The following is a 576,716-nucleotide window of genomic DNA, read 5'->3' on the forward strand; positions in this document are numbered from 1 at the left end:
GAGCTGCTGGAGAACCATTTCCATGGCAGCAGTTCTGTAGAGTTAGTAGTATTTTTACATGACAGTTTTTTAGACTAGAATTGCAATTCCAAAAAAATGTTAACAATAATCCCTGGGGGTAAAGTAAGATATATTTCATTATGGTTGTCCCTTTTTCTTTTTTTTTCTTTTGGGAAAATATCTAATGAAAATCCTATGTGTCAGTTCTACACAACAGTAGTACATAACGTGACAAAACTTTTGAGAAATTTTTTTATTCTTGTTTTAGAAGTTGATTCAGGCCTGTAAACAGAAGCATTCTTCACTGCATTAACAGTTTATTCCATTTTTAATCAGCCACATGATGCTATCCAAATGTCATTTAACCTATAATCGTCTTTTGTGCAGAAGCCCAAATATTTGTATTGCTAGTAAGAACTCATTAAGGTGGCATTCTCAGCCACTCTCATTTTTGTTCTTTTTTTCCTGAATGCTGCCAAATAACCAAGCTATAATATATTCAGAGATTTGAAAAGCTGCAGTCTGAGTACTCTCCATAACTATAAAATAGCTATTCTGGGAACTGACTAACTATCCAGTTAGTGCAATTGCTTTTTTCCAGTAATAGCTGGTCCAGCCTGGTTCAAAGGCAATACACCTGGTGATGTGTAATATCATAGCCTATATGGAGGTTCCTGTCTGAGGACAACTGTGATCAGATTGCACCTTGAAGCAGTTAAAGTACACTAAGTACATTAAAATCCTTGAAGGTCCAGACTGTTGCTATAAATGCTGCTTTTCTTAAATTCTATCTTCTGTTTAAGCAAAAAAGTTAGTAAGCTTTTTACCTCACTAATGGAGGTATTGTGGCAATACATAAGGTAAAGGCAGGTTACACTGAATTCTAAAAAGGTCTGGCTTAGAAAAGCTGAAGGGAAGATCATGAAGAACATGTGCCCTGTATGGTAATCTGGAATTGTGTGCATAAGCAAATATTCTGATACCATGGACATTTCGGGTCTGAAATATATACACAGCCCTTAGATCAAAGGATCCCTAAGTGTTTTATTAGCCTGATCTATCTAATAATATTGTGCAAATTCCAAAGTACCAATATTTGGTGAAACATTCACTCACCCACCTGTGATACTGGGCAATTTCAGGAATCATAGTTGCTCTCTAACAGCATATAACAACACTAAGCTCAGATTTGTGGCAAGAGAAAAGGAAGCTTTTATTTATATGAAATGGCAGGACAAAGTCTCATAGCTGATGCCCTTGCCTTAGTTTTCTGTGTATGTACCTTGATCTTGGAGAAGGAGCATAAGATACTGAGTGCCAGGCGAGGGGCAAGGCTTTGGTCCTGCGTGGCTGTCAGGATCACATGGAGCTCGCAAGGAGGGTTGAGAAAAGGCACAGGCTCAGCCAGAGGAGCCCTCATGTCTGAGCAGCCACTACTGCGGCTAGGAGCACCGGAGACACCCTCAGAGGTGTCCCAGGCAGATGGCAGTGTGACCTTCAGCTGTGCATGGATGGGCCTGGGAAAGGAGTGACAGCAGGGGGGAGTCCAGGCTCTTGGAGGACGACTTGGCCCCCATCACTCCACCTCTGCCTGGCATGGCACAGCCGGCTTTGCGGGCAGCAGTGGGTATTTCAGCACTCCTGGCAGGTTTCTGCGAGCAGAGGGTACACTCCCACGGCTGCTGCAGAGTGGGTGCATGCAGCGCCGAAGTACTGCTCGGGCTGGCAAGTGGTACCACATGGAGCTGGTCCAGAAGTGTCACTGCTGGGTTAACTACTTTGACTGTATCAACACACAGGGTGGTGCAGCAAGCGAATATACGCTTATCACAGCAGGTGATTGTGGAAGACGAGGAAGGGCAGCAGGTTTGTTAGAGGACAGGCCAACTGGATCTTAAGAAGGCAGAGAAATGGTATAAAACTAACAGAGGAGGAGAAGGAAAGACCCATTCCATACGCCATGAAATTTCCCTGGCTCTTCATTCTTAAGGCTTAAGGGCATTGTTGTGCTTTTTGGCATCCAAATTGTGAGAGGTTCGAATGATGTTCTCCTTTGGTCAGCAGCAATACTGAAAATCAGCCAGAATCACTTTTTTTCTGCAGGAGTGGCTGAGCAGAATCATGTTTTTTTGTACAAAAAAAGGAGGTAAGCTGTTAGAGCTAGGGTGGGCTTTTTTCTAGGTGTGGTTGGTTTTTGTTGGGTTGGTTGTTTTTTTCCTCCATACCAAACTTTTTCAGGTCTGTATCACTTTTTGTTAGAACATGTTACTATTTTTCTTTCTCACCAACCCAAACCATTGACCTAATACATCTTGTCAGATTTAATCATGCATTATTGGACACAAGAAAATTTGTGTCTGTTTAAGAAAATAAAATGTGTGCTCACCAGCAAAACAGAGGCTTCAAGGATCAGGTGTCAGGTTCTGAATTTGCAGATGAGTGCTGATTCAAGTTATTCAGTGCTTGACAAGCTAGTCAGCACCCCACAATGTCACATTGAGACCCCAAATATATTTAAAGCAACCCTGTCAAGTAAGAGCATACATGTGTTCACCCATTTGTTTACAGGGCTATCCTAAACACAAGATGAAAACTTTCCTGCAATTTAGCTAAGATTCCATAAAGAAAACCCAGTATGCTTTCCTCCCAATTTCAGTATGTTATGTGTTAATTTAAAACTTTTCCACTGCTGCAGAGAACAAAATAGCATCAAAAAGTGAATGTGGCTAGAGGTAAGTGTTGAAGATAAAGACTCTTAATTGTTTTGACCCTACAAAGAGAAAACACCAGCACACAAATCAACACTACTAACAAAAAATAAATCAGGTCTGTAACATTCTCACAGCTATAATTGAGCCATGGCATTTTAATAACACCACTAAGAATGCTATTGCAAATTATCTAATTACTGAAGGAAGAAAATCCCTGGACTAAGCTTTCTACCAAATCTCTTCTTACCATTGCTGAAGGATTGCTCTGAAAAAAAAGATGGTCTTACACTGACAGAGCCTTTGTGGAAGTCTGTGGGAGTTTGCTTTAACTATGGTCTGCAGGAAACAGTTAGTGAAGGACTACATCTGGTGATAAGTGCTCTTGGGCAAAGGACCAGGTCCAAGAAGGAGTGTAGGCACCTAAGCTCTTACTCATCTCAGTAGCAGGCTAGGGCTTAGATATCTTTAGGGGCCTGGTTCTATGTCTTCCTTTTTCTTTTAGGATAAACATACCAACATTCAAAGGCTTTCTTATTTTCACAAAGAATAAAGAAAATGGGATGTCTCCAGAGCTATGGGCAAGTTGGACAGCAGTACAGAAAGGAGAGTCCTGGTGAGGATGGTCAAAAAGACAGAGAGAATCTTAGATTACCTGATATGTGGATGGTCTCTGCTGAATGCACAGCCCTTTGGCTGTGCTGAGTCACTGGGCAGAGGGCGACCGCGAGTGCTGGCGCACATGCAATGATGCCTTGCAACTCTTCAGTGTGCCAGTGACACAAAAGAGACACTTGAGAGATGCAGTATTCCCAGGGCAAGCAGTTTCTGTTGATGGCAAATGAATCATTGGTGGCTCTGATTGTCTCCCACAAAGAGAGGTTTAGGTTTGCTAAAGAAGCCCAGGGAATGGAAGGAATGAAATACCAGGCAGAGAGTTGAACCCTCCAGCTACACTGTGTCCTTCCAGAAGTCCTCAGAGGCCACTAATCCAAGCGCACAACCCTTGAGTCAAGAAAATGCAAACTTCCTGAAGAAGTTTTCCCTTAGAGAGACTGAGGAATATGTCAGGTCTGAGCTTGGGTGAGGTGGTCTACTGAACTGGAGCATACAGCTTTGAATTAGGAGCTCACAGGTTGAGCTTCCATCAGCACCCACCACACCGGCAGAGTTTCCCACGAGTTGTGTGGCCCTGATAGGCCATGCCACTTTGTGCTGGCAGCACTGGCCTCCTAGAGTTGCTGCAGCTTGTTGGTGGGGACATGCACAAATACAAGCAGTATTCTGGTATGGCACCTTCTCTCCTGTGCTGCTGCTCCTGTACTCTGTATGGAAGGACTTTCAGACCAACTGTGTTACACTGAAGTGCAGAAAAGCATTGCCCAGGAAATGAATCCTCCCCTAGGCCGGCATGGGGGGAAGAGGCTTTTCTCCATTCCTCTTCAGGTTCCTAGAAAGTTAGTCTGGATGGTGATGCAGCCTGAGCTGCTCTGTGCTGAATCCCTGCTTTAGTTAGCTGTTGAGGACTTCATTTTGTTTTGATACACAGTCTCAAGGATTGTATCACCAACCAGCCCTTCCAGCCTGTGGTCACAGGAGCACAGCTCCCTCTAACCGCAGCAGTTTTGCTTCCTTACTTGACATGGACCTTCACTTCACTGGTGGGTCCTATGCAACAGCCTGTCTATAAACCTAACTAAGCAGCTTGAACAGAAGTTTTGCCCAAGTAAGATTAGCAAGTTCAAGCCATGGTTAGCTTCTAACTTCCAGAAGTGGATGCACTCTAGGGAAACACATAAATATTTGTTTTCTTTGTGAGAAGGTAAAATACTATTTATTTCATTATAACATGTCAGAATTTATATTAATACCAGAAGCTTGAAGAGGAATCCCTCCTTTTTTGAGAGAGGGAGAAAAAACAGAAATACAAAGAGCTATCATATAAGTATAGCTATGGAAAATCTTTAAAAAAATCCAAAGTATAATGCATGCACACAACAGATTTTATAGAATTTACAATGTTTTAAGTGCAGCACTTATGTTTGGGGTGACGAATTATCCTTCACATTTTTATGTCTTAGGAAAAAGAAAAGTATTGTAGTAATTGCAGGGATTGATCAATAGTAGATGGGTCATTTAATGACAAAACAGCATAGCAAAGAGTCCAAACTTTTTAGTTCAAATAAACTTTACACTCCAGTCCTGTTTCATTATTCAGTTATGGCAACTTGGATCGAAAGTGATAAAGAATGTATGTATCGAGTGACCTAATCTCCAGATTTTATTTGTAAACTATGAGTGAAGAGGATGGTAAGTAGGACTAGATCCTACCTCTCCTAAGTGGTGTTGCACTTAACTTAAACCAGTCGAAGATCTTGCCTGCAGAGTTAAAAGAAGTTGAGTAAAATTTCTTCTAATCTGGAGAGTCATCACGCTTTCAAAGGCAGAAAGACGAATATGTGACAGCTTGCATTATGACCCAGAAACTAAATCACTCCACTTTTTATCTATGTCTGCTCTGCACCAAAACCAGAAACCTAGTCCTGCTCTGCTCCAGGAGTTATATTCAGTTGAAGTGCAGTCATACAACCTATAAAGAGGTATAGGAAATACAAATGTTCTCTGGCCTTGGTTTTGGTTTGTTTTTTATCTGCCTTGTTTTTTCCAGTCTTTGGTCTTCTGTGTTTGCTAAAGCTATTCAGGAATGCAGTGTCAAACAACGCCCTGTTACCGCTCTGTAGCTTTATATGAGAAGGTAGCCTCTCAATTGTACTCATCCTAGGCAGTGATAACTGCTTTCACCCACAATTAAGGTTGCACAATTTTTCCATTACAAGAGTCTTTTTTTTTTTTGAAGTTGCTTACAATTTTGCTAAACTCCACCATTCAGGCTGAAATTTTCCATGCTGGGTGTCTGCCTCAGGCCCATTTGCTTAACTTAAAACAATTTAAGTATCACCCATTTCTGAGAACAAGATGATGCAAAATGTGTACATTTACCCGTGTTAGAAATCTTACAGTCATTTGAAAAGCCTTGCTGTCTTCACTGCTTGCCTTGTTTGGAGGGCAGCACAAAATTGCCCTGCTTTTGGGAAGTGTTTTTGTCATTTCTGTGGTATTTCATGAAATCTGAAAAAACTGTAGGACTGAAGCATTCAGGCTGTACCTGGTTAGAAGGGACATGGAGTTTGAAAACTAAATTCTCTAAAAATGTGCCAACCTTGGAAGGCTGCATCCTTTTGTGTAGAAACCTGCCCAGGCCTGGAGGGTCACGGCACAGTGGCTGCGCCTGCCTCACCTCAGCCCTACAAAGCAACAGGCGCAGGCGCAAAAGAGCCCCAGACCATCTTCCTCTCCATATCCAGAACTTAAGGCTGGACCTGTTATCCGTGTTCAGCACATAGTTATAAAATGCACTGGCAAACTAGGTACTCTAATGTTCTTCTTACGGTAAATCTACAAAGGAGATAAGAGTTTTCTACCATGAATAGTTTCTCTGTTAGCTCAAGTGGTGGGAGGCTGACGGGAAGCTGATGTTCCAACTATATATGATAAACCTTGTGAGGACTATGGCAAAATTTTGGTGTTGCTTTTGTTCATTTTTCTTCCCTCTTTTAAGACTTCAGAAACCTTATGGAACTTAGTTCACAGAATACTATTAACATTGCAAAGTCATCCAGAACCTAGGAGATTAAGATTGTCCTTGCAACCTTATTCAGCCTCCTGTTACAATATGATCTTTAATGTCAAAGCTTTATATTATTTTCTTTTGTAATGCTTGTATATTTTATTCAGTGCACAGTGTATGGAGAATATAGAGAAATAGAGAAATAGTAGAGAAATGATGATGTCAAGGTGACAAACTGTAGAGCTACATCCACCTCTGAACTCTGCTCATTAAACTGTCTCCTCTGGGACTTCTGACTTTCCTCTAAGAAGCTTCAAAGTATTGCCATTTTCTTCATGCCAGGCATCTTTGTCTCATCCCCTGTCCCTCTGAGTAGTGGGGCTTCTGCTAATGGAAGTATTAATACATTGTGAATAAAGAGCGTATATGTGGCTAAAAGCCAGGGTTATGGCAAGATATCAGACCTTTAATGATAATAATTAAGTATCAGAAAAAAAGGCAAAGACTTTTTTTTTGAGGTGCATATAGTGTTTTATTTACACTTTCCCTCTTCTGACAAACTCTATAGGAGCAGACCCGAGAGACTGACACAAGCCTAGAGTAGCTAAAGAGACAGATCTGCTGCAAGCACAGACAAAGCAGGTGTGGCTGCAGTTAGAGCAGTTGCTGCTGCAGATGGGGTTGGGTCCTGCTTTGGCAGTCGCAGGAAGCCCCCTGCCCTGGGACAGGGTCACGACAGAAGCAGAGCCCAGCTCCCCTACTTCTGCCTCCCCCTCTTCTGTCCCAGCACCTGCCCCTTCTTCCTGAGCAGCAAATGTAATTTTGCCTAAGCTACTGAGTTAGCTTAGTTAACGTCTTCTGCAAGGGAGGATGGGGTTACTGCCGAAGAAATACAAGAATGAGATTCTTGTAAAAGACTTCATTTAGTTAAAGATATTTAAGAGTTTTTCCTCTAAGATGCAGAACCTGGAGTTCTAGGAATGGTCTACGCATCTGACTGAGGCTTTACCACTCCTGGGTGATGCAGAACATATCAGCCTCAAGCCATCACACCAGTCTCGCACCGCTTTACGTGCTCCTTAACTCTCTAACTCTCTCCCTCAGACGCTTACATAAAACTTTATGATATATACAGAGACAAATGATGGCAGGAGATAATATGTATCTGACCACTTTTAAAGTATATGAACACAAACAACAAAACAGTTTTCCATAATTTCTGGTCTAATTTGCTCTTGGAATAAATATTAAAAGATGGGTAACTCCAGCAACTTCAAACTTGACTTGGGTTGTGGACTACATCAGGACTTTATCATCAAGTCAGAGTCACCTGATCTTCAGCTGTGCTCAACTTACAAAAGTTTGCAACAGGCTTGTGAAGCTGGAAGTGTTCATGTTAGAGATAGTTTCAGTACTGGAATGGCTTTAATACAGGATCCCTGATGCACTGTAGCTTTGAGCTGATGTTGCTTAACTCTTACTGCTAATGAGTTTTAAGTGGCTTGGTTATCTTAAACTGCTCTAAAGGCTTAGACTGATTTAATCAGTTTACTTAGCTTATAGTTGTGCCAGTCATGGTTCGCAGGGTTGAGGGGGTCTGATTAAAGCAGTGTAGGGTCAAGAAGTATCAAGACATACAGTTCAGCTCTGATGAATGTGCAATATTTTGAAAACCTGGTAAAAAAACCTGTTCCCTCCCCAGGGAGGGAACACACTGTTCCCATGCAATGAGACTGGCCCAGGGACTAAAGCTGGAAGATGCAGCAGACTTGCAATCCGCCTGCAAGCATTGGTGTAAGAGGCAAAAGTAGTTGACCATCATTAGAAGCAAAAAGCAGTTCCAGGCACATAAAAGAGAAAGGATAGCAAAGACCCAGGCTGGGCAGGGAGCGCAGAGAGCCAGAAATTGGTAACACTGAGCACAAGCCCTTTGGCCATGTGAGGGAAGATGTTATCTTTGCTAACGATCATCTGCAGATCCTAGCTTTTTCCAGAGCCAGTTAATTATAATTACATTCTGCAGTAGCAGTGTTTTGCTGAAAGGCTGTTTGGAGATCAATTTATGAAGGAGGACTGCAGCCTTGCTTTTCTTTCCCAGTGTCCCTAGGATTTTTTAAGGATTTCGCGGCTGAGCGATTGGCCTTGTTTTACTATTACAACACCTCAGTCCCACTGAGAGTTTGTTTGCTCATTGCCTGTGAGCTCCTCCAAGGAGGGATCGCTCTGCCATTGATTCAGTTGGAAATGTAAGAATGGACCTTGCTGAGTGAATATTTATGTCTCAGAGACGCTTAGCATACTTGGCACACTGCTAGAAATACTTCACTAACAGTAACAGTAGTAATAACTCTCTAGTAAAGATCTTTACAAACACGGAAGAGAAAAAAAGCAAGAGGAGTAAAATGTTCCAGTTGTCTATTCACCTTGGGGCAATTTCAGGAAAATCCTTCATCAGGGACAGCTTCGAGTTAAAAAATTACTTTTGCTGTTGCCACAAGCTCTGCTTGGTGAAAAGAAAGGATCTATTCACTCTTGCGTTTTGGCTGAAGAGTTAATGTTTATTTGTGTTTCTAATTTTTAGATAATGTCACAGACACACATAAGAGGATAAGAGATAGGACTGAAAGCAAAGATTAAGAAAATGCCAGTTGTGTGTCTTTGGCTTTTAAATTAGTTTCTAGAGCGTATTGGTCACCGAAACATTAGTTCTAGGCAAATGTGTGGTGTCCTTTGGGCTCTGTCTTGCTTCTGTCATTTAAGGATGAGATTTGGAGCATTACTCTGCACCCCTTTCACCAGTCATTCCAAGTCCTTCAGCACCATCATGTAAATCACAACTTTGCATTATAAATATCTTCACCAACTGTCTTGTGAGGAAAGAAATTTTACTATACCCGTGTGAGTCATGGGAAACTGAATGACAAGGATATTAAGTGGTTTATCCAAGGATCCGTAGAAAATCTGGGCGAATCAGGGAGTTGAACCTGCATCTCCCAAATTCCAGCCTTTCTCTAAGGCCACTGGCCTTTAGCAGAGGATGCCTGCACTCTCCTAAAAAGCTTTTCAACAATCTTTCCTAAAATTTCTAGAATAGAAATGCACACAGAAAAACGATCTTTGTGTAAGATCAAAATTTGGAGAATTTTTTATTCACTCTTTAAATCTTAAATGATAATTGTTACCTGTAGAGAACAACATTTTTCATCATCGAAAGCTCTGGGTTGTATATTCAAGTTTACCTGATATAAAGGTGTAATCAGTTCTGAAAGAGAAGACGGTAGCAATCTTATAGCACCAGCAATTTTGTAAGAAATCATAGAAGAGGTTATAGAAAGGACAGGGAGGAGATTATTTGTGTATTTGTAGCCTAGATCAATCTTTTCTCAAGAGCTAGTGGGTGAGCGGTACCAGAAATTAAAAATAGCTATCCAGTTCTGCTGTTTCCTTATTGTCCCAGCAAGATCCCTAATTATGGGAAGTCATGGAGAAACCAAAACAAAACCACACAAAAGACAGAATTTGGAATTGCAGAACAAAAATGGAAAGCGCACTGGGAATCCAGAAAAAAAAAAATCTTTGCAACTAATGTGAAAGAAGAAAGCCTAAAGCTCAGAAAGGTTTTTCTGTGCTATTGTTTGAGACAATAGGAATTTAGAAATTAATTAGTCTCCATGAGAAGGTAAAGGAGTTAGACATGAAAAACATGTCAGAGCCAGAATCTTTACTTGCTCTGTGATGTCACCCTATCTGTGAAGTCAGTAATGAGGTCAGCACAGCACCTGGGTGACAGGTGAGACCTGGCCATCTTTCCCAGAAGAGCCTGGAGCAAGTGGGAGAAGAAATGTTGGTTGTACAGTCTCCTGCCAGTCAGGCCACTGAGAGGTAAGGCAGAGAAAGGGAGGGGTCTGAGCAGCAGCGCAGGAAGTGAAAAAGAAAGGGAAGTCAACACTGCCTCTGAGAACAGGGAAATCTTGAAGATGCGAGGATTTATCCTGGTGCTGGAATAAGGTCTTGCGAACACTGAAAATGCAGTAATCATCCTTAGGCTGGAACTGTGGGTCCTGGAATGATTCTCCAAGGCAAAGAAAGTGATCTCATTTCCAGCTGGGCTCTAAAGAGACAAAAGTCAGAGAATAAGCAGATTTGTTCTTAGTTTGTCCAGTGGGGCTGGGGAACAGATTTGAAAGATGACTGAGGATATTTTCTTAAGGGTTGAAATGATTACATATCTGCTTTGCCTGTTCCAATTTAACAAATGAATGAACCTTTAAATCACTTGTTAAGTTTCAGATGGATAAATATGGAAGATTCGTTGGTCAGGAAGGTTTGTGATCTCCATGTCTGCCTCTGAGCCTAGATGCTCTCTCTTGTTAAACCTCTGCTTCTCATTTGCAAAGGCAAGATGATACCTCTCTCCTCTTGAAACTGAAATAAGGGAGGGCATCTTCTGCAGTGGAGTGAGCTGTAGTCTGCTCTCACAGTTATTGGCCTTGCAGTCATTTTGAGTTTGATATGAGAGACAAAACTCAGATGAGAAAGACCAGCTGTGATTTCCATGAAGTAAATTCCCTTCTAACAAGGATACGTATTAATTCTCAATGTGTCCATTGGATTCCTTTACTTTTCTCCCTGCAGACAGACATCAGACAGGTTTTCTCTCTGAACCTCATGGCTAAATTTTGACAGCAGATGTATCCTCTATTATTTGTAGATAGATATCATCAGGTTAATGGGGAGGTATGCAGGAGAGAGGTCATACTATCTTACAGAGGGATAAATGCCAGGGACTAGTCCCACAGTGAACTGTGAAGGATCCACACCACAAATCATGTCAGAAGTAACAAAAGCTAATGTGTACCTCCTCCTCAGTTTAATGCTCTCAGCTGCAGAGAAATGAAGCAGAAGAGATTTCAGGAATAAAATCCAATCAGCCATGTGCTGTTAAATGGTTTCACCTGCTCCTGGGACCACAGCTTGAAACAGCTGTGAGACACAGCCACCACCAGTATCCTAGTTTGCAGTGGGCTAACGGAAGGAAGAAGTGCATCAGAAGGATAGGCACTGCTGATAGAAGTTGTGTCAGCTAAGTATATAAATGAAGCTATAGTGGGTTATGGTTTTTTTCTTAAGGAATTCTATGGTGTGGAAAATTTTAAATTGCATTGATTGGCCAGTTATATTGAGTGACTCTGAAAAAAAACATCCTTTAGTTCTTAGACTGGCCAGCCAGAAAGAGTTGGGGCCTTTGATTTCTATGACTCAATCCTCTATGTTTAAAACAGGGTTAATATCCCTTCCCTGACTTCTCTCAGAGTGATTCTGAGAATACATCTGTCAAAGTAATACAGTAATTTGTAATACAGTAAAACTGTGTTTTCATGGCACAACATAAGGCTACTTGGCTAGGCATTAACATGACCATAGTACTTATGCATTGCTCAGAGCTGGCGCTGGTAAGTTGGCATAGCACCTCATTGTGCCATGGAGATCTGCAGTATGATGCTGTGCTGAGAGTGCCACGGGAGAAATATGTACAAAGAAAATACCGGTTGTGCATGCACTTCAAGATTTGGCTTATGTGCAGGATGCAAGGTGTGGAGATATGTGTGGAATGAGGACATAAGAATAAGTATGTTTGTTTATTCCATCCATAGCTCTATGAGATGGTAAGTCCAATTCTAGCAAACACATCGTGGCCACATGATGCACAGCACTGAATCAGTACATCCTTACTCCGCTGTGTCAAATGTATTTTTAAAAAGGTGAAGGGACACTCTGTTCTGGCAGATTGTATATCATGCTCAGACTGTCTGTGCTTCACTGACTTCATGATGAGTCAAGTATGCTCTGTCCTTCCACAGCTGGTGTATGTCCCCTATATGAATATAAAGCTTCCTAAATGCTGTCTGGTGAACTTTGGCTAAGGAAGTGATAAAAATATGACTGTATGCGTGCATCTGGTCTAAATAAAATTTGTTAGCACCCAGTGACCCAGTAGTGCACAGGTCACATATACATAATTGTAGAGACACCATTAAGGTTCATCAGTTCCTTATGCAGAATGTGCTAAGGGTTCCTCAGGCAGGAGCTTGGGATCCTGCAGCTGAAAATTATATTCTATGTCCTATCTCCAACAGGGGAAACAAAGGTTTCATAGGCAGTTGTAACCCTGGCATTTCCTACCTGTGGGCGTGCATGATTTTGTGCCCTTGATGTTATTCTTTTTGTATGTCATATGATCATAAGCTTATGTTTCTGAACATTTTCCACCCAGCACTTGGATATTTTGTCTGTTACTTTTTAACAGTGTGCTTTTGTATCTTCCTTTGCATAATTTTTGCTACTACTCTGTTTGTAATCTTTAGTGATCAATTCTGCTATGAAACAAAGCAGTCTAAGAGATGATTGCTTAAGCATCTACAATAATGAAACTAAATGTTTGGCACTGAAGAGCTGGTGTAAACAGAGCTGCTTTTGTGATAAATTCCTACTGGAAGTTATTGTAATCTCATATCAGTATTTTCTGTTAAGTTTTAAAACATACTGCTTCCTTTATTACCTGCATCCCTAGCAATTCTTTTTGTCATTCGACAAATTAATAACACAACTGCATTAGAAGCCAATTTTGCATCTGAACTTGAGGGTGACTTTCACCAGAATGCAATTCAGTTATGTGCTGTGGTAGATGCCAGGTGCTGGGGCCAACCTGGAATGAACACTGAGCTGGTTTGTTACAAGGCTGATTTCATGCATCTGCCAGGATGGGCTGAGGAGCCTTCAGGGATAAGCCCCTGAGCTGCTGCTGGGGTAGCTGTGATTCTGGTGGCTGTTGTCCCTTGAGGAGCTACAGAAGGTAACATGATTTTTAAATGAGTGCTTGCCCTTGGTAAGATCAAAAACTTTCACACTGAAAAGTGAGTGCACTTCTAAACAAATGCAGCGCTTCACCAGAGCAGTGTCAGGCTTTTCGGCAACAGAGCAAAAGTGAATTTAGCTGCTCTGAGCATGAGGAACTGATACGGAGGCCTACTCCTGCAACAGAAAAGGGAAGGAAGGGGTGGGGTATGGATGGGAGGAGCAGCGATAGTGAACCCCACATAGAGATCAGGGGGGTGAGGACAGGTGATGCTGCTGGCCCTGACACTCGAAACCACAGCTGTCCACACACCACAAACCCGTTCACCCAGCGGTGACAGCAACAGCCGATCCAGCTCTCCAGTGCTCTGCAATAGGTAAAATAGGCAGCAGGGTCATAGCTGGTTTGCTCGGTTTGGTTTCCTGCTCTAGGAAGTCAACTGCTTTATCCATTCCTAGACCCAGCCCCACGTTTGTCTACACATGGCCTCAAGTCTTATTGCTCTTTATATTTGCATTATACTACTTTTTCCCTCTCCCCACTAAAGTTTTGCGCATTACTATGTGATGTTCATTGAGAGGAGACCTTACTAGTGCTCTTCTGTAATACGGATGCCCTTTTTGTTTGACTGGTAGCAGTCTGCGTGGTTGTAGTGAACGCCTTCGGTTCCAGATCCTGCTGCCTTCCTATGCAGGGTGAATTACCGCATGTGCTGCAGATGCACAAGGTGTCCGTAACATGATGGACTGTCCTGATGGGCATGGCTAAAGTGTACAAAAGGGCACTAAGTACTCCTCCTAATTGCCAGCAGGGGTAAATACTATCTTCATCAGTGCAGACTTCTCTCTTTTTCATGTCAGCACATAATTTCAGTGTTGCAACAGCATCTTTAGTTCTCAGCTGCTAATTGCTGAATCTGTGCTGACTGCCCACGTGACTGAATCCAGGAAAGGGCAGAGCAGGAGGTTAAAATTGCCTCCCCAAATCCACTTTCTTCCAGCACAGTGCAAGACTGCTATGCAAGCTTCCCGCTAGAAATGTTGTGAGGTGGGATTGACGGTGTAGGAAAAGAGGAAAGTTTGGCCAGAACAGACCAGTGGTTCAGATACTGCTTGCATAGGAGCTGCAGCTCTCAACATCAACAGTAGAGCAGCAGAAAAGTGAGCAGCATCTGCTTTGTCTGTAGCTGCAGACCAGCACTGACTCTGATCCACACTACATTATGAGGGGCAGGCCTGGTTTTGCCTGGATGCTGGGACCCTGCCAGCTGTTCACAACTGGGAGCTGAGGCAGCACTTCTGTGGGAGAGAGGGAACAAGGGCATTGTTCAGGGTGAGATGAGAAACAGAGGGGAAATTGCAACTAGAAACAGGGAGGGTGTCAGCAGACTGGGGAAGTGGCTGATGGTGAGGAATATTTGTCCCAGGACCAATACTAGTTTAGCACTAGCTAGTTTAGCTAGTTTTTAAACTAGCTAGTTTATTTTGGCTTGGCAAGTGCAGAAATAAATCGGGGAAGCCAAGCAAATTCCCAGAGGATAACCCAAGAGATGGTTTAACTATATCATAGATTTAGGTAGAATTTTTACTAAATTGCTAGGCCTTGCTGTTGAAGATGACTTTGCAAAGCTTAAAAAAAATGCAGCCTTGTATCCTCTTCCCATTTTCTGATACACAAGGTATACATGGCAGGCTTATTTGGATCTCACAAAAGCCTGGAGGAGTATTGTCGTTCCTCTGGAAGAATGACAGGGAGAAGCTTCCTGCAGTGATTTGTGGGCACGCTGCAATCTGAGCAGTGCCCCTGCTGCTACCCAGGGCCCTGCTTTCCAAGCAGCCCCCGCACAGAGGGTGCCGAGTGCTTGCGCGCAGTGAGCATGGGCAGAATAGCTTCAGTAGTGCAAATGTACTCAATGCGTATTTGCCTATCACAGAAAGATGAGTATCCATGCAGGCATTTGCACCAGTTCCACTGCACCAGTTTACACCCACACCTGAGATTACACACTGCTAAGTTTCCCTTGTAGACAAGGCTTTGCTTTGGTTTAGGAATTAGGGAACGATTCAAGCTAAAACAAAAGAGCCCACTGAAATCTAAGAAGTGGTTAAGCAGCCCTCTCACTGGTTTAAAAAGCATTTTTAAAACTTATTTTAAAATTTAAACTTCATTTTGAACTGAATTAGTGCAAACTTTTTGTGAAAGCAGGAGCAAATAGAAGAAAAGGAGGAAGGGGGCAGAAATGGAACAATTTTGTGTGCATGTGCATGCTGCTTTAAGAACAAGGCCTGATCCAGGAATTTGAAGGTAGCTGTTTCTTTTCTCTTCAGGAACTAATCTAGAAACTTTTGCCAGCTGCCAACTAATGATGGGATGCCTGGCTGGCAGGGCAAGGTGGGGCAGCCGCAGTTTGGATATGTACTGGTTATCATCTCATTGCTATTTCAAGCAAGACCAGCAGGGCAGGAGCATGCCTGGAGTCAAGAAGGGGGGATAAGCAGGTATTAGACTCTCTTAAAATCATGCTTTCCCTGCTAATAACTTGCTCTTTTCCCATGGACAAGTCACGTAGCTTCTCTGTGCTTGTGGTCTGATGACAAGGAGTCCTCTTGGTAATAGAGGCTTAAGGTATTACTATTTCACTTCCCAGCATCGTCCTTTCCTCCCCTTTCTTTTCCCTTCACAGCCCATTCCTGCTCCCGTGCCGTGTGTTGCTGTGCTCGTTAGTCAGCGGTCGCCCAGCAGTATTGGCTGTCTGATAACTGTTGTAAACGTAAAAAAGCTTTGTTAGTTTTTTTTCAGTTGGATCAGTTACACCATCTGGTTTATGGAGCAGTACACAACTGAGGGTCAGCACACAGATGTGGAGATGGGACACCTGATGAGGGAGGAAGAGATGGTAGCGTCAGCCGCTGAAGCCCTTACTGCCACCCTGTTCTTCATATCAGCAAACTATGGCCTCCGTTTCACTGTTAAGCAGTGATGAGAGGAGGTGCTGTGAGTCATCACTAAAGGATGTTTGTAAAGTGTTTTGAGATCCTTACAGATACTTTGCAAACTAATGTCCTTGAAGAACAGGGATCTCTGTTCTTACCCTACAAGATTTGCTAGGCAGACTAATAAACAAGAAGTGCTTCCTGTGGGAATCATTGCTGTTCATGGCCAGCCTCACAGCATGAACTACTGTTTGGGAAGAAGAGACCTGGATCCTTAAGAAGCACATGTTTTGAGAAAAAAGAGAGGAGGAGGTGGTTAGATTGGAGACCCTTTGCTGTTATCTAGTTGTGTGAAGATGGAAAGAAGACTGACAGTTATGGGTCATGCTTTTGAACTTGCTCAGTATGCTGAGCATCTTCAGTCTAACAGGCCTCAAATGTTGAAAGCTGCAAGGCTATAATTTCCAGTTACCAGCTAAAATGTTACAATTCCCCCTATTCCACCCTAGTTGTTTGTTGTCACTCCTCTCCCCCAACTCAGCTGTCCCGTCTGTGGTGCTGGCATGGGCATTTATGTCGTAACGCTATGAACCAGATAACCATTTTGAGGGGAAAGTTAGTTTTCAGCCTGACCCAATTCAGCAGGCAGCTGCACAAACACTAGTGCAGGAAGGAAGAGTGGGGTGCAGGAGCATGAATGAATGGTCCAAGGTGAGGAGCGCCAAGAAAAGCAGCACTGGTGCCTCAGCCTAACCAGAGTGAAAGAGGGAAATGAGCTCTTAGCTATCTTCTGAAAGCCTGGGCTTTTGCATTTTTAAAAGGCAAATGAGCAGAAAATATGCATCAAGATTTGACAGCTAATTACAGCCAGGATAGAAAAGAAGGAAGGGAAAAATAAAACAGGTTGGGCAGAAAGATCTTATAAAAACATTGTGTTGCAGAAATCTGTTTATAAAGGAACAAACACGTGCAGACCTCTTTCAGCTGATCCCTTAGTTTGGCTGCAGGTTCTCCGCTCTCATAGGGGTCTTTATCTTGCCTGTGGGTGAGACTCGCCATCGCACCCACACACCAGCTGCTGCGCAGGCCTGCTGCCAGTTTGTGTCACCCAGAGAGCTGCATCACCTTGCTGATCTGGCTTGACCAGCAAAAAATCACTAGATCTAGCACAGAGGAAGGGCTTTAAACATGCAGCAGTCTAGGGTTAGAGGAGTTTAAACCAACTGTAAAACAGCCAGTTGGCAGATCAGAAACCTGCACTTCCCCATCCCACAGTATACCTGATGTAGGTGCAAGAAGCTAATGTTTAATGAATACAGTTGGCCATGTTGTCTGCTGTATGTTTTACTCTACAGATAGTTACAACCAAGCAAAAACTGTGTTACAAACACACTGAGCTCAGGGAACTGTTTTGTTAAATGTTTTACAAGTGAGCTCAAAGTAGACAGTCTCTGCTCTGTAGAGCCTCCAAGGCGAATAGAGCACAGAGGTGGTGGGAAAGGTTGGCACCTGCAAGGATACCAGTCAGCATCCGGGAGGTAACTGACTCCTCCAGTGTGGCATTGCTGCTGGGTTTTTCAGGACTCGAGATGGAGTTCAGTGAGGAGAAAGCAGCTTGTATGACTAGAAACAAGGGCGAGGGAATAAGGGGAAAAGAGGGAGGATTGGTTGTGAGAATCAGTTGTGGAGAGAGGCTGGTGTGAGAGGACCAGAAAGGGGGGAGCAGGAGCAAACTGCTAATCAAGAGGAAGGAAGACCTAATTTAGAATTGTAGAGAATATGGATGACATTGTTAGTATAGGTTTGAGCTTGCTAAAGTGCTTCTGTGTCTATTCCTGCCAGCCTTCAATCCATGCATCTGGCTCTTTGCAATATGTATTTTATCTTTTCTTTTTCACAAGCCTGTATGGCACTGGGGTAGAGGCCCCCCCCTCCCCATGGGTCTGTCTCTCTCAAAGGAGTCTCTGTCTTAGGTAGTTGCAGGTGTGAGGAGTGTTTTTGTTTAGTGGAGCTTTTGGAAGTGAGAGGACAAACAGGGGAGGACCGCTGCAACAGCATAAATCTCAATTTTTCTGCTTCACTTATGCACTGCGGCTGTACACTGCTAAGCTATTACCCGAAATAATGCTGTTTCAGGAGTGGCAAAAGTCCTTGCAAAACCCGGTGGGATCCCATGGGATGGGATCCGCTAAGCCAATGTGAAAATTGTGCAGCACTTGTCCTTTAATTGCCAGCTCTGTCATTGCTCACAGAGTCGGCATGCTCCTCCGACTGGACTCCCCATAGGCTTGTTGCCAGCCCAGTTCTGTAGAAATCATGCATCATTTTATGTGGTGGTGTTTCTGCATGGCACAGCTTTAAACATTGCAAGCTGTTTTTTTTTTCTTTCTTTCTTATTTAATTGCTTGCTTGCTTTTATTTTGCCCTTTTGTTTCTTCCACCGTATTGTTCATTTATTTGCACTCCCTTTGTGCCTTGTCTCAAGACTGGGACCAATGGCTCAGTACAGGGAGTTCATTGCGCTAACGCGTCATGGTGGAAAGAGCTCCCATTCAGAGACACAAGAATATTTTTTTAAAGGGAATACTGTGTTATCTGCAGCTTGATGTTTGTATAGTGCAATGTACAAAGACTGTCCCCTTTGGCACAGCTCTGTCTCCTGCTGTTTATGACAGAGTATGAATAGAGGAAGAGAGAAATTAAGATGAAGGAGAAAATCAGAGCCTGTTGAAGGGGAGAGGGAGCAAGCAGAACAAATGTCCAAAGCCACAGGCCGCAGAGGGACCCTATGGAGCATAACTATGACGTGGGACAAATCATCTAACGGGTGGATGGGAGCAGAGAGCAGGGTCCACACCCGTGTGTGAGTGGTGGGTTCAGGATGTGGTGCATTTCTGCACCTGAACCGCAGCACTTCACAGACAAATGTGTTACCTTGACCTACTCCCGGTTCAAACTTGCACTCAGCTTTCAGCTGTGAATTGCAGCAGCTGGAAAGCAGGAACATACTCCTGCACCTGAACGGTGGCAGTACAGCAGTGGACAGTGAAGGGGAGTAATTTTGCTAGACAGACCTGCAAAATCTGTCACTGAATGCAGGTGGGTGCCTGGCATTTCTGGAACGGATAGGGAGGCTGTGCTGGACAGCAGGGCCTTCAGAGGAATGAGCTGCCATGTCAGCAGTGAAAAGGTGAACCCCAGGGGAGATGGTGAATGAAACAGGAAGCTCACAGCTGTCAAAGTTAAAGATATGAACAGGGATGCTTGGGAAGGAAAAGATAAGGATGCCTTTCTAACTCTACAGCAATACATTGCATAGCTGGGAACGCTCTTAAGCCTGGACTGCAAGTGGGTAATACAAGTCCCACTGGTGCTTACTGTAGTAGTTTAGGCCTATGCTGAGTTTGGCTTAGTAGTGCTACCTGAAGAAATAGCATGGAGATGGAGGTGGACAAGGCAATGGAGACAGCTGGTGCCTGTAGGCCAGAGGAGCAGGGCAGCAAATCAAAGGAAAGGTTCTGAAACCTTGCAAAGCAATGGCATAAAAAGCTTTATTAGCAAGGATCTGGATTTACTGTTGCTTTCTGTAGCTACTTCTGTAGATACCGGTGGGTAGTCTTCTTCTGGCTTGGGTAGTGTTGTGCACCCTGTAAGTGGCACACGCTGCAAGGCAGGAAAGGAGAGTAGTTTGAACTCATCCTGTAGCAAAAGGGGAACTTGCAGAGTTGCTTAATATAAGCAGAGAGTTCAATGAGAACACAGCTTCCTATCTGTGCTCCCCATATGAAAGTGCTTCGCAGTGACTGGCTTGCACTGGGACTTGGTATTTGTCCTTGGCACGACCAGGGCTATAGACTTGCTCTTGTATAAATTCACTCACTGACATTTGTGCCTGAACACTTCCATTTGGCTTCCAAGAATTTGTGCTGAAATGTGTAACACACTGAAAGAAGTAGCATGCAAATACCTGTCTGTTGTACCTGAATGAGTTTTTCATGTTTATTGTTCATATGGTGGATATTTCTTTGCATATTATGAGATTCAATGCCTTCATTTCAGAGATCAATGTGACTTCTGATAAGCAATTAAGTCCATGGCAAGTCAATCACTCTATAATTAGCTCCAATCTGTGTTCCCATTAGCTGCAACATCTTTTACCTGCCATTGAGCAGCCATCAGTAAAAGGTGTGAAAATCCTTCTAACCTTGGAAATACATCCAGAAAAGAACTGAAGCAAACCCCTGTAGTCAGGTACTTGCAGACTGAGAATACATGGCAGGAGCTGTCTTTTGGAGAAAACACTGCTGAGAAAATCCTCAACTGCGGTATTTAGTAAAGCTTAGTTCTTTGTATTAGTCCTGAGAATCTACAACAGGTAATTTAACTGATCGTAAAGTAAGGATAGAGTGGAAAGCAGGCATTACTTTGAGGATGTGCTACACCAGCAACATTTTTCACAGTAACCACAGTCTGGTCTCCTGAACAGCTCATCTAAAACATGCTACGGGTCCACATACACATCAACTCATAGAGACTACACAGATGATCATATCACTGCCTTAAAGATGACTTTTAAGCCAGGCTAGCAGAGGCTGTGTGAGAGCCAGTTTGGTTTGATTCAACAGATCCAGCTGCTAACCCAGCTTGTGGACCCCCGGCAGGAGCCAAACTGCCAGCAGGCAGCTCCCGTCCCTGCCCTCTCCACATCAATCTGGGAAACCCATGAACCCGCAGGAGAGAGCATGGGTTCTGCCAGCTCTCCGCTGCTCTCCCCTGTGTTGCTTAGCCCCACGCTCAGCCTTGAGGGGTGTCTGTTTGGGACAGTGCTCCTGACTGGTGAATTATCATCTCAACAGTCCTCATCAAGACACTTTTTGTTTAGAAGACTATCACTGCAGAAATAGCTCCAACTATACACTCAGAACCAGATTTTTTTAAAGCAATATAGTGACATAAAGACACAGGCATTTAATAGGATTTTAAGATGCTACTAAGCATTGCAGGAAAGATAGATACCTTACTCCCACTAATTCCCTAGTTGGGATATTGCATAAACCAGATTGCAGCTTAAGTTTGGTTCTCTCACTAGTATGTCTTCATGTACCAGTCGCTATGAATGGATCCTATCTAGTGTTTCTTTAATATGCCACCATGCAGGGATAAATTTGAAGGCTAGTTACTCATCCCAGTGCTATTCTCTTGCTTTCTTATAATCTGATGGTATTTTGGTGTGTGCATTTTTCATCAGAAGCAAATGATTACTCATTTGCACTGCCACAGGGAAAACAGCTCTCCTGTGTTGCAGTAAACAGGTATCTCTTAGAGTGTGAACAAAGGTAAAGACAGGCAGGATTTACAAGGAGAAGTGTTCCTCACCAGTGCTTTTCTCCCCTCACCCCTTTTAATGGAGAAATTGTCACACACAGAAACATACTAATGGTGAAGAGTCTGGACAGCCCATCAAACCCTTTCAGTAGGTCATTGCAGGGTGCTGGTAACTATAATCAGCTCATTTTTTTAAGTCTGTGACGGGAACAACTGTGTGCTGATGCCAGCATTAGCCTAATAAGAGGAAAGCCGTTCCTCTGCAGAGTGCTCTGGCTGCCTGAATACTCCTTTGCCTCCAGATAGCTGCCCTGCTGGAGGCCATGTACGTTCCTGTGCTGTGCGTGTTCCTGTCTCTGCATATGGGCCGAGGCAACGCAGACTAGCTGTACTGAAGTAAAGGGCTGTGGTGAAAAGGGGCGGAAGTTATATATGGCAGGGGGAACCTTTCAAGCGCGCTAGGATGATTCATATGTAAAGACGCTGAATGGGCATCCAGCAGTATTTCAAAGAGCAGCATGCTGGTGAGAGGAAGAAAAAAAGCCAGGTTAGGGGTCTGATCCTGCAGAGACTCTTGGGGTAGTGACCTGCTACTAAAGCTGGGGGGAGGAGAGTAAAAAGGGAGCAGAAAATCCATTCTGCATCATTTTTATTTTTTGTGTATGTGATTTTAAACAGAAACGTAACGTTCCCCACATAATTATTTTTCAAATGTGTCATTTAAGATCAGCTAGAGCATTCTGAGTGACCCAAGGTGCTTTTACTTTTCGTTTTTGACCTTTTGTTTGATAGAAAGTTAAAAAATGGAAAATTCTCTTTTTCCATTCTACTAGACGCAATGTCATAGCTGTCAATGTGTGTTTCTTGCAGAGAAAGTTTAATTTTACCTTGTATTTTCCCAAGGAAAACCTGCTTGCTTACATTGTGGGGAGCTGGAAGGGTTAGAGGAGCTTGCAATAATTCCCCATGTAAAGAGCATTTTTTTGCACTGTGCAGGTTTTGTGTGATTTAATTTACTCTGTTCTGGCAGTGCTTTAATGTAAACCACCCAAAGGAATGCTAGCTGTTCGGATGGGGTGGCTCATCCAGGAATGGCACAAGAACTAGTCACTGCATACTCAGTCCGTTCATTGCTATTTCACAACTACTGCTCTTCGCAGACAGGTTTTAAGCAGACATCACAACTATTACTACCTGGCAGAGTTCCTCAGCAGTTCTCCAATATTTTATGCCTGATGGTACATATCCCGTCTCTTGTTTCACTAGACAAACGGTTTTCAACCTTCTTCCAATTTGCCGGCCACTAAAAATTTCAGCAGAGGTGTGGAGTCCTGTGGGGAGAATATAACCCTATGGGCAATAGGTTTGCTTTACGCAGCCTATTTTCATGAGGCTCTTAAAAATAATTCATAGACCCATGGAAGTTCACATACTATGGGCTGAAAACCACAGCACTAGATCAACAAACAGATCTGCTGCTGAAATGAACTGATCTATTCCTGGCTGCAAGTAGTACAGCAACAGAGTGCAAAGTTAGGCAGGAGACTGGGTAGCAAATAGGACCTGTGGAGGTGTAACACGCTCTGCAAAGCAGAAAGTATGGTTGACGCTTGTGCAGAGATGAGAAAGGTGCTTAGCTGAGTATTTTAGAGTCATAGAATCAATATTGGCTAGAAAACTGGCTTCCCAAAAAGAGCAAATAACCGGCATGGGTGCTGGATGAGAGAGGTTCTGAAAAAGATGTTTCTGGTGGTACCGTATTACTACGCAGAGACATTTTGCAGGGACATTATCAGAAATGGGTGTCCAAGGGTGATGGCAATAGTAATAGTGCTTAAGATTTCTGTGGCAGAGAGAGTCTGCCCATGTCCAGGAGCAGCCAGAAGGAATTTTCTCTTCATTGTGTAGAAGACCTGTTTCTTCCGTATTAGAAGAGACAATGGGAGCATAACACTTCATTCAAAAGTTCAGCACATCTCCAGTAAGACTGCATGAGCTGGCTGCCATTCAGCATACTCTTTCAGAATACCACCAACCTCTTAACTTTGCCAACAGACTTCAGAAGAGCATCACATTCAGCTAATCAAATACAAGGGCTAAATTTTCCATTCCCCATCCAGCTTGCTGTCTGAACACAACCTGCTGGTAGGACATCAATACCACATTTTAGACCTCCTAGAATGCTACTGGACTGATGAAGGCGTCTGTGAGAGGTCATGAAAGTTTTTGCAAGAGTTTTGTGGAGAAGCGAATATCTGGGAGTAGGAGAATGTCTTATCTTCTTATTGAACATGACTTCAGCCTAATGGGTAAAAATATAGGAAAAGTCTGGATATTGCTTTTCTGAGTTGGGATCAGTAAATGGGGTCTGCACTCTTGCTATTTGGTTATGCCTCAAAATGCTGAAAAGGTTCCTGCAAAGCTATGTCTTATCTGTCATATTTTACAATACCAGAAGGTTTTAAGTGATTCTTGCTGCTGTTCTGAATGGCTGGTTCTTGCACCTGGGTGTTTGGAAACCAGGGAATCTATGTTTTTAGTGATCGGTTGCAACCACAGGCTAACCGAGGGTTTCTTCTTAAAGGGGAAGACAGTATACAAAGATGTTAAACAATTTCCACAGCTAGAAATGAGAGCTTCCAAACCACTTTAGAAAGGACTTCCTGAAAGAAAGGAGATACATGGAGGGGAGGATCATGTTCTGTTGTCTCCCAAGCAATCAGTCCCAGGTGGGTGGATGAAGGGAACAGCATGCTTGAGGCTTAGTCTATGCAGGTCCAGAAGTTAGGGGTGCATGAGCATCATTTCTTCTGTAGGTACACTAAATATTTGGAGCATAGTGTCTGCATTCTGGCTGTCCTGCACTAGAATAAATCTGGATTCATTCCACTGCACACGGATGGTGACTTCACAGAGAAACAGGACATCCTGTGGTTTAGAGCTGAATTGAGGTTCTGGAATCAATCAGGGATGATCCCAGACCATCAGCCATGACCTGCAACACTTGTACACGGTTTTTACTCTACATTTGACCTCACATCCTCTCCATGTATCTCTGAAGCACTGCAGAAGTCACACTGAGTCCTAGAACTTGCAAATGGAGAGTAGTTGTCTAATAATCTTGTTGCTCCTGGAAGGCTTCTCGGGAGCAGGCTGTGCTGTTCAGGGCTGATACTGCCTTTAGTGTGTCTGGCTCTCACCTCCCTTTAATCGCACGCGGTTACAGAGCTGCCTCACTGCCGCTCTTCTGTGTTCATTTTGGGGTATGTCACTGCTCCTTGGTACAGAGATCAAATGCAGGATACAGTGACGCTTAGCATTTACAGAACCACGTAACCCATGCAGAGCGTTGTCCAGATACTAGCCTGTAAACCCACATGAGATCTGTATGAATTAGGCCTCACTGGCTGTGTTTTGTCTTCTTAGTATAGGTAGGGAAATGACTTGTCTTTCTGGAAAGCAGGCTGACAGTCAGTGCAAGCATTTTAGTCCCAGTAGGACTTGTGGTGCTTGAATCACTAGCCCTAAGCGGAGGTTAAAAAAAAAAAAAAAAAAAAGGTCATAAAGAGCAAGGTGCATCTTGTGCCCCAGCAAGACAATGTCATGTCTCTGAGCCTGGGCATTGCTCAAAAGAGAAGATGTCACTGCATTGCCTCTAAATACAAGTCTGTAGTATTGTAATGTTACTGGGAGGTCCCAGCAAGAGGCAAGCCCTGTTTTAATGAGCTGCAAGCAAATGCATAGGACTAGACTGTCCCTGCCCCACAGGCCGTGCAGCACATCTGCTGAGAGGGGGATGGAGGGAAGCGGGAGAAGGACCCAGCTCACACAGAACTGACAGAAGATACAGCTTTTCCCAAGTCACACTGAAACTTGTGGCAGAGCCAAGACATAAACCCCTTTGCCCTTTCAGTGCTTAACCATCCTGTCTGCAAATGCCCCTCAGCGGCTGTGCCTGTGAAGCCGTCGTTCTGAAGAGCGCCAGGATCTGCCTCCGAAGTGACTTCAGTGCGGCTTCTCTCCTCCGCACCCCCGCTCATTAGCTTGAGGACTCCTATTTATAAACCTGCTGGAGCCTGCTTGTTCGGAGAGGAGGAGCCGAAACACTCAGTGCGCAGACTAGGAGACTCAGCAGAGATGCAGGCAGAGCTGCTTCTCGCTCAGGGGGTACTAACCAGATGGAACAAGTCAGCAGGAAGAGCGCCTGAAATGTCACTGCTATGAGCTCAAGCGGCAGCTCGTGCTTCATCGCTGCAGACAGAAGGGGGGAATGGCAGGAGCTCAGGAAAGAGTAAGAAAGAAGGGCTGAGTGGCAGCAAAATGTTTAAGTGGATAAGTGCATAGGACTAAATGGCCTAATCCTCTCCCCAAACCTTCACACTTCTGTTATACATCTCTGATGTGCTCTCCCAGCCACTCTGACGGTGATGAACAGGAGGCCCGAAAAGCCAGCTCTCTGCGAAAAAGTGCACCATGCCACTAACTGCGGAGTGACTTGTCACTTCTGTCGTTAAAGAGATGACCGTGCTCCCGGAGTCTCACCGAGGCGCTGTTCGTGAGCACGCTGCTTGTTGAATGGGGGCCTACATGCAATTTCCGTGGCACCTGGTGCTTTTGCGCTGGCAAGCTAGAGAACAAGCTGACAAATATGAACCCCTGTGAGGGCAGAAATGAGTACCTGAATAGCGTCCCTATATTGTATGGCACTATATGCAACAACCTGACTTCTCTTAGCCTTCCTCCCAACTAGATTTTATGGTAATGATCCAGACACAACTCAACTATCTCTGCTGTTCTGGAGAACTGCAGGACAATTATGAAAGACCAGATAATCTCGTCTGCTGTGAAAAAAGAAAAAGAGCCATTTCCTGAGGTTTACATAAAGAGTAAACAAAACTGCGGTTACCCATAAGGAGTTACATTCATGGAGAGAAACAGAACCACATTGTTCAAAAAATCAGAGAAGAACAAAGAGATTCAATGAGAATCCAAGTCCAAAGCCATTTCTGCCAAGGGTTTGGCATCAGTGTGCCGAACATAACCTCACCTCTTCCTTTTCCGGCTTATCAAGTAATTTTATTGAGCTCTTCAGGCTGGCATATGACCTAATCGAACTGCCCTCCTTCCCTGTGTTTTTGTGCTGGCCAGGGGGCAAAGGGCCTGCAGTCCCCACCACTCCACTCCACTCTTCTCCAGCCCAAATTCCTTCAGTTAGTCTTGCTGATACCTGACTCACTCTCCTTGAGAGCTTTGCCATCTATGCTGTTAGGTGCTTTACCATCCAATATATTGTTATGTTACTGCAAGAAAACATTTTCATGCCCACCATCTTACCAGGCTGAAGTCCCAATGTATTGGGATATCTAGTAAAGGACAATTGTTCCTGCAAGAGGCTCACAAGGCGTCAAAGGCAAGACCCAGCCAATGGATGAAACGGTTAGACTGAGGTGAGAAAACTGAGATTTAGGGTAACAAAAGTAATACAATGTGCATAATTACATAGTTGTGGCATTTTCATTCTGATGATTTTAGTGATGGTGTGTTGGGTATACTGGAGTGCTGGAAAAATCTCATAATCATATAAAAAATTTTCTGAAAGTCATGTTATTGAATTTGCCTATGTGTAATTGCTACCTTTGCTAGAAAAAAACTGATGCAGTTTGCGGTAACAATTCAGATATCTCAGGTATTTAAGCAGCTCTCTGCTAACCTCAGAAGAAAAAATCAGCCTATCTATAGCATGTGTCTGTATGAGACACAGACTGAAGTGGATCACAAGTGAGCAATGAGAATGATCACAGGTCTAGAAAGCCTGGCCAAAGCAGAGTGATTGAAGGAATTGGGTTGGCTGCATCTAAGAGAAACAAGTTTGAAGGGGAACATGGAAAACTGTCTTCTGATGGAGTTGTAAAAACAATAGGGGTTAATTGTTCTCTGCTTCCATGGCATAATGACCAGTTTTGTTTGCATAAACAAAGATTTGGGTAAGTATCAGGAGTAAATTTATTCTGAAAATAGGAAGAGAGAAGCTGTGAAGCAGCCTTGGAAGCTGTGAAATCCCTGTTTATGGAGACTTTTAAGAATAGAGCTTATTAATAAATGATGGTCTAGTCATATTTATCTTGTTGTAAAGCAGGGACCTTTGAGGTCATTCCAGCCCAGTATTTCTATGGTTTCTATTACATCTGAAGCTGTAACAGGCTGAAGGCCATAATCTCGTCATATCTTGTACGTAGAGATAAATGGAAATGAGATGGAATGGAATGGGAAAACTTAGCTCTTGGGGGAAAAAAGGCAATAGTCGTGACTGAACAGGGGCACAGTTTCCCTGGGACAGTAATGTTCTAGGTACTAGCATGTTAATGGTGTTGTACTGCTGGCATCTTTCATGAGAGGAAAAGTGAACGCTGTGGTTCTTAGAGATCTGAAGTTGTTTTCCTCAGCTCTGATTTCTTGGCTGAATTCCAGTTTGAGCAACTCATTCTGTGGACACAGGAGTCCTTTGCCGTTGACCTATTTACAGCATCCTTCCCTAATATGTCATTTCTTGTTGGCACATGGTTGAAATAGCTAAATTCCGATGGCAGGTGTAGAGATGGGGATCTTTTGCTGTGGGACTTTGTCCAAATTTTGTATGTTGTGTTTCTGAAACTACAGATATTTAATGCTGCATGCCTCAAAATGACAGGAGATAGCCTGGCATATTTGGCTTTTCTGGTTTGGAAGTAAAACTTAGTAGCAAATATCTTTTCTTGCTCCCTGCGAGGAAGGACCTTAATGATCTCCATTACTGGGATGGTGCTGGGTTTGATGTTGATCATTTTCTTAGTCGAAAGGATGGGTCTGACACATTTGGCAGACTGGAGCTCTGGATGAGCAAAATACTTTGAAACTCAACCAGAAATGACCTGGTTTTCTTCCTTTTTAGCTACGGATCTTCCCTCCTTGCAGAAGCCAACATATTCTGTGTGTTGCCTTCTCTCTGCAGAATTGCTGGTTAATTGATGCTCCTTTTAGTGTTTGTTGAATGTCTTACACAGTGGAGTGCCCTGGCCCTGAGATGTTACTGTAGTAGGAATAAATATACGAGTTCACTGTGTCTACCTGACATTCTTGTGAAGAAAAATCATGGCCTGGCAAGACAAACCTAGCACAAAGTGTGAATGAGCTTGTTTCCTTAAGGGCACCATTGTAAAACGTATGTCTCAAATTAGGGCCCTGGGCTGGAACATGAGCCCTTCCCGCAGGAGCCCTCCCACAGCAGGAGTACCTGTGGGACAGGGACACCTGCGTACCCTGGGCTCCACAGGGCCACCCTTGGAAAGCGAAACAGGTGGTTTGGGAAAACAAATGCCACAGGAACCTTCATACCTTTAGAGGTGTAATATGTCCCTCTAGTTTCAGGGAGCATCTGCCAAGAGGGGCCTGGGTTGAGTGGGCTATGGAGAAAAAAATACTCCTTGTGCTTAGTTTTGTGAAGAGAAGAACTGGAGGGGGACGGGTTTGTTCTACAATTAAACACAAGACTTCAGGGCTGCCAGTGAGACCCAGCCTGCATCTCAATGACTGCACTCGTAAATGTGCAACAAAATGTTATTGATGGAAATACCCTGACATAGGTGAAGCAGTGCACTCTTTCAGAGCCAAAATTGGAGAGAAATGTAGTGAAATTAAGTTGCCTATATTCCTTTTCCAAAGTCGGGGCAAAAGGGCAAATGCTCAACAGCATACTGGTAAAATAGATGGATTTTAAATTGTATTCTTAGTAACCTGTGGTATAAACACTACATTTAAGGTTGTTGGGCCTTTTTAAATGGCAGCCACTGGGCTTGAGTTAAAACATTAGATTTGTTCCGGCATAAGTTCTCTTACTTAATAGCGTTACACATGAGTTGCCACTGCATACATGAAAATCTAGTATGTTTGCCTTGAGATATCTTCATCAGGTTTCTTTCTCCTTCCCTCGTCATTTGTTAATTGTTCATATTTCTGTGGTCTCGGTGTTTTGGGTTTGCTTTTTTCTTTTTTTGAAAGGTATTTCTATATCAAATATGCAGGTTCCTAAACAGCGATAGACCATGACCCATGCTTCTGTCTTAATCTCTTAAGCATGTGCATAAAACTTAAAACACTGTGGGCTCAGTCTGGGAAGATGATAAGAACTGTGGCCCCAGCCCAATAAACCGTATTAGTCCTGGGTGTAGTCTGATTCAGCTGTACTACTTGCATGCTACAAGTTAAGCACTAGGAGGGAGACCAATTAAATCAGGACCTGTTGGGATAAAGAAAAGCAACCCAATTCTGGTCATAGCAATTGTGACTCTCTTGACTCCAGTGCAGTTGCTCCGACGTTTGCAAGAAGTGAAACTGGATCTGGGTCTGTAAGATCCTTTCTCACTTTAGACTCCAGCCTACAAAATGATCTCTTCCACCTGGGATAACATCAGTTAATTGAGATGATAGATACTCATCACCAGTTTATGATAGTAAGAAGTTGCTGAAGTTCTGTAAAAATTCTTTATGTTGGAATTGACAGAACCTAATTAACATATCTCCTCTAAGAAGATTAAGCCTGGAGTATCTGTCTGTGTAAAGTCCTGTCTAAAGTCCACAGCGGTGAAAAGAGCAGCCTCCGTACCGTATCCATCATTCCTGGTGTGGAAAGGCTGGCTGCTCAGCCAGGTTGTGGTGCATCAATATGTCTCCGTCCAGCTCACCAGAGACTGTGGCGCAGCTCACAGCTGATCCATGTGAACACCCTTGCTGAGTGAGCCAGAGGAGCTCAAGGACCGAATCTGGAAGCCTTCTCAAGCTGGGAGACATTAAATTGAAGCAGTGTGCTCATGCTGCCAGATTGCTAAGGACTATGCAGCTTCCCTGTGTCCTGTGTTGGTATGTGATTAGATGGATGATCCTATTCTCTAGGAATCTCCTGAGGTACAGGAGATTGATGTGACTTCTTATCTGTAACAGCATCATGTGGAAAGCACTTCATAAGGGCCACCATTAGCAGATGTTATTAGCACAGACATAACTGTTGTGAGGATAAACTGTGTTGCTATTTATCTTTAGAGGGTATTTACTGTAATTGTTGCTCCCTGCTCTCTGGTGTCCTGTTTTGTCCATCCCCTCCTTCCCCAGCTAACGCAGGGCTGAACACAGCATGTTGTGGCCCAGCACTGCATAAAAGTAGCGATACTGCCTCCACGCGCACGTCGGCATAGCAGCATGCCGTGGTGAGCTGTAGGGAAGTCCCAGTGGCACTGTCATGGGGATCTCCACACCATGCTCCGCTGCAGAGATGCACAAAACCTGGTGGAGAGTCCGTAAATCAAACAGTTTCAGAGCTCACGTCCAGCCTAGGGTCTGGATGTTGATCACCACTCTGCTGCTTATGAGAGCTTCATCCAGTGTGACCCAGAACTGAATAATGCAAAAGAGTGTTTGGGTCATGTGGCCTCTTCTTCCGCTGAAGTATCTCGGATGAACGGAAGTTTATTATAAAACACTGCAGTGCTAGAAATGCATCCAGGACTCCACTTCAACCTTTTCTTGCCTCACAGTGATAGTTTTTGGACCACTGAAAAAGATTAATGAAAATGTAGAACAAAATTATGTCCAGAGCTCCTGGCTTAGGGAAATGGACATTTGTGTTTCCAGCCTCTCCCATGCAAGCAGCATATCCTGGGTCTGAAAGTTCGTTCTCAGGCCTCACAAACTGTCAGCTCTTTGCAGTTATCAGTCCAAAAAGACTTAACTTTGTGCAGAGCTATAGGGCCACATTCAGAAGTTTCCTCAGTGGTGATTATTGTATATTGACAGAAGAATGCAAGAAAAGAAAACAACTAATACAAGGATGTTATAAACCGCAAAATAAAGAAAGAAGAATACTGTTTGTTCATATACTCCTCCAACTCCCTGCTAGTTGCACTCCTTGCTGTTCCCCACCCTCTCCCATAGCCTCTGAGTATATAAAATACTTGTGTTTACATTGCATAACTTACAGTGTTGGTGTCACTGTGGAATTTGGTGTTTAGTGGTTGAAATTTTTATTAGATCTAGTGACTAGAATATAAGCAGTGATTATAGCTTTCCTCATGTAAAACTTCTATAAATATGTGCTTGTTTCCAGTGGGATTTTCTTTGTATTTGTTAAATACCTTTCTGGGAGCACTTATGAGGACTTTGGAGAATGAGTGTGTATGGAGGAACACTGAGGGGAAGGGGTGGATTTGAAAAGCGTAATCAGATGACTTAAGGGCAGCACACCTGTGCTGTAGAGTACAGTCCTCTATTTTTGAACATATAGACAACTAGAAAATAGCTTGGAGAAGAAACATTCAGGAGTATTCAGAGGCTCAAAACATAGTAGGTGAGATATGATGCGTCTTCCATTACACCAGGGAATCAAAGATAACCCAAGGCTAGTGAAAACTTCTATTAAATTTCCTGGGAGCTGTAGAAGAGGGGCTCAAATTCTAGTGCCAGGGTCGCCAACCTCCAGGTCACCAACAAAGGGTCAGGGATCAATATCCACCTTTTCTCTTTACCTATGTGAGATGAGGAGGGGTCCCAGGAAGCAGCTGTGCTGTCACCTAAAGTCAGGATATGAAAAGCGAAAAAACTGCTCTGCAAGCAAATCCATTTCTGTGCATCTGCTTCTTCTGTTTATGTGTTGATGAACTGGAGTATCCCACTGAAGACAGTAGGCTGTGCTCTGATAAGGAGGGGAGCATGTATGTATTGTTCAATTTGGGGGACTGTATTAAAACAGTGTGTCACAGGAAGGACAGTTTTGAAAGAGCTGATTTTCCCACTAGCCTAAAAATAGTGGTTTTGTACCTACGTTTCGGTGGATCCCTTCCTTGGCATTTCTGGCTCTACCTGTAGATGTAGTTATTCCTGATTAAGAGTGCCTTTTTCTGGTTTAAGGTAAGCAACTAGGCTTATAACTTATAAACTATAACCTGTACTAGGCTATGGGCACAGTGTCACCTTAACTGGTCACTTCAGTCCTGTTCCCTCTCCTTTTCTAGGTCCATCTTATCCCTTCAGGCCGGAAGTTTTTCTGTCTCCTGCTCTGTGCTTGTATAGTCCTTGGAAGAGTGAGGCCTCTTGTCATAATGAAAAGAAAAGATTTCTTGGACATCTCCCAATGTGTGTTCATGAGCACATGCAACAGGTATGTCCTTGGGAGCTATCAACTCAGAGCCCGCATTTCAAAACGTGTTCTAGGACACATTGTTCATTCTTGACAAATCATCCATAGGTATTTGTAAGGCCCCTATATCGCGTTTATCAGTTCAATGTCATTTGGCATTTTCCCTCGTCCTTTCACCAGAAGAAAAAAACAACCACAGAGTGCACACAAAAGGGTCAACGTTTTTGAAAGATCAGTAATTCCAGATGAAATGCAAACCTAAGGCTTAAAAAAAAAAAAAGAAATCTCCATTGAGCAATAAAGCACTTAGAGTTTGACTTTGTTACGCAAGAGAGAAACTTTCCAGTTGGCTGGCAGCAGTTCCGAAGGGTGTCTGCATGGTTATTGATTAATTAAATCTATTGTTACTCACTTCTTTCATTAATCCAAATGTTTTCTCTTCCCTTTTGTCCGTGCACAACCTTGCTTTAAAGACGTGGAATCTGTCAGACGACCGCTTTGAACGTCAGGTTGCTTCTTTGAAATGTTAACTCTTCTTTTCCTGTCTCAGAAATTTCCAGGTGCGGCATTTTATACCTCAGAAAAATGAGAAAGCTGCTTAAAATTCAAGGTGTCCCCAGACTCATGTTCAGATTTGGAGCTTTTTGTTCATGCATAGTAAAGAGCAGAGTACAAACAGCTGGATTTTCAGGTGGCTCCTTTGCTGTCTGTAGCAGTGTGCTCATTTCAGTGCCGAAACTCAGAGCTTGTAAGAGATTGTCTGTTGAGGTGAGTGAGAGGCAGATGCCTCAAGTGGGTTGGCACTTGCTGTTCTGGACTATAAATCTCTGCTGTGTGAAGAGGAAAGGACAGTAATATCAGCAAGCCAGTGGTATGGATTTGCTTCCCTGTACGCCCACCTTTGCCATAATAAAAATTTCCGGATAGCCTTAAACCTTGTGGTCCTCTGCTTGTGCTCTCAGTGGTTAAAAACCATGAACAGCAACGCTGCCCCTGCAATAGGAGGCTACATCTAAAAAAACAAAAAAGAGCCCCACTTTTGCTAAGCCACCCAGTCGCTGGTGCTTCTGCCCGTGGTTGCTGCACTGAGGGCACTTTGTTCCCTGATCCCTGGCCCCAAGCCACTGACTCATGTCACACAGGAAGCTGAACAGCTGCCAGCTGGTAACTGTTTCTGGTTGTTATCTCTAATGATCGGTGCTTGATTGGAGCCTGTTAACGAGACTCCTGACTTGCCAACCTTGTTGGTTGGAGACATTTGCTTTCCCTTTTGAGCCTCTGAGATAGCAGCAACCTGTTCTGCAGGGACCAAGGTGCTTTGGAAAAGCCAAGTCTGCATTAACCACCACTGGGCACTGGGAATTTTTAGCTTCAAGACTTCAGAGCTGGCTGGAAGCATTTGGCAGAGGCTAACAGGGACTGAGTTCAAGCCCAAGAGTAAGGCGCACCTTCTTGATAAAGCTTCTCCCCAGCAGCGATACTCATTAGTAGAGTCTTTATCACGCCAGCCACAAGTCACTCTTGCTTCCTTCCTGATTTATACCACTGTCGTTTCCAGTGAAATAAGGGAATCATTTCAAGGGTAAATCAGCAGTGAATCAGATCAAGGGAATACCGCCACCACCTTTCTGAAGCAGGGGAAGGGAGGAAACACTTCTAGTTCTTGGCTACTTGGCTGCTTTATAGTTTTGTTTGGTAGGACATAAGAGGCCAGGAAATTTCAGAGGGCTATTTTAGGAAATCTTTTGCAAGTTCCTTTAGGAGATGGGTTACTCTAACAATTTAACTAATTACAATTAGTCTCTTGATCCTGAAAGCAGGGGGAAACCGTATCATGCATATTTCATACAGGATTGAAGTATTCTGGGTTTTTAGCTCCTCGGCACCTGCTGTTAGTCTTTGTGCCTGTAATTTCAGCTGACAACAGCGATGCCTTTGTACCAAAGGCGTGGGCTTCCTCTTCTGAAGTGCCTGACAACAATAGTGTCCCTTGGCCTCAGTGGCAGTTCTGCAGACGCAGTTCTTGTAAAAATCTGACAAACACACACAATATGCATAGGCTGGTCTTCTAGTACAGTAAAATATATGGAAAATGTTCATGCCTGAGGATGTCCATTTTCCCCAACTGTATCAGTAGGTATCCAAATATTCGGGGTGTGTTTGCTGATAACAGTAGATCATCACGACTATCGCAATACTGCTAATAAACAGTACAATAACTCTTCATGCAACGTAGTACCAAGAAGGCCTCCTACTTTCCCTAAAGGATATAAAGATTTGTCTCCTTGATGAGTTCCTAGCCCCAGCAGCATGCTGGCCCTTGTGAGAGTTCCTCCGTGAGAGCTGAAACTTCGAAAGGCGGCTGGCAGAACAGGTGGAGAGGAGCAGTTGGTGATGTTGGCTTTCCTAACAGTATGTGTTGAACACTGAGGAAAGTTGCAGTCAAATTAATGTAAACAGGATAATGTATTTCCATATAATTGCACTAATTATATGGGGATGCTGGCTTTAACTAAACAGCTGCTACCTTTCTCTGATTGAATTAGTTATAAACCTCAGAGACTTACTAATACTCTCCTCCCCCTTCCTCTCTTGCCTAAATCTCTTTTCCTGTTGTCCATTTTATCAATCAGCAAGTATGCCTGAGGATTTTGCAGTGTCTTTCTTTGGAAGGATTAGAAATGTTTGTGGTGTCTTGCTCTCTAAAGCCTTGCACACACAGGGCAATTTTCCCAGAGCAGTGCCCTGGCCCCCTCCGAAGTCCCCTCACATGAGCAGCTGCCTGCACACCTCCGCTGCCACCCCAACCGCTGCTCCTCCTGGCTGGTAGCCTTGCAAGGAATGCATCCTGGAAATAAGAAGTTGATCCTGATCTGAATAAATCTGTCAGTTGAATCAGCTGGTGCTTTGCTACTTGTAAGGCAGCCCCTAACACTTGAGCATTACAGCCCAGCATTTCCCTGAGTTAGGGCTATGTTTTCTGACTAGTCATTAAGACAGTCTGCAGTTCAAACACGGTCTTGCTTAGCTCTCAGAGGTGCTCCCTGCTGCTTCCTCACTTGTGTTAGAGCAGCTTAAGGTGTTACCACTGAAGCAGATGTAGGCAAACCCATTTTACTCTGTGCTATGGCAGACCCAGAATGGGACAGTTACGATCTTCCACCTGAAAAGCCACAACAAACAGCGGGGTGGGTAGTAACTTTTTAAATTGCGTTAAACATTGTAGCAAGAAATTAACAGGAGTGACTCTTCCAGCTTTGTGTCACTTGACTATTTTAGGTTGCTTTCTCGACATCTTATCCTCATCCTCTTTGTGCTTTCTTCATTGCAGTCTTTAAATATTTCTTTGTCAGTATTTCAGATCACCTCCTTGAAGCTGGAAGAAAAACTGCTTTTGAAAGAGCAAAAGCAATGGTCTTTATTCAAGCCAGTGGCAAAACCCCAGTCTACTCCAATAGGTTCCTCAGAGTGCAAGTGCCTGCCCCCGTATGAACTACGGCCCCAAGCAATCCTATCTTTGTATGATTTTAAATTTGCTCGAAATAGGCCATGGTAGCTAAGAAAGACCCTAAGAAAAGAATCCTAAACATTTTAATTAGCAGGCATTTCTGAACTGACAATACTCTGACAGTGCACAGCAGAGCTTATAAATAGAGCTTCGAGTGCCCGTGATGTCATGGACCACAAGAGCATTTGACTTGTGATTTATTACATCAGATCAGGACTTGTTCATAGCTTTGTAACCTACAGCTTATTTACAGTCAGTACACCCACTATTATTCTTAAGCCACTGCCATTTTGAGCAGATATGTAAATGCTGCCTGGAATTGAACCAGTAAACAACCAATAAAAAGCTTAACTTCTTCCTTTTCAGTTTCTTTCTATATTAACTGAGGAATCTATTGTCTAAATTAAGATTGTATGAAACACTGAGGAATACAAGTGCTTTCCTTTTCCTTTGTGTGTTATTTTTGTGCAAAGAATACTTATAGATTTTTTGAGTATTTGTGCTCAAATATAATTTCCAAAGTCTGTTTTCTCATGAAGATTTGGTTTATTCGAAGACATGTTATTTCCTTTTCAAGACATGTTATTTCCTTTTCTTCAGTGCAAGATTGTTGTTTTAGAAGATTTCATAGAATAAAATAGTGAAAGCTTATTTATAGAATTTAATGAAAGAAGAACTGTAATTCTTTTTATAGTTCTTGACTCTGTACACATATGCATATAAATTGCTGTGCCTAAAGAGCAGTTTGCAAAACCGGAATTGGACAATGCAAAAGAAAGGGAAAAGTTTAGTATTCAGATTAATTAACTTAAGTAACATCCAAAGTTTAAGTCATATTTTTGGGGAGCAGGATCTCATTCACTTTGGCCATGTTTAGGAAAAAGTCACAGTTACGGCTGTCAGATTTAAATATAGGCCAGTATAAACCTCAGTTATTAATGAATCCTGAAAGTAACTATTTTAAAATTGGATAATTCTTTGGCCCTATCATGTCCCTTAATATTTCTGAGTTCCAGGGAACACTTGATTTCTAATAACCCAGCCACAGAGAAAGGCACCCAGATAGAAACTTACTGAAAGAACTAGAGCTGTCCATCCACACTGGTCCAATTAGATGCATATAAGAATAGTGTAAAAAAAAAAAAAAAAACTGCTTAAAAATGTTGTGTGATTTTATCCAGGTATCTAAAAATTGGTTTAAAAGAAGGGTGGCAGGCAAGGGGGCAACTGCATTATTCAGAAATGACAAAATGGGAAAAAAAATATGCTGCTACTCTCAACTGAATGTTAATGTATCTTACGGCTAGATTAGCAGGTGTTCTGCACCTAAGTTTGCTTTAGAGCATGGCTGATTGTATTGTTGTGATTAATTCCCTCTCTTTTTTAAAACCTCAGGTAAGTCTAACTCTACAGGCCCTGTATGGAGAAGAAAAGTAATTAGTCCAGTAAAATACTTCTGTCTACACTTGCAATTTCACAGTTTGTCATCTTGAAAGCATAGCCTATTCCACTGGAAAGCCTTGCTTCTCTCCTGAGATCAAAAGCTCCTTTCATACTCTCATGGCACAAAGTACCCTAAACCCACTACTAAAAAAAGATCAAAAATTAGTTGTCAGTGTAATTTGCATGGAGGGACACACACACACAGAAGAAACATCTCTGCATTCAGCTAAATGTTCATTTATATTAATTAAAAGACTTGGAACGCTGTAGCCACTACTGGAGTAGGGACAGTGTGCAGGTGAGATGTTTAAAGGTGCATGAGAAGCCCAGTTTGTCACAGTCTTTTCTGTGCAGATTTTGCATTTTATATCTAACCTTATTTAGTAAATAGTAAGTTGGGTATTTAAGATATACTGTTGGTTGTAAGAGACATCTACTACAAAGCTTTTAAGCATTATTAGTCTAGATAGGCTTAAATATATCCATGGGTGGCCTTAAAGCTGATTTTCTTTTTTTTAATTGTGGACCTGCTTTTGGATATCTGAATGTTTTGAGATCTCTTTGGTGGAGATTGTGGGAGTGCCAGGTGCTCACTGTCTCTGAAAAGAAGAGCCAAGGTGTCCTGAATGTCAAGAAAGATGCGTGTCTTTGTGCCAAGCAAAAATACTTGTGTGCAGTGCTGCTGATCCCAGGTGTTCAGCCATCAAGGGACAGGCCCCCAAAATTTAGAAGTCAAAGAAGTATTAAGTAACTAGGAAAAAACCTCTTTTTATACGCTCTGGATTTGGGTGGCTTTGGTGTACAGAGAAGTTACGTTTTCAGGCTTTTCTACGTGGTCAAGACAGCCAGAAATATACTCATTTCCCTTCAAAGCCCCTTTGTAACCACTTGACACCAGGAACTGCAGTTTTAAGGAAAATATCAAATATTGCAGAACTCTCCTTTAAAAAAATCCAGATTATTTGTAACATTTATCATCCAGTGACTGGCACACTAGCAGAGGGTAGTGCTGGCAGCTGCCAGGGTGCTTTGAAGAAGTATCACTATGTATTTTCCCATGCCTCATCACCTGCCTGGGCACGTGGTGGCGGCCACCGGCAGAGCCTGGGTAATGGGCTAGCTACACCTTTGCCCTGCGCCACTGTAGCCTACCTTGTGTCCCGATATATTTTGGGTTCTGAAGAGTTAATAAACACACGTATTCATTTTTCCTCCTCCCTGATTAGATCCCGAGGGGAAAATTCGACACGCCTCAACTATGTCCTTAATCTCCCTAACAATAGAAATAGTATTAAAAAAATTAACTACCTCCATGGGAGGAGTAGATCCTAGTCAGTGGCCTGGAGTCGGGTTTCGGGTGGGAGCCCGGCGCGGTGGCGGGGCCGGCGCCAGGGCGTGTGGCACCTCATGTCCGGCTGGGCTGGGCTAGGCATGCTGTGGCACGGGGACACGAGGACGCCCCGCTGTCACCCAGCCTGGCTGTTGGGAAGGGGCTTCCCTCGTTGGGGCTGTTGGCTCCCCAGCACTAAAAATATTCCTCTAAAAAGCCCATTCCTTTGCCCGTAGCCTCAGCTGGGCTCGCAGGAGCAGTCTCCTGGCATTTTCTGTACACGTCACCACGGACCATTATCGAGAGAACCAGGACGGCGACCTGCACACGTTGACCCAGCTCCTCCCCTCCTCCTCCTCCCTCTGACTCAACACGCGCTGTGCGCTGCAAACAGCATCCTTGTCCAGCACTCGTGTGGTTCCTGTCCATAACAAATTGAGATGGTGGCAATTTTAAACCCCAGATGTTTCTCAGAGTTACACAAACCCAGAGGCACACGTACTCCGAGTTTCAAATAACAGCAGGGGGAAATCTCAGCAGAGCACATCCCTGGCCCGTGGCTGTGCTCGGGTGCTGAGCGCTGTTATACAGGCTGAAAGGTGCAGCAGGCTGAGGTCACAAAAGCCCAAGAAGAACGGGGAGAAAGTACAAAATGACAGGCTGTTCCTTTTCACTTTCTTTTTCCCCAGGTGGGCCTTGGCAAAGCTGGAATATGTTCCAGTTCTGCCTCCCAAATCAATAGACAAGTTCCCTTCTGTCAGAAAACTAACTGGCAGAAAGAAGAGGCCTAAATGGCAAAGAATATTGAGAGAAAAAAAAGATGTAGCAAGACAGGTAAATATTACATCCAGTGTTTGCCAATTTATTGTATTTCATTTTGTCTCCCTGCTTCCCTTTTTGAGACAGAATTGTCATCTGGAAACAAGGAGAAATTTCCTCTTGTTTTGTGGCATTATAGTATATAGGGAAAGTTTAAAAACGTATAAGTCTTCTGGAGGTATAAAATTACTTCAGAACAGCCCAGGACACAGTGTGTGTTTCCCTGGCGGTTGTTCTGGGTGGACTCACGATGCTGAGGAGCTCTTTGAATTTTTAATGCAAGCAGCCGGGTCTTTGTTTCCTTGCAACAGTTTATTCTGACGCTTCAATCAAAGAGACATTAACAAACATACAGTGTTAAAAGCAGCTGTTCTTGCCTCATACTGGAACCCATCTCCACCACAGTGGCTCTGCTGCTGAAAAGAGGACAGCAATCTCCTCGTGTGGATTCAGTCCTGCATAGGCTTCGGCTGCGCTTTTCTTCTGTGGGCCTCCGTTTCTTGCACAGGATGGGCATCAACCTCTTTCCACCTCCCATTTACCCCGGAACACCTTTACTATAGAGAGCAGTGACGTGACCTAGGCTTATCTCATCTTAGGAAGCCTAAGAGCTAGCAGGAATGTGGAAAAAATGTTTTCTCTCTATCTCCTCCCTCCTGTCAACTGCATCAGCAAAAACTTTAATATAAGTTCAGGCATATGGGCAAAAGCAGCAACAGAGGTGTTTTTACTGGTATGGCTGATTATTACTGTCTGAGAATATAAGCTACATATGTGCTACTGAGGTTTGCTAGTATAACATTGCCCCTGTAGTAGTACCTTGTTTGGTGGAGGTAAAAAAAAGAGATTTGAAACTGTGCAACCAGTGGGACAGAAAAGTAGTTAATTAAAAGCTGCAGCACCCTGAGGAGTGAAGAAACTGAGTTACAGGCACCTAAGAAAAGCATTTGACCGCATGTTGATGACTTCCATGTGCACATGGAGCCTTTCTAAAGGGAGCTTCACAATACTCTATGTATGTGGGTTCTCACCCCGTTTTGCCTAAATTGGGACACCAAGGCCTCATCAGGCCTTTCTGGCTGACAGGTGCCGACTGTGACAGCAAGCAGCTGACTCAGTTTCAGCCCGGTGGCCTCCTGAAACTCTCAATATGTGCCAGATACAAGGAGCTCTCTGTCATGCAGGTATCTCTGAAAACCTAGATTGAGGCCAACACTTCCTGGCATGCAGGGCACTAATCAGTCCACTGAGGCTGAGTCACCGTCAGTCCTTACCAGACCAGCTTTGAATCAGGTGAGAGGATCTGGTGTTTATTATCAAAATCCTTAAGCTCTCTATCCCGCCATTTAGCTTTCTGCCACTGTTTGAAAGAGCTGCTCATTCAAAATGTTCTGTGCTTGGCTTCTTAATGCCACAGTCCAGAGAGAAGCAAAGCCAGCATCGCTCATGGTGAGGCTGGGCACTCTGCTCATGACCTTTACCATGCTAACCTCCCTCATCTTGCCTGGCAGCATTCATCGCCTCTTAGGGCAGCTTTGTTGCCAGCTCTGGGAGGTTAAGACAGACACCTCATGTTTCCTGTAGTTAGGAACTAATAATAGCCAGTTTGGATCCCAGTATGAGAAAAGGAGAGGCTGTTAATACCCTTGCCTCAGTGCCCCATTACAGAAGAGGAATCCTCAAAATGCAGGTTAGTTTCAGCTGAGCACCCTCCCTCCACCAGCCCAGGCTCTTCTGCAACTTCTCTTTTAGCTCTGCACCACAGCTCGGCAAGAAGTACATGGTTCTGTATATTCTTGCTTCCTCCTTCTATGGGTTCCTATTGGAAACACCGCTCTGAGTCAGAGGTAGAGACAGTGATTGAAATGAGAGAGAAAACTCAGAAATGCACAGAGGTTTGCCCTTTGTGGCTACCACAGCTCTGGGGAGGAAAACTGTGCCTCACAAAATGCATCAGATATGCAGCAAAATAGTGGCTACAGAAGAACTGTGTGAATTAGAAACTGGCTGGCAAGCAGCAAAAAAGGATAAGAGGAGGTGGCCAGCTTGTCTTGGGTAACAAACAGGACTCAGAAGAGCATTGTAGCATGGGTGTTACGTGACCTTCTACCCTCTTGCTATATCTGCTATTTTTGGACATTTGCTGAGAAGAATACCTCCAAGATCACTCTTCTGGATTGTTGGGTGGTGATAGCTGGTTCTTCCAGCACAAACATAGCTGTGCTTCAGTGAGAAGTTTCCAGAGGGATATTCTTTTACATGCATGTGGATGAGAATTCATTTAAATGTTCTGCATTTGGCAGGTAGGGGCAGGGCACCACAAACTGTAAAACACATGTCCAAATATTCTAGCCCCAGACATGTAAGTCTAGCTGCTGGCAATATGTTCTCATTGTGCATTAAGCAGCACAGATCTGGAAATACTTCCCACAGCCAGATCTCCCCAGCAAGAACCATGTCTTGGGCAGATTACATTTTTATTGCCTTTGCTGCCTTGCTCAGATGATATCCCAATGGCTAAAGTTAGCTGCCTGAGTAATGGGGCTTTGGATTAATGGAGCCATTTGCTTCTGCCCAAGTGAACTGGTGTTTAATGGTCTGTACAATTATATGACTTCTGGTTGCAGTCTGATCAGATATCATGAAATATGTGGAGTGGAGTCTTGCTGATAATGGGGTGGAATGGAGAGTCTTAGGAGGAAGGGTCAGGACCTAGGGTATCACCCAAAGCAGGGAGAATTGGTCAGTAGGTGGCAATCTTATATGTCAAGGAGGAAAGGCCCATCGGAGTGCTAGCAAAGTCTGTGCTACCGGCCGTGTCGTCAGTGAGCTGTGTAGTGTTGAGGTCTGGATTCCTTGTGTCTTAGTTCTGATCTCATGGATTTGTTTTTTCTTTGCGCTGTGTTAACCTTGCACCCTTGCCAAGCCCCAGATGTTATGACTTAGTTCCCCTTCCCTCAATTCCTCTGTGCCCTCTGGTTGCAGTTCGGGTAGATTACGCAGCCTTCTCCTCAGCCGGACAGCAGTACAGGGCTAGAAGCATAGCCTTTCTGTTCACAGCTAGACGACTGCTATGGAGTGGAAGGCACCAGGCAAATGTAAGTCATTAATTATCATTAACTGAATCCACCATTCAGATCTGTGAGAGGAGGGTATCGCAGGCCTTACAGAAATGAAAGGTGGCCTCACAGACCTATGCTGGCCTGATTCACCAATGGCAGCATTTTATTCAACACTTCCTTTAAGTTAACACTGCAGCTTAGGCATCTTTGGTCATATAGTGCTGACTTGAGAAATGCTTTCATTTGGGGCTTTTTATCTTATCAGAAAAAGTGCTGCAAACCATTTCTAGAGCATTTGACCTCATTTGCAGCCTGCCAAGTGAGAGGGAGACCATGAAGCAGAAGGAGAGTGGTTGGGACTAGGCAGGCAGTATATAGCTATGTAAGTATTTAGGATACATGTTGTCCTAACAACAGCAGCCTTCTCTAAACCAGGATATCCTGTGTTAACATTTTCAGGAATCCTTGGGTATGGCCTGTTACTTGAAAGGCATTTCATGCACTTGTGGGGAGGGAGGCAGTGAGAAAAGACCTGATGATGTGCTTTTAATGTGATTTTTAGCATCGATCTGAGTAACTTTTTCATGATGCTAGAGCCCAAAGCCTTGTCTTATCCACAGGGGGACAGAGAACAGGCAGGAGTGGACCTTGTGTGCCTGTCCTGCATGTGCTCTAGGTAGCCCAGGGTCTTGTGTCCATGTGAGCACAGACGAAGTCCTGTAGGAAAGGCCCAGGTGTCAGTACTGACCAACTCTTTCTGGTGGACCCTTCTGGGTGCCCGTTACCTGTAATTGCCAAATTACACACAGGCCCCACGTCCTGGCCCCCACTGCTGAACCCGCTCTGACCCTGATTTTAGTGAAGCAAAGTGGGGGCTGAAATGCTAGGTGACTTGGGCATGGTTACACGACAGGTTTGTGGCAAGGCAAGCGTTTAAGCCAAAGCCTCCCAGATCCATGTTCTTTCTCTTGGGTTAGAGCAGTTTTGATTACTTGTTCAGATCTTAGCCCCATGACAGCATGGCTAATTTGGGCCCATTACAGCTGAAAGGTGAACCACTGAGGCCTAAAATTCATTTCCCTCAGACTGCCGACAGTCACTGGTGGGAATTTGCCAGCTAAGCACTGGTAGTCTGTGTTTGATTTAAACTGGCAGCCTTCTCGCTAAAGTCAAGGTCAATGGGAATAGCAAAGGGAGGTGAAGAGGCTATTACAGCACACTGGAGCCACCCAGACAGTCCGCAATGCAGTTTGATTTCCCAGCCCTTTCATCACCCCATTGTCACAATGCATATCCATGGATTTAGGTTATAACCCCAGAAGTGTTGCAACAGGTGGCGGCTTGGGACACACGTCGTTTGCAATATTTGTGCAGTTCATCTTGCGAGCCCTCAGGATTGTCCCAGGCACTCCAGCAATGTGGGCTGGACTGCTTGGCTGAAGCTCCCAGGTAGCAGGTCATTATCTCCTACCCAGCCGTAACCTGAACTGCCTAAATTGTGAGCTCAAAGCCAAAACCTTCCTACCTAGGTGCACCCCTAGCCTGAGCGTCTGGGGCCTTAATCTTGAGACCTTGGGATGCTGCCGCAGTGCAGATGGTTGGTGCGTGGGAAGGAAATGGCAGGCATCGCTGTTGCACAGGCTCAGTCAGTTGCTCACACCTTTTCTTCTGGGGCGATGAACAGCACTCAGAACCTGACCCAGTTTCTGTCCCCTACCGGCTGCACAAGAAAAAAGCTTTGGGATTTCCAAAAGGCACTTGCTCAATAGCTGATACTAGGTGAGCTGCAGGCCAAGGCAGACGCGTTGACAAAAGTAGTGCCGCCACGTGTGTTGCAAGCGTGAGCAAAGTATCTTGGCATTTTGTGTCATTCATGCTCAGAGAATGTTTTTCTCTTTCTGAATACAGTCACCTTTTCCAAAAGTGGGGGAAGGGGGGATAGGCATGACTGTAACAATGATATGACAGTTATGAGTGGGAATTGTGTGCTTGCATAAATTCAGTTTATTCAAAAATGTTTATGTTACTTTTATGCTTGTAGAAGATCTGTAAGTGGATCACTACCCAGAAAAGGCTAGGAGCCTGTGTTTCAAGAGAAGGGCTTTGACCTGGTGTTGTGAAGCAAAATACTGTCCTTCTTCCCCAATTAAAGAAATTTTCCCTTCATATCAGACATCTGCTCTACATCTACCCAGAAGTTCTGAGTAAAGTAACTGTCTTTCACTAAAGACAAACCCTAATCAGCTGCAAGCACAAATGAAGGATAATGTATTTTCCTCCCTGAAGATGAAGAAGAAAGCCAGTGACAAACACAGCAACTGATAGGCAAAGCCCACTCCTTACTATAAGGCAGATGTCTTCCAGCCTGAAGACCTGGTATCTGGCTCACATTGACAGAATCAGAAATGAGAGTGGAGGAAGTGCTGGAAAATCTAAGAGGGCTTAGAGCCGCAGATCTGGCTTGGTCCTGGTGTGCATGCTCCTTGGCACCTTAAGTAAAACACTGGCCATCTCTCTGAAAGCCACCTGCTTTCCACCCACCTACCATGTCAGTTCTCAGAAAAGCTTGCCCCCAAAAGCTTCCCCCCCAAATCAGCCTATTAAGTCAGGCTTCATTTCTTCTCTTCTCTCTCTGCAGACCTTGTCCCCACTAGAAGGACATTTGTACCCCTACAGGGTCTGCAGCTTTGTCTTCCCTAGAACTGGGGAAAAGGAACAAGAAGTACAGCAGTAGAACAGGGAAATGAGGAGAAAACGGAGCAGGAGAAAGCGAGAGAAATGGACAGGAAAGATGAGATGACTGCATGATCCCGGCCTATGGGATGGGAACATGAAGAAAGAAGGGGACAGAGCTTTCATCTATGCTAGAGAGAGAAGCTCTAACAAAACTAAGTGGAAGACATGGTAATTTTTTCTGGATTTTTGGAAAGGTCTCCAAGGCTGAAAGATCACTAAACGCTGTTATGAGCAGGGTGTCAAAACAGTGAGAACTTGGAAAAAGAAAGGCATAGGGATAGGTATGGCTCTACAGAGAGAGATACTCTTCACATTTTGTTCCTTCGGTGGCCCTTTCTTAATTATACTGTGGAATACGTACATTTGCAGCCCACTACAGATTCATGTCAGTGACCTGCCAGAGTGGCTGGCCCCAAACCATGTGAGTAAAGGTGCTATGTGGCTAACACTCAAGAAGGAGCCATAGCAGCTCCGTGGGTCCCATCCCCACTCCTCATCTGCCTGGCGGCATCCCTGTGTTGCGGCCAGCTCAGCGCAGGAACTGGGAGGACAGCGGTGCTGGTGTAACTGGTTTGGTTGGCATGCCTTGCTGCTGGTGCAGAAGCGCATGCCAGAAAGCACCGCTTCAGTCCCTGGGGTTGCTCCTGTGGCGTGTCCTCAGGACACTGTCAACAGGAGCGTCATGATGCCTTGCTCCTTGGAGGACTGTTTGCCTAGGCAGGGCTGGGCTGTGCGGGCAAGTGAGCAAGATGCCTGGAGAGAAGGGCCCCTTGCTGTTGCGTGGTGGCAAAAAGACTCTGGAGTATTGGAGCAAGTGGAAAAGAGAAGGTGCTGGAGGTGGGACAAGCTGTGGTCCCCCTGGGTGACTCGCTGAACAGCAGCACAGATCCCATGCGTGTCAGGTGCCTCCGAGTGGCCACGTGGAAGGACAGAGAGGCTTTACAATGGCCTCCAGCCATGTGTGCACAGGGTCAGTGTGTGGCACTGCCCTAAGCAAAATGGGGTGCTATGGATAGATTTGTAGGGGGGTGGTGCCCTTTTTATAGAAAAATGACTGTCACAGCAGGCATTACTTTTCTCTTTTGCTGCCCCAAGCTGCCCTTAAGGGTCATGGAGAAAACCAAGGGAGGAGTCACTTTCTGCAGCATTTTCTCCTTCAGCTCCAAAAGGAAAGCTGACGTTGCTGTAAACTGCTCCTGCCTCCAGCAGCAGCCCTGCTTCCCCACTGAGGCATTTTGCAGTGGCTGACAGGGATTTTGCCTCAGTGCAGAGCAGTTAGGGCAGTGCAGTGGCTACACACGTCATGTAGCGACAGTGCATGGATAGGGCTGAGACAGGGTCTGGCCATGCAGGAAGCCAGTGGTGTATGGATCTGAGCCCGAACAGGTTTTTCTGTTCCTCTTGCTCTGATCACTGGCATGAAAGCATGAAAAAGGCATTGGGCAAGGACAACTAGCTCTTTTCTTCTTCCAGTCAAGGTTTCAGCAGGAGATTGATGCTGTGCAGGTCATAACTAAACCAAGGAAGCCTCCTTGGAATAGGCAGAACAGCCAAATCCTAAGACTTCAGCTGAGATTTGATCTTATTCTTTGAAATTCCCTAGAAAGATTTAACTGAAGACAAACTTAAAATGGTCTAAACTGTATCATGTCTATAGGTCTTATCCAGGTGGAAGGACAGGGCTGAGCTGGGTTATTTTCTTTCCCTTTTGGAAGTCCTTTTGTCTTGAGGTCCTGATGATGTGGGCAAGAGTAAAAATGTTCTCCATGAGCCCCACTCCTTTGGCTTGTTGTCCTGCTGCATGTATCCCTGGAAGAGGCTGCCTTCCCACCTTCCCACCTCTCTTACCAAAGCTATTTATTTTTTTAACCCCTGTTTTCTGCAGTGCATTCCAGTGGGAGATACGGCCCATAAATGTGTTGTCTTGAATCATCCTGCCCGCAGTGAGCCAGGACCTGTGGAGAGGAAATCTCTTTGGGCCGGGAATGTGTTAACTGTTTGGCATTGGCTCTCCCATGAAGGACTGGGTGCATTTTCCCACAGAAGTATTGTCTCAGAAGTGCCATGTTCACTATGCAAACACTCAGGTAAAGAAAATAGTTACAGTAGGGTAAGAGTATAGTTCAGTTATTCTCTCTTTCCTGCCATGCACATTGCTTTATCTTGCATTACAACTGAGACTAAATCTTTTGGAAACTCTGTGTCAAGGCTGAATTATTTATAGTCATGTCAGACATTCCTGAGTTTATGGGTGAAATCCAGGATAGAGTATCCTGGAATGCTGCTGATGACAAGGATGTGTTTTGCCAGTCGGAGAGTGGACGAAGATGTGATGTAGGCAAAGATGGTTTTTGCCAATCAGAGACGCTTTTTGTTGTTTTCGTAACAAAATCAAACAATATGCCATATTTTATGATTCCTTTAATAATCATATATATAATAATATGTGATATTACTATTTTGTCAGCAGACTGCAACACCAGATAAAAGCTGTAGGAATATGTTTGTAAGTTTGGCTGGAGGAGGTCACAGTCTGTTCTCAGACTGTGTTTGTTCTCTTCACCAAAATAAAATATTATTTAATGGAATGCTAGAGACACTACACTGCAGCTGAAATATGACCCATTAGAAATGCCTGAGATGCCATAATGAAAAAACTCAAGAAATTTTAAATTATTTCTCCCAAATAAAATAGGTTTTTTTTAATCATATTGGTGAGTCAGTTATGAATACAGATCTTGCTTTGTAGCTGCTTATTTTCTTCATACATTACTTGCCCTTTTTTAAAAAGATAGCACAGACCTTATACAATAAATTATACATGTGCATATAAAATATATAATATTACCTTGTTACCCTGCTTGTCCTTTGTGTCATTTTCTATGTAAGAATCCTCCAGCACTTGGAGTGCTCATCCTCGTATTCAAAAGCTGCTTGGCTTTAGTGGCTGCTCTCTCCTTTTCTCAAAATACTTAAGAACTCCACATCTCTAAATTTTTTAATCTCATTTTTCTCTGTACTCTGAAGACTAAGTTCTCAGATGGATATTGACCAGCACACTCCCCCTGCCCACCACTAGAGAAAATTGTGATAGATCGTGTCTTTGGTTTAGAAAAAGTCTCAGTTAGGGCATTTGTGAATTCTTCCTCCCTGCTTTGGTGAAGAATTCTCAGCACATTGCCCACATGAATGGGCTGGAAAGTTGGCAGAAGAGTAGTTAAATCATAGATCAGCCAGACCCAAAAGGGTGGTTCAGGTGGAGTCTCCAACAGCAAGAAGTGATAGCCTTTCGTCCGTTCTAGTCATGTCATAGCAGAATATGCTTACTCTGTCATTCCCTTTCAAAAGACTGAAAAACTAGATCCTTTGATTGGCTCTACATTTAGGCAAAAACAGTTTTGATTCTTGTACTATAGAAGTGCACACCTTCCACCCTTGAACTAAGGAGGAAGGGAGAACAAACATTTAAGCAAATCTGCCTTATAATAGTGTAATATTTTACATGTCTGTTTAACAGACAACTAAAGCAGTGAGGGAAAGCTCTTTGATCTGGGTCTTGGTTTGGATTCATATAACGTTTTTCACTATGGGAAGAAGTGCAAGCATCCCTGACAAGGCACCGCTGGGGAACCCAAGCACTTTGAGTTAGTTTGCACTCTGAAGGCTGCTCCACTTCTCCATTGTCTTGCTGAGTTTGCAGATTTGATTGTAATGTTATCGTGATTTTAGTTCATGGTTATAAATGTGTTTTCTGGTAATGTTCACACAGATGTAGGCAATTTTCAAACAGAAATATCACCATTGACACCATTGACATCCTCGAGACCCTGAGGTCTGAGGACAGCCCACTGAATGGAGAGGTTAAATGAAGGATTGGAGAATTGGAGTTACCACCCAATAGATGAGACCAAAATAAAGACCCTCATCTCTTACCATGGAGGCATCTGGAATTCAGGTTAGACGTGAAAGAGGTGTGTCTTGGACCTGAGTATATTAGCAAATCTATAAAGAAACCATTAGAGCTGTACTGACCTGCACCACTTAAGGAGTTGGTTCATCTTTTTACAAAGATAAAGACAAAAGGAGGCTAGACCAACTTGTTATTCATGTAACGATCTTCTCCCTTCAGGAATGTCCCTGAATATGAAAATTCCCTCAATGATGTTCTGCTTTCAACTGCATCAGTGCAAGGCTCTCTGAAACTGATTTGATTTCTTTCAAAATAATCCACAAAAGATGTTGGCTCTTTGCTGCTAAATGCAGATGACATTCAATCTTTATTTCTTTTGAAGTGTCATTGATAGCTTTAGCAACTTATTAAGAAAAATCAGAGAGAACCAAATTTGGCCTTCTTGTAACCCATAGCAATAGAGCCATATGAGTTCTTATATGGAAGTGAATACTTTTCTCTGAGTTTGTTTTTCCCTTAGTGACCTGCTAAAGTGTAGTGGTGATATTGATAATGTGCATATGGATTAATCTGCACTGGAAATTTTTGCTGGCTTGCCTGGCTATATTAGGAGAACAGGGGACAAAAATATACATCTAACTCATATCACTGCTTGCCCTAGCATAATTTCAATTATGCTTGCAAAAAAAAAAAAAAAGAAACCTCTTACTTGTACAGCTCAGCCTATTTAGGAAACTGAGAAAATAGCTCCTTTGCTGGTATGAATGGCATCTCATTACTGGAATATTTTTGTTATGGCTCTAGCAATATATATATGCCGGAAAACCCCTTTCGGTGTCAACACACCCTAAAGGAACTGGGTGTCCAGCTCCCTGAGAAGGTCATCTCAGTAGCTAATCCTCTTAGGCACATTTGAAATCACTGTTGTCTAAAGACTAAGTTTTCTCTTTTGGTGCATTGATTCAACAAGTTTTTCCCCGTTGAGAGATCTCTATGAACAATATGGCATTGTCTTCCCTCCTCTTCCCTACATCCCAAATCCAAGATAATCTACCTGTCTGTCACCCAGCATCCTGCATTGGTGCTCATGCAGATACCCCAAGCAGCAAAGCCTGGGAAGTCATCCTGGGCTGGGCTGGGCTGGGCTGGGCTGGGCTGGGCTGGGCTGGAGAGAAAGTGCCACTAGCTCCCAGAAGGGCAGGACTAGGTTTGTCAACAGCAGACAACAAAGCCTGTGTTTTTAACTGGCAAATAGAGGGATATTTCCCTTTAGTGAATAGACCTGCCCTGTTAATGCAAATGAAGTGGAAGATTTGCAGTGTTGCACCAGTGGGTGTAGATTTCACTTGTTTTAAGATACACAGATCCTAAGCCTATTTTTTTCCCCCTCTTTCTTTTCTGCCTCTGGAGCTAATGCATTTAACTCTCAAAAAGGAGACAGCTGGTTGTTAGCTTTGGCTTGTCTTGATGTTCATTTTCTTTTTAAGTGAGCTTGCATATTATTCTAGCTTAATTAGATCTTTCTGCAGATAAAATCCTTGGAAGGGGTCCACCCCCTACCCCCCATTCTGCTAGCTTCCTTGCTTTATTCCTTTCACATGTCCCTTCCCCAACGGATATATCTGAATGTTACGTGGCTTTAATTAAAGTATCTCAATTGCATATTCGTCTTTGCAAAGCTTGCCAGTGTGTACGGTCAACTAAGGTTGATTGACAGCACACAAAGAGAACAATGGAGGAGCCTTAATAAGGCTTGGCTAAACAATGCAATCAGCGGAGAGCATGCAAAGGGGAAGAGCTTCAGCCGAGGTCTTCAGGAAAATCTGCCGCTGGTGACTTTATTTCCTTAATCAACGATAGGAAACAGTTCGGCCCTGTGCAGCTGGTGATAAAGTAGGTCCCCCGAGACCCACCACAAAATGAAATAACCACATGGCTTGGGGTTGAACAGGCTGTTCTGTAACACACAGTTGTACCATTATTCAGGGAAGTTGTGATAAATTGTCCTTCTTCCCAGCAATGGAGTGGAGCTGGTAGACTTGAGAGCTGGACTCTGCAGCTGTGCCAGGGCAAGGTGGTTGTGATCCTGACACAGAGATGCTTATGTATGGGCAGTGGAGAATCCCCTCCTTCCCACTGAGGTCACAGCTGCCAGAGACCAGAGACGCCACAGGTCAGCCGTTGGTCCTGCTAGCCTCCTAAGGCAGGACTGGAAGAGACCCAGTCTGGATTTCCCTCAACTCATCCCGGAGGTGTTTGGCAGGCAGGGGCAGATCCACATGCTGCTGCCCGCTCTGCATGTCGGGGGAGTAGCTTGTCCCAGCTCTGCCTGTTGGGCCCCTTCTACAGGGCTTGCCTGCCTCTGACTGCTGAGGGCTTGGGTGCTGCTGGCCATGAGTCCCTCACTGCTTTCCTTGCACCTTTGTGGTCTCCTGGCATTCCCCAGGGATTACAAACTGCTCTTATCCCTGCTTCACAAAATGGAGGTGCAGAGATGTTGTTGCCTATTTAATTTCCTAAGCAATGATGAGAAATTCAGAAGCAAAACCAGGAATGAAACTTGGCTCTCTAGCTGGTATTCCTCAGTGAGTGACCTCAGGGATTTTTGATCCACAGGGACAGGACTATGGCCAATAGGACATAACAAGAGGGCACAGTGGTTCAGGAAAAATGCTAAGGAATTGTAGTGGTCTGTGGTCTGTGAAGTTTGGGAGCAGCAGCATTATGCATTAGCATTAGAGCTTCCTTTCACCTCCATCTATCATGTTTGAAATGGCATTTGCACAGGCAGGTCTCTATGCCAAGGAGTCATGTTACAGCCCAGTTCTCTCCTAACCATGTTACTGCATGTTTTTACCTCACCTGTGTACACAAATCCAATCCATGTTACAGCTCAGGACAAATTCCTTGCTAAAACTGAGTTTGGTCTTATGTATACAAGCTGTAACAAACAATATTGCAGCAGGATTCCTGGGCATGTTCATTTTTTCTGTGCAGAGAGGACTGCCAATACCCACGACGATTATTGACGTGATGTGTGCGCTCTAAACTTTAGCGGGGAGATGATGTGCTGACTTGAGAAGCAGAACAGACCAGGCATTTGGGTGCTGGCATGAAGATCATTGTCTGCCACAATCTTTTGTTCAGTGCTGTGCAAACTGCTTAGGCTGTGTAGGCTTCCTGTAGGTCAGAGCTGGATAAACTAGCCCAGGAAGAATGTGGCATTGATATAGACATAAATCTTCCAGTATCCCTTCTAGCAGAGGTATCTATACACAGCACTATATGGATCATGACAGATTTGACTCTAGGAGAAAAACGGCCACCTGACGTGGCTCTCTCTCCGTCTGCTCACATCCCTTCTCTTGAAGATGTTACCTGGGCTGCAGGGGTGCTCAGCTGCTTATGAAGTAGTTGCTGAGCTGCTGCAGTTAACAACCCCCTGCATTAAGGTAAATTAACACCAAGGTAGTAGGTTTTAAATGAAGAATGGTCATATTGGATCACTCTGAAAGTCTATCTAGTCTAGTATCCTCTCTCCATTCGTGGTTGGTAGCAGATGCTTAGAGAAAACTGTAGGAAAAAAGGAAGCATATAATGGTATTTCTCTGGTATGCTCTCTAGTCTATGGGTACAGAGGTTTCCTGAAAGCTTCCTAAAATCTTGCTTTTCAATAGCCCTTGATAGATCCATTGTGACTTCATCAAATCATTTTTTAAGATCTATTTTTGGCATCCACAGCACTGTTGGCAACAAGCTCCAGAACTTAGCTATGCTTTTTGTGAAGTGTTTCCTTTTGTTAGCTTTGAATCTGCCACCTCATAATTTTATATTATGCCTTCTCTTCTGTATAATCATGTCACGTGACAAAATTGTCTGACAGCCTTTCTTCAGTCACCAAGAAACTTTAAGCTAGGGTCTGATCTACACAGTTTCATGCCTGTATAACTATCTTGCTTATGTGTATGTGTTGGTTGGGGGGGGGTTTACTTAACTAAGTCAGTACCAATATACTTCCAATTTTGGATTCCATTATAATAGTCTAAATAGGTCTTCTGTTGTTTTCACTTTTCTCTCTTCTTGGAAGTGAAAGCCTTGCCAATGCAAAGCACCTGTGTATTACTGTTACTATGCTCACTCAGTGAGCAGATTTAGTCAAAAGAGTACATCTTTCAGCCACAGCTTTATTATAATCACTTTTCCAGTTTTAGTAAATTCTACCAGCGACGTGCTTCTCCTGTGGAGGCGGCCGTGTCATCAGGGCTGTGCTCCATACCAGCCTGCAATCCCACAGCAAGAAAACAGGGCTTTGCTGGAAGAGTCGAGCCAGCAAGGCAACCCACCTCTTTGCTACGCTGACTGGTAGATAGGCCAGCAGAAGTCTTCAGTGGTAGGTATAGCCTTTAGGACTAAACTAGGCCAACAGGATGCAAAGCTGTCTCAAAATTCATTTGAAAGAAAAAGCACAAATACCCTCATGAGGCCCCCTTCTATATTAAGGAATTCCATCCCCCCATAACTGTACTAATGACACAAGGTTCACTGAAGGCCTGTGCCCATGATTTGCATGAAAAAGCCACAATCTGAAGTCCATATTTGACACTTCGATGAAAGACTTGATTTTTCAGGAATCCTTGAGTTTCTGTTAAAAGCAGTGAGTGATATTGTGAGTTCTGCTCATTTGAAATTCAAGCCATCTACTCAGGAGTCTAAATATGGAGTTAGGAGCTTAACTCTTGGCTCTTATTTTATGATATATTGGCCTTTGTCTCAGACTGTCTTAAAGCAAACATGATTAGCTAGCAACTGGCATAAAATTTTAAGTTATTTTCTAAATGTTATAGCAGCAGAGAACAAAGTAGAATTGTCAAAGGGTCAAAGACATAGATTAGAGATGTCATTAAGAAATAGTAAGAATTACTGATCAGTTTTAATATCTTTGTTTTATTACTTCCCTGTCTCAGTCAGATATGCAAACACATTGAATCACATTTAATTGAACAACAGCTTCATTGTGAAACCTGCCATTCTTAGCTCCAGTATAGAAAATATCTTTAAAAACACCACCCCCGCTTTCCAACATTGTACAGACAAAGAATTACAGCTCATCTGCCATAGGATATACACTACATGTGGCATTATCTTCGGTAAGTCTTGCTTTCCCCTTTGTACTTGACGTGACAAGCAGCAGACTGGGGATTGGCGTGCTGCGCGTGCCTCTACGTGGAACGACTGCCTTGCCGACAGCCTGCAAACAGTCATCGTCTTCCCCCACTGTCCTCCCGCTCTTTGTGCACCTCATACATGTTCCTCAGTCACGAATGGCGTCCTTTGGGCTGATGTCCCATCGCCGCAGACTAGAACAACGCGGAAGGTGCTGCACGGAGGTGTGCAAGGGTGACCTTTGCTTTGGGTCCCACAAGCCCTTCCCACAGTAGTCGCACTCAGGGTTGTGCACAAGCGGACACATCTCCCACTTCCCTGCAGCTAGTGCAAAATGCAATATGTTCTGCTTGCTTCCAACATGGACCGTTGTATGCTTGCAGCATTCACCACACAAAATCAGTCATACACATTTGATTGCTCTTATGTAAATGAAAAGGATTAGCTAGCTCAGAGCATTCAGCCTACATTTCAAAGTTTTGCTGGTGAAGCTGAGCTGGATAGGAGTGTGAAAAACTGAGCTTCTGAAAGCCCTGACGTTGACACAGTTATGTCAGCAAAAAAGCCCTTTTGTCTGGATAACTAATTTCCTTCTGAGGGATGCGTTCTCTTGCCTCTCTCAGCTGTGGCTTATACAGCTGTACTGGCAAACCCCATCTCGAGTAGATCACGCAGTACAGAGATGATAAGGTGCACAGTCCAGCTCCGTGGTGACTCAGAGCTGTACAGTGCTGGCAGCTGCTCAGTCTATGTAGTAGTCTGAAGACCTTGGTGCAACTCCTAGGAAGGGTGTGCATCTATTGCAAAGTCTAGGCTTGATGACAGCACGAGAGCAGCTTCTGATCTGGCTCTGATTTTGGATCTTTAATCTGCAGGATACTGCAACTGTGTGCTCAGAGTTAGCTCACCTCAGCTTATCTAAACTCCACCATACAGCGTACAGTGCAGTGAAGCATGCAATAGTTTGGGGGAGAGTGGATGGTCGTGTGGCAGATGCAAGCATGTACCCAGGGTGCCCTCTGCTATATAATATGTTCCCATGTCTTCCTCAGATATCAATCCTCATAAGACTTGACAGGTCTAGTGTCAACATAAAGTTTACTTACCAGAGTGATCTAAAATGACTTAAACAAGGCTAAAAGTGACAGTTTAGTACAGACTTCATTTTTAAGTTGGTTATTTACATTAGATCAACCCTTGTCCTGTGTCACAGTGTCTGACTTGAACTGCCCATTCCAGTACCTGGGTAAGGTCTTTTCTGGCTCTGCCATTTTTTGCTGTTTTTAAATGCCTCATGTAATCAAGACTAGTAGAAGCAGGCTGGAAACTTCTCCAGAAGGATAGCATATCCATTCCCACTCTCATTTTGATCCTTTAGTCATTTCACTTTCAGTCAAAATGCTGAAAGCCTCATTTCTCCCAACCTGTGTGCTAAAGACTATGAAAAGCTAATAAGATTTTATTCATTTTCTGGAAAGAATAATTCCAGATCTTTTCTGTGGCAAATGAGAAAATTAGGCAAATGGTGTTTGTCATAGACTCAGTTGAATATCCTATGTTTTATTCAGCTTTGTGTAAGAGCACTATAATAGAGAACTGGGCATACATCCTTGATAGTTTAATGACAACTCCAACATTGTTTCTACAGGGCTTGTTAGTGCTCAGTAGTTTTCCAGATATAGGACTGGCAGCCTGAGAAAAGAGATCTGGGCTCAAGGGATCCTGGTAATGGAGGATGTAGGATAGGTCGATATCTATGAATGTTGCTAGAAAGGATCATGTCCACAAAACTCTACCTCTTTCCCTCACAATTTGCAGATGCTCTGTGCTTCAGGATACCTAATGTCTGTGCTGAGCTTTGCTGTTGACCCTGTGAGCTTGGGTCAGATGGGTCCATGAATTAGGGTGCCAAATCTGAGCCTGATTTTTGTCAGTGCTGATCATTACTACTTCCACTGACTCTGACCTCCAGTACCCCTAACCATCAAGGTCCGAATGTCTTGATAGGCACCCCTAAAAGTAGGTGGTGAAAATCAGAGTCCTCTTTCAAAAGTAGTCTTATGAAATGTGATGACTTATTTTCCCAGTGGAGGTAACTTAGACAGCAGGCTATTGGGACTCTTCTTAAGAACAATTATAGCCTGTTCAGTGTTTGAAAGTTGGTCTAAGATTTGGACTTGAGTTTTGCAGGGTGTTTCTTGTTCAAAGCCCGGGCTTCTCATAAGGGCGCCTCCAAAGTTTTGAGAATTAGAAAGAAATTTTTACAACTCTGATAAGAGTAGTAATAGTAAATCTTTCTCCCAGGGATGTTATTACACTGTGTGGGACAGGAAAGGGACCAAGAAAGTATGAGTTCTGTTTCTGGCTGCTCCTCAGACTTTGCAGACTGTTTACATGCAGTAACTGTCCAAGTGGCATCCCCAGTTCTCTAGAAACTGTCTGTCCAGTGTGACCAAGGTCAAGTCACTTTTCCCTATCTCTCAGTTTCTGCCTCAGTAAAAGGTAAGAAACAGTGCTTCTCTTCCTTGCTAACATGTTTAAGATCCAGCACTGGAAACTTTCTTATATGAGTTCTGGGCATTACTGATGATCCCAGAATGCTGAGAAAGTACAGCCTGGTAAATCTAGTCTGATAAGACTAAAATATTTATGAGTGAATCATCTAACATGCAGAGGCTTTTCTGAATTCTTCTGTCTTGCTTATGTTTATGCTTTTTCCATTGTGTTGTTTGAAACTCTCTGCGTTGCCTAGCCTCACATTGCCATTGGGGTAGGGGAAGAGAAGAGGCTAAATTTGTGGCTGATATAACCACTTTGAAGCTGCCCATCAGGTTCTCCTTTGGATTGCTTTGGAGTGCTTGGATCTGGGACCATCCCGTAATGTTGCGGGCTTTGGTGTTCCTGTTCCAGCTGCATTGCTGACCTGGTGAGGTAGACAAACAGAGCCACTGCAAATCCTCAAGAACCTAGATGTAGTCCTGATAAATTGAGAGAGGTGTTTGAGGTTATGAGAAATTTGCATTCACATTGGCTTGATAATTTAAACCCCACGGAAAGGAATGGGCTTTTCATCCTCTTTTTTTAAGGCAGCTACAGGCCAAAGCTGCATCACCAAAAAAGCAGTGGCTATGGCTTTGCCGAAAGAAGCATATCTGTCAGGTAGTTTACAAAAAGAAAATTCAGTTTCAATAGAAAACAGACACCCAACAAAATGCCTGGTACAATTTGACTGCAGCAAATACCTGCCTTTGTGCTTCAGTCAAAGACAAGTTCTCAGGCTGACTGAAGAAATAATGGAATGAAATTGCACTGTTGGTGTTATGCTGGAGGAGCAGAACAAATGATCCCCAGACTTTGCAGTCGTAAAGGACCGTGGCACTTCCATGAATTTTCTACACAGTGCTGCTTGCAGCCAGGCGAGACACCCACTAGCTCGCTCTTCCTATCTAGCCTCTGCTGTTCAGGTCTGTTGCAAAAAAGGGTGTGATAGGAGCAGATAAAGAGTATAGTAGGGCTCAATCCACAAAAACCATCTCCAGCAGTGAGAGAAGGGAAGTGGAGGGGAAAGCTGCTTCCCTGTGTACTGGTGTATATCTGGGCTCCTGACTTCTGCTGCTGGCACTTCTTTTAGATGATCCTAAGCAAGTCCCTTCTCCTCTCTCTGGAAAGGCTTGTTTACAAAAGGAAAGCTCAGAAAAAAGCCGTCTAAGTGAACTAAAAGCATGAATTTCAAATAGGTGAATTAACTGCATTAAACCTCCAAGTGGACGCTTTTACTAAGAATTAGAGTGGGCTAAATTAAATGTTCTTCATTTTGCTTTGGAGGTGAAGTAAACTGCAGCGTTTCAGTAAAAATGTTCGTATGGGACTTTAATCTGATTTAGTTACATTTTTTAGAGTTCATTTAACTTGCAAAAGTTCATTCAAATTAGGTTTCCAGAACATCTCCATGTGGTCGGATCCAGTTTCTCCCACTGATGAAAATGGGGAACTTTCTACCTGAGAAAAGTGGAGCTGTCAGACTCAGTTCATTAATATTCGTCACCTGTGTGAGGCCATACCCAAGGCGGCAAAATGCCTCTTCTACTGTTTCTTCTGCCACCAGTTTCCCTTGTGCCTCAAGTACCCTGCTGGAGAGCAATGGGCCATAGTGATGTGTACACACCTGCCTCTTCAACATGCTCTGAAGCCAAGATGGGAAAGACTTACAGGTCTATTGCGAGCACCTGATTAGGGTGACTTTCCTGCAGCATTTTGTTATCATTATGGAGCAGAAACAGAAACTTCAACTGCAGCAGATTCTTGGAAACTTGATCCCTGAGTAGACGTGGAAGAACTGAAATAACAGTGTCTGTCCAGTGCTTTAGACTTTTAATTCAGAAGTCAGTATAAACATAGCTGTTCTCAGTCATACACACCCAGTGGGTCTAGAGGGAGGCAAAAGTTATATTAAACAGCTATACTGTGTTCAGAGTCACATGAGACCTCCTCACAGGCATTTTCTGAGAGACCGGTGACATTTAAAGCTCTTTGAGAAAACTACTTGCTTTCCACTTATAACAGGAAATTCGTCCCTCTGCTTGTCAGAGGAATGAAGCGCACAAAGCCATCCCAATGCCCAAACATTTTCCATCTCATATATGTCCTCCCAGAGAATGAATATACATCTTTGTCATGAAATACTCCCTCATCAGTAACACTAGGTCAGATACTGTTTCAAAGGCATCAGATTTAACAGGATGCCCATCTTGCCTCACCAGCCTGGTACCAGATGGCGTTTTGAATAAAATGCAGACCAGGGCCTTTGCTAACCAACCCATAATTCAGTGAGCTAGTATTCATAAATTGATGCAAGTGACTGGCAGAGTGTGGCTTTTTGTGTGGCTAGCATCTTCTTACGGTGCAGCAAGGAAGGAGGCTGAGTCACCGAGTCACCACGGGTGCCGTGCAGGCCATCTCGGTCAGTCTTCTCACCTGAAAAGTGAGATGCGAAGTAATTCCTGTGTGCTAAGAGGTGGTGTACAAAGGAGGAGTTCAGTGTCAAAAGGTTCAGAGCTCTGTATACTTTTATGTTACAGGCTGGTATGCTGTTTGGTGTTGCTGACATTTAGATGGCTGCTGGGATACCCCAGCGATGGTAAAACGAACACATAGCTAGGTCCCTCACTCATTAGATGCCCTAGCACAGGTCTACCCAAGCCTACAGCCTGCTTGTTGATGTGCACCCCATGGGAAGGCTCACGTGTGGGCTTGGCCATGGCTTATGTAGCGAGAGCAGGCACAGCTTTAAACTACCTTACTTGAATGGTGATGGCAAGTGACAGCGCAAAGCTCAGTGCAGTCAGCTGGCTGTGGGCGCGAGGCCTGCCCTAGGCTTTGCACAGCTGCTGGCCTGTCGCTGAACGGCCACCTCAATGCAGCGGGGCGAGGTGCACACGCAGGCACGACCTGCTCCTCCAGAGCGGGACCAGATTAGGTCTGCAGCTACGCCCCGTTTACTTAGCTGTCAGTATGCCTCCTCGTTTGGGAAATCCCAAAGCCGCAGGGAGGGAAGCTGGGAGGTCACAGCAGTCACACCGCGCTTGCCCTGGTCTTAGGCTCTTGCCCTAAATATCTGTTCCTGGTCACAGCGGAGGAGACGTACAAGGTTGAATGGATCCTTGGTGCAATCCAAGTAGGGCCGGTCCTACACGCTTATCGTTTACATAAGCAGTTTGTAATAGGGCTGTTTAGCCAAGGCCATTTTGCTGCTCAGTGTTCGTTTGCGACATGCTTTGGACATCAGGCGATAGTAGCTAGTCTTTGATTACCGGTAGCAACTGCTTTTTCAAAAGAAAATAAAGGTGGGGAAAAAAGGGAATTTCTGTTTAGTCCCCAATCCTGATTGCCTGCGGACTGCTTTAACATGCAGTCGAATAGATTTGCATGTGCGTATTTATTCCCAGGCTTTCTTCCGCATACAAAACAGAAACCAGAGAAATGCACAGATGATTCAGTGGCAGGGCTGCCTGTGTCCAGGCATGCCCCTTCCTCTCACATCAACGCTAAGTGGGTTTATGGTGGAAAGGTGAAACACAGGAATACAGTTGTGAGAGATGGTATCTGCTTCATTTGTCTACAGGTTTTCAGGTAACATATTTTATGTATGTTCCTTTAAAAGGCTGGGAGCAGAAAAGGTGGCTCGTGTTTGCCTTGTGTTGGCCGCTGCAGTCTGGTCGGGGGAAGCCTTTTGGAGGATGGCGAGGTGGTGCCTTCCCATCTTTCTGCCTCATTCAGTTCAGATAAAACCTGGCTTTTAAATGTAAAAGCCTTTTTGGTCTCTTGGGGATCTTTCCTATGGGAAAAAAAAAGTGCAACTCAAAACTAACTTGGGGTCCTGTCGTGACAGTTTGCATAGATCAAGGGAGTCTTGGCACGATTTACAGCTTGTGTTCTACAACTGATAGTGTTTAAATGACAGAAAAACAAAGGTATTGCCTTCCGTATATAGCAGCAGCGTCATACCATGAGCTGTCTTCCTCTACCTGTCCATTTGTTAGATCAGGCAGGTGATGGAGTGGTTTGCTTATGGTGTTCCCTTCTCTTTGCCAGAATTGATAGTTTCTGAAAAACATCTGATGGATCTGGAGATACAAGTGACATAAGTGCCCAACTTCTGTTGTGCCTGTGTGAAGTGGGTCAACTTTGACTTGGGTCATGCACAAATGTCCATGTCAAAGGTAGCTTAGTTATCTGAGCAGAAAGGCAGAGCCATGGAAAGCAAAGGCAGATTTTCAAAAGTATGCAAGCATCTAAAAATACAAACTGAGGCCCAATCGGATTTTCAAGTCATCCAAGAGGGTTAGGCACTTAACTCCCATTGATTTTGATGAGAAAGACTTCAGCATTTTTTAAAATCCTGCTAGGTGTGTTTCTGCTCCCTTTGGACTATATGCTCCTTTCGCTCATTTGGGGCCTTTCTCAAGTGGACACAGGGCTGTGTGACATGCTGTGGTCTGTGCGGGGATGGTTAGTGAAAAGAGAATTTCTGACTCCAAGCGTGGTCACCACAGCATCCAATGTATGTCAAAGGAATAAAGACAGACAGTTCCCATCATGGCTGCCTGATGTGTTTTGTGGTGATAACTAGATGTGGGGGGCTGAAGAAAGATTCTCCAGTCAAAATATGTCTGCTTTTTAAATTCATTGTATTATTTTGTTTCAGGTGAGAGTTGAGCTATCCAGCAGCTTTGGTCATCACATGACACTGCACTGGAACCAGACAACTCAAACCAAAGCAAAGACCAACAAGAAACCCTCAGTGGACACCAAGCCCTCCCAGTTTGTAGGGTGATCTACATTCAGGAGCTAAGAACCTCAGCGTGGACAACACTGAATAATCTTTAAAATTATCATAGACATTTGTGGGCTGTTTTAGGGAAAAGACCTCCCATGAGGAGGAGGAGAAAGGCCTCTAGAAGGTGCTGTAAATCACTTAGTCTTGCCATGTCCCTGACCGAACAATTAAAACAAGATGTTTAGGAACAAGTCAAACCTAACTTACCCATTCCCATTGCCAGCTCCTGTGTGGGGCTGCTTAGATAAGTCTTGCTCCTGATGGCTAAAGATAGAAATGTTTTTCCACTCTGATTTTTTTTTTTTTAATCTATTAGAGCAGGCCTCAAAATAGTTTCCGTTTGTTTAGTTCTTGTTCTTCAACTTGGTTTAGTGCTGGGAGTCCCAGATTGGCTGGCCCTGGAGACAGCAGAGCTGTAACTGGGGCAGGCGAGCAAGCTAATCCCCCATACAACCTGCTGTCGGAGAGCCCCTTGCAAGCCGCAGGCAGAGCAAGTGGAGAGCAAAGCCTTACGACCTTGCTGCTGAGAAAGAAAACTAGCCACAGCCTGCTGTAACAGTGCATATTGCTGCTGTATCCAGTGGGAACTGATCCATTTTGTGTGGACCAACAGATAACTCCAGAGATGAAGCTGAGCCAGTCCCCTCCAGCTGAAAAGCTCCTTATTTCACCCCATAGTCCTGCAGCTGGTGGCCATGTTGGGGGTGTGCACTGCTGCCTGCGTTGGTGACTGTGCGCTGGGAAGGTGGCTGCCACCCACTAGGGCTGCGGGGTGCCCACTGGGGCAAACGTGCCACTCTTGACAGCTTCCCACTCAGCCCCCGGTAATGCTTCTTCCCGAGGTGATGGTCGCTTCTAGATGCGCCAAGCAAAACAGGGTGGATTTCCTACAAGAAGTTATTTTCACATTATTTTCAGTGAGGAGATTAGAGTTGTGTTTTTCCTGTGTCAGCCCAAAAGAGAAATTACGGTGAAATGGTTTGATTTCTGCTGCCTTAACAAGTGCCCTTTGCTTCTATCAGAACAGCATTGAAACACTGGCGGGTTTCACTACCTGCAGTGGCGTTCAGCCAGAGGAACTCTATACGCTCCGCCAGCGGTGTTTATCCCGGGTATCAAACACCAGGCACACCGTGCCGTTGTCTGTTACACATTCCCCTCGTTCATCAAACCACCCTCCGGGTCTTGCACCCAGGCTCCAGTTCAACCTGAAATCAGTCTTTTTTTAACGATGGAGCCTATAGGCTTTCTGCCGGGATTGGTGCAAAATTTGAAGTCAGTGATTGTGGCAGGGCAAAACTGCTCAGCTCATGTAGGTTAAACCGAATCAGGATTGAAGTGGTTTATTGATTTATTAATGACATGTAATTAACTGGCAACCAGTGAGATATACATTAGGATCAATAGCAGCAATACAACAGTTAAACCACAATATCAGACGCTTAATAAACTCCTGCAAATTTCTAAACACGTTTTTGTAACTAACCCCCAGAAGGTCTCATCCCACACGGATGCAGGTGCCCCTCTCTCCCTGGCAGTGTGGGTTACGAGCACCCACTCCTGGGAGTTCAGGTGCCCCTGCTCAGGCATGCCTCCTGCTGGAGATGAGGGTGCTCCAGCTGTGGGTGTACCTGTGCCACCCTGCACCGCCGGTGGGGAGACACCCTGGCGCACATCTGGGGTGGGGGTTCCCATGCCCTCTTCAGCATGATTAGTTTTGGGCAAATGCCCTCGCACACTGTTTGGGGGGTTCTGTTCACACGCGCTGTTTACACTCTCGTTTCTGTCTACACTGTTGAAGTTAGCCAGGTCATTTTGCCAAGGGTGTGCTGTGCAGGTCCCCCCACAATTAATATTACACAACTATCAAATTGATATTAGAGGAAGGAATACTGGTCCCATGGCTGGATTTTGGCGTGGGGGGGTATTTCTCATTTTTTATTTCTTATTTTCTTGAGGCAGTTCTCGAGGGTGGCTCCTCTCCTCTTTGAGGCCCCTTGACAGTTGCAGAGGGGTGTGAAATGCCCGTGTACCACCAGGCCTCTTGCTTTCGGCCTGCCAGAGAGGACAGGCTGTGTGCAACTGGGCCGCCTGGGCCACAGTGGCTCTGGTCACCGTTTTTGTCTTCCTCCCTCTCACCCTCTCTCACCTGTTGTGTGCGATGCAGGCCGGGTGCCAAGCTCTAGAGCAGCTGCCCTTTTCCAACTCTGGGGCATACCAACCAGAAGAGGCCCAGCCCCATGCGCTTGCAGCAGCAGCAGCAGCCCATGAATAGTAACTACTTAAGGCCATTTTTCACACTTCTGTCATCTTATAATTAGCAGTCCCTCCGCAGTCTGTGAGACTCCCTCCTCCCAGCTCGCCTCTCCCCTCTCTCCCTCTACTCAAAGTTTCCGCGTGTGACCGTCAGCCGCCCAGCACGACTGTCCTCGTTTCCCTCCCGCAAATTCCATTAACGGGCGGAATAGGCACCAGGTTGGACAAATCCGTGCTTTGCTCTACCCCCACCCGACCTACGCCATGGCCTTATTTCTCCCCGCTAAAACAAAAGTGATTGTCTGCCCTTCTTGTGTGCTGTAGTGAGATGCCTCACTCTGCCCTAGGCACTTACACCAAGCCACATAAGAAAGGAGTCCCCGGATACACCTGGGATGTCATCATTTGATGGCTATCCAAATCCACCAGAAAAAAACAGAGTGCACATGACACACTAATTCCTAAGGGCAGCAAAATAAGCTCTAACAAAATCCCATCCTGCAAATTGTTCTTTCCTAGGTCCTGGTGCACGGCTTTCCCCAACCCCTTCCTCCCACAGCTAATCTCCTAGACACGCATATCTTTGAACATTTTGTTCTTGGCACTTTCAAAAGTTGTCTCAGGCCCTTATCACCTTAAAAAATCAGATGCTATAGTGGTGGCCTGAGAGACAGCCTGACTGATATCTGAGTGGTCAAACAAACAGTAAATTTTAATCAAATTTGGCTCCCATTACCTATTAGTTCTGCTGATAATTCACCAGCATCAAGTTGGAGGATAATTCACCAACATCAAGTAAAGTGCATGCTGTGAGTGTGCCCAGGATTGAGGCCTTGGATTTGTACAAGAGTGTGCAGAAATGGTGTGCAACCCTCATGAAGTGCCTTTTGCCCATTGCATAGCCTGCACATGCTAAACTTTGCAGTTACGGGAGGCTGGGTCTTGCTGGATGCTGCCAACCTAACAGGACTTTTCTGTGTATTTATACAAAAGTACAGATGCAGGAGGAGAGAGTTTCCCAGTGATCCTTAAAGAAATGTTCATGAAGTCAGGAGCTCCTGCAACTCAACTTCCACAAGTGTCACTAGCTCTTGCAATGAGAGTGAGAATGTGCTCAGAGGAAGGACATGGCCCTGGGTGGCCGTTCACTGTGCAATTGGCAAGTGATTGTTCAGATATTCTCCAGCCGCCTTCTCCACACTCCCTCTCGTTGTTCTTAGGAATTAATGATGTGGGTAAGTGTACTCTCAGTCTCTTCTTCTAGTTCAACATCACTATGAAATAACAAAGCCCTGCCTTAATTCACAGTGCCTGTTTTATTTTGGATGACCCTGTTCCTTGGGTAGAAGGCAAGGAGGGAAGTATTAACTGTCGCTGTTACATGTGCCCTAAACTAACTGTGTTTTTTTCTTCAGCAGGCTAGATCTGCTGAGTCCTGGCCTGTCGATAATGCCAGACATGGTATCCACTGGTAGACTGCCTGGTGAGTAGACTTCATGCTTTAGTGACAACACCACATGCCTGCACATAATTCCCACGGTGCTGGCCTTTGTAGGGCAATGTACCTATGCCATAAGTTGCATCCCAGGACATCCCAGAGGGAGATTCAGTTCAATTCCCAAGTGGCCAGTGCAGACCTGACTGCCCAGCAACTAAGAGAAACTGTCTAGTTGGCTACAAAGGAAATTGTGCTGAAGTCTAGAAGTTAAAGATAGGTGGGTTTTCCTCCTGCAGAGCTCTTCTATTTATTGGCCTGGTTGTAATCACAGCCTTCTTGACTTGCAATTGATACTTCTCTCGCTATATGGTAGATGTAGGACTTTGGTATCAGACGCTTCTGCCTGTTTGCTTTTGCTACCACCCTCTAACAACAGGTCTTTTTAAAAAACAGCTTTGACCAGACACTAAGGAGGAAAGGGAGATGCCATTTATTCTCTTCTGCTCTAGTTGGTCAGCCATTTTTCATCACATGAATGTCATTGAGAGTTGAGTCTCCTAACCTAGGATGCAAATCCATGCGGCACACATGGCTGTCTTTGATCATGCACAGCATTTCTTGCAGCCTTCAGCAAACTGGACACTCACACTTAAACATACACAGCCTTCTAGGCATGCAGACTCTCTATACATCCCTCATGATACTTGTCCTCTTTCTAATCCATAAGCCTACACAGCTTTGAGAAATCTGGATGTATGCCTAAAGCTACAGGAGTCAAGCTTAGCCACTGCCATTAATGGTGGAATGGCCTGGAGGGCATCTGGCCTGTGTGGCCCCAGCAGGCTAAGTCTGATGGCCCAACAAAACAGGTCTCTGTGCTGGTTGCTCCAGGGGCTGGTTCTGGATAGGAGCTGTGGATTGCTTGAACAGAGTTGACTGTGCAGAGTATCCAGTCCAGGGACAAGTGCCACATTACGACTTGTTCCCTGACTGCTAGTTTAATGGCTTAGAGAGAGGGTTATGGTGGCCTGACTACCTCTTCTTGAGATCCAGGAAGAGCGTGCATGTTGGTTAGTTGAACTGCAATTTCAGGCAAGGTCATTCACCAGTGACCTCCAGAACATGCATCTGCTATGAGATACCAAGAAAGGACTAGCCTATATGTATTCATCTAGCTTCCCAGACAAAAAAGAAAAAAAGGAGGACTTGAAGTTGAGAGGACATGTCAGTAACTTAAAGGTAAGAAAATATGTGCAATATGGTATTGGAACTAAATAGGAAATTCAGAGTTAAAATAAATCCAAGTATGATATGGAGACACGCAGGTAGGATGCACATGTATCTTTAACTGTCCTGTAATGATACCGTGGGATCAAGGTTCGTTAGATAAGTGTGATCATGGAATAGATTAAACTGATAGTTCTAATGGCACATTAAAATACCTTTTTACTTTTTTTTTCTGTTTTCCTGCGAGGTAGCAGCACCATTCAGGAAGGATAAGACCCGAGGCAGGAGTTTGGTTCCTGGGGCAGGATGCTGTGGCCCTTGGGTGCCGGCTGCAAGGTCGGGACACAGCCTCCTCCAGCTCGCCCCTGGCTGGGACACACGGTAATGCAGTGCATCGCCCACTCTCAGCGTGTCAGTGCCCCCCTAGCAGACAGGGAGAGTGATACTAGCCTTGCTGTAAAGCACTTCCAGGGCTGCATGGGGTTATATGGGCCCCTCGCAGCCCCCAGGTGCCCGGCAGTGGCTCCCCCCCCCCCCCCCAGCACTGGCCCTGCCTCTCCCTCCCCCTCCAGACAGGTGTTTTCAGTGCAAACATGCCAGGAGGTGGCTGGGAAGGGAGCGCTGTTTGCATTAAATATTCAGCAGCCATGTTACACGTGAGGGAGCTGAGCAGAGCAGAGCGGGGACTAGGGGCCAGGCCGGCCCGTGCCGGGGAGGAGGACAAGGGCAGAGGGACAGCGATGCTGAGCACCTGGCCGAAATGGCCCTGCTGCGGCATGGCCAGCTTGGCAGCCTGGCCTCTGCAGGGCCCGCGCCAGCTGCAACAAAGCCCAGAGCAGGGGGGTTAAAATAGCACGCTGGGCCTCCCTGGCCTGGTCCCCGCCAGCTGGATAACGTCCCCGGCAGCTCGATGGCCGCAACCGCCTGCACTGGGAGGGGAGGGGGCTGGCAGCGTGCAGCACCAGGGTGCCTGCAGCAGGTGTAGGGAGCAGGAGGGGTGACCGGGCACGCCAGAGGGACTCGGGCCTGTTGGTGGGGCTGGGGCAGCCCTGGGGGGGAGCCACAGCTGGGGGAAAGTGTGGGGCCCCTGGGGGCGGCTGCCCGCTGGGGGAAACGGCCAGTGTGCAGCAAGGGGGTGGTGAGGAGATGCACCCTCACTGCTGGCCCGCATGCATGCACACACACACACACATACACATGCATAGACGTGCACACACACACACACATAGACATACACATATGCACAGACATGCATGCACACACACACATGCATGCAAGCGTGTGAACCCCCACACACGCACATGCATGCAGAGGCACACCCCCATGCAGGCACATACACAGGCATGCCCGCGTGTGGAAACGCACAGGCACATGCATGCACGCAGGGGCACACCCGCATGCACCCACACGCACACCCACGCGTGCACACCCACGCACTCACAGAGGCGCACACGTGCCCTAGCCACCCGGCGCCGGCCCCCGCCGCGCTGCAGGGCAGAGCTCGGGTGCGTGCCGGGGAGGGGCGGGGCGGCCCTGCCCTGCCTTGCCCGGCCCGGCCCCCGGTACCGGCGGCGGCGCCGCAGCCCCCCGCCCCCCCGGCGCCGCTCCCGCGGCCGCCGAGCCCCAAGCAGGGGCCCGCCCCCCGCTCGGCCCCGCCCCCTCCGCGCGTACGCCCCGCCCCCGGGGCGCTCCCCCGGCAATGATTGGCGGCGGCGGCGGGGGGCGGAGCCGGCGGTGTATATGAAGGGACGGCGGCGGGCGGGGTAGCGCTGTTGCTCTGTGCCCCGTGGGTGCTGGTCTGCTCCCGCCGCCACCCCGCACCCCCGCCCGACTCGACCCGTCCAGGGCCGCCTCGCCTCGCCGCGCGGGCGGGCGCCCCCCCCCCCACGACCTCTCCGGTGCCGCGGGGCGTCGAGCCCCGCCGGGGCCTGCCCGCGCCGCCCGCCGAGGGCCGACCGACGCCCGCCCGCTGCCCGCCCGCCCGCCATGGCCCGCGGGAAGGCCAAGGACGGCGACGGCAACTGGAAGAAGTTCATCTGGAATTCGGAGAAGAAGGAGCTGCTGGGCCGCACCGGGGGCAGCTGGTGTGAGTGCGGGGCGGGACGCAGGCCGGGGGCGGTGAGCGCTGCGGCACAGCCCCACCGCTTAACCCTCCCCACCCCCCCCCGCGAGCTGCGGCCGTTGGGCGGGAGGGGGGGGCGGTAACGGCCCTGCTGCCGCAGCCGGCGCGCGGCGCGAGCCGTTGGCGCCGGCGCAGCCCGCGGGGGGCCGTGAGGCGGCGGCGGGGCGAGCCCAGGTGGGGCGGTGGCGCCGGTGCCCTTGGCGGGGCGCCGCGTCCTTGGGTCTCCTTGGCGGCGGGCGGCTCCGGCCGCGCATCGCGGCGGGGGGGGACGCGAGGCTGCCGACTTCTCTTTTTCCTTTTCTTTTTTTTTTTTGGTCTGGTCCTCGAAAAAGAGGAAGCGGAGCTAATTTTACCTCGGTGCGAGGGAGCAATTGGCTTTTATAGCCCATGAGACAAGGAAATGCATGTGCCGCAATGATTGAATGCTCACGATATATTTGTTAGGCGCTGTGCAAATAGCCCTTAGAGACTAAGAGGCTTTTAATGTTTTCTTTAAGCAAATAGCTGGTTTTCCAGCTGCTGCCAACCCCAGCTGTGTGCTGCCCTTGCGATGTTGAATTTGGGCCCTGTTGTGACAGAGTGGGCAGAGGTGCTGCATCCGGAGCCACCAGCTTTAGCAGTGGTGGGCAGACTAGGACAGACTTTGCTGTATCTTTAAGTGAGCAGAATTGGGTTGTGGGTGCACATGAATAGGTATTTTCTGCTCTTGAGGTGCCAGGCAGCTGCGCAGCGCTTGAGGTGTGGGGGAGACCAGGTCCTCTCCCAGCGCACGGGTGCACCTGACCGTCTGGGACTGCCTGCGACTTGCGGACCTGAGCTGCAGGCTGAGGACCCCATTCCTCTGTTATAAGCCTACCTGTTGCAGGAAGCATTTTCTCATCCAACCCTGTCCTGCCTGGTCTCTAGATCGGTCGGCTGTACATTCTCTGAAACCTGGGAGTGCCTCTGACCTTTGAGGTGTCTGTGACATTAAGAGCATTCTGGTGGGGAGACTGATTAAATAAGCTACCTCCCAGCATTTGCCTTTTGATTTTACAAAACTCAAAGGTGTTATGCTGCAGACAACAGCATTAATGTTTGGTTTGTTAAAACAGCACCTCCTATGACCATGCTCTGGAAAAATTTCCGAATGTCTCTGACGTCACAGCCATTTGCTTTACGCTGCTTGGATACCAAAGAGTGCTTTTAACTCCTGGAGCACCGCATTATGACACTAAGCTGAACTCGTGAACTCTACTTCCCCTACCTCTGGTGCCCAGGAGGAAGAAAAGAGGATGGAGTGCCTTTCTTGCTGCTGTCCCTCTGCCTTTATGTCGCTGGTTGTCCCCTCCTGCTCATGTTTCTTTCATAGATGTGAAATGAAACCAACTAGAACTGACTGCCTTAATCAGACGGCTTCTCTGCTAATGAAGCATTTTTATGATGGCTTGTGGAGGGAGGAATACTTTTGCCTATTGCTTTTTTTTCCCCTCCTCCCTTGTATCTGTTCCAGTCCTTCAAATATATCTCTCATTTTAGGTTTACAGTTAGATTAGGACACTCTGAGATCAAGCAGGATTTTTTCAAGTACTCTTTGGCCTCTACTCTGGCCTGCTTGTTCCTGTTGCCTGATTAGCATACAGTTGCTTGGCATGGACTGGCTTATCCTTCCTGTAGGCTGCCTGGTGATGCCTAGTACGGCATGTTACTATGCAGTTAATCAGTTGAGATAATCCTTGTAAACTGGTAACTGATATTCAGATTCTGAGAAGTGCTGTGTTTCCAGGCCCCCCCCTCCCCCTGCTAAGATTATTCTAGGCATCTCCCTTTAGACCAAAACTAAATCTAATCTTTCATTATTACATAATTCACTATTTTTAATTTGAATGAGTACTGCTGGAGTGCTGTTGTAAACGAGCACTAGTAAATGTGTGGTAATGTGACAAGTCTAGGTACTTTCCTACATTTGAGATAAAGTATTAGAGCTTATTTGGGGCCCAGTTCTCTTACCTCAATTAAAGACAACAGGAGCAGTCTGAATTGCTAGAGCAGATTGGACTTTACAGTCACTTGTGAACCTGAATCTAACAGTTATGGTATATTCCTCTGGAAACAGCTTTGAGGCCCAGTGCTGTGTGGAATAGGTGTCCTTTGGAGCAGACCCATAGTATGCCTGGCCAGTGCTAGGCACTCGCTTCACTGACAGTGTCACCTGTAATGCTGTGTGGTGGTAGTGCTGGGTCAGCTGAGGGGTGGGTTTCTTTGAAAATATGGAAGAACGTGTTTTAATCTTCAGTCCTGATTCATGGGTTTCTGGATGTTCAGAGGCTTTTTTTACCTTGCCTGCCCCATGCCCAGAACAACTGGAGTGTGACTTAAATTTTCTGGCTGTGTGCATCATAGGCATGATCTCACTGTTAAACACATGCCTCTGCAGTAGGGCTTGCCATCTGATTTCATTGTGCTGGGCTCTTCCTTGCAAGTGGTGAAGGTTGAAGTTTTGTCCAGAAACATGTGGCTGCCCTGAGGGCTCAATTTGATTTCATCTTTCCATTTGTGCTCTCTTGCAGTTAAAATCCTCCTCTTCTATGTGATCTTCTACGGTTGCCTGGCAGGTATATTCATTGGGACCATCCAAGTGATGTTGCTCACCGTCAGTGAATTTGAACCCAAATATCAGGATCGAGTGGCGCCTCCAGGTAACTAAATAGGAGGCCCATGTTTGACTTGGTGCAAGCTGTTCTGGGGAGGCGTTTTGGTTACTCACCTCAAGAAGGAGGATGAAATAAGCATTTCATTGCAGCAACACATTTGTAGGGGGTGGGCATGTTCTCAGCCTTCTGTGTTAAAAAGCACCGGGGCTTGAAGGCAATCCTGCTCGAATTAGAAGTTGCATCACATGAAACATTCCTCCTGACTAAGAGGAACTTAAACCTGCATTGCTGCTCTCTGCTTCCCTTCCCTAAACCAAAGCAATGGATTGAGGCTCAGAGGCTTTACTTAGGCATGAACTTTACGAAGTTGTATTTTTCTTTCTTTGTAGCCACTGTGTTCCCAATGGGTAAGTGAGAGGACTATGGTAAATGCTAGCCTCATCTGTAAAACCTGAGGGACAGGAGAAGAAAGGGGACAGTATGAATTCTGGATGTGTTAATTAAGTTATATTGCTTAACACTGAACTATATTGTGTGATCTAGAAGAAATAGCATTTACTAGTGGGTATTTCACTTGAATGTGTAATGGGGGCTTGGGGGGTCGTCTGGTAGCCTCTGATGCACAACTTGTCTCTATTAGATGAAAGTCTCTGCTTAAAATGATCACTTAAGTAATGTCTGTAGCCAGTCTGCCTTGGGTAGGGGCAGATGGAGCAGCTAGCCATTGCCACAGGCTCCCAGCTCTGCCTGCCAGGCTCTGCTGCACTGTCTGATTTGTCTGATTCCCTCTGCAGCCAGCGGCTGCTCACACAGAGCATGTGTGGGGGAGCTGCGCAACTGCGGCTTTCCCACATTACAAATGACCTTGAGGCTGCTTGGCACTGGGGATGGTAAGGATCTGTCTCCAGTTGCTCTGTAAAACAGTTCAGAAGCTTTTAATAACAGTGGTATTTAAGTGACAATTGTGAGGCTGATGGCTTGTAGCCACAGAAATTGGCTGTGGTGTCATACAGTGTCTTACGGCCCTGCTGCTGACAATGCTACACTATGATTATTCCCTGCTGTAGCAACACAGGGAATCTTACCTTTACCAAATGGTGTTATTTCTCAGCATAGAATCATCTTTTTCAGATAAGTGCTTTTCCACCAGCACTACTTAAATGTGAAACAGACTGGCACTGCTGTGCTTGTGTGGCGTTTCTTAAATGTATGAACATGGCTGGGGTAAATGTCATCTTCAGCACTGAAAGTGGCTGTTGCCACCTCTACACTGGGCTCTGACACTTGCAGGAGAAACTAAATTGTCATTGATACTGACCAGAGCAGTTAGCTGCATCTGAACCACCAACATGACTAATGGTGCAGTAGCTTTTTTAAAATGTTTTTCCCCAGCTGAAGCCCAGTGGTCTCACCAGATGTGAAATAATTAGAGAAGGAAGCCCATGGATCTTGGGTCCTGTCCAGACAGACCTTGCTGTTTAGCCTGATGTTGCATAATTAATCATTGTAGGTAAACAGTCAGCTTTGTGTGATAACAGTGTGCAAGTCTAATTTCAAAGCAATTCTGAAGTAAAATTTCTGTAAAAGACTTAAGCCTGCAGAAGATACTTAGTCATCTCTTAATTGCATATTGCACTAGTTTTGTTTTAAAAATATTGGAACTGGATTTCAAGGTGTTTTAGCATGTACTACAGAAATCAAAATGGAGGAAGAACGAAAAGGTTGTCAAGGATCTTTTGAATTCGGAACAGGCTTTTGGGGCGTGCAATGACATTAGCAGAACAAAATCCAGCTCCTTGAATATATTGCAGTGGGCTGCCCAATAAACAAGGGTTTTAAACTGAGCTGTAACAATAGCACTTGCATGTGTGTACACCTTAAATGAAATTGTTACTTGGTAACAGCACAGGGTCTTTGCAGGACCTCATGCAATGACTGTTCCTACAGATGAGGACAAATTAGGGGTAAGATGTGGAGCTTGCCTCTTAACATTGGGTCTGTTCCTCATCCTGTAGCACAGCAGCCGTGTCAGATGATGATGCATTAAAAGTAGCCTTTTAATATAAGCTTTCATCAAGACTGAGATTAACATTGTAGGGAGTTGCTGTACTGACAATTTTGTGAGGTCAGCAATCCCTATATTCCCCTCCTGTGGAGCGGTTTGCCCTGTGCTGCAAGCAAAACTGCACTTCCGGCCAGGAATGCGTGTGCAGGCTTGTTAGCTCTTGCATTGAGCGAGTATCTAATTTTCCATGAACTGGAACCCCTGCAGACCATGAACTACATAAAATAGAGCATCAAGGAAATTCTAATTCCTCTTCTCGTGAGAGTTGCAAGATAACCACTTCACAATCTGAACAAGCTAAATAAGTATATTGGCAGCTTGATAGGATCCCAGGTTTTCTAGAAACACCTGTCTTTTGTTCCAGTTCTAGTGTTCTGTTCCTCTTGGGCAAGTCACTTCTGCATCAACTGAAAATGGTCAGCAAAGTGGGGGAACTAAACTGAGACTTGCGGGAGAATGTTGTGGGGTTCCTATAATATACTTGTTCTGAGACACTTTAACAGCATCAGAAGCTACAGGACACTTGATTGAGTGCTGCTGACATGGGTATAACACTGAAAGCCATAAAGGGCTGTTTTTGTAGCCAAATGTCATTAATATGCTAATTGGTTCCTGCACTGAACACAACAGGAATGTTGTGCACAGCTTGAGGGCAAGCTGAGTTTTGTACCTTTCCATGGTATGCTTTTTTCTTTTTTCCTTTGTCTTGTGGTGGGGGAAGTGCAGTTTACCTCATTTTCCAGCCTTTACCATTGCGACAGCCCCTGCTCCTAGTACAGTTCCATGTGTGCTGCAGGCTCAAACTCTGCTTTAAGCACAGGACTTGCCCTGCCATTAGAGAGGGATGAGGATATTGCCTCTCAGTGTACTAAGTGATTTGAAAAAACCCCACCCCTGACCTAAATTGGGCTGTGTATTTCTGCCATCTTGTGGTGTTCATCCTGTCAAATGCAGTATAACTTCACTATAGCTGGTGTAGGGGTGAGAGAGCTCACTACTTCACAAGGCTTTTCTTAAGTGGTGGCTGCAAAGGAGAATTCCTGCTCAAGCCAGGGGATTTCAAATGCCCATGCTCTCAATGCTGATTTGCATTGCTGTGCCTGTGCTATGTGTAATGGAAAAGGCCACTCTGGTGCATATTCCCCACTTAGCTTATTTAGCTCAGATAAATAAGCCATGCTTTTCTGCTTGTCTCTTGTCTTGGCACCCAAGTGTGCAAAATCTCTGAAGCCAAGCTCCAGAGATACTATCTGCCTTCCAACCATGCAAATTCAGTGCATCAGAAAATTTGCATCCCCCCTTTTATACTTTGGTTGGGAGGTAAAAGGTGACTAGAAGTCTGGAAGGATGCCATTTGGCATGGAGGCTTTTATCTCTTCTTGTTTAGTGGGCTTGGGGGTGTATGTGTAAGGAGGAATTGTACAGTGGTTGCTACCATTGTTGTCTGTCACCCCAGCAGTGTTTAGACTCTAAATGATTAAATAGTACTGGGAAATTAGCACTGCATTATAAAGCAGCAGTAGTTACTATGGACTTTATGCAATGGTTCCTAATAACGAGCCTGATCTCCCACTTTGAGTTTCCATCCCTTCACTCAGGACACTTATTTCTTCCCTCTGAAGTCTTGCTCCTGCAGCTTAGAATGATAAAGTCTATCTGGAAAACTTGGTTTTAAATGAAACTGAATAAACCTGACTGTAATGTGTGACAGTGTTTTGAAAGTGGAACCATAGCTCAAATTCAGTGACTTTCCACAGACTTTTTTAAGCTAGCTTGGTACATCCATAGAGTTAGAAAGCCATCACAAGGTGGTGCATGTGTATAGACTGAAGGCATCATTCATCACTTAGGTGAATAGTGTCAGTCAGTGAAAATGGGGGTGGGGAAGAGGGCTTGTTGCACTCCTGGCTATGTAAGTACTTAAGGCTTCACTTCCCTCATAGAGCTTGCTCATGAGTGGCTTCTGCATGTGCATGAGTCCCCAAGAAGCTTATTCAGCCCTGTTTGTTAACAAAACTTCAGACTCCCTTGTGTGTATACCAGCCCATGCTAGGTAGCAAAGGAATGACTCAGCTTTAAAATAGTTCCCCCCCCCCCCCCAACTACATGTTTTAGTTCTTCTTGGGGGGGGGGGAGGGGGAGAGGAATGAGAGCAGGTTTCAGAAAGGTTACAGAAGTGTTTCAGAAATGTTACTTCCTCCTCTGTTATCTTAAATAATATTCCCTTTTTTTTGGGAGTTCTTTTCCTTGATTGGGCTGTTCTGATAATAGCATTGAAGATTTTGATTTGGATATGGGAAATACAGAAGACACAGAATGGGGGGGGAGAGGAGGAAGGTGGGAAATAGATCTGTGCATAGGGCTCCCTGTCCTGTCAGTCACAGGCATGTGAGAATGGAGGGTGCAGCAAAAACTAGTGATGTAGCTTTTCATCAGGATAAAGCTAGTTTCGTGACAAGCCTTTCATCTTCACAAGATTTTACTGTTTCTGTTTCATAAGTGGAAGGCTGATCAACACTGCTCATGTCCCAAACAAAGCAGCTCATATACCAAAGCACAACTGAGTCTGGTTCATCTAAGCACCTGTTTAAGAGTGCTCCGATTTGGGGTGAAAGCAGCTATTGCCACAGACTGAGCCAGGCACCTGGCCAGGAATGGCTGTTCTCTTTGCTGGCTGTTGACTGCTGGAGTAGTTGTATGGAGGTGCTGCTCAGGCCTTGGTGCTGCTCTTGCAAGCCTTGGCAGATGGGCACTCTTCAGGTTGGGAGTCTGCAGAGGGCTAGCTTTTAACTGTACACATCAGTGGCTGGGCTCTCCTAACCAGAGAGTAGGGATAGCCTATTAGATGGCTTCCATGGTCTATTCCACAATGCTTATTTTGGTGACCTTCCCTTCACCTTTGTTGTGCCAGTCATGGCTGCCTTTACACACTGTCTTGAACAAGATGAAGAATAGGACTGGGGAGTTGCTTGGAAGTTTTAGCAGTCCTGAACAAAACTAATAGTATAACTGTCTGACAGTCTTTATAATATTTAAGAAAGCCTGGCCATGTCTATTTTTATAGACTTGAATGATATACCTGTAACTTTGGGGAAGACAGATCCATGAGAGGCTCTGAGGCCTGCCTTCCCTGCAATACCAGATAGTCACTTTAACCATGAGCCCACAGCTTCCTAGCTGAGTGGTAATATAAGAAGAGCTTAGCAGGATGGGATTGAAGTCCTTTAATAAAACTGAACTCAGCATTTTTATTTTAGATATCTATAGATATAAACATACACACACATATATAAAAAACATTAGTGAAGCAAGAAAGCAAGTAATTGCTTGAAAAGGGGTTTGAAAGCTTCAGTAACTTTAAGGGGAAGACTGGATTCTGCTAGGGGAGAGTACTGAGTTGCTTCTAAACTTGCAGCACTCAAGTGGCCAATTTGTACTAAAGGGAGATTTAAGAGAAGGTTAAAAACTGCTTCCCAGAATAAAACTTGAAACCACAAGCTACTTGCTAGATGTCTTGCTATCTTTGACTACTAGGAGCTGCATTTAGGGGAACAAAGCTAATCTTTGTCCTAGGTTACAAATTCCACCTCAGTGGGAAGGGGGGAGGCAGGGCTGGGGGGAGTGGTGAGCTGGCTCTAGGCAGGACTAAGCAGAAACACTCAAGTGGCTTTGCAAAAATTGCTGGAGTCACAAGCTCCTGTGGGTTTTGGCCAGCCAGCGAAGCTGCCGGAGTTTTGCACTAGAGGAACTTGCTGGCAACAGACCTTTTTCTGAAAGTTGCCAAAGCAAATGCTGCTCCCCTACTCTTTTTTTTTTGTTGCTTTACTAAAGTGAAGGTGACAGACTGAAAAGAGCTTGAGACCCTAGTAGTTACAGTGGCAGCCACAAAAGCAGCATGAACTCCAGTTCCCATTACTTTAAACTTAAGTATTAGCCATGCATCAATGCATTCAATTAAAGTGTGACCTAAACATCATGCAAGAGCAACTATTTTTGGCTCCCATAATGACAATCAAAGGGCTTGGCATTTTTCATTATCTATAAGGAATAAAATGCATCTAGTCCCTTCTGCTCCCTATGCATTCTTTTTCCAGTCCCTCTTCTAAAGTCTAGAGCAGAGCTAGTTACACAGCCCAGAGTCTAGGACTGTTTTAAACATCTCTCCTGTGTGGTTGTATTTCCTATTTACCTACTCAGTGATGTGCTTCTGATTAGAGAGCTTAAAATGATCCTTCTGTAATCAGAAATACCTGTTTAAGGAATGAAAAGACCAGAGAAAATGATCAGGCTGTTGAAGTTAGTGGGTGGGAGAGAGTCTCCTGTCCTGCATCCTGTAAGGGAGACTACACAAAGGAAAGACCTTACAGAGCTGTGAGAACCTCTCTTGTCTTCTACACAGCATGCAGGAGTTCAGGAGCAGGCATCTCTGATGTAGCCTATGTGCACAGGTTGTTGGGGGTCACAGAGGTAAGCTTGCAGGCTTTCAAGTCAAACTGCTAGGGATAGGTAAGATAGCTTCTGTGGGAGTTTGTGGTGTGGCCTTACTAACATGCAGGTGGCTTCTCTTCACTTGGGAGGAGACAAAATTGGGCAAGTGATCTGCAGTTGAATGTTTTTCTTGAGGAAAAGCTTGTTCCATAGCCTCCCTTCTAGGTTCTGTGATTTTTATCTACTTAGGGATGCAAACATCATGACAAAGGTTCTAGACTGCTGTTGGAGACAGGAGATAAGATCTCTTCAGAACTTCACCTGTAGTGAGTTTAAGCTGTTTTGTGTAGATTCTGAAGTCTGAGAGATACAGATGAGCAGACTGCTTTATGTACTTGGTGTGCAAAGCACTGCCTGGAGGCTGTGCAACTTTGAGGTGTAATTAATATCATCTTCCTGATTTTGCTTTTCTTAGGACTGACTCAAGTTCCCCAGGTACAAAAGACAGAAATTTCCTTTATTGTCACTGATTCCAAAAGCTATGAGCCATATGTAAGGAACCTTGAGAAGTTTTTAAAGGACTACAGTGCTGATCAACAAACTGAAAACATAATATTTCAGGACTGTGGGGGTAAGTCTTGATTGTTTCCCAGAGTTGAGGGCTCTGACCAATGCCTCTGTGTCACTTCCATCAAAAACTGAGGGTTAGTTGCGTTGTTCTGTGTCCTTTTATTGTAATGGCATGTCAGTAAACTTTAACTGGCAGGCTCTGGTTTCAGTCCTATGGCTACTCGTTAAATGATTAGTTTGGACAAACCAGACTTGGCCAGGGATGTACCTGGAAGCTTATTATAGAGGATATAAGGCAGGGACCTTTCAAATTTCACTTGGAGAAGCTTGCAAGTGACTCTTAAAAATATGTGGCACTGACCTTATATCCTCTCTGAAAGCCATGGTGGTTTTACTGATGACTTTGCTAAAACCTGTTTGGATCCTCTTGATGCAATGCAGCAGAACTTCTGGATGGTATAAATCAATTATATGTGACAGTGAAATGAATCCTGTCACCTCACGTGTATGCAAAATCTGTGATTGGACCCCTCTTGTAAACGCTGCCAAAAAATCTGAGCCGATGTATTATGAATGCACTTGTTCTTTTGTCTGGAAGAATCCTCGGTTAAAAAACAAAATCTCTACAAACTTGCTTGTCTGTGGTCAGCCACACACTGGAGAGTGGCTGGGTGCAGATCTGTGGTGTCAGCCTCTAGAAGCTGGTAACCCTTATCCTGTGTGGACAGGTGGGAAATCCCAACTACACAGTGAAGCATAAATGTTGCTGTTCCTGACAAACAAAAGCTTTGTAAGGTCACGTTGCATACGGTTGTGTTTTTCTTTCCCCCACCATGGCAGATATACCTGCTGAATACAAAGACAGAGGACCATATAATGAAGACCAAGGCCAGAAGAAGGTCTGCAAATTCAAACGTGAATGGCTGGAAAACTGTTCTGGAATAAATGATCCAACCTTTGGGTACAGGGACGGCAAACCATGCATACTAGTCAAGCTTAACAGAATTCTTGGCTTCAAACCTAAGGCAAGTATCTCTTCCCTTTCTAATAGAAACTACTGATAAGGAGAAGGAGTTGGCTGCAGACTTGCTGGGACTCTGGAAAAGCCATTCAATTAGCACCTGCTTTTCTGTTGCTAGAGAAAGATTAGTATTAAATACATTCTGCAGAAGAGAAACTTTGAGAGGGTTTGAGTGAATGGTTTTGCAAAAACTTTTCATTAAAAAGCTATGGAAACTGCATACTGCAAATTAATAACAATTAGCAATGAACTCTCATAATGCTAACTCCTGGTTAGCTATCTGGTTACCTTGCCGAACTTGGTAACTGAATTGCTTAAAGAAGGTATTTCTCTAAATGATAAAAAACATTTTAACTTTGTATATGCTTCCATGTGATAGTACCAGACCTACTGTATCTGTAGTAAGATAAGTAAATTGTGTCATGCTTCGATCTATTCCATTCTTTCCTCAGGCAGTGTAGAGTTGTCTGCCTTGCTAAAACCACTTAATTAAATGAAGTAGTGCTATATTAAGTGGTATTAGACTGATACATAGTCTATAAAGCATAAAGATATACTAGAGAGCATCTGAGAGTCCAGTGCAGATCTTACGGAAAGAAAGGTGAAGAGATTGTTAGATCATTTAATGCAACTTCCCACACACTGTAGGATGTCTGCTGTAACCCACGTGCTCTGTGCTGCAGTTAATAGCATATTTGCACTAATGTCAAAGGACATTATTCTGGACAGGAACTGCTTTTACTTTGTTTTTTTCCCAACACATTTAAATACTAAAAATTTCTCTCGGAATTGAGTGGCAGAGTACATGTTATTGAATGCTTTGTGCAAAACATCCCACTCGATCTTCTGGATGGAAAACAGTACAAATGGTGTGCTAAGCACCCCTCATCACCATCCATCAGTGTAGCCAAGAGGAAGGGGAAACGTACTGTCTAGTTAGCATGTGTTGAGGAACATTTTTCTTCAAAGGGAGACTTTACTGTGCTAAGAGAAAATATTTGAATTTTGGCTTGTTGGATGGTAGAAACAGTTGATGCATTTTAGCAGAAATTTACTGTGCTTGGTATGTGGTAGCTGTGGGATGACATAAGATCTGCACATTTGATGGTCTGGGAAGAGATGGGTTGGGTGTCTACCTTCCTTCCTTTGCCCTCTACAGAGCTCCAGACCAGTTCAGACAGTGGGGTGTAGTCAAGGTATTTCAGTTGGAAATGATGTGCGTATCCAAGGCAATATTTCTTTCCCCCATTCCACACTACAGGAGAAACCCTACAGCTGTTGTACTGGGCAAGGTGTTTGTAAAGCAGATCCTGAGATCTACTCTTGTTAGGGGACCAACATCTGAGTGACTTCCCCAACTTTCCTTAACCTACTTAGAGCCTTTGAGCATCAAAGTTCAGAAATATCAGGGTATGACTCCCGTTCTTGCTCTTCGTCGTGCAGTTTCAGTCCTAACTGCACTCACATGACACACAGGTGGCAAACAGCATGTCTCTTTCTGCCACTACAGAGATTTACACAAACAAAACCTACTAGCTAGCACCCTAGAGTGAAACTCTTCCCGTGACACCACAAAACGAAAAATATCCTGAACTGCTTGCTTTGGTACCCACAACAGTAAAGCTGTAAGAACAGACAAAAAAAACAAAAGTTCTGCTTGGGTTAACTTACACTGCTTCTAGTTGCATTATGCTGCTTGTCTCCCAAGAACCATCACCAATAGCTGTAGCCCCCTTGAAACTGGGCTAAAAGGGATTCCAGGTAACTGTATGTATTTGGTGTCACTGGGCTTTGCTTCTGCAAAGGTGTGTTAGTCTGCAGAGAAGCATCCAGAGTGTAACATTGCCTTGTTTTCTGGCTTTCTTCTAGGCTCCGATAAATGACAGCCTCCCTCCAGAGGTTATGACAAAGTACAACCCATATCTCATCCCTGTCCACTGCAGTCCCAAGGTAAGTGAAATAAAGTAAAGCAGAGTCAGGAAACTGAGGGAAGGACTGGCTAAGTCTGTACCAAATTTTAGTTACCAGTCTCTGAGAATGAAATGCATTTTAAAGCCTGAAGTGGAAATGCAAAAATGTTTCCATATATCTTTAAAACATACTGTTACAGAAGGAAATCAGCTTAAATCCATACTTATTAATACTAAGTTCCTCACAAGGCAATAGCTGTCAGTGGATGAAAATTTCAATGTATATAATGGTACCGTGTATTAGCCAAGAGCTGCTTTTCTGCTTGATTCTCCTCCTCTAGTGTACAGAGGGAAAGGATGTTAAAATATGAGAGCTTCAATCCTTTGCTTTTCTGCAGACAGCTGTGGTGGTTCTTACTTGAGATATCTTCTCCTTAGGAAGAGGAGTAAGGCCAGCTTCTCAAAGCCCCACCAATGATGACAGTTAGCGCTGCCCTCACAGAGAGGGATAAGAGGGAACAAACAGTAAAAGCCATCCTCAAAGGGAGCCATGTTGCTTTCAAATGATGTGGCTGAGACACGAAAGTGGGTTTCTTGTTGGTTGGTTTTTTTAAGTCAAAGACAGTGCATTGGCTTGACAGGAAGCTGTGGTGGCTTCTGAACGTGTAAAGAAGTGGTTGACTTTTTAAACAACCCCCCCCCCCCCCCAAATGCTCTTCCCGGATGAGGCATGCTGGGAGGTGCTTATTTGTAGCTGCAGGCTAGACAGGTCATAAGAGTCCCTTCCGCCATGAGGATGGTCCTCGTGCTGTCACGATGAGGATTGGTGATGCCCAAAGAGAGGTGGTTGTCCTGATGGAAAAGGATGATGCTAGGGCGATTCCTGCAAAATGCAGTTTGGATGATTTCTCTTTCGTTCTTTTTTTTCCTTGCTCTCTAGAGAGAAGAAGATGCAGACAAAATAGGCACAGTGGAGTACTATGGGATGGGAGGCTTCCCTGGCTTTGCCCTGCAGTACTACCCATACTATGGCAAGCTCCTCCAGCCGCGATACCTGCAGCCACTGGTGGCAGTGCAGTTCACTAACCTGACCTACGACATGGAAGTGCGTGTGGAATGCAAGGCCTATGGGCAGAACATCCAGTACAGTGACAAAGACCGCTTCCAGGGACGTTTTGATATTAAATTCGACATAAAAAGCAGCTGATTGTAAGCACAACTCTTCCCCCCCCAGCCACTTAAAAAGGTTAAAAAAAAAAGGAACAAAAAAGCAAACCTACTAGTCTTGAACTGTCATACGTATGGGACCTACACGTAATCTATATGCTTTACACTAGCTTTCTGCATTTACTAGGTTAGAATGTAAACAAAGTGTAGCAATAGTGACAAATATTTATTCTACTGTAAATGACGAAAACAAAATTGAGCCTTGGGACATGCCCATTTTTACTGTAAATTATGATTCCATAACTGACTTGTAGTAAGCAGTGTTTCTGGCCCCTAAGTATTGCTGCCTTGTGTATTTTATTTAGTGTACAGTACTATAGGTGCATACTCTGGTCATTTTTCAAGCCATGTATTGTATCTGTTTTCTACTTCTTGTGAGCAAAGACTTTTGCTGTCCAAGGTGTAAATACTCAATGGGACTAGAACTGGCATGTTACTTTTAATTAATTATTTTTTTTCCTTTTAAAAGAAAGGCCCACCTGTGAGACTATATTTAACAGCACTCCATAAGGCTTCTGACTTTTCTGTGGTGTTAGGGTATTTTATTTGGAGGGGTGGCAGGGGAAACTAACTTAAGTGAAGTTAAAGAAAATAGATGATTGTGTACTGTGCTTTGTAGTGAATGCTGTCTCTCTCTCCACCTTTTCCCTCATCCTCCAGTATGTTGTGTGAGAGACCTGGGTCAGACTATCACTCCTCAGTGATAGGCATAACTCTTTGCTTTGTATATTTTCTTTTTTTTTTTCCTGCTGGAGGCATCGCACACTGTGGTGCTAATGTCTTTATTGAATGTTTTAACCATTTTCATGGTGGAAGAATTTTATATTTATGCAGTTGTACAATTTTATTTTTTCTGCAAGAAAGTGTAATGTATGAAATAAACCAAAGTCACATGTTTGAAAATAAATCTTTATTTTAAACTTTATAAAAGCAATGCAGACCCCATAGAATGGTGTTAAATGTTGTCTAAAGTGCAAAACTCTATGTTCTATCTAACATGTAATAATAGCCAGGAGTACAGTGCTCTTGTTGATCTTGTATTTCAGTCAGGTTGAAACATTGGACAAATAAATGAATGAACACACTGTTTTGAGTCCACTTCTTTTACTTTGGGTGTGGATGGAGGCTGTTAGTTGTCCAGAATCTTGAAAAAGTACTGTACCTATTTCAAAAATAAGACAGCTTTATCATTTCCAGAGTGCCTGAGCTGGAGACAGGTAAAACATGCGTTGGGTTTCCTGTAAACTACTGCTGCCAATTTTGAGCAGATACGAGTTCTAAGCATCAGTTTAAAGTTCATCAGTTCTAAACAGTGGTTTGCTGTTGATGATTTGCTTTCCTCTCCCCCTGAGCTAAGTAACTGATGCATTAAGCAGACTATTATGGCAAACATGCATATGATCACACCATTCAGGAACCTAGTCTCCAGTGAAAGCTTGAGGTATTCACAATCACTGTAAGCTCTCCATGTCTAGAAGTACAAGCCATACATTCTAGTAGTAGTAAGTTAATATAAAAATTGTTAATTGCCAATGCAGGTTGAAACATCCATTAGTGGTAAGTGCTGCAGGTCCAGAAGGGAGGAGGGAGAATGCAAAAGCCACAAAAGAGAAGAAAGTTTCATGGCAGCACCTTTTTCTTTGTTCCTGCTGGGCAAACAGCCCAGCTTTGAGAGCAGGCTACACCTGACAGGGCTGCTCAAAGACTTGACAAAACTTGGCAGATAGATAGCTTCCTACAGGAGTCAAGATCACTTTATGCTGTCTGAAGCAGATTACTGGAGAGCATTTCTGCATGTAAAGTGACAAAACATTACTCTCCTAGAGCTAGCTGCTTGACAAAGAACCTTCATAATCAAAATGCCACATAGTGGAAAAGAAATCTGCTAACCTTACTGCTGTCTGCTAGATGGAAAAGCATAGCTATTGTATACCATAGCATTTAGCATAAGCATTAGACTGTTTCACTCTAACAAGGAACAGGAGGTAGCTGAAATCTCACCTTCTTCAACTGTTTCCTTTGCTGTTGCATGTTTTTTGTAGCTGGGCAAAGCTTTAACAAAGACTCTGTGATTAAAGTGCTAAAATACTTCCTATAGGGGATCTAACTGCACAAGAGCTACAGGGTCTTACCAGACACTACTTTGGCTCCTACCAACTGGTGTTTTAACTACTGCCATCAGGGAGGGCAGTGCATGGATCCAAGGTTCCTTAGGAGCAAGCTTTCCCTTACAATTCAAGGCTTATGTACATGGTGTTGGACATTTAAAAAAAAAAAAAAAAGGCAGCTCTATTTTTAAAAAGACAACTCAAGGTTAGATAATATAGCACCTTCTCATTTACTATATAAGAGCAAAGGCCAAGCATGAGTTAGTAATAAAGATAATGATTTATTCCAGCAGTTTGGACAAACATTGCAGAAAGCTTATGGTGCCTTTGTTGGCTTCCAGCAAGCGTCAAAAGGCACTAGTACAATGCAACCTTATTAATACACTATAAAATAACGCACCACAAACCAACCCACCTCTCCCCCCCCCCCAAAAAAAAAAATCACTTTCTAGTACCAAATCAGTGAAAGCTGTACAGGCATCTTTGCTGATCACTAATGAAGTAGGCACTCACTGCAGTAGCTGCCCAATCCTTGCATCCTTCTGCCAGGCCACCAAACAAAAAAGCCACCCCACCCCCTCAAGAAACAAACATCCCCCCCCTCCCCCCCCCCCAACTATTCATAGGTTTTATGACAACTGTGCTAACACTGCGCTGGGGTGGGGGTGGGGGGGGGGGATCCACACTCCTCTGGACACAGACGTCCCACTGTAAAACAAAGAAACAGAAGTGCAGGTCCTCTAATTTATCAGATCTAGCAGAGCATTAAAAGGCTGCAGGAATTGGGGGGGGGGGGGGGGGGAAGGAGGAGGAGAGAAACTACAACACACATGTAGGCCTCTGAACAGACAGACACCTTGGGCCACAATCCAATTTATACCAAGCCTACCTTTAACAAAATACTAGTGATACAGCCTTGTTATGGCAAGCGGACAGTCAAAAGCCTGGGGCCGGGGGTGGGGGTGGGGGTGGGGTGGGGTGTAATCATCCTAATTTAAACTTAACCTAACTACCTTTAACATCATTCATTTCAAAGTGGGTTGTGTTGGTTTTTTTTTTTTTTTTTTGGCTATCGGTGCTGTAATACCTATTAAAAAAAAAAAATCCCCAAAACTATTCCCCCCCCCCCAGAAGGAGTCTCTTTCCTTATTGCCTTCATGTAATAGTACATTACATTATAAACTGTCAGTTTGAACACTTTGTTCTTTCTGCCAGATTGGCTCAAAGTAGTTAAGCATAATTGTTGCCATTAAAGCAAAGTTTATCTCTGTTCTTGTTGATATAGGACACCTGGACTCCAGGGTGACAGGCACATAAAAATACTTGTAAATAAAGAGCAGAAAGACACATTTAAGGACAAGGCCCTTTAAGGCTGTGTCAGCATGAACACTTGCACAAATACAGAACAGCAATCATCAGTTTTACATAGCTAAATGTTGGGACTTCTGGGCTTCTGTTCCCAGTTTGGCCTACAGCATCTGACCTACAAAGGCTAAGCATGAAACCCAGCATGTGCAGGGAGCTATGCCAAGAGCAAACAAAAAAGGCCAAGTACTGTCGACTCTATTCCTTTGCTGGAAATAATTCTGGGTCGAGCCTCAGTTTGAGGTGCTGATATAATTGTTTGCAACACAGGCCACATATTTCTGGGAGATGCAGAAAAGTTTGATTGATTGCTTGATAAGCTCCTTCCACAATTTACTGCAATATCTTGGCCAGAGCTATTTGACCTCCCCGTCAGTTATGTGGTGATCCACCCTTATGGTAGCAGCAACACATCGATATATAGGTAAACGCCTGCCCTCACTCAACTCCTGCTCACTTGCAATTAGCAATAAAAGGCATTGTGCTAACTACTGCAGTCCTTAAAAGCCCCTGATTTTGAGCAGCCAGTTTACCCAGGTCAGGCTGCATAAGCCTCAGCTTACTCATGACCTACAGAAAACTTCTTCCTCCTCAATTATCTTTTATTGGCGTGTCCAAGATCCATGCGGACTGTACTGACAAGGCTCAAACATGAGAACAAGCACAGCAAGTATTGTAGAATGTGCAAACCTAGGTGCCAGTCTGTTCTTTCCAGCTATAATTATCATTATGTGGGTCAGCTGCCACCCAGCTCCCAGTAAACCCTGTTAACAGCTGACACATCTGTGGTACATAGAAAGGATCCTTCTCTCTAAGAACCTCCCATTACGGAGCACTGCAGTGCTGGGCCAGAAATTAAAATATTAGCCAACAGGTGACAAGAGCCATTAGTTATTCCACTCAAATGACAATATACTTGGTGTTTTGCAGAAGACAAGAACCAAAACCAAGGATTTTAGCACCACCAGGTGCTTTGAGGTGTTTCCATCTTATGATGTCCCAGCTGGAGACTGCTTGAAGAACCCAAGTCTCTTTCCAAGGGGAACCAGGACTTAGAGGTACTCACACTGAGCATGGAGACAGGGATTAGGTATTCCAAAACATTCTGCATTTTAGGAAATAAAGTTATTCTCTTTTCCAGGGTCCAATTATAGTATAAATCACAGAAAACAGAGCTGTGCCTGTGTAAGACTCTCAAAACACCTCAAATTCGAACTAGGGCAAGATTAGTTTCAACAATGCAAGCACACCTCTGGTTTCTTTAAAGGACCCAAAGGTGGTACTGGACAAGTATCCACCAAGAATCAGTCTGAAACTAACCAAACATGTTCCTCAGAAGCCATCCAATGGCCTTCAAATGATGCTAACGTTCAGGCATGCTCACTCCTGTCCAGGGACGAAACAGGATTAAATTTAAAGACAGTACCCTCCTTACAAATCCCAGCAACCATCTACCTGCTTTATAGTATGCAGCTATGCCTGCTCCAATTCCTGTTCAGGGAATAACAACAACAATGTTCAGGAAGTAATAACAGGGATGAATAACTGTGACCTTCTGGCTTTGACCCCATAAACTGCTACACCTGGGAGGAGTTCAGAGTGGCTTCATTCCATGAAGTTTTGCTTCAGTCACACATGCTTCTCTGCAGAACTCGCATTAAGTTGGCTACTCCCTCTGTAAGCTTCCAAATGTTACTGCAGAAAGTCACATCCAAAATTTCAGGAGTTAATACAGCAGGCAATAACAAAATCTAGTCTCATGTCCTAGCTGGGTGCAAACAATTATCATTTCAACAATATGTGCCTAAGAGCATGGAGAGGTCAGACGAAGCTAAAAAAAGAAAGCAACTCAAGCAAGGCAACCTTCCAGGGGAGAGCAAAAGATCTTAGTAATAACGCAGGACCCAGCACAGGCACAAAGTGTCCTGGAAGTTTTCAAGTGTAAGGATTAGAGGCACCTACAATTCAATTCTCCTTCTACCCAGGAAACAAAGCAGAAAGCAGAGCTGATGAGAGGTGTCAGCTAAACAGCTTTGGAGTCTGAGGCTGTCTATGTAAGGACAGGGTACGGTACACCTTGGACAGTAGCAGCACACCATCCTGGCAGCACTCAGAGAAAGCCCTGGCATTGAAAGGGTACTCCATTCTTCCCAGTCCATTCATCCTGTTCCCTTGGGCTGGCAGTTGTGGATGGGAGACCCTGTGCGTATCATTTGTGGCAGCAGCAAAGGGGCTGATGGGGAGACACTCTGCTGAGAATTATGCTGAGATCACAGATTCACTTCACATCCATCATCAAAAAGCTGACAGCAATTTCAGTCCTTCCTCATCTCTGCTGAATCAAAATTGGCAGCCAGGAGATGGAAAGCTTCTTCATGCCTTGATTCACCTCAAGCCAGTCAGTCACTTCAGTGCTTTTCAAGCAGCCAGATGCTCATGAGTACTATCTCTCTGAAATCAGTTTGGGACTACATCTTCTCGAGTCAGTGTAGGCATCCGGGCGCATAATCCAGAGTGTCTTTGCCGAACTCCAGTTTCAGCACCAGTACGAAATAACGTTCTCCTGAAGCGCTTCGGTTTTATGATTTTAACAGGTTATCTCAATTTGAGGTCACCAGTAGGAATTAAAATATCTCTTTGCCCGTTAATCTTGTTTCATACATCAGCATGAACTTGAAGACTCTAGTGGATCTGCTGATGTTCAAAATGTATTTCAGCTACAGTTGACTCAGCACATGACTAAACCTTTAGATCAATACACCCAAAGATCATGGATTCATACCATCCTTACAGCCCAAAGGAGTCTAAAATAAAAGTGGTTGTCAAGCAAGAGGGTCTATTTATTCACTGCCTTAACTGTTCCCAAAATAAAGAATCATTTGCTGACATGACCCTGAAGAGAGCTTAGTACCAGGAAGTTTGTTCAAGAATCAAAAGTTCGGGTGACTCTTGCCTCTCTCTAAAGCGCAGGCACTCTAAGAAGTAAAGCTGGTTATGCTGCCCAAGAATGAATAATTTCTACTATTCACATACACTGCAAGTTTCCCAGTTAACTTCTTAAGCACAGTTGGGACAAAAACCCCTATGCACTGAAAAATAAAACTTTGCAATGGAAAGTTTTATTAATGAAAGACTAGAGAATGACATTTACTATAGTCTGCTTTTATGCTATGCACTGATAACACAGTCATCTCAAACACTGTGTATGGTTATGCTCAACTCAGAAAATATGGTGAAAGGAAAAAAGGTCAAGAGAAGAGCAACAGAAACTATTTGGGAAAATTACCATACAACAAGAGATTGCAGAAATCTGAATTCCAAACAGGACATAAATGAAAGGACATGACAATCATCAATTATAGCAAAAGCAAAACATTAAGAAAGTGAGTTTTATGCTATTTACAGTGGAACAGTAGAAGAAAAGTAAGTGAAAGTAAATGCTTATTCTTTAAAATGACAAAGAAATGATGTTTTTACATCATACATGACTAATTTGCTGACTCAAAGAACTGATTTCTGAAGTATAGATATTTGAAGATGCAATAAGAGGGTATAGTTTCACTACGTATGATCAGCTTGATCTAATCTTCCTTTTCCATGGCATAAACCAACTGCTGAGTAGCTGGGATTGAGTCTATTATCCCAGGACTTTCCCACCAGGAGCTCTACTCTTCCTTTGGCAACATCTTTGGTCACCATCAGAAAAGATCACTGACCTGGAAAGGCCACTGAAATGAAATAATGTGGAAGGTCCTGGCACCCATCTCACATGAAAAACTACAACATGACAGCGAGTACTGCTTCTACAAGGATCCCAAGTAGCCTACTGAGTCACCACGATCACTGCCTCTGCACTTCAGGAATATCTTGAGGGACACTTCCTTGCCTCAAAGTTGGGAGTGCTGCTCTTGGGGACATGCCTACAATGCCCTTGAACCAGTCAGCTTAGGTACAGACAGGATGCTAGGCGCAGCAACATGGAGCTTGATGCAAGCTGCAAACATGTCCTGAACACTGGATAAAAACCCTGAAAAGGGCCCCTCCAGCTAGCATCTGAACTATCTAGGTAAAACCTGGTTCAGATACGTTCACACATGCCACAGGCACTGCGGGGCTCCTTTTCAGTACTGAGCTAAGACGCTCTGGCTTACTCTGAGGGCACTAAAAGCCATGGTCCTCATGAGCTGATAGATTATGGCAAACGGAGGAGGAAGTATCACAAAGAGACAGCAAGGACATGTCTTCACTCACATCAGGTTTTCAAGTGAGGATGGAAGCAACAGGCAAATAAATGAAATGGAAGGCAGACAGCATTTAAAGATCTTCCTAAGCAACCAAGATGTTCTGCAAGATAGTGTTTGGCAAGTGGACCAAATGGGCTAAACCTGACAGCATGACAGGGAAGACAGTAACTTAAGTAAGACAGTAACATACCATCCTGCAAAAAAAACCAACCAAAATGAAAGCGCCTCCCTCACAAATGACGTCACTGAACCTCAGAAGCTTCACTGCCCTCTGGGACAGGTCAGTATTAATCACTCAAGGCCAAGAGCTCGTTTCAAATCTCAGCAGCTCTGTGCGATTACAACACTCCTATTATGTGCTGAACCACGCACTGTCATGCTAGGCCTTGACTCCTGACACCTGAGTGACCATGTTCCCATTCAGTAGCTGGGTTGAGTGACGCAGCTGCCAAAGAAAATTCACAGTTTCTGGTTTATACCTAGATCCTCTCAGCATACTACCATTCCCCAGTGGTACAGCAAAAACTACCGCTGACATCAGCACAGAGGGAAACTGGCCCAGTTAGCAACTCTTGTCAATAAATGCTCAGGCGCTAGCCTAATTGTAGACATACATACATCACTGTCTCACTGCACCTATCACTCCCTTTCTATATGCCAATGCATCTTAGGGCTAAGGGGGAAGAGGGAGAATCCTACTCTTGGAGCCAGAAGATGCCCAGTGACTTCGAAGAGCACCAGACTGCAGCCAACATCACCCTGTTGAGGACAAACAGTGAGTTCCTTCAGGCAGCCATCTCCATTTTGTTCCATGTTTGTACAGCAGCTAGCACAAGGGCATCATAACCGGTGCCTGAGTCCTCAGTATTATCACAGCACACCACAAAACCAATACTGATATGACATTGCACTTTGAATAATCACTAATTGTTAATTTTGGAAGAAGAAGTGGTTTCTAGAGCTTGAAAAAATTTTAATTCGAGATAAACCATGTTGTTAGCATCTATGCTAGACAGGAAATCAAGTTCACAGCTTTCTAGCCACATTAACACAAGTTTGGCTTTGTTTTTCTCCCCATGCTGCACATACATTTAAATACATGTACACAGGCTGCTGACTTAAATTCTCCTCTTAATTACTACTAGTTTACAGTAGTGAGTCAAGGGGGTTGCACTGAGGAGAAAAGGGGTAAAGCCTATGCAGGAAGTACAGAGCTAGCTAATCATTTGCCTATCTGAACTCTGAGAGACAGGTGCAAGGTGTAACTGGCTGAGGTCAACGCTAGCAATCCATGCAAAAATATATCTGTAGTACACAGCTCTATGTGCTATGGGAAAACAGTGCTTCTCTTACCAAGAGAAATGTTTTAGAGCTCCTTGCTCAAGAAACAAAAGGAGATTCTGGGCTTCTGTGTACCTGGTTAACTACCATGTCTCCTTATTGCTTCAGCTGTACAAGGCAGGGTTTTTCTTTGCCTTTGTCTACCCATAGCACAGCTAAATTGCTGCTATGCTTCAGCTGGAAGAAGAGAGGAAAAGGACCTGGGCTTTTGGGTTCAAAATGAGAACGTGCCAAGGGAAAGAAGACAACAGCAGTCTCACCAAGACCCAACCTGGGCCTCGGATGAGCTATCAAGAAGTGTTGTGCCTTCCTCTGCCTTGACCTCCCCTCCACAAAATTACCTTGCTCAGCGCAACGTGAACATGTGCCAAAAGCCAAGCCTTGTTTATCACACAGGTTACCTTTGGGACCAGGTGAAACTTAAAGAGCTCTGGGAGCCGTTTGGTTCACACTCATTAACTTCTCGTCTCTGGCACTTATAAACCTCAGACTTGGCAGAACAAGGGGCAACTGGACCTCAGATACTTACCCAGAAGTGGAAGCACAAGAGCTGAACTATTTCACAACTCTGTTTAAACAAGATTCTAGTTTAGTTTGCCTGTCTGGCCCAGAACAAGTATAATAATTTTACAACCTACGTGTGAAATTAGGCTGCCAGTGAACTAATAATATGATGATTTAATAAAAAAAGATAGATCACCAACATGTATTCAAAATCCATCTATCATTGCTGTTTTAAATTTTCACTTCTCTTTACATAGGTAGGCCTGTGCAAATGATTACTTAATTCTACAACTATATATACAGCTTTGAGAAGTGTTTTGAGACAGAATTCCAGTGGTGGCTAACATTCTCTTAAATGCAGAAACAGCACCAAATAAGATGAAGTTTTCCTGCACTCCAGATTCTTTCCAATCTGTTCCCATGGCTGTTGGATAAAAAGTATCAAAAGTTAAATGGAGAAGCACTTGAATCATAATTGCCATTATCTGACAAATCTCACTAAAAATCAATTTGTACTAAGAGAGACTGAAATTTCCAACTGACAGTCAAAAATAACTATTGTTTTCATGAAAACATAAAAAAAAAAACTCCAATTTTTTTATTTCTTTTCACTGGAGACGATTAAAAGCATTTTACCCTGCATTATTCAGCTCAGTATGGGCCCCTAATAAAAGACTTCATTTGCAAAATTGCCATATGACTGAGCAAAACAATTGCTTCTTTATTAATATTTTAAAGACTCCTGAAGGAAATGCTGTACAGCTAAAATGCCCTCAGTGAAAGGTTCATTGCCATGTTATGCACTTCTGCTGTGTAATGTTTTACAAGCTGCGCTGCCCTGTGAATGGAGAGAGCTAGTTCTCAGCTGGTAGAGGCAGCTTGCATAATGCCAGACGAGTTAATCGGTAACAAGCAATGCGGGAGACCTTTGTTCACAATGTGACAGGCACGAATTCCACACTAAGCACATTGACGCTTCTGAGAGTTATTCATTGACATGCTTTATTAAATTGTTCGGACTATACCTTGATGCACCAAAAAGATTAGTTTAAGCAGAACTGCATCCCTCTGATGCCTTCCATCCTAAGCTGTTATATTATAACCTAAGCCTACAGATCAGCTCGCTGCTGGTGAAGGATATGGCAAGACAAGGGCAGCGGGCGGGAAAGAAAGCAGCAAATACAAAGTGCAAGCTGGCAGTCAGCAGAGTGCTTTTGTAACAGAACTCTGTGCTTATGGAAATGGTTATGGGGAGCATTTGTTGTTGTCCCCCCCCCCGCAAAGGGAGCGCCTCCACATCCCCTCTGAATAGCTCACTAGAACAACCCTCCCTTCCCAGTAAAAGCAAAGGGAGAGGAGGTACAAGGAGCGCTTATCACGGCACCACTTGGAAAAGCAGAGCCGAGGATCACTGGCTTCCAGCAGTTTGAAGACGCACTGCACCAAAAGCCCAGGAGCAGCACAGCTCTTAACAACCATCACAGCGTTTAGTTAATACCAAGTCTAAGGAGAACAACACTGTGCTTTGCATCGCCCACAGCACTTGTCTGGACAAAACCTATCTGCTGAACTGGCCCATCCGGTCACCACTCAGCACGTCATCACCTCCCTGAGGCTGGATCCAACTAGACAAACTTCCAGTGCCTCTGCTGGGTGAGTTTCTGTCCATCAGGCAACTGCAGGAATCTGCACAGCTAAATAATACTAGTTGTTTGCTTAAATGCCTTAGAAACAGGAAACCAATCTCACTGGTGTGAGGCTGAGCAAGGGAAAGAAGAGCTTGTAACAGTAACTTGCACAGTCTGCCAGTCCACAGCCTCACTCTTGAATACCATAGCACATTTAAAATTTAAAGAAGTGATAAGGAAAAAAACCCATCATGACAGCTCTCTCAAAAGACAAAAAGAAAAAGGCAAAGCATCCCACTTCAATAGGTCATTTTTCTGTCTGTGGATGCTACAAATAGTCCAGAGGCAAGGGAAAAGGCAGCAGATGATACTCAAGAAGGTTCTGACTACAGCCTGGCTGGAAAGACCTGCAATGCTGAAAACTGTCACAGCTCCCTCCAGGATCCCAGTCCCCAGGGGAGAACGTCATAGCACCTGGCAGCTATGCACAGCACCCTGAGGAGTCAATGGTATGGGCACTGATGGAGATGTAACATATAAGTAAGACCAAAAAGGAAGCTGGCATACCTTCCACACCCATGACAACTCCTGGCAAAACAGCCCACCCCATCTGCTGCTTCATACATTGCATACCACACATATAGAGGCCACATATAAGCACACTCCCACAACAGCTGCTGTGTTATTGTCCACTAGAAAAATTAGTCACTTAATAATAGCATCTCCCTTGGCAAGAAGGAAAAGGTTATTTCACCCAGAGCTCAAATGATCTTACTCATCCCATAACAAATCCTTCCTGATGTACATCTTACTGATGGCAAAGTCCTCTCCCTCTCTCTATATATATACACGTATGTATATGTACACACACACATGTATGACTATTAAGCATTTTCTAATAATGTGAAGAAGTCTCATGAGATTGACTCTGCCCAAACATAATGGTATACAAAGACAAAGCTAGCGTGGCCAGCCCAGACACAGCAGGCTGCTTCTCAATGGAGAGCTCTTCCAGGTTACCCCAGACCTGTGTAGTCTATCAGCCTGAGTGTTTTGCAAAGGCCATTTATGGCACTGCTCACAAAAAAATATCTTAAGGTGTACAGTACAAGGAACAACTTACAGGCAAAGCATGGCAAACCCCAGAAATGCTGGTTTTGTTATAACTGCAGGTCCAGGATAGCAGTTTAATGGCTGCAGATTATGTGGATTCCTGCATAATTCAAGAGGTGCTCAGCCACTTGAGATCCAATGAACTGAGGTGTGTGCACAGCACCACCTCCTGTGGAAAGTTTTACTCATTGCACTTTTAGCGATGTGAATAAAATCTTCACTGACTGATTTTTAATTTGCCCTCATTTCTTTATGGGGGCATATAAACCAAAACATCTTTTAGCAGCAACACCTTATACCCAGTACTTCAATTAGAACCAGTCTAGGAATGGCTAATTTCAAATGAAACTTGTTTTGTCTAGAGAATTCTGATTCATCAGATCCAAAGATTTGTAAGCATTTGTTTCAACAAGATACTTATCAGAAATGATCCTCAGGTCCAGGATGGTGAGTTGAGAAACAGATTTGTCTTTCGCTGTATGTACATGAAAGACACAGACTCAAAACTGTCATGAGGCTGTTAAATAAAGCACTCATTTGGCATATAAAACATGCATGTTGCAATCTTTGCTCTACCTGACTCAGAAGGCATGTGAACCCAGGTGAGTGCTGTAACCACTTGGTTGGTCCAAATAGCACCTGCTTTACATAAAATAGAAAAAAATCTGACGAGGTAGAATGACACCTACTTTGGATATGGGAGACAAATGCAAACCTCTGAATGAAGGTCCCAGGCAGTGACACTGGTTGGTCAGAAATAGCTATTTTAGCTTTCATCTGTGAAACTCCAACATCTCATAAATACTGCATCTCCCTCATGATCCTTTCTGTACCTCCTCCTTTCTCTCCTTTCCCCATTCAAATGAGAAACCGATGGCAAAGCTGAGAAAACAGACTATTCTGAGCCATTCATCTCTACGCATTGTCAGTTGTAAAAATACATTTTACATGGATATGAGGACACACAAGTCTATGAAGTGTCTGATCCAGCAAGTCAGACAGCTCATCCAAGAGGTCTCAGGGTAATAGTCTCCCTTCTCCCATATCATTAAACTAGAAATAAAAAAAAGCAGTTACAGTTTTACATCTGATTTTTCTATCTGGCCAGTGGCGTTTCAGGCTCAATTGCATCTCACCTCTTGTCTCGAGTCAAAGTGAGCTATTCATTAACTCTGATATGCTTTAGTCACTACCTAAAACGTGAAGTAGTTTGTAGTATAAAGACAAGAGTTCAGGGTCAAACTGGTGGGAGCAAGTGCCAGTGATATATATTTTTTAATTAAAAGTGAACTTTTCTTTTTTTTCCAGGTCCATGGAAGAGAGAACCAACAGACAACACTGAAAAATTACTGCACTGCATTAATTAAACTTACTATTCTAAAACTAGGTGTGTAAGCTGACCCTTACTGGCTTAGCCCCTGAGCTTCCTGAGACAGTGTTGTTCTCTCTCCTTCCTCCCTTGGTCATGATTTGTGGGAGTAAGGTCACAACCTTCCCCTTCCTAGTGATCTTCAACTAAGTCTGAACCACTGAAGTCACTTGCAGTTTGGCTATTAACTTCAGGGAGCATCTGATCCAGCCCTCAATTACCTATCTCTTGAATCCTTTAAGAAGTCAAGGACATGGCTCCATTACTGGACAATTGGACAGCAGCTGCCCTTATAAGCACTTTTCAAATTCATTTTGGTAAGATCTTAAACAGTGGGTGATGGAAACTGCAGAGAAAAGGGCGTAGAAATCTTAAAGTACACAGCTCCCGGCATTAATGATACCTAACTTATTTGAATCCTCAGAAAAGCACCCTTCTACACACAAACACTCCTCTACTGTGCTTTAATAAATACTGCATATTTAAGAACCATGATAGGACACTAGGTTAACCAGATACCTCCCCTTTCCATCTCCATTGGTTCTGGAAGATCAAAAGTCACAAGAAGAATTAGCCCACAGACCAACCTATTCAGCTTCTCATCCACAAAATGGCAAATGTAATAGTCCCTTTGACCATTTTGCCTGCAAGGTCTTTAGGGCACTGCTGGCCCTGCAGATGTGCACAGAGAACATGTACCACAAGGGAGTCAGGATTGTGACAGAACTTCTGATAAGCTCCTTCAGAATTACTAATATCAACATTCTACATGAGGCTGACAGACACAATTAAGGCTTTCTTTGTACAAACCCACGGGGCTAAACTCAAGCTCAGAGATCCTGAAAGTTGCACTTAGCAGCCCTTAGGCTTATAAGGAAAGGCTGCACTGGAAATGGGAATCCCTGGAAAAGGATGACTTGGCCATAAAACATGGTCAAGGTTGTACAGGAGCTCTGAACCAAAGACAGCAAAGATCCTTATTCACTGTGTATCCAGCTGGCTCTGCCCACTTTGGGGGCAGAAGTAGTTGGCTGAGGCCCACCTCTTCAGCTCACCAAGAGTTTCAGAAAGTTTATACCACAGCATACACTCTCCAAGAAAGCTTACTTGCTTTAGGGGAATGCGGAACGTGGCAGAATTCAGAATAGTAATTAAACTATTTCTCTTGCAGCAAAAATTAAAATATACAAGGTATATGTAGTGGGAAGTGAAAAGAAAAAAAGTGTTAATTTCATGCCATTATTTGTAACAGAGATTCTGCACTGTTTTCTAAAATTAGTTGCATTTAGTATTTCATTTTGAGGAAGGGAAATACAAATCAGAACATGCTCAAACAGAATTTCAGAGCCAAACACTTTCATGTCAAATTTTGAAAATGGTTTGGCCAAACTCACATAAAATCAGCACCAGAGTTAGAAATGAAACTCTGAAATTCCAAGCTCTTGTGCCTGAATTCTGATTGCCAAACTGTACCTTTTACATCGGCAAAAATGTGTGCAAGAATTTGCAGGTAGGCTGGTTTCTGGAGCTATGCTGGGTGATACCTGCAACAGAATATTAACAATGTACAAAAAACAATACCACCTGAGGAAAGGAAAGCAACTGCTAGGCATGAATTCCTTTTCTTTGAGGATTTAAAAGGGATTGCCCATCTTTGCCAGTTAAACCCAGCAGATTAAATTTCTCTCTGAAATTTCAGTCAGTAAGGTATAGCAAGGCTCAGCTGTCCTACAATGATATTATAAAGCTTTTATATGAACAGTTGTATTTCAGCAACAACGACATCTCCTACCAGAACACGGACATAACAAATACAGTGCTAACTCCATACTGAAAGAAGCAAGTTCCACTGCTACCTGTGGACGGGGGGCCACCATAGGTCCGTCAAAGCCTTTCTCCTCAGTGAAAAGTGCCTTACCTAACTCTGAATTCACCTCCTCTGAAGCCGAGAACAATTGCTCTCTTAAACTCAGTGTATTAAAATATTCAGTTATCCATTAAAGAATGAAAACACTCACTACAATTCACTGAAGGGCATATTTCTTAAAAACGTTAGTTTGGCTCAATGCTTTTGGCTAAAGTTTCCTTCTCTGGTTGCCTCACAAGGCACACACTCTACTCTAGCCCAGCATGTACAGTGCGGATACAATTATTGGGGGAAGGAGGAGAGGGTCTGCTTTCTGCTTGCCACCAAATGAGACCTCTGCCACTGGTCTGAGCTGCTCTCACAGAAAAGCTTATGGAGGGAAAAGTCTTTCCCAGGGATGGTCTCTGCACATATTATATCATTTCTATTTAATCAGTGGCAACAAGCTCTTGCACTTGAGCGAATCCAGAGGTTCTTTCTTATTTTGCTTACCTGAGTTTTCAGGTAACTACATTTCTTACAAAACACAGATCTAAAGAAACTCCAAGAAGTGCATATGTTCTAGGAGTAAAAAGGCTTCTGTAGTTGACATAATGATGCTCACTTGCCAAACAATCAGAACAAAACATTCACTGCTTTACTACACTCATTGAACAGCTGATGTCCTTTACCATTGCTGGTTTAGCCTGGACTGTTACAGGAGAAACAACAGACAGATGAAAAGTCACATTCTGTGTAACAATTATGCCTATGGTAGAAGTCATTTAGATTAATAATAATAAAAAAAAAGACTTAAAATGATCAGTCTGCCATGGGAAAAGCGAAGTATGTACTCAATAATAACAGAACACAATCAAGAAGTAAGCTTATGAATCAGCTGTGGAATTCACAGGACATGAACTCATGTAATAGAGATGTTGGAAAAAACTCCAGCCTTAATATTTGTTCTGGAGAAGCAAGTCAACTGCTTTGTCCCACTCACCTCACTCACAGTAACTGCAAACTCAATTTAAACAACCAGTTAAAGGGGGTTATAGCTGCTTTGCTCCACCAGGCAGCATAAAGGACACACACTGTACCAGTGGATACAAGAGATGCACAGTTCTGCTGAAATACTAAAATGCTCTGTGGGACTTTTTCCTTTTTCCTTGGGGTTTATGCCTTTTTTCTGCTGTCATCTAAAAGCTGTGGTGAGCTATTTTAGGCGCATGGTTACAAGTAACTACTTGCTAGTTTAAATCCAGCCCTTATCAGCAGCAACTAAAAATTGTCAACTTTCAATGAGAACTTGGAAATGGTTTGAAAGTTTTAACTCTGCTGATATTGGCTGTAATTCTCAGTGTTAAATTCTAGTATTCTGTTCTTTAAGATAGACGCAATTTCCTGGCAAACGGTACTTTAACCCACAGATCTAATTTTACTTCATGAAGGGAGATGACGATAACAGTTAGTTCTTCCTCTCCCCTTAACAGAAACACAGTTTGGCAGTATAAAATGCATCCAGCCTTGCAAAACTCTTGCTGCTCCACCATTCTGCTATAGTCTGACAGCAAAACACTCACAAAACACATGTAGACAGTACAAGAGAAGCTTTGCATGCATTGGAAAAATCATCTTCATTAATGCAGAGATCTATCCAAAATATGCTGGCATGCCACTTTACCCCCTCATGCAGACTTCAGCTCTTGGGCATGGGATTAAGTAAGTGAGCTTGTTCTGGGTTTCACAGTGAGTACTTCTGTCTTTATAAACTCCCTTAATTTAATATTTTTCCCATTTTATTGGACTTTAATGAAAAAATACAAACCCAAAATCAGATAATAATTAGTAAGTTAATATAAAACACAGGAAATATCTACTGATGGTCGTAATTATGACCATTGACAAGTAAAACTGGTCTTTAACTGCAGGATTTGAATCCCTAGTGCCTGTAATATTCCCAAGCCTAACACAAGCTTTCTGTGGAGACAGCCTAGATCAGGAGCCATGGTGGTCATCCAAGAAAAGGCTCAGCTGGAGTCCCTGCAGGAGTACTGTCAGACACTGGCATCCAGTCCCCAGGATACATCTGGCCAGTGATAAGCTTCTTACCTTTCATTTCATTAAATACTCTGATGTACTATATTGTTTCAAAGAAAGTGCAGGGACGAATTTTTTTACAGTATCAGAATTCTGCCTTTGACTTACCCAGATAACAAGGTCAACTGCTCTTTATGATCTCTCTGCTTTTGTTTTTATTTGATGACTGGTCTCCACTGGCTGCTCCACACACAAAACATTTAAACAACTTAAAATGGTGTCAAGTACAGATTTTCATTTTGAAGCCGCCTGTGATATAAAAGCATAATAAAAAACGGATTTATTTACGAGGTCTTACCTCCAAAAGACCATCTTCAGGTAGGTCTGTGCAGTGGACAGCATTCTGAATCTTGTTCTTTCCAAAGACAGCACGCAGAGTTCCAGGTCGGAGATGACGGGCTATTTCCTGTTGAACACAAGAAGATTGAAAGACCTTGTGAACCACATTGTTCCTTTATATCATGGATGCAACAGAATCTTACAAAGTAAGACGTGATTGTGATATTAATATATGTATGGTACACATGAATGAAATGAATGAATGAAAATCAAAAGAGAAATTTCAGACTGCATTATATGTATGTACGACTGCTGAAAAGCCAGAACCCAAACTGTGAAAACTGTCTGCTTGAAATTGGGGCAATCAAGCCACCTTGGGTGGAACTCAAGGTCAACTATATTATACCTTCCTGGCATGTGTGTTAACATAAGTAGCTTCTGTTAGCAAGTTTGCAGCTCTCAAGCACAGAGCGTACCAGTCCTTAGTAAGCAGACACAAGTGTGCCACCTTGGTAGAGTGCCTCCCCTTAAACCAAAGGGACTGACCATTTGCCTCAAAACTCGACATACGAAATCAAACTACTGAACAATCTCTCAGTCTTCTTCTCTGCTGTGCTCTCTGACACTGACTAGTGCCAGCATCTTCTTCAGCTAAACAAATGTGTCATCCTTGGTTTGATCCCCTCTAAAGATCAGCACATTCAGACTCTATATCTTGTCCTGTTCTTTGAAGATGAAATTTCAACTTTCTTCTTCATCTATGATGCCAAACTTCTCCTTGACCTCTCACAGAATGTTTTTATTATTACAGCACTACCACTCAGATCCTGAGATGACCTTGCACTCCTACCTCTTTTCCATGGCAAATCTCCCATCTTCTATCTCAGAGGGCTGCCTTCATTGGCTCTCCCTTCCACCATGCTCTTTTCTTTGGGACATAATGCAATCCTGCTGTACCTCTCTGCACTCTCACCTTGCAGTGTTGCCGTTTGCCCCCTTTTCCTACGCCAACCATGTTACACCTTGTTGACCTCTCCTTCTAACACCCTGGAGCTTTCTTCCAAGCCTACCTCATGCAAAGTATGCCTACTCTTAAAATCAAGTGGAGATGCCATTAGCCCGTTTTTTCCTCCTTAAAACCCATTGACATTCTCTCTCCTTTCATGAGTGCATACTGAGCACCACTCGCTGCGAGGGGACAGACTGGTGACATGCTCAGACTACAGCTACAGAACAAAAGTATTCTTCCTTGACAACAGAGCCTACACCAGGCTGTCTCTGAAAAGACACACATACATTAGGGTATAATCACTCCCAAAGCAGCCATTGCAGTTTCACTGTGCCACTCCCAGGTGTTTGTTTCGGTGTCACAGCTGGAGGTTACTGCCCCCACAGCCAAGTCACCAGACCGGATTGTTCAAGCACTCCTTAACTTCCAGTGTCAGTCAGGTTCAAAGCAACTTCAGCCAGCAGTGGCTCTTGGCTGACCCAGGCAACTTTGCACAGGTACCAATGAGAACCACTTGCATGATGCATGCTTTTCCCTGGCATGGCAATGAAAGTCTTAATCCAGTACAAAAGAACCTTACAAGAGGTTATATGACCATACCCTTGAGCCACTCTCCAGCTTCATCTGCTTGTCATGTCTCATTTCTAAACTAAGACAATTTGATTTTAAGGGCAAGGTCAGGGCTCTCAGCCCAGCAAGCCCTATTTCCACAGAGTCCTGGATTGTTTCCTGTAATAACAATTAATAAGTATGGTGATCTGTTACCTAATACCCATCTGAAAGGCAATTAAACTGCTTTAATGGTTGGGGTTTGTCTAACTCAAACCATGCTCTGAAAAGTTTCAGTTCCCCATTGTTACTGTGCATATGTCACAAGTTACACAGGCTTCTCGGATATGGATTCCAGGGACATTTGGAAAAGATATTCTTTACATCAACCAACTTTCACTTCAGAGGAAAGTTCAAGAGGTAGAATGGAAGAAAGAAAGCAAGCTCCAGGACAGGAAAAATCTCTACATGGTCCTCATTAAAGGCTTGCAAGAAAAAAGCCTGCTGGGGAAACAAAAGTCACACATCAGTTAACTATGGCTGTTTGACACTTAAGTCTTTGCTTGAAACAACTGTTGATTTCAGTAACAATTAGCTGCCAGGAAGCTGGCAATAGCATTAGGTTTTCAATTCTTTTAAGGACAGTTTAGACATACTAGAAAAATGCTTGTGGCTACAGAACCTTTGCTAGTACTTTTGCAAAAACCAACTCAGATCTCAAAGGGTAAAGCTTGATGTTTCACATTGTGTTTATCTCCCATCCATCAAACACCTTGCTGAAACTGTTCCCTCCTCCCACAGGTTAAAAAATATGGCTTCTTCTGAATCTTTCCCAAATCTTCCCTTGACCCATCTTCCTCATCAAACCCACTTTTTTTTTTTTTTCTGTAACAGCAGCTATGGCTTCCTGTTTTGTCATCTGCCCTAAGCTCTAATTTCAAAACTTTTAGAGGACCTCATTTTTCTTCTTCTTCTAACATCGGAGAAAGCTCCTACTTTGTGATACTACTTTGATCTCCTGTTCTCCTCCACCTTTTTTTTTTTTTTTAATACACACAAGTTGCTACACGTTCTCCTGCACTCCTGAAACTCATCACCTGTCTTGCACAAAAATAAATTGATTCTCTTCTGCCTGGACTTAGATTAGATCAGAAGTACATGAAGGTAGCTTCTGTAACACTTTACATGGTTAGCACCTGCCAAATAAGAATCTAAATAAACCTCTCCTGCCATCAGTGAATAAACAGGACAAGAGATAAGGCAGTCTCTGCTTATATTCATGCAGCCAAAAAAGGACACAGAATCATCAATTCTAAAGTTTTACTATTCCTTCTCTTTCTTATAACACCATTGTGGAATTCTAGGCAGGGAACAAGGCATCTATGTAGAAGGAAGAACATACAGAGAGATGTATGGACCATATATAGGTGTATATGTGTATATATGGCTGGAAATCTTGGGAATATTTCAGAGAGGGGGAAGGGAGATCCTTACAGAACACAGCACATCTTAAAATATGTCCCTCTGCTCCATAACAGGACACTTCCTGAACATTTTATTTATAGGGTCTCTACTACAACAGCAAAGAGATGTAAACATATTAGGGTGCATTTGTTTGTTTGATTGTTTTTTTAAGCTTTCTGCTGAGCCTAGTTTCAGGAGCCTTTTTTTGCATCTATAGTTTTCAATAACTTTTTGAGAGAAGCCAAATGCAAGGTGCGATGAAGGGTGAATTAAGAGCAGCTAGAGCTCTACCAGATGTATGAGAGGAGAGGAGCATGTGTGTGCAGGAACTGCATGCCCGTGTGCAAGTGAGGATGCCACAAACTCCTGTCTCATATGAAGAACACATCTCTGGGGCAAATCAAACCAGGACTGCTGAACCAAAAAGCTCTTTGGTCTCATTCAGCAGACTATTTGATCACACGTTACAGACTGGGCTTTGATCTACAGCTAGCTGTTTGAAGAGTTTTGGCCTACACAAGCTACAGATGCATATATTTCATGTTTCTCTCCACTCTATAACAGTTCACCGTGTAACACTGCCTCTATAAAATACTTTGCACAATCCAAAATCTTTCTACTTCTACAAGAACAAAGGGAAACAAAAATGTCCCCATTACTTTCAGTAGAGTCATATGTCAAAATCAGATTGAAAAATCATAAACCTGCTTCATAAGAAGAGCGGTTAACCACTTTTCCTTCAAACAGCTGATATTTCATGGGCTGGACAGGAAGTTATACAGAACAGTAACACGTATTTCAGCCAAAACTGCAGATTTCAAGTAAATCTGGCCAGATGTTTTTTTAAAGCCTCTGCCTTGAACGTTTGAGTATCTAGAAAGACAGATGTGCCACTGTTCTTAAATATTTCTGTGTGCTTTGTTGTCGCTTAGATGACATCCAAAGAAAAACCAAAGAGGCAACCATTGAATCTGTGCAGCAACCATTCCTTCTTGCTTCAGTGAGAAATGGCATAACTAACTCCAAATTGACCAAAATTACACAAAGGAGCTTTTACAGCCTAAAACTGTGTTCTATCTGAACATTAACTAGAACAAGGGAACCTTTAAAATATGTTACTGGTTCTCTTGAGTAAAACAAAATAAAAATAAACCGGTTTGTGATCAAACTCCTCTACCCATGGTACGCTCCCAAAGCAGGTTGCTTCTCTTAGGTTTGCTCTCAGGCCTGCAGCATTTTGAGGACTTTTTCAGAATCAGAGAACAGTTGAGGTTGGAAGGGACCTCTGGAGACCATCTAGTCCAAACCCCCTGATCAATCAGGGTCACCTAGAGCAAGCTGCCCAGGACCATGTCCAGACAGCTTTTGAATATCTCCAAGGATAGAGACTCCACAACCTCTCTGGGCAACCTCTTCCAGTGCTCAGTCACCCTCAAAGTAAAAAGGTTTCTTCTTATATTCAGACAGAATATAAAGGGCTGCATATAATGGGCTACAACAAACTCTGCACAGTCCCCTCCAAGCCCCAGGAAAAAAATCTTGTCTTCCTTCACCGTCTGAGGCCTGACTGTGTGTTGGCTCCTTGCTCTTCTCAGCACTCATCATTCATTACCCTTGCTGAAAGCTTTATATTGACTTGATCTCTTCTCCTCTGCCTTTCCCACCCTGCACTTATGAAGCTTCTTCCCTCTCCAGCTCTCCAAGCCCAGCTGCTCTCATGAAAGACATGGTCTCTCTTCCCCCTCAAGGGTGCCAACTGATTCAGAAGCAGTAGCCAGAACCAGACAAACAAGCAAGCCTTTCTCCTTTTACAGTCCAGCTACACCCTTTTCAAGGAAACAGAACACGTTAACTGCAAACAAACAAAATAAAGTAAATTCCACCACTCACAGTGGAATTTGGCTGAACTTCAGCTATCTGAAAACTGACCACCTTGTAAGCCAGGTGCCTAAGCTCCCTCTGTAGTGAGCAGAGGGAGATAAGCCCTTTCAGAAAAAGATTCTTTTGTAGTCCAACAGGTACGTAAGGTAGGTGGGGTAAGTACCTCTCTCTCTCCACTTCCCATCACCACAGGCCTTCGACTGGCTTTTAGTCACAGGGATTTCAGCACCAGTTGTGTCACACACTGCTGGTTGCAGCAGGGAGCTGCACAAAATATCCACTCCTGTACAAGCCACCATCAGCAAGAGGTTAAATGATGAAAGTAGCACAGCCTCTGTCACGCAAGGTGTAGTACAAGTGTTGCCTGCAATGCTTATTCAAGCTACGAAACACCTCAAAATTATTGTTACTGTGGGGACAACTTCAGTTGATCGGTCTGCTATATCATTCACAGAAGTTCCCATCCTAAGACAAAGGCTAAACAGCCAAAATTGAATCTGCGGTCACATATGACATTGTCCATGACACCGCAAGGGTTAATTTGCCTCAGCTTGCTTTGCCTTTTTTGCAGCTCATATCCACCCCTGCTCCTTCTAAACTCAAATCAAGCAATTTTTATGTGTGCGCTCCCCCTATAGTTACCTCAATCCTGACTTACGTTCCCCAGTGTCATGCCGTGAACCACCTTACGTTCACATCAGCTGCGGCAGAAGAACCTGGCAATTTTCCACTCCAGCATCAATCTGAGGTCCATTTAACCATCAGCGAATGCAGTGCTAAGCCTTCTGTCTGTACTACTGAGAGAAAAATCTACATACGGCGGTGCTGCTGCCCCTGTAGTCTTTAACCAGGTAAGAACGCATTTTGCCCTAAAACCTGAGGCCTGCTTGTCAACGAATACTTCAGAAAGTCTCTAAATACAAAACAAGGTCACTGTTAAAGCAGAGTCAGAGCACAGAAATAGTTTCCTTCATCTTCCATTTTACAAAGCAATCCAGAACAGAAGTCTCTTGTTGACAGAGTGACACATTTTCTCTTACCTGTGTTCCACATGAGCAGCAGCAAAGTCATGTACATATATAGAAGCAATATTAAAGGTCTTACGCCCACTTCCAAGGGACCCAATGTTATCAGAAAGTCCTTGTACTTTCTGCATATTGAAAAAAAAAACAAAAAACCTCACACACAAAGCAAGCCCCTTCCAAACACACATATACACACGAATACTAAACACCACTCGCCTTTTAATCCTTATCACAAAAGAAACTGATACAAAGATCCTCAAGAATCTGGAAAGGTTACAATGATATTCTTTATAATATTTAGCATAGTCTTCTGTCCCTTGAACACTGCATTTGACCTTCAGCTTGTCTTCTGCTGATTCATAATAAAATGTTTATGCCCCCAATCACTTGCCAGGTGTCTTGACAAGTTTCTCCTATCTTTAACTGAACCAAGTCTGTGTGAACACAGTTATGTATTTGAAACAATGCAAACGTAAAGGTTTGTTCAGCAAACTAAATGATCAGACCCAGGCAATAACAGACAAGTTTTCAATTACAAGGCTGTAAAAAGTGCATCAGAAACTCATCTCCTTCTGAAATCAAACTGTTTTTTGCGGCAGCAGCAGCAAGTCATCAAACCAGTTTATTTTGTTACAAAAGCCTGCTCTGGCCTGATTAAAGAAAAATGCATCTGCCCTTCTGTTTTCATAAAGTCACCCAACCTCTGAAGCACCGGTCTGCAGCCCTGTATCTTTCAGAAGTTTTGTTAATGCACGTACACTTGTGTTCTATACTACAGTGTTGGCAGCTTCTTCTGAAGCTCACAGGTCTCTAGAAGTTGTTATATCATCTACTTCTTCTCATCCTCTATCCCCTGAGGCACTTTCATTCTCTCTGCTTCACTCCCACTTGTTCTCTACCAATCTTCTATCTGGCAGCCCAAGGGTGTTGCAGTTTTGACATCACCAACTCTCCACAGACTCTGTTCTGTGGGCAGGAGATGTGGAACATTTGCCAGCCTGCGATAGCATTTTTATTTGTCTTGGCACTTCTGGTCTATGCTTGAGCAATGCTAATGATAACAGAAAACTGTTTACTGTTGTATATGTTTACACTTTTGCCATAACCGATGGGCCAAATTTAGGCAAGAGTAAGCAGGTGCAATTTTGAGTCAAGCACGAGCTAGATCTGATGGTGAAGTTTTGAGGACAACTGACACACGAAGTATAAGTTGGTCAAAAAACAGAGATAAAGATAAAATAACTAACTATCATGTGGCATTATCTGGGTGAAATAAAGGATATTTAAATTACTTGACTAGTTGGAAAAGGAAGCATTTAGCAACAACAAGCAAATAATCCCACAATGCATCTGAAAAAAAACAGTACAAGTGCGACTTGACTATCAGTTGCTTTACTTAAATCTTTAAAGGTGAAATATTTGTCCTACTGATGCTTTTCAACTGCCTTCAGTGGGTCCAGAATTTCACCCATTTACTTATTCACCTGTAAAACAAGGATTAAAAAAAATACTAGACTGCAAGGGATATTTGGGGATTTCATTAATTCACGTTAACAAAATATTTGGAGAGCCTCCAGTGAAAGTCACTACAGAGTTGAAGACATTATTTTTAGTCTGAAGATATCTTGCCTGAGTTTTCCCCAACAAGAACAAGAATAATTAGAAAATTTCTTTTCCTTAGATATTTTAGAGTCAAAATTTTACATTTGCAAAAGCAGTCCAGATATCTGAGCTTCACACTTTACAAAGCAGAAAAAATTGCTTCAAAATTCAACAAGTTTTCCGTTTTCTCTAGCCAAACCAACTTTGGACCATCCACTTAAATAGAACACACAGACGGACTGAAAGGCAAAACTCACAAGTCTGCTGCAAACCCCAGAGATCCTTCTCATCGTGGCTTATCAGGAGCAAGCGAGCTTTCCCTTCCACGCTGTGCCCTGAAGCCTCTTCTATCCAACAGTGAGCTTTTCCTTGGAGGCAGCAGTGCTGCCATCTCTTCCCATACAGCTGTGAACAGCCCTGTTCTGAGGGAAGAAATCATTCATTATTTGTGCTATACCTGTTTTTTAAACCTCCTGCTGTGTTCAAGACTAGTTGCGCTAGTCAGCATCCCTGTGCATACTAAAGGACAGTTCCTGGCCTGAAGACCTTGCCATCTGAACAGACACCAAGAAGAGCAGAAAACAGGAGCAGAACTGATCCCATATTTCAGGGTAGGAAAGCAGGACAGAGAAACAGTAAGTAATTTCTCAAGGGTGCAAGGAAATACAAAATTCTCAAGGAGCATAAGTTCAGTGTCTAGCGCTGAGCTCAAGTCTTCTGAATCCTACCCCACTTCTTCAACCATTCTTGCTCTCTGATTTCACGCTGCTTTAATTCATGACTAGCACTCTGATTGATGGTAAGCCACAGGCTGCAAAACCCAGTCCGTGCCAGGTCAGCCTCGGGGAACTTGACAACTGTCTTGGGAACACAAAGAAGAACTGGTGCTCACCCCTCTTCTACCCTAACCTCATTTTGTTCCCTTGATCCCTAGAAAGGCTGCAGAGAAAGGGAAAACTTCTAACAAGGGGGGATACATGAGAAGTCCCAGGTGCAGCTCCAATGCAGTCCATCATACTGTAAGTGAAAGCTGCTAAAAATTCTGCTCAGGTGGCCCTGCAGTAAAACACAAAAGGTCAGCCTAAACCAAGCAGACCAGCAAGCAGCACCCTAAATTATTCATCTTCTCAGCATTTGAATCATTCATTTTATATTCCATTTTTAAAATGCCTTTGTTTACTTAATAGTGTCCAGAGACAATAAGACCAGTGCTAAAGACTGAAATCTCTTACTGCAGCTGCTCTCAAGGCTGTCAGCTATTACAAAAGGGAGGATTAAAAAACAACACCACCACCAAAAAGATTAAAATACCCATCATCATCAGAAAAGCAAAAAAAGCAAAACAACATCACCTGCTTCTTTTTGGTATAGAAGGAAAGGCTCAGGTTACAGTATTTGTTTCTGCCCAATTCTAAGCCCTCAGCAATGTAGCTTGAACAAAAAAGACTAGAGTGCTCCGGCCACAGCATGTATTTCTTGTGTTATTACAACAGCATGTAGTGCACCGAGGGACTTTCAGTCTATCCACATCCTGCTGCAATGTTCAGTGCAAGGATACCACCTATACCACTTAGAAAACCAGCTGATCCCTGTAAAAGGAAACCCACTTGAGAAACTGATAGAGCTCCTTCCAGCAGTGGTTAGCTCCCCACAGATGAACCTCTTTGGTATACTCAAAGACTAATTTATCACCAAGAGTACTTAAGGTAACAACACTGTGATCTGCAGCTCCTTTTCTATTTGGTTATGATTAGCTCTACTACTCATTTGTTAACCAAGCAGATCCTGAATAAGCAGTCCTCTCGGATAAGAGTTTCATAGATCTGATCATCCTCTTCACTTGTTTATTACAAGGAATGTTAAAAAAAAAAATGCTGTGCACATCCAAGAATTGACTAGCTAAACTGCTAAATGAAAGACATGAAACCTTTGGGGACAACTCCAGGCAACTTCAGGATACTCAAGACCACACCCTCATCACAGTTATGTGGAAGAGTAAGTGCTCTACCGTCCTTTTTCTGCACAGTTATAACTTGCTCTATTGCACATTTGCAACATTTTCAACCAGCACCTTTTGTGTGCTGACTCTTGCTAACTGCCTTGTAGAGTGCTTTGGAAAAAGCCCTTTCAGCCTGACAAAGTTCCAGCTTATTATTTTCTTACAACATTTTTTACTGGAGTTAGCACTGCTACTACTTCTTAACATGAAGTTTACATGACAGCACTACAAACTATTGTGTTCCAACCAGAAATTACAAAAAATTTAAGTGAAGGACTATTTGTAGCCAAAAAAAGCCAGAATCAGACAGGTAGACACGCTTTGAATCTATTCAAATCAAAGATTCTGCAAATACAAGGCCACTGTGACCAGGAGGTATATCTATTCTTTGCTAAGAAGCTGGAGAAGGAGAAAAGAATTGTTTGATGCAGTAACAGTATCATTTTCTTTCCTTGACCAAGCGACCTCCACATTTCCCAACAGCATCTTCTGAAAATACTGCTCCCTTTCTCCAAGAAAGGACTGCGGTCATATGGAGCCTTATTTTTTGCCTAAATGCTTCTTTTCAGGGATTAGCTTTTAGATGCTCGAAAACATCACTGTCCAGTGTAAAGGAATGATTTGCTCCTTGCTGTAACTAAACAGAACACAAGGGAAGCAAACAAAACAACAGCTTGGACAGACACTAACCCAAAACTAAGCATGTTCTGGGAAAGCCTTGTGCTTTTATGGACCGAACACATTAACGAATCTAGTCTCAAACACTTCAGCAGCTAAAGTAGAAATCATAGTAGAGCAGTCCAAAAAAGGAAGAAAAAAAAGAAAAAAAAAAAATCACCTACAGACTGTGATCCCAGGAGGAGAATACAACCTAGGAATCCTGATGACCAACTCTGTGCCTTACTGACAAAGGCTGTATTTTCACTAGGGGGAAAAAATACGTATAAATATATATATATTAAAAAAAAACAAACAAGTGTTAAAACCCTCCTGCAGGCAAGGTAAATTGCATTTTAACCCAGTGTGGCTGGGAAGAACCAGCCCTGGAGAGAACCCTGCAGATTACCTTTGGCCAGCCTACCAGTGGTAAAACTACATTGTGTATTTGCCTAAACCAGGCCGGAATCACACAATCACCCGATATGTTAAAAGCCCTACCTCTTTTTCTACTGTGGTGATAAACATATCCGTTCTCCTTAATCCATCCAAGGCCTTGTCCAGACTACTTAAAAGATAGGGTATTTTGAAATGCATTAGCAAGCTTTATTTAAAAAAGAAAGCAAGCAAATACTGAAGTAAGCTAGGCAAAACAAGCACTCTTAAAACTTTTTTTTTTGTGGTCACCTTTTAAATAAAATGTGATCCATCCATATTCGATACTAAATCTGTAACACTACTCTCTGAAACATGGTCTATATTCAAAGCCTGCACAGAACCTAAACAAGAAGATGGAATACAAACGGGATATGGAAGCCTTCACTTTTGTAAAATAAGATCTGCAAATGGACAGTTAGAAGCAAAGCCCAAGTAATAAAAAAATAAAAAAACCCTAAGCCTCACAAAGCAAGTTAACCCTTCTGAAGGTTGAGTAGACAAATTTATGTAATTCTCAGCATTTTGTAAGAATCCTGCGTTCATCATAGAAAGCTTAAAGTAACAGGTAATTTTTTATTACACCCCCCTAGTGCTTTGGGACACACTCGGCTTGAGTGCGAAGGGAGCCTCTGTGGTCCCTGAGCCAATCTTTGAGGCTTCTTTCACACCTACCCCTAGACGAAATGAGTCTTTGTCATTTCAGATTAGGCTAAAATGCCTGCACACATCCACCAAGCTGAAAGGTCCAGGGTTCTTAACCAAGAAAAGGAGCTTCTTCAGAAAAGGAGGTAAGATATTTTAAGTATGGCTTTGACCCTCATAAAAACAGCTAGCCCTAAGACGCTTTGCAGGGAAAGGTCTAAAGACTGTGCCTCTGGGTACCCTGGCACGCTCTGCCTTCTGGGCAGCATGAGGAGGGCTCTGCGGCCACGCAGCAAGCCAAGGACGGCCAGCAACCTGGGCTGTTAGTGCCCTGTGGCACACCTGGGATTTTCTTCGGTCTCCAGGTAATATTCGGCTTCCCTACCATTCCCTTACCCTTTCCATCCAGAAACAGGCTCGAGGAGCCCAGGAAGCAGTAGCTGAAAGGCAGAGAGAGCCAGCCATAAGGGAAAGAGGGGAAAGCAGAAGGGAATGGTGAGGTTTCTGCCTGTCGCAACAGCTTCCCGATTTGATGCTACTTTCCAGGAGGGCATACGGGGCCTTTGACAAAATGCTGGTAACTTCCTGAAAATGTCTGGAAACTGCAGTTGAGAAGGGGCTTTGTCGTCAGGGGATACTAAAATATCACAGAGACTGGCGGCAAAGGAAATGACAAAAAACTTGCATAGGCTCGATGGGCTTTCTTAGCAATCAAGAAAGAAAAAGCATTCCAGTAACCACTAACAGGATGCAAATGTACCCTGCTTTCGGTCCCCTACCAGAAGTTTCCAGAACCTTCTCTCCAGAGGCAAAAAGGAGCAGAGCCCTCCAGGCTCATCCCTTGGGGGGGGTAATGGGCCTGATATCACACAGTGGCTGTTATTACCTAATTTACCAAATGACTGCAATTTATAACTGCTGGATCTAGTGCAATTCCCACCTAGGATTTATTTACACAGAAAATGTAGCACTCTGACCTGGAGCTTCAGACAAAAAGTGGAAAATGCAAGTTTTGCTCTATCTGCAAGCTTGCCAACATGCCTCAGTCACGCTGGATTTAGAGCGGAGCCTTGAGGGCTCTGTCAGCATTTAGGCTCCTGACAGAGACTGCCTATCACCACTAATAGAGGTGGTTTTCAATACCTATGCCCCTTGCTGTTAGGAACCACAGCAAACCTACGAACTCCAGTTCCACATGATGCTCAACAGCCATCATCTGACAGCAACCTGCAGGCAAAAACAAGCCACATTTAAAGCAGCACTGGCAAACAAAAGGCTCCGCCGCCACTACTAGCTCCCTGATTTTGGTTCCCATCTCCCCACAAAGGCGTATATCAGTGAGGCTGAAGTCCCTCTTCCTACCAGAGGACTTCATGTCTCCCGCAAAGGGCAACTTAGAGAAGTCAGTGTGCAAGAAACAGAGCTACAGGCAGGTCACCTCCAAACTGTAATCAGTGTGTGCATTCTTGCCAGTGCAAAGCATGTACACATGTGATAAAACCAGCCTGCAGCTGGGGGATGCAGAGGGGTTGGCAGGCCTTTGCAATACCTATTCAGAAACAGGAGGAACTTGTCTGGAGAACGTATTATAAGCACTGAATTCATGCCTGTGAAAATTTGATTGTTGGATTCTTGATTCTCAGCTGCTCCCAGGGCTAGATACAGTTTTGACAGGAAGAACAAAAGTGACATTTTTTTATCAGTCTGGTTCCCGGCACAGCCAGTGCAGACTTCAGCTGCTTTAAACTGGGGAAAGTAAGTCACCAGCACAGGTGTGGGGTTTGGCATCCACGCAGATAAGGGCTTGTCTCTGACCACAAGCCGTAAGACTTTTTGTACTGCTTTGCAAACCACACACCAACATATCTGACATTGTCAAAAGCAGTGGTGGCAACTCCTGGTTATAGTCCCATGACGGCTGGGGATCACTAGAGTACAGCAGTCCTTTAACAACACTTCCTTTCTTTTAGATACAGTCTTAATAAGCCCCCTGCCCACACACACACATGGGTAGCACAGAATAAGGGAGGAGAAGTCCTGAACTAACCAGACTTCAGGTTCTGTGAACCAGCAGGGCCAGCTCAGCAAAAGGGGGCTGCATCAGAGGGAAGAATCTCTCCACAGGCACTAACCCAGCCAAAGAAATTATCGTGTCCCCCAGCTAACAGGCCTAAGCACCGTCTGTGCAACTTTTTCATTAAGCCTGTAGAGACCAATGGGGAAATTAAAAACTGAAAGGGCAGAATCAGATGACTGACCCTAAATAACATCTAAGCAATTCAATCATGTCTTTCCCGTTGCAGGCTTTAGACAGCAGGACATTGTAACTGTTATCGATCTGTTTGCTACTCTAGCTGATGATGGTCTGGTGCTGAATGAAATTTTTTTTATTATTACTACATGATTCAGGCTATCTGCAGGTAATTGATGACATGAAATTCTTCTTCATCAAAGAATCAGATTAATCTCATTGAAGCACATTATGCATTTTGCTGTCAACAGTCTGATCAGGGCTCACTAGGCTACAGGGAGAATCCGCATTGAAACAGCAATGACGCTATTACCAGATAGTGAATACAAGATGCTTGAGAGCTCAAAAATGGTCTTTATATATTCCCCTGAACTACTTTTCATATTATGTAATACAAAAATGTTTGCTGCTAATGCATTTCTAAGACTGAACATGAACTTTTTGGCCTCATATGTAGTTCCTTTCAATTCCAGAGATTCACAGAGGGCTACACAAACAAAAATCTTCACAGCAACAACACTGTTTGGCTCAGACTATTATTCCCATTTAACTGATGTGATAACTGAGGCAGAAACGCATTGAACCTTTCGTTCAAGGTCACACAGTGAGGTCAGAAACGGAACTAGAGCAGACTCCAGCTCTTTCAGTTCACCCATTTGTTTTAAACCACCTAATCTCCCTTTCAGCTGTTTGTCATTGATGCAAAAAATACAAAAACCTGTTAATACACTGTTACACTTAAAATGGCAAATCCCCAGTGTAGAAAGATTGCAGGTTAGAATCTAAGACAAATATATGAAATCTCTTTTCAACCCGCTGGAAGCAGGAATATTGCAGCAGGTTCCGTCACTCTAACAGTATCTCACAGTAGAGGGTACTTGCGTCACTTCTGGTGAACTGTCAATCCTAACCAAAAGCTCTTAAGACTACTAAAAACTATACAATCATCCAGGACCATGTACCTGATGCAGACTCCTGGTATCACATGCTATAAACAACCTTTTTGTTTGTGTATCAGAATAGTTTAAAAGAAAGGTAAGACCAAAAATAAAAGCAATATCGCTAATTTCTATAGCATTTTACAAAGGTTTTATCAATACTAAGTAATCACTTCAACAATTCCCTGACATGTGACCAGCAGCTGTTTCAACTAAGAAGCTGCATCAAGAAGAGGTAAAAGAGTGAAGCTGTGGTTTTAGACTTAAGTATTAACCCAAGGCCTCTTAACTGCTCCAGAGGCCAAAAGAGACACAAACACCAATTAAATGAAACATTGATGCCAGCAAGCTCAAGCAGTCAGGGGATTCCCTGGCAACCACCCCCCTGCTCCAGAGCTGCAGTTTTTGTGCTAGCCCTTTGCTTCCTGATCCACGTGGGACAACAGACATCCAATCCTTTCCAGTCTTGTCAGGAGCCCCTAACATTTCTCTTCCCTGACCATGTCCTTATCCTATACTTACTGTGGAAAAGCTTTCTGTTTTTTTCCTATTGTGCTTTAGCAAAACAGCTTTACTGATAAGCTTTACTGTGCTGTGGTTACCCCTAGCCCTCCAAATAGTGCCATGTCTTTAAAAGAAACATATCCTCTTTTCTATTTAACTCTGGCTGCAGTAAGCAACTCTTTCACTTCTAAGTGATAGTGTGTACCAAAAGCTCCAAAGGTTTGCGTCCTGTATAAATCTGCTTTAATGAACTTTTAATTCCTTGTCCTAGCTTTCTAGAGCAGTTACTTCTTTGCCATAGGGGTAATGGGTCACTGAACTTGTTCAGTTACCATAGCTTCTCTTCCTAAAATACGAATATTATATTCCCCCTTGAAACTTGATCTATGAGCATCTTCCACTGAAAAAAACTCAACTTTTTTCATGTCAGATAAATAAAAATACATTCCTTTACATTTGGAAAGAGCTAAACATTGATATTCTATTGCTTAATGCGTATCTTTCCATGAATATACCCCATTTTCTGAAAATGCTCAGATACATATCTTTCCTCTTGCTCTTGATCGCACTTAGAGTACTTTTCTCTTCAGACAAAGAAGCTGAATAATTCGGCAAATTGCCCTTTGTAAATGTTGCTCCACAGTGATCTCAGCTGTGTTCTTCACACTGCATTTTATTTTATGGGTATCTGCAGCCTGCATCAGCTGCAGCGTAGAGCTACCACTTGAGCAAAAAGTAAACCACTGGCTTAGGCACCTCAGCCTGTCACCTGTCAAATAAGACTCTCATCACAGAAGTCTGATTACATGAGCATTCCTTACAACATTCCTTGAATTCTGCTAAACCAGACTTCCAGTTACTATGGGAAGAGACAGGTACCACAGATGTGCTTTCAGCTGACTGTTGCATCATTTTAAATACATGTCAAGTCTAAGAGCCGAAAGTATGATTACCCCAAGCCATTCTTCCATGCACAGGAAGGTATGAAAGTTCAGCACAGATGTATTCCAAGCTATTGAAGTCCCAAAAATTCCCAGTTTTCCAGCACACTTCAGAATCAAGCAAAGACAGGATGCAGCTTCCAGGTGCATTCCAGGCAGCTCTGAGCAAAGCATATGCAGTACTGCTAGCGGAAGGCAACAAAAGCATTGATGTTGAGAGCTCTGAAAGAGAAAATCATGCCTTTATTGTTAGGACACTGCACTAAAACTGAAGAGATGAGAGTTCATTCTCCATCCTTGACAGAGACCTTTTAGATGAGATGCCTGGATTCTTGACCGACCTTGGATAATTCATTTCATTTCGAAGGCTTGGGAACTGAGGGCAATACTTTCTTTCTGTCACCATTTGTCTACTTACACTCTAATCCATTTGGAACCAAAAACCCCTCATGTTTTGCATATGTACATGCAGCTTCAACTGAGTCCTACTCTTCTGTGAGGTCTCTTGATGTCAGGATAATAGAGTCAAATAAATCTCTGGAGAGAGCACTCAAGATAATGAGGGCAGTGCCACTATGGTAGAAGTAAATTTTGGTCTCTGTTGGGTTTGAACTGCCTCCCACGCTCCTAAAAGCAAAGTTCTCTGCAACATGCTACAGCTTACATACTGCACATCACAGGGTTAGGGAAAACTGGGGGCTGGGATGGGGGGGAAGTTTAGGGATGACAAGAAGCATCTTTTTTCTGTTCTTCAGCGAAGAAGTGATTCATTGCTGACAGTGCCATACACAGCTGCTTTTGGCTTACTAGCTTTTAGAAGAAACATTCATCACCTGGGCAAGTCAGCTCACTCTGGTTTGTCTGTAACAGAAACATTTTTGAAGCAGTGGAAGTTACTATGTGCCAAATAATCATGGAGGAGAGGACCCTCAAGGAGAAATGCAGAGGCTCTAGCTAGCAGAAGGGAAGCAGTGAGCCCCATTCTGGGGCCCACTTTACTGTGGGCCTAGCCCAGTTGGGAAAAGAGAAACCATGGAGCTGCCCATTTGACCACAAACTGATTTCATATGCCCAAAAATGAGTGGGGAGGGTTGAAAGTGTTTATTATTATCCAAAAGGCCTGAATTCTTTCGTGCTTCTCTATTAAGCAAAAGGAAAGGTACAGCAAGGCTATCTCTCATACCTGCCTGTTCACACATACCAACAGCTCCTGCAAAGCCGAAGCTGTCGATCAGAAGGTCCAGACCGTCAAGACCGTGTATGCCAAGCATCAGGCCACTCTGAGAGGCTGCAGACCTAAAACCAGGCAGATGTGCAGCTGAAGTGTGGATGCCAGCTGTTGCAAAAAGACTCCACACAGTCTGCTCTGAAAAGTGCATCTAGATGGGAAAAAGCTAAGCCTTTGGCAGAACTCTGCTAAGGCTCCAGAAGCTGAAAGACACATGAAGGATTGAGCAGCTGGACTGCTCACATTAGCCAGGAGAAAAGGCTTACATAGCTCCTGTTACTGCTCTGTCAAAGCTCTGCCTTCTCTCTCCCAGCTCTTGTGCTACTGCTGATCACAGAAGACTCGAGCATCTCCAGACTTAGGTCTTCCTAATTCTGCCAGCTCCAACTGATTTAGGGGACAACATGGGGTCTTTGAAGTTATTTTGGGTGTTGCCAATTAGACACAGAGTATCAAGGAACAAAAAAGTGAAAGACAAATGGCCCCAACAAAAACATTTGGACAGATAAACAGTTTTGTTATCGTTGCTGTTCAACAGCAACTTGCAAATTGAGGAAGAAAATGTTCTGCAAACACTTTGCTCTTCTTCATGATGAATTCCCAATTTATGAAGCCTGAGACAAGAAAGGTTCATTCATCTTAAGTGATATTTCAGTGACATGGTGCAACACAGCTAATGTAAATAAAATCCAGGAAAGTGTTAAAGCAGCACAATCTTGTGATTATATTGACACTACCAGCAAGGGGACAAAAGTTAAGGGGTATCCTAAGCTGCCTCCAAAATATTCTCTGAACTTCAGAACTGCACCAGTAGAAACAAAGTGAAATAATTGCCTACACCACTAAAGCAGTAATTTAACAACTTGCATAACAAGATTTAATAGTACATTTTGAAAAAGGGTTTAAATGATTCACACACACCATGGAAAATCAGTAGAACTCAGAAGCATTTCAGAAATCCCATTCCTACTGCAAATGTGAATATCTAAATAAAAGTGCTCAACTGTTCAGGGGAGCTCAGGATCTCAGACCTCATAGCTTTGGGGGTTTAGTGGAGGCTTGTAGGTGCTTCCCTTCCTTGAAAAAATCTAGAGTCTTGTTTAGATGACTACATGTAGAATTCGGAGATCTATTTTAACAGCCTATATAATCATTGTAAAGAAACACTGCTTTCAAGATGGGTGTCAGAATGGCCTGCTGGTCTTTTACTGGGTTGCCCACCAGCGCCAACAATATGTAAAGCAAAAATACCTACAGAGGCCTTCCAGGACAGAGAGAGAGAAAGGTGCAAAGAGATGACCATCAGGCTGGGCTCTGTCAAGAGTACATTACATGACTGGTCTGGGGTGTGGCTGCGGGGAAAGGCTAAGCTTAGAAGCCTGCAGTCAGAAGACAAGAAAACAAGCACCGTAGCTGGTATGAAAGAATACAGAAAGGCCTCAGATGAGACCACCAAAGTTAGAAACAAACTGGCTGCACTCCAGGAGCTTAAGCCAAGTATAATTATGGATCATGACAGTTCACCAAGAGTGCAATGACCCTGGCAGCCACTCACTAGAAACATGCTAGCGTACGAAGAGAATGCAAGCAGCAGCAAGGTCTGCAGAGCAGCTCTTCTCCTAGCCTGTATGCTGCCCACAGGGGGCAAGTGCTCCATGAGCAACCCTTTTAATCACGTCAGATACTGATTTTGAAAGTGAGCAGGTCTTGTGCAGGTCCTTATGGACAAGCATCTTTATCTCACTGTCCATTTTCCAGATTTGATATGCAACTAAAAAGAGGCTCAAAACAGGTTTTTGGTCAAAAATCTTTAAAAAGTCAGAAATCTAAATTAAAACATGAGATGTTTTAATGAAGTATTGATAAGCTGTTTTATAAAGAAGAACTTTTTTTTTTTTTTTTTTGGCAGAGAGCTTCACAGTACTAACAAAATGTTATCCAGTTATAGAAAATAGCACTAAATGCCATTTCATTTTTAGTATTGTACAGTTAGATATGTTCCATTTTAAGAATTAAACTTTAATAAGCTAACCATTTATACTCATTCTTTATTCAGCCCTAAACACGAAGGATTGACATAAGCAGACCTATCTCCAAACGACATCTCGCTTTGATTTGGGAAACTTGTATCACCTCTCTTTGGATGCCTTTTATTGAAGTGTGCCCCAACTGACTCTCTACAAAACCAAGAGCAGACTGAAAGGGCTGTTAACACTCAGATCTTTAAGATCTGATTTAGACATCTGACTTGCCACAGAGTAATTATTACATTTGCTCTGTATCTGAGATGTAATAAATAGCACACATGATTGGATGACATTCATTATGGAAGTCAAATTCCAGCACCTTTACTCACTTCAAACAGCACCTTGCTTTGAGAATAATCACAGTGACTTCACTGGCACTACTTGCAGAATAGGGCACTATTAAACAGAAGACAAGGAGACCCCATCGTACTATAGCTACAAAACTTGGTCTTCACCTTCATTTGTGAACAGAGTGTACTCACATCAGGACCTAGTGCATATAAACAAAATAAAAAAATTACAGACAGATCCAGATCTCTCAAAGATAATACACTATTTGGATGATGCATTTACTTTAGTCACTAGAATACCAGTCCATGGATATCTAATGCTCTCTATATAACCTTGCTAGATAATGAAACTGCTGTTATAGTTTCTGCTAGCCCTATTTGAGACAGAAACTGTAACCACAACGTTTAGGCGGGACCTTCCCCAACTATACTGGTTGGAAATGATAAAAGACCGCTGAGATACCTTAGCCACTTCTTCCTCAAGGACAAGCTACAAACACTATCTGAAGAGACAGATAAATTTCAGGCAAAGAGCACTCTTGAAAGCAGTTGTTAGTCAGTGTACATACATTTTATATGCCCAAAGAATCAATTTGTTTGTAATTCTTACGAAGAACAGTAGATAAGAGTATGTAACACAGCTGCCTGTCTACCAAATGTACCATTATTGCAAGTGCTATAAAATCAGTGTCCGAAACTCAAGATATCTGCTTCTGCTGAAAGCAGGAGGGTACTCATTTTTACTCCACAGGTCATACAGTTAACAATAAAAAGGGAAACACAAACAGTATGGATAGGTCACTAGCAAGAAATTTAAGAGGCAGGAATTTAGTTCCCTCCTCTGCTGTGTTCTTGTGCTACCTAGAAAAGCCATCAGTTTACACATGCCTCAATTCCCCAAATAATCAACAATTCCTTCCATCATAAACATGTTGCCTGGAAAAGGGAAAATAGATAACTTCCCCTTGGATAGGTATCCTTGTCTTTAATAACTTAAAGCAGCTGTGATGTTTGTGACTATATTCTGTTATTAACACATCAGCTGTAGGCTTAAACAAACAGAAACATGAAATGGATATTGTAAGCACAAACAAAACAACTGCAACTTTGAAAGTTTTAAAGACCAGAAAACTTAAACATGGAATTTGAAACAAATCTCAGACCACCATACTGTGTACATTACTACTAATAGATATGGTCGGCCTGCAGTTAAACCTAAGTCAGATAAACAAGTTATGCTCTGTTTATAAGATGCTAACCCAGCAGACAGACATTTGAAACACTGAATGTGGCCAAACTGGAGAGGGGAAAAAGTATGGATAACACCTTTGACTTGTGGTGTCTGTACTAGGAAGTGTGGATCTGAAGAACAATATATCCTGAACAACTTGTTCTCCCCTTCAAATATAAATCTGTGTGAAATTTATATTAGGAATTTTATTCATAACATAAAATATACAAACCCTGACCTCATTGCCTGCATCTTGATATTTCACCTCATGGCTCCTGTGTGGTATATTTGCCTTCGTTGTTTAATCAAAACTGCAAATTCTTTGAGACAGCACTTATGCTTGACTCCACACTGCATGCAGTATCATGCACACCTAATTATTCACCCCAAGAAATGAAAAAGAAAAGCTAGAAGCATTAGCATGGCAAGCAATTACACGAACTTTTAAAGGGTTTTTTGTTTGTTTCCTGCAAAAAAACCACAGGAACTGATTCTCCTTTTACAGTTTCATCCTAGGAGAATGCCGCAGACTGCAGTGGACTAACATTTGATTTACACTGGCAAGCTCAAACAGTAACTATTTCTTCCAGGGCTCTGAAGCCATGTGTTAGAGTATTCATGAATCTTCAACAGAGATTTTTGCCTAGATAGCTTTCCTTTCACATAAATATCATCACAATATTTCATCATCTGGTTTAGGTAAGTTCAGTGGAGCTGCTACAAGATTTGCAAATTGGTCCTCTGAGTCTAGCATCTAATCTCCACAATAACGCAATGCTTAGATGTTTCAAAGAAAAGCTACAAACACACTGCAGCCAAGCCATACTGCGATATTTTAATCCACACAGGCAGCCCACCAATTTTTTAAGTGTTCCTTATCCCTAAAGCAAGTACTTACAGGGTCAGAAGGCCCACAGAAGTCTCTGAACGCTTTTGGAGGCTCAGGCTGTATAATCTCCATTGCTATGCAAGGGCCTGAGCACAACTCTGTAACCATCTCCTAGAAGAGAAAAAAAGATGAAAACAAATCTGAGCTTTTTAGGACACTATCAAGAGTTGTACTCCTTCTCAAAACTAGACCCAAATTTACAGAACAAGAAAAATTAAGAAATTTTGGTGCATTTAGGAAAGCAAAGGCATGAAACAAAGATGTTATCATTAGTATTCATAATGAAAGAAGTGTTTTTCATTTTACGACTTGATTTACAAGTTGGATATTCAGCTTCACGGGGATACTGAGTAACATTTAACAGCATCCACAGCACTTCGAATTCTCTTGCGGTTACATCCTTACTGATCTTGACTGGGATTTCACAGTGCTATCCCATAGCTTGTCAAACTCTAGACTGAATCAATGCAACACACTTTTCTGGGGGAAAAAAGGGGTGTGTGTGGGGAAATCACACCATGTTCAGCCAGTTCCACAGGCAGCAGTGTGCTTAATAGTGTTTCCTAAAGGAAGCACAGTACATAGCCTCTATTTCTTTCCAAATATGCACCCAGTTGATGGCTTTAGACTATTAAAATGTCTCTCAGGCTTTTGGTTCTCACTGCCTTTTCCTCATGTATTACTACAGAAGCTGAAACATGCAAGTTAACAGTACTAGGAGTTTAAATTGAAAGGGGACTGCAGCCCAACCTTTTAGGGAAAGGATCCTTGATCTGGTAATATCCTATCCTTTTGGTCTACTGTCACCAGAATCGCAGCCCCCTGGAATCACACTGAAATCATCCATTTCCCCAGAGTGTCCTGGAGAGCAAGTTGCCACAGTGAGTTCTGAGTGTGCGGTGAAGATAAGTCTTAGCTTGCGTAAGCTAAAATTAACTCCGGGCATTAGTGCCAGTTTGGAGTTTGTTAATCAGAGGCATAGATTTCACAAGCGGAAAGAATCTATTTTGATGTTCTAGTCTGACCTCCTTTTTTAAAACTGGCTCTTGTAAGTGGATACTTGATTTGGGCAGACATGTTTTAAACAAATCAAGATAATTAAAGAACTGAAACCAATGGGGAAAGGGGAAAGGAGAAAACATATGCAGGAAATAAGGGAGGACAGGGAAGGACAAGCAAGGTACTGTAGTCAGGCCCATCAGCTATGGGCAGGTTAAGGATAGCTATGGCACAGAACAAGAGCATACAGAAAGGGCAAAGAGCAGTAGGAAAAGAAGGATTAAGTCTCTCTCTACCACTTATCAATTATAACAGAAACTAAATGCACAAAGACTCCAACTCGAGCAACACTGCTCCAGAGAGTTGGTATCCTCATAATGAATTCCATGCTAAGAGCACATGCTTAAATCTCACCGCTCTGAAGTAAATGGGACAGAATTTTAGCCAAGTGCCTCTATTATCAACCTGTTTCTAAGAAATATAGGTAGAAATATTCCTGAGAGAATTCAAAAAAGAGTACAGACCAGCTTCATGCTCTACAATAAAAGAAAAAACATTTTAATTCCATAAACTGTCTCATCACCATCAGACTCTTAATAACAGGTCAAATGGCACAACATCTGTTCCTGTTAACAAGCAATAAATTGCCAAAAGGCCACTAATCTGTATGATTTCATTGAATTCTTTCATCTAAATAACTGCTAACAGGAAAGTTAGGAAAAAAGAGGCTTTTAACTTTACTCGAATCAACTGAACTCCTCCCTGCAAGTAGGGGATTTCCTTGATCCCCCCTCTTCTGTTGTCTCTGAATCAGCATTGACATCCCACCAGCAGCAGCACACAACAGGGGCCGAGTCCTCCAGACTCCCTCATTACATCATGAAGCTGGGAACTGAAGACAAGCTGCCATTGACTACAGTGCAGAGGCAGGTGGTATTATCTGAGACAAGCTGGATTGAGCCTACGCAGCCTCATCGTGTCCAGAGCAGAATTTATAAAGCAGTCACTGTTTGTCTCTTTGGTGAGACTCCCAGTTACGGCTAAATTAAATTTTCTTCAGCAGATTTATTCACCAATAGCACAGCTTGCAGTCAACCAAAACCATTCCTAGAACTGGATCAAGTTCAAACGTTTTTGATTAACAAAATACATTCTAAGCTGACCCCAAATAATCTCCCTCCTTTTCTTCCATTTTCTATTCTGGCTCCAGTAGCAAACACAGAGCAAAAGAGAACAAAAAACAACCAATGGTATTGCAAAGCCCTGTGCAGAACCTATGGATTAGAGGAGATACCAACAAGCTGAAATTTTGAACAACTGTTCAGCTTTCTCTTTTCACACAGAACTGCTTTATATACAACATGGCAAGGCCTTATTTGACTGACAAAGGGTACCTGGAAGAAATGAGAGCACAGTTTTTGAAAAGACACTTGGGATTTCTGAATGATAAGTATCTTCTGCCCTGAGTTATTTTGGAATGATAAATAAAATCCAAATCAGACTGTTCTGAGTCACAGATATGAGAAGCCCTTTTCTTTTATTTTCTTGAATACCTTTTCTCTCAACATACTTTTCCTATTTGGCCTTCACTGACAGTATCTACTGTTGTTCCCAAGTCTGATTCCTTTACCAGCATGACCAGCTTTCCCACATTTTTCTGTCTCACAGATCTCCTGAGTCCAGGTAGATATCCCACTCATTTCAACTGAGTGCTTCTGGCACACATGGCTTGTAGGACAGAGGCCCACATTCTGACTTTTCTTCATATCTCATCTAAAACGTATGTCCTTTATTGACTTGTCATGCATCACTTTCCTTTCTGAGTAACTCCCCAATTAAATTATTTAATTTAACTTATTTGAGGGTCAGAGGTTGTACAAAAGAGCTGCAGAAGATGGTAGAAAAGTTCCACTTTGGTTCAAAGCAAAGACATTTACAGCACTACAAGATTCTTTGGGTCTTGAAATACTGGGCAGATATTCCCCCATTTGAGTTCTGCTATGAAACCAGAAGTCTGTCTGCCTGATCTTCGTTTGGTCATGCACAAAGCATGTTAAGCAGAAGAAACTTTATGAGTACTCCCCAGTTTAATAGAGGACTACCAGTACTCCTGACCTATTTAAAGAGGAACCTACAAAATCTGCTGAAATGAGTCAGACTCAACAATCATAAAGGGCAAAAAAAAAAAAAAAGAAAGAAAAAAAAAGTCATGCTGTCAGAGTGATATTAGTAACTGTGTCCAGAGAAATTTTAATAATTTAACTGCTTATAAATTAAAGATAACTTGCATAGTACATAGCATGGTACTGAAGCTAAACTCATTCCTATTTACAAAATGAACTGAAAAGCTCTAAAAGAAGTTGATATAGAAATACAAGCTCCTTTTCTTGTATTCCTATTGTTCCATCTGCCACCAGGAAGTTTTATGTTAGGTACTCTGTGGCTTAATAATATACAGAGTCTTAGATGCCTGCTGGGATTACAGTATACCTTAAATTCTTCTCAAATTTTCTGAAGATCCACAAAAGTCAGATCAATAAACTTAAGAACTACAGAAAAAAAATCACTAAAGCATTCATAAATAACTGCCTGTTTCATAAACAAAATAATAAATATATATGCTGATCTAAACCACTATCGCAATATCAAATTGAACAAAGATATATATGTGAGATATTGTCATAGCTCTACCAAAATCAAATAACTTAGCTAGGGCTTTTTTCCAGTCTGTTGTATTTTAGAAATTGTGTGGCTCAACAATTCTCACAAAAGAACCTCCTTTCTTACAACAGTTTAGTGCAAATTTCAAAATGAGTTAGTTTGTTTCAGAACAAGCTAGAATTGGTCAAAAACAGGTTCCTAAATGAAATCCTATTACAATCCCCCAAATGCAAAGATGTGACCACTTCCTCATTTAATCATGTTTTATTTTTTAAATGACTTTTTTCTCAACCTTATACCTACCAGATATTCAGTGACAACACCTTTGTAAATCTCATAGAATTCTTCCACGTTTGCACGCTCCAAGTTGAACTAAGAAAACAAAAATGTTAGCCAGTCTGCCTTAAATGAAAAAATAGACACCCCTTCTTAGCCTGCAAGCATTGAGTATACTCCTTTAAGTTTCACTAGGTAAAAGAATGGCTTTACAGCTGCAATATGAAGTTCGTCAACAATTTAGCTAGTGATGCCACAGGCAAAATAGCATACACCTTTAATAGAAGTAAACACTATTTTGTCTGTCATGTTGGCTGATAGCCACTAAGACAAAGAAAAGGATCTGTTTGTTGCATACTAGAGGGATACTAGAGGACATACTAGGGGCTATTTTTCATTTATGGTTACTTTGACTAAAGAGAGGGATTTCTGCCCTCAAGATTTTCACAAAATACAAAGGCCAGGATTTACAGGGATACTCTCAGGAACAATTTTTGTGTCTTCCTTTAATTTCTATGGGACCAGGGTATTAAAATCCTTTAAGTATCTTTGAAAACCATTCCCAAATTCACACTAAATATGTAATAAAAAGTCAAGGGAGAATATTAACAATAAATTCTCTAACCTTAACTAGTACGTTTTATAAAGAGATAACTGCTCCAGAGGAAACCAGTATCATCATCCCCAGTCTAAATATAAGGAAACTGTGGTACAGAGAGGTAACGGGTCATGCTTCAAGTTCACATAGCAAGAAGAAACAGATCAGCCAACCAACCAAATGATAAAATACAAGTATCACAAGGACAGTGCTGATCCTGAAGCACTGCTACACAGTTTGCACAAGGGTTCTGTATTGCAAGAAGAAACCTGTGCATTGCTGTGAAGTACACATAGCACTTCTCCAACTTCTGTTTATCAGAGAAACACACACAAAAGGACACTTACCATCTGTAAAGCTGAGATCTGAAATCCTTCACTGATGATGGCTTTTATAATCTTTCCAGTGAGCCCTGAAGAAACACACAAAAACAGCATTGAATGAAAAAAAAAAAAGAAATTTACAGCTGGAAGGTATTTGTGTCAATATATCATTTGTTTTCACAAAAAAGACAGTGTTTGTGTAATGCCGTTAGAGGACGCAGAAAGCTGAACTGAGTTCACATATTCTACTTTCTGTCTCAAGTGAGGTGGTGATGATTTCAAACAACTAAATTCCTTTCAGCTGTTAAAATGACATGATTCATTAATCTCTAACAAAAAATGTAACTGGTGAAGTCTTTGCTTTTCTAAGAACAACTGCAAAACGCCCATTAGCTTCAAGGTCAAGATTTGTATTTTTAAGTAAAGTTCCACTAGAAGGAACTGGAGGTTTTAGAGTCTCCATCCTTAGAGATATTCAAAAATATTTCTGTTTAAACTGTAATCAGTTCAGGGCACAGGCTACCTATTTTGCTTTCCTCATACAATGCTCATCAGAGTGGGGTCCTACTTTAAATTACAAACAACACAGGCTGATCATAAATAAGGTCAATAAAACAGCAGAAAAGTTCATCTTGTCTATGGGAAAAACACATTAGTACAATATAACCTTCTGCTTCTTGGGTTATACCTCACAAATATGTTACTGCTGATCACATTACTTATATCCTTGTATATCCTGTATATATCCTGGTATATATATATCCCTAGTATATCCTGGATGCATCCACCAAGACTGAATGAAATTGTAAAAACCCCACTAAACTTGGGAGAACAAGAGCCACTGATTTTCCACAGAACCTGTATTTTAGATTTGCCTCTGCTTAGGAGATCAGGCCATTTGAAAGATCATGTAACCAAGCATACAATATTCCATGTGAGAGCACTTTGTAGAATCATTGTTTTTATAGAGTATAAATGCCTGTTCTCTAGAACAACTTGTGAGCAACTACAGATTTCTAGACATTTATTCAGAGCAAACAGTTAACCACAGAAGAATACTGTGTAATGAATAACAATAGCAGGATAGGATTTGACTCATGGTCATTAAATCCTTTTATTAGCCTTATATTGAATGTTTTTTTAGCACTACATAAGTTTAGTGGATGAGAATAAACCAAAGCTGATATCCAGGTTCTAGCATGCTCAAGACCTGAAGTCAAGAGGCTCAAGAGCCTGCTGATATTTGTAGCATAGGATTGGTGAGCTTCATACTGCATTAAAAGGTCAGTGGACGCTCCAAGTAAGTATGAGGGATGAGTTGGAGGGCTTTTTAAAGTTATTTTTACAGATGAAAATGATCAAAGCTGCCCCTAAAGTATCCCCTACAATATTTTCACATTAAGGCTTATATGCAAAAACCTTCCCCACACAAATCAGTGCATGCTTGTTCCAAAAATCTTCCAACTGCTAAAGGGAAAGCCAGAGATTTTGGTATGCACTCAGTTCAGACAGCATTTTGGGCTAACACAATGTAGAAACAAGTGGAGGTAGGTGCAGTCCCTGTCATTTCAGAATACTGTCACAGCATTCCTTACTAGCATTGATAAAAATTTCCTTACAACTCTGCTGTAAAACTGGGTAAATATATTTCCCCTTTTTATCAGAGTGGGGATGGGGGAGGGTGAGAACAGCAGCAAAATGAACGGAGTTGGACAGGTTTGCCTGGATAGGTATGACCAAGTCAAAAGGAAAAACTGGACTTCTTGTTTCTTTTTGTCCATACTGCTGGAAATGCTCTGCAACTCAGACACTTCAATGCATAGGTTCCAGTGAGGCTGTGAAATGCTACTATCTCAACTTCAGATATGAATGGCCAACCTATAAAGGGATTAAGAGACCAGCTGGGCATCATCTGGCAGGGGGGGGAATTCTGTGTCAGACCGCAGGCATTTCATCATTCTCAATTTTTAGACCCATCACTCCAGTCAACAGCCACTGCTTCACAAGAAGCCAACAAAGAGCAAAGAAAGGACAGTAGCAGACAAACGGCAGTCACCACTTGCATGGATAAGGACACCTTGAATAAAAGAGCTGCTTTTTCCTGGCAGCTGCAGATCTCCATTTTACACTTAACCAATAAAGAGTGGCCAGCTCAAGCAGGCATTCACTGCTAGCAAGTGCTGTAATTAAAATATTCATCGGGTATCAGGTTCTAGAGTAAAACAGAGATCTACTTTTTACAGAATTTCTAATCTTCAGCAATTTTAAGAGCTGTAAGCAAAATCCACATTTTACAGAAGCAAAGGGAGACTTGAATATTCATCTTTCTGGGTTGCTTTTCTATTAAAATCATTAAGATTCTTCATCTCTGTAGAGAGGAGACATGCTCCTTTAATGATGGAAATCAAACAGGGTAGGAACATTTTTTGCATAAAGGCCTTTAATACAAGGTTCTTTTAATAATTAACTGTGATAAACCTATCAAGATTTTCCTCTACGTTGTACTTCCTGGCTTCACTTTCATTCATCAGAGCAATACAACACCTTGTTATTCTGGAAAGATTGCCCAGGACTGCAGCACTCAAAAGGCGTAACTAAAGGAGTAATTGTCAACACTGTACACAGACAGACGTCTTGCCAAAAACATTCAAAATGCTTTGAGGAAGAGGCGTGAGGGTTCATTTGTGTTTGCAAAGTGAGATATTAATTCCACTTCCCAGATGTGGGAACTGAGGCACAGGAGGGTTGAGTTGTCAGTGCCAGTTCAAGACTACAGTCCCAGAGACTTGGCTGCCATTTTCCCCAGTTTAGATAATGCACACGTCGCTTTTCCTAGGAATGCTTTCCTTTCAAATTCTACCTGGACCAAAATAGGAACAAACCCATAGAGTCAATCCCCAAGCAAAAGCAGAGCCGAAGCTCAAGGCTCAGCCTGGGATTTGTTTCAGGTTTTCAGCCAATTATATGACTGAACTGGGACGCGTGTTCTCCTTTGGGGGCTGATAATGCTGAGGAAAAGACAAACTAATTAAATAAAGTGTCATTTCAGCAGCTTACAATAATTTGTTGTCAACTTTAAAATCCAGACCTGTAGTCAAAAGAACTTTTTAAGGACCTCCAAACAGGGCCAGTGCATCTTTAAAACATGATTACAGTAAGAAGGCAAATCAAAGCTGCAGATTAGGCACTAGTCAGGACGAATTTTCAGTCACAAAGTACAAAAGAATTACAAGCATTACTAAATGCAACTGGGGGAATTTAATACTAATCCTAACAAATATGCATAGCAAATAACCTTCATGATAAAAAAAAGGAGGGGCAGGGGGAGAGTAGAGCTTTAGGTCTCCTAGACAGCATTAGGTTACCAGGCATCTAATACTGGACAGATAATCTTCCAACACCTTTTAATCAGATAAAAAGATAAGGCACCAAGATCTCATCAGTTACAGGGATCTTGAACAATTTGCTTCCTTACAACACATAATATCTGAAAACTGTATTTAATTAGGGAGCAGCAAACAGCAGGGAGGACATCAGATTTTGAAAAATGTTGCAACTATTTGCAAGATCATGGATTGGAAAAGAAAGCACAGTTTATGAAAGTCACTCTTATTCTAACAGTTTGGTTAACAGTTAGATTAACAGGATGCAACAGTTGTGTTAATGGAATCTGCCAGTCCCAGTGCACTAGTAACCATCAGCCCTACAACTAGTGATACTATATTCTTGGCCTGTTTCCCAACTTAACCATTCCACTGTTAAATATGTATTAGGTGAGACAGGAGACCATCTTCAAAGCAAGTCAAGAACTAATTTCCTCATCTCCAACCTCTGTATGTCATTTATTTAATACCCTTCCAATAATTAAAAAATATTCCTCTGGAACAACAACAGGTTTTTCACAGGAATATACAAACTGCCATAATAGATCTGATCAGTAATCTATCTAATCCCATAACATATTTCCAGAAGTAGCCAGTACCAGGTGCTTAAAGTAGTACTAACTATAAATAATTTCACTTCATGTCTGGTTTTGATATTTTGAAATGCGTCTTTGCTTCATGCTACAATGAAACCAAAACTTTTAAATGCTCCATGATAATGAAATTGCATCAAGAGGTTCTGCATGTATTTGGGAGTGGAAGAAAAACAAAATAAGTTATTTGATTCTTTGATGCCAAGGTTGAAGGCTAGCCCAAAACCCAAGAGAATCCTGATCAGACTTGAGTCAGAACAAAGTTCTGGAAGGAGGAAAAGTGAGGCTCATAGATGGATCTCCCTGCTCTGTATTTCAGTTGAACTTCTGATTAGATCTTTGCTTCAGAAAACAGTGTAAAACACTGTGTAAGAGGAAGCCGATAGATATCTTTCTCAAAAAGTGCATTTCTTCCTACCAGTTGGTCAACCTATCCCTTGAAGAAAGAGGGTTTTTTTATCTCTTCCCTTTTGCTTCTTCTACTTAGAAATTATGCAACTCTAGGCTTTCTTATTATTCAACAAAAATACTAATTTCTAGACTCCCTAAACCTTGGCCCCAATGATAATTTGCTGCTATTAATCTCCCAGCCTCCCTGTGTACTGTATGAAAAAAATTCCCTGTCATTCCTGTATGCATATTCTAGAGCACCAAGGCGCAAGTCACAGAGGGTCTCCTGAGTGACACACACTCTGCAAACACGGAGGAAAAGAGAAGCTCAAAAGCTACGCAGGCAAACAGTAAGGGAGAAAGAAAAGACAAGTGGATGCAGACAAAAGATAAAGAGGAAGGTGTAAGGAAATGATGAGGGCATATTGGCCATAGTGATAGTATCCAAGATTTTCAATCACTCCTGATTTCTTTCTAGGCATTGTATTAAAGAAGAGCCTTAAGATGGGACACAAAAAAGTTTAAAGGGCAGCTTTACAGATATAAATGGAGAATGCGACCAACACACACAGGCAACACAGGCAAAAACCTTTAAAAACAGTATTTATTTGAAAATACTAAAAGGGTGAAGATAAAAGATGTCGCCACTGCTTGACTGGAGAATGGAAGTCAGCATTTTGATAGCACAAAAAAAAACTATACACAGAATCTTAGGGGTCCTTGAAACTGAAATGGGTGAGTGTTTGATGTGAAAAAGAAAGGAAACTAGTAAGAAGATTTAAACAGGAGGTGAAAGGTTCAAAGGCTTAATCCTAGATGCAATGTTTTGAACCAATACAAATAAGGCAAGACCGTATTTGTGAATGCCAGAAAGGACATCAAGACACAAAATGATTAAAACCTGTATGAAAAAAAACTATTCTGAGAGTTCTTGCATGCGAACAGAGGGGGAAGAGTCACACTTAAAATTCAGATGCAAGAACCTATTCAGAAATTCAAACTCAGAAAGTCAAAGATCCCAGACAGGTGACAGCCAAAGCATCCAGCACATTGACTGTGCAGTGCACGACACTTGAGAAAGGAACTTGGGGAAGATGGAAAGTTTAAGAAAGGTCAATACCTCTGAAAAGATCAATAACCCTGCAGTAGCTATGCTGCACTCAACCTGATGTTTATGTTTATCTAAAAAGAGAAAGGCTGAGGTTTCTGGCTTTCATTTCCAATGAATACAACATTGTTTTTGTGTTAAGAGAAAGCTAAAAAGGAAACATCCACTTTGTTTTTCTTTTTACTTCTTTCTTTTCAGCTGTTCATTATTTTGCACCCCTTTATCACATCCACGCAGATTTATTTCACTTCAAAAGAATATGGTTCACTCCGGCTAGGAGGATGTTTCTATGGCTATACTGTTTTTCACTGTTTTTGCTTATTTATTGAGAAGCATGAACAGAACTAAACATCGTATTTTGGTTGAGGCTGTACTGCTAGTTTATAGGATAGCATTCAGTATTATCATCCAAACCATTCACATGCTTCTTAATATTTCCTTGTTATTTTTTATCCCTACTGGACACTGTATGGGACATTGTCAGGGAGTTTTCATGTATGGTTACAGTTACAGAGAGACAGTGGTTAAAATTATTCATTATCATGTACATTAGCCCACAATTATCAACAATAATTTTAATCTACTATTGCACTGTCAATTAACTTAACTCTAGAGATTAAAAACCTCAGGAGATCCCCTACAATCTACTCTAGCCTTTGCTAATTTTAAATTTCACTTCCTGAGGAAGATTTGCCAACTCACTGTCCTAGATCAATAGTAAATGGACTGAAAACTCTATCATTCATTTTTGCCTTGGCAAAAGACTACATATTTCTTTGTCTGTGGCTTGGCTCCCTTTGGATCAAATACCTTGACTTTCCCCTTAGGCTCATATTTGAAAAAAAAAAAATTAGAAGACAGACTTAAAGATATCAGCTGATTTGTGCTTTTCTCCGAGATACAGTGAAGTTAGACTATGGCTGCAGTCTAACTGTGTCTGGTTTTTTGTTTTTCGCTTTTTTTTCTTCCTAAAGTGTTCTCAAGAACTTCTGGTAACAAAGATTCCACTACATCCCCAGATATCAGGCCACTGATGTAAGTTTTCCCTAATACTTAAATTTCTTTCATCTAAATTAGTAAATATGGGCACAGAGAAAGACTGATAATTATTCCTTTACGTATGGAAAGATGTATATCCCTGTCCTCTCCTTCTCAGGCTAAATAAACCAAACCCTTTAACTTTTCACCAAGGTCACATTCTCTAAGTCTTTACTGACAGTTTGACAGGAAGGAAGAGAAGGAGGTGTACTTCAGAGAAAAAAAACAGATCAAATGGCACAGCCAATCCTTGCTACAGCTCATAAATATCCCCCTTACCAGTGATAGCTGTTCCGCAGGCTTAACATTATATAGTAAATCCTTTTGGTGGTCTTGGTGACGAACAACATCTCTATGCAGGGAAGACTGTGTTAAAAATTCTTTTTGCTCTCACTTGACCATTTTTGCTCTTAATTGATTACATTATTTTTAAAACACAGCGCCCACAAACCAGGTGTGTTGCACAAGTTGGGGTCTCACCAGCGCTGAGCAGAACTAGATCCTGCAAAAAAAAAAAATCTAACCAATATGGAGGACTCTGTCCTTATGATCCATCATTATTCGAAACATTTTTCTATGAACCTTTCATTGATAGCCTGCCAGTTCTTCTCTATTTTAGATTTGTCTGTTTATTTTCCCTCCTTCATGGCAGTGCTATGCAGTTGTTTATATTCAGTGTCATCTTCTTCATATTGCTTCATTTCTCCAGTTTATCAGGAATCTTCTGAATTCTGACCATATCCTCTGAAACTCTTGTGGCTTGGTACCATCTATGAATGCTGCCAAGTATGCTCTGTTCTCTCCCATCCCAGTCACAAATGCAAATATTAACAAGAACTGACCATGGACGGGTGCCAAAGACCTCATTTGTAAAGCCCTTTTAGCTGACATGCTCATGTCCAGTCCAGTGTTCAGGAAGGCACTTAAAGCTAAGCAGATGCTTACGCAGCACGGATCTAAGTGTATGAATTACTTCGCTAAAGGAAAGCCTTGGTTTCCTAACACATTCTGCAAGGGATTTTGATGAAGGTGTTATGCCCAAGTGGATTACACTAACTGTTTCTGTTTTACCCACCTTCATGGAAAGTATGCTTACAGAACTCAAAGATCAGTAAGGCAAATTTTCCCTTCACAGAAGCCATGCTGTTAAATGTTCATCATATCATTATCTAAGCAGTTTAAATGAAATTATAGACTCTTGACTCATCAGTTTTCTTGGTATGAAAGAAGTTTCATTAGCCTGAAATTCCCCAGACCACTCTTAGAAACTGTTAAAAATAGCTCCAATATTAACTTTTCTGTAACCCCTTAAGAATGAGAATCCCAAAGTGCAGTATAAACACTCATTCCTAATGCCTTTTTTTAAGAAATATGTTTAAATCGTCTTCCCTGCATAGAGATGCTGTTCATCACCAAGAACACCACAAGGATTTAGTATGTAACGTTAAGCCTGCGGAACAGCTACCACTGGTAAGGGGGATATTTATGAGCTGCAGCAAGGATTGGCTGCACCATTTGATCTGTTTTTTCTCTGAAAAAACTTCCTCTGAAGTACACCTCCTTCTCTTCCTTCCCTTCTGTCAGAAAAGATTTCAAGACACAGTCCACCTTCCACTCTAATTTAATTAATTCAAAAATAAAGCATCTATTTCATACTTGGAAAAAACAAATGTCACCTCCCCACCAGCAACTAAAGCTCAAAGCTGAGAAGACAATGTCAAGCTGCTAAAACTTAATGCAGGAAGTAATCAAGAAACACCACAGGCTCCACTTCAAAGATAATCATCCCAAGCATGGAGTATCCATCATTACAACTGCAGCAAAGATAGTAAAAACAGACTGAAAGTGGATGGACTACTGTTCTCATGGAGGCTAAAATTCTCTTTTTCTTAATTCTGAACTGGCAAAATAGCTTCTTTTCTTAAATAAATTTTTTCTCACTTCTCTAAAAAGCAGAAACCCAGCTTCACCAAACACCACAAAATGACTTCAAAACACTTCAACATTTTATATATAATATATTCAAGGAAAATATAAGAAGCAGAGTGCATTTAATTTTACATAAATAAAACTTGTATAAAACTTGGGTTTGCACAAATTCATCTGCAAAAGACGCCTGCAGCTGCAAGCCTGGGCTTTACTAGATAGTTTTCGCATAACTGCAGCGAGATGTGAGAATATACAAAGGTCACTTCTCAATGATCCACTCTATTTCTTTAAAGAACCTGCAAAGATTTGTGTTCATTCCACTTTTGTTCACTTTCAGATGCTATCTTCAAATAGTTTCTTTCAGATTTCTAATTGTTCAGTATATCAAGGCTATCATCGATGACCCTAATTTGCACTCATAGACTGGAAAGACACAAGTTCTGCCTAGAATGATGTAAATCCACAACACATCTGCACTTCACCTTTCTAGTATGCATATTTATCACAGACAGAAAAAATACTTTCAGATTATTTGTGAGAAAATTGCATGCCCAATTTTTTCCTCTCAAGTGTGAGAAAACAACTTTCTAAAAAGCTTGTTCAACTCCTTTAAGTTTTCTGGGGAAAAAAAAAAGTTACTCAAACTTAGGTCTATTTAAAACTCCAGAGTGGAAAAAAAAAAAAAATCAATTTCCAGAGTTTGTTTACAATTTTCAAAAATAGTATCTAATGAATTCAAATTATTTTTGATAAAGACCTAGTCCTGATAACGATGCCAGATGTGCACCTTTTTTATCACATCCTCATTTTCTTTTCCAGCTTACTTCCTTTTCCAACTACATACATGTAACTATATTTAGCACACTGTAGAGGGGAGTTGGACATTTTCATAATGATGTCTTTTCTCATTCAATGAGCAGTAAGTCTATTGCATGTCAAGAACAGCTCTTCAGTTGCTTGAGGGAGGTGTACACTCTACTACAATGCAGTATTTTAGTCCTTCTCTCCCCATTCTCTCTTTTAAAGTAACTTCATTTGGGAACCTACATAAATAACCCTATTTCTGTAAATCTTCAGATTGAACTGCTGTCCTTTAGATTCTTTCTGTCAAAGTTAGATTTGTCCTTGGAGCAAAGAACTACTCTCTAAATTAAAATTCTTCTGATTAAGTCTTCATACAAATAAGGAAATATGATACTTAGGTTACCTGTCACGTAGCATTGTGCAGATCACAATAAAGCTCTATGACTGTCTAAAGCAGTTTAGTAAGTATCAACTTAATATTAAAACAGGAGAGCTGATGATAGCTCTCTAAGATTTATCACCTGTTCAGAACAGGTCTAAAGTCCTATTTCCACAGAATCTTTCCTACTTGGAAAGAATCAAGTCCTGATTCTTTCATTTTCTCTGAGACTGAAATTTTAGTTGAAGAATAATGTGTAAGACCCCACTGTAATTTTTACATAAAAGGGACAATGGTTCAATTTACCACAAAGTAACGTTACAACAAAATCTCAAACTTAATGCATATTAGGAGAACAACTCTGTCTTGGTAGTCAGTCACACACTCAGTGGTCCTCAAGACCATAGGGCCTTCCAGTTTATATTAGATCTAGTGACTTCTTAACTAGCAGTTTTACTTTTAAAGTTCATGGCACAATCCTAGACCCAAATTTGGTTTTGGCCAAGCTCCCAATGACCTTTGGAGAACTCATGTCTCAGTTTGGGAGTGGGGAAAGGAAGAGCAGAACTTCATCTCTTAAGCTTTGTGTACTAGCCTAAACATATTAAAGTGTGAAATATAAAACCCTTTTGACCTCAGCCTTTATAGCCTGATCATCGCTATTGTCACCATTATTTTTGTTGCTCATTTTTCAAAGGAATTAAGTAAAAGCCACATCAAAGAAATTTTAAACTGTGAAAGTCAAGAAATACCAAATTCTAATTCTTACAGCAAACATGACTAAACTGTTACGCATAAATACATTAAAGCTAATCCCACCCACAGTGATCTGCAAGGCCCTATTTCTGCAGGTGAAACAGTCAAGTCATAGCTGTCCTCCAGCATTAAATTGAAGTTCACCCATTTTGGTGCATTTACAATTTCTGTTTCTGAGCACTACTGCTAATACCTCCAGATCTAATAACATGGGGGGAATAATAAAAAGTGGAAGCCTAAATTATTCTGACTGTGACCCCATATCTAAATGATCAGAAACTCTAAGCACAAGAAGCAAGTGGGATACAGGAAGCAGATCCACACTGAAACTCTCCAGTTATTGAATAATACACCCTGCAATCCTCGCCAACATAACTGAAGAGTTGTGCTTGCTAGTTACTATCCTCCTTGGTTGAAAACTGGCCCCAAGAGAAGGGAAGGGGGAGGCTTAAAGATATTGAAAAGCGTGGCCAATTCTTTAGAGGGCAAACCATGTTGCTTCTCTTTCTGGCACACTCCTATTCGGAATGAGTCTGCATGGAATAGCATCAAGTTGTTTTTCATCCTTCCACATCCCCACAAAAAGGAATTGGACTGCTCTCCCAAACCCTTTTCAGAGTTAAAATACAACCACCTCATGGCTGCCAACTTTGCAGCCACCTCAGCCAGCTGGTGAAGTGCTTCATCTCCACCAGGAGGAGCCGCTAGAGAATGAGCTAAAATTATCTAGCCCTGAGCACCTGGCTACATTGCCTTCAAAGGCCTTCCCAGCTGGTTTCCCATCTCTGATCCTCCAGGAAGAAGTTATGCTGACATCAGGCTGACAAAGCAGCTATTACTTTGCTTCTTTAAGAGGCGCATGAGAGACATGTTCTTTCAGAGCCGACATGCCAACCCTCAAGCCCATGAATTACAAGTGCTCCTGATAGCTAAGTTTAACTTCACATAGCTCCCTTGGCACCCTTTATCCGGCCCCTGGGGTTTCTCTGCACCCCGGCCGATACGTACAGTGTTGTCGCTCGCATTACATATCACGTGCTTTGGATCACTGCGTCATGCTCCCACTGCAGGTACTAGGGTTGCCACGTTGCCGGGCCGGCTGCCTAGCAACAGATGTTTCTTTATGCCAGTTAGGAGTGGGTCAGCAAGCCCAGAGATAAAAGCAACAGTGATTTTCCACTGCTTTGTCGTTGGACAGGAACCCTATAAACGGCCTACTGTAATCAAAGGCAGTTTCCAGGAAAGGACTCTGTGCTAGAATTAACTAGTGTAAACCAGAGATTAGGTCCAGCCTTCTGATAGCAAGTAAGCTTGCTGAAAAGCTTCCTGGCTTAGCTATGGTTAAAATAAACCATCTTCCAGCAAAGAAAAATTAGTAGATTTTTCCTTCTAATAATTAGGTATGAGATGGACTCTACAGGAAAAAGAAACATGGGGGAAAGGGCTGGAAAGCAAAATTCAAATCGCAAATTCAGTCAAATGTTTCTGCAGAAACAAAGACTACAGCTCTGTATAAGCTCAAGCATGTAAGTGAAACTTCACATAATTATACATGTGTAATGAGCAGATTATATTCATGCTAATTAGATAATCAAGTTCAAAACCTCAACAGTGCATAGGAAATGGCACAAAGGGTTATTTTTAGATGGTCGATACTGAAAATCTGTGGAGCAAAAATCAAATCTGTGCCACATAACAGGCTCTGCTGCTTTGACCCACATAAATTCTTCTCCATGCCTTCTCCTCATCAGTTCACCCTCTCACGCTGGCAGCCCGCCAGGCTTGCTTCCTCTCTGGCTGCCATAGTTCAGCTTATCTTCTCCCTGCTAGAAGTGGCAGGGGTGCACAGCCATAACTAGGAGCATTATTTCTGAGGGGAAGCAAGCTGCTTGTTTTTAAGACTACACTCTCTCCAACATGCAATTTTGCCACAAGTGCAGTTGCTATGGCACCTACTTCTGCTGAGATACCATAAATGTTGCTGGCATAACCAGGATTTCTCATGTATCACTGAATGTAGTTTACAAACAGCGGTTAGACGGGAGGCGAGACAGGCAGGGCCTCCTCCTCCTCTTCTGTTATGGATCACTGAACCCGAACGGGTCACCCCTTCGTCTCCTGTACTCTCTGCCTCCCAATGTGCAATCCCATGGGGCCCACCTGCCCCCCTCCCCGCCATGTCTCTCTGCTCTCTGATCCCTAAAGACAGGCTTCACCCTTATTATTTGCCTATTCCAGGCCGGCAGCTGTGAGTCTCCTGAGCAGGTTGTTTGCTCACCCCAAACCCTTCAGTATGCTTCTGCCTGACTTCAACACAGTCTACACAGAGCCAGGAATGGTGGCAAGTTTGTAGGGACAGCCTGCCACTGGATACACAGTATACACTAATCTTTAAAAGCTTTAAAAAATCAATAGGAGCCAAAGACTGTGTTCCTTCAACTTTAAAGCAGGCAGTTTAATTGCAAGAGAGTAAATTTGGCTTCCAAAAGCTGCTGCAATGCTAGCACATGGCTCTTTACCCCACTGCACACAGTTCTTCCAACTGTCAAGATGCAAAGTGCTTTACAAGGGGACTGAGCATGCAAAAAGAGATGCCACTCAGTGCTACTTTTGTCGTTACCCGCAAAAATAGGCTGAAGAGGAGTATGAGAAGGACTAATGGAAACAGCAGAGGACAGGCTTAGAGGCCAAATCCTCTTGCCTGTGACACTCCTGGCCAGCCGGGCTGACACTGGAGAGCACCTGCAGCCGGGGCAAAGGAGGATTCCTCTTGCCTCTAACTGCAGTTGCAATATGAAGCCCAGACCACCGCTCCCTGCCTAAGAGGGAGGCCACTGCTCAGCCACAGTGACTCTTCTCTTCCTTCAGCCCAAATCCCCGTCAGAACTCAAACTTCTGGAAAGTTTTACAAGACTGCCTCAGTCGCATAATCTCTTTAGGAGATGCTGCATATGTCGCTTTTGAAACACAGTAGCACAGAAGAGAACAGAGAGGAACGACAGGGCTTAGGAAGGAAAAAGAATAGCCAGTCCCTGACTTCCATCATTCTTGATATTAATTTAAAGTCAATAAAATGCTTTACTGACTTAGAAAAGAAACTCCAGTGTTGATTACATCCCTCAACAAAATGAAGAAGTCAAAGCTGTATGTATGTATGGCGAACACTCATGCTTTAAGCTTTAGTACACTTTACCTTTTACTTTTAGTTGTTGAATGGCAGTTGTGTTCTGCTTTTCCAGCCTGCCACAGTGCAAGAAAAAGGACTAAAGTAGAGGAGCTGAAGATCAGCTTTATTCCAGTCTTTCTAGCTCTCAAACTGTAAAGATGGGTGTGCACTTGTTCTCTCTCTCTTGCTCACACACACACACACACACACACGCACTCACATGTGTGCAAACAGAGCCAGAATTTGTCCTTCAGTGATTCAGAAAATTCTGGATAAATTCAAGAGAAAAGAAAGAAAGTAGCAGACAGGGCACTATGAAATCTACAGAAATGAAGAGGCTTAAAAGAGGCTTAAGCTCACAAAGAGAGAATCTGGTAAGAGGAATTATATCTGAAGTATGGGAAAGCATGGCTGAAGCTATCCACTTTGTCATTTTAACCATCAAATTAAGGACCCTAACAATCAAAACAATTTACTCTCTGCAAACATTTAGCTAGGTAAAATCATAGTCCCAGCTGCTGCCCATATTTCTGTAAAAGGAACATCATTCTGTCTTTGCTGCCTGGCAGACTTATCAGTAGCAGATAATGTGCAAGGCCTCAAAGAAATAACAGGCATATAATCAGCAGTGAATGCGAGACACTTTCTTGTGAAAGACTTTTTTTTTTTTTTTCCGGCAAGCTCTCCAGACATCCCACTTGATGTGTGAAAAGTCTGGAAACTGCTACATTCACTTCTGCTCTTCCATTTCAGCTATCCACAAAGAAGTGATTAAAATGTTGTGGTGCTCTGCACCTTGCTAAGAAAAATCTCTTTGTTCTCACATGACAATATTTATTCTGTGCTCAAAAATACTGTTAAAACGCTAGAACCAAAATGTTTTACTACACTCACTGCTCCTATACATGCTCTTTACCCAAGTTCAGGACACAAAAGTGAGATTATTTTTCATGGTAACTGCTGGGCATTAGACATTTCTGATACTGTATGATGAACATGCAGGGCATTCTCCAGCACAGAAGGCATCATGGAGTCCAGCAAATGCTTGGATTCTCTAGCTCACTTTCACACAGCAAACATAAGCCTTTGTCACTTTCTGACTCCACAGCAGAGTCAGCAGAACAAGATTCATACTAGCACAGATCTCCCTTCATGAGTGGTTTTACTGTAATGCATTACTGTGTGAATGGAAGGCCCTGGGATATAGCCATGTGTCCTGCTTTCATTCCTGTGTGGACGCTAACCTCCAGCAGCTGAGTGTGGTGGACAGATAGGAGTAGGGACATGGTAAGCTGTCACAGCAGGATTTATCAGATCTCTTGTAGATTTTTATTTGTTCTTTTTTTTCCCTCCTCCTGCTCCTTTTCTGAAATAAAAAAGTATCCACATGGAAAGTACATGACTCTCTCTTTATAGAGGTGAACTGCAGAAATGATGTATGAAAGAAAACATTTGCATACTTCTGCATGTATTATGAAATATGCCCTGTGCTCTTGCAATTTCTTACTCTCCCAAAAATGACATAGGTATGGTCACAAGATACAGTAAAGCACGTATCGCTTTCGCTTCCACTATCTACATTGCTTACCTTCGTTAACTGCATGAGGCTTAATAATGCAACAAGTGCAGTTTGTGAATTTTGCACTGTTGACTGGTCCATGACCTCCACTGGAGGGAAAGAACAACTCCAGCTCCTGAAAACAATTGTAATTTAATATATTTTAGTTTGATCTAGTGGTACACCTCAGTTTTTTATCATAAATAACAACATCTGATGTATCTATACCACGTAAACCTTAATTATAAATTTTGGTGCTACAAATATATTTTTCCCTTTAATATTCTCTCAAACATATCTTTCTCTCTCTGGCACCATTGTTACAATCATAAAATCACAAATTGGATATCTCCCACAATTTCTTTCTTTCTACTTCCCCAATGCAATCTATTTCCATTCCAAGCACTAAAAATGCTGCTGCCATAATCACTTGGCAGAGCGTTCCCACTTTCTGTATTCTCTCTCTTTTTCCTCAGTATTACTCCCAAATCCAGTCCCATATATACATATTTTATCCTTCTTCTTCACATCACTTTTTTCTCTACATGAGCAGAATGCAGCTAACATCCAGTTCTTAGTATGTTCTCTCCACATGCAGAACTGACTTCCATTCCATTTTTTACAGTTTTTTCCATTTTTTACAGCTTTTTTTTTCTCCTTTCGTCTTGAACAACTAAACTGTCTGAAATTTTCGACTCATTCCTCATGACCTATTGACCCTACTTTCTATCTTCCTGAATTGAAGTGAATGAACTCAACTGCTCTGACTTCTGGGATGAATCAAAAGATCCTCTTTGCCTCCAATTGCTTCCTTTCCTCTCCCATCACTATTTGTGAATCACACCGCCTGGGCTCGTAGGCTATGCTGGGGGAAGCATGACATCCAAGCCTCCTTCCTCCCTGATATTTTGCTCATTGTTCACAGACAGCTTCATGCTTTTTTCCATACCTTTTATTCACACAGCCTACACAATCTGCCAATAAACATTAGCCAAATGCTGTAGACACAGATTCCATTTAAGACCTATTGGTCAAATTCAGTAAGAGAATCGATGAACTTCTATTTAAAGGAAACAATAATATCCTGGAGATACTACTACAAAATCCATCTGATTTTTTCCTGTGTAACAGTAGCAGTACTAAAAGCCATTTCCTGGAATTGTCTCATTTAATTTAGTAGTACGCTTCAGATGGAATAGGCTTGACTATTTCCCATTCCTTAGCTCATGGCACTCTGATAGTTCCTGTATTCCTTAGCCAAACAATTATGCAATTCCAACTAATGGATCTCTCAATAGAAGGAAGAATGTATTTTGTCTTTTTCCTAACAAACTATCCTCATTTTAGGTGCACATATGCGAGGCAAAAGGGCTAGTTTCCTACATCCTTCTAAGGATAAAATGCTGTATGCTCCAAAGACCCTATCCCACTCTGTTACTAATGTTTGCTCTAAATGCAGCAGACAGGAAAAGGCAGTAAAATATTTACAAATATTACAAACACTTTGTTTTGTCCATTGAAAGTCATAAAAGAAAAGTAATTAAATAATGCCAAAGGACTAGGATAAGGAAATATCAAACTAGAACCAAGTGGAACTTTTAAAAACAAACACACTTTTCCTTTCCATTTATGTCTAATCTAAAATAATACCCAAATTTGGCCTGCAGAAATAGAGACACCACCTTAGCGTTTACCAGCGACATACTTTCATTGGTCATTTAGCCCCAAAAATGACAACGCAGCCTTCTGCTCTAACTGCTCAATCCACAATCCATTCGCTAGATAAGGTTGGGACTTTGCTTTTCCTTCACATCCCTTTAACTTATATTTCTTTCTTTTCAGGGAAGCTTCTGCAAGGCACATCCAACTAGCTTCCATGACAACTACTATATAGCCATATAATACTAATACCGGACCTATTAAATTAAAATAGGCACAGGCCTATTAAAATCACAATTCCAGTTGGTTTATCAGAGCCTGATATTGATATCAATAACTCCACAAAGATGCACATACCTGCAAAAGTTCATCAAAATAATTCCATAGTCATAAAAGTAGTAGAGATGAATGGAGCTTTCAAACAGCATTTTAAAAATAATAAAATGCAAGAACAATCTTAACCCAAAGCACATACTTATAGTTCTAATTAAAATCTTATGCTAATAGATATTCTTTTCATAGGTTCTTGCTTCAAAAGCTGGCACAGTTGTCATGGCAGCACACAGGAACAAACAGAAACTTTCTCCTTTCTATAAGAAGACATCTAGATATTTAACCAGAACCATAAAGACTTTTCTTCGTCAGAATTTTTCTTCATCACAAAAAAACCAACAATTTCATAAAAACTCTGTGTGAACATGTACCAACTTTATCAAATTTGCCATGAGAAAAGGTATTTCAGGTCCAGCACATGATTTCTTGTCAAAACCAGAGACACACAATGAGCATCCAGGAGCCCAGCAGGCCTTGCACAGTGCTGTGTAGTGCAACACAGATCAAGCAGGTTGAGGACTTGACCAACAGAAAGCCACCCTTGCTTTGAAATTAAGTTGCTATGCCCTGCAGCCTAACGCTGGACTGCAAGAAAAGGCTGACAAACTCTGCCCTCCCTACCAGGACATCTATATGCTCTAATATACAATATGTAGCAGTTTATTACCTATTCTGGGGTAGTTCTCTCTCAAGCTGTGCTACTGCAGCTTTTCCACCTTAATTGGAGGAAAGACTAGGATCAGTGCAGCAACAATTGGTATTTTTTCCTCTATGGTCTAGAGTTAGATACCACAGGGCAATACCAAAAGTAAAGCCAGGAAGCAGGCAATTAAACCATTCAAACAAGCCTTTGCCCTGAGCAACCAGTATGCAAACTTTATTCTAGCCACACATTTATCAACACATCTATCCACACATCAATGCACACAAATGGACAGCTTAGTTCTGTATAAATGCTGGTAATATCTATCACCCAGCCCCTGAGGTTTTTTTTAACACTAAGGAAAGACACAGACTGCAAACAAAGCAAAAGAGAGCAGGCCTACAGTATATGTCACTTCAGCAGACCAAACTTCTGACAGTCAGGCCCTCTGTATTACCTTTCAAAATACAAAGCAATAAAAAATGATCTCTTTTTCAAGGGGGCCTCTTTCTTCTGAACAATGACAGCAGAAGGAAGCGGGCTGTGGGCAGAGGAAGAGGACTAGTGAGAACCATAGAGGAGAACAGGTAAGTGGAACACATGAGGGCACAAAATGATTTAATTGTTTGCACACTTTCATTTTAAGATCAACATTGGAAGGTCATTGGTAGGTTATGCAGACTACGCAGTTAACTCAGCTTTACAATTTTTGGTGTGTGTGATGTACAGCTGTTAAAATGACCAGGCATGCTCTCCTGATCAAAGTGCCTGACGGTTCTCTTTGTTACAGGGATAAACAAGATTTCTGTTTCCAGACACTGTGGAACACATTCTGTACTAAAAAGGATCCATGCAGAATATCTAAATTAGCTCTGAACTCAAATGGAAAAAACATTAAAGAATTCCTGACCTAGCTGTTATCTGATTAAGTTTTAAAAAAAAATTCAGTTGATAAGAAAACTAGTCAAACACACACAAGAACTTACTTGAGCAGCTGAAGCAACTGAATCTGGGCCATGAGCTGCATTTCTTAGGCCATCATGTCCAAAGTTTGCTCTAATGCTGTCTGGCGCATCAGTTCGAGCCACTGCAGAGTTTGCAGGCCCTAGTAATGTTTTCCATTTAGACACTGCATCATCTCCTAAGATTTCCATAGCAACAATGGGACCACTCGTTACAAACTGGAGAAGCTCACTGCAAAATGGAAATAGCACATGGTGATCCAAGCAATGAATTAAAGACAACAAAAACCTACGACCCAGCGGAGACACTCAGAACTCAACTGGATGAAGCCTCGAGCAACCTGATCCAACTTTGAAGTCACCCCTGCTTGGAGGAAGAGGTTGGATTAGGTCATCTTCAGAGATTCCCCTCCCACCTAAACTATGCTATGATTCTTTTTATGGTTGTAGAAAAAGGGTCAGATAACTTAAGCTGATTTGCAAAAAGATCAGTAGCAGCAATGGTGGAAAGAGCCCCCCGCTAACCATTTGCCTGTCAGGAATGCTTCCTAAGCATGTCTCTTCTGCACAGCAGACCTCCAGGATCCTCGCACGCACCCTGTGCATTTTCCCCACTGAAACAACATCAGCACTGCCATTAGAAGGGGCTGCTCTGCTGCCCAGTCTCTAGGCCTGCCTAGCCAAAGCTTGCCTAGCCAAAATCCAAAGTGGGAGGGGAGGGAAACACAAGATTTGGAAGGTTTTGGTGGGGGGGGGGAGGGGAAAGAGGGTTAACTACAAAGTCATCACATCCTGGCATAAGCAGAAATCAGCTCGTGTTAATGGCATAAACCTGAGAAAGGAGAGGAGAGTGTTCGGGGCAGCCTGTCCTGGCCAGCTCACTTCCATGGAAAACAGCTGCCCAAAATTGGAAACCCTGATGTTCCATTTGAAAAAAAATGTAACTATAATTCTATTTCTTTACAGAATGAGCATGCCAAGAACCCTACTTTTTCAGCTTGTAGTCTAGGCGCAGCCAACAAATGGGAAAGTTGAATCAATTCCTTTTATAATATTTTCTTTAAAAAAAGAGCTTTATATCATTATAATTGTGGACATGTGTGCCTGCACCTATCTATGCATTTATAAAATTTTGCATATAAAAATGCATGTATAAAAACTTAAATTCTTTAATATGAAAAATGTTCTTTTTCCAAGAAAGAGAATTGCTATTTTTTCTTACTATTCACCAGACTTTTATTGAGTAGTGAACTTGCAAATCAAATCTGAAAGCCCTCTTTAAAGACCAGTAATAAAATGTCAAATGTAACTGCGCCAGAGATTTTACATTTCATTGGCTTGAAGATTCTTGTTCTATTTGATCATTAATTATTTCTAACTGTTTATTTCTAATTCAGAGAAAAATCCTACACAAAAGACATAGCTAACAGGACTGTAGGATAGGAGAAAGGGCACATCACAGTGGACAAAAGCCTCAGATAATTACCATTAGGGTAGACATCTGTGAAATAACACTACAGGCAGAATTCTTGCTCCCTTATCTGCATATTCAAGCAGGCTTACTCAGCAAAGAAAAGGCAATTTTAAACGTTCCTCTGATCTCCGATATGGTCAGACATGCCCTGGGGTCACACCTCAGTGCAGGGCAGGAGTTTGCACCTACGATATACCAGCTGCTGTTGCAGGAGGAGAGCTGGCAGTTCCTAATCTCAGGCACTGAAACCGGGTCTCTTGACTTCATCAGTGCAACCCACTGTTCAAGCCTGACTGAAAAACACAAAGCAGAGCTGCACCCTCTTCCCAACAGAGGCAGGCTGTGAAATCCAAACCAGGGGGAAGAAAGGTGCTCGCTGGCATTTCCAGGCAAAGTGAAAACTGCACAGTACCTGGGGCACATGCTACCAAACCAGAACTCACAGCTAAGTGCTCCCCCCCAGGTCTCCTTTCCAGCAAGCCCCACCCTGATCAAGAAGATGCCTCTTCCCTGGGCTTTGAAGTTTTGCCTTGCTAGGAGCATTTTCACTTCTGAGAGACCAAAGACATTCCTCTGATATCATCAGGCTCTAAAGACCATGAGTTAAGACCCTGGATAGCTGAAATAGGGATCTGCCTCTGGAGGAAGATGGACAGGGCCCATACTTTGCAAAGGGCTCCACTCAACTAAGATAAGCTCTGATTTTCCCATTGTTCTGCAGTTTCAAACACGCAAAATGAATCCAGTGCATTCAATAAATAAGAATATTACATGTCAAGCTGAAAATTATATACCTACTTATAAAAAGGTTTTGATTGATGGTCTACGTAGAAATCAATTGCTTCTTTTCTGGAAGAGTTAAAAAAAAAAGGAAAGAAAAAAAGATTTAATAAAACCCCTTGAAAACCACAACTGATCATTCATCAACAAGTTTCTACAGGTAATGTCTTCCCTAGACATCTTCATGCCCAGTAACAACATTTAACTTTCTGTCATAGTATCTCTACAGGTGTACTTTACTCCAACTTCTGCTCCTGCTTGGGGAAGGAAGTGGTCACTGAAGGCCATTAACACTGATTTTCAGAGTCACTGAAGATCCCCACATCCACAGGTTAGGAAATACATGCAGCAGAGTCACCTTCTCGCTAGCCATTCACCATTCTGTTGTTTTCATTTTTCATCTCAGTTTGAGTGTGTACGTTAGTTAATGAAGTCTGTTTTTAAAGCATAAACCAACAATTTATCTGCTTCACTGGAACCTATTTCCTTATCAAGGCTACTGCTTGATTACACTGGTGTACAACAGAGTATTGTATAACCTGGTTTCTACTCAACATCTGCAAATATTTTAAGTCCTGTAGGCAGCACAATTCCCTCCAGATTAAAACATGCTTTCACCCAGCACCTTCCCACTTGAAAACTCAATTTAGTCTTGCGTTTCCCCGTGGGGCCACACCAGTTACTACACACTGCTCTCTCCCCAGGCGAAGGGGGTTCTGTAATGAGGAGGGCTCCTTACATTGTCAGGTAAAAACATGGCCACTAGGCACACACAGTATGTCTGTACTGTGGCTGCTACTTTAGCCTTTACTCAGGTAAATGCAAGCAGCATATACAAGACAGCATAGTGCTTGCTGCTGGCTAAACATCAAAATATTCACCTACCTTTTCAGACAGGGTGGTGACTGTTTCGGAGCCTTGCATTGCCACAGCCACACCGCTAGCAGCACTGGGCTCAGCTAGATCTCCGTGAGTGTTGGGGACCGTGGAGCAGACCCACCTGCCATCCACAGCTGGCATGCCATTCATGCTTTTCACCCCACCATGCCCTGCAGCTAACCAAGCTACTCTCCTCCCTGCTTTCTCGCCAGCTGCTTCACATGTTTAACTCTTGCTAACTCCACTGCTTTTTCAGCATGGCAACAGCTAGAAAATACTTGAGGGTTTTTAAGTCTAGCCCTGTTATTTTGCTGCTTCAAAATTCCAGTTCAAAAGCAAAGGCTTGGTCTCGGCTTGCCCCAAAACTTGGAGTGTTTTGAAGCTGGACTATGGAGAACAACAAGCTCTTCAGGAGGACTGAGAGTTGAAAGTAAGCAATATTGCTCACCCCTAGTCTGGGTGCAAAGCTCATCACCAAAGCAGAGTTGCACGGAGTTGCAGGGAGACTGAAAGATTCCAGCTGGAAAGATTGCTTGCACTTATAGGAACAATTCTGCAAGTTTTTCTGGTCTCCATGATTCTGCTCACTTTGCTTTTGCTTTGCTCACTGCTTTTCAAATAACAGATTCCCAGTCTGAACAAAGGCATGGCACTGTCCTCTGCAATGCCACTTTACACATTTCCCTCCCTTTGCAGTCCATCCCTTTATAAGTTAACATACAAGAAAAAAGAAGGAGAACCTGTGAACAGAACTCCAAATTACAGGCCTAAGACCAGTATTGAGGCCCTTGCCAGAGGAAGGGAACAACCTCAAAGTAACCAGCCATTTACCTAAGAAGAATTTAATTTTTCTAACCTTGATAAACATTTGAACAGTCACAACTTTCTCCGATTCATTAACCAAAATGATCACCTGATCATGTGAACTGAACAGTTCCTAGATATAAAACTAGAGTTGCACTTTATTACTTAGTTCCTTTTTAATTCCACCTATCTCGTTAGTTCTCTACTTTAAAGAATGGAAAACAATGCTCACCTGGGAATAATGGATTGAATTGAGGTATGATTAGCTGAAGAGACTAGAGAGCTGACCTATCCAAGTAGATTCCTACCCTCACTTTCATATCTTAGCTACAATTTTTATGGAACGCATGAATCAAGTTAACAGGGATTGCCAGACAAATGGGAGCAACAACTTCTTCAAAGAAAGCGTTAGATCATGGTGCTGGTTTGAACAAGTATGCCTGCAGAGATTTAGGTGTAGAAGACTGGCAAAGCCACGGTTCTAATATTTTAAAATGGAACAGTCCACAGAGAAACCAGAAATACTCAGACATCATTTTAAATATATCCAGTATCACAGCTCAATCTTGTGCTTATTAATCATTATTTTCAATTTTACAAGACAAGCTGAGATTTTTATATAGTAATAGGCAATAAAAATTTAAATCTCAAAGTTTCTTTTTTCTTCAGAGTGAGTCAACTTCAGAGCACGTGACTTGGCTCAACAGTTCTTCAAATTCTCAGACAGATACTGAAATAAAGAACCACCCAACTTTTCAGGATCAAATATCTCAGACTGCAGGAGAGCAAGCCAAAAAACAGTTGGCTTGAAAGACACTGAGGCTGATTGTGAATCAGTATTAGAAACCCGCCTAAGCTCAAGAACTGGAGTTTGAGGGAGGATCTGGGACCAGAGTAGTCAAACATATCAGCAGGTGAACACACAGAGAGGAGGAGGGAGTCACGGTGTTTTATCTGATTTCAGAAAGCCAGAAAGGTTTTGAGCTAAGAGAAAATTGTTCCTGCTCTCATACAGAAACCATAAGAACCCATGAAAATGGTAAGAAAGCTTTTCTTGTCAAAGAGATGTTGTATATGGGCAGGTTTAGCAAAGCAACAACTGAGAAATAGTGCAGTAACCTCAGGCAACTCTTCCACAGTAAATTCACCAACTCTGTTCTTTCCTCTGCAACATGTTTTCTTTTTATCTTGTGGCTGAGAGCAGCAATAGGGTGTGGAGGTGGGGGGATTAGGAAGATGCATGAATAAAATCTGTCCATCCCTGCAATAAGACCAAAAGATCACTTGCTTTGCCGGGGACTTCTATTCATTGTCTGGGAGCACAAATTAAGAGGATGGATTTACTGAGAGGCAAAAAACCAACTGCTTTAAAGACAACTGTTATAATTAGCAATATTGTTTGCATCATGAAGCCACAGGGTGAAGACGTAGCAACATGTCAGTAATAAACATTATGGAATTGCTGAAGCTATCCTAGTCACCTTGGATTCACAGAGAGACATTCACCCATATGCATTTGCACAGAACTTTTTCAGCACTTAGCTTAATTTTCTACACGCTTTCAGAAACCTGCACATGATTATGAAACAGATGAGTCTTCCCTTTATTACTCACTGGAATGGATTTAATGTGTGGAACAACATGGAATACCTTCAGAGAATGCCCTTAAATGCAAAAATAATATTCACATCCTATACAGCTAACCTGAAAATTTTCTTACCTTGAAAGAGCCATCATTTTGGCCTTAGTTACTGTAAATCCTGCATTAATAATGATATCAATTAATTCTCCCATCTTGGGTGCTGCATCAGGTTTAATCAGAGCCAGCGTTCTGGGGAAAAAAAAAGAGAAGAGAAATACAGCTAACACTACTTTCCTTGGAGCACTTAGTCAGACAAAAAGCATCACATCAAAGAGAAAAATTCTGCCACAGTCAAGCATCTTCATCCCAGTGTCTCATCAATTTCCTCGATGTCCTTGAATGCCTGTTCAAGACATTATTCTGATAAGGACAAGTTTTGCACATTACGATTTCCTCAGCTTTCTACCCCAGTTAACCTATAATGTTCCACCAGCAACTGCTATTTACCCACTCCTCCCTTCGCTCTCAGGGCTAACAATCTGATCACTTTCTGCCTTAGCTAATGTACCCCTCTACTCCACAGCAACAGCTACCTTTTTCCTTCACACTGCCTAAACTGAACTCAAAGCAACTGTACTCAACCTGAAGTTCACTGCTTTTCTTTCAGACCTGAGAAAGTCCTTGCACACCTGAAAACTTAATGTTTCCTTCATCTGCTGTTAGCCCAAACTGATGGTCTTCTCCTAGAATCCACACTCTTTAAGACCTAAATTTGCTTTATATGTGCAGTTTGTCTGAGAGATACTGTTCAGGGATTTCAGTCTCAGGAATTCAAGAAAACTTCTAAAATTGATAACTTCACAGTCTTATAAATAGGGGACTTTGACAACAAGATAGCTATTAGATAGATATTAGTTTTATGGTGCATGCAAAATATGAGGAATATTCAGTCAGAAGGAACCTTTATATATTTACTAAATTTCTGAAGCGCATCCTTCTCACGTTGCAACTGTGGACAGTTTCTCCATGCTCCTCACTCACCACTGGCTTAGAACACAACGGATTTGTTTCCTTCTCTCTCCCTATGCTTGCTCAGCCTCCTTTTTTCTAATATGGAAATCTTTATGTACATGAAAAAAAAAATCAAGCTGTTAAACTGCCCTATTTAAAATATTGCTTAAATGTGTGCCTCTTCCATAACACTTAAAAAATAAAATTATTATTTTATTATTACATTTAAAACATTTGGAGGCCCCAGAGAGAAGGGGGTCCCACAGTGCTTGGTACAGTACAAACACTTCTTGACATACAATTTGCATGTAAAATATCTGATACTTTTAATAGATGTAATAAAAGGTTAGAGGGAGGAGCTATTCCATCGCCTTTACTGACTGACAGCTATATTCTAAGGGAGACCAATCCAAAAATCTCTACCCTCTCCCCCACATCCTTGTACCCAAGTACATCCTGTCTTCTCCATAATTATCTTTTTATACAGTACATTTCCCCAGGCCAGGACAGTTTTATTAGTGTGCTTTACATAGGATCAAGTATACTGTCAGCACTAAACGTATTATTAATCCAAAATAATACACACAAAAAGCAGGTCTGTAAAAAGACATTTTCTGTTTGTATGCATCTTGTGGTGAGTCAGCTTCAAATGCGCTCAGCTTACAAATCAACAGATTTATTCAACCACGTATCCCAGAGACTCCAATTCTCTGACAATCCTAAAGAACTCTATCCATCTTTTACACTGTTTCCAATAATGAAGGCTATCCAAGATAAAATGTTTTATTGCAGTACTCTCATAAAAGAAAGGCAAATAACTGTAAATTTCTCATTTTATTTACCAGCATAGCATGGAAAACAGCCTTCAGGTTCACAGAAATATATTATAATCAGTTCAAATATGCTGAGGTTACAGGAGATGAGCAAAATTCCACTACATTTACTTTGAACCCAAAGTGACTCCAGATTGTCAAATGTTTTGGGAACAGACAGAGCGACTATCTTTTTCAGAGCAGATCTAAAAGAAGGAAGATATTAGGAAAAGGAAAAGGAAAGGGGGACATTTTGATGCATCTGATATTTCATCTGAAAGTAAGAGAAAGACATAGATGACCTTCAGAGCTCAGAAGCAAGCCCAGATTTCCTCAAGCAGCAGGAAGCTCATATACATAGACCTGCTTAGGCTCAGATCTGTTGGGAAATAGGACACACAAACAGACTGATGGAATAAGGGTGTAGTCAGGCAGTTGCAAGAAACTTCATTAGAACAATTTTTAAAAAGTACAGCTCCCCTCAGATGAGTAGTCCACTGTGCACATGCTTTTAGTCTACCACAGTGCGAACTAAAATGGGGTTAGCCTTATCTCCAGAAAGGCCGACCTCTGGCCCGCAGTCAATACAGTTTGCCAGCATAATTCATCAAGTCTGTGGCCCATAGCCTGTTCTCTTCTTTCCCAAGGACTTCACAGCTCCACCTCATTCTGCGATACATATCTATCATACGGCACGATGAGCCACGCGCATCAAGGCACGTGAGAGGGAGCAGCTGCGTACTAGCCAGATGAGACACGCGCACCCAGTCTAACAACGTATGACCTGCATTCGGGCATAAGAGGTTCTTGACCCTCTCATTTACCATGAACAATAAGGATCAAATCACTGGAACAAGAGCATCAGTGCATTTTGCATTTCCTTGAGGAATATTTTTTTGAATCTATGTTATTACACATGGTATTCAAGAGACACGTAAATTCAGAAATAATCTGTTCCTTATTTTTCTAATTTAAAACTTTCTAGTAAAACTAAAATTTCTAGCAATAGGTAATGAAACACTATATTATGAAGTAATTTACCTAGAAGACGTTAATACAGACTACAATGAGCAACTGTTACAACTTTTTTCCACCGTCAGTATATAAACTGTGACACTTCAGTGAGTGCTTCTCAGAGGTATGCAGGGTAAGAAGCAGTAGAGTTCAGAATACTGAACACTGTTTCTGAGACTGGATTTGGATTCAAGCGCCCTATTTTTAGTTTTAATTAGCAATATGTTTCTTGTGGTTTGACATGATGCAGCCTACAAAGTACATTTTGAAACAGTTTTATGTCTAGAAACATAGGAGAAAGAATGAAAATTAAGCTCATTTGCTTACATTTTCAGAAGGATTGTACAACAGTACTCCAATGAGTACTAAAAAACAGAAGATGGAAACTGATCAAAGGAATGGTGCACAATGCATGCTGTGGCTAAGCACGTGAGACCTACTTATTCCTAATAATAGGACTGTTGCATGTAGAATATTTTATGTCTCATAGGGGAGGAAACACTGATTATGTCAATGACTGGAAGCATATGAATAACACACCTAGTCAGAAAAGAATTCAAATATTTCTGGTTGCCACAAGCATTCTTATAAGATTTTTCAGGAACTGTGATGGTAACTGACTCTAAGTATAGTCAACTTAGAAGGGACACACTTGTCAGACAAGCAGTTACCTCGGGTCACAAGTCACCCAGGATCACAAGTGAAAAACTAGAGAAACAGAAATCCCTTTCTCACACCTGTGTTTCCTTACGTGATACATTTCTAAGTAAGTGCGTGCTTACTTACCCATTTTACTCGCTGTTTGCAATGGTTCCTTACAATGCACTGGGAAAGGAGTGAGGAAGAACACTCAAATATGGCTGTAATATCTAAAAATTGACCCAGGATGGAAGAAATGTAGGTGTAGAAACTGAAACTGCATTGAATTTTTTTTTTTTTTTTTTTTTGTAGAACAGTCTAAATAATTTTAGCCTAAATCAAGAAAAGGTCTATGCAAAAACTGGCTGTTTTTACCCAACTACTTTGTCCTCTGTGTACCTGGAGTCACGTTTGCTTGCTTTACCAACAAGAACAAGTGCCCCTCATTCAAAACAGTTGAGATTTTTGAAGTACAGTCCTCAAGCTCCCTCATGGGCACTTGCTGAGCCTGTGTGCGTGCATATTCAGTGACCAAAGCACATAAGAGATTTTCCAAATTTGAGCTAAAGTACAGATTGTCCTGCACAGCACAAAGGCAAGAAAAGATGAGAAAATGTTCTGCCTCAGGAAATGGTCACAGAATTATTAGCAGAAGTCCACCTACAAATTATTTTTAGGAATTATCATGCATTGCAGAAATCTTACTTTATCTACTTAACTAATCACTGCTGTAAAACCTTCTAGGAGCAGGCCAAAAGGACAAACACCTCGTAAGCAGCCACTTTCCCCAAGGGCTCTCTTAGTACAGCCCTGTTTACTCAGAGAAAGCTAGCTTCTGTGAAGAAATAGGATTTTGAGGATCTCTTGCCTGGCTGTTTAAGACGCATTAAAACTGTGTTCCTTTGGGCCATTCTGAATATGTAACACCACTTGCATATCTATGCTATCTTTCAGCCAACATTCCTAAAATGTTTTCCAAACAGCTGACATGTCATAAATTTCCTTCCTCCCTTCTGTGGGGCGGGATAAAACCTCATCCCCTCTCCCAGGACCACTTCATTGACATCACTATAGCATTGCTGTATACAGCTATAGCTGCTCCTCTACAATAAGATGAATATGCCATTTCATTACAAGCTTCCTTTCATTGGTATGACTGCATCAACACCACAGCTTATGCTACTTTAGGCAGAGGAGGAAAAACACAACTGTAAAAGGGTAAATTGATATAAAAAAAATATATAAGCCAAACCTAATTTCTCCAAGGCCCCACTGAGGAATAGAGAGAGTAGTCGAGTATTCAGAAGCCCTCCTCTGCTATTCTCTACTTCCTTTGCTACTCTTCCACCCATCCCAACTCCAGCTTGGAGACAGAGTACTAGGAGAACTCCCTCTGGAAAGTTATTATGGCAATCATTTCCAAGGCAATGTTTTTGTGAGGCTAAGACAAAGATGAGTGTTAGGACTTGTAATCTTATTGAACTCTTCCTGCCTGTCTGGTTATATATACCTCTTCAAAAAGAGTTCAAAATAAGCGCAGACAGTGGGAGGGAGAAAAAAACTAGCCAAATGGGGCTCACTGGAACATGATATCTAAGAAAATATTGCGTGCTCTTTTCAAAATATGCTGGGGCTAAACTCATCTATTTTGCAAATTCAGAAATTATCTGCACTGCAGTCAAAACAGATTTAAATCCGTTGTAAATTAATCTTATCGTCATTTTATTAAGTCTCTCCTGATAATTTTGTTCTTGGACTCTTAGTGTTTTTTCTAAAGCAGGCCTCCCAAATGGAAAGAGATGATGACTCTTATCTTCAGACATTATAAATGAATTTTGCCTTAACAAACAAGCCTGTAGGTTTTCTTGACATTCCCATTCTATCTTTCCTGTTCTCATGCATGCCGAGTTTTGGAGATGCTGAAAAATCTCTTAGAAAAAAATCCTTCATGGGAAAAGCAATGGAGAATGGGAACAATCCTCTCTCTCATTCCTCTTCCTACTGTTTTCAATTACTACTGCTAATACAAAGTACATCTGATTGGCAGGGCATAAACCCGTGGATCACTAGGTTTCTGCACAGCTTCCAGAGAGGCAGGTGATACAGTTCTGCAAGATTCAGTGCTTCCAAGCCGAGCACACATGGGGGTACCACACCAATCCTGTCTCAACAGAATCCACACAACTGTAACCAAAAAGATATCACAAGGAAACTATTGCTGCCTGCCCTGGGAGAGTAACAGCTGAACTGGACCCCAAGTTTTCTTCTTTCTCCTCTTGCTCTCCCCAGGGACCTGGAGGAGACAGCAGTTGACATCTGGGTAAGCTGCTGTTTTAAGTTTTATCGGGGGGAGGAACAATCATGGGTTTGCCCACAAGCAAGGACCACTTCGCTTTCTTCCAGCTATCAACATGTTAGATCACTTCAAGCCAGATGCAAACTTGTTGCTAAACCCTCCTCTCCCATTCCCCCACAAACCTTCTCCTAATTCCAGCAAAGAACAACTCCTCTGAAACCCTCACCATAAAGAAATATTTCAAAAATTGTGTTTTCTTACCTCTCTTTGCGGCTGCCCAGCTTGCGGGCTGTATATTGATCCCCATAGTCTACTAAAGAAAGATGACGAGAAAAAATAGTAATTTTGTTGCCCACAAATAAATCCTCAAGGTGTAAGCTGTCATACTTGGTGCGCTTCAGAAAGGTGCGATGGTTCTTCACATCATACTGCAGAGAAAAGAAGATTAAAGCTACTATAGCAAGAGATTTAAACTGTGGGCAAACCCAGCATAACCTTTACTCTGCCTTACGAAATCTCCAAAGGTTGTGGGATTGAGTCTGATCACTGAATTGATTTAATTCCTAGCCCTCTGAACTTGCATGTGTAGCAGAAATGCTCAGAAAATTAAACCACAATTACAAATTTGTTCCATTTAAATAGTCTTGGGCTGACAACTGTCTTTGCATTTTCTATTTTATCATTTGCTTGTGCTATTTCAATCTGTGATAAACGGTTCAGGTGCCTAGTGGGCATCTCTATCCAGTCTCACTGAAAGTTCCCCCTAACAGATCCATGCTGTTTCACAGACCAATAGCTCGCGCCAGAAACGACCATGATACATGCCATGACAGGTTTCTTCTACAGGGCATCGTTCCAGCGATACTATGCTTTATTTGTACTGCATAAGACTCAGAATTAGGGATGGATGGATGCTTGCAGCACTGGGTTGAAAAGTTCTCTCTTACTGCCTAGAGCTGCAAGCCCAAAATGCCTGTCAGGCCAATTCAGTTGGGTGTCATCATTCTGAGCAAGAAGCAAGACGTTAATGTGCAGTTTTCTGGGTGGGCTAGCAAAGCACAAAAGGCAACCTGATGAACAGTTTCTTCTCCACTGAACATAATTAAAGATCCCTTCAGTTTCCTGGGGAAGTGGAATCCTATCAAAAGAAGAGTTTTGCCGTCTTCAGCCCAAACTTCCCCTTCCTTGTCTTGAATTGCATACGCTAATCCCCATTGTGATGGTATATAAACTAGAACGATGTTAAAAGAAACCTTCCCTTAAATTTTGGGGAAAAAATTGTGTTCAGAGCAAAATTACATACTCTTCTATGATCTAAATGTTTGAACACATTTCTCTTCTGTTTCAGGCTTGGGCTAAAAGAATCTTAAGTTTTTCCAGGATAGCCAAAACTCTGGAGATGCAGAACATACAAATTATTGTGATACTTCCTCTGCTGCAGCAGGATTACAAGGAAGAATCCTTCCCTGCTGAAACTTCTTCAGCCTTCTCATGTGCGCTCCTTCTCAATGTCCTCTATTCAAGGGAACGAAATGGCAACATGCTGAAAAAAATCATTTGAATTCAGCTATCTGGTTTTCCCTGGTCTTGGCCAGGAGTCTTATTAACTGGCTTGATCACATTAAAATTGTTCAGTATCTTGACTAAAAAATCTGAATATTTCCTTGGTCATTTTGAGAACAGTTGCTCAAAAGGGGGTCCTCAGATATTTTTCTCTACTCCAACAGAAGATAAAGAGGAAGATGAAGGAAAAAAAAAGACATCCACCTGCATTACATAATTCTTTAGAGTGGAACTTTGGATCTATTTAAAACATCTATTTAAAGGGCAAATGATAAGCCACAGCAGAAGAAATGTAATGCTGTTTAGATTGTTTTTTTTTCCTTCCCTTCTCTCACATTATATGTACAGGTAATTATCTGAATCAAAATAATTCTCTGCTAAGAATCTGTTCTTTTTTAAAGATTTCTTCTCACTTTTTAGGGAATCTCCTGTAGAAAGACAAGTTGTTCAGGACTTAAGAATTCCTCATGGGAGTCATTAACTATGGAAAATTCAGAGCATTGCGCATTTCTCTGTCAAGAGCTCCAGCTTGCTCACCACAGTCACTCTCTGTCCTTGGACAAAAACCTATGCTATCTCCTGAAGGCTGCAGAGCCAGCTGGAAACTTGTTTCACTCTTCCTACTGCCACCTTCCTTCACAGGAGCAACCAAGTCATGAAGGACAGAGAAAAAAGAAAAGCAAAGCTGAGGACTAGAAAGTCTTCACATAACACAAGACTTCAACAGCTCTGTTCCACCCTCAGCTGAGGTGTGATAAAGGAGAGCTATCACTGGGGAGGTGGTAAAGGAGATGAAACATCTTTCCCATAAGCAGCGAGAAGTTAGTTCATGTCCATCATCTCCCCTCTCCTTAGATATGTTAGAGGGAAGAGCAGGAAGCCATCATTTCCCCAGGAAGATACCAAAAGATACAGAAGAACAAGGAAGTAATGAGAGAAGAAATATCACCAAGTTTCGCAAAAATTTAAAAAATCCAGAAGAGAACCCTAAATTTAATCTCTCTCCACAAACTCATCCCCAAAACTGATTTTGAGAGACACTACATAGGTGTGATATACATTTTTTCTTTTTTAATTCCAGTCTTGATCACGCACAGTCTACATACGCTCATGACTGTGCACACAGGATATTATCTTCACCAGAGAGCACGCTAGCAAAACACAACACAGTCTAACAAGCCACAGGTGTCTGGTACAGAATGAGATAAGACAACTTAAGAACACCTTGAAAGCTCTTGGTTTTAAGACATCTAGGTGAAATGAACAACAGTTTTACCAGCCTACACATGGCTGTGTAGGATGATTATTACGGCTCCTGACTGATTAGCTAAACTGTCTCTGGGAAAAAAAAAACCCAAACCCTCAGATTTTGACAACTGTGCACACACAGACATTGAAGAAAGAACTGACTTTAAAGGGACATTATTGTGGCAGAGCTTGTTTAAACAGACTATCAGTAAAAAGTGCAAAGTGCATCTCCTCACACAGGTGTGGGCTATGGTTTCAGTGAGCAGCAGTTTGGGTAAGAAAGTACAGATTCTGCTAGCTTTCTTATTTCTGCATGTGATGCTTACAGCAGGAAAACTAAAATTCTGGATATTCACCCTTATTAATTTTATTATCAATCTAGGCCATTCTCAAATCCCTTAGGTCTTCATTAAAAATCAGAAGAGACTGGGTCCAACCATTCACCATTGGGACCACAAAGCCCTAGTTGGTTTATTATTATTATTATTATTATCTTTACTCTACATATTACTTTTTCATAGAGGTACCTGCTTCTGAAAACTGCTTACTTTCACCTGCACTACCAATAAACAATAGGGAGTGGCTGTACTAATCTAAAGTCAGAAAGATCTTTGCAAGCACTGCTGATGGAAAAATTTGGATGCCATTGTCTGAATCATCCTTCCTTGCATTATAACCAAATTAATAGCAGTTTACAGTTTCCTCTACTTTGATAATGCTTTTTGCATTTTACTCTTCAGAGACTTGTGGCTTTCCATCTGAAGCTTATTCCCATTTGGAAGCTGATTCACTTTGTTTCTCATGCCATAGGTCAGTGCTGCTGAGTTTCAATACTAAAACCCCAGTAGAGGTTAAGTAAAAACGGATTTGTGAAAACAAATCTATCCATGCCAAAATAAGCTTTCAAGAATAAATTCATAAACATGGAAGTTCTTCCACATGCTCCACTGTGAACTGATATCTTTGCTTTTCTTTTAGTTTTAGAAACAGAGCAGGAGATGCCTTAAATTACATTTTAATATCCTGGGAAATTAAAACTGTACCATAGGCAGTGGCTTGCCAATTTACAAACTGTTTAATTGGATATTATGCTTATGATAACAGGATTTTTTCTCTTATCCTTACCATTTCCACTGATCCATCTTTTGGATAATACAGGAGCTCATATCGTCGGAATAACGAAGCATTTGGGTCATACCATTCAGCAATGAAAGCAAATCTGTCAGCTTGACTCTGGAAAAAGAAAAGTAGGGGGGAAAAGGCTATCACAGCAATCATATATGTTTTTGTATATTCAGATACACAATTAAAAAACTTCTTTGCACTTGTTATTTCCACAAGTCAAAAAATTCACTAATGAATGTTCTTCCACACTGTGCATATCATTACTAGATCTGCTTACCCCAGCAAGTGGCATTGTTTCACTTGTTAGCTACCGTCTTTTAAGTATGGTAAAAACAACATGGTAGTTCCTCAGGCAGACTCAGGCAGACTCAAAACTTATTCTCATCCCATCAACTATGAAGTCTGGACTGTTGTAGCAGTTACTCTTGGACTTTCTAATGTTGTGAAATTGAGTCAGGTATTTATTTGTTACAAAAAGTGTGTTTGCTCACAGTTAAGCTAGAGAATCTTTACACATTTCCCACACTGCCTATAAGAAAACACTTTCCTGTTCCTGAGCAGCAATCTCTGAACTTCTGTTAACGCAGAGATAAATGTACTCAAGTTAAAGACAACGTTAGTTTGAATCATTACTTAATTTTCTCCAATTTATAAAAAGCCTAAGTAACCTGATCTCATCTTATCTGCAACTAATTTTCTGCCCTTACAAAGTGTGCCGAGAAAGCTAGACTGCAGTAATGCTCAAAGCATATGCTCACCAGTCCTCCTCCTTCTGCACTCTTCTCTTTCCCATCTAAAAATTTAGGTACAACTGGGAGTTCAAGTTGAAGCCATGTAGGATTTATTGTCCTTCAGATTTTAGAAAACAGAGCAGCATTTCAGTTGTTTGAAAGACTGCCCACAAAGTGATGGGACAGAAAGAGTACCCATGGGCTTCTATGACAATTCTGGAAAAGAATCATATTTTTTCCTGATGAGTACAAGCCCATAAACATACAAAACAGTGATCTCATTTTTTTGTCAGTGCATTTTTCCTTTCACCATCTCCAGCTTAAAACTGACTTGGGACACAAGTGCTTTTGCAGGTTCTAGTCCTAACATAAGCAGCACTGGGAAAGAATGAGATAACGAAGAACAATTTCACAATTTTACTATATGATAAAGCCTTGTATCTGTACAGTTCAAAGCATCCTGGCACATGCCCTTGCCCTACTGTCAGTTGTTATGGTACCCCTCACTGCAAAACAAAGACTTGATTATATCTCAGAAAGACTTATGCAGTGGGAGCATCACAGCGCTCAGTAAAGGCTGCAAACTCTTTTGGTTATAAATGTAAATGTCTGCGCAGTAATGAATGCATTGTTTGAACTAGCTACTTTAGAATTAACTTCTGTATTATCGCTACACTACAGCCTTTGACATTACTTAAACTGCTGCTTTAGGTGCAAGACCCAGCACAAAACCTCTCTAGGGACTTAGCCAGCCGTGCTCGTCTTCACTGCTGCTGCCGTCATTCTAGAAATACGTAAGCTAGAACAAACATTTTCCTAAGACAAAACTCACACTCTAATCTTTTCATATAGGCATTCCCTTGGCAATAAGCAATAATGAGAGATGGTAGGTAATAATAAATGACAGATTTCAACCTTGATCTTCAATATACTCATATTGCTGAAGACAAAACCAAGCATTTGATTGATGATTCAATCACCATCTTGTCAATGATGCATGTTACAAAGGACCATTCTGAAGTAGTTCTCTACCAAAGAGGTTGTCTAAAAAGAAAAACAGTCTCTTGTTTTAAAGAATAATACCTCCAGAAATTGAATAGTGAGGTATGAAATAAAAAAGCATGCACTGTCCTTAATCAATGCTTCCTCATAACACATAGCAGGACATATAAAACAGTAAGACAAAATTGCACTACTTTATGTCATAGTAATTATTTTATACTGTTGCATCACTTTCAAATACGCTTTCTAGGTAGCAGTAGCACAAATTTCAAAATTTCCACATGCTTACTTGTCTCAGGCAAGTAACATATTTATATGAATGAGCAAAGAAAACACCATTAGATTTTTAATTTAGTCGTCAGCATCTTCATGGTTACAGTGAGTAACTACATTGTGCATCGTGTCTGGTGAGGATTTTGTCTGCCTTTTTTCTTTTAACAAAACCTTGGTTTCAAGCTGCCTTTGAAATTAATTTTCTAGGATCTTACTCAATGTCTGAGCTATTCATATTTATTATTCAGCAGGCCACTGCCTTTTATTCATCTGAATGGCAGAAATGACTATTCTGTATTATCTTCTTTTAGCATGGTAAGGAAAGACAAAGTAATAAACGCTACTTTGATTTGAAAAACACTGCTGAGCTAACCCTCAATGCCCAATAATGGAAGCAATGAGCAGTAAAATTTGAATGGATTATTATTTTATATGTGGAAAATATGGAGAGCTAATAGTTTTCTAAGGTGATTCAACAAAGTCTGGAAAGCTTGTCCTGGGTCAGAATTACAATTTCCTCTGCTTTATGGACATAAATTTACCACAGTAGATATTTTTTCAAATGCACGGAACACAGTATTAACAGAAAACAACAGCTTATGGGAAACTCTGTAAAAAATAATTGGAAACTGATTGTGTTTGTGAACAGGCAGATTGTTTCAGAAGAACACACTGCAAAGTGAAGGAATTCAACCTTAAAAGCAACTTGAAGATCCTGGGAAACAAGTGTAATGTAAAAGAGAACAGGTCTGTAATTCCTCTATTGCAGATTTATGCAAATAGTCTTCTAACAGACAGACAAGAATCTTGAATGCAATCATGACATGGAATAAAGCGAACACACTCTGGTGAGCCATTCCCAGGCATCGCTGTAACATTGTCCCTCCAAGCTACCAAAAACATCAACCAATTTAAAATCATAAGCTTAATAAAGCAGGTATATGTTAAGCTCATAATACATGCTTCTTTTTAAATGAGAACTGAGACTTTCATTTAATCATTTAATTCAGGAGTAGGATTTTGAAGGCAAAAGCAAACACAAACAACATTTCACTTCCCATCAAATATCATAAGGATTACAATAAAATACTAAGTCTTTGCAATCCTGAAACTACCTTTCATGAATATTTACTTTCATCTGCCATTAAAGTGCTCCATCAACAGAACTAGCAGAGCAGAAAACTATCTTATGCACTCTTCCACCAGTGTGTCCCAAACTGAAGTTTGGAGGGGAGTCTCAAAGATGAGAATGTACTATCCATGCTACGTTTAATCCTTGGTTTCTGTTCATCCTTCTAACAAAGGAAATTTGCAAAGAAAACATTGTCCAGAAGGGACTGATTACAGACTATCTTGTAGACAGTAGCATGTTCAATATACCACACTGCTCTGGGTCAGCACTGAGTCCTGAAAGTGAAAGATTTCAGTCCTGGACCAGACAGAGTCCTGCCACCCCATTCCTTGCAGTAACGGCTGAAACGCATTGATCACTAGTCAAATCACTGTGAGCAGCTAAAGTAACAATAATTCAAGTAAATCTATGAATACTTTACAACTCAAAATTCTCCCTCTAAAACATAAGTTTCCAGGCATTTCTGTATCTGTATCCTCATCACAACTACACTTAGCCTCTGCTACTATGACTACATAACTAACCAAGCAATTCCTAATCAGACCGAAGTAACTTGATTTTTCATAAGAGTTTTCACATCAGTGGAAAAATTACTAGTATTAAAAAACCCAGTAGCAACTGTGTGCTTTATATTTATATACTGGCAGTTCTAGAGTTGCTGCATTTAGTTCACTTCTTTTACAGCCCCTACTCACAATAAACTCCAGGGCCACTGAGAACAGTGATGTCAGGATTTCACCTACTGCGAAGATGGAAAGAATAATCTTTCTCTTTCTTCATTCTTTCACAAGCTGCAGGGAAAAACAGTTTGATTCACTTCTAGGTTTTGCTAGTTTAGCTTTGTTTGTTTATATTTGTATGTGTGAATATGCAGTGGGAAGGTGTGTTGCATGTCTCTGTGCACATGTGAAACATTTACTGAGAGAAGGCTGAATAAAACAAATTAAATTCTGTACTTAGTTCTGGTAGGGAGGGAGGTAATGGTCATTCTTAGCTAGCACGAGGCTACGTTCTGAAAGCTAAATCCAAGCATGTATGAAAGAACTGTGTTCACAATCCTCTGCTGCAGAGGGAGATGGTTCAGCTGCTATGTAGCTGCTGAGAAAGCTCATAACCAGAAAGCTGAACGCTTCAGAACCTGGACAGGAAACGATCTTGTCCTGGAAAAACTGGAGACTTCCAAAAGGCTTCTGTTCTATGGGAAGACCAAAGGAGATTTTTCAAAGCTTTTCACAAGGAATAGCAGAACAGTAAAATAGCACCTCAGGGAGGAAGGAACTTAGATGGAAAGGCAGAGAAACAAGATCATCCCTCCAGTCTGAACTAGGCAGAAATGTATCTGAACATGGTTGGCCCAGCTTCAAGCTGTCTGCTGACTACCACAGTATTTTACTATTCTGAGGTGCACAAGTCTGGCCTTTTCCTCTAGTTTTGTCTAGAAATCTCATCCTAGAGTTTCTCTTAATATGGAAATAGCAAGGAATCAGGAGCTAGGGAATTAATTTTCTAGTGGTCATATGCACTTTTAGGCTCATCACAGACTAAGGGAGGGGTATTTAGATGATTCCCCTTGTTATTAAATGGACAACAAATTTTTACTAAAATTTTGCTAAAATCAGTACTATTTCTTCCCTCTAGTAAGTATGAAGTTAATATTTTTCTGCTAGTTTGCCACTTTATGCCTTTGAGCTGTAACCTCTGTGATCTGTAATTGACTGGGAACAGCCAGCTGTGCTTAGTTATCAGCCTGCAATGCATTATGACCCTTTTAGCTTACTACTCAAGAAGATTTCACATGAAACAGTATCAAAATATTTCTTAAAATTAGGAAAGCCCTGATGTTTCTAGAGATAGCAAGTGCATCTTTATGCTCTGTTGGCTGTCTCTATTCAGGCCATCACATGCTACCAGGAACTTCACCCTGAATGAAATATTTGATACTGGCTCATGGCCTGTTGCCCAAATATTTACAAGTTTAGGAGTCACAAAGAGTATCACTAGGTTGTAAGTGGGAAGCTTCATGCCTACTGCTTCTTTGATCTACTCAGTGACTGAGTTACTTTGAAACAGGATCAGAGAGAGAAAGAATCAAAGGGCCTGAATCAACTCCCAATGAAGCAATAAAAAGACTGCACAGACATCAGCAGAAGCTGGACTAGAGCCAAAAAGATCCATCTTGATATCTGTATTCTGTATTTCATAAAACTCTAGGCTGTCATTGGGAAATCCTGCACCCGAGACACTGATCCAGAAACCAGCTGTTTCTGTGAAAACTACAGGGAACAGGACAGACAAGCAGGCAAGAACAATTCTCATGATGAATGGGTAGTTCTTCTAATATACAAAGAAAACTTTCTGGAAAGATTGCCCTGAAACTTATTAAAATTCTGGCAATAATTTTAAGAGAAACATTTCTTTCACAACCTGGCCCTCAAAACCAGTCTGATGGGGTTCTCAAATACTTTGGGAGAGAAAGAATATTGGCTTTATAAAAGATGAGATGGTATCAAATGATGAAGATACGATTATTTTAAAACTTCTCAGGTGAAGATATTGCAAGGCTCACTGACTCCAGTGTAAGGTAACCTGCTGATGTGTTAACATGTACTTAACTTACAGTTCAAGGAAAAACACAAGTACATGCAAGTTTGCTGAGCGCTCTCTTTGGCTAAGATTAGAGCTTGTTGAAATGGCCAGTCAAGAGGTATCTTTTTTCTTACATTTCCTCTTTGTAGGTTCTACCAAAAATAACCATTGCAGCGTGTGTTGGTGCATTTTTAGACGGACACTTGCCTCATGCTCTTCAAACACGGGCTGAAGCAGGGGACCTGACTAGCTGCCTTCCTCAAAAATGTTAATCTCACAATTGGATCCAGGAGATATTTTCTAGACATATGATCAACCTCTAACAGCAGGTAACTAAGTCCTGTCATGAATTATTTGAAATAGTTCCTCAAAGCTCATAAATCACAGATCACTCAATTCTAGACCAGTCATCACATCAGATTTAAATCGACCACTTCAGTACAAAGGAAGTCACTGGTAAACTGCTAGCCTGAAGAGCAAGAATCATGAGTTTCAGCCAGATTTATCTCCACCTTCCTTAAAGGCAGCTATTCACAGACTTCTACTCCCCCAGCAGGTTGCAGATATAAACATCATCACAGAATTACCAGTTTTCTGAAGTGCCCCAGAAATACTTCTACTGCTTTCAACTGATCATTGTTATTAGCTTTGCTATTCTCCCACAAGGTCTGTCTCTTCAGTCTTTGAAGCAAGATGGCTTTAAGCCTTCTACAGTTACATAAGGATGAAGAGACTTCGCTTTTCCTGCAATCTAGTGAAATCAGCTCAGGGAAGTCATACAGCAAATCAGTAATCAAGCAAAGATACAGACTCTTGCACTTTCCGTTTTTCCCCCAAAACATGCTGACTCTTTGGGCAATAATTGGGGTTTTTTTCTTTTTTTTTTTTAACATTCAGTTAAAATATTCACCTTCTTAAGGCTCATGTTTGAAGTCAAATCTTGACATCTACCATTCAGGCTGCTTTGCTTTATTTTTAACTGCATACTTTCAGGAGTATCCATCTAGGAAACTGCTGGCCCAACAGTACACCTAGGTTTCCAAGTACTACTGTGTGTTTGTGAATTTAGAACACTGGATTAAAAATATAATTTCAATTAGCTTTAAAGATGGTCTCAACCAGTGGGTTAGGGGTGCTTTTCTTTCATGTAAGGATGTCTTGCATGTGGGATTCCCCTACAGATAAAACTATAAAGCTGAAAGAGCAAAACCAAAAACATTTAGAACAATTGGAATCTCTACAGAAGTGTTACATAAAAAGATGAAACCAAGAAAGCAAACAGGACGCATCCAACTAAATGATATTAGTAAATGCCAAAGTATTTAATTAGTTGCCTTCCTCTATTTGTGCAATCAATTTGCATCGGGGCGTGGGGGATCATGAACAGCCTTCTGGTTTGCTAAATAAAGGTTGATGGAAGACAGAAAACAGGACTGGCATACAAGACTCCCGTGTTCCCAGACCCTGTACAATCCCAGACAAGTCAACTTAACCTTTTGTGCCTCCTTTTCTCTAGCTATAACATCATCTTTATTCTGGGAAAGTACCATGATGTTTGTACGGTATTTTGGAATTCTCTCATGGAAGTCACCACAAGTTGCCAGTTATAGACAAGCATTACAACCTCTCTTTGCTCAAACCTTTTTTCCTTTTCCTTTTTTGAAGCAAATGTATGCTTTATTTAACTTAAAAGAAGTAACGATACTAAGGGCAGTAATATATATACACTTATATGTATTTATATATTTTAGATATATATGCACACACACATATATATACACCTCTATCTATGTATATAATATAGGTATAAAACACATTTTTAAACAGTATTTTTTTTTAAGAAGTCTGAGTCTTCTCATGTAAAATAAAGGGCTTTCCAGGCATCAGTTGTCTTCCTATGTATAGAGGGCTTGCCACATTCTTAAAAGGAGTACTTGCATAATAACAGCCATAAAGCAATTCTAGTTTATACAAAATATACAGCTTAACTTCTTTCTGTAATACCGATGTCTAGCCAGCTACAGAGAGACGCATCTCAGAGAGCAAAAGAATGGTTAGCAAAACGGATGGCATCACTTTACCACAGAGTAAAGCCCTTGCTATTTTATCAACTATGTCTATCACTGTAGTTTCCAGGCACTGTATGCCCTTCAGTCTGACTCAGCAAGAAGGCCTGTAAGTATAACTACAATAGTCAACAATCCTAAGTAAATATATTTCTAAAATCCTATTCTCTACCCTCCTTTAGGACTTACTAAATGACAAGCAGTTCTGCAAGCACCAGAGATGATAATGCCTGGTTCTCTATACTCACGTTTCTCATCCTTGTGTTTTGACTACAGCTTCTCTTTAGCTCAGGCATTTAATAAAGGCTCACGTCCATCTGGATTCTCCAATGTCTAACTAGTGTTGAGTTCACACTGAAGTCTTTCTTTAAGGATGCTTTACAGGGTTTCTTCCACTTCCTCATTGTTGTGAAACTTGGAAGAACATCATTATCCTAGAAATATCTCTCTGCCAAACCCAGCTGAAATCTGCTAGTACTTTTCAAACTTACTGACATGGGATAGAGGTCAGATATATACAGGCACTGACTCTGATCACACATAAACTTTGGCTTTCTGAGGCAAACAGGCTGAAAGCAGCTATATGAAAATTCTACATGCATGCTACAAGTAATTTTCCAACATCAAGAATTCTTTAAAAGGAAAGAAAAATCTCAATTTGTGAAAGAAAAGGGAATGAAAGAAAAGACAAGTGCAGAAAGTAGCTAAGCCACTATATATTAGTGACAATTTTGCAACACAGAAACAAGAGACTTCAGACATACTTGTATTTAATATATAACAGTAAACACATTTTGAGTGGCAGAAAGTGCTCTCATTTTCAGCATTATAATGCACCTTAAATCCCCAAATAAATCCTCAGCAATGCGCATTTTGTGTTATTCAACCCATCTTCTACCTCCCCAATTCCTGTAAGGCAGAATACTTTCCAGGCAAAACTTAAATCCGCAACACTGTGTAGACAGAGCACTCAATTAGCTCTGCCTCTTCAAATTCATTTTCCTCCTCCTCCTCTTCTATTCATCAGGTTTCTGACACATGAGCTGGTATCATTTTTAGAACACTGATTCTGCAGCCCCCTCGCTGCTGTTGGACCTCCCACCACTTTCTCAGCAGGCTTTTCTTCAGACAGTCAAAAAAAAAAAATCAGAAGATCATTTTGCAAATTGAGAAACATTTGGCAATTGCAGTTTCACATGACAGTGTCTTGACTACAGACAATTCTCAATCAAAACCTCATATTCAAGCAAACCTAATGCCAGAAGCTCACTGGTAAATTCTGTAAGCAGATCTCTTTTTCCTCCCCTGGTGTAAAGCAAATCCTGCCTATAGAAAATTTCACACCAATTTTAGACAACTATTTCAAGCTAATTAAGTACTGGCAATTAATATTTAAACTATTACAATTCTTAATCATTACTTGAACCCTGTTAAATGACTCAAACACTCTACTGCATTTACCCTGCTGTAAATAGGTACTACTCCTCTAGATCAGCACAGTTATCTGACTCCCAGTATTACTGATACCTAAGCTTATCAGATGTGTTTTGGACTATACATGCTTATACGGCTTTTGCTGTCTGGACCATCTGTTGCCAAGTAACTTGGAGATCCTTCAGGCTCTGTGCCACTGATGAAATACAGTTACAAGCTGTACTGTATAAAGTTGAAGATCATAAGTCATATTATTGTGCTCTTTAATTACACAATCACATACAATTTCCCTAAGAGTATGGGGGAGACAGTCAGCAGGGCTCAGCATTTGCCTAACTGCCTCCAGTGAATTCAGGAAGAGTTTGACACTGATTTCAGTGAAAGCAGAGCTGTTCTCTGACGCAGTAAATCATTTGTAATACAAGTCATGCCACAGACTTAGGCCACCTGCATAATTACATACGAATGCTTTACAAAATCATCAATAGTGGCACAACTAACACTGCTGAAAGGCAGGTCTCTGACATTGACCTCAAACCTCAAAGTAACCTCAAAAAAGGCAACAGGGTTACATGCCACCTGTGCTCATCCCATTACAAGATTCAACCTGTATTGTATCTGCAGGAAAAACACTTCTGAAAGGCTCAAAACGTGGCCAAAGATAAACTAATGTTGATGGAAATATTCAAAGGCATTCTTCTTTCATAGAGGTCATTCCTCTGTCAAATTTCAGTTTTTGATTTCCAACCTTTTCAGCACTAAAGCTCTTCAGAGGGACACTAAAATACCTTTTTAATTAGGACTGATGTTTCCAATCTTTTTTTTCCACACATTCTTATTCAAGTCTTGCCATTAAATATTCACCCTCTAGTAGAAGCTGTCTGGGAAACTTCCAACAGTAAGGTTAAAATTTCAGAAAGTTAGGAGCAGTTTGAAATAGAGGTTTGAAAGGAAACACCTACAAATCCCGAACCAAAGCTGTCAACAGCACTCCAGATTAACAGAATGCCTCCAGCATCTTCAGACTATCTCAGCTCATCATAATCTTCTGAAAAGCATTTTTAACAAGAGCTGGTTGCCTTGGAACCACAGCTAAGGGAGAGAGTGACCTTCAGGCAGCCGATAGGGGCGAGCATTAGCACTGAGGAGTTTGTGAGATTGTTCCAAAGACCACACATGATGTGCTTACTTTGACCATCCACAGTGTATAACAGCATAATAAAGATTTATGATCCTATCAAGTAGGCAAACAACTCGGCTGACATGTTTCTTATTCACTACTGCAGGCACTTAAAGCAAGCACTTACTATGCACTACTGTTTAACCAAATTCTCCTTCAAAAGCTTGTGCTGAAGTTAAAATACTAATTTTTCCCTGATTGTGTCAAATATTAACTCCAATGCAGTTAGACTAAATCCAGACTTTGGCTAGTATGGACCACATTGTGCAGACTATTGTGTGGTCATATATCCTCTACACTGAAGTCAGACCACTGACAAGCTACATGTGAACAAAAGTTCTCATGATAAAAACTGGTCAGCAATTTTCATTAATAAAGTTGTCAAAAATGTAAATATTTTTGCAGAGGAAACGGGAAGAAAAATGGGTAATTATAATAATGCTCTTAAACCCTGCCAATCCTAATGAGCTCTTACAGGTTAGTTTTAATGAACATTTGTTTTATGACTAAAAAACTTACTTCTCTCCTATAGCACAAGACATTTGCCATCACAGTTTTGAGCAGACTTTATTCTTCCCCAGAGCTAAAAAGGTCTCCACTGGAGGCAGACAGGGACTAAGAGATTCCAACCCCATGCAGTTTCAGTCAAGTTGCTTAGATCGGTCTTCATAGCTACTCCCTGCATTAGCACATTCAATGCCTAGCAGTTCAAGAAAAATGAGGCTCTTTTTCCCAGTTTATCCATTTGTAAAATGGGAATAATCATCATCATTTTTTTCACAGCATGGTAGCAAGACTTAACAGATAAAATATTCATTTGGGCATCATAAGCCCCCCTCCTTCTTCTGAAAATATGGCAGAGGCAGCTCAATTGGTTCATGTTCATTTCCCACTTCTGCCGACTGCTCATTCCAGCACAGAAACCGGACACCTGCGGAAGGAGCCAGAAGAGGGCCGCTAATACTACACAGCCTGCTGGCTCTGCGACTGCCACCTGGAACCACTGCTAGTCTCCAATTTCAGTAGCAGCAAGGGCTGGATCCAGACCACAGTTCCCTTCTCCTCCCCTGTGATTTGGGAATGTACAAACTTAGAGGCAGTGATTCAATTATTAAAAATAGTATGCCATAACAGAGAATATCACACAAGGCAAGGATGGCATTGCTATTATGTAACTAGAAAACACATGGCATAATGTAGTCCTGTTCCACAACCATAATTCCTAGATCCTGCAGCAAGAGAAAGAATACACAGGAAGGATAAAAGCAGAAGGAATCTTAAATTTAGTGAAGGATCATACTTAAATGTGCATGTGATTCACATGGAAGAAAATGTATGTGGTCTTGAGTGTGCGTAACGTGTCTCCACTCCTTACCACATATATACCCCCTCCCTTACACGGCTCTCTTTCTAGGTATGCTAGAACATTCTAGAGAAAAAAAGCAGAGATTTATGTTGTTTTTTTAATAAATAAGGTATTTAAAGAAGAATCCCATGCAAATAGAGAACTGCAACAGGCTCTCTGGAAAACATCTTCCAGAGCCACCTCTTTGGAAATAAAGGAGCACCACCTAGTGTTCAAAGAAAGATTGAACACTCCATTTAATCATCAAGAATTAAATTCTGAAAGGATGAGTAAGAAACTAGTTATATTTGCTACCACTTTCTAGTGTGCTATGCCTCAAAATTAGTAAACTGGTAAGAGGTAAAAAAGACTACATTATAAATCAAACATCGTAATAGCCTGGGCAATAAAGTCTTTTTCAGGGGAAAATGGCTGAAACACCGGCATGTGGCTTTCTTGAATACCCAGCCTACAAAACTGCAAATACCACTTGTTTTAAAAGAATATCAGAACTGTCCACTCTAGGACAACTTGCTATGGCCAGCTCAGAGTGCTCATCTCATACTGGAAATATCTTTATCTATAGGCATTAGCATGAGAAGAAAATTTCTACCTTTCGCTTATCTTATCAGGGGATATTCTCATTATCCATACAAATACTTGCTAAGCTCTCATTCTTACTAATAAGCTGTGGCACTGTGTTGCAAAGGCTAGCTGTACAAAGTCACTCCCTTTATCAGTCTTTACATTTTTTTTCCTTTCCATTTTGCTGGCTGGGAGAGAATTAGTGGCTTCCATCCCACAAAACACTACGGAGTGACCTTGGCATGTTGCTTATGCACCAGTGCCTCAGGTTTCCATCTGTATAATGACACAACTAAACACAACATAGTTTGGAGAATTAGGCCAGGCACAGCACTTACTTTCAGGAAATAGTACATTTAGTGGCAATTCCTTGGAGCAACAACTGTACTTGAGGGTCAGTGTTCATAGAGAAAGCGCTCAGCCAGAATTGAGGCTCGCATCACTAGGCATTCCCTACTACCACTGGTTTTCATCACTCAGACAGGAACTAACAGAGTACCCCAGTTGGATATAGTATATTACACTGTCTTTTTTTTTTTTTTTTTAGAAACTTGCATTTAAATGCTCAACTGAACAGTCAAAAATATTTCTTATAGATTCACTAATCCCTTGGCTTAAAGGAAACGGGTGCAATTGAACAGAAAAATTAAGAACTCTACCTACAACCTGAAGGATCCTGAGAGACAACACTACATGAAAAAATGGGTATTTATTAACACAGAATTTAACATTAGGTGGTGCTAGATAACTTTGCCTTCTGTACTGTCATCTAGTTCTGCCACATCATTCTTACGAGCTATCAATGCATCTAAAATTACTTTTAGGAAGAGCACTACTTCTGTAAGCTGTAGACAAGACTTGGCTATACAAGGGGATAATTTATTATATGGATTCTGTCAACTTTATATGTGTAGGGTGGTATTTTATATAGCACGTAACATCATAAAGATGGACAAAATGAGTTCCTGAACAAGGTTTTCCATCAGGTATATCTCACAGGAAAGTTGCATTCTTTTAGCTGCTTTCATTTGGCTTACACAGGGCCAAAGAGTCTGTTATTTTATCAGCCATACCTTCTGCAACATACATTACCTATCTGCCCAAGAAGTAACCTAGCAATACTAGGAAACATTAGTTCAGCAAGAAACCATGCCGTATTTTCATAGATGTCCATAAGAAGATTCACCATCCAACAAGCAGTTAAAGACCAATAACCTCTTTCTTGTTTTTTCCCCTCATACTGCATACATTGTTTTACTGTTACCTATGATGAAATGCTGTATATCATAGTTAGCCATTAAGTGAGGAAACTTGCCTTTGTGGTTGGTTCAATTACGCAACTTTACAGCTGAAAGTGTCAGGCCACTTACACCACAGCTGAAAAAAACTCTGAGATCACCAACTTGTGTTGTAGTGAAATTGAGCCTTGTCTTCAGGCCAAAGATGCAAATTTTCAAGTGCTAGAAAAGTGTCTTTTGGGGAGGTTATACACCTTTTCCAGGAAGAGTTTGAAAGAAGAAAATGTCCTTTTTTGAAAAAAAAATGCAACTATTTTGCAACAAAAAATACATAGACTTGAAAATGACTAAAAGAAAAGTTATTTTATATGTATGCATTTGTTCAGGAAAATCTACTGGTAGAAGTTCTGACTGTTTATATGATCAGCTCAGAATGACATATCTTCACCAAAGTTATTCCCTTTAACCAGCTAATCAAATGTGGTTGAGATTACTGGTTCCCAAATGAAACTCCAGTAAACCAGGGTATAGTTCACAGCTGCCCCACGAGCTGCATTACCTTTATAATGTCTTCAATGAAAATGTGATCACAAGAAGATATGCTGGACCATGAGGAACCCAGGGTTGAGTTCCAGGAATAGCTGATTTTCTTCCTATTCTCTAAAACCCATTTTCCAAAAGAGAAAATAGTCTTTTCCATGGACAAATCAAAGCTGTTTTGAAATTTTACTCTTCCTTCTTTCCTGTCTGAACCAAGAATCTTCATGTTAATATTCTCTGAATAAGCTGGAAAGTTTATCAATGAACTACTAATAATAACAGCAACAATAAAACCACATACCAGTTATAAACATTTCTGTTGACATGAGATGAACTGCTCATCTCCACATATATTCAAGATAGTGATCAAAATGACAAGACTGAAAGCTCTGGCAACCTACCCAGGGAGAGTCTACATCATACATACTATATATTTTTTTTTCCCTTGATTTTTCAAGGGCTAAGCTATTTGGAAGCTCAAATTCCACTAAACATGTGCTTCCACATTTACAGAATCAAAGCCTCAGATTAGGCATCATATAAGACAAGTCACTTGGCTTTTATGAGCCTCGATTTCTTTATGTGCAAGATGGAGACAGTACTTATCTATCCCAGTGTTCAAAGACTGTTTATAATGTGGTCTGCAGATGTCAGACGTGCAGGGGTATGAATAATTATTTTAAAAAATGGAGGGAAATGCAAGCATGCAGCTGCCCCTACGTACAGTCTCACTGAGTACACTAATGCTCTGCATCTGTATAATGAGGTGCTTGGATACAAGATGCTGTATTTCTTCTTGAAAGTGTTTCAGATGTATCAGAGCGTGAAAAACTCATTCTTAAAAAGAAACTAATACTTTTATGATGCTCCAGTATGTCTCTGCAGGTGATTACATCAATGTTACCATTAAAGAATAACTACTTCCAGGAACCAAGTCAAACACCACATCTCAGAGGGAGACAAGAAAGTTTCCTTTAGAGAATCCACTGCTCACAATCCACATCAGTATACAATCAAGATCCCAGAATGCATTAGATTGATTTGAAATAATGCCATCTGATGACTACAAAAACTGTCTGCCAACATTAGCAGACCTCTAGGCCAAAGTACTGTCTACAGAAAGTCAAATACATTCAAGATGTTTCAGAATATTTCTCCCCTTACCTTAGCTTGCACCAAAATTATGCGCCCAATTCTACAATACACACAGTTATAGTTTCCAGTGTACTGCCTCTATATGACTGAAGTATAAGGGTCCAAAACAAACACACTCCGCATTTGTTTTAAATACATTAATTAAACCAGTGTAAAATTGATTCAATTACAAGTTAATATTTTTTTTCTTACTGGGGCCGTGATGTTGTAATAGTTTTTTTCTGGGTATGTATATATGTGCTCGAACTAATGCAAACATAATTCTTAATTCATACTACTGCCTGGGAGCAACACAGTATGAAGGATCTGACAAACTTTCTACCAAAAAATCCAGTACTATCAGAATATAATTAGGTTCCTGAAGCTAAAATTTGCCTTGTAGAACAAGATTTGAATCCATAGGAAGGAGTCCTTTATTTTTGGATTCACTATTTCTGAGAAAACTTGTTTTGAAAATGTTTGGGATGGATCAGGTGCATAAGTTGTGGTGTCCGACAGTTACATAATTCACCCCTTCCCCCGAATGCAGTTTGCAGATCTAATTGAGCAGCATATACTCCCAAAACATCTATTTTCCCATCATCTTCCAGCTACCAAATTGCTCTCACTGTATTTTAGGAAACTGTCAAGAGGAAGGATGCATAAGTAGGAAAGCTGGCAACTTTATAGGTATAAAAGAAACCAATAGGATTCTGTAATACATAAAAGGTCAGAGAAAACCAAAAGATCACTCCATTACATAACAGGGAAGAAGAACAGATACAACATAATGCAGAGGAAACTGATGTACTCACCTCTTCTTACTTTAGCATGCACAAAACTAAATAAACAGGTTACAACCAGAGAGGTAACAATCAGTTTTAACAAGGGAACATGACTGAAGTACGGGGAAAAAAAAGAACCATCTAAAGAAGTTAGACATGCTCAGGTGAGCACATAAAATGGTCCCTGATGTACTCAGGACAATAGCCAAAGAAATCCCAGAATGCTGTTATCTTTGAGCAGCTCTAGAGGGAGGGTCCCAGGGCTCTGGAGAAGGGCAAACATAATAACTATTTTCGTAAATGAGAAACCAGTCATCCTAACTGCAATCTCGGGGATGAAAATGGAACAAGTTATTAAACAGTCAGTTGTTGAGCACCTAGAAGATGGTACGATAATCAAAAGCAGGTAACGTGAATTTGTCAAGAACAAATCCTATCATGTACAATTTCCTTTTCTGACAAGGGAAACAATCTATCTGAGTAACGGAGAAGCCATAGATGTGATATACTTGCTTTTGATATGGCTTTTAATCTAATTTACCTGACATCCTGACTATAAATGTAGGGAATCATGGCCTAAATTCAAGAGCAGTTATAAATACTACAGGAAGGAGTAGTTAGAAATACTTCTCTTGAAGTATTCTCTTCTCTTCTCCGTTTGAAGTGGGGTCCACAAAGATCAGTCTCAGACCTGGCATTATTTCATATTTTCATTATAGCACTGACAATGGAATAGAGAACATGCACTTCCAGAATCTGGGCTGATACAATACCAAGCTGGGAGAGACTGCAAACAGTTTGGAAAACAGAAGTAGAATTTGAAATGATCTTGATTAACCAAGAAATGACATGAAATTCAACAGAGACAAAGTACTACAATGATGATCAAGAAATCATATTCAAATACAAAATGGGGGAAAACAGGCCAGAAAATGAAAATGCAGAAAAAAAATCTGAATTACAGTGGATTGCAGTTAGGTAGGAGAGCCCAATGAGGTACAACTGGAAGAACAAAGAATGGCAAATTTGGCACTAAGAGGCACTGAGACACAAGAGACAACTATTTCACTCTGTCTAGCAGCAACAAAACCTCAGTTGGTATACAACGTCCACTTTAAATGCTGTATTTCAAGAAAACTGCAGATAAAGTGGAAAAAGTAAAAAACCATAAACTTTGAAAACACACGACCAATAGGAAAATACTGACAGGACAAAATTTGTTTAATGTAGAATTACACAAAAAGAAGGAAGGACAAAGTGATAATCTTCAAGTTCTTCCACATGTAAAAGACAAACAGAATACCTTTATACCCACCAAGGGCAGAACTAGTAATCACTGACTTCATTTGCAGCAAGGAATATAATAGGGAAAAAAAATCAGTGAACTATAAAAATCATTAAGTAATAGAATGATGTCATGAGATCATGTAGTTCCTGTCCCTGGAGGCTCTTCAGAAAAAAATTGCACAAATTTGCTCTTAGAAGTCTTGTCAGAGGTTGCTGTAAGATTCAACGTCACTTTAATGCATCAGTTAGCTTTAGTCATCACAGGCATAGTGACAGTCAACTGCAACACAGCATAGGTTTTACCTAGGTGACATTGGCGTGAACTCACAAAGCTTGACTTTTGCTGACATGAATAAACTCAAACTAGATATATAAAATTCTGCCTGGATTAAACAAAAGATCTTTTAGCCCCTGTATCTGAAAATGAGCCATGGCACTCATACTCCTACTTAAGCAGCAAAGGCTGACTTGGAGTATCTGTTCTTAAAGTAATTGCAAACAAAGCTTCCACCATGCTGAAGGAGCCGAGGGAAATTTGAGCTGCTTGAAGCAAATATTTAAAGCTGAGCACACTTGTACACATCAGCCAGTCTCTTACATGTATCTTGTATATATGTCCAAGGGCAAAATTTGATCTAAAGTTTCTTACCAGCATTGTAAAGCATCTGTACTGTGCTCCACCTTAGGCAAAGGGTCAGTCTGTTGTTTTCCTAGTGCAAGTTGAGTTTTCATTAGTTTCCCTGCAACATCCTGTCATCTTCCTTGCATTATTAAGCCCCAAATCCAGACAAGAATGAAAAGTGTCACACTTGAAATGTATTTCCTTTTCAAAAGCCGTCAGCTGCCCTCCCACTAGAGCTCTCATGGGTTTCTGAACCAGATGGAGCCCCACTTAACTTTAACCGCGAATTTCACCTAAAACCTGTTACCAGTTCAGGGAGGCTCAGACACACGCAGGGGCTTTCCAGCTGGGCAACACCGCGATCCCAAAGCAGCTTAAGATCACCCATTTCCCGCACCCCGCCAGCTCCCGCAGCAGCACGAGCGCGGGCGGGCGGGGACTGAGCCGGCGCTGAGGGAGGCCCGCCGGCCGCACGCCAGGCGCGGCCCGTTAGCCGGGCCCGGCGGGAGGAGCCGTTATTCCGCCGGCTCGGCCCCACCTTCCCCTCACGGGCCCCGCGGCTGAGCTTCACCCCCCACCCCCAACACGTCCGCTCGACAGCGCCCCACCCCCGCGGCCGGGGGCCGCCATCACGGGCGGAACCGGCGCCGCTGCCCGCGGCCTGGCCCCGCTCCCGCTGCCCCGGCGGCGCTCACCATGGCGGCGGCAGCGGCAGCAGCAGCGGGCAGCGGCCCCGCCCCGCCGTTGCGCCGCGAGCGCGACACAAAGCGACGCTGCGCGGCGCCCTGGCAACTGAGGTACCACCCCTGCGCGCGGCGCGGCCGTTGGGCGAGAGGAGGGGCGAGGCCGCGCAGCGGAAGCGCTGCTCGCGCAGCCGAAAGCGGAAGTTCGGGCAGGAGGGGGTGGGGACGGCGGCCGTTGCGGTGCCCCGCCGCGCCACGGTAACGCGCCGGGTCCTGCCCGCCGGCCTGGCGTCTGCGCCCGGCCCTCGGGGCCGCCCGAGCTGCGGCGGGGGTGGGGAGAGGCGCTGGGGCCGTGCCCGTGCCCGTGCTCGTCCTAGCGGTGGCAGGGCCGGGCCCCGAGGTTTGGGGCCTGGGGGGGCCCTGGCGACCGGGCGGGGGAGGGCAGCCCGGTGCCGGTGCTGCCCTGTGCCGGGCCCGCCGCGTTGCCTGCGCTGTTGCAACGCTGGGCGGAACCGCTGTGGGCTGCGGAGCCGGTTTTCTACATCCGCGGGTAACTCCTAGCTCGGATTTAACTCGCAACTCTGGGGCTAAAGCGTCGCCTCCTCTCGCTTCGTACCCGAGGAGCGGCTGTTAGCAGCCACGAAGTCTGGATGCCCGGGGGTTGAGTGGTGGTGGTGGTGGTGGCGGCGGTGGTTTTTCAAGGTTCTCGTGGACTGTGACTTTACTTTGTTAATACAGGAGTCTTTTGTGTCGGTTGTCATGCGGGGGTTTCTGCAGAGCGTGACATTAAAACGGCTTTTTTTTAAGTCGCTAAGAATTTGCAAGTAAAGGCACATCCAGTTATCTACTTAGGATGTCTTCCAGGGAAGTCCAATGGTTACAATTCAACAAACAGTGAAGTAACTTTGCCTGTAAGAGTGTAGTGAAAGGGCAATATGTGCGGAGACTTATATCGAGACTTTCAACTTAAGTACTTAAGGACAGTATTACAATATGAACAACGAAGGAGCAGGATCATTGGCAAGTGGTCTCAAATGAAGCAGCGAAGACTAAATACTCATTTTCAGACTTTTATTGAGTATTCTTGCCTCTTTCTGAGCAGCTGTGTTTTTATTATCCTCTCATTTTTCTCAGATGAATTATAGTCAGTCAAAAATGAATGAGCAGTGGTGATTATTAGCAGATCAGGATACTTTCCTGAGCAAGATGTTCCTGTATATATAGCTTAAGTAAATTCAGGGAGGGAAAGTTGTTTCTGTTTTCCTTCTGGTAGTCACATAAGATAAACCTGCTTGTCACAAAACAAGTCATGGATCTAGAGAGCTGACAGTAGTGTGTTCTCTGTTACCATTCTCTCTTCAGGGCAGAGAGCCATAGCAAAGGAAGCCAAGGAAGTTGTAGTTCAACCTCTTCAGTTAGCAGTATAATAAAAGGAGGTGAGGGCTTTGGGAGATGTATCTGAAGTCCCCTGAATACCTGAGAGAACTGAAGCAAAAAAACAGGGATACACCAAGCTGAGAAACTAACATAGTGGCAGATCCTAGAAATCTGGTAAGTGGCCTGGAGAGTTGGGAGTGGATGGAACTGGGGGCATAAGGAAGGAAAGGGTCAATGAAGCTGGGTGGATAAGAGAGGAAACGGTCAGGATGGAGATTTGGGCCATTCTGAGGGTACAGTTTTGCTACTGGCTTAAATCAAGCGTGTGCTGCCTTGGAAGGCACTGACTCCTGGTTTGGCTGGGGATTGGCTCTACCAGAAAAATTCTAAATGGATCAGCAAGCTGGACTGAAGTAACTGTGCAGCTGCCATTATTTCCTCTTCAACTCTTGGTCTGCCTTAATCAAAGTGGGGGATTTCCCTTTCTTGAGGTTCTGCAATGATCTTAGATTATCTCTACGTGGTCATGAAACTTACCCTGTGAGTAAGGTGAGGGCTAACTCAAAAAGAGGAAGGACTGGGAAGAGAAATTTAAAGAAGGGAGACTGGAACTGGATGGGAAACAGGAGATAAGAGTTGAAGTTCAGCTCTTGTGAAAGAATAAACAAATGTCAAGAGTCCCATAAGGCTTCTCCTTTTACCTCTTAAATTAGAGGGGTTTTGGTTTTGTTTGTTTTTTTTTCCAGATTACTTAGTGCTCTTCATCCCTCAGGTAAAGACGACATCAGTGTGCTACTGAACTGGAGTTTAGAGGCTGTATTAGCAAATATGATAATCCAGGATTAACTGTCACTGTTATAAACACATTTTTTTTCCCCTCTCCCTTCTTCTTCAGATTTACATAGTTAATAGAGCTGACTACTAAACTAAAGAGAAAATGGCGTCTCTAGGAAAAGGTAAGTGGTTCACATACCTTTAATCCTGTCTGTCTAGATGTTATTTTAACTTGAATTCTAAAGAGCAGAGCTATGCTAGACTTCATTCATTTAAAATTGTTTCATATTTAGTTGTTAGAAAATAGTTATGTGACTTTATAATTGCAGTGGAAAAGGGCTGCCTGGGTGGAACAGTTATTTGAATATGGTTTCCCAATCTAGATTTTTATGGAAAACAAAGTTTGTCACTTGTGCTGTCGTTAGTCTGTACACTTGTCTGTCAGCCCTAGTCTTTAGAACTGTTGGTCCTACTTCAGCAGCTTGAAAGTAGGGCAATGTAATCACACAACTACAGCATTTTTGAAAGTTAGTATTTGGATAGAGGACACAGACTTGCATTACTGTCCATATTATGAGGGAAAACAGCATGTCTAGCTATGTTCTAAGAAACTTTCTTGCCCAATTGGCATTATGACAATGAGTGAAGATATTTTACTGTGGTAATGTTTCATTTAGCTTAAAACGTAGCAATTTTAATGTCTACTGAAGTTCATTTTACCATGCATATCTGGGAATTCAGATCAGTGTGTGGTATTTGGGGGAAGACTGGGGGCTATTGATTAGAAATGAAGTGGAAATGTTTGGTTGGCTTTTCTTAAACCTTCATCTGGACAACCAAGAGACATGACAGTAGTACTTAGTCTGCTAAACTCCTTAAGTTGTTAGTAGCTATGTAGCTAGTAGCTGCTTTTCATTTAATTATGTTGTTTTTGAAGTGAAAATGCTCTAGCTCTGTCAGCTCCGAAAACCTGAAGTTTGCTTTTGGTCTGTGAGTAATATTGTTAAACAAATTTTCTCCTTACTAGCTCTTTTTCATATTTGCATCTACCTGATCTGGTATGTCAGCATGAAATGAAGATTAATACAACTCAGATTAATGACTAGGTTTTGTGTTAGCGGTATTAATGAACGATGCAAGATTGAGTAGATGATTTTCTGTCTAGATTTCTGACTTGTGCTTGATAATTGCCGCTGGAAAGGAGCGTCTTACATATGCTGTGTAAAATCAAAATGTTTAACTCTGAAGTACAGAAATTGGGGGATGAGTTACAATGAGCCTGTAACAAAATAAAAGATGGTAAACTTTTCCTCCACTATTCTAAATTTTAGTTGACTATGCCTCCTCGCCCATCCGAGGACCTGGAGATGGCATGGAAACAGAACAGACAACTGAATCGGTGGAAGTAATTACTGGAGCCCACACTACAAACCATCATATCCACCACAGCCCACATAAAAAGACAGCCTCTTCCTTGAGTCCTGGTGTTTTGCAGCTTGGGAAAATACATGCTGATAAATCAGTGGAGATTGAAGCTGTTCGTATATTAGTCCCCAAAGCAGCTATCACCCATGTTGTTCCAACTAAAAATGCTAAGGTAGCTAGATCAGTGGGGCATAAAGGAGACATATTCCATCAGTCAGATGGAGCTGCAGATCCCAAAGAACTGCTAGAGCTTAAAAATGCAGTAGAAAAGCTAAAGAATTCAGAAAAGAGGTTGTTACAGGATAAAGAAGGTCTCTCTAATCAGCTGCGTGTACAGACAGAGGTAAGAAATGAAAGGTTTTGCGGGGGTTGCTTTCACACAAGTGAGTAACTTTGGTTTATTTAGACACTCTGTGAGAGCAAAGAAGAATTGCTATGACAGAACTGCTGTGGCTTGTAATAAATACTTACGCTTTTGAACTTACGAGCTAAAACACGGAGCAGAACTACAATTTAAGTAGTCCAATGTTTCTTCTCTGCCAGCAGATAAAAGTTTCAAATACTTAAAGTGGGGAGAAAACCATTAGTAGGCTGCTGAGAAAAATACCTTTCATGAGAAAAGATTTTTCTCCTCAATCCAACTGCTAAGTGAAAGATGTTATAGCATAAAATGCATGATTTCTACCTAAAACTACCTGTGGATGTCTTGTCTAAACCTTTATCTTACTGATTCAGGGCTTGAATGCTACTGAAACTTTCCTTGTTACTTAGAGCAAGCTTTCATTCATCCTATTTGGCCACTGCTATAATTTAAATAAGGCTGTGTTGAACATGTATTAGTCTTAAGTGTTTATGCTTTCTGGAGCGGATCGTGAGGTTTAACACATTCTGCATAAGACGTGTCCCATTTTGGAAAGAAAAAGTTAACTTATGGTTACATATTTTCAATAAATTGCAGTGCATTCCGAAGGTAGAAGGGTTTTTTTGTTGTTGTTGTTTTTGTACTGTGGTGATAATTAAGCCACTATAAGATAGTCTGGTCTAATTCCAGGTGAATCGGGAGCTGAAGAAATTACTTGTTGCTTCTGTTGGGGATGATCTGCAGTATCACTTTGAACGGATGGCTCGTGAGAAAAATCAGCTAATCTTAGAAAATGAGGTCCTGGGCCGGAATATGTCTCAACTGTCTGAACAATTAGAGCGGATGTCTATACAGTGTGATGTGTGGCGAAGCAAATTCCTAGCAAGCAGGTATTTTCTCTTACAGAACTGTTACAACAGCATTCTCCTTTAGTCTTTTATTACATACACTTATTGCAGTGTCTGTGAATGTGCATATATATACAGAGGACAGCCACAACAGCTATACCAACACCTACTCTGAAGTTTGAATCTATGGAGATGTTATAAAGAGCATAATCTCCTTATAAATCTGAATAATTCAATGTTTAGAAGGTAATACAGTGGGTCCTAACACTCCTAAAATCTTAACTCTAGCTCTTGTCAACATAGGAAGAAAAGTTCCTATTTCTCATAGAACCGTGTCCAGTTGAGGGCTTAAAATATCTTCCAGGACATCTATCTTGACCCATCTTAAAGATAAATAGTTTTTTTTTCCACTTCCCAAGTGTGATGCAAGTCATTTTTTATTAGTCAGTATCAAAATCTTATTTGACATTGGATTAGATTTTTAACTTTCAAAGCGTAATTGACTTGTGCAGATAGCGACTTACGACGCTGCAAATAGCGTTCTAGGTTTTTTTAATCTTCTACTGTGCTCAGATGTAACTGCCTAAATTTTAGTGATGCTTAATGCATACTAAGAAGAAGCCTTACTGCTTCAAGGAAATAGTAATAGAATGGTCTTCTCCCTTTAAGTTGTTGGTCTTAAACAGTTTTAGCATATTGAGTGAATGGTAACTATTTGTGGTAGTCCTAGCTAGGCAAGTGTTATTATCCTAATTTAACTTGTTTCTTCAGCATTAATAGCAGTCCTGAGATGGGGGATGTGAGTCACTTCTAGAAACACTTTGTGACAACGTGGAGAGGCGCTTAGAGTAACACCCTTTCATCTTGTAACTTTCTGGTTCATTTAAGTCTTGGGTTTCTTACTGGTAGCTTTTAAATGGCAGTCTGGTTTTGTTTTTTACAGCATCTCAGGTACTGAAATACCTGCTTGAGGAATAAGTGCCAAATCTCTTGATGGCATAGCAAAATATGACAGCAGTTTTCTCATGTGTAGCTCTTAAATGCTTGTATCTAGAGCATATACTATCTAGAGCATATACCATCTAGTTATTTCCCCTGAGAGCTGAACTGCAATGTCCAGCCCTAGCTTCCATATCTAGAGATGAATATGAGAAGCTGTGATTACAGCATACTTGTGGGAGCCATGTCAGTAAAACAGAATGTATTTAGCTTCATCTGTCAGGATACTTGTTCACCATGTTCACTTACCCAAGGTGTTTTAAAATGTCTGTTATTGCATTTGTATAAAGTGACATAAAATTATTTGAACTCAGCAAATCAAAACATAACATAACATTGCTAGTATGGTCACTTCACATTCGCTGTAGTTAAACAGATATTGCTCCTAATATATGTCTTTTGTAATTAGGCTGATACGCACCCTGCATGGGGATGGGAACAGACAGCAGCTTAACCCTTAGTTTGAGCTGACAAATTACTGTCTGCAGTAGAATAAAGCTGGCTTTTAAAGTGCTTATTTAAACCACTGACTGGAGACTTCTTTTGCAGGGTTATGGCTGATGAGCTAACCAATACCAGAGCAATTCTGCAGCGTCAAACCAGGGATGCTCAGAGTGCAATCCAGGACTTGTTGAATGAACGTGATCAGTTCCGTCAAGAAATGATTGATACACAGAAGTATGAGGTTTTTTTTTTTTTAAACTAGACTGCCTCCATGCAAACTTTTAATTTCTGTCTATTTGGGTTCTTCTTTGGCCTAGAGTAAACTCTTTCCCTCTATTCCTAGCATATTTAACAAATCAATTATGCTGACTGATCGTGCAGTCACTTTTCAGTCTCAGAGCTGAAAGAGCCAAAGTAGATTTATTTTTTTTGTAATCTTCACCTGGAGATGGGAATTCTTAGGAGTCTCAGACTATGGAATTGGCATTCTTCATATCCTTCTTGAACTTTCTATTTTTAATCACTTACTGACTCGATTTCAAGTTTTCTGCATCTTCTTCAAAGATGTATATATTATTCTACCTACATTGACTTTTTAATGCTAATCCTGCCAGATGTCAAATAGGTTTCTATCTTTCACCAGTATTAAAAATTTGTGGTGATGAGGCCTTGCTTTGGAGAACAGCCTCTTTGCCTCCTTGTCTTTAAATACTTACTTTTTTGATCGATATTTATTTGACTAGTGCAGTAAGTTTTGGGAAGAGACAATTGCTTTGAAGCGTGCTCTGTGTGCTGATAGTATGGAGTACAAAAATCACTAATAGCGCTATCTTCCTTTCTGCACAGACTGCTGGAGGAGCTGATGGTTTCTCTTCAGTGGGGGAGACAGCAGACGTACTATCCTAGTGCCCAGCCTCACACTACAACAGAGCTAGCAGCTGTGAATTGTAAGCTAGCCAAAGCTGTAAGCTCGCATCTTCTTGGAAATGTTGGCACTAACAGTCCAAAAAAGACTTCAACAGCTGTGGAGTTTTGCAGTACCCCTGCTGAGAAAATGGCTGAAATGGTAAAAACCCTTCGTATAACTCAATCTCTCAGCACAGCACAGGTGCCTGTTTTCTGAAGGACAAGGTTGCGTTGTGTCAACAACTTAAATGTCTTATCTTTTTTAAAAGCTATATGGCAGCATGCTGAATAGAGCTGTTTGTTTGCTCTTTAACAAACCAACCTGGAAGGACAAGCAGAAGAACATAAAGGATGGGTGCTGTTGCCTTCTCTGTTGCTAGCACTGCAAATGACTGGGTCAAAACTTGTTTAGAGTTAGTGTGTCAGGAGGAAACCAGCTGAAGATACTTAGTTAAGTTTAAAAGCTGAATGGGAGAAGAAACCTAGTTCAGGTGGGAATAAGCCATAACACTTCAGAAGTAGTTTTCATTGTCCCCAAAACAGTTTTATTGACAATGAGTGGAAGGAGATGGAGAAGCTGTATGATTGATTATCTTTCAGGAAGGTGTTCCACTGCATGAAACTTGATGTTTAAATAGCAAACTAAACTAATGGTTTAGTCTGGAAGCAACTGAATAATAGTGAGCAGCAGAAGGCACACAGTGCCTAGTTATCTAATATGTTGGTTTTGCCTGTTTAGTTCAACTCTGCTAAAAATTTGATTTTTTTTATTATTATTCTCAATAAAATCATACCTCAAATTTCTGATGAACATTACTAATCTGTAAATACTACTTAATGTCTTCATATTGAGGGTCTGGATAGATGCATACTTAGTTTTCAACTTGAAATAAAGTTGAAAAACCTTGCTTTTGAGCAGAAATGCTTCATAGCTGTTACAGAAAGGTAAACTTCATTAGACTTAATGGATATATTTTCATTATGATTTTTTCCATCCATAGGTGCTACATGTACTGGATCCAGTTGCATGTACAGAAACCTCAACAGAAGTTTCTTTTTCTGAGGCTTCTCCCTCTTCCTTTCTTTCCACGAAGAAGAGTATTGGAAGGTTTCACCCATATACAAGATATGAAGATGTAACTTTCAATTGCTGCAACCACTGTCAAGGAGAGCTGATAGCCCTTTAAAAACACATTCAATGCAGCTGCCCCTGCACTCTTTCTGAAGACTTACACTAACTGCTATTCAGCAGGCTTCCCTTTCTCCTATTTCTTTCTATAAAGGGTGGGTTTAGCATTGGAAATGATGCAGTGTCTGCTTCTCTACCTCTTGAGGTTAGGGGCCAACAGGACTTCTCTAGTCTGTGGGATACTTCTACTACTTTTAAGGCTGGAAAGCTACTTATTTCCATCTACAAATGCAAGACCAGAAATGTTATGCCAGTCCAATTTGTAGAGCATAGAGATGCCCTTGACTATTTAAGATTTATAGTCATATTAGAAAATCTTAATGAACTTCTGTTCAGAGGGAGACAAAAACATAACTATACCAAAGTAAATGAAATGCTAAAAGGTTATATTTAAAAAAAAAAATCAAAAGACAATGGAATACAGGGTCAGCTCCATGCTTTCTTTTTTTTTTAATCTTTTCTAAGGTGACAGGCTGTCTTCAATTCTATGTTCAGCCTGTTAAATTTAGTAATAAAAAGGAGTGTGTGCAATGAGCTTTCATAACTGTAAGTTCTGAAAGTAAAAGCATATTCAGTGTTGCAATCCTCCTGACAAGAAGCAGAGAGAGCTTGAATGAACTCTAGCTATAATATATAAATAGAAACTAGTTTTAAATGGATTCTTGAAGACTGTGGGGATTTGGGTAAAGCTAGAACAAGGGTTTGTCCATGTATTTTGGCTTCCAGATTCAAGCTGTGGCATAGCTGATCCTCAGCAAAGACTGATGCACATCCTTTAGTGCATAGCGTTGAAACCTAAACTAGCTTTAGAGGTCAGCCCTTGCCCAGAGTCTTCCTGGATGTTATGGAAGGTTGAAGATCAAGCACTAAGTTTGCACAAGTAGTGATAAACATATGTATTTTTTTACTCATCTGGCTTTATTATCTTGATGATGCAGGTTCAAAGTGATATACTAGCAGACAGTCTACTAAATCCAAAGTAGTCTATTTTTAAGTTGTAAAGTGATAAATAAAGAGAGGAAAGTTAGGACACTGCAAATATGTATTTTAATTTTTTCTCAAATTTTCACTCCCAAGTTTATCATATGCAGCTGGTAGCTGTCTAGTATGGGGAAAGGGTTTCTAAAACAGTTACTGTTAAACAGTTTTTCTTTAAATCTCATACCATGATCAGAGTACGTAAGTTACAAGTTCTTGCTATTTGTGACCATGCTTTGGTTTGTATGAAGCAGACTTTACAATAAACTGTCTTTGCATATGTTCAAGTTACCATTTTGGACTTGATACAAGTGGGGTATTTTTGACTGTGTTCTCTGCAGCTTAAAGGAACTGTATGACATAAGAACTGTGACACTGTCCACTATACTGATCTGAGGTAATGAACTGAGAAGCACTTTCTTTTCTTGCTTACTACCATTAGGGAGATGCTTTGAACCTTTGCAACTATTTCCCCTAGCAAGTGCTTGCTACACAAAAGAAGTAATTCAGCCGTTGGTGTCAGGGGAAAGTACAGGGGGAAGGCACTTAACTAGTAGCATGTTATTTGTGTTTCTCATAACTAGCCTAACTTGCTGTTAACTCAGCGCATCCATGCCCTTTTACCTGTGCTGGTAAAAGGTGCAACCTGGCGCCCTCAGTGAAACAGCAGTACCCTCTGGAACACATCTAAAACCATCTTCAAAATAGTAGGAGAAAAATACAAATGGCAAACTTGTCTTGTCCCCACTATAGTTCCTTCTGTCATTTTTTTCATGTTCAGAGCTAAAGACCACTTACATCCTGGATAGGGTTCAAGGCCTTTTTCCTGTAATTATCATAAAGACAATGTCAGATCACAGTGAGCTATAAGGAAATACGTCAGGGACATAGACACAGCTGGACAGAATGTTCCTCATCTTGCAAAAACTTTATTACTTTCTTTGTTAGTGATCTCAGCCTGTTCTCTGGTCGGAGTTCACAATTATTTGAGTAAAGTGATGTAGTTATTAAAATGATTTAGCAAACATAGAAATACATACCAATATCAAGGAAGCTGGATTACTTGTAAGGGTTCTAATTCATGCTGAATATCATCTTTAATTGCACAGAGTAGGAACTACTGAATAGGGATGTGTCAGTCTGGCTCACAGAAGTATGTTTCAAAAACTGTTGCAAGTTTGTGTACCTGATAGCCTTCTGTGACCCCCTATCCTGGAACTAAAATATTCCACTGGTTGAGCAACAAAGTAACAGCTAGTCTACAGATCAATAGAAAATGGTATCTCAAAGATTCAGGAAACAGCATATTCCAACAACAGGAAGTATTGTGCAGTTTTCACAAGCAGCAGCAACCAGCAATATTAATCCAGCAAAAATTCAACACAACATAAGAGCCTGCGTATGGTGGAGTTTGGTATAAAGTGCTTTTTAAAGACAGGAATTAGTATTGGCCACCCTTGCATATAGATCTTGCTCATTTAGATTTGGTCAAACCAAGACTATCCCTGAGTTATACATAAAAGCAGGCTTTTCAACAAAAAATACAAATAAATAGGTAGTATTTATTCATTGTCAGTGAAAAGAATTATTAAACTTGCTTAAAAGCTTTAAAACACCACAAAAGGTCAGTAGCTATAAAGAGCAAAAGCTCAACCTGTAAGAAGCAAGTGAGCTGCCACAGAGAAGTCTTCTTCAAACCTTCAGCTGTAATGGTCTGTGAAGCGAAAGGATTTAGGTTCTGAACTAATGCAGTGGATATTCTGCAACTGTTTTGCTCTTCTGGCTTCTAACCTAAGCTGCCTTACTCGCTCTTTAGCTGCTAGCTCTTCTGCTCGTTTTTCTTCTCTCTTTCTTTTTAGCCATCTGTGGAGGAAAAAAAAACAGGACTAGAAATACTGACAATGAAAAACAAAAGTTTTATCTCACCCATTCAAAGGACACCAGTCCCCATTTAACTAATGACCCAACCAGATGACTTGAGTCACCCTGTCCTGCAGGATACAGTTTATGCGTTAAGGCTGAGCCAGTCTAAGAGCCTGCCACTCCCAAACATGGGAGGCCCTGCTTTTCCATCCCAGTACTCCTGGTTCTGCACCCACCTTTCCCTTCCCCTTATGTTGACCTAATTCGACCCACAGACTCGAGAAAAAAAAAACCCCAAAACAAAAAAAACCAACCCATGTTGTCAGGTTAGTTTTCTGCATGTTTAATGAACTGAACCAGCACAACTCTTCTCCAGAACTGAAAAAGGGATAGAAAAGGAGCTCCCTTTTTTAGCCAAGCAAACCATTAGGTCAGCTCAAGCCTTGAAAAGTAATTTCACAACAGTGGATAGACAACACCAAGGAACTGATATACTTTTGCTAGGGTATAAGCTTACGAGGGTATATTCATGCAGGAAGTTAATAAGGACTTCAGCAGTAACGATGTACTGTGGATTATGATTATTTGTCTAAGCTGATAGACTACACAATATTCAAATAGTCTGGTTCCCTAGGAAATAAGAGTGACCCCTACTCACTCTTTAAAGGCTCTGTTGCATTCCTCTGTTCTTGGAAAAAAGGTCATGCTCTCCGCTTGGCGTCTCAAAAATTCTATCTGTTTTTCTTTTATGCGTTCTTGGTGCTTTTTTTTAAGCCATAACTTGAAGGCTTCTTCTGGATTCCTGCTCCTCTCCTATTTAAATAAAAGACATACATACACAAGACTTACCATTAAGTGACCTTTATATTAATAATTTTTTGAACTTCCCTGACCTCTCCAATCCACAACTGGGAAACATGCTTTATAAGCAAACTAGAGCATATGCTAGTTTATCATGAAATATATATGTGAGCAAGCATTCAAAGCAGTATTTTGAAAAAATACTGAATTTAGTTTTTCGATCCCATTGTGGCAAGATACAGGAACTTCAGAACAGAGCATCTGAACCTTAAGTGTTTGGTCAAGTCATGCACAACATTAACTTGCTTGCCAACCAGCTCTGATGGTAAGGAATACACTTCAAAGGGTTCCTCTGCTCATTGTTCACTCCAGGGCCCAATGAAGTTATTCTCCTACTGAAAGACAGCATCACTATGTCTTCTGCAAGCGATATTATAGCTACTAAGTTCATGTATATAGCTTGTATGACACAAGCCACCCTGCCAGGCAGAACAACCCTCAACATGAAAGTCAATCTAGCTCTTCAGTGGAAACAACATATAACAAAAAATATTTCCCATCAGTGTGAATTTTCATATGCTTTTCTAAGCACATGGGCTAAGAATTTGATTTTTTCTATTTAACCAGAGCACTATAAATCCCACTTCTACATTTGAGAGCTCTTACTTTGCTGTTCAAGTCTTCTAGCTCCTTTGCACGCTGAATTCGCTTTTGTTCTTGCACTTGTTCTTTCTTCTTCTGCAACCAAGCTCTAAAAACCATCTCGTTCTCTCTTTTCTTCTGTTCTTCTTGTTCTCTTTTTCGTTCTTCTTCCTTGCATGAAATAGAGAGTGAATAAAAATCTTATTTTTTTAAATAATCCTCTTAATATGCAAAGGCCTTCATTGTCACAATGGACAATAAGCAAGTTGTTTGAATTTTATATCTGACACATACAAAAATGCTAGTGAAACAGGAATACTCAAAGACTGCATCAAGTTGATACTATCTTTAGGAAAAAGCTGGCCTGAGCACTTCCCTAGTTCAGGCCACAGTCAGATGCTTTCAGTCTGACCCCCTTTTTGTGATTACCTCCATTTCCATGATTCATCTCACCTCACAGACATTTCAGTAGAAACAGGTCAAGACTTTTAAAATAAGATCTGTCCAATAGCTCTGAATGGCTTAAAATCATTTTAAACTGACCCATTTTAAAAACAAGAAGCATCACAGGCTTGCTAGACCGCTAAACCCTAAAGGACTTTTAACTTTCTATGGACTGCAGGCACTAGGTTATAAATAAGAAATTTTTCTGGACATGAAGTCGTAATGTATTTGATTAGGAAGGCACTATAGCTTAACACTTTTCTCAGGTTTACAAAATGAATCTATTTTACAAAATTGAAAAAAACTTTTTGTAAGTATTATTAATTGCATTTTAACTAATGACAAGTGTCTACCTATAGGAGAAAAGATTTCAAAAGATTCTTCAGACAGATATCAGGACATTTTTACCAGGTTTTGATTCTCTCTGGCACAAAAATTATAATCCCCATTAATTTCAACACTCAGAGAAATCTGCTTTTCCCTCAAATAGATGATGTTCCTCTCACCTACCTGCAACTTTCAGACTGCATCCTCCAAATTTACAATTTGTACTTTACTGGGGGGGGGGGGGGGGGGGAGCTAATAGTTTCCAATAATCCCAAGATATGTTCCCTGCCTAGGAAATCCATAATGTGTTATTAGTTCCCCTTCAAGAATGAAGAAATAAAGTAATACATTTTTACCTTTTTCGTAAGTTAGTCAACAGAGAAGGGGATGTAGCACACTATCAGGATAATAACCTTCCCTTCCTCCACCATACTTCTTGTTACCTTAAATACATGGAGTATGGTGCCAAGAGATCTAGTCTTGTGTGTACAAACAACGCAAACTAGTAACTCTTAACATTTCATACTCCTTGTAAATGAGCTAAGTCTCAGCAAATTTTTCAAATAAAGCAGGCTTGACCTGCTTTCCTGGAGAGAAAGTAGCCTTTCAAGCTCTTTAGCTTATGTTTAAAACAACTAACTGGAATCCCAGAGAAGCGCGAATGGTTTGTGTAGAATCCGAACTGCCTATCCTGTCTTGAATGAATATTCAAAAACAGAGTTTCCTGATGCAACCACTATTATGTTCATGTGGAACTTCTGAATTGATCAAAATCTTGCTTTTAAAAAACAAATAGGAAATCTTTAATATTTTAAATATCAAAACAACTCACAACATACATATTAAGCTACCTTTTTGCAATGGTATGACCATAATGCAAAGAGAAGCAAAATGGCCACACTTTTTAAATTTCTTGTAAAGATTTCTGAAGCTCCTGTTATAGCTGTCACAGGCTGACTCTTCTATTAATCATTGTTTTTCTGAAGAAGACACTGGAGAAAAGAACTAAAATGTTTTGTTTTTTTTTTTTCCAGTAGTGCAATAGTATTAGATACTGGTTTGATTTTCCAAAATAGAGTATACATTTTTTCCTTTAAATTACTGACCTGTGTAGACACAAGAAGATTAACTATGGTACCTGGAATATTTTCTTCTTCCTCTCTGTGTAGTGCCCAGGTAAAACCAAGTAAGAAGAAAAAGCAGTATCCACAAAGGTGGAAAAAAAAAAAAAAGAAAAAAAAAAGACTTTGCAACAAACTAATTGGGAGAATTTACTACAACACTCATCCATGTAAAACCTTTCTATGAAAAGAAGTATCCAGTTACATTATCATTCAACATGACTTCACCTGCATGCATCTTGAACAACCAACAAGGCATGCCCCTTTTGAAGTTAGTCATATCTCCCATACATGTTGCACGCCCCCCGCCTTGTCCATAGCTCTCACAGTCACTCCTGTGTAAAATCTTAATCTATGTCTGAACACTCTCCCATACAAGAATTACCTATTGCATACTTTAGCAGCAGCCAAATGCACACCTGCATTACTGTGGTCAATGCTAACTTTCTGCATTGCAGTGTAATCAGTAGAGGTGTGATATCATGTACTTAACTAGGTTTCTGTAAACAGTGGGCCCATAATGGAACTTACATAGTGAGTCAATAAGCAAAAGCAGTAAGCACAATATGGCAGAAGAAGGCATATTTATGAAGGATATATTAAATACTTAATTTCTCCTGTGAGCAAGACACGACCCTGTGCCACTCTATTCCTTTTTAAGGAAAGGAGTTTTGAGAGATTCTGTACAAACTTCAGAGAATTATTATTACTGCCTCTTTTACCATGGAAAGATGGAATAAATACATTGAACACGTGGCTCTGTGAAACAGAGAAGTGTGATGGTCACTGGGATCTGCTCGATGCCTCTGTATCCTTACCTCTTTCCTCAGTTTCTCCTTCCTTTGTTCTAACTGCTTCCGCAGCTCTTTTTGCCTGGGAGAAAGACAGTAAGTGGAACTTCTCACAGGCATATTTGCAGACTGCGCTCTCTGTGGAGTCTTCTGTTTTCCCAGACTTCTTGCAGCATTGATGGCAGAATTTGGACGACACTTAGGGTTAGATGGAGGCTTAGGGAAATACACACACTCTTCTTCAGCAGGAGAGAAAGAATGTACTCCTGCTTTTACTAGAGATGCGTCCTTCATTTGAGACACAGTGCCACAAGAACTGTAGGGTGAAGATTTGGGAGAAATACGTTGAGTTTCAATATCAGTGAAGGAAACACTAATTGGGGGCAAAAAGCCCTGGCTTTCAATATCACATAAACTCAAGAGTTCAAACTTTCCATCTTTTTCCACTAGGATCTTCCCATCCTTCTGTTCCTCATCCTTGTCAGTATCTGGTGAAAGTGATGTGCTTTCCTGTCCCATTTCATTAGAAATATGCAACTGAGATAGCCTATTTGTAACATCATCTCCTTCTGCAAGATCAGCTTTATAAACATCAGCATCTTCTAAAGGAGGAACTTCAAGATCTACCAACATATCCTTAAATTTTAATTTCCGTTCTCTATTCTCATCCACAGGAGCCTGATTCTCCAGCAGTTTGTTGGCTTCTTCAATCTTTTCCAAGATGTAGCGCTTTATTTCTTCCTCCTCTTCCTCATCTAGTTCCTTTTTGCTTTCCAGCTTGGACTCCTGGATAGAGCATTCACTATCGGTGTCAGATACATGGTCCCCTTTTTTAACATCAGACCTGGATACCAAATGTTCTTCATTGGGCTGACTCACTTTCACATCTACATTTGCCTCAGAAAGCTGATCTATATTTTCTTCTCTTTCCTCACTGTCTTCCCCTTCCTCAAAGTCCTCCAAGACTTTATCAATTATTGCATCAATATCCTTTGCATTTTGTTCAGGATTCTAAAAAAAATAAAAATAACTCTCTCAGTCTATTCTCCCAACAAATAACAGCATCAGAGAAATAGACAGGAAAGCGCAAGAGAGAGAGAGAAGAGCAATACTGATTACACTAATCCTAAGACAGGCTATCAAATATAGTTAATATCACAACCAAAAGCTTTTTTGGCACTAACAACTCTTTTGCAGTTTCCCCATATTCCCATCTACACAAAGTTTAACAAACCATGGCCTGAGCAGTAAAGTGATCTGTGACAACAAAAAAACAGAGTACTGTGAGTTGCACAAACACTTAAAGGAACCTGCAGTAGAAGCGGAAGTATTTTTGAACCAAATATATTCTTTCCAATGAACACTGAATTTTCTGATTTAAGACAATCATAACCAAAATAACCTGTTCAATGAACTATTTTTCACTATAATTCCAAATAACCCTCCTTGTCCAAATTCAGTGACTGTACATATGCATTTCAAACCACATTTCAAATCACATCATTGAATTCTGTGCTTACAATTCTAAATATCATTCTTTTATTCTTCTAAATAAAATAATTAGCATTTAATTTAAAAAATACCTCTCTTTCACCAAGGTTTTCTTTTTCTTCTTCATTAATTAGCCATTCAAGGTCTTTTTCAAAGTCATCCTCATACTCTATGCTTTCTGTTATATCATCCATGTCTGCTGGATCGCCTTGGTCTTCCTTTTCACTCATTTTGGTGATGTCTTAAAGTAATACTACAAAAGGAGAAAAAGGCCTATTTTAAGACACTAGCAACACAAAAATAGAACATTGGTATCTCTCACAGCACCCACATAAAACCTGTGGGCAATATCAATACTATTATTTAGATAATGCCACAGCACCTCAGAATTAAGGCTCATAAATGGTTTATAAACATGAATGATTTTTGCCCTTCCAGCTCCAGCTACTAAGTGGAGATTTGAGACAAAGCAAACTCAGGTCACTTAATGTCTTGCAGGAAATCTTTGGCAAAGCTAAGACTAGAACTCATGATCTCATGACTTGTAGTCCCATGCTTCACTAAAGAGATGATTCTTTTCTGTTTATTAGAAGTACTAAGAGCTTCCACTGCTCTCAGCCCTGTTTTACATTGTTGCTTTATGTCTGTCTGGCCCACCTTCCTTTAAACAAATGTTAACTTGTTTAAAGTCATATTACAAAGTTGTGGGATGCATAAACCCTGGAAGATCCCTGCCATTGCTTACGATACATCAAATTAGGAGAAAGTTTCCCATAAGGACATATTAAAATGAGAAGACATTCATTAGACTCGTGACACAAACACTCTGCTAGAGTCACTGAACATTTACAAGCAGCTATCTTTCAAACCATATCACTTCCACTAATATTAGGGGAAAAAAGGTCACATGGAAACCAATTAAGACTGCTGGAAAAAGGATTCAGTTTTAGTTTGAATTTCCAAAGAGGACAACAGTGGGAAATACTCAACAACCGGTTAATCAGGCTGGATATAGTCATATCCATGACAGAACTGAAGAAGAGTCACTATAAAAAACTGAATCTTTTAAGCAATCTTTGGACTGGCTAGCACACAGGTGCCAATAGCTCCTAAAGAACTGCTTAAATGCCAGTGCCTGGAGATCCAGGCTGACTGCCTGACATACCACCCTCTGCCCAGCTCACTCAATTGAAGACATCTACCTGCATCTAAAGGCAAGAAAGGGTTAAAGACATGTGGAGATACACAGACTAGATAGCTGATTCTGCTCTTTTTACAGCTTTACCACACATCATTCCTTCCCTAATTTGTTCATCACTGTTTACAAAAGCAGGAAATGTTGATTATTCAAAAGTTCCTCTTCTCTTTGTACCTTCTGCTGCATGCTGGAATTTGCCACCTCTAAGTGTCTCTCTTACAGGATAAATCTGTCTCATTTACAATATACTAAAAGATCACTCTACGAGCATCAGCATATGGCAACCTAATATGGGATCTAAGAATTAGCTCTGACCCAGGATGTCCCTGCAACAGCAAGATGGCTATTGCTCCTTATGTCCTCACTGTCTGATCCACCCTGCCATTTCAGACAAGTCAGGTGGCACCTGGACTTCCCAGCTGTCAAAGCATTTTGCAGCTGTGGCCCTAAACAATGACTTCCATTCTGTCTTGAAGATGCTGCTTATATTACTTCAAGCTTTTGTTTTACATTCTGATGAGCACCTTTGAGTTCTTCATTATTTATTCACGTGAACATCTGCTCACAGCCCTGTCTCTTAAGACCCTGTATTCCATGCTTGACAAGAATGTTGCCCTTTTTGACTTCAAAATTTAGCCAAATGTTAGTTAAGAGGAAAGAATGGTAATAAACCTGGTAATAAACTTTGATGCAAGCTTGTTTATACAAAAGTTTACACAAACTTTATAAAAATTCCTCTTTTTCCTTCATCCCTATTTTGTTCAAGGAAAGCAGGCAATTTTTCCTCCTAAATTTCAGCTTCCTTTTAGCCACCACTTACCACAGTAATCATTTGTTCACACTAGGTTTCTCTCAGGCTAAATTTCCGGAGTTTATTCAGACTGTTGTCTTGGCTTTCTACCTCATTTCTACTTCCATCACTCTGTCATTCGACATCTAAACCTTTTTGCTTGGAAGTGCTCCTCTCTTCACAAATATCTATGGTTTGGGTGCTGGCACCTACCTAGGTTCTTAATAGAGATTACTCTGCTCCACCATATACTCAACACAAAAGAACTACTCCTCCTTACCTTACTTCTAATTATGAGAAGCGATTACATTCAGTGCCCTGCAAAGCTGAATTGGGCTCTTAACGAAACAGGTTCATACCAGTATGTGTCACTCAGCACAAATACTGAACACAATTCATTTATAATACATATAATAAAGGACAGCAGCATAAACCCAGTCTCTTCTGTTGTAACATTGGTTTCAGGACCTTGATCCAGAAGACTCTGAATCAGCTCCTATTCTATTCAAGTTCTTAAACAGTAAAATTAAAGTGCTTGAACTTTAATGGGAACCAAAGGTATTCAGGAAATCTAAAGTCTTCACTTTTACCTGCTAACATGTAAATTTTGGAGGCGGGGGAGGGAGAGGGGAGATGTATGCTGTAACTATGAATTCTTCTGCAAAGCTAGTAACACTTCCACTTGGTTATACCCATGCACAGGCTAGGCACAGTTACTATAAAAAAACATGGACACTGTCATTGGCATTTACTACTTTGTCTCTTTGTACCAAAAATATATATACATATATGTACGTATATATATATATATATATATATATATACACACACACACACACACACATCCAAACCATACAATTTTACTGCAGGGAGCAGACACCTGCGCCTCAGGGCCTGAGCTTCAACACAGAACGATGATCTACGAGTATTACCCAGCTGCCGGTTTCCAGACCGGTGCTGGCCAACGGGAGCTGCTCCTACTCGTGAGAATCGGCGCGCGTAACCCTCGCAAGCCGTCAGATGTTTCACGGGACTCTCCCACGGCTGCTATCCACGCACGAAAGCACACGCAGCAGCGTTTCGCCGGGCTGCGGGCATAAAACCGCGCCACACGCAACGCAGCAAACCGGCGGCAAACCGGCCCGGCCCGGCGGCGTCGCCACGGCAACAGCGGGGGCCAGCCCCTCCCCCCCCACCGGCTCACCTTCCCGCAGCAACAGTCACCGCCGATGGCGGCCTCCGAGGGCCAAACTCCCCCACCGCCCTCACCTTTTCCCTGACGCCGTCGCCTAGGCAACAGAGGCCCGGGCTCTCTCGCGGGGCGGCGCTGCCCCGTTGCCGTGGAGACGGGCCTCGGCGGCGGGGCGGGGCCTCCCTGCCGGTTCCCTGGGCCCCGCGTTCGCCGGCCGTTGGCGGCGGCCCCGCGTTGCCACCCCCGGCAAAGCGGGCGTTTAGCCTCGGGGCCGTGGCACACTTTCCTCGGAGCAAAAGGGGACTTAATATTTGGAAATTAAAAAAAAAGAAGCAAAAAACCTAAGGGCAGCACCCCTAACTGCGGTCATCTGTACCACCACCACACAAGCATGCATTCAAGATTACTACTAGTGATTTAAAAGAGGGCTTTTTGTGCCTAGATAAACATGTTTCAATATTATTGAATTATGCATTTGTTTGGCACTGGCAGCGTTTCATGTCACAGCTTGCGTGTCGGTAGTTTTTGTGCTGTATTATTCATGCCTCAGTTGATAATGAGCAATTTGAGCAGGTTGGAGCTGATGAACTCAAAGCTACAAGTGTCAAAATGTACGCTTTTATTAATAAGATAGCTCTCTTTTTTTTTTTCCAAAGACATGCCCCTCTGTATTAATCACTTATCACTTTCAGAACTTTGAAATGTAAAAAAAAAAAAAAAACCTAAATAAATAACTGTCCCAGTTCAAGGAGCTGACGCACGGATGACAACTGGAAGTTGAAAGGAAAGGCTGTATACCTACAGCAAGCAAGCGAGGGATACATCAAAGACCTGTCTAGGGGAAAAGAAAAAACAAAAAAAAAAAGCAGAGGTTGTAAACATGGTACCTCTGTGATTAGCAGGCCTGAAAAGGAGTTGCATGACAAGTAAATCAGCCATGAAGCATATAAAAAGCTCATTATGGACTGGAAGCCCTTTACACGAAACACAGGTTATCAGCCACATGAAGCAAGAACTGTGGTTGCTAAGCTCCTGTCACACTCTGTAAAGGGTGGAGAGCTCTGCCACCTGTTTTCAACAAAGTAGAAACGATATTTGAACAGCAGGCTAAACTTTCTGATCACTTGTGAAAGGCTCCTAGCACACAAAAAATGCGATTTTCGGTGGTGAGACACAGAGAGCCACTGGTTAAAGGCTGGTAGGCCAGAAGGCTGCACACCTCTCAGGGCAGAGCGCCCACTTCACCAGAGAGTTAACGTTAATGGAAGAAAACATAGGCAGAAACCAGCCATGAATAAATTTAGCCTGGACATTGAAGGGAAGTTTTCAAACTCTCCAAGTAGCAAGGGTAGAATTAACCTTTCATTCAAAGTAGTAAGGGCAAATAACAAAACCATTTCCAGACACAGCTCGGCAGGTTTACGAAGGGCTCTGTGATGTGGTGGCCTGTAACAGCTGCAGTCTGGTCTCTACGACCTTGGGGTTTCTTCTAACCCTGCGGCAAGAGGGAGAAATGGGCTCTCAGCATTGTTTTTGGAGAGCAGGAAGGGCTCCCTTGGATATGCACCCGAGACAACGCTACACCTGCTGGCAACAGCTCCACCACGGACCTCACCCAAGGTCATGTATTTATTGCATGCTTAAAGACTAAACACCAAAATTCTGATTTTCCACATCTCACAGACAGGTGGCTTTGTCAAGTTCATAGCAGACTAATATAAGCTAAAAGCTTTGATGTAGTCCCCAGCTCTCTTTATGCTGTGCTTTTACCATAAGACCATCTTTCATTTTACAAGCCACTACCACCCCTTTCATTCAAAAGAGGTGCTTTATTCCACTTGTAATACATTCCACTTCCTTGTAACAGGAGAATTAGACCCAGTTGCTGGAGGATCAAGCTATAATGCTTGATAATGATAATTTCCTGATATTTTCAGATCAATCTAAATGCATGACTGTGTTTGTTAACCCATATAATGTTAAACCTAGGATTTCAAATGTTCCTGTCTGTGAGGGAGTTGCACATGATAAGTTGTGGAAAAAAAAAAAGGAAAACAATAGCCGAGCAAGGAGACTCCAAGGATAGGCCCTAATGTGTTGGTTGCTCTTTTCTATGTCATTAATCAGATACTGTGTTTACAGAGCAGTGATTTATGCTGAGCAAATATATTTCACAGATACAGACTGCGTAACACTTTCAGGGCAGCACCTTAACACCTTTTGTATGTTTTGCAGGAAACAGCCTAATTTACTCATACCAAAACAGAGGTAAAAATGGTCTGAGAGATTTGCTGACGGACATACAAAGCAGCAGGGCACAGGGAGACTCCAGTATTCCAACAGGTGAGAACCTGCCTCTCCCCGTATCAGCTAGGCACATGATGCCGGGGACCTGCCTGCCTTCCCACAATGACTGATGCTGTCAAGAGTAGCTACAGTACCCAGAGTTTTCCTTGCCCTGCCACCTTCTGTAACCAAAGTCCCTCCCTCCTTCCCAGTACTTGGCTCCACTCATGCCGACAGAGAAAAAAACACAATCACTTCCGTACTGACTGCTTCCCTTGCCCCAACAGCACAGCTGGCTGTTTCACACTCACACGCAGCTGGAGGGTAGCCCAGCTGTAATCCTGCAATAGCCCTGGAATACAGCAGTGGGTGGTGCTCCCTGCAGCAGCCTCCAGCAGGTCTTACTGTTTATTACCTTTTGCACAGCGTTAAGTCCAGCACCTGGCCTCTCCCCCTAACAAAGATCCTATAATAAAGTTCAGGAACTATGCCAAGTCTTACCAGCAGTACAGTAGCCTGGTGCAGTATACATGAATCCAGCTGTAATACTTACCTTGAACAGTCCTCGACATTTACTGGAGCCCAGAAACAGCCACAGCATCCCAGGGAGACGCCCCTGCTGTGCGTCGCATTTATCTCGTCTCCATCAAAACGTGCTGCGTGCCGTATCTCTAATGCAGGAGTTAAGCTGCTTGACTGTAGCTGCGTCTCCCTTTTCATCTCTTGCTGTACGCTGTTGCCTGCCCGCATGGAGGCATGCGATGGGAGGAGCAAGGAGAAGCACCATGGTTCATGGGACCTGCTTTGCTTGCCAACAAGAGCGGCCTCGGGATTCCGGACAGGGCACCTTTCACCAGCACCAGAGAGATCAAATGCTTGTGTCCGTCTTAAATGGTAATGCTACACCGCTCTCAAGCATCAGTTACCTTCCTGCTTTATATATAGATTTTAATCCCTTGCATAGTCAAGAAGCCCCTGGATGGCAGTAGTGCTCAGCAGATCAGATAAGAGTCCCAAAATTAAGGGTAATCCATCAACTGGCAGAAGGAAGAGCAACTGCCCTATTCTGGTTTTCTGAGGTGAGATAGGGGTGTGGGGGAGAAATAATGGTGGGTTGGGTTTTTTCTGTTTGTTTTTTTTTGGGGGGGGGGGAAGGGGTTGCACACATTGTAACTTACATTTTCCACAGTTCTTGATATTTATTATCAAGACCCCCCCCCAAAAAAAAGAACAAAAGGAAAATCCCCTAACAATCCCACATGCCCCCCCATCTCTCCTGTAGAAGAAGCATTTGTCATCTGCAATTGTTCCATGCACAAACATGGGAGTGGATATTTTATTTCTAAAACAAGATGCAAATAAAGCTGCAAGTTTTGGTAGATGGAGTGTAGTTTTGCTTGCATGTTCATATGGTAGTTCCTTCGGGCAATAGCATATTTAGAAAATGCTTACAGATAACATTCTTTGTTTGTATACTGCTAGCTTGGGAGAACCCACTCTTTATTTCCAGGTGCAAAGACACTCCCAGAACCACCTTATGCATTCCCATGCACCTGGCTACTATCTTCATGTCATTGAAGCTTCATCCCTTCTTACTCAGACAGCCATAGCTCCTGATTTCAATTTTGAATGTTCTTCAGATCTGTAATGTTCTTCCCCATGTTTTCTTGCAAATCGCATGGGGCTCCTATTTTGTTTTTGGGGGGTGGGGAGGGAACCCCTACTCATCCACTGATTGATATAACAGAAGCACAGACCTTACTTAAAGGTATGTTGGTTACGGGCTGGAACAGGGACAGCTTTTCTTAAGCTATGTTTCCAATCATCAAGACTAACATAAACAGGAATTAGTGATCCCTCCCTCTGATCCAACATCTGCTTTCCGTTAGTCTCCCTCTGTGAGACGAACGCATCTATGTCTACTGAGTAGAGTTAACCTGCACTAGTGATTGACTTTCTCCATTGCTGGGCTGGCCTGCATTGGAACTGCCCACTGGTATTTTTGAACTGCTCAGCAATTAAGGATCTTTAATACCAGATGCAAGACACAAGACTAACAGAGTTCTGCAAAACTACACAAAACAGTCAACAGCTGTAGTCTTTTTTTTTCTTCTTTTTTTTTTTTAAAAGACTTAGCTCCTTTTTGCATTGTTTATCCATCCTGTGTTTTTTTCCTTTATGTAACAAAGATGCTCAGAACCACCTGTGCTAGTTACCTGCAGCAGCAGTGCTCTGGATTAGCAAGGTATCAAAATACAAAACAAACACTGGCCACAGAGGAAATCTCATAAAATATTTTTATTTAACAAAAATAACTATTCAATCAGAACCAAACTGAAGGAGTCCTATGAACAATGCCAACGTGTTTATGATACTTCATAGGCATCATATCACTCTGTATATAGGTCTGGTCCAGCTCTACAGTCACCTCATCACCACAGCAACAGTGCAACATAGGAACCTAAACAACTTCCAGGTTTAGCTTCCATACATTAAGTGTAGCATGCCACTTTATTACAGTTGCCACAATTTCATGACTTTGGTAGAAACACTATTTTGTTATTGCTGTAATTCACTAGTTAGTTCTTGACTTGCTTTTACAAGACTGGGTTGTTCCCCCAAAATTTGTTCTGTGTGAAAAAACACGATTAAAACTGAGCTTCTTTTGCTTATTTGACAAGTGCCACACACCCACTCCTCACCCCTTGCTGCAACTGCCATCAGGCCAAGAAACCCAATGGACAGGACATGCACTTGTTATCCTTTTCCCAGGACAGCTTATTAGTTAGTGTTTCAATGCTTCAGAAATTTCTTTTTTTAATGATAAAGAAAGGAATATATACATGGGTGGCTTCAAGTTTCTGTTTCAGGATAAGGCAGTTAAGTTTGTGTATAAATGCCAACACAGCTTAGTGCCAAGACATTTTACAAGCCAGACTGCAAATACAGTGAGGTTTTGGGGAGCGCGTTCCCCTGAGCAGCCAGCCTGAAAGGACTCCATGGACCCCATACCGCACATCCCAAACTGATTAATCATTCACCTTATGCAGTATAGACTGAGGCTCACACAGATGATAAAAACTGTACCTGTCCCAGCCAGGGGAGAAAAGCCTTTCCAGCCCAGGTGCTGTGAAAACACCATAGCATTAAAGAAACCAAGCAATAAACCAAAGCTGCTTCTTCAGGCTCTGACTGGAATAAACTCTAATCACCACACAGAGAGAAGGCATGGAGGGGAAGCACACTGCATAGCATCTCCCTTGCCATTTCTCCTGCACACTTAAACTCACCATGAGCTGCACAGCGGCAGAGACAGTCTATAAGCCAGCCCACAGTATACTATGGATATCTGTTGCTGTGCAGGTTATGGTGCCCAGGTAACCAGGTGCCAAAGCTCAGAACAACTCCTTCCCAGTGCTCAAGTGATTTGGAAAAAAAGTTATTTCTAAAAACAGGTATATGGCAAGTCCCACATTGCTCTGGCTGAAAATAAAGAAAAAACAAAAACAAGAAAGAAAACTCCCCAAACATCCATTTTTCTCCTTAGGTGGAAAGAAGAGGTAGAGCTAGTGGCCAGAGATCCACCAGAAGCATCAAGGCATTTTAAAAGGCAAAGAAGCAACAGATCAAGAAATCAATGTTTTGAAAAGCCTCAGGCATTCATCCTGTTAATTACAATGACGACTAGCATCTATTCAGTCACCACAGTCACCATTCTCTAAGGTTATAAAGAATAGCTTAAAATCCTGCATTTTCGTTCTCAGTGCTCCATTCACATCCACCATCTCACTGAATCAGCCCAGCCTCAAGGTTATGAGTCAGTGACTCCTACGACTGCTGGAATCTGGAGTCCCAAAGGACAAAGGCAAGGACATCCAAGGGTCCTGGGGATTAACATTTTGTCTAGTTAGACTCCCTCTAAGCTTCCCCTCCAGCTTTACAGTCCCTTGGGCATGGGCCTTCACAGGACAAGCATCATTGCTGATAACCCATTCACCAGCATCACAAGTCACCCCAAGTTAATTTTTCCAGGGGAAGTACCATGATCAGCTATGGTAAAACTCTGGCAGTAGGGATAGCAGGCAGGAACAGCAGAAATAGTACAAGCAACTAAAGGATGTATGTGCATATACAGAAACATGAGCGTATGTCTCAAAGTGTATTAATCCTCAAAAAGGTGCATCCAACAGCATGGGGCAGGCACAACAAAAGCCACGCTGCAGAGCATGGACTTAAGGCCATCCCCTATCCCAGGCCTGGGGCTCTCCAGAGAGGCCTACGAGCGCCCTCGCTTCTACTCTGCAGCAGCATCTCAGTAACAGAAAGAACAGTAGCAGTTGACCAGATAAGGGTGAAGTGCCTTTCTGAAGGCAGTCTCCAAACACACAGGCTTAGACCAAAACCTCCCAAGGCTTTGACTTTTTGAAATAAAGTTCTCTGCTGCACTTCCCATATATGCAACAGAAGAACAAAAGGCATTTTAGAAAGACGATATTTGTTCTTACTTACGTAAGAGCTAATACATATACATTCTAAAATGTGATACTAATATAGTATAAATACAGATCAAATACAGTTAAGGTGACTGCCTTGGGAAGTAAAGGCAGAGATTAAAAGACAAACCTATCATTTCATATACAGTTGCTGCGAGTCTTCACTTGGTGTACTAATGGCTTTCAGGAGATCTGCTTTGAACCTGCTCTTGTCTTCTGTAAGTCCTTATGATGCTGTAGATACCACTCCCCAAGAACAGCATAGAGATGGCCGCAAAGTAAGAGGCATAAATCATGAACTGCAGAAAAAAACCCAACCAAACAAGAAAACCTGCACTTAGAAACTAAAAAGATCTACTCTTTTACAGCAATCATCATATGGAGAAAAACAGACAACCCCCAAACAAGTTATGGGATTGCTGACTGAATGCTGCTCCCAGTCTGCTGTCTGCCTTTATTACTAAGTTCACCAGCACTGATGACTGATGTTAAATAACAGTTCAGTTTCCAGACCCATGGATCTTGCACATGGCTGCAGGATAATGGCATTTAGATACGATAATTGAATAAAACTCCCCGCAGATCATGACTACAAATCAAGTCCTGAAGTTGGTAATGCAAGCTGAGTATCCATCTCTGACTTCTCCATGGGGGACAGAAATCAGAATGGCTGAACAACACTGATACCAAATCTGTTAGAGGGTTAACACACGAGTTCCCTTCCTCTTCTAAAATATCATGAGTCAGTAAACACCCCTCTGTTGGCAAACACTTGACCCAGAAACAGATAGGTGAGAAGCTTTATAGCTTGATTCACTTTCCTCCCTCCCTCCCATTGGTAAAGATAAGAGAGGCTACCATACCTGGGTGAAGATGTCTAACCCAAGCCCGCTGGCATCCACGACAATCAAAGTGAGCAGAGTCTGAAGTGCTAAGGCAATGAAATTATTGACCCCAAATACCAGGGCATACCGCTCCACACTAAGATTTGTTGCAATCTGGAACCTGTAAAGGAAGGGAAGACCAGAAACATAAAGATGGGGAAGCAGCAGGGAAATGCAGGAATAGAAGGAACTTCTCTGGACATGGCATCAGATGAGAAGACTATGCAACCCAAAGAGTTGCCAAGGCTAGTCCAGTATTTTCCACAGTTAGATTACTTCGCACTGACAGTGTACTTTGCCAAGTAGGACCATGACAGACTAGCACAGAGACTAGAAGAGACCCAGAGGAACATCTAAAAGACTGCAAAAACTTTGGGAGCTCTGTGAGTTGCAGTCTTACCAAAGCAGCCTCCTTGTCTGGTGCAGCTGCAAAGGGCCTGGTCACCCAGAGAAGGTACAATGCTCTCCAAATCCCAGAGAGTTGCTGGCAATCTTAAAGCCTACCGAGATGTGGTCCGTAACCTCCCGCATCCTTCTGACCAGAACTCCCTTCACAATTACCAGCTTCAGCATCTCTCCTCACATCATGCTTGAACTATCATGTAGCACTTGTGCGTGTGGTTGAACAACAGCTGCATTTTCCTCCCCAAAGTGGGAAGTGACATTAAAGAAGTTTTCCTCCTTAGAGTTTAGGGAAAAATGACCCTCTATTACATTGTTCTCTTCTCATCAGCTAACACTTCATTCAAACCATGTTTACAAAGAAACATTTCCCTGTCAAGCAATGCTATCTAGTATTTAGAGACAGTTACTTCAGTGTCATGAGACTTTTGACCTTGGGCAGGTTGCCAGCAGAAAAAAATCTCTCCATGCCTCAGTTTCCAACCTGAATCACAACACAACAGTTTAGCCCCCCCTTGTAACAGATTTCCAGATTCCTGGCAGGCAAAACCTTACCTACATGGAGAAAATGCCAGCTTTCACAACAGCTATAGTTTTGAAAGTAATTTGCATTACTCACTCAAAAAGTACTCACGTTGCTATTGTGATCAGCAGCATGTAGATAATTCTGAAGACAACATATGATGCATAACACACCCAGATGTTATGAACAGTATCCATGATATATACAGCAGCAGCAATAAGAAAGGAAAACAGGGCAAGTGCCACCTCACCCCACATTGCCCAGGATGTTTTTATATGACCCACAACAAACACTGCAACAGCTCCTGTGAGGAGAAAGGAAAACATAACTGTTAGTTGTTCAAAGTGATTCGGAGACTGTGGATTAGGGTCCGTGCAGACCCTAATAGCTAACCGTGAGTGAAGGACACTAATGTGTATACCTTAGAGGTTCTCCTTCCTGACCTGACCTCTCTCACCTGGAAGCCTACTGTAAACTCCCATTCACTTTTATGGGAAGGAAAGGGAAGGGAGAATAAATAAATAAATAAATAAATAAAAAGTCAATGCCAGTTGCTTCTGAAATCTCCTCCCTGGCTTCATAAGCACTACAACCCCACGACTCAGACTGCTGCTGCTCAACAGTCTTCTGTATTTGACTGTAAATATTGTCAACTGGGCTACAGAGAAATGCAAACTCTGATATATTAAAAAAAAAAAAACAAAAACACACACACTTAGCTAATGATTTTGTGGTGCTTCAGAGTCTACATTCACTGGAATGGGGGGGGAGAAGGGAAGGAAGATGTCCACTTTGATACACAGCTGTTAGAGCTTTCACCCAGGAAGCAGAAAACCTGAGTTTAGTGTCATCTTTGTACTGGGCTACAAGAGCGAGAGCAGGAGTTCAAACCTACATCTCCCAGGAAGCATCTTAACTACAAGCTACTGGGGCTGGAAGAAAAACAAAAAAAACCCAAACCCCAAACTTCTTTCACTGTTGATTGTACATGAACAATCTTTTACATCCTTTACTAAAACAGGTTTCTAACTCCTGCTGGCTTAAAAAACAAAACAAACAAAAAAACAAACACACACACAAAAAAACCCCAACAACACACAAGGGGGGGGGGGAAGGAAGAAGACAGATCACAACACGGAAAAAAAAAAGAAGTTATTTCACACAACCAGAAGATAAGGTGTGATTTCATGCACCATCACAACTGTAACTACTGAGAAGCTCAAATACATATCACATTACAAGAAAATTCCTGCTCAAAATAGGCCTTGTTCTGCAAACAAGCCAAATAACAACCAACAGCATAACGATGCTGCTGTACACAGCAAACCAGACAAACAGCATACTGACAAAGGGAGGTTTACTGGAGATCTCTGAAAAACAGGATTGTATTAAGCATTTGACCACTATACAGAAGCGCTACAGTGCAGCATCCAGGCTCTTTGTAACCCTCAGCTGGCCTATCTTAGAAATCCTTCAGGCACATGAAGGCTCCTTGTGTACCATCAGTGTGTACAAACTTGCAACCCTGACAGCCCTTACATCAATCTTGCAGACTAACAAAGGTGGCTATGCCAAGGAAAAGGACTTTATTTTCCCTCCTGAACAGCTCTTTCCAGTGCCTGCTGTGACATTACCCAACTGACATTTTCCACTTTGAAAGACTGGTTTCCCTAGTAGCAAAACCCTGAGATACAGAAAGAAGCTAAGTCCCTAGTCTCCTTTCCACTGTCCAAGCAATTCAGAAGTTCAGGAAGAAAGGCATTCATCATCTCACTTTCTGGGATTTAATGGCAATTCATGAAGTTGTACTCCTCCTATGCTTGAAGGCCGTACCAGCCCAACACCTATTTGTGAAAACGTATACAATCTGTGCCCTGCAATTAGGCATCCAGAGCTGATTCAGTGGTTTCAGACCTCAACCTTTAAGTGGAGCATTGCCACATTGCAAAGAAGCTGCAGGGATTCTTCTAAATAGTCAATTGGCCTCACTAGAAAGAAGAATATTTATCTTGCCCAGGACCATCTGAACGTAAGAAAACACTTCTTCTCTCTGTGAGGGTGGCTGAATATTGGAACAGGTTGACCAGAGAGGCTGTGTAGTCTCCATCCTTGGAGATATTCAAAACCCAACTGGATGTGGTCCTGGGCAACCTGCTCTAGGTGACCCTGCTTGAGCCAGGGGGGTTGGACCAGACAATCTCCAGAGGTCTCTTCCAACCTCAACTATTCTGTAACAGGAAGCTGATGGTCACATGAATCACCATGATCTACTAAGACCCTTCTGCAAGACAGCACAGGTACAAGCAGGTCTGGCAACAACATCTTGTGTGAACGTTACCAGATGTTGCTCATTGCTGACCACAGAATGATTATGAGGTGTGAAAATGGCAAATGAGACCTGAGATGCACCAGGAAAAGTATTTCCAGTAAAGGGAGAGAAGTGAGGAGAGATGCTGTCCTACAAGTCTGAGGCCTCATCTGAAAATACTGACTGCAGTTCAGTCATCCATCTTCAAAAAGCTTATCTTCAACAACAACAAAAAAAAAATAGTAGAAGAGCTTGCCTTCTTTGGCCCAGAGCAAAGAATGGCTGCCTACAGAGAGGCTAAAAAGAGACAATTCAGCACCAAAAAAATACAACCTTGGCATGAGATCAAAGGTAAATGAACTGGTCATGAATAAGTTTAGGCTGGAAATTGGAAGGAGCTAGAGCATTTGCTCTAGTGCCTAGGAAATCAGGTCACTGGATTCCCATCTTTAACAGGTTCCTTCCAGTCCTGCTACAGATTTCAGGCTTTTAGTTGGAATTATTTTACTAAACTTCACTTGTCTGAATCTGTGTCAAGTTGAAGGATTTTTTGGTTCTGTGTTTTGAGCAGTTCAGGGACAGAGGTTAATCTGCTCTCAGAAAACTTCACCGAGATGATTCAGCCATTTACAAAAATGATGCTGGAGAAAACCATCAAGATTGGAAAGAAAAAAGCCTCAGTTTTGCCTGAATATAGAGACAACCACTTTTCTTCAAATAGGTCCACTGTCCACAAGCTTTGGAGAAGGGCCTTAACATAAAAGGCACATAATAAGGTTTGAAGAATGATCCTTTTGCTGTTTGGTTTTTGTTTTTTAAATCTGTCCACATTTGGTCCAGCTACAACCCTGTAACATAATCAATTTTTAGATGCTTGGTAAAGACTTTTCAGAAACTGAGAGCTTCCTTCTGTGAAGGTATCACTTTACAGAGCATGCTCCAATCATAGTAAGTGGGACTTTCTCAGTAACAGTGAATCACAGTTATGGGCACAGATGCTGACTAGTACTGGTGTCTTCTTTCCCTCAGTACCAATTTTTCTTCCTGGGACCAAGGCAGGATGGCAGAGGAAGCCAAATCAAGCAAGAAATAAGAGCCACAGCATCATGGGAGAGTGGAGGAATAGAATACAACCACATGCTAATTAAGCTTAGTGTGCTGAAGAAGATGGTTTAACAGTCAGAGCCTTAAGGATCAAATCCCTGACAGTTTCAAGCCAAACTAACAACAGGTGCTAGACCAGTTTTCAGACCTGCAAAGCTGCCATGGCTCCCACTGAACTCCAACTGGAAGCTGAACATGTCTAAGCAAGCATCAGGCCTTCATTCTTTGTATACCTTCATTTCTGCTGCCCTCTCCCCCCCGCAAAAAGATGATGCCCCCAGCAGACGGTGGAACGATTAATCCATCAAAGAAAAGGAACATACTGCAGCACCACCTAAGGAACCTCTGAAAGGATACGTTAGCAATATTAGAAAAGTATTGTCCTCATTCTGATAATGGAACAATATTAAACAACTTAATAAGCAAGATGTTCATATTGACTGACCTACCTGGCCCTTTCAAGTCAGTGACTTCTTTCATCTTATTAACTTTCTGCTTAACAACTGAAATGACTACATGGTGGCTCACTGCATGCTGAGTATGCACAGGAAACTCACATGTTCCCTACACTTCCAGAGAAAGGAAACAAACCAACCAATCCCCTGCCCACCTCCACCCCCAAAAAACCAAAACCAAAAAACAATAAGCATTTAGGACCCTCACTCTGGCTATGAGTGGTTAAAACAGGCATAACCCCTACTGTTTTAGGCCAGTAGTCACATTAACAAACAAGAACATAGCCAGCCATGTACCTGGAACCTGCTGCCAAATATTTCAGAAAGAAGATTGACTTGCGAGGCTCCTTTAAACACCTACATACTGGATCACAAGCATTAGTGCTGCATGAAGCAACAAACTCAGTACTGAATACTGTACTTGTGTACATCACAGGAGACTCACCCCAAAGCAACATCACTTAGCACTGTCCTAGACCAGAGATTTCCTCTGCTGTGTATGCTGACAAACGTAAGATGCTTCCAAACTGTGGCTCTGGTGATTTTGAGGGACACGAGGTGTTTCTCAGCGGTCGCACAGCAAAGCAGGAGCTATGTCAGCAGCTTACCTAGCAGCGTTGAGACTGCCTCCACACCACCGTTGTAGATCTCTGAGCTATGGGAAGGCAGCACCATCTCCCACAGGCCCTGAGCGTAGTTGATGACCTGGAAGTAGCCGCAGGTTGATAGTGCCCACCACACGGACCAGCAGAGCATGGTTCGGGAGGAATAGCACTGTAGGAAGTCCTGCCAGAGGTCTCTGAGCACCTTTAAAAAGTCTACTTTCTGCTCCTGCATAGATTGGAGAGGGAGGGGGGAGAAATGTTAGTCTCTGCTTATATGTACTCACATTGCTCTACTAGATTGCTCATTTCAAGTGATCTGATCACTAGTGAGTGATATTACCACTTTTGGTCACAAACCTCCAGACAGTATTGAATAAAAAGCTTCCTCAGGACTGTCCCAGCAGCTGGTCTCTACCCTAACCAGGACAGCTCCCTTCTGTGCTAAGGAAGGGTTCAGTTTGCTCCCCATGACCCATTTGATCCTTGGCTCTCTTAAGCAGACAACGGTAATTGCTAGTTGTTGAAAGCACTGTGTGAGCAACTGAAGGGCACCAAAGAGAAAAAATAGAGAATGGACCACAATATTCATTCTGAGCAAACAGGATCAGAAGCCAGTACTTCATAAAGGCAAAAGCATTACTGATGCTTTTTGCTTGTTAAGTCCTGATCCAAATTCAGCTAAATGTGATAGTGCAGAGAGTATGAAAGAAACTAGATGAGTAATTTTCTCAAGGTCACTTTTCCTTAGTACTGGTGTTCAGGGATTACAGTGAAAATGAAAATTGCCTTTTCCAAAGGCTGTTAGGATTATATACCAAGCCATTTTATGTGAACAGCAGCAGAGAAAACTAGTATATCTTTCCTTTGTAACTAGAGCTGCTAATTATGGTCAGTGTGTGTGTACACAGAGTCTTTGAACACAGGCATACCCTTTTCGTGGAAATCAAAGCAGCAGTTACTTCACATAAGACTTTGCAGAGCTCCTGAGCCCCACTAAGCATCTGCAGCCCTGTAAAGGATTTTTCTCTTTACTTCCCTGAAGGGAAACTTCTAGCATAGTTACAGGACCAAGCTTTTGCATATTGTGCCATTGCACATCTGGCTTCAGAGCAGTTTCCAGTCACCAGCAGCAGTGATTTGGGGCTCTTGGCCATGTGATCTTTTCCCAGGGGAATCATGCACTGCATGCCTTGGAAAGGCCATTCTCCATGAGCAATAAATCTCATTTTAAGGTCTCTCCAGTAAAACCTTCAACAAAGATTTTAGCCTACTGTGTCCTGAACTCCTCTTCTGCACCCTTCAAAGTGTCACTAATTTCTGAGTATCCTTGTTAAATATCACACAGTTCCTTTGGTGCTTTGCCAATGGCAAGATAATTGCTCTGGGATACTTGCCCCTTCTCTAAAGCCTGACAGAATCACATGGAAAGAGGTCAGCTCAAGGCAAAGTAAGAATATTAGCAACATAACTCCCAAACAGAAGGTTTTGTATGAAGCACAGGTAAACCAGGGAAGGGAACTGCCATATATGCTGCAAAAATTGATTCAGCAAGTTCTACACAAGCATGTGCCTGATGAGCCAGAAGGAGCCTATCTGTTCTCCCACCATCTGGAAATACTTCTTCAGTACAATTACTCATACAGCCATTAATTTAGGTTTACACAGTGTGATTACCATTTCCTTAGTAAGAAGAACCGTGATCACATGTCAATGCTTCTCAGCTTTCAGCAGCTGGTACAACTGAACTAAGCAAATTCACACCTATTTAAAAATCTTCACCATTAGTTTGGAACCACCCTTGCTCTCATAGTATGGGAATGAGATAAAAGAAAGAGGGACAGATAACTGATACTAAACCCTTAGTCACTACTGGCACAGAATTTTAGATGCTTTAAGGTGTTATAGTCTTAACTTGTTTAATAAATACCCTTCAACATGTTAAGTATACCATGGTTCAAGATACTTCTGTTTTTAACTGCTTCAGTAAAGCCACTCCTATCCTAAAACTAGAAAATCTCCAGAAGCATTTACAAGCTATCACTAAAATGACTATGCTGTTTCCACTGCTGGCACCAGAAGGACTGGTGAGGAAAGTACCCTTTGAGCATTGATGCCAGTATCTGAGAATAGCTCAACTCTGACAGGGACTGTGTGAGGTGCTCCCTGAGCAAAAGGCCAGGGGGAAAGGCCTTCAGGTCAAATCCACCGATTCAAATATTCCACTATTCCATCCTTGTTTCTTCCCACAGGAAGACAAAGCAAAATAAAGACTGCCCTTTTTTTTATTATTCAGTATTTTTCCCTGCTGTCTCAGCAGCTGGGTCTTGCAGAACTGGGCTGGACGGGGAAGGATTAGTTCCCTGAAATGTTAATTCTTTTAATTCCCAGCTGCAGCCTGAAGAGGCACAAGCTGAAAGCAGCCCCTGATGCTGCCTCCCCGGCACCAGTTAACACAGCCAGCACCAATCCCCTCTCCCCTCCCCATGTGGATATTCAAGCCACAGCTCTGACACATGCAGGAACAGCATTGCCTACACATGCGTCTATTTCTTTGCTTTTGTCTTAAAGAAAATTACACCAACTCCTCATTCCTTTCAGTCAGGTGACTGGCTTACTTGTAAGTGAATTCCCTGTTAGTTTTCTAAACCCACAGAAGGGCTTACTTTCTGCCCTGTTCTCAAAACCAGCACAACCTCCTCCTGACCAAAGAGCAGCAGTGACCTCTCTCCCCACCAAAGTTCCCCCATTTTCTTTGGGCTGACTTGACACTTCATTTCCAGTCCCATCTTGGGACCCCCTTATCAGCCAAGCTAATGCCAGCCAAGCCTACACAACACCTGAGCCTCCACCGCGGCCTTGAAGCCTCCCTGCCATGCTGGGCTCCAATAAGTGTGTATTACCTAGCTGACACATGGCAGAGACCTGTCCAGTCAAGCAACTAAACACAGGCAGCAGGCCTCAAAACCGGAGCCGCTTTGCTTATCTTGTCACGAGACGTAACACATGCCATCACTGATTAAGGGACAGTGCCTGTACGCTTGTTTCCATGCAAGGGATCAGGTATCGGTAACAAACGGGACACATAACTGCCCTCAGTGACTTCGTTATAAGTTACATAGACCACAAAAGCGGGTTGCTACTGACTTAGCCCCTGGTGTTCTGGCAGATTGCATTAAACACTGATTACGCAAAGATGTTTCCTGCAACTTATCCAAGTTCTGTACATCTGTGACATATCAGTGTCAGCTCTCAGGGAGTACTACAGTTTCCTTTCAGGATCATAACATAAAACCCAGTCACTCCGTGCCCTGCGGAACAACTCACACAATAGTTGCAATATATATACATATACATGACAGTTGTGCGTGTGTGTGTGTGTATATACACACACAAGTATACACATATATGCATGTGTGTATGTGTGTGTGTGTGTGTATTTGCACACACACATACATATATGCATATATGACAGCCACATGAGTGTTGCATCTTCTGTTTATTTCAACCCAGGACACAGCTTACCTGCTTCTGTGCTGATTGCCCCTCCACATTTAAGGGAACTTTTGTCTCATCCTCCCAGCCGGGCGTCCTCTGCATGTCAGGATGATCTTGGACAGCTGATCCATTTTTACAGTCTATGACCTTCATTTCCCTACTGATCTGCTGACTTGAGGCATGGTGAAAGAAAAGGCTCTTCTGGGGCATTGGCAGAAACCAGGCCATACCAAAGGCGATGGATACACAGGTTAAGGAAATAACATTTAAGCTGAAGAGGGACCAGCCTGCCACCGACACAAGGACCTGCCCAGAGACCGAGCCCACGGTGTAGCCCACCAGAGTGGCACTCCGGCAATAACTGGTGACTTTCTGGTACAAGTTCAAGTCGACGACGCTGTAGATGTACGCGTAGTAGGCGATGTCCGTGGCGGTGCCCACGCCGTAGAAGAACTCGAGGAACTGGACGGCCAGCAGCCTCTGGGCGTACAGCAGCATGAACCATGTCACGATGAAGCTCAGGCCCTGCAGCAGCACCACGGGCTTGTACCGGAGGTAGTCAGTGGCCAGGAACACCGGGAACAGCAGCACCAGGTAGGAATAGGTCCACACCGGATAAATCTCATTGAACACCTGCAAGGGGAAGAGACAGCAGTAACCCTCCGTCACCAAGGTACATAAGAAAAATTATTAAAAAATATATATACAGGTATATATGTACGTAAAGGCCCGCCCGGCGCCAGTACCTGGCTCTGGGTGAGGTTCTTGTGCGGCTCCAGCAGGTAGCGGGTGAGGAAGGGCTCGGAGGGCCGCACGCTGCAGAAGAAGCCGTAGGCGCAGAGCAGCGCCGTGGGCAGCGCCCAGCAGCACCCGCCGCCCGCCCGGGCCCCCCGCGCCCCCGCCATGACGGGCCGGGCCGGGCCGGGCCGGGGGGGAGGAGGGGGGAGGGGGGAGAAGGCGACCGTCGCCGCCGCCGCCGCCTCGCAAAGGCACCTCCAGCTGCCGGCCCGCGGCGCTGCTCTTCAAGGCCATTGGCAGACGCCCGTGGGGGCGTCTGGCCCGCTGCCCCCTGATTGGGCGCCGCCGCCTCTTCCCGGGAAGGGCGGCCAATGGGAAGCGGGGAGGGTGGTGGGCGGGGAAGCACGTGGGAGGGGGGCGGTGGCGCGAGCAGGCGGGGCGCCCTCTCCCCCCCCCCCCGCCGCCGGTGTCCCCGCGCGGGCGGGCGTTGAGGCCGTAACGGACGTTCGGGCACGAAGCGGTTGGGTGGCGGGCGCCGCAGGTGCTGGGCAGGGGCAAAACCCGCGTTTGTCTTCCTGGTGAAAACCGAGCTGAGAATGATGACGGCAGCTGGGAAAACGGTAGATGTACGCGAACAGCGATAACCGAGGGACGCGGTGCCCTTTGACGCTCCCTCCCTGGCCCGAGCGGGAGGCCCGCTCGACGCACAGCGTGTTTTAAGGGGTTAGGGGACACGGTCGAAGCGCTCACCGAGAGCCGCGCTGAGGCCCCTCCTGCCCCTGCTGAGGTGCCCCCACGCGCCGCTGTCCCCCACGGCCTCCCCATCTCCCCCTTCCTCTGAGGGGAAGCACAAGACTTTCCTCAGAGGTAACGTAAAGGGACCCTTTACCTTCTGGGCTGTTCTTGTTCTTTTCTTTTCTGGTCCCAAATTAATCCAGCTGCTGATCTCTGTCTTTTTTTTTTCTTCTTCTTCTTCTTCCCTGTAGCAAGATCAGAGCTGGAAGCACTTCCTTGGATTAATAAAAACTTCACCTTGTTGACCTGTCAGAAGAAATGTTCAGACAAGAGGAGAAAATAAAACTATCGCATTCAGAATAATTCTCCAGAAGCTTTGCCCAGGACTGTTCTCAACGCTTTGGCAGCCCTTCTCTGAACCATTTGTTGTTCTGCTTCTCAGGCTACCCCACATCATCTTCCTACCTGCCTGCTTTCCCTCTCCCTGTACTTTGCTCCCTCAGTCACAACTCCATTGCTACCAGTGCTGCGGCTTCCTCCTCTACACCGGTGCTTTGCTCTCCAAATTGGCTAACACCACAGAAAATTCACACAAGGGATCAGACCTGCCCCCTGTGCAATCACGTATCCTGCCTCCTAGCTGCAGTCAATACTTGAGGAAGCAAAATGAAAGCCCTCCAAAAGCATCTGGCTATGCACAGCCAGGAGGCAAGAACAGGCGCTTCTCAGTCCCCAGAATAGATTCCTTGAACCACAGGATTTTATTTACCTCCATCATTATAGCTTAACATGCATAGCTACAAAAGGTTTGAGGGCCGTAAGATTATTCAGCTCTGTAAAACTCAGCTAGACATTTTGCTCCTGTACCATCTGGTGTCAGTGATTTGCTGCTTGCTGGCTATCTGCTGGGTCAAACAAAATTTCCTTTTATTTGTTCTCAGGCCATTGCTCCTCAGCAGCTTCATGTCCTCTTTTGTTTGCAGGTTTATTAGCATGTAGAAAAAAAGAAAAATAAAGACAATAATTGCCATTTTGCCATACCTTAGCTTGAAGCAAAACCCTAAACAGAAAGCATCAGCTCCTATTAATACCAGCATCCATCTCAGCCATCTGCAAGGAACTGCTGATCTCTTAAAGCAGCATGGCTAGAGTAAAAAGGGCCAAAGCAATGACTTTAGTGACTGCTAAACAAATTGCAATGGGGAAGTGAACAGAAATGGTACAGCTCCCTCTCACATGGTTCTTACAGCCCCTCTGCACTGTCAGCACGTGGCTCGGGTGCAGGCAACGGGAGGGCATGGGCTGACAGAACGAGGCAATGGCTGGCATCTCCCTGCTGACATGGGTCATTGCTGCGTGCTGAGCAGAGCTGCAAAGAAGGACTAACACTTTGGAGGGCCCATGGCGCACCCGGTCAAGGGGCAGTGGTTCCCATGAACTCCAAGCTGCTCAGAGGGTCTGATGGGTGGCCTCGGTCCTCTCCAAAAGCCTCTTTAGCAATCCCTGGAGTTAAGCCACTGGGGCTCAACTGCTGTTTCTGGAGGGTTGGCTGGGGTAGAAGGAGTTATGTCAACTCATTTACTTGAACTGATACACAGGCAGTCAATAACGGAACCTAGATTTCTCTTCTCCAAAAATTGCATAAGAAAAAGAACATGGAACATTTTGACTGAAGTACTCCAGGTTTTCTCAGGGTTTCTTTTATTCTCCAAAGAACTCACCTTCTTTTGCTTTCACAGAACATTTTCAGCTTCTGGAAGCAAGCCCAAAATTTATTCCCTGGATTTTTACTGCTATCTTTCCTTCCCCCAATCTTCCTTCCCATTTTCTCTTTCTGCCCCTTCACTCTATGAGAAAAAGGTAAGGTTAAAAGAAAAATCTCAAAACTTCTAAACTTCTCCTTTTTTTTCCAAGATGGAAAACATAAGCTGTGAAAAACAGATATCTTACCTGCTCCCTACCCTCTCAATGAAGACACCACTTTTTCAGTGGAAAAAGAATAGGAAGTTTAAAAATAAAGAAGGAAGAACAGGGGAAATTTTTCTAACCTTCAACTGTAAAACTCTTTGTTTTTTTAATTACCAAGCCAAAATAACCTTACAATTTATGTTAACACTAAACAATGATTTATTTCATTTCAAAGTTGTGTGTTTGTTTGTTTCTAGCTTGCCAATCAGATGTGAAGAGTGTTATGAAAAAGACTGTGTTCTCCGCAGGTTGAAACCACTTTTCCAGATAGAATCATTCTCTTACCAGAAAGGTTTGACCAGTTTGAATGATTGCTATGACTGGTCTTTTTATGAGTGCTTCCATATAAATAATGGTACACAGAAATAATTATAAAATCTTTCAATATCATAACAGCCAGTGCAAGTCTGTCAGAGAGGTACCACCTACACATGTATGGCCTGGACTGAATGAATGAAAGTTACAGTGTCGACATGCTGTGTGATGGCTGCCCTCTCTAGTTTCAACTCTGACTTGTACATTTCCTGAACATATCCCAGTGAATAATATTTTAAATGAACACATAAGTCATGCAGTAGCATTGGACAAAACAGGAACCTGACACAATGGTTTAGCCAGTGGGGTCCATATCACAGAGGGAAGAGAGCTGTCAAGCTGATATCTTGAGGTTAAAATTTCAATAGAAAATCAAAGCCATAAGGAATCCATTTAAAATTTGGGTCTGATCTTGCATACAGTAATGCAATTTGCATTAAATTAAATACTAATTGAGTAGATGTAAGCAGGCCCTTAAGATTTATATTTGACTTGACTGCAGAAAAGCCCAAGCAAATACAATGGGGGGAATGTGCATTTCTGAGACTCTTACCTTAACACAGAGGCTGCAGGCTTCAGGTCAGTGCCCACTGCCCCTCAGGGCCTTTTCTACTGAATTCCCATGGATGAAGATCCATGGTCCCTTACTAGTTCACTCCTTTGGTGATAACATCTGTGCTGGGTTACTTGGCCACTCAGAACTGCTTTCAGGGTGTATGGGTTTCCTCATAAAGCCTCTTTAGAAGAAACCTCACTTCCATACAACTTGGGGCTGTAGTATGCCAGAGGGCTCTTCTGCCAGCCATGGGACATCCCAGCTGTGTTTTCCCTGCTCCTCTCTTGCACAAAGGAAGCTTGAAATTTGTACTTGCCAAGAACTCTCCAAATTTTCAAATCCATCTCAGAAATTGCTGCTGGCATGTTGTAAGAAAAAAATCATACCAAGCCCTTCAGCAGGACACTGTTGCTCCTTTCCTTAGTGCTAAGGACTAAACATCCCTTTTGTCTGAATCTAGGGTGGAATCACCCTGAGGGTGTTTGAATCAGTGTGAGACCCAAGCAATTCATCTAAATGCACAGTTCAATCTCAGAGTCAGTAAGATTTTAAGGTCACATCTTACCCAAACCATAAACTCTGATAGGTTTCACATAAAAATGCACCAGAGAGGGGTACTGTTAACCAGTTTTGGCCTCCAGTTCATGTGGAGGAATTTGTAAGACATATGTGCAAGAAAAGTTTCCTTAAAGTCATCCTATGTTGTTTGGAGAAAAGTTTCTGTAAGTTAAAAGCTTCCCACACTCCTGTGAAGCCAGTATTTGACAACATTACAATGGTACAAATAACTCAGACACTAGCCAAAAGCAGGGAGTAAAACAGATTTGTCCTTTGCTGAGTATGGATGGAACAAAGGCACACAAATGTGAGAAAAGGCAGCAAATGATTTCTATGTTTTTATGATTTTGGATGTTGTAATTAACTTGAGGAAGCAGACTCTATTAACCAGGATGCATATTTGATTCAATAGGAGTAGTGAGAACCATAAAGCAAATTATTTCTGAAATGGTATGTGATTAGTTTACAGAAAGGCCTATAGATTACATCTATACATAACAACAGAAGACTGGACGCAACCTTGAATGTCTGTCTCTTCTAGCTCCCCCTGACTGATCCTTTTGATTATTTTGGGGCTCTGAACAGGAGACTTACAAAATTACGTAGCAATGACGGGTTAATTCAAAAACTCTGGCACTGATCATTCCTTATTCCTGTCCTTTTAAACATACCTGGCTCACAGTGGGCTTAACACAGTATTGCTTCCATTAGCAATGGTGTCACAGATGTGCCCAGGAACCCTGTGAATGATTCCATGCCCGATTTTGGAAAGTGCTGTACAAACATTCAGGCAGATGGAGTCCCTGCCCAGAGGAAATTATTGTAATTAAAGCATGATGTAAAGTACTGGGTGTGACAAATAAATGGGGAACAGGGCATAGCCATGATAGGAAAATGTGGGTGGATAAACTAGTTATGATGCACAGCTAGCATGAATAAACAAACAAAATGTAGGATTGAGAGCAATAAGAATATTCAACACTGATTATGTGGAATGAATGACCCACTAATACAAAAAAGCAATTGGTCACTCCAGGATACAGTTGCATCTCATGGTGCTAAGTAGTAACATACTAAAACAGTCTTACCTAGCACCTGTGTGTTCATGTGTACAACCTTTACCTTCCTCCTATAGGTATGTCTTCCACAGGCCTTTTCCCCTGATGAAAGATACCTCCTGAGCAGCACTGCTCATGAAATTGCAACCCTTCTGTTGCCCCTTGGCACAGTCCTAAAATCCTGATGGCCACAAATGTTTGTGGCCATTTCAGGAGATGGGGGAGTGTGCTCAACAGGCATGATATTTGTTTGGAGTCCTGGCCAGATTCCAACTTGTGTAACAAAGTTTTCTTCATAGAGGTCTCCTGGCACTTCACATTGGCAATTCCTTATTTTTGCTATGTGCACTTAGTCACGTTTCTAACATGTAAAGTGCCCCAGGGCTTAGGCTCACCTTTGCTTCTATTTTAATGCGCATCTGAGGAGGTTTCTGGAAGAGTGAACACAAGAGACATGATCTGCATTGACTTTAATCCATAGATAATATGCAGCTTTGTGTCTCCACCACACTTTGCTACACCAGTGGTGTGGAGAGAACCACCCACTTGCAAACTCTTGGGAACCTTGGTGAAGGTGAGAGCTAGCTCAGACTCAGTTCAGCTACCTCTACAGCACAGGTGTTAGGGTCAGAAGAGGCAGCAGAAAAACTGGCAAAAACTGAGGTTTCATCTACTTTAAAAGCAAGGGTTGCGCTTACCAATGCATGTGAACCTGCCTGAATCAGCTTTAAGCTAGACTTTACAGCGCAGTCTGTACAAACCTGTCTGAATATTGAGCTAATGTGTCAAGGTCTGAAGAAAGAACTACTGTGGTGCTGCTGTCGGTAACTACTTTAGAGCGGCTCAGCTGCATTTGCATGTACTTCCACCCATTTCCAACTGCAGCATAGACACAGGCAGTGTCAGAACCTCTGCAGGAAGTCATACACCCACCACCTCTGGAAAGCAAATGGAAACAGTTATGGCCTAGCCCCTAGTGAGAAAAGCATGGGACTTCATGCACAGTCATCCATATACCATTGTCACCTGGGGATGCTCTTTGCTGGGCACTTTGAGGCCTCCTGGAAGCTGAAACAAGTATAAAGTGCAGCAACCCCATTATTATGACTATTGTGAAGGCATCCACCCAGATTTATGTGTAGAGAAAGATGTGAATACTGTGAACTCTGGCACCACATTTTTCCCTCAGTCCAAAACATCTTGTGTTTTTTAAACCTTTATGTTGTGAAATGCATCTTTTTTCTTTAGTTTGGAAGAACTGCATGAATTCTTGCTCCCCTTGAAAGCCATGTGAGTAATACAAATAATTTCAACATACACAGGATTTCATTCCATGGTTTGTGAAAGGGCGTGTAAGTCTGACCATTTTAACTAAAAATTTCTAAAAGCCTAGGCAGATTCAATCTAAACTGACTGCTTTGTACGAATGATGAGTTCTTTGTTTTCCAGTCATCTGATGGCTCACTAAACAAAGCTTACCTTCACTTTGGCAGATCCAGTACAGATATGTTTTCATACCTTCCTTGCTGTAAATGTGCACCAAGAATTTCACGCCCCATTTGCATTTGGAAATACTTTGGTATAAAAGGCATACAATAAGCGAGTAAGTTTGCCACAGCCTGGATTTTCAAGAAAAAATGTAACTGTTACAAACTCTTTTCCATAAAAAATCATGTTCTTCATTTCTCAGATCAGCCCATGGTGCCAATGACTTTTACATTTTTTTTTTTTTTTTACTTATTTGAATATATGTGCATTCAAAGTGGCTGAGTTTGGTTTTTTTAATGTTTCCGATCTTCTTAATTACTAGATATTACACTACTTAAATAATAAAAAGCATAAATGATATGACTTCTCACACTTTCCCATAGAAAAATATTTTGATTTCTTTTTATCTAAAATAAGGCTTTACGTCCTTTGTCATGACAGTAACACAACTTTCTGCAAGTCCTTTCATTTTAACCAATAAATCCTTCAAATAATATTAGATGTCCTTTAAAAATGAACACATTTGAGTGAACGCCACTCATACCAACTAAGGGTTCTTCTACCCTAAACAGAAAATTTCATCTCATCACTTAAAATACCACATTTTCGCATGCATGATAGGCTATCACAATCAACTCTACAAGTAGGGAAAATTTAAATCTGTAATGATTCTGGCTTGCTGTTTGTCATGATGAAAAAAATAAAAAAAGAAAACTAATATATTAAAAACACATAGTATATCTGACAAATTCCATTTTTATGTAAGTATTAATCATGGAAAATTATGAACAAATCTACTCGATTTCTCCTATGCTTTTTTAAGAGATAAAATTATATATAGAATTTTATTTCTTGTATTTAATAAAATACATCCATTAAAAAAAAAAAATCAAGTCCTATCCTTTAGCAAGTAGCATCAGTCTACAACTTGTAAAACTGATGCAGATGTATTGGGTCCTGCTCCTGCAATCAACTTGGCACTTGTCTAACTTTACATGTACATAATGAAGTAATTATTTAAAACTTTTAAGATCATGGCCTTATTAAACTAGAATTGGTTAGCACTGATCACACAAAATCCTGGTTCTGCTGAAGTTAACAAGTATTTACTACTTGTTTTCTAGGGTAAAAGCTGGCTCCAGAGTTTGGATTTTTTTCTTCTTTTAGTGAATACGACATGTGTTGCAATTTCATGGCTATATCAAACATAAAAATAAATTAAGCGCTATTACAAAATATCAAGCAACTGATCTTTTAAAATTAAGCAATTATTCATATAGTTTCACAATCTGAAAGGAATTCTAATTAGCACTGAAATTTACTATCAACCAGAAAATGTTACTTTTATGACTCAAAATTTCACTAATTTTTGCCAAAGAGGTACTACTGTCAATGCAAATATACAGATTAAAATGCTGGCTTTTTTAATGCTGAATGTTATCTTTATTTTCCAGTGAAAAATGACAACAGTTTGTGACACAGTAAAAAAGGAAAAAGAAAAATATTCATTTAGTTTTTATATTTTTTTCATTCCTGTTCTATACCTTCATTTTATAACACAGTTTATAAGACACAAAAATTGAAACTACTGAAATAACACTACGTAAGGTACAAAGACAAGCTATTAAACCAGGTATTCCATTCTGCTGAAGGATGCCTAGTGTGATAAATGGAAGTACTGAAATTGAACAGTTCACAGGACAGAAGCCAAAGGTACTGCTGAACACTTAGCTAGAAGTCTGCTGGAATGATGAGTTCAGGGACTGTATGCATTTCCACTAGATGTAGTCATTCCAGGAATAATCCATATATATTTTCTGCACAATAGCAGCTCCATTAGTGAAAACACTGTCAGGGCTAAACAGTAAATAAGATGCAGGTGTTTTTATTATGCAGTCTCATCTAACCCTCCTCTGCACTGCTAGAATGTATTCTCACTGAACAGCTAAGGTTCTCAATTACTTCCTTTTCAAGGGAGCTCTCCCTCTCCTCCCCATGGTCTATAAATTTGTATGGGACTGAAAGTCAGGAGTTCTGGATTCTTGTTTTGCTTCTACCTTTGCCATTCTACAACCTACCATCATCACAGCTACATTACCTCGCTTCTCATTTCAGCAGAAGAAAGATATTGGTGACATTCCCTCCTCTTGCCAGGGCACTGAAGATCAATTGTTAGTAAATCCATAGCATTTCAGGTGTTCTTGGTATGTAAGAATCAAATCAAATCAATAATGTGAACTGACATTCTCCAAGAAAGGGTTGCATATACCTCAGTCCTGGGACACGTTCTTCCTCCATCCCAATGCAGATGAAAGATGTGCAGGGGCAAGGCCACCCCTACAATCCTTTCTTACTGAGGCGTTGCTGGAATGCAGCACCACAGCTCCATATCTGCACTGTTTTTTCTTCTCAACCCTACGTAAGGAGAAGACTCACCAGTAGCCTTCTATTCCTCATCTGTGCCGCAGAAGCATTACACAACAAGGGTAATCAGGATTCAGGATTAAGGCCAGAGCTCTGTCCCCAGGGATTCAGAACTTAAAATCAAGTAAAGAGCAAGACAGACTACTGTTTACGGCTAGGATGAAGAAATGGTATTCAAACTAGAAGGGACTGCTGCTATTTCTTTCCATAGAAAAGAAGATATTTTCTTGTGTATATTTATAGAAATGAAAAAAACTGACAAAGAAATCTCTCTCAATTCTTGCTTGCAAAACATTTAGGTCCTTTGATGAAGCATACATCCAAACTACTAAGTATGATCTTAAAAAAATGTTGCTCTGCATGATGACTGCAGAAATGTTAAGAGCTCCCGCACTCATCACTCCTTTCCATAGGCAAACCCCCAGCAAAATCACAGCCAAAGAGTTCTACCCGAAGGGCAATACCGTGATACCATGTTCTTGGAACAATGCGGATAAACCTGGACATGATAGGCGGCTTAAAGAAATGCTTGACATGCCCATTGCTGTCTTCATTACCCGTGAAAACCTGAAAAAACACAAACACACCATTAGTTAAAAGGCAACATTTTAAAAAGGTTGCTTTTTCTTTTTAAAATAGTTCCAAACTGTGGCATTAGCCATCCAGGGTAGATGGACTGGCTTATTTCTGATTTTAAATAAAATCCAGTCTCCTCCTAAATTCCTGAGTCAAAGCTAGTTCAGACCAGCACTATCAGAGTCTGAAGAAATTAAACAGCCTCTGCTTCCATTCACATCAAAAAAACCTGTCATTGTAACTTGGATGGAATACAAAAACAAACCTCTCTTATCTTACCTCTACTGACAGCCCTTGTGGGTCAGGTTAGTATAGGGTGACATGGGTAACAGTACTACAAAGTACTGTGTCTGCTCTGTGGGTATCTAGAGCTCTCCAGCTCTGTTACAGCAAAACTGTCCACTAATATGAATTTCATTTACATGTGTATACACACACACACACACACATATATATATATGTATATAAAAGCTGAAAAGAGATCCTGGGAAATCCTTTGTGCATCCAAGTTAAATGTCTTCCTTTACAAAAAGTGTCAGTTCCTTTTATCACAAAGTTGACTGCATTTTCTACAAATTTGGAGCACTTTTACTACTGTAAATTACTATGATCAAAATCAGATGGATATCATGTAGTTATCTGTAGTAAAACCCCCAGCTCCCTAGCATTTTAAAGTCCCGTGAGAATGTTTTTTTGGCTGGGTTCTGCTTTTGGGCCTTGACGGTGCTCACAATCTAAAACCAAGCAATGACAGAATTGTCTGAGTTGAGCACAATACCTTTGCCACTGAGCTTGAACCACCTGTATATGATTTCCACTCGGAGCCTTGGTTGCTGTACAGGATAACATAGGATTTTACAAAGTTTTCAGAAGACATGGACTTGGCCCCCTGGGTAGCAATAGCAGTTATCTTCTTAATTGTGAGGAGATCAATTTGCAGCCATTGTTGGTTGTTGTTTGACTACAATTGATAAAGGGTGGCATATTAGCAAAAATGTCTGTCTTTATTTGCATAAGTGAAAATTCCTGTTGAAAGATAGTTAAGACTGCATCAAAACAAAGTGCAGAAGAATAAAGCTGAGGCATAAACCACCAGCCTTCCTGATGGCCCGCGCAATTAACTTCTTCATTGCAGATGGTGTATTTGGTCTCCTCTTAAGATTTTCACTTTCATTTCCAATAAATAATGAAAAACAACATAAATTTATCTCCAGGATTGTAATACAATATATAATACTAATACCGAATGCTTATATAAAACAATAGCTTCCAGGAAGTCTCAAAGTGCATTGTAAAGAAATGCAGCTCCACTTCACAGGCACAGGAGCTCACATGCCTTGTTGAAGGTCACCCAGTGGAACAGTGGCAGAATCTGTAGCCTCAGATACTATCCATTAAGTTGCATTGCCTATAAACCAACCCAGGAAAGGTTTCTTTAATCCCTTGGAGCCAAATATTCAACTTGTATTCATCTCCTGAAATTAAAAGGGCTATTCTTGCAGGGAAGTACTAGAGGGTCTGGCCCACAGGACACCATCCAGCTCTCCAAATATGATTTCATTGCAGTTGCCAAAAGTCCAGCAAGTCTTCTAGTGGCAAGGAGGTGAATGGGCTTCTCCACAAAGGATGGCTAAAGAACTGTAAAGCAACCCTATCATGCCTGGTACAGGACACGGCATGCAGGAAGCATATAAACACATAGACAGCACAAATTTATTAACAGCTGCCTTGTCCTTATCCCTCTTTATTTCTCAATTGTTACCTTGGCTCGCCAGGCATTCATCTTTCCTTTCAGATTGAGACGAGCAAGGAAAGGCTCCCATACTTTAAACCAGGTTGTCTTAGCGGAAGAGGCTGTTATCTGGGTATCCTTGATCTCTCCGTTTTCCATTCCAAGTGGCACAGAGCAGCCTGTTAAGAGAACCATCATGTATCTCCAGTTCATCTGAGTAGCCATAGCCTAAGCAACAGCCCTGGAATTGAGAACACCCACAATTTTAGCTTCATTTAATGGCTGGCATGCTCAGCAATCAAACTCAAGCCATTCCCCTTGATGTCTTCATTTCCCAAGTCTTATATTAAAATCAGGTCTTCCTTCAGTGGGACATTATGAGAGTTGCTTAGTTTTAGTGAACCATGACAGATAAAAATCTAAGAGGGAAATCTAATAAGAGGGAAAGAATGAGAGAAAATAAATACACATCCAGAAGTGGAACTTTCTCTTTCCAGATAGTACTAAAAATACATTCAGCAACACAGTCAACTGAAATGCTTAGGCATGCAATTGTTCAGGTAAGGCTCTCCAAAGTATCTGGGTTGTTTCAACCCTGTTCCTTTGGAGACGATAAATCTCCATTGTCATCAGTACTTTGGGAGTAGGGGGAGGAAGGGGCACAATGTGAGACACTGGAATGAAGCCCAATTTTCAGAGTGCTGGAGAATTCTGAAAAGAATATCTCCCATGACATTCTCCCAAATCATCACTTGATTTTATTTTTTCATAGCCCAAGAGCATTCAGAGAAAATATTAGTTCAAAAAGTAGCCAGGAAGGAAGCACCAGCCCCCAATCTATTCTTACCATCTACTTCACAGCCCAGGAGCTCCATGCGAAGAGTAGGCCTGTTGTGGGCCTCTACTGGGTAGACTCTGACATACCTAGCAATGATAGGTGGATCAATAATGTTCTCTTTTATCCCATAGGCATCGGAATTACCTTCAAAAACCTATTTAAAAAAATATATCCACATATAGTTAATTTAAAGCAACACCAGCCTGGATGCTGAAAATCCTGCTCTGTTCCAAAAGCAGTCTTTGTTTATGCCATTAGCCCCATCCGCTGTGATGGAGTGGCCCATGCTGCACAGCAGCTTAGCATATTTGGTGGTTACATCCTAGCGTATCTAGAATCACCCAAAGGCCTCAGTTCAAATAAGTGACCCACTGCTATGCACTATATGAATCTGTAGGAAGACATTAATAAAAAGGCAGAAAGGAGAGAGAAGTGACAGCAGGTTTTCTGATTTGTGATTTCTACCACAGAAACCTCAGGGTAAATGGAACTGGGCTATAATTGGTAGAGGTGGTGTGTTTGGGTGTAAAATGAGCCTCTCAGAGTGACCATACTTACTACAAAGGCCTTCAGTAGGCAATTTAGACAGTTTAAAATTCAACTATTGTAACAGGAGGAAGGGAGGGAAAGGAAGAAGGATCTGGTTCCAAATGAGGCAGGGCCTAATTTTTAGTTCAGCTTCTTGCTTGCTCCAAAAAACTGAAATGGGCTTAGGAAATAAAAGTGGGGGGAGATGCTTGTTAGAAATCCAGGCTCTATGGTCAAGGTCACTGGGCCAATCTAAATCCCAGTCTAGGAAGTTCCTCACCCTACAGTTTGTCTTCTGATCTGAATTTGGTTAGATTGTTAAATGTGCTTTGGAGACTCAAGCTGCATTATTAAGTCTCTGAAGGCCATTAATTTGTCCATTATCTCTTAAGGTAAAATAAAACCGTCACATCACTGCATCATTTCATGAGGCTACCTAGCTTGTTGCAATCCCTATGGCATGCACAGACCTTTTGTACTGCAGAGCTGTCTCCTCTGAAGGTGAGCAACTTCCGTCTGTCTTTGGTGTAAGCAATAAAGAACTTCTGGACGTACAAGGACCTTAAAAGCTGCTTGGCTCCCTGCGTCTGTATCCCAGTTATTAGAACTTCTCTTTGAAAGTCCACCTAGGAACAGCAAACAGTGTTTATAAAACCAAAATCATACAGAGAAATCAGTTTCATCCTTTGGCATTTACACAATAGCTTTGAGCTCTGCATTTTGGCACCCACAACACTAACGCTCTCAGAAGGAATATAGGCAGGTGCCAGAGTCCAAAAGAATGCTATCTCTCTCATTTCATTTGTGTATTTATTTGTGTGTGCCTTTACTATCAGAAGCCATTTTGCAGTGTTCATCATGGCACTACAAAAACACCTCAAAAACGTCTGTGTCCCTGTGCTAGGCAGAACTGCTATTCCTATATTACAGAGGGGAAGAAAGGAGTACAGGCATACCTTGGAGATACTGCAGGTTCGCAATAAGGCAAATATTGCAATAGAGCAAGTCGCACAAATTTTTTGGTTTCCCAGTGCATATAAAAGTTATGTTTACCCTATACTGTAGTCTATTAAGTGTGCAATAGCATTATGTCTAAAAAAATGTACATACCTTAATTAAAAAATACTTTATTGCTAAAAAATGCTAGCCATCATCTGAGCCTTCAGCGAGTTGTAATCTTTTTGCTGATGGACGGTCTTGCCTCGATGTTGATGGCTGCTGACTGATCAGGGTGGTGGCTGCTGAAGATTGGGGTGGCTGTGGCAATTTCTGAAAATGAGACAGCAATGAAATTTGCCACATCGATTGACTCTTCCTTTCACAAAGGATTTCTCTGTAGCACGTGATGCTGTTTGATAGCATTTTACCCACAAAGAACTTCTTTCAAAATTGGAGTCAATTCTCTCAAACCCTGCTGCTGCTTTATCAACTAAGTTTATGTAATATTCTAAATCCTTTGTTGTCATTTCAACAATGTTCACGGCATCTTCACCAGGAGTAGATTCCATCTCAAGAAACCACTTTCTTTACTTATCCCTAAGAAGCAACTCCTCATCTGTTAAAGTTTTATCATGAGATTGCAACAATTCACTCGCATCTTCAGGCTCCACTTCTAATTGTAGTTCTCTTGCTGTCAGTTCTAGGTCTCTTGCTGTCAGCCTGTCCTTTGAAGCTTTGAAGCCAGGCATTGACTTCTCCTCTCTAGCTATGAATGTCCTAGATGGCATCTGCTTCCAATAGAAGGCTGTTTTGTCTACATGGAAAATCTGTTGTTTAGTGTAGCCACCTTCATCAGTTCTCTTAGCTAGATCTTCTGGATAACTTGCTGCAGCTTCTACATCAGCACTTGCTGCTTCACCTTGCACTTTTACATTATGGAGACGGCTTCTTTCCTTAAAACTCATGAACCAACCTCTGCTAGCTTCAAACTTTTCTTCTGCAGCTTCCTCACCTCTCTCAGCCTTCAAAGAATTGAAGAGAATTGAAGGGCTTTGCTCTGGATTAGGCTTTGGCTTAAGGGAATGTTGTGGCTGGTTTGATCTTCTATCCAGACCACTAAAACTTTCTCCATATCAGCAATAAGGCTGTTTGCTTTCTTATCATTCGGTGCTCACTGGAGTAGTACTTGAATTTCCTTCAAGAACTTTTCCTTTGCATTCACAACTTGGCTAACTGTTGGGCGCAAGAGGCCTAGCTTTTGGCCTGTCTCGGCTTGTGACATGCCTTCCTCACTAAGCTTAATCATTTCTAGTTTTTGATTTAAAGTGAGAGACGTGCGACTCTTCCTTTCACTTGAACACTTAGAGGCCATTGCAGGGTTATTAACTGGCCTAATTTCAATATTGTTGTGCCTCAGGGAATAGGGAGGCCCGAGGAGAGGGAGAGAGATGGGGGAACGGCCGGTTGGTGGAGCAGTCAGAATACACACAACATTTATTGATTAAGTTCACCGTCTTATAGGGGTGCAGTTCGTGGCGCCCCAAAACAATTACAATAGCAACATCAAAAATCACTGATCACAGATCACCATAACAGATATAATAATAATGAAAAAGTTTGAAATATTGTGAGAATTACCAAAATTGACACAGAGACACGAAGTGAGAACATGCTGTTGGAAAAATGATGCCGATAGACTTGCTCGACGCAGGGTTGCCACAAACCTTCAATTTGTAAAAAAAACAGTATCTGCGAAGCGCAATAAAGCGAAGTGCAATAAAACAAGGTATGCCTGTATAAGGAAATTCAAGATTCACATTTTCATAAGCTGCCTCTAGTTTTGGATATCTAGCCTGAGAAACAGGACATGATATTCTGAGGTGCCGAGAAGTCACAATTCCTGCTGAATCACAGAATCACAGAATCACTGAGGTTGGAAGGGACCTCTGGAGATCATCTAGTCCAACCCCCCTGCTCAGCAGGGTCACCTAGAGCACATTGCACAGGATTGCATCCAGGCGCGTTTTGAATATCTCCAGAGAAGGAGACTCCACCACCTCTCGGGGCAACCTGTTCCAGTGCTCTGTCACCCTCACAGTGAAAAAGTTTTTCCTCATGTTAAGATGGAAGTGTCTGTGTTTCAGTTTGTGCCCATTGCCTCGCGTCCTGTCCTGTCGCTCGGCACCAAATCACATCAAAGCACTTAGCACTTAAAAACAAAACAGCAAGATGTTCCTATCGGCAGCAGAACTCATTCTTAGGTAGATGCCCTGTACATCTCTGCACACTTTCCTGCAGTAGCCTCAGCTCCTCACTACCTTGTCCTCTATGAAATTCTCTCTTCTTCCAGCATCATTTCCAGTTCCACACCAGATTCTCTCAACCTTCTCCCCCTCCTTCCAGTGTCCACCAACTATCTGCTGGGTGAGAGGAAGCACAATATGGTGACCAATTCCAAGCCACACACACCCTGACAGGCCAGCCACTACATGTCAACTGACCGGTTAGCAAATCAGCCAGACGTAACGGCTACCTGTTGAACTTAAGCTGCAACACTGCCTTGATTCTCTCCTCTTCCAGCTGCCAGTTTTCATGAGATTTGTAGGAAATTAACTGTCTCTGAAACATCTTCCTTAAATTTAGTTGCAATTGGTTATCTGCTGCAAAGGTGATTGTGATGGAAGAAAAAGGTGGAGGAAGTGAGGTGACTGAAAGATACACTGCTTGAAGCCAGGTTATGCTGTGTCAAGCTGGACATAGAAGAACCTCCCTCAACTCAATCTGAAGCAATGCTTGAGAGTATTATACTACTTCAGATGATCACATAGCAAACTTACATAAACATGCACTGTTAGAAAGAGAGAGAAAAGTAATAGCAGAAGGAATGACTCCAATTGCCTACAAAATGGTTACAGCTTAGAGTGTGAGGGTGACTGGTCAGCCACTGGGCCTCAGTACCAATAGAGCCTGGGTTACTCCAGAGGAGTTGACAGTTTATGGTATCACAAGTCAAACTTGCTGCATCTCTGGTTTTCCTCAGCAGTCTTCCTGGCACGAGCAAGAAAGACTTGCCATTCTAACACAAGATGCAAGAAAATCACAGGACAGGATTGTATAGCCATTGCCCAGGCTCAACAATGGTCAAGCACGTGTTGCACCAACCATACCTGGATCCAAGGGAGTTCATCCTCTTTCGTTTCAGTGCTCCAAGCGTTATAGGTTCCAGAATTGTTTAATCTGGCTAACTTGGGTTCCCAATAGTCTAAGTAGAAAATATGAATAAAACAAGGTTGTAAATAGGAGTGCTGAAAAAAATGGAGGCTGTAACTAGCTGCTGAGGTTGAATGCTTCAGTTCTTTTCAGATCTGTCTTGAAAAAAACCAAAACCCTAGGGACTTCAAACCTATCACATGGGATAATTTGGACGCAGTCAGCAACTGAAAGTCAACTGCTACCTTGCAAAATTTTATAGTCAGAAGAATGACTTTAAAAATAACAGCCTTTTATGTAATGTACTGTCTACAGTACAACCAGGCTTTGGAGTTTTCTAAACAAGTTTTAGCTGCAAGCAGGATCAGACACAAAATGCGGTCTGCATTAATGGCAGAGAGCTGCCCTCTGCGTAAGGAGGTTTCTGTGTTAACAACTGATGTTGAAAATGTTTGACAACACAGCTTTCAAGCATTCATAACACTGTGGGAGGACATGAAGAAAGAAAGTTGGATCCACAGCGAAATCAGGTTTCCAAAATAAGTCATTTGTTATTTCAAGGGAAAGGATGTGTGTTTCTGCATGCGTATGTAATCTGTACACTTTTATTTGCTATTGTCCATGTAGAATTCTATCAATTTCTCTATCAAATGATCCCACTTTTATACTAGGATAAACTCAGTAAATCAAAGACTCTGACATTGCTCTGGAAGCTAGTTCCACAAAACTCTCGCAACAGATGTACTTTGCACTTTCACAGCTCATACCACATGTTTGGGCATGTCAAATCTCAAAAGCCTTTTGAACACTTGGTGTGGATTTTCAAGAAGGGAACCCAAAGGACAAAATGATAGAGCTAGATTTGTTTCAGGTCATCCAGCAAGCCACTGGCAGAGGACTTTCTGACTCTCAGGCTTGTGCTACTGCCAGAGGACCTGTGACACTGTTAGAATACAATGATGAGGGCTTCCTAGTACAGCTCAGATTCTGTGCCTGCAGAACTGGAGAGCTTTTAAATCTAACAGTTGATTCACTGCTGAACTGATCTTGTAAGATATATCATGAGGTGCCAGAAGAATCTGGAATTGCAATACTTTGCTGAGTATATTCAGGAGCATGCCTGGACCTTCAAAAGTGTTAACTCACCTCTATGATGATTTGCGCTGATTTGCGAATCAAGTACAAGTCCACTTGCTAGCCCCATTGGAATCCTGCATTCTAGAGACAGCACAGTAATCTTATTATTAAAGAAAAGGAAGGCTACTCCAATATGCGTTCTGGTAGAAAGCTCTAAGGCAACGCCACTCAGAACAACTCTTTGTAATACTGTAACATAACCACTCTTTTTCCAGAGAAGGCCAAATTAATCTCTGCAATTCCTCTCAACAGCTTAATCCACTGGTCAGTCTAAGAAAAATTACTAGTTTAAAGGTAGTATGCTAAAGGCTGAATGTTTTTTATTCTAGATTAAATTTATAGTAATCACTCACTCCACTTCCTCCTTGGAAACACATAGAAGTTTCTTGACTTTAATCTGTTTAAGGTTTTTGCTGAGCAACCTCCCAAATTTATTTTTAATGATCCTGAAAGGGTAGAGATGACTTTATAGCTGCAATCCCCCAGCCACAAATACCTTTGTTCAGTACCTTTTTCTACAACCACATAGGAGGCCTGCATTCCTGCTTGCTGATATTCCCCCACTTCGGTGTCTAAAAGCCACCAGCCAGGTTTCTGTGGCTTCATTTCAATTGTTCGAAATGAACCTGGAAAAAATAGAAGAAAGAAACGTATCAGAAGTTTTAGTGTTATCATAAGGTTGATGATAGTGAGGCTGGATGTTAAACCAAAGATCATCCTGTGGCGTGACCCAGAAAAGTTAAATAACCTGCAACATATTTCAAAGAAAGCAATAGCCACCACCGTCTCAGTCTTTTTCTTTTCATAACAAGCAAATTCTAGCTGGAGACAGAGACTGGAATCAAAACCTCACCAGACAAAAACTTAACCTTTGCTGCTGCTGCAAACTATACAACCTTGGATATATGCAACAGTAGATGTCTGCACATTGAGTACAATGCTGAATAGCCATGTAATGAACAGTACTATTAAGTTTATTACATATAGTGGTGATATTAATTCTGAAGAGCTGATTATACCTCTTGCTCCTGGTGCTCCAATGTGTTGCTCAAGTAGCCTAAAGGATGGATGTAAAGTACCCAAAAAAAGATGAAGGAGAGTTAACTCTGTTGATGTAATCAGATGTGTGGGCCCTCCCCTCATTTCCTGCATGCCTCAGGAGTGCCAAGGATTGAGCAGGAAGCAGGTATGGTTTAGACTGCTGTTTGCTGCACTTTTTAGAAAGCACAATATATGCTTTGCTGCTTTTCTTATATTCCCAGTTACTGCAGGTATGATCATTATGGATCTCCTTTAAGTAAAACGTATAGGGATGTTATAGTGAAAAACATTACTCTAAAAGGCTTAAATAGCAAATAAAGCAATCTAACATTCACTAAAATAAAATCCTATTATTCTAAGCCAATCCCAATATTTTCACCTGCTTTCTTCCTTTTTATACTTGTAGCTGCAATACAGACTTCATAAGTACTGTTATTGCAAACTCACCCTGCTGACAGTGATGGGCAAAGAACCACACTCTGTGGCCTAATGAGTGCTTTTAGCCTGTTTTGTTTCTCCCTGGACATAAAAATTCTCCTAGGATTGGCATTTATTCTTTCTGTTCTGTGTCACACTGATCTTGACATTATAAAAATAAGTCCTCACCATACTAAGCCAGATATCAATAGTCTTTTCCAGCAAACATCAGTGAGACTTCAGTGGTAGTCAAGCCTGTGGAGGCATGAAAATGATGGCTGCACTACCTTACTTTCATCGGTTCCTGAGGAATTGGTGGCAGATACTATCCTGCTCATTCTTTTTTCCAATACTGATCTTCACTGTTGAGCACTTTACAAAGCAAAACCCAATGCTACTTTGCAGATAGGAAAACAGAGACACAACAAAGGACAGAAACCTGCCCACGTTCACATATCTGGCGAGTGGCGATGAAAGTGCAACACAGAAGTTAGTGCTATAGACTATACTGCCATTCATCTTCCATTTACATCCCTTCCCATGTGAGAGGAGAACATTTGTCTAAGCACTTATGTTTTGTCCCTAACTTTACCCAGTATCTCCCGTTTTAGAGGACAACAATTCCTCCTCATTTCCCCTCTCCCACAGTATTGAGATGCAAAGACCTGAGTTTCCTTCTGACCATCATACGCAAAATTAATTGTTACTGCTCTCAAACACTTTCCCACTGCGCCCAAAGCCAATTTCTGTTCACCCTTACACTGATATAATGATGACAGACTGTAATGGCCACCCAATGAAATTTGTTCCAATCTGATACTTACCTGGAAGGAGTGTGTATGTACCAAGCTGATGCTTTGGCTCTCCTTGTTCTATGAAAGTCTGCCCATGAAAATTAACAACATGAATGTCTTTTGGCCCTCCCATATTCAGCAAATGCCATCGGACTAGTTCACCTTCATACATCCTCAAGCCTTGCAAATTGTGGGTTATCCCATTAATGGCTGAAAAAAAACATCGTTATCAAGGATAACTGTTCACAAACAGCTCTTTTAAAGTGCTAGAATGCAGTTATTAAAATGAGCCAAATATTTAATAAAGTAAGGTATATGGGAAAAAACTAGCATTTTTCTCAGTTTAATGTGCTATACTACTTTATAGTCTGTTGTAGCATCAGCTCAAATAATCCAGGAACTTCACTAGAGCATTTGAGCAGTTTGCTTGTAATACATAGCAGGTAGGAGAATAAGGAGATATATTGTCATAACCGACACCTCTGATCGATAACTGATTTTATAGACCATATTTTCAAAATGCAGATTCAAACACTTCTCCAAACACCACTTTCATATATGATCACTTACTCGTGTGATTTATAGCACACAAGCATCAGGTTTTCAAAGACAGCTCACATATAGGCTAGATTTCAGAAGGTTTCATTACCGACTATTATCCTGAACGGAACAAAATGTTAACTTTGAACATTTAGCCACGTCCTCAACTTCAACTCTACATGACTAGAATTTCTGTAGCCACAGAGAGGTACATGAAGGGCTGTCCTAGAGCTGCTTCAAAGTCTTTCAGTAGAACTAGTTGTTTTGTCAGATTATTATTGTATTCTAAAATATCTTGCAAAAATTTTCCATTTTCCAGGGAATTAGCTTCTTATGGAAAAGAAGTGTTTTGTTTCCTTAATCTTTTTTTTTCTAAATATACAGAGGTAGATGCATGTGAGTGTGACAGACAAATATTCTGTTGAAAAATTTCCAGACAGCGGAAGTCTTTGCATATAAAATGCAACGATTACAGGCACAATGGATAACACCAAATAATAATTTTTAATAATTTTCATAATTTATTCATGTGCAGAATTTAGGTATGTTCAAAGACACAGTGAGCTGAGATTCCTCCAATTCCCCCAACACTTTTCCCTCTACCCCTCAATAAACTGAATAGTTGGCAAAAGGGAATAAGTACCATAGAATGTGTGGCATTTTTGCATTCCTTGGGTCTTCTCAGTACAAGGCCTTCTATAAGATTTGTCAAAATACCAGCTTTTCTCTTCATCAAAGACCATAAAAAGTAAGAAAAATTCTCGGGTCGGTGTTTTGCTGTTGTTTGACGTATTGAAGGTTCCTTTCTGACATATCAGTATTGGCCCAATCAAACCAGAGTGAATATCTTTCTCCTAGGAAATAGTAAACCCATATTATAAGTAAGAGTGGATTTCCCAAAAGATGTTAAAACCCAAGAATTTGCATTCTTATAAAACTCCTTCTTTGAGCTTTTATTTAGCTTTTCGAATTTGAGGAATTGCTAAGGTTGGATCACCTGCAAGTTGGAGATAAGAAGGGACCCTGTCTCTGATTTTAGCCAACATCAGGTTTCTCCTTCACTCCTTTTTCATCATTCTTTCACTCCTTTTTCCTCATTCTGAAGTCATTTTCATTTGCCCTTTTGTGAATTCCCCAAATTTCTGCAATAACCACTTTGAAATAGTATGTTTAGCATTCCAGGTGAGGCTGCACAACTAATCCATATTACAGTCTCATAGCATTCTGTTTTATTCCATAATCTTTTTCTTATGCACCCTAATCTTCTCTTTTTGACAACAGCTACATGTTGAGGAAAAACCTTCACTGAGCCTGTGATGTTCAAATTTCTCTCCTGAACTAATAGGATTAATAAAGAACTGCATAATCTAGATTTCCACAAACACAACATTTATTTGCTATGATGCTGCTCATTTACTTACCTTGGTTAACTCTTTCTGATGTTCCTCACAATTATCCCTCAACCTGAGTAACCTAAATGCTTTTCTCTTTGGCAGATTTTAACTTTGTTATTCACAATTCCTATCACCTCTCATTAATCACATATTACAGGCCCTGGCTTCATGCGGACCCTTGTGGATGACCCACATTAACACTGTACTGATCTCCTCCCAGTTCTCCCTAGACTTGGTCCATGAGTCCTGCCTCTCTTATTCTATTTCTATTTAGTTTAGTAGTCTCTTATGTGGGGCCTTGTTTTGAAAGCTGCAAATTTAAACACAGAGATTTGTTAAGTTCTTCCTTATCTGCTGTTTTAAAGTTGTCTTCAAGAATTATAATTGATTAGTGACCTGTGATTTTGTGTTACAGAAACTTCAAAATACCTTGATTTTCCACTTCTTTTATTCTTCTGTTTTTGACTTTTAGTTTGAATTAACCAGAGAAAGATGCAAAACAATATGTGTTCATTAACTGTCACCCTCCCAGAAAGGCAGGTTATTGCTCCTATCTTTGAGGAGGAGTAGGGCATATCCAACCTGTGCCTTTACATCAGACTTCAAATTCTAGGTGGCCAGGGGGAAATTTGTCAACTGTGCTATACTGCTAACTGAGGGTCTGATCTAAATCCCATAGTGCTCTGCAGAAATGCATCACGCCTTGAAAATTTAAGAGAAAAGGCCTGACTTCCCATTGCTTTGTATCTTTACTCTCCCCTGCTCAATTTACTAAAGAGTTCCCTAATTTGAATTCTTTGTATTAGAATAACTGTGAGTAGCAGCAGCTTACTCCCTTTTTTAACTCAGTGTAAGAGATCAGATATCAGACAGGGGAACATCAGGCCCAAAAGAAAGGACAGCTATCTAAAAAGTGTTCTGCAGCTTACATTTCCACAGCTGCACAGTCACATCAATCCCAGGAACACTTCCACCTCTATTTTGACTTCCTTACCATATTTAAATCAGAGTAGTAGACCCAGGACCGACAAGCTGCTCCTGACTGCACAGGTCCAGATCGTCTGTTTGCATACCATACATATATATAGCTGTTATTTGGCTGAATAGCATCGTCTTCCTTAAACCAAGCACTAGACTCATCATCATAAACGCTTCCCTCAGAGGACTTTTCATAGAGGAGTCCATGAGCATGGAGGGAATATGGTCTGGATGCCAGATTCTTAAAATGAACCTAGAAAAAAGAAGCAATAGATTCTGATCAGCAAATTTGGGCTAAACCAGAGTCCCCGGATAATACATTCCAATGACCTCAAACCAGAGTCCCAATTTGTGTAATGATTACAGGCCAAGCTGTACAAAGCAAATCTGGCAGGGATAGCCTTTGAGATCTCCAAGAGTGACACTCTTCGATGAAGGCAGTTAATTAGAAAGCAGGAAGCATGAGTCCAAGGCCCCATCTTCTACTGAGCCTAGGGTCCTAGGACTTTTATTGCAGCTCTACTCCTGGATATGCTTCTTTAAAGCAAACAGAGAGATTGGGAGTTTCTACCCCTTCTGCTCTTCTGTGAGGCTGCATTAGAGAAGGGCAAGAGATAACCATACTGTAACATCAGACCCCTGCACATGTCACTCTCACTGAAGTCAATGCTTCTCCCTTGTCCTAGAGAAGAAGCATGAGGACAGGGCGATTACATATTTACCTCCCCTTAGAGAATGACGTTCCCAAATTCAGATAGCCTCTTCTCTTCTCTTACTCATGTTTTTAACATAGCTCAATGTGTTCCTATTGCACACTACTCATATCGAAGTAAACTGCCCCATCTAGTCCATCCCTCTGTTTTGGAAGACTGTATGGAGAATGATAAGGACAGAAGTGAAAAGTCTACATTAATTTGCTTCCTAAAGCAAATATACTATTGTATCACTAGAGACACAGTTCCTCTCCACCCTTTTTGTTTTTATTAGAACTGACCAACACATTTACAGCACGAGTTTTCAGAGGAAAGTATACTCTTTGGACAAAGACATATTTTCATCTTGGATGGAAATTTTCTAATATCTCTTAAAAAAAGTTCACTTTTTCATCTAAAAAGTAGTATTTTCAATGATGTCTGGGTTTAAAAAAACTTAAAAAAAAATTTAATGTTAAGCTTAAGTCTGCTTTTATATTAGACCAGTATTTAATAAACCAGGATTTGATAAAAATTTGATAAATTTGAGTTATTTGATAAACCAGTATTTAACAGTGGGAAATATAAGGAAGAAAAACAGAAGTTTATATACATACACTGTGGAGAGGAAAGGGGCTTCTTACACCCCTTCAGTGAAACATGCCACCATGCTCTTATGTCCTCATTGCAATTTCTGGCCTTGAAAATGTGTTTCCTCTATAGCTTTCTTTTAATTTTTTGGGGTATTTTCTAATCAGTTCTATGTCACCCTGTTAGATCTCCAAAAAAATCCTAACATACTGCACACATATCAAAACAGTGACCTACTAGGATGACATCATCCACTTCAGCCCGGATAACTGGCCCCAGGATGCCAAGGTGTTCTTCATATTCATTTTCTTCCTGAGGAGTTGTAAAGGTACTATCTGTATAGCTTCGAAAAATCACTTTCTTATATTTGATGCTGCCTCCACCTTGACAGGTTTTGTCATTCACTGTCGGGCTGAAAGAAAATCTCCAATAAAAAAAGTCCACAGTGGAAGTAGAAATATCAGCTCTGATGATGAAATCTGAATACTCATACAGCAGAAACACTTTAGATAAGCCCATGTCAGACAATTCACAATGAAAATCCTAATCTACAAGGTTTAAGCAATTCTAGTGCTACAGTTATATACAAGATCTTTGAAAGATTTGGTGAGCTGCCACTGACAAAAACTCCAACTAGTCTCTGAAAACCCATCTCAGCTCTATTTTCCTTTTATACCATTAGCCTTAATAAGCTAAATCAGAGCTTAGCTCAGCATGTAGTGGGCCTACCACCTACACCCAACTCTCTCAAAGATGTACCTTCTCTGGAGAGCTAACAGAAACACATTTTATATCAGATTGTATCTGCATTTGGCAAGATAGAGCTGGTAAGAACAGATAAGCTTTTAGGCACCCAAATCATTCTTCACATCTGAAACAGAAGCACCAAAACTCCATTACTCTAATAAAATATATCGTTGTTCCCCCTAAGCCCTGCCTCATTATCAGATATGCAGAAATAGAAACTTAACCCTTCTTAGTCATCTAATACGAGGAAAGGTTGTTTTCAGCTCTTCTACACACTGAGATTGTGAGTACTATGGGCTCCAAATTTAAGTGGAACTATGCACCTTCACAGCAGCTGAGGATGGACCTCACTGGGGAGGTCTAGATAAAACTCTCAGTATCAGAATTTATTTTTTAAGCACATAGAGAAACTGTCTGAGGTTTCTGTCATTTCTGCAACTATCGCTTATATCGACCGAGATGAGGTAGGAATATACCTGGAAAATGCTGGAAAAGTGGAAAAAACAAAAAAATCAATCAAGCAAATTGGAAATGCCATTTAAAAAATAAAATATTCCTGGAGCTGAATTTTCTGTAGTGAAAGCATTCCTGCTCCTGTTTTTGGTGCTTGTGATAAAAGCTGAAGTTGTGCCAAAATAGGCAGTTTAGGTTTTGTTCATTTCAAAGACCACAAAGTTCAGCTTTTTGATGAAAAATGACTAGAAATTTTACACATTGTAGGGTTAGTGGTGATCTTAATTCATATGAATTTTGATTTTTTACTATGGAGATTCTCTTAAGTCACATATACTCTTTAGTGTGGCATGGGGGGGCAATCTTCCCTGTCAAAATATAAGAAAAATCTTCAACATTAGGGTTTTGTGGTTGGTGATCCAGTGAGCTTCGGATTTCTTGAGACAATACAAACAACAATGCAATAATTCATGCATCTGTATCTTTACTTTAAGTGTAAGGCAGTCTCCATCACCAGTGCATTTAATCACATCTTTCATGTATTTTTTACTACCACAGCCTTGAGAGGTTGGAAAATACTATTATCCAATTTTAGAATACAGAATCGAGACACTAGAACAACTTCTTGCTAATGCCAGAAACTGTCATTTCATCCTGCTTATAAGCATGTCCATACTATATTAGATCAGTCAGTCCATTTAATTCCTGGAAAGACTTTGTACAAACGGGTCTCTATCCTGTGCTCTTCTTTAGCATTCAAGAACTCAAGGTGAAAGTAAAACAGCTCATTCAAGTACAACAAAACTAACTGGAAATTCCCCTCCCTGTCTGTTATGGTGGGTTTTTCAGCCTCTGTTTTAAAGACTGTTTCTAGTGAATCTACGGAAGGGGGCCAAGAAAAAAATGAGTTCTTTTGCTCTTCTTACTCACAGTAATTCCTCTGTATAACATTTCTAAATGGGTCCCTACCTCCCATGGAAAATCTATAGAGTTCTATAACTGAAATGCTGGAAATCACATTGTGTGTAACATATGCTCTTAATTTTATCAGCATCTGAATCCACATTCTCCCAGTATGTATTAGGATGGTGTGTCAAATAAAAGCAAAGGATTTAGCCAAACCTTTTTTTAAATCCTGCATAGTCCCACCAAACCTCTTCAGCTGCAATGTAGTATCTCCTCTCATTCCCTTTGCTACGCAGGTAATGCCCAGCAATGGAATCTGGATTACGTTGTTCTTTGATATTCACTTTTGGGTCTGTCATGTATGGGTCTTCAAAGCTCACATAAAGGTATTCATATTCACCACCTGACGTTTCCTCACTGTAATAATCTCCCTTAACATATTCATACTCCCCATTTTCATGGGGAAGCCCAATCAGAATTGATGGTTTAAATTGTCGCGGGGTCAGTGTGTAGTTTGTCAGCCCTTCATGGTTGGCTCTGCTCAGATGCATTGTATGGTTGGCATCATTGGGTGTCCCCGTTGTATTAATGTAACATGGTGGTGTTGTGTGGTTGGCCTCACTTGGGAACAATGTGCAGTTGAACTTCACAGTAGGCTTGGTGAGTTTGGGTGGCTTTTTACTCCTTGGGCTAAGCAAGTGAGTATTCTTTGGATACTCCTTTTTTTTCCTTCGGGTCTTGATGAAGGTTCCAAATGTACTCAAAGTATCATTCTTGTTCTTCTCCTTTCCTTTCAGAGCTGGGTGCGTGTGGTTCCCTCCCTGTTTTCCTTCCATTAGATGTGAGTACTTCTTCATATGCTTCTCATTTAGGAATACTGTACCATTTCTGCTACCATGATTTAATTTACCACTAACAGATTTATCTATATTTGCCTCTAATCCCAGACTCTCCTTTGCAGAGACCAAATTCCATTCCTCATTTGTCATTTTAGATGAATACTTGACAGTCCTGGACAATGATGCTTCCAATAAGTTCTTCACTATTGCAGGATTGGAATTAGGGCTTATATTACCTAACGGATGATCTAGAGAAGTGTCTGCTTGTTTATCTTTGGATAGGTTGAATCCAGAGAGGCTGTATGCATTAGATTCATTTCTTTCTACAGTGAGTTCCAAAGCAAGTGTCAAGTTAATTACATGCATGGCATTTCCCATTTTAGTTTCCTTCTCTTCCAGCTCATCATCATAATCACTCGGAAGCTGGTCAGTTCCCACCATGGCTATATTGGACGTGTTCTCCAGATGACTCATGGAATGAGGTGCATTTGTCTTGTCAGAGAATGAGACATTTTTATTTCGTACGTGATATAGAAGGGATTTCATCTTTCGGACAGAGTAAAACTTAGTGGCCAGTGAGTTTCGCCTTTTCCTTTGATGATCAATGTTATCATTTCCTCTTCCTGTGCTTTCCTCCTGATGTTTTTCTGAAAAAAATTTACTCTCCTTTCCATTAGTGAGCAGCTCTTCTGCAACTTTCATTTGGGCTTCCCCATTGCTCAACAAGTGTTCACCTGCAGACATGTTACTATGATCTACTCCATAATTGCTTTGGCTCCTATTCTCAAAAACCAAGTCAGGCTTTCCATCACTTGTGCTAGTCAAAAATACATCCTCTTCTGCTGTGGCTGATGTGTAATTTGACTGGAATGTTTCAGCCTCAGTTAGGGGAATAGGAGTGATATGACTTTCTAAAAACACGTAAGGGTTTGCAGATTCATTACTCTTTATAGATGTTAGATCTGAGCCATGAGTCACCTCAGAACTCACACTCTCAGTGTTAGAGTACTGTTCCCAGGCCAGTGCTGTAAGGTTTTGTGTTTCTTCATTGCCTTCTGACTTCCTTGAGCTTCGGATGGAGTAAGCAGCGGCCAGGTAGTCCTGATAAGCCAAGTCCTCTTCCTCTCCTTCTTCTCCCTCATCTTCAACTGAGGTGGAAAGAGCATTTTTAACAGTCTTGGTGGAAGCAAAATCCACAACATCGTACGCATAATCTTCCTCATAGTCACATTTGGCATCTCTGAATCTCAGCCTCATGCCGTAACTCATCTCTGGGGTACCCCAGGATGCTAAAAGCCAAGTACCTGCAATTAAAATAAAAATTGTTTTCCTAATATGCATTATTTATGGTAGTTAACCTTGCCCATCACATAAATGGTCAGGGCAAATTGCTGGGTTTGTTTCCACAGCTCCTGCCACAGCAGAGTGCTGATACTCAGCTGGGATTCGTATGAGCTCCCACTGTAATAAAAAATAATTAATACATATAAATAAATACATATAAGAGCTGGAGCTCTTCTCCAAACATTAAGCTGTACACAGGACCTGAGCCCAAACATATACCATGAAAGAGAGATGGAGATGAAAAAGGAAGAAAGAAATGATATATAAGGTCCTCTGTTTAGATCCTGATCTAAATTTGGGATCTTTTGAGTAAAAAGTTTAAATTTTGTCTGTCCTTAGTGTTGTATGCATTGCCACAGAGAAAACAATTCTGTCCACAACAAACATTTTCTGAGACAACGTTCACAAACATTTTACAAACACAATGTATTTTAAAACCCTTTGAATGATTAAAAAACAGGACAATCTTTAAAAGAATAATGAGGTAACTAGGATTTTGAGTCTGGACACAAACATTAAGCTTCCAATCTGAGCATCTAAATGACTGATTTTTGGAGAACTTATTAAGACCCTCAAGTTAGAATTTAAGTTCTCCATTTGAAACCAGGATCTGCAGAGAACAATGTAAAATCTATTTCCCTAAGTGGCATCAGACTGAGTTCTTTGCTTGTTATAGCTTGCTTTCAGAACTAGCAGAAATGACAAATAGAATATAGAACGACAGAGCCTGAGAAAAACAGCCTTCTAATAAAAAGGTCAGATTGAATTTTTCTGTTTTTATCAGACTTTAGCAATTTGCATAGCTTTCCTCATGTCCAACGACAATAACAAAATTTACAAAAGAAAACATGGCTTAGGTGGAAAGAACAGACTGCATATCAAAACCAGGGAGAAGTACAGCTCCATTACTGGAGAAGTTTCTGTCAAGTCTGATGAAGTTTTAATGATTGCCTAGTCTTAAATAATAAAAAAAACACATAACTTGTAATGCATTTTTAAATTGACAAGGTCCTGAGGCAGTCAGAACACTGAAAAGAAGTTTGGAAGGCCTAAAGAAATATTTAAATAGACAAAAGATAAACAAATATTAATCAGTATTTTAAATAGGATAACGCATCTAAACTCTTTGGGATTTTAAGACCATCACCAATACTCACATACTTCAGTGAGGAGGAATCTCTGCCCTTTGGCAGGTAATGCCGTAAGTGTGCACTACATGACTTCTAGCTTCATATTTTTGGGATCTCAGTTATTAATCCTGCTAGATATTGAGATGGATACTGATGGACAAGTGATCTGATTCAGTCTGGCAGACTTTACTGCTCCTAAATGACCACAGGCCTGAGGTGAGGGGTAGCCACTTTATTCAACAGTGACTAGCATAATTTGACAGTTTTGGTCCACTTTAACTAACTCAGGATGGAAAAGTATGTAGCAAAATTGTGAATCATACAGTAGAACTGATACTGGACTGTTTTCATGGGTAATCTTAGAATTGCCTTAAAAAGACCACTGCTAACCCTAATCTTAACTGTGGGGAGAAAAAGATAAACTATAAAAGCCACAGTATAGTATACAACTATGATATGCACCAAGTTTGTGTAGACAACAAAACTCCATGAACATCAGTTGCTTTGGGGAATGATTCAAAATTTTCTGTCACTGTGTTTATCCAAAAAGCTTTCCTATTTGGATAAATCCTTATGGACTAGAAATTAAAGAAAGTCTTAGAGGAGCTATGAAATAGACACTGCAGTCTTGCCACTTACCAACATTGTCCATTTCCACTGTGACTGATTCTCCACTCATTGGGAAAAGGTTCAGCACATCTTCATATTTCCCTTGATACAGAAAAGAGTGCCCAGAAAGGCGAACAGAGACAATCTCATCATGAGCGCCAACACTGGAGAAGTGCCACTGAACCACATTATCTTGGCAAAATCCAAGGATTTCACTGCTGTCGGACACATAGCCATTTATTGCTAAAAAGAAAGCAAAACAAAAGTGGTCTAAATATTTTCATGCCTCACCAATTTAAAAGTTAAAGAGCCAGAATTTTAAAACTTCCTGTTCTTTGACGTCAGTCCACTGAATTGGACTCACATTTGTACCATAAGAAAGACTGGCACAGGGCTGAAACCACAACAGCCTGGATGAAGATTCCAGCTCTGGAAATAGTATCTCTTATCAGCAGGATGCTGTGTGAAAGTTAAATAACCCTTGCCTTTGCTTCAGGGCCCAAAGCTAGTCCAGTCCCTAAAATACTGTAAATCTCTGTACAGTACTGCCTGTCCTGGTTAGACAATCACTGTTCCTCTAGAGAATTTCCTGTGTGCACTACATATGAGAATGAGCAATCATTGAATGCTTAGGCTCACATGAGTTTTCATAATCTTCAGCTTGATTTCCCACTCACTGTGCATTATGTTTGAGTTATAGAACTTAGGGTCATCCCTTTTAACACTGGCAGGGTTGCTGCAGTAGTCCTTGATGTTATCCTCTATGTACCAGCTCTTATTTTCATCAAACACAGCAAACATTGCCTGCTGCTCCCCATCTGCTTTTTTCTGAAAGACAATCAGCATAGCACAGTTACATTTCATGAGCAGTGATATGTATTAAGGACCTAAACCTACTATCCATATGCAAGCAACAAGCTCTACCTGAGTTGAGGTAAATAAGATCCAGGGATCTAAGTGAGAGGGACTATGGGGTCAGGGCTTCAAGCTGACACTGTTACTGTGCAACCAACCCATGGTGGGACACTGTGCAAGCCATTTGCATATCAGCAGTGCTAGTAGTATGTGATTGGCCTCTGTAAAAGGGCCAGCCTCCTGGTTTGACCTAAACATAAGCTTTCAACATTTTTTCTCTCAAGTAACACTCAAGCCTTTGCCAAACAAGGTTTCCATGGATAAAAGAGAAGAATTGCTCTCCCAGAACTCCTTGATCTTGTTTGTGTTGCTCTGGATTCAGTGGTGTCTGAGATTGTCAGACCTTTTTGGGTTAAATCTGTTAAACAGAGAGGGGCCAGCTCAGATCAAAATGTCTTTAGAGTGCGAGGGTATAATAGAGGCATGGAAGTTTATTATCAAGTCTAGAACCAGACTTTCAAATTAGGCTCACTTCTTGTTGAAATGCTGCTCTGAGAAAATCAGAATGTGATTCCTCTACCCACTGCGGACAACGAGAGAACTGTTTCTTCAAGTCATTTCTCTGGAAACCTATTAGTTTGATAGCTCTTCTACAGCACATTAAGCAGAGGGCAAGCAGAACCAAATTCCATCGTAGTTCAAATTATATTAATGAGCAGAATCTGTCTCTGTGATGTTGCCAAACATGTTACCTGCACACCCTTCTGGGTCAGTGATTCACTTTTACAAATCAGAAGTGGGCCAATCAGTCCAGAGGCTATATCTCTCTCAATATCTACAGCACTATGGTATAGCCTTGTAAGACACTGTGCATCCTGTGCAGTGGGTTGATCTGTTTCAGCAATTTTCCATTCATAAGTGTATGTCTTCCCAGGCTGAATTCCTCTACTCTGGGTGCTGTTGCCTGAAGGAAAAATGAAGAGGAAGAACAATGATGATACACTTAGTGCCAGATCTTTAGATAGTGTCAGGTTTACACCTGACACACCTTTTAATGAAATCAGTGCAGTTTTGCCATTTGAAGCTACTTCAAGATAACTGAAGTTCAGTCTAGTCTCTCTCTATAATCACAAACAAGAAGAGAAAAATGAGATGCCAATGTCTATGTTTTACATGTAATACCTTTGTTTCTCTATAAGGCAAAACAGGTCAGTAAAGGAAGAACAGAGACTTCAGCTCTCCCAGTCCTGCAGTTCTATCCACAACATCCCTTTCAAACCAATGAAACCCTCCACAACAGTCAGTGGTATGCAAAATGCGATCCATTCATTTCTTACTTGTGGTATCCAGAGGATAATTAGCTCCTTCTGCATTCTTTGAAAGTGTCACTCCATGGAAGTAAATGCTGTAGGGTCGACTAGCCTTATTTTTGAATACAATCTATATTGATAGGGAAGTGAAGAAGAATGAATTTAGTGTTCAGAAAATCCTTGTCTGAATACATTACTAAAAGTTTCAGCTACGGTAGGATTTGTCTGGTTGTAGCCCCCTAGAAGTACTGGAAAGGGAAAGAGATGCCTTAAAACACCATCTCATAATATAATCTACAGTCCAAATGCTGCTGGTACCTAGCAGGATCCCCCTGCTGCTAGGCTTTGTAGAACTCATTGAGTGGGGTTCAGCTTCTTCTGTCTGGTAAATCTAAAAAGCACATGTCTTCTTCCAGCTGCTAGGCACATATTGCCTCAAGGAGTATGAAGTTATTGACTAAAGTTCCTAAGAATCTTCAATATAGGAGAAAAATGATAAAAAAAAAATCTTTTCCCAGGTTCCAGGACCCAAAGGGGAGATGGGAAGGAAGGGCAAACTCCCCTGCCTATTCTGGATGAAACAAGAGAAAAAGAAGAAACATTGTGCTAAATTCAAAGTCAGAGTCACAGAGTCATGGTGGCAACTAAGGGTCATGAAGCTTTGTGATGTATCACTAAGTGACAACAGAAGGGCAAGAGGATGTGACTTTGCAAAACAGCAGCACAAGCTTTTAATACAAATGCTTTGTAGTTTCATTTGATAACTCCATGAAAGAACTTCTAACTATGAAAAGTGAGTACCATTGTCTAAAATAGCCAGAAAAAATAACAACATTAGGAATGAGGGGCTCATGAAGCTTAATCTCAGCTCTAAATTTCCTGAGAAGTCCAGCTGTACCTAAGCTTCTTCATTTTGGACCAGCTTCAACATATAAATATTCTTTATAAAGACTGTGAATGAAATGTGTTTATGTTGTAAAACAAAGCACAATCAGAAATTATAGAGAGAGTGATGAAAAATTTAACCTTAAGTCTGTCACTTGTGATCATACCTTTTAATAGGGTCAATTTTCACAACATTAGTTATATTATTTCACAAAAACAAATCAAACTAGGTCTTATGGGTCTTTGCCCAACAGAAAATTTGCTATATTATAAATAATCTTTGAATCGATATTACTTACTTTGACTTTGTCATTGAGCTGAGCTCTGATAATAGGTCCCAAAATTCCAGTTTCCTTGGGCCGAGGATTTTCCAGACGCTTGGTGAAGCTTGCATCTGTATACTGCCTGAAAATAGCCTTTTTATACTTTTTACCTACAAGATTTGAGAAGTTGTCCAAGTGCTGTGCTTTATAGCGTCTTAAAAATAAAGGAAAAGACAAATGATCAACAACCTGAATAGTGACATCTACTAGAATGCAGAACTGCTAGTCAAAAAACTGGTATACTTCAGTACGTGGGAATAAAAAAGCAAATTAGGTTAGAAGAGGCTTGGAACATTATTTGTGTTTTAGGAGCACATAAGACAACCAGTTTCAGAGTTTTCATTGAGTTTAATAGTGTATAGCTGCAAGAAAGAAACAGAAACTCAAGTAGCAGCTGCATTTTCAAGATGAGTTAGCAGCAATTGCTGCTCTCCTCTTACACAGGTAGAGTTGAGCACAGGAAAAATTAACTACTTGCTTACGGTAGCAAAGACTCCAGGAGAATCAGGAAAGTGCTCAGATAACCTTAATCTCACTCAGGCACCATACAGTAAGTTGTGTTATACTTAGGTCTAAAGACATTAGAATTCGCAATGCTGAGCAAAACCAGGGTAAGTACTGGGAAGTAACAGAGTGATGTGTTTGCCCTGGTCACTGGTCCTTTAAAATAAAGTTAGTGAACAGGGATAAATCCGTGATTTGTAATTCTGAACAGAGCAGAAAAAATCAGAGCACAGAGATGGTAACCGATGCCATTACCATCAATTTGATGTAATTAGCAGGGAAAGAGATATAAAGAGACAAGTATGCCAGGTATAGTCTGAGAATAAATGAGAAGGGAAGCAATCATACCAAAGAAAGAGGAGTACTTAAGAGGTATATGAAAATATAGCTTTTGTAAACTAAGGAGGTATAGGGCCACAAAGATGATTAGGGGACTGGAGCATCTCTCTTATGAGGAAAGGCTGAGAGAGCTGGGCCTGTTTAGCCTGGAGAAGAGAAGGCTGAGAGGAGATCTTATCAATGTGTACAAGTATCTGAAGGGAGGGTGTCGAGAGGATGGGGCCAGACTCTTTTCAGTGGTGCCGAGCGACAGGACGCGAGGCAATGGGCAAAAACTGAAACACAGACACTTCCATCTTAACATGAGGAAAAACTTTTTCACTGTGAGGGTGACAGAGCACTGGAACAGGTTGCCCCGAGAGGTGGTGGAGTCTCCTTCTCTGGAGATATTCAAAATGCGCCTGGATGCAATCCTGTGCAATGTGCTCTAGGTGACCCTGCTTGAGCAGGGGGGTTGGACTAGATGATCTCCAGAGGTCCCTTCCAACCTCAGTGATTCTGTGATTCTGTGATTCTGTGATGTAACTATAACTCCATGCAGGCTAAGGAATTTTTCTTGTTCTGCTTGAATCCTTAAAGGTTGTTACAAACATCAGCTTGAAAAGTTGTCAGTTTCAGCTTATCTGACTAACTACTAGGATGAAATAAGAGGTTCTACAGTTGACCCATGAATGGCAAGGGCCAACAGTGCTCCAGCAGTGAGGGACTGTCAGAGCACGGATTTGTCCCTACAATGCACTGGCAGCATTGTGTACCATGACCTCATGTATCTTGGAGAGAAGTTGAACAAAATATCCCAATACGCTTATTTGTTAAGACTTCTACTGCATCTCCTCTTGGTGTCATGCAAAGATCATTTATAGAGACCTCTCTTTCTCCCATTCCCTAAACACTTTATTATACTGACCCTTTTAAAACTCCTATCCTCCAGAAGTATTCCCTCCCTCCTTTTCTCTTTAGGAATTAGGTTTGCATGCTAGATAGGGTATTTCCTAAGCCATTTTAATGTTTTGGGCTCCCCATTAGAGGTAGAAGAGGGTGTCCAGTTCTGGGCTCCCCAGAAGAAAGATGTTGACATGCTGGATTGAGTCCAGTGGAGAGTCACCAAGGTGATTAGAGGGCTAGAGCACATGACACACAAGCAGAGGCTGGGTTTGTTCAGCCTCGAGAAGACAGAGTTAAGGGAGCATCTTAAGGGAGCATCTTATTCATATCTTCAACTACCTAACGTGAGGTTACACAGAAAATGGGACCAGACTCTTCTCAGAGTTGTACAGTGAAAGGATGAGATGCAATGGGCACAAGTTGCAACACAGAAAAGTCTGATTAGATATAAGGAAAAACTTTTTCACAATGAGGTTGAGCAGGTGCCCAGAAAGGCTGTGGAGTACCTATCCTTGGAGATACTGAAAACTCAACTAGACAAGGCCCTATGCAATTGATCTAACTTTGCAGTTGGAGCTAACGGTGAAGTTGGCCCTTCTCAGAGTGGGAGTTTGGATGAGATGACCTCCAGAGGTCTCCTCAAGCCTAAATTATTCTGTGATTCCAAGTTAACACCTCATATTATGTTGACAAAGTATTATTTTACCTATCAAGGTTGTCTGGAATATTTGGGGCATAATCCCAAGTAACTTCTTCTGCAGCAATGAAATACTCCCAACTCTTGACCATAAGACGTTCTCTAAAGGAGAGACTCTTCTTCTTCACCTCTTTGTCCTCACAGCCTCTTATACTGAGGTAACCATGCAGTCCAGCTAATTGAAAGGAAGAAGAGTACCACAGTGATTTTTCATTTTATGCGCCCTTGCCACTTCCACAGCATTTCTCATTTCTTTAGCTTAGGCTGATTGCAAGCATTGGTTCATCCAAACGTCATCTTTTCAGGCTTGAAAAGACTGTAAGCATGTAGGCTGGGACCTTTCGAGAAGCCCATATCAAACAAGTGGAATACAGCAGCTCACTCAACTAGTGCTCTTTGAAAATATCAGCTGAACTCATTACCCACTTTCAAAAGATGAACAGCAAATATTTTCACCAGATTGAGTGGTCCTCAGCTGAAAGTGCTCAGCTTCTCAGGAAACAGGTGATTCCTTATCCTTTTTATAATGCTGCTTATCTGAACACCTCCCAGACACTTAGAAGCTGGAATTCTGACTCATTGCTGCTCTGTGATCTGCACACAGCAGTAAAGCTGCAGATAATAATGCCTTTTAGTTCATCCTGCAGTTCTAATTCCAACAGAATGCCCTACCTCCAGTGGTTTCTTAGTATGTCAACCATCTGAAACGCAGTAACTGTACCACTGCAAAAAGGCAGAAGCCCTCTGGGACATACAGAAGAAAAGTACAACCTCTAAAATGCCGAGTAAATATATGTTTCCTTGCCTTGCAGATGTTTCTGGACAAGAGAAGATATCAGCCACCTTCCCTCTTCACTGACTGTCATGTTTACTGTGGTTGATGCTCCTCCCACTAAGTTAACAGCAGAAACTTGGTGATGTCTTTGCTGCATGGTCTGGCCATTGATATGAATGGAGAAAATTTCTGGCTTGGAACTCATTCCTATGAAATGCCAACTAATGTTGTCATAGGTGCAAGCCTCCAAGTCTGAAAGAGAAAGGAGAACAGGATTCAGAATGCAGGCAAATTATGCAAGTTCACTATGCTCCACACTAGGTTAGAAGTGAATCTTTGCTCAAAATAATAATAAAAAAAATCCTGCTCCTGAAGAATAATTTTCAAAAGCAGGTAAATGAAACAGTTACCAAAATGCTCTAAAGTCAATGGAAGACTAATTGTCTAAATCTTACATGCAAGTAACAACCTGACCTATATGGAGCTGGGGAAGAAGGAAGAAAAGCAACAGGCTATTTCAGACACCAGATCTGTCCTTGCTTGTAAAAGATGGCAAGGAGCCAAGCTAAAGAATAAGGCTGGGTTTAATGAAAGCAACTACTCTATCCAATGATATTTGTCTAAAAGAGAAACAACAATAACAACAAAAACCCAACAGACTTTTTTATTTGCTCAATGGACTGGAGAAGAGAGCAGTTCATTAGGAGAACAAGGAGAAAATGCTAACAACAGAATAGTCCCATTACCACCTTCCTAGTCCTCCCACTTAATTGTCTGAAGGAATGGTAAATGACTTTCCACCTGAATGAAGGTTTCCATCTGATGCATTCCATGTGCTCTAGAACCAGCAGTTCAATTAACCACATCACTGCCTCCTCATCAGCTGAGTAAAGAAAGAGGGATTTCTTATTTTTTAAAGTTAGCAATCCTGTTCTTTGAATGCATCAGCAAAATGGCATGATGTCCTTCCAGCAGCACAGGTTCCCCTCTAGAATTCAGATGCTTACAGCCATGTTATAAAAAAAGCCGTATCCCATTCCTCTGCATTCCTGTTCTCTTGCACAAAACAAAGCAAAGAAATGCAAAATTTAGTCTTCATCAATGCTCATTTCAGGTCGCATATGCTTGCACAGTACCTGGTAATGTCCCACCAGCATAGCCATTAATTGTGTACTTCAGTGATGATGACTTTTGCCAGCTTTTGCTTTCATCAAACACACCAAACATCAGCACATATTCCCTATTGAAAAGTTTCTGTGACCCATCCTCCTCCAGGCTTCCTATGAAGGAGAAACAACAGGTCTTAATTCTAGCAAAAGTGAAGCAGTTCCCACATCAGTGTAATGGCATTCATATGTACTTAATGAGCTTGCTTCCTCTTGGTTCTCTTTTCAACTGTCAGCATGTAGTGACTGAGCCTAACCAGAAATGATTTTAAGAATGGTCATAAAGTGAATTTATTTCTGAAAATGCTCTTGGGTTAGATAACCATGAAACTGAAAGCCTATAATATCCGAGAAGAGATTAAGCAACAGGCAGTGAATTGCCTCAGACAATTCTGGCAATGTGTTGCAGGGATCACCTTAATGAATGGGAGAGCAGAACAGCCTTCTGTCCCCATTCAGACCCTGGCCTCTCCTCTTGGACTACAAGGCAAAAGGAAGAACTATGATAGTCTCATCTGCAACACAAACACTGCCTTTTCAAGCACTGCATTGAGGTCATCCGCTCCTTTAAAATGCATAAAGCAGACCTCTCAACAAACAATCTTTACATAAGAAAGACTTTGACAAATATTGCAAAACTGAATCAAGTATAAGAAACTATCTAGTAGAGTTTGTGATACAGGTGTGATTTCTAACAAGTGGAATTCATTTTAGACATATAAGTAAGTATCTGCCACACAGAACTGGTGTGATTTCACTGATTCTTTCTACAGTTTGCTTGCATCAAAAGCTTCCATTTGCTACTTTAAATAAATTTACATAATCCAACACTAAAATAGATGTCCTTTTGGACTGCAGGAACTACAAAATTTGGGAACTTGCAGATTATTCTAGTTAGGAGGAGACACTGGCAGTGGAAGTAGTTACCTTTAATGCAATTCTATTTATTTATGAGAGGCTACAAAGTCCAGCTTTTTTGCACAGAGGAAGTCTCAAATTAACAGAAGATTTATCATGCAAAGAGTGTTCAGTCAGTGCTTTAACTCAAAAGCTCCCTTTTTATAACCTTCCCAGGTTATACTATCTACGCTGCTCATAATGTGTCAGGCTTTTTGTGCATCTACAATATCTCATCTGCCTCAGCTTCCATCTTCCCCATACTGTGCCCAGTCAAAGAAACCTTGTCCAGAAATCTTAAAAATTTGAGTAGGTAAGCATTTGCTTTTGTTCTAGATAGAAACATATGCTCAAATTGCCTTGAAGGTAGTGATCAAACCAAACCATCTCAATCTCATATCCAACTCGGCCCACAGTATATCCATGAATTTGAGAAACCAGAGAAGGAAGGAAAACAATTCAAAATCATTCATCCAGATTAATGCCACCAATAGAGAATAAAATGTGTGTGTAGTCACACAAAGAAAGAAGAAAATCCAAGAAAATCAGGATGATAACAAATCCTACATAACACTAGAAGCACTAGCTCTCCAAAAACTTTGAGAGGAACATGATTAACCTTGATGCCAATCCTTTGGGGTGATATAAGCAGGCACGCCTTGCAATTAAAAGGATGTCTAACAGTGAGAAGAGTGCTTCTGTGCAACCCACACTGAACCAGTTCTATGTTTTCTTTCAGGAAAGCTTCAAGGTCCAACTCCATGCAGTCTGCAGTCTATACAAAATGTTTGACTCAAACTTCAGGGAAGGAGGACCAAGCTAAATAACTCACAGGACTTCTACTGAAAGAAGACTATATAATCCTGATGAATTTAGGATTCAAGGGACTAAAAAATAGGTTAAGTAGCCTATTCAGCAGGACACTATTGCAGACTTGCCTCAAACCAGCAGCATGTTACAGTTATTTACATGTCCTACAAGACACCAGTATGTATTAGTGGAGATGGAATCCAGAGACTAACTGCTAAACTCTCAAGTCTCTGACCACAAGCACATCAATTTTCAAAGATTTATAATCTGTTCTAATTTAGACATATTCAAAACACTAGCAAAAGACACGCTGCTCTGAGATTCAAATCCTTGTTACAAAAGAGGGAGCTACAATCTCTTGATCAGGAAGGCTTTAAAAGGCATGATTAAAGCAATGATTATTTCCTACCCTTATTCTCTGGAATGGCTGAATCATTTTAAGCGAAGTTTTAAAAAACATTTATTCTGAGATGGGACATTTGAGGTCGTATATTTAACAGCTAAGCAATTGAAAATGCAATTAATACAGGCAACTCTATCTACTAATAGCACTAATCTATAATTATAGGACTAATCTGCATAAAAGCTGGCATTTAAAATTTTAACATCTAAAAGAAAAAACGTTGAAAACCATTTTCTTTGCACTACATGTAAACATGTGGAAAGGAAAATAATATACTTTCCCTCATTATCAGACAACCTTAATTTTATTAAAAATGAGACCACATTACCTTAGAGCTGATACCTATTACACAAAGTGTTTCATTACCTTTCTTACAGATAAGCAATGCTCCAATCAGACCAGAGTTAAAATCCATTGCCATATTCTCATGAGAATAATAGGCATAAGTAAGACACGGCAGGTCAGCTTCTTTTGGCCCAACTTCTTCGGTAATATCCCACACATACTTGTAGACCTGGCCTGGAAGCACAGCATCATCTTGTTTTTCCACACATGATGTTCTGTCATCATATAGGGAACCTGCCAAGAAAAGAGCCATGCAGTAAGGTGGCATGAAGAAGAAGAGTGACGAAAGCATATGAAATGTCCTTCTTATAATCACTATGAAAAAGCTTGATCTGTTTCTTGCCTATATCATACTTCAGCTTCATTGGGATGATTCCAGATTCCACGCACACTGTGAATGAGAACAGCATCAAGAAGAGCATCTATTCCATTGTCCTGCTTCTTACTGAGTCAAAATTTCCTAGGATTGTCATTACTGCCATAAGGTGGGGCTCTTTACTAGCTTGACTGGGGTTAGGATGTCATGAAGCTTCAGCCTCTGCTCACTGATATTCTGTGGAGGCTGAATACTAACTGCCTACTTTGTCAGCCTTCTGATTATCCCTCATAAAGCCAGCCAATGTGCAGGCTAGTGCTACCTTGCAGCCCTATACCTTTGGTGCACTGCAAATCCAAATGGCAGTAATATCACAAATACTAATCTATGCCTATGATATCCAACAAAAATGCAAGATCACAAAGGGGATCCAGAGATGTCACCAAAATTCTAGGTGCAAAAGGCAAATCAACAGAATAGTCAAACTGAATTGCCTATCACTTCCAATGACATATGTTCTGTTCAACCCCATGAAATGAAAGAAAACTCCTTTTGTACCCACACAATGAACAAACCCTCGAATAAACACCCTGAACATCAGACACTAAAAAAACCTAAGAAATAAAAGTAAATTCCAACTAGTTCTCTAGTTATTTGAAAACGGAAAATACTTTTGCCTCCTAATCCTTCAGAATATTAGTATTTCTCACACATTTTTCCAGGATTCAAAACATTTCAACCAGTTTCATCATCAACGCAGTAATTTGTAAACTGCTGATCAGAGCTCTGGCTCAGCACCTAGGGCAGGGCAATCCAACAACCACAGGCAGTGATTCAAGCTCACTCTGTGCTGGTGCAGGCGTTGAACTTTCAGCTCGGATACACATTATGCTCTCTTGTCACTAGTCTAAATGAGGGCTCCAGGGCCCTCACAAAGCTGGGCATGAAATGCTGAGTATTTGAATAATATTATCAACACTGTCAGCTGCCTTTACCAGTAATGCCTTGATGTACACTATTGCAAGGGATTTGGAAATTTTTTTTAAATCCAACTTTAAGGGTTTACATTTACTAAAACAGAATATTTTTCAATTACAGGATTATGTCCTCTGAAAACTTTGTGGATGTTTACTGCAAGCAGTATGAGAGGAAGCAAGATAATGTCCTGAAGTTCACTTGCTTTGCAAACAGCTAATCACCTACTTGTTTCAAAGGTCACAAAGTTGTCAGACCACCATGCAGTCTACAAATCAGCTCATGGAGGACTTTCTCAGTGTTTTCTTCCTCATTTCTACATCAGTGTTGTCCTGCAAAACTTTTAAAGTTTAGAATCCCTGCCTCTTCCTTCCTCCTTCACTAAAACCTGCACTGGGGAAGAAAAGTCCAAAAACCCCAAAGAAACAGATCCTCCTCAACACAAACACTTTTCTGGAGCCACTCTCTTCCTTGCCATAATAGCCAAAGTTAGAGCTCTTTCTATGAGATGTAGGGGCGCTGGGTTCATGTCTTTGCCCTGTTCAGTTTAAGCCAGGGAAACACAGTAACTTCCAGGTAACTGCTTCTCTTATAAGAATACATATTGTCTAGCACAAGAGTCAGTCTCTGTGCCTGACTCAGGTTGTCTTTGTAGCCCTACAGAATTTTAGAAGTTCTCTCCACCATTACACTTACTCTCCTGTGGCAATTGCAGTTTTTTGCAGTCTGACTAAAACTTGTTCCAACATCATAATTGTGTTCCATTCTTAATTTGATTATTAGATGAAGTTAAATGGCTGGACGGCATGAAGTTGAGTGTTTAGAAACCTGCTAATTCTATCCATATGGGACTCAATCACTGTGGTAAACTAGAAAACCATCGAGCTATATTAGTACTATCCAAGCATGTAAGTTCAGCTCCTGCTGGGAAATATGAAACACCCTTGCTTCCTCAGGTTGCTAACAATCAAATGCAGGCAGGGAGCTGGTCAGGAGAATATACATGCCAGACAACGCTCATCTTCCTAGTACTACACTGATGAACAAGAAAGGAGCTAACAATGGGTGTGAAGTTCTAATCCATGCTTGATCAACAGGTATTTGTGCTACACATATCTCCAAACATTGGTCTGGGCCCCTCTCTACATTTCATGCAGTCTACAAGTAAAAGAACAAAACATGGAGTTTTTATAGTGTTTACCTTCAGCCTTTTTGTTGTAAGCTAGGCCTTGCGGATGAATGCTGACTGGTTTGTCAGCCATGTTCTTAAAGTGAACTACTAAAGTATCTCCCACTTCGGCATGCAGAGTTGGTCCCAGAAGCCCTGTAGTTATTCATGATAAGGAGAGAGCAAAATATGAGTAAAACAGTGTGTTTGGTGAAAGGAAGATTCCTCCTTCCCCAGCAGGGAACACAAGCTCTTGTAAATTATAGTTTGCATGCAACATAGGCAGAGAATGTAATACCACTACAATGAAGATTTACCTGTAAAAAGGCACATGGAAATTTAACACCTGCAGCTCTTAGTTAATAATGTTACAAACTGTGTGTTTGGCAACTAAAACTAAAATCACAGGAAAATGGTAGATCTGAAAAAAGGTTATTTTCCAGATACTTATTTTTCAGATATTTATCAAAAGGTTCATTTTGAAGTTGATTAGAAGTTTCCATGAATCCTTCACACACAATTTAATCAGACACTTTTAGGAAGGCAGACATTTTAAAGTCTAAAAGTTTAGAAAGGCATTCAAGCACATTTCTTTGAGTAGCACTCTCAATGCCAGAAGGCACAGAACAAAGAGATCTTTCAATCACAGAATGTCATCTAAAGACATAATCAGTTCCATGTTGCAAATTTCTTTAGGCACAGCCTGCAAAAGATTTTAAGATGGGCTTGTATCCCTACTCCCTGCCATGTGGCAAAAATAAGCAATGGAAGTAACCTGCTAGGACAACCATTGCCCTGTTAGTCTCTTTCTTTGTAAAACCACTTTGTAAATGTATTTCTCTGAAAAGAAAGCAGCAGTTTCAGAAAAGATGTGAGAATGTACAAAACTGAAAGGAATCAGATCATAGACCAGACCTTTCAGGCTGACTTGTAACAATTTGATACTGTCAACCTCACAGACATTTGCTTTGAAATTTAAGTGGCTGTAATATCTAAAGTTATTCTATTTATTAATACGAAGTACATGCCAAGTATAAAAACTCTGCATAAGTATCAGAATATAAGTATCATACTTATGGATGGCATGAGAACCCATCCCCACCTATCTAAAGCATCTTCAAGCAGTAACACATAGTAAAGGCAAGGGGATATCTTTCACACCCATCTTAATAGCTGTCTTTTCCTTTCCACTGATTTGTCAGAAATATATTCAGTCTCAGGCCTTAGGCTTTTTCCATGTGAATTCAGAGTGTCATCACTGTGACTGTTCTGTACAATTCTAAATATGCATGGGGAGTCTCACCAGATGCAGAAAACTAAGGAAAAAACTCTGTACTGTGCAACTGATTTGCAGATAGCACTGAGCATCAGCCTCTCAAAATCCAGCTTCTTTATGGCCTCTCAAAGGGCTAGTGCACTGTAGAGACCTCACACCCTGTATCTATCTGCTTGGTGTGCAAAATAATGGACAAAAAAATACAAGCTTGCTTAGCTTGTTATTGGCTTTAAGACAAGCATCAAACAAAAATACCTCAGAACATTTTCTTCCAGTTTACCTGCAAACTGATTTGCTGGCTTTTCTTTTTTAAAATCCACTTCATATTCTCTGTAAGCAATTTTCTTAAACACAGGATCTGAATGTGTCAATCTGAAACCAGAAGAGTTACGATAAAAATTGAAAGGTCAAAGATTCTCAGAGATGCCAATGCTGTTTAGCAGATATCTCAGAAAATGAATCTGACAGAAAGCATCTGACAGAGCAGTGAGAGAAACCTGGATTTTTCTTTACTCAGTGATTCTATAATGGTGTTATGATTCTATAACAGCATTAGTAGCAATCATCTGCAGCTGCTGTGCTTTCAAGACAAACACAAAACTGTTCCCTGACAACATCTAAGGCACTCAAATCAGCAAGTCAGAAAATTGCTTTCTGGGAAATATGGCAATTATTCTTAGACTTATTATGTTTCCCTGTCTCTCTCTCTCACGTGCGCATACACACACACACACACACACACACACACACACACACACACACTAGACCACTGTATTTTAGAAAATACTCAGGCAAGCAGAAGGAAACCAGCATACAACACCTCTGGAATGGAAGTAATGAAGAAATGAGGGCTGGAGAGAGAATGGTGTGTATTTAGTTTCACATTATTGGTTATTTTCTTAGTATTTGCTATTGCAACAGGTTCCAACAGTAAGTCCACTTACTTTTGTTATATTGCCCTTTCAGTTGAGCAAGGTACATGTTTGGAAGTGGGAAGTTGATGGGCTGCACTCGGACAGAGAGGCTGGGCAGGGATAAAAAGTGAGGCTACTTCACAGTGACATTCAGGGTCCGTAACAAGGAGATCTCTTTTTGTAAAGCTATAAATCCCTTTGTGACACTCTCTCACACTAACAGAGTTTGGCAGAAGCAGTATCTGTTTCAATTCATTACTGCTCTCTTTGAAGTCATTGACAAAATTTGATTTTACTCTTAAGGAGAAGGGTGTGATATGTAATCCTCATTGACAAATGCTGTCCTAATATGTCAATGTTCAATGCACATCAGACTACAGGGTGGAAGAGGGAATTTATCAATACCAATTGCAGAGCTAAAAGGAACAGAATAGTTACGTTACTAGCACTTCAAAAATCTCAGACTACACAATCAGGTCTAGTTACATCACCTTTGGTCCTGGGATCAGCAGCGTTGTATGCACAAATAATACATTTTTACTTTGCTTTGAAGTGCCTTATAAATATCACTTACACATGGTAACCAATAAACCTCTAAGAAGATAAAAAGACTGAGGCTCAGAGAAGTTGTGACCTATCCAAACTTCTATGATTTGCAGTAAATGAAAATGAAACCCAGGAAAATTAATTAAGGAAATGGTTCAGGAAGAATCTATTTTCTTTTCAGCAGCTCTTCAGTTACTTAGAACTAAACCCAGCAAACTGTCATATTCTTAAACTGTATTTAGACATTCACCTTCTACTGAAATCAGAGTGTGTCACATACCCAAATGTCTTTGAAAATCCAGGCAATTAGCCCTTTCTCAGTAAATATCCTTTTTTTTTTAGTTAAATTTCTAGAAATTCTAGAAAGTTCATCAGATGCATTCAGGATATGGACTTGCTCTAAACACTTATGTGAGATATCTCAATAGGCACTGAATGAAAAACTCCTATCTAATCATATAATATTTAAATTGAGGTTTGAGACAGTCAGTTGATTTCTACAGCATGAAATCCATCTATCTGCTACATGATGCTTAGAGAAGTAGCAGTTGATGCTTACATTGATGCATTCAGTGCAGATGAGAATGAAGATCTAAATACTAAATTCACATGCCTAGGTCACTATTTAAATGGCATTTGGCTTCCTACATTTAAATCATATTTTCTCCTATCTTGCCACTTTGACATTATGCTCATAGCAGTTGTATTGAATTTCCAAGGGGAGTTTTAGAAATCACGGGAACTTCGTTTTAATTAGTCTCAGAAAAGAGATATTTAGAAAATCTAAATTTGAACTGGAAATGTACTTTCCAATAACATCCAGAAATACAAGATCCAACACACATCAAAAAAAGTCACAAACCAAACCGAAATAAAGAAAACAAGCCACCCACCAATATAAAACACTCCGCAGTGTCCAAATGTCCCCTTCAACACAGGATGAGAGAACATATATTAGCTCCCATTTCATGCCACTTCGTGAACAAACAAAAGCTGTGTATGGTGACTATAGTGAACATAGCATAAGCACCAAGCCTAATTTAAACAAAATTCTAAATTAGATCAAAGTTTTGCCATGTATAGCATTGCACTTGCAGTGTTTATAATCCTAAGCATAATATTGGTTGTACAAGAAGATACTTTATATGCTTGCTTGTTGTGTGAATGCAGGCTGGCCATTCTGCAGTGCAATCTAAAAAGATTTGAAATTAGTACAGTACAGTAATGCTTGATCCTACAACCTTTGCCCAGGCAAACTCAGGAAGAATATTTCACAAAAACTACTGAACAACTCAGAAACAACAGCAGCTAGTTCCAAAGTTCATCAGGCTCTGATTTAAATGAAAGTGATGGTATCCAAATTAGAAGCTATTTATTCCTTCAGCCAATTTTAGAGTCTGAAGGTTTTCAAAATCCTACCAAACTGAGGCTCAACTTAACATTGCTCAAAATCCATACACCCCACAACAACGACATTGAAAAAAACACACAAAAGATTATAAAAGCAAGCCCAAGAATAGATTCAACAAAACTGCTCTGAAAACATAATCTTGACAACTAATCAAGTAACTAAAAAGGAGCTTTTAATACTTCATTGGCTCCAGTTCAGATCATGCTGTTCAAAGATACACAGTTCCTTTGAAGTCAACAGATCAGACTCTAAAGTCCTCCTGGGCTCTAAAATGCCTCAGGAGACTCAAAACACTTTCCGTCACAGGAGAGGACAAGTTTCATCCTCCTTATCTTGAACTTTGTTACCTGGACTTTTCCTCAGATTCTGGTTTGTAGGTCCAGCTAGTGATCTTTGCAGCGATATAGTGCTCCCTGATCTTCGCAGCTCCCACCACATGTTTCTCTGAATCTGGCCACCATGAACCAAGCAGAAGCAAGAGAAAAAGATGCATGCAGTGGAACGTCATGATACAGATGCCTACTGATGTTGCTCTGGAAGACAAGGCGGAAACTGCTGCTTTTATTGCTGTTGCTGCTCCTAACTTCCCCTCTGAAATGAAATAATTATGATGCAAGACGGCAACAGTGTTCACTATGCTCAGGTCATTGCTTTTCACCTCCTCCTCCTCCCCTTGCTGACAGGGATCCAATAGAGATAAAAAGCTGTTTAAACTACCTTCCCTTCCCTCCCCTCCTCTCCTCCACACCATTTTCACTGAGAGACAAGCATCAAGGAGAAGCAGCTTCGACCCCACTACAGACTGTAGTTAAGTCATCATCTACTGGAGCAGCAAGATAACCAGAGGCAAAAAGCAATTACTTAGATGCTTGACTTACAAGGTTAGGAAGCAAGAGGGCACATTTTCTGTCTTGCCCAGGAAAGAGAATACTAGCACACCGCTGGCAGTGGTGGAAATTCCCCGGTTAGATGCCACATGTCCTAAGATCTAAGGAATCTTTCCCAATTTGAGAGAGCAAAATGCTGATGGATTAGGTCTGGGGGCTATGGGTGGATACAGAGCTAATTTACTACTTCAAATCTAGTTCAGGTTACCTCATATTGCTACCTTATTATAGCAATTCAGTAACCTTTCCAAACACGCGGTCAACTTCACTTTCGTCCCCAAATATCTAGTGTCGGATAATGAATAATGAACTGACTTCTCAGCGGCAGCTAACAGACCAGCCTGAAGACTTGCCCACAGTCAGAATCTTCCAAACTAGTCTTGATCAGGATCTGTTGAAACTCATCAAAAGAGAAAATATTAAGAAAATGCCTTTTGACGAGCTAATTACAAATGTCAACCATATCAACAAAAAGATATTCCCCTCCCTCCTGAGCTGTTTGCCAAAACGACTAGAAAATTGTTGACTTTGTTTTATTTGCACTTGGATTATTGGAAAAAGAAAAACCAGTACCTTTTTTTTTTTGTAAACAGAAAGTTACAATATTTTCAATAAAGTTTTGCTTATGTTTTTAAGAAAAAAATGACCTAAAACCCCAAATCACAGTAATTCCATTTCAGATCCAGACAAAAATGAGGATGAAATTTCCTCAGACTACTTTGAAACAAAACCTCATAAATTCTATGTTTGGTATATATTTCAAGAGCAGAACAGTCTAACTGGCAGCCTGCATGATAATTCCATCCAAACAAGCACCATTTGGCCCTAGTAGAGATAGGGATTAGTTTTCAGAAACATGAATGAAGCCTAAGAACCAAATGCTCCCTGACACTTCTGGATAGTTTGGTGCCTAAACCTGAAAACAACCATGATCACCTGGACAGCATAAGAGTAGAGGCACCACAAAAAGTTTCAAGGCAGCATATTGAAATCAGTGGTAAAATACCTTTGATTGTTTCTGCATGGAACAAATCATTTGTATCCACGAGCTCCTTTGACACATACATTATGTACGAAAGGGATTCAAAATCCATGATCTAGGAAAAAGTAGGTTGGACCACCACGTGTGCACAGACATCGATGCCAAAATGTTATGTAAAGACAGTCCAATAGTATTTCCTTACTAATTAATTATTGTTTTGACTGGGGATTGCACCACAACCCTTAGTAAACTGCTTAAATGATTTTTAAGCAGCAAGATACAATATTTGCCTCATTTCTAGTCTGTCCCCAATCTCTTCTCTGGCTTGGTAGAAGAATAGGTCAGGATCTCTTTCAACACTGGTGGTCAAGAGTTTAACACTAACGGGCATGGCAGTTGGTGTGAGAGTGCCTGTAAGATGCATTTAAAAAAAAACAACAAAAAAAACCCTCTTCTGGGCAGATGAACAATTCCTTTTAGACTAATGTCCAGAATTGATGAGGTGTAGCTGGTGCTGAAATGCCAGACACCCTATATGCTGTCCCATGTCAATGCTAGCATATATTGTCAAACCTAAAGGATTTTTAAGTCAGCTTGTCTCATCCCCCATTCTTACACATCCATACAGAAGCACCTAGAAAATATCATGCATCTCTCTGTCAAGAAATAAACGGATTCATGTCCAGTTCCAGCCTCCACCCATTGGACTTCACAGGGCTGTTCCTAAAGCTCCTTCCCATACAGGGATTTGAAGACCTTCTTGTATTCTTATGTGATTGGCTGATAAGACCAAACTAAAATACACTTTGAACAAGCCATCCTTTGATTGTTTGATGAACTAAGTGTTTGAATTTGAATTTTTCATTATAGGCAGGTGTCTAATACTTAATTCTTCGCTGTAATAAAAAGCTATAATATTCTAGTCCAAGAATTAACACCCAGAATACCTGCTTAAAAACCCTTGCTTTATGACTGGGAACCATCAAAGCTGAGCTCAACTAGTTACTTGTCTTTTAACCATTTAATGAATTTTGTGTTTGTCTTTTTCAAATTTCTTAGCCGACATATCATGTACAACTAATCAAATGGTAAAAGGAATCAAAATGCATTACATCAGTGAAATTACTTTTACAAGCTTGGTTGATAATACTGATAGTACTAAAGAGGAATAGCAAATTAGACCAGATCTATTTTCCATTAAACTACACTGATTAGCGTGCATCATCCTTCTTTAATCCTTTATGAACAAAAAGTCCTATATCAGCCATTCCCTTATTTTCTACTGACTTCCCCCATCTCTCAGGATCAATATAAGGCTAAGAGGCCTGAAATTATCTGGGTCAGCTTTTTTTTTTTTTTTTTTTTTAATAATTATTGCACCACATTGTCTCTTCTAGGCTTTGGGAAGTTCCACAGTGTTCTGAAAATCAGTATTAATAGTCCAAAGAGCTTGAACCCTTCCATCTGACCATTAGTTTCTAATATTTGCAATTATATCCTCTGTCTGGCATAATGAAAGTCTTTTACACACATGTGAAATCTGTTTAGTTAGCCTACAAGATATTACAGTTAGTCACATGACATTCAGAATGCATTCCTCAGGTTGATGTCTTCCAAGACAATGCAACTTTTTTGCCTATACATATATATAGCCATGATCTTAACTTTTTCTGCTCCTCAAGGAAAAATACTGAATGAAACAATACTGCAGGTGCAGCTAACTTATTTTATCATTATTGTTTGCCCATGTTTTAAGCTTGATTTACTTTTGGTCACCAGCACATCAAAAGGACTTGTGGGCAAAAGCCATGTGAGGGGGATCATGAATCATCCATGTTCCTGTATAATGTTGGCAAAACACTCTGTGCAGCACCGTCAACAATATAATTCCCAAAGCTAAGCAGTACCTCTGGGAGGTATTGATATTTAAATGTTAAATGAAAAGTACGTAAAGAGAAACAAAAGTAGTACTTTTCAACATTAAAAGCAGGTCCCCATCTTCTAACTTGGGAAAAAGATTGTTGTCTGTTCTGACACACAGTAATTATGGCCCCGTTTCTTGCTTTGCTACATATGAAGACATACTGAAAGAGCCACACTGTAAAATGCTGCCCTACTAAAGACAGACCTTTAAGACTAACTGGTATTGCCAGTTTTATAGCAGAAAAACTTAGGCCAAGTCTAAGAAGTCAAGAACATATGGATCTTTGAACAGTTGTAAGTGGTGATCTTCAACTTTGTGCAGATTACAGAATAGTACCAATCACAAACTTGATCCTACTTTATCACAAATACTTATATTGGGTCCTAAATGCTATCAGGCAGCCATATTCTGATGGCTGCCATCAGTTTTAACAATTGAAGAAAGAAGAGAAGAAAGGCATAGAGCAGTTATTGAATTGGTTGCTAATAATGCCCACAGATCTCTCCCCCCCGCCCTTGGCACGTGTGGGCACACACACACATACACACACACACGCACAGATCAATGCACAATGTGTCCAGCAAGCATACTTTGTTTAGTGCAGGGCGAAAGGAATTTTAAGGGCAAACAGGGAGTTAATTATTGATCAGCAGTAAACACGTGCTTCCGAATGTAGTTAAAAGATATAGGGGGCACTTACCAAATCTACCAGGCACAACTCAGAACAGAAGCCATCAGATAAATATCTCCACTTCTGCAAGAATGCACTAAAGCCAAGAAAGATTAATTTGTGAAATGGCTCCTTTTAGAAGTTTAAAGCAGATGTATCATGTTAAAAACCACACAAGCAGGGAAAAACAATGGATGGCAGAGAAACTCTTAAGCTTTCTTTCAGCTAACAACCTATTCAAAAGGAGAATCTATGCAGATTTTCTATTTGATGGCAGTACAAGTAAGAACACATTCTGCATAATTCAAAAATGAAGGCAGGCAACACAGCTTGCGCAGTCATACACATTACTTCAAGACAGTAAAAAATGTAGAGTACCAGCATTTTAGACTGGTCTGATGCTAAACGCTTCAGAAGATAGAGCATCATATTGATTGAAGCTGAAATACATTCAGGTTTTCTAAACGTGCTTTCCTTAGGAGAAAAACAAAGAGTCCTTGATTGGAGTTGAGTGTTTCAGAGAAAAATAAAAATAAGAATTTTGTAAATATTGCAAAAATTAACTTAAATGATTTAACAAGTTTATCTAATACCACTGGCTTTTGATCTGAACGTTTTTTTATTTTAAGGAAGAAAAGGAGAGAAGGTTAAATCAACTTCCTTTCCTCAAAAACTACATTAATAACATTTGACTCAATTTTGGGTTGTCTCAAAACAAGACCTTTTTCACTTTCTCAATTTTGCCAAAAAAATTCCAGTGTGACTCCACATTGAATTTTGCTCCTGTTCTACACCATACTCATGTTTTCTGTGTTCCATTTTGACTTCTATACCAAGAAAATCCTTTATTTGCCCAGGCTTATAACCGACATGCTAAATACAGAGGTGTTGCTATGATCAACTACCCTCACGCTAAGTCAGTCTAGCAACAGATTTAACTAGGCAGTCTTTCTACAGAGAATAAAAACAGTAATATCATCAGTGTCCACAATATGATGTAAACCAGATGGCACACAATTGCAGTAGTTTGCAACTCTAAAGATTGATATCTTTTTACCATAAAGCCTTTGTTGGGCCTGAGAGTAGATTATCAAAAAAGTGAGCCTGCTATAAATTAATTATATGCATATACACATCCAATAGCAGGTATAATACTTCATGAGTGAATCAACTTTTTCTTCTTTCATACGGTTTCATGTTCTACACCTAGACGTCCTTAAAAAAAACCAACAGTAGAACAATTCTTATTCAGTTACTAGCAAATAAGATTGTTTTTAGATAGAGGAAGAAATGAAATGAATAAGCTATAAGCCTAAAAAGACACTAAATTACATCTTTCCCTATGGACCTTACAACACCCAAACAAAAATCAAGGCATTTGGTTCTTTAGCAACTGATCAGGCCATTCATTGGTAAGCTAATTAAACAAGCTCTGCTTTTCCACACCTAAAAAGGCAGCAACAGAAGGACAAATTGGAAATTACCCTCATTCTTTAACATTATTTCCATCCTTCATTATTTATGGTTGAGACTTGGAATAGAGTTTCAGAAATCTAAATACAGAAATGATCGTGTGTTGAAGTTACTGCTTTGTAATTTTTGGTTCTTATGTTTACTTTTCACTGGAAATTTGAGGGTTTTTTATATTTCTGAAGCATTTCACGTAAACTGAGAGCTAGCCTGGCAGTACAGCTTGTGATGGTCATTCTAATCTCTGTAAGGCTACCCCCTTTGCGTCATAACACATTTCCTATGGCAAATCTTTGATGCAGACTCAGTAAAATCAAAATTTCACCTTGGTCTTCACTGCAGCACCTATAAACTAAATTGTACTCAGAAAAGTTTAAGATGAAGGGATAGCTATTTAGAAGGCAAGTAAAGAGCCATGAGAATGGTAAGATGTACAGTAGGAAAGGAGCTCCAGCAAAGCAGGACTCCTCAAGAGCCATTCTGAGGTAGAGCCAAAATTCAGACAATTAATGAGAATATAGGATTTGCTAGAAGCTATAACTGAGGTTACTATGTTTGCATATGTTTAAGGCAGTTTCTACAGCAGCAACCTTCACTTCTAACAGTCCCAAACAAGAAAAGGATGTACGTACACACTGCAGGTGCACCCAGGCCAACTTTGTTAGCTCAGGTACAGCCAATAGTACATCCAGCCATGCAGAGCAACACACACATTAGTCACCAAGCATCCACTCATTTTCATGTGTTGGTCAGGTTTTGTGATACCTGTGGCAATCACAACACAAGTGTACTGTAAGACGTTAAATACCGTGGTGCTGATGGAAGCCATGGGCTAGCTCTGCTGCCCCTGTTTTTTATGCTAGGGTCAGAGAAAAAGGCCTTCTCCAGTTAAAAATGTATAATCATGCCACTTACTTCCATCAATAGACTGACATGAAAGATGAATGTCATATTTGCTGTCTCCAGCATACCCTGGAGACCAGTGAAAGACCAACATTCACCTTCCTAAAGGAGAAAGATAGACAGCTTTTAGGGAAGAGGCTTCAAAAAATTCTGACAGAACAGAGAAAAAAAAACCCAAACGTCAATGCTGGTTATTTTAAGATTCAAACTCCCCCTTTCTCCTCACCCTCCCTCCTGTCAAACCCTATTTGCTGGGTGGAGGGCAGCTACTTCCTTCCTGTCCTTCAAAAAAAGGACAGAATGTCTTTGAAATGTGTCTGAAAGGAAAATTTTATTGCATGACTCAGCGGGTGTAGTTAAGTTCTAACAGGTTTCAGCTGGTGTTACTCTTCACTTAAGCAATGCTTGCACAAGATATTATCCAAAAAGAAGGAAGCCAAGATGGGTATCAAAAGAAAGCAAGCTGATTTAAGTATAGTAGCTGGAACTTGACTGTAAACTCATAAGAAAGAGCACAGTACAGAGGACAGCCAACACAGGGACCAGTTGTGTCAACCTTTCTATCCAAAAGTAAATTCAGACAGTACTATACACCTGACTTCACAGATTACCTTTTAGAATGCAAGTTGGATGTTTGGGAGACAAAGATGCTGCCCTGAAAGCTGAGCAGAGTTCCTTAAATGAACTTAATATGGTAGTCTTGATTTCATTAACGAAAAATGGTTGTTTTTACAGAGTGTGTTTGTGCGGGAGGGGAGGGGAAGGTGGCTGCCAGTGTTCTCAGAAAGTAGAGGCTAAAGCCTGGATCCGTCTGCAATATCTGAATTCATAAATGGCTCCATGTATAATTACCTAAATATGGAAGCAGTGCTATAAAATTATCAATTAAGGTAGCTGAGGTAGAGACAAGTGATCATGACTGAACCCAGCTCTAGCATGGCAGTCTTCTCTCCCATTGAACCTGCAATTGTGTCAGAAAACTGTTCTTGCCTTTATTATAAGCTGAACAGACTACATATTAGTATTCCTCCTTTGTTTCCCCAAAAAGTCATCTCAAAACACTGCAGATTTACACTTATGTTTGAGCAAGATCTTTCAAAGACTGGTTAGTTGCAGCTAGTTTAGTTTAACATGCAGTTAAGTTTTCATGACATATAATTATCAATTCTTCTCTTCGAGTTCTCAAAGCTTGTATCCAGTTAGAGGGAAACATACTGTTCATAACTAGGAAAAAAGTTAGCTCACACACAAATTTAAAATTGGGGGGGGAAGGGGGAGAAATCACATATTCAGGAATCATCTTAGTAACGAAGCCAAAGCATTAGGCTTCTACTCAAAAGCATATTTTAACTTCTGATAAAGAGAAACTATAGTCTTCTACTGAAAGGAAGCTGACAGAACTACTGAGAAAAAAATTCCACCTCCTAGTGCAGTATGTGTATAGGAATGAAAGTGATTTATTTATTACACACAAAGGTTTTTATTAAAAGGCTGGTAATGGAACAGTTTATTTTAATGCATCAACTTGATAAAAGGTTAGAATTACAGAAATTGTGTATAATGTTGAATAAGTCACATGTATGGGTTATTTAAAAAAAAAAGTCAGATTTGATCAGTAGAAGAGAACATCTCTTATTTTAGTTACATTGTAAAGTGCCTTGTGTAGTCATATTCTATTGTTGGAATGACCGCTTGTACAAATTTCAAGAAAATAAGAAGATACCTGAGTTTCTAGTTAAGGAAAAGGCACAATAACTAGAAATGGCATAAAATAAAGCAAAAATAACATCCAAATGGTCTGTTCACCAATATTTCCTGCTAATGGTAAATTAACACTTAGGTTAAGAGACTTGAGAATTAAGACAACAGAATCTTGGTAATAATATCTGATGCTTGCCCAAACACTCGAACCTTACTGTTTTAACTTCAGATCAATTTCCCTGCTTTATTTTCAGTAAATCTTATTAAAATCACACTTCAATATTTACACCTCCATTTACACACCTAACATTTGGTACTGATAAATGCCAAGGCAAATTTGCACCTAGCAAGGCTAATCGCTAGCTACCTTCCTGTAGCTACAGGGGAAGTGAGGCTCCTTCTCAGACTTTCAGAAGCTCAGAAAAAGAAATAGGCTGCTATTCTGAACTGTCTTTTGGAAGGGCTCCTTCCTGTTGACGAGGGAAAGTAGAGTGATTAGCTTTGCTAAGCTGAGCAGTCTGCCTTTTTGAGGGAGACCTTCCCAGTCCCCTTTGCGTAAGTCACCCTGGAAAACACATTGGGCCTGAATCTGCAGTATGCTTGATAACTGTAAACTGAAACATCTGCCCACCTGGGACTGTAGCAGACAGCCAACTCAAAAAATAAATCAGTTACATTAGTATTGGATAGAAGTAAAACCTACCATTTTGGCACATCAGTCTTATAGATCATTTCTCAACAAACACAAACTGGATGATAATGAAGTAAAGAATTGCCTCTAAGCAAATTGAGATTTAACAAAAAAAAGTAATCAAGATTTTGAAGATAAGCTATTTCTAACTACTGAGAAGTGGAAGACTCGAACTACTCAGTCAGAAAATTTATTTTTCAGTTCAGTTTCAGTTGCTTACTGCACAATTAGAGCAAGTCTCAACTTATACAGTGAGCATGAATCTTTCTGATTCAGGACCTATAGGTGCTCAAGAGCTTTCTAGCAGCAAAAGCAGTTAGATCACTATTTTGAATGGACATACTTGCTCCTACCATGGAAGTTACTCCAGTCAAAAAGCATTGTAGCAATTACTACAATTTAAGAACAATCACCTCACTAAAAGAAAATTCTAATTGTGAGGCATTAAATATTGATGTTCAGAACTGTTTTAGCCATTTTCAATGCTTTTCTGTTAGTTGAATGTTTTATGAATATAAGGTCTTTCAAACACTGCTCATGTGCAGATTAGAGAATAATGGGACCTCCACACCTTTCAGAACCTGAATATCAGATCTGAATCTACTATAGTAGCAGCATACTTACATTCTTGAATCATTTACCCTGTGATCATATTATACCATGGATTCTCAAACCTTACTTGCTCAGGTACCAACAGCAGGGATGATATTCTGGCCAGAGTCTATGAACCTCCATCTGCATCCTTCTAATACATCCTCCCACAAAGGGACCTCAGCTTCAGGCTCACAGCTACCTTTTCCACCTCTACAAACAAGGGCTCAACCCTGTCCCTTCAATCTTCACTACTTTCTGCTGTGGCTCCTGCTCCCCCCTCTCACTCTCCAGGCAACTGATTAGCTGTGTCTGTTGCACAAAGGTGCTCATCCCACCACTACAGTAAGTACTACCACAAACAGCTGTTGACTACTTCACATACCACTGCATTCCAGTTTAGGAACCCCAAGGCATGGATTAGTGCCTTACACTGCAGCAAATCTCTAAAAATACCATGCAGTAATCAAAAAGGATACATGTGAACTCCAAGTTCTCCCCCACCTTCTGCAACAGTCTCAATTATTTTCTTCATCACTTCTGCATGCCTAAAAAAACAAATCAGAAACAGTAAAGGTATTTAAAAGAAAAGTAACTCCTTCATCTCTATAAAATCAGGTTTTATGCAAATTAAATAGTTTTGGCTAGTTAGCTTCAGCAGCAGCAAGAAGAAACTTTACTTTTTACTAGTTTACTAGGAAAATAGTCCCCAAAATAACTGAAAGTTAATATTAAGTGATGAATGCAACAAGTTATCTGTCAGCCTCTTGCCTCCACAAGGAAACAAAGATGCTCTATGCTACAATCCAGACAGAGTGCCATAATAAGAGGCAGTACATTTTGCTTGTCACTAGCATAATTTTTAATTGCTAAATTCCATCGAAGAAGCCATCAGATAAGTCTCCAGAAGCTAATCCTCCTCCTCATCAGCAAGCCACCAGAAGTTTCCAGCTGATCCCTGAGGATGATGCCTAGGAACTGATGCAACTTTGTTAGCTTCCTTCGCTGCACTCTTAAATTTGCAGAATTTAAGAAATATCAAACACTTCTGCAGTTTGTATTGAGTTTCCTAGGAAAGGTAGGGTTAAATCAATCCTGTGTGAATTCAGAACTGTTGCTCTGGGACTGACTGATGACATGGAAACCTTCTCTGGCCACAGCTGTAACTTGGATTCTATGGCAGATTAATAGTTCTCTAAAGTACCTTCTGCTTTCTCATGATTAAAAACGTCCCCAGGTGCTGAAAAGCACTTTAAATTAGACTGTTATTGTAAAGCATTCTTAGGGGATAAACACTTCATTAGACAAGTGCTTTGACATTAAGTGATCAGTGACACAACAGACCTATTACAAACCACACAAACAACTGGGTACAAAGCTGATTCTGTAAATACATCATGGAATCACAGAATAACTGAGGGTGAAAGAAACTCTGGACATTGTCTAGTTCAACCGTCCCTGCTCAAAGCAGGGTAAACTAGAACAGTTTGCTCGTGACCTCACCTGATCTGGTTTTGAATATCTCCAAGGATGGAGACTTCAGATCTTTCCACGACCAGTTAAAGTCCAGATGTAATAGTCTTGTTTTCAGGATAGCTCTTACACCCCATAAATCAGGGGATGAAGAGCACACCAAGTCAGAGGAGAGAACCACTGTATGACCAACTGAGTTAAAATAAATAATAAAAACCTCCCAGGTGTGTAATTGATCTTAACTTTATCTACCCTGCAACTTTTCTGATTTAAATTCGTGATTCTGTATGCAATCCTTAATCAGTGAGGCCAAGCAGGGTTATGGACACCCACCAACACTGCAAATTATTTAACAATGTTAGTTCAAAATATTAATCCCGAAACAACTAATGTGCTTACTAAGAGCAAGGAAGACTGGTAAGCATGTAACTTACTGAACATGCTTTGATACCACGACGCAAACCTAAATAAATGACTAATAATTGGCATTTAAAAATTTACCCCCAAAGCTAATCATGCTGACAGTGACTAGGAACAGAAGGAAGGAAGCTGTTGCAAAGTTTCTAAAACACACTGTAAACAGGAACATGAAAGTCTGGAGAAATACTGAAGGTCAGCATTTGTCATTTGCTGTACTGTTTTTCCTTACAAACCAGTCAGGCCTCACAGTTGATTCCAATTCTATTGGCTCCTCATGATGCCTGTGCAGAACACACTTGTCATATCAGGTGCCAGAGGCAGCTGCTTTGACACAGAAACCTGGCCACTATCAAAATTTAAGCTTTGACCTCGTCTGTAGCGATGGGATATTTTTTGTACTGGCCCAAAATACAGGTCATCTTATGACCATTAGAACTCTTTTACGGAACATTGGCTCAGCTTAGTAAGTCTTACTGACATGTCTCAATGAGGTTTAGTTTCGTAAGCTTTCAAAGGGCAGGTTAGATATCTGGAAATCTGTATCAGCCACCATGACAGTCATTCTTATAGTCCTCTGGTAACACATTAAAAGCTTCAGAAGTGCTTTATAACCTTTCAAAAGTTTGTTTCCCATTTTCAGTTTCCTTCTCTAAGAAAATTTTGAGGAATTAATATGAAGCATACATTCCCCCCCACCCCTAAATTAAAAGAAATAAGATAACCTCGGGAGAAATGTAATTTAAGGACTCTGCTGTCTAGAAATAGATTTCTTTACTTCTGATTAAGATTTTACTCCTGATTAAAAAAAATAAATAAAAAATCCTATCATAGCCCCAGATAACTGGTCTTCTTTACTCAAGATGACTGCAAATATTACATGCTCACCAATGCTTGTTTCAGGACCTGTTTGTAGATCACCGTCAGCTATCAAATAAATCAGACATTTGAAACATCTACTAAAACCACTGCATTTACTTTCTGGTGTATCAACTGATTATTGAGGTGGTTCAAGTAATATAAGGAGTTACTTGTACTCTAAGTCAGTCAGACACTGCTGTTCCTATTGAAAAGGAGCCTATTTTTAGACAGATTAAATGTCCCTTCATGCTCACATTGAGAGTGTTCACTTTCTAACTGAAGACCCCTCTTCTGCTTTGAAAATGACCAAAGCTTTCCAGTCAAAATATTTGTCACTAACTTCACTTTGGAATTCAGCACAGCTGTCAAACTGACACTATCTGTGTTTCAGCTGGAAGGGAAATACATATCATCAGAAAGTAAAGGTCAAAAATAAGGGCCCTCCTGACATAAGGGAAAAAAACAGTGATTGGTGTCATCTCCCTCCGCCACCCCAGTTCAAAGAAAGAAAAAAAAGCCTTCCACAGGGCTTTCAGTGTAGTGGACAACAACTATTAAGGCTGCATAACAAAGCAGAATTCAACACTCCTTAGGACAATGTACTTTTAAGTGAAATTTAGCTATAAGTTTGATTCGGTGTCTGTAACTGCTCACACGAGACAAGCGCATGGAAAAAAAGAAACAGATTGGTCATCTTTACTCGAAGCTTTCAGAATCTGCAAGAACCCTCAGTTAACCTTAAGATGTACAATTCAGTGGTCCTTGCAGTTGTCTCTACCCACTTCCCTGCAGGTACTTAGAGTACATATACAGAACAAAGAACCAAGACCTTAGAAGCCTGTCACCAACTATTCCAAAATAGATGAAAAATTCTTGGAATTAACATAAGTAACTGGTATCTAATTGTAGATGCATTTAGCGGTTAATCAGCTTTGTAGTCCATTCATAAAACTCACACAAAACCACTGAAAACTTTGCTTAAATCAGTTTGCAGCCAATTAATGCGGAAGTTGAGTAAGTTCCTCCCACCACTATCATAAGGAATAAATGATAAAAACGCTGACAAGAAATACAACTTCCACCAGGGCTGCCCGATGAATAGTTTCAACCGACTACTCAAAATAGAAGCAATCTCAAGCAGTTGACAGTGACATTCCCCCATTTCAATGCCTTCCTTTGACACAGGGTATAAAGACTTACACGTCACAAACAGCCAGGTGAGTTTAGCACCATCTAAATATCTCACATTACACAATTATTGTAACATGCAGGAAAGCAACAGCAGCAGAGCTAGCTAAATATTGCAATTATAGGCCTTCTTAGTTGTAAGCCTTATTAAATTAAGGAAATGGAATAGCTCACCTTAGGGAACAAAAGAACATATTTAATGCTTCAAGATTCAAGCAGCATGAGACAATTCATTTAGCCAAGGACTTTACAATATTGGCACCTAGCTGTTTCACAGAATACCATTTAAAACTCATTTTAGATATACTATCAGTTAGCCACTTCCTTCACATTTCAAGACAACCCTTTCAAACCTTCCAAGGTCAAGTAGTTGCATCAGCAATATCAGAAGCAGCTGCCAGTCAACTAGATGGCCTTCTTTTTGGAAAAGACTAGACAGGTTTCTCTACACCTTCTAAGACTACCAGTGAATGTCTCACTGCAATATTAACTTTCTCTTCCATCCTAAAAAGATTAACTGGAAGTAGTATCATAAGGCAAACAGTTTCTTCAAGAGTAGATGTGGACTACATAACAGGCACTTCGCTCTCTTAAGAGGAAGGAATGAACGCATACACTAACAGCTCCCCTCCATGAAGAATCTCAGTCTGAATCCACAGGCTAGTATTAAATCTGTGTTCTTATTCTGAGCAGGAGTTTGCAAAATTTATAAAATGGATTACACCATAGTCACAGCCCAGCATAAAACCCACAGCTCTACCTAACCAGCCAGGGCTGTCATTCCCACTTATCTTGGAAACCTGTATCAACAGAAGCTTCTTCCCAATCAATTAATTAGCAGGGCTTCCAAGACCTCTAAATCAAGCCACAGCTTCAGACTTTCTTCTCCTTTGCTGATTAATCATCTTCCTTCCTAGCCAGTCTTTTATGCTCCCCACCTACATTCATCTCACCTGACACTCCTTCAAAAACACCAGTTATACAAGGAGCTGCATTTACTTTTAATTCCAAAATCTTGCAGACAGCAAAAAATAAGATCAGGGTCACTAACAGGTTGACATATTAAAACAGATGTGTTCACAAGGTACAAGAAAGACCTTACTGCATTAAACCAAGAGTCTGCCTAGACTTGCTTCTTGTCCAACAAGCTCATAGAAGGTGCTCAAGAAAGAGGCCAGAGCAAGCATCTAGCAGTGCTTCCACAAAATACTCCTGCAGTCTCCAGCAGTATGTCACCTAGGGACTTTCTAACTCAGAAACAATAACTTTACCCTTAAAAACCTTTGACAAATTTTTCCTTTCATTAGTGTCATACTGCTTTCTAAATCCAACCTCAACTGTTCTGTGATTTTGTGAAGGGACCTCTGGAGATCATCTAGTCCAACCCCCCTGCTCAAGCAGGGTCATCTAAGTTTTTCCTTATGTTCAGGCAGAACTTCCTGTGTTTCAGTTCATACCTGTTGCCTCTCGCCCTGTCACTGGGCACCACTGAAAAGAGTCTGGCCCCATCTTCTTTACACCCTCCCTTCAGATATTTAGATGCATTGATAAGATTCCCCCCTCAGTATTCTCTTCTCCAGGCTGAACATCCCGAGCTCTCTCAGCCTCTCCTCATATGAGAGGTGCTCCAGTCCCCCAGTCATCTTAGTAGCCCTTCACTGGACTTGCTCCAATAGCTCCATCTCTCTCTTGTGCTAGGGAGCCCAGAACTGTACACAGCACTCCAGGTGTGGCCTCACCAGGGCTGAGTAGAGGGACAGGATCACCTCCCTGGACCTGCTGGTAACACTCTTCCTAATGCACCCCAGGATACCATTGGCCTTCTTGGCCACAAGGGCACATTGCTGCCTCATGCTTGACTTGGTGTCCACCAGCACTCCCAGGTCCTTCTCGGCAGAGCTGCTCTCCAGCAGGTCAGCCCCCAACCTGTACTGGTGCATGGGGTTATTCCTCCCCAGGTGCAGGACCCTGCACTTGCCTTTGTTGAACTTCAGGAGGTTCCTCTCCGCCCAACTCTCCAGCCTGTCCAGGTCTCTCTGAATGGCAGCCCAGCCCTCTGGTGTATCCGCCACTCCTCCCAGTTTTGTATCATCAGCAAACTTGCTGAGGGGGCACTCTGTCCCTTCATCCAGGTCACTGGTGAAGAAGTTGAACAAGCCTGGACCCAATATTGCCTGCTGGGGGACACTGCTAGCTACAGCCTCCAACTAGACTCTGTGCCACTGATCACAACCCTCTGAGCTTTGCCATTCAGCCAGTTCTCAATCCACCTCACTGCCTGCTTATTTAGTCCATACTTTATCAACTTGCCTATAAGAATGTTACGGGAGACAGTGTCAAAAACCTTACTGATTCTATTTAAATTAATATTTAATTAGGTGTTGTGCATAGAGTTTACTCCTTTTGTTTGCTTTCAAAGTGCCACCTGCAAGTTGCATTCAATGCCACTGGTTTTGCTATTGGAAAAAGACTGAACACCTGTTACTTACTTATTCACCTTCTGTGGCATGATGGAGGTCACTGTCAGCTGTCTTCCAAGCTGAAGGGTACCAGGTTGTTCAATTGTTTCTTATCTGAAAGCAGCTTCATACTCTTCAGTTATTTTGGTCACCCTCTCCTCTCTCTACCTTTTCCAGTTTCAGTCTTCCTTCATCTCAAAAAAGATATAATGGATGACTAGAGCTGTACTGCAGTATTCAGCATGTGGATGGCCCAAACTCGAAATCTGAACTTTTTCCATATATGCAAGACTATTCAAAGAGTGGTTTTTTTTAGATAATGGAAACCAAAGCATAAATTCACATCTCCAAGACCTTCATACTATCAAAGCATTGAGAAGTTGCACTGTTTAAGATGCTGGCTCTGTATCACTAAGGCAGGCCTACACCTAAGAGGAAAGGCACCTTCAAAGACCTAGGAAAAATATCTGTGTAGCTAGTCTAACTACAGTCTCTCTATATCTTCACTGAGAAGTGTGGAAAACGCAGCAGAAGAGATCCTCAAAAATATGACGGTTTTGCCCTCATGTTCAACAAATATTTCAGTATAGCAACTACAGGGCCTCTATTTACCACCATAAAATTCCAAGGACTTCTGGGGGGGAGTAGAAGGTAGTTTTTACAAAACAAGAAACATTATTTACTTCAAAATAGCTCTTCCTGCTCCCAAAGTATACATTATACTTTTCCCCTAAAAAGCAGCAAACTAAGAGAAAGTATGGGAAAACATTCTTCTACAGAGAATTTCGGTAGTCTGCCCTCTTCTGGAGTCCATAGGAAAGCAGCAAACTGAGTTGAGCACAAACAGAGCTCTAACTGTGTAATATGCTTCCAGAAGCAGGCACTGGAATCACTTCAGGGAACTACTGCTGTCTGTATTTCATCCTCCCTCAGGAACCAACAGATCACCACAACAGTCAAATGTGGAAATACATCCAAAAAAATCTGAACCCAGTTTTTAAGAAGATCAGTAAAATGCCTTATGTCTGTATGCTGAATCAGACCAGAAACAAAGACTTACCTGCATGGATGAACTGAGCACATGGGAGGAGGAGGAAGATGAGGATGGTTTTCAATTGTCACTGTTTTCTTGACATGATCTTGACTAATATCTTCATACATGTGCTCTACTGTTAGAGGCTGCCGTTGCTAGAAGGAGAAAAGGAATGTAAGAACAAAAGCATTACTAACAAAATCTTTTGCTCCTTTGCAGCAATTCTAACACCATTAACATATGAAGTTCCATAAGCTACAAATGTCTAACATGCACAGTTTCTAAGGGACACTGAAAGAATGGAGAGCCTTAAAATCCATATAGCATAGGCATAACACCACCAGATTTCAAGAAGCCGGATTTACTTTCTTCTAATTTGTGCTACGTTACCAAGTACAATTTTCAGGCTATTTAATTGTTTCTACTTCTTGCAAGTTCTGCAAGTCCCGGCTGCAACCCTGACCATATACTGGCTTTATCACTATTTCTTTCCTTTAACTTGAACTGTGTATAGGCAAGTAGCAACAGAATAGCTATGCTATTTGACATGGTGAATCTAATCTCTCAGAAGTTAAAAAACAAAACAAAACAAAACCCCCAAACCAAAACAAAACAACACCCCCCCCCCACACACACAACTATACCTCATCATATCCAAATAACCAGAGCCTTGGAGTTTGGTAGTATTTGTCATAAGTTATATAGAGATCATAAGTTCTAGTCTGTAGAATAGCATCTTCCCCTCCAACATCAACTTTAGCTTTGTTAGCTTCTACAATCTGTCTTGTGTCAAGTGTTGCCTGGTTTTCAAGGTAAAAAGGACAACATTAGTAAGCAATACAACATACCTAATGGCACAGTCTTATCTCTTCTCCCATTCTAAGCAGTTTTCTAAGGCTGCGAAAACTGAAGTTAATGATCTTAAGTGAACATTAATAAGTGCATTTTTTTTAAATTAGAAATATCAATTCCCCCACCCCCCTTTTTTAAGTTGTCTGTTTTTTTAAGAAACCCTGCAACTACACTGCCAGATCCCCCTCCCTCCTTTCTCCAATAACTTTTGAGCTCAGACAATTCCAGTTCATAAGGTGGAGGTCTCAGTTTATGCAGGTTATACTTTAGGAGAGTGCTCCAAATTAGCAGTGCCCCCTCCTGTCTCTCATGACAGTCTGGAGCATTAGTGTAATCTATTGAACCCATAAGCCAGTCAATCACCACACATGGGCCTCAAGAACAACCACTGCACGTGATACCTCCTGTTAACTGTATGGAAGCAAAGTGGAAGGGGTCAGTGGAGAATGCAAAAATCAGCAACCAAAATCTTTGATGACCTAAGAGTTAAGATTATTGCAGTAGATCTGCAGAAGACAAATCCACAGGAAACCAGGCTCAGTCCCACTGCACATAAAAAGCTTGTTATGTCAGCCATTTGTCAGCATTATTTTTACTTGCCCTGTGCTCATACTGGTAACATGCATTGTAACAGATGAGATAGAAAACTGTTCACTCACATCATCTGTCTCCAAGAGCCCACTTTCTTCATATTCTGAAAAGAAGACCCATAAAATTCTGTGTTCAGCTTGTAGCTAGCTGTCATTTCTCATTCAGAAACAATTCCTTAAAAAAAAGATCTACATGTATCTAAAGATGTTTTATTTGAGCAGATTTCCCAAACCCCAAACCAGACAATAGTCTTTTCTTAATTCAAGTTTTACCCAGACTAAGTATACGATGAGCAATCCTTAAAGAAAAGCTTTTTAGTAGGCAATTTTCAGAGTTTAAGTCTGGCTATGAAGTAGGAATGAATCTGTGTTAAATCCCTAATTTTAGCTTACTTGGATCTGTTTTGCTACTCAAACTAATTTCCCAGTCATTAGAATTCATGCAGGATTATTCATGAGTTAGAGAAATCATGCATCAATAAGTCCATATGAAAGAAGGCAGAGAGCAAGTGCCTGTTGAGATTTTTAGCAGGAATTCCATGAAAAGGAACAGTAGTATTTTCTTAAAGCACATTGCTTTAGTTACAGGCCTGCAAAAGTACATCCCATCCAAGTTAACAGGAAATACCTTCCATGTCTGCAGCTTCCCCTTCATCTTCCTCATCATCATCTTCATAGGATGCTGAACGTTCTGGTATTTTTATATTATCCTTTTGAAATTAAATTGAAAACACCGTTTTAAAGACAGCTGTGTTTAAGATATAAAACTTAACAGCCTCAGCAAATTTATAAAGTATTTACAAGCCCAGTCAATACATAAAGCTATCCAGAAAAACAGCTTCCTCAATATTAATGAGGACTATTCTGAACACAAATATTTTGAAACCAAGTTTGGGAATTACAAATCCTAGCCTAAAATCCACTAAGTTATCCTTTGAGTTTGTAGATTGGAATGATTTAATTCATAAGCAAGAAAGAATAAATATGGAATGAAGCAGCCCATAACTTCTTAAAAAGAAAAAAAAAAAGCCCACCTATCTCAAATGAAAGGCAAAATCATTAGATAAGAATTTCCACCAAAGAACATAACTTTAGCATCACACAAGCCTGTTTAAATTGATTGGGTTTTGTATGTACATTTATAAATATAACTAAACATGCAGTTTAAGATTTGGTGTGATGTAACCCATAGTCAATTGTGCAACTGTTCCGTAATTGTTTTTAAAACACATAAGAGCGCCAAAAGGTATCATATTTTGATACTGTTGATGGAGGAAGCAGAGTCCAACAAAAATGAATATGGCATAAGTCCTCAGCCAGCTTTTTCTTTTTGGCATGGCACGCCTATGCATAACACTTGTGTTAGAAGCTGTTTTAATTGTAAACATTAAGTGGCCAGTTTCCTTACTGGAAAAAACAACAAGAAACTAAGTTGTGAAGTGCTTGGCATACAGTACATAAACAGAAAAACAAAGATTTGTCATTCTGGATTGGACCTGTGGTCCAGGAAGTGAAGTACTGTACAAAGTAGTTTTTTCTACATACAACACATCAGAGGTCAAACCCACTTCACAACACACATTGGCAGTTATGCATTACTGTACATTCCACAAGTATTGTGCTTTGTAGAAATAGATGATCTTTAGGTATTCCTTGAATTGTTTCTTCCACCCTTATGTTTTTGACTTGTGAAAAAGTAGTATTTTTATTATGTTGAGCGCAGACCCTCTTGAAGTACATGCATGTCAGTTAATTACATCAATACTGTCCTGAGTTGTTTACAATTACACAGTAGTGTGCGACAGCACATTCTCTTTTTCCCCTCATTTTGAGAACCCAAAGCTTTGTATTGGATGGTTTAACAAAACTACTGTAATTCACAGATAGAACTCCATTTTAGCACTCAACTTGTCTTTAAAAGCATTTTGTCTCTCTCAGTACCTATCTCCCCGTTTCTTAAATATGTTAGCTGATGTTTCCATTCCAAGTACTTCCAATTGCTCTCAGTTTCCTGAGCGCTTAAGTTTTTCAGATTTGGCTCCTGCTACTGAGTGACATTTTTGGAAACTGATAATTTAGTAAGACATATACCTTTAGACAGTTTTATTACTTCTGAAACTGAGGGCACAAGTCTGTCAAACAACATATTTAAACTCTGCTTGCAGTAGGTAAAGACTGTGAAGAAATACTTTACACTGCTGCATGGTTTTCCACTACAATGTTTTCTTTATGCTGGATCTCCAAACGTTAGCTTGAGACATGAGGATACGGTATCACTGTAAACAGATTTTTACTTTCAGTTTGTAGAAGCCTGGCACAAAAGCATACTGGCTAAAGACATTACTAGAGGAACACTGCCTTGGTAAACACATGGTAATAAGGGGATGCACATGCTTAAACTAGCATCACGGGCTACTGCGTTCAATGAATATTTACAACATGTCTTCTAGTGGCAAAGCATATATTAATTTTTCACAAACAGTACTAAATTGCTGCAAGTAAGACTTCTATTGCCTTTAGGTCCTGTAATAAAACAAGAAAAAGTTTAGAAACAAATACCTTACTGTCTAGTGTGATCTCCTTAATTGCTTCTGTTGCACCCACTATACCTGTTAATGGAGCAAGACGACTATTACAAGTTTGCACCAAAGCATCTTGTTTCTTTGCTACAGAATACTACAGTAAGAGGTTGCAGAGGTCTCAGAAAGCAACATATGATCTTTCCAGTTATATCTTGCAACAGTTTTAGAAATTGGAAAGGTAATTTATTTGGTACTGGTAGCATGCTTCGTGCTGGACAAGCATGAACAGGCCATACCCGTGACATTGGAGCACAAGATAGTGTAGCGCTTGCATTTCAAACAAGTTTTGTTGATAGAACACTGCAAAGTAATCTGAATTTTTATCTTAAAGAATTTATGTAAATAATAAGTTTAGGATAGTATTTCAGTGTACTGGCACTTAAGTCACAGTAATGGAAGTCAATTTCATAAGGGAGGCACACATTTGTGAATATTTTTGAGCATGTTGAAAACAGAGTTCATGACAAAGCGTTATTTGGCAAAACACTCACAGAATGGTTGAGGTTGGAAGGGACCTCTGGAGATCATCTAATCCAACCTCCCTGCTCAAGCATGGTTACCTAGAGCACATTGCCCAGGATTGTGTCCAGACAGCTTTTGAATATCTCCAAGGATGGAGACTCTACGATCTCTCTGGGCAATTTGTTCCAGCATTCTGTTACCCTTAGAGTAAACAAATTTTTCCTTATGTTCAGACAGAACTTCCTGTGTTTCAGTTGGTGCCCACCACCTCTTGTATAATAATAAGTAATTTGTGAATATTGTCAAAACCTCTAAAGAGCAACCTATTTCAGACCTATACAGGCATACAGCTAAACACCTGAGCAGTCGTACACAAACCAGTTGGGTAGCTGACAATGTAATCTAATTCTTCCAGATTAGATACTGATACACAGCCATCTATACGTGAGAAAGATTTCACATTTGAAGTTTAAAACCAGAAAATCTTTTAGATTAACAAAAGCAAAGTCTGAGACAAGAATCTGAATACCTGTATTGTGAAAAGTGTCCACCCATCCCCCATCACCATCATCTTCTTCTATAATTGCTTCCTGTTCATCTGAATACTCCATCTGTTTACATCTTTTGTAGCATGGCACTGCAAAAAATTGCAAAACAAAAATGACTGCAGCCATTCCCAAACAAAACAGATGGAAGCAAAAATTTATCCTACAAAGCCTTCTGAAATATGGTGGTCTTTCATATATCCTTATTTAAGTAATCGTAGAGCTATCTTTTGGTTACAAAAGCACGAAATTATATCACAGTATATCACTTGCTGTGGCCTTAAAGTTCATTCTTCTGTTACCCATTAGACCACTTCCACCCAGACCCATAAGGATGAGAAAGCAGTTAAGTTATCACATCTCCTTAGACTGCCAACTCATTTGCTAATGACTGGAGACAACCTGTTAGTTTTCTTCACATCACTAAACAACTTTCAGTCTGAGTACAACTTGCCTAGATTAGCATCAGGAGTTTACTAATCTGATTTGTCTTCAGAATTCTGCTAGAAGTTTATATCAGCTATTTATGCAATACATTAGATGTGTTTAATTATAACTTATCATCTAGAAGTTTGGAAGGGGTTAAAATTAATGCATTATTTAGAGTAATTTCAGTCATACATATTACAGAGCCATTCAGGTATAGATTTAAACACAGTTTTCAGAAAACAGTCATAGAAAGAGTGAAGATCTGATTACAGCAAAACAGACATTTTCCATGAGCTTAAACAAGTCAAAAATGCTCCTTTTCTACGGTCTGGGGAAAACAATCACTGCACAAAGTACAGAATTTGTAAACTGCTTGTCAGTCTTTCAGAAAGGAAAAAGGGGGTGAAAGTCAATGTGGAAAGTCATCCCCCAGTTTATCAGACTTCCAAAATAGAGTCTGTAGACAGCTCTTGACCTCCCCCTGGCCCACAGCTTTTACTCAGGTGGTAGGCCTATGTGCCACTAACAACAGAGATGGCACAGACAGGAAACACAAATATTGGATAGTTGTCTTTTGAAATGTGACCTAGAAGGATCAGAGCAGCATGGGACCCTGGAAGGGGGAGAAAAGAGAAATTGCAAATAGATCAATTGGCCATCCAGCCATCAAGACTACCTTAAAGTCTGTCCAACAGTACTATTAGCATCTGCACACGACAGTGCACTGCAAGACTCCAAAAGCCAGCAAGTGAAATCAAAGTATGAAACACAATCCAGTGCAGTTAATCTCTTCAGGCTGTTGTTAGTACTGCAGGTACATCTAATGGCATCTTTAACCTTAGATACATTTTGCTACAAGATCTTTTGAGTAAAAAAGTTTCCCTATAGTTGCGCCAAGATCTTAGCTTTCTTACCATTTTATTAAAAAGACAGTCACCACAAGTACTATACATACCTTTGAATCTGATCAAAATTTGATTTAAAATGGTATTTATATCACTATTATTGAAAGTGATAGTGATATTAACTACATATCTTAAGCAGAACTAGAAGTACCAATGTTACCATGAAAGACATTTTGGAAACTCTTCAACAACCCAAGTTTTCCAAAAGAAGAAGGAAAACAGGTGCCCTTTTTCCTTGTTAGAAGGTGAATACAAGTTGAAGGACTGGACAAAGAAAAGGTAGACAAGGAGGTTTATGATGTTTAAGCTTAACTTCTACTTCAGCCAGGCAAGTTGCATTACTAGTATAAAGCCTCACTAACATCTGGCCTAAGGAAAAGATTTTAGATGTACAGGTGCTTAAACTTTTTTTAATATCACAAAGCTAAAACATCTGAAGTGCAAGATACTTGCTTCCCCTGTCAATACAGACAATCAGTAGATTTGATAGCACAGGCAACCATGCTATCAGTCCTAAGAACACTTGTATTTAAACTTCAGCCTTACCATTTTTAGTTACCAAAAACTGTTTGTCTGTTGGCAGATAAGCCTTGACTTTTAGTTCTTCTCCTGAAGCCCTGTAAAATGAAGTGCACCATAAAAGGTTGAGAATTTGATGATACGTAAACAAAAGAACCCTTCTATTTTCAATTTTTTAACAGGAACATCTTATGTACTCCTCTTGACCTATTCCCAGAATTTGCTCTCCATGACTTTGCTCTTGCCTATACAAAGGCTTTGATATACAGGCATGGGGTCAAAAAGGTTGGTCATCCCTAAACTATGGAGTTTTGAAATTAAAATATTCTCTGCTTCAAAAACTACTTTCACTTTGAGATAGGTGACCAAAGACAGGTTGACAGAACATAGTCCCGTCTGTATGACGTTTACCAGGACAGGCAATAATATGTTCCCAGGCATTTGTAGAAAGTAACTTTAGAAAAAGCAAGAGACAGACCTCTAGAGATATAAAACCTGGCCATCATCACTAGAGCTTAATTTATCTTTGCCAAGCTCACATTACTCAAGCACTGCTTTCACCTTCAGTGGTTTCTGGATTGGAAAAAAGTCTGTAACATTCTAAATAGCTTGACCCAAACTGCTGGCACACAGGCCAGATTCAACATCATGTTTTCTCTGAAAGAGATGGTAAAAAGGCAAGAAATGATGATTTGAGAATGTCAACTCCTCCTTCAACCCTGCATGGCCCAGTATAAAGTCAAGAACCTTAATGAGGCAGAGGGCACAGGCCCTGCCCATCTAGGCACTGACTGATTAGTTTTTATAATGCAAGACTCCAAAAAAACACAAGAAAATACTTTATCTGCACCCTTCTTGTACATGGGAAGGGTAAGGGATTTCTAAGGGCAAGTGTGGCACAAAGTGATCTGATATGGACCAACCTGACTAAATTTAATTATCACATGATTGTTTAAAATATAGCACTTTTAAGCAGCTCTTAGCAATTCCAGTTGGATATGGTCTTTTGTTTTTTGAATTAACAATGCTAAGACAAGCTCAGGGAGACACACTGCTAGTGAGGCTTAGGCATTGAAAGTGTTCACAGGACATAGTAGCTTATGTACAGCCTTAGGAAAACAAAACAAACAAAACCAAAAAAAAAAAAATCACAATTGCTACTAGCAAGAGCAATAAATAAGACCTGCCTGACTTAAAGTTTATATAGCCTCATCGTAAAAAACAGTAGAAGTTCTACTGCAAGAGTCAGCATGGTATTCTGAAATGAGACAACCATTTATTTGCATCCAATGGAAATCATGTCAAAGCATAGGCAGGGATGCAAGCTTTCTATAATTCCTTTGATTTTACTTACCATTGCCAAGTAGGACAGTGGTGAACTAAGTGATCTCCAGCTGCAACAAACTGTTAAGGGCAGGAAAAAAAAAAAAAAAAAAAAAAAAAAAGAGTGCTGTTAAATATAATATAAGGGAACAGAATCTCCAGCTTCAGCAATATTAGTATTTCAGTTGTACATTCCTTTGATAAATTAACTATGTAAAAAAGTAACTGTTTACATCTGTTTAATAATTTATTTTCACTCCATTTCTCAGTTAGCCTTGAAAGCCCACAAAGATTAAATTGACTTTATCTGAAGGAAATACGTACTAAGCTTCACAATAGCAAATTCAGAAAAAATTTCAAAAGCTCTGGTATTATCAGTCTTGCAATTAGCAAGAAAGCTTATTAGACAATTGTTTACTTTGTGATGAAGAAAATGGTTTTATTTACCAATCTTCCAAGTTTTTAAAGACAGCAAAGAGAGGTTAATGTGAAAAGACTAATAATTGAATTTAAGCTTTCCCCAAAACTAAACTAGTAAAAGCATTTCTATATTTTCCTCAAGTTTCAGCTGAAAAAAAAAACCCAACAAGAACAAAAAACCCAAACACGCTCAGTTCTCCTTCAGCGGTCAAAACAGTCTTGCAGCAAGATGAAAAAAGTGAGATTGACACCAATTCATTGAACCCGTTGATAGAACTGCAACAGGGGAATAAATATCATACATTTTAAGTAATGACCATAGCTATGATAGTTCTTCACCGATATTGATTAGATATGGATACACAAGTGCTTAGTGCATTGAAAACTTGTGTAGAACTTATTCTAATAAAATATATTAAAAACCTTCACACTACTTGTTCTTAGTATCCAAGATACTTATTAAAATTGTATCACTACTTGAAAGTGATATTAGAAGAGTCATGCTAGGCTCACGTATACTAACTCATACTCCACCCAGTGAAGTCTAATCCACTGGGCTTTTCTTTCTGCATGAACCCGAGGAAGGCAAACCTGTGTTTAAGAGCGATTTTTTCTGCATTTTGCATCAGTTAGTTTTGAAACTGAGATTCATACTGATTACTACAGTTGCTCTCTTGTTTTGAAATGCCAGTTTATAACATACTTCTCAGTTGACTGAAAGTTGCTGTACAGTGACACCAAAGGCTTGCTGCAAAAAGATGTCAGCTATTTTCTTGATGTGTTCTCCAAAGCAAGGCATGTCAGCATAGTGGATAATACCACAACATGCGTTCTATATGGATTAACAGATTTAATCTCTGCAAAAGTGATTTCTTTCACCCACTTTCCAGGAAAAGTCTCTAGCAAAAGAGAAATCTTCACTTGAAAGAAAAGAGTAATTTCTCACAACACACACATGGAAATTTTAAAAGCCATTAGTCTTTGAAGAATGCTGGAGTTTCATGTGTTACAGAATTTTACATAATAAAAATATATATGCTCAAGTAATTAGAACAATGTTTGTGGCACTGATGTAAAGTGCTCTTTTGGGGTCTAACAGTGTAAGTTTCTAAACAAAACCAAACCAACCCAAAAACTTAAGTTTCATTTGCACTTTCTTCAGTTTGGACAGTATAACTAAGCTAGTTGGTGTTTCACTTTCTACTTCCCAAGAACTAATGCTACAGTCCTGAATTGGTATTACAAAACTGGCAAGAGAGCAATTTCAGGACGACATTTTTTTTCTACTTTTGGAAAGAACGATTTTATAAGATTTGCCTGTAATTATATATGAAATTAAAACAGGTGGTGTTCTGAGGTATTAACTAACAAGGACTCAGGCAAGAATTTGTTAAAATTAAATCAAATGCACAGATACATAAAAAGAGGGAGTGGGTGTTGAGCTTGATTAACAAGTCATCTTTAGCCTTATTGCTACTAGATTTATCTTCAGAGCCAAACCACAAGAATTCCACCCAGTCTGACAATGGTCACTGTCTCAGACTAAAACACTGGAAATATAAGTTAAATTGGATCACTTGGGTAATGAATCTCAAATTCATTCAAAGACAACATCCTAGCATCTTATAGATGCTGACAGGATGAATAAAATGAATTCTTCAAAGCAGTTATCAAAGGAAATGGTTATACACAAAGATTGTTTTGTTAGATTTAGGTAGGACTTGAACATAATGGTCAAAGACATCAGAGAGTAGAAAAGACTGTTCAAGGGATGACCAGCAATTCATGCTGAATGTAGCACAGTGTGGTTTTTGCCGTTCTACAGGAAGGACCTTTTCTTTCATCATTGCTACAAAAGTTTTCTCCCATGGATCAAGTAGGGATTAAGCATTAGTAGAACATTATCTGGACTTTCACCAGCAACGGTTATATTTCTGATTCATATATATATATGTATGCATGCACACGTGTGTGGGGGTGGGAAGGGGAGGGGAGAGGAAGTGTGTGTGTAAACTCTATATACACACACACGCGCGCACACACAGAGATTATCAGAACAGTAAAACACTATATTGTGAAATGTGTTTTTTGTAGCAGTGCTCTTCTGGACCACTGAAAGCACAAGCACTTGCACGCCACATAACGTAGCACAAAAATACTAGGTACCAACATTAGGAAAAATACTACTGTTCACATTATTTCCTTGAACCCACCATCATCTGTTTTTTTTTTCCATCTTATCTTATCTTTTGCTTTTTGTCTCATCTTTCTTTCATTCTACCCGTCAATCTTAATATTACTTTCTTATGCACCTGTAAATACAGTGCATTTTCAGAACAGCAGCGCTTTAATATGAGAAAGCACAGAAAAGTCAAATAGCACTGTATGTCAGTCTGTTTTATTTAATTCTAGAAAAATTTCTGTTGTTTTTCCTTCAGAGCAGACTCCTTTAAAAACTACTATGCTTGGCAGCAATCCAGAATACAACCAACTTAAAGCAGCTTATAGAGAACAAGGACAATTAAAAAAAAAAAAAAAATCATTGGATGCTTGTTGTGGACAAGCATACATAATGATTCTGCCACAGGCTTGGAAAGAACCAAAAGTGAGGTAAGTGAGGACTGTTTCCAAGACACGAGAGGTACAAGTTCCCCTCCAAATTGTTCATGGGAAGAGCTTCTGAAATCAACACATTTCTGCATTTCTATTCTAGTCCTTAACTCCCATGACAAACAGAACTGTTGACCCAGCATGAGCTTCCTTACTTGTATTTCAGGACACAGTAAGGGGGAAAAAAAAAATGCACCTCACATTCAGATGCCAAGTGTCATCTCAAGAGGAATTCTGCTGTTGATCTACTTCTCCTGTAGAGTAAAAGGGTCATTGAGAACTTCCACTTTGTGGAAATTATTGCTTCAAGAAGCAATAATTAGTCGACAAAGGCATGAACTGCTTGAAATGAACATGGCTATTTTGAGTAAAAGTTTCCATTACTTTCATACTTTCTAAATATATTTCTAAGGTTCTAAATACTTACCTCTTCAGGTGTAATTACTCCAGTTTCTTTAAACTTGGACTCCTGCAATAAAGAAAGTTTAGAAATGTTGAGCCCTGCTGACACACCAGAGTCCCCCACTTTACTGGTGAAGAAAAATATCTGTTACTTTGTTGCAAAATCTGGGGAATCATCAACAGAACACATATATAAGGTATTTTTTTTTCTTTATTACTGACATAACAGACTGTAGGAAAGGAAATCCCTTGCACTCAGTATTACATTTGCCAGTAAGAGACAGGAAATCAGTAATTCTCAGTCACAGGGGACTGTTCTAAGCTGTGAGCAACAGTACAATGTATCAATACAATGCTCTGAAGTTAAAAAAAAGTCATGAAATGAATGACTGAACCATGTCCATGGTAGTTAAAATCATGTAGAAAGTTACTGGCTTTTGTGTTCCTGTTTCTATGCCTTCATTACATGGAAACAGTTTTGATTTTCCTCATATCGTCATGTTTTTGTGGAGGACAAAATAGTTGACAAGAAGCAAAATGATTTAGTTTTATATGGCAAAATGAAACATTTTGCATTAAAGATGACATCTAGAAAGTTTAAAGACAATATTTTTTGCATATTCAAATCTAGAGTGATTCTACTAAGACTTGTGTTTTTGTTTTTTCTGCAGAAAAGCCTCAAGCACCAAGGAAGCCTTTTTCCCCTAGCATTAGGGATATGGAAGAATAGCTTTTGAACAAGAACAATATTTCCATAGCATAGCTCACTTCTGAAGTTTTTGCCTCATCGATTACTCAAAAGTCTGTACTGCTAACCATCATTAATACTGTATCACTTTCTGCCCTGAAGAGCTCATGATTTTCTCATCAAGACTAAAAAGCAGTGGCTGAAAAGGACCTCACTTCTGGCTACAACTTCAGCTCATTCAGTCATTAGTAAAAGCATAAAATAAAATCAGCCATTGCTAAGCATAGTTATTCTTAATGCTTGACATGACCCCTTTCTCTTGAGCAGACATTTAAGAACAAGATAAGCCAAACAGCTGTTGTACAAACATTGTAGCATCACTATATGCTAATTAACAAAACCAAAAAACCTAAACAATCCTAATTTAGCAGTTTAGATTGCTATAAAACTGAGAATCCTTGCTAATGCATTATGCCACCACACAGATGGCAACTAACTGATTAACCTCAAAACCAATTATATGCACGAGGCAGCATGCACAAAAATGGGTTTCTGAAATTACACAGGACAAAAGGTAAAGTACCCATCTTCTGTTCCCTTCTGTTCACTTTTTCGTACACATTCTGTGCTGTGTAACCTAGTGCAATGCATAGGTCTAATTTCTTTTCAAAGTTAGAAGTTGGAGTATTTATTTCAAACCCCTTTTAAAGGAAACAGATATACAGAATATTATCATTTTCTATGCATGGAAGGTTCCACTCCACCTCCCCCAATACATTTTGTTTAGGGACTACCAGAGAGGACTGGGCATTAGAATTCCTGCACCCTATGCCCGGCATAAAACACCAACTTTGCAATGGCAACTACACAATGGTAAACAAACCACTTCACCTTTTCCTGTCACAACTTCCCTTTAGCCTTCATACACTACATGAGCGGGCAACATTAGAAAGGTCCATATTCTATCCAGTAAATAGCATGCTATTTACATCAAAGGGACAAGATCAATCTATAATTGCATGCCACTGTCTTCTATCCAAAGCTTTAAGCTGTAGAATATGTGGCATATAAGGTTATACTTTAAACCACAAACATTGGCTGTCATTAACAACTACAGCAGACATTTTTTCCCCCCAAAACCTACAACAAAAACATGAAGAATCAGTAGTGAAAGCACTGATGACAAGTTAAACTCAAACTTTAACATCCAGAGCTGGGTGTTACATGAAGTATTTGTAAAAAGTAGGTAGAACATGGTACATGGTCTAACAACTGCAAAAAAGCACTTATAATTTGTTTCTACCAAAGTAAACAATAATAGGCAACATGAAGGATGTGCAGTTTGCCTTTATAAGCAGGCTGTTACAATTTACTATCAAGGACAATGCAACCTATTTCTACTGTATACAATTATTTACTGTACACAGGCTTATACTAGTACAGTAATACTGATACAGAAATAAACTGTAGTACATAACTTTCTAACTGCTTACATAATGGAGATGATACTAGCTTTTTCTGTTAGCAGAAAAAGTTGCACCCTTATCTAAAATAACTACTGTAATGCATTCCTGAAACCAGACTTAAAGCTATCAGTACCCAAGCACCTTTTCATTTCCAAACCTGGTCATCCAATCAGCTACAGTTTATCTACTTCAACAGAAGACAGCAACAAGCAAGTTATCCCCTGAGCAGTAGAGCCAGCAACACCCAGTTTACCACAGGCCTGTGTCTCCCAGTTGGATGCTCCCACTCCTAATAAGCTGCGAGCTCCAAGTCAGCTCCCCTCTATCCCTAAACACCCCCGCGCCCGGTGCAGGATCGGGGCCGGTACTTTGCTGCCCCAGCACACCCACCCGGAGAGAGGGTGAGGGGAGACCCTCGGCCTCTGACGTGAAGCCGCCCCGGCGGCGCAGACAGCCGAGGCCGCAGGCGCCGGGCCGCCCCCGGGCAGGCGGAGCGACCCCAGGGCAAGCGTGCGCCCCCCGCGCCCCGCCAGGGCGATGGGGAGAGGCCCGAGCCGGCCGGAGCGGCCAGGAGGAGCCGCTAGCGACCGGGCAAGGAGCCGCACTGCGGGCGGCACCGGCGCCCTCGCCGCGCAGTCTTCCCGCCCCCACCCACCCTGCCCCTAACGGCCAGGGAGGGCGCGCCCCGGCCGCCGCGCCCCTCCGCCGCCACGCGCCCGCGCGGGCCGGCACCTTGAGCACGGGGGTGAGGTACTCGGCCACCTCCAGGGCTTTCCCCTTCACCGTGTTGATGACGTTCTGCATCCTGCTGCCGTCGGTCGGTCGGTCGGGCGGGCGGGCTAAGGCCCCGCCGGCACAGCCGCCTCCCACGCCCGCTCGCGCCTCTCAGCCAACGACCCCCGCAGCGGCAACGGCCCCGCGAGCACCGCCCCCCACCGGTCACGTGACGCGCCGCACCGCCCTCCCCTTTGCTTCTCCCGCCCCCGCCCTGTGCCGCGCACGCGACACACGGGCGGTAAACGCCGCGTCATGCCCGGCCCGAGGCTCTGCGCCTGCGCCTGGAGGACCCCTCCCAGCGGCGGCCGAAGCCACGCAGGCGCCGCAGCTGCCACGCCCCTCAGCGTGTGCGCGCGCAAGGGGGGAAGGCGGGGCGAAGTCCGGAGAGGTGGAAGGGGAAGCGGATGACCCTCTGCGCGCATGCGCGGCAGCAGAAGGCAGCAGGCGGGGATGATCACGTGACTGAGGGGGCGGGTGGGGTCTCTGCGCGCTCCTTGTGACGCCACAGACACGTGGGCGGGGTGGCCAGGAGGGGAGGGGCTGGTTGTCAGAGTATGCGGGCGCGCGGCCCCGCCAGGTGAGGCCGGGCGGCCTGCGGGAGCGGCCCTGGAGAGCGGCGCGGCGGGGAGGAGGTGGGGGCTTTGCATAATGCGCTGAGCTCGCAGCCGTGTTTTTGCGGGCCTGCCGGCAAGGCTGGAGCCCCAGGTGATGGGCACTGCGCGGAGCAGCTGGGGCAAAGCGACGCGCGCTATCGCGGCCTCCCGGGGGTGCCCCTGTGGCTGCCGTGCTTGGCCGGGCAGCCCGCGGGGGGCGGACTTAACCCCTGGTGCGGGGGGGAGGCGTAGGCAGAGGAGGGGATTGCTGCTTCCCCTGGGAGCGCATAGCAGGCCCGGGGGCTGAGGGGGTGAGGCGTTGGCTGGGGAGCGCCCAGCCCAGGTGCCCCGGCGCCGCCTCCCAGCCCGGCTCGCCCCGCTCCGCCTCGGCCGCGGCCTCAGAGCCTGAGCACTTGCTGCAGCCCCGCATCCCTCTGAGGCAGGAGCGTGACAGGTCGGGGTAAGCGAGGCGAGGTGGCCGTTTCTGCGGGATGGGGGAGCGCCGGGCGTCTTTATCAGCCCCAGTTTGCCCCTTCGGGCACCCCTCCTGGGTGTGTGTGTGTCCAGCTTCCATCTACCGGAGCGCTCCGGGACACGGAGCCGTCCCTCGGGGCCGGGTGGGAAGCGCCCCCCTCCCCCTCCCCCCGGCCCCCGCAGGGTGGAACTGCGCCACAGCTGTCGCGGCGGCCGTTAACGGACGTCCCGCCCGAGGCGGCCCAGCGCCCCCTCCCCACCGAGCCGGGGCCCCGGTGGTGCGTCTTGCGCACCTCTCTGCCGCCTAACGGTTTCGGGCAGTGATGAATAAGTAGTACGTGTACAACTTGAGGCTTCCGCCTCTGAAAACTTACCTTCTTCCACTACCTGGACAAAATCTGGAGCTAACTAAACTGCAGATAGTCTCGTGTAGTGGTGCTTTTACTCCACAGCTGCAAAAACTTTTTTTCCTGAAATTAGGAACATGCATGCTTTCTAAAGATACAAGTTATTAAAGAAAAATAAAAATGTGGTTATTTAATCCTATTAGCTAGTCAGTATTCCACAGATGTCCTCCTTCAACAAACTTTGGGTTTTTTGTGCCACCTTCTGAGTCACTGTGTATATGCTAGTTATCCTCATTTGCTGGTCCTCATAGCATATTTCTTTTCCCTTAAAATAACTAGAATGAAATCATGGTTTGCAAAGTATATATCTTTATATAAGATAAAATGCAATAAAATAAGTGCATTTGACCTTGTCTTATCAGTTTCTGAAAGTACTGTTTCTAGCGTGTTTTCCTTTTGTCGTTCAAAGGGCATTGACAGCAAGACAGCAGAATGGAGACCAAGTGCCGTAGTCGATCTGTATTTTGCTCCAAGACAACCATCCATACCTTTCTGCTAGGAGGGGTGTTTATAGCACTGGGCTCAAGCCGAATCCTCCTGATGAAGTATTCTGCTAATGAAGGTGTTGTTGAACAATGAACATACAATGTATCTCAGATAAAAAAGAGTTGATATTCAGGATAAAACAGATACCCCAGAACCTAATTCTCTACCTGTGGAGTTCTTAGCATAAACGTTCTGTTATATAATTTGAGAGAGACTTTTCTATAATTGAAAATGTCTGTATAGTCACTGGGTCTACCTTGAAGTTGCAAGGTGCATGCATGGTCCATGTGGAGATCCACACTTAAAACATCAGGCAATGGGTTACCTTATAGCTGGTTTACAAAGACCAAATTATTGTGTAAGCACTATCAGCTGTGCATATCTTGACTGATGTATTTGTTTCACAACAGGTTTAGGAGAAAGTGGTGTAATAGTGTGGATGCAGTAACTGTCTAATGTTACTGCTTCTTCATTCAGAAAGTATTAGCAATATGTGTTTGAAGTGGTTCTTAAATGCTAATAAATAAAAAAAAAAAATCCTAAAAGAAGGCTTGGTCATCTTGAAAGTCTTTTCCTTATGGAGAAAAAATAACATATTGCTATTTTGGGGAAAAGCACTGGCTTTTTTAATCTTTTAAAACTACAGTGCTCTTGGGTTCTTCCAAAGAATTCTACTGTAAACTGAGACCAAGCAATGAAAAACTTCAGCCCAGAAAGGAGATTGTTCAGGAGGTTGTTCATCATCAAAGATGGGGTATTTATAATGAAAGTGCTGACACAGGGCCTTTTGTGTTTATGGAAAGTGGATAAATGTATGGCTGCAGGGGTTAAAATGGTTTCTTGCTTTAACTGTGCATACAAGAGGCAGAATCTGATTGTGTATTCATTACAATTTACTGAATCCCACAGATAACAAATATGATTACCTTCCTACAACAGTGAACATATGTTCTGAAGTAGTAAAATTGGTGCTGTGTGTGGTATTGGCACTATGGGTTAAGAAAAAAGGTAAGTACCTATGTGTAAAATCATTCAGATGATTTCATGTGACTTTAAGATTTGTTGTACTTCAAATACTTTTCTTCTATGACAGATTCACATGTGGTAGTCTGCAGTAGGTTCTGCTAGTAATGTTTGCTGGGATTGTGTCTTCCATGCAGATTTATAACTAAATTAAAAAGAAAAAAACAATTTATAATTTATGCTGTAAATTCAGGAGCTCCTGAATTGTTTGTATGATAGCCGAAATGGGGACAAGTAAGCTAAATCAGGAAGTGTAGCAAAGATGCAGTCTAACATTTTTGGAGTTAACGCAGGCTTAGGCTAGGATAACATGAATCACCTCAAAGACATCTTTGCAGAAGGACTGGACAGAAGCTTATAAAATGTTCTAACTCAAGGCCTTTATCTTCTGATATCTTGGCCACTTCTCTTCAAAAATACCACCACCTTCCAGTGAAGAGGCTTTGTTTGTGTAGTAGGATTTGGGTAAGGAGCAACTCTTGACTGTTACAATTCAATGTAACTTTGTTGTGAAGACAAATCTTGGGACTGCCCTCTATTCAGCAAAAGCAGTGTCAGGCTTCATTAGCTACTGGCTTTCTATTGCAGGTCCCTGCTACCTCCACACTTCTACAACTTCTGTCCTGATGTAAAAAGGATGAGAAGTTAACTTCACAGTGTTTGAGAACAGTAGAGGACATATGTTTAAATTGGAAGGGAGTGTCAGGCACTGCAGACTTTGTCATTTCATCTTAAATTGAAGTGCTAGCTGCATCCACTTCTCCATGTAACAGTCATGACTCTGGCAAGCTAATGAAACTTTTACCTCTACCATTTAGTACAGATACACCTAAGAGAGTGAATACGGTTTACAGTATTGGCTACTGCTGACTCCACATTTTCTTAAATCTTTTTATTTTTCCTTTTTTTTTTTTTCGGGGGGGGGGGTGGTCCAGACATCTGAGTTTTGCTTAACTCAATATCTCTGCATTCCAGAGAGTATTAGATAACATTGTGTAGTCTTAAGTCTGTGCTAACAAAGGTCTTTTGTCACCGACTCTAGCATAGTCTAAAGTTTAACACAATCTTCCTTTTAAGTTATGTGTCCTAAATACTTAAGCAAATGTCATTCTTTGTGCCTTGTCCTTTCTTTGTGCTTTCTTGGCATATGTTTTCTTTTGACCTAGATTGTGTGCTGTGTGATATAAATACTGACTTCTGGTTTATTTTTGTGTCTCTAACATTACTGACTGCCCTTTGGGTACTATATGAACAGGTCTGTAGTCTGGGTCTTTGTTTCAGATCTAGACATGATTGATGATTGTCAGAAAGTCACCTAGTAATGATCTATTGCATGGACACTTTGAGGTGCTTTCTGGCCCTTAAAGAGTGATTGATAACCTCATTTTTGTTCCCAGTGAACAAATACTCTGATGGGGGTAGAAAGTTCCTTGGTGTTTTTTCTGCTGAAGCAAGGGGGTGAATGCCCATAGAGACTGACTTGCTGCTCTAGCTGTATGTTCTGTCTTGGATCTGTCCTGCATGTTGCCAGAAGCCTGCGGTACCTGGGCTTTTTCAGTCCAACAGCGTTCTTAAAACAGAACAGTGATATGTGCTCTGTTATGAGGGGGTTGGAACAGGCTTTTGGTGATAAGAGGGGTGTCTTTCTTACTGATATTTCTTCTTTTCAGAGGATTGTTTGGATCATCACTTTGAATGTCTTTCGTGGAAGAATTTTTGTAATTCCATGAAATGGTCAATTCCTGCCTTTCTTTACTTTTTGGATAACTTGATTGTCTTCTACGTCCTGTCCTACCTCCAGCCTGTAAGTATACATGTACTGAATAAAGTATCTTCCAGTGTCTGAGTGATAACATTGCTCTTAGACGATCTACAGTTGTAACATAGGCAAGACAAGATTTGTAGGTAAATGAATGATCTGTTATCTGACCCGCTAGCCCTTTCCATTCTCCTGCCCACTGATCTCCATTTTACAACTCTCAATAGGGGAGGATCTCTCTGGTATTTCTCAATCCTAAGTGATTGAGAAATAGGCTGAATTGCTTAAGCACTAGGGAGGTTTTTGGTGCTTTCCCTTTGGTTTCTTTGACACTGTATTTCTCTTCCAATGCATTTGCCCATCTTGCTGGTATTCAAGTTGTAATTTTCTGTGCAGCTATCACTAATGTCTCTATGTAACTTCATGTGATGACTTGTTTTCTTTCTTCACTAATTCCAAAGAAAACCCCCAGGGTAAGTGAGCCTAACAGGGAGTGAGGAGGGGAGGAAATGTTTGACTCCTAATTTTTACATTTGTTTATTAGTTACCTTTAAACATGGAACTTAATTGATACTTTCTTTAGCTACATTCAGCCTTTTGGATGATTTTACATATGCTTAGGAAATAATACAATATTTGTGCTTTCTGTTTTTAGTACTGGGATTCTTTAACTTCTGTTTGAAGTTAAATGGACACAGATGGTTAGTGTTCACTATAAAATACTGTGGCTACCCCTGTTTAGCATTGCAGATTAATATAAATGTTTCTGTTCACACTCTTTCAGGCTTTCTCTTTAAAATATTGTCCTTCTAGGTGCACATTTCTGGCAGGGACAGAACAGAGTCTGGAATAGAAGGTGGCTGGAAAAATCTAATTAAAATCAACAATCTTGACATCTTAAAATAACATGCACAGTGTTTTTGTTGCTTTGGGAAGGAAGTTCAGCTATAATGTCTGTAATATTAGCAAAGTTTGATGTCTGAAAGACCACGTCAACACAATTGCTTTCTTAAAGCAATTTGATTTGGCTTGGTTAAAGTGATCTTTTATGAAAAGCACAGTTTGTATGTTTTACACATGCACGCACACATGCGTACACACACACACACACTTGTGTCTCTCCCCTCAGAACATGTGCTTTAAGGTTCCTCTTTAGAAATCTGGTGTTTTTTAACTCTATCTGGATATGCTTTGTGAGGATTTGCTGAAATTTTATCATTATCATGGTAAAACAGACATAAATAATAAATCACATATCTAAGTACCTGTAAGGTTGAATATTTTCACAAGGTACAATAAGCTGAAAGTGAAAAGGTGGAGGCTAGATGCTTGAAAGAGGATGGCCATGCCTCACTGAACCTGGTTTCATGTGACTTTAAAACTAAGTAGGTTTGGGACTAAGTAGTACTTAGGTGAGCAGGTGCCTAAAGTATGGAGTTGCTTTGGTGAGTTTTTTTTTGTTTCTTGAAGCTTAATGTTTCTTATTGATAAGATTTTATCTTTAGAGGCTTTGTGATATGTAGGTTAGTGGCATGGTGATCTTTGGTAAATCTGTTTTTAGTTCCTACTGTCCGTCTTGCTTCTGGAGGCCTCAGAGAACAGCACAACTCAAAATGAATGTCTTGTAACTATCCTGCTGTAGACTTTGATTATACTATGTTACCAAAGGTGTTGACCTGGGCTTTTACTGTGAAACAAACAAAGTATACAAAGACCATTTGTGCGTCAATTTTAGGTCAAACCTATTTCTTCCAGAATGGTTTCTGACAGTTCCAGGTTCACAATTTATTCAATATTATTCTTTTTCCAAAATGTTCACCTAATGTGAATTTTTAATTGAGTCTTAATCTCACAAGAAGAAACTTAAGCCATGATCTCTTAGGTGGATGTCTCGTGTCAATCTTCAGTTTACTTGAGAAACCTGTGTCATGCTGCTCCATGACACTACTCAGCAGATAGTATGTTGGAATAGAATGGAACTAATGTAATAGAAAAAGAGCCTCTGTTTTATCTCTGGAAATTAAAAAAGCTCTCCTTTTGCAGAATTGGGAATGTAAAATGTAGATGAGAGAGTTCGACATAAATTCTGTGTTTTCGACTTCTGAATCCATGAATGCTTTTGTGTAAAATTGCCTGAGAAAGTGATCTCACTCTAAGGTTGAAGTGGAGGAAAGACTTCAGGTACCTAGATTGTTGTAATTGTCATTCCTCAGTACTGACTACATGGGGCGATCCTGAATAAAACACAGTTTGGGGGGGGGGGCAAAAAAAACCCCCAAACCCAAAACCTTTTTCCCATTGATGCTGGTAGATTCTGATTTTTAATAACTGCAGTGCCTAAAAGAGCCTGCCTTGGGCCAGCATCCTGGTAGACAGTGGCTAATACAAAGAAATTGAAAAGACAATCCTGCCACAAGGCATTTGCAGCTTGGGATCATGACAGTGGGTTATGGCAGTATCATTATTATATGCTTATTCCCAAATTAGACAGGAGCTTTAGAGTTGTCTTCATTTGTACTTTGAAATAGGTGAATTTTGAGTACAGCTGCAGTCTTGAAAATTCAAGCTGAGCATTTCGTTATCTTTAATAAATGGTAGAGCAAAGGCACCTGACATACAAGAAGATTATTTTCTGCAAGTGCCTCATCTGAATCTGGGATATCATGAATGCTGTAAGCTGGCACTGCTGCCAGAAGCAGCCTCACCCTCTCCTGTTCTTTGATTCATGTTTTCATTTTAGTGCAACTTCCTCCTTTGTGTTGGCACAGCTGCTTTTGCAGCTGGGCTGGGGAACTGCTTTGACAGAAAATTAAAACATTTTCTTTTTTGTTAAGTTAGCTTTCAGCTGGATTGGTTTTCTCACATATTTGTACAGCTTTTCCCGCTATGGAGAAACTTAGGCTCTGTACTTTGAGATATTGAAATTGGGCTTCAACATGATTTAGGAACATGCATATTTTTTACTACTCAGGTAAGGAAGAAAGTTCAGTACCATTATGAACCTTTTCCCTTTGACTCCTGGCAGAATGGTGAACCTTCTGTGCAGGTGGGCTTTTGATGATCACACTATGTCTGGAGTGTAACTTTGTTCCCCTTCTTCTCTTTATAGGCAATGGCTGTACTCTTCTCAAATTTTGTCATTATAACAACAGCTCTCCTCTTCAGAATAGTGCTAAAGTAAGTAGTACTTATTAAAGTAAATGTCAAATTTTATCTTCCTAGCCTGGTTGAAGAAGTTATGCTGGATTTTTCTCTGTGACAAGAAGAGTAATTCTGTTTTCTTGTGGCTGTACCAGCTTGGAGAGATGGCTTTGCTCTGTGTATGAAAGTGCTGGAAATAATATCTTATTAGGAGCCCCTACATCTCTCCAAATTCAGTTACCTGTAATGGAAAACAACTGAAATTATAATTATATAATTACTAGATGGTCAAAATTAAGATTTGGGTTTGGGTACCTTCATTTGTGCATTAAATCTCATGTTTCATGGTTAGCACTATTACTTTGTTGCAATTCTGAATTGAATGTAAATTGTATGACAGTCTGTGACTTCTTTTTATCCATCAGACCTCTGTTTCCTTGGAGACCGCAGTTGCTTTTAGTTGTTGGGCAGTCAGTGTCTAGAACTGACATGATCTTGAAACTTTCCTTAAATTATCTGCACAGAATTCTCCCTCTTGTGCCCCTGTATTTGCTAGGCTGGAGCCCCCTTAACCTAGGGGAAAGCACACTGCCTTTTGGCATTTTACTGTTGATTCTGAAAAGCCAAGACTTTTCTGTGCTTGTTTCCTTCTTGTTATCTGTGGCATGGTGTCTTTTATGTGTTTTATAGGGCTTGTTTTTCTGTCATTTAATTTCTGCCAATGTGGTGGCTGTTTTGTCTACTCCAGGCGACAACTCTCTTGGGTACAATGGGCGTCTCTGGTGATTTTATTCCTGTCCATCGTTGCCCTGACTCTAGGGACTGGAGGCCATCAGCACAGCTTAGCTGCACACGGATTCCATCACAACACGTTTTTTAGCCCATCTAACCACTGCCTTCTCTATGATGAACCTGAGGAAACATGCCTGGAAAAGGGCAACTGTGTAGCATCAAGCTTCCTTCCCAGCTTTCAATGGAATGTCACCTCTACCATGGCAGGAGCATTGAAACCTCTCCGCCTGAGTCTGGGCCATCTGCTTATCCTAGTGCAGTGTTTCATTTCTGCTTTGGCTAACATCTACAATGAAAAGATCTTGAAAGATGGGGATCAGCTTGCTGAAAGCATCTTCGTGCAGAACAGTAAGCTGTATGCCTTTGGGGTGATGTTCAATGGGCTGATGCTGGGGCTGCAGGCTAAGGACCGGAGGCAAATAGGGAGTTGTGGTTTCTTTTATGGGCACAACGTCTTCTCAGTGGCTCTTATATTTGTCACAGCTTTCTTGGGGCTGTCCGTAGCCTTCATCTTGAAGTTCCGAGACAACATGTTCCATGTTATGACTGCTCAGGTCACCACTGTGATCATCACCGCGGTCTCTTTCGTCATCTTTGACTTCAGGCCTTCTCTAGAGTTCTTTTTGGAAGCTCCTATAGTGCTTCTCTCCATATTCATCTATAACGCCAGTAAACCTCGAGGCCTGGAATATGCCACTCTGCGGGAAAGGGGCAAACTCTTCAAAGGAGACACATGGGAGAGGTCAAGCGGGGTAAGGCTTTTCAGTACTTGTCTTCTCTGGTTTCTCTTTTGTTTCACCTCTGTTTACGCTATGGAATGCTTGGAGAATTCATTGTGCATGTGACCGGACTCGTCCCTCAACTCAAATACCAAAATTCCTCAATATTAGATTACATCTTTTAAATTGATAGGTTTTTGCTTTGCATATTCCACTTTTTCCATTCATGAGACTTATTAAGCCCGGTTTTCTTGCTGTGACTTTAGACAATTTGTGTGCAACTTCAGCTTGGTACAAATCCTCTCCTGAAACATTTATCATGAAAATAGTCTACTGGCGCTGGGCATCCAAGAATTGGAAGTGATGTCTGGGAACTAATTATACTGAAGTAGAACTGATAAATCTATGTGTAGCTGAGCGCACATCATGAAGAAATTAATAAATTTGATGTTAAAATTCTTTCTACCCTAACATTCAAAGATATGTGAAGGCAAAAAGGTAATGTTTATACAGATTTTTAACATGATTTTTCTTATGAGACATTTCCTCCAGATACTTGTATGTTTTTTGCCCTTCTTTAAACAGTAATCTAGACAACTAGAACATGGTAGAGTGGGCTTGCTATTAGGCATCTCTTTCAACTGAGCTGAGAAGTCAATCTGAGAGGGAAGTGGTTAGTGTGTGTGTTTGTGTGTGTATCTGCATGTACATATGTACTTTGTAAACACATTTTGCAACCAGCAGAGAGTGCTGTCTTCATTTAATTCTAGGAAACTTTTAGCTTGGAAAAGAAGAGATGTTTCCTGGCAATATCATATGGTCCCCTTTCAGGGTGGTGTTTAACAAGCAATAAATAACATGTAGTCATATATTTTTGGTATACCAGGCATTGTATATTTTAACACTTACAATTCAGCAGCCATGATAAAAACAAATAGCACTATGTGAGCAGGTTTTCTGATGAAGGAATGGGCTACAAGCTGTTTCAGGGAGAGAGTTACTAAAAAGCATTACAAATACCCGCTCATTAAAAGCATCTCCTTTATATCCTAGAGAAAGATTTTAACATACTTGTAAAAGGTTTAAATTACAAGACTGTGATTTTTATAGAAGAGACTCCTTCAAAACAAACTGCTTTTTCTGTCTCCTTCTTAACTTTTTTTTTTGTATTTATAACAAGATAACATTTGTTCATGTTGGTTTTTTTCTGCTTCTGATTCCTGTAGGATGGAGAAGAATTTGAGAGACTGAACAAACCAAGCAGTGACATTGATACAGATGAAGATTCACTCTAGCATGGAGTTGGCTCAGAGGAGCGCTATTACTCATACTGAGAGAACGTTAATGTTTATTTAATATAGAGAGAGGTCGTTTTTCCCCACTTGCAGAGCAATGGAGAATATTTGTGGGCTGGATATCAGAGATGGATGAGGAAAACATTCAAACTCTTACTTAAGCCATATGTATGAAGAGCTGTATTTCCTCTTTCCATCAGTGTTTTAAATGAGGAGCTAAAACCACACTGAAATAAACAGGGTTTAAAACTGGTGCAAAAAAAAAAAAAAGGAGGCTTGAACCCTGGACTTGACGGTCTTGGTGATATATGTGGTGTTGTGGAGGGCAGTCCTGAAGGCAAGATTCCATCACCTTTGGATGGCTGGCAGCCAAGCCCTCCATGCTTCATGACTCTGTATGGACAAAATACACTCATGACCAAAATGAGAGAGCCTCCTCCTGAAAACCCTTCAGTTCCATGAAATGCCCCCCTAGCACTTGCGCAATGCTTTCAGAAGAGAAGCATTATATAAGCACATATTTCCAGGACTTTGAGCCAGGTGGCATCTTATGCATGTCTTTGGTTTTATTGAGAGGTGATTTCAGAATTAATTTCTTATTGAATGATTTACAGAACTTAAGAGCCTTATGAGATAGGATGCCTAATTACAGTTGGGATTTGTTTGTTTGCTAGTGTGCCTGACATTGCAAACTGGAAGAAGAGCTTTCCTAATGTTTAGATATGCAGGCTTCAAGTCCACACCTGATTCTTATAGTTTCTCAAGTGAAACAGTTTCATTCTTGCTCTCTCTGGAGTTGCGGTTTGCCCCTCAATGTATACCAGCGATTTTCTTTGTACTTCGCTGCTAGAAAAGTTTTTTTTTATTATCGAGAAGTCCATTGGAAGTATACTTTACACTGTCTGTAAATACAGAGTTTTAAACTTTTATTTAAAAAAAAAAAAAAATCAGGTTAAGATCCAACTTTTTTTTTTTTAAATAGACTTGATTGTAATCAAATGAAAATGTGATCTAACCAACCTGGACTGTGAATGCTGCTTGAAAAATATATTTTAGAATTATGGCTATTATAAGAGATCACAGCAGTGAAAGTAGTTAGAAACTGTAGAATTACTTGGCCAGTCTACATTCTAGCAATAATGGAAGAAGCAAATGGTGTGTGGGAGCAGTGAAAAGTACATTAGATTTGACTGAAGCAATATTACTTGAACAACACCAGGATTCCTGGGTTCTAACCCCATGTCTTCCACAGCTTTGGTCAAGCATCCTGAGTCACTGCAACTTCCTGTATGAATTACTTGGTTAATAAAGCAGAGGTGATAAAACTGTTCCCCACCTTGCAGGAGTGATACGAGGATTGATGAATGTTTTTGCAGCAACTTCAAATGTGTAAACATTCCAGTAAGTCTTTTCCTTTTTTAATAATTAAGATGTTATTAGTAACTTTATAAATAATGAGGCAAATTGACTGTTTCATGGCATTTTGGCAATTCAGATTCAGATAACTGTAGTTGAGTAAGATTCCCTCTGAATCCATCTCATCAAACTTTCACTTGAGAATGTATAATAAATCAGATAATTTGGGTTAGGGATACATTGATCCTCCAAACAGGCAGATCTTTGGAGTGCAAGTTTGGTCTGAATGGTCTTAATTCTGTCTTCAGAATTTTTCATTGGTGTAACTGTACTGGCTCCTGTGGAGTCCTTTTCTTTCTGATTTTCTTTGATGTGACTGAAAGAAGAACAGATTTCACTGACTTTAGCCACTAGCTCTCCTCAAATTTTCAGTGTGACACTGTTGTGTGCCTGTCTCCCAGTGTCTGGGAAATTGAAATATGAAATGTCTTTGTAGCAAATGCTGAGTTTTACATGCAACTTATTTGTCATAACTTTGAAAGAACCTGAATAAAATAGAAGTATATTATACAGTTTGAGGGCACCATAGGCTCTTTTTTGCTTTTAAAAAGGCTATGTGTAGAGAGTTCCTTGCACTGGGACCACTATATGAAAACAAATATCATGTAGCCACTCTGATGTCCTACAACTTCTGGAGCATGAGCAAGAGGGTGCAGGTGGCAATTTCATTTGGTGACACTTCACCAGGTAAGACTGGTAAAGGTTTACACCCATTTTGGAGATAGAAACAGGGGGATGGGGAAGAGAGGGGGAGAGCATTTTGCGGAGTGCCAGGTGCAGTGATCTCAGAATTGTTGAGACTTTTGCTGGATTGGCTTTTGAGTGAGATGAATAATTCAGATAATTCAGAGAATCTTGAGAAGGGTGAAGGAGATGGGGATGCAGAAAAAAGTTTCTTATGTGTTCTTAAAACCTCTTCTCTTGGAACAGTGGAAAAGATGTTAGCTTATAATTTCCTCCCTTCATGAATGGGTCTTTTTTCAGTGGAAAGATACTGTTGAAAGAATTCTTAAGAGGATGTGTAATGAGTTCAGTCTCAAAGCCTTATACCACACTGTATAGTAATCAGCTACTGATGTGTTTTTCTGTGGGCTGAAGACAATTCTGCCTCTGTTCCAGTTTGCCATCCTGTTCCCAGGCCTTGTGTACTAACAACTTGCTTATGCATACTGTGTTGATGGCTTGTAGCTATTTTAATTAATGTACCTCCTGTCATTGATCCATCAAGAGGGACAGCCTGTTTCCAATTGTTGGCAATGACTATCAGCTTATAAACTAAGAATGTAAATTATTGTTCTAGTTTCTCACTTTTTTCCTGGAGTATGAGCTTTTTCTAACATATTTTAAGAAGAATTATACAAAATGAAATTAATGTTGTTGCTTATATGAGATGACATTGTAAGCAATGTTGAACTGAAAAAATTTTTACAGCTGATCTTGTTGTGCTTGTAGAGTAGCTGATTTCAACAAAAAGAATCCTAGTTGTTTGGATCTATACAGAATGATTAGGAAAGCATACCTGAATATAAATTCCAGAAACATGTTTTTTATTGATGTGTGATGTCCTGTTTTGGGAAAGAAAACGTCAATGCAAAAAAAACCCCCAAACCCTACCACCACCATCAACAAAAACTCCCCTCAAACTGGTAAAGCCTTAACTGTGGTAAGACATTTTCATTTTTTTTGCATTACATGCAGCTTTGCAATATATACTTGCCCAAGTTCATCATCTTTTGCGATCATAGTTACCAACTTTAGCAAATATTTCCAAAAAGAGTGTAAGAAACTGTTAGCTATAGATTGCTTTGCACTTGCATGAGCAGTAGCTTTTTACATCAACTTTTCCAGAGAGCTTTGTCTTGTGTAAAGTCAAAACAGAAATCAGCCTCATACCTCTAAAGACATCTCATCAAACCAATGCTGAGTGTCTTCAAAACAATGTTTGAGCTTCCTGACTCAAATATCTGCCTGAAGAGAAATGAGAGATGGAAAGGACTGATCTGCAAATTTTATAAAGTGTACCTAGTCTTTTTTTCAATTCTTGTCCTGCTTACTGATTTTGAGATTCTGTTGGATTTGCCAGAAAGGTTTCTCTTAATAATGAGAACTGTATATTCCCTTTGCAATAACATCAACATTAACTACTGTCTGAAAATGAGTAAGGATTTGCATCAACCGAGCAATGAAAAAGTGTGTAAAGTAACGCAAAAGTATAACTATGCAATTCAGTGCACTCTGCTGCCCATTGAGATAATCAAAAATACTATATATGTGAGATTTGTTAGAGGAAGTGATTGTAAACCATTGTCAGCTGGAGAGCAGCCATGATTAGCAAGGAAGATATTCTATAGAGCTATGCCTTGGAAATGGATTATGTAAATACCACTGCAGTGACAGTGGGTAAGTATTTCTACTGTATGGTTGTTCACATACTCCATGTCTGAAACAAACTCTTTTTCTCCTCAGATGACAATAGGGAATTTTATGAGGAAATTTTTGGAACTCAGCATTTACTTTGCCACGTAGTCTTTATTGAACACTTTGGGCAGGGAGCATGCTCTTTCTAAGCTGTGATTTAGTGTCCAGATTCACAAATGTTTGAACTTAATGGCTGCTGGGAAAGTTAAGTTCCTCCCTCCAGGTTTGAGGAAGTAATTTGCAAAACCTCTCAGGAAGAGAGATGTGTTCATTTTCTTTTGTTTAAGACAAGCCAATTAAAGCAATATTTATTTGGGTTAATTTCAACTATGTGAATGTAGCAACTGAGCCATGGTGGAGCTTGGAAGACAGCCTTGCATGAAAACATCCATCTTGGAGCTGAATCAAGTCTCAGATATGTAAGAGAAGTTCTGAAATAATTTTCCTTGTCATGTGGAATCTTCCCACTAAGAACTGTAAAAATAGGACCTTAAACTCAATAAACCCATTCTCAGGGTGATGCTGTAGGAGGGCAGATACAGTGCTTTGAATCTGGTTTGTGTTTGATAAAGTGAAGTACCAGTTTGGAGTGTTGTAGCTCCATAATGCTTGTAGTCTTCAAGACAGCTATACAGTGTTGTTGAAAGGACTTTCTGTCTTGGTGTTCCTTCAGGCTTTGCTTTTAGTTTTCCACAGGGAGAGGTGGGTTGCAAAATCAGGATTTAAACCATCCCTAAAAGTTTCTAGTAATTTTGAGCCAGTTTGTAATGAAAGCAGGAATCAGCCCCAGGATGTAAAATCATACTGAGATTTCCTCAAATTCAATGATTATTCAAATATACAGTTTTGGTTAAAAGCCCATCCCAACCCCCAGTGTCCTGTTGTAAGCAAACAACTTGTTTGGAGTTATCTTGTTCAATGCAACTCCCACAGAATGCCTGGACTGGGTTTGGTACATGCATAACTTTGAATTCTGCGAAAACATGCAATTTGGATCAGGTATTGCCCTCTCTTTTGGCAGGCTAATTTTTTCCTCTTCCTGCTCAGCACAGGACATTGGTTTCCGCCAACTCATGATTTGTAATGTGAGTTAAAAGGGCTTTCATTTAAAGACTTTACATGAAAAACAAGAATGCAGAAAAAGTTGAAATGAACACCTGAAAGAAAACACTTCAAAGCTGTTTCTTTTTTTGTCTACAAGAGATGGCTGTTAGACATCTGGCACACTTTCCTCTGTGTTTGCTTTAGGCCAAGACCATTAGGCAGCTAACCCCAATACACTGATGCAATAAGCACTTGTTTTCTGAAACTGTGCTGTGGGACCTTCCATGTTTCTTCTAGAAACACTTCAGTACTGTGATTCTTTTTTATCATTTCTCTTTTGTTTTTTGAATTTCCCTGTCCTTGCTACTGCTAAAATACTGTAGATAAGGGAGAGCTTGGAAAAACTCTGCAGACATCAGTCCTTTCAAAATGGTTCTTTCAAATGCCCACCTTCCCTGCTCAGCTTCAGTTATAAACCAGAGGGAGGTAAGTCTGAAGCTGTGTTCTGTGCTGACTGGACTTCATAGCACTGAGGGCAGCCTGTCCCAGAGGGTGACTAGGATTGTAGTGCTAGGAAAGAACTAGCCAGGCCTTGTGACCTCTTCACATCTGTGTCTGCTCTCCAGGCATTCAGAAGGGCAAGCAGGGCCTGACCTTTTGTGACTAAGTTTAAGTAAAGCATCTGGTTTTGAGTGAACCTATTGCTTTACCCAGGTTTGTTTTTTGTCCGTGCCAGAAAAAAAGGACCAAGAAAATGCTAGATATCACACTGTGGAGGGTGCTGTTCAGAGCTGTAGCTTCTACCTGTTCCTATGCTACTGCTGTGATGGAAGAACCTAATAAAAATACCCTGTTGCATGTATGCATGAGGGATGATGCATCCATGTCACAGACCATAAAAAGAAATGTGACTGGGCAGGTGTGTCTTCTGCATTGGAAGTGACCATTGTGCCATTACAAAAGTTTTTATGAGGCTTTCACTTCAGAATATTCCTGCAGTCTTTAATGTTTAGAAATCTAACCCAAACTGTATTGAATCATGGCTGTGCATGCAGTTCCTACTGCTGACTTCAACAAGAGTATGATGGTGCAACAGATCCAATGTCCAAAAGGCAGCAATGAGAAAGGAGAAGGAAACTGTTCCAGAAAGTGTGGCAGAAATAGAGCTGGCTGAGTAGCAGATCAAATTATTCCTAAACACCTTTAAAATTTAGTCTAGTGCTTTTTTTTGTTTGTCTGTGTGTGTGTGTAGGGGAGGGTATGAGAAGAAGAGGTAGAAGGAAATTTGAAACTTGGAGGAATAGTTTAATTAAAACATTACTATAGAGAGCTAGTTACAACTCATTTAAAATATATGTGAATGAGAGATTTTTCTTTGTATCCTGGTGAAAATAATGCTTTTCATTTTTCTGTAATTCAGAGCTGTGGCTGGTGTTTCAACTTCGCACTTATTAGCTTGGATTTAACTGTCAAGTGGGCAGGACCTAAGAGAGAAGGGACCCCAATTAAAAGACTACATGGCCATGCAGCAGGCTCTGTGCTTATGAGAACTTTCCATTGTATTGCATTGGAACAAAACCTGCCACAGCCATAAAAATTTATTTTCATTGGTAAAGTCAGCTAATTACAATGCTGATGCACTATTAAAAGGATGCTGTCTTTTTAGACAAGGCACTTTAAAAGGATTTTTTTAATTGTTATTAAAGAACCTGCCCCATGCTTCTTAAAATTTCCTTTTTTGGGAGAGTCCTGAAGTGTCCTTTGCTTGTCTTCATCAGCACAATGCAAAATTCTCACTTTCCAATAAATATACTTATTTTTTCTCCTTAGGAAAAAAAACATTAAAAAGAGCGTTGCAATGTCTGTTGTACAGTTCATGTCCTGCCCTACAGTTGTGTCCATGGACTGGGGCTGTGGGGATTTTTTGTTTGGTTTTAATACAAACAAACAGCAACTGCTGATGCGCTTTGTTTATAAAGGATTAAAAATATAAAGGAGTCTTTATTGTTTAAAGCATCAATACTACTGGTTTGAATTGCTTCACTGTAAAGGCTTGTGCATTTTCGAGAAGGCAAATGTCCAATGTCCCTTGACTGAACAGTGGAAGAAGGAGGCATGGATATTTAGGTGACATGGGAAGGCTTTCTGCATCTGGCCCACCTATTGCTTGGATAGCTATTAGAAAACAGGCACAGGGCAGTCAGAGGCTAAGTTGTTCTTTTCAGTATGGATATCCATGGTGGTAACTTCTATGGTGACGGTAGTCATCTTGGTAACCTTCCTGGTATCCCTGGTGATAGCTATGGTAACCATACCCACCATACTCATCATCTGGGCACTGCATGCCGAGCGATTGCTGAATCGTCATTTCCTGACGCCGAAGCTGCATAGAATCAATCAGATCATATACAATTGCCATAGACCACATTGGAGAAGGATACCAGGATTTGACATTTCCATCTTTCCCAACCAGCAGCATGGAGAAATATTCTGGGCTGATTTGAAAATAATTTCGGATGTCTTTCACCAAATTGGCTGGGATATCTTCTCGGTCTACAGTAGAGCTTCCTAGAAAAGGATCAGATCAAGAACTGCATTGGTGTTTTGGTTAGGCAAATAAACAACAACAGTTAGTAGGCAAATGAGTCATAACGTGAGACTGAATATAGCCCAGTAGTTGGTAGTGTAGGATTTACATTTTCACATTTATTTCATTTTACATTATTTCATTTACAAATCAGGATTTCCTGCTCCTGAAATGAAAGGTTGCTGGGCTGTGAACTAAAGAAGTGTTTTTAATAGGTTTATTAGCTTTGGTAAATTTGTCTTTGTTCTCTAGGCTGAAGTTACTAGAGGGTGACATGCCTTTTCTTTGCTGTCCAACACACCTGCACATCTTTGGCTTCTGTGCTGCTTGGGTTCACATATACAGAAAGCTCAGGAAAAACTGCTGCAGGGAAAGAAATCACTAGAATTGAAGTGTGATAGTGTGAAGAAGGTCAGGATGAATTTGCTGGGTCACTAATGGCAGTATAGAGCCTCACTCTTAAACTGTCATGGTAGGTGAGACCCCTGCATGTGGCAAATGGCATGTCCACTTTTAAAAACATGTTCTAATGCAGATCTGGGGAACTCCAGGCTTGTAAACTTTAAGTCTTTACAGGGTAAATGAGTAGAAAGTATAAGATGACTAGGATCGGTGGATACCTGTATAAATGTAATTGACTTGGCAACATGACTCTTATAAAGTGGTATCCTGCCTTACAAATTTCATGGAGTTCTCTGAAGTGGGTCAGCAAGCAGATGGATAAGGGTGATCTAGCTGATACAGGCTATGTGTTTTTCCAAAAGGCTTTTGACAAAGTTGCTCACTAAAAGGAACTTTGATAGCTAATAAGTTAAAAGGCAGAAAACAGAAGGTAGGAGTGAATGGTCAATTCCTATACCAGAGGGAGGTCACTAGGGAAGTCCCACAACTGTTGGTACTGGGATTAGTGCCATTCAACATATTCATAAATGATGCACATAATGGTGTGAGCACGAAGGTGTGGAAGTGAACTGAGGGTATGGAGATATTCAGAATAGTGAGGACAGGGGAAGACTGTGAAGACTTATGAAACTGTATGACTGGTCAGTGACAGAAAAAATCTGCTCAGATAAAAGTGATGCAAGTGGTGAAAAATCCCCTAACTTCACATAAGAAATGGTGAGGTCTGACTACTATCACTTGGGAGTGAGACCTGGGGGTTATGAGAGGGAGTTCTGTGAAAGGCTAGTTCAGTGCTTACTAACGATAAAAAAAAGAAATCAAATGTTAGAAACTGTGAGGAAAATAATAAAAAAACCAGTATCATCATGCTGCTATAGAAGCCTATTGTTTGTGGGTGTCTTTCGTACTGCATGCAGTTCTGGTTCTCTCATCTTGAAACAAAATGGTAGAACTGTAAAAATGAATAAGCTCCTGTCTTTGTCTCTCCAATGATGGAGGTGGTCATTGGGATTAGGTAGCAGAGGAGCCCATAGCCTTTGAAGTGTACCTTGACAGTGAGATCTCCTGGGGAAAGCTACACTGAATCAGCCTACTGAGATGCAAGTGGAAGGAAGATAATAAGGGACCTGTGTAAGAGAAGCTGCTGGGTCTTTGTTGTATTAGCATGCCAGAGCCCTGCAAACTCTTGAGCATGTAAAAGGCACAGACATCCCTTATCTTTGAAAGCAAGGCAGGAGAAGAATGTATTTGAGACTCTGTGTTTAGGTTGGAGATAAAGACGTGAGATGCCTTCCAGATAATCCTTAGGTTTTTCTGTCCTGATGGAGCCACATACCTTTAGCACAGGAACATCAAGAAAGCTTTTAAGAAACAAACAAGAAGAAATAAAAGCAAACAAAAAGAAACAAAAGAAAAAAACACTATAATTGCAGTCATATCCATCCCTCTAAAAAATTACAGCAAAGAAATGCTCTGTGTAATGTCTCTCATGGGCAGTACTGAAGAAGCTGGAAACAGTCTCTTACCGTTAATTGGATACAGCTCTAAGACACCACCAATATCTTCTCCGAGTCCTAGCAACTTGAGGATAGTTATGTGGCGCAAACCTGTGAAGGAAATGAAGGAGGTCTTGAGTCAGACAAGATCTTTCTGCTTGTTCATGGGTAGATTTCAGTTTAATCAGCCATGTCTGTGCTTGCTAAATTAGGTGCCAGTCTCACCAGCCCTCTATGAAGAAGACAGTTACTGATTTCACTGCAGCCTCTATCGCTCACATCATCTGTGCCAAATATGGGGATAGGCTAGTGTGTCCAGTAAGCATGACATCAGCTGCATAAAAGCTGGTGTGGTTCTGTAACACGAGGGTACAAACATTAGACACCAATAAACTGCAGAGTATATCCCCCAAATTTATAATGCCTGCGCGCTGTTCCAATCATAAGTAAAGCTCTTACATGTCAGCCACGCAGTGGCAAACTATTTAGAGGCACTATAACCTATCACAGTTAAACTGCAAATCACTGCAAGATATGGCTTAGAACAGGCATTTACTTATTTCGTTTGTTCTCTGCAAACGCTTGGACTGTTGTCTCTGCTTTGAAAAATGAGCTTACGGACTGTCAGAACTGTTTGTGAAACATGAGTCTGTATGATCTACAAAGTCTTGATATAACTGCTTTTAGGACTTGGAGATAAGATGCTTGGAAATACGTCACTTCATTAAGAATGCCTGTTGAAGACAAAGGGTTAGGAACTCACTGGATCTCCTTCAGGCTGTCCCTAACAAAGGGTGGGGGGAATTAACTCTTTTGGTCATATTCTGTTCTTTGGAATGCATTTTACAAAGGTCTTTGTTGCAAGTTACTTTGGTAGCTACCAAATAAGATGATGCTGAAGCTCTGAATGAAAGCTGGGTGATTATGAAGAAACAGACAGTGTGATATATTATAATATAATGATATTGTGCAGATGCCTATTCAGGCACAATTAAAATGTATTGAAATAGTGGCTTTTCAGTGGGACCTGGTTCATTATGTTGTAGGAGTCGAGTCTGGACAATGCATGGTTCTTGCATTATGAGAGTCCTAAGTTAGGGAGTAAGTTTCTCTAGGCTTCATAATGGAAAGAGAGAAGGGTGTTTCCAGCTCTTGTTCCCAACTGCCTCCTGAAGGAGCCCATCCCTCTCCACTGACTTTATAGCTGGATCTTATGTACCTCTAGTTGTGGGGCTGGGAGGGACATTATTGGATTGAAGTGTCCTCCCTTAGGATTTCTTATATGTTTGGGCAGTGATAAAGGAAGGAAAAGAAAAAAGCTGACCTCCACGCATCTCCCTGATACCTGTCCCACCTCTGAGCTGGATATGAGAGGATCTGCCCTTCCCAAAGCATTGTACTTATGTTATTAATGTGTGCAATTAGAAGAAAAAGAAGAACAAGCCCCAATAGTTACATTACTTATCTTCTGAAACATCCAAAAAGAAACTTCAGAGTGCTAACCTCTCCTGCCCCGCCCAAAGGATTCCAAGGAACACTGTTTAGCTGTCAGGGCTTGCTGTACTACCTGCTTAGCACAATATTTTCCATTTGTATTTGGAGTGGCTATAGCAAGCTTTCCAGTTATCAGACTCCTCAGACTGTCTAGGTTCAGACTTGAGCAAAGGAATCCATCACATCACCAGGAAGGATGTGGTTTTGGGGAGCAAGAGTATAGTTTCCTTTGACTCACCAAAATTACAGGCTTGTCCACTGAGGGCAGCAAGCTGCTGGGAATAAGCCCAGTCCTCATCACTGGGAGCAGAGATCACCACCAGCCGTCTTCTCCATCGGAACCTGGAAAGAGGAGTGCAATAGGGCACTGTTATAGTGCATGATTTGAGTGATTTTTGTTCTCTGTAGGCTGAGATATGTCATACCTCTCACAACTTCTAAGTAACAGCTGGATGGGAGATCTTCCCAGTTCCATCCATCACTGGGAAAGGATAAAGCCTGTTTCAATTTTGCAACTCCAAAACTCTCAAAGAAACATCTGCAGTTTGGCTGCTTGACCAAACTAACACTGCAAAGCTTATGATCTTTGCTCAAAGTCACCTTCAGTAGATTTAACAATGCTGAGAACTGTATAGTCAAGGGAAAGAAAAATTCCTGTAGAATTTCTCACTAGACATTTTAGCTTTTACGTCATTCACTGTTGCTGGAACTGCTCAGTTATTTTGCAGCCCAAGGGCTGTCTGAGAATTAGGGTGTATCTTCATTTCAGACATAACTTGTACTTCTTTGTAAATACTCAATGACCTCTTTTCCTTCTCTACCACGCTCACTCAAAATATCTTTAACATGGGTTCAAATCTGAGCTTGTTTGTATGAGTCTGTGTGAGCCTGTGGCTATATAAGACATGTATGGAGCAATAAGATAAATCCTGGATTTTTTTTTAATGTGGTATGCCCCATCTAACCAAATTTTTGCCCCGAGGAGCACCTTCCATTGTCCTCTCAAAGAAAGCCAATGGCAGAGGGACACTTGTAACCTCTTTAAAATCCTACTATAAGGTTATGTAATACTCTCCAAACAACCCCGTTTTTGAATAAAGATACTTCTTCACTAAACCTAAATAAATCAGATTTACAGGAATTCACAAAGCTGCAGGGATATTTTTATAGCAGGAAATGATCTTTTAAATGGATACAGATGTTGCTCTGCTACAGTAATTGCCTGCCTTTCTGCAGCACTGTATGAAGACCTCGAAATAAAGGCTAATGCAATGGCTCATTCCACTTGGAGTCATTACTCCACTTGAGAGAAGCAAAAAATATGGTGTGTCTTGCTCAAAATTGCAGAGGAAGTTGATGAAAGAGCAGGGGATGCCTAATGCCTAATCCTTTGTCTTGGTGACTGACTGATGCTCCATGTATTTTTATTGCTAAAAAAAAAATGCATGAAAAGCAAAGTTCCCCAATTTTAATCTTGCTCAGAAGGACAGACTATTCCTTTGAAAATGGAAAAAAACCCCCATCTTTGTGCTGTTTTGTATAGAAAAAGCACCTGGCTGCCTATAAACAAGGACTGAGAATGAAAATGTTTGATCAGATTCTGTCTAGGGCATAAATCAGGATGGAATCTTCCTTGTGAGCTCCTTTAAGATTCTTTAATGATTCTTTTTTATTTTGTGAGTATTTTATCTTTAATAAATTTTTTAAAATATTGGGGAAATATAGTCATTGGAAGACGAAATGACACAGGAGCGTGTCTAGCAGCTGCACTTGCAACACACAAAAGACATACCTATTTCACTAATTTCCTTTTCACCTGGCTCGTATATGCATAGGACAAAGCTCAGCCCCTTGGCTGTGGTGGAACAAATCACAGAAAGCAGGTCTGGAAGAGATCATCTGGTCCGGTAGTTTCTCCTTGCATGCCACACATCCCTGAAGTCTACATACTACTTCTAAGGGGGTCAGGAAAAATAAATAAGAACAGCAAACCCTGTTGACTGGAGGCTTCAATTCACTGCCCAGCCATTTGCAACTCCTTTAGAGATGCACAGAGCTGAAAAAGGTTGAAACCCACTCATGCTGTCTCTCCTCCTGCCCCAGGCAATCCCTGTACCTGTCCTTGTTTGGGACCACATCCTACTGAAAAATGCATTCAGCTGGAATGAGCTAACACCCTGTACAGGGCAACACTCTTGTCCTGACAATGCTGCCAGCCCCTTCCCAGTGTGCACTCTGCTTTCCTCTTCCTTATTTTACATCCCATTCTGGTTTGTGAGTCCAGCCAGCAGTCCAGCCAGTGACTAGGTGTTATAGGGGGATTCCCCCAAAACTAGAGGCTCTCCTCCTGATACATGTGGCTTTCAAGCCAGCTATGGCTCTCATGGTTTCCTTTCACGCCAACCAGGCTTGTTAAGAATAATATTTGCATTATCATAAGTGACCACCCCAACAAGCAACACCGGAGAGATGATGCCAGGACTCTCATTCAGGCAGGAAGATAGTCTTGGACAAGGCTGAAATTAATCTTGCTGAGAATCTGATCAGTTGCCATGGTTGGTGAAGTCCACTCAGTATTTAAAACCTGATGCCTATTTTACAGACAACAAATGCATTCTGTGCAGCAGCAGTTCTGTTTATAGATGCAACATTCTGCATTTTTTCTGCCTGTTTTCCTAAAGAGTATTTATTACTAGGGCTGTTTGCAAGCAAAGAAGGATTTGGGGCCTGCCGCTTTCCAACATACAAGCTCTTTATTGTGCCGGACAGCTGTTTCCAAACTGTGGTTCTTCTTGGTGGTCTTGAGGATGAATCACTCTGAGAACTAAACAGGAGGTGGTGAGGAGGGTGGGGTGGATCTTGTTAAAGGTTCTTTTTCTGTTGGAGTGGCCATCGAGTTTTAAAATGTTTATGAACCAACAATCTATTCATTTGCCTGCCCATGTTGCTTCTTTCCCACTCAAGTCATAGTCCAGCATGCTGTCTCAGTTATTTTTATAGCCATCTGGCATTAACTGTGTACCCCATGGATTCTGATAGTACAAGAGGAGGATGCAGTAGCTACAGGTAAAGCCCTGAGTGATAGGAGTAGCCCTAATTTCATGCAAAATATCCTCTAACAGAGAGGACTCTAGCAGCGCAGCTCTGCTGTGAATCTGAATTTCCCCACAGTCCAGATGCGTTTATCACTCAGAATTTAGGTTTCACAGGTAGATAAGTAACAGAGCATAGAGAGACTACATAAACAAATTTGTCTCTCTGCAGGAGTTCTCTCATACATTTTACAAGAGACATCTGTGAGGCCTTTAATACTATGCATGACTAATACTGGCAGAGACCAACAGTTATCTCAAGCAGGATAAGAAGTAAGTTAAGGAGAATTAGTTACTGATTCAAGCTACATAGAAGGAATTAGAATGGGATTAATAAGATTGTGATGATGATTGAAACACAAACATTGTGGCTTCATACATTCAAAATACTGAGCTAACATCTGTGAATTAATCCTCATTGCTCTTCTGGTGCAAATCAATGTTGTCTCCATGTCACGGTGGGGGAACTGAGGTACAGAAAATTAGTGTCCAAAAAACATTCAGTCAGTCAGTAAACAGAATGTGCATCCTAACTTTTAGCGCTCTGTTCTGTACAAGACTGCATTCAGCTATGGCTACATCTCTATATTTGCTGAACACTGTAATTACAGGGAAATCTACATAAAGAATCATTACAAATACTGTTGGATGGGTATTTTTACAATAAGAATATTATTATTAGGACTAGCAGTAGATAAGAGCAGAAGGTAATACCTGGATAAGAAGCTCTCAAGGGATTGCTTCTTATCTTCTTTGCAGACAATGCCCTCTTTTTTCTGTCTTTCCATGTCTTTAATTCGTGACTGGAAGGTGTCGATCAAATCAAACACGGACTTCATTGCTATGGGTACTTCATAGTATTGCTGTTAAGCAAAAAGCACAGACCCAGAAAAGGATGCAATTATTAGCAGTCTTTATGCATGTATCACAGCACTGCAGGATATAAGGAGATTCAAGTATCCCTGTTTACACCCAGGTAACAAGGCCTAAAACAGACTATAAAGTATGGAAAAAATATATTTTTTTGCAGTCAGACTGCTCTTGGAAGTGGCATATTTTCAGTTTTTCTCCAGTGCGATAAGGCTACATGTCAGACCACTGCAGCCAACAAATTGTCATTATATTCTTTTGTGGGCCACTGAACTGTGTTTTAGAACACTATGTGCTACTATGTGCTACATTAACTTCCCTGCCAGCAATGACAAAATCCTGCATCACTCACGTGTCTCATGTGCAAGCCTGTATCAGTCTCCTATGATTTTTCAAAATTTTCATAATTTCCCAAAGATTTTCTTTCCAAGAGCCCAAACCCTCACCTTGACCTTCATGTCGGTATCCGTCAACACCATAAAGAAGTCATTGTAGGTCATCCCGTACTCTTTCCTCAACTCACTGATGAGCTGCTGGTCCACAAGATCTTCATCCTCTATCACTTTCATGGGCTTCTCATTATCTTAATATGAAACAGAAAAAATAAAAATAGTCATGGAATCACACAGCACATTGCCATTAGCTTTATCTTGAAAGACAGGGGGAAATTCATCTTCCAGAAGCCCTCTTCCTGCTGCATAAGCAAGGTCTTCAAAACCAGCAATGATTTTTAGCACCATGGCTTTTAACTGTCCAGTTTTCAGTCTCAGTATTTTCAGAAAATCAGTAATTCAGCATTCAACATTTCTACTTGCTTTTGAAAAAACTTGGTTGCCTGCTCTTTTTTGAAAAAGTCTTGAACACTTTTTCAAACATATTTATACATGTGCATTAATGTATTAATCATTTCACCGACTCCTGAAATTTAGCCACTTCTGGAACAGAAAATAGAAACTGTTCAACACTTTAGGACAGGATCTGGAAAGTACCATATCCAAATAAAACAGCATAGAGAATTTGGGTCAGTAAACTATAGTTCGTACAGCTGGACATTGGCCAGGACACCAGAGTTTTAACATTTCCAGTCTTACAAAAATGACATGGGAGGTTTAGTGACTACAAGAAGCCAGAAACTCTGTTTAATGTATCGAATACGGCAATTCCAGGTCTCCAGTCCTCTATAAATACTCTGCTGTGGCACTCCTCCATCTCCCTTGCACATGATGATTTCCCATTCTAGCACCCTGACAGAATTATTCAAATGGAAAAAAAACAGAATTTTAGAAAGATTTTTAACTAACTAAAAACTTTATGCCTCTTTTCCTATACTTAGTATGAAAAATGAATAATATGCTCTTTCTAAAACTTTCACCCCAAACCATAACATGATGACAAATACCAAAAGAAATTATGAGTATACATTTACAAAGTTACAGTCTTGTGACTAAAGAGAGAAGTTTGAAAAGCTACAGAACAAGCCTTTGGAGGTATTGAGGTTCTTTACTTCCCCTGAAAACAGGGTGTGTTATGGCCAAGTCTTCAAAGGCTCTATGTCATGAACTCAGTCGCAACTGTAGTATCCAGCACAGCACTTTACAACTGTGAGAAAGCTGGAATAGGCCTCTGTATGCAATTGTGGGCCTGGAAAGCTAAAGACAAGGCAAATCACAAATGAAGCAAAATGAAGCATCTGTCACCTGAAGACCAAAGAGCTCTTTGCAAATGTTATTTGCTTATGCCCTATGACACCACTGGGATATAAATACTTATATCCTCACTTAGAGATCTCAAGCATGGCTTAAGTGATCTGCCTGAAGTCAAATAGAAAAGCAAATGCTAATCAAGAACGGGAATCAAAAGGTCCAACTTTCCGGTCCCCTGCTCCACCGTTATTCACCAGCAAATAGACAGACTTGAGGTGAACTGATCTGAATTATACAGACAGCAACAGAAAATATTTGTTCAAGAACTGGGTTATATATTTTGAAAAGATGTGATTTCATTAAACAGTAGGGTATTTTAAATACATTTCTAAACAAGCACAAGCTTCAGGAGCATATTGATCTGATTCAAATTTTGCATTAGGCCCAATCTCTGTGATAGGTTAAATAAAACTACTAAATTCAAACTTTGTGAAGATGTTTGGATTAGAACCTGACCTTTAGGTTTCACACCCCAAACCTATTTCTTATAGAAAAAAAAGCATCAAATGTTAAAATTGGTTATACTCATCAAGCTATAGACATAATTTATATGTTTGCACATGGTTTTACGTGCCTCAGCTGAGAGTTTCATAAACGATTAGAGGCAATGTTATAAACTCCCCATTTTCTCGTGGGTTGCTGGACTTACTAATCAATTATTCACTTATTAAAACATCTGTAAATCATACATCAGTACTTCATAAACAATACTTCATAAACAATATTTATCTGTAACTAATGGCAAGTTTGACTTGCCATTAAAACATAGAATAAAAGTTCATACTGATGCTTGCAAACAATTCCCTTCCAAAGCAAAATCAGAATGTTCTTACTGGCGTATCTGGAGGTAGAATAATGCAAGAGATGGTAGTATGAAATGTGATAGAAAACAGCTGTATGGTGCACTACCTTAAACAAACTGACCCATGATACTCTTTTGCTTTAAAAACTGTAGGTATCAGCATGAAGATAGCACTCTAGAGTTCCATTGCTGGGATATTTTCTTTCAAAACTTATAATGTAAAGAAGAAAATTAGACTACTAGAGTGATACAGAAAAGAAGAATGTTTCAGGGGAAAAAAAAAGAGCCACAAGAGCTAGCCTGCTGTGCATACTTGGAGAGGATTTCTAAGGAGAAAAAGAAAGAGTTGATCTGAACACCTCTCTCTAATTCATTATCTGTCGCTAACCTCCACTGTCATAAATGATGCCTGGGATCAGCGTGAAGAACAACAGAGATGAGACTGTGCTGGTACCTGCCAACTCCTCTCTCATTTTGCTGAAAAGGTCACTGAAGGAGTGTGGAAACTTTTTTCATACATTTCTTGCCCAAATAGATAGGTCAGGAAGATGAGTTACTCTTCACAAATAATTCAAATGAGGTTATAAAGAGGTTCAGCAGTTGTTGTAGCAGTACGGTGGCCTAAAATGTTAGGTATTGGCTTTGGTTCTAAGGTAGGTGGGTTCTAGCCTTTGGCTGGTGTTTAGTTCACTAAATCCCTGCTCCCAAGAGTTGGAAGAAAAAGATTGCCTGGCTAACCGGATGAAGAGAAGGACACTGCACTGACACTCAGCATTTGCCTCATTTCAGTTTGAAACTGAGAAATGCTCTTTGGTTTCAGTATGAGCTGATCTAGGCCAAACAGAGTGTTAATGAATTATCTTTCACTCACTACATCTGAGTGTGTTTGAAATTTCAGATGAAAAGTCTTTTTTATAGACCTTCTTGTTGCTGTCATTTATATTTCACCAGCACTAAAAGGCCATGCAAGCAGGAAGGGGAGGGGAGAGGGGCAGGGGGAATAGAAAGACATTTATATTATTTGGACTTTTAAAAAAGCTCAGTATTTGGTGTTTTGGGCACAATTTAGGTGACATTTTCATGTATTTGCCAAGGTTCAACCTACACCATTTTAAGTCTCCTGTGCTCAACAAGTTAATTCCTCCTGTCTGAGAATTCAGCTGTTGTGCACTTGTGTGGTTTTGGGAAAGTTTGGGTGTAGGCTAAGTTTGGAACAGGCTGAAAGAGTATGGTCTGTGTCAGAGTGAATGTATGTTTATTAGCCAGACTGGAGCTATATATAACCCTATACAGAGCACTGACAGGCAGATGGGTCTAGATGCACAAACAGTGATCTTGAGCAACACTGGCCCGATGTGGAAAAGCCTGTCTCACTCCAGATATGACAAGGAGATGTCAGAATGGATATTCTGGCTGGATGTGGACTCCCCATCCTCCTGGAACACAAGGTCCCTGGTCCTCCCCCAGGTAGGCTCTCAGAGTAGTAGAGGCATGGCAGGAAACCAGTTATAAATCTGTGATCTTCTGGCTAGTTGTATGCCGGACCTGAAATACCCTGGAAGAGACTGTTGTCCTGAGCTTTCCAGTCCATCACACATCTCTTCCCGAGGTCTGGTAAAACCAGATGAACTTCCAGAGGAAATATGTGGTGGAATCATAAGCAAAACTAGTAGTTTTTATATTATTTCTTTGCCTTGGTCCAGCAAAGCACTTAGGCTGGTATTAACCTTTAAACGTAGATGGCAATGGGATCATTTACGTGCTTCAAGTGACACCTACGCTTAAGTGCTTTGCTGGACTGGGACCTGAAATCTTTGTCCAAACTCCACTGAAATCAAGGTAAATATTCCCACTGACTTTGGTGGGCCTTCCATCAGGACCTGAACACTGACACTAGTCATTTCAAAGCTGCCTAAGAGAGATGGCCCCACATGTAAAGAAGGTGGCTGTGGATAAGGCTAAATGAGCTACACTGTAAGACCTGCATAACCTGATTTATAGTTTCTCCAAGAACTCTGGCTTCAAAGAGATGAACATCTTTACAACATGGCAAACCTTTTAATATCAGGTATGCTAGAGCAAATTTGAAAAGTCTGTATCTAGAGGCTATTGTTGAAATCTCCCTCTAAATCAATGTCTGCTTGCCAGTACAGAGGGGAAGATGTGCCTGGACTTCCCCTTAGTGTGGAGAATACTCACTTTGTGAACATCTCAAAATCAGCTGTTAGGGCTAGGAAAACTGATAAAGAAAGGAACTTGCAGCAAGGGGTCTGTCTGGTAAGCTTCTGTGTCTGTCCTGTATTTAGCCAGTGTGTGCCTCTGCAAAAGGAAGCTTTTTCCATGACCTTGTGAGATGGTGCTCAAAAGTCAACTGCAACTCAGTAGTGCAAAGGCATGAGAAGATGTTACGTTGCAGGACGGGCATGTAATCTTATTGAGTTTGGCTTGGGCCACATTTTGAATATAATCTCAAACAGTTCCCTTTAGCCTCATAACCTCCTCTCCTTCATTACAACAGCCATTTTCTTTAGGCAGTTTTTAAAATGTGCTAGCAAGTGTCTAGCCATCCATGGCTGACTGCCCGTAAAAGCAATGGAGGGGCACTGTGTTAGGGCAACCATTCTGTTAGACAGTGAGCTTGGTACTCAAAATACTGGTAGAACCAAGTCTGATCTTGCCCTTCAGTCCCATGCTCTCATCGCATTTTTCTGCCTTTTATTACTTTGCTGTTTTACTGGTTTTAAGAACTCCCACAAAGAAAGCTGAAGTTGCTCAAGTTACAGCACTGGAAGCCTAAACATGGAAAATACCAGAGACAGTTATGTAAATACAAAAGGGGAGTAGTGGGTATGGAGGGAGAAGCAGTGGGTTGGAAGGTGCCACAGCCTTGCTTAGACGTTTACCCAAGTTGGGGAGATTTCTCCCTTTGCTGCCTGTATTTTGCCCATGAGATGGAAAGAAATTATTTAAAAAAAAGAACCTAGCTGGAAGTGGTCAATTTTCATGGTGCAGTTGTTCATGGTGCCGAAAATTGTAATGACCGAGATTTTCCTTGTGGCCATCTTGCAGAAACTCTCCAGATATTCGTCTCGCTGCTGTACATACATGGTGTTGTCCGCCTTGGGGGTCGTGATCAGCTAGTTGGTGGCAGAGACAAAAGAGCTTGTTTAATGTAAGGAATGAAGCAGATGAGTATTTCACTGAAAGAGAACAAGCCACTGTTGAAAGCTCTGTAGCTTTATTTTATTTATTTGTGGTTGGAGTGTACCTTTAGGCCCAAGCCTGACCCAAAGGTGATCAACCAGCCAGAAGTAAACCTTAGGAGGCATTGCCAGCTGCTGGCACCAGTTCCTCTGCTGCCAGTGCTGGCAGAGGAAGTGGTACTGGAAGTTACAGAAAACTGTGTATACTCCTATTATCCCTTACCCTTTCCAGTCCCATCAGGTCTCCCTCACAGCCTTCAGGCATGCAAGAAATCTAGGATTTCCCCCACTCACTCATAGTGGGAGCACTGGGAACATGGTAGCTGCTCTGTCCCTGTGCCATGATCCAGGCAGGGCTCCTGGCTGCCATTTTGACTGTCACAGTCAAAGCACAACTGTGTTACATGAATACTTATTTAACTGATGGCCACATAAAGAAGACCTTGAAGATATGATAAGGTCATTATGACTTCATATGAAAATTGCTGATTTAGCTTAAGTTTCTTCCAAGCCACTTTGATGTCTTTTATTTGCCAAGAAGTCGTGGCTATTCAGGAAGAACAGGAGAAGGAACAATTACAACAACATAAGTATAAAAATCTCTACAGTTTGTATTCCTCTATTTATATCAAAGCTTCCTAACAATTAAAAAGATTTAAATTTTAAAAAGTTTAAAGCACACAACTTATATCCTTCACCAGTCACTGGGATGCAGACATTGCAGGTGAGGAGGGGTGTGTGGAACAACATGCAGTAGCGCTTTACAGCAATCTGCAGCAGAAAGTGGAGAGGACTACCCTAACCTTAGCAACATAATCATTCTAACTGGTAGAAGTGAAGTGAAATCAAATACCTGTCACTGATACCCCAAACATGAAGGGATTTGGAATCTGGATCCAAATTTTGTGGTTTAGAGTCATAAAAAAAACACCATAATCCTTCAACTGCAAACTTATGCTTCAGTATGTAACAGATGCAATCATCTTCTAACCTCCTTAACTTTGTAGGGCCTTGAGGGCTAATTTTTATGATACACTCCTTATGAATCCAGTTAATCAATGTGCTAAAATGTAAGATGCATTTATGGGCTTATAAGATCTGACTCATTTATAGAAAGGCCCCTGGCAGAGCTATAGCACTGGGGCGTGAAGGTAAATGAGAATCAGGCGTAAAGAGGATCTGATTTCTGGGCCACAACATGTAATATGTTACTTGCATAGAAATGCTTCAAGTGAAAAAAGGGATTGTGAAAAGAATTTGAGGACTCAGATCAAAAAGGGACGATTGGCTCTATTGTCCTCCCAGTTTCAGAGGCCTTAGGTAGGAAAACACAGTGAAGTCAGAATTTAACCTATTTCATCAAACCTTATAGAACAAAACAGGGAACACTTAAGAGGCAAAGCAAAGTTCAAATCAAAGCTTTGCTCTAGGACTCTTTTAACCTAGGCAGTATTAAAAACGCTTTTAGCCTAAGACCTCTGTATGTATCTGCATTTGCGTGCATGTGTGTGCATGTGCATGTATGTGCATGTGTGTATGAATGAAGTGTTATATATAAACCATGGGTCTGCATTTCATCACCGCAGAGAAATTAACAAAAATCCCAGACTCACTAAGCTGAGACTAATAAGAGCCAAGGCTAATAAAACTGCAACAAACCACCCACTAAAGAGGGGTGAGGCTGCAGGACTCAAAATCCATATGTTTATTTAGTTTTTGCAGCTGGGTCCTATATTTGTCAACCATTGAACTTAACGCAGAATAGCCTCTGAAATTCTGGATGTATGAAATTCACACTGAAATCTACAATCTGAAATCCTTAATGATGCGTAGGACTTGAAAAAACAGATCTGTCTCAAAATTCTCATGTATTCGAAGAGGATAGAAACAATGTCCTTGAGAGCCAAAGCTTATTAAAGTGACTAAATGTCATAAGTATAACAAAACAATGAAGGATAACTCAGGTAGAACCACTTCTGGAGCAGCGGAGGCTAATTCTTTTGAGAGGTAGTTTGAAGACTCATGAATGGCAGAGTTCATCCAGCTGTTAAGGGGGATGAACAGTTTGGCTAGACTGAGGAGGTTGTATGATGGGAAGGGATTAAACAAATAGGCACATGTGTATGAATTTAAATAAGCTTGAAAAGTTCTTTGTTTTGCACATGTGCCATGCATGTCAAAGAGATACTGGACTTCAGCCACTGCCTTTACTGATGGCTGAATCAAACCTATTCTCCAGTAAACTTCAGGAAAAGGAAGCAAAAGGTGATATTAGATACTGGAAAATTAAAGTACAGCATGGTATAATAATTTGTCTTCAGAGAGTTCTGGCCTGACTACCTGAGTTTGTGCAACTTCTCTCTCTTTGAAACCCAGCTGAGAAGTGGCCTAGGATCTGAAAGTTCAAATTTCAGTCTGACCTTTAAGTTGCCAGGACTGTGTTGGTGCAATGAATTATCAGTCTGATGTCTGTGAGCTCTGTTTTTGGCTCTTTTTTAAATTTTGTTTTTATTTGTCCTGATGTTGCACATATTCTTGGAAACTGGAACATTGAGATATATTACCAAGTTGCAAAGATCCCAAACTCTGTGCAATTCCTTTCTCTGAGGTTTTGATTTGGTTAACTATTAGATAACAATTAGCTATTAAGCATTATTTGCAAAATTCAGTCAAATTCAACTTTTTCAAACATATGGCTCCTCTCCACTTTCAAAATATTGGGGGATGTGATTCTCCTATTAGCTCTGCGTAGCCTGTACAACTGGAAGAAAGGGAAGGGGGAGAAGAAAGTTGCATTCTCAAGTCTCAAGTCTGTGAATCATCAGCAGAACAAGTAATTAAATTCCAGTGGCAGAGGTTGGCATGTTTGCTATTTGTATTGGAATAAGGGGCAGGAAGATCAAAACTATGGTTGTGACACTGACTATTGGACACTAATTCTCAAGCAGTCTGGCATGTTGTGGAATAATTGCAAGAAACCAGCTCCCACAATAATATTTTTAAAGAGCTAATTTTCAAAGTGTACCTTTCAGAGTGTGTGCCATCTGCCAGAGAAAACATTTGTACTACAGCTAAAACTGTTTCCTGTCCCAGGTGAAGTGTTTTTTTAGATAAGTAGTTGGAAAAACATGCAACACTTATTAAACCCTGGGAGAAGTAACTGCAGACCAGGCTGAATTTCTAAGATTAAAAATTACCAATGTGTTATGATGTAATTAAAACAGCATGGAAAAATACCAAAACAAAATAAACAGTTTGTGTGGGATCTCTGAAGATGTATAAAAGCTCTTAATGCCAATTCCCATCAGAAATAATGGCAAATGTGGCAATCCTACCTCAGCACATCTGATCATGCACCTTGGTGCATCTACTCAGTCAGACATGCTCTAGTACTGCCAAGCCATCTGTTTTGCTTCCATTTTTAGGACACTAGCACCAATATAAAACAGGTGTGCCAGATGGCAGGACTTGCTGAGACTCGAAATGTGGTAACATTGGCAAGTACCACGAAGTGATGACTGGATATAATCCACACTGGAAGTTCATTTCATTGATCATAGCTAAACAGATTCTGACACCTGCATATCCACTTCAAACAAAATAATCTGATGGCTATATGGTGGCTCATGGAAATGACTGGAAAGAGGTTTCAACCACCTGGCTGACAGATGTTCATATTACATGTAAGGTGGCCAACATGAGACTGTGAAAATTTCCCTGATGGAAATTGATCCTCTGTATCTAGAGATTTTACCTTTAATTACTCTTAAATAAAAGCAACAAAAAGAGTAATACAAAGCCATCACAAACTTTATCTTCCCCGTTTTCTTACAAGGAGGGAGATATGACTTCATTTATGAAATAAGATACAGATGAACAAGTTACTTACAATGAGACGCCTTTTGCCTTCAAAATACTCCAGCAGGTCTGTCACTGATTTCCTGGGAGGGTACAAGAAAGGCTTCTTGTTGGGCTTGGAGAAATCCTCATTCTCAGTCCTGCTCCCCTTCTTGCTCTTCTTATTACGGTCTTTGTCTTGCTTGCTCTTTTTTTCAGCTTTGTCCTTCTTAGACTGCTTCTCACTCTTCTGCAGCTTGTCAGGTCTCTCCTTCTTCTTCTTCTTCTCAGGTTTATCCATTCGGTCATGCTTCTTTGACTCTTTTCCTTTCTTTGGGGGAATATTTCCCACTGCAATCTCTTCCTCTAAATGGGGACTAGTAGGCTTGCTTGGATCATATTTTTCTTCATATTCATTGCTCAGTATCTTTTCTTGGGCCTTCTTTTTTGGTGGTTTGGTCTTAGTTGGTTTGTGTTGCCCTGGTGTGATATTTGGATCCCTGTGGTTATAGTCCTTCCTGTCTGTTCGGTTATCTTTAAATCTACCCATGCTTGCCTTTGTGTAGTGCACTGAGGGGGCTGTTGGGACTTCTGTGAAACTGTTGTAGCGGGAAGCTTTGCTTGGTCTCCGTGTGGCTGCCTGGTTTTTCTCTGGGTGGCCGCGCTGCCGGTCCTTGCGGTTTGCATTCCACACAGGAGAGTAGAAACCCTCAGAGGCTGTTACTCGTGGTATGGTGGCCTCAGGGGCTACAGGCAATCTGTGGTACTCCGTGGTGGTATGTGACTTTGTGGTCCAGATCCTCTGTGTGGTCGGGAGGGGTGTAGTTGTTGTTGTAGGCTGGCTTGCTGTTATCACTGCACGTGTGGTGGCCCGGGTAATTGTGGTAGTGGGAGGGAGGGTGGTGGTCCTTACTGTAGGTGGAGGAGGAGCCACAGTGGTCGTCATCAGTTTCCTCACTGTTTTGGTCCTCGTTGGCTGATTATTGCTCCTCCTTGGCTCCTCCCTCCTTGCCGGCACTTGGACTTGTCCACCGCCAGGGGTAGGCCGGGTGCTGCCCCCATTATTGCCTTCCTCAACCACTTGCCCCTCCACCCCAGCTGCTTTGCAAGTCTGGATGAAGCCTTTCTGCCTCATCTTCTCAATTTTTCTGATGGGGCTTTGATCAATGACTTCATACATGGCCTCTAGCCTGACTGGATAAGGGTACCTTTCCTCCACCTGTAGAGTTTTCTTCAGCAGCACCATGCCAAATTTCCCCTTCTCCAGCTTCAGAAAGCTCATGAGCTTAGGGATGAGGGCAGGATCTAGTGGCTGCTCCAGGATTTTACCTTCATTAGTTATCCTTCTGACTTTTCCCCCTTCTTCCCCTTCTTCATGGAACAACACAATCTGCTGGATGTGCCTCTCAGCTAGTTCGCAGTAGATGTCATTTTTCAGCAGGCTCATCATGAGCCGATAGTAGCCCTCGGAGGCATGAGGGGCAGAAATGATCCAGACTCGGTTCTTCCCAGCAAAGCTGGCCAGGACATTTGGGGAACTTGACCCTGAAGGAAAACGTACCGCTTGTGACTGGGACGCAGTGGATATCCCTTCATCTTTAATCATCGCGGACTTTGAGTACTTAGCTGCAGCCATGAGTCTCTGTACCCGTCTAGTTCTGGTCCCCATGCTCCTGGCCTGGGGGCGTACTTCCTCATGCACAAGATTGGCAGGAGCCTTTGGAGATGCTGAAGAATCCTTCCTGGTGACAGGATGTTGGGGATTCTGGCTCAAATTCCTCAGGGATGCTCCAGACCTTCTCAGGAGGCTGCTTGGAGCCCTGTAAGCAAGAGGCACTTTCCTGACTCCACGGCTCCCCCTCTCTGCTAGCCTTGCCGTCTTCTCAGAGCCGCACACTAGCCACGCTGCCCATAGCAGGGCTAAGCTGAGAACTGCTCTCCAGTTCATTGTGCAATCTGCTTGTGCGGAGGAAGAGGAGAAAAAGTTAGGTCTTAACAGTATGCTTATATCTTGCATGAGTGATGAAAAAGCAAAACCTGGACTGGCTAGTTTTAGTGATTTAAAAGTACTGATTACACCTCAGTCCTGTCCTGGTGGTTTTGTACATTTTACAGGTTATTTAAGGAAAAGCACAGAGTGTATCATTTTATGCAAAAATAAGATCATCCATCTCTAACATGACTCTGTCTAAAAGCACTCTGTGATCCACATCCTTCTCTATCTCCCTCTCATGCTCTCACATACACATATACAAACACACACAAAGAAAGGCTCTGGTACATAGAGTGGAAAGCTAATCGTTTAACTTGAAACTTACACTCCCAGGGAAGTTCCCCTTCCAGAGATGTGGTTCCAGTCTTTTTCCTTTAAAAGGAGAGCAATGCCATACAGCTTTGCTGCTGCTCAGTGATTTATCTTTATGCAACCCAACAGGTTGCAGAGTCTGTCTGTTTCCCTGTCCCTTTTAACTTTCTTTTTTCTTCACCTTCTTGACAAGCAGGATGAGACCAATGTCAATTTCCTTTGGTATTTCTGCTTCTCCATTTACCTGCAGGTCTGGCTTTTCTCTGTACCAGTCACCCACACAGGCAGGGATTTCATTTAAGAAAAGGGAACTCCCAGCTGCCCCGAATCTCTCTCTTTTAAACTTCCCCAAGCCGCTTTCCCGTTTCTTGCTTCCTCAGTCCAGTTTAGCTCCTTTGTTTCCAGAGAGGAAAGCACCAGCATTAATATATTTTCCAGGCTGAAGAAAAACACAGGAATATGATGTTGAAAAAAAAGGACGCTTCCCTTGCTCCCTTCTGCTCTCTTAGACAAAAGCAAATTGTAAAAATCTCGGCTTTTCTTCTCCTTCCCTTCTTGTCTGGCTGTGATCCCAGAAATGTCAGGGTAACCCCAGCCGTGCTCTGAACCAGCCTCTAACAACAGTGGCCACTGGAAATGGGGGAAACTTCACTCAGGATTTAACAGCTCAGCAGAACCCGCCTCTTCCCCACTCTGACACATGAAGGGAGGAGGAGAAGGAAGGCTCTGCGGGCTGAAACGCTGCACAGCATCACAGAGCACTTGAGAGAGGGTGCCTCCAACCTTAACTCTTTCCTTCACGCTTCCAAGCTCTCCTGCACTCCCCCACCTCCTCCTTCTCTTTCCTTCCATTAAATAGACACTGTCCAGAAAAGAAATAGTCCTGTAAGAAGTGCACTTTCTTATCTGTGTTAATAATAGCTCTAGAGTTCAAGAGTTATTGTTTTTTTAACTCATTTTTTTTTTCTGTTTCCTGCTCCCTTTTCCCCATTTATTTACTTTCTGGAGTTCTGCCATGAAATCCAATTTCACTTCACTTTCCAAGCAATTTTTCTTTTAGGTTCTTGTGTATATCAGGATAGTCTTTGGTCTGCAAGCATCATATGGGCATAGCTGTTTGTTAATTTGTAGTTTTAAAGAGGTCAAAATGTTTATTGTATTACTGTGCTAAAAGCAGAGTCTGATATATTTTTCATGGATGTGCACTACCCATAAAAAAAAAAGAAAATGTGCAAAAATACCTAAAGAGACATACATAAAGACAGGGTCACATCCTTTGCTCTCCCTTCATGGTATAAATGACATCGTTCTACTGAGCTGACATAAACTGTCAAAGCTACGCTGTCAGCACTTGGTCTTAAGTTGATTCACACTAGCTTCAGCGTGTCATGCACCTTCAGAGTAAAAAACCACCACTTGATAATAATTGATGGATAACACCAAAAAACAACTAAGACTTTAATACTACTTTCACAGTTTCCCAAGATTTCCTTTATTTACAGAAATTCTGTTACATATCCTTGGTAAAATTCTGGATTTGACCTGAATTGTCTTAGGGAGAGAAAAAAAAGAAAAATGAGGCTCTAAGCTATTTCCCTTGAAATTAATGTTTCAAAGGTAGAAAACTTGCTACATTTTTACTTTAAGTTGTGAAATGATGTCACTGATAATCATTAGTGGTATTTTTGCTTCATGCTAATATGTGTGCACAGTTTGCATTTTATGGCCAGTGGTTTGCCCTGGGGATCGGGTAGGATGGTGCATACCTGTGCTGACAGTAACAGGAGTGCAAAAATGCTCAGACCTCCCAGCCTCTCCTCCAAGCGTTTGCTCTGCCCAGGCTCTGGGCGAGGCGGGCAAGGGCCTGCGCCACACTGACAACTCTGTAACACTGTGCAGCCCGGTGCTGAGCCTGCTGCAAGGCCAGGCACATTAGCTTGGGTTCAGTGCTGTGCAAATGGGATTGCTGAGCATCTGGCAGAGAGAGTTTGGATCTACATGCAGGAGAGCAGCTTGCTGCAAATCAATTTCCTAAAGACTCCGCTGGTGATTTGATCAGTGCAGCAAATCATGAAGCACTCTGAACACAGAATATGATATCCTACATCAGCTGGGAAGTAGCAGGATTGTACCTCTCACAAGGACACAAAACTGGAGCTCTGAAGAGCTAGGGTGGATAACATTTCCCACTTAAACTTATATTAGTGGCAAGTCTGCTGGATTATTAATCTTGACAAGAAAAAAACAAATCTCTAAACATTAGAATGTTTCTTCGTGACTTTTTAAAGAAAATGAATTAATTCAAAATGAGTTTTCATTTCAATGTTTCCTTCAGTTATGTTACAAAGATTAAAAAAAAAAAAAGTCACCCTACCAAAGCTGAAGCCAAGTATTTAATTTAGGGATAAATGAAACTTTTTTTTTGGCATTATATTACTTCAATGTTATTGTTAAGGATAGTTTCAAACCATGCAGAAGGAAAACATCATTTATCTGTGCAGGTTCAATGAAGCCAAGAAAAAGACATCCAGTACCTGAGTTTGCAGGAAAGAAACAGGGATTTCCATATTATTCCTGTTGTCTATCCTATACAATTATAGATGCACTAAAGAATCTTGGTGAGGACCTTGCTTTGCTCTCACAATCTCATTAGAAAAAGTAGCATGCTACAGAATCTGTCTTAAATGTGTCAAAAGGTGACAGATCACCAAAGATGACAGATTGCAAATGAACTCTAGAGAGGAACTACCACACAATAAGAGATGGTGCCACAGGTATTATTTCCAAGGCTAATGCTTTTTAGTATCTATATCAGAGATGAAGAATAAAATGACTGGTGACTGAAATGACTGCTGAAATGCTTGTCATCAGAATTTCTTCGGAAGTATATCATTTATGCAAGCCAGCATAGGACTCCTGGTAAAATGAATGTATGTTTTAAAGGGCCAATGCAAGGTCATACAGCAAGAAGCAAAAAATGTGGGAAACATAAGATAAAGAAAAATGTCCTAGAAGGTAGGTATTCTGTAAAGGACATCAAAGTTGAAGTAGATAAGCCACTGGAAATGGGCTTCTGGCATGATATTGCAGCAAGGAGAAAGTCTCTTCACATATCAAAGAGAAGTTAGGAAGCCATATATAGTATTGGTTTGGCTGTTACTGCCATGCACATCAAGCTTTTCAGAAAGGATTGGAAAAGGTTCAAAAAGTGACCTGATGTCTGGAAATGATCCTATTAAGGTGAAGGTGGGAAAGGGTTGAAGATAACTTTGGGGCAGGCATGGCCACACCTTGGTCATGATCTTCTCATGCCTACACAGGAAAGAGACTTAGGAAAGCAAATAGCTTTTAAATCCATCAGAGGAAGGCAGAAGGATGTCCAGTGATTAGGAATTAATTCTTGGCAACTTCAGATCTGAAGTAGCTTGCAATTTTTTTAATAGTGACGGCAATTAAACAGTGGGATAATTTCCCTAAGAATGTGGTGGTTTTCTATTGCTGTTTTCAATTCAGTCTTCTAGGAGATCTGCTTATCTGGACTGGAAGTCATGGCAAAAGGATGGACTGAGATGTCCATGGACATATCTATATAGAAATTTGAGAGCAAAACAAATTGAGAGCAAAAAATTTGAGAGCCTGACCAGTGCAGTTCTCCAGAGGTTTATAGAAATGAATTCCTTATCCCATTGAAATGACACAAGCAATGCTAGAAAGGTGGAATGCAACTGTACAAACCCTGTAGCCTTCAGAATGGCTTTAATAAGGAACTGAAAGTTAATGCTATGTCCACAAAGGGAAAATTTTATCTGTTTAAGAATGACAATACTGTGAGTCTTTCTATATTCTGCTTTAGATATTAGAATTAAATAAATATATATCAAGTGTCACAAGGGGTGTGCATGTAGCTGCACTATTTCAGCTGCTAAGGAACTAACAGGGAAGTCGACTACCACCTCAGTCTCAGTCCTACAAAGCCTGGAGATAGAAGGTAACAGACATGAGGAGACAGTCAGAGGAGTGAGCTAGAGGAGCTTTATTTTGCAACAGGCTTCTAGGCAATTGTCCAGAGAGCTGGGCAGAAATTGCTTGCAAGGAAGGTGAGAAGAGGCAAGGGGCTTGGGAAACTAGCACCAGCTGCCTTGTACAGGGCTGGGGAGCTGGAAGCCAGATAAGCAGGTGTAGGATCCCCTGCTGATGCCAGTGGTGGGTTATTAGAGTACAGAGAGCCAGAGTCTGAATCCCATGAAGCCAGACATTGTTGATGCTTAAAGAAGGGACAGGTTTCTTGAACTCTGTGGGCTCCTTGCTTTCCTAAGATGGGAGGAGGCTATTATTAGTGACCTGACTGGGGTCATAACCCAGTCAGCAGCTGGGGAAATAACAACTAATAGTGTAAACAGGGGAACTGTGCTGCAGCCCCCTTGTATGTAAGCAGGAAAAGGAGTCAGTACAGGGAGGCTTGCAAAAGCAGTGACCCATAATAAAAAGAGCAGTGCCTGGTTGGTCAGATCAAGCTCCTAAAATAGAAAGGATCTTTTGATAAATGGAGTGGCCCCTTTGGAGTCTTCACTTTTTAAATATACTTTTTTTTTTTTCTGTGGAGCCCCCAGGAATATTGAATAGGAACTGATGGTGCAATGTGACACTTCAGACTTTAAAAATAAATATTACAGCTTTTAAAAATAAATGTTACAATCTGGGGCTAACCTACCCGTAGGTACTGATAGGGTTACAGCCCCAAAGATCTAGGCTTTATTTGAGATACACTGAAACTCTGATGTCCAGGTGTTATTATTGGCCTGTGCGCTAGCTGACCCTGAGTTTAGCACCTCTCCTTGTCCAGTTTACAGGGCTTCATGGTGAGAGGAAAGCTCCCACATAGACACATTTCTTGTTCTACATCTGGTTGACATCTGGAATGGAAATACCAGCCAGGAAGAACAAAATATCTTTTGGCCAGGACTGACACAAGTTCTGCCCCAAACTGACTGATGCAATTGGTGTTACGTACACTAAGATAAAGTGCTATACATGACAGCAAATGAATACAAAGATTGCCATCTGCTGGCCTTGCAAATAATGTTATGTTGTCACAAGTTGGTGGGACTGATAAGGCTAGTGCGGTGTGCCGCAAATGATTTCTCAATGATATAGCTGCTGATGTGTAGCATTCAGTCAATCACAGGAAAAGTCAGCCCCTTCTTTCTCAGGAGATTAGGAAAAAGAGACTTCATTAGCTCCAATTATCAATGAGTGGAGCCACCTTCCCTCTATTCTAGCCCCACAGGGAATTGTACTATTGGCATCTTTCATTCAAGATTGTCCCATGAAATGCAGTTGGTTACCCCCCTCAAATCACACACCTGCATGGCTAAATAAATTCAGCCATGGCAATAAACTCACCAGCTGCAAGGGCCTGATTTCTCATCTCACTTTTGCACCTCTGCACAGGAAGGCTTTATGCCAGCATAGGTCCAGACATTGATCCATGCCACCTCCTTTCTCCAGCTTGCTTTCTTTTTCCTTCTCCCTTCTTTTGTCTGGGGAACCACCTGCCTATGTAGAGCCCTTCTGAGTAGAGGGGAAATTCTCTCCTGGCCCTTGCCACCCTCTCTGTGGTACAAAACAGATTTGAGCAGGGTGGAAGCTGGTGCTAGCTGCTTATGCAACTTCTCTCTTAGCACAAATACAAGGACTTGAATTCTTAATGTTGAGCTCCCAGGTCTGATCCCTTTGATGAATGTTTCATCCAAATGCAATCACTTATGGCTTTGCACACTTCAGAAGCAGATCAAGTAGAAATTACCTTGCAATACAATCAGCTCATTCTCTTACCGGGAAAGATTTGGCTCTCCTCTGTGCTGGTAGAAGAACTTCAATGAGATTCTGCTGGAAAACAGAGCCCACTGATTCAGAGGAGGTTGTTTCTTACATATTTGTGGGTCTTATTATCTACCCTAAAATACTCTGGATTACAACCCTTTTTCTTTTACCTTATAATTTAAATCCATAATTTGTTTGGTTTTTTTAAAAGCTTTTTGGATTACAAAATTGAGAGAGTAGGAGTGGAGGAGAATAGTGTTTAAAAACCACTGTTCTACAGTTCACCAATAGAAGAGCCTCCCAAAGCAGGGCAGTGCTCAGTGATTACTCTCCAGTATGTGTCAGAATGCTTTGCAGATGAATATAAAAAATTACTGGTTATAGGACTGCACGCATTCTCATCCTAGCATTTAGCACTAGTCAGTGGAAAAGATTCAAATCCTTTGCTTTACCTTGTTTTAGTGCTCTCATGACTCTGTCAAGGGAAGAGAAGAGAAGGCAAGGCAAAGCAAGGCAAGGGACTGAAACAAAAAGAGAATTTAATGTTTCTGTCCCTTTGCTTCAGGTCAGATTGAATGACAGTTCAAGCCTGAACCTGAAAATGAGTGTGGCTGCTGGAAATATTATCACGTGCAGATAATGTACCACTCTTTCTGTCAAGCTGTTTATGCTCACTTGCAGACATTCATGACCCTTTTCTGTCCTGATTTGCTAACAGGAGCATTATAGTATTTTCTCTCCAGTGGAGTTACTCTTTTCCCTTTCCATTGTGTGAATGAGGAAAATCAGGCACTCTGGTGTCTACCTCAGTGACAGCCCATGGCTCTCCCTCCTCTCCTTTGGACTGAGCTAGATTTTCTCTGTCAGACGCTTTTGGACTCTCTCCTTTCTGGGTGACAGAGGAGAGGTGCATCCAGCACAGTGGGCGCTCCAACTTCCAAGTGAGCAAGTGCTGCAACAGCCCAGGGGCCTGTAGATGGGGTTATAAAAATGGGCGAAAGGAGTACCAGTAGCTGGAAGCCCAGTGCTCTTCGTTTCTTTCCTTGGACTAGCACCCAGCACCAGTAACATTACACATGTTTTCACCTTGCAGGGTCTACTACCTTCCCTCTACATCCAGCCACGCAGGAGGAAAAGAAAGGCCTTTTGAAGAGGAAAGGCGAAAGGCTTGGAGAAACATCCTGGGAAACAGAGAAGAAATGGGCAAGTATCTGCTTAAACTTGAGCATGTAGAAAATGGAGTCAAAAGCTGTGGAATCATTTAGGGAGAGATGAGGAGCCATAGCCTCCTTTAAAATGGTTTCATTTGTTTTGGGCCAGCCTGTGCCAGCCTCCTGAATATGCTGTTTGGCTGGTGAATACAGTTCTGCCTGTTCCCTTACAGAATTTTATTTTCTTTCTGTGACTACGTAGAAGCAGAATCTGCTCATCTGGGAGAGGGGATGAATGGTTAATTTTCTTAATCTCATCATTCCACCAGTCTAAAGGAACATAAATCCAGTGAACTTCCTGCACTTCTTCTGGAAGCATGAATATGTGCAGAACAATGTAGGCAACTAGTTCTCAAACCATAATTCATGAGATTATGGCAAATGGTCAGCAGCTGGCAATAGAACAATGCTGACTATTCTGGTGCTTTCAGCTAAAAGTATAATGAGGGTGCAAAATGGTGAAAGAAATCTTGAGGCTTGACATTGGCCCAAAGTGTTTGGGAACTGTGTTTTTTTTCTTTTTAGGTCATTGACCCAAACTCAGCTTAGGTCAGAATTGAACCTAAACTGGTATCATGCAGATAGGTTTCCACCAGGCAAAAACCAATGACACGGCTGAATCCTAACTTGGTTTCCCTAGCAGAAAGAACGAAGAATACAAAGCATCCTGGTCCCTGGTATGGTGTCTCACATTGAGGAGGTGTACATACCCTTCTCTTTCCTGTTTGGTGCTACTTGTGTTGATTTTTAATCAAACAGTAACAGAAAACAGAATAACAGAAAATAACAGAAACAAAACCAGAATCAAACAATGAGGAAAAAGCTTTGTTTTTAAGGTTGCCGAGGTAGTCTACTTCCCCAGTAATAAATTCACATAAACAAAAGTTGGTGCAGAAGGGATTAGGCTGTACAGCAGAGGTAAGGAGTGGTCTCTGCCATGCACAATCAGTGTCAGTATTTTCATTCAGGATATAATATACTTTTTAGGGGTGGAAGAACTTATGCACATAAATTCCACAGATCAGTTTCACGCTGCAGGGTGAGAAACATTTTTCACATTTATTGACAAAGGACATTCCAGCAACTAGTGAGATCTGGAGTTCATTATATGTTTTGGGCTACAGTGCAAAAGTACTATCTGGCAGAAAAAATGTGGTTGAAGCATGTTTTATTAATATATTGCTGCTGTTCTTGGATTATACCTTGTAGAGACTCACATCTGAAATGACACATCTGATAGGCTATATATTAGAGAACATTTCAAGGTTTATTTTTTGGATCTGATTCCCTTAAAATATACAGAGGCCATGTATATTCCTATTGCTAAGCCTTCAGAGCCAAACTGTGGCTGCCCTTCTCATGCAGATCCTTCTTGCAGGGCTGTCTATGCAGCTCTTTATTTATTCCCGTGTACTAGAAGGACTAATATTACCATAGTGCTCTAAGTTCTTACTGTTGAGTTTGGTACTTCTGTACATACATTCTGTGGGACTAGAGAGTGACTTCCCAGTCCAGACAGCTTCTGTTTAAATATATATGATAAACCAATGCGATATTGTCAATATTTCATTGCAATGAATGGGCTGAGTCCAAAGAGAAACAGTGGCAGGAGGCCTATGCTACTAAGCAGGAAGCAGACCTGGAAGACCAAAAGAAGTGCATTTACTTCCCCATCACCTCACCTTAAAGAGATATATTAGTGCTAAAGACTCCCTGACAATTCATGATCTCTAAAATGAGCAAAACAAAGGACAGGGAAATCTGTATAATAGATTTCTTCAGAGAAATACACAGTAAAGACTGACACTTGTAATGCTGGTTTTGCTTTCTTATCTTCATGTTAAAGCAGCCTTGTATGTAAACCCACACATGTTCATCTTGAGAGATGAACCCAGCTGCCTTGAAATTAATGGCAAAATTCCTGTCTTCAGTGAAGTCTCTTGGAATTTGCTTGTATTTATTGGATGCAATTAAGCTGAAAATTTAAGGAAAATCACAGCCTTCCAAAAATTAAAAAGGAGAGAGAAAGAAATGAGAAAGCAAATATATTGTGAAAGAGATCCCAGGTGAAATAATTGGTCCAAGTTTTCATGTCTGGATGTTGTTATTTTTTCCATAATTACTATAGCAAGCTTCTGCTTCCACTGAGGGGAGGTGACTTGGGATTTTTCCAGCAGCAGCGGAATTTTTAACACACAAATTACCAGAGCCATTAGTGCTGCTTTACTTATGTGTGTCAACATTGGGAGAATCAAAATATAGCAGGCATCATTTAGCCAAGTCCATTTAGCTCCTTTCCCACAGACTCTATTCTCTGTTTTTCATTTGCATTGCTAGCATTATAATTGCCATCTCTCTCAGAGAAAAAAAAAAACAGACAAAGCAACCCAAACTTATTATGGACTAACAGTATTTTGCAAATCATCAAAAACTACCTGCTGAAATATACTAGTTTCACATTTTCACTCACATCCCCCATCTCTCTTGAAAACTCTCTAGAAATATCTGTTGTTGATAGCTGTCTGATGCTAAAACTGTGACCAACACTCCAAGAGTATTTGTCCTTAATCTCAACTTTGGAAATACACTCTTACCTCTGATATAACCTCATTCTTGCTAACCCCTAAGAATTCATTAAAGGGGTAGAGTTTTATTATTTCACCTATGGGGGCTATTAGAAGCCTGGCTATGGCCAGGATGCTATTGTAACCTGCAGTTGAAATCTGGAATAACAAGAAGAGATCTTCTTCAGGGAGATTATAATCTCTTTTGAAGATAGTAGGTAGATACAGACCGATGGATGCAAGAGCTCAAGGAACAATGAAACAGTGGAGGCTGAAATGCTACGCCATTGCGGTAGCACACCAGTGGCAAAATTTATGTCAGTTAATTCATTGGCAGTGGTGTGGGGGTGTCTTAGCAAAGGGGAGGATTTAGGAATTTTTTCAATGAACAATCTGAAGGAGAAGAATGAACTTTTTTTTTTGCAAATGTAAGTGGCAAAATGTGATTTTGTTCATCAACATAAAGAAGCAAAGGGAACCCAATACAGAGCTAACCCTTCATTGCTTAGTTCATTTAAGGCAAGATCTCAAGTTTCGTGTTAGCGAAGTATTTCTTTATTGCCGTACTGGTAGCCAAAAATGTCTAACATCTGTATGACTAACATCTGCATGACTAACATCTGCATGCCATCATGCACAGCAGACGGTGGGCTATAAAATGACAAGAAATTTTGGTAATGGAAAGATCAGCAGCAGACTGGAACACCAGCCAGAACTATTTATAGACAGAGAGATTTAATTCTCTTCGAGAAGAACAACACAAGTGATTGAGAGACTGAGACTGACTTATGAAGAAAGAATGAAAGAAGTAGATATGTTAAGCTTGAGCAAATGACAAGCCAAAGCAAGCTGTGATATGAAGAATCAGAGGGTAGGAGTATTTTTGCAGGGAAGGCTAGGGGTGATGGGATCACTGGATAAAGGCAAGTCTAGGGAAGGATTCTGAGGCCAAGTGGTGAGATGTGTTAAAACTTTGCAAGTAACTTCCCAGTGGAGATGGCAAAAACTCATGGTGCCTGAGTCACTTAAATCTGGGCTGGGCACCGGAGAATATCTTCTTGGCAGGCGAGTAAGTACTAGACGACTATATAGGCCTTTTCTGTCCGTTTCAAGTGATTCTGGCATTCCAGTCCTTGAGAGTATTGGATATGCATGTTCTTTGCAGAAAGAAGAAAAATAGGGAGTCTCCACTTGAGCTTCAGGTGCAATTCTACTCTAAGAAAACATGGGCCCTTCTGAGTCATGAGTTCCAGTTCCCCTGGGTATTAGAGAGAAGTCTCCTGATTCTAGTGACAAAAATAAGTCTTGCATTCTGTTCTTGCTGGCCAAACAGAACAGGAACAGCTCTGGGAGAGGGAGTTGGAGTCTGTTTTGACTCACACATCATCAACAGATTTGTTAACTAAACTGTAAAGACACAGCTGAATTGCCCTCCCTTTTCATATCTGCCAGTTCTAATGTTGCCAGTGGAGCTACACAGCTGTAACTGAAGGCAGACCTGGAAGAAAAGTGGTAGCACAAGTGTCATCTGGTGCTAAACTCAGCTGAAAGTGCTGTTCTGGGTAAATGGGGAGAAGGCATACTGGCTTGATTCTCAGAGCTCTCAGTGATGTGCCAAGCAAACTACTACCTTTTTTTCCAGCTATTAAAGTCCAAAATCCAATGAGCTAATCTCAAATATTAATAGACATAGCACCTTCCAGTATCATTGTTAGAAACTCGCTGTGAGGCTCAGCTACACCACAGACTTCATGGGAAATCAGTGAACCAGTCTCTGTTTGAAGTTAGAGATGTGCCTGACATTTGCCAAGTCAGGGCCATATTCAGTATAGAAAGAATCACAGAATCACAGAATCACAGAATCGCTGAGGTTGGAAGGGACCTCTGGAGATCATCTAGTCCAACCCCCCTGCTCAAGCAGCGTCACCTAGAGCATATTGCACAGGATTGCATCCAGGCGTGTTTTGAATATCTCCAGAGAAGGAGACTCCACAACCTCTCTGGGAAACCTGTTCCAGTGCTCTGTCACCCTCACAGTGAAGAAGTTTTTCCTCATGTTCAGATGGAAGCGTCTGTGTTTCAGTTTTTGCCCGTTGCCTCGCGTCCTGTCGCTCGGCACCACTGAAAAGAATGTGGCCCCATCCTCTCGACACCCTCCCTTCAGATACTTGTACACGTTGATAAGATCTCCTCTCAGCCTTCTCTTCTCTAGGCTAAACAGAGCCCTAACTTTGTCACTGTCCCTGATTTCCACTTGGTATGAATGAGAGTCTCTTTAGACTTGCAAGAGCGATAGGTAGGGGGTCTTTGTGCAGAAAGAAAATTGGGGATTTTTATGTGTTGAATCTGTCCTTTCTAGAGTCTATCACTTTTCAGAGACTGCTCTTGCAAGCCTCTCTCTAGGAACAAAGGGAAGGGGAAATCTGTTGATGATCCCGTTTAGCCCTCAACAATCCTCTTCTGACCTTGCAGACTTTCTACTGTGCCTTCTATGAAATTAAAGTCTATTCACATATGAGTTAAACAAGCTTAAAAGAGATAGGAATTGGTACCCAAGCCTGTTTTAGTGAACATGACTATATAAACAGGCTCTCCAGTTTGTTATCCAATAACACAACAGTTTATCACCTGACCTTCACCACGGCAGCTCTGTGATGGCCACTAAACTATACTGTAACTGTTTTGCAATGCCATCTAGTGATATGTATGGATGCCTCACACATTCAAAGTCTTGCTTGTATCTATTTTATTGCATTGAACTGAACAGTCAATGGTTTTGCAACAAAAAAAAATGTTTTCATTTAACAACATTGACAGTTAGGGCAGCAGATGCAAGAGGAGCATTTGCTCCATAGATCTGAGCTATTTATTTATTCTAAATGACAAAGGAAAATGTACACTGAAGCAGCAACCTGTTCCCAGGCAGTGTTGAAGTTTGGTTATCATTCACAGTCCTACCCCAGCATTAGGTCCCAGTGCAAGGCCTCACAAGATACAAAAGTCCATCTGCTTTTAAGGTCAGTAAAATATGTTTCATGAAAAATAGCCTTCAAGTAAACATAGTGTGTAAATTATATTGGTGCTTTTCCTTTAGAGTAAAATTAAAATATCTTTTCCTTATTCAGAGGCCTATTAAAGTCTTGCTAGAAAGTTACTGATGAGTTCACCATTTGATGAGCCTGCTGCATAGTAAGCTGCCAAGTTTTATAAATCACTAAGGAATGAAAGGGGAAAAGAGTGATAGATAGTCAGAGAAAAGCCAATAACCCCCTTCTATGATCCTTAGCTGTCCAGAAAGGCACAAATCAGTTTTGCCCAGACTCTTTTTTGCTCTCATATTTTGGAAAGTGTTGAATTAGTGCTGGATTTTTTACTTTGGAACTGACACTTTTTTATCTAGAGTTCTACTTAAAAAAAAAACAAAAAAGACCCCCTCATGTTTGAAAAATGTAATATTTCTGAAAAATGGTAAAGCCCTTAATATCCTGCTGCAAGCTTGTAACTTAATTCCCACCCTTTCTAATGACTGCTCTTTCTCCAGTTCTCCATTTGCTATCCTTGGGCAGGTCATTGCAAGAAGTTACTTTTCATCTACTGTGTTCTTCCCATCTCATCCCTTTTGAAGGGTTCTGGCCCTTTTGTAGTGCAAACATTTGGTGTTGTGTTTTTTGCACAAACAGAAACCTTTGGAATGATCTCTTAATCTGAAACAGACATTTCTTTCCTAATCCCCCTCAATAGCTGATTCTACAACTGGAGAACTGCGCAGTTAAGGGATATGCTCTTCTCTCAGTGGTACCCAGCAGAGGCTGAACTCATTTATAGGAGAAAAAATAGTACATAAAAACTTTTCACTCCATGTATGTGGGAAAAAATAAACACATTCAGACCAGGGGAATTCTCCACTGCTCATCTAAGTACTCTAGAAGGCAGCCTCTCATTCAAACAGAAATGATGAAAGTGTGATGCAGGGGTAGCTAGGTGAAGTCCTGTTCATGTAGCAAGTCCATTTTAGTCATAAAATCTCTCTAGTTCCATTTCTGCGAAAGATAAGTTCCGTTTCTATTATTCCCAGAAGCAAGTTGAATAACACTATCTAGCAAGTCAGAAATAGATGTGACTAGGCATTGCTAAGTGTTTTTACTGGAATCCATGGGACAACGCAGAACAATACCATGGTGCCTTCGTTTAGTACATTCACTGACCCATCTCAGACCAGTGTTTATATGTGGATCTATACAGACATGTATAAATATAAGCCTGAGTTCCTGTCTTGCCATTCACAAAGAGGCTGCTGTGGCAATGCTATTTTTTTTCCATTTCATACACTGTAGCCTATCTTAGGGGATCATGTTATCTATTTCTATTATTTCCTGTTTCAGATCCTAGAACTGAAAGATGACATTTACCAACATCCAGGCCTCTGCTATCAGTAGATTGAAGGCACTTTTGAAATACAGCTTATGCCTCACGACAGTCTTTGTTTTAGCCACAGTTCACAAATATGGAAACAAAGGTGCAGGAAATTTCAGTCGGCTGATCTGTGACTCTTTCTATTGAGAACAGATGTCAGGAATCTCAGCTTCCCTTCCCTTTCTGTCTGCACAGGACACAGACTCAGACCTTTTGCACTTGAAAGTGAGTTTATCTCTTACCAGTCCTTCTAGTTAATAAAACAGTGAACTATGTAGAAGGAGGAAAAAAAACTACATGAATACTTGGATATGCCTGCATTCTTGTGTATTACCTCGAAAGGCTTCCTAAGGAAGCCTTAGGATATGACACAAGTTCTGTCTTTTTAATTGTAAAGTGCATGGCATATGAATACTCACAATGTCCTGTTAAAAGCAGCCAGTCTTAGGACACTGTGTATTTTGAACCCTGGAATGTATGATTCATTTTTTAAAATGTTTTTTGTTGTTGTTGCTGCTGCTAGAAGTGGGCCTCTCATCACCTCATCTGTGTATTTCTTTCTTTCCTGTTCTTAGCCACAAAATATAGGATTCCCAGTCATGCAGTCCTTCCACCCCAGTAGAATGCTACAGCGTTGGCTGTGGGCTTGTCTCTTGAATATACAGCAAAGATCAGTCCCAAAATATCCTGCTCCTGTTTTCTGAGTGTGTTGGATGGATAGCAATGACCCTTCAGTGCTGGTGTAGGGGAAAGTTTTTAGAGGTTTGCAAGCCTGTCAGGCAGCTGTGCATAAAAAATGAAAAACAAAAAGAATAAGATCCAAAATCACATTAGGAAGGCAGAAGCCCAGCTTCAAAGCTAGCCAGCTACTTCTAGGCTCACCCAAGCAAAGCGGATCGAGAGAGTATGACCTTGACTGCCACAGCATAGAAACTCTGGCTCATGGACTGGCAGTTCATGGCAGGACAGAGTATACAAATTATAATCTGCCACTAAGCCTTGCCTTCTCAGTACCTTCCCCTTTAGCTTGGCCATGGCTGGAAAGGTTTTTCACTTCCTCTGGGTTTAAAAATAGCTCTATACCAACTACTGTTCTAACTCTCTCCACACACATTCCATTGTTCCTGAATTTATCTGCTCTTCTCCTGTTTTTCCATGGGATCTGATGCACATCTCCCTCTCCCTCTCCCTCCCTGGAGCAAGAGATTGGAGTTTAAACTTACTTGTGAGTGACTGTATCGCTGCTTCTGCCTTTGTGGTTTTTAGAAAATGTCCATTATCTTGATTTTAAATCACAAAAGTAAATAGCGCCATTGTTTCAGGAGATCTAAATGTAAACAGCTTTTTTGTGTGTGTGTTTGGACATGACAAGACACTGAATTACTTCTCTTGCCCATTTTGGTTCCACTTCTTAAATTGCCACATCTTAAATTGCCCCCTGCAGCACCCATTGTAACCTCCCTACTGACATGTCTGAGATGGCAATGACAGTTCCAGATGTGAGAAGCCTGAACCTCCAAGTCAGGAGTTTGAGTCCCAGCTGCTGGCAAATTTGAGGCTCTTACTCTGATGAGTAAGAGGTGAAGGAGCACACTGGAGAGATGGCCTAACCAAATTACTTCAGAAAGAGCTCATGTTTGTTTGCACTAGGTCTGCAAACTGCAGGAAAGCCTTGGATATGTTTTCTTCATTCATGTACTGTACAGGAAACGTTATTTAAAACCAAGTCTGAAAACGGAGACTAGCAATTTTGGCAGACTTGGTTTATAGTTGCCCAAAATGCTCGACTGGTAAGACTGAGAACCTAGTACTTTTCAGAAAGCCAGGCCCTTTGTGGTGGCATCTCTAATTAGGTACCCAAACTTGCTAGTAATTCCTGAAACTTTCTTGCATAAAAACCAGTCTTACTTCTTGAGTAAAATACAGGCTCTCAAAAATTTTAATGGGGATGTGGGATCACATTAGTGGTAAAAGTGCTTATCACTCCTTGGAGTCTGCACTAATGCTTAGGGGGAGTACATAGGTCAGGAGTACAGTTAGAGTCTGGAATGAGGACAAGGGCTGTGTATTGGAATGTTTGAATTCTGAATGTGAGTGGAGACCCTGCACCACAGCATTCCTCTTGAGCTCGAACATCCCAGAAGTCATCCTATAGACATATTGCATTGCGGGTGTCCTCTCTACCATCAGCACCTCATAATATTTTCCTGTGAAATACCTTGGTTTTTGAAGATTGTCCAGACAGCTGTGTTGGGGAACACATTCCCCCAGAGGATGTTGGGGTGTGCATAAAGCACTGGGACAGGTGGTGGCAATGTCTAGGGAGCTCTGTGGCCTCAGATGATTTGAGAAAGGAGAGAGAATTTATTTTCCTTCCCAAAGCCAGAACTGGAAGAAGGAATTTTTTAGTTATACTATGGAGTCCTGGGAGCCAAAAAAGCTCTTCAGACATAGTGATTCTCTAATTAAAGGTAGGATGGCTTGAGGAACATGTGTTTCCAGCTTGTTTGGAAGACTGCTGAGAGAATGAAGATAACCCTAACAAAAATGCCTTGAAATATCACCATGAGTGGAACTGTCCAGGGGAGAGACAGTAATAGGTACGTGTGCCCAGCAAGCCCACAGGTTCAAGCTGAAGGAAGCAGAACAGAGAGACTGCCTAAGAATGCAGCTGCTTTTAGGTCTGATAGTACAGATACTCCTAAAGGAAAGAAAAACAGCCTGACACTGAAGCTAAGGAAGCCAGGTTCCCTGGGAATGTGGTCTAGGGTTTGGATTATCCTTTGTCTAAGAAAGGGTGAGCTCCATCCAAGCTTAGGAACCTATGTTAAAAAGCAGCTTTACATGCCTGGAGTGTGAACTTAACTGCTGTTGAAGAGGTGGTTCTCTGCAGCATGATGGTAACAGACAGACACTGTCCTTGTACACACTCTGCAGAGTGTGGCTACCAGCCATCCCACTGCCGTCGACACCACTGTTAGACTTATCACCACCAGCATCCCAGTTGTATCCCACATCCAGCCACATACAGAAGGATTCCAGAAGCTCTCATGAGCCTAACCTTAGAAAGGCGAAATGGGACCTGGTGTTGATGATGCACAGTAAGCCCCTTCTGAACGATATAACTGAGAATGCGTGTAGACAAAACCCCCAGGACAAGAAACGTTGCTATCTGGAGGTGAGGCGGATGAGTATTGTTTAGCAGGGCAGTGCTGGTTATGGAGGTGACTGAACTATGACATCAGAATCCAAGAGAAGGAAAGACAATTGCCATGGGCCCTGCCAGCACTATAGTAACATGTGAGGACATAGTATAAGAGATAGGGTGATGGAAAAGTGAGGTGAAGTCATAATTAGAAATGCACGGTCAATAATTCTATGTTTCAGCAGTCCCACAGACTCCCATAAAGGTATTGAAGATGAAAATGGAAAGCCTGCAAGAGATGATAGCATTATACCTCTTGCAGCTGGCAGGATGAACTGGCATATGAGCTGTGAGGTAAACTGAGGACCAGCATGGAAACAACATTGAATTGATGGCATAATCCATTACTGGCAATGGAAGGACATAGCTCCTTGATTATCTGAAAGCAAAAAAGTGAAACCTCTTTGTGGTGTTTCCACCGGGGTCAGACCACCTTCGTGAGACTGTTTGGAGATACCAGTGAGTACAAAGGCCTAAAGACATCAGCCACCTCCAGTGCTCTTCTTGTGTCAATTGAATTAGGCACTAGAGGGACTCCCAAGCATTCATGAGAATTAGTGTTTATAAAGCGCTTGCGAGAGGCAAATTGGAAGGCTACAGAAATGTGAATAAGCTATCCAAGAAGAACAGATCTGTCTTTATAGGAGCCACTGAAGATACAGATGCACAGCGCAGATCTCCTAATTTGGGACAGTAAAAATTAACATCCTGAGTGATGAAAGTGAGAAGGAGTAAGAAGAGAGTAGTTTCTTGTTTGCTTTGTGCACTGTTCAACTGAATTGGCAAGTTGAAATGACTCAGACATATCTGAGAACCTCTTTCATTTCACTTGTTCTTTTTCAGGACATCAAAGTATTGTGGAGAAAATGGGACCATCTGCTAAATCATGTCATCTGATAGAAAATCCAGCCTTTCTCTTGGTTTGATACCTGGGTAAAAAGTTTATTTATACGAGATGTTGGATTGCTTTGTGAACTACTTCAGCAGGCCAAGCCAAGTTGGTCTTCCAGCACCATGAATTTATATCCTTACTGTGGCTTCCTGCCAGCATCCTCTCCATTGAATTGTATTTACATTAGCACTGTAAAACATTACTTCATTCAAGTGTCTGAAGTAAAGCACTCACTCACTCCATGCTCTTAGTTCTTGATTGTTGCCAGCTGGTGAGACATTAGCTGATTGCCTTTCCCAGCTGGGCCCTGCCACTCTGAATATAATGAGAATCAAATATGAAGCTCTAGTGTTTGTTTAGTTGTCTACAACTGGCATAAGTGTAAAATATTGGACAATTAGTTTTTCCAGCTTAGATTGTAAGACAAATCCTTTTACTGGCTTCAGCAGGCATTGCCTTGGGCATCTGATCTTGGCATCATTGAGTCCATATAATTGTAGGTGATCTGGATGATGATTCACAGCATTTCAGTCTGTTTTTTCTCCTGTAACTTTACAAGATCTTTACAAAGTGGAAGCATTTTCATTTTATGGAAGGCAGAAATGGAGGAAGAAAGAGGTAGATGTCTAACCTGGTAAAGATTGTCTTCTGAAGCTTTTTTGCTTTACTGAATCAGTGGGATGCTCTTAAGGTCTCTTCATGACAGAACAAGGACAAGCTACCAGAAACAAAACTTCTGCAGGAATAAGAGGTCATACTGTAAGTATGACTCTCTTTTGTGGTCCAACACACAAGCTGTATTACTTTTCCTGAATAAACACTTCAGGATGGAGCCAAAATTGTATGTACTGCTATATGTTCTAAAAGGTCCTGTCTAAAGTGCAAGTTTTGCTATGTTTATTTCAAGAGAAGATCTGAATAAGTCTCTTTATCCTTAAATTTCATTGAATACATTTAAGCTATTCTGATTTCTGTGTATCTCACTGTAATCCCAAAAGGCACAGGGATTTTGCTAATTCACATCAACCAGAAAGCAAAAACATTTGGTTTTGTGACCAAAAATGAGTGAATGATGCCAGCAGATGAACAGAATACCACTGTGTTTTGATTCATATTTCAGAATAAAATAAATCACTCTATCTGGAAGTTCAAACACCACTTTACGCTATTAACACTGAGTACTATGTAAAAGCTAATTTAAGGAGACTAGTTGTTAAAAAGTTTGGAAATACGATTTATCATAGAAGTGTCCCTGTTTTGGAACACTTAATTATTTCAGCGTTAACATGCAGACTGGGGCACTGCAAGACTCTTCCCATAATAATCCATCTCTGGTTTAAAACACAGATCTGGGTGTCAGAAATTGCTTTTCACTTTCTGGCTTAGTGACTCCTGCTTTGTGATGCCTACTTGAGAAGGGGAATAGCACTTACCATATATCAGGGCTGTGTGAAATGCTTTAAGCTCCTCAGATACAAGTTTTAAGGAGGTTATAAATACTACTTTCTCTCTTGGAATCATGGTTTCTGTTTGTTCACTTCCTCAGTGTTGATTTGCTCAGATTTTATCTTCAGTCTGAAGAAACCACAAGCAGAGAATAAGGAAATGTTTTCATGGCTTTCTGGGAGGCAAGCAGAGGGGGAGGGGGGAGGGCGAGATGTAAGAACAGCCAGCAATGGCAATGACTGGTATTCCCTTCTTCCCTAGGGGGGGAAAAAAAAAAAGATGAAACTTTTCCATTAGTGCTGTGGTACTTATCAGAGGAGCAGTGGTATTCAGCACCTGAGGTCTCTGCATAACACCTCCAGGGTTCATAAAAAATGATTGAGAGAAATGAATGGAGTTCTTTAGTTTTAAACTCACTGTACAGATGTTTGCACCTTTGTGGAAATGTTGTCAAAAAGCAAAAACTGTAGTATCCCACTGACTAGGAGTAACCTCAGTCCCTCTACCATGGTCCTACACAGTACCTTACTGGAGGTGAAACCAACCTCTTCCTTCTGGGATACAGGCAGCTGCCTTTCTCTTTCCCGTTCAAACAATTTTCAAGTGCTGTGAGCCAGATTTAGGGTTAGACTACCTCACTGAAGTAGGTCTCTTTTTCTGAATCTTGAGCATATTGTTAGCACCAGCTCTGACTGTCTCACATCCTGGCAGGAAATATATACTCCCTTCCACATTACCTGTTACAGGCCTGAACCATGAAGCCTGCACTGGAGTGATTCTCTTGGAGAAAGTGCAGATGACAGCAGTGGTGATGCCTTTAAATTTGCCTGGGAACTTGGCCTTATTTCTAATGGTGAATATGTTGACTTTTGTCTACAAGGTTATGGCTGGTCAGTGGTGAGGGAACATTAAAGGCTGTGGAAGTCCATTTTGGCTCAGTCCCACAATGTGAGCACTTTTATTTATTTATTGATTTCCCCTCTTCTCTTTGGTGTAGATTAGAGCTAAAAATCTCCAGAGAGTGGACTCCTCATTAAGATTCCTGATACCTTCTGGTATACAGAGTCTGGGATTACACATGAAGGGCATCCTGCTATTTTTGCCTCTGGTCCAGTCCCTTTGAAGGGACCCTGGAACATTTTACGGTCTTGCAGATTTATGAGCACAGTACAGCCTGCCAGAGCCTTTCTGATATACTCCTGTAAACTAATTAGGGGAAATTGCCCTGGGCCTCTGTCATTAAAAATACATTTTTAGCATTTCATGAACAAAGCTTGGTTTCCTGCTTCTGTTCCTATAGGATATGATCTATTTCCTGACAGATGTTTATCCTACAACATCAAGTGGTATCACCTAGGATGAGTCTCAACATGAATCTTGAACTTCCAATGTGATCTGAACTTCCCCAGTGCCCAAGGAAATTGCTCTTTAGGATTTTGATTTGCTTAAATTTGTTGTAGTTGGAGACTGGGCAATTGAATTTCAGTACTTTATCCTTAAGCCTTCCTTTTCAATGCTGCCTTGGCATGGCTGACCAAAAGCCATTACCCACCCACTGGCTATTTGGGCACCTGAACAAAATAAGTTGATCCATCCAACTGCTTGCGTCTTCCTGGCTTTTAGACGCTATAACACAGGATGCCAAGACAGACAGACAGACAGACAGACAGATATGGAATAAACAAGAATGGCTGTTGGCAGGAGCAGAGCACTGGCTCACATAAGCAGTTCAGTTCAGTCTTAGGATACATGCCTGCGGAGCAAGACTGAGGCACCTCCTGGCTCTGACAGGTGGTCAGATTATCTCCATTTACCTAATTATCTCAGACCAGCTGAGCTGCCATAACTGTGTATGCTTTAGACTGCCTGACCTGTTAATTACTGTATTTTAGCTCAAACCTCAGTGAAAGGCCTGACATATGTCAACTCATTAACCTCAATTGTAACCTAGTCTTTCATTTGATCAGTGAACATGGTGTGTGTAAGAACTTCAACTTGTTGTTGCTGTTGCTTGTGAATGGTATCAGCTGGGGTCATAATTCCTGTTAGGACCTGAACTACCATGTGCAATTTAGAAATAATGCATAGTGCACATGCAGATTTTGATTTTACAAGATCTTAAAATCCCAGGGTGGTGTTCTTCCCAAGGCTTTCAATTTCTGTGTAGGTCAAATACTAGATGATATCCTACAGTTCAAGGCTTTGAAGTGATCCCTGAAATCCTACAATCATCTTCCTGCTATAATATTTCAAGCTGCTGAGTAAAATGCACTGGGAAAAAGAACATGCTGAGGGATGTCCATATTTCCCATCTGTAAATGCTTACAACCAAAGTTCTCAGAAAGATAAACTTACCTATCTTGTGGTATTGTTATTACTTAAGTCCCAATTTCTTTTTTTTCCCCTATTTTTGTATCTTACAAGGAATATAGTTCAGTAATGGAAGCTGGGCCACAACAGGATGCCTACTAGTCTTCTACAGGAAAGACTGTTTTCCTGCAAATGATAGGTCTGAAATTCTCCCACAGTGTGAGATCAAAGCAGGGAGAGAAGCTGAAGTACCCCCCTGCCACACACACACACACACACACAAGAGGATGTATTGAGAAGGAGTCTTATATGTGGTGAGGTAGAAGGCCTCCTACAGATGCTGTTGGAGATGGCAGGAGGTGCAGAGGAGAGTCAGTGAGAAAAAGGGGGCTAAGAGATAAGATGAAGAGACATTCAGGAAACTGCTGGTACGTGACTAGGTAAACTGAGGCAGGACTAGAGAAGAATCTCAGGGCCCTGTTCCCTGTATCTTGTCCCCTGAGATAGTGTACTGTAAGGGAGAGCCTCAGCACAACCTCATTAAAATTGACGGTGCTTATCTGATTTCCATTAGCTGAAACTCTGGCTCCTGACCTGATAGTTTTCTACTCAGTATTTATTGATGTAAATGATTAAAGAAACAGGGGAACAGAGAATCAGGCTGTGAGTCCATGGGAGTACTGGAGAAGCAGCACAGCATGATCCCTGAAATGGGTGAGGCAGTAATTGAGGTGTCGAGGGTGGGGAGCGATGGGATCCTGCAAAAAATTGGCAGAATCAGCCGTCTGTTTGTGTGTGCAACTACTCTGGCTATTTTTCCTTTTCTCGGCAGCACAGTTTGGACCTGAGCCTATTTCAGACAATCCTAGCTTTCCCTTTCCTTATTTCCAATGGTAAAGGTTGAATAAAATAAAATGATAAACAAACTGTAGGCTCAAACTTTCCTCTAGGACTTATTTTAGAGGAAAAACTTTTTTTTTAAATTTCCCACATTTTTTCACCTTATTCTGTGAAGGATTCTCAGGTTTCACTCTAGAAAGCCCAGGCTGATAGATTGCCACAGCAAGGAGGCCAGTGAACTCTCACAGCAGAAGGGGCGGAGCTGGGTGCCTCCCTATGGTTTTTTTAGAAGGAGAAAGTGAGGGAGGGAAATAGGCTATTTCTTCATTTGGGTTCCACCACTGCATGAGACAGGATGACAAAGAACCCAGCTCAGATCGCATGGAAACCCACAGAAAAAAACCATAAGTGATTTTGAAGGAATCAGCTGATAAGCATGCCACAGGGCCTCTATTCTGCAAGAAGACTTCTGATTCGAATCCTCCAAACCCATCATCTGCAGACAAACATAAGCCAAACAAGGCTTACACTAGATGTGGCTGAAAAACTGCACAAGGACCTGCGAGGTGGCATGACAGAACTGTGTTTTGTTTTGTTTTGTTTTGTTTTGTTTTGTTTTGTTTTGACACAAAAGTGTGTGACATAACAGTACTGCCTCTGTTCCAGAGCCAGCACAGCAAATGCTAACTTGAGGGGCCTCTCCACCATGGTCTTTTGCTCAGGGTAAACATGCTGTTATGTGATATACCCTTACTTCATGGTGTGTGTGTGTGTGTGTGTGTGTGTGTGTGTGTGTGATCTCATCTCATGTTGTCATGGCTCTATTTCATCAGCATCAGACCACAGCATTTGACAGTCAGATTTGGCACTGACTGCCTTCTAGAGATAGGGAAAGAGATGTCTTATTACTGACTTATTTGTGAAAGCACGAATGGATGAAACAGCCAGTCACTGCTGCTGCCTCTTCCATCTACCTCCACTCCAGAAGAAACACCAGGTAGAAACAATATATGTAGTCTGACCTAATCCATCTCTGACAGTACAGAATGACTCCTACTACTCAACTGGTGGTATTGAAGTTGCTGTATTTCTTACAGTAGGGAATATTCTCATTTCTTTGGAAGTCTGATCCCTAACATACCTCCCTGTTGGATGCACTGCACTGTAAGAGATGTAGACAAAGGGGAAAGAGTCATTACTGGAGCAACAGGAATGACAGGAGGCTTAGAAAACATGGCCTGTAAGTAAAGGCTGTGAGGATAGGTTTTGTTTAGTCTGGAAAAGGGAACATGGCAGGAGCAGTGGTGGGAAATATGATAGTCTTCAGACATGTCTATGGGTGTTATAAATAGGACAACAATCAATTCTACAGGTCCAGAGGGGGAAAGGCAAGAAGAAATTGGCCTAACTTCAGCAAAGAAGGTTTATATTAGATACTCAGAGAGAGGAAAAAAAAACCTTTCTAGCTGTAATGATAGTGCAGCATTGACTGTCAAGGGACTTACAAAATTATTGTTACAGGAGGCTCATAGGAACAGAGTGGAGAGATGAAAACTGGAAAAATGGGATCATAAAATTTCACCGCATTTCCCCAGTCACACTTCCCCACAAACACAAATTGCTTCTTAGTGTTGCCCCTTTTCAGCTGGTTGTAATCAGCTGTCTTCTCCTTCTCCCATCTTTCTCCCTCACTGAATTTAGATGTTGTTTTATGTCGTCCTCCTAAGCCAGTTCATTTTGCCAGATTGAATGACTGGATGGCTGTAGATGCAAATGGTCCTGTCAAAATCGAGTTTCTGTAACTGTACTACATCAAATCTGAACACAGTGTTTTTCTTCTCAAGGAACAAATTTCAGTATTTAGCTTTGTTTTTGTACGGCAGCTAGCAGAGGGAGGTTCTGGTCTGTTATTGGGACCCCCAAGGATGCCACAGGAGAAATACTATGTACAGATAACTGTAATAGTTACTCTTGCTACCATGAATAACTGTTTTATCTGTGGCTGCAGTTAAGTTTTAGAGCAAGAATGGGACGTTTGGTGTGTTATGTTCAATGAAATATTATTGCTAATCTACGGCAGGATGGCTGCAATACAGAAGGTACTGTCTGTTGCCATTGAAAGGACCATGGCTGATTATCTAATAGTTCATGAGGAACACATCTGGTGTTTTATAAGTATTCACCAGAGAGCAGCAAGTCAGCAGTAGGATCTCATACTTTGGAAGAATACACTGTGCTACGTACTCATTTGTTTGTCTTTGAACTTGTGTAACTCATCTGTGTTGAAAGGAATTCACTGAAGACACATGATGCAACCAGACCTCATGTGTCAGCTAACCTACGTTTGCTGCCTACTGAGGCAAAAGGAGGGGAAACGAGGGGCATATCATGTGTCCTGCTTAACTACTTAATGTCTTTGGGCAAGCCCTGTACTTGACTTTCCAGAGGCATTACCATTACTCTTCCTAAAGAGGAAGAAATGGTTGAATCCCTGGGCCCCCAGGCAGCAGAGCAGCACCCTGGTGGCTGCCATTCCCAGCTTGTCACGACTGCATCATGCTAACCATGGGAGGCCATGGGCAAATCCAAGGCACCTCTGCTCCTGGCTCTTCTGGCCGCTCCACAGCCCTGCCTGCCATAAGGGGTGCAGGAGAAGGACATCCAGGCAGGGCCTGGCCCCTGGCCCCAGGATGGGAGCAAGTTAGTCTAAGCCTTTGTCTCACTCAACTTCAACATGGCAGGCACCATGCCTTGCAGTATCTGGGTGTTTGTTGGAGGTGGTGGAGTGACATGACCACTGACCTTCACAGAGATTGCCACGAGGGACCCTCTGGCCCGGTATTTCCACCTGCTGATGGCTGCTCAGCTTGGCTTGAGTTGCCTGTGCCTGAGTTGTGCCATTTTGTGGGACTGCTCTTTGGGGCAACAGTGGTCAAGGTCTGGAGGTTTGGGGTGTCTGGGTTTGAGACTGGTGTGTAGAAAATGTGAGATGCCTTCTGGTAATGAAACCCTTTTGAAAGCATTTCAGCTTGGGCATACAGCCTCCAAGCCATTCACATACTGCTTTCAAAACCCAAGGCTTTAGTTTCTCTCTGCATTTTCCACAGTCCCCTTGAGGTGTAAGCAGCACTGCGCTTCTGTGAAAGTGCTTCTTCCTCTATTTGCGGTTCCCCTCACTGAAGTACTTACCAGTTGCCATGCGAGTATGTTGTTTTTCAGGCTTTTCACTGGGTGAGGCAGTGAGAAGAAACTGGGATTTAAATTAGCCTGTAGCATGTTGATGGCATTTCCCCCTTCTGTGCTTTAGACCATCTTGGCTTGAGCCATCTTGCATCTATCCAAAGTTATTGCAGGCAAGACAGACTTTGATCTTTCCAAAAGTACAGAAGTGTATGTCTGCCAGTAATGCGATGTCTCTCCTATTATTGCTGAGCCTGGAAAACAATAATGTCTTATAGAGGGCTTTGGAGTTTAGATTACAGCCCATTTATTTGTTTTACTGGAGCACTGTCCCATAAGGAAAATCCTACGCTGGATTTAAAGAGCCAGACAATGGAGCAGCCGTCACATTTAGATGTTGCTTTTGAAACAATATGCTAATGCTACATCACTTCGCTCTGCTGGGTTCTGCTCCTAATTGCCAATGGCAGAAATCACAAGATCAGAATTAGTGAAAGGGCTTTAGCGATGATTAATGTGAAGCATGCTGAAAATGAAAACGTGTACTCAACACTGCTGAAAAAGCAGCTCTCTGCTTCCTAGGTTTCTTCTTGACCAGTGGATATAGACATTACCTCATACTCAGTACAGAGCTGGGCAATGGATTGTCCATCTCAGGTTTTTGCAAGAAAAATGTAATGTTACACTTAGAGTAAATATTAATAGTGCCAAGTGTATGTGAAAGATATAGTCCATCTCTTACCAATGAATGGGGCTTCAGAATTCCAACTTTTGTAGAAATGAAAAAGAAAAATGAAGTGTCTAGTCCTACTGTCTGTGAAAATAACATTAAAAATAATTATCAATACCAAATGGTTTTTCTGAGTCTGCAGATAGCCTGAAATAATAGCTTCAAAACATGTGACTCACTGTGTTTATAGTTGATGGATTTTCAGTGAGCAAATGCAAAATGAGCAATATTTTTAACTAAAATCTTTTGTTGAAAAAACTGTTTTTGAAAAACACTTTTTAGTGAAAAGTTTTGATACTGTTGTGCTTGTTGTTATTTGTCAAGTTCCTCCCTTCCTTCTCCTGCCCCCAAATTTTTAAAATATAAAAATGGTAAATATAACCAGATGAAAGCAGCTGAGTACTGCAAAGGGGTTTTAGGTTTCTAAGATATTTTGATAACCTTTTCATTCACTAAAAAATGTAGAGAACACATGATTGAAATGGGCAACAAAAAAAGACATTGAAAAACAATCACTTGAAATTTATTCTTGAAAGTGGGCTTTAAATTCTCATCAGCTTGAGTTATAACAATTTAGATAACAGTTTTGTTGACAGTTTCTCTGTGATGTCACGCAACTCAAATGGATTGCTTAATATCTTAGACATCTTAAAGTGACTTAAGTGACCCTTGAAACATTCCTACTGAACTCACTAAATCTCATTGCTCTCTTAAGCTCAGTGATTTACACAGTGCAATTATGTGCAAGGATTTTGAAAACTGGAGTTGTGTGTGCATGTGTCTGTATATATCTCTCCAAGATAGATACTAAGATACTAAAGCAAAGGGGATTCTGCATTAAGTATTTATTCATTACCTTATTAATCCATTGCCAATGTTACTACTTTTGAATTTGTATGAATTACTTGAGATCTCTCTATCACACCAGATCGCTGCAGAATATGGGAATCTTGCCATGGAAATTAGGGCTAGTTGGACATGGATTACATGGGTATTTTTTTAGTAATTAAAGGAAAAGCACATTTAGTGAGCTGATATTTGACGTATATACAAGTATGTCAGGTCTACCAGGGTAAAAGGAAGTGGTGGGAGCACCTACTTCAGCCAAGTTTTCTTTTTTAAAGAATCAAGTCAGCAATAACAGACTAAACTGAAAAGCCTAAGTCTAAAACAGAACAGCGAAAAATGCATGTGATACCCCACTTAATTGCTTAAATCCTACTTACTGATTACTGCTTTTGTTTAGAGCCTGTGTTTGCTATGAGTGCAAATGAAGTTTCTGAGTCCTTACTCTGAAAATGGAGTAATCTAAAGTCCTGCTTATGTGAAGCTGCTAAGATCCATATAAAACCTACTTACTTTGTGCACAGGGATACTCTGTTAGATAATTTGAGAAATACCAGGTGATAATGGAACTAAAAATATAACACACATGCTCAGGAACAAAGCAAATGTTGTGAATCCAACTGGAGTACTGAAATGCCTAACTTCTGAGTGATTAACTGTGCAGTCTTTGGGGAGCCCTTATTGCAGGAGCCTCATACTGTCAAGATGTGTGTGAGATATCAAGAGCATAGCTCTTTGTGGTCTTTTTATGGAATAATTCAAAGCCTGTAAACATTACATTAGGGACAGAGATATAAGAGGCTTAATCTATTCATTTTAGCAAAGAAAAAGTGAAGATGTGACTTGGTCAGAGTCCACAAGACTTTAGTGTGGTAGAAGGTTTCTGGCGACAAAGAACTCTTCTAGGCGACAGAGAGAGGCATAACAAACCCAGTGTCTGGAAGCTGCAACTAGATTTATACAGATGGGAACTGAGGTGCAAAATTATGCGCTTGAGGCAGGAATCACTGGCTGAAATTCTATGCCTGCTGTTACACTGCAGATCAGACTAGGTCATCACAAGCAGCCCTCTTGACTTTGAAATCTATGATTAACGTGCTTCCCACATTACATGCACACATCAGCATTACATTTAGTCACTGAAGAAGAGAGACAATGCAACCAATTAGCTCTGGGCTTTCTGCCCAAAAAGGGAAAATGAAGTGGGATTTTGTTTAAGGACAACCTCCAAATACTTTGAAAAACACCATGGAATCATTAGCTCTTGGGCAGAGTGGACAGGATTTCAAGGTCTACCACAAAAGACCCTGAAGAAAGAACTGTTCAGTGAGCTGTACAGAGGGAAGGAGTGCGCCCTATCCTGCTGGTGGTTTAGTTACGGTCCTAGAAAACATAGGGTGTGCTTAGATTACCAAATCAAAGGTAGGCAGGGCTGTACTGCCTTAGAAACAACTGGTACTTGAAAGCCTTTATTTCTGTAGGACCTTGCATAAATAGAAAGGAGAATATCCTCTCCTGTGGGGATAGCTGTGTTAAAGGTGTGGTCTGGATGATGGCAATGGCAGGGAACAGGATACTCTCTGGAGTGTGTCAAGTTTAAATGTTCAGTTGCATTTGAAACCCCCTAAGTTCTCATGAGAATTTTGAAATAATCTGTTTTAAAAGTGTCTTGGCTCACATTAAAGGAAAAAAGATCAAAATGCAATTTTTAAAATGAAAATTTGTTTTTCAAGTGCAAAAGAACTTGCCTTTGAAATACCATTCTTTAAAACTACACCCTCACAATTTCATTGAAGTACTTAAATGGTATCAAAATGAAATGTTTTGGTGAGTCACACAGAGTATGTTTTAATAATTTTGGTGCATGTAAAATGTTTGGTGCTTTGGCAGTTTACTCAGTTTGGGAAATTCTTTGAAATTGTTCATGGGACAAGAAAACCAGTCTTATTCCTGCTGTCATGGGGTGGTAGGGCATTGGTGATTGTTGCCTGTGTATATAGGTGAGTCCTTTTAATACACTGCTTTGTTTTGCCTTTCCATTCTCCCCAGCAGAGTGGCCAGCTATCCCAACCCAACACTTGTATTTGCTAAACATTTCCTGTCATCTGACTCCAAGGTCCTCAGCGCAAGCAGAGTACCAAGGCATGGATAATTGTATTCACTCATTTAGGAGTTCAGGTTGTTGCTTACTTTTCTCTTATCTCTTGCATCCAAACTGAGTAAGAGAAGAGGCTGGTCTGGTCTGGGGTTTTTATATTCTGTTTTCCAGCCACCTGGAGGAGAAAGTATCATGTGGAGCCATGCTTTTGATCTCACCTAGGATGGTAGGGCTGCACTACGCAGATCTGCAATAACTGTTTTAATGAAACTTTTCGTTTTCATCTTGTTGCTATTGGCAGGAATAAAACTGTGCAAAAGCAAGAGAAGAATTTGTTCCTGGCTGATTTGAAAAATGAATGTCTCCCTGTTTGCTTTTCTAAAAGTCCTTTACGTGCGACTGGTTTTTGAGGGCTTGTGATCACACATGTAGTTTGCTTTCTGTCTAGCCACAGCAGTTTACCACATTTACAAAAGAGTCTTTCAGCACCTGACCCTATATTCAGGGCAAGTTCTGCAACCTTTAATTGTTTAATTAGCCAGTGTTAGTTTAAAAATCTTTTAACAGTGCTCTTTTAGGTGAATAAGTTATTTCAGGGAGCGTCCCCACCAAATATTTTCATTCCTGTTTTATTTCCTTTGTCTTTGCTGCTTTACACAGAAAAAGGAAGCAATGGCCATGATCTTTGAGGGCAATCAACCCATCTTTAAATACTTGCAAGTGGCTCTCATCTTCACAGCTGATGAAATAAAAGCCTTCTCTCTGAACACTTAAGCTGAGGATATTTGTCTGATGTGCTCTCTGCTGGTGTGTGGAATAAAATGACCTTGCATCTTTTCATTGCCTCTTAGTTTGTTTAGCGGTGAGTGGGGAATCCCTCCATCTGAAGCCTCATGTGTTCTTTCTTTCTCCACAAAACTGTGGAGTTTAAAAAAAACGCTAAAGGAGGTGTTGAGGTACTTTACATGCAGTAATAAACAGCATGTGGAAGGAAGTCTGCTTGTTCTGACTTACTCTGTCAAGAATAAGAGGACATTGAGTAAAAGTGAAAGGCAGCACTTAAAAAGTTGGTTAAAACGTACCCTTTTAAACACCACCTAACTGAAGAAGGTGGCACTGACAGAATTTGAGGTTTTATTTTATATGTTGGCAAATTTTGTTGTTGAGGAGAAAATTGGGCTATGGAGAAGCTTTTCTTCTTTTAGTGCCATCCAGCCAGTCCTGCTATAAGAAGATGAGTTAGCACTTGTTTGCCTTCTTCATCAGGCTGTCAGCTGACTTTTTTCTGGTTTATTCCTGGTAGAATCTCAGATATTTTTAATATCAGGACACTGGCAGCTAAAAAATAGAGAATAGACTGTTTGCTTCTACCCACATCCATTCTGAAAGGGATAAACAGGAGTGAATGTAAAGTATCATAGTATCACTTTCACTGAGCCACTTTTTAGACTGTAGCCTTTTAAAGCTGGCTTTGCACTTGGCTCAAATGATGAGGTATTGACACTAAACACTAGTGAGGCAGAGCCAGTGTTAATATTTTCAGTGCCCTAGAAAAAAGGAAAGTACGTAAACTAATTCTATTTCTGTTATGATGAAGTTACTTCATAACATCGGAACAAAGTCAAAGTAGTGTTTAAGAACTTAAGCAAGTATAATTTTTCCACTGTTTACTTTTTTGAGGAGGGGGAATGATTCCTAAGTTGCTTGGTGAGAGTCAACTTCCTTTCCTCATCTCTGTTTGAAAGTATCCGAAGAAGAGTATAAAGAAATCAAGTTGACTCCTGTGGTCAACAGCAGACAATGCCAAGTGAATACACACACTGCCGCTCAGAGAAATTCATAATCTTTGTGTGCCAGAACTGAGACGATGGAGTCAAAAGTCTCAACCTTTCAAATACAAATATATCACTGAGCTAAATTCTGCTGACATGACTAAGAAAAGATTGATCTAAAGAAATTGCTATGCAGGAGAAAACCTCCTTGTCTAGCACCCTAACTCTCCTTTCCCTTAGCCAGTGCTGTATGCTAGATGGGACAGCTCAGTTACCCTACAGTGCTCTTAACTGTGTGCTGTTACTTGGCTACAGAAAACAAAACAAAACAAAACATGATTCCTGCAGCAGCTGAGCACTTATAAACATTAATGCATTAGTTCTGGTAATCCCATTGCAAAGTACTGATGTGTTAGTCCTCTCCATTTTACAGGAGAATAAAGGGGGCAAATGCTAAGGCTGCACCTTTGTTTCAGAGTTAATTTGATCTGCCCTGAGGCCTGCCCGTATGGGCTGGCATTTTTTAACTCTACTTAGCTCATCTGCCATGTGCCTGCTCTGTAGCTTGAGCTAATCCAACTCCTCCAGTTTGTACTGCTAAAGCAGTACCCCATGCAGCTCGTATGTTAATTGAGTGTGGTCACTCCTGACTTCTGCTACACTAATGCAAAGGCATATCTCCAAATGGGTAATTCTAGTGCTTACTTCAGAAAGACATAAGCTTTGCCTACATGGCAGCTGGGGCCAGGTATTTGCAGCCCCTGTGGACTAAACCAAACTATCTTTAAACTAGCATCTGAAATCCACACAGCATATACTTACTGCTGTTCTTACAAGTATTAGTTGAATCAGTTGAACAACTGCAGCCACATCTCCCAAATGCAGGGTAGATATTCATATAGCTTGCATAGCTTTTACTGAGGTGTTCAGCAAATGTCTGAGAGATTGCACAGATTAACCTGGTTTACCCAAGACCCAAGCCAGCACTCAGACATCTGGATCATCTCTTCCCCTCCCATTCATATTATACTGAGGGAAGGTTAACAGCTTCTAACCATAGCAAGTTAATGGCTCTAACACATTAAGGGCATTGTACTTCATCTGAAGAAGGTCTCTCTTGTGAAGATCTGGAAATGAAGACTGGTGGCTGGGAAGTGAGCCCCAGACTATATGAGAACTGGACTATCCAATGAACATTGTTTTAACAACCAGGTGGGATAAAACAGGATAAACCAGTATCGTTTAGCCACCTCAGCTTATCTTCTACAGTGCCTCTACAGCTTATGGTGTCTAATCTTATGAATGGCAAATCCTCTCCAAATACTCCAAGAATAAGTGCTGGCCCGTGTTGGTGATGATTGAATTGTAATTTCTCTGTTACAGTGGAAGAGGCAGGTCTCACTTCACCACCCTGGACATCACTGTCTAATCTCCTGTTCTTTTTATTTAATTGCTCTCTTAGTTCAACAGCCACTTATAACCTCATAAAATTCTCTTTTTAAAATATTTCTTTTGTTCGGGGCATTTTTGCTGCCTGTCTCAAGAATCCATCCACCTGGCTGTGCTACAGACTTGTATCAGACAAGTTGCATTTGGCAAGACCGCAGTGCCCTTGGCCATGCTAAATAGTGCCTTGCTACACATATAGGCCTACTGTCATGAGTGGTAGTGCTCAGCAGAGGAGGTTTTAGCTAGCTGCAGTGGAAGCCCTTGACTTGCTCTGAGAATCCTCTGTGTGATAAGAATTTTCCCCATCTGGCTGATGAAAATCTGTTCTTCTCTCCTTTGCTGAGCGTGCTGAGTCCTACAGATCAAAACCTGTCTATACATGCTAAACAAATCTGAGTATTTATAGGCATATCTGCGGTACCCAGAGTCAACAGGGTTATGAAAGAACCTGTCAGGGAGTAGGGAAATTACCTCTGAGAAGCTGGAGATTTTTTTTAATATCCAGAGGGAATGACAAAAAATTGTCTGGGAGCAACTTTTGAGAACATTTAGTTTGATGATTTACTTGTTCCTAGATGTATTTGGTGAAATCAATCTTCTGTGTATTAGAAATAACTGCCTGTACTTCAGTGACTATTTATGGAAAAGCCAAGTCCTAGTCCTAGACTTGTCTCTACTTTGCTTTTTTTAAAGCTTGGTATTTATATCATCTAACCATAGGATAGTTTTGGTTGTAAAACTGTGGCTGACCAAAGTCCTGAGGGACTGGTACAAGAAAGAAAACTTTTCCGCTGATTAAAAACTACCAATAGCTTTTCCACTGGATTTGTTGGGAAGCATCTTACTGAATGAACTGACTTTTCTAAAGAGTGGACAGCTCTGTGGTATAATACTGCTGACTGCACTGAATGTCTACCTCAGAAGAAGGATTCTGGCTCTCTGCCTCATGCCTTTGTCATCATAAAATCTTCTGTTTTTTAATGGGCAACTGAATCTTGCTGAGTTTCTTCCGAGATGAGTCTTACTTGAGAGATAAGATTTCAACAAGATTTTCTACATGGCAGCAAGTTGCAAAGAAGAATATATCACTAAAGTAATTTTGATAGAAGCAAAGAACGGTGACTCATCATTATACCCTCTGCTGTTTGAAAAACCTGATAAGATACATCTAAAAAGCAGAGACTATAGCTCCTGTTTCAGAACATCAAAAAAGATGAGATCCTCAAAGATACACCAAGACAAGTTCTGCCACTGCAGTAGCCAAAATTAGCTTCTTTTGAGGTAAATGGCCATAGTCATAGTGAGGGTCATGTGTGTTTTATAAACAGAGGTTACCTAAAATTGGAACTTTACATCTTACCCATCCAACCACTGATGTTTAGTTATAAAGGAACACTGTTCTGAGCCATCCCATGTCTCAATTAGCAGAACAAAAACAAAACTGATGAGGTTTAGCGAAACCAGACCAAACCTACCACTCATAACAGAGATGAGACAAAACTGAAATGCTTTATCTGAGTCCCAAGCTGTGGTGGTTTGGATGAAAAGGGACCAGAGGCCAAATTACCCTCAGAAGGTAGAATATGGCCACCCAGATCAGAATCTGGTCACAACAGTAGAGTTGATTTCTTATAGTTTCTGAAAAGAGAACTGGAGTATCTGTCATGACCAGAAAGCTGACTTTCTGTTTAGAGGAGCTCTAAGTGTTGATGTCATGATACCAGGCTGCAACCAGTACATCTGGAGAACAAGCTCTCTCTTTTGCCAGTCACAGCAGGGCACTATAGTGAGCTGTTTTTGGAAGCAGTAGCCTCCTCCATAATTAGTGACTGAGTGGCTACACATACAAAATACTCTTTTAACATTCTGACCTTACATTAATTCCCAAACTTCAGAGACCTTCATGTTTCATTTGGATTTATTGATCTCATCACCACCTTGTGGCCTCACAATGAAGCTTGGCACACCCAACCTGGCTACTTGATGACATCATTGTTTATCCAAAGTTGTCCACTGTTTTTCATCTCCATGCTCCAGATAAGTTTGCTTGGCCTCCATTAATCATCCATTACAGATATTTCTTTCCAGTGTTTTTCTTGTCCTTCTAACATCCACTGTTTGGAGCATCAGAAAATAATATTTTTGCCATCCAGTGCTGTAGGGTGAACTGTCAACATTTGTCAGAAGAATTCCCTTCCAGGAAACACACAGTCATCCTAAAGCTGAAAAGGTCCTTGTGAAGAGGGTGTTGATAAGAAAAATAGGGATGGTTGCATCCCCCAAATTGTCATTTAGCTTAGGGTCTCCTAGCTAATTGATTCACCTATCATATTTGAGGATGTGCACAAAGAGATGATTAAAAGTGCAGGTGTCCTTGAAGAAAATGCAACTGTCACAAGATATCCTTAGAATAAAGTGGTGAGAGAGAGCAACCCTTATTTTTTTATTTGGTCAGATAGCTTACCAGTAGATGCTCATAAGATTAGTGGACTCTCATCAGATCTTGCTAGCAGTTCATTTTTAAGGTTGTGGCAAACAACATAATATCTATATCACATCTATTATATCTATTTAATTAAATTAAATGTTCAGCCTGACTCCGTAAAAATGATGAAACTTGCATTTATTGTGTTTATGCAAGATAGAGTTCTCAACTGTCTCCTTGTCCAAGGCACCTTGAAATGTTTTATGTTTCTACCTCTCTCTAGCAATAATACTCTTGTCATTTTCTAATTAAATCTGTACAATTGTTCATACTGGAATTAGAGTGCAACAAGAGGGATCTATAAAGCTGCAGATAACTCTATCTCAGTTATCTGGTTTTCTCATCCCATGACCCATGCTGATTTGCATTCTGCTTAAATCAAGCAATATAGTTCTTACAACCTCAAGTACCTAGAACACAGGGCTGCACATATCATGGTAGTCTATGGCTTTGTTGTTGTTTTGTACAGTACCAGCTGTTTTTTATTGAGGAAACTCTACTCTGTAGTTGAATAATTTTGCTCTCCACAAGCCTCATTGTTCTGTTTTGGATGGGGTGATGAGAGAGAGTGATAAATACTTCAGAGAGTTAGGAAATATCAGTAACTGGTAGAATATGTACTCCATAGCTGAAGGAGAACCAGATGGTCTTTCTCCTTTTTTTTTAATTACTGAAAGATTGACCTGTGGCAGATTTACTGAGAAAAAAATAGGAGCTTCTTTTGTTTTCCTTCTAGTTTCAGAATGATTAGAACATCATATTGCTGTTCAAAAGACTTGCTAGCCACTCAAAACTATGCCATTAAATTGCTGAATTACCTTGCTTACATTACTTCACCGTGCCTCAGTTTCCTCCTCCGTAAAATCTCTTGCTCTTGAGAAAAGACTTTCCCTTCTCTTTGTGAGTTGCTTTGAGATCTATGGGTGAAAAAATAAACGTTTACATAAGTACTCAGCACACTGGTCAATGTGCTATGGTGATGCCTCAGTCGTGGCACCAGTGCTGATAGCTGGCAAACGAGAAATGCATTTTCTGTCTCATGCATACACATTTCACTGTGCTCTCTACACTGCAGCCCCTCAATTTTTGTTCTGTTAGCTGAAGCTGAGGCTTTGGGAATTTATACTGAAAACAAATGCCCTTTTGCACATGTTAGTGAAGAGTTGGTTGGTGCACTATGTAAGGTGGATGATGCTGGTTGCAAATGGTGTCAAGCATATCCCATGACATCTTCTGACAGAAGCTGGGGGTGAATGGACGTTGGGCTGCACCTCCCTACGCAGGGAATCTTTCTGCAGGCCAGGCCAGGGGGAGGGACTCAATCTGGGAGGTGGCAGATTTTAGGGAACGTCTCCTCCTTCTCTGCCAAGTTAGCTTTTTGGGGAGCACAGGGCAGCTGTCTTGAATATCTCAAAGCAACAAATTGTATGAGATCAGAGTGCAGCTCTGGGCTTGGTCACACAGGTTTCCAGCAGGGTAGTGCCCAAGCAGAAGGTTTGGCTTGACTGAAAGGAACATCCTTGAAGTGGGGGCACTTCTCTGAAATGATTGTGGCTGCATGGGGAAGAGTGGGGAGGACTGAGAGCAGAGTTTAGCCTGTTGCATGTTTTACGTGATGAAATTTCCCTCACTAAAGCAAACCAAGCCAAAAGGGAGAGGAAAAAGGAACAGAGAGAACTGTGAGTTTTCTTTGGTAGAGCTATACTTTACGTGCTGTTCTGCATTATGAAATGAATCCAACTATACCCAGGAGACTTTAATTAACTTTTTATTAGGAGAAAAAAATAAGCTCTACAATACAGAAGACTATTTCAAAAATGAAGTATTGTGGCTATTTTTAATCCCAAATGCACAAAAGATCCATACTGCAATACATTCCAGTGGCTTCAAATATTTCAGTTGGAATAAAATAGTGAAGCTAGTTCCGAGTTGTACGAGAAGACATTGCCATATCCTTAGGTTTCTTTGCCTTTATTTGCACTGAAATAAATTGAAATAATTTAGTGTTGAAATCCTGAAGAAAATGCAGTCTCAAGGACAAGACCTTAATTACAAATTTCATCTTGGAATGCAATACTTCTTAGAGCGAAATTGTTAGGCGCTCTGAAAAATCTTTAGCTGAATGAGACAAGTCTGTGATGGAAAGTGCTGATTTGGGGCTTAATATCATTTGTGCTTCTGGCCATAACAGAGATTACAGAAATACAGTAGGCAACATGAACTCGGAGGCCTTCATGGTTTTGTCCCCCGCACTTAAAAATGGCTGAGTTCGTTGCATGCTGTGGTTAAGTTTCTAACCTACCCTCACTTCACTTTTTAATTTCCACAGGCAAATTCTCTCTAGTATAATGTTTTCTTAACCTGTCATAAGGGAAAGTAAATTTTTTTGCAAATGAGTTAGTGGGATATCTTTCATAACTCAGTTTTTCAGTCCCACCTAATAATTTTTGAACCTGCTGGAAATCTTGAAGATAATTATATTCCTACAAGTTTTGTTAAAATCAGCAGCTGAGAAGAAAGAAAAGGTCCAAAGTAATGCCTTTATGAAGAGAAGGAGAGACAGAAAGCAAGCATCCTCTATACATTCTGTTTCATTAGCAATGCTCTGTCTTATGCAGGGATGAGCAAAGAAGACATTTCATAGAGAACGTAGTGGGAAATTAGCTTTATTGCAGTGGGGGACACAAGAGGCAGGAGACAAGAGCCTTACGAAGTCATTATATGAAGTGCTCCAAGAGAGCTTGCTTTTTTGCAATTTTGCGGCAGAGTCAAATAATTTTGGAAAAATATTAACACCCTCCCCCGCCCCCCGCAAAGGTAGAAAGGAACACTTACACATTTATTCCTTATCTGAAGAGTTAGGCATTTCTGTCTCAGAACTGACTGGCTGAATTTTGTTCAAACTCAGCTTGTTTCTAGATATATGGGAAGAATAATGAATAATCCAGACTTGAAAGAAATTTGAAAGGATTTAAAGGATTTTAATTGGACCCAACTTCTTTCAGCTCTCAAGGAGATATGGCATCCAGAATTCAGAGGATGAAAGCATATAAACCAGTGCAAGTATGTCTTCTCTCAGATTCAATTATTTCTGAAGCTGAAGTACATTATACGATAGCAAATCTGTCTTTTTGAAATCTGCTACTCCTGTATATTGTTTATTGAGAAATAACAAATTCTATGATCCATATTAACTTCTTCAATATGAAGCCTGGAAAAAGACTGTGAGAAAAACTGCTTAAGAAGCTGAGCATTTGGCCCAATATTCATACTTTGTCACTATATAATCATTTTTAGGGATTGTTGTCCAGGATAAATGGTAAATTTATGAAGTGCAGAATTGAATCCCAAAGCATTTCTGTTTTATGGAACAACCATTTTGCCAAGGGGCATATTTTAAGTCCCTCTCAGTTAGAAACTTCATTGTGTCACAGAGAATTCAGCCCTTCCTCCTCACAAAAAAAGAAAACAAATGTTTTGGGCCAGTGTTAGAACATTCATTGCATAAATAAATCATTCCTACTTATTCTCTCTTGATCTTACAAAGATCTAGTGTAAATATGAGAATCTAACCTTTTTAGAGCAAAATGATACATCAGAATATAGAGGAAGACAAATTTTAAGCCATAAACATAGAAAAAGGCCCATAACTGAAGGCCTGCACCTGAGACATTAAAGAACTGTCATCTTCTTTTCAGTCTAAAAGGTTAATATTTTAAATTCTAACATTCGGCCTTGTTGGGGAATACATTACTGTTTAGTATTGGACAGGGGAGTACACAGCAGGAGAGTACAGTAATGTCTAGTGGCTGCACACTTGGAAGGCCAATAGCACTGGGGGGCATGTTCACAGAACAAGACACAGCCTCTGCTGTGAAGTGTGCTCGGGCTAATACAAGGGTCCCCAGGGCCTCCCACATTGCAGGCTAGCGGAGAGCCATGCATGACTTACCCGCAGATCACAACTTCTTCAATATTGTTGCCCACAGCAAAGGCTGGGAACCTTCAGTTTAAGCAGAAAATCCAAACTGGGAAGATGGGAAACTGGAAACTCCTGGCTGCCTGCCCACAATTCAAACCACACAGCTGTCCTGTGTATTCTTCTGTGTATCTGAAGCAGGGTTCTGTTTGGAGTCATCTCTAAGATTCACCCATGCACCAGTCCTATATATAGTGCCCTTGCTTATGTTGCCCTGCTGCACCAGAAGCCTTCTCTCCATGAGATCTGTGTTGTTGACTCATTTCTTCATTGTTCTTTCCCATCCCTTGTTGGTATAGGCCTTAGCTGTTTCCGGCTGGTACTCTACTGAATTTGCAAGTCACTAAATGTCAAATATCTTTTAAAGCAACTTTCACAGTTTTAATCTTCCTGTTACCCCACAGTCTCCAGCTTTGTGCTCCTGTTCCATTTTCATTGTAAAATAAAGTAGACCCAAAGAGGAAGGCATTTCTTAAAAGAAAATCTGTCTGTCTTTGTAGGGGAATAGGAAGGAAATATGCCTGAAGTAGTTAACTGGGAGATATGTCTGGAATTAAGCCATTCAGAATTGATATGTTGTTTCACTTCCAGGACTTTCGGCTCTCACAAACTCCTTTGAACCATTGTTCAAGTAAATGTAAAATTCTAGAGTTTGTGGTGACCTCACAGTGGTGGCTTACTGGTCACTGCAGCCTCTGCTACAATACAGAAGACACACACCTGAGCGATTAAGGAATATAATGATAATTTTGTGTTGACGCAGTTAGATAGATTCTGATCCTGTGGTTCTCTGTTGTTCTCTGACTTTCAGATCATCCTCGTCACCTGCTGAAGTTAAATATATCTGGATGGACACAAGCAAGGCCAGGGGTGTGTGTGGCAACATTGGGACAGCTCAAGGCCTCAGCTAATAAGCCCTGAGGATGATGCAGTATATGGCAAAAAGGATGATGTTCAGAGAATTCTTCCATCTGGCACTGGGCATTATCAGAAGCTTTCAATGAGCAGTAGCAGTGAGGATGCCTTTTTATGCTGGGCCTCAAGGTGGGGAAGAATTTGCCTATCATCTCCTGCTTCTCTGCTAGGGCTGCAGTAGTACTTACATTTCTGGCACTACTGTATCTCAGTTTCTCTTCGCCTCCCGAAATCTGGCTTGTTGAGCAGAAGAACAGGAATGAAGCTGCAGTACAAAGGTGGGTAGTTACAGTATTTTGGCAGGGGAGGGAAAATGAGAGTCACTTGTTTTGAAGGACTAAGGTTCCTCAGGCAGGTTCCTCTGCCATCCCTGCTTAATCTGTGCCTGTACAGTGCACAGACATACACATCTGTGACAAACATCACACATCTGTGATTTGAGGTACACTCTGGGGTGTGCTAGGTGCTTGGGCTGGGAGGAGCTGACACAGAGGGGACCCAGCAGTCTCACAGGGTATTTCAATCCTGGAGTAAAAAAAATAGGCCAGTCTCTGGTGAGGGACATCAATTTAGGCAGGTGCAAAAAGTCACTCTTGTGAACAGCCTACTGCAAAGATCTGCAGAGCAAAGCTGCATCACAGTGCACATTTGGGTGAGTCGTATGTCCCAAGAGAGATGGGAAAGCTGACAAATGGGTGAAGCTGTGAGATGCACCTACCAGACACACACAGTTCCCATGCAGGAAGGTCCCTGGTGAGGATGTCAGCTTCTGGTCTGCTATTGTGAATCAGAAAAATCAATGTTTGCTCATTCTAGCTCGGCTTCAGCAAAATCATCAAAATAGTGGTTCCTGTGTGATCTGGTTCAGCCTGGATTTCTGTGTGGATTCAGCTCAACACATCCTCTCCAAAATGGGCTTAAGCTCTGGAGGAGCTGCCCATTCTCAAGGTGTACCAGTGTGCCTGTATGGTGAGAAGAAAGTTCTAATTACTCAGCTGATTTTCACTTCAATTTTGTCTGTGTTCAGTTGTATCTGCCATTGTGTGAACTGCCATGTTGCTGCTCCCTAGTCACACAGCAGCCTCACTGGGATGAGCAGGTAAGACTCCTCCCTTTACAAAATCACCACTGTGCTTGTACCTTCACAGCTGCAAAGACACCAGTGGCTGACCAGGCCATGAAAATTGGCTTCTTGCCCTTAAAGGAGGAGTCTGGAGATTAGGGTTGCAACACATCAGCATGTGCTGTTTTGGCAGTAGCTGCTGCTGTAGCTAATTTTTGAATACGTGGGAGATATCAGGCTCCAGTATCATCAATCCTACATTCATTTATTTTGATGAAAGGAAAGAAATAAGGCTGCAGTTTCACTGGAAGAGGATAAAGAAAAGCTTGACCTAATGCCTGACTTGGAATGATTAAAGAAAGACTGTCACTTTCCCCAGCTCTATAGAAGTGTATGCTGCCAGCTCATGGGCTCCAGCCACTCATAATAGGAGTGCAGACTGGAGCAAAAGAGCTCCAGACAGCAAAAGAGCTGTCTTTTTATGTGCTTTTCTCTGTGCAACAAATGTAATGTTTAGAACAGCTCAGGCTGAAATGAACATTTTCTCCCTGAAAGCCAACTTCATTGTATTATGCCAGAATCAGCTGGCACTGGGTGATGTTCCGTTACTGAATTATCCCTTCCCATCCTGTCTGCCTCCTCTTCCTGTGACCCGCACACGCTATACTCAGAAGTGTCCTTCAGCATGGCTGCAGTGCTGAGATCCAAGTGGCAGCCTGCCCAGAGCTCTGGCAAAGAAGGTTTTAGCAGGTTATTCTACTCTCCCCCACTCCTACCCTAAGCCATACACTTTCTTACTTAATATATACACACACACAGATGCAGACACATATGTACTTGTACAACAATCTGCTTCATCAGCCTGGACCTCTTCATACATTTGAGTTTTGTACTCACTGCTGCCATGGTTACAGCCTGACTTCACCGGCTAGGAATTAGACTATGGTATGGTCTCCTAAAGCTGAGTAGGTATTTGAAGGGCAGCTGCTTTGCAATGAGCAAACTTTTTTGTGCAGAAGGAGGCAAAATGATCAGATCATCAGTTTTATCTTATTTCAGGCCAAATCCCCCCTACTTGGATTCCCTTAAAATCATTGCACATGGATAAGAAATGGTAGACTGATATTCAGGGCTGGTTTTATTAACAGTTACTCAGGCTGTCTGGTAATGATGCAATATACTGTATAACAGTTCTTTTCAGCTGTATTTTGGCTGTAGAACACTGTCTTATTTTTTGTTAAGGACTCCCATTTGAACTACAGCTGAATTGGTTCCACTGCTGTCAGTGAACTGTTTCTAAAGAGACTTTATTTTCCCTCGTAAAACGCATCCTACAGTGATTCTTTCTTTTCCTTGAACTGGTAAAGTTTCTAAAACATTTACTGAGAAGTGTGACAAGATGCAAGTTTTGCTGGATGTGTGCTTATTTTCCACTCAGTCATACCTGTACCTTTGGAGAAAACACTAAGCTTGAACTAGTATAACTGAGCACAGAATGTGGACCTATCTCATTTTGAGCAATTATTGTAATGTTTTAAGTTTTAGCTTAGATGAATTCTTGCAAAATCACCTGTGAAATCATAGGCAGTCCATTTGACAAGTGCATTTCTCTCATCCACTTGATATAGTTCATTTGGTCTTCTGTAGCCTATTTTTTTCATTTCCAAAAATAAAAGAATTGCCATGTGGGATTAGATAAATGTATTCTGGTATTTTGCATCCATATGTAACCACTATTAATTGCTTCAGGAAAGCTGTAAAGGATGGAGTAGTAAATACTTACTAAATAACCTGCTATAGATTAAAATTACTTCCTTCCACCTCTCCTTCAGCTGGTGAGAAATTGGTTATACCCAGCAGAATATACTTCATAGCATCTTCAATGAATCATATTCTTTGCCTCTGTGTGTTTTCTTTATCCATGAAATTTCCAATTTCTTCCTGTATGCTACTGAATTTTTGGCCTCAGTGACTGCCTGGGTCCTTTTTCTCTCTTGTAGTGCAAGATGTAAGCTGAAGTTTACCTGTTCAAAATACTATTTAACTTTTCAGTTTGATGTTAATCTGGGCCAAATTTCCCCTTACTTAACAATCCTTAAAATCATTGCACATATGTGACAGCAATGGAGTTAGACCCATTCTTAAGCATATTCATACTGACCTCAATTGCCTCGATCTCCTGTACGGAAACCTTCACATTTGCCACTTAACTCTGGAATGTCCTCTGTGTCTCTTTTGGAGGTGAATGTAGTATTATGGGAGAGTGTGTGCCATTGATTCCTATAACATTTCTATAAGGTTCTATGCATTATTCCTCATTCTGAAGTAAGCAACAGTCTTTTCTAAGTCTTGGGAAATGCAGTTAATGCAACACTTACTGTCTTCCAGTCATCCATCACAGAAATTGTTATGAGTGAGTTCATCTGCTTTATTTTTTGGTGTCTGTTATCCAGCTTCCGTGGCTTGCTTCTCTTTTATTTCTTCCATTTTGATTTTCTATTTTCTGACAGTATATTACCTTTATTATCTGGAAAGACTGACTCCAGAGTAGACTTCACACCAGTGTTGACTCTGCCAAATGCTGATGTGATTAAAATTTGTGCAGCTAAACGCCTTAACTTCTCTGCATTAAGTACACATGGAGGACATCCAGCTGATTTCAGAAACATCACCAAAAAATAGGTTACAGCCAGTTAGAGAATTTTGTCAACGGGGATGAGCAATGAGACAGATCACTACTGGTATATGGAGCCTTTCATCTGTAAGTCAGTAGTTCACATCTCTGATAAAACTTGGTTAGTCTTTAGTCTCTTTGCTTGGTTTGTGCTCCCTCTAGTTCTAACAAGCAATTATATAATAAGCACTAAAAGCTCCAACTGCAGCATATTCTACAGCCATGCAGACTGTATGATCCATGGACAACTGAACCCTAAAGATAGTTTTAAAAGTTATGTTGAGATAGACTTACACTGCTCCTGTACAACTTTCACAATGGGGAAGAAGCCTCTGGAAAGCTGTTGAATCAGTGAAACAAATTTTTAAAGGAATGCACTTACTGATCACTTAGATATTCAGGTGTGAATTCTTGGCCTCATGTAAACACTGAGAAAACTCCCTCTGAATTCTACTGGATTTAGCCACAGGCCTCTGGAAGACTGATGTGAGTAAACATTGGATCTGTTACAGATGGCCCCTAGGCAATGTGATATGGGCCGCTACCTGACAAAGTGGCTGTTAGACAGATTTTTCAGCTGAAGTTTTGACTTTTGGTATATATCTAATTTTTAAAAATTGCTTGGGAGGGCAAAGTCAAGAAAAAGTAGATGGGGTTGCACATTACCTGACTGTTGTTCCACTGCTTTGATTAACACCACTGATTTACCATGATTAGCAAGGAGAAATTGCAATGGCGGCTGTAACATTGCCCTGACCTCAGCCGCAACCTCTCCCTGGGTATGGACTCATGTATTTCTATATGATGCCTGCCCTGACTATTTACAGACAGGAATGGCAGTCTGGACAGCTCTCAGGCTGGAAAGGAGAGGCAAGGTGCATTACATCATATGTTACTAATTCAACCAAGAGGCAGTTCTGCCAGTGCTCACTGAATTTCTCTTTTTCTCTCCCTTCTTCTCCTGGGAAGAAAGCTAATTTCCATTATAGCAGGTGCCAATCACATGTTATGGCTTTCCAGGACTGCCCAGATGGCCTGCTGGCAAGAAGTAGGTCACTACTACTCGAGGCAGGGAATAATATGACATTAAACAAGTAAAAATGAATCACAGCTCTGTAGTCAGAAGGGTGATGTTTGATCAACTTATTCCCCTACCTGCTGCAGTGCACGTGAGCACTCCGTGAGTAGCTGTCTGACTGTTTTAATACAGTATTTAATGTGGGAATATCTACATTTGTATCAACCTTTATAGACAGTCTCTTAAATGTTTGTACAACCAGTGAGTTGCTAAATAGGTAAATAGATGTTACACTGAGAAAGCTATGATCATAACCTGTCTTCCATTCTATGTAGCCTAAGATATCACAGTAATCTCTTCAGCAAATCCTTAACTGTCTCAGCTAGCACATACCTCCAAGAAAGACATCCTGACTGAAAGTCTTCAAGCAGAGAGTGTATTACACATCTAGTCATTTGTTCAAATGGCTGACATCCTTCAAATCATTTTTTGCATATTGTGTCTAATATGAATTTGCCCCAGCACTGATTTCCAGCAATCAGATCTCATGAAACTTCTGGGCTAGGACTGTGCATGTGTGTTTTGGGCAGGAGCACATTGCTATGTGCAGGCCATAAATCTCCAGTCTTCCTGAGATCTGTCTCCAAAGTCTTCAGCTCTTATGAGGCAGTGCTTAGCTGCTGAAGATATCGCAGGGAATTCAGGTTAGAGATAAGGGAAGTGTCCCACAGTTCATGGGGGGAAGGGTGTAAGTGATTAGGTCAGGAAGGCTGAATCAACTGAGCACTTGTTCTGCCACAGCCGTGCCATTAGGGAAGGTTTCCAGGAAAGTTAGAGGCAGCACACATTAATGGAGGAGATAGGCGCTTACTCAAACATCTGGCTGGTATCCAGTCACAGATGAGGAAGCATGCCTGTTTTATGCAATGTAAGGTCTGGTCTTTTTGCCTTTTTTAATCAGTGGATATTAGAAGTTAATCCTGCCTTAATGCTTGAGCTATAGTGCATTGCGGAATTAGCACATCCTGCCCTAGGTGACTAACTCTACTTCTGACTCAGCATATCTTATTTCCATTTGTGCAGACGTGTCTTTGAAAGCAAGACATTTTAAACTTCAGAAATGGGAAACAAAGGGAGGTAAAGCTAGTATGTGAATATCCTACAACTTGGAGGGAAAGTGGTGGTGTTTGTAATTTGACCCCATGGGATTTTCTCATCTATTGTATTGTATTGCATTTACACTTTGAGTTTGACAAGCCCCCTAGATCAAAACACTATTATATTTGTATGTATAAGAGAAGGTTCAAAATCTGCATTTGGAATCAAACTGCATAAGTCACACTCAACATCAGTGGAGACTTGCTTTTCTCAAAGCTGCTGGCTGGCCCAGTTTGGGGTAGAAATGTTTTAAGCTGGTACAGAGGTCAATCACTTAATTCTTTTCTTACCCGAATGAGCACATACATAAATCATATAGAAAATATAGGATCTTTTTCAAATCTAGGCCTTTATATAGGCACCCTGTGCTTTCCATTCATGCCAGGTGTAGGAGTCAGACCCACTGAAGCTGTCTGTAGAGGCTTGCTTTGGTTCATTGCCCACACAAAATCACTCAAATCTTTTCTGAGAGCTTTTGAAATCTCCTACAGAGCTTCAGCTCTGAAAGTTGATCCAGAATTGCTTGGGAGAGGTACCCAGAGGGTGGTACACCTGAACTGTTGGTGCTGAACTGGTTCACTGACGCATAAATGAAATCAGTGTAGAAGAAAAGAGGAACACAGGGCTGGGTAAGATTTACAGACTCACTGAATTTAGTCCCTGCTGTCACTAATCCCCCAGTTTTCCTGATACCCTTCCTGAACTCATCAAACTCCATCCTAAAACAGTAGATTAGGGTTTTTTGTCATCACTAAAAGTGATTCATTGCAACTTACTTACTGAGTTCTGTATATCACAGCAACAATCAGGGAACTTGGAACCAATCTCCTCCTCCATGTTTGGGGTACTAGAGCTCACCTGGTCACAGTTTAAAAATGTGCCTAAATTGAAGTGCGCGCACTAATTAGTGAGTCTGGCAGTGTCCTTTAAGACAGGTATGTACTAAGCACCTTGTTGAAGTTGTGTCCTGAACCTTACTTAGAAATGCAGGCTCCCTCATAACTATTTTTATAGGGTCTTTCAGAATATCATCAGCACTCCTAAAGATCCAGAGAGGTAGAGAAGTTCCTCTGAGATGATAGAAAAGGGATGGAAATCCTTTGTAAAATATTAGATGGTTTTAGGTACTGAACAGCAGGCTGAATTGCCAGTTCTGTGTGATTATGTAATGAAAGACCTTGTTGTAACAATGCAACACATGCAGGGGAAAGGGGTTAGAGTTGCTCTGGAAACCTTTAGTCTGAACTTCCTGACTTTTGTGCAATTAAAATTTCAGACTCAGCTTTGCTTGTATGTGTTTTGACACTGCATTCCCTGAGAGGGTAGCTGTTTTGATTTTGGGCAAGAGACTTGAGAACATTGTTGGATAAATAAGTGTAATTCAGCTGCAGATGCCATTGTGTCACTCCTCCCAAAATCTGCTGCAAATACTAAATGTCTGTGTAATGTAACCAGTGTTTTATGTTGATAAGGTAATATGAAAGGTGTTAGGGTGAGGTAAGGGAAAACAAAACAAAGTACCAGCAGAACGCTTATGAACTTGAGTCTGTTTTTCCTTTCACTAGCAGTGCAGCCAAATGCTGCACAAAACATGCAGTTGTTGTCCTCTTCTTTAACTCTAGCTTTCCTGTACAAATTCCAAGCAGGCCTAACACTTCTTACTGTTAAGCACAGCCCTGTTCATCAGATTGTCCAGCAACTGCTTTTTCAGTTGTAGCTCTCAGTCTCTTATAACTTGTTAAATACATGCTGCATATCTGAATACACTGGTTGACTGTGCAAACTTTCTGTCACTTAGTATTTACAGTATATTATCTCCTTCAGGCCCTGTCTGAGTTTGGCCTGGTAATGCCGTATGATTTGTGCCATATAATGTACAAGCGTGCTTTAAGTGTAGTATGTTGGAGAAATACCCGAGTTATCTGTAATAACCTCATCATGTGTGCAAAGAAGTCTAATATTTCAGCCAGGTCAGTTAGCCCAGTGGAATTCAATGCTAAGGCAGCTAACTTGTTTCTGAACCAGTTTTGGTATCTATCCATAGACTGGGCAGTGCAAACATACCCCTCTAGGGACAAAGTCTGAACTTAGGCTACAGATCTCTCTGCCACCCTTCTTACCAATGCTTGTAAAAACTGTGAACCTCACCTTTATTAACCGTAAGTTAACTTTATTAATTTTCTTAAAGCTCTGACAATGTAAAAGTCCAGGAGTGGGAAAGTGGGAGAAGCTATAATTTTCTGCCTGAGCAGTGCTGAAAGTTTTAGTGTAGATGGCAATTAAGCCCTTTGATTCTGGATAATATAAGATCAGTCCTTGGAACTCATGGAGGTTTTCTTTTCTTTCCCCTGAAATGAGAACAACCCTCCTCTCAGGTCACTGGCTTCTGAAAGTAGAATATTTCCAGATGGAAAATGGACTAAACTCTCCTCAGAGGGAGGCCTCTCTGGTATGAAAAGAATGAATAAACTATGATACACGTTCTCCAGTATTCTGTAACCTCAGTAACTTCCAATCAAGCTAAGAGTTTTATAGAGAATGAAGCTCACAGGGCAATGTACAGTCATTCATTCGGTTCACCTTCACATGTTCTCTTCCCCTATCTCTGTCTGAGGATAAGAAGTTTTTAAAAAAATACTCTGGTTATGAGTCATCCTAGTGTCATAATCAAGGCCCTAGTAATACCACACAATGTAAGAATCTCTTGCAAGCTGTAACTCTCACTGGGATGCTGAGCCATGCAGTACATCAGTCATACAGTTTCCTGTTCAAATACCAAGATTTCTGTAGCCCAGCTCAGGTCTAGACTCATGTAAGTTACAAACTAGAAATTCTAAATAATATTTCTAATTTTAGTAAAAAAAATTTCTTATGGAAAAAGAAGCCATTATATCTCTGGACTCAGGAAGCTTAATTAGTACTTTTGGATCCTGTGGGAGAAAGGCAAGTTGTGAAGGCATACATAATCTATAGCCTGCAACAGAAAGGTAAGATAGTGAATAAAATATAGTTTTTCCAAAAAAAAAAAAAGATTACTTAGATCAGATTTCCCTCAGGTAAATCCATGTGATTAGGTAATCGCAGCATCAGCAAGGATGTGTCACATCAGGGGGTCTAGTAGGAGAGTTTTGTAAGCATTCACCTTAACCTGGTGTGAAAAAGCACCTCTGCTAGGAAAAAGGCCTCTAATAGGGTCCACAGAGACGTGCAAAACAGCAGGGCACACAGTCATGGTGCAGGCATGATGGCTTGGGAGTTGCTTACTGCTGAGAGGTGTAGTGGGAGGGGAAGAGGCTACAGCATGATGCTGCTCAGCAGGCCCCAGTGACACAGCCCCTGTGCTAAGCAGGACCGTGCCAAGGCAGGTCACTGTTTAGCTGAAGCATTGTTCTGAACCCACAACCAGAGCAGAAGAAATACATAAATCAGTAAATATATTTTAGGAAGGTCCAGTTCCAGTTTAGGTTCCAAAAGGCTCCAAAGTAACATTTCAGTTCTGGTTCTACAGATAAATAACAATTCTAGATAAATTTTGGTTGGGTTCATCTCCCTGGTTGCATTGCATGGTAAACGTGCTCTTCTCTCAGGTGTCTTAATCACATGATGTAAGACATATTAGTCATTGTCTGTATGCTGCTGTACCACAAAGAACAGTGGGCAAAAAATACTGGATACTACAAACAAAAGAGCCTTACTGACTCATTTGCTTAGAGCCCCTGATAAGGTAGAATCATTTGATTCCTTAATGTGCAATTTCTTAATCCATCTTAATTGTACATGAAGCAGTCAGTAGAGTCTCTGTTATTTAGGAGATTACTCTTCAATTTAACAGATTTTCCTGTCAGGAAGGTCTCTTAATTTTCTTACTATTCCTTCTAGCATTACTGTAAATAATTCTTCCTCCATGGAGGCCAGACCCATTAAAATTTGTGGCAGTTTTTTTCACTCCATACTGAGGGGCCAGATTTGGAATGCTCCCAGTGATGAGTTACTCACATGAGTAATCCTACAGAAATGAATATACTTGTATGACTCAAGCGCTTAGCAATATAAAAGGTTCCCCATCTGGACTGGAATTAAAGTACTTTTCTGAGGCTATAAAGAGAGGTGGGATCCTAACTCAGGAGTCCCTATGGCAAATGCCATACTTTGAGAACTAGAGTGTTTTTCCTGTCTAGCTAAACTGAGTCTGGACAGCAAATTTTTTCTTAGAAATTGTTTTTCCTTTAAAAATAAAATGCAAAGTGTTGTAGCATTTTACTACACTGCATTTTGACTGGGACCTTTGTAAGGGTCTCCTCAGTTATGCAACTCTTAGTTGGATTAAATGCCTGAAAATATTGAAGCTCCTTTTTCTCACAGACATTTGCTTACCAGATTTGTTAGGCTAGCAAGCATATTGCTGTATGTTGGCACATACATTACCTCAGTTTAAAATAATTTATGGGATGTGGCACCTTCGACACAGTTCTGTTCCAAACAACAGTTCTAATTCAGTCTCACTCAGAAACATGTATACTGCTGAGGAGCTGTAACTACTAGTAGCTTTTCTCTTGGTCAGGACTTTGGCACTGGTCCATTATTCAGCCCTTTGTGAACAAACGCATAAAACAGTTCGTTGAAGCAGAGATGGCATTGACAGACGGGTCAGTGTTTTTCTTCTGTCAGGAAGAACAAAAATGTGGTGAGACAACAGGGGGACAGGGAAAGCCATACAAGAGAACCTAGCCTATTTCTTTCTAAAACAACATGTCTGGAGTGATCCTGTATCAGAACATCATAACATGGATTTATTTTTTCCTGGATACTAAAGTAAATAGAGCTTACAAAGGTAATGGAATATCTCTACAGTCACTTTAGAAGCTAGGGACACTGGGACTGGTTCTTTGCTGTGCCTCTTAGAAAACAGAGCAAAGAAAGGACAGCTTGATAAAGGGGAATAAAAAGTGGATTTATGCCGCTATGTTTCCTTTGTCATACTAAAGTACCTCCAAGCTTAAGGTAGCCCTCAGTATGAGGATACCCAAGGGGCTGCTCCACATTACAGCAAGTTTACATATCTGTTTATGGACTACTCCAGAGTTTGGGAGGGCTACCACTTGAACTGTTTTTCTCCTACATAGCTATCTATAATATGCCCTGCCTCTTTTATCTCTGCTAAGAACTGCGAAGGAGAGCTGCTTGCTATGCGTTGTACAGTTCCTGCATAGGCTGTGGCCACTTGTAACTGTTGTGGCACAAAGGGACGATAGCAGGTGCTTGAATTTGGCCTGACATCCCCTCCAGGACTATTTTTGCTGAGAAAATGGAAGGAGAAGCAGAAACAGAGGGTAAAGAGTTTACAGAGATATTCTATGTACAATCAAGTACAGGCCTTGGTCCATCTGTTCTCTGCAGCTTGCCCCGTAAATCAGGAACAGAACTAAGGCAATTAGCTGGAGGAATTAACTTTAAAGAATGGTTAACATTTGGAAAGTGTTTTCCTTAAAATTTGCCAGAAATATTTTTCCATTTAACTTGAAATTTCTCACTGCTTCTTCCTTTATTTTCCAACTAGGCAGAAAGTTTTAGAAAATAGTTGACTGTCTTCTTCAAGGAAAAAGAAGGAAAAAAAGGGAGGAAGCTAAACAAGTGGTGAACAAACCAAAATGAAATTTTGCTAGTTTTTGTTTTTGCACCAAATAACTTGAAACTGTGAGAAACAAAAACTCTGAAGTTTGGTTCAGCCTGTTTTTCATCCAAAAATGTGTTGACATGCAGTGAGATTGATGCCTCCTGAGGCAGAGTCGAAGGCTGTGAGTGGTATTCACTGAAGAAGGAGGCCCCCGAGCAAGGGTTTGAGCAGAGAGCCCAGCATTCACCCCCATCCTGAGAAAACAGCTCCTGTTGAAGGGCCCGCTGGTGGGTATGAAGCAATACTTTCACTAAGCTGATACACCTCACCATCCCACTTAGCACTTTTGCCCTACTGTACCTTACAAAGGACACCTCAAATACCTTGTATTTTACCCTGATTTTATTTATGAGAAAACCCAGTTAAAAAAAGAACAACATGACTCAGGTCCTGGTTATTTTTGTCACTTTGGCTAAAGTGGTGTTGCTAGCAGTATACCAGACATCACAGTTGGCAGTACGCTGCACCAAGCAGGGCTGCCCAGAAAGAAGGAAAACAGAACTGTTTTCAAGCTCCCTCGAGTTTCTTTTGCAAAGCAGCCATTTCACACTGTGTTAAACCATGCCTTGATCTTTCTGCCCTGTAAAAGGCCATTCTTCCCTCTTGCAGGGCAATTACTCTGCAGCGCTGGTTTTCAGCTGGTGCCTTAGGACACGTGGGTTACTCCCAAAAGGGCTGCCAAAAGGTGCCTGAGCATTTCAAACCTGCTGCCAGGAGGCTGGGGCCTGCCCTGGGGAAGAAGTAGGGGTCTGCAAATCGGAAAGGCCAGAAGGCCCCCTTGGAGAGAGGCACCATGGCAGGGAGGCAAGGGGCTGCCGGCTGGCAGTTGGCGGTTGGCCCCGGAACATTCCAGCACCCACTGCTGTGTGAAGGGGGTGCCCCCAGGGAGGGGTTAGGGTTAGGCAGCTGAGTGAGGGGAGGCCTGGGGCAGCAGTGAGGAGGGCTGCTCTGAGCCTGCTCCTGAGTCACTGGGAAGGAAGACTTTACCCCGCAGACCCTGCTGTGGTAAGGGCATAGTGAGCTGGTGGTCATGGCTGCCTCGAGGTGGAGGTGGGAGAGGGGAACCTGTTCTGTGTTTACCTGCTCTTTTGTTTCAGCTGCTGTGGTGCAGCTCCCTTGCACTCATTTTGATGCTCCCTGCTGTGGGCTCTTTCCTCCTCCCTGCTTTTCCCCGCCATTGCTGATTTGATTGTAGGAGCCTGTGACTACAGCCCCCATTGGGGAGCAATGGAAGTTGTAGCACAGCTTTCTCTAATGATTTCCCTGCTCTGCACCCAAGCAAACAAGCAGCGTGGGACCTGAGAGCTGCTAGTTTTAGCTTTTCCTGTATTATACAGTCATGGTAGGTCCAAACCCATGCACAGTTGCCAAGCTGCTCTGCAGCCAGGCTGTGTGGGCACTTCAACATGGGATTTAGGTGAGGCTCAGGACCGCAAGGTGGGGAGGGAAGTCTTGGTCCATCCTGCCCCTTCTGTCAAGCCCCATTTGCCTCTGTAGTGTCATCATGTGTCTAACAAAAATCTTACCTCGATAGTCCCTGATGTCATCTCCCGCAAAGACTAATAGCATTTGTCAGTGGAGCATCTGCTGCCCATATATTCAGTCTGCCTGTGATAAGGTTTTTTTCCACCCCTCTAGAATGAGCTAGGAGGAACGGGGTGGACAACATGTGATTTTTGAAAAGACAAATGGGCACAGATGAGTCCATTTTTCTCAGCAAATAGTGTCACCTGAGAACTAAAAAAGAACATGAAAAAGGGGCAAGAAAAATGATGCTTGCAGGAAAAATTGAAAATACCTCTGGCGTTTTAGCTATACTGTTTAGAATTGCATCCCCTTAACAATTTGCAAATATTCTCCCCATCCCTCTGATTTAAAGGGTTTAAGGCTAAAGGGTTTGATTGCATACCATGGGCTGAGGAAAACAGGAAAGACAGAAGTTTGTAAGTCACCCTTTCCCTCAGGTTTACCTTCATATACCTAACTTCAGCATTATACAGTCATGGTATACTTCAACTCTCTTCTCATTGATAAGTACGAGTAGGACTAAGAGACTAAGGACTTGCACCTCTGGGTTTGTTTCTTTCAGTACACCATGTTTTCTAACTGTCAGAGTCTAATGAGAAGCAAATTGCCATGACTAATAAGTTCCATCACACTTCACATGCAGAGGTTTGGTGGCTTTTTCCAGAGCCTTAAATTGAATCAGGGATAAGCCAACAAAGAGATTACAGACATATCAAGAGTTTATTTTGCGTGATTGCCACATATTTGCTGCCAGATACAGTATCCTGTTTTCCCTTTACGCTTCACTTGGAGATCACATCAAATAACTCTGAGTTTCCCAGTTATGTAGAAATAAAGCAAGCTGCCCTCTGGTTTTGAAATTCATTTTATTTAGCAAGAAGTGAAAAAACAGGCACTGTGTTGCAGGAATTCACTGTGATTTGAGAAGAGATCGTGATGAAAGGTTTTTTCAAGTCTTTTTGGGAGATGGCCTTTGAGCCCAAATCATGACAAACAGGGTTTTTGTTGGGGGGCAGAAAAACAACTCACTGTGGACTTTTTCACATAAAAATGCTTTGGTTATTTACTGTCAGCTTTTCCTTTGAGGCCTGACCTGTTTGCACCTGCTGCTTGGCATTTGATGAAGCAAATTACTAAAATAAATCCAGTGGGAAACAAGTTTCCTCATTGGCAGAGGTTAGATTTTAGGACGCTTTTTAATAAGGCTTTACAGTCAGCATGTATTTGGATGGATATTTCGGTTTCTGGAGGAGCTCCTGGGGCTGTCTTTCCTCTTAGGCCTTTTGATATGACTGATCACAAATGCCCTTTCCCCTTTGTCTACAGATACTGGTGCTAGTCTCTGGTGTGTACCTCTGCTTGTTACCCAGCAATGAGGAATCCATAAAAAATACTTCATCTTTTATCTCTCACAGTGAAGCTCGTTGTGTTGAATTGTCAGTATAAAACCAGATTCAGGCTAATAATACTGCAAGCATTGATATCTTTGAAAAGTTAAACTGTCATTAACTGCAACCAGTAAATAGGAGGACTAAAGCGATCCTACTGCCAAATGCTCTTGCAATAGACAGAAGCTGGTGAATGCAATAAACTGTGGCAGATAAGCATATTTGATTCTGTGGAAAAGAAAACAGAACATCTCCAGTGCTTATATGAACCTGGCTGGGAGAAAAATTCCTTCCCTGTCTCCAAATCAGTTTAACTGTGAGCATGTGAGTCATGACTGCACAACTAACATGCCCACGAGATTTACCGTTTCTGTCTTAGACTATATATGCACTGTTCTGTTTACAGCTGGGGCCAGGTTGTGAGGCTTCACAGGAAATCAGATAAATCCACTAGAAACCTGTCATTCTTTTAGCCAGTGGTTAATGAGGTAATCTTTTCTGGCTGCTAGTGGAAAAAATCAGCTGATGCCATGAAATGCAAAATTAGGCACTTCAAATGATCACACTAGATAAGCAGAAATGTGAATGCTGTGATGTGGAGGATGAGGTGGAGGGCTGAGGAAATTCTTTTTCTTATCTTTGAGGGATGTGAAATGTTTGTATCATTTCGCCATGGATGTTTAGCGCATGAGCTCTGTAGGCACAATAACTCCATTCATCCATTTCTGTAAAAATCACAGAGCAGCAGATTTGAAGGAATTATAGTCATAGTAAAGAAAATGTTTATGCAGATGTGGATGTATGCTCTGTACATTACAGAATAAAAATAAGGCAAATTCTTGCCCCAGGAGATCATAGATGAGCTCCCAAATACACATGTTGAATTTCAGCATTCAGAATTGCAAGTACTGGGCAGGCATTCCACATGCGTTGAATTCGGGTTTGCTCGTGATTCAACTCTTTTGCTACAGAGCTCTGACTTTTTCTGTCTCTTGGGGTAGGCTTAGGAGGCTGCTGCATTGTGAACTGTGAGAGAAACAAATGATTTTAACCAAATCGGATCACTGTTTCCTGCATTCCCAAATCCAATAATTTCCAATTTTCTAGAGCTCTGAAATATGAATGAGAACTAGGATGTGAATCTCAAAATTTTTTCTCTGACACTTTCTCTGTAACAAGTTGAGCCAATTGGTGGGAGCTGGGCTCTCCTATTGAAGTCTGTGTCTGAATGCAGCTCTCGAGTCCCATCTCTAGAAGAACTCTCAGTGGATTAGGGCCGCCACACACTCAGGCAGAGGGGGATGAGCCTGGGGAAGTGGAGATGGGCAGCTGTCCCCGCTACCTTTGGTAGCTGCCTTGTAGACACTTCTCTGTCAGGACACTGGGTGCTTTTCCAATGATTTCCAAGGTCTGGCTTCACTGTTACTGATTAGAAACATATGTGATCCAGAATCTAGTGTCTTCACATCTCAGAGTTTGGGGGAAGAGGTTGAAATTCAGTGGTAGTCTGAATTGTTTGTCTCAGACACAACTGTAATAGGAAAAAATAGCCCTAACAGATGAGCAAATACTAACATGGTAGGGAAGGGGCTGAACCCTAGGAAAAACTCTAGAACAGTGGAGTGGGATGGAGATCACTGTGACACACTAAGGAAGATTTCACTTGTTCTGACCCATCATTTTTCAGAGGTGCTGCATTTTCACTGGTTGTATAACCAGAGAATTTGACCATTCTCCTCAACGATTGATTTTCATTGTGCTGAAGCTAATTCTGTTCTACATATCCTGATATCACTAGGAGAGGGAACCTCATTACGTGACTTTAGTCACTGCTCAGCTTTGTTTATTCTTACCAACATGGTGCATGGATTGTTACCAGGGGTCTGTTGATGGCAGGGTAGTGATTTAAATTAGTTCCTTAGAGAACAGTTGTTGCCATACTAAAGAAATCACCATGGCAATAGACTCCAGTTACTGTTTGCCAGCAAAGCTATGTGGACTGAAAAAATCGCTGTTTCTTAAGTAATCTCTTATCCCTTTACTAAGATTTCTGTGCATCAGGCTGGGGCAGAATGAGAGAGCAAGCGAGAGAGACTGTGTTTTCCCTGATAGGAGTTTCATTTCTAGAACTGTCAAACAAACTTTAAGTTCATAAGAAAAGAATATTAACTTTATCTTAGAAATGCTTTTATCCATCTCCAGGTCAGAAGTCTTCTCTTCTGGAGCTTAAACTGTAGCCCTTGAAACTTGTAGGCTTTATGAGATTGTACTGTGGTGGTGTAGGGAACAGCCTTACCAGTGAGGAGTTACAGGAACTTGCAGTTTGTAAGTATGTAGCACTTGCAATAACATCATAAATATTTCATTTTACATCACACTTATGGTTCCCAGCACTGTTAATATAGAAGTATTGTCAGTTCGCAGCCACTGAGGAAGGAGAGCTTGTCTGGAAACTGGTTGATTCCATTACTGGAAAGCCTATTCCCTCCAAAGTTCAGTAGTGAGCTGGTTGTAAAATGTGGGCCCCTGGTTTCCCATCTAAGCACGAGGAGATTATTTTTGTTATTTCTTTCCTGGCAAAGGCTTTGGGGTCTCTTATCTGACTTCCTGTCACCTCTGTTTACCCTGGGGTTGAATAAGTCCTCTACCTTGTTAAGCCACAGACAAATGAACCATGTCTCAGTGTAGAATTTCCATTTCCTTAAATCCATTGCTGGATATGTGTTGGGATCATTTTTGCTGCCAATTTGCTCAGTAATCCTATGCAAGCAGGACTGTAGCAGCAGTAAAACACCACTGAAAATCATGAATATTTTTCCCTTGCAAGGCAGTGTCCACAAATACCCATTAGAATCCCAGCAAGCTTGCTTAATCTGTTTGTGTTTGTGTATAACTTACCGTTTTTAGAAGTGGTCAGTTAAGACCAAAAAATAATCTGAAATGTATATCTGAGGAATGAGCACAATTTTACCTCTTAAGTTTGTTTTATGTATCTCTCTTGATAAAAAATCAAAAACCACTATTTGTATTGAGTCTGAACAAAGAGTGAATCTGAAAAAGGAGCGGATTTTGCTCTCTAAAAGTTTTGATGGGCCACTATGGTGGTATCTTGAAGGTGAACTTTTCAGAACCCAAGTACAGACGTCAAGGTGAACTTTTCAAATCCAGAGAGACCTGTGTCACTGGAACTGCTCCGTCATCATCTCCAAGAGTTAGTTTGGTATTCACAACTGTGAGTCCAGCAACACAGATTTTTACTATGCCAGGTTGCACTCTACATCAGGTAGTAGCCCAGAAATTTTGACTGTTATGGTCCAGCCCATGGTCCAGGCCAGGTCTTTTAATCAAAGACCATTGTTCTTTCTATGCTCTGCCAAAAGAGTTTTCAGCAAGTGACACCAGGTCTGGTGGTCCTCAGCTTGAGCTGCATTTGCCTTGGCAAAGCTCCGTGGAAATGAAAAACAGAGATGGTGATGCTGAAATGAGTTTTGCCTAAGAGCTCAAGACATGGCTTTAGGTTAATATTATACAACCTTAGTAATTCCAAAATCTTTGAATAATATTGAACGTAGACTTTAGAGCCTTCAGGGCCTAATTTTTAATTGTGTCATTGAAGAAGTCCATTGGCTTTGCAGCTGTAACCTTGCAGGATTTCCGTGTTTCACAGGGTTGAGCCATGTGGAGCTGCAGCTCTTTCTGAGTACCCAAACTATACCAAGAACTTGGGCTTTAATGCAGGCCTCTCTAGTGGCTCTTTTAAAACCTGCAAGGGCAAAAGCTGCAGTGAAAACCTGCAAGGGTGATATCACAACCTCTGTCTTTCTGCATGACATTTAGATGCTTGTGATTTGGTTGTCATAAAACTGACTTCACAGACTTTGAAGAAAACCTTTTGAAACACCATCCTGTCTAATGGCACAAAATTTCATATAAATTATTCCAATTAGAAGGAAAAGTAATGGAATTGGATAGCTTTGATGTCATCTTCATTTGCAAAGTATGTAAATACGGGGACCTCTCCTGCTGAACGCAGTAGGAATCAAGGAGGAAACAGTCTGTGCTTACAGTTCTTTTTGTTCTCTGTGCTTACATATTTCAGTGGCATCATGCTGAAAGCTGCACCTCTTGACGTTCTCTCAGTGTTGCCAGTGCATCTAGTGCTGTGTCTAGCTTACTGCTTCTTCTGTTTGCCGTCTCTTGCATACCTCCTTTCCCCCCGTCTCCAATCCATGTATAGACATGCATGCCCCTGTGGTACAAATGAGTATTTAATGAAGCCCTTACACCAATCTGTTTGCGATTTCTGAATGGCTTTTCATTAGCCCATGCTTTGGGTGGTTCAGGTGGCTGTGGTTTGAGGTTTCTATCTCTACTTTGTTTCAGTTATCAGACTTTGATAATTTATTGTTTAATGACTTTTCATTTAGTGATTTTGACCAAAGGACTCAGTGAGCTTTAACCCAGATTTTAAGAACTCCATTAATTTCACTCCTTTCCACATCCAGATGGGTAAATTTATGAGGTAAACGCTGATCTTTTTGAAAACCCAGCTGGATTCTTTCAAGCTCTTCCCATACATTAGCAGTAAGAAATGTGAAAGTGAGACAATAGTTATTCTAGTAGAGGCCATTGCAGACTATACCCCACCTCATTATTGCAGGGTGGTGAGATGTGGAAACTTGCTTACCAGGAAACAGAGCAGTCAACAATCCAGTCATATGCGGAGTGGAAACCATTCTTGCAAGAAGAGCGAGAGAGAGCTAATGTTGTACCTAGGACTCTTCAGGTTTTGTCAGAGAGATTTTATTTCCTACCCTAAAGTCTGTATATTCAGAGTAGTGTTTCCTAACATAGACTTTGCCCTTGCCCTGTGTTTTTTGTCCTTTCATCTCCAGCACTCTGCTGATATTTTGGCGCTGTGATTTCCTGACTGTACAGCTGTATTTTATGTGGATGCTTCCAGTTTAGCTAACAGAATATACTTTCAACTATTATTATTATTACTATTATTATTTCTCTCAGAAATAGAAAGAGCCTGTAGTTAGAATCAGGGTCCTACAGCAAACAGGTGTTTTATATGCACTGTCTCTGATCTGAAGAGTTTGCAGTCTGCTGTCTCCATGCTGTGACTGTTATTGTGCAGATGAACTAGTATTTGGGACAGAGGCCCACTAAGAATCTTCCTATGAAATTAGGAAAGAATGCTGGAACAAATCTAACTTTCTGACTGACTGTTCCATTTTTTTTCTGATTTACTAGCAAACTGGAAATCTTCAATATTTCTTTAAGCAGACATTTTATCCTTTCTTTTATGATCCAGAACTCTTCACTTTTTTATTTGTTTTGTAGGAGCTCTTTGCCGCTGAGTTTTGCTTTTGCACAATGTCATCTCCATCTGCTTAAGTCTTTCTGTAGATTTTTTTTGTCAATATTGTCTTTAAACATGATCGAGGAGATCCCCCCTCCCACCCAAATAAGAAGGAAAAAATGTGTCTGATGTTTCGCACTGGCTTGTATGAAAAATGGCTGCTGGTCCTTGCAGCCAGGGAAGGCCTAAGATTTTATTGTGTAACACGTAAACAAGCCCCAGGTACATTAAAATACTGTAGTGAAATACGGTGTGGTTTTGCCTTGTGTGAATCGTGTTGAGCTTAAAACAAATCTCCAGTTCCTGCAAGCCTGAACACTGGGAAAAGTTTGGAATTAGGTGTGAATTTTGTAGCTTAAGATGACCTATAGAATTTTTGTTACTGAATATTGCTATCATTAGTACCTGATGGTTTGAATGCTGACAGTGACTCATTTCCTACTTACTGCCAAATGAGATGTGCTTCAAAATAAGGGAACAGGGAAGAAGAAAGGGTCGGAAAAAGTGCCCCACTGCTATTTAATAAATCACATCTGCCCTGGAATTTGTTTACAAGAAGGCATGGTCTGTGAAAACTGGGTTGGAGAATCTCCCTGTTGCTCCTGACTGGAGCAGACTGTGAAAACCAATGATAAATAAACAACAAAGCTATTTTTAGCCCCCGCAAAAAGGTCCACTCTGAAGCTTGTGGAAAATGCAAAATACATTAGATTCTCTCTTAAAAAACAAAAAAGGATTATTCTAAATGGTTATAGTAAACAAACACCTTGAATTCTAGCACTCTGTTTTCCCAGTGAAGCAGGACAGCTTTATATCTAGTTTTAGGAGGGAAAGGACTGAATCAGGTTGGTTCAGAGTGCAGTCTGATGTGGCCGTGCTTTGTATCAACACTGGATGAAACAGCATGCTATTTTCTTCACACACAAAAAATAGGAAGTGCTACAGGGTGTTACTTTCTCTCTTGCTGGTTTCCAGTTGCTCTTTACACTCTTCTAGAACTCACAGTTCTTCCTAGAAAAGCATCCAGAAAGTGCTTTTCACATCATAGGCAGCTCTTTATATCTTATGCCTGTAACAATAGCAAAACATCCGTGGTACATGACAGTTCATCTGCCCCTGGAAGTCAACAGAAAGTCTCCAGTTTACTACAGTGATCTTTGGCTCACACTCTGAATGTTGGTTTACTAATGTGACACTAACAAACATTGTTTAAGTTTGAGAAAATCAGCTGAAGGCTGTATATTTGTACTCCTTAGCTTACTTTTCTTTTAAAAGGAGACACATGCACCCTTAAGTCAAGCATAGCCCAAGCTTATTGCTGTCAAAGCAAACCTAAGAACAATAACGTTGTGTTAAAGCAGCTGCATTAAAGGGAGGAATTTTTTTAGCTTTCACAGTGTTAGTAAACTCAGACCTGCTGTTTTAATAGGACCTTGAACCTACCATTTTGACTAAAGTATACAAAAAATCTCCATCAATTAGCACTATCCAGTTGGGACTGGCACTACTCACCGCTTTCATGCTTTTATTCATTAGCAGGAACTATATCTAACCTATAGTTGTACTTCTAAACATGTTTTAAGGTACTTCCTCTACACATTATCAGACAGCTCCCTTAAGATACAGCCACCCTTAATTCTTTAGAGGACCTTCAATGAGGGGAACTCGAGCAGACAGCAATTTCAAAAAAATGTTTAGAGTCTAAGACATAATGGGTGACAATATACGTACTGCTGTCATGGGCATTAAGCTGTTTCCCTGGCAGAAAACAACAAAGATAAGTCAGTTTGTCTTCAAGAGCCCCCTCTAGCAATTCTGATGATGCTTTTCCTCATGAAAATGATATTGTTTCACTGTCTCTACAGGGAGAAATTTAGTGACAGGTTTCGGGAGTGACCTAGGAACAAGCTCTTTTCTGTCCTAACCTAAAACCAGGACTTTGTATTCTAATTTAATTAATGAAAGCACAATAGGTTTTTTCCATGTGCATACTTAATGCATCGAAAAGCAATTGAAAAATATTTAAATGCCATTAATTTTCACTGTTATAAACTACATCATACAAAGGTCTCTTCTAAAAAGTCAGGAAATATTTACTGAAAGGAATCTAGTTCCTATTCAGAAAAGCACTTAATAGTTGTGTTCAAATTTGTGCACATGAAGAAACTTCCTAAATAGGATATAAGCATAAGGTTTTCTGTTAAATCTGGCTCAGATTTGTGGTAAGGTTTTCTATTATAATTTTGGGTACTTTTATGAAGAAAAGAATGATTCCTGTAATTTTAGGTATTATAACAACTTAGCAATGATGGCCAAGGGTCTTCTTGTAATGAGTGAACCTGGTTTATATTCTTCTGTATATTTAATAGAGTGAAAATCACTCCTTTGACCTTCAGCTTCCTGCCAGTGTGGCTTGATGAAATTCTGCTATGTCATATGGATTGTCATGGAGCTTTTATTTTAAGTAGAAAAGGAACTGAATTTTTTGCCTCTGCCCCTAAGTAATGCCTTACAGAAAAGGGTTATAGTTCATGGTATTTATATTCCTTCCTCAAGAAGAGCTTTTATTTGCAGTCGGTGGCTATAGCACAAACTGTCAGGTACAAATGAAATATAGGGCTGTCATCCCCAGGGAGACTGAGTTCTACAGCAATATAAGGCATTTTGGTTTTATTCAGTTTTTTAAGCAGGTTCTCTGGAGAGTCTAAGTCCTGAATCTGATCAAACACAATACTAAAGGGGAGAAGCAGATAGGTTTGTGAAGTGTTGGAATGATGTTTCAGCTGCCTTAAGCTGAACAAAGTTCTTAACAGATGAAAAGCATTTTTGTTCACTTGAGATAACTGCAAGGCAGCCAAATGATTGCATTCAAACTTTCCAGTGCTTGCAAAGATTTGCTTCAGAGTCAAAGCCAAACATCAGTAACTGTTTCCCAGAAGGGACATTGTTGTTTGGAAAGAGAGAGACAGCTATAACTGATTGCAGTGCTGAGACTGGAAATTCCATCTCAATTTTATCTTCAGCATCATGCATTTGCAGTGTTGTCATGAGCTCCACTGCTGTTGAAGCAGCAATCCAGGAGCAGCAGGAGACTCACCTTTATGATGCAATGAGCTACTTCAACAAAAAATGCGTAGAAACCCTACATCACAAAAAACATAGTCTAGCAAGCAGGTAGCTTGGAGAACAGAAAGTATTTGTCAGTGTTTCTTCCAAAGAATATATATTTATTGCCTTTTTTGGTTTGAAAAAACACATGGCCAAACAAGATGTTCTGCCAGAATTAAATACAGGTTAGCATCTATCAAATGACTGTGAGTAGTTGGCTGTTTGGGGCCTTTTGGCCTTCAGATCTTGGCCTACTGCAATTTACTTCTGTGTGTTTCTATTGGTAATGAGATATGTCCTTTTAAAAACAGTACCTCTTGGAATCAGAACTAAGGTTCCAAGCAATTGTCATAAATTAAAAAGAAACAGGTACAATCTTTGCAGAAACAAATCAGGGTAGGAAATACCTTCAGAACAGCTTAATATAGAACTGAGAGGAGATATTAATTCCAGGATACTTGTAGAGAATCAAAAAAAGACAATCATGGCGTGTTTGGTTCTTAACCTTACTTAAAAGCACTGACATGTCTTTATCAAGTCTTCCCTAGGAAGCCTTTCCTGAAGACCGCAGTATGGTCTTCTCTTCTTGAGCACCCTGCCATTTTTAGTGGAAGAAGGAATCAATATTAGAAAACAGACCAGAAAAACCCACCCCCACCCAAAAAAACACTTTTCTTTTTGTGGTGCTTCTAATGTGTATATGGATTTCACTAATCACAAACTATAACATTCCTTTTCTCAGTGGAGGAGCCGACTCTTGTAAAGCATTAAGAAGATTCTGGGTGTCTGGCATCTCTCCTTGCTGCCAACTCTTCAGTTAAATCTAGTTGCAGACTCTCCACTGTGGATTTGAGGATAAAAAAACAGATGTCTTTCAAATCCCATGTGGAGTTTCTGTAACTGTCATTTAAAAGAAAACACGTTTGACTTGTGCACCAGGCAAATCTGAACAGAAACCACAGGGAGAGAATAAATATGAACCTCCTGGTGTCATTTTAACAGCCTCTTTTCTGTCCGTAACTGCTCTTTAAATATAAATAAACACTATTCTCTTAGTATGTGAATTTCTGCCCTGAGAACACTATTACAGCTTGCACAAATATTACCTCAGTGCATATTCAGACATTATTAAAACAAATTACTCTATTGCGGTACAGCTAAGACCCATTCATTCATTTGTAATGGTGGAGGAGTGTGTAATGTCCCTGAGGTATGCCAGAAAGAACAGCTCTGTTGTAAGCTTACACACCGAGTTATTTAAAATTGATTTATTTTGTTAATATCATATAATGGCTCCCAGGAGGAGACAAAAACAAACAGATCAGAGCTGATTATGCCTCCAGGTTATTCCCTGAGACGAAGCAGTAACTCTTGGGTCCAGAACTCTCTGCTACAGAAAGATACTGCTTTGTGCTTTGTGTGCTGATTTCCCCGCATCCCTTTGAACCTCACAATATTTGTGTGCCTCAGGTCTTAAACCACCACAGACCTGCATTGTACAGCTTGGCCCACGTTCTCCAGATTGCCTAAACTGTACCTGGCAGAAGTCCAAAGGGGTCTTGTATACACAGCTACAGTTAGTGTTAAACCACCCATACAACTCCCTGGTTCTTGTGCTCCTCTAGTCTTGGGCCACCCATCAGTACTGGGTAAACTGTCAAAAAAAAATAAATAAAAATCTCTGGTTATTGAGGATTCCCAGTGGACAGGGTCAACCAGATTCCCCCTTTTCTTTTCTGTATGTTGAATTCACAAAGGGCATGAGCTAGAACATAAAGGTCTATATTAGCTTTTGGGTCAGCCTAGAGATTCCTGCCAGCTAGGAAACTTGGATCTATGTTCAAATTCAGCTTCAAAAAGGAGTTTTAACATCTGGACATGTCTCTCTTCCTCTCAAAACCACTGTAGAATGCACGTGTTGCACATATTGCGGCACCTCCTGACCCTCTGTTTGTTTCCATTTTCCTGTCAGTGCAGGTTTTTGTAGACTTTAATCTGTAGTTCAGTGATATTGCTATACAGCAATTTTCCCCTGCCACAGGAGTGCTGAGTCCTAACCTTGCTACTGCGAGGCACGTAGTAATCAGCCCATGAATTATTTTTGCAGGAACACAGCAAAATGCTGGAAACTGAATGGGAGCCATGTGCTGTGTCCTGTGCCTCCACACACTCTGAAGTCTTGTGAATGCTCTCAAAGCAGATGCCCTTCAGCGAGCTGAATATGACCCACTAAAGACAGTGGCAAGAATGTCATTTACTGAATAATACTGTTACACTAGCTGCTGCCATTATGGCCTTTGGGCCTTCTAGCTGCAGTAACAGATCAAGAGACCACAATAGTGGGAGCTGCTTTGCTCCTGGAAGTGCTCCTATAAGCAACACAAAATGGTGTGTGTCATGCTATCCCCCATCCTGGCAAAGCTGTAGATGGACAGTCAGATCTTTGCTGTAAACTTCTAACTTACACCTTATTGCTACTTGACTGCTGATCATTTTGCAGACCATGAAAGAGTCAATCCTTGGGATTTTGTTGCCTGGCTGTGATTTCCCTGTAAGCTGTTTTTAAAATAGTCCCAGGAGAGCAGAAGCTGCCTGGCCTGAAAGATCACAGACAGATTGCTGAAAGCAAAGTAGTTTCCTATCTAAAAGAGAATCATGGGAGTTTGCTTGTACTTCTGGACCCTTGAGGCTTCAGTGGAAAAGATGACTTTATTTAAGAAGACTTTATTTAAAACCCCTGGCAACAATGAGCTATCTAGGGATCTATCCTATGAAACAGTTATATTGTTGCCAAACAAGATGAGGCAGGGAGAAGGGCACATTCTGATTTTTTAACATGTACATTAAATGTTGCTACTTTGATGATATGTTTGGACTTCAAATTTAGACCTGATGCAAATCTTTGAGGGCGTTGTTGATTGTCTCCAGACCTTTTTGGTAGCTGTGTCAAGTTTTTGTATATCAGATTGGGTAAAGTTGACACAACTTTGACCCTAGAATGCATGTACATCTGTGGCTGACATTAAGTATTTCTCAGGAATGCTGGTAAAAAGTGTTTTTTCAATAGTCTTGTTAATACTGAGGTTCATCATTTTATAGCAGATAGTAGGAATGAAACATTCTGTAGTGCTCTCTAGCATCAACATGTCCTTTTCAGAAAAGAGGTAACTTCTAGAAGTGAATATGCTCTCTACTGTGTATTTGTTTAATCCATGGCCTCCAGTTTAAAATTATTACACCGGATTATCACTCCAGTTGTTTCCAATAGTGACGGTAGGTTTGTGAACTGATCCTGTGCCACCAGTTTTTAGCTTCCGCTGAGCCAGAGATGAATGCTGTGGTTTGATTCTCATTAGCCTATAGAATGCCCAAATCTTCCCATTTTTATGAGTTTTCACCTACCTTCTGTGATAGACCCACTTTTCTCTCATGGCCGGACACTAATATTTACTCTTGATTCAGGAGAGTAATTTGTGTCCTTCAGCGAAAGAATCAGTTTTACAGGGTCTGAACAGGTAACTTGTGATGCTGCCTTGAAAAGGGGGACAAAATATTTTGGATGAAATCAGAACCTCTCTTCTTTCCCATATTAATATATCTGTGCTCCAAGTTTAAGGTTAACTCTCTTTGAGCTGATAGAAATGTATTTCAAGTAATTTATTTTCAGTTTACTTTTGCTTTGGAAATGAGAAGTAATAAACTCACAGGAGCCTGACCATATGAGACCTGAAGACATTGTGTAGACACTCTTGAATGAGGCTTTTTCAGAGAAGGCCCAGATAGCATCTGCACATTTAAAAGCTCTTTGAAATTTCTGCATGATCTGAGGTCTGCCCAGTGCTAGTTAGAGCCTTGCAGTCTGGTTTCCTTATGATTATTTTTGCACTGGTGCAGGGTCCCTGATGCACGAATGCTATTGCAAGCTCCTAAAGCATTCACATCACACTGTGCTGACAATGGCTTCATTCTTTGGGCCCTGCCTGTTACAGATTTTTTCTATTGATGGGTATAAAGTTCACTGTATTATTTATTTTGCCAGTTCCTTTTGAGTTACGAGAAAGGAACAGGACAAAACAGATTGAAAGCATACAGCTGTCATGAAGACGTGAAGTTTTCTTCTTCAATGTTGTGTCTATTTTGACTATTCAGATTGTAAACTCTACAAGGAAGAGACTTTTATACCTGGTTTTCACTGGAATCTCTAAATTTGCCAGTAATACAATTAAATAGTAATAATGTTACTTATGTATATTTATAGGTACATACAGTATATATATGGCACAGATCATTTTGTAAATACTAAGTTAGGATTGTGCTCTTTTATTTACAAATTCTTTTATCAAAGCCAGCCTTTGGTAAAATTTAAAAGCAGATGGAATTTCCAATAAAATACAAACCCTGGAAAAACAACAGAGTAAGGACAGGACAGAATGATGAGCACATAATGAAGTTAATATATGGGGTATGGGTCAGATTTCAAAAGCAAATAGAAAACTTTAAGCAAAAATGGGTGTATTCCAAATGGAACTAGCTATAACATTATGAGAAACCCGTGTACCTCCTATTATAAATATTTACACTTTTGAATTTCCTTAGTAAACAGATATGATTCCCAACAGAATATTGTTTTTTTGTTTTAGGTTTTAGATAATCTGCCCTTAAATTCTCCCACAAGATCAAATTCTCACATTACTGAGACATGGATTTTTTTGTATTGTAGATCAAGGAGGAATACAATTTGTACATGCATTACAACATCATCTATTAACACCTAGCAGACTATAGTGACCAGAATTTGACTTCACGGAGCATAAAATGTGATTGTTGTGTGAGAAAAAGTACCATAAACCTCCTTCAGAACTGGAATCCACTACTGATCCTCACACTGCAGAAAGTTCTGTGCACTCTTCCCTATCCTAACTTGCTGCCTGTACTTCAACACAGCTTCAAAGGGAGAACTTCATGTACCAAAGATCAGGAGCCTATTTGTGCAGGAATTGCTTGACTCAGATTTGCATATAACTTTCCATTCTGTCTCACTGTACCTGCAATTTTTAGATTTCTGACAATATGCAGTCTTTTGATCAGTCTTGCTCAAGTTCTGAGTGGTCAGACTGAATTCCATCCTACCACTTTAATCCTGAGTTATTATGCAGCCTTAGTTAATTCCTGTCCCATCTTTTGCACCTTAAATTTCGTCTTCTGCCTGCCTTCTCCTCACAACAGAAGGAAGATAGCAAGACTTACCTACTTTTGACTTACCTACCTTGATGTCTGCCCAAGAAAAGTTCTCATAAAAACTGATTGCTGCTTTTTCAATTTCTGACATGTAGTTACTTAGGCTGTTATTTTTGTTCTGATCTACTAAATGGAAAATGTGCCATTAACTTCAATGGTACAGGATTTAGCATTTGTTTCTACAGGATGTTACAACTGAAAGGGAAACTCTTTATCAGTGAAGAGCGTATCCGCTCACAGAGTTAGTAATTTAAGGTGACTTTCTCAATATATGTGTGTATTTCACACCTTCATGTGCTTTTGGAAAGCTTCACTTTGATCCAGGAAGGAGTAACTGGGGATTAAAATATTGAGCACACTGCCACGATTGCATGTGCTTTCAAACATCGCTGATAATATCATGTTCTGTCATGTTTGGAGTGTCTGTTTAGATTATAAGTTCTTTGGGTCAAGGACTGTCTACAGCTCCCTGTTTGTATAGGGCTTACTATATCTGTGTCCATCTTGATTCATCCCTGGATATTACTCTAATAAACATGAGTAATAACAAAGTAACTAGCAATCTTTAAGGCCCTCTGGTTTGAGCTAGCAGCACAGAAGCAAAGCCTCATCATTGCTTGAAACATCCATTCAATCTTTTAAAGGCAAATTCTTAAACAGTACAAGTCATTTTTCTTCCCCCTTCCCCTCCCCCCCCCCCCAATCCTGCCCCTTTTTCTTTATGTAATTAAAAGGCAGGTAATAACTTCCAAAGCTCTTGGGAAAAATCTGTCTCCACAGCCCCTCCAGGTGCTCATGACAACACAAAAACAAGCAAAAATTATAGTCTGGCAAAACAATTTTGTTTGAAACAAATAAAATTTGCAAGTACTAAATTTGGTCTACTGTCCTGCAGAGGTAAGAATTGGACAGTGGCTCTTTATTATTTCACAGTTCTCTGGGTAGGCTGCCAAAGTAAGCATGTTTTGGATGAAAGTCTGAAAAAGGAGGGGAAAAAAGAACTAAGCTTGGCACCAAAGAACATTTTCGTGTCCACCTCCTGCCTGGAGAGTTTTCTTTTAATCTTTAGCCAGGGCATGGGAAATACAATCCTCCTGCATTAAAAGCAACTAAGCGATCATATGTTGGACTGTATGTGACTTGAGATATGCTCCCTGGATGGGATGAAAAAGGTTGACGGAATCTGATTGTAAGCTGAAAAGTCACCATGGAAATTATTGCAAACTTTCTCTCCTCTTTCCCCCCAAGGTAACTTGTTCCTTTCTAGTTTTTTTTTTTCTTTTTTTGATGACATGTGAGGAGTAGAGTGAGGAGGGCGCCTATCTTCCTGAAATAACATCTAAGAATTCTTTTGAGTTATCCTACTGTATTTCAGCTCCTTAGAGCTAATATCTTGGACACTTTCACTCTCATATGGTCATTTAAGTGATTTATGTTTCCTGTCCCATGGTTATGATATAAATTATAAAAAGAAGAAATAATGTTTTGCTTCAGCTGGTGCAATAGAGCTTGAAATGGTAAATGAAAGCAGATGAGGCGTAACCGAAGTCCCAGTGCAATACATTGTTTTTGTGGTTTTTTTCTAGTTTTTTTAAAGCCACCCCCCCACACACCCCACCCCCTCAATGCATACACGTGGCAGTGTTTGTAGATTTTCAGCCTTGGGAATGTTAGCAGCTGAGTCTTCTGTAATCCTTCCACTTCAGGGCATGAACTCATCAGCCTGTACAAGTAAAACATTGCTGGTCACTGGTCAGTGTGAAGTGAGGAGACCATGGGAAAACAAACAAGCAAAGAAAAAAAGTGTGTCCTATGGAAAGCATTACTTAATAAATGAAGAAAAAACAGCAGTTCAGTTGCTTCAAGGTGACATCTGAAATCAAATACCAAATGATATAAAACTTCTGTTTCTTAAAAACTTGGTTTTATTCTCTGTAAGGGTGTAATACACACTTTTATGACACAGTGCAAATATGGTGTGGGAAGGGCAGATTGCCCATCTAAATTCCACTTGGCAGTTTCAATTTGATGTTACAATTTTTGTTTTCTTCTCTAAAACTTTAAAATAGATCAGCTGTTTTCACGGCTTGCTGTGTTCAAATCCAGAGGTGGCTGTACTTTAATAATAAAAGTAATACTTAGTTGCTACACAGTATTTTTCATGAGTAGAACTGCATGCACTTCACAAAGTAGGTCAGTATCATTACACCATTTTACATAAGGGAAAAACAAGGCTTCTGGAGGTGAAAAAATTTGCCTGTGGTTACTCAGAGGTATGGCCAGCTTTTTCAAAGAGGATTAGAGGGTGCTTTTTTATTTTTATTTATTTATTTATTTATTTTTTACTATTGCAGCCGGTCTTTTCTGATTTTTGTATTAGCACAATGTGTTACTTGGTAATTGTGTGTAAATCACCAAATCCCTCTCTCCCTTTATTTGCTTGTCTATTTAAAATATAGATTATATTTACCTAATTCAGAAGGGATTAGTATGTTAAATATGTATGTAATGGTAAAGTGCTCTAAGATCTTTGGCTAGGAAGTGTTAGTGGCAGGCAAAGCAATATTACTCTTTTGCTATGGTATTGTGGCCTATTCCTTAAACACTAATAATAAGCCCAGAGAGCCAGGCATGCCTACTTACACCTTCTGTATGGATCAACTAGGTGCAGAGAGCTATTTGAGAGAAATCCATTCTTATTACCTCCCATTGTTATCTGCTGTAGCACTGGCAGCTCCTATATTTGCAGCATACTGCTGCTTTGCACCCCCACACACACACCAGGCACAGCTTGTAGCTGAATAGCTCTCTTGGGATGCAGGTCCTGGAGCAGGAAAGGGGCAGCAGCACTACATTGCAGTCAGTGATATATACTCCTAAAAGGCATGTGCCTATCATGGTTTGCATATAAGCCACCAGGTCTTGCATGAGCAAGTATGCCGAGGAGCATGATGGGCCAACAGCTCCATGCCCAGTCATGTTTGCTATGTGGTTGGATGTACAGCTTTTCGTACCATACAGCCTAGTGTGCCTGTCTTCAGACCCTTGTAATGTGTCTGTAATGTGACTTGACACAGGAGCCTTACTTTGGCAGTGTTCAATATTTTCATCAGCGTTTCAGTATTGAGAGGCCTGAGAGTTTGCAGAGAAGTGAAGAGAAAGAAGAAAAGCAGAGATGAGTGGGTTGAACTGAGGATGGGAGGTGGTTACTTGGGAGACATGTGAAGGGCTTAAGATGTGTGACTGTAATGGGATATAAACTTTTAAAAAGTAATTGATCCATGGTTGTTGCAGCGAGAGAACCATGAAGATGCAGGGGAAGGGGCAAAGGGTTGGTGGAAGAAATGCACCTACAAGTGTATATGCTTATGTTTTCCTATGATCAGAAGTTCTTGGCCGTGTTTCATAGGATTTTTTCAAAAAGAGAAACCATGCATAGCAGGGCAGGAATCCCTTGGGCCTGTATTTAAAAAGCAGGGCCAGTATCAACTCTCTGTAGTTTACCAGTCCCTCACCACCTTAATCTCTCTTGGAAACTGAAAGTGTGGCTGCTGCATACTTTCCCTGTCATGTGATCTCTTACCATTTCCCCTTCCTCTCCCAAAATGGGAAGATGGAGATTTAGCTTGATAGCAACTCACACGTGATGCCAGTGGATCCTGTAGAAGGCTCCCATTTCTTCATGTACTGTGAATGTTTGGGGTTAAAAGTGAGTTGTATACGAGGGAGAAGAGCAGGAAATTTGGACAAGGCTGATCTCAGATACAAGCAAAACAGACCTGTTTATTTTGGCTGTGCCAGGGACTATAAGGACCAATTGTCTGAGTAGAGTAACCACTAGAGCAGATAATCTTTGCTTCACATGTGCATGGCGTTCTGCTCTGCTGCTATCCTTGGTGAGGCCAGTGGGTTTTGAAAGGGAGAGGATGGCTTTTACTGAAGGCAGGACCAGGACCTCTCCTGAAGTTCCTACTGCAGATCTGTGCTCTTGGCCCTACAAACAACAGGACTAGCTATCCCAGATCTTCCTGTTCCTTGCTGTCTCTCTGCTGGGATCCCACACCAACCTACTTCCCTTTCCTGCAACAGCAGCCCAGGAGGTTTGGGAACAGGGGGTCTTGCAGGAGGCAATTAGCTGCTCTGTGAACCCCAGATAGTAGACTAATTTGGATTCCTATACTAAAGAGGAGAAGAAGGAGCTTTCCAATTGACAAGGTGGAGTGCCAGACAGCGGAGAGGAACTCCTGTCCTTACCTGCCGTCCTTTGAATTCTTATTAATTACTCCCTTATCTTCTCCCCAAGCTGCTTTTTACCCTGCTGCCCCAGAGCTCCCACATTTTTTCCCCATTCTCCTTACCATTGCACAGCTTCTGTGTATACCATGAAGATATCTCCAGCCGTCTCTGAATGAAGTCTTTGGTGCTTATTGTATTATTTTTGTTGATTTCCCTTAGTATTGATTTATATGCCACTACTGCTCAACAGTGTCATGCACAGGGGAATGTGTTTTTTTTGAGAAATCCCTGTACAAATGAAGGCCCACACATTAAAAAAAGAGTTATTATAATACCAAATCCAACAGGAAAGTATGTGGAGAACTAATGCTTCCCATATGGCAAAGTTTTTCTTAGTGTGAGGTGAAACTGTCATCTAGCGGTCATAATAGGTCTTAACTTATATTCATGAATAACCATTTTCATCTGGATATAGCTAGAATGTTTCTTATTCTCAGGATATATCAACTGAAATTACCAAAAGAAAAAAATCAGAGCCTTTGAGGTGATGGGAAAAACCCAAGAATCTTTGATCGAGAAGAAACGAATTTATAACTTTGTACAGCAAGACTGTGAACTCCCTCTTCCCTGTCTCTCCCACAGTTTTCCACAGGGACATACCAGCATCAGCCTTACTGAACTGCTGTGGGAGGCTGAAGATCAAGATAACTGAAGCTAAAATAGGTCATCAAAAGAACTTACCTCGCTAGATACTCAGATACAATCATTTTTACAGATGAGCTTCAATTTTATATCCCCCCTTAAGAATAATAGCAATACTGCACTCTAACTCATCCTAGAAGGTCAAGCTTTGTTGCAGCAGCAGCGCAATGCCAGTGGTTTCAGTTGGGCAAGCACAGGTTATAAGGGAAAAGAGCCTTCATTCTAGGGGGCATAGGGCTGCCGCTGTTCACTGACTTTGATAAGCTGTAGTAAACCTGCTAGTAAATATGAGGAAATTACATATACCTCAGATGGGCACAGCCTCAGACCCCTAGATCTGGGAGTTCAGCTGTCTTTCTTTAAAAGCTACCCTGCAGCAAGGATATTTGTACTGTCACAAGAAAGTTGCCTACATGTATCTCCTCACAATGGGCTTTTAATATATTGATGTTTTACAGCTGACTGATCACCTAGACAACTAACACTAGACAACAATGACTGCAGTTAAGAGAGTAAATATGTAAAAAGCATGGCTGGTACACAATGTAATAAGAATACATTCTTACAAGGAGGAAAACTTTTAGAGCAAAGTGCAGTGGTATGAGTTTGACAACTCAGACTGGAATATTGCTGTTTAACATTAGCACCAGTAGCCAGTATCTGTGAAATGATCCAGCTTCCAAACAGAATTCATGGTGGACAGAAGCAAGTGTGAATTTCCTTTTTGTATGGAGAAATTTATGTGTAGTAATCAGTGAGGAAGCTTTTATGCAAGCAAGATCTCTCCTGGAGCAAACTGGATAATATAAGGCATAATATTTACTTAGCAAACTTCACATCTTGCTCAGTTTTCAGATTCCGTGTTTTTGTATTTTCACAGTGTGTTGAAGTCCCAGTTGTGGATTAAGATCCCTTTATACAAAGTGCTTGCCAGCTCAGACCCTAAAGATGGCATCTGCCTTGTAATGCCTGCAGTTTTAAGTACATGTCAAGGGGCAGTGCTGACAGAGGCAGATGATGGGCACCATAAGGGAATGACAAGATAGTATGGCCTGTGGAATGAGCAGTAATTTCAGTATACCAACAGCCTAAACAATGTCATTTTTATTAAACAGGTGTCACCACAAAAGTTTAACAAAGACACCGATGAAAAATAGTGAGGAACCTTCCTGGGTGTTTATGTGGTTCCCTAACAAAGGACTGCCTCATCTGAGATGTAAATGAGAAAAAGCACAAGAGTAATTATTTTAAAACAAGAGTAATTATTTTAAAACTTAACATGTGGCCAAAGGTAGCTGGCATCGTTGGTCTATCAGAAAGAGATGCTTTCTCAATAGTGAATGCAAGGGAGAACAGGTTAAGCCATGAAAGCCTTTCTTAAATATATTCAGTAGTGAAAATTCTTTGCTTGGTACTTCCTGTGAATTGATCGTGGTCTGACGGCATAGCTTGTTTCTGTGAAAATGTATTTTGGAGCTTTCTTTCTGGTTATGACTAAATTCATTGCATTCACTTCTCTACCAGTTAAATATGACTCTTAGAGTCAGTTCTTACTCTACTTATGAAAGTTTTGGAATTTTTTAACTTGTTTCCAATAAATATTTTCTGAAAGTTATTTCTTTGACATTCCCTCACCAATACACTTATTCTCTAGATTTGTATAATGAAGTCACTGCTGTATCTAGAGGGAGGTGGCTATGTCAATGTCCCTGTGAAAGTTACCCAGCTCTAATGTCAAAACTTAAATTTCTGTTGCCAGCATAATGAAAATAGAAGATGCTGAAGTCATTTTAATTCATAACTGGAAGTAAGCTGAGCAGAATACAAAGCAGTCACACACAGAACCAGGATAGCAGGTTTACAAAGTAAACCGTAAGTAGTAAGCTACAAATATGACCAAGTGATTCTGGCAGGAGAGTGTATTTGTCAGTCCTGAAACTCGTTGGGATCCAGAAATGGGGTAATATATGAAACAGCACTGTTAATAGATTCTATTTGTAGGAAAGCTCTGTGAAGTAGGTAAGTGATGATACGAGGACCTTGTGCTAAAAGTTGTATTTTAACAACGTTTAATGTTGCAGTAACAGGTTGTGAAGGACTGTGCTGTTCTGTTCTGTTCCCATGAAATAATTCCTGATTGGAGAGACCCCATAAGTGGTGCATGCACACAAGCTGTGTTCAGTCTCAGGACTTGCAGGACATCCATTTTGCAGTACTGCCAGTGCCATCTTAAAGCATAGGCCCTGAATCTGAAGGAGGCCTGCTGCACCTCAGTGAGCAGCTGTTCTGTGAATGTGCAACAACACAGAATATGTTGACTTGCTGGGCATGTGAGCTCAGTGTCTGGGGCTCTCTGTAGTCATAAAATAATCATGATTGTTAGCTGCCTGATTAGGGCAGGAATGGAAGCTGTAAACTGTCAAGAAACTGAACTGCATGTGTAAAGATAAAATAGAGCAGCAAAGGTGGGAGATACAAATTAAGCAAGAGTAAATGTTGCAGCAAGAGATAGCATTGACAAATGTGGTCAAAACCAAAAGATTTGTTTATGGGAGCAGTTGAGAAACTGCTGCCTTTCTTCCTGTGACTCTGCAACATGCTGGGGAGTTTAGTGAGCAGGCTTGCCTGACCACTAAGAAACAGTGAACGCAGCACTTTTGTGGGGAGGATGGCTGCTGCACAGTAGCAGCATGTTGCAGAGAGATGTAGCAGCAAGTACTCTGATGGAGAAAGAGGAGTGCAGAGAAGGAGCCTCTGCTCCAGACCTTCTCTGCTGTTAGGAACAAAGAGCATTTGTGCATGTGTGTGTACATAAGACTTAACTGGTACACATTTATCACAGTCACAAAGTATGGACAAATGACCTACAACTTACTGCAGAGGATCTGGCTAAATCCTTGGCTATGCAAATCACTTAGGCACAGAAACAGTGGCCTTCCTGTCTACATAAAAGAGCAGGAGTAGTTGCTGTGCTGGCTTCCACACCATTCTAGCCACGTGGCTGCTTTGGGCTCCAGGTCAAAAGACACGCAAGCCACCATCAACAGCCTGCATGATTCCTTGCCTCAGGGTGCCTGATGGCAGGCCTAACTGTGGAACAAAGTAGAGGACAAAGGAAATAAGGAACCAGTTAGCAACTTATCAAAGTCCAGGTCTGGATCATACATGATCATACAAGTATAATAGGCTTGTGAAGGACCATAAAACACTGCAATCAGCATGTGCTATATTTCTATAAATTTGTTATATTACATATAAACTGGCAAGGATCTACCTTCAAGAGCTGCCATCTCATATGATAAACCAATTTACACAGAAAAGAATCTAATAAGAGATTAAGCTCTCTGGTTTTAGAGTGAGAGGAAAGGTCATTGGATTGTATTATGGCTATTTTAAGTGGGTAATTTCAGGGGATCGTGACTGAATTGGCTAGCTCTATCCCTTGGTAAGTCACTGGAAGACTGAGGTTCCTTTAAAACTTTCTGTCTGTCATTGACTGATATTCAGTGCTTTAAAGATAGTTTTCAGCTTTGTTCTCTTCTGTTCCAAAATGACATAAAGATATAGAGAAGAGTAATACTTGCATGCAGAGACCACCTAGTCAGAAGTGGCTATTTCATAGTTGATAGCGTGAGATACATAACTATTTGTATTGGTTTAGTTGAGTAATACATTTAAGAACTGCAATAAATTTAAAAGTATGTTTTCCAAGCACTGGATCATGGCCCTCAGGGGCTATCTCAAAAGAGAGCTGGAGGAATGTGTGGCAAAGACATTTCTACTGTCTAAAGGAAAAATCCAGTTATTGTGGTCCTACCATCAGATCAAGTATTCTGTCAGTCTTTTAAAATACTGAAGCAAAAGGTAGTAAGAAGAGATTTACAAATGTATCTCTACTCTTACTGGAGAGCCAGTTCACGCTTTAGCTAGTAAGTAATCAACCCAAAAGTTTAAGAGCCTTTAGTATATTGAGGACAATTTCATTCATTTGACTTACTCCCAAAAGACATTTTGGGAAGGTGAGAAGAAGTCACCTTAACAGGAGATACATTGAGATATATAAGGTATTTTGTATACAACAAAGTGAACTTGCAAGTGTATTTAGAAGACTATATTAAGAGTCAAGAAAAGATCTGGACATATGAATGAAAATATCTTCAGTTGCAGTAGTTAAAATAAATATAACTAGAACTAGCATGCATTTTATCCCTTTTGTACATTATTGCACAGTTATAGAGGATATATTTGAACTTGTTTCTTTTCATGAAATATTTGGTGTTAGTTTCTGTTAGAAATAGCTTACTGGATTTGATTAATATAATTCTTATACGGTATACTAATGCCAATACTCCAAAACAGAAAGTAATAACCCTCCTTGGAGAATCTTAAGAAAAAGTAATCATAAGAATAATGTGAAATATGGAATGAAGACTTTTAGTGGAAATACTGAATATGAACCTAAGAGCTTAATTCAACATGCCAGTGAAGTCTCTTTTCTAGTGGATGACCTTCTAAATTCATCACTTGTTTCCATTTTCAAAACCAGGGGATTAAAAGTCTTCCCTATTGATAACGTCTGCCAGTTGAGCTATTCTGTGATGATTAATAATCAGAACCATTATGTTAGTAACTTATAAATTAGAACAAAGTGGGTGTTGGTTGGAGGGTGTTTCATTTTAGCTCAGACTTATCACTCCTCCTGACTCCCAAATATGTGCAATATAGTGTCAAGTGCATCAAAGTAATGCCTAGAAGTGACTGACAAAACTAGGATTCCTGAGGTAAAAATGCCAAAGGGAAGACTGGTCACAGGAGCTTTTCCAGCAAAAACTATGGCATGAGGTCAGTCAGATTTTCCCAGCACCGCTTTAAGTGGTGCAAAACAGGGAGAAAAAAAAAAAAGAACTATACAGACTCATCAGCAAGCACAGGTATTTGAAGAGATCTGGTGGTCTGTCGCCCCAAAATCTGAAGAAATCCTCTGAGAAGATTCTTCCTATGGCCAGTCTTTTATAGAATGTCTCTCCTCCTTTCCAGTGCTGTTGAATCACTCATGTGACTGGTAATACTCCTCATGGAAGATTCTGCTCCACTGTCAGATCAGACACTGAATTGTAAATTACATTTTCTTTCTGCACATAAGTAGTATAAGGTTCCACCTCCATGGTGTCATCCTAGCAAAACCAAACAAAAAAACTGTGAGTGCAATGAGTATTTTAGTTTGGCAAGACTCTGCAAACCTTTCATCTGAACTACACAGTGTAACTGGGAAATAATGCTCCTATGTTTATTCCTCTTGCATTCAAGAAAAATCCTGTATTGCTTTTTCTGCTGACAAACCTGTATTGCTGTTTTTGCCAAAGACTTGATGAGTAAAACTGAGGTATTAATTCACATGCTTCATTTTCCTCTTTTCCCTCCTCCCCTTCTCCCTCACTTATTTTGGCCTGCAAAATTTTGGATTAGGATATCATTCTCTAGAAAGATCAAATAACATGCTAGGGTTCTGACCGTAATTGATTCCTCCATCAGACTGTAATCTCAATCTACAGTCATACTAATGAAAGTTTTGCAACGTGCCAGCAAGAACCAATCATTTTACATTAGTGCAACAGCATCTGTCAGCAACAATTGGGAGGCAGGACAGCAGAAGAGGAGGGGCAAGAATAGCTAGAACTGACTAAGCTATTTCAAAAATTGAAACTGAAGCACCTTTTTAACCCGGTGACAGAATTTCAGCCTAGTGTCTACTGTAGATACACAGATATTGACAGTATAGATGTCTCACAAGGTAATTGTCTCACAACTTCCTTGCAAGGAATTGGCATTATTTATAGCTGGTAGCAGAGAACAGAGACACAGAGCTGATGAGTGAATTGCTCAGCCACATAGGAGGCCTGTAATAGCTTAGGGAATTCAAGAATGTCCCCTAACTTGCAGCTCGGCATCCCTGACATTGCTTTATAAAATGTTTTGACTTGAGTACAATTGACTCTTTGATTGTGGATTGATCATACAAGAGAGAAAGTGGCCTTTAAAAGCTTACACATTATCATTCTGGACATAATAGATGTATGTGGTTTAAGTCTTTGTTTACTTTTTGTGTGATCCTTTCATTCACTTATAGCTTTCTTAGTATTCCCCTACCCATGATATTGCCACTCTCCCCAAGGATCACTTGTATGGCAATTGTGGTCAGTGTATCAGACATGACCAGGGAGATGTGGTGGGACTTGCTCCTTACAAAGATAAACAATGGCAGTTGCTGAGTCTTTCCTCTTGGAATATGTATCTAATGTTTGCTCCAGTTCTAAACTATGGTGATGATAGTCTCTGTTTTCTCCTGAGATATTGCTAAGGACAAACATATAAGACACAGTAGCAGCTGCAGGAAGCAGAGAGTAAAAATCTAATGGTTTGCCTTTACTGACCATGTTTTCAGGGCTACTAGAAGATGCCTGATTTGGGGATGGTCTAAGCTGTATCACTCTCCTTACCTGTAAGGAATGTGTAGGAGCAGTCTCAGAAGGTTTGCTTTTGTGGCACAGTCTGTGAAAAAGAAAACAAACGTTATAACAAATTCCTTCCTCAATACTAGATTGGGCTAGAGGGGCTTTTGACCTTCTCTGATCACAAGGTCATGAACTATTTCTCTTTTTTGTCATCAAGAATAAAGCTAAAAAGTATTCCTGTGTCTTTCTCTCCTTGACTTTTGATCCTGAAATTCTGGCACCCTGACTTTGTTGAGAGGTCTCTTCTGATGTTCCTTGGAGCTTAAGCACAAATTAGAAGCAGAAGACTAAAATCAAAGTCCTCTGGAAGGAAAATCTTCCCTCAGTGAAACTGTATTGAACTAATTCTTCTCCTCTGAAGAAGGAGGATGGGAAGAAAAGCAGTTTTGGAATAGGGGCCGGAGAGAATACAGTGTCTGAAGAACAGCTTTACTCTGCTAGTTTCCTGTCAGAATGAAGAGCTCCCCTTCAGTGTTGGAGGCAATGCAGTGAGGACCCCCTGCCAGCCCTTGCCCATCTACATTTTTCTCAGTCAGATGCATTATTCAGTGATAATAGGTGCAATACACAGTGACTGCAGTGTAAAGTAGAAATATTTGATCTAGTTAATTCAGTTACTCATAGCAGCACAGAGTGACCGAATCAGATGATTTCAAGACACATGATATGGTAACAATCACTACTTTAAGATTTCTTGCAGCCCTAGGCAAGCTTTCCTTAGCACTCTGTCATACATACCTGTCACCATGGTGCTTAAAATAGTAAATGAGAATGATGAAGATGACAATGCTCAGGAAACCAGGAATGATGGTGATATATGGAGTAAAGTTCTCTAAACAGAGAGAGTTAGTCTCAGTTATGTCTTTTCACTGATCAGTTTCTTTATTCTGTCTGTATGAGATTAAAGCTGCTTTAGCACATAAGTTTTCAGCCTGCCTGTAAAATAAATACAATCCCCTTTGGCAGGAAGGAAAGTAATGAAACTTGTCTGAGAAACACAAATGGAGTCTGTGTCAGAGACAAAAAGCAGAGCTCCAAAATCCTACAGTGGACACTCATATCTGTTATCCTTTGGGCCATATTCTAGCTCCTGTCAAGGACTCAGCATATCTCAGTATTGCAACTCGTGTAGTTCTCCAAAGCAAAAAGAAAAAAAGGTAAAAAACAGAAACCAAATGTCACACAATCAGTTATCATACATTCACAACTCAGGCTGAAGTCATTTATTTGTTTCTGTTGGCCAAACAAGACTTGTTTCTCCTTCTCTCTCTTCCCACAGTCAGAGGAGGAGACCTTGCTTTTGCATCTCAATAAATTTTGTCGATGTTCGGCTTCCAGCTGCTTAGTTTAACAGTAAAAGCATGACTGCTGCTACGCAGCTTCCAACAGCTTTCCTATTGCCAAAAGAATACTATCAGACTTACCTACAGAGATATTTCTTAGGGAAGAAGCCATTTGGAAATAGCGTCTGGAACACTAACAAGCTGGTGATGATTCTGGGCAAAGACAGCTGGGGATGGTGTTCTTGTTTATATAGGACTTCATTGAAGGTTTCTATAGCTTTTATAAATTTCCCCCCTTAGAAGAAACAAGAGTCTGAACAGAGGGCTACTGGGATTTTGAATGCAGAATGCATAGAGGGAAGCTTACTTGAGAGGCAGGCTATGGTCTGGTTGTGGTTCATAGCCGCGTGGGACACAAGGCAGGTTGTACTATTCACATCGGTGCCATTTCCCATGAACGTGCTGAGAACAGTCACTGTCCCGTCACCATGGTCTTCCTTCTCAGGGCTGGAGTAGCTCTCTGGGGCCCACCGGATCTGAGCAGCCGGCTTCCCTGCCACTGCCTTGCACACAGGGTTCCCACGGCTGTCACAGTACACGGTCAGCTTGGGGGGGACTGCGAAGTATCGGGAAGGGGAGACACGTGGAGTTAGTTTGCTGCAGTTGTGATTGGATGTTCTTATTCCTCACCCAAAATGAACACAGTGAAAAGAGGAGACTAAGGTGGGAAGTGCCCTTTTCTCACAGCAACATGTGCCAAAGTCACAAAGATTATGCATCTTTTTTCATCTTGGGCAACCGTCCCAGATTCAGGGCAGTTGCCACAGCCATGTACCATTAGAGAAGGTATGCCTGGACACTGATGTAGGGAATGATGCAAAATAGGGGGCTGAATTAGACGTTTGTCCTAAGTACGCATGGTTTAAAATGCATTTGAATGCCAGCGTAGGAGGAAATTGGGCCGTTCTTACTATCTGGGTAATACCATCCCGTGTTTGAGAGAACGTCACAGTAGCTGGAACTGTTACTCTGACATGTGTTGGTTCTATTAAAGCAGTAGCATCTTACTAACTGACTTTACAGGATAACCAGATGGACACGCAGAATCCTTCTTCAGTACAGTACATTGGAAGTTTCTTCATACCTGTCATTTCTAACTGTACAGTGGGAAAGGGGTCAGCAGAAGGGAAAAGAGTTTTGGCAAATAAGGAGAGGGCAGAAAGAGAGGGACTAGAAATGAAATGCATTACAGTTTGTCCCAGCAGCAATGCTCTTCTTACTGCATGCTTCCTCCTGTGCTTGGGGAGAGAGAGGAGCTTTCTCTCTCCAGGCTTGGACATGATTCTTTGGAGAACTGTAAAATGAGGAAGGAGTCCCTTACCTAGCACAGTCAGGTGGTAGGTCAGGTGGAAATTCCCTTCCTCTGTGACCACCTCGCAGGTGTAATTTCCCTCACTGGCCCTTCCCACTGGCCGTATATGAAGGGTAGGGTCATGATCTGTTCTCCATTTCCAGCTCATGTTCTCAGTGCAGTTTGTGTTGTTTGTCTGCTTCAGATCAGCCCTGTATCCCAAGGTGCAGTGGCCTCCAGTCTTGGGGTTTATTTTCCAGATTACCATAAATACATCTGATTTGTTAGGGCAGCTCAGCACACAGCTGTCACCCACTGCTGCTGACACTTTGGTGTTCCCTGGAGGAGACACAGAAAGAGAAAGACGTGTGAAAAGGTGCCTGGGGACGTTACTCATAGCCTTGGAGTTGTGGTCTGTGCTTCATAGGGAAATGTCTGCACCATTACGCTCCCGAGTGAGGCCCTGTCTCTGCCAACCCAAAAGCTGTAATCCGGTATTAGAGCTGTGGCTTATAAAGGCTGTATAAAGCCTATATATATAAAGGCTATCACAGCCCACCCCTTGAAACTAACAGTGAATGCCCCACTGGAGCTCAGCTTAGCGGATCAGACAGGTAACGGGGAAGCACTCTGCTCCTACACTTTGGCTTAAGCAGGCCAGCAGCTGAAAAATGTGTTTCTATCAGCAAAGTCTCCAATGGGTTTCTTACTGCTAAAGTATTTGTTGGCACTATGCGGGCAGTAGTTTCCTGCTTTTCATAAGCCCTACGCAGCTGTGATCGCTGTCATACTCTGTATGTACAGTTACCCCATTTCCAGATTTGAAACCTACTTTACCTCTGCTCCTTCACTGGGGTCATATTCTCTGCTGGCAATCATTCTTCGGAAGGTCTTCTGTTTCCACTCTTCTGATAAGATATCAGGGATGCCAACTAACCTCATCTTCCAATACCAGAGAAGGAGATTTTCCATTTTCTTAGGGTAACTTCTCTCATCAAGAGAAGTAGAGTAAGCACACCTACCCTCTTTCTTAGCTGAATTCTCAGCTGCTTAGCTGAATAGATTATCTTTTCCTTCTCTTATTAGGCTTCTAGATGGGTGACTTTTGGCTGCTTTGGGATTACCTTAAAATTCTCGTGCCTACTGGCACATCATCTGCCACATCATGGAGCCATCATAAAAATTCAGCACTGATCCAAGGGGCTATTCTAATATGGCTGAGTCCCTATAATGAGTTTTGTGGATATATTGAATGCATTGTGGCAGACAAAGAAAACTTACTCTCAGTCCCCAAAGAGTTGTACAGAGTATAGGCTGCATGAAATCCAGGATTTTTCTTACTCTTTCTTTTGCATCAGCACCAACAATAGCTTTTCTGTGATCATCAGCTTCACTAGGAGAGGCACATTTTTTCTGCCTTGCCCAGAGCAGAGTGCATGGGAGTCAGTGGTTATTCTATAACAGATCTCTTAATGCCATCTTAAAAGGAGTTGCTCCGCAGATAATGCAGCATTACAAGGTGACCTGAAAAGTGCCAGGGTAGACAAATCCTCAGGGAAGATGAATAGTAGTAATGATGCTTTCAGGGGGAGGGAGGGGGTTATATCTGCTTGGTCTCTCCTGACTGGGAGGAGATGAGTTAATCCCAGAAAGCAGTGCAGGTATCTTCTTGAAAAGCAAATTAATTGTCCAAACTTAGGTGGGAATGAGGTCCTGTAGCTTGCGCTTTGAAGCTGCATCCCTGCTCTCAACATATGGCACATATCTGTATGTAAAGACCACGATTCAGGATCTTCACGATGGCCAAGATCCAGCTATGCTTTCACAGCAGTGTTTGTCTTTATTGACAAAAAAATATTGAACTTCATTAGGACTCTTCATATCCCTAAAATTAAGCACAGAAATGAGGGTTCTGCTGACTGAGAGCTCATATAAGGACTTACCTCCACTGGAGAAGAAAAGCAACACTAATTCCTTGGGGTGAATTCTGCCTGCTTTTATACATCTTCTAGTGATCTGCCTAGTACCCTTGTTCTGCACCGTATCAGCCTTGCCAGCTGTAGGTGGTGTAGGACGACACCTTGTGATGTAGGGGAAGAGAGAGACTTCCACATACTCAGTGTTCTTGTTTTTAGCAAAATTTACCCCTTGGGCCATTAAAAAAATAAAAAAGGCTTGGTTTTCCCTGTCAGAGGGCAAAATTTGCCAGGAACGGGAGGGCACAGCTTGAGAAACAGACAAACTGGCATGATTCTGTATTGCCACAGACAATCTGTGTGGAACAAGTATTTACTGCACACTAAAACTAGCAGTGCATGCGGGGTGATTCATTAGATGGATGAATTTATATGCACCTCTCACCAGTGACCCCTTCCCCACTCCTTGTAGAATTGTGTCTGAACTCCCCAGGGCTGTGACTGACTATGGGTTGAAATAGTCGAAATCTGACTTTTGCATGTGGCCACCTCATAATGACTTTTCTCTGGAACTGTTACTTCCAAGGAACTGAACAAATTTTCGTTCTGCTTTTGTACAAAATCCAGGACTGTGGGCAAAGGCCATACCTACGTCTCTCAGGCATGACCACAGCACAGATGAGAATGATGGAGCTTTGTGCTGGAGGAAAGGTATTTGCCTTATAGGGGCAGTGTGTCTTTTCATTCTTCTGAATCTTTATGCACATATGCATTCACACTGTGACTGTACTTGGAGGGCTTTTTTTACTGCAGTGGTCCCCACAGGACATGTATGTAAATCCTACCCATCTGTATGCCATGCATGCAGCTATGAAGGTGTAAAATATACCCATATCCCTATTTCTTTTCTTTGTGAGGCTGACTGCAGAGAAACTTTATTCAGTTGATATGTCAACTGTGTTGACTCTCTAATAGTGAGTATGTCTTGTTCTTGAATTCTGTCTTGCTTTTGCTTGGAAGCATGTTCTCTTTATTTTTTATTTTTTATTTTTCCTCCTATGACACTGACTCTTCTTCTGGGCTTTAAAGGGTGACTCTTGCCTGGAGTCAGGCACAATGCTCACTTTCTTTTATCTTCTCATGATCTGGGAACTATGAACTCTAAGAAGCTAGATATCTGTTTGGAAAAGCCTGGGCCTAGTCCTCCTGTCCTTTCTGGAAGTTATCACATTGGCCAGTGGAGGGGTGAGAGCCAGTCCACTATTATGGCCCCTCTGTGTGCTGTATTTTTTCACAACAAATTACACCCTCAGGACTGCCTTCAAATTTTTGCTTAAGGGTCTCTGAATTTTTTCTGAGTCAGGGAAGAAATCTACCTGGATTTTCTTTTCCCACAAGCTTTCAGGGCTGAATCATTTTGCACATGTTGAATATCAGTCATACTTGCTCTCTTTACATTGATCAGGCTCAGGACCATCATCTATCTTCAGCTGACACATCCATGGGGTCAACTAACCCCAAGACGTTCTAACTGGATAGCTGACTGTGTGAGAACTTGTTATGAAGCGACCATCCAGGCATGTGCTATGGGACTTCTACATTGCTGAGACCTACAGTGCTTTCACACAACTCCTTTGACTGTTTCCTTGACTTTCACTGCTGTGAAACCTCTCAACATGATCCCACCTTTGGGAGAGTAGGTTCCTTTGTTTTGATTCAACTAGTCACATTGGGAGCTTTTCTTTAAGGATGTGATCTGCCTGGTGTCACCCACAGTAAATGTACATGTGGGCAAGCACACTGAGATAAAAGAAAGGTTACTTGTAACTGTTCTTCTTTAAGATGAGTTGCTTATATGTGCATTAGTATTACCTACACTTACATACACAGTTCACCCTCCTTCCTCTGTCAGGCAGTTTTGAGGTTGAGAAAAAACAAGGGCCTGAGGCACAGGCTGTAAAGCAGTGTGAATGGCAGGTGAGACTTATGTGCCCTTTGAGTATTGCTGAAGCAAAAAGCAAACCACCAAAAAGCCCCACAATGTATCTATATGTATAAACAACCAGTTCTGAAGAAGACCTGGTGCAGATAAATAACCTTTCTTTTTCAGAATCTTTTAGGGGCATGATTAATGAATTAATAGAATTAACACCCACAGTGGTAGTCCAAGTCAGCCTCCATTTTACCACCTTACTCTTTTCTTCTTTTGATGAGTGACCATTAGATTTTGGAACTATAAACCACCGATCTCTGAGTGCTCTGTGTCTCTAGTGAAACCCTGAATTGCTCTTTGATTGGGCAAGGTAATGGTTTTAGTGGCAGTCTGAAACAGCTGTGTGTGAGGAGCAAATAAGAGTGCTACTTTCAAACCATGCATTAATCTGAAAGGAAAACAAAAGTTAACCAACTTGATTTGTTGCTGACAATTGATTTTTTCACAAATTATTCCCCAAAATGCTGAAAACCCCCCAAAGCTTTCAAGCAGAGAAATTAAAGAATAAATTGAAAGTTCACTTGGAACAGGCGAAGGATTAGGAGGCATAACTTTTGAACGTTTAATCAAGCTTTTCTCAGAGTCTTCCTCAGAGCTACCTTGCTGTGTTTCTTTGTCCCCCTGACTACAACTGGAATTCTATGACCTCCAGGGGCACAACATGAAGCTCAGTTCCTGAACATTTGAAACAGTGTTTAAGGAAAAGTCTTAATGAGCACCAACTTCAAGTTGTTAATCAAATCATTACTAGTAGTCTGTTCAGGAAAACTACAGTTGGTTTTATCTTAACAATGTTGTCTGAAATCTCATTACCTTGTGGAATGCAGGTGAATAAACCATTCCAGCACAACCACTTTTCCTTCTTTTTAACTGTGTTATTGGGAAATGATTTATAACTTGCAAAATGAACACAGTCCACTGCATTTTTACTAATTACAGATTCCCTTAGAGGTTTTTGCCTTTTTATTTTGAGGATCAAGTATCCTTTAAGTGAAGATTTTTCCACACCTAGTCCTAGCACCTGCGAATTGGTAGGAGATGTAGCTGCAATATTGCCCTACACTGTAGCACACAGTGTGATGCTCTAATGTATTAGTTACTCCAGCTGTATAACTTGGAAATCAGAGTGTGTATGGGAAAGTGCGGAAGAATGTCGAGGAGATAGGCGATGGAAGCTAGCCAGACCGTTCCGTGGGAAAAGGAGCATCAACAGGACATGTTGACCCATAGCCATGTAGCTGGGCCTATGCCAGTGTGGTGTGCACCTGGGCTTTGACTCGAGATTAGCGATGAGCTCAATGTGCCCACTGTGCATGTGTGTAGTACACAAAACCCACGTATAGTGCCCCCCCGGCGTTCCTCGCCATGGACCGACGCTCAGCGGTGCCAGGGACTCTCCCGCTCCTTTATTGCCTCGATCGGGAAATCGCTGGGGAACCCCCGCTCAGACGCAGAGGTAATAAACGCTCAGCATTGACCTTAGTGTGCCTTGTGTTTGTGTATCTGTTCCTGCCGGGAGTCCAGGCGTCGCCCCCGCCGGACCCTTACAGAGTGTAACTGTCACAAGTTTTGCTCTGGGGAGAAGAGGAAAAATAGGTGGGAGTAGTATTTCACTAAAGCCACCCACTTCCCATTTTTGTTAAATAAAATAATGCTTACCTTCCTGCTGCTCAGCACTGCCAGGATTCATTGATTAATGTTATCATGCAGCGCGGAGGAGGAAAAGTGCTATCTATTAACACCATTTTCTGATACACAAAATACCCACTGGCCACACAAATCTTTGTTTTCTTAACTCAATTGCCAGCAGTATTCTGTGATACATTAATACACTGGAAATGTTTTTAAATGACAAGTATTTTCTACTAAATGGTATTTCAAGAAAATACGAGGTATATATTTTAAATTCAGACGAATTTACCAGAAGGGGAACTGAAAGAAGCCTTTCGTCTTATGATGGCTTCTGGATATGAGTTCTATGAACATCTCTGAACATTGGAGTTCAACACTGCCAGGTGCCCCAGAGCACCATGTCATGTCATCAGTATGGCTGACCTCATCTAAACATGACCAAGTAAACCTAAGCATTCAAACAGACTCTGCGTTGGGGCTGTTTTTTTTGGATAATGTTTGCAAATATTGCACAGGAATGACAATGTTTTGCACATTCGACAGTCTACACTGTCATTTACATATACTGGCAGCACCATTTTGCTTGTCTTTCAATTCTGCATCTCTTAAGCAGTCTATTGCAATGTACAAATTCACCAAAATAATGGCTTGTGTGCTTCAAGACCGGAAAGAAAGGAGTGAAAGTGGTGCTTTCTGCTACACCTTTCTTCCATCTTCTTGCCTGAATGAGTCAGGTACTATTCACTTGAAAATGGTAAGCCACATCAGTCAGTTTAAAATCTGCTGAATCATGTTTAAGTACAATTTTAGGTTTACAGTAAATTTGTAGAAGGATTCTGAATTCCCCTGGATCTTGTTATTAAGTAGAAGACTTTTAGCAAGATGGGATTTTTTTCACAGGTAGTGGATAAACAGTAAAAACTATTCTGGGCCTGATTCTTGTTGATCCTGTCCTTATGTACACCCTCCTGCCATTACAGAGAGGCCCTATAAGTATGACAAACATAAACTGCTCTCACTTTAATGTCTCCTTTTGTTGCTCGAGTGCAGGCCAGTGGCATTAATGTAAATATGAATTGGGTACTTTCTTCTTGTCTCTGCTTCTTTTTTCATGTATGCTGCTGGAAATATGACCTTTAGATCTCTTTTACAGAAGAAGAATGCACGTGTCAGAGATACTGAAAGGTTTGGTTAAATCGTATTTCTGAATGACTTTGAAGACCTCCTTTTAAAAGTGGAAAAGGGAGTATATTTTTATCTCTGTAGAACAGAAATATGTTATTAGTAGAAGCTTTTATCTTATATTATGACCCTGTTAACATTTTCCCAAGAACGGTCTAAAACTCTGACTGTTCATTGTTGTGTTGAAGACAGAGAAAGTGAGAAAATGGTAAAGGAGCAAGATGTAACTTTGCACCTATTTTCATCCTCTTCTGGTTTAAGGTAGCATGGAAGCATGGAAGCGTGTTATTACAGCAGAGTGCTGTGGAGAGCTGGTAGACTGAGTCCCAAAAGCAGTGTAGCCAGGCTTATAGTATTCTGGGTCTTTACTCATTAGCCCTCCTTGTCAATCATGTAGATAGTTACTGGGCTTTCATTTCTGTAGATGCTCATTCCCATCATCACGTGGTGCAGAAATATTCCAACATACTTGCCATCCTCCCAAGAAAGCATATGCAAAATGTGCGCTCTGCTTGCTTTAACCACAGAGCATAGCACCAAGTTCAGTTTGAACTGTATGAGCTAAAATCTTGTGACTCACAAGCGAAATAGGACTGGACATGGGTAATACTTGAGAATCTTCTGCAAAGGAGCTTATAAAGAATAGTATTAGCCCTTTTCTTAACAGTTTCATATGGAAAGAGGGTTTGCCTTTCTTTCTATTTCAAGTTAAAATATAGTCTAATGAGATGTCAAGACTAGCCATTTTTTACCTTAGAGTTAGCTTCATTAAAGACAGTCCAAAATGTATATGCCCAGGAATGAGTCTGCAAACAGCTATGGGATCCACCAGCACAAAGACAGTTCTCTAAATGGAAATTAACCTCATCCCTATCCTGTCCCTTCTTGTCAGCCATAACATTTCCTTTAATTTGGAGATACTGATAGGACCTCATATTGGTCAAGGGCTGAAGTTGGACATGCCACACCTTTTCGTTCTAGTGAGCATACCAAAAGTCTTCTAGTCTCTAAAAGAACGTTTTATTAGAACATAAATCAGTGTGTTATGAAGTGATAGCTCTTTAGGGAACTCAGAACTGGTGGCTAGACCGATTAAAGAAAATGGCCTGAGAACAAATGTCCCTTGCCCTCTGTACCCCTGCAAGACAGGTTCTTTCCTCCAGTCCTCTTTTCTAGTCCACCAGCTTTCAATGACTTCTCAGGTTGCACAGACTCCACGTGACCTCTTCCGGGCCCCTTTTTCCATCACTTTTATGACTTGTGGTTCTGCTCTAACCAAACCCTTTGCAGGGGTCTCCCAGTCAGCTTTCTGTGTCTTCCTTCTGCTGCCTGCCCCAGCCTGCACTCTTTGGGTATGTGCTCAGCAGCTCTGAGGGAAGACACCATCTCCCCTTCCCTCCAGGGATTTCCCTGAACCGAAAGGGCATGTGTCTGCTGCCCAGATAAACTAAGTAAACAAACAACACCATTCCACCATCTGTCAAAGGGAGGAAAAGTTCAGTGCTGCAGGCATTTTAATTCAGGCCTGTCACTGCATCTTTGTTATCTGGAATGGTGCTTTTGTACCGTAAAATAGCTAAAAGTTAAGTGCTGTGATAGGTGATTGGTTTATGACCTAAAACATCAGGGCACATATGCTGTGCATGTCAACATTTATGTATTTGAATGAAGGCTCCAAAACAAGCCAGTACACTGCACTGCTACTTCTGTAAAGGTGAAATCCCATCTTATAGCTGAGCTGAGCTGATAGCTTGCTGCTGCTGAGAAAGGCAATAACCAGTGCAGCAAAGGCATCACTCTGTGGGTCTGTGGAGAACAAGAAAATTGAAGAGGTGTGAGCTATCTAGTCCATCTCAGCGCAGTGATAACTGAAGGACAATAATGAAATGTCAGCAATGTTAACTATTTCATTCCACACAAGAGAGATGAGATGAGGGATCATACATCTATACATTTATTGTAAATAGCCTCTCATTTTCAGTCTTATTCTTTACAAATGAGTGGATTCGGGAAGACAGCAGTCATTTTTTTCTGTTAGTCAGAGGGAGCAGAGCCCAGGAGCCCAGGAAAGCATAGTGACACACTGATGTAGAAAATGGGCAAGTCAGGTTCAGGGAGTTCTGTGCAGCTCAGAGCTGAACTATCCTATTTTGGTGACTGACACAAATCCAGAGTGAGCAGGTTTCACTTTGGAGACTCATTTGACAGACATTATGGGTGGATAGGGTTGGAAGCATTCAGTTCAGCTTCAGCTGAAGTTCCTCTAATTAAAGTCCAAACAATATTGTGTAATCTCTCAGTGTCTCCCCTCAGTTGTACATTGAGTGTACATGCCAGTGCATGATGGATTCCATTTTTCTATTTGAAAATGAGCATATCCTATCTCAGGAAAAAGCATAGTCAATTGAGAAGTTCATATGTGTGTTTCAAAAATGTGTTGGCTACCATTGTCGTGCTAAGATTACTGTAATCGAAAAAGATTGGGGGGAAATACTTTGCTCTTTTTTCACTTTGTTTATGTTGTATGTTTGACAGCTCTTGACTTTGCAGTGTCAGTTACCTAGTCATTTCTCCTGTTTCTCAGTCTTTTACACAGTAAAAGGAGAGAGAAATATTTTAAAAATAGGAAAATTTAATTGTGAAACCACTAAAATTTTCAGGAGATCAATGCACAGTAAGAGACAGCTAACAAGCTTAAAAGTGTTTTTGATTCCTTTTAAATAGGAAAGATTTCCAGTCTCTGGTATTCTTTAAAGCAGGTTTTAACCCATAGCAGAACTTTTTCTTGCCCCCAAATGACTCAAGTTCCATCACCATTTCTTTAGAAACTGAACTTTTAAGGAGTTTTTCTGCTCTCAAGAGACTGCTTTACTTTCTTGGATATAATCCTAGTAAGTCTTTATTTCTTGCAGTAACAATCTACCCCAACTTTTTGGTGCATCTCCTCCACACGTAGCCGATTGTGACATATTAAGTTTAGAGGAGTAATGAATTGAAACAGTGATATACCACAAGCAAATGACTAACTGTATCTTGGAATGAATATATTATATGACTCATAGTAAGTTATAATCAAAAAGGCAGTACCAGATGCTTGGAAGAGGCCAGATACAACAGGTTAAGTTCTGCATCTGTTTTCCCCTTCGACTGCCCCAGAGTGCCTTTGACACTTAGCAAGACTGATCTGGAATAAAGTGAAAGATAAACAAGTAGAAGTGCTTTGTACTAGGGTAGGGATTGCTACAGCACTGACAGAGTTTTAAATGTGATAGCTTGGTTAGTCTGAAAACATAGCCACAACAGCACAGAACAAAGTGTAGGCTGCAAACCTACTCTGCCGGCCCAGTAAGAACTCAGTAGTTAGACTGCTCTAAACTCCTTGATAGAAATATCTGAACTAGCTGGCTTTAGCTCATGTGATTCTGTCTCTTGGAGCTGCAATCACAGCTTCTTCAGTGTGACCATATCTTTAAAAGGGTAGCTTTGGACACAGCAAGACCAGCACAGGCTTATGCCTTTATTGTTAGCTACCCACTCACACTCTATCATCCATATTCCTCCTTATTCTTTGAAAACTTCTATTCCCATTTCAGTCTATTTAGTCTTTTTCCCTTTCTTCAAAAACTCTCTTCTTTCTCAAACCCAACTTCTTCTTTTGTTCTCCTTTTAACATGTTTCTCTTCTGCCACCATTACTGTGTCACTTGCACGGTGTGAATCTCTTTCCTGCCCTCTCAGTCAAGCTCAAAGGGCAACCTTAAAAAACACTCAGAAAATTAGACTTTTTCTGTGTAAACCCTGCTCTTCCAGTATGAAGTGTTTGCAGCATGACTGGAATTTTTTTAGACTGCAAGCTTTACAAATCAGGGAGTGACTTTATATGTTGTAATAAGCTGAGCACACTGATAGATTTAATAATGAACCCACGTTTTTGGTCTTCTTCCCTTTTAAGACTGAATATATTTTTGCAGTTATCAGTTCCTAATTCTTATTTTTCTCATGATCCTCTCATTCTCTTTAGCTTTCACAAGCATTCTTTCAAGCAGTCATTCAAGACAGCTGATTTTCTAGGCAAAGGATAGATGCTAAATCTCAGCTGGCTGGAGCTGAAGTTTTGATACAGTGTCCTCTGGAAAATCATGAATGTCAGTCTGGAGAGCTGGTCAAACTGGATTGTCAAGCTGGAGAGAGACAACTGGAGGGAAGTAAGGTGGATAAAGAATTGGCTCAAGGAGAGAAAGCCACAGGCACTGTTCAAAGGAGGTATCAGGTTGGAGGGAATTTGCTAATAATGTTTATCAGCAGACAATTTTTATACTAATTCTGTTTAATGGTTTTACTAATGACACTGGCATAGTATTAGGAGTGTGTGGGAGAATTTGTTGATGGCAGAAAGTATAGAGCATCATTAATATAAAGAATGGAAATGATGCACAAAAAGAACCAGGTGACCTTGATGAGTGGAATGGTAGATGTGAGCTGACATTCAGCAGTTCAGAATGTAATAATATGAAAATAGGAAGTAAAACAAATTGAGGCTGGAAATTAGAATAGAGAAATTTGCCACAATCAGGATCCAAAACAGCCTTTCAATCAGGTTAATGTGCTTTCACGCTGGTACTCAAATTATTTTTGAAAAGTGTTTCATGGTACAAGGTCTGCAAAAGAAGGTGATTTGATTCAGCGATTTAGAGGTCCTTTCTGAGGCTGTGTTTCTACTCTTAGGAAATGGGCTATGCCTCAATGCAAATATGGCTTGGTAGAAAGAAGATGGGTACACTTCTTCAGTGCAGGAATTGGTCAGTGTTGAAACTATGTGTTAGAATTACCTAGTCTTGCAGAACACCTTTGACCAAATCCTCAACTGATAGTATATCATGACTGAACTTAACAAGCTGTGGCATTTTATACCACTCTTCCTGTAAATTTTAAACTTGGCATAGCAACTTTTATGTGCAAAGTGAGTAGATCTTCATCCTTGCAGAATGTGAGCTGAGATGGGTGAGGGGAAAAGGGATTGACACTGGATGCCAAAGAAGACTGGGCAGTACTTCTTTCAGAATAGCGCTGTAACACTCTGTATAACAACTTGCAAGGGCCTTCTGGGCACTTCTCACTATAGAAACAGATGCAGAGCGTTTCATATTTTATTTTGCCTGCTGAACGCGACTTTTTATTCGCTTCCTTGAATATTGACTGCAAATGGTGTGTTTTATGCCCTCCTTTAATTCATACTGTGAGACGAGCAGATCTGGGACTGCTGTGAAAACACACTCATGACCTCGCTTTTGTATGGTTAAAATCTCAGCCGTACCTTGTTTAGTGATTAACTTCAGTGTAGTACTTTTTTCTAGCATTTTATTACTGAATGCAAAGGTATGGCAACATAGGAAGATTCCCCACACTTTATTCTTATGAATGATTGTACCTCTAAATACAAAATGCAGCAACTTAACTTCCCTGTCTCTGAGGTTTTGAAACTGTACACCGTCACACATTGTGTTTGGGCCAGAACAAAGTGAAATGTTAATGTAAATGTCACAAGACATGCTTTGAAGATTGTATTAGGGCAATTCAGATGTTTTCTTAGAAAAACTTTACTTAATTTAATAGCACAGAATTCTGAGTATTTGCATAAGAAAAACAAGTTGTTTTGATTTATGTGTTTTTACTGTAAAAGAAGCCAGAATGATTTCAGCACATAAATTCAGAGAAGCAGTAGAGCAATGTGAAATGGAGACAAATGTAAGTTTATCAGAATAGCTTTTTAGCCAATGAATTTTATATCAGGAGCAAGATTCCAGAGTGAATTAGAATAGAAGGCAAAGAGACAGGAGCACTGCAACACAGTAAGACAGAGGAAGTAAGAAGACAATAAAACATTAGTTCAGGAGTGAATGAGAATTTTAAAATTATATTAAGGAAAGAAGTTAGCAGTAGCATACAAGAAAGTCATGTATGTGGATGAACTTGTACTCTAGCCAGGTTGGTCTGTAAGTCTCCTTCACTTGAATTCATCTCATTCACTCCAGTTGCAGCGCAGATGCAATGCCATTGGTTTCAGTTTGTTAACATCAGAAAAACTGAACTGACCACAGAGAATCATGTCTCATTACTAACAAAAACGGATTTCTTGCAGCTCCCCCTGAAGACCTTGGTCCTGTCTGTTGTTAGAGGATAGTATTGCAGAGAGAGGACTTATACAGTCCAATGTTGTGAATGTTACTCCCATAAAAAAAGATTTGTTGTATGAACCCCTCATGGAAGATCTTGCGCTCCCTTGTCCCCTTTCCTTCAGAGTACGCACACAACCACCTGAGGTGTCCTATCTGCTTAGTTAAACTAGGAAAGTCTTTGAAGTTTTACCTATAGGATTTTAATTCTGAGTCTTTCCCACTGCTGCAACTATGAGGGTTGTGGTAGTAGGATTGTTAGTACAGATCATGCGCCAGCAACTTCAGTGGCATATCATCCAGCTCTGCTTGGGGCAGATCTAGATGTGACAATCATGAAATGATCTTGACCTTGCTTCTGAGCTACCCCTTCCACTGTTGTTAAAACTAACCAAGCCACACAGATAATAGCAGGAATATTAAGGAAAATGCAGATAAAGCCTGGTTATGCAGGACAGTTTTTGCATGGCCTCACTACATTCACAGCAGCTTGCTCAGGTCTTCAGAAGGGGCATAGTTCCTTCTGAGCTTCTTAAAACATTAAAATTCTCTGTGTAGAGTACACACACTGGATCAGCTTGACACATTTAGCATGTGAGGCGAAAACCTTGTCACTACACCTTGCTCAGAACAGCCACCCTAATATTGGAAGGAAACATGTTTAGGAGCAGTGTTAACAAAAGATTTCTCATGAAATGTGGGCTACTTTTTTTTTCTTTTGGGGGGGTGTGTGTGTCAAACATGAAATTAGGTTTTAGATAAACAACTTCTTCTGTGGTGAAAATTGTCTGCCTTGAAGGGGAATATCATTGATTCATCAAGACACTGAGAAGTTAAAGTACAATTACTTTTTGGCTGAAAAAGAAAACTTTCTGGTACTAGATTTTTTTTCCTCCAACAAAGTCCATTTTTAAAAGAAATATTGCCAATAGGATATCCCCATAGTCTACCCCATTTTCTTTAGCATTTTCATGACATGTCCATACACCTTGACTTTTTGAGCAGATGTACATAAAAGTGTAGATTGTCTCTGCTGCTACTGTGAACTAAACGTGTGACCTCAAGCATGTTCCTCAGTGTTCTGCTGAGACAGTTTCTTTATGTACAGAATGGGGGCAGTGTGCCTATTATAAGGTTACCCACACAGAGTTTAATGGTGTTTGTGAAGTATTTCAAACTTTTCCAATGGATGGCACTGAGGTACCCATTTTGGATCCCTTACTTTATCATCCAAAACAGGCCAGTGTTCCCTCATTGTCAACAATGGCTACATCTGTTTTGCTTAACAAGGAACCATTCCTACTTCTCTGGCCAAGTGGAGCAGAATGACTCATGTCCATGCAGCTTAATTCAATCCATCGATAATGGGAATGGACGTGTGCACATTACATATTATTTGGAGATGTCCCTAGTTAAATATGGATCATACAGACCTACCTGCTTTCTCCCTCCATTCTTAATGCTGATAGTTTAGATTTCTGGAGCTGCTGCTCAAATCCCTAACTGTATTACGGAGTCCCTGGGCTGGTGTGTGGTGTCTGGCAGAACACAAGCTCTGCAAATGCAAATGAATAGTAGCTGGGAGACATTAACTGCCATAGCTAGAATATATTAAAACTAAGTCAGCTGCACTAAATGATAGGTTAGAAAGGGTTAGGGATGCCACTGTCTTTGGTGCAAAAGCCATGCCTATTCTTGATGGTAATCATTCCTGTCAGCCTCAGAATGAAATTCCAGTAACTGTTCCCTACTGTCAACACACCAGTGATCTCCCACCAGTCCTCAGAAGAATGTAAGAGATCCCTGCCCTATTTCATAGTGTCTCCACCTCTCTTTCAGTAGAAACCTAGAACAGACCACCTGACCAAAAACTTCAAGTTCACAGACACTTTCCAGTGAATATTTTTAATAAGTTAAATGGATCATTTTCTCAGATGATATGGATTTAGAGGTCTGAGCAAAAAATACTTTACTGTAACAAACAGTACATTCCTAGTTAAGGGTCAGTAAGTAGTTGAGCCTACATGGAGGTCATGGAGATAATGATTGGCAGCCTTATGACCATTGAGAAGGGAAGAGCAGGAGTGGCTATAATAGGTGCATATTTTAATTATGTTCCTAATCTTCAGTAACTAAAGAAAGGCACAGCATGATGCATAGCCCTTATGGGAAGAAAATATCAGTGCACTTTTCCCTCTTTTCCACCCTGACAGCTGATCAGTCCCAGAGAACAGTCAGACTCACCCACTCTTCCCATGAGCTTGGTAATGATGAGCAGCAGAGAGACACACACAATCTTCCCAACAGTCTTCATGTCAACTCCTGCTTTCATGGCTCAGGCAGCTTCGTCACTCCATCCATCCTGCTGCAAACCTAGCTGTAGTCATGGGGAGTTTTTCTTGTCTGCCAGTACATCCTCACCAGCCAGCATCAGTGTTTTCTCTCCCCCTCTCCCACTCCTCTACTCTAGCTGTGTGCGGTCCTGACTGACTAGCTCCTCAAAGCTGGAGAGGTTCCTTCTTCTGACTTTTCGCAGCACTAGGCTTCCTGTGCTGAGAGCCTAGGCGAATGCTGAGGAAGCAGATTGAACAACTCTGCCTTCCGTTCATTGGCTCTTCTCACAAGGCTGATGAGTGAAGATAAACCCTGCAATAGAGCTCAGATGGGGTAAAAGTGAAGGAGATTAATCAAGGTTGGGTTTAACATCAAGAAGAAAATCTTAACCTTAGGGAGCTAGAGAGAAACATTCTTTATCCAGTGTTTTGTCACAACCTCAGAGAAAATTCCTCCTTCTGTCCCCCTGAAAAGAATAAGCAGTTTTAGGTCTTCTCTGTAAGTGACATTTTTTAATGATTTTCCCCCTCAGTAGATTCTTAGCTACTGGCAACTCTGTTCTCATCTTGAACAGGAAGGCTTTCTAGACCCTGGGGGAGAGACTGCACGCTGAGGGAAAAGAAAATGCTGTTTTACCTACCTCTCAACAGAAGTAATACAGATATTGAAGCTGGTCCACACCTTTCACTGAAAAACTGTTAACATTTTTTTAGAATACTGTTGGGTTTTTTAGAACATTGTACCTGTTTCTCCACTTCCTCATTGATATAGTCATTCCAGACTCAGATCCCTTCGCTTCCCTTCGCTTCCCTTCCCTTCCCTTCCCTTCCCTTCTCTTTCTTTTAAAGAACAATTAGATAAGGCAGAAATTCAGCCGGATCGTCTTGGTCCCAGGATCTTATTATTGACTACAGTTTTGTGCGGGAGGGAGTACTGTGAATTTTTCCCACTTAATTTTATAAATTCAGTTTAACATATTTGGGCACTCCTCTGCACTGTTCTGAGGTTTTCAATATGCTATTCACATTTACACTTTGGTTTATTTTTTGAGTGTTTACTGTTGATCTAGAAATTAGTAATGCATGTGAACAGCTGTTTTTTAGACAAGGGCATGGAGAGGAAGGGGAGGTGGTTACGTAGGTAGAGATTAAGATACAAAGATGGAGAGAGAAGTAGGCAAAATGTAAGCAGGATGAGGCCTTAAATGTGAAAGAAATGGTGCTGAAACTTGATGCAAAGGCCAGAGGAAGCAAAGGTGGAGCAAAATGCACAGACATTTGACAGACTGGATAGATGACTGCTGCATGAACTGAAAGACTTGAAAAAATGAAAGATACAATGGGGTAGAGGAGATTTTGGAAGAGAGTGAGCAACCATTTTATAAGAAAAATTCTGCTTTAAGTTGTCCCAGTGAAAGGTCTCTGCCATTCCTGTAGGAATTAATTCAGGACCAGAAGGAGTTGGATGGCTGGATTCTTTTGGTGGGCAAATATCATTTAGGATGTCATTAAGAACCTTTGGGAACATCTTTCTGTTTGAAACCTGAGTGTCCAGGGAAAAGTGAGGGGCTCATATGAGGAGCTAGTCCAGAAATCTGAGGAGGGCTGATTCTGGGAAGCACTGCAACAGTTCCTTTTTTTACCATGTGAAAATTTTGCAGCAGACAACAGAACTTAAGAAGTGAGATATGAGAAGTCTGTGGTGGGACGTTACTAAAACCATAAATTTATCACCAGAAGTGATGAGGACATTTTATTTCTTCCTCACTGGATCCTGGCCTGTCAGTTACACATTGGGAGCCAGGATCCAGTGGCAGAGGAAGTGACCCTAAGAAAGGCCAGAGTGGAAGACAGGATGACCCAGATGGAGAAATAAGCATGGGTGCTGGGATGCATTTAGAGGTGGAGGTAGAGGACTTAAGAAAGTCAGGGTTTTCTGGGTGCATCAGTCAGAAATGTAGTGTGCATTTGATGGAAAGGAGAAGGAGAGAGATAAATTGATTGTGACAGCAAAAGCTGAAGCCTGAGACATAGCTGAGAATGATGAAGTGGCCAATGAGGTGCAGCTGAAGACTCACTTTCAGTAAGTGCACGTTTCTGCACAGCAGCAGAGAAAACTCGAGGATCATTTAAGATGCAATGAAGAGCCTCTGTTCACAGCTTTCCGGCCTCTGAATTTTCCCTGTTTTCTGTGTTCTAAGAGAGCAGTCTGGGCTCTGCCTGTGGTTTTCAGTGTGGGTATTGCAGAGCCATGTTATGTTAATTATCATGATGTCATCAGATATTATTTGACAAAGGCACAGTCTGTGATCTGCTCTGTTTGAAGTGGTTTTGCTCAGCCTTAAAGTCCTTGCTGATGGCAGATTTCATACTAATAACTTGTTCAATAAGTAGTACAGGAGATGTAAAGCTGGGTTTTAATTTTCAAGGTGCAGACAGAAATTAAATTACTTTTTAAGAACTTCATTTCCAGTGATGACAGGCTGTACATAAATGGGTAAATCAAATTATCTCTCAGATTGGAAATGGTTCTAGAAAAGTATCACAATTCTCTCTGCTACTGACAGATCTGTTTTACTCACAGAATAAGTGCACACCCTACCAATGAAATACAATGGTCTTGTCCGGGAATTTGGCAAGGAAGTGGAATTAAGACTGTGTTACATTATGCAATGGGCTTCTCCCGATGTACTTTAGCATTAAAAACACTTTAAGTCTTTTAGAGTAGGCAGTGTGCGTCACGCTTATTGGTGAATTTCCTGCCTTTTGATGATCTTAGAGTGTAAAAATGGTTATTTTTATCATGAAGGAAAAATATTTTTGTAAGTTTTATTTTCATCCTCTGCAATGAAATACATTAATTTTGCATATGGGTGTATGTGAAAGGGAAAGCAAAAGTATTGGATGGCATCACTTGTGTGGGCAGATGCAAAACTTCTCCTACATACACCTTGCTAATGCACTTCACTTTGAGTGGCTGTTCCTCCTACTATTCCAGTTCTGGTCTTTAATGGACTTCACCCAGTCTACCTGGAATATGATTGGCAGATCTGCCTGAAATATGATTGTCTGATGATTGCATTCAGCTTTTGCTTTCAGCACGCTGTGAAGGGCGGTATGTGGTGGTCATTTCCTAGCACACGGGCCCAATCACACGGCAAGTTCCCTAGCAGAATGGCATAATGAGGTAGACTGGCTATGGAGATAAACTTTGTAAACTTTGTAGCAGTAAAGTGACATGGTATGCTTATAAAGCGGCTTCCTGGTTGTTCTGTGGTTGAGTGCTGTTTATTCCTGGAAACACCCCCACACCTGAAAGTCCTGATGAGAATATGGTTTCTCTGACACAACTCCTACTGGAGGGTAGGTAAGCCTGGGGTAAAGCCCACATTCCCAAAGTCCCTTTCCCTTCAGAGAAGCTTGCATTTAATAGCAAGACTGAAATTGGTAGGACCTGACTTTGAGTTCAGAGCTGTTGTGCACCCTTCATACTCAGGTTTAGGTGAAGATAATTCTACCCAGGTTTCGAAGTATCTCTGGGGAAGGTGGGTGCAGGACCATAAATACTAACTACTTCCCTGCAGCCCGGTCTGAGATTGTGCTTCCTGTGGCTCCATAGATTCCTGTCTCAAAAACTCCCACAGGCCATGTCCATGCTGTGCAGTTGCTGACAGTGCAGAGCTCCCTGCACTGCCTTTATCTGAACAAGCTTCAGAAATGGAAGCAGGGTGGTTGAGTCAGCACAGCACTGTACCGAAGCAGGGAATAGCAACTTGTTCATGCAACTCACCACAACTCAGTGGGCATGACTGTTTCCACCCAGTGCAACACAATGATGTATCAGTTCACTGGGAGCTAGTATTGGGGTCACTAATGTAGTGATAATGAAGTGTTGTGGCTCTTTTGGAGACAGCATTAAGATCACAAAAAGGTATGGTGTTCACCTGCTCCAAACTCCTGCATAGGCCACAATGTCTAGGAGCTTCACCTTGTCATACCTTGTGGTTGTATTCTAGCATATCTCCCAGCCAGGCTCCTCCTGAACCCTGCTCCAGATTGTGCAGAGAAGACTGGGCTTACTTGGAAGAAATGCACTGAGAGCAGATGACTGAAAGGTGGGGAGGAAGTGACTCAGAGACTGGATGAACTGATGAGACAAATGATTGGTGAGAGGGAAGAAGCAGGAATTTCCAGATGAGTCCTAGCTCCCCTCTCTGCTGGAGCTCCAAAGCATCAGAGTCAGCCCCTCTTTTCTTTGGTCAAGGGGAGAATCTTGCAAGAGACTGCAGTGAAACAAGCAATTTTTGAGGCTCTGCTTGAACAGTAGGAAGAAAATGATGTCTTACTTCTCTGATCCTTCAAAATGCTGAAACCCTTGGCTTGATGAAATGAACTGGTTATTTTTATTTGACATCAAAGCCTGAGGCTAATTTTTTTTGATGGAGATGTGTCCTAACAAGATCCTAACTCAGGCAGACAAGCTAAAGATATGAAGGAAGATGTTCTGCATTTGAACGCCATTTGCAGCACTGACTTCCAGTGGCCTGGAAATCAGGTAGCTCAGTTAGGTTGAGACTAACCTCCACACTGCCCTGAATGTCATGCCATGTATATTATCCCCAGTAGTGACTGCACAGAATAAGAAGACTGTATGTGACATATCCTCTATTATTGGAAGCAGCTGGAGTATGGAAACATGAGAAATCCGGGGGAGATTCTTTCCTGACATAAATCAACTGAAGTTAGTGGAAAGAAGCTGGTGTATGGAGACATTTCCAGGGTGTAGAGACATTAATTTCATTTTCTGCAACAGAAGTTACACATGTAAGGAGAAGCAGGAGCTTCTTCTGCCTGATCTGGATTTTGGACAGTTATTTCTGTCTTTTGCTTAGTAAACAGTACTAAAGTTGAGAGAAGACAGTTCTAATGGTATGGACATTTCTAATGAAGAAATTAAAATCCAGTGCTCCTCATCAGTAGATGGCATTAGATCATTCACTAGAAAATGCAAGAAACTTTCTGATCCTCAGTAGATAGATGTTGGTTTAAATGCCAGTACATAAAGCCTAGTATCTGTCTCAATACTGCATCTGCACTGTTCTGATTTCTAATATTTCCATAATTCACAAGTATCTAATGCTTCATGGAGTTGTGCTTATTTTCTTATTTCAACCATATCTTGTGATAAAGAGCTACGCAACCCATTTATGCAGTGAATGAAAAGATAACTTCCTTTTATTGGCTTGAAGTTGGCATGAGGTAAGGCTGAGTGTTCTGCTGTTCTTACATTGTGTGAATCAAGTGAAAAGAAACTCATTTCTAGCCCTAATAATAATTAGCTATCCTAGCTTGAATCCTAATCTTCCTGCCCTTCTCAAAGGTCTGGTGTCTCTCCCATTCTTTGCAGACTGCTTTTCACATCATCTCGAATCCCCCCTTTTCCCTCCACTCCATTATTACCTGTTTGAATCAGAGGGCTTCATCCTCCATATCACTAAAACTGCATGTCTCTAATGGGCCTGTGTGATTGCCTCTTTTTCAAGATGTTTTGGTACAGATCTGTTTGTCTGCCACTCAACTTTTTGCCAAATAAGGATCCTCCTTTAGAACCAAGAGTTTTTTAAAGACTGAGACATGTAACAAAGGCAAGCTGGCCCAACAGTTATGGTGGTCACCATTCAGTGTAACAACTGAGATTCATATTCTGTCTGCACCTTGGTTTCCGTCTGTTAAATGAGGATGGCAACAGGCATCTGTTTCACAGGGGAAATGCCGTGGGTACTGTGATGGTAAACCTAACCTCAGACAGATAAGTCTGCTGTCACCAGATAGCTGTCTGTTTGAGGAAATCCTGTCCTCCTAACAGGATGTGAGTGGGTTTCTGTGTAATCCTCTGGTGGGCAGAAGGACCAAAAGACAAATAATATGAGCCTAGGGTCTTCGATTAAGGGTGCAGACTCGGGGAAGATGAAACTTGATGTTTTCTATTCTTTGGGGGAGGAAAACAAATTACAGGCAATTTCTGGATTTATGACAAGGAGTTTTCCCACTGCTCTTTAATTTGCAAACACTTTATTAAATACCTGTCTGGGAATTTAGAAAACCACATGGCCTAGGCAGGAACAATACTTAGGTGCTTAACACAGGGAAACTGAGGGCAGACCTGGGTTCTTTTATCTCCCTTCTGCTGAAGAAGGGCTAGTGTTGGAGGTGGAAGTGTATGAGCCACAGATCAGAGATAAGTAGATTGCAGATAGAACCAAGTACCATGGCCTGGTAGATTCTGGCATGTGAGTTTGAAGTTTTGACCCCTGTGAGTGAGATGAGATCACTGGCCATATAGACAAAATGGGTAAATTCAGCAGAAGGATGCAGATTGTTTCTCAGTCAAGCACTTCAGCTAAATAATCAACCAGTATGGAGGAATGTAAGTGAAAGATATGACTTCAAGCTGAAAAGAAAACAGGAAGTAAGCAGCAGCATTTGATTCAAGTCCAAAATATCTGACAGCAGTGCGATGTTGCTAATGACAGGGTTTTTTTAAGGCCTCTATGAAATGATAGACTAAGTTTATGAGGGACACTTGTGCCAAGCATATCCCCTGCTACACTTGGAGAAAGACAGAGAACTGAAAGAGCTGCCAGGTCTGAATGTCTACCATAACTATACTCTTTCCAAAGTGTGGTCAAGGCACACAGTAAGGCACTTTGTATGTGTGTGGGGGTGTGTATGCATGTAAAATGGTATGTTCTGCTGCTGTTACTGTCTATTGACAATTTTAGCCAATCACGGACCTTTTATGTGCAGGAGGGTCACAATATTGATTAAAATTATATGCTAGGATGTGTGTCATTTTCCCAAAGACAGCTATATTGCCACAGAGAATTAGCAAAACCTGCACTTAGTCATTTGAAATTACTATTTTCAGCTTCTTACCTCTGAACGCTAGAGAAAAAGCCTCTCTCAGTTCCTCTGGTTTATTAGCATTGCCTATTTCCTCTGTGAAGTTCGGCTCATACCAGCCACTTACACACAAACAAACATGCACAGGAGTCTCGTAGCTCAAGATCATTCTTAAACTGTATAAATTCCATTGAGATGTATCGTGATGTTCATCTGTTGTCAACACAGCGGTCATGGACAGATGAAATCAGAGTCTTTTCTTCATATATCAATAAGCTGTCAGGAATCCAAGCAGTATCACAGTTGTATTGAAGCTTTTGGACAGGAAGTAAGTGGAATTTCAGAGAAGAGGGGAAGGAGGCAGATATCTCTTCTCCAGCCTCACTAACCCTTCCCCATTGTCAAAGTGATCTGATCTCACAAATGGGGATGCGCAGGACCTTTCTCTAGGAGACTTATCTCTACAACCCAAGCAGATGGTGAGAAGTTGCTAGGACTCCCTCCTTCTCTCTGACTCCCTCCCCTTGGGAAAAAAACCTTTTCTGCTCCTCCACCCCTAGCATTCACTGAGAGCATGACAGCTCCATTCTTACACGTTGCTGGGAAAGAAAAAATGCCAGCTGGGGCATAGGGACAGAAGAGTACCCTTTCTCTACCCTCCTTGGTTCTGATGGAGCAGAGAAAACATGAAAGATGGTATTGCCCCAGTTCAGAAGAGGGGATATTAAGGTGGAGGTAGAGACAAGAGAGGCTGAGTGGAGCACATGGTGAGGCAGTGTGCAGAGAAGGGTGTCAAGACAATATTGTGGGTATTGTAATACTTCCTTCATGTTAGTGGCTAATAGCTGGAAGCAGGACACAGTTGTACTGTGTGCCTTTTTCCAACAGTATAGAGCAGGGCTTTGTGAAATCCGATTGAGCAGTGGGACTAGAAATGGGGGATAAAGCCTATCTTTATAGGGTCACCACCATTGAATTGGCCTAGATCATTCAGTGACATGTCTTATCCTGGAAGGCCAAACTCTTCAAGCTAAATGGGGACAAATTCATTAGTTTCAATGGAATTTTGCCCCAAGGCTTGAAGCAACCTCTGTAAGATAAACTGACAGGTTATCTTGTGACTTGCACATATTCATTTCCTCAAATATATTAAGAAGACCCTCTCTAGAAGCTCTAACCCTTTGGTTAAATAGCTATAATAGCACATAAACAACCAAATGGAAATATGGCAGGTTAAAATGTGATTGGATCACAGCATGCAAATATGTGCACAGAGGAAAAGTGCAGGCGGTAAAGAACTTTTTCACTGAGTGAGAAAGGTGCAACACCCCCAGGTTAGAGCAAGTCAAATTCAAACTGTAAATCAGGCATGTATTTTTAACAGTTAGCATGACTAAGTGTTGGAACAAACTACCATAGGAAGTGATGATTCCCATGACTTGAAGTCTTCGGGTAAAGACTAGCTGTCGTCTTAGAAGAAGTGCTCTACTACATCTCAGGTTATCTCACCACAGAGAATGAGTACTAATAGTACCTCTGCTGAGATGAAGAACAGGATACTCATGAAATCTGAAATACCCTTTATTCCTACCCATTCACTCCTACCAGGATTGATCTTAAACAACACATTAGGAAATAGTATAGCATGGATGTACCCGATCTGTAGGCAATTAAGGGAAGTTATGGGTTGCCAGCTTTAGTCTTTTACCCTGCACTATTTCTTATTTTTCCAGTGAAAGAAAGAGAACCATAGCAGGGAGAGGAGAATAAATTGAAAAATAAAGGGAAACTCATAATTTCCTCAAGATCACAAGAAAACTGAATGAAGACATAACTGCTGAATCTGGTACCATGCTTTTTCTCAGCTTGTCTCTGGGTGTCTCCTGCTGAAGGGTCCTAATAAAAGGTTCAGCAGCCTCTAGAATCTGAAGTGGAGAAGGACAACATGCACTGTCTCCATTCTGTGAGCACTTATTTTATCTTTGAAGGAAATGTTATTCCCTGAAAGAGTACTATCCTAGTAAAGGATCTATGTTGTGACCCAGGTCACACTGAAACTCTGGATTGGGCTCTCGGGCAGGAATTCATGAGGTTTGGAAATATTCCATATTATTCAGATAAATTCTGTGCCTTCTTTTCACCTTTATATGATCAATGCCTGTGTCACTAACTCTTCAGAAAAAGACACAGTTTATATCTAATAGGGGAAAAACCCCATCCAGTTAACTAAAGAACTTACCATCAAAGCAGTAAATGAAGTATTTAGCATTTGAGGAGGTGCTCACAATGGGAATTTTCCTTAGGTTTTACTGTTAGGCATAAAATAGTTCAGTAGTAATTGGTTTAATTAGAAGATTCAGAATCTAAATGAATCTCTATTATAACCCCAGAAAGCCCAATTTATTTATTAAGGCTTATTTTTCCTGCTACTCCCAACATTTTTAATGTGTGGGATGGAATATCCTGATTTAATAGTGCTGTTCTTGCTGCTCTCTGAGGAAGGGAGGAGTCAAGATCTGGGGGATGCTGGGTGGGCTGGAGCTAATGATGTCTCTTCCGGTTTTGCCACTGACTGATTCTGTAACCTTAGTTTTTTAGAAGTGAATAATAAAAACTGCTTGTGTCAACAGAGAAGCCTGACCCCCAAGGCTACATGCTCTGAGTACATATAGTGCTTGTGTTAGGATGGAGGTGCATCTATTGGAAATTGAAAATAACTGGGCTTCTCCCATGTTAGCGGACTTGTTAACCTAAACAATTCACTTTTTCTGATATTGATATGTGACTGGGAATCAGCCCTGTTTGTTACAGCAAAACAAACAAGGCCTGTCTGGCAGAGGGAAATACTAGCCTACATTTGTTAGCAGGTAACTCACTGGGGCACACCATCAGCATAATGTGGAAAATAGAGCCTTGCCAACCCTAAAGATGATAGAAAAATCATGACTCAGCCTGCTAGCCCCAATTCATATGACTCTAAAATAATGCATTTGTTTGGGTTTTTTTCCTCTTCTGTAACAACAAAGGCTAGAATATGAGATCTCAGAGAATCATGTCACTCCAGAAGCTGGGGCGGAAGAGCTCCAAATATCATTTAATTTGGGAACTTGGCAACAGTGAGCATGCTTCAGGTAAAGGAACAAACAAGATGGTAAAATTCTGGTAGTTACAAAAAAATTGGCTTTCATATTATCTTATCAGGTCATACTTTCTAAAGTAAATATTGGTGAATAAAAGTGATGACATCTGAACTCTAGGTTTCTCCAGCACTGGACAAACTTGTCTGAAGAGTAATAAGGGAGACGCAGAGAACCAAAAGCTCAAAAATAATAATTTGGGAACTAGCAATGACATGTGCCTCCTACTGCTTTGTTATTTCTTTAGAAACTGCTGCAGTAACTATTTGGGAAGAAAGTGCTGAAATCTTTGTGTAAAATAAAACAGCACTGAACTCCAGGAAATACGCCAACATGAATTTTGTTGAGACAGAAGAGTGGTGCTGAGCAGAGCATTCTAAGCTTCCCATTTTGGAGTGGTTTTCTGAACCTTGTGCCCTTTGATTACAATGGAACTCGTGATGAGCTCTGTAAAGAGCAACTGTATGCCCTGATAAGCTATAAATACCAACAGCAGTTTACTATGAATTTGTCTTTTTTATCACTAAGTGTGCAGCAGGCGTACAGCAGTTTTTCTTCCCCAGACTCACTTTTTTGATAGATTGTTGTAATCCAAATCGTTGCCTAAACTGAGTGCAACTTTAGATTAAGTCTTCTGTAGGTAAATCTTCTGCTTGCTTTTAAAGTAGGTAGGAGTGCATGTACTGTTTGTCATTATTTAGACCAGCTGAACTTTCCCAAGTTTTCTCTGCAGAGACTTGGTTCAACCATATCATTTAGAAGATGATAGCATGACTTTATATGAAATGGCATATCCACTTAATGCATTTAAATCACAGAGACACTTTGGCATATATTGACATTTGATTTCTGTAAGAACTGATCGTCTAAATCGAAGTCCAGAAGGATCTGGATTCATGTTCAGAACAAACAGAAGAGTGAATGGAGAACACTTTGCAATGTGGGGTTCAACCCAAGACCTGTAGCCTACAGATATCCCAAATCTTTTCACAGTTACTGCCTTGATGAATAAAAATAATGATTTGAGAACTCAAATCATGTGGCTGACTTAAAAATAACTGTCTTGTGTTCTTTTAATTTACCTTATCTTTTTTGAGTCTTTGGGTTATGCTCTCTTGTTTTCTGCAGCCACAAAAACTAAATAATACTTTTTCTTAATTTCAATTTTTTGTAAGCCTAATAGTTCCTAGCTATGCTTCTGGCACTTGGCAGGGGTGCGGGAGGACCTCAAGTATCGTATTTTGAGAGCTGGCATCACTGCTGTGTTCCTGGCAGGCAGCTGAAGTTAACTTCCTAAGTTAGTAACAAAGTAACTTTCTTGCATTGTTATCTGCATTCAGCATAGACTTTCTAGCTGCTGGAGTTGAACATCCACACCACCTGTGAAAATAATTCTTGTGCAAATCTACCAGACTTCCTTTCCCTCCTGGTTGGGTTCCTCTGCTGATAAAAATGTCACAAGGTCCTGTTTCACCAGAAATACTAAGAGACCAGAAATAACTTTACAATGAACACGTCATCTGTGTTGCATGGTCCTCCCATTACACCTACATACATTCCACCCTACTTTTGCAGCTATGATAGCAGTAGGATCTAAGATTTGGACATCATATTTCTTTTAGAGGAGAAAACCATCCCTTATTTTCCATTCTATCCTACAGGTTTTGCTAGAATTCACAGTGAACTGAAATGTTGTTTCTATCTCTTTCTGAGCTGTTTTAAAGCATGGTGTCAGATAGTCACTACTTGTTTTTCTTATTGCCCAGTGCATAAGCCTAGACTGGTTTGCTAATGTTCATTTGAATTGATTGTAAGTAATTTCAATAGAAGATTAAAAAAAAAAAAAATCTAGTTGCCCTTTCATCTCCACCTTGTGGTCAAACCAAATTATGCTGTCCTCTTTCAGAAATACATTTTACAATTGAATGAAATACTGTATTCAACCCAAAGCCAAAGATTTAATTTGTTGGAGGGATTGGAATTTGGCTTTGTAAAGGATTTTTGAAGGTCCACTTTCTGTTAAACTTCAGGAGAAAGTATGTAATGTTGTATGATTTTTATCTAATATAGTTACTTGAATAGGTATGTCATGATGATTGATCATCATTATATGTAGGTTAATTAAAAAAATTTAATCAAAAAGTCTCATTAGAATTTTTAACGCATCCTGTCATTCAGCTTCTGTAAAGTTTCTTCTGTAAGACTTCTGTAAAGATTCTTCTTTGTCTAAGAAAGAAAAGTTCACTCTTCTGCAACATATGTGATTAAATGAGAAACAACAATAACACATCCTAACAATCGCTACTTGAACCCCATGGCATAAAACATGAAATAAGCAGAACTGAGTTTTCTACAGAGAGCATTATTTTGGATGTACTTGACAGCAGTGACTTAATGCATTGTTTTTAAATACAACAACATTAGACTGAGTTTGTAGCTGCCTTTCAATGCAGTGTATATGGATGGGCCATGAGTCTTCACAGTTCTACGGAGCATTCAGGGTTTTGCTTGCTGAAATGTTTTATAGTCCATGTTACAGTAAATAAGCTCTATCCTGACGTTACATTTGTCTCCTTACTATAATTTCTTGTTCTACTCAGTCTAGTCATCCCCAAAAGAACCGAAGCTATTTGTCTGGAGTAAGACACATGAAACTATAATAAATAGAGAGTGGAGCTCCTCCAGTGATGCACAACGGGTTGCTGCTGTATCACAGGATGTGAGCAGGGGACTGTGAGACATCGAAAGCCTTCCTAAAACCTAAAATAAAGATAATCCTGCGCTGCTATTCAGGGGCTTTCAGCCTTTCACATCCAAGTTTTCTCCCAAGCATTTTTCTTTCTCTCACAAAGATACTCTCATACACATACACCCAAACCTCACATGGTTTTCAAATCCAACCCTGAGGCATGGTTTTCACTGTGATATTGTATATTATGGAGTTCCATAATGAAGCATTTTTATCTGGTGCAATGGACTACCAGCCTGAAAAAGCTGCGACTGTTTTTGTTTGTCTGGTCTCATAACACATTGCGTTTTGATGATATTATCAGGCAATGGATGAAATGAATAAACTCTGTTTGATGCAATGTAAGATAACCTTCTGATGCACAAATGTTAAGCAAATGACTTAATAGGAAAAGGTTCATGTGCATGAGTGAAAGTATTGCATGCAGTAAAAATAAGCAAGGGCCCACCAGCCTTTTGGTGGAAGACAGACAGCAATAAGTGAAGATGAGGCAGGCAATGCCTATTTTTGCATAGTTACACTAGCTGCACTGTAAACACTTGCATCTTATCCTAAAGATTTAGCACTAGAAAGTCCACTTAGAATTGTCATATCACTGATATGGCTCCAACTAAATCCTTTTGCACTGTTGGTCAGGCCAGAAGTTGTAGATTTTGAATTCCTTCTGCACAGAGAGATGGGTAGGGTTCTCTCCAGACTCATTACTATGCTAGGAAAGAGCAAAGAGCCAAGAACCAATTTTGGTTGCAAATAAAAGTCTGGATGCTAACAAAGTATACACAGAGCCATGGCATTATGCTTCATGCAGTTTAAGCACAGTCATGTGGAGCAAGGCTCTGCCTTTTCAGTGCACTAATAGGCCTTAATGGCCCTGATCAGCCTCACCTGGCACCTCCACCCACCCTCTCTGCCCATGGGCACAGGAATTCTATTTAAGCTCATGTCTGGGCCTTCACTCTCTGCTTGAGCTGTTTTGTAGGAGTAGTAGTCTCCAGCCTGACTGTGGTTCCTACTGATCTGGACTCTGACTCATGGATTGATTTCCCAGCTTGACTTTGGGGCTCTGTTGTTGCTGTGGACCTGCTTGGCAAGCACTGGACTGTGTCTGACCTGAATTACTCTCACCAGACCTTGCCGTGACCTGTGGATTTTTTTCCTGACCTGACCTTGGACCTGCCCCATCACCATGTACTTGCCTGATGATTTGGACTCTTGGTTGAACTTGGTTACCATTCCCCAGGTCTGCCCTGCATACTTTGGTCGGGTACTGTAGGACTGGGCCCTGGCTGGCGAGGGCCCTGGACTGCTGGCCGTGTTATTGTGCTGGGCTCCTGGTTCTACCATCCCTTAGGGAGCAGCTAGCTCTCACTGCTCCCTGATACCTGCAACCTTTAAATCACTTGTCCACAGTCAAAACAAGGAGCCTGCAGTAGAATAGCAGACAGACTTTTTTCTTAGTTACTTGTTCTCTTCTTTCCCTTGTTCTCCAGGAGATGGCCTGGCCAATCCGCTTAGTTAAAATAGCCGTTGTTTTACTTCCCTGAATATGTGAATGTCTATTTTTCAGAGATGCTTTTTACACTTGCCAGGATAATGAGCGCTTCCTTGCTGCAGCAGAGAGAAAAATGTTTCTCCCTCCCCTTATGGTGACTTGTATTTCAGTAGGAAGCTGTCTTGTATATTTTCTTATGTTCTGGACTTCATGCTTGGTACTGATCTGTATGTCCAGAAACATACCTGAAGATTCAGGAACTGGAGCATCTCTCATACGAGGAAAGGCTAAGAAAGCTGAAACTGTTTAGCCTGGAGAAGAGAAGGCTTGGGGGGATATTAGTGATGTTTAGACATATCTGATGGGAGGGTGTAAAGAGGATGGGGCCAGACTTAGTGGTGCCCAGTGACAGGATGAGAAGCAATGAGCACAAACTGAAATACAGGAAGTTGCATCTGAACATCAGAAAACGCTTTCACTATGAGGGTGGTCGAATACTGGTATGAGCTGTCCAGAGAGGCTATAGAGCCTATATCTTTGGAGACATTCAAAACCCAAGTGGATGTGGTTCTGGGCAATCTGCTCTAGCTGCCCCTGCTTGAGCAGGGGTTTGGACCAGATGGTCTCCAGAGGTCCATTCCAACCCCAGCTATTCTGTGATTATGCAATACTTGATATTTGTATCAACATGCTTCATGTTTGTTTCCTAGAAGGATAATAAATATAGTTCATTAGTGGCTCTTGACTGAGACATCATGATAACTAACTTCTTTGAAGGTAAAATGGGGCTGGGTGATTGCACCCCATTTTCTTTCTCCTAATCATCTCGTGGAACTGATAGTTTCTCTTCACAGACAATATTCCCAGAACTCCTGGTATGGTGATCACAGACAATATTCAGTGACACATTTCTTATCTGACTATTGTGTTGAGGAAGAGTTTCAAGGGGATTGTTTTATATACTCTGAATTCTTTATGTCAGTTCTTTTATAACAGAAGGAAATAGAACACATTGAGATATATGAAAAAAATCTATAATAATATATCCTTTGGGGTAAGGAGGGGAAATGAAATGAAACAGCTGGCATAGGTCTTGAAGGGGAGAGCGAGGAGATGCCTGAGAAATTTTTTGCTCATGTATGATATACTGTTCTATGGTGTTAGCTTCAGCTCTGCAAGGTCAGATAGACATGGAGGCCATCACATGGGGAAGGGAGTGAATGCTATTAAAAGGAATGAAGACCTACTACAGTCCCTCCTTCTGGTGCTACATAACACTCACTGGGTAGGGAAATTGACTGTGCCTCCATATGTCTTAATTCTCAGAGGAAATTAGTTGAGTCCCCAGTCTCCAGTTCTGCTTCATTCATGCCTCCTGTCTGTGTGGCACCATTTCATATGCTCCAGCAGTGTGACAGAATCAGAGGGGAGTGTCGGTGGACAGCAGTAGTGCCTTAAGTGTGTCTCCCTCCAGACAAGGGACAGAGTCATGCCATACCAACAGCAGATGCATGAAGGTGGACAATAACCAAAATGAAGAGAAGGCCCAGGAGGGGGTGATGGCACAGCAAAGAAGTTCTATAATACATTTAAAAACAGCAGAGTTTGAGATGCATTGTCTCACTAATCTTTTCTGTGTCAATTTGAAGATGGTAAACTACTTTAACACTAGTCAACTGTGCTTGTCTGGAAAAAATACTATTTCATTTGACAGCAGAGGAAAAATGAGTCACATGACTAAAGAATACGTGAATCTGTGGGCATGACTGGAGATCAAGCCCTGATATCCTGAGGTACTTTCTGTCCTGCACTTTCCTTCCTCTGGGACCTCTGCCTGTCTCTGCATGCCACTGCTCTCATCCAGTGTGCTAAAGCAAAGAAACTGATGGTAACAGCATGGGACATTCACTGCAGGATCCCGTCTTTAGAGAGACTAGGGAAGGTCAGTCTTTTTATCCTGGCTCAGCTAATATATCAGCTCGTATCTGTCAAAGTAATATGTCAGGCATTACTCAGGTGTGCAAAGCAGGAATTTGTGATGTAGTTCATTACAGATCTTCAGGAATAGGAAGCCTCCTAACCTTGCTATTTTCTCTTGAGAAAGAGTGTGAGGGAAGAGACTGAGACAGGGATATAACTAAGGTTACTATGATATCATTGTACCTGACATGTCAGCACTCCTGAGCCCCAGACTGGTGCTGCTATTCTATCCACTGCCAGTACAAAATTTTCACTCTGGAGCAGATGACAGGTCAATAGTGCATAGTCTTTGCTTTAGTTCAGCTTAAATATTAGACTGACATTGCTGTTGGTGGGGGGAAGGGATGACAGTTTATTGCCTATTATAATTTTATTGGCTATGCAGAAATCATTCTGAGTTATACTGGCAAGAATATTTAACTTTTTAAAGTTGCTGCTATTGCCAAGAGCACAACAAAGTTAAAGAAACAACCTGGGCACAGTGTCTGGCCTCAGCCTTTAACAGCAGCTGGGTTCCAAAGGACAGGCTGACCCATGCATTGCACCCATGGTCTCTTCACAGAAGACACGCGCTGTCTTTCCAGCAATTTTCAAGCCTGCTCTTGCCTAAATATCTCATATGAGTCTTCTGTTCCGTTTGGCTTGTGCCAGTACATCTTCAGCAAGCAGAGTCACTGTGCTTCCCTTCTGTGCTGTGACTCCCTGTGCTCCTGGCTGATTAGATCCTTGAAGCTAGAGAGCTTTTATCCCCTGCCTTTTTGCAGAGCTGGGCTTCCTGTACCTTCTGGGCCCTGCCTTTCTTCACAGGGCTGATTTGTGGCTGATAAACCCCACAGCAGAGCTCAGATGGGGTAAAAGTGGAGGAGTCTTTTCTTGTCTGTGTTTCACATCAAAGAGAGAATTCTTATTCTGAGCTAGTGGAAGAAACATATTCTTCATTTAGCACACAAAATGCTCAAATGTTGCTCTCTCCCCAGCCTTTCTGCAAAGTGCTAACAATATAAGTCTTTTTTAATTGCATTGTCAACGCTTTCTCTATTGAGAAGGTGCTCAGCCATTAGCAGGCCTGGAGTCCTGAACTCAAGTAGCAAGAGGCTTGCCAGATACTTGGAAAGAATCTGAAGAATGAGGTAGACACAGACTCCTTGTACTTTTTGCTCAGGCTTAGGAATTGGTACCAGTCCTGTTCTAGTGCCAGCCTTTTCTAGTGCCTGCTGTCTGTCTCTGGAAAATTTAGATTTCAGCATAATTGGAAACAAAAGCACATAGCTTGGGGGAGAGTAGTGAGCATTTAATGTATATCAGGTCTATTTGTCTATTGAATTTTTGCCTAAGTGAGAAGTTTTTTGAAAAGAACCCTATATTTTTTAAGTTGCTACTGCCACGTCTGTGAGATGAAAAATATTCCAGGTCTCATAGGATATCTTATGCTTCTATCCTTCACTCCTCGCTTCTAAAACGATGATTAAATCACTTGCTTACCTCAGTGGTAGAGGGTGACTTGCTTAGGTAACAGATAATAACTTCAGATCTCGAAGGTTTTGGTCAGCAGAAAGTTATCTGTCTGAGGAAGTCCTGCACATTAAAATGATGTGGGTGGATTTCTGTGTAATCCTGTGAGATGGGCTGACCAAGTAATAATGAATGAGAGCCTGTAGCTGGACGTTTGTTATGTGCTAGGTAAAAGTATATGTGTTCACTTAAGACATGAAGCTTGGTGAATGAATGTTTTTGGTGGGGGAAAACTGAAGGCAATTTCTGGATCTCTCAAACTCTGGTATTTATTACTCTTGCAGTTTGTCTAGACAGCATCTAACCAATTCAGAGAAAACTATAAGTATCAAGCTGAACTTAGAATAAGCATAAAGCAAGTCTACTGCTTGAAATGCAAATATGGCTAGCACTCGGAGGAAGTAGCTAATGTAAAATATTTCCCTGAAAGTTCAATGTATTTCTCTAATAGTACCTGAAATCCAGACAAGGCCCACAGTTTTATGAGTGAGGACACTGAAGAATGGTTGATGGTAAACCCTTTGCCCAGAATACTCCTGGTCAATAACTTTTCTCAGAGAGGTGTAAATCTGAGTAGGTCTTAAACTAGTCTTGTGCACGGGCAATGACAGGGCTGCATGCTCTGTGTGAGTGAATGTGAACTTAAAGCTTGTTCTGCTGCAAAAAGTAGGATTTAAAATAGTTGAGTACCTTTCAACTACAGCAGGTTCACTTTCACTGTACAAACTTGATCTCCATGGTGATTAAAAATATATACTCAAGCCAGTGTAGCTTTCTGCTCCTGAATTCATTGTGGCTTTCAGTAAGGCAGTTATGTTACCACAGAGAACTAGTAGCAACCCCAATTTAGTCATGCAAGATGCTTATTCTGCTGCTTCTAATTTCTCAGTCCAAAGGGAAAAAGTTTTTTACTCGGTATGGTAGTATGTAGTATGGTTTAGACTCTTTAAAAAATGTACTGCCTCCCTGGGCACACAGACAGAAACCTGTATTCCTAGGTGGTATCTCTAAGTAGCTTTCATGTATTTTTCCACAAAATACTTCATAAAACATGGATGTGGCGGGGCAAAAGCCTCCTTTAACAAATGCCCCGAATTTGTGACTGCATCATGTTGCAGTTTGGCTCATGCCTGAGTTCTCCAGCCATACTGCTGAGGAGAGAGTGGCTCTGAGGGAACAGCACCAGAAATGATTGGCAGGGAGTATCAGGAGATTCAACATCAAACAACAGCAGGATTGTCTCAGCCTCTGCTACTTGCTCTATCTAGTCATCTAGGTGGTCATCCTCCTACTCGTAAGACAATGCTGGACAAAAAGAACAAAACAAAGAGGTCTTTATGCAACACTGCTCCATATTATGGCTCCTGCAGAAATTCCCAACACTTGTTGCAACTTCGTGTGTCTCATTGATAAGTGTCAGGGTAAAAACGTGAAGAAACCTCTCTGCACTCTACCTTTTCCCCTGCTCATAGCATCTGCTGTTCCCAAAGAACAGTTTCATCCATCTACGTCCCAAAAGAACTAACAACTGTAGAACTTCTCCCTAGAATGGATCTTTACAATTTCTCTGTTCAGGAGAGGCTCACTTACTGACATATGAGAGGCCTCCCAGACACTGGGGGAGATACTAAATACTTAAGAAAATGCAGTCTTTTCTACCTAGCACTAGACATAGGTAATTCCAGCGCTGAAGCTGAGCAGCTCTGTTCCCCATCAACTGTTAGCTCATCTCCATGTTGAAAAACTGATATTCCATTGGTTAGAAAATGGGGCAAACCAGAAGCAGTCGCCACTGGTAATGGTGTTGACACAGTTAGAGCAGACAAAGCAGAGAGGCGAGTGCCTGCCTTTCTGCTTTAGTCATTGGCTCTGCTGTCTTTAGCCCATTTTCCAGGCAAAGGGTCTGCAGCTGGATTACCTTTCTGTAAATGGAAACCAAGGGTCCCCAGGACAACTGCTGACCCACATGGGACAGCCAGAGGTTAGGCTTGGTTTTCCTAGTGCTTCACCCTTGTGATCTCACTGGTCTTTCAGCGACACATGAAGTACAAAACCCCCAAACTTTTCAGGTGGGTTTCTAAACCGAGCCCTTTCTACTATGTGGCATAGGGCATGGAGATTAAAGTAAGAATGCTTGTTTACTACTCTTCGTTAGTTTCCTTGCTTCTCTTCAGCCGTCTTTGGGATTTGGGTTGCTGGTTGTGATTTTCTTCTTTAGCTCTTTTCTCTTCTGCTGGACTTTTCCTCTGAAGCCCACTCCCTGTGCTTTTCTGTCACAGAAAATCTAGCAATTGAAAATGCTAAATATCCCTGATTTAGGAAATATGACTATTTTTCTACTCTATCCACATTTGCAAAGGGCTGTGTTATTCTGTCACTCCATTTCCCCTTTCTTAAACTAGTCAGGCTGAGCCCTTTGCTATTTTATTTTGTTCCTACTTATAGGATTAGAATTGTTCTGAACTTGAATGCATACAGGTACGTATCTCTGCTCTTAGAAATCCTTCTGTTCAGAATGATATACTTGCTCTTGCAAAGACTTCTAGGGCCTGCATTTACAGTCACGTTCCTGTGAATAAAGTAGATGTGATCTTGCAGCAGTACTGGGCTGTACCTGTGCTTTCATTTCTGCAACTCATGCATATTCAGTGGGGAAGAAGATTCAGTGAATAATGCAGTGCAAGTATGAATTGTACCTTTACAAAGTCTTGTCTCTTGGTCAGTTTTGGCCAGGTTTTTATGGGGCTCAGCACAGCATATCACTAACAGAAAGGCAAATGCTGCCAAATGTTAATTCCTTGATCTAAAATGTCACTGCTACAGCTCTTCAAACAAAAGGTTGTCCACATTTTCTGGTATGAGCAAAACATTCTTGTGAATTATTGATCTAACCTGAAATATAAAGGAAAAAAAAATCAAATATCAGGATGAGGCAGACATCTACCACAGATAATTCTAGCACAAACTCTTAACATTTGGCAATAATATAAATGCCAGAACAGATCCTTATAAGAGGAACCATCACATGTGCTTAAGAGCTGACCTTACCACTCCCACTTACAAGCATCCACCTGTAGTACTGCACAGTGCTTGCATAAAGCCTGCTTGTAAAAAACATACTATAGTTTGGTCAAAGTAAAAGGCTTTTCCTCCTACTCTCGTTTCAGGGGTTTCATTTTTAGATAAAGGCTTTTTTGTCTCTCTTTTTATCTAATCCTTTTCCAGAGTGAGAAATCTCACTTAGAAGGCCCTTAAGTCACTCCTATGACTTCCATCAGTCATATCACATGAAAGAAAAGGGTCTAGGGAGTAAGGCAGCACACAGTCTGTAGGACAAACCTGAAATCAGCTTTGTTTCAGATTTCAGACTTCCTGATTTCTGTTGGTTAGGTGATCGTGCACAATTTCCTAACTATAAGCACATACATATTCAAAGAGCTATTATGTGAGTAAACACCGGAGATTAAGAGCTGCTTACATATCAAGGTATTGTCAACTTGAGATAGGTAGAACAGTGGTCACTGGGGAGCTCACATGCTGAGAAGCGGTGGGTGGATTTTTCATACTCCTCTGGACAGATTCACTGAGCAAAATAAAGAACCTGTGGTCGCAGATTTGCTGTCTTGCAAATAAGAGCATGCGTGGCAGAGGAAGACTTGAAACCTACTCATCTCAATTTGTTTTGGTAATGGAAAGTTAGAAGCAGTGTCTGGTTTTCTCACAAGAAGGTCCTCCTACTTCTTGCTCCCTTTGTACAATTAGTATAAATAAGAAACATCCAGAAACAAAACAAAAAAAAAACAAAAGGCAAAAAACAAAGGCAAAGAAAATCAAGCCTTTAATAATGTGATTTTAATATATGAAAGTTAAGCAGTCGGAAAAAGTAAGGAAGGACCAGAACATTGTATAACATACATGCATTATTTTACAGTCTGTAATTACTGAGAAAGTGACAGTGTATGCATACCACATGGAAAGGCTGTCCAGAAAGAATTAATGAGGGGCTTCATTATTTTGCCCAGCTGTGGCTGGGCAGTTGCTTGACTGTACTGCAGCTGAGGCAAACTGGGTGCAAGAGAAAAGAAACCATGGGGGAAACAGTCCTGAGAGGGCAAGAAGTCTTGGTGATAAATTAGTAGGGTTGGGTTTTATTTGCTTGACACAGTGAAACTCTGCTGGAACTCTGAGTAGTGTCTTTTTCTGGTGTGGATTCTGCTATCTTTCCTCCTCCAAGGAGGGTCAAGAAAGAGTTATCTGCAAATTATGGAGAAACTCTGGTTTGCCTGGGATTCTGTAGTATCCAGGGTGTGATGCTGAGCCTTGTTGCACTGAGAGGCATGAGACCTGAGGCCAGGTATGTAGAAAGGAGTTATTAAAATAGATGCTGGCTATTCTTCTTCTCTTGTGCTCTGGCTAGATACCCAGCTTAATGCAAAAAGGTCACTGATTCAGTCTGAGCCTGGCAAGCACTGATGGGTAGTGACCAGGGTAACTTTTCTGCAGTGCTTGTGAAACTATGACCGAGCCTAGCAATGGTACCTGACTGTAGTGTTTCTTTGCCCATTTGATGCTTGCTGTCATAAAGCCGAATGTACTGTAAGCATGCTTGGTGACGTATGTGCTGATATGTGTGTGCAAAGCTCAACTAATTTAAATCAGCTGAGCACTTGCCATTGCAATAGGTTTGTCTCACTGTAGAAACTCACTCACCAGTGCGAGTACACGTGTGAGCCTGGGCAGTGTGGTTTTCTGTGCCTAGAACTCTTGTGGCTTTCAATAATACAGTTTGTTTGCCATGAAGGAATAACAGCAACCATAAAAGAGCTGTTAGAAATTAAGTCCTTCTCACACCTATGGTTTACTTACAAGTCATCCCTGCCCTGTAAGAATGAAATGATTTGGTGACTCAACTAACTGTGCACAAATATGCTCACACAGAAATCTATGCTTATGGTCAGTCTTGAGTTGTACAAGTTTAAGGGGATCTTTACTGGTGCTAAACACAGCAAGCTTTTGTGGAGACTAAGAGATTTATGGGATATAGAACTTTTCTTCCCCTAACCACCACTTTCAGCTCAACCTATCTCAGAAACTGAGCCGTTTTATAGAAAAGCTTTCTGTTGGGGTAAATGGGAGTAAATCTGTTTGCCCCAAAGGAAAGCAGACGTTATAAAACATTTAATCCAGAAACTCTGAAAATCCCTTTATGAATAAGATGGTGCCTCTCTTCCCCAATCTTTTAGGGGACAAAAGTTCTCCTCCCACAAACTGTCATCAAGGCTGGGCACTAATTTACTTCCTTGGCTATGTTGAAAAGCTCCTGTTTGAAAACGAGTTCTTTTGACAAATAAAAAGAAATGCTAGATATTAAAGGAGTCTTCCATCTGGAAGGTATATTATTCATTAATGGCTGGAGGGCAAAGCCAGAAAATTCAAACAGGAAAGCAGGTATGCATTTATTTTATCTTTAGATCTACCTCAAGGCTAAAACTAGCTCTAGTGCCAGTGTTTTCTAGCAGTCCCATTTTGGCAGTGGGGACTGTACCCACAGAGTCCCTCTGAAGAGGACCAACAGGCTTTTAAAGGATGCTTGGTCTCTTTTGTTGTGAAGGAAAATGTCTATTATTCCTATTCCAGAAGGATCTGTGGGAAAATCCCTACTTTTATATTAGGAAAATCTTTCTAAAAGACGTGCTAACAAAGAATTGCAGTTTAAATGCATTGGGACAGGGGAAAATTACTTGCCTTCTAGAATATAAGCTGCTGTTTCTTTTTTTTTTTTTTCCTGCAATGAAAAAAGTGAGGAAAGACTTGGGTTCGTCTTTGAAGAAGAAGAAACAAAAGCAAAGATCTGATTTCCATATAATTCCAAAATCTGAGAGTTTATTTTAATTTCAAATGCCTCAAGTGTCAGCGGCTATATTGTCCTTCACATCAAAATTGGGAATGACTATAAACATAAAGCAGTAATTCACCAGCATAACTCCAAACATTGTGATAGCACAATGAGAGTTTACCTTGCTGCTATGTCCTAAACAGAAATGCACAGTAATTAAGCATTTGGGTGAACAAGGAGGAAGGAGTGTGCTGTCTTTTCTTCACCTCCAGCCCTTTGGCTGAAGGAACAGTGTGCAAGCAACTCAAACCAAACTGTGGAGCTTGCCTCCAAAGTCTCATCCTCAGGTTATTACTCTCATTCAAATGTGGAGTGAAAATGCTATTTTTTCATACATTCCTGGTTGAATGCATTTCTTGATATAACTGCAGATATTTTTTATCTAATTATTCACGTCTTGGTGCATGAGACCACATAGACTTGCTAATGTTCTTTCTGACGCATCTGTTCTGTGTAAGCCCAAGGTAACTGTTTTAAAAATACACTATCAGCTCTTTAATCTCCATCTTGTGTGTCAAACGAGTAATAACACTTACCTTTTAGGGTGGAATGAGATTTTTCACTGAGCCAAAAGAGCACTTGATTCATTGTGGGGGGTTTTCTGTGCATTCTTTTTTGTTGTTGTTAGATTTCAGTGAAGACTTTAAAGCTTTTTAGCTGCTGAATCTAAATGTTTAATTCTGAGGCTTTTTTGGATGAAGCAAATGGAGGCATTCTGAAATTCAACATTCATCATAAATATATTCCCAGCTCTGCCTTTGGTGCAGGATTCTTCTCTGGTCTTGTCTGCACTTGGACTTTCAGTTTGAATTCTGAATGAGTTTGAAGTGGGTGAATATCTGCTTGTTTGGTGCCCTGAGCTTTTGCGTGAGGGACAGCACTGCAGCATGATGTACCCACACAGCTGTGGAAACCACAGTGCACACAAAGCCTGTTTTGGCCAGTCTTGAACAACCTAACTCGTAAGCATGTGGGTTTTGTTGTGGGGGGATTTATTGCATTTTTGTTAAGCAGTGGTGGTGACAAGTAGTGTTTTAAGTGCTTTAAGGTAACAAGGTACTTTTCTGGATCTTTGTGGGTAGTTGCTCCCAAGGGCGAGGGGGAATTATGGCAGAAGGAATACTTATGGTTATCTGAAAATCTGTGAGAGCCAAGGGTGGTTGGCATCCTCAGACAATCAAAGGCAAAAGGCAACTCTTTTGTGGTGAACCAGAGAAGCCTATGGAGATGAGCCATAAAGGCATTTCTTACATGTGTTCTCCTTCCTAAATACTCTATTTAGTGCTTTCAGGGAACTGTTCTTATTCTGAATACGTGGAATGCTACTGTGCATCCTATTGCTAGTGCTACCAAAAGTTCCTAGGTGGAATTTCTTCTTTCGCCCTTGCCAGTAAAGCACAATGCTTAGATTCAGGCTTCTCTACACGCACAGTGTAAGGTAGAATTGCTCATATTGGTGGTATCTAGTACTCTTATACTATGTATCACTTCAAGAGACAAAGAAAATTGTCCGTTTTCACAATCTGCTGTTGTTAGCTTTTCTGCGCTTTTTTTAACTCAGGCCCAGATAGGCTCACTAACCTTGTCTTATCTTCCTCTTCAGGGCCACTCAGGTGTGCGCACACTGTGCAGCTGAAGTCTGCCATCGAAAAGCTTTGTGGGTCCTGCTCCAAACTCCCAGAGCTCGGGAACAGCTTATTTTCTCATGGTCTGAGCGATTCTTCAGCTGTCATATGCTCACTCCCTAGTTTGATTTACCAACAGGGAAGCACGGATGTATGTAGCTTGGGGCACCTCCTCGTTAATGGGACTATAACTTTCAGAGCAAGATGTGGAGAGCTGTGAGGAAATAGTTGACCAAAAAAACTGTAACTGGAAAGCCAGCTGGTGGATGAAATGCAGATATCCTTTTTATGCATGTGGAAGTGCCTTTTTCACCTTCAGGCTGGTACAGCCATTGCCTCCAGCGAAGCATACTGAAACCTTAATGTGGGGACTAAACTGATTATGGCTGAGGTAAATCATGCTCTGTATCAGGGCAGGATTAAAGATGACTGAACAGTACCCAAACTACTAGACTGGGTTTCAAGGGTGTGCCCCTTGCGTGTTTTGGATAGGTGGGAGCTGAAGCTTCTGTGTGTCTCTTGAAGCTTTGAGTGCAAAGTGCAGCCTCACTTTGAATAGAGCCTTCTGCTTTGGTTGTTTTCACTTAACGATGTGTAGAAATGAAGTCTGTGGTTTGGTTTAGGGGGCAGTAGCATGACAGAGAAGGGTTAAGTATTTCAGAGAATAAAAGGTCAGAGTGGACTATTTGTAGTGATCTGGAAAAGAAGACCATTACAATGTGTGTTTGTCTTTTGTTTTTATAACTAATGTAGTGCAGTTCCATATATAGAATTTTGTTCAGGTTTGCTTGTGAACAGAAGAGCTTTTTAGGTTGTTGAATTTGTTGTGACAAGTGTCAGGGAACAGCAAGAGTGAGCTGCTCCACAAGGCTAGGCAAGCCAGAAGCTGAGGGTGACGGCAAGGCTGGCAGTGGCTGTGCCCTCACCAAAAAGGGGCACAATCCCACTGTGCTCAAACAAGAAAGGCAGAGCAGGTTCAGTGATAGTAACCAGGGTCAGCCAAGTGTCCAGTGACTGCTGGACAAGTCCTCAGTGATGAGGCAGGTTTGAGGTGAAATCAGGAAATCAAGTTAGCAAAGAAGGGTATGGGTCAGCAAGTACAAGGCTGGGCACAGGCATACCTACGGCATAGCTCAGGCAAGGACCCAAGGCAAGGGCTTGTGTTTAAATGCAGCTCCCAAGCCATCTGGGGTGGAAGCCCCAGGCTTCTTGCAGCTCTTTCTCACCACTTAGCTATTTTTGTAGGAGTATGTCCCACAGTTATCCAGCTGTACCATATCAGAGCTGGCCTTGGGCATAGGCAGCCAAATATTCCAGTGGAGAGAGAGATTGCAGAGCCTGGTGCACTCAGGGCCTTGACACCCAGTGTTATGGTTCAGACAGATATTGGTGGCATTGAAAAGCAGCATGTGAAGTGAATAAATGTGATTTTTTACAGTACAAATCATTTGTCTTCACTGTGGGACACTGCTACATTTTCTGATCCCTAGGCGATTAGCTGGACCCCACTGGACCTTCAGTGTTGAGAGGGGGCCTGCTGGGAGACCCTCTCTCATGGCTGGCCAGATCATGACCTGTACACTGGTTTCATCCAATCCTTCTGGACTTCTTTCAGCTTTGGTATGCCTTGCGAATGGACCTTGGTGGCTGTGCCTTGGCCTGGGCCTCGCTGGGCCTGCGGTCCCTCAGGGAGAGAGGCCCAGAGCAGCCACATGGATCTGCAGTCTGCTCCAAAATGACCTCCTGTCCTCAGCCTTACATGTTGTGAAGAAGCACAGTTTGGTGTACAGTCTCTGAGCAGGTTCAGTTGTAAGCTTCTCATCAAAAGATTTCTCATTAAAAAAAAAAAAAAATCTGCCCAAATTATTTTGAAGAGAGCCTGAATCCAGAGAAAATATCTGTCTGCATCAAATGCCAAAAAGCCCCAAACAAGTAACTGGCAAGTCTCAATATGTACCTGCAAACCTCTAGGTTGGGGTTTGCCAGTTTCCTAAAAAAACCTTAACATTTCCTTAGGTGCTCTCTGCCACCTTCCCCTGCCCTGCCAAATAAAAACGCCATCCTTCACTTCTTCCTCCCTCTCTTTCTGTCCACAGCTCTCTGCTGTGAGTTTGCCCTGTGACCTCATGCCAAGGAAATCTGGGGAGCAGCCATCTGCCTCGTCCCTTTTTCTGAACAACCTTCCAGTTCTTGGGGAATGCAGGCTAATGCATTGGTATTATAGCTCCTGCGGTGTATTTTCTGCCTTGATTTTTTTTTTTCCATGCAGCTGCTGATCAGTGCTCTGTTCCTGATGTGAATGTGCTATCTAACCATGGATACAACAAAATAAAGAAACAACAGGTGCATGTTCCCACGGCCTCTAGCTTCAATAGCTGCTAAAGGGTAGTCTGACTTGTCCCTTGCTCCAACAGCAAGGAGCATGAAGGCTCATGCAGTCCTAGAAAAACGCATGCCAACAAAACTTGTTTTTGCTTCTCAAGTGGATCTCTTGCTCAGCTGAGTAGGAGCAACTTGTCGCTGTGTTCTCATCAGCCAGCAGCAGCACTACTTGCTGTGCCAGTTCAGCCTGGCCTGTGTGCTCCGGAATGATTAGCTGCTGGGAGCTGGAGAGCCATCTTCACAGCACTGAGTTTCCTGTGCTGAGAGTCTAGGAAAGCACTGTGGAAATAGATACAAGAACTATTACTTTGTTTGTCACTTCTCGCACAGCTGGCTGAAGATAAGTTTTACATTAGATGTTAGACAGAGAACAGGAGGAAATGCGTTCTTCCTCTAGTACTGACAGGCTATTATCACAGTGGTCCCTGTCTTTCCCCAAGCAGCTAATAACCTGAGACCCTTTCCTTAAAGGGTAGTTTTCTGCCAAGGCCTAAACGTGTCCTGGGACAGAAATTAACAGAGGCTTTAAACCTGTTTTTGGAGAAAGTTGCTGTGCCAGCATGGGGGAGATTACAAACAGCAAGGTAAAGAAAGTATCTGTTGTTTATTTGCCTTTAGGCACAAAAAGATCCCTTAAAATTGGGTAACTGTGTCTTTCCCTGCAACCTGCACTGGAGTTTCTCTCCCACCATAGAGAGATACTGCCTTTAGCTGGGATGCATCTGCACTCTCGCACTGGAGCATCATCAGCGTTTAAGCAAGAGTAAGCAGACACTGCTGTTTAAGCAAAGATGTCCTAGGCTGCCCTGCCCTGGCCATTCCTTTCCTCCCCTGCCCTATGACAATCTTGTGGTAAATCAGACTGTGAAGCAGATTTGTTTCAGCCTCCTGTGTTCCCTAACTCCATTCAGATAGCAGCCACGCAAACTTGTGCAAATTTGAGGAATGGGACAGCGTGGAGATGGAATAACCTGCTGGCAGTAGGGTAGGTAGTGGGAACTTTGGTACCAGTTTCTTATGGCACAAAACACCCAAGGAGCAACAGCATTTTGTTATGTTTCCTGTTGATACAACAAAATGTAGACTGAGAGAGTGCAGGCTGGGATGTCTCTTGCTTTTAACTCTAGCTCCTGCACTACCTTTATCCCTCCCTTGACCTGAAATGAGGACTTGTGCTAACAACACCCCCCCCCCCCGAATACCCAGCAGGACAGGCCTATTTTTCCAAATGCTCTGCCTGTTTGGTCACTCTAGCACATAGAAGCAATGAGATGCACACTCTTCATGAGGGTTTCTAAAGCAATCCAGTCATCTTCTACCTGGAACAGGTAGATTTAGGGAAACAATAAATGTGCCCTTTTCTGCCTATTTGTCCATGTGTTTATACATATGAAATGAGAAGTCATCCTGAGAAACAGGTTCTCATGTTTGTTTTTTCTTGCTCTTCCTACTCTTACAGATTGTACCACATAGAAAAAAAGCAAGAAACTCCACAGGTTGGTGTGCTAGTGGTCAGTGGGTTGACTCTGGTTTGTATACTTGTACCAAGCTTCAGAAATACTGTGTGGCAGTGGGAGCACCTTTCAGTCTCTCAGTGTGTCCGTTCACCATATTCAAACAGCAATAATAGGGAAGTGAGGAGAAATGCACCAGGGACTTACAATATTGAAATATCAGTAACACTGAAGAGATGCTGCCACTGGAGAGCGCTCTCTGAGGTAATTCGGCAAGTGAACAGGATGTTCACTTTTTCTTTTAAAACAGAAGAGCTCTGTGTGATCTTTTGGGGGCAGGCTCGCCAAGCTGAAAAAAACCCAAGATTTTGTGGTCAGTCCACCATCTCTCAGTTTGTGTGCATGCTGCAGAAGGACTGAAACTTAAAGGAGCCAGTTCTTTTGGTGGGGGAGTAGGAGAGAAAAGTTAGGGTGGTCTTTGAATTTATTAGAATTTTTTTCCCCTACTTTTTTTTGGGGGGGGGGGATGGGGAGGAACAGTAATTTAAAACCAGTATATTCATTAACAATAATAAAACAGAAAAAGGTAAGCAATCTTTCCTGCCAAAGCTCTTTATGTGAGGGACACACCAATGAGAAGATGGGGTGCCTAGTGAGAGAAAGGAAGAAACATTCTTAGTTCCTCCAGTAGTTGCCCATACTAGGCTGAAACGCTGTAGAAATCTTAGGTTGCTTAATTCTCCCTCCTGCAGAGGATTAGTGATGGCTTTAAGAGTAAATACAGCAAGGAATAGGGGGCAAGTCTGGTTTCATGACCCTGCAGAGTCTAGTAAATGAATATGAGCTCTCTTAGCCCTGAAGGGGCTGAGACCCTGAGCCTTTTTCACAGAAACTGCTACAAAGGGTGCTAGTTGTTTTTCTTTCTGGCTGGAGACCTGGCCAATCTAGAAAATGGGAAATCACAAATTGCAAGTTAAGCATAGTATAAACATAGGAAGCACAATAAGACTATGATTCAGATATAGCATACCGCTGGCACAGGTGAGCTATTGCTAACCTAGGGCATGTCTTTGTTGGTACCTCTGAAATTTTGACCTGGCCTAGAGTTTATGGAGTGAATAAAGGAAGATGGGTCTGCTCTGTGTACTCCCCTTGTCTGTAATGCACTTAGCAAGAGCTAAACAGACTTACAGCTTTGCAATGGTCTAATGTAAAATAAGACTGTTGTAGGAGATGAAGTGTGTTTGTGGTAGGTCTGTATGTGTACACATTCAAAACTTGCTTAGTTGCTGCAGAGATGGGATTTAGGTGAGTACTACTTCCATGCAGTCGGTGGATGTGCACTGTGAAAACTCACCAGGATAACTACAAATATCAGCTAAAGTCAGTGTGTTTTTCTGTTTAGTGGCCTTTTGATAAGGCAGGTAAGGTACCACAAAGAATCAGCAGCAATTCGAAGTTGGCCACTGTTTGTTCTTCTGGCTCTTGTCTCTAAATTCATCTGAGTCATGTGTTGGTTCTGTAGAGTTTAAACTATGTTGTGGCCAAACAGCCACAGGTGACAAGAGATTGACACAATGAGGCTGTGTCTGTAAACATGAAAGTAAGTTTCATTGCATACCACCAACATAATTGCGTTCTGTAGGTGTCATGGCCAGAAACGCCTCCAGGCAGTGATTTACATTAGGATGAGGTAAGCTAGTGAATGTTTTTCAGTTGCTCCACAAAAGGGTGAGGGGCAGCAAAGAGGTGGTGTGCAAGTTAGTTATTTCAGCTAGGAAGTGGGGGCCAAGATGGTCTGTTCTTTGGAGAGCAGGACATCCTCCAGAGTAACAGGATTATAAGAGAGACTGTTAACAGAAAGAGTTTCAAGATGGTTTGTATTTATTGTTTTCTATCTAGGCATACTTGCCAGGTCTGAAACCTAAGGGGGGACAGAGACTGTCAAAATCTGGCTGCTAGAAAAGCCACATAAGGAGGGAATGTGATGACATGGCATTTTCTGGGACGAGGACAAAGCTAGTAAGTCCGGTTGAACTTGACTGATGCCCTCAAAACACCTGAGGTTTGTAGGCACTTGTGCAGCAATGCACCACACCTCACAAAGAGCCACCCAAGGTCCAGAAGAGTTTAGGACCTTGGGTTCTGTATTTTACCTTGTCTGCAATGTGCTACTTCCTCATTTCCGAGCTCAACTTGCTGGTTGAGAGTCAAGAGATCTGCCTGACCCATACCCAAAATATTGGTACCCAATAACCATACCCAAATGCTTGGATAGCTAACATCGCAAAAGACCAGGCCTGAGACATGTGTAAATAACTTAGTCTGGGATTGGAATGGTTTTGCACGGGTGCAGGAAGGCCTAACAACTCTTTGCAACTTGGGCAAGTGAAATGCACCAACACATGATAGCGCACCTAGCAAAGGTGATCCTGCAGTACCTCCCATTTCTGCCCTCATGGAAGCTGACATCTCACAGGAATACCATTAACATCTCATTGTGGAGATTAAACAAATTGACTACTCAGTTTTGTGGCAATTGGAAAAGACCTCCAGGTAGATTATAGTTGGGAATAGAGACTTTTTTGTACAGTAACACCAACGAGACCTGGATTTTTAGGGAGCATGAAGGAGTGAGGTGGGTCTGAAATACCTGTGGTTCCTCTGAAATTTCAGGCACATGGTAGTAATCAGTTCTAGTCATGCCTATTCAAAATAGGAGTTCAGAAACCATGAGGAGGCGCAGTTATGTTTAGCAGCTTAGAAGGGGCAGTACATCATCATAGAAAGACTAAACTTGAGCTCCCTCTTGCAATAGGACCAGTAATCTGTTTAAAGAAATCAGTATTAGAAAGCAGTGCTCTGTGGGCTGCAACTCTCTGGATTATGCAAAGAGGTAAATGAGCAAGTGAGACTCAGGACTGTAATAGCTTCGATGCATCAAGTAGCAGTAAGTGCTCAGGGTCAAATATGCTCTCTTACTCCTCTTTTTGTAGCTATTGATGACATCTTCAAAATCCTTATGGTAAAAATGAGAGACAGTCGCACAAATTTATCTTCCATCCTGCATAATCATCCTGGGAAGGTTGCTATTCATTAGTATTCAGGAAAACATCTTTCTGATTTACCTTATCCCATAAGACATGGTATTTAAACACCAGGATATGATGCATTTGGAGTGACTTCATTTTACGCAACATGAATTAATTTCCTATTGCATATATATTAGGCATGGTTCTGTAAGAAAAGATTGATACATGCACAGGTGGTAACAGCATTTGCTGTTGGAAAACAGTGCTGACAAAGGCCAGGAAGGATCTGCCCTGCATGCCATGTTTCTGCACAGCTACACTGGTTGCGTTGTGGATGCTTGCTGCTTTTTCTTGAATGCTTTGGCATTGGTGAGTCCCTGCAGCATCTCACATTGTTGACTGAGACATACTGGGACTTTATTTCATGTCTGCTCAGATGCTGAGTTAGAAATAGCCCCAGACAGCCCTGCAGAAGATGCTTTGGCTTTACTGATTCATCATTGCCCTAGGAAACAAGAGATCAATACTATGAGTCTGAGGACTAGGTTTGTTTGGGAATGTGATTCTGGGCACTAGGAAAGTAACAACAGAATTCTCCTGAGACCTTCTTGTAGTTCTTTTGCTTTTGTAGAGCAGCTCAGGAACATCGGGCTTTATTGGTCTGTAATCAAAGATGAGGGTGACAGAGCCGGCCGTGCTCCAGCCAGCACTGAACAGAGAGCTGCCAGGAGGCCCAGTGAAGTGTGGAGCTCAAGGGACCTGGACTCCGTAGTTCATTCTGCCTCTGCTGCAGTGTTTGCACTGTAATTCTGGGCAGCAATTGCACCTTATGACAAAGAGGCTATCTCAGATGAAGAAATCAGCCAAGCTATGCCAGAGTAGACTTTGCCGCCAGAAATCCTAAACGGGTACAAAAGTAGACCTGTTCTGCTCTCATGTGATACTTTCTGCATTTCTATGTTGGCCCTGCCTTCCTTGGCTTCATTTGAGTAAGACCAGATGGTCCAAAAGTCTGGCTCAAAGCTCCAAAGGATATTTTGTTGCCTGTTCTTTTTAATGTTAATAGCCTGGCAGTCCTTGTTCAGAACCATCTACTGGGTAGAAAAACTAAGCATTCCCTTTGTATTTTTGCTTCTGAAAAAGCTATGGGAACAGGAAAGAGGTCCCTAACAGTCCTGTGTGGACCATCCCCCCAGCTGTGCTGTTATACACCTGCGATAAACCTGTGACCATGTGCTGAACTAGCCTGCTTGTGACAGACTCTGAGGTGACTGTGTATGATGTGATATAGCACCAGAAGCCCTTCTAAACTTCCCCAGGACTAGTCAAAGGGATTGTGCATATCATGTCATATGCATACCTGTCATCACGGAATATGCAGCGGTGAAGAACAGCCCAAAGTAGAAGGAGGCCCAGGAGACTAGAAAGGCTGATGACACAGTGAGGAAGCCACGGTCAACTGTCTAAAGAGAAACAATTGCTCTTTTAGGTACATAACTCACAGATCATTCGTCTTGTGTCTCTGTCAGGATTACATCCTTGAGACAATATTCTCTCTACACTGTACTTTGGAGGATGATGTGAGGTAGCTGGAAGATAGTGACAGGCAGAGATCTCAGAATAAACAATAACCTCCCATCCCCTTCAGAGGAGCCTTGTATTTAGCTGCCCGGGCACTGATTAGATTCCCCTTCTTACCACTTCCTGTAGTCCAGCTGCCGGCCTTATATGTGCATAGCAGCAAATTTCAGCTCTAACTCGCTTCTAGCTGAGTATTTCAGCAAAGCACAGATGGTTGCACATGATTTCCCAGCCACTGTGGAGTATTAATGCCTTGACCTAATAGCCAGCCTCTTGGAAGCAGTCAGCTGGGTTTCAGTCTTCCTGTTGCAGGCTATGCGTGACCCAACAATTAGCAAGAAGTAATGGTACTATCAGATTAAGATAAATAGATGTGGGTGATGCACACGACTGACATCTTTCAATGTCATGAACCTCTAAACTGGATCCTGTCTTTCCATTTAACCCTGTCTGTGAAAGAGAAGATTACTACATCCAAATCCTTATCTAACATTTCACAGAGCACTTTTCAGTTCCGACAGCACTTTTTTTCTTCTTCCTGACAAATTTGCCAGTGGAAACTTCAGCTCAGCTGCATCATTTCTGCTGCAACCCATCAGTGTTACTGATGTTTGTTTTAGCGTGCAAACAGAGGTTTGCTGGGATTTTGAATGCAGAATGCATAGAGGGAAGCTTACTTGAGAGGCAGGCTATGGTCTGGTTGTGGTTCATAGCTGCGTGGGACACAAGGCAGGTTGTACTATTCACATCGGTGCCATTTCCCATGAACGTGCTGAGAACAGTCACTGTCCCGTCACCATGGTCTTCCTTCTCAGGGCTGGAGTAGCTCTCTGGGGCCCACCGGATCTGAGCAGCCGGCTTCCCTGCCACTGCCTTGCACACAGGGTTCCCACGGCTGTCACAGTACACGGTCAGCTTGGGGGGGACTGCGAAGTATCGGGAAGGGGAGACACGTGGAGTTAGTTTGCTGCAGTTGTGATTGGATGTTCTTATTCCTCACCCAAAATGAACACAGTGAAAAGAGGAGACTAAGGTGGGAAGTGCCCTTTTCTCACAGCAACATGTGCCAAAGTCACAAAGATTATGCATCTTTTTTCATCTTGGGCAACCGTCCCAGATTCAGGGCAGTTGCCACAGCCATGTACCATTAGAGAAGGTATGCCTGGACACTGATGTAGGGAATGATGCAAAATAGGGGGCTGAATTAGACGTTTGTCCTAAGTACGCATGGTTTAAAATGCATTTGAATGCCAGCGTAGGAGGAAATTGGGCCGTTCTTACTATCTGGGTAATACCATCCCGTGTTTGAGAGAACGTCACAGTAGCTGGAACTGTTACTCTGACATGTGTTGGTTCTATTAAAGCAGTAGCATCTTACTAACTGACTTTACAGGATAACCAGATGGACACGCAGAATCCTTCTTCAGTACAGTACATTGGAAGTTTCTTCATACCTGTCATTTCTAACTGTACAGTGGGAAAGGGGTCAGCAGAAGGGAAAAGAGTTTTGGCAAATAAGGAGAGGGCAGAAAGAGAGGGACTAGAAATGAAATGCATTACAGTTTGTCCCAGCAGCAATGCTCTTCTTACTGCATGCTTCCTCCTGTGCTTGGGGAGAGAGAGGAGCTTTCTCTCTCCAGGCTTGGACATGATTCTTTGGAGAACTGTAAAATGAGGAAGGAGTCCCTTACCTAGCACAGTCAGGTGGTAGGTCAGGTGGAAATTCCCTTCCTCTGTGACCACCTCGCAGGTGTAATTTCCCTCACTGGCCCTTCCCACTGGCCGTATATGAAGGGTAGGGTCATGATCTGTTCTCCATTTCCAGCTCATGTTCTCAGTGCAGTTTGTGTTGTTTGTCTGCTTCAGATCAGCCCTGTATCCCAAGGTGCAGTGGCCTCCAGTCTTGGGGTTTATTTTCCAGATTACCATAAATACATCTGATTTGTTAGGGCAGCTCAGCACACAGCTGTCACCCACTGCTGCTGACACTTTGGTGTTCCCTGGAGGAGACACAGAAAGAGAAAGACGTGTGAAAAGGTGCCTGGGGACGTTACTCATAGCCTTGGAGTTGTGGTCTGTGCTTCATAGGGAAATGTCTGCACCATTACGCTCCCGAGTGAGGCCCTGTCTCTGCCAACCCAAAAGCTGTAATCCGGTATTAGAGCTGTGGCTTATAAAGGCTGTATAAAGCCTATATATATAAAGGCTATCACAGCCCACCCCTTGAAACTAACAGTGAATGCCCCACTGGAGCTCAGCTTAGCGGATCAGACAGGTAACGGGGAAGCACTCTGCTCCTACACTTTGGCTTAAGCAGGCCAGCAGCTGAAAAATGTGTTTCTATCAGCAAAGTCTCCAATGGGTTTCTTACTGCTAAAGTATTTGTTGGCACTATGCGGGCAGTAGTTTCCTGCTTTTCATAAGCCCTACGCAGCTGTGATCGCTGTCATACTCTGTATGTACAGTTACCCCATTTCCAGATTTGAAACCTACTTTACCTCTGCTCCTTCACTGGGGTCATATTCTCTGCTGGCAATCATTCTTCGGAAGGTCTTCTGTTTCCACTCTTCTGATAAGATATCAGGGATGCCAACTAACCTCATCTTCCAATACCAGAGAAGGAGATTTTCCATTTTCTTAGGGTAACTTCTCTCATCAAGAGAAGTAGAGTAAGCACACCTACCCTCTTTCTTAGCTGAATTCTCAGCTGCTTAGCTGAATAGATTATCTTTTCCTTCTCTTATTAGGCTTCTAGATGGGTGACTTTTGGCTGCTTTGGGATTACCTTAAAATTCTCGTGCCTACTGGCACATCATCTGCCACATCATGGAGCCATCATAAAAATTCAGCACTGATCCAAGGGGCTATTCTAATATGGCTGAGTCCCTATAATGAGTTTTGTGGATATATTGAATGCATTGTGGCAGACAAAGAAAACTTACTCTCAGTCCCCAAAGAGTTGTACAGAGTATAGGCTGCATGAAATCCAGGATTTTTCTTACTCTTTCTTTTGCATCAGCACCAACAATAGCTTTTCTGTGATCATCAGCTTCACTAGGAGAGGCACATTTTTTCTGCCTTGCCCAGAGCAGAGTGCATGGGAGTCAGTGGTTATTCTATAACAGATCTCTTAATGCCATCTTAAAAGGAGTTGCTCCGCAGATAATGCAGCATTACAAGGTGACCTGAAAAGTGCCAGGGTAGACAAATCCTCAGGGAAGATGAATAGTAGTAATGATGCTTTCAGGGGGAGGGAGGGGGTTATATCTGCTTGGTCTCTCCTGACTGGGAGGAGATGAGTTAATCCCAGAAAGCAGTGCAGGTATCTTCTTGAAAAGCAAATTAATTGTCCAAACTTAGGTGGGAATGAGGTCCTGTAGCTTGCGCTTTGAAGCTGCATCCCTGCTCTCAACATATGGCACATATCTGTATGTAAAGACCACGATTCAGGATCTTCACGATGGCCAAGATCCAGCTATGCTTTCACAGCAGTGTTTGTCTTTATTGACAAAAAAATATTGAACTTCATTAGGACTCTTCATATCCCTAAAATTAAGCACAGAAATGAGGGTTCTGCTGACTGAGAGCTCATATAAGGACTTACCTCCACTGGAGAAGAAAAGCAACACTAATTCCTTGGGGTGAATTCTGCCTGCTTTTATACATCTTCTAGTGATCTGCCTAGTACCCTTGTTCTGCACCGTATCAGCCTTGCCAGCTGTAGGTGGTGTAGGACGACACCTTGTGATGTAGGGGAAGAGAGAGACTTCCACATACTCAGTGTTCTTGTTTTTAGCAAAATTTACCCCTTGGGCCATTAAAAAAATAAAAAAGGCTTGGTTTTCCCTGTCAGAGGGCAAAATTTGCCAGGAACGGGAGGGCACAGCTTGAGAAACAGACAAACTGGCATGATTCTGTATTGCCACAGACAATCTGTGTGGAACAAGTATTTACTGCACACTAAAACTAGCAGTGCATGCGGGGTGATTCATTAGATGGATGAATTTATATGCACCTCTCACCAGTGACCCCTTCCCCACTCCTTGTAGAATTGTGTCTGAACTCCCCAGGGCTGTGACTGACTATGGGTTGAAATAGTCGAAATCTGACTTTTGCATGTGGCCACCTCATAATGACTTTTCTCTGGAACTGTTACTTCCAAGGAACTGAACAAATTTTCGTTCTGCTTTTGTACAAAATCCAGGACTGTGGGCAAAGGCCATACCTACGTCTCTCAGGCATGACCACAGCACAGATGAGAATGATGGAGCTTTGTGCTGGAGGAAAGGTATTTGCCTTATAGGGGCAGTGTGTCTTTTCATTCTTCTGAATCTTTATGCACATATGCATTCACACTGTGACTGTACTTGGAGGGCTTTTTTTACTGCAGTGGTCCCCACAGGACATGTATGTAAATCCTACCCATCTGTATGCCATGCATGCAGCTATGAAGGTGTAAAATATACCCATATCCCTATTTCTTTTCTTTGTGAGGCTGACTGCAGAGAAACTTTATTCAGTTGATATGTCAACTGTGTTGACTCTCTAATAGTGAGTATGTCTTGTTCTTGAATTCTGTCTTGCTTTTGCTTGGAAGCATGTTCTCTTTATTTTTTATTTTTTATTTTTCCTCCTATGACACTGACTCTTCTTCTGGGCTTTAAAGGGTGACTCTTGCCTGGAGTCAGGCACAATGCTCACTTTCTTTTATCTTCTCATGATCTGGGAACTATGAACTCTAAGAAGCTAGATATCTGTTTGGAAAAGCCTGGGCCTAGTCCTCCTGTCCTTTCTGGAAGTTATCACATTGGCCAGTGGAGGGGTGAGAGCCAGTCCACTATTATGGCCCCTCTGTGTGCTGTATTTTTTCACAACAAATTACACCCTCAGGACTGCCTTCAAATTTTTGCTTAAGGGTCTCTGAATTTTTTCTGAGTCAGGGAAGAAATCTACCTGGATTTTCTTTTCCCACAAGCTTTCAGGGCTGAATCATTTTGCACATGTTGAATATCAGTCATACTTGCTCTCTTTACATTGATCAGGCTCAGGACCATCATCTATCTTCAGCTGACACATCCATGGGGTCAACTAACCCCAAGACGTTCTAACTGGATAGCTGACTGTGTGAGAACTTGTTATGAAGCGACCATCCAGGCATGTGCTATGGGACTTCTACATTGCTGAGACCTACAGTGCTTTCACACAACTCCTTTGACTGTTTCCTTGACTTTCACTGCTGTGAAACCTCTCAACATGATCCCACCTTTGGGAGAGTAGGTTCCTTTGTTTTGATTCAACTAGTCACATTGGGAGCTTTTCTTTAAGGATGTGATCTGCCTGGTGTCACCCACAGTAAATGTACATGTGGGCAAGCACACTGAGATAAAAGAAAGGTTACTTGTAACTGTTCTTCTTTAAGATGAGTTGCTTATATGTGCATTAGTATTACCTACACTTACATACACAGTTCACCCTCCTTCCTCTGTCAGGCAGTTTTGAGGTTGAGAAAAAACAAGGGCCTGAGGCACAGGCTGTAAAGCAGTGTGAATGGCAGGTGAGACTTATGTGCCCTTTGAGTATTGCTGAAGCAAAAAGCAAACCACCAAAAAGCCCCACAATGTATCTATATGTATAAACAACCAGTTCTGAAGAAGACCTGGTGCAGATAAATAACCTTTCTTTTTCAGAATCTTTTAGGGGCATGATTAATGAATTAATAGAATTAACACCCACAGTGGTAGTCCAAGTCAGCCTCCATTTTACCACCTTACTCTTTTCTTCTTTTGATGAGTGACCATTAGATTTTGGAACTATAAACCACCGATCTCTGAGTGCTCTGTGTCTCTAGTGAAACCCTGAATTGCTCTTTGATTGGGCAAGGTAATGGTTTTAGTGGCAGTCTGAAACAGCTGTGTGTGAGGAGCAAATAAGAGTGCTACTTTCAAACCATGCATTAATCTGAAAGGAAAACAAAAGTTAACCAACTTGATTTGTTGCTGACAATTGATTTTTTCACAAATTATTCCCCAAAATGCTGAAAACCCCCCAAAGCTTTCAAGCAGAGAAATTAAAGAATAAATTGAAAGTTCACTTGGAACAGGCGAAGGATTAGGAGGCATAACTTTTGAACGTTTAATCAAGCTTTTCTCAGAGTCTTCCTCAGAGCTACCTTGCTGTGTTTCTTTGTCCCCCTGACTACAACTGGAATTCTATGACCTCCAGGGGCACAACATGAAGCTCAGTTCCTGAACATTTGAAACAGTGTTTAAGGAAAAGTCTTAATGAGCACCAACTTCAAGTTGTTAATCAAATCATTACTAGTAGTCTGTTCAGGAAAACTACAGTTGGTTTTATCTTAACAATGTTGTCTGAAATCTCATTACCTTGTGGAATGCAGGTGAATAAACCATTCCAGCACAACCACTTTTCCTTCTTTTTAACTGTGTTATTGGGAAATGATTTATAACTTGCAAAATGAACACAGTCCACTGCATTTTTACTAATTACAGATTCCCTTAGAGGTTTTTGCCTTTTTATTTTGAGGATCAAGTATCCTTTAAGTGAAGATTTTTCCACACCTAGTCCTAGCACCTGCGAATTGGTAGGAGATGTAGCTGCAATATTGCCCTACACTGTAGCACACAGTGTGATGCTCTAATGTATTAGTTACTCCAGCTGTATAACTTGGAAATCAGAGTGTGTATGGGAAAGTGCGGAAGAATGTCGAGGAGATAGGCGATGGAAGCTAGCCAGACCGTTCCGTGGGAAAAGGAGCATCAACAGGACATGTTGACCCATAGCCATGTAGCTGGGCCTATGCCAGTGTGGTGTGCACCTGGGCTTTGACTCGAGATTAGCGATGAGCTCAATGTGCCCACTGTGCATGTGTGTAGTACACAAAACCCACGTATAGTGCCCCCCCGGCGTTCCTCGCCATGGACCGACGCTCAGCGGTGCCAGGGACTCTCCCGCTCCTTTATTGCCTCGATCGGGAAATCGCTGGGGAACCCCCGCTCAGACGCAGAGGTAATAAACGCTCAGCATTGACCTTAGTGTGCCTTGTGTTTGTGTATCTGTTCCTGCCGGGAGTCCAGGCGTCGCCCCCGCCGGACCCTTACAGAGTGTAACTGTCACAAGTTTTGCTCTGGGGAGAAGAGGAAAAATAGGTGGGAGTAGTATTTCACTAAAGCCACCCACTTCCCATTTTTGTTAAATAAAATAATGCTTACCTTCCTGCTGCTCAGCACTGCCAGGATTCATTGATTAATGTTATCATGCAGCGCGGAGGAGGAAAAGTGCTATCTATTAACACCATTTTCTGATACACAAAATACCCACTGGCCACACAAATCTTTGTTTTCTTAACTCAATTGCCAGCAGTATTCTGTGATACATTAATACACTGGAAATGTTTTTAAATGACAAGTATTTTCTACTAAATGGTATTTCAAGAAAATACGAGGTATATATTTTAAATTCAGACGAATTTACCAGAAGGGGAACTGAAAGAAGCCTTTCGTCTTATGATGGCTTCTGGATATGAGTTCTATGAACATCTCTGAACATTGGAGTTCAACACTGCCAGGTGCCCCAGAGCACCATGTCATGTCATCAGTATGGCTGACCTCATCTAAACATGACCAAGTAAACCTAAGCATTCAAACAGACTCTGCGTTGGGGCTGTTTTTTTTGGATAATGTTTGCAAATATTGCACAGGAATGACAATGTTTTGCACATTCGACAGTCTACACTGTCATTTACATATACTGGCAGCACCATTTTGCTTGTCTTTCAATTCTGCATCTCTTAAGCAGTCTATTGCAATGTACAAATTCACCAAAATAATGGCTTGTGTGCTTCAAGACCGGAAAGAAAGGAGTGAAAGTGGTGCTTTCTGCTACACCTTTCTTCCATCTTCTTGCCTGAATGAGTCAGGTACTATTCACTTGAAAATGGTAAGCCACATCAGTCAGTTTAAAATCTGCTGAATCATGTTTAAGTACAATTTTAGGTTTACAGTAAATTTGTAGAAGGATTCTGAATTCCCCTGGATCTTGTTATTAAGTAGAAGACTTTTAGCAAGATGGGATTTTTTTCACAGGTAGTGGATAAACAGTAAAAACTATTCTGGGCCTGATTCTTGTTGATCCTGTCCTTATGTACACCCTCCTGCCATTACAGAGAGGCCCTATAAGTATGACAAACATAAACTGCTCTCACTTTAATGTCTCCTTTTGTTGCTCGAGTGCAGGCCAGTGGCATTAATGTAAATATGAATTGGGTACTTTCTTCTTGTCTCTGCTTCTTTTTTCATGTATGCTGCTGGAAATATGACCTTTAGATCTCTTTTACAGAAGAAGAATGCACGTGTCAGAGATACTGAAAGGTTTGGTTAAATCGTATTTCTGAATGACTTTGAAGACCTCCTTTTAAAAGTGGAAAAGGGAGTATATTTTTATCTCTGTAGAACAGAAATATGTTATTAGTAGAAGCTTTTATCTTATATTATGACCCTGTTAACATTTTCCCAAGAACGGTCTAAAACTCTGACTGTTCATTGTTGTGTTGAAGACAGAGAAAGTGAGAAAATGGTAAAGGAGCAAGATGTAACTTTGCACCTATTTTCATCCTCTTCTGGTTTAAGGTAGCATGGAAGCATGGAAGCGTGTTATTACAGCAGAGTGCTGTGGAGAGCTGGTAGACTGAGTCCCAAAAGCAGTGTAGCCAGGCTTATAGTATTCTGGGTCTTTACTCATTAGCCCTCCTTGTCAATCATGTAGATAGTTACTGGGCTTTCATTTCTGTAGATGCTCATTCCCATCATCACGTGGTGCAGAAATATTCCAACAACCTCCCATCGAACATGTTTTTCAGTGCAGATTGAGGTTTTTAATGAGTGGCTTAATTATTAAGAAAAATGTTCTATTCCAAGAAAATTACTACCAGTTCTCATCAAATCATTGAAAAGCCCAAATCTAGCACCTTCTTGGCTGACAGCTGAAAAGATCTAGATGCAGCTAGAAATTTTTTGGTTTTCAGGTTATTGGTTTTCCATCAAATATTCCCTTCAGAAATTTATAAAGATTCCTCCCCCCACTCTTTCCCTCCCCCAAAAAAGAACTCACAGAAGAACTGAGAAGACTTTGCTCTGATACATTCCCCTTCCTCCACCCCTAACAGACACTTGGTGCCAAAGCACCACCAGAATTACCTGTGGATCCTGTGATGGCAAACAGAAAAATGGTGTACATGGTCCTCCCACCAACTTTCAAAGCAGCTCTTGTATTCATGAGTGATGCAGGTTTCTTGCACCAGCCAACCTGCTGTAAGCTCCCCCCCATCCTCTGCCAGTGGTCCTCAGCAGCCAGAGTCACTGCTCCTCCTTTACTTCCTTGCTCCTGTGTGCTCCCAACTGCAGCTACAGAGAGCTGGTTCTTGCTTTTCATGCACTAAAGCTCCCTGTGCTGAGAATTGATGAACACAGAGGAAATGGTATTGGTATTTGCTTCCTGTCCATTGACCTTTTGTATCTGATCTCACAGTGAGAATTTTATCACTGGGAATTGGGGAAAGATTATTTTTATCTTACTACTTAAAGGATACTCAGCATATTCCAAAAAATATTCTTACAGCCCATCCCTCTCACCCTATCTTTCCCCAAATATCTAACAGCCTAGCACCTTTCCTCTAAAAGGCATTGGCAATCACTTCTCCCCTGCAGGGAGGAAGGTAAGCAGGTACATTTGCATTGCAGAAACTCTGTTGCTGCGATTAAAAATATATCTACACAGTTGGGGTGTTCTGTCTTTTTGTACCATTTGCTTTATTTGTTTTTTGAAACTGTTTGGGGATTATTTTGCCCCCATATATACACAAATGAATACTGAAGGTCAGTGGTGAGCTGTGGGACTTTGTTTACAGCCAGAAGACCTCCTTAGCTTTTACAAGGTCTACTTCTCTCTGCTACCCTTAAAGCCTTTTTCTCTAAGCTACTACTGTTAATCTACCCATGTGATTAACAGTTCTGTCTTATACCAGCAAAGATATTTTCCCTAGATATAAGGTGAACCCCTCTGGAAATTAATGCACTGAATTTAACTTGATCAGAAAAATGTTAGCCTCCCCAAGCTTTGAAGACGCCAGGCTGAAATGAGTTGGTGCCTATTTGCCTGTTATTAGGAGGCAAAACTCTTCCCCCAAAACTACAGCCACAGCTGGTTTATGTATTTCCTTGGCTGTACTGAAATATGCCTGGTTGGAAGGGCTTCCATTCTTTGGTCAAACAGATGCAAGATATCCACTAATGGAGGGGAAGCATCAGCATGCAGGCAACCATCCACGCCAAATACTAGGCACAAGTTTACTGAAAAGAGGCATAGCATCCACTAGTGCTCAAAAGTAAAGCCGACTAAGTTCAAACAGAAAATGAAGCCCCCTGTGTTCACAGTTCTTATATCCAGAAAAGCCAACAGCAGTGATATAATGAAATCTTTGTCTCTTCTGGCTGCTGTTGCTGTAGTTTGACTTTCAGAAAGTCACTTTGTGACAATTTCAGCCAGCTACCTGGCTCTTTGGTAACTGCAGCTTGTGTTTCAATGCTGTGTGGTTTGGTGGTCAGGTGCAACAAGCATTTCTCATGCTTGGAGATGGGTCCAAGAGGCAAAGGTCACATTTAACTCTGACATGGAGATCTCTGCAGTGCAGGGCGTACCGTACCATAGCTTCAGCCATAGAATCTGTGGGTAACGTAACTCGTCAGTAAATGACAGAGGCAGCAAGAAACAAGGGTCCAAGTCATCAAAATCAGAGGCTTTCAGGTTCTTAATCATTTGGGGTTTAACTGGGAGAAAGGCACCCAAGCACTTGGAAGGATCTAGGGTCCATCTAGCAACTAGCAACAAGAAAGCTACTGAGAAAGGGAAAGGCAGCATTTCCCACAGCATGTGGTGCCACCTAGTTCAATTATCCTTGGGGTGAGGCCTTTTTTTTTTTTTTCCTTCCCGAAGGTATTAGCTCAGTACTGTCTAGAGGAAGAACTTGAAGATTCTGCTTTCTCCCTGACACTGAAAGTGATTGCTGCAAAATAACCACTTTCATGTTTCTTTAATTATCCTTTTGGTTTCTGAGCCTTTGGATTGCAGTCTGGTCACAGCTCAGCAACTCACTGTGTGACTGTGAAGAGAGAAAAAGTATTTTGGGGATTTGGAATGGGGGTGAGGGGGTTGACTGGGTTTTTTTTAGAAGCCAAAACTCTCAATCTGCCTCTAGAGCTACAGCCAGCCACCAGGCAGCATGGTAATACTGTGGCAACAGCATCCATCACTGTTGTGTCCCAGACAGATGCTCCAAGTAACTGAGCTTCTGGACCTGGCTATTGATGTGTTTTCCATCCACCTCCAGCACAACCCTGGAGCTGGACTTAAATGCTGTAGCCCTGTGTTTGACTGTTTCCTCCTCCTCCTCCTCAGCTCTGAAGACAACAGTGCTTTGAGATCCTGTTTTACTTGAAATAGTAGAGTACCCGGAGTGACTGCATGACATTGTTTCCCTTGTACTATTCCTCCCTTGACACCTTACTTATTTTTAAGCCATTCTGCAGCAAGCTGGTAAGGAGTTCTGTTGAGATACATGTCATTCCTCTAGCACAGGGAGAAATAGCCTTATCCTTCTTCCCCTCCATCTAACTACTGATATACCAAATGCTGGGTCTATCTATCCTCCTGGGTGTCTCAGAGCATGCTGCTAAGTAGTTACTCATTGGTTATTCGTGACTCAGCCTCCGAGACAGCCAGGTTTGCTAACATTTGTTTAGTGCTGCTACCACTCTAGCTAGGCTTTTATTTCCGTCTCGTGGTCAAAGCAAGCAACAACACTCACCTCAGTACTCTGAAAAGTACTTTTTTTTTTTTGGGGGGGGGGGTAAAAGATTTCATCCAGTTCAAAGTAAAACACTTTAGTTTACTCTCGGGGCTATTGTTGTTACTTTTTAATATTGATGTTGATGGGCGAGTGAAGAGTTAACAGGACTGAAGTTTGTCAATTGATATGCAGAAGAACTGATAGCACCAGAGCTGACCTGCGCAAAGCTGCTGAACAGAGGACTTAACAGGACTAAAGTCGTCTACCAACCGATATGCGCAAGGACTGATATGCGCAAGGCTGCGGAACGGCAGCATTAACAAGACTGGAGAAGTGAAGTCTGCCACCTGGAATCTGCACGGACCCCCGGGGAGGGGAGAAGCAATACGGAGGTGTTGGGGTCTTGCCTCGCTAGCAGGGTCCTCCCAAGCAGACAAACAAACAGTCCTGTGATTGCGAAACTTGCTAAAAGCCAGCAAAAGCAGTGTTTGCCCAGAGCCCCAGCCGTATAAAAAGAGACTTGGCAGCTAGGAGAGTTTGAGCAGGGATGGGAACGTGACCTGATCATCCTCTCCGGCTGGACCGTGAGTATTCCCCCCCCTCCCCTTTTCCTGGGACGCTGGGTTAAGGTAACTCCTCGAGGTCGAGAGCCCTCTCACTAGGAGAGTGAACAAGAAAGCTTTCAAGTAGGGATAAGCAGTCCTTCCAATTAATAGCGCAGTAATCGACGGTTTCAGGTTATCCTTTCTAAATTAGTAACTGATGGTTTTGTGTTATCCTTCCTAAATTAGTAATCGCATTATTTTAATGGATGTTACTAATCCAAGAACTTGTGTGAGGAAATAAACATCTTTTTTATTATTATTATATTACTGTCTCAGTCGTTGCTATCGAACCTTCATAGCATGACAGCGTGACAGATGTGTTATGTTCTAGTTAATCTTTAAATGGGTGTTGTTTGTAATTCCTGAACCAGGGTATTTCCTTTTTCCTTCCAGGGAGGAAGACATTTGCTCAAATGAGAAGGTTGCTGTCAGCCCTCTTCTTGGGGGACATAAGATTCCTCCCTGTATCTTCATAACTCAGCTCAGTGCAAGGTAAATAGGACATAGCCTGTGTTATCTTCTAGTGGTCCCTTCTGTCCTTAAATCTATTCATTGCAGTAATGACACCATCCAGACTTGCTTGGCTTTAAACACAGGATGGTGATGGCAGCAGGAAAAAGAGGCCTCTGTCTCAATGGAAGGGCAACTTTTCCCAAGACCCTGCCTGCCCGGCTGGGCACGAGGGCTAATGTCGGCAGGGCTGCAGGAAAACAGCGATTATCTCAGCAGAGAGACTGGACGTGTTGCAGGGCAGCGTTGCTTTGCCCCGTTTCATAGCTAAACAGGACTCGGGCACACGCGGCCCGGAGCAGCTCGATGAGTTTCCCGTGCGTGTTTCCGTTCTGTAATGACTCCAAGAAGAAGAAAAAAAACGAGGCCAGGAAAAGCTTGCTGCTACCTTGAGGCCATAGGAAGACCAGCAGCTTGGAAACACAGAGGCGCTGCCGGGCCTTAGCAAAAGCCCTCCTCCGCACTCCTGCGACCAAACCCTCCGCCCCTCTCCGGCAGGGAGGGGGCGGACGCCGGGCAGAGCCTTGGCGGGTCGCAACCACTCGGCGGCGGCGGCGGCGGCTTCCGGGGCCGGGCCGCGGCGCGGGGATGCTGCGGGCGCTGCGGGGCCGGGGCCGGGGCCGGGCCGGCGGGGCGGCGGGGCGGCCCCCGCTGTCGCCGCCGCCGCTCGCGGCGCTGGCGCAGGTGCTGCGGCTGGAGCCGGGCCGCCTGGCCGGCGTCGCCTTCCCGCTGGAGCGGCTGGCGCGGTGCCTGGCGCCCGGCGCCGACACGGCGGCCTTCGGGCTCTTCCGGCCGGGGCTGGCGGAGCTGCGGCGCGCCGAGGCGCTGTTCAGGCCCCGCGGGCCGCGCGGCGTCCGCTACGCGGGCTCCGCCGTGCGCCCGGGCCATGCCCCGCCGCCCGCGCTGCCCGAGGTGAGCGCAGCGCCCGCAGCCGCAGCCCGGGGGCAGCCGCAGCCCGGGGCACGGGCCGTGCTCGCGGCGTCACCCGCGCTCCCTCCTCGCCGCAGGTGTGCTTCATCGGCCGAAGCAACGTGGGCAAGTCCTCCCTCATCCGCGCCTTGTTTTCGCTGACTCCGGAGGTGGAGGTCAGAGTGTCAAAAACGCCGGTAAGGGCCGTCTCCGACTTTCCTCCCTCTTGGGCGAAAGCAGGGGCTAACCCCAGTGATGGGGCTGAGAAGCAAGTAAGCAAGCGCTTGGGTAACTCGGAGCAGCAGGAGAGCAGCGCAGCCACAGCAGCGGCCAACGCGGGCCTTGCTGTTGTGAGGACGAGGTGGAGAGAGGCCGGTTTAGCTCTGCAGAGCAACCTGGCGCACTGAGCAAATAGAAGGGTCTTGCACACTGAGCACACGTGATGTAAAGCCCTTTGAGAAGAACCAAGCGCGCAGCCCTACAAAGGTATTTTTAGTCACTTATTTTAAGGATAGAGCCATATGTGATCATTAGAAGGGCTAGAGACTAAACAGCCTAAAGCAACTGTAGCATTTCTGCTGCCTTCTCTGAGTGGGGTACAGTACAGACATGTTTTGTGTGGCATCTCCACCCTATATTGGCCTTGTCCACTGCTTAAAGCAACTTTTTAAATGCTGCTCCCTCATCTTATCTTTTAAAAAACCTCTCTCTCTCCAGGGCCACACAAAGAAAATGAATTTCTTCAACGTAGGAAAGTATTTTACTCTGGTGGACATGCCAGGATACGGCTACCGCGCCCCCCAAGACTTTGTGGAGATGGTGGAGGCCTATCTGCAGGAGCGGCACAAGTAAGGGAGCAAGTGAACGCGTTGCAACTTAACATCACCTCCACAGAGCAATGAAGCCTGGACGCTTGTATACAGTGCCATGTAATTAGATGAAAAAATGCAGGAGTTACTTCAAGCAATGGTATTGATTAGTTCTGAAGTCATTTCCCTGGGAACCTCCATGGTGATTACCGTGGTTTGAGTCACTCACTCATGCTTAGACAGATCAAAATATCAGAAAAGATTAAGGTGCCGCTCTGTACCAACTCTCTCTGCTCCTATGTATGCCTTATCTTGGCTCTTCCTATCTCCAAATCCTGTTATTTGTTCTTGCTTATGTATTTGGAAATAGTACAGTAGCCATGAAATAATGGTCGTGGTTATTGTTATCTGTATTTCTGGCAGCCTGAAGAGGACTTTCTTATTAGTGGATGGAGTAGCAGGACTCCAGAAAACAGACCATATCGGTATAGATATGTTGGAAGAGTTTGGGATTCCTTATGTGGTAAGTAACCCTGCATTCTTGAAAAGGCAGAAGCAGCATAACCTGTGTTGGTTATGAGCCAAAGGTAATCTGTAAATGCATGTACCCTCTTCATGAGCTTATTTATGCAAGTTGCATCCTACCTAAGTAATAGTGTCCTCCCCCCATTCCACACTTCTTTATCATTAATAAAATAGGCCTAAAATGTGTATCTTGTCGTGGGGGGCTTTTTGAGGGGGTTTGGCTTGATTTATTAAAATGGACGCTTTTATCACTGCTCAGCTTGTGGGTCTGGAAAGGGTCTGGTCCTTATGCAGGGTGTAGAAGTGCTTAGATGAATTGTACTAAACCATTTTTCCACTTAGATAAGATCCAGAGCTTTTGGCCTGCCTTGTAAGATGAATCACTCTTACAAATGTTCCAGACTAGCAGCAAAATAATCTTTTTCTCTCAATCCTTGCTTTTTGAATCCATGCAGCTGGTGGTAACAAAAATTGACCGAGCTTCCAAGGGACTGTTGTTAAGGAACGTACTGGAGATCCAGGAGTTTGTAAAGGAGAAAACTCAAGGATGTTTTCCTCAGCTATTCCTGGTCAGGTAAAGCTCTTCTCCATTGCTGCCATTTCCTTTCACATGATGATTAGCAATAGGACAAACTACCTGAAACGAGTTCGTCTGTCCTGGAGGTATATTTCTCTGTGCCCCAATTATGGAGGGTGGGCTGCCTGTGGGTAGCGGCCCTTTTCCTTCTTCCCCATCCTTTGCAAGTGAGTGGAGTTCAATTTTCAAGGCTGCTTCTTCCTTTGGCCTTTCTGCCGAGAGGCGCAGCTGTATCTATGCTGTGCGACAGCAGGCTTTGTCAGGCACGTGCCTGCCTGAGGTCCGTCACTTCATACAGCAGTGTAGTTTGGAGTTATGCTACAGTAGCAACCCTTAATTGTTTGCTTATGTAGCTACAGTTCTTACTTTATCAAGGTTGTACTGCACTGCATGGGGGATGTAATGTATTATATATATGTAATATAATGTAATATGGCTGAGTTTGGTTCTATGAGTCCAAGATGCAGCAGCATCAGGCACTGAATGTACATGCCTTTGTTTCCATAGTTCTCTGGAGTTTTCAGGGGTTCACTTGTTAAGGTGTTTCATAGCCCATGTTACTGGAAACCTACCTATCGCAGAGACCAGCTGAAAAGACTGGTTCCTGATCTACTCGGCACATCCAGAACAGAAGGTACCAAATCTACAACTCTGGCGCTTTTTTTTTTTTTTGGTAAATAACCTGAAGTGCTAGAATTTATTTTTTGGATAAACTTGTCTAAGTTTTTGATTAATTTAAATATTTGTAAGGATAAGCTTTTTGTTTAATAAACTCATCATTCAGGAAATTTGCAGTGCAAATTAATGCACTTTATTATCAAATGGTTTTATAAAACCTACGTGATTGTGCCAAGAAGGGAAAAACAAAGAGAACTCTACAGAGGAGCTAGGTTTTAATATAGCATTTCCTCTCTCTCTCCAGCTAAGTGTTCAAAAAGCTACTACTGCATGCCTAAACTCTGCTGTATTTAGGAAACTAGAGACAGTCCAGTAATCTGATTAATAAAAAGGCATTTAGTTTAGAAAAGAAAAACTATTGCTCTAATACTAAACAAGCCATGCTTGCCAACTTGAATTGAATGATATTAAGAAGTTCACCAGTTTCAGCTTATTTAGCTGCCTGCTATAAGACTGTCTGGAGTAGAAATGGACAACACTTCACTTGTGAAGGTGTTTTTAGGAGAGATCTGGCTGGGAAGCTGCATCGTGTAACTCCTCTGCCTCATGCATTCAACAGGTGCAGTGTGATAGCATGCCTTACTTGTATACACCAAGTTGTCCCTGTTCCAGGTGGATGAAGAAACGGACACATCTTTAATGGGATCTGCCTTTTGATTGCTGTTGGCTTGGAACAGAGTGAGATAAATGAATGACACCTGGGGAGCTGTCTCCTTCTGCATTTTATCATCAGTCAGTGCTGCATTTACCTTCTGTTTTAAATCCAGCATGAAGTTCTGCAGCTGCACTCTGAACTGCCGAAGATGAGACATGTTTGTTATATGCATCTTTCTACACGGGGAGCTGAAGCACAATAGTAAGGCCCAGTAACAGCTGGCAGGTTTCTCATGGCATCTCAAACAGGTTCAGCAGCTCCTTCACTGTGGGGCCTTGGACTGTTGGGACCACTTCTACAGTCATACAGGAGGCTGTATGATGAGATAGTGCAGGATTTCAACTCAGTCTTTCAAGAGGGCCCCTCCCTACCACAAACACAGTAATTAAAAAAAAAAAAATCCCACCTTATCTTCTGTGGGAGTTGTTCATCCATCTTGCAAATTTCTTTCAATAGTTTTAGAGCCATTCTCTTCTCTACTACCTTTGTATTCGTCTTCAAGAAATGGTATTTCATTAAAATCAGTTCAGCAATTTATCTGTGGCCCCTTTGTCTCTCCTTTCTCTGACATCTTTTGACCTAGTTTAGGCTAACAGCGTAAGACGTATCTCACTAAAAAACCCAAAAAACATTGTTTATTTAGATGTCTACAGAAGTCAAGGATTACTGCAAAGAAAGTGAAAGAGGATATACGGTTCACATTCTACTTGTTCTTTGGCTTAGGGGAAGTCATGCTGAGCTGCGCTTGGCACCTGGACAAGGAGGGGCTGCCACGGCCAGGACTTGCGGATACCGCTGCCGGCTTCTTCGCAGGACGCTCAGTTACAGCAGCCCCTGAGCAGCGTACGCGGGAGTTACCAGAACGCACCACGCTGACTGAGGCCTGCTAGTGATCAAAGAGTGAACTCCATCCTCCAGATTAAATTTAAAAGTTGTGGCTGTGGGGAAACAGCCATGCTTGCAGGAATTAGCTTTGGTTTCTGAGCTGTTTCGTGATACTCGGCCAATTGTGCTTTGATCTATGAAGTCTTGGGAGTTAGGGAAAGGAGAGACTTAACTGAAAAGACCCAACATCCCTTCCTTTGTTTCCCTAATTCTAGGGCTCATTAAGTGCATGTTTTCCTTTGGGGTGTCTATCCTCACTGTAAAGAACAGTGAGACCATCTTATTGCTTCTCTTCAAAGCTGCCAGCAGTTTCATTCACCGGCTCTTTGCTTTTAGCATACTTAAGCTCCTCGTCATGCAGCACTTTTGCTCCATCTCTAGCTCCTTGGTGAGCTTGCCGATGGATTGCCAGAGTCCATTTTTCTCGTGGTTTATCTTGTGTTTGCACCTGTGTAATACTCACTATCCTCAGTGCATTGCATTCGGGTAGCTTCCTTCTTCAGTGCTCCAGCTTCCAGTCCTGCATGGACAGCAACAGAAAAAGAGGTGCAAATCTTAACTCCAGTGCTAAGACGCATCTGCTCAACACTGTTATCCTCTCGCTGCTCGCGTTGCCTGCGGCGCCGCGCCGCTGCCTTCCGCCAGCTCGGCGGGGCGCTGGCGGGGCGCTGGCGGGGCGGGGCCCCCGCCGTACGGCAAGATGGCGGCGCCCAGGCGCGGCAGGGGCGCCGGAAGCCCGGCCGGCCCGAGCGGAAGCGGCGCGCAGCAGCGAGCGGGGCCGGGCGGCGATGGCGGATGAGGAGGAGGACGCGCCGGTGAGCGGGGGGCCGGGGCGGGCGGGGGGCGCCCCGCGGTGGCCGGCGCTGACCGAAATATCTTTCCGCAGTTTGAGGAAGACGCGGAGGAAGCGGGCGGAGGCCTGGACGGGGCGCAAGGCCGGCGGAAGAGGCTGTTCTCCAAGGAGCGTGAGTCCGGGCCGCGCCGGGGGCCCGCGCCCGGCACCGGCCGCTCGTTACGCGGCAGACGGTGGCTTTACGAACAAAGTGCTGCTTGCAGCGATGGCTGCACGTCTCAGGCAGCTGGGCAGTTTTAGAACTCATTGTCTTTATTAACAAAGCAATGGCTTTCGTTCCCTCCCCACGCCGAAAGCAGAGCGCGCTGTCCTATAGGACAGAACGTTTTTGCCCTTGCATCAGCTGAACCTAACCATGGCAAACACAAAGCAGCGCAATGTCCATTATTTGGCAGCCTAAGTGCATTTTAAAGTGTCTGTCATCAGATGCACTTTTCTGCGTACATACTGTGCTCTTGCTGGGTTCTGCCTATTTCCCATATGTTCTCCAAAGAATTGTCCTGTCCAGCAGTCAGGAACGCTATCCTGTTGCATAAGCTTGTAGACTAGTAAGCCTGAAGCACTAGATGCATGCTGCTGGCTGTGCTGAATGACCAGAAAAAAGGAGGATCATGCTGAGTATTTCTTTCTGCAGTAAGATGCATGATGTATGGATTTGGGGATGACCAGAACCCTTACACAGAATCAGTGGATATTCTTGAGGATCTGGTAATAGAGTTCATCACAGAAATGGTAAGTCAAATTTAGATGTTATGATAAAAAAAAAACAGCTCTTATTAGTATTTCAAATGCACTGATTATTACATCCCAGTTGGACAGAGGATAGGATGTTCCTAGCAGAACACATCTCAACAAAAAGGGATGAATTCATTTTCTAAGGGTGTTAAAAGCAGGTTCAAAGATTCCCATTAAGATTTTAGTTTTCTGTAGGCTAATACTTCAGACTCAACTACTGCATTATCCCAAGCCAACAGCTCTGATGCTACTAGGAAGAATCCCAGATTAGCCTTTGCTCCTCCAGGATTAAGTGGAAACTAATGCATTTTGCTCCTTGTGGATTTGGAACAGTGCCTTCATCTTTAAGGGGCAGATAGAGTGATATTTTAGAGGTGCAGCTGACTTTGCAGCCCACTGTGGCATCACTGCATATACAGATGACAGAAAATAAGGATCAGCTTTGAAAGTTAAGCTACTTCTGTGTTGTCACAGTTTTTTTACAAGGCTGGGAATGCATCGCTGTCCCACAAAATGAATACAAGCTTCTGCTGGCTTAAGCAATCACTGATCCAGATGTTCGGATGCTGTTTGAGAGGGTGGTGGGTTTTTTTTTTCTTTTATCAAGTCTTCCCTGCTGTTTGTGAATCCCCCTTTCTCTTGAAAGGTTGGCCTTGCCTTCTCTTATCAAAGTGCCCTAAACTGTCCTCAGATTTGGTACTGCATATTTTATGCAGATTCTCCTTGATGCTGTTCTTCCTTAAGCACTCTGCAGGTTTGGTCTCCCCTATGTGTAGCAAGGCTTTAGTTTTGATGTCATTATGATTGTGTATGTATAGTGGCACATGCCAGGTGTAGGTGTCAATGAGCTGGGAATAGCAGACTGACAAAAAGTTCATGGGAGTGCACTCCAGAGTGCGTCTGTGACTAGGATGATGGTGCCCAGATCCTGAAATTGCTTACCTTTTGCTTATAAAGCGACAAGAAATAAAATGGAATTGAAAGCTTAAAAAAATAATTAAGGGTCAAAGGCACACTGCTAACTTTCTCTTTTTCCTCTAATAGACACACAAGGCCATGTCAATTGGGCGGCAGGGTCGTGTACAGGTTGAGGACATTGTCTTTCTAATCCGCAAGGACCCCCGGAAGTTTGCCAGAGTTAAGGACCTCCTGACTATGAATGAAGAACTGAAACGAGCCAGAAAGGCCTTTGATGAAGCAAACTATGGATCTTGATTCTCTGCACATGCTACACAGCTTGGGCACCTCCTGCCCAAAAGCAAGGAATTAATGTGTTCTGTTGGAGGTTTTTTTTCAGGATGGAGATCGGTGCTGGGATGTCTGCCTTGGTTCTCAGCCTTTACTCAGAAGTATTCAAGCCTCTGAATGTTATCTGATTGTATGTGGTATATTTAGGTATTTTTATACCATTTTTTGAAATTCAAGAAGTGTGAAAGTGAGCACTGAAAGTTCTTGTAATGGTGAGAAGTCTGTCTGAAGTAGGACTATATTCTGTCAGGTATCTAGAGGGCTAATGAGAGCTGATTCTTTACAACTACTTCAGTAATTATTAGCTATTCCCTTGACAGGAGACCTAGAAAATGGATCTTGGATAACTGGACAGACTGTGACTTCAAGCACAAACCATTAGAACTTCTGCTCTCTTCCCTGTCCCTGCTCCATATATGCTTTTTGAATAAAACATCTTACACTCATGCCCAGTTCTCATAACTAAAATTACACTGATGAATTCTCACAAGTTGCATAATATGGATTTCTTAGCACTAATGATCAAGTATTCTTAGTCTGGTAGAAAGGTTATTTTTTTTATTCTGCCTCAGTGGACATAGCTTTCTTGTTCTCATTTCTCCCTAGGAAATGGGAGTTCACCTATCCCAGATTTACTTGCCCTTAGATGCTTGCCTTCTCCTGCCCTTGTTAGGCAGGTGCTCCACAGTAAAGCTGACTGGAGACAGTTTTTCCATAGTCTTTCCTGGTGATCCAGATCTTGAGCCTTAGTTACAAGCAAGAGCCAGACAGAAAGCACTAACTGCATTGCTTGCTCTAATGGTTATTACTCCCCAAATGGATGATGGAGTAGCTCCTCCTTACTTTGCCAAGCAGGCAGCAACTGTGGTTGCATTAAAAAGATTGCAAGATGGTGGGGGACATGCTTGCAGGTAAGGAGCTGAGTGTTGCAGTCAGCTTTTCACCATTTCTGGAGCAGTTCAAAGGCATATGGTAGATTCAGCTAACCTCCTCCCCCCACAGCTCCCATTTCAAGATAAGGATAACGAATGCTGAACAGTGATAACACTGCAAGTCAAGGCTGTCCCAATATAAGCAGAAGGAAGACAAGTCTTTTATCCTAAGCAGCAGTAGGTGATGAGCTGCAGCCTTCTGCCCTGGATGGTAATTATTTGCAGTGCAGATTTGACAGCAGCATTTAACATGTGGTACAGCAGTAGAGAAGGGGCACTGACTTAGAGGTAACTCAAAGCTGTTGTTCCTGGACAAGGCTAGCTCAAAAGATGACAGCTAATCTTCTGTTTGGGACATTCTTCCATAACAAATGGCTTGACAAAAATCTTAGTTTAACATAATTACTACTTTCTTAGCAGTGCAGCCCTACTCAAGCGGAGTTCAGGGCATGAGTAACCAAGCCACTATCAGGGTTCTGAGGATTTTAATTAGAAAAAAAAACAAACAAGATTAGAATGACTTAACCCCTTTCCTGCTCCCAGCCCAGGATCAGACACCCATTGCTGCAAAAATAGAATCAATATCCATGTTCTCAGTAGCTTCTTTCAGCATAGAGCCAGGGTTTTCTTCCAACAGCAGCTGCATAGGGGTCCCTGCTTTGCTTAGTTCTCCAGCAGCTGTATCAGCATTGGCACATCCTTCATGACCCAAAGACCCAGCTTGGTAAACTGGGAGGAAGAATGAAAAACCACTCTCACAGACTCCAGAAAGCTCAGAAGGTTTTTGCTGAACAGTCTTCGGAGTTTTCTTCGACCGCTTGGACCATTTGATCTTTCTCTGACAGAACTGTGCCCCACGGTACTGCTTTGGCTGGCGTGCATTTTGCAAGCCAGAGAGGAGGTATTTACAGACAGATGTTTTGACACAGCATAGTTTCCTCTGCAAGCTTAAGGGGAGGAAGGTGCACAAAACATTACTTTAGCAGCTGTTAAAAATAGGTTATTTGGGATTTTGAGAGATTTGGTATTAGCCTTCTCTACCGTTTTCTTTATCATACCCTGGAGATGCAACAGCATCTTGTACAGTAGTAGCCAGGGCATTCAAAAGAAAGCCAACACTCCTTACACTATATAATAGCTACCCATTAGACATGCACACAGGTCAAGTTGCATTTTCATCCTCCCTCTTAGTTATGTATTCATGCATTTGTTAAGCTTTTAAATCCTTTCCCAAGTGACTGATGCTGAACAACATATTCATATCGGAATGCCTAGTGGCTATATCTGTTGATCCTGTTTAAAATTAAAAAATGGGTTACACCACTGCATTTCCCTACGCTGTTGCAAAATACACATTATTAAAATGTAAAGTGTCAGACCAAGAAACCCCACACTCATATAAAATTACCTGCATCCTTGAGCCTCCACATGGTGCAGCCGGTTGCTTTTCAGTAACTTATTACGCAGAAAATAAGCTGCTGATTTGAGTTTGTTGCCTTTGCACCACAGAATAGCTTTTCTGAGTGCCTCTGACAATTCCCCAAAACAGGTAGCTTTTTGAAACATCTGTACAAGAGATCTAGTATGCTGTGATTTTGCTGTACGAGAGCAAAGTGACACTGACTCTGCTTTAGAAGGTGTTGACGTAATGCTTATATCCTGAAACAAAGCAAAATGGAAGTAGTTAGCCTTTTAAAAACACAACACACCTGATCCTTTGTAGGAAAGAAGCAAAGCACTGAGGTATTTGTGACAACGTTCTTTATAAGGAGAAAGTGGAAGAGCAGTCTTGTTTACTGGAATACAAAAAGAAGAGGCAGACAATTAAAATTTGTATTCCTGTCTACTACTGACTTGCTCTTGTGTTTTCAGTTGTATTTCCCCTCTGTGAAATAAAGAATGAGATACCAATACATGCTCAAACTCATAAAAAAGATTAATAGTGTTTTTCAATGCAAAGCTTCCATGCTGACCTGGCTGGTCAGAAAAGCAAAACTAAGGAAAACACAGCTAGTGCTTTAGCAGTAGGTATTCTAGAAGGCAGGAAGAGGGGGAAAGGGGACATTTTCACTCACAGATATTATGTTTTGAGTCTAAGGGTATTTTAAAGTTATAAAAACCGGTGTAAAATGGTGCTACACAAACCTCTTGGGCTGGACGTTTGGATGGTCTGAGCAAGCTCTTTACATCAAACCCAAGGTGCTTCCCTACAGAGAGAGAGAGGAGAATTGTCATTATGAAATAAAGACAGTCTTAATTCTTCCCACAGACACTTGCTGTTGTCAGCAGCCTCACATCTGCGCACTCAACACTTCTGGTCCAAACAGCAAGGAAGGGGAAGGGGACTACACTCATCTCATGTGGCCACTGGCAGGGGATGAAGAAGATTTAGTGAATTACACATGGCTGTAAAGGAGACTTCCATCGGTGAAAGCCTTATACAAGAACCTGGATGCCTGCAGTCACTGGCCATACCCATGACTGTCTGGGGAGAGCCCAGAACTAGCAGGCACAAGACACAAGTACCTAAGAACTGCAGACAGTTCTCTTAGCTTCCCTCACTATCCTCAGGCCCCATCTATAAAGATGCAGGAAAATACTGCTGACTATCTACAGGATCTATTTACTGTACTCATTACAGCAACACTGACATCATCTGCAGCGTTGTAAAGACATGGGTATATGACAGCGTTCTCCTCCTTGTTCAAGGACAGAAAAGGGGAGTTTGTACTGGGACCGTACTCTGTAGCTGGCAGAAGTGCTTGGCTCTGTTGGACAGAAGTTGGGGTCAGTGGCAGTTTCTGAGATGCCAGAAACGAGTAGCGCTGTGGCACAATGCTTTACCTCTGCTGGCTCTGGTAACCAGAACCGGCTTTCCGATGTCTGTGGGGCACGGGATGCTCTTGTTTTCCACGACACTTGTGCAGGTCACCAAATCTCTCTTTTTCCCAGCCTCTGATGCTGCCTCTGGCACTGCTAGGAAGAGCTTTTTCAGCCAGCTGGCAGCTTTTGTGGCTGTAAGTGCTTTAGCCTTTTTCTTCTTCACTTCAGAAGAGAGAGAAACTCCAAGAAAGTCACTGATGTCAGAAGGGAAGGTAAATCCCTTGATATAAGGCATCTGTTGGGTCTTTGACACGAGATGCAGTGATGTCGACAGCACCCCATATAAGGAAATGAGGCTCTGCAATACACACCGGTACTGAATCCTGAGGAGGTAAGACAGAAAGGTATGGAGATATCTCTAGCAGAACCATCATAGCTTGTGCTCGCTGAACAACTACCTTCAGCTTGAGAGACAGAGCTGATGGAATTGATTCCAAGTAGCCCTTTCCTTATTCCCCCCTTGGTATAACCTTTTCTTTTTACACCCTATCACTGCATTTTCTTTAATATTAGTCTGAGCTCCTCATGTCAACATGCCTTCCATCTTTAAGGCAATGTTCAAGTTCAGAGCATAGGACTCACCTGTTTGGGAGCCTCTCCGCTTCCCTAGAGCTTTGTGTAGTGCCACACTGGGGACTCAGCAGGTTCCCAAGTCACACCCAAATCATTCAACAGGAGATCTTCCCCAAAAAGCAGTGTGTACCAACTCAGGACAACTGTGCTAGCACTGATGCCCAAATGGTCTCCTTCTCCATATCAACTGGAGAAGGCCAGATTTCTTGTGCCAAACACCATTTTAATGAGCTTTTGTGCACAATACTGTTATTTCCTCAGCTACAGCTAGCAGTTACTTTCTCAGTGCTGCTCCGCAGGACTGACAGAGACCGAAACAATGACTTCCCTGGAAAACTCAGCAGTATTATAGAACAGCTTTATCTCAACCTTTCCATTTCATCATAAGGCAGGTCTTATTGCTCGCTGCAAAGAGTACCAGATGATAGTGTTTGTGGCAGGCTGGCATTAGTGCTGATTTTATTAGCACTACATGAAGTTTGCAATGAACCAAGTACAAAGCCTTTCAAAAGAGCATGCAAGAAGTCTCCAGTTATACAACTCTTCAGGTGCTAGAATCAAGTCCAAAGGGATGGAAGGACCTCTGATTTCCCAGATCCTTCCCTTGCCTCCCAGCTGAAAAAAGCTCACTCAGCAGCAAGGCCTAATTACAAGCTCTTCTACCTGACAGGCATATCAAACAGACAGACAACAAACAAGAAAGACTTTTGAAAACACAAACCATAGCCGGCTCAACAGCCCTGAAGCCACAGTGTTCAAAAGTATGAATTCTTCCAAACAGAGATGTTTAACCGACAAGCTGAAGATTACACCAGTTAAGGTTAAAAAAACAAACAGCATGTAATGAGACTTGCTGAACACACTAACTAGAGGCAATTCACAAGGTAATATTCTGGATAATTTGGGAGATGAGCATCCATACTTTGGGTTGCTCAAGGCCAAAACAGCAGCCAGACAACAGCCTGAGGTTCTTCCATAATAACTTGAAAAGATGATGTTGGCTATCAAAGAAACTCCAAGTTGCGCCCATGAGTTGCATGGTTGAGTCCATCAGCAGTACAGGGCCTACAGCAGACCTGGTTTTGGCTTATGAGGTGCTCCTGGTGAACTGTAATAATGTTTTTATAATGAAAAAGGATACAGAAATGCTTTACAGCAACAATCCAGTAGACGCAGTAAGAGCTTGCAGCCTCCCAATACCTTCACAGCAACTGTTTCCATCATAGGCTGGCTGGGCACTAAGCACTCTCCTTGAGCCTGGGGTTTATTTTTCCTGTATTGATTCAAGGATGAGGAGATGGTTATGATCTGGCATTTCTAGCATTTTCTCCTTTAGCTCTGAAGACAGAGTTAATGGATAGTGTAACACACAGGGTCGTGATACTTACTTGGGAATCAGTCCTGCCAGGGTTTCAATGCAACCCACCAAGTTCATTTTCCATAGGCGCTTCAAGCACTGTTCTACCTAGAGAGGAAGAAAAATTCCTTTGGCTGAGGAGAGCTCCTCGGTCTAAGGACTACCATTAAGTTAACTGACACCTTCCCCGTGTCAGTGTAACAGCACAGACCACAGGCCTGCAGGACGTGACGCTCCGGCCACGTTCCTATGGCTGCACTGTGACAGGGAGGATCTCCCTTGGCGACACTCCAGTGAACACGGAATTTAAGTGCGGGGCTGGGGCAGACACTGCTCGTCGGTGCCGTGCGGTTTCTCCAACAGTATACAATGAGCTTTGGTATTAAATCAGTCTCTCAAGAATGGAAAAACATAAATCAAGAGGTAAGGCTACCTTTTTTTTTTTTTATTTCAGCAGAATGCCACCATATGCAAAGACAGCGACAATCCGCCTTTTACTGGAAAACTGGCAAGTAGTTCAGTTAAAACATGAAGTACCCGCCAGAGTAACCCGGTACTATTTTTCCCTCCCTGATGCTACGATGAATTGACGTCCAAACCCCTGCACGAATCCCACGTCCGGAGGCAGGTAACCGTGCCTGCCTCAGGTCCAGGGTACCCCGCAGGCCCGGAAAGCGGCCGCCCCCTCACCGCCCCGCGCCCCCGGGCCCCCGTGGCCACCGCAGGGGCCGGGCCCTGCTCACCTGCTTGAGGGCCAGGAAGGGCCGGTGTCGGAGCAGTCTGCGCTGGTACACGTAGAGCACGGCGCGCAGCACGCGTCCCTCGGCGCCCAGGGCCCGCCCCGACAGCCGCTCGCCGGCCGCCTCGCACCGCCGCCGCAGCGCCGGCAGCCACCGCACTGCGGGGCGGCAGCCGCCGCCTCAGCAACCGCCGCCGCCCGCGCCCACCGCGCGGTCGCGGTCGCGGCCCCGGCCCCCTCCCCGGCCCCTCGCCGCCCTCCGCCCTCCGCCCCCCGCCTCGCCCCGGCCCCGCCGCCGTCCCGCGCGCGCGGGACCTGAAGGGTGTTGGCCCGGCAGGGCCACCGTCGCGCTGCTCGCGGGCCACGGCACGTCCAGCCTGTTCCACGCCGCCTCGAACACCGCCATCTTCCCCCAGCGCGGGGCGGGGCCGCGCGGGGGGCAGGGGGCGGAGCCGCGCTGTCGCGCTGGGTGGGGGGACGGGCGGAACCACCTCGCCGCAGCGGGGAGGAGAGCTTCCCCCGGGCAGGGCGCCGCGGGGCCGGGAGCAGCGCGTGGTGCGGCCCAGCGCGGGGGCCCGCGAGGCCGGGGCGCCGCGCCTGGCCGGGATCCCGGGCCTGCCCCCGACGTGCTGCCTCTCTAAAGTGTCGTGAGCGGGGGGGCAAAGAAACAGAAACGACAAGTAGTAATCCCGCTCTTTAAAACTCGCGGTTCTTCAGAGCCTGCCTCGGGAGCTTGGGCTGGTCAGGGTCTGTAGCAGCGGCCGGCCGATGTTCCCCATGATGTGCTGTAAACACAACAGCGAAGACCTGCTTTTTAGGGTGCTTATGCCTTTCACAGGCTATGTGACTGTTACCTCCCATCACACGCACCCTGATCCCAAAGTGCAGAAAAAAATCACACAAGCACCATTAGCACTGGCATTTTGAGCAAATAAGACAATGGGGCTGGGAAAGCGTGCACAGAAGATGCTGCTCACTATGGATTAGCCCACTTCCACCTGCAGTTTGCCCTGGAGCTGCCCTCCCACCAAATGACCATCCAGCCTGCGTGGTCCCTGTGTGTGCTGCTCCCGACCTGGGCTCTCAGGATTTGTTGTGTCAGGGCCTAAAGGCCAAGGCCAGGCAGGAGCAGCAGCCTGTGGTATTTGCAGCTGCCCTGCAGAATTAGTTGCTGTAACATATTAGTGCTCCCAGCCCTGTTCCCCATCAAATTGCTTTAATTTTTATGATTTTCCAGGTGTTCTTCCCTGAATATATGACATTATTTTCTGCTTCCTTTCCTTGCCTGCCTGCCTGAAGTTGAACTTACTCTTTTTTAACCTGCAAACAGTAGTGTTCCCATTAATATATTTGTTAGAGTCAATGAAGTTAAGCTGAGCACAAATTTTAAAAGCCCACCCCGTCATCTTTTTAGATTCTACTTTGTTATATATTTTCCATATTCTTTCAAAGAGGCTCATATAAATACAGGTTAAAGAAGGGTATTAATAGTATCCCTTTAAAAACGTAGAGCAAAATTAGCTTTAATGATCACACCTGTAGGGAAGAGAGTGAGTGAGAGAGCAAACATGCAGGCAGAACTGATAAAAGGCTGCTATGAGCACTTGCCTGTATTGGCAAGGAGGTGCTAAGCTCCCTAGGTTTAGAGCAAGGCCTAGGAGATGCTGGGTAAAGGTGGAAATGGAGCCTCCACAGTGTGAGTGGAGGATCCCGAAGATCTCTCTAGCAGAGATTCTGAGGTGCTTTGAACATCCTATAAGTGAGGAACAAGCCTGGGCTATTTGCTTTCAGTGTTGCTGTAAAATGAAGCAGTTGGCTCAGGGGCTGCACCCATCACTCCATGCTGTAGTCATAAAAGGTCCTGGGAGCATCTTTATCCATACTGATGGCACTGCTTCCTTCAAGGTGTATCAAAAGTCTGGTAAGAACACGGGTAGCTGTGGATGCTAGGGGTTGTTCCTATAACTAGCTCTTCCATAGCTAAAATACAGGGACAAAATGGGGGAAATACTTCTTTTCTTTCTTTTTCCTACTGCATGTTGTCATGTGGCTGTTCTCCTTCCTGTACCCTGTTTCAAAGGACCTTAGATGAATGGTAATATGTATGTGCAGCCTACTAATTTTTCCAGTGACCCTCCTGTGAATCATTTGGTTCAGATATTCTAAAAGCTATTTATCAATCCCAATGCAATTATCTTTCTACCTCTCCTCTCCTGTTTCCCTTTCAGATGTTGGCAACACTCAACAGTTAGAGGACAAGGTATGCCTGTGTCTTCAGCTTCATGCACATGCAAATATAATCCTGCTGTGGTAGAAGGCCAGCTCAGGAGATGCAGGTTTCTAGGTGCTGAAAATTATCATGGTGCTTATATTTGTTGTGCTCTGGGTGAGCAGATGGCTGTGGGAGTGGCTCTGACCCCTGCAGTGTGGAAAATGAGATAAAACTCTAGAATCAAACTCAACTAAGACAATGGGACTGGGAAATAGTGTGCACAGAAGATGCTGCTGACTAGCCCACAGACTTTCTATCTTAAAAACAGATCACTTAAAGATGCTGAATAGGGTCATTTAACACCTTAAAGCAGTTTATTTGGGGAGTATTTCAGGCTAGCTGATGGGCAGCTAGCTGCCTTTGAGCTCCTCTCATCCTGAAAGAGGTGCTCAGTCACAAGGGGCACATGTGGCAGGGAAGTGAGAGCTCTGACGTTTTCCACAGCACTGTGCTGCACTGCTCTGAGACTGCTTCCCTGGCCTGTATCCACAGCTACTGGAGTACTTGGGAGTGGTAATCTATGAAGCCCTGGACTGGGGAATTGACAGCCAAGTGGAGCGAGAACTGAGTGAGCCCTTGGAGAAACTGCTCTCCCTCATGTTGAAACTGGACGATGAGGCGATGAAACTGGCAGTCACCCTGCAGGATGTTATCAAGGTTTCCTTCTTCCCACTTAGTAAATATAGCAGCTTTAGAGGAGTTGTTGGAGCAATGCTGTTAACGAATGGGCACAACAATTTCCAGTGAAAAGCTGGGTAGCTTAGAAGACATGTAGGGGAACATGTGGCTTTCCTATCAATCAGATGGGAAAGGAAAAACACCTTAAGTGCACTGAAGTTTTTATGGTAAAGAGTTAAGAAGGAAGACTGAGCGTGGCTCTCATACAGCTGTGTCTACAAAGTTCTTCTGTACATAGCCTTCTGTAGCTGTACTTTTGAGGTGTGGGCAGAGAAACTTTCATTAAGCCCTAGTTTTGAAAATGACTTGTCATAGCCCCAGTCCTAAACTGAGTCTTAGTGTCTAGACTACAAGATCACCTACAGGTCAAGATATATGTAACTGTTTCTAGGCACCATAACCTCCACAATATATATCTTATAGGTATGAAATCCTACCTTTGGAGGCTCTAGGTAGTGGAAAAAAGTTAATTGTTCAAAATATTCAGTTTCTGAAAGAGCTGGGAGTTGAATGTCACAACTCAAACTACTAGTTTGTTCTCAACTGTAATTTCAGTGTACCAGAAACTCCCCATGCCCCAGTCTCACCAGGGCGTAGGGTCGGGGGGGAGAAGACCAGGACAAGTGTCCCCACCTGCTGTGTTTTGTCATGCCTTGTCTGTATTGGAAGCTTCCCCTTCCAGGTACTTATTTAAAAGCAGACCTTACAGAGAACAAGATGTATAAAGTACACAGCTACTTACATTGCTGTACATACAGGATTGGATATCTTTCTTCTTTGTTCCTTTCCATCTACAATAGAACAAAAAAGAGGCAAAAGGGATGAGGAAAATGATTTTTAACCAAAGATTGAGAAAACTGAATCTTGCTTTCTTCCAGCCTACAACACTTTTCATTTCAAGGAGATATCTCTCTTAAATAGCTGCACTTTTTTCAGGTCTGTGAGGAGCGCTTGTCCAGGCCTTCTGAGGCTGCCAGCCATTACAAGGTGACCTGTAGGAGTCTTTTTACGGAATATATGGAACTTCAGAAGCTTCTGTCCATCATCCAGACTTCGAAAGAGGTATTTTGGCATCAACCCTTAGCACTATCCCTTCTGCCTCCACATGTTCACCTAGTTCTACAGTAATCTTTGCTTTGCACTAGAAATGTAACATATCACTGAAGGTCTATTTTCATAATATGAAAGGCTTCTGCCTGCACCAGATTAATTATAGCTTTTGAATGTTTGGGGGATTTTTGGCTTCTTGACTTTTCAGATTAATATTGATAACTTAGACTGGGTAGATGAGAAAGTACTGGACAAGCACAAGGTAATGATTACCCTGTATGCTCACTTTTTAGAGTCTGAGAAAAATGGACATGGAAAGCTTGCTGGAAAATCCCTTTCAGAAGAAGGAAAAATACTTGGTAAGGGATTTAATTCTTTCATTGTGGAGGAGTTTGGGGTTTTTTTGTCTACCCTGGCTCTCTGAGGCTTTCCCATGACTCCTTTATGAAAAATAGAGCTTAAGCACACACAAACAAAACTTCTTAGGCTGTTTAAGAGCTTAAGTAGTTAAAGACTTGTCTGTAAAACAAGCTGGGAAGTGAGCTTGAAGTTAAACTACTGTTAAATGTGTTTACCTCATGTGGACACTTATTCTGCACAAAGAGCCTCTTTGTGGTTCAACTTAAACCACTTCTAGAAGTGAAGTTGGAGGCGTTCTTTGTGGAGTAAGTGTCCACAAGTAGTTATTCAGGCTGTTTCCTCTGCTAAATGAGCTCCAAACTCTTGGCAGGAATTGATAACCTGCTAAAAGCAGTCTGCCCCTTTCTGCAGTTGAACTGACAGCTTCTGGAAAACTGTTCTGTTGGTAGCATTGAGGTGGACTAGCCCATGCTTATTATGTGGGCTCCATGATGGTTCAGGGCTGGAGGGGGCTAAAGACCAGTAGATCCACCTATCTTTGGCTGTGCAGCTCCAGCAGTCTGAACAAAGAAGTGAAGGAGGGGGAAGCTCCCACCTTCTGCTCACTGCCATTTCTTGTCCTTCCATTCTGTCCTTTCCTAGTTCCTGGACTGTGTTTGGGGCAGAGAAAGCAACTTATTCTATTCTCTCCATAGCCTTGCACAGTCAGGGCTCAATCAGAAACAAATAACACTTCTGGCTGGAGCTCTGCCCAGCATAAACAAATGTACTGTAGTCTGGAGTCTGTGGAGACAAACGGCAAGCCCCGAGAGACTTGTGGACTCACTCCCTTTGTCTAAATAGCACTTGCTTTGAAGCGTGCTCAAACTATTCGTATGAAAATGTTTGTGAAATGTGTGTTTGGGCATATTCTCAATTTTGTGATCTATTAAAATAAACTGGCAAGCTATCTCAAACCACAAACTCATCAACTGTTACAGCTTTTTTTCTGCAGGGAGTACATGAATAAATACATGGGCTTTGCTGTGTGGCCCGAAGGCCAGTGTATTTGGCCTCTCCTTCTTCAGGAGACATGAATTACAAAGGCAGGATGTCTGTTGAAAAATTCTCTGCCTCTAGTTTCCAAGTCCCTAAGTACCAGTTGATTTCATCGTTCTGACAAACTCTTGAGTTTAAAATAACCAGGATGCCAGCTTCACTGGGATCCCACAGACTAGAGCTGATGCCTTGAGTGGTGCCAAGCAGCTAGTGCTGTCTATGGACCACTTTTTCATATTGACTGCTATGAAACAGGCCTTCTGAAGCACAGGCCACAGCCTGATACTGTGCAGAGTTGTATCATTTCAGCAGAGTTTACCCATGTGTTGCAAGGCAATCTTCACCCTGAAGTCTAAGCACTGAGACCTCTTAGGAACACAACTGTCTTACCACTCATCTGTTGAACTGCATGCAATGGGCATGGAGTATTGTACAGGAGGCAGATGCTATTCCCTCTCTGTTCTTCTGTGCTTGAGTAGCATCTTATGTGGTAAGACACAGGTGTGGGAAGTTTATACTGAGTTTGGTAGTATGTGGGATGGCCCAAGTAGAGTAATTGCAGTGATTCAGTCGAGAGAGAAAGAAAAGTATAAGTGAAAATGACATCTCCTGTGCCTAAGAGATTATTTGGGTGTACAGAGGGCTCTGAAATGGCCAGCTGAAGGCCATCCTTGTCCTTAAAATAATGTAGCAGTATTACAGTACAGAAGTCTCTCTTCAGGTGGTATCTTTCAGAACAACTCTGTCACCATGTGAAATAAAACTTTAGAAAGTGCAGATGACTTGGGATAAATTAGTTCATAGCCATTTGTTCCAAGGCATCTACTATTGAATAATTTGTCCAGTTCTTTCTTCAGTTAGACTTTCAATTAAGGGATGTTTGTGTTCTCCTACAGAATAAATACGATAGTCCAGGAGATATGGCTAGTATTTGGCCACTTGTATGGCTGTTCTAGTTTTCTGGAGTTCAGCTGAACTGTCCCAAAGCCAGGCTAAAACAACCCAGCTAAACATCCTTCTCCATGAAGGCAGTCATCAATCAGAGCTTGCCTAAGGCTTTTCTGACATTATACCAAGATATCTGAAAGGGTTAGTGGAGAGAAGATGCTCCATACTGTAAGTGGAAAAGGGAGGGGAGTCTAAGTCAGAAGTTTAGTTCTGAGGCAGTTTTCTAAAATGTTTTGCTTCCCTTTCATTGTTTATAATACAATCACTTCTTCTTTCTTGGTTTGCCTTTAGGATCCAGGTAAGCTGTTAACTTGGCACTTCCATTACAATGTTGTCTAAACATGCTGATGAGTTTTTTTTGTTTTGTTTTTCTTGTTTGTTTCCATCTTTAACTCTTGTTGGGTTATCTTGTATGCCTGAGTATCCTGTGGAAACAGGTATTAATAGAGGAACAGGATGAACAGGTGTCAGAGTTATCAGCTTGTGTCTCCAGGCTGAAACTGCTGACATAGGCTGCTGGGAAGGTTAAAGTATGAGATCCTTTCCCCTTGCCTCCTTTCATCTGTGGGCCCTTCATCCCTTGGTTTCTAAAAGTTTTGGGGATTTTAGTAGTAAGACTTGATATTTCATTCCCAATATTTCCTGGGATACAATAATCTGAAAAACTCTGGCACCTGGAGTACTTGCAGGAACTTACTCAAGAAAGGGGATATTATTCAAGAAAAGGGATAGGTCTAGCTACCTGGTAACAGAAGCTGTATTTTGCTGAAGAACATTCATTAAGTTAATGACAAAGTTCAGGAATGAACCTGAGGAACCAGCTCCCAGATCCCTCACTGTAAATTGACAAAGAGAAGCAATTCTGTGTTCTGGTACTGCACATTTCCATCTGATCTGTAAATGAGTTGAAGGGGGTGTTAAGTATGCAATTCTGTATCTCTGAATGACTTCAGTTGTTAAATCTGCCCTATTAAATGGAGGGAGGGAATGCCACTCCATGCGATCTAGCCAGGTGTTTACTCAGCCCTCACTGGCTTCTCATAGGCAACCCTGTGGCCTGATGTCATCCGTGAACTGCAGAATGGCGTGAGGCTGCGCAAGGCCACTGAGCGACCTCAGCATCGTGCTCCTCCAAAAGAATATACCCGCTCCCCCTATGAATTGCTGGTGGATGATATTCAACACAAGAGGTACACCCTTCGGAAGGTGAGTGACTACAGTCAGTGGACAACTTTGAAACCAGCTGCTCTAACTACCTGGTTTCTAAACAGTATCTATTGAGACTTCTTTCTCAAAAGCCTGTCTTACAACTCTTCCTCAAAGGTACTTAAGTTCAGAAGTGTCTAAGGCTCCCTCTCAGCTACAGCTCAGTGTTAGATCATAATGTTTGTCCACCCAAGCACTTCATTTCCAGTAACTTTAATTCAGGGGTAGCCAAACTTTTAAGAAGCTGGATGCTAAATTTCATCCCCCTCCAGGGGTCAGCCACTCCCTCCCTTGGTGCAATTAAGCTGCCTTGCACAAAACAGCTCCATGAAACAGACCCTTGACTGCTTAGGCTTTCTACCTCAGATGCCATCTCCACAGGCTCCTTGAGCTGTGCAATGTCTGGCATCTCTTCCTAGTTTCCCTGCTTTCTCAGCTGATGTGGGATGTGTGCAAGTGTAAAAGCACTTTTCAGTGAGTGCTCTGCTCGGCCTCAGGCAGAGGCTCCTGCAGGAGTTTAGGCAGGGTAAGAAAAGCTGCATATCTTCCAGGGGCAGCTGTTGTGCTGACTCAAGTGGTAGGGGCTTCCAACACCAATGGTGAATATGCCCAGATATGGAGATGACTGAGCTCTGAAGGTTTGTAATGCTGTTCACTTGCTGTAGCTTGAGCTGGGAATGATGAGCAGATCCAAAACATTGGCATGAGACTTTGTGGCATTGGAGTGCTTTGCAAACAGGCTTTTTGGCAGAAGATGAGACAATTCTAATTATAATAAAGAGCTATATTTTTAAAAAGTGAAAACTTTGCATACCATGCTAGACATCAGCTTTTCTGCCTGTTGTCAGTGCTCCTAGAGTGCAGAGGATTAACAGCTTCAGCTGAGCCATGCACCTCTTTAAAATCCCAGCTCTTGCTCTTCCTGACTGTTGCTCCAGTCTTCAGGTAAGACTGACATTTCTCTGGAGACTGGTATCTTGTTCAATATATAAATGAATAGCAGTGGAAAGGAGTGGAAAAGAGACAGTACATCATAACTGGTTGTGCTCTTTGTAATGTACAATAGTATGACTGCACTGTGCAGTACAAAACCATAACTCAAGGTGGCAGGATGAACTGGCTCTTGATTTTTTTTTTTTTTTTTTTTTTTTTCCTGCTGTGGTCAACAAGCTGTAAGTCCAAAGAGATATAGCTAGAAATACTAGAAGAAAGTATGGAGTGCTGCTGATCAGGCCCCTGTTTGTGAAGGCTCTTAAACAAGGATTTCTCCATCTGCAAAGCTACTTTAAAGCTTCTAGTAATCAGTGGTCTAATTTGCAAATGAATGAAAGCATGCCAGAAGCTGTAGTGTTGTTCTACCTGCACTCCCATGTGTTCTCAAGCTGTACACACACGGAAAGCAAACAGCACAGCCTCAAAGTAAGTGATCAAGGCAGCTAAACTCATGCATGTACAGCTGCCTTTTTGGTCAGTGCTTCCCTCTGCAGCAAGTGCAGGTCTTGATGAGTGAGACAGTCCACTTCATGTGAGTACCTGCCCTGCAATCCTGTCCTGCTATTGTTCCTAGCTTATGTAGGGCCATAAGCCAGACTCTGGGTCTCTAGCTTATGCATACAGCTGCCTGCTGCTACAATTTTTGTTAACCCATTCAGCAGTTCTCCTCCCTGGAGCTGAGTTCTCATTAATAAATATGATGTGACCATGATGCTTATCAGGATCACTCCTGGCATTAAAATCTTTAAGTACAATATTTTTCAGCAGCTTCTCAGCTCTCTTAATGAGCTGCTGGGGCTGGAATGCTGTATGCTTCCTGTGCAAGCCCCAAACAGCTGTCTAGTGCTTCCGATTGCCTCTAGTTTGTGGCAAGCAAAGCTGTCTCTACTAAAAAATACTCTTGCAAGCAAACCTCATTTTTCTACACTTCCCTACTTAGTCTTGTTACGTCTTTTTCACCTCCCACATTCCCAGATCCTGACTTGTCATTCATTGTGCCACTGAATGGGAGGGTGGATGAGGAGTACAGAAAGAACTTAACTTCTTAAGCATCATTTCTATTCTTTCAGGTGATCATTGAGCAAAAATGCAAGAGCTCCAAAGCTGATGCAACTGCTTCCATGCCTCACCTAAAACCGGTAAGTAACCTGGTGCTGCACCTAATGATGGCAAAACAAAATGATTCTAGAGCTGGCAGAATGTTTTCTAGGAATATGGAGCTAATGTCCTAGCTACTGGATTGGATTTGGAAGAGGGATATATTAACCATACTTAAATTTTGAGCAGACCCCAGAAAGTCTGTTTTCTGCTAAGACATGGGGCTAGGAAAACAGGAGGTGACAAATCTTCAGAGGAGAAAGATGATCAGTCTCCCTGCTTCCTTTGCTGCTTCTTCCATTTGGAATACTTTGTGGTCCTGAAATATTCCTAGACTTCTTGATCCAACTTAGTTTCAAATCTGACGGTGGCTAATATTCCACAGCAAACACATTGTCTAAAGTTTCTCTCATGTGCCACAAAAACTTAGAAACAAGATGTGGAAAGCACAAGTGAAGAGAGTATGTGCGCAACAGTGTCCTCCCAACTGTGAGACACTTGTAAAACTGCTGTTGCCAAAAGTGTAGTTCAGTCACCACTGGTCTCCTCACTCTGTTCGCTGGCTCTTCCCAGTACTATGCTCTGCCTGCAGGTGCTGGAGAGGAAGCTGAAAGAGTGCATGCCGCAGGAGCCCATCTGGCATGAACAGCTCATGGCAGAAATAAAGCAACCACAGAAGCTTTGGCCATCAACAGCAAGGGAAAATGGGAGCAGGCCCAAAGGTACCTGTTGGGCTCCACCTGCTACAAAGTGACTTGCTGCACATGTGTGAATTCAGTGTTGGCTAAAAATAACGGGCTGCCTTGGAAATGAAAGCCCACCTTTCTTCCTCCTTAGCATGTATAATGCAAGGGAGGTGGGAATGCAAATTTTGTGTTGACACAGGTGGTATGGCATAAGAATACTTTTCTAGAAAATCAGCTTCTGGCTTATTAAGACTCAAAGGTGTTTCAACTTATGCTTTTTTAGGGGGTTCAAATTTATCCGTTAGCTGCACTGGGTGGCCCCAAATCTACTGAAATGGACCATTAAAAAGCCAAATGAATGTCCAGCATAACTGTCCACTAAGTAAGAAAACAGGATTTGGGCCATCACCTAAAACAGAAAGATGATGTAACTGCTAGGACAAAACGTAGACAAATCTTAAATTCTGATGTGTGGGTTTTAATGTTCATCAGTTCCTTGTCACAACAAAATACCTTACTGTGTCTGTGTTTTCCCCCTCAGAAATGCCTGTGTCACCAAATATTGCCTTGAAATCTCCAAGAAATAGTATCTTAACTCTTCAAAATGTCAGTACAGAGTTTAAAATTGTCAACACTATAACACAGCAGCTAGGACCAGGAGTTCAGGTAAGGCTTTAAAGGAAATGACTCTGGAGAGGCACAGTTAATCTAGGCACTGGATCTGTGTACACACGCATCCTGGAACATCAAGTTCAAATCTTAGTGTGGGCAGTCTTGTCCCTCAAAAAACAAACATGATACTATTGGGTTCACTAAAGTTCTTTCCTTTACAGAAGCTCACACCATATGTAAACGCCTCTTTTTGTGGTGTAGCTGGAGCCTATAAAACCAAGGTCAGCTCTGGTCTCTCAAACTAGATCCTGCAGCAATCTTCATATGCACAGGAGTTTGGCCAATATGGGCCAAAACTACTCCTGCTCCTACCTCGCTGTATTATGCAGTGAGGCATTTGATACTAGATGTATTTGCATTTCACATGCTGTTTGAGTGTATGTGGAATGGGACTTAATGACTTGTTTTTAGGGAGCACCTTTACTAGTGTATTTCCACTGTTCTGCCTGTGGAACAACTAAGAGAGCACCATTCTTCAGTAAACTGGGATATGTAGTGTTTGGGTTCTTTTCATGATCAATCCATGGAGTTAAAGCTTGACTGCTTGGTGTCTGGGATTCAGTCTAAGCATAGTCAGAATTTCTGTGGAACAGAACTTAAGCCCTAACAGATCATGTCTAGCACAGATGCTCTGGCATACAAACAGGACTCTGTTTTCTGTAAACATTTCTGTCTGAAATGCAATCGCTTAACTGCGGAAAACGGATATGAATTTCTAAAAGCACAAATCTTAGCTATATTTGCACAGGTCAGTGCTACTTGTAGGAATGTTCAGTATTTGAGAATCATGTGGTGTATTACTGCTAAATTAGAGGGACCTTTTTTGTGGAGACTGTAATAGGATCAAATTTGGATTTCCACTTTTCTAGAGAAGCTAAAAAGGATTTGGGCCATCACCTAAAACAGAAAGATTATGTAACTGCTAGGACAAAACGTAGCCAAATCTTAAATTCTGATGTGTGGGGTTTAATGTTCATCAGTTCCTTGTCACAACAAAATACCTTACTGTGTCTGTGTTTTCCCCCTCAGAAATGCCTGTCTCACCCAGACACAGCACTGGGTTTGAGATGGGTTAGCGGGGCACAGTCTCTTGAACTGTTCTCTAGAGTTGCTGCATGTGAGCTCAAGCCAAGAAAATGTTTCCAATGTGCTCTGAGAGCTGTAAAGGAAGATTCTAGTGTAGTTGGTTCCTGAACAGTTGAAACTTCGGGATAATATCTGCATCGTACTTGAGTGAGAGAGATAACACATGAAGTTGGACTGGTGTGGCTTCCTTGTCAGGAGAACTAACTTGCCTTTTGGAATACGAAGTACCTAAATGTACCACATGGCTTCTCTCTCCCCTCCACTTTTGGCTGAGTCTGGATAGTTCCTGGACAGTGCTGGGTATCCTGGGTCTTGTTTAGCAGTGGTGGTTCTGAGAAGTGGGCTTGGCATTGGCATCTCTTGTATGCAGCTTAAGAACGTTTTGTCCTTTGGCCTACAGGAAACAACTCCCAAGCTGCCTTCCAGCACCCAGCTTGCCTCAACCAGGTCATCAGTAATGACCTGCAATAGCACAGGTCAGTGTCCTTCTAGGTGCACATCCAAATCAGGTGGTGACAAAGCACAGTGGCCTGCTGGGTTCCCACAGCCTTAGGCTGGACTCATTGTACACCTCTCTAATCACTGAAAGACACTTGCCATGAGAAGCTAAAGCACTGAGTAATTAGTTTGGGGAAGTGCCCTTAGAAAGCCATTCTTCTGCAGCTGACTGAAGCTGCAGGAGTTACATAGGCTTCAAAATGATGATAGTATGTCCCCAAAGGCATAATTGGAATTCATAGCAAAAGCTAAATGAGTCTCTTGAATTTTCAAGCAGGAAAGGCACCACTTGATTTTATTAAACTACATGGTGCTAATTAAGACTCATCACTGCCTACTGACAAGCATAATTACTGTAACTTCTGCTTTTTGTGATCAGGGCTCATGGGGGTGAAGGAGGCATAAGCCTTGCTACATTCAGAAGGCACTGTAATGCTCTTGAGTGTTCAGTGTTTGGGGTGGAAATCTGGAAGCTGCCAGTTCATTTTCTGCACTCTAAAATTCTCCTTTCCTATCCAGGTCTCTCTGCAGATTGTACATGTGCTCCCATACGTGGACCCATGCTAGGAGACATTAAACCTATCAGTTTCCTGAGCTCTAGCCAACAGGAGCTGCCTCCTTACAGAGGAAGGTCCAGATCTTTAGAGAGTGCCCTTCAGAGCACGGAACTTGTAAGTTTTGCACATGAGCTGGCAAGCCCAGTCTGATACAGTTGGAAATGACTACATTGTCTAGACCATACTGTATGTTGGTCTTAATTTGAGGTGTTATTGTCTCCTTGGAGACAGTTTAGACAAGGTTGGGTGCTGTAGTGTCCTTGTGGAGATTTCTTTTATTCCAGTTTGAATGACATAAAATAAAAGTTGTTGCCCATGCAAGGAGAAAAATACAACTACATTACTTGAAAGTGTCTGTCAGGGCTTGCTCAAGCAGACTGTAGTGTCTCTTGGTGCAATGGGACTGTCCTGCTTTCCCCATCTCCCCATGTTCCGTCTAGACTGATATATTCACAAGCATCCTTTAAACTGCAGTAAAGTGTTAATGAAACAAATGATGGACAAAATGCAGACACTACAGCATCAGTGACTAAGTGTATGCAATACAGAAGTCATTACCATTGTAGAAGCACTGCTGGGTTTGTGCACCCCTGTGACATCTTCTGAATCATGGCCTAGCCCTGCTCTGCCCTGATGGGGTGTGCTGTGCCCTTGCCTCCTTCCTTCTTTCTGTATGCCTCCCCGCAACCCCCTAAACTTTACCATAACTCTGTGTGACCTCTTTATTCAGCAGTGTGGTAGGGATGCAGGTGTGGGATGGGCTCCCCACCTGAATAAAAGCACTGTTTTCTTCTCTGCCTTTCATGTGGGGCTAGTGGGTCCTGGGAAAGAGAAGGTAAGACAGCTCTGTGCCATGGGAAGGGATCCTGTGCCTAGGTGAGTAGGGGTCAGTATGCTACCTGTGCTGTGGTCTGTACCAAAGGGTAGGATTCCCCAGGGAGAGGTTCTGGAGATGGGGATTAGCCTTGGAGGGGACCAAGGGACCTGTTTCCCTAATGAGACTTCAGGAAGCTGCTTGAATTCTTGTCTAAAAGCTTGAATACCATAGCAGTATTCCTGTAGTAGTTTCTCTGGTAGTATTGTGAAAGTCAGCTGATATTGCCCATCACCAGCAGAATCAAGCTTTGGGAAGAAATGCTCTTGAGCTTCTTGGGACCCAGTTTCGAGGATGACCTCCTCAAATGTCTGCTTCCTTCAGCTTTCTCTGATGCTTAACTTCTGTTGTTGCCTAGGACTGTCCCTTCCCTACCAAATGGCCATCACCAACGATTGCTGAGCTGATTGGAACCAGATATGCAATGATGGTGCTGGAGGGAGAAGGTTCTCCCCAAAGAGGTGGTGATGGTGTCTTTCCAAGAGCCAAGGTATGTTTCCTCTCCTTGTCTTTGTGCTGTCCTTGCCTTTTCAAAAGCTGGCTGGCTTCATGTCCCTCAGTGCCCAATTGCTGAAGATGTTCTCTGACTTACTATATCCTGTTCATACAGCTGATCTGAGTCTGACCCTAGGCTGTTTAAAATCTTAACACTTGTGCTGTGATGGCTACTAATCAAGCTTAAGTTGCTGTGTAAGCTGCCTAGGAAGCTACTCAGCCTTCTATTCTTCTCAGCGTTTGCTTGATGCTTCCTGTCTGTTGTTTCCAACCTAGCAGAGCAGTCTGCCATTCCTGTTGGCTAGCTCTGAAATCACAAAATAATTAATTGTGATTTGGTACTGCTATACAGTGAAGCAAAGGTTCTTAGCTCAGACTCCCACAGCTGACTTGTGCTGTCTCAAACCTCCTTGCTCAGTGATGGATACAAAGGTCCAGGGTGGGTAGGGGCAGAGAAGGACTTGCAGCACAGGACACCCAGCTGTCTACTCCACTTAATTGCTTGCTCATTCACTAAGTCTGCCCTGGGTTGTTCCAACCAACCCCCCTAGAGCAAATGTTTTGAGTGCAAGTCCTGTGCAGCACAGATGTGAGGATGTCCATGCTGCTTGGTTTTGGGGGTCAGCCTCTTGCCCTCATTTACTTAGCAGTATAGACAGAGCCAAAGGGTTCCTGCTAACACCACTAGGCTACTCCCACAATCTCTCACTCTGGTGTTCCTGAGACTGAATTCTTGCTTTCTTCTCACTGTAGTTGCCAGCCCTGCTTTAACTTGCCTTTTCTCTGCCTCTTCTAAAATGGCTGTTTTGCCCCCTTTGTGCTCTCACTGCTGAAGTTTTTTTAGCTTGCTCAAGCTCCAGTTCTCAAGATAATATCACTTCTGACTGCCAGCTGTGTATGAGTGTGGTTTTTTATAAAGTTCAAGCAACTCATCAGCTTCCTTAATGACTCATTTTTTGCTTCAGGACTGGATTCAGATTTGCCCTGAGTTAATCTCTTTGGGATTGCTGCAGTCTACCTCAAAGAATGTCTCTTTTCTTCCCTCTCTCTTAACTAGCTACTGTTACACTCTTACACAATACAACTATTGTTTCTTCAAGAGCCTTTTTCTAAACTCCTGTTGTCTGGCAGCTGCCCCAAACCTCTGCATCATAAAAACATAGGCTTACAAATAAGACTCTTGCTTTTTTAGCTTTTAATACCTGTGTCTCTGCTATCCTTCATCGGATCTCTGTTATTGTATGTGGATTATATATGGAAAGCTCTTTGGCAGGCAGCGGATACTGTTGGTACAAAGATATTTCCCATTGACATTCACTAGTAACTCTCCTTTCCACAGATCTGTTTCAGCTGCCATAAGCAGATGTTCCTTAAGTGGCCTTACAGCTGTTATCTCTGCAGCAGGTGAGATGGTGCAAAAGGACTGAATGAGGAGGAAGAAAAAGTGAAAGAACTGTACTGAAAATACTGAGTATTCAAACAGTTGTAATGTTTGGATAGGAACAGGTTGTTTGCCTTACTATCCAAGCCAGGCTGATGTGTCTACAACTACAGATGATATAGAAAAACCTGCCTTTAAAGTGGAACCTTAGTTTTAACTCTTAGGATTAAACTAACAGTAACCAAATTTACCAGCAAGTACTATACCCAGTTCATCTCAGAGATCACTCTCTGCTGCAGAAAGCCATTTTGCTATAAAGGTTGGATTTAACTTCAGTCAAGGGCTGGAGGACATTCTGGGAAAGGGTCTTCACCAAAATCTGTTCAGGACTGGGAAAGTGAATTGCAGACTCTAACTGGGAAAGGAGTTGGATGTATTTGTATCCGCTTACTTGTGAGAGGGTTTCTGTTTGTGGGGGAGGAAAAGAGGAACTTAAGGCTAGTTCAGGCTTACTTAAATCTACTTATAGCAGCAGTGAGGCACTGAATTGATTAGAAACAAGTAAACAATCCCTGGAGATTAGTAACTGTGTGGTAGTAGTACTGGGTAAAGAGTAATGGGCACTTACAGGTAAAGCCTTCAACTTATGGATGCTGACACACTTCAGATGATTTAAAATAGCATAAATAGGAGTGCTAGCAAAATAAGCAAGTTTAGAACTTTCCTGTTTACTTTGCCATTAAGTGATTGTGCCATAATCACAAACGAAGATTTATTTGGGAAAGTCACCCTTAGCTGCAGCATTTGTATCTGCTGAGCTTTACTCAAATGATAATGCTGGGAATTTCTTTCTTAGTGTCGTCTGCTGTGACTGCTGCATCAAGGCAAGTCTAGTCTTTACAACAGCATATGGAATTTTTGTTTTCTTTTTCCCCTGCACTTCCCCTAGTCATGGGAAACTATCCTTCATCCCACTGATACCTCATATCTACCCTGTAGCTTGTTTCTGAGAAAATGGAAGAAACAATTTTGAGTTGCAAAAGCAGCCAGGATGCACAAACTCTAAAAGAATTAGATAAGGAACCAAACCACAGACATCTCTTGTCATACTCAGCAACAACAACTCTGGTTCCTCCTTCTTTTGTCCTGTATGAAGTGGTTGGGATTACTCTGTGCTCTATTTATACAGGGGTCAAAGTTTACTGCAATAACGTCCATCTTCTAAGTGCACTAATAAATCAATTGTGCGTGATGCAAATTTTCCTGCTAAGAAGGAGGTTTCGTTTCACCAAGAAAACTCAGGTGACCTGTGTTATGATTCTAGATGTCCATGCCCTTCAGAATGTGTGTACATCTTCCACTTAGCTTCTTAAAACTTCTGAGACTCTCCAAAGAGGAGGATCCATCTACTCAAGAGCAGAAGAGCTCAGAGCTGCTGCATGAATTAGAGCACTGGGAGTGTTCTAGGTAAGTTGGGACAGCTATGCTCTGCTTTTCCTTTGAAAGGTGTTACCAGTTACTTGTACATGCAAGTCAGCAAACATGCTGACAACCGTAGCATCTGGTCCTGTGCTGGTGAACTGAATGTTATGCTGAATGATCAATCTAGCCACTAGTCTAACTGATCTACAGTTCTTGGAAAGTATTGTGGGTTTTAGATGACCAACAAGGAGTTGAGTAGATGCTCTGAAGTCCATTTTGCCTCTTAGCTATCAAATTTCCAGCACTGGTTTAGAGTTCCCCATATTAGCCTGGACTTGCAAGGTTCCTGGTGACAGCTTCATTTGTGTGGGAATTTCCAGAGTCCTTTATATTCTATCTACCACTGCTGGGCATCTTTCACTACAGCCCAGGGGTAGCCTCTTCATACCTAGAACTAAACATGTGCTAATCATCTCAGATATAACTGACCAAAAAGTAATCCACAAATGGTTTCTCAGTCCTCCTACATACAAAACAGATGCATGTTTTCTTTTTTGTCCCCGGAAGGGGAACTATTTCAAAATGAGCTGTTGACTGCTCTGGGTGGAAAAGACAGTCCTTGTGAATATAAATACTATATATAGAACTGGAAACTGTCTCAGGTCTATTCTTTTCAAATCAAAGTCTCATGTTGTACTAGAAGAACAGGTATCTTTTCTCTCTGAAACCATTCTTTTATGTAACCAAAATAAAGCCACAGCAACTTCTGGTTCGAAGTATCTGACTTCAGTTGCTAAAAATCGGGGCAGTGTTCACTACTGATGTTAACACTGTGTGGGCAGTGGTTTGGTCTGACTCATAATGCAGACACTGTGGAAGAGGTCTGACTGATTGCATTGTTGCTATGCTTTAAGGTGGCAAAAAGCCTAACACTTGTATGGTTATAGGGACTCTGCCCACAACCCCAGAACAGCCACAAATATCTATTAGACTGTTAGCTGAAGTAGTGATGGTCAACAGAGAGGGTGTCAGTAAATGAAGCTGTTCTGGTGCTTAGTAGCTTCCCCAAATGGAAGCAAGTGCTCCATTAAATTCATACATTTAACTAAATCACTCAGCAGTGTTGGACCAGACTTAGAAAAAAGGTGGAAGAGCACTGTACCTTCTAACTGCACCCTGGGTCAGCTTTCCTGCTTTTTTTTTTTTCTTTTTTTTCCCCCCTCCTGTTTCAGTGTGCCTGTCATGTTGGAACCCCATTGCCTAGCACAGCCTCTGTGCTGTTACCCAGGCACTATGGCAGACTGGCTCTCTGTGGACATCTGTACTCAATGCGAACAGTATCTGTTGAACATGGCTTCCGGTCAACAGCAGAGCATCTCTCTTGGGAGAATTTTCAGGTCTTGGACCAAACTGGAATGAATGACTCTACTGTATATGTCTCCTGTCACTTGTGTTCTGTACCTGAAGTAAATGGAACAGCTTTATGCACATGCTGACATAAAGGCCTGAATAAAAGACCTCCCTGCTGGTTTTTCTAAGCAAGAAGCACAGTTAATATTTGTACTGTAAAGTATTATAAAACATTGTGGCTTTTAGAACTGTTTTAATTTTTATGTGTTTTGGGGGAAAATAAATGTTGAAGCACTATTATGCCTCTAGCATTTCCTCTTTTGTACCTGCAGTTGTCATGGTTATGTGGCTCTGTTTGTATTCATTGCTAAGCAGACTTTGCCCTGTCATCAGTATAGGGAATCTCCTAACCAAAAAGCTCTGTTCCTGAGAGGTTTTGAAAGTGGAGCTCTCAGTTGTGTGATCACAGCACTGCATTCCTGCAAGCACCTCTTCTTCCCTGATAACTCACTACAAGTCACTTGAACTCACTGGTATGATGCATATAAAATTGTAGTGATGGCTGTTGGACAGTCTGCTTGCTTAGGAAGCTAACTTTGATTTTGTGTGTGCTCTACCTATGCTTTGCCAGCAGAGCTCTCCACCTCACTTAAGTAGCTAGTATCTCAACCCCATCATCACCTGAAGGGATGGCTGTTCTCTAGATAATCTTATGTTTTGTTCTGGCTTTAAGCTTTGTGCTAAGGTAAATTAGACTATTAGAACATGTGTGATGTACTGGAAAATAAAGAGCATTTTGGTAAATTCTTTGTGTGGTTAAAACTAGAAATGAGATATTTGATAGGCTGCTTCTCCCCAGGAGTTGCCTGTATGGAAGGGGTGGAGGTAAGCTGGTTTGTGTTTTCCCTAGGGTTCTCCCTGTGTGGTTTGCAGGGCCTGGACAGACAGTATTGAAGGATACAATGGACTCATAGCTGGAATAAGTCATACTGAACAAAACGCCTGGGAAGGGGAAGTGAAGGGCTAGTTTCTCTAGACAGTAGAGAAGAGATGGTTAAGCTGAGCTCAAGGTCTGTCTCCACCCTGCCAGTGGGATTTGCCAGAAGGGTCAATACCTCCACCTGACTTGTGCTGGCCTAACTCTACTTGCCTCTAAACTGCTTGTCTGCAAGATGAAGCCTACGTGCAGGTTTAAGCAAGCTCTGCAAGTAAATGAATGTGGGGAAGCTGGAGCTGTGCTTCCTTTTGGAGCAAGTTCAAGTATTCCTTTTCCTTCAGTCAATTAGGAGGGGTGCAGCCTGCCTGCCCAGGTCCTCCACTGCATGTGCTAATAGCTGGTGCTGCTGGGAGGCACATCCGCATCAGGCAGGTGGGCTTCTTGCAGGCTGCAGGGAATAACTGAGTTCTAGGCAGCCAAGCTGCAGTTGTGCTTGCTGGCAAGATGGGAGCACTGAGTAGGGCCAGGGGCACGAGGCGCTCTTGGACACACGTGGAATGAGGTTGTATAGACAGAAGAAATACACTGGGATCAGCCTGTTTTGATTAATCTGCAAGCCCAAAGAGCCTGGGTACAGGCTGGAGCCAGGGTACAGCAGTGCAGAGAGCAGGTATCTGTATGGCACTGAGGCAGACATGAATTTACTGGGAGACCAAAGGCAGCTGCCTAGGTTCTGTCTCTTCTGTGTCTGCTATGGTGCCACATGTGCTCTTTTTACTGGCTTCTTTTGCTACCTTGTGACCCCTGGGGGGATGAGGAAATGCCCTTACTGCGGAACAAAGAGGCAAAGGAGGGGGATGGTGAATGCCAAGGGACAGCTTGACCCACACTACCTATGCAGAACTTGCATGCAAGACCTATGTTCCTATCACTCCTCTTCACTATGCATTGGTTGCGTTGGCCCCTGAGTGGTTATAATAAACCCTTTGTCCCCAGTACACGAGTGACATATTTCTCCCCGAACTCTGGCTTGTAACCATTAGCCCCAGACCATGGCAAAGCTTGACAGCTTGTAGGGGCAGGCTTAGCAGAAATGTGTATCTGCTTAAACAAGGCCAAAAGAACCTGTTTATCTCATCTTGGCTGCTGCCTTTCCCTGGCCCAGGGGAGCCCTTTGGAGGGAGTGGAGACTGCCATACCTGGGAGTCACAGCGTGCAGGCTGGAGCAGATGCAGGCAGCATACAGGGAACCTGAAGCCAGAATGCTGAATGGGAGACTCCTGGGTGGAACAAATTCAGGACCAATGCCTCCTGAAAGGCATTAAGAGCAGCATTTTCTAGGGCTGCAGAGGTGCAAAATCTGTTCTGTTCAGGAGCCCCTGAAACCTGGTAGTTTGGGGGAAAGCATTCCCTCTACAAAGTTACAGCAGAATTTATTTTGTTTTCCAGTCTCTTGCTGATTCCTCTCATCCTGTAGACTGGAGTTTTCCCTCCTTAGAGTTAAATTATTCTAGTTATTAGTGTTATGTTCTGGTGAAACGTAGCTTTGGATGTGGGGACCTTCTGATAGCCTCACCTCACTGTAGAAAGGGGTCCATCTCAAGGCTCTGCCATAGGGTCCCTTCACACAGTCTCTACTCCCTTAAGGCACAGCTGCAGTCTTTAGTCCTGTAGTGAATCATGACCAAAAAATGGGAAAAGAATTCTAATCATAACCACTTGCAATGGGAGGAAGGTTTTTTTTTTTTTAAGGATAAAGTATGATTGTGCATTGAATGTAACAACCTAGTGAACCTTCATGCCAGACTACCAAGGCACTCAGAGAAACCTCTTTGTGCATTTCATTTTGTCTCTACATGAAATCTAGGTGTTCCCCAAGCCCAAAGGGGTGGCTATACTGGGCAGGAGAGCCTGGATTGGAGCACTAGGGGTGGAGAAGGGAGATCTGTCTACATGAGCTCACTTTCACCTTCCTTCCCACTCAGATCACTTAACTTTGAAGTCAGCAAGAGGAAGGAAAGATGGAGTTGGGACACCTTTTATGTTAGCACGGGGTCTCTAAGGAGCGACCCAGGGAGCGTGGCCCACTCATCCTAGTTACGTGCCTGGGCAGAGGGGCAACCAAGCTCCCGAAGGGTGACTAGGCCAAGCACTTAAATTAGGAGCTGCTCTAGGAGACCTCTGCCTCAGCGTGGCGCACGACCGGCTCGCCAGCCTGCCTCCCTACTGCACTCCCAACACTGCAACAGCACCGGCAGGCAGGGCCAGCCCAAGGCTAATAATGGCTGCCGCGCGCTAACAGCCGCCACGGGCCAACGGCCGCCGCGCGCTACGGCCCGGCATGCCCCGCGGCGGGCAGCGGCCGGCTCGCCCCGCTGCCTCGCCGCTCCGGCAGGGGGCAGCCGCGGGCCGCGCTGCCTGCCGGGGCGGCCCCGGCAGCAGCGGGGGCGGCCCCGGGGGCGGCCCGGCCCCCCGGGAGCCGCGGCGGGCCCCGGGGAGGCGGCAGGTTTCTCGCCGGGGCTGGCGCAAGTGGAGAAGCGCGGTTAGCTGGTGGCCCGAGACTCCCCTCTGCCTCGCGGTGCAGAGTCACAGGCTTCGGCATTGCCCGCGGGCCCCCTCCTTAGCGATTTCTGAGAAATAAAGGGTATTTTTGCCGTCCTCTTTTTTTCTTTTTCCTGTCAGCAGGCTGGCGAGCGGCTGGGTGACGGCTGTGGGGAGGTGAGGGTGCCTGGGCCACAGGGAGGGGGAACAGAGAGTGACAAAGAGGAAAAGAGGCTTTAGGGTTGGGTGAGAAGCAGGAGAGACCCCACTGCAGTAAAGTTGTGTGGTGTTTGGAGTTGTTTTTTGTGTTTTATACTTAAAGCCAGACGGAAAACATGCTCTGAGTGTTTCTTCTAGAAAGTAAGTACAAACCCACTTGAGTAACCTCCCCCAGCAAGCCATTGCCAGCCACTCACTATTGAAATGGAAGGATGACTTGAACAGGGTGGCATCCTGTGTTCAATTTAGTTATGCTCAGTATTTTTTATTACCAAATGATGGACATACAGACAAGATATGCATGAAATAAAATTACAGGTATGGTGTTGGACAGGATTAGAGTTCAAAAATATCTGGACAAATCAGAAAAATGGTCTGGAAAAAACATGATGCAGTTCAATGGGGGTAACTGGAAGGTCTTGCACTTCAGCAGCAATATGAGCTCCACGAACACGAGGGAGGCAGTGATAGGTTAAGCAGCAATTCTTCAGAAAAGGATCAAAAGCTGAATGCAAGCCAGCTATATGATGGTGTAGAGGTGATGGAAAAATAAGTTGAGTAGAAATGTGGGGTAATTGGATCCAGCCCAGAGGAGAGCAAAGAGAACAACCGGAAGTCTAGAAACCATTACCTATGAGGAAAGCTTGAAAGAACTAAAATTCTCTAACCCAAATGAGGAGAGAACTAAAGTCTTTAAGTATGTAAAAGGAAATAATCTTTTTCTCTGTGATGGAGAAGATAAAAAAAAGAAAAGGCTTAAATCGCAGCAGGAAGGACTCAATTTAGATGTTAGGAAAAACTTTCTAATGACAAGGATAATGAATAATAGACTGCCTGGGGAGTGGAGAGCTTTAAGATCAAGTTAAGCAACATCTGTCAGGGATGTCCGAGTTTTAGGTGATCCTGCTTTGGGTTAGAGGGATGGACTAGTCTGACCTTTCAAGGTTCCTTTCAGCCCTAATTTTTCAGTGGTTCTGCAGGCTGACATTAATCTTCTTAATGGTATTTAAACAGTCAGCAGCTTCTCTTAAGTAACTGCTAGCAAGTCTCCTCTATTGCCTGCGGTTTAAAATTAACTTAATTTCCATGCCTCACTTTCACCCTCCAGCTCCCAAGTCCTGCACAGCCAACCAGCAGCTGAATTCCTTGAGTGCTTGTCAGTACCCTGCTTGTGGGTCTCTAGCTATCCACAATGAAAAAGAAGGGTTAGAAATGCTAAACATAGGTGGCTATATTTTCAGTGTGAGGATGTCCTCCTTTTCTGTCTGTATATGTAGGAGATATTGTCTCCTTTCTTGCAATAGCATTAACTCTGATGCAGTTATTTCATCTTGAACACCTTCCCTGGGCTCCAGGGACCACCCCTTTCCATGTAGCCTGCAGTTCTGGGGGCAGCTTCTCTTGCCCTTCCTGTGGCACGGGAAAGGAAAGAGCTTCCTCCGACAAAGGTTGGCCTATTTCTGAAAGAAGTTGTGTCGGATTGTGGGTCTTCGCAGTTGTTTTGTCACAGGTCAAGCCTTGAGTGTCCAAGCCCAGACACTGCCCAACATGTGTGGGCACCTGTGCGTAACAATGCTAACGAGTAGCAATAAGTGTTGCAATTAATAATTAATTAATTGCTTGTCCACAATTAATAATTGCTTGTCCACAAGCAATCTCTGTTCAAACAGCACAAACCCCAGAAGGAAGGAGTCTGTGTTGTGGAGTTGGCCCTCACTCTGGGAGCATGCCCTTCCGCCCGTTCAAACTACTAGTGAAAGCGAACTAAGTTTTTCATCTTCCATACAGAGAAAGAGGGGGAGGAAAATGCCAGGACCCACTGAGCATCATCTGCAATCTTTGTCTAGTACTCCTAATCCTCAGAAAACAGAAGAGCCAGTGAGTGTCCTGAAGGTAGGGATGTTTGCAAACTTCTTAGTTATTTGCCTAAAACAGAAAAGATGACATTTCTATAGCTGAGAAAAACTGTCCCTAGTGAGAGGGGGAACCACTTCTTGAAAGTCATCACCTTTGGAAAATAGCTTCCTGCCAAGTGTAGCATTACCATCAAAACTGGCTGGTTAATGGCACCAAGAGGAGCATTGCTTCCATATCACAGCTAGAAGATCAGCAATAGAGACTACATCCATAAATGAAAGCACACTATCTGAAGTCAAGAAAATCTGAGGCTTCCAAACTTTTGTTGCAACCTTCTTAGTTATTTGCCTAAAATAGAAAAGATGACATTTCTAGAGCTGGAAAAAATTGTCCCTATGAGAGGGGGAACCACAAGTATCTTATCTGCCCACAGAGAAGCAGTCACAATTTCTACCACTAATTTTCTTAGTGGTTTTAACCAGCCAAGATAGTCACGGGCCAGATACACACAGCTTCACATGTTTTTCTGTAAACAAAGCAAGATTTATCCAATCTCTGTATGACTGGTAAGTATTAAGAACTTCATTTCATATGTGGGAGTACCGTACAAAGAAATGACGTGGCCACCACAGTTGCAGATTAGATTCACTCTGCACTGAGTGCCTTCTTCCAGACCATGTTGCCAGCTCTGAGACATGGGGATTGTTATTTACATGCATAATAAAACACCACCTGAATGCAGCTGCAGCCTACCTTTGAGCCACATTAACACTCTAGTGACTTCATTTACATCTACGTCACTTTGCCTCTCTTGACACTCACAGTGAGAGTTTCAGATGTGCTCCATTTTAAAAAAGTACTGTGAAATGTGTGTATTTTACAGTCAGTAGTGCTTTTGCAGTACCTATACCCCAAACTATATAATAGCCACTTGGTGTCCAAATTTTACAAAGGCACAGTTCCACTGCAGTGAAAATTTATCTGAACTGTGACAGTATGAAGTGTCTATAAATATAAATAAGACCTCGACTTTTTAAGGGAGTGTTAGGAGCAATACAAATAGATCAAGCTCATAAGACCATTGCAAGTTAAGGGTGAAGCAAGCCTACTCTAACTACTGTGAGCGGGAGAGGTTTTTTTTGCACTGCTGTAAAAATCATAAGCTTTCTTGAGTTATACTGAACAGTGCTGTATCCCACAGGATTTGGGGATACGATGAGATTAGCCACCCAAATGTGAGCTTCTCTGAACGCAGCAATTTATATAAAGTGCAGTGGGGTATTTAAAGATAAGAGGAAATGGGGCTTTTTTTTTTTTTTTAACCCAGACACCACCATATGGGGAACCTAGATCCAGCTATGCTTGAGCACCCTGCATTTTGTGTGTTGCAAACTCAAAGGTTTCGCCTCTAAATAACATTGCCAGCTGTAGCGAGCTTGATCTCTGCTTGGCTGCAGTGCTGGAGCCAGACTGCATGCTAACACAGTATGGCTGCAGGCCTTTTCGGTGTTTTTACTCTGTGGAGTTTTTATGAGACCATATCTGTCAAATGTATGTGTGAAGATAAATCAAACAAGCACAGCCACAGCTATTAAATAAATGTGAAATCTGAGTGGCTTCCACCAGCCCCGCAGTCCCTCCCCCCCAGCTGCCGTGTGCGCCGAGTGTTTTACAGAAACAGAATACAGTTATAAAAAGGGAAAGCAAAGGGGAGGCAGCTCCTAGGGAAGAGGGTGGTTTCCTTGCCGGGGAACGCAGAGACCTGCAAGCTGGATTTGGGGCTTATGCTGCTGAAATATTTGGGTATGGAAAGAGCCAGTTTTGGATTTTGGTGACTTTTGGAGTGGGAGGGACTCAACAAATTCCATCAGGGATGTGGTTTGACTGCTGTCATGGCATCCAAAGTGTAATGCATACTCGGCAGAGGAGGCAACCCCATGCAGAAGTGTAATGAGTTGGCCAGTCTCAGACCACGTTTTGGGGGCTGAGAGTGTGTGAGCACCATGAAATTGCTGCGCAGTGAATACCAAAGCATGAGGAGGGCATCCAGCTTCTATGTGCGCCACAGCCTGTCCTCTCCTGTGGAATAAGATAATCTTGACCTGATTTCCACTCAAATTTTTTTCCCCATTCCCTCAACCGTTCTCCTAGGAGAAGGGTGGTCCTTCCAAGGTCAGGGTTGAGGTTACTGACAGGTCAGGCAGGGCAAGGTCAGGCTTGAAGCTGACTGTCTGTACCAAAGCTGTCCCACACAGGGAGAGGGCCTTGCAGTTTCCAAAGCCATCAATCTCCTCCTCACTTTCACCAGCTATTCACCTCTCCCAGTTTTAAGTGGAAGAAAATACAGCCGAGCTCTTCAAGCCCTTGTGTTGCGCCTCTGGGAGCTGCATTCTTGCTCTCGAGTGGTCAGTCACCGAAACAGAATATCCAATATATCACTCACAGTGTCTTTATTTGGGGGTTGAGACTGGATCAATGTATCTGAAGGCTACTGTAACCAGGAAGTGATTCTGCTGATTTCTGACAATGGAGCCGCTTCTGCCACTAAGAAAGCATTTGTCATTTCCCCCTGGCTGCACTGGAGTTTGACTGCACACACTTGTTTACCCCAGCACTTTGTATGCAGGGAGAGCATCCTCGCAGAGAAGATGGGGGCCCAAACAAATTCAAGGACAACAAATTGCACACTAGCAAAGCTTGCTGTGCTTGTGCCAAGGGTGACGCATGAAGGGCAGCACTGTGCCATGTGCTCTGGACATGGCCTGTAGGGCAGGAGTGTGGGACAAAGATTATTTGAGCTAGCTCCTATGCATGTGAAATTGAATTTTAGTGCTGATTTGCGCTAGAAGAGGATTTGATCCGTAGGAATGTAGTTGTTGCACATAGTGTGTCATGAAGTCACTCGGTCACTCTGATCTGTGTATATCGCCAACATTCAACTGAATGAAATTAAATATTCAGAGATGCTTTTTGCTAGTGAAAGCATGAAACGAATGAAAGGACTAATTGCTATACAGTGCCTACCAAGTGCGTTTCTGCTTTCTCCAGAAAATTGCAACAAGAGTATGATGATTTGTGAGGCAGTGTGTTCCACCCTACCTGGTCTGCCCTACCCCTAGCATTACTCTTGGCCCTTCTTTTTTGCATTGCTGATGTAATGCAAACTAATTATTAGTAATAGTTAGCAATGAATGTGAGGCTCCCATTGAGGAAATGATCTGTTATCATCCAAAAGGCCAGGAAAACACTTAGAAACAACCTTTCTTTGAAGGTTAATAATTTAGATTGAATTCTAGGGACACCTAGTGCCAGATTGCTTAGTTGGCATGTTGGCATTGTTACTTTCAATGGAAATTAAACCAGCCAATTTACACCAGCTGAAAAATCTTGTCCTAAGTTTTCTACTGCTTATCAGAGTCATTATTAATGTTATATATTTAAGGGCCAGCTTTCCATTCAGTTTGGGGTTTGAAAATTTTTTTTAAGAGTGTGCTGTAGCTCTTGGTGTTTAGCATATACACACAGTTCAAAGTGACTCTATTACCACTTATCAGCTGAGCTGTTGAGGCTATACCATCATGTCAGTGTGGAACAGTTTTGTTCTGATCACAAATAATACTAAGCACACTTCAAAGATCCTGAAGTACTTGGTTGTCAGGGCAAGGCATAGGTTGTAATCTGAATTCAGAATGTGAACACAAAGTAAAAGGTGGTGGTGACTGAATCCAGTGATGTGGCTGCAACTTATCTGTGCAAATAAGCACTTCACGACCCCTGCTCTGCCATCCAGGGATGATACCTAGGTTTATAGTATGCCTTGATGCTAAAATGCAATTCTATTCAGAAATATAATTTTTCATGGAACTGAAGCAATGCAATGGTGAATCAGGCCCAGGATAATTTTAAATTCTCTAATCTTCAGTTCACTCTGCCTGTCTCTCCTTGTGGTCACCAGCCATCTTCTGTGTGCATTGCTGCCCTGTAACCAGTTTAAGAACCTTATTTAAGATCAGACTGGCGAGACAGACTGGCTTTGACCCACACGGTACTTACTGCCTGTTGCAAAAAACCTCACACTGGAAACTGTAACACCAGCAGGGCCAGCTCTAAGGCACATGCAACGTAAGCAGTCGCCTTGGGTGCCAGACTTCAGTCTTTTTCTTTTCACAGGCGAGAGGAGACAGGCGTTGGCTGCTGGGGCAGTGTGTGAGCAAAACACTGGTTTCTTTTCCTGCAGGCATATCCCTCTGTTCCTGTCACCACCAGCAGAGGAGTTGGCAGCTCTGGCTGTGGGGAGCATGCTTTCACAGCTGTGCTAGCTGTTCTGCCACCCCATCCTGCCGATGGCATCAGGAGCAGGAAGCCCTACTTTCCAGGGTTTTGAAAGCTCGGTGATCTGACCCTGCCTCCTTCAGCTTCCCATGACAGGAGCAGTCTGGACTGGCCCTTCTTCAGACATGCAGCTGCAGCCTGGGAAGTGCAAAAAAATCAGTGGTACCTACTGCAGAGAAGTGACTGGGGGCGGGGGGGAAGTGGAAACAAGGCCCTGTGTGGAGGGGAGAGGAAATTTTAGGAGGAGGATAGACTGAGAAGGGGGAAGGAGAAACATCTTTGCCTTCTTCTCTGCCTGTCCCACTAACTGCTCCCAGCATAGCCCTTCATCTTAGATGGATGTCTCCTGGCCCTCTTCCTCAGTCAACCCCCCCCTAAAGAGGCATTGACTACCACCAGATCTCTGTCCCCCACTCCAGATCCCTGTGGCAGGGTACCTGTGTCATTCCTGACAGACATCTATCCAATCTGTTCTTGAAGCTCTCCACTCATACAGGCTCCACACCCAGACACTTTGTGTCATTGCTTTCCTATATTTGCCCTAATATTTTCCTAACACCAAGCCTGAGTCTTTCTTGCTGCAGTTTAAGTCTGTTATCTTTTATCATCTCCATTACAGGCAAGCAGAAGCAACTAGTGCCTTTCTGCCCTTGCTTCAATCTTTTATGAACTTAAAGACTTGTTATCTTTCTCCTTGGTCTTCTTTTCTTAAGGCCAAACAACACCAATTCTTTCAGATTTTCCTCCCAGATCATTTTCTCTAGACCTCTGATTATTCTTCTTGCTTTCTTCTAGACTGTAGCTAATCAGTGCACATCTTTCTTTGGCTTTTCCAAGAGTATGGCACTGATGACAAACAGTTCAGCTTTTAATCTGCTCTAACCTCAACTCCAGTAGTTTCATACCCATATTTGTGCAGTCGGTTTTTCCTCAGTGTAGAATCTTGCATGGATTCCTACTGTGTCCTTTTTCTTTCCCAACTATTTCTCTAATATGTCAAGCTGCTTTTTTTTTAAATCTCATCCTGTCGCCGATATACTTGCAGATCCTTCCAGCTTTGGGCATTCTGCAAATTTAATCATCATCTTTTTTCTAGTTCACCATTCCAAGACACTAATGAGAATATTGACTGGAGTCAGACCCAGAGAGAAACCTCTGGATCTCTACTCAATATGTTCTTCCATTTGGAGAGTGAAGTGCTGTTCACTACCTTCTGGGTACCAGTGCTGTGTCTGCTCTGCAGTAGATAGACCACACATTCCTTCCCAGTTTATGAGAATTTCATGCAAGCCAGTGTCAAAGGACTTACTCAAGTAAAGATATTGACATCTGCTTTTTCTTACTGGCCTGCAAGGCCTGTCTCCCTGTTTTAAAAGGAAATTAGATGGGTTTGTCAAGACCAGACTGTGAAGCTAATATTGGTTGTTACTCATCCCATTACATTCCATTTCCTTACAAATAGCTTTTTGCATTATTCATTCTAGAATTTTTCCTGTAATTGAAATTAAATTCATTAGTCTATAATTCCCCAGCTCCTTTTTTGAAAGACTTTCTGATTTTGACTTTCCTTGCTTTTGCTATGCTTGTATACTAATTCTTAGTAATTCAGCCTAGATTCCATTCTTTATAGATAAACTTCTTGTGCTCAAGGTCAATAGCAGCAACCTAATCAAGCTGATCTTTTCTTGCACTTCTTTTCTTTTCCCTGCACTGGTGTAGAACTTGCTTGGACAAACTGTGTCATGCTGCCTTCCTGTCCCAGCAACAAGCTGGATGCAAAAAATGTCCCATTATCACCAAAGCCTGGGCTCTGGATGAAATCTGCTGGTTGCTTTCTGGCTTGATGGGCTGCAGGAGACTTGCCATTATGATGAGGCCTACATAAGGTGACCTGTAGGCCATCCTATGCTGTTGATGCCCATGTCTCTCTGAGCTATTCTATTAACAATAGAATTTCACCTGGCAGACATGGGTGAGGGTCACTTCTGAGTCAGGCCACCCACCTCAGCATTGGTGCCACCCTCATTTCCTTTTTATATCTTACCGGAAATGATTAGCATGAATGAGATGGTCACATCTTCAGCAATGCCCAGCAGCCATCGGTTCCAGCTACTTGGCAAGAGAGGAAATTGATACTGAGCACCACTGGCAAACTAGCTTCCCCCAATTAGTCTTCTTAGCCTTTGAAGTCAAGGTTAGGTCAGCATTACCATACTGGCGGTGAAGTCCTAATCCAGACCATCTTCAGATAATGTTTGCTCAGGTGTAGTATCATGGAAGTGAGATCATTGCTGCCCCTTTCCCGGAAAATATAGTCATTGTTTGCCACATTTAATTAAGTTTTCCCCTTCTTTTACACAGCCTCTCACATCCAGATCTGAAGTTACTTTTACAGTTTCCTCTCAGCCTTCTGCTTTGATCCTAAAGTAGCTGTCACCTCAGTACCTACAGCCCTTCCTTTCTCACCTTGGCCAGCATAAAATGTGTTTGTGTGTTAATGGCTTTCTCCTCAGGGGCTGCTGATTGTCTTTACAAGTGAGCTGGATGCTGGATGAAATCATTCCCTCTGCTGTTTCTAGTATATCACATATATATTTCTCTGTGTTTTATGATCCATCCCAGCTTTATTCATAGGAGATGATTCTGTTTTAGTTCATTTTGTTTTGGAAAGTGAATCCGTTGCCAGGGGAATGCAAGAGATTTCCAGACACTAGGTCCAAGTTTAGTGTGGGAAGGCGCTTGCACAGATTTGCCACACACAGCCCTGCGGCTGCTCCTTACTTCTACCCTGTAAGGGACTATTCCCTCCTTAGTGCCTCCTAAACACAGGTACTACTCAAACCAAAGTGTCCTAAGTTGTGGAGTAGTTCTGCTTTGGTCATCTATGTCTGTGACCTTTGATCTCTATCTAATTTGACTTTTGAGAGCTAACTTGCCCTATATCTGAACTAAAACCTAGACCTGAACCATCAGGTCTGCACTGGTGGAAAACCTTCATCGGTAAGTGGAGCTGTATTGCAGTAACCAAAACAGGGCAGAAGTAAGCCTTAAAGTTACGGTGAAGAAGGCTTAAGAAAGCCAATAAAGCAGCTTGGCATAAATAAGTGACCAAAAAAACCCCGGGCGACAAGATGTTAGTGCAATTGTGAGTAGTACCATTTTTTTAGAATGTTTGTTGGGATAAAGTTCTGCAACAAAAGTTATTAATAAAACGTTTTACCGAGAGTGTTGCCTCAATAGCATGACTTGGAAACCTCAAACTAACAACAGCTTGTCTGCTGTGGCGCCTAATCTGGATGTTGTGTTCTGCTATGCCACAGCAGGCTAACTTCCAAATGCTCAATTAGTATAATTAACCCAAAATGTAGCTTAGAATGCACATTTTCCACAATGTGCCATCAAATCAATGCTCCTTAGCTCTGGTACCAGGACAAAACAATAGGATCCATCTCACAGACATGGTGCAGGAAGAGGGCTAATGGAGGAGAGGGCTGACTTGAGGAGAGTCTTGAAGAGCAAATTGAGAAGAGAGGAGTGACTGTGTGTGGAGTGAAATTGCAGAGGTAAGATGTATGCAGCTAGATACACAGACTTCAATCTGCTTCCACTCTGCTCCTCAGAGGTAAAATCTCAGCCCACTGTAATCAGTGACAGACATCTGTTGCTAAACCATCACTCTGCTCCACCTCAAGAAAGAAAAAGAAAGCACAGAAAGAAGAAAGTGTGTTAGAGTGGTATGTGAGGAGCTGTCACATAATATTGTCTCTGAAATGAACAAATGTTCTCTAGCATTTGCTGTAGATTAACTTTTTTTTAAAAAGAAGAAAAAAATGTACATTTGGAGAGAAGGAAGGCTAGAGAAAAGGCCTGGGATTTTCGCTCTCATCTTTTTTTCTTGGCCTGCTACTTGGTCAGTAAGCTTATTAAATCTTACTTCTACAGATCATTTTCAAATTCATGCTTACATTATGATGCCCCCCCCCCCCCAAGAAGGAAAAATATACCTCCATCCAAAAAAATGGCTGGCAGGAGATGGAAAAAAAAAGTGTGCTTTGGAAATGAATACTGTTTCTCTCTCTCTCACACACATACCCTTGGTGTGCAGATCACTGCTAATCAATCAGGGTTACTAAGGAGAGTTAAAGCCCAAATCTGGAACAAGGGAAAACTGTGAGTGAAAGGAGCTCAGCAGTCAGCAGATGCACATTTATTACATTCACTGCAGCAGCAAAGCAAAAACAAAACAAAACAAAAACATTTCTTGTTGCCTGTGTCTGATTTGCCTGTGATGACCTTTCTTTCCTTCAAGCCAAGTTCTGTCTTTCTGCAGATCTCCATGTATGGTTGGCATTCCACAGTTAGGGAGGCATCAATAAATCAGTGACGGACAAGCAAGGGTTTCAGCCTTCCCTGGAGCTTGCACTGCTGAAAGTTCATCTCCAAGTGCTCCCTCTTCGCTCCACATGGCAGTCAGGGTGCCTGGTGTTTGCAAGCGGGAACAGCACGGGGTCAAAGCTGGCTATGCTCTGAGACTGGAATCAGAGTGGGTGGGGAGGCAGATAATGTTGAGTTAGCTGAGCACTGTTAGATATTGGACTTCACTGTGAGCCAAGAACTTGGGTGGTAGCTATTGTTGTGAATCACGATCAAGAAATGTTGTTATTACATAGCGCTTTACAATGGGTTGAGGCCTGATGCAAACAGTGGGGTTCCAGCTTTACAGAACATACAGACTGAGCAAAGGCTCCTGGGGAGAAGGGACAGAAATGCCTGTGCGATTGCAGTCTGCTCTGGTGGCGATGGTACTGTGTGAAGCACCAGCAGCACAGCTCAATGCATAGGTGCCACTGGGATACTCCAGTGCATTCTGCCTGGCTTCCAGCTGTCAGCTGAAAAAATGTGGGTTTTCCATAAGGCCTGTGCCGTATCTGCTAGTCTATGTGGATGCTTTGGTTACTTCAGGGATCTCAAATGGTACAAGATGTCTATGCTCAGGAAACTGAATCATGCCCCAGTATATGTAACCTCCTCCCTGCTGCGTGATCACAAGGAAGGCACCTCACTGTCCTCACTCACCTGCTGCCTCTCACAGTCACAGAGTACCTCAGGTGGAAAGGAACCTTGGCAGGTCTCTAGCTCAGTCCCCACTCAGTGCAAGGCTGGTTTCAAAGCTAGATCAGGTTGTTCAGGACCTTGTCCAGGTGAGTTTTGAAAATCCCCAGGGGATTTCACAGTTTTTCTGGGAAACCTGTTCCAATGCTGACCCACCCTCACAGAGAAGAATTTTTGCCTTATGTCCAATAAGACTTTCTCCTATGGCAGTCTGTGCCCATTGTCTCTCTTCCTTTCTCTGTCCACCCCCAAGTGGAGTCTGGCTCTGTCTTCTCTGTAACCTCCATTAGATAGTTGAAGAGTATAAGCCTTCTCTTCTCCAGGCTAAACAGCTCCATTTCCCTCCGCTTCCCTTCAGGCACTCTCTCTAGTCCCCTAATTCTCTTAGTGGGAATTAACTTTCCTCTGCCTTGTCTATTTAGACAACAAAGTCTTTGGGATCAGTATTATTATTTAGTACATGTGTGGCAATCTGAGACCTCCTGGATCTCTCTGCTGGGATCTCATAAGTCTCTTGCACCTATATAAATAACAGAGCACAAATCAACTTTGGAAACCCACTGAAAATGTGGGGTGGACAGAGGGACCTGGGGAGATGATGAGTTAGAATGGTGAGGCAAGGGCGAAGATCATTGCATGCAACAACTTTCTCCTCTGGGTCACCTCGTTCCCTTGCTTGGCTGGAAATCAGAGAGGGGCTCTGAACAAAGCTGCAGGCTCACCTGGAGCGGAGCACAGGGTAGGGAAGGGATACACCACTAGGTGTTCAGCAATGGGCTCAGTAATGGTCCTCGTGTCTGAAGCAAGACTGGTTATATCTGAGTCATCCCTGACAGACTTTTCTCTGGCCTCCGCTTCAAATGCCCCAGTGGAGGAGAGTCTACAGTATCCCTGATCAGCTCCAAAGCTTCCCTTTTACCGCACACTTGGCCTAAATCTTGCCTGCAAACTAACCCCATTTCTCCTTGTGCTTCTCTCTCGGACTCTAATCTTTAGGACAAGCCTTTATGCATTGAAAGACTGTTATGTTCCCTCTTAGTTTTCTGTTCTCTAGACTAAACAAACCCAATCCTTTCAATCTTCCCTCATAGACTATGTTTTCTAAACTTTTTATCATGCTTGCTGTTGCACCTCCAAGCACTCCCCAGCTTGTTTACACTGTTTGGAAAGTGCTGTGCCCGGCGTCTCCAGCTGAGGCGTCTCTGGGGCCAACTGCAACACACTCATTTTCTCCCATGCCTGGCCTATGAATCTGTCATTAGCGGGTCTCAAGAGATGTGTCTGTTTTGAAACAGCATAACAGTGTTGACTAAGTTTTTGTCTGCACTCCTGGGAGCCTTTCCTGCAGCGGTGCTCTTTATCCAATTAGCCCCCATTTTGCATTTGAGTTCCAACACCTCGCTGTGGTATCTTGCGCTCGCTCTTGTGTGATTTCCATCCTGCTGATCTGAGACCATTTCGCCAGTTTATCTTATTGTTTTGAATCCTGTTGCTGCCTTCCCCAACATACTCCATGGCTGCAGCTCCTCCCAGTTCGGTGGCATACATGAATGTTATCCTGACTCCTCCACAATATCCATGGTGCTGTGGTCCCTCTTATCTCTATTCCTGCAGTCAAACAAACTGTTGAACCATATGGGGTCTAGGGCAGCACCCTGGATTGGCCTCCCCAGGCTTACAGCAAACTCAGTTACTAACATTTGAGGACAGGGCTGCAGTGAATTGCACACCTGCCTGTAGGATGGCTGCATCTACCCCAGGTTCCTGGTTGTTTAGGAGGGAGTTTTCCTGCACACTGAAGGGCCCGTGTGTGGCTTGGGCATGGGCTCTGCTGCTGCTCTTCTGGGAAGTGCTGGCCACCAGGGGCTTGTGCCTGGGGCCGGGGGCTCTCCTGCAGGCTGAGCCTGGAGCGGGACCTGCCAGTGCTGCAGGCACTTCCCCACGCTCCCCCCGGTGCCTTGCTGTCTCAAGGCCCCAGACACCGGGGCTGGGATGTGGGTTAGCAGATTTTTTCCACGCTGTTTCTCTGGGATCCCTGACAGAGCCCATCAGAACTGCCTTTTATCAGCTCTGCACGCCTTAGTGAGCCCATCATGACTCACACACACAATGTGCTCCGTGCTGGATTAACCCGGCCGGCTTTCATGCTCAGGATGTGGGCGACGGGCAGGGCAGGGGGCATGGACGCGTATGCAGGGTGAATGGGAGCTGGAGGGACTGGCACACATGAGCTCCTTGAAAAATTGAAGAGATGGACTACATTTTGGGATGGTCTGAGGGGGCAAAGAGAAAACACCTTGGGGCATGGAAAAGCAAGGAAAGCAACAGGTGTGTACGCCTCCTTCTGGCAGCAGATACTGTTGCTCTGACTTTTGAATCAGAGGCATGACAGCTGTATAGACATTTCCAGCACCATCACCGAGTGTGTTTGCACTGCCACACCCTTAGCTTCATATCATCCCCTGCCGAGGCACTCCAGGGTTTGCATGCAAAAGTGCAAGGGACTGGAGGCAGCCCTTGCCACATTATTATGTCCTACAACCTCCTGAGTCTCCAGCTTCTGGCACACCCTGTGTTATTTCTGTCACCAAGTCATCTGTTTGGCTGAGGAGTGAAGCAAGGCTTTGGGGTGAAATGTATCTCTGACTTCCAGGAGCCTTGATTTACTCAGCTTAAAAAAGTCCCAAGATGCAGGTGCCATAGCTTTATGAAAAAAGTGGACAGGTGTGTTGCCAGGCTCCACAGACTGGGTCACAGTTTCCATTGGTGAATCGCTTCTTTAGCCTCTGCTGTGCCATAAAAAATATGGAGTACATTAAATCAGGAATTCTTGCTGGTCTGCATATGCCAGAGACTCAACATATAGTCCAATATGATCATGTCAGACTGTTACTTCAGGTAAAGGACAGTGTACCTTGGTGTTCGCCTCAGTTACACAGGTCTGTCTGACTATAAGAGAGAGAGCGAGAGAGAGATTTTCAAATTCACATGCAACAACATTCTCATAACTTGTTAATACTTTTTTAGGTGTGATATTTCTTTGCATAAATACATCAGTTGAAGCAGATCACTCAGGGCACTTGCATGTCTGTGAGACTATTATGTTTGAAGCCTTGGTCCATGAACTGCGGACAGTGTTTATAGTTTGCCTTTTATATTTGCTGGACTATAATTTCAAAGGAATTGAAGTTCTCAGAAATGTATTGGTTATGAAACGGATGTCTTCAGAAATGGCTGCCCTAACAGTCCTCCCAAATATGTGGGATGAGTTTGAGGAAAGCCATTTGCTTTCATCACAAAACTACCATCATGCCATGTAAATTTGGGATCTCTTCCTGTTTTATATTTGAAAATTATTTGCCCCAGAAATAAAGAACTGTGAAGCTGAGCTGAGAGAAAGAGTTATTTACACTAAAGGTAGAAAATGTGCAATAATTTATGCTCAATGCATGGATAATTCCTATGAGTCCCTCATTGTGGGTATTTAGTGTGTTTCCTAAATCATGTCCAGACCTTGGAAGTTCACGAGATGAGAAGTCGTAAGAGTTTGGAAGACTCTGCTTGGGACAAACATCCCCATCACATGAACAGCAACATGAGTAGCACCTCTGGGTGATGATCATGACGCATAGGCCAAGCATGGGATGGAGCCTGAATTATCTCCTCAGTGCTGATGCATATTGTAAGGCAGCATTATGAGCACTGCGGCTGCCTTTTGCTGCTGTCCGTAGCTCATGAGAGCACCAAAAGGGACTGGGCAAATACAAACACCTTGCACTCACACTATTTTGGGAGTCTCCCTACAGAACATCACATCACGTTTCAGGGCTATTAGTCGAACATCTTCCACATGGCCTGGTTACTTTGTATTCACAGAGATATAAATGAGATCAGCGGGCAGCTTGGTTAATGATTTAGAAGCATGCAAAATGGACATCAGATGCTATTGTGCCTTTTTCAACAAAGAAGAATGTTTCACATTCTATTCAATATAGAGAAAAATCAAGAAAATACAGAGCAGTTTACGTATTTCTTGCCAGCTAAGGTTATTCGGTCATAGTTCTAAAAATAAGGTATGTAATATATCACCACACAGCTCTTTTTCATACATCAGATAGCTATTTAAGAGTCTATCAAGTTGATTATTCTAGCTTCATGCACCAAGAAATGAGGATTTTCATTCATCTCCATTAAACTCAGAATCATTAATAACTTACTAAAATTGTTCATTGTTCAGAAAGCTGCTGTTCCAATTTGGTAACTTTTTCCATTCACTTTTCCTCAGGTGCCAGGCCCTAATTTAGCAAAGGCGTTTAAACACCTCTTTAAGCTTAAGCATATGATTAAGTTCATTCCCACTCAGCAAAGCCTTTAAGAATGTTCTTAACCGTGTGCTTGAGCCCCAGTGAAGTAAAGCAAGCAATTAAGCAGGTGCTTTGCCAAAGCAGAGCCTAAATGACTCTTTAATGCCTTTGTAAAGAAGCAGTACAAATCCTCCTTCTGGTTGGAAGGGGGAAGGATATTTGTTATTACCATCCCTCTCTTTAAAGTCTGAATTGTTCTCGAAGACTACCTGGCTCATTCCTCATTATGTTGGCCAGCTCTTAAGTAGCTGTCACCTCTGTAATAGGTGCAACCATGTAGTAAATCCAGATTTACCATGGTAGTGACAAGATCATCATCTGCTTTCCTCAAACGCAGGCTGACGGCAAAGGAGGGGAGATTGGGGATGCCATCCGCATTGCTGGTGTTAAGTGGGTTGAAGCCAGTGGTACTGCCCCGGTCTACACCTGCAGAGGAGCCAGGGGGCAGCAAGGGAGGGAAAGACTCGCTGTGGTTTTGTTTTGCAATGTGCGCTGCATTCCCGTGGGGGCCGCGCAACCTTTCTACAGTCCCCGTGTCGTTCAGAAATGAAAACCATCTCTGTTTGATTTTAATGCAGCCTATTAACTAAGCTGCCTGGCTGCACTTTGTCCAGCTGGGTCAACCCATGCGCGCCAGCGTTTCCCTTTCATATTATTCCCTGTCTATCCGGGAGGCCCTTTTGACTCATCCCCCCTCCTCTCTGCAGCCCATTAACATTGTGTGGCTCAGCGCCGAGGCACAGGTCGCTGCCGTTTGCCGCATCCTGCTCCCCGCACGCAAAGGCGCCAACGCACCCGAAGATAAGTTGCACGCACGTTATTAAAAAAAACAAAAAAACCCCAAAAGCCTCTTGCTGCGACAAGAAAGGGAATAAATGTGACAGGGGGAGGGGCTGTGACTATAACAGTGCACACTTGTTAACTAAAAAAAAGAAGAAGAGGAGGAGGCCGGGAATAGTAGGAGACCGGGTGGGGGAGGAAGGGGGCCGGGGCCGAGGGAGGGAGGAGGACGAGCAGGGTCCCTCCGCCGCGGCCATCAGTTACGGGGCTGGGGGTCTGGTCATCGCTGGCGGCAGCGCGGAGGGTGGTGTTTTTTTTTTTTTTTGGTGAAGCCAGGGCTGCAGCGCGGCCGAGGCGGGCGACTGGGCTGGGGGCGGGGAGGCCCCGGGTGAATGTGGGATTTTGCCCAACCCAGTGATTCTCAAAGGAGGCTTCAGGCGAAAGTGAGGGGCCGCCAGGCAGCGCCGGCCTGAAGAAAGGGGCTTTCTGGGGCCGGGGAGGGGGAGGCAGCGGCAGTGGCGGGCCTGGGCGGTGAGGGAGGGCAGCCACGCCAGCGCTCCCTCCTCGCAGCAGTCCCATGCGGTCCCCACACCATTCGGGAGTCCCTACAGGGAGCTGCTTTATTTCCCCTTCTCGGCCCCGGCCCCAGTCCTTCTGCACACAGAGTGGAGAGTCTGCTGCGAGGGGGGAACCTGTGAAACGTCGGTATATTGTGGAAGTTTTGACTTGCCTAAAGGCCCCTGAGCATGAGCAGGGTGCTTATCCCATGCTTTAAAACTGAAATGAATGAATAGAAATGTGCTGGCCAGACCTCTGGCTGGAGCAAGGCTGATTTATGCCAGCTGAGACTGTATATAGGTATGCATGTAAAACCACATATATACATATACAAGCATGCATGCATACATATAAACATATACATATATATAAAATGCATTGCTGTGTAGCTCATAGGCTTTAGGGCTAGTGGTGGAGACCAACTGTGACTCTCCAACCTGGCCTCTCACCATTTCTGCCCGCAGCCCACACTTTCTGGCTAGGTGATATCATCTCCTCCAGAGAAACATCTGGTCTTGATTTAAAGCCTGCGAGTGACAGAGCTGCTGCTGCACTTCTAGGTAATGGGCTCTGCGAATTAATTACTTTCACAGTTAAAAATGTGCACCTTGATTTTCAGTCTGGATTTGGCTAGCCACGGTTCCCAGCAGCTGGTTCTCATAATGCCCTTTTCTGCTAGATTAAAGAGCTCTTTGATATCAGGAGTCTCTCCTTCCCTTGAAGTGCTTGTAGATCAAATCACTTCTTGGGCAAACTGAAGAGATTATGCTTTTTAAATTGCTTACGATTTAAGCAGTTGTTGTCCAGACCTCAAATACCCCTGGCAGCTCTTGCTGAAATCTTTCCAAATGAAGCTATGCAGGGTTAAATATACCATGGCATTTGCACCTGTTTCAGGGTAGCTCACCTGCAACGTGAAGGGTTCCTGCCATCCTGGGGTACACATTGGTAGAAGAAGAGCTGGAGGGAGCACACATGCCTTAGACTTAAAACGGCAGCTTTGGTCATACACAGACCGCCGCAGGAGCAAAGACTTTTGGGGAGACCTGACTACTGTGTTTAGCCAAGGATGGGCTAATTCTCAAGTGGAAAAGGATCTATAAAATGAACAATTTGTGCTAACATTCTCTGAGCCACTAATTCATCTCTTAGTTCAAAGGGTTATAGACCACAATAGTGTATATTTGGAAGAAGGTTTATTTCCAAGGACATGATTGTTTTTGTTTCTGATTCTGCAAAATTCTTTGAGATTTTAACTTTTTCATCATAATGTGACATAAATGGTGGGAGACTTTTAATGAAGTCTCAAACTCACAAAGTGTGAAGAATTTTTTCCTGCTGCACTCTGCAGTCAACAGATGCCTGTGTCAGAGATGGGATGCTGGAGAAGTTCATCTTAACTGAAACAGAAAGGACAGCCATGTTGTATCCCTATGCTGTTAAACTGTATAGCTTTTTTTGTTTGTAAGCTCTGCAGCGTAATATTGCTTCTGCACTTATTAAGCTCAAGACTTTTGCAGAAGGACATGTGAGATTCCATGCAGATTTTAAACACTTCCATAGTTTTCATGTTCACATGCATGGTCTTGCTTCGTGTCCCTGTCCTGTTGCTGTCAGTCTGATTCTCTTTTCCCTGATCTTGGTGTAAACGGGAGTGATTTCATCAGGCTATAAGGAGTTTGGCTGGTGAAGCCATTCAATTGCAGCTTCCTGGGAGCTGGTCAAAGGTATCAGGTGTCACCAAAAGAAAGGTAGTGTTTGAAGGTTACTAGTGTCTGCATTTTTCTTTTCTTTCTCACCGCTGTTTGTACTGAGGTGCTTTCACATCTTTCCTCTGCCACATGCACCTCTGCTTTCTTGCTGGAGTCTGTTACATGCATATTCTAACAAGGTGAGGCATTCCTTCTCTACCCTGGTTGTACAGCTGGGGAATGCAAAACATGGTAGTTTGCTTTTGCAAAAGGTCACCCAGGGTGTCCACGGCAGGGCAGGGACCTGAACACAGCTCTTCTAGCTCTGCATCCTCATCACTGAACCATCTCCCAGCTGGAGCCTCAAGTGCTTCAGATTAGGAGGGAAGAGCTGTCTGGGCAGCCTTTCCTGCTAAACCGCGTCTTTAAAACATGGGATTTAACTCTAGCAGTTGTGTGTTTTAATGCAGAGCTAAAAGGCAGGTTGAGAGCACTGTGGACTTTTCTTCCCCGCCTCCTCAGCCTGAGAAGTAAATGCATAAGCTGTCCCAGGAGGGAGTTACCACAACAGTCTAGTCCAACCTCTTGCAAACACAGACCATAAAACCTTTTTTTCAAAAGCTGGAGTAAAATTCACCTTTCAGAAAAATTACATCTCTTTACAGATTCTGTGCAGTGTCCAATACTGCTTCTAACCAGTGCAAATTGGAGCTAATTGTAAGAGTCTCTTTAAACTGCTCAAGCAAGATGAATGAGGTACTCCATCCCCACTGGAGCACAGGCTGGTGGGGACTTTCCAGTAGACGTATGTCTCCACCAGCAAAAACAGGGAGAGTAGTTGGCTCTTCAGACAGCAAACCTCTTTCTTCCTGTGTGGCGCTCAGTGCTAATGGGAACAGAAAGGAGAAGAAAGATCTTCTTTCTTGCCTCAAATCCTCCATGCCCACGTCCCCGTTCCCAGGGTCCCATGTGATATGAGACTTACACTTTTCTTTCATTCCTGCCTAAGAAACTCATGTTTCTACATTAGCATGCAAAGTGAAAGAGTGCCAGCAGTTCGGTAGGGCTACTTTGGAAGGATTTTGTTGTGGAGATCACTTTTACCTTTTCCTCACTGTTTTCCTGACATTGTCTGCAGCAGGAAAATCCTGTCAGTTTGTTACCCACTCACTGCTAGAGGTGGTGAGCTGGATCTCTTCACCGTGTCAGTAATACACTTAGAAATGGTGACAAGTATTTCTCGCTGGAGGCTGTTTTCAGCAGCTCAGGTGCGAGGTACATTATGGGGCTGGGGGTGAAGGAGGAGTGGAGAGGGGAGGCGGCTTCTCCTCCGGCCTGGTGAAGAGGTGTTAATTAAAGTGTCTATTTTGACTTTTCATGCCCTGACATTCTTTGTCAACTTTTCTTCAGCCTGATTAGAAAGCATGTGACCAGACTGGCCTCCCAGCGAGCGCTGTGTGAGAGCAGCTCTCCTCGTTGGCTGTTTTTTCACCATCCCCCCTTCGTCATCGTCTCCCACCCCCTTCTTGCCTTGGTGCCGCTAATGCATTTCCATTATTTATGAGATGTCTCCTGGCAAAAAGCATTTCCAGTTCAGTCTTTCTCATTCTCTCTCTTACTGCTTTTTAGCCTTCGCCTGGCATGTTTAGGTCAAATGGCCCAGAAGTCAATATTGTTCAGCACTCAAGTACCCAACACAGATTCCTTCCAAATCTGCCTTTCTGACAAAATTCATTTTCAGAGAAGTTTTAAAAGAGCAAATTGTGTTCATTGTACATGGTTGTATGAACATAACAATAGAGAAGAATTCTGGATTAACAGCCCTGGAGACCAATGACTTCTGGGTTTAGCTGTAAAATATATTATTTAGAGGAAGCAATAATATGGATCAGAATTCTGTCCAAAAGAGGGAAAGTGTTTACATTTTCAAGCACAATTTTTCATAGTCTTTTTTCATAGTCTGTCAGTGAGGCTGCCAGTTGGTGCCCATCATGATAGCTGGGGTTTTTTTTGTTTTTTTTTTGCTCTGGACTGCTATGTGCTAGCAAATAATGTGAGACATGATCAACTCATTTCACATGGGCCATCACCCAACAAGTAAACGTTGACCATCGCCAGTCTCTTGCTCAGGCTCCAGAGCATTTCGCTATAAAGAAGAACTAAACCTACCTTTCCCACATCATAAAGTTTACTCACCAGTGCTGTTCTATGGAGACATGGTGACTATATTACTGCTTTCCGTAAGACCTACAATTGCTCACTGAGAGATGAGGCCCAGAGGAATCTTTCCTAACCAGACATCAGCTAGGCCTTAACTATATGACCTTATGGCTCAAAGACAGCAGTTTTACTAGCACATACAAAATAAACCTCTCCTTTGTCCAGATGCAGAAGTGCACGAGGGCTGCTTCATTAAGAAGCCATTCTTTGGCCAGCTTATTCTTTTGGCGGCCTGGAAAGGCTGTCAGCCTCTCTTGAGAACTATGTGCCACCTCTGTCCTTCATAATACCTAGACTTTTTGCTACCTTGTTTGCTCCCCAGTACCAACAGTATGAAAATAATAGCATACATCCGATTTAAGCTCTGCACAACTCCCCCAGCATTCTCCATTCATCATAAATAAGCCACTTGGGCCTGGCCAAATGATCACGGATGTTCATGAATTTTTCCATTCTGAAGGAAGCAGGGATGCTTTAAGGTTTCTCATTTTCACTGTAACATCCCCGGGGCCTGTTGTCTAAATCTGATTTTGAATTAGGCAGAGGTTCGTAGTTCCATATTGAAGCCAAGTTGTGGGTGGGAGCAGAGAGGAGGATTTTTCCTAGGGACTTGAAATCTCTTACTCTGTTTCTGAAAGATTTCATCTCTCCAGGAAGCAGAAGTCTCCTGAGATGAGCTGCTTGTGCAAGATCCTGCCGTGTGGGCTTTAGCTGAGAACTTCAAATGTGGCCAAACCAAAAGATTGCTCTTTTCTGAGTTTGGTCCAGTCAGGATCCAAATTTCAGGGGAGGATTTCAGTTCAAGAAATTGAATTTGAGCTGCTCTTATCTTCAAGTGGGAAGTGTTTCAGATGAAAGAATAGTTTTAGTCCACAAAGGCATGCAAAATGCAGTCACCCTGACTTAGTTTTGCCTCCAGGCTGAAAACAAAGCAATTGGCCAGTAAGTAAGCTGCTCATGGCTTGGGTGGGAGGTTGATGAAGTGACTTGACAAAGGGCACACAAACAGTCAATAGCAGAGACAAGAAAAAAAATCTAAATACTGTTTTGTTATCCCTCTTTGATCCACAGAGACCAGTCTGGGTGGGCCAAATCTGCAGCTGGCGTAAAAGTCTCAATGCTATCCAAATGAAAAACCAATTTGAACGATATGAAGATAGAGATCAGGTTAGGCGCGAGCGAGCCTGGTTTCTAAATGGCATTACAACAGGTGGCAAAGCTGGGGTTCATGTGAAACACATCCCTTTTGAGATCACCAGTGGCGACACCTGGGGTGGATGTTCTTCTACACCCCATATTAGGGCTGAGAGCATGGGAACGCTTTGTCTTGAAATATAACTTATTTCCATGGTCTGGCTGAAGAGATCTCTCACTCCCAAACCATTGCAGCCTTTGTTTCTTTCCTAAATCTCATAGCACAGATGTTTGCTGTGAAATTACTGGATCAGCTTCCCCCTCCTTGCTTATTCTCCACCTCATCCATAAGCTTGTGTGTTACAATATTTCAGGTGGGTATGTAAAGAGATGAGTTGCACTCTGCTAACACTGAGCAGCAGCAGCGGATAAAATGTCACTACGTGAAAGCCCCACTTGTTGCAGAATCACATTTTAATTTTGCCCCATGCCTGTTCTTCTGCAAAGCAAGTGTGGGTGGGAAAGGCGGGGAGGAATAAGATGTTACATGTATCCCGGGGAGCCAGGAGCCAGGGATTTGTAACTGGAGCCTGGGGCCGAGGGCAGAGCAAGAAGGTGCTGACAGAAGCTCGCCGGGATATTGATGACCCCCTATCTCCGCGGATTGCCTTTCCCCGGCGCCGCTTTTGCAGCGCGTTCTCATCCCTCAGCACAATATACGTGTACATGTGTGCGTGTGTGTGCATGCACAGGCGAGCAGGGCAGCTGGGGGCTGGGGAGCCCTCCGAAAAAAGCCTTGCTGAGAAAGGTATTTCTTGCAGGGAAGAAGGGGGGAAAAAACGAGGGCAGGCCCCTCGCTCCCCACTGAGCCCATTTCTCCTGCTTTGCCGGAGCTGTCAGCCTTGAATCCCAGTGGCGTCCCGTAACTAATTGACAGCAATGGGGGCCTTTGGGAGCCGAAGAATACGTGGCCTTGCCCGGCAAGCGCTGGAGCAGGGGCTGCGCGGGCAGCTGCGGGCGAATAAAGGGGCCCTTTGAAACCCTTTGTGCGTGCGTGCGTGTGTGCGAGCGCATGTGTGTGTGCTGGTTTTGTTACGGGGGCGAGGGGATGCCGCGCGGGCGGGGGGGCGGGGGGCGAGCCGGAGCCAGGAGCGGCCGCGGAGCAAGAAGTTTCGCCTCGAGGAAAGAGGAGAAGAGAAAAAAGCCGTAAATGGAGCCTCGCGCTTGTCGGCTCCCCCAGGTCCCGCGTGCGCAGCGGCGGCCGGCTCGGCAAGGAGGGGGCCGGCTGGAATTTCACTTTAAAGACAGGGAAAGCTAGAAACCAGCTCTCTGTTTTTCATCCTGTCCTGGCCCTGACTGTAAAATACGACCTGCTGGCACTGCCGCTGAGTTGCAGTTCCTAGAAACAAACCCCTGCTGTGTTTTCTGGGCTTCAGAAACCCGCAGAGAAAAATCTCCCCTTCCAGGTGTAACCTGGGATCTTTGTCCTTATATTCGTGGGTTTGGGTTTTTTTTTTTTCCTCCTTCCTGGCAGCATTCAGATACTTACTTGAAGAAGGGCTGGATCTTTTCTTCTTTGTTATAAAGCCAGTTGCACAAAGATATACCAGTATTGCAGACAAAATATTATCCAGGAGACATTTTTATGCTTTGGTTTGACTCATGTAAAAATGCCGCATTGTCTGTGACATTTGTAGAGACAATATGTTGATAAAAGTGCTCACACATTTGCAGCTGGAAAGAAATAAAAACCTATTGCATTTCTCAAGGGTCTGTCACTGTGGAATTTAATAACAGAAACAACCAGACATGGACAAGTGGAGGGGAAAAAAAAGCTCCTGAGGCAGTTGGGCCACAAGTAGCTATCAAACATGCAGAAACACAATGGGACTGGAGCTGTGGGACATCGATATTTTATACCTAATCTGCACCCCAGCTTTCGAAAGAGAAAATGAGTGTTTGAAAGATGGGGAATCAGTTCACAGATCTGAAGGCCAAAAGAGATCATTAGACCATCTAGTCTGATCTTTTGTGTTATAAAGACCCTAGAATGACACCCAATTACCCTTATATTGAGCTAAATGACTTGTGTCTGACCAGCAGCCACTTTCTTGTCACAGTCTTTTGTCTCTGTATTTCAAGTAGTCTCTATGCAAAAAAGGATGGGCTCAGCCAGTCCTGGGCCCCTGGGCATTTGGCAAAACAAATATATTATTGTATTTACCTCACCTAAGTAGATGCTGTATTTATGCCACCTCCTATGTGTGACAATAAATGCCTGAAGTCCAGATCCGGAAAGGTTTGCTTGCTGAGCAAGGCTAATGGCTGGCTGGAGAACTGTGGTGGAGGAGGAGGTGTGTTAATGCCCACCCCTGACCGAGCTGGGTTTGTGATGGGGATGGTGCCCACTGAGGGGGGATAGGCAGAGCGCTGGTTACAACTTCAGCTTTTTTGCATGGTGAGAGCAGCCCAGGGGCTGCTGTAAATTACTCAAGCTAATTGTGGCCCTTAAGATCTGGCCTGCTCTTTCCATGGCTAGTGCCAGCACATACCCCCTGGGTTCAGGGGAAGCCCATGCCCTCCTAGCAGGCCCACCACCCCTCCTCAGGTGCTTAACTGGATGCAAAGGGTGAACAGTCAGTGCAGAGATTCCCTGCAAAGGATGGAGATCCCTCTGCAATAAGCAGATTTTTGTCTGGTGCTGTTTCGTTGTTGCAGTCCCTGAGCCGATGATTAACTATGAAGATTTCTTTAAGAATCCCCCAGAATGGGAATGTGCAGAGAACAGTGCCTGGGTGTACTGTTGGACCTGAGGGCATAGCTCAGAGCTGCTAGTGCATCTTGTACTGATCCGGTAGGTAACTAGTGCCTCTGCTGGTGTGATTTAATGGTATTAGAAGGCAGCTGATCAATTTGTACTGTTAAAGAAGGAGAATGCATTATCTAATAGGTCCTCTGAAAAGCAGTTCTTAATAGAAGGATTTTTTGAAAAGAAGCAGTGAAAGAGGAAGTAAAAAATGTATACTCATTATTAATATTTTTTGAAACTTTCCTGCTTTTTTTTTTTTTTCTTTTAGTTACATAGATTGTCTTGTTGCCTTCTCCATGCCTGGAAGAGCCAACTGCTAATTCATCTCGCTCCATCTTCAAAAGATGAGGTTTGGTCCATCTCACAGTCACCAGGGTTTGGCCCAAGTTCCCAATGAACTCAGGAAAAAGATTGACTCAGCTTCAAAGGACCATGACCTTAGTCTGTACTCTGAGCAACAGTTCAAAAATGCTTGTGGGGCTGCAGGCTGTACTGACCTGTTGCTGCCTGTAATAGTTGTGTTGCGAATTTGTTGGAGCATGGAAAATCTTTAAATCCCATGTTTGTACAGTGCCTTGTGCAATGCAATATTAATTTGTGACTGGTGCTCCTACATGTTACCGCATCATATAATAACAAGCCCCTTCTGTGAGGGTATGTGTGGGGATGGTGTCTGGCACTGCTTTTATTTTGTGTGCTGTGTAATTTCAGTGAGCTGCCATTTTGTTCACAGAAGGGTCACTGGTTGGTGTGGGAAGAAAGACACATTGTGATTCCTGGTGGAAACATCTGCTCAAGCCTTGTAGTTGCTCCCTCTCAACTGGCAGAAAAAATAATTCAGTTTCAGATAATACTGTACTGTTCTTTCCATGTGGAAAGGCATGCAAAACTATTCCTCTTTTTCCTGCTAATTGCCTTGATTTCTGCTTCCACACTCCCAGCTGCCTTTCCTCTTCAGGTTGCCCTTTCTGACTCCTCAGTTAACTTCTTTGTCCACCCATTTAGCACTCAGAACGTGGTGACCTTTGGATGCAAATCTGGGCCGACGTACCTCCCGCTCGCGCACTTTCTGGGGGGCTGCCACCTGCAGTGCTCCTTGTAGCAGAGGCGGGAGGCAGCTGGGCAGAGGCAGGTGCCAGGCGGTGCCCTCCTCCGCCAAGGCTCCTGGCCCCCTTCGTTTTGGCATCGCCTGCTCAAAGCTCAGCAGCTCGCTCCAGCACAAAAGCCCAACAGCAGGCAGCCCAGGCAGCCGGAGATGACCATCTCCAGCTACCAGGTGACATGTCAGTGTAGATGTACCTACACCCTCTGGTTTATACTGGCTTGCTAGCTGCCTTTGGACTGCCTGCTGTCACCACCTCAAGCTTTAGACAGTGTTCCTTCATTAGATTAATTTGGATAGGTATTAACAGGCTGTGCTGGCCTATCTTAGTGGCACTTTGGATAATTAGGGGCCAAACTTTCACAAATTAGCTTTGGAACTAAACTGTACTTTTGAGACATCACCTGGGGAGTCACTTCTAGGGTGGAAACAAGGGATCCTGACAGGGCATGGGACTTGTTTTGAACTGTCATGATATACTGGCATTGGCTCTCAGGGGGAGCAGAAGCTTCCACATGTGCCAGCCCACATCAGGACGCTTCAATGGATGCCGGAGCCACTGCTGCGTGAAATGGGAGGCTCATTCATCCTAGCAGGCAGGTAGCGGGGTTTGGTGAACCCCTCCAGAGCCAGCACAATGCATCTGCTCCTAACGTCACCTCAAGGTGAAACAGATCCTGTCCGCACAGGAAATCTTTGACAAGACTCACAAGTGAGAGGGGGACTAGAGGCTATCACAGAGCCCCATTTTGCATCTCAGACCAGATCTAACAGGTGAGGTGGCACAGGTCTATAGTACCATCTTCCGGAAGCAGGGCCATCTAAACTTCTGAAGGTGATATGCAGCTCTTTCCCAAGTAAGGCCCCAAGCTACAACAGAAAGGCATTATTTGCCCAGAAATGGGCTTTATTCTGCATAGAGTCCAACTCCTGGAACATGGAGCTCTGCCTTCCAGGTCACAAGGATTTTTGTTGTATTTCCAAAATTCTTTTCTGCAGGCCTCAGTGTACCCCTAGCCTCCACCAGGGATCTGAGCCACCTGTTCACTTTTTGCTTCCTAGCACCCGCGTAGGGCTTTTGGCTTTAATTACACACACAGAGTCCCCCTGCCCCAGCCTTCCTTTGTCCCCAACACAGTGGGTTTAGACACCTGTAAAACTAAAGGTTTAGCTAAGGACAAAGGCATGAGGTGGGGAGAGCATGACTGGAAGGCAAGTGGCTGCCACAGGGGAGGCCCAGCTGGGTCCCTGCCCAGGACTACCTCTGTGGCTATCCCTGCCCCTTGTGTCTCTCTTCCATTTAATGCCTTGTTCACAGGCATCAGGGCTTTGACTAAAGCCATTCCCTGTGGTCCTCGTAAGGCCTATTGGCAGCAAGCAAAGTAGTTTCCCCTTGAACTCAGTGGCCAGTGCCACTTCTGCCAGGCGGATGTCCCTGCATGAGCTCCTTGCTGAAAGCCTCTCTAAACAGTTGAGGAAAGTGGCCTCATTTGATGTTTATTCATTGAGCTCTGTTCCTCTGCTCAGCATTGTCCAAACTGAGCAAAGGAACTTTATGGAGGTTGAAATAAATGAGCTCTCCTCATTGGACCCATAGACACTAATGATGGGCTAAAAATCCCAGCTTTGATTCACTTGAATCATGGCCTTTCTTGTTGCTTTGGAGGGGCACTCACATGACGTTGCCATTCTGTATCCAGCTGCTTGAAACATTTGTTTTGATTATTTTCCTGTGCCTTAGTTTCCCTTAACACAAAAGGGACCGTTAACACTGCAACTGCACAAAGCGATACAATGTTGGAGCTACATGCTCAAGGGCTCTGTGAGCCTTACGGAGCACTGTAGGCAAATGGTTTTTAATGAAATCATACATGATTTGAGTTTAATCAAGGTTTTTATTTGCTTCTTTCCACTCAGGTGAAAACAAAATGAAAGGATATATTCTTTTTTCTTTTTTAAATGATTTTGAAGTGTTTAGAAAGAGGCAGAGAGAAAAGAGAGCAAGACTAGTAATCAGGTGAGCTGCATTCTGCCTGCGATTCTGTTGTGGATTAGCTGTATGTTTTTGGTCTGTTCCCACCATTGCTTTGCTCCTCTGTGTTCCCATATACAGAATGGGAAGAAATATGGTAAGTGATAAGAAAGTTAGGATAACAGATAGGGATGAGTAGGTGGATAATGAGGAGAAAAAAATTAAAAGGGTCATCAATTCTCATGCTTCAGAGTTCACAATATTTAAATATTAAATTTCAAGAGGAAATGTGGAAAGCTGTATCATATAACTGCTTCCAGAAGATTTCTTGGGCTTCCTTTTGACATTGGGCAAGTGAATCTTGGGTCTGATCTAGTCAAGCTTTTCTTGTGTTCCTAACATTACCCGCTACCACAAAGCACTTCTCTGTGGGTAGGTAAAAAGCACTGTATGAGTGTTTGAGATCTTCTTGCTCGCCCTTGTGTTGTGGGAATGCTGTTTGTGTGCCGCGGGGGTACTGTACCTCCTGTCATCTCTCACTAGGTACAACCCACTGTGCTGCCTCTTGGGCTGAGAGGTGGTGCCTAGGGGCAGGGATAAAGGTGGGGGGATAGTTGATGGAAAGGGGAAAGGAAGCAACTTTTTAAATAAAAAAAATAAGTGATGAATAGATCGGCTAATCCCAGGAAACCTTGAGAATATAGAGCAGTGTCTGTGGGGCCCCCCTTTTTTCTTTTCTTTTTTTAATTTTCTTTTCTTTAATTTCGCTGCAGCACGTATAATCAATTATGGCTTGAATCGGGGATAAGGGGAGGGGTACTTCAATTCATAAATCAATTTTATACGGTCATCAGTCAGGTTGTGAATGCAAATACCTCTGTCGGTTTAGGTTATTCAGAATTAATTGACTCCCACCAGGCTGGGCTGCAGATGGAGAGCTTTCTCACAAAGTCTGCTCGGGCTCAGCATGGGGGCAGGCAGGCGGGCCAGCTTCCTCCTCCTCCTCTTCCTCTGCTTTGCTCTCCTGGAGGATTATACTATTGGTGTTGGGGAGAGTTTTGTGTGCATGTGCATGTGCGTCTGTGTGTCTGTCTGTGAGAGGGAGAGATGCTTGAAGAAAGAAGGGGATATGCAAAGATTAAAGTCACAAGCCCCCTCTTCAGCCCCGGCCTGCGCAGACACTTTTATGTGATTAGGAATGTTTTGCTTTCAAGGGTTTGCTTTTAAGCCTTGAGCTTCTCTTGAACTTTTCCAATAAGAAAACAAACAGCAGTGTCAAAGCCTCCCCCTGTGCCTGGAATTTGAGCTAGAATCATGTCATTAAAAAGCCACTTTGCTACTGGGACTTTGGCATCTGAGTCACTGTTTCAAAGGCAGTCTGGGGGCAGGAGAGATCGAAAGTCATTGAACATCTAGTGGTTGTTTTGGTGGCCTATTGAAAAATGTGTTTTGGAGAGTTTCAGGCCACCAGGAGGACTCTGAACTGATGCTGCTGCCACCTGAATCGCCTGTGCCCTGCACCTTCCCTCTTTGGCAGATTCAGCATGCTGCAAAGGCCAAATTGTCTGACCTGGGGGAGCATTTATAGAGAGCCTGAGAGCTGGATATGCTGCAAGAATGAAGACAGGTGTAGCTTGTAGCCCCTCTGTTCCTCCCCCATTAGCTCTGTCCAGCTCAACCTGGGTCCTGGGCTAAACGGTGGAGCAGCTCCATAGGCCAGCCTCCCTCAGGCCCCCCACGTCCACCACTTCTAGTCCCAAGGCCACCAGCCTCATGTGGCACCCCCAAGGCTGTCACCCTGCGTGACATCCCAAGGCTGGCAGAGTGGGGAGCTAGCCGTGTCCTGTCTGAGCTGGCCCAGGGCGCCGGGTGAAGAAAGACCCCCACATCTCTGTAAGCATCAGTCCGCCCATTGGGCCTCACTGCCTCCTCCAAGGGCATTCTGGCAGGCATGGCCGGGGGTCTGCCTTCAGCATTTCCTTCTGCATCTCCTTGCCGTGGCCCTGTGACCCCTCCACTCATCCGTGAGGGCTCCCTTTGTCTCACAGGATTAGCTGATGCTAATCAGCTCTGCTGATGCTGCGGATGCCCCCACCCGAGGGATGGTCACCCAGGCGTAGGACAGGGCCTCACTAACCAGCCCAGGCTGCAGACTGGTTGGCATGTCCCCCATGCCACCAACCCTGCGACGGAGGTTTGTACATGGCATCGCCTCTTCCCAGACATCATACCGACAGTGCCCATGGCAGGCAGCATGGGTTGGACAGGGGACAAGTTTCTCTTACAGGTGGGGAGATACTACAGGGAATTCCTATTGTACTTGGAAAACCCATAGGAGAGAGGACATACTTGCCCCTGCCTTGCTCACTCACAGAGGACAGGAATTGTTCTTAATACTCAAGTACAGATCTCTCCCTCTTTGGCCCAGATTGTCACACCTAGGACTTTTCAGACCTGGACATCTCAACTTCAAACTCCAGTGGGTCATCTAGAGAAGGAGGCTATCGAATATGCATCTGTAAAATAGCTAACCCTTTTCATCGGCAAATATGAAAGCAGTTACCAAAGGCAGTCAGAGCATCTAACCTTGTTTTACAAATGGGGAAACTGAGGCATGGAGCAGGATGTGGCTAGGTACAAAACATCACCCTTTGAAAAGCAGCATAGCTGGGAATAAAGTCTAAATCCTATGATCTGCACTTGTTATTGTATCCACCAGGACATGGACAGCCGATGACTGGAGTGCTGACTGAAGAGTTCTACCTATTGCAGAGTAAAATATGGGACACCTTCAAGCCCACTTCCATGACTATTGAGTGCATCAGGTTTCAGCAGGGCGGGAGGAGCTGGTGTGTTGAGGGGGTGCTGCAGCTGAGCCGATGGAGCTGATCTGCAGGATCCTGTGGAAACAATAGGTCAGCAATGCTGACCGCTCCGAAGACACTGTGGAGGTAACAATAACTGAAGAGGAAGCTTGGCTACACTTAAAGCACCCCAGGAGGAGAAGACTGCAAAGGAAGATGAAAGGAGCAGTCTGTAGCTGTTTGCAGTTAAGTGGGGAGGTGGAAAACTGCTTTGCAGTTCTTCAACAGAAAGAGTGCAGAGCAGATCTTGGCAAGGGGAAGTGAAAGGGAGACACAGAACAAAAGAGCCATGCAACTTCCACTAAATTCTTTTCTCCATTTTGATCAAATTTGCTATTCTAATGATAACCAAAAAGCCAGGTGCTCTGGACAGCCTTCCACAAGGCTCTGCCAGCTTCACAGCACTCCTTACCTACAAAATTCTCCGCTATTTTTCACACAGGCGATTTTGTCAAAGCCCCTTGCCATTCCTCACATTCCCACCCCCCCCCACTGCAATGCTGGGCACCCCTACACACACCGTCCTGCCAGACCAGCAACAAAGCCCCCTCTTTTTTTTGCCTTGGCGCTTCCCATTTATGCTGAACAGCAGCAGCATGGTGGACAGTCGCTGATGAGAATACGAATGCGGCAAATACATCTTCCCTCGTCTAATGAAATGAATTTGTGCCATGGTGTAGAGAAGTGAAAGATCAGTTCTTTAGCTCCAGCATTGATTAACAACTCCAGTGAATTTACTATCCCTGCTGTATGTAAAAGTACGACCTATTAGAAAGAGCAGGCCTGGTATTTGCAGGTTGGCCAAGTCTTTCAGACTGAAAATGAAAATCATGCAGATGCTTCAGGCTCCCTTCTGCTGGAGTTGTTGCGTCTTGCTGTATTTTCTCTGGTCAGCTTGGTTTCTCTGCTGCTCCTGGTCCTTAGAGCAGCCCCAGCTGGCTACACAGCTCTGCTTTTTGGCAGTCAGCAGTGGCTGGCATTGCCAGGCCCTGTGCAGAGGCCCCTGCCTTTCGGTGCACTGGTGCTCAGGCACAGCTGGTCCCTGGGTGCAGCTCGGGCTGCCCAGCTGCATCTAGCCCGTATCTGCCCCATGGGGTCAGAGAGTGGCAAGCAGGCCGTGATATAAGATGTGACATGCAAATCCCTCTGCTGAGGCGGGAGCCAGGGACATGTTTTGTGCTTGATGTGCAGGGCCTGACAAGCTTGTGACCATACAGAAACACTTTTGCCATATGGCTCTTCATGTGGAAGCCATGTGCACCCTCTCTCCATGCCAAGTGCCAGAAAATTTATGCATTAGGTGAAAAAAAACTGTTACGGCCTGTTTTACACTAATGCCCTGCTCTGTGTGCACATCTGAGTCCCATCTACCCACTGGACTGAAAATAACCAGGTTTGACTCCTGCTAACTACACAGATCCTTAGCACCCAAATCTGGAAGCTGGGCCATCTCTACCAAGCCCGTCAAAACTCCCTGCTGAATGTCCCTGAGAAGATCTACTTGCAATTTGTCAAGTTGGAAATTAGCTAAAAATCTTAAAGATCTTTATGCAAATCCATAATATGTGAGAATTAACCTATTTTAATGCACTGCCTGCTTTGCCCCCACTCCCGCGCTGGCCCGAGGCTCACTCGTCTTTCAGAGCTGAACAATGCTTCGTGTGTTTCTGTTTGCTCAACAGTTAGAGGGGAGGCCTCCCACTCTTCAGAGCTTTCTTAGCATTTTTAATCATGTTTATAAAGTCAAATACCTAAGTGACCAAGATCTGCGAGAACTGCTTCTCCGCTCTGCAGGGTACTGAAATCTCTTCTTGAAGTCAATAGGGAGAACCATGCTCTGCTGAAATACTGATCAGAGCTGGAGCAGAAGCAAAGGGGAGGAGTGAGCCCCTTGTTTTACTACATAGCCCCTTTCACAGAGGCCCAGGAAAGGAGGGGGAAAGCTTTACACCCATGGTGGGACTTCTGAAGAATTTACAGTCATCTTTCCTAGTGACACTAAAGATTTTATAGCCTTGGTACCAGTGGTTACAATGCCCTATGGAGTGCAGAGCTGAGCGTATGCCAGGGACCCCTTCATCTCGCTGGAGGCTGGATGGCAGCCAGGAGCTTCACATGGGGAAGTTTATTTCAGAGAGAGAAGGGAGTGAGGAAACGGGAGAGAGAAGTGGGGCGAGAGGCCAAGCAGAGGGGGGGAGAGAAGGGAAGGCAGAAGAATGTGGCACTGGAGAGCTATGGGAAGGGACATGATGGAGAGCTGCGGTGGGGGAGCGGAGGGAGGCGGAAAGGAGAGGACGCAAGGGTGGGAGGAATGGGAGGGGAGGCACGGAGGGAACGAACAGAAGTGAGGAATGAAAGGGAGGCAGAGCAAATTTTAAAAAGAGGCAGAGGGAGGAAATGTGAGAAGAAGCAATAACAAAAAAGGAGCCAGCGAGAGGGAAAGGAAGAAATAGCAAATAAGAGCAGAGGAAAGTTACAAAGCAAAACAGGGTCTGTATGCAGGTACAACAGGGAGGCTTAGAAACTGCTTACAGCTGGGTCTCCCAGCAAAACTCAACAGCAAAAATGAGGCTTTTCAATGACCCTCTCCCTTCTGTTGCCAAGTCTTTAATCTTACAGAGGAGCTAGGGAGCACTTCTGCATACCCAAGTCTATATAAACCTGCACAGCCAAGCTCCTCAAATATTTGCCAAAATGTATATGTTTCTATATGTGTGTGTGTGTATACACCCCTTGCACAGACACCTGCAAACATATCATAAGCATCTGTGACATCCATGCTTTCCCTCTCTTCACACTTCTGTGCACCTGCTATGCATATGCAGCCTCACACACGTACCTTCACCTGCCTCCCCAGCCACCCACACATGCCGCTCTAGCTCCACTCCCTCCTGGGCTGGCTGCAAAACAAGGCTTACACTTTGTGAAAAATGCTGAGGTTGGGCCATCTGGGTTCATTCCATGCTGGGGAGAAAATGAGCCTTTAAGATTTTTTCCTTGGGGGAAAAAAATCCAGTAGAAAAATATAGCCAGCAAAGCGCTCTACCCCAGAAAATGAAACATGGACACAAGTTTAAGAAATGGTTTCTATGACAGGGTGGTCTGTGAATGCAGGGCCCACGTTTAGTGATGCCAGTGGTCTGTTAGATCGCTATGAGGCTATAGATATGGCCACTAGACTAGGATTTACAGCACTACCAAGGTGCGAAAGACTCAGCTTTATGTTTTGGTTCTTGAATCAGGCACGCTCAGCCTGGTGGCATTTCTCTGGATGTAATGGGGTAATTTCTGACTGTTGCATCTGCTCGGTTTGCAAAGAATGGGGAATGTTTGCTGGGTGTCCCACATGGTGGTACGTACACCTCCTGCTAAGGCAGCCATGGCAAACCTGTGGCTCTCATGCCAGAACTGACACACAGAACTACTGCCAACAACATATGCCCAATCTGTTACGTTTTTAAAGCACAATACGCCAACTTACTTTCAGGGACGGTCAGTCACAATCATAAAGTTTCCTTAAAGTGAACAGTACACTCAGCACACTTCTCTCTAGCTATAATGGACAGAAACTGGCTTGTAACAGAGACTTACTAGACTTTTGTAGGCATTGCCAAAGCCCAGAAAGGGTAGGGAAGCAGAGATAGAGGCCTGGCAACTGTATGTTGGGATGAAGAAGCAACAGTGGTTTATTTTTGTATTAAAACCCACAAGCTGTGTAAATGTTCTCCTGTTAAACAAGACTTTACAAAGGCCTGGGGTACTACATTGTTAATGGGCCTCTCCAAACAGATGATAAGCACAGCTCTGTACAAGAGGTCTCAGCAAGCAGCCAGAGAAGGTAGATTTGTGCACACAACCTTCACAGGAGCATGTCCAGACGTCTGAGCATCATAGTAGAGTGAAGGGGATCCCAGGAGAGGATCCTGAGTGTCGTGTTAATGTCAGGCTCCCTGTGGCACAACAAAATGTTTTTGAAAGCCCAGGGCCCCACTGCCCCTGCCATAATTCAACCCCAGTGGAGCCTCTGACTTTAGGGCATAGACACATGAGACTTAAAGACCCAGATTCTCTGGCTTCAAGGGCACAAACGGGGCAAAATCTAGCCATATACAATCAGCCAGGAACTGCTTTTGGGGAAGGAAGCGCTCCTCTCCAGCTACTCCCTGTGGCCGCGAGCTGGCAGAGGGAAGGCCATGAGCCATGGGGAGGACTGGGCACCTTCGGGCCCTGCTACCGGACTCCCCTGGGAGCGCGTCCTCCAGCGCTTGCGCTGGTGGCCGAATGCCCACCAAGAGCTGCAGAAACTGGGAGTCACTGCCAGGTTTGCGAGAGTCTGCCACCAGCCCCCTCCCCAGTGTATGTGCTGGCACCGGTTGCACAGTCTGTAATCGAAATCTGCATTCCAAAGCTGGAAGCCACATCTCCTCCTTGCCCCAGACCCTCAGATAAACGACTGTTAGGGAATAGCTTAAGAGATTGATGCCATTATTTCAAGGCCTGCCAGGTACACTTTTCCTTCAGCTTGTAATTCAGCCCTTCACCTGTTTGGAAATGCTTAACTAACACCACTGGCTTTTACAGCCTTATTGTGAAACACCACCACTTCAAAAATGCTCTTGTTCCCTTTCTCCCCCCATTTTCTTTTAACTTTTTGCTTCCCCATGGAATAATCAGGAAATGCATAGGGTGGAGTACATGGGTACAAGGGGGCAATTAATGTAAAACCAAAGAAAAGCAACAGGAAGACAGGTTGGGCCCTCTCTCTAGAACGAGCAATGCAAGCAGTGAAGGTTAAATTGAATCTGTTTTTACTATTCAAGCCTGTGCTTGTTTGGTCATCATAGGTGGCAGTAAAGTCAAGGCCATCAACTCTGAACAAGTGCAGTCATTTTTGCTAGGACAGAACCTAAGGAGCCTGCAGGTTATGGCAGGAATAGAGGGAAATGGCTCTTCTGCCAAGACTTTCTTGTTAATCCAAGAAATTCACCTGCAAAAAAATGCTAATGAATTCAAACTATAGTTCAGTGGGGCCCTGGAGTCCTCAAGCCATAAACAGAGAAGAGAAATGGATCTGATAAAAAGCAGCATTTCTTGTAGGCTTAGAGAAAAGTTCAGTGCTTAGTACAGGGGAGTGGGAATCAGGATTTCTGAGTACAGATCTTTACTCTGGGGCTGACACGCTGCAGATTGTGTGAATCTTTTACTCCCTCTGGTGAATAATTAGCTGCAAGAACTGACTGGTCCCAGCAGAGTCAATGGGACTACCCCATTAGTGACTTCTCCCCAGGCGGAGTAAGGAGTTCCTGGTCTGGTCCCACCTGGCCTTAGGTGAAGACACATGGTCCAAAAGCTTCAAGGCTGGGTGCTGGTAGGTGGGCACCTGGGTGTGGATTCAGGGACCTGTGCAAGTGACCTGATTCCTGCAGATCCTGAGAGCACTCAGCTCCCACCATGTCCCATCAGAAGCGCAAGAATGGAGCACCTTGGGAGGTGTGGCCCAGGGCCTTCATTCCTGATGTTATTTTGTTCCCCAGTTTTGGAAAGCGTAGTGGAAACAATTAGGTCTCTTAATTTCTCCGAGACAAGATCCAAATACAGAAAAGAATACATCTCCCAGGCAGGGAGAAGCAGGGAATTAACTGCCTTTTCTTGGATGAGATCAGAGAAAGCTGATTTATGAAGCAAAGAGAAAGCAAAGTGCTTTTATGGGTAAAATGTTCCCTGCTTATTTCCTTTCTGTCAGACTATGTTCCTCCCACGCTTCTGGCTGCAAATTTGCTCCTTGGAAGCCTATTTAAGCATTTCAGTGTGTGCTGATTTAACTGGGCACAGATTCTGACAGATCATTGCAAATAACATTGCAGGAGTTGCTGGAGGTGACTGCCTAATGCTGACCTGGGGCACATGCAGGAGGACAAGGCTGGCGAGCAGAAATGCAGACTGCCAGCTTCATGTACTTGAAGCCTCTCCCAGGGCACCACAAGGCATCGGACTCTCAGCGGACATTCGCTGCTGTCTGCTGCAATGGGGTGCACCTCGCAACCTGCTTTTTCCAGTCTCCCTCCCGTTAGGAGTGGGAGAGGAGCCCAGCCTAAGGAGACAGACGCCAAGTGGTGAAGTCTTAGAGAGAGCTGGGGCTTTGGGCTACAGCTCAGCTGCAGTGGCCCCAGCAAACAAAATCAGAACAGGTGAGAAATTCAGGCGGGTGGGTGTGGAATGAGAAATTTTGTGCAATTGATTTTCCACACACGAGGCTTTCAGCTTGTGCCAATGTACGTATAGGACTAGATGAACTCAGAGAGGCTTATGTGTACTAAGGGAGACTGTAGCAAGCATCTAATATTGAGTTACAGGATACCAGAACTAAGTCTCAAACATTAATGGTCTTGGCATGCTGTTGGCTCACTGCAATGTGGTTCCAAATGGCAGAGCTGTCTGTTAACAGCAGATATGGGTCCTCACAGATTTACCTGTAAAGATGCTTCTGCTGCATCTGCGCATCCCATCCATTCAAGTCTAACCCATTTTTCAATCAGATGGGTGCAGGCAGCAATATTGGTTAGACTGCCCAGATAAAACACAAATGGAGCAGTGTTGGCAATTTGCAGAGCATAAATACGGAGCGGTTTAATGCATAGGTTTAATGTGCTTTGCATACCTGCCAGGCCTTTCTGCAGGGGTGACAAACAGTTTTGGGAAGACTGGCTATTCCTCCCCTGCTCAGGCACCACCATGTTGATGAGCTCTCACCCAAAAAGGACTTTCAAGTACCTGCAAGGACACTGTGAGGTACAGGAACAGGAACCATCTAATACTTGACATACCTTTACAGAATAAAACTAGCAAAGGAGCTGAAACAAAGTTATCCCCCACAAAGTCAGGCAATACAGGGAACAGAATATATTGTAATAATAATAGTAGTAGTAGTAGTAGTAATAATAATAATAATAATAACAACAACAACAATGAGAAGACCCTATCGTCAGACCCCAAGCTGTGGTAGGTTTGCAGGGAGGAGGGGTGGACTGGGAGCTGGGATAGGGAAGAGAAAGCTGTACAAATTGACCTCTCTCCCCCCCTGCCCCCTCCTCTTTCTTTAAAACCCCACCTAGTCAGGAGTGCTTATTAAGGATGGCTCTCATTTCCCTAATTAGGCTGCCCCCTTCTCTTCACAGGGCTCCAGACCTCTGTCATTCAGCAATAACAAGAATAACAAGAAACTTGTTATTTTACAACCTGGGCTGGGGAGGCAGGGGGTGAGAGGGAGAAGATGGCTTTGTGATGGGCTGCCGGGAAGAAAACAAGTTCAGAAAAACCTGGCAGCTGGGGAGAGGGACAGAGGGAGGGGTTATCTCTGTTAGTAAGACCTTGTCTGCTCTTAAAATGCTTTCTTGCCCTAGTACATGTATGCACTAGAAGTAATACTACAAGGAAGGGTGATTTGGTTTTTGTTTTTTGTTTTTTTGCCTTCTCTGCAGGCTCGTTCTTAAAAGGCAAGTTATTTCTCTTTGCCTTGTTCATATGTACATGCACTTGTTCTTAAGTGAAAAATAGCCTTCAAACAAAAGGGATTGTGGTAAGTCGAGAGTCATCCCAGCTCTGAATTTTGGAGAAAGAGGTGGTAGCAGCGATAGTGGAGTTAATGTGGTAGATATTAGGCATTCATCAGCACCAGCAATGCTATGACAGCTCACTTCGGGGAGAGCAGCAGCAGTAATCATGATCTCAGGCTGGGCCTCCAGATTCACTTTTCCTCTCAGATGGTGCTGGTGTTCCCGCTCGCCTGGGAAGGCAGTCTGGCTGTACAGCCAGGGTGTACCTGCCTCTGGGAAACGCTGCCTTCCCTGCAGAGATGGCAGCAGTTACCTAACTTTGCCATCTGAATTTTGTATCTCAAATGTCCCTAACTAACAAGCCCCTCTCGCTCAACATCCTGGCAAACTTATTTTGTGGTAGATGTTATTCTCACAGAGCTGTGGGGGAAAAAAAACATTATTTCCATTTTATAGACATAGAAGGTAAGTGAAATCGGGGTTCTCTGACAGACTCTTTTGAGTCCCTGCTAAAGGATCTTGCAGCAATCTTTCCTCTGGCTGACATGCTTTCTCTGAATATCATGCTGTATAGCATCCTGCCCCTGAAGCATGTGTGCTAAGCCAGCAAGACCAAGCATGCGTTTAAGTGTGTTTAAGTGTTTTTCTGGATGAGGAAAACAATTGCTCACCACCTTGCAAAATCGGACCCTCCCTGACCATTTGGAATGAATTTTGTCAAAAACAGCTTATCATCTCCATAAATTGCCACAGATCCACTCTATTTTGTGGAGTTAAACATTTCAACATTTTATCCACATTAGCAGTTAAGCCATCTTTGCTCAATTTATGCCTCATTTAAATAACTTATTACATCAGATATAGCTTTTTTATAGTTTGGTTTTAAGTCTCTTTCTCATACTGTCTTTAAGACTTGTCTAAGTCTTTCAAGATGTTCTTTAAAGCCCTCAGACCAAATTAAAACATCATTCACTGGAGCTTCAGCACTTAGCAGTTTCTCACAGATCTGGCAGTTACTTTGAAATACCTCAGGAGCAGAACAAATGCCAAATTGTATTTGCCTCAACTTATGCATTAACATTTTCAAACAGGAATGTCGAAAGTTATGCCTCAAAAATAAGGCACGAAAGCAAGTGGCCCCAATTTTTTTTTTTTTTTTTTGAGGTGGCAAATGTCCTGCAATGATCTGAAGAATTTATGCTATCAATTATTTGGATTTTGCCTCCGAGCCTTTCTTACAATGATGGGTCATATTGTTTTCTAAAATTCAAGTTCATGCCTTAACTCAGTTAAATCTGTTAATGGGTTCAGATTGTCCTGATTGTAAATAGACGAACAAATAAGTATCTTTGGGGACTGAGATTCACTGTGCCAAACCCTCTTTACCCCTCTTCTCTTCCTCCCACAAAATAGAGAAAAAAAGGGGAAAAAAAACACGTTTAAAGCAATGCAAGTTGTTTTAGCTGAAACATGGTTTTCTCAGGGTAATTTTTTTGTGCCAAACCCTACAGATTTGAGTCACCTGAAACTTTTAGCAAATTCACATCAGTTTTGCTGAATTGTCTTGTCTGAAAGAAAAAAAAAAAGCCTTCTCCACAGGGATGAGAAACATTCAAGCCCTTGCTACACTAGGGCCATTTTTGTGTAAGGCTTCCCAGCAGATCCATCAGACTTGGCAAAGATTGTTACTTTGCCTTTGGTTGTCATCAGTTTTCTCACCCCAAGAGCTATTTCGTGAGGCCTCAGGTTGGAGCGAAGGCATGTTACACTTCATGGACAGCCTCAGCTGGAGGAGCCTGTTCCAGCCCATGGAAACGTTCAGTGTGTTTGGGACTTTGTGTTTTGTTGCTTGTAAAACAGAGCTTTGCCTTTCCAACTACCCTCACCCTCCGGCCAAGAGGAGGCCTGGGATATTTTGGCTGGGCTGGGACTGGGACTGGGAGATGTCTTGGCCACAGGGGAAGGGAAGAGACTGCCCCAAATCGCACATCTGGTTTTACATCTCCTCTCACTTCTCTGTTTCAAGCAGAAACACATGGCAGGTATCTTTACAAGCACAGTATATCTACATTATACCATGTGTATCTGCTTTACACTTGGAAGGGAGCCCAGAAGTTGCTTTCAAAGTCAGACTTGCTGTCTGGGCCAACGGTGGACAAGGCAAGATGGTCGCAAGGAGCCCATGGCCAGGAACCAGCATGACCCAGCAAACCTACTGCCTTAAAGGCACCTGGGTGTGTGCCTGGGTGGCAAATGGACTCACAAGCACGCTGTGTTTGCATCTACGCTGGGTGGCCCTGCTGAAGCAGGGCAGCATAGCTATCAAGATTCATTCCCTCACAGTCGCTCCTGTGTCAGTCACACACTTTGCATATGCTCATTAGTTCATTCATTAATTACAGTTGCAGCCATGACTGGGTGACTTCGTCAGGATCACAATCCCTCTGCATCGCCTGAGCAATAGGCAGTCCCTGCCCTGAGGACCTCACGTCTCGAGGAGGTGGAGGTAGGGGGAGATCTCGGCTGCAAGCAATTACACGACTTGCCCAGGGCCCCTCATGGAAACATGTTTGGCCAGGTGGAAATGTGCATCTGGGTCTTCCAAATTCTCCTGCACTGTTCTTGCAGCAAGGTTCCTCTAAACAGCCACACAGGCCCAAGCGCACACCCTTGCACCGCTGCCCCACTCACATGGGCACCCTCGCCAGGGTTATGCATGTCCCCTGTCTGTCCCCAAGCCCGTGCCCCATGACCTTCGCCGCGTTCCCTTTCCCACACGTGAACACAACAGGCACAGACTGGCCAACAGGGAATAAGGCACTCCCCACTAGGAAAAGGCCATTTGCAGCTATTTTGAGTCTTACTGGTTGGATCCCATTTATTAAAATAAACAGAGATGTACGTGGTAGCTATTAACTAGCACTTCTGGGAAAACATATTTTTATTTTTTATTTGTTTAAAGGGGAGACAGAGAAAAAAGACTGGAGATTTTTCACCACCCTGCTTGTCCCCGCTGTCCCGGGTGTGCTGTCCTGCTTTGTCCCCGGAGAAGCACGTGTGTCTGGTAGCGCGACAGTTATTTTTAGGCCAGCTTGGCCAGCTTCCACCATGGTGGTGGCTTTGGTGAGTCTGGAGAAGCCGACTTTTCTCTCTTTCCCTTTCAATGTTTGGAAACACGAAGGCTGCCAAGGGAGCCTGTCTCCTGCCCTGCACTTCCAGTCTCTGGAAAGTGAGAGTAAGCCCTGCAAAGCCTGGCAGGCCGGCTGCAGGAGTGTGCCAGCAAACAGGCGAGGCAGTGCCAACACTGACGGCCTCGCTCTGCGACTGGCCAGCGAGAGACGGGGAGAGAATGGGAAACAGAGACGGAGCGAGAGGCTGGAAAATTACATCAGCCTCCTAGGGGAGAGCCTTTTCATTTCCTGCGCCTGCCTCGCTGCATGCTGTGCGAAGGCAAGCGGGGCTGGGGCAGTTTTGCATAAATCAGCTGGCGCAGGTGTTGGGGAGGTGGGGAAGCAAGTAGTATGGAGTGGGTTACATATGGAGTTTCTCAGAAATTGCTTTGGGACATGGCTGATTTTATGGAGGGGAGGAAAGCAGAGAGAGGAATTGTGATCATCTGCCAGGCTCAGGGACCTCAGTACAAGGACCAGTTTGACTTGACAGTGTCAATGCAGCTGGCCTGAGCCACTTGTGAGCCTCCCCTTAGCCTTGCAACCCCGGTTTGGCCATCCCTGGTGAGAAGCAACCAAGGCATCCGTATGCGGGTCAGAAATGAAGAGTTAAAGGGCTGACATACCAAGGGGTGCTGCAGACTGGGAGTAAGGGCACTGGTGGCCCTGAGTGTGGGAAACCTAGGACCTGAGTAACAGTTGTATCTGTAGGCCTGGGATATCTTTGATGGAGCAAGGGGCAAATTTAATGCAGCCTGCAGTCTGCTCAGGCAATTGACACTGGGCTATCGCTATTGCTATTTTTGCCCCAGACATTCAAATCTCACTTTTGAACAAAAGCAAATTAAAAAAAAAAAAAAAAGGAGCAGGAGGCAGATCTGTCTACCAAAAGTGTTACAAATACCCCATGCCAAGCCAGGGGAGCACCCAGGCCATCACAGAGGGAGCAGTGGCAGCCAGGATTGAGGGACAACTTTTTCCAGATTCTTGGCATCTGTGTCACCACATGGACTCCGTTCGCAAGCCTGAGCCAAGGGGAGGAGGGGCCAGTGGTCTCTCCCCGCTGCATGCCGGGACAGAGGGCCAGGGGCGACAGGTTGGAGCCCCCTTCTCTTCTCAAAGCTGCATCATCGCCAGCTCTGCGCCATGCCACTGCCAAAAAGGTGAAGGGCTCCAGGGTACAAAGGGGAGGGGGGAGGAAGAGGAGGACCAAGAGGAGGTGTGAGTGAGTGTGTGTGCCAGGGGGAGGTGGGCACACTGCAGTGAAGAACAGACCAGCTCTCAGAGCTTGGCTAAAGCCCTCTCCAGCCTCTTGCTCAGCGTATGCAGGGTCCCATGATCTGAGTAGCCACTCCTCTCATGCCATTGTGTGCCTGACCTGCTTCAATAAACGGGGTTATTTTAAGCAAGGGCAGTCAAGCATTTGCTGAAGATCCTTCCCTTTCTTGTTCCCTCTCACTCTCCTCTCTTACTCCTGCCCCCCCTTTCCGGGGCTCCAGTTTCCTCTCCCAGCCCACTTTCCTTTACACAGTGGGATTAATCCATCAAACCGAATGGGGGGGGGGAGGAGGAGGGGCGATGAGCCCGCACTCCAGTGAGCACTGAAGAGGCCCCCATTCATGGGTCAACAAAACCAGGGAGGACTCTTGGACTTAATCAGCCAAGGAGCGCTCCAGCACTGGGGACAATTAACATCAAAGAAGTGCAGGAGAAAGAGGAGACGGGACAGAGAGAAAGAGAGAGCCTGGAAACCCACATCCAAAGGCTGATTAAAAGGAGAGGGAGGTTAGGAAGGAAGTGGTGAGGAGGAGGATGCCCCGAAGGCATGCAAGAGGAGTCGATCCATGCCTGGCTTCAGAGGATGGGAAATTGAAGTGTGAGGAGCCGGAACAGCTTGCCCAAGGCCACTGTACAGGGCAGTGGTGTGGCCTGACTGGGGACAGAGTTCCAGGCTCCTGACTTCTGTCCAAAATGTCTTGCTGATGATACCCTAGAGTCAGATCCTGCACTGTCAGAGGCTGCAAGACATATCCCATACACTGACTGAAGTCTTACTAATGGCAATGGGATTGGGATTAAGAGCAAGCATGTGGATAGGTGTAGCTAGCTTCCCCCACTTCATTTGAGAAAGCTAATTCCAAATGGACTTCTCATAGTATTGCCATGATCCACATAATTGCAAAAAATTATTAATACTTTATTATTACTTTTGGCAACTACATCAAAGGCTGGCTATGCCTAAAAAATACTAAGCCTGTTTCACCTTCTTGATAGATGGGCACTTTACTGATAATGTAAGCTAGTAGCAGCCCCATTCAGTTTTTGGAAGGCAGTGGGGACTCTGCAGCAAGGACCTGGAGTTTTGGCTGAACTGCCACTGGGGAGGAAGAGCCAGGGCTTGAAAGATCTCTTCCATTGGAGTTTGCATTTTCCTTGCAGTTTCTTTTGGAAATAAAAGTGATACAGGTAAATAGAGAGCAACTCCTGCCTTTGTAGTTTTGGGCCAACTATGCATGAACTTGTTGAACTGAAAAGAAGGGGATGATGCTCTTGTAAGGGGAAGAGTATGGTGAAGAAGGGTGCAGGGCAATTTTCTGAAACATTTGCTGCACGCTTTCCCCCTTTGTGGGCCTCACTCTGCAGAGATCTTTCCACACCTCACGAGCACCACGAGGAAATGTTAGACTGCTAGTGAGCTGTTTCAGTTGTAATTTACCGTCTTCTGAGTTACTATGTGGGTATTGAATGGAAAATCAGATCCATGCCACAGCTTGCCAATGTATTCCCTCCTCTCAGCCTCAGACTGTTTAGACTTCCCCTCCCCAGAGCTTTGGGACAGGTATTCCTGTCACTATTCTGTAGATGTAGCTAGGTGTTGTGCTAAGGCATTACGGACCACATAAAAGCTTTGTCTACAGTGAGGTTTGCCTAACCTCCCCTGCTATTGCATTGGCACTGACAAAGCAACGCTGTGGATAGCGAGCAGTCAGAACCCTCCTGGAGTGGAGCTGCGGCTCGTGTCCAACGGCGAGTTGGGTCTCCTGGCCTTCTTCAGTAAATACTTGTGTCTCAAGTGCTCAGTAAGCAGAAAACGCTATATATGCAGAGATGGAGGCTCTGCTCTTAAAGACTCCCTGCATGACTTCTGATCTTCATTTCTCTGTAACTGTTTTTCCTTTCTGCTCTTCCTTGTTTGAAAGAGTAAGACCTCCAGGACTGGGACTTTCTCCTACAGTGGGAAAACATAAACCCACGGAGCTCAAATGCTGGAACCATAATCCCACTTGTCTAAAATATATCTGTGTGTGTGTGTGTGTGTGTGTGTGTATCAATGACTGGTAGACTTAATTCCTGATTTGGGGGAAATCTGACTCATGGTTTTTGAAGAAAATGTTTGGAGATACTACTCCATTAATGACTGTGAACAGAAACCAGGAAAAATGGAGTATAAAGAGTAAAGAGTTGGCTGAAGACACTGTGAACATGAGCTACCATCTGTAGCTGAAAGATGAATTTCATATAAAGAAGAAATGGAAACAGAAAATTTTGCTGAATGGCTAGCTAGCCTAATGAAGGACTATGTTTTCATACCAGTATCTACCACAGAGTACGTCACCTGATGCAGAGTAACTTTTGGAGCATTCTAAAAAGCTATTATGTTTTTTTTCAATGAGAAAATGATAGCTATGTCTCCAGCCTTCTGCCCACTTCAAGGACTGATCAGTAGTCTCACTGCTCAGGTGCAGGTGGTTCACAAGATTTATTTCCTCTAAGTGTCTTGATTTTGAGCTCCAAAGCTGTGAATTGGGAGTGGATAAATGGGACAGGGAGAGGGCTGTGCATATCTCTAGAAGAGAGGGATCCTGAGCCCATCACTCAAGGTCACGGCTGTCCTCATAGCCTGCCCAGTCGGGCGCACACCTGCTCCTGCAGGGTACGGGCTCCTCACAGAGGAGTTGGGGCTGCAAAGGTAGCAGGTATCAGATGGGTCCCACTGCCTCATGAACACATGGGTCACGGCGTGAGCAGGCCCGTGAAGCCTGGCAATACCCAACAGAGAAAGAAGGAATTGAAAGTGCTGGGCTCCATTCCCAGGGATTGCTTTACCTAGGTCTGGTAGTCATGGTACGGCTCTGAATGGGTGGGTTTGTGCCTGGGCAGCCACTGTAGTGCCCTGGAGCTGGGCAGTTATCATAACCGTGGGCACATTGGGGTGGGCTGATGGCAAAGGAAGAAGCAAGGGCACGCCGAGTTGAGGCAGCAGCTCTCGGTATATCAGTTACATCTTAATTGCAGCTGTCTGGACTCAGGGAAGGACAGGAAGGGGAGCACAGGGCAAGCCTTAGCTTTTGTTTCATGTGCTGAACTTTTGGGCTCCTCTTTCTTTTCTTCCACCCACCCCCTTTTGCTCAGATAGAGCCACCCACACACTCACACCATGTTTACTCTCACTTTCTCATTTTGTCCCGTCATGGCTCTTCTCTAAGAGCTGTTTCTTGAAAGAGGGAAGGGGGGAGCCAGGGTAGCACCAAGGTGAAACACGGTGTAACGCATTCCTCCACCTTCCCGCCTCCTCCTCCGTGCTGTCTCCTGAGCATCCCTCCTTCTTCCTCAGCAGGTACCTGTGAAAAGTGACCCTGTCAACAAAACCCCAGCAGGAACAGCCTTTGGTCTTGCTCTGGCAGCTGGTTTCCATTAAATGTTCTCAATCACGGAGAATTCTTTCTCTCTCATCTAAAATATTTTATTATTGCTTTTTCTTTCTTTCAGTTTCCTAAGGAGAAGTGTGTGTGTGTGTGTGTGTGTGTGTGTGTGTGTGTGTGTGTGATGAACTAGAAAAAGAGAATTTAGAGCTTGATCTTATCATTCCTGTATGGAAGTCCTGTGAGTTAGTCAGCAGCTATGACATTAATTCCCTCTCTTATGTCCCCATTGAATTATTCCTCAGCTTTTCATTTCCCCCTTGCCTCAGATAAAGAGTCACCAAGGATGAGAAATGCCACTGTTTCTCTGAGCACGTTCCTCCATCTGTCTAACTGCAGCTAAATGAGCCCAAGATCTAAAATGACAGAGGGTTGACAGGACTAAATATGAGCAACTGAGTGATGTGGCACTCTGATTTTGCCCAGGTGCCACTGTTTGGGGAGAAAGAAAAGAATATTCGGCTGTACAGTTCATTGGTACCCTCTCTCCTGATACCATGTTTTTCTTCTTTTTGCTTCTCTACATTCAGCAGTCAGCCTCAAAGTGGAGCAGTGTGGAGGGGATATAACTGCCTGGGCTATGCTGAGGTAAATGGTTTGGGAGCAGCTCAAGAAAGGGAAAGAGGGAGCTAAAAGTGATGATGGGTGATGCTTGTAAGCCCCCTGTCTAGGTACTGTCCAAATCCAGCAAAGATGGATAAGTCCATCCAGAAGGGGGTTTATTCCAGTGTAAGCTCTTCCAGTGAAATATGTCCACAAGAAGCTCACTGTGGGGGCTCTCACCAAGGGTCAGGCACTGCAGGTAGCCCTCCCAAATTGTGCTGGCCTGCCTCTAGGCTCATGAAATTTGTATAAGCCACGTGCTCACTTGGACATGCAAGCCCTAGGGAAGCCCAGCAAAGCTGTTAGGTGAAACATCCAACTTATAAGGGAAGACACACACCTTTGCCTGGCCACCCTTGAGTCTTGTTCTCTCTGTCTGGTGCTAGGATCCTTTTGCCCAGCAAGCTTTCTCCTTGGCTGGCCCTTTGCATTCAGCACAGCCCAGTGACTTAAATCTGAATGCGGCTGCTCAGTAGCTGGTTCACCTTGCTGCATTTCCTTCAGCTCCCAGGGCCCTCACTTCTCGCTTCGATCCCGGGCTCTCTCTGAGGCTCCCTTGCCCTAAGGACCTCTGCAAGTGTGTGCCTCAGGAACTGGGTGCCTTTCTTCACACCTGAGCCCCTGAGCTGGGGTGGACCTGGCGAGATTGCCAAAGTTTGCCAAAGACCATCAGAATTGTTTCCATTAGAAGATATTGAAATGAACAGTAGGCACTAACAAGGAGGCAAATGTTTTTGACTGGCTAGTATCTGGGGTGGGAGTGCTTCTCCTGAAGAAGAGGAGGAGGTATGTGACTGTGTAAAACCACCATTTCGCTGCAACTCACTCCTGGGTTTAACGGCATAGGTGATCCTAGGGCTTGTTGCAGAGCTGCCATCACCCAAAATGACAAAAATGGATATGCGCATTTTCACAGGTAATCTTTCAACCTCTATTACTTTCGAAAAGACAAAGCAAGTCTCTGTTGAGCAAATGCCTGCACTTGGCTTTATCCTCTGGAATTTCAGCCGTTTGTCATTGCTGTTCATTTCTACTCTGGTGATTGACTGTGGCCTACTGCAATGCCTGCAGTCTCTCTCCTGGGACAAGAGATGCATTTCTTCTCGCAGCTCATTAGGAACTGTCATATTATCTTCAGCCATTTGAGAAAGCGTCCCCTCATCTCCTTGCTTGCAGCTGGCTTGTGAACAGCTTCCCCATAGGGCTAGATGGGAAAGGATACTGCAACCTTCCTGCCTTAACATGAACACATGAGAAAGAAATCAATCCTGAGTGGCTCACAGTATGGATGTAGTGCTGGAAGGGATCTCCTGTTCTACCAAGTCTCATCCATTGCTATTGTCAGCAATCACATAATGCAATCTTTTTCACAAATATGAAGCTCCAAACAATCCTAATGAGTTTTGAGATTCTCCCACTACCTCAATTAGTAGGCTATTCCAGAACTTGACAGCTCTGAGGCTTAAACCATTCTTCTTATTTCCAGTCTCAATTTATTCCTGGCTAGAACATGCCCACTTGTTCTTGTGCCAACATTGTTCTAAGGCTTAAATAGCTCTGCTCCCTCCTTGGTGCTTAATCCTCTTATGTGTTTACCAAGAACAATCATAGACGTTCTCAGTCTGCATTTTGCTGGGCTAAATGAATCAAGTCTCCTATCCTGTGATAGGCACTCTCTTCCCCTGATCATCCAGCTAGCCTTTTTCTGCATCTGCTCTGTTCTGAATTCTTCTCTCCTCAATGGGGATGGCAAGAATGGTAGCCCGTTCTCTATTAATGTGTGCCTTGAGCAGTGTCCCAAGTAGCACTCAATTTTTGCTAGTGCCCCAATGGTCAGAAGGTCTGAGTGCAGGGCTTTTTATAGGAACAGACTGTTTTTCCAAGTGGATTCTGTTTTCGATCCTCTAGTGCTTTGTGGAACGCAACCCTATCTTGGGTGGTTTCTAGAGGCTGTTTAGGAGGAGTCAGCAACCCCATTCTGCTCTGAAGCTGTTGTTGCTCTGGTTCCAGTAACACATGCAGTACTTGTTTGCAGAACTGTAGGTATAAAGTTACTCTTGAGGTTTTGGCTCATTTGGTGGCATTGACTGTTAAAGTTGGGTCTCAGATTTCCCAATGTAGTGAGGGACATTGAGTTTTATCACTGAATAGCTTTAGCAGAAGTTTCTGTTTATCTGGTGTTTTTTCTGACAGAGCAAAAGGTCCACATAGATTTTTCCTGTGATGCTCTCCTGGACAGTCTGAATTCCTGTCAATGGGGTATTGAGAGGCCCAGATGAATTTATATAAATGTGCATGGGCTTTTTATATAATTTAGTATGTATCTGACCCTCTACCTCTACTGTAACACTTCATTTTTCTCTTATGAAAGGTGTGCAATTTTGGTGAGCAGATTGCAGATGACAGACTTTAGGCTAGGATACCCTGAATTTGCGTGAGATGTTCATTGCAGCAGGAAAAAACAAATGGATCTGACTTTTCAATCACACCAAGCTTGGGCTTCAAGAAGAAAAAACAAGCCAATTTCTGCTCCTCAAAGTGTGGGAAGTCAGTCACTCTATTTTTTCTTTTTTTTAACTCTGTGACTTATTCCCCATATACAAGGTGTTCTGTTGGTATCATACACTTTAGATTTGAGAAAGGCAAACTTCCCTGGAAGTACATTGCAATATTATTTTAAGAACTGGACTTAGAAAAAGTCACTTGCTGAAAGGGAGAGAAGCACATCCTGCAGTCTTTGGGGCAGAGTCTTCCTCTGGATGCCTCTCACCACTTCGTAAATTAATCTTACACTCTCACATTATTATTCTTGCTGTTACGAGGCTGTCATACAGAAATGATGTTTTTGCCTTACATATCCTCTTTGCGCTTGCTATGGACCGTTCTGGATAAGTGACCCCACAACTGCTAATTTATGCAGATGTATCAGCATGCTCTTGGAGGTTCAGAAATAATGGGGTGTGACATAGGGAGAGGGGTGCTGAAAGGCAGCAATATCCCTTCTTTCTGCAACCTTTCTGCCACTTGAGAAACTGTGGGTTACAGAAGTTTGTCCTTACTGCTGTCTGCCACATTCATTCGCTTCTATTTTGTAAATCTGTAAAACTGCTGCTTGTGTCTTGTCAAAATCCTATAGTCTGATTTTGCTGGGACCCAAGATCTCAGCAAACACTGCGCTATATAAAAGCAGCACAGAGATCTGTCTCTTGAGGGATTGACTCCATGCTCGAAAAACTGGGACTCTCTAACTGAGCACCTGTGGCCCATGCTAGTTTGAATCTTCTCTGGCACTAGAAGAAGTCCTGGTTTTGCACCATGGTGTGCTTTCTGCCCGTGCAGCAAGGCTGAGGTGTAACAGGAAACACCTACTCAAAAACCTAAAAGGCTTCCTTTTTTCCCTTAAAAAGTCTTGCATTCCTGAAACCAAAGCACAGTAAATCAAGGGGTCCTGCCTTAAATGAATTTGAAGTGCTCTTGGAAAAAAAAAAAACCCTACCACCAAAACAACTAACTCCCTAAGTCTCCAAAAGGAAGAGGAGGAGGACAAGACGGGACCTCTGAGAGGATTCATAAATCACATTGCAACGGACCTGGTTCAGATGTTCCTGTCTTCAGCCCACCACACAAAGCAGAGCCCCATAATGGGACTGAGCGGCCACGTGTGAAAGCAGACGGAGTACAGCTGACTTGGAGGAGATATGCTTCCTCTGGCACATATAGCACACGCTCGGTCCCTGCCCTGGCCTCCCTCTGTTCCTCCTGCCAAAAAATAAACAGGCCATATCAAGCCTGTCATGGTCTGGAAGCCTTCAGCTATCTCTTTATTTTAACATGGTGTGCTTGGTCTAGTTTCTCAGTGCTTAATGCTTTGGCATAGCACTGAAAAAACTGTCAGTTCTCCAGTTCTTGGATTCTAGCTTCCCACCTGGCTGCCCAGGGAGTGCCATGGCCCTGGGCAGGGAAAACAGGAAAGAGAGGAAGGAAAGGGCTGGGCATTTCTCCACAGCCAGACCTTACACAAATTATAGGGGGGCAGCCCAGGAAGTCCTAGCCCTCCACTACCTGCTCTGTTCCTGAGACCGCTGCAGATGGCCTGGGCATTCCAGAGCAGACCCAGTCCCATGCAGCTCCAGGTGCAGGTCAGGCTGTGCACCCTTCTCCTTGGGCAGGGGCTGCATCAAGCCGCTTTTGTGCTGCCTGAAAACCATCCACGTATGTAAGAGCACCCTGAATCCCAAAGCGGCCTCCTCTACATGAAAGAGTTTTGCAGCTCCTTCCCTAGTTCTCCAAGCAACCAGAGGATCACAGGTGATGGAAAAAGAAAGCCTGCACATCACCCAGAAGCCATGCGCTGAGTCTGGGAACAATGGGAGTAGGTGGCAGATGAAGTTTAAGGGCAGGTTCTTCTGTGGGTTGCCTCACCACAGAAGGCCAAGGCTGGACACCTTCAAATGTGGCAGTTCTTGGAAATGGCCTCAGGAAGGTCGCTAGGGTTTCCCTCAGTGTCTTCTGGTGGGTACCCACAACAACAACATTGGAAAGAAAATGAATCTAAGTCTTACTTGTGTTGCAATTAGCTGTAAAGGGATTATGCTTTTGTTTTCTGTGTACCAAGTCATCCCATGTGCCAATATCCCAGGGCTCTGATGTGTGCAGAGACAAGCAGCCACCTTACCTTTGGCCTTTGAGAGGCACAGAAGCAGAAAAATGTCATGTGATTTGCACATACCAGCTTGGGATATGTTATTTTTCTTCTTCTTTTTTTCCTTTGATTTGTCCTCGTTTCAAGAAGAAGCCTCATTCTCTTTGGGAATATTTTGTTCTTTGTGTGGGGGGAGGAAAAGACATATCAGGAATTCTGATAGGCTTTGGCGCAGCCAACACCTGGGTGGCATATTGTATTTAAAATGGTCTCCAAAAATAACCAGGACCGCAAAAGGGGAAAAATTAATAAGGATAATTAACTAGTTTCCATCTCCAAGTGCTTTGGAGACATGAGCTAATCAGTCTGTAGACACATACAAGTACACACAACGTCTGTAATTAGTTTGCTCTCCTACTTCCTTACTTCTTCCTCCAGCAGATTGCCCACGAAGATCCCTATCAGGCAGAACAGGTCTTTTTTTGCCCCTTCTGCAGAGGCCCGACAGTCTTGTCTCTGCTCAAAGTGCACTGTGTCTCTTTCAGCCTGTCTGTCTCACTACTTCCCTCCCCTGCTGGCCAAGATCAAATTTCACTAAATGAATCACAGTCTAGTGGAAACTCCCTCTGATCTTTGCCAAGAATTGCAAAGTTGATGAAAATGGGACTTGCAGCCAAAGGGAATTTAGCACGGTTCCTCACTGGCTGAGACCAACTGGGTTCCCATTGCAGTTGGTTGCTTCCGGTTGTCCTAGTGCTGCTTTCAGCCTGGCACTGCTCCTCCACCTGGAGCGTCTTTCCCAGCATTATAATGTTAATTATTAGGTGCCACACCACCCCTCTGGGGCCCTCCCTGGTAGCCACAGATCGTTTGATTGTTTCCTTCCACCTAGGTGTTTCCTGTTTGCTTTTTTTTTTTTTGCAATGAAAGGAATTCTTTGAGACCAAGTGCCCATCCGTCCAGATCACCAGCATGTATTTAAACATCATCTGTTCCCATCTGGGAATTTTTTATCTGATACAGTTCTGCCATTGGACCTTAGTTCCCTCTCTGATGACTTGATGGGTCTGCTGACTTCAGTGCGTGATCTAGCAGATGAGGTAACTTCTGATGGAGAACTTTGAGTCCTATCCCATGCGGGCCTGACTCGCTGTGTGACCCTAGGAAGTGTTATTTTGACCCTCATTTTCTCCACCTGTAAAATGAGTGTAATAAACTCCCTTTTGTAAAATGCTTTGGGAAAGACACTGGATTTAGAGTTCAAGGGGTATCTTGTGACGGAGAGAAACCACTGTGTGGCCTGCTGGGGCCCTCCAGCACACAGAAGGGTGGTTGCTTCATGCTACCCTCAAGCTAAACCCCAAGAAATAGTACAAATCTTTTCCTCAGCTCTAGGCTGAGATGCTAAAGAGGAGGTGCTGGGGATCGTACAAAACTGCAGAGTTACTGAAACAGAAAAGCTCCAGTGTCGTTAGCCTTTGAGCTTCCTCTACATGATCACTAGGACGCTGCTGTGGAGTGCCATCCTTGGCCCTGGATGGTGAGGCCCACCCTTACTCCTGCCCAGTTGTGCACTTTGCTCAAGTCTCCTTGTGTCTGTGTTGTCCACGTGTCCAGAAACAGACCTGCACCTCCAGAAGCTCATGGCAAACCATTAAAGAACAGCCCCTAAAGTCTGTGGGGTCAATAGGAAGCTCTTTACCCCCAAGTCTCTGCACAGGCTCCCAGGTAGGACAGCCTGCACTGTCCCCCTCAGACTCTCCTGGGAGCACTATCTCTGCAAGAAACAGAGGAATGTGGGGCTGCAGGGAAGCTGCAGCCCCATCAGGCTGCTGATGTAGCTCCCCAGGCAGCACTGCGGGCAGTGTGCGCTCAACAGGGGCAAGACCAAAGCACTGTGCCCCTGTCTCCTTACTCTCCCACCTTCACCTCTCCATCTTGCCTTTCCCCTTCTGCCCCTTCCTTCATCCCCTTAAAGTACCTCCTATTCTCTCTCTCTCCTCTCAGATCCTGTTTCTTTACTTATCCTGCCTGCTTTCATTCCCTCATTCCCTCACCTCCCATCCCCCTTCCCTCTTATTTTCTCTCCTCTTCGCTCCACCTCCAATCCACGTCTCCTTGGCCTATCTATCTGGCTCCTCTCCTCCTGGAGGCTGTTGGTGAAGTGTGATGAATGCCTCTGATTGAGAGGGAGAAACAACTTGGGCCCCGCTTCCCAGCTTTCCTCAGCCAGGCCTCTTCCAGCTCCATGTCAGGAAAACTGGCTCCAGCAGCTCCAGCCAGCGGAGGCCCCACATGGGCTAGGAGCTCGTAAAGCCCAGGTGTGTTATAGCTCTGCCTCGCTGCTGGCCTGAGAACATGAGCCTCCCCAGGAGCAGAGAGCTCCCTGCCCGGGGAGCGGAAAGCAACGCTGAGGGCCAGCCAGGTCAGGGGTCAGGTTTCTGCCAGAAGAAGGTGATGAGCCTCCGCTGCTTGACATCCCACACACACAATTTCGCCAGGGAGAACCGCAAACCCTTATCAGGATTCAGCCTCTTGCTGTTAGGAAGAGTGATCATTTTCCTTTCTTGGTCTCCCCACTCTCCCTCACACTCTGCTCTTTCTTTCTCTCTCATCTATTTCCTTTGACACTGGTCCCAGGCCCACTGCCAAGTCTCAGATCCATTAGTGAGGTGCCTTGCTGACTGAAGCACAAATCAGGATGGATCCGGGTGCAATTAACAGCTTCTAGCACCTCATCTGGAAGGCATTAACTTGGCTTTTGGGGGAGGGGGCTGTGGGTTGGGAGGGGAAGAGAGAAATAAGAGGGACTGGATATAGATGCCAAACAGAATAAATAAGCTATTTCTACCACCCTTAGGAACCACCATCCAGCATCTGACAGCAACATACAAACAGATGTGTAATAGCAATTTGCAAGGACCATCACTGGTGTACCATGTCAGTGTGCCCCACAGATCTTCCCTCTCTGGAGAAGGTGGTTAGTGGCCCAGGTAGGGACCAAGATAGCATTAAGGTGTGCAGTAAGCCACAGCCTGCCAAATGATGTCCCCCTTGGGTTTCCCTAACAAAACAAGGCTGGTGGTTATGGTATCTGTAACTGCACTTTGGTCTACCTTGCCTTCCCTTTCCTATGGTGCTCTACTCCATCTGGCTCTCAGTGTTCTAAAATGCCCAAGAGTATGATGCAGTGGCATCTCTCTTACGGCTGAAGAGCCAAGACAGACTAGCATATATAGATTATGATAGCCCATATGCATGTTGTAGACAATGAAGCCCCAGATAATATCGTACTAATCAAGCCAGGACTCTCAATAAGATATATCGGCCTTAGTTTTCTTTACCTGGCCATGTATATACTTTTAAGAAAAATCTTGGTATTGCTGTCAGTGACCTCTACTCCATTTGTTAGCTCAGCTCATAGCCACCTATGAATCCATTTGTGCCATGACCTAGATGATCTCCAGAGGTCCCTTCCAACCTCAACCATTCTGTGATTCTGTGTGATACCTGACTCAAGGCAGTTGTATCTGTGCTGTCTTCGGAGGCAAGGGTGAAATTCAGGTCAGCGCATGTCTCATCCCTTCTGCCAGAATGTCCATCCTCCAGGCCCAAGTTTCCCTGCTCCCTGGCTAGCTTGCTTCAGTCTGAAGCCAGGGGCTGATATACAGGAGGCTGGGGCTCTAGGCAACTTTCAGTCTCAAGTTAACAGGACAGAGCAAATATGCTCATAGTATGACCTTCATGTTCACAGAAGGAGCCTGCTGATTTTTGGGCACAAGGATGCTATCACAGAGTATGTCTCTAAGGGATGAAGAGATTGCTGACTGGTAGAAAAGGTGACTGTCAGAGTGAGTTTGACAGCATCCCTGTGCTCCAGAATAAGTGTTGGCAACCCATGTACATGTTCTTTGTCACCCCTGCAGAGAAATAGGCTGTGCATTTTCCCTTAACTTGTCCTCCTTTCCCTTCCTTATAAAAGAGACTTGAGGCAGCCTGTTCATTGCCCCTGCTTTTCTTTTCTGTCACATCTCAGCCTTGGGGAGAAGGCAGTGTGGGAGTGGGGAAACGTGGGGCTGCCCTGGGCCCCACTGCGGTGATGGAGCAGTCTACTGGGAACTAGAATGCTGAGCGTTGTCAGGAGCTGTCAGCAGCAGGTGGCTGGCATGTATCTGAAAAGGTGTGTGTCGAGCAGGGAGTGTTCAGGGGAAAACTAAACACAAATTACAGTCTCCTCATGTGGGAGAGTCCACTAGCCAGCAAAGCAAGGGGGTCCTGCTTTCATTTATTCATCTGGGTATGTTCCCAGTACCCAGGTGCCAGTGCCTTGGTGCTCCCAGATCCCCCTGGCCGTAGCACACACAGACTGTTCCACCTCCCAGGTCCACCTGCTGATGGGCCCAGAGGCTGGGGAAGCTAAGACTTCCTCTGAGCCAGTGATCTCATATTATTCCTACATAGACAGAGGCTGGAAGTAGCTGGAAACATCTCTAAGAGTAATTTTTCCTATACCAGCTGTTGCCAAATGATGGTCTGTGAAGCACTGCTGATTAGCGAGGTTATGGCAAGTGAGCTGCACCTGGGCTGAGAGGTCATCTCACCTTCCTGATGCTTCCAGCTGCAACGGTGGTGACACACGTGCGTGGGTGCCTAAGCAAAATGTTGAGGGCTGTTTATATTTGATGGTTGAAAGAGTTTAGGATGTGTTGTTACATATTGTGTTCCCTATTGTTTTCCTGCCCGTAGATACGTGTAAGGCAAGGCAAAGGTGGTGATGGTTTGTCCTCCCGAGAGAAACAGGTCTGGCACTGGTTTGTGTTGGGATAGCTAAGCAGAACAATGAAATGGCTGGAGGGATGTTGTACAACTGTCTACTGTGCTTTTGGTACAAGGGGGCAGAAATGCAAGGCATGAGAGAAAACCTGCACTTCCTCCAGCCCTGTCAATGCCTCTTGCTAGCAAGCCGTGGCAAGAGAAGCTGTGGATTCCCCAGAGCCGGGGCCACTGAAACACTTTCTGTGAGGGCAGAAAGCGGGACGTTCATCTTTTCAGCATTCTTGTTCCTTGGCCCAATATCACAAGAAGGCTCCCCTGCTACACTGCTTTTCCAAGCATTTGAGCATTCGGATGGGGAATGCCTGGAGAAGAATGGTGTAAAATGGCATCCGAGAGCCTCCTCTAGCTAAGGAGTGCCCAGCAGATGGGAGAGGGGCAAAAAGGGGGGGCGGGTCTGCAATGACTGGTGCTAGCACAGTGCTAGGGGGAAGTGCACCCTGGGCCTGGGTACCACCATGCAGGCTGTAGTGGGGTGAGGAACGGGCAATGAGGAAGGATGGGTATCCCTGGGAGGCTGCGGGAGCGAGCGTCTAGCCTTCTTCCTGGCTGCAAGCAGCTCAGCCTTGCCTACATATTTTGCGGCCGAGGGGAACACATGCACACGCTCTGTCGGCAGCTGCCTGCACGTACTCCCTTGTTTTCCAGGCTGGGATAGAGGGAGAAGGCCTGGTTTCGGTTAAGGCCTCGGTCACACGAAGATGCCTTTCCTATTACTCTTTTGTTTTTCCTTCTAAGTAACATTCCCAATTAACTCCTCCAACTCTCTCCCGTAGCGCAGCCTGCCCTGCCTGAGGGCTGCCCAGGCCAGAGCCAATTAGGGAACAACAGGGAGTTGTTCAAATCAAGGGCTGGAAACCCCCCAGCTCTGCACGCTGGACCTTGGCACACTGGAAGGATGACACCACTGAGAAGAGCTGCAAGACCAGGATGAAGACACTCCAGTACTATAATGCTGAGCATGGTAGAAATGCCTAAAGAGTCAGTCATGGCGTTATCATGACTGAATTTGGCTCCAAACTTCAGATCTGCAAAGGGGGAGAGAGGGGAGGGAAAGAAAACATGCAAAGGCCTTTTCAAAACCAAAGACCACAAGAAAAAACTACCTATAAACAAATCAAATGGAAATATTTTTTTTAGTTCTATAAACATTCCCCCTTGAAGCATTCAACCCAAATATTGCATCACTGTGCTAAGACATAAACAAACCTTACAGTGAAAGAGTTGCAAACCAACAATCGACTAGCCTGTTTGCCTTGTCTAGGCTGTGAGAAGTGCAAAAAATAAACAAACAGGGCAAAGAGTGACAAGCAGAAGAGAGATGGCTGAGGAATTCTGGTTTGAATATTCAAAGGAAGGGAGGAACTCCCCAAATGAGGTTTAATAAGGAAATTGAACTCCTTCAGGGAAAATCATGGCTCTGGCAGGTCATAGGACACCAGCCAGATTTGTCTTTCAGAATGCAAAGTAGTTTCTGTTCTTTTCCCCCCCCAAATATTAACCCTTTGTAATATTATTTTAAAAATGCATTTGACATGAGTATCTCTCATTTTTATTTTTGTGGTGCTCGTAATGGAGGTAGCAAGGAGAAAACTGGCCAAACCGTGCTGCGTTTTATGTTTGCATCGTGCTTCCCCTATGGGGAGTTCACCCACTTGCCATGAGAAGGGTGTTGCCCTCTGAACTGCAGTTATCAGGCTTTCAGCAGGAGGCAGGGGTCTGGGATCTGGGCTTTGGTTTGTAAAAATCTTTAGAGGCACTATAGAAGGATGAATTTGGCACCTGATTAGAAAACATGAAGAACCTCATGCACCCAAGAAAAGCAACATAAGGTGATGCTGGGGGCTTCAGGGCCCTCTTTTTTCCTGCTCTGTTTTTCTGGAGTTCCCTTAACTGGCACTATGCAGTTTCTCACATTTTTGGGGCATACTATGATCCTGCACACTGAGTAACTCTGTCCTGGGAAATGACAAAACCTGCCTCCAGGCCCTCATCCTCATGTGGGTGAGGAAGGCTCTTCAGGCACAGCCTTGTACTGTTTTCAAGCTCAGTGGCTCTGGCCGAGCTGTCTGCAGCACTGTACATAACAGCAAAACTTTTAAGATCATTTGATCTCCTTAGACTCACTACAAAAGCTTCTTGATGCATGCTTTGGTTTTGCAAAAACAACTTCAGGTGCTGCTAGAGGACCTGATTTATGAGGGGTGACTAAAAGAATAAGGGGCCTCATACACTTCTCATGTTGCACTGCATCTATGTTGGTGTGAATTCAGGGGAGTTTACAGCAGGGTAACTGAGGGAGAATTGGGCCAAAACTGAGTATATCTGTCTGACCAGCAGACAGGATCAAAAGCCTGTAAATCCTAAGCAGGGGTGGTCCAAAACAGTAGAGTCAGAAGTAATGAGATGAACTAAAGCAGAGTAAAAATTTTTTACAGAAAAGATTGCAGCCTTCACTCACTCTCTAAGCCATTTTTCTGCCTTCTACAAGAAGCTTCTAGGTTTGGCCTACATCAGTCAGGAAAGTGGCTTAAAGAGGTCTTGGGTCTAGTACAATCTAGCATGCAAGGAACAGACTAGGTCATGAGTATTTTGAGCCCTGATGGCTTGCAAGACTTCAGAAGGTGGTCCACAAGGGGATTACAACATCATTCTCCAAATTCCCCCAGTACACTCACACCTCATGCAATATTCTCACACATTCAGTCAAATGAAATGGAGGAAAATAAAAGCAGCTAGTAGAAATGAAAGATGTAAAATTTCAAAGCTTAGCCTGACTTTTATTTGGCTGTAACTGCAGGCTGCTGTGTGGTATCACTCCACAAAATAATCTGTGGATTTTCTTTTTTTTTCCACCCCAAAAGGTTAGTTTGCTGTTTGGATTAAAAAAAGGATCAGAAAAGCTAAGCTACACAACCTTTTAAGGTTGTTCTCAGAGACTGTAAACTCCCAAGTACCACGGCCTTGGTATCAGCTGTGATTCTGTTTTCTAAAAGAGGACCTGGTTTCTAAAGTTACAAAGAAATGAGTGGTAGACTCTTTGAGATCCTGATCTTTAAAATGCAGTGGAACTGTGCGTGCGCTCAGCCTAATGAGAAGAGAAAAGAGGGCACATTCAGAGAGGCACAGAGCTGTAAGAAGAGCTCTTTCTGCCTTTTACACAGTCTCCAGATTGCAGAGGGGTGATGGTATTCAGTGGATATGCCACATAAAAGTAGCATTTCAGAGAGGACAGTATTAAAAGGATACTGTGGATAGGCAATGCATAGCCAGACTAAGCCAAAGGAGAGGGACTTAAAACAGTTCAGAACTCAGTGCCTGCAAGTCTTAACATCAGAGAAATGGAGATACTGCTCAGGACAATATAAAAGCATCACACTAGAAATAACGAATAACAAGGAAAGCTGCAGGTTAGTAACATGATGTTTTGTGGGATGCTTTAGGAAATGTGTCTGATCTACTGACAATTTCAGCTCAGTTTACAGTGAGTGCCATCCTGTCAGCTTCCAGCCTGAAAGAGCGGAGTGGTTAAGCCTTTTCGGTAGTCAGATAGCTGGAAACAATGAGAAGCCCCTACCCAAGGCTAAGGGCTCCACTGTAAGGCCCAATGGGAAGTTGACGCACGTGTTTAGGAGCTCCCAGCCTACAGCTGCTGGAGGTGGAGGGGTGGCTAGCTGGGTTTGGGGAGAGCCAGCAGCCAGCGAGAGAGGCCCTTGCGAGCCTCACCCGAGAGCAGGCAGTGACAGGCACGAGAAGGGACGCGCAAGGAGCATCACTATTAGCTACTATTGCTTGCTACTTGTTACTTGCTACTGCAGTGTTCAGGGCCGCAGGGTGCAGGGGTCGCTCCGAGGTAGACAAGAGCACACCAAAGAATAGCCTGGCTTTCAGGCAGTCTCCCAAGGAAGCTCTCCTGGAGGGTCCCCCAGGTTGGCCAGCTGCACAGGCATAAATGGAGAAGGTAAGTTTATGGAGGGTGAAACCTCTGACATTGCTTTGGGAGACCAGGAACGGCCTTTGACCAGCTGGCCCTTCTGGGTAGAAAGAGGTTACCCCTGGGATACCTCCACCAGAGCTGATGGCTTGTGCCAGCCCTGACTTTGGCCCTTTGAGCTCAGAGTGGATGCTGGTGCTCCCAGAAAGCCCCGGTTGATGGGAGCTCGTGCCTGGGGCCAGGGGCTCTCCCGCAGGCTGAGCCCGGAGTGGGACCTGCTAGCGCTGCAGACGCTTCCCTGCGCTTCCCCTGGTGCCTTGCTGTCTCGAGGCCCCGGACACTGGGGCTGGGATGTGGGTTAGCAGATTTTTTCCACACTGTTTCTCTGGGATCCCTGACAGAGCCCATCAGAACTGCCTTTTATCAGCTCTGCACGCCTTAGTGAGCCCATCATGACTCACACACACAATGTGCTCCGTGCTGGATTAACCCGGCCAGCTTTCATGCTCAGGATGTGGGTGATGGGCAGGGCGGGGGGGGGGGCATGGACGCGGATGCAGGGCAAACAGAGGCTGGAGGGACTGGATCCCAAACCCTTTCACTTCTTGAAGATCAGGACTTGTTTGAGGGCTATTCAAGGGAGCAAGGTAAGAACAAGTCATAGGCAATGAAAAAGAAGGAAGTAAAGGCAACAGGTGTGTGGGAAAGTGGTTGAGGACAAGGAAAGATTATAGATTAATAATAGGTGAATAAATGGACTACAATAAAAACAGAATGAGATGTAAATGGAGATCTGCATGCCTTAAAATGTAAGCTCCTTTGCTGATAGACATGACAGCTAGGTATTTAACATAGATGTAATTACTCAGGGACTAAAGCCAACTAAAAGGATTTTTTCACTCTTCAGCATTAACCTGGATCACCTTTAAGATGCCTCCCCAACTTGACTGTTAATGTATGTAAACCTCATATGACTCACTTCAGATTGAGGGAATCGGTAAAAAGTGTGAAATCCTAAACCCAGTGAAGCCTATAGTGATGGGAATAAGACTCCCATAGACTAGTGTAGCTTTCCATGCAAAGTCTGGTCTGCAGAGGAGAGAAGTGGTTCATCTAACATGAGAAGAAATGACCTGCTTTTTCTGACAAACTTCTGCAAGCCTAAAAATGGACAGCAGGGGAATCAGTACAGTAAGAGTCACCTAACCTGATACTGCATAGATACCTCACCTTCCCTGCCATGATTCCTAGCTGAAGGTGTGCACACAACAGAAAAACCCTGATTTTCCTTGAGCTGGTCATGTTGTGTGTGTGTGTGTGTGTGTGTGTGTGCATGTGTGTTTATACACATAATTTGTGTGTGTGTGCATATATATATGTAGATATATGTATACACACACAAATTTGAGATTCACAAAGTTGTTTTGATATTACCCATTCTACTTATTGAATATGACCCATGAAAACCCTGTTTTCATCAGGTATGGCCTAAGTTCCCATCTCCTCTTAGAAGAGTGAACTACTATATAGCATCCTATCCTGTGTATCCACTCCACCTGCATCCTAAAGTTTCCAGATCTTTTTCCATTCAAGGACCTGAATAACCTTGCCTACTACTGAAATTTCACCTTCTCTGGGGTAAAACATGACCCCCGTTTAATAGCACATAGCAATATTGTCACAGCACAACAGGAAGTGCATGGTCTTGTTCTTATGTCTTGTCCATCAAGGCAGCATATCCTATTGTTACTCTGAGATGGATTTTGGCATTGATTCCAAACGCAGGAGGACACTTGCTGAATAATCAGCACTACCTTCTTCTGTGCACAGCAGGTTCATGATGCTCTTGTATCCAGTCTCAGGACTTCCCACATCCAGTGTGACAGCACTGGCAAGGAGGTGTGTG

At 42.4% G+C, this 576,716-nt stretch overlaps 14 protein-coding genes and 1 pseudogene across 35 annotated transcripts; 6 read left to right on the forward strand and 9 right to left on the reverse strand.

Moving 5' to 3' along the window:
- The first annotated feature begins 68,787 nt into the window (after positions 1-68,787).
- ATP1B1 (ATPase Na+/K+ transporting subunit beta 1) lies at positions 68,788-83,900 on the forward strand. Its single transcript, XM_067301564.1, has 6 exons — positions 68,788-68,925; positions 71,511-71,639; positions 78,563-78,718; positions 79,498-79,682; positions 81,548-81,628; positions 82,529-83,900. Exons 1-6 carry the CDS (start codon positions 68,826-68,828, stop codon positions 82,793-82,795), a joined length of 918 nt encoding a protein of 305 aa, XP_067157665.1. The 5' UTR covers positions 68,788-68,825; the 3' UTR covers positions 82,796-83,900.
- Positions 83,711-179,830, reverse strand: NME7 (NME/NM23 family member 7). Of its 7 annotated transcripts, none has more exons than XM_067301526.1 (15): positions 179,698-179,830; positions 179,030-179,090; positions 161,063-161,170; positions 157,388-157,554; positions 151,493-151,603; positions 148,108-148,158; positions 145,860-146,067; positions 142,269-142,374; positions 127,159-127,223; positions 126,241-126,309; positions 122,287-122,388; positions 116,625-116,834; positions 100,732-100,839; positions 97,961-98,031; positions 83,711-83,977 (listed from the first exon to the last, which is right to left on the reverse strand). In XM_067301526.1, the coding sequence occupies exons 2-15, from the start codon at positions 179,033-179,035 to the stop codon at positions 83,920-83,922; spliced, it is 1,440 nt and encodes a 479-aa protein (XP_067157627.1). In that variant the 5' UTR covers positions 179,036-179,090; positions 179,698-179,830; the 3' UTR covers positions 83,711-83,919. The 7 variants fall into 7 exon arrangements, with proteins under 7 accessions (XP_067157627.1, XP_067157641.1, XP_013805582.1 ...); XM_067301540.1 differs by lacking the exon at positions 179,030-179,090 and adding an exon at positions 161,821-162,009 and having other exon boundaries at positions 179,698-179,716; XM_013950128.2 differs by lacking the exon at positions 179,698-179,830 and having other exon boundaries at positions 179,030-179,220.
- A 74-nt stretch (positions 179,831-179,904) lies between these two features.
- Positions 179,905-189,277, forward strand: BLZF1 (basic leucine zipper nuclear factor 1). Of its 5 annotated transcripts, none has more exons than XM_067301578.1 (8): positions 179,905-179,943; positions 181,048-181,236; positions 181,958-182,018; positions 183,168-183,604; positions 184,313-184,512; positions 186,019-186,147; positions 186,760-186,979; positions 187,821-189,277. In XM_067301578.1, exons 3-8 carry the CDS (start codon positions 182,000-182,002, stop codon positions 188,004-188,006), a joined length of 1,191 nt encoding a protein of 396 aa, XP_067157679.1. In that variant the 5' UTR covers positions 179,905-179,943; positions 181,048-181,236; positions 181,958-181,999; the 3' UTR covers positions 188,007-189,277. The 5 variants fall into 5 exon arrangements, with proteins under 5 accessions (XP_067157679.1, XP_067157703.1, XP_013805700.1 ...); XM_013950246.2 differs by lacking the exon at positions 179,905-179,943 and adding an exon at positions 180,070-180,235; XM_067301602.1 differs by lacking the exon at positions 181,048-181,236 and having other exon boundaries at positions 179,921-179,943.
- A 633-nt stretch (positions 189,278-189,910) lies between these two features.
- Positions 189,911-196,696, reverse strand: CCDC181 (coiled-coil domain containing 181). The gene is made up of 5 exons (XM_013950234.1): positions 196,559-196,696; positions 195,003-195,986; positions 192,317-192,463; positions 191,508-191,662; positions 189,911-190,849 (listed from the first exon to the last, which is right to left on the reverse strand). The coding sequence occupies exons 1-5, from the start codon at positions 196,694-196,696 to the stop codon at positions 190,687-190,689; spliced, it is 1,587 nt and encodes a 528-aa protein (XP_013805688.1). The 3' UTR covers positions 189,911-190,686.
- A 7,515-nt stretch (positions 196,697-204,211) lies between these two features.
- Positions 204,212-217,106, reverse strand: SLC19A2 (solute carrier family 19 member 2). Its single transcript, XM_013950235.2, has 6 exons — positions 216,948-217,106; positions 216,229-216,834; positions 212,710-212,932; positions 208,346-208,538; positions 207,289-207,430; positions 204,212-206,724 (listed from the first exon to the last, which is right to left on the reverse strand). The coding sequence occupies exons 1-6, from the start codon at positions 217,104-217,106 to the stop codon at positions 206,599-206,601; spliced, it is 1,449 nt and encodes a 482-aa protein (XP_013805689.2). The 3' UTR covers positions 204,212-206,598.
- Positions 217,107-224,501: 7,395 nt separating this feature from the next.
- On the reverse strand, positions 224,502-264,784 carry F5 (coagulation factor V). Of its 3 annotated transcripts, XM_013950188.2 has the most exons (25): positions 264,624-264,784; positions 261,686-261,777; positions 260,163-260,285; positions 257,692-257,904; positions 255,186-255,329; positions 254,080-254,301; positions 253,284-253,449; positions 250,826-251,003; positions 249,669-249,771; positions 249,084-249,295; positions 248,154-248,304; positions 247,507-247,719; positions 243,771-245,697; positions 241,686-241,860; positions 240,182-240,418; positions 238,437-238,647; positions 237,284-237,463; positions 235,511-235,627; positions 235,011-235,082; positions 233,822-233,916; positions 230,186-230,341; positions 229,197-229,341; positions 228,380-228,528; positions 227,396-227,578; positions 224,502-226,608 (listed from the first exon to the last, which is right to left on the reverse strand). In XM_013950188.2, exons 1-25 carry the CDS (start codon positions 264,782-264,784, stop codon positions 226,420-226,422), a joined length of 5,814 nt encoding a protein of 1,937 aa, XP_013805642.1. In that variant the 3' UTR covers positions 224,502-226,419. The 3 variants fall into 3 exon arrangements, with proteins under 3 accessions (XP_013805642.1, XP_067157748.1, XP_067157740.1); XM_067301647.1 differs by lacking the exons at positions 261,686-261,777; positions 264,624-264,784 and adding an exon at positions 232,973-233,071 and having other exon boundaries at positions 260,163-260,260; XM_067301639.1 differs by lacking the exons at positions 261,686-261,777; positions 264,624-264,784 and adding an exon at positions 232,973-233,074 and having other exon boundaries at positions 260,163-260,260.
- A 7,820-nt stretch (positions 264,785-272,604) lies between these two features.
- Positions 272,605-296,234, reverse strand: ATG3 (autophagy related 3). Of its 3 annotated transcripts, none has more exons than XM_067301660.1 (12): positions 296,052-296,231; positions 293,191-293,232; positions 289,765-289,814; positions 288,438-288,508; positions 286,542-286,649; positions 285,528-285,577; positions 283,597-283,678; positions 283,038-283,072; positions 282,171-282,326; positions 281,554-281,681; positions 274,575-274,643; positions 272,605-272,835 (listed from the first exon to the last, which is right to left on the reverse strand). In XM_067301660.1, exons 1-12 carry the CDS (start codon positions 296,121-296,123, stop codon positions 272,754-272,756), a joined length of 945 nt encoding a protein of 314 aa, XP_067157761.1. In that variant the 5' UTR covers positions 296,124-296,231; the 3' UTR covers positions 272,605-272,753. The 3 variants fall into 3 exon arrangements, 2 of the variants coding, with proteins under 2 accessions (XP_067157761.1, XP_067157768.1); XR_010885007.1 differs by lacking the exon at positions 272,605-272,835 and adding an exon at positions 280,524-280,687 and having other exon boundaries at positions 296,052-296,234; XM_067301667.1 differs by lacking the exons at positions 293,191-293,232; positions 296,052-296,231 and adding an exon at positions 292,367-292,481.
- Positions 296,235-296,653: 419 nt separating this feature from the next.
- SLC35A5 (solute carrier family 35 member A5) lies at positions 296,654-308,716 on the forward strand. Of its 6 annotated transcripts, XM_067301729.1 has the most exons (8): positions 296,654-296,728; positions 297,980-298,132; positions 298,966-299,064; positions 300,750-300,883; positions 303,948-304,015; positions 304,728-305,119; positions 305,255-305,523; positions 306,717-308,716. In XM_067301729.1, the coding sequence occupies exons 2-8, from the start codon at positions 298,003-298,005 to the stop codon at positions 306,783-306,785; spliced, it is 1,161 nt and encodes a 386-aa protein (XP_067157830.1). In that variant the 5' UTR covers positions 296,654-296,728; positions 297,980-298,002; the 3' UTR covers positions 306,786-308,716. The 6 variants fall into 6 exon arrangements, with proteins under 6 accessions (XP_067157830.1, XP_067157797.1, XP_067157821.1 ...); XM_067301696.1 differs by having other exon boundaries at positions 304,728-305,523; XM_067301720.1 differs by having other exon boundaries at positions 296,656-296,673; positions 304,728-305,523.
- A 1,011-nt stretch (positions 308,717-309,727) lies between these two features.
- On the reverse strand, positions 309,728-334,084 carry CCDC80 (coiled-coil domain containing 80). The gene is made up of 8 exons (XM_013950115.2): positions 333,468-334,084; positions 331,202-333,105; positions 327,090-327,246; positions 322,051-322,187; positions 321,449-321,597; positions 317,881-317,984; positions 316,179-316,259; positions 309,728-314,231 (listed from the first exon to the last, which is right to left on the reverse strand). Exons 2-8 carry the CDS (start codon positions 333,095-333,097, stop codon positions 313,885-313,887), a joined length of 2,871 nt encoding a protein of 956 aa, XP_013805569.1. The 5' UTR covers positions 333,098-333,105; positions 333,468-334,084; the 3' UTR covers positions 309,728-313,884.
- Positions 334,085-410,734: 76,650 nt separating this feature from the next.
- LOC106490630 (cell surface glycoprotein CD200 receptor 1-A-like) lies at positions 410,735-431,333 on the reverse strand. 2 transcript variants are annotated; one of them, XM_013950070.2, is made up of 6 exons: positions 431,052-431,333; positions 415,943-416,251; positions 414,929-415,177; positions 414,017-414,110; positions 413,264-413,315; positions 410,735-411,940 (listed from the first exon to the last, which is right to left on the reverse strand). In XM_013950070.2, exons 1-6 carry the CDS (start codon positions 431,137-431,139, stop codon positions 411,839-411,841), a joined length of 894 nt encoding a protein of 297 aa, XP_013805524.1. In that variant the 5' UTR covers positions 431,140-431,333; the 3' UTR covers positions 410,735-411,838. The 2 variants fall into 2 exon arrangements, with proteins under 2 accessions (XP_013805524.1, XP_067157857.1); XM_067301756.1 differs by lacking the exon at positions 414,017-414,110 and having other exon boundaries at positions 411,837-411,940.
- A 33,424-nt stretch (positions 431,334-464,757) lies between these two features.
- LOC106490548 (cell surface glycoprotein CD200 receptor 1-B-like) lies at positions 464,758-467,486 on the reverse strand. The gene is made up of 4 exons (XM_067291335.1): positions 467,396-467,486; positions 466,575-466,883; positions 465,561-465,809; positions 464,758-464,765 (listed from the first exon to the last, which is right to left on the reverse strand). The coding sequence occupies exons 1-4, from the start codon at positions 467,484-467,486 to the stop codon at positions 464,758-464,760; spliced, it is 657 nt and encodes a 218-aa protein (XP_067147436.1).
- A 10,960-nt stretch (positions 467,487-478,446) lies between these two features.
- On the forward strand, positions 478,447-482,548 carry GTPBP8 (GTP binding protein 8). Its single transcript, XM_067291448.1, has 7 exons — positions 478,447-478,770; positions 478,866-478,964; positions 479,485-479,615; positions 480,000-480,099; positions 480,557-480,675; positions 481,186-481,312; positions 481,916-482,548. Exons 1-6 carry the CDS (start codon positions 478,447-478,449, stop codon positions 481,268-481,270), a joined length of 858 nt encoding a protein of 285 aa, XP_067147549.1. The 3' UTR covers positions 481,271-481,312; positions 481,916-482,548.
- A 62-nt stretch (positions 482,549-482,610) lies between these two features.
- On the reverse strand, positions 482,611-492,637 carry NEPRO (nucleolus and neural progenitor protein). 2 transcript variants are annotated; one of them, XM_067301774.1, is made up of 9 exons: positions 492,532-492,637; positions 492,221-492,375; positions 491,509-491,585; positions 491,262-491,393; positions 490,842-490,919; positions 489,509-489,870; positions 488,810-488,871; positions 488,073-488,323; positions 482,611-483,416 (listed from the first exon to the last, which is right to left on the reverse strand). In XM_067301774.1, the coding sequence occupies exons 1-9, from the start codon at positions 492,620-492,622 to the stop codon at positions 483,365-483,367; spliced, it is 1,260 nt and encodes a 419-aa protein (XP_067157875.1). In that variant the 5' UTR covers positions 492,623-492,637; the 3' UTR covers positions 482,611-483,364. The 2 variants fall into 2 exon arrangements, with proteins under 2 accessions (XP_067157875.1, XP_067157869.1); XM_067301768.1 differs by lacking the exon at positions 482,611-483,416 and adding an exon at positions 487,133-487,611.
- On the forward strand, positions 483,614-486,178 carry TAF13 (TATA-box binding protein associated factor 13). The gene is made up of 4 exons (XM_067301786.1): positions 483,614-483,711; positions 483,783-483,861; positions 484,384-484,481; positions 485,529-486,178. Exons 1-4 carry the CDS (start codon positions 483,685-483,687, stop codon positions 485,697-485,699), a joined length of 375 nt encoding a protein of 124 aa, XP_067157887.1. The 5' UTR covers positions 483,614-483,684; the 3' UTR covers positions 485,700-486,178.
- Positions 492,638-493,896: 1,259 nt separating the features above from the next.
- Positions 493,897-511,177, forward strand: LOC106490619 (protein spire homolog 1-like; annotated as a pseudogene).
- The last annotated feature ends 65,539 nt before the right edge of the window (positions 511,178-576,716 follow it).

Source organism: Apteryx mantelli, chromosome 1 (assembly GCF_036417845.1).
Source record: "Apteryx mantelli isolate bAptMan1 chromosome 1, bAptMan1.hap1, whole genome shotgun sequence".
In the NCBI taxonomy this organism is placed as follows: domain Eukaryota; kingdom Metazoa; phylum Chordata; class Aves; order Apterygiformes; family Apterygidae; genus Apteryx; species Apteryx mantelli.

Excerpts from the sequence above, each read along its gene's own strand:
- ATP1B1 (XM_067301564.1), top strand. The coding sequence starts at position 68,826 with ATGGCCCGCGGGAAGGCCAAGGACGGCGACGGCAACTGGAAGAAGTTC. Across the intron at positions 68,926-71,510 it reads CCGCACCGGGGGCAGCTGGT|TTAAAATCCTCCTCTTCTAT; the intron begins GTGAGTGCGGGG and ends GCTCTCTTGCAG. Across the intron at positions 78,719-79,497 it reads AATATTTCAGGACTGTGGGG|ATATACCTGCTGAATACAAA; the intron begins GTAAGTCTTGAT and ends CCACCATGGCAG.
- NME7 (XM_013950127.2), bottom strand. The coding sequence starts at position 172,015 with ATGGCAAATGTCTTGTGCTATAGGAGAGAA. Across the intron at positions 122,389-126,240 it reads GTGTTGTCACTGAATATCTG|GAGATGGTTACAGAGTTGTG; the intron begins GTAGGTATAAGG and ends TTTCTCTTCTAG. Across the intron at positions 100,840-116,624 it reads GCATGGAAGAATGGCTTGGG|GAAATAGCCCGTCATCTCCG; the intron begins GTAATCATACTT and ends TGTGTTCAACAG.
- BLZF1 (XM_067301578.1), top strand. Across the intron at positions 183,605-184,312 it reads AGCTGCGTGTACAGACAGAG|GTGAATCGGGAGCTGAAGAA; the intron begins GTAAGAAATGAA and ends GTCTAATTCCAG. Across the intron at positions 186,148-186,759 it reads GAAATGATTGATACACAGAA|ACTGCTGGAGGAGCTGATGG; the intron begins GTATGAGGTTTT and ends CTTTCTGCACAG.
- CCDC181 (XM_013950234.1), bottom strand. The coding sequence starts at position 196,696 with ATGAGTGAAAAGGAAGACCAAGGCGATCCAGCAGACATGGATGATATA. Across the intron at positions 192,464-195,002 it reads AGGAGAAACTGAGGAAAGAG|GAAGAAGAACGAAAAAGAGA; the intron begins GTAAGGATACAG and ends ATTTCATGCAAG. Across the intron at positions 190,850-191,507 it reads TGCAACAGAGCCTTTAAAGA|ATGGCTAAAAAGAAAGAGAG; the intron begins GTGAGTAGGGGT and ends TTTCCTCCACAG.
- SLC19A2 (XM_013950235.2), bottom strand. The coding sequence starts at position 217,106 with ATGGCGGGGGCGCGGGGGGCCCGGGCGGGCGGCGGGTGCTGCTGGGCG. Across the intron at positions 208,539-212,709 it reads GGCAGTCTCAACGCTGCTAG|GAGCTGTTGCAGTGTTTGTT; the intron begins GTAAGCTGCTGA and ends TTCTCCTCACAG. Across the intron at positions 206,725-207,288 it reads GGTTAGACATCTTCACCCAG|TTCATGATTTATGCCTCTTA; the intron begins GTATGGTAGCCT and ends TTTTTTCTGCAG.
- F5 (XM_013950188.2), bottom strand. The coding sequence starts at position 264,784 with ATGACGTTCCACTGCATGCATCTTTTTCTCTTGCTTCTGCTTGGTTCA. Across the intron at positions 254,302-255,185 it reads TGCTGGTGGGACATTACCAG|ACTTGGAGGCTTGCACCTAT; the intron begins GTACTGTGCAAG and ends TTTCTCTTTCAG. Across the intron at positions 226,609-227,395 it reads GTTCAAGCTCAGTGGCAAAG|GTTTTCACGGGTAATGAAGA; the intron begins GTATTGTGCTCA and ends GTGTTTTTTCAG.
- ATG3 (XM_067301660.1), bottom strand. The coding sequence starts at position 296,123 with ATGCAGAACGTCATCAACACGGTGAAGGGGAAAGCCCTGGAGGTGGCC. Across the intron at positions 283,679-285,527 it reads AGATCACACTAGACAGTAAG|GATAATATAAAAATACCAGA; the intron begins GTATTTGTTTCT and ends TAATTTCAAAAG. Across the intron at positions 282,327-283,037 it reads GGCTCTTGGAGACAGATGAT|GCAACACTTGACACAAGACA; the intron begins GTGAGTGAACAG and ends CTTGAAAACCAG.
- SLC35A5 (XM_067301696.1), top strand. The coding sequence starts at position 298,003 with ATGGAGACCAAGTGCCGTAGTCGATCTGTATTTTGCTCCAAGACAACC. Across the intron at positions 298,133-298,965 it reads GAAGTATTCTGCTAATGAAG|ATAACAAATATGATTACCTT; the intron begins GTGTTGTTGAAC and ends TGAATCCCACAG. Across the intron at positions 304,016-304,727 it reads CTCTTCAGAATAGTGCTAAA|GCGACAACTCTCTTGGGTAC; the intron begins GTAAGTAGTACT and ends TGTCTACTCCAG.
- CCDC80 (XM_013950115.2), bottom strand. The coding sequence starts at position 333,097 with ATGAACTGGAGAGCAGTTCTCAGCTTAGCCCTGCTATGGGCAGCGTGG. Across the intron at positions 321,598-322,050 it reads ATACCGACATGAAGGTCAAG|CAATACTATGAAGTACCCAT; the intron begins GTGAGGGTTTGG and ends TTTGCTTAACAG. Across the intron at positions 314,232-316,178 it reads AGAGCTGTATCCAATTAACG|GAAGCTCTACTGTAGACCGA; the intron begins GTAAGAGACTGT and ends ATCCTTTTCTAG.
- LOC106490630 (XM_013950070.2), bottom strand. The coding sequence starts at position 431,139 with ATGAAAGCAGGAGTTGACATGAAGACTGTTGGGAAGATTGTGTGTGTC. Across the intron at positions 414,111-414,928 it reads GACCATAGCCTGCCTCTCAA|AGAACTTTACTCCATATATC; the intron begins GTAAGCTTCCCT and ends CTCTCTGTTTAG. Across the intron at positions 411,941-413,263 it reads CTCCTACACATTCCTTACAG|GATGACACCATGGAGGTGGA; the intron begins GTAAGGAGAGTG and ends TGGTTTTGCTAG.
- LOC106490548 (XM_067291335.1), bottom strand. The coding sequence starts at position 467,486 with ATGAGGTTAGTTGGCATCCCTGATATCTTATCAGAAGAGTGGAAACAG. Across the intron at positions 466,884-467,395 it reads CAGCAGAGAATATGACCCCA|GGAACACCAAAGTGTCAGCA; the intron begins GTGAAGGAGCAG and ends TGTCTCCTCCAG. Across the intron at positions 465,810-466,574 it reads CTACCACCTGACTGTGCTAG|TCCCCCCCAAGCTGACCGTG; the intron begins GTAAGGGACTCC and ends GATACTTCGCAG.
- GTPBP8 (XM_067291448.1), top strand. The coding sequence starts at position 478,447 with ATGCTGCGGGCGCTGCGGGGCCGGGGCCGGGGCCGGGCCGGCGGGGCG. Across the intron at positions 478,771-478,865 it reads CGCCGCCCGCGCTGCCCGAG|GTGTGCTTCATCGGCCGAAG; the intron begins GTGAGCGCAGCG and ends TCCTCGCCGCAG. Across the intron at positions 480,100-480,556 it reads AGTTTGGGATTCCTTATGTG|CTGGTGGTAACAAAAATTGA; the intron begins GTAAGTAACCCT and ends GAATCCATGCAG.
- TAF13 (XM_067301786.1), top strand. The coding sequence starts at position 483,685 with ATGGCGGATGAGGAGGAGGACGCGCCG. Across the intron at positions 483,712-483,782 it reads ATGAGGAGGAGGACGCGCCG|TTTGAGGAAGACGCGGAGGA; the intron begins GTGAGCGGGGGG and ends ATCTTTCCGCAG. Across the intron at positions 484,482-485,528 it reads TAGAGTTCATCACAGAAATG|ACACACAAGGCCATGTCAAT; the intron begins GTAAGTCAAATT and ends TTCCTCTAATAG.
- NEPRO (XM_067301768.1), bottom strand. The coding sequence starts at position 492,622 with ATGGCGGTGTTCGAGGCGGCGTGGAACAGGCTGGACGTGCCGTGGCCC. Across the intron at positions 491,394-491,508 it reads CTGGCAGGACTGATTCCCAA|GAAAAATAAACCCCAGGCTC; the intron begins GTAAGTATCACG and ends GAATCAATACAG. Across the intron at positions 487,612-488,072 it reads GTGGAGGCTCAAGGATGCAG|CTTGCAGAGGAAACTATGCT; the intron begins GTAATTTTATAT and ends CCTCCCCTTAAG.